Source organism: Lepidochelys kempii, chromosome 12 (assembly GCF_965140265.1).
Source record: "Lepidochelys kempii isolate rLepKem1 chromosome 12, rLepKem1.hap2, whole genome shotgun sequence".
NCBI lineage: Eukaryota > Metazoa > Chordata > Testudines > Cheloniidae > Lepidochelys > Lepidochelys kempii.
Genome location: NC_133267.1, coordinates 41,885,951 through 42,373,537, shown reverse-complemented (window position 1 = coordinate 42,373,537; position 487,587 = coordinate 41,885,951). Strand labels below are relative to the sequence as shown.

Here is a 487,587-nt window from a genome sequence, read left to right as displayed (position 1 = left end):
CAGTTTTTGATAAGAGAAATGTATATGTTAAACACTCATCAGTTTACCAAGTTTTGCTCCCATTTCAGCCTCTGCTCTAGAGAGCGCGAGTGGCTCGGTTATCAAAGGAAAGCGCAGTGAATCAACTACTTACTGTTCTTACCTTCCTTTGCTTCTGGTTTAATCAGCAGAAGAAAACATGCTAACTGGCTCATCTCTAGTTTACAGATGTGAAGTTGACCAAGGCATCAAGCTTTGTCTTTCTATCCATTAATTACAGTAATGTGCCCAGATTTCTTACACAATCATTTGGTAAAATTCAACTTGTACAATGCCCTTTTCATACACAACACATCCCAAAGCTGTAATACGAACGGTGCTACTTGGCTCATTAAACACTTGGACTCCATGCTGAGAACCATGCACTCTCACACTAATGCAAACAGTGCCCATGGGCACACAAACACCCACATGCTTGTGAGGGCAAATGACTATGCACGTACACACACACACACACACACACACTTGTGAGTGCACCAGGGGCATGTGCCTACAAGTAGCTCCATGAACATCTAATTTCATGCACACAGATGAATTCACAAACATGCACGCACACAGTCCTACCAGCGAGCGCACGGGCATGCAGACACACAAAACCTTCACACACCCGGGGACATCGGAGACAAGAGCTTTTGCTCATTTTTTTTTAATGTATCACAATGAGCAGGAAACATACTTGATGAAATATTTTCAAAGGAGTATATTCAATTACCATCTACAATCAACTTAACTATGACAACAAAGTTTTTGTGACAATTTTTTTTTTAAAGTTTTGAAAGTTCCATGTGGTTTCTGTTTCTGTTCGTCTCCATGTATTTTGGTACAGTTCGAGATCAGCATTGTTACAGTAACAAAAAAGCTAACAAGACTACATTATAGAAAAACACCAAGAACATCATTTTTGGTTTCACTTGCTCTATTATTTGTACATTGCAAAGGCTGTTCATATACCTCTTCACCTCATTTACGCTTTCTGTTCTACCCAAACTTGCCCCCCAAAAACAAACAAAAAAATAGTCAAAGCTTTGTGTTTCACAGTGGGCAGTATCTCAGCCAACAAACCAACCAAATTTCTGCTTCTATTTAAAATGTTTTAATTTAGTTAATTTATTTTAAAAAAAGCAAAATATATTTTCACAAACATCAACTGTGCTGGCTTGTGTTAATGCCTCTCTGTTGTCTGCATCTTCCTGCCTTGCCTGCTGCACGGGCGCAGGTTGGCCCTCTAAACACATGCCTTACAGTGTATTTCATACTGTTGTGTGAGAAATTTGGCCATCTTCGCCTCTTTAAAAAGCTTTTAATTTAAAAATAAACAGTAATCGGCTCTGTGCTGTGTTTAAAATCTTTTCCTTGTGGGGGTTTTCCACCTCCCCCTTTTCTAGGAAAAGCAGAAGGGAGGAGACCTCAGCTCTAGGGTTCTATCTGGTGCTGTTCTAAGCAGACTGAGTAGTACCAGCTACTCGGGTCTCAGAGCTCCCTTTGGGATTGGTGTCCAGCACCAGGCCACTTTGTGGGTTTTTCTATTTGAAATAGAAAAATTTATATTATGGGGAAATTTTTAAAAAGGCTTTGAAAATGACCCCCTTCCCATAGCCTCTCAAGGAGAAGAGAGGTGCAAATTCTCAAGTGAAGGCCAGTCTGAAGGGCAGAAGTGTAGACAGATATTGAATTACTGGCATGAATTTTAGTGCTCATGAGAGTGAGAGACTAACAGCGCCGGCTACAGATTGGCTTGGTATGAGCAGACAGGCACCATGCAAGTTTCCCAACACAGCCTGTATGCATCTCAACCCTGACTGGCACCACACCTGGTATTCTAGTTCTGGGCCTCTCCTGAGCAGCGACCGCTAACTGTACCACAGTGTGTTAAAAGACATGGAGGTGGGGGGAGAATAGTGATCTGATGGGGAAAATTATCCTCCAAGGACTTGGTTGAAACCATCACTCATTTCATCTGCGATTAAAGCAGTATTACAACCAAGGAGTCCACATAACACCTTCAACCCCTGTGGGAATTCTGCAGCAGGAATCAGACTTTGGCAACCCTAACCCTTCTGATGTTCATCAATTTCACTTCGAGTGAGAGCACAGTAGCTCAGCCTGGGCTGGAGAAAGCGAGCAGGCCCTGCAGCCACTGCTGCATGGCACTTCAAAAGGATGAGACAATCTCAGACTGAAAGAGTATCTAGAAATATTTAGGAAAAAAATATAAGAAAATAAGTTTAAAACACTTTTTAGTGGGTGGGAAGGAAGAGGGAGAAGGAGGAGAGAGAAATTGCACTATGACCAAACGACATAATAAAAACCAAAAGAAAAGATTTCAAAAGATACCTAGCAGAATTTGACAGATAAAGGTAGTGTTAAATTGTTAACTTGTATCACACAGAGAACCAAAAACAAAACAAACAAAATATTTCTATATGATACAGACAGAGTAACATACAACAGTTAAATGGCAAAAAAATATATATATATATTTGAATATATATATATATATATATCATAGAATTACAAACAAGATAAAATAATGGAAAACAAAAAACTGTACAACTTTGAAATTTAAAAAATGTTCATCTCAAACACAGGGAGAAATACAAGAACTTTTGTTAAAAGAAAACAGTTTGTTAAAAGAGCAAACGCTTTGTGTACTTGTTTTAATTTTTGACACCTTATGCTACAACTGGATACTCATATGAATATTAGATGGTACTCTCTTTAGTATTGTCTACTTAAAAAACAATTAAAAAAGGAATTTGCACTGTGCATCAGCCTAGTTAGAAATATGTACAACATTTCAAGATCTAGTCTTTCATTAAACTAAAAACAAAAATTCATAAAAATAAGAGTCCCGGCTAAAAAAATGAAATCCGCGTTTCATATCTCGGAATGCTCCAGTCTCTTGAAAAGTTGATGAGTGGCTTCAACATTGGGAAAAGAAGCCAGAGGGTGAACAATGGAACCTGCATTCACAGTCTTCGAAGTTCCCTTTTGAAATATAAGGAGGATGACAGGGTGAATGATTTCACACTTTCAAGGGTGGGGAGGAAGGGAGATTGTTTCTGTTGACATTTGGCTAGGGAAGTGAAATAGCAAGCATCTGTCTCCAAAATCTACATTTTAGCAGCACAAAGTTTTTCTTTTAAAGTCCAGACCGTAAGAGGGGTGTGTGTGTGTGGGTGTGTGTGTGTTTTCCACTAACAGGAACACAGAGATTAACAAACACAAGTGCCTCACATATGGGATTTTTTTGTTTTGTTTTTTGTTTTGCTTTCTGTACATTGCTATCTGATTCTTTGCGGGCTGCACCTCTGGGTCTCTCACCACTCAGACTGCCTAACACAAGGACAAAACTTTGAAGTAAAAACTTGTGTTTTGGTATGTTGAATTTTCATAAAGAGTTGCCTCTCTGCTTGCAGAAGAAGCACAGATAACAACCTGGGTACTTTTTTATTCTTTTCTTTATTTAAACTTAGTTTTGTTTGTTTAAATCAGAAACAAATTCTCATGTAAAAAGAAACCTTTTTGCTCATTCTGCACCAGTGGTGAAAGGGTATGTCTTTGGATTTTATTTAAAGCATGAATTTTTTTTTGAGAAAAAATGTAACAAAAAGTTATTTTAAAAGAAGGAACAGAGTGCAGCCTAATTACACAAACAAACGCTTATAGTTTAGGAACAGAATCTTTGAAGCATTTACAAAATGAGGAAAGGAAGAGAAAAAAGGAAAACGAAAAATAAGAGATAAGTGCACAAGGGTAACAGACATAGGTAAATCGTATGTATATGTCTTAAAAAGTTTCAAACCCCCAACAAAAAATATTCTGCAAGGGATCCTACTGACCCCCAAAACCCTTTGAACTTCTTTCTTTAGTTTTTATAAAATAATTATGCAACCACCCTCTAAGAAATGAAGGCAGTAACCATAAGTGGAAGATTACAGGATGGGTGAAAGGGGAATAAAGGTACAAAGGGGAGAAAAGCTTAGGCGAGTCAATGGATTGCAATCTATCTGGCTAGGAATGAACAAGACAACATCAAATGAGAAGCCGTCAGCTGGACCATACAAAAGCTAAATGTACACAAAAGGGTTTTTTCTTTTAAATCTACCATACTGCTTCAGTTCATTTCCAATGCAACAATCTACTCAACACCAAAAATGGTCATATCTATCATAAATACAGAAAGTCAGTTGTTTTAAAACTTATTTTTAAGCTCCAAGTCCTCAACACTCTTTGTGTTTTTTTTCTGAAAAGTGGGAGTGCTTAACTTTTCCCCTTGAAATTGGCTTCATCAGAAAAGCTACCCTTAAAATCCCCAGAAAGCGAAAGCAGTTCACATTGTTTTTCTCTTGAATACTTTCTGCCCATTTTAAATTAAAAAACAACCTCCCCCCCAGCCCAAAACAACCCTCCCCAAACCCAACAAAACAAAATTCTTTTCTGGAACAAAAAACAAAACAAAACACCCAAAACAAACAAAAAAAAATTATATATATATATATATATATACATACACACACACACACACACATATATATATATATATATAAAAACAATGATTCTGAAAACAGAACAAAGTGTGAGCGATTGACCTGAGAATAAAAAGACATTACATTTCTTTTTTCTTTTAGCAAGCCATTGGTATCTGAATGCTAAGATAGCAAGAAATTTAAACTGTAGCCCGGTGGGCTGCTTTCCCATACAGTGCATGCCGGCCTTTGCTGTGCTATCAATGTGGGGGCATTATTGGAAAAGGGCAATATACAAGGGGTTTAAGCTCCAAAGACATTAAGGAGGCAGTTTGGACTTTTGTCTCCCAGACCAACAGGACCTTCAAAAGGACAAATGTAAGAGAGGTTTTTTTGTTTTGTTTTTTTATTAAAAGAAAAAAAAATGTAAAACCCACCAGCATTGTTATATGGGAAAACAACCCACGCTTTTTCTTTTTTCTTTTTCTTTTTTTGGTTAGAAGCTTTGGAATTGCAGTTAGTCTATTTTTGAAATTGGTTTGTTATTAATTTTATTTAAATTCATTTTTGTATTGTTCATCTTCAAAGCTTACAATCTGAAGGTGTCCATTCCTACACTAGTTAGACCACTGTCCTTCGGGCAGCTGGGGTCTTTAGGCCCCTCCCCCGGGCTAGCCGGTCCATCTGACTTTTGGCTAAGATCCGTGTCAGACTCCTCCGAATAGTCGTCTGTTGGCATCGAGGGCTGAACCCCTGAGGTGCTGCATGAACTTGAGGTAACCGTTGGAGATGAGGAGAGAGGAGGGAAAGAAGGAGGCGGCGGCTTCCCAAGTGGAGCCCGGGAGAGCGCTTGAGGCCAAGACTTTCTGGAGGCGTGGGGGGAAGCTGAAGAGGAGGAGGAGGACAGAGGGGCTAGGGGGCTGTCGTTTGAGTGAGCGGCAGACTGCGAGGTAGATGCGGTGCTAGGATCGGGGAGGCAGGCAGAGTGAGGTAATCGACTGGGGTGCTCTTTGGCGTTTCTTGCTGCTCTGGTGATTGTTCGGTGTTTGTGAGGGGCTGACTCGAGATGCTGACTCAGGGCTTCGTCCCCGCACACTGTGCTCTCGCACGCCACGCACTGGTACGAGCTGCTGCCCTGGCCCCCGCCCGTGGGCACGTGGAGCACCATCTCCTGCAGGCTCGCCGCAGGCTGGCCGAAGCAGCAGAGGGACGTCAGGTGGTGGCTGGCCGCCTCCCGGTCGCTGAAGCCCGCCTGGCACTTGCGGCAGACCAGCTTGTACTGCACCTTTGGAACGATGAAGGGGTCACACAGGGAGTCCGCACTGTTGCTTTCTGCTTCGGGCTCTTCTTGGGGTTTGGGCAGGAGGGGGGACACCTCACGGGGGGCGTTTTTCTGCTCTTCCTGTTTGGGGGATTCTTTGGCAGGGTCTTTGTCGGGGGGGGCAGCCCCCGGGGGGGCTGGGGTTTGGCTTCCTTTGGGCTGCGGCTGCACTTTCGGCGGCTGCTGCGGCTGCACTGGTCTCTGCTGCTGCTGCAGCGCCTCCTGCAGGCTCTGCTGGTACTGCTGGTACTGCTGCAGCAAGGAGCCGGGGGACAGGCCGAGCAGAGCCTGCGACAGAGCGGGGCTGTAAGGGAACAGGCCCTCCATGCCGTACATGGGCTGCAGGTACCCGCTCTGCAGGGCCCCAGGAATCTGAGGGGCGTAATAGGGTGAAAAGCCTGGGACAAAGTAGGGAAGGAACTGGCTTGTAAGCAAGGCTGTGGGGTCTGAATTCAAGGCAGCCTGCAGAGCCTGAAGCTGGGCAGGCTCCACCGCATACTCCATGGTGGGCAGGGGGGCAGAAAGGGTCGCTGCAGGGGCCTCTCCTTTCTCCTTCTTGGGCCCCGGCAGGGAATCCCCTTTCCCTTTAGGCGCCTTCTCCTTCTCTTTCATCTTCTCACTTTCCTTATCCTTGCGCGGCTGCTGCTGCGGGGCCAGGGCCACGGGTGCTTGTGCTGGAGTTGGGGAGCTCAGCGCGGCGGGGGGCTGTTTATTTGGTAATCCAGACGTGGGAAGGCCAGGTGAAGGGACGCTTGTGCTGGGCAGACCCATCAGGCTGGGTTTTGGAGAAGTTAAAGCTAAAGGGGGGAAGCAACAATAAAATCACTCAGCACCGTGCAGGTCTAAGAGCCCTACTGGGGGCTATGGCTGAGCAGGGAGGTCAGTCCACGGGCCAGGCTGGATCCCGGCAGCGTCACCGCAAGCAGGACAGGCCTGACGCCGGCTGCTCAGCCATGGGCCTGGCTTCAGGGGAGCAGCTCTGTAAGTGACACTTTTAACCTACAACGTACTTTAGAAACGTGAGGTCAGGGTGCTAGCCTGGGACTCCAGAGACCTGTATTCAATTCCCTGCTCAGCCAGACTTCCTTTGGGACCTTGGGCAAAGTCACTTGGCCTCTCTGTGCCTCAGTTCCCCCTCTGCACAATGTGGACAATAGCATTGCACTGCCTCCTAGAGGGGGTGTTCACACATACAGTAAAGACTGTCAGGAGCCCAAACTGTACAGGCCAGTTAAACACCGAAGAGTAATGAGTTCACCTGTCTGCTTTCCCTACCTAGTTTTGGCGACAGGGCTGTTAGACTCACCGTATTTAGCTGCCTAATACCTGGCACCAGAGATCAGCTTCCCATACCACTCCCACAGCAATAGGCCCAACTGTCCTGACCTGTTCTGGCTACAGGCAGAGCCCTGCCAGCCACGGAGGGAGAGGGCAGTGCTGACTTGGCAGAATGCCATGGCTGGACAGCAGCAGTGATGCGGGGGGGTTGGGTGCGAAGGTGCTGCAATTATTTTTCTGCTAATGAAAATAAGTTTTAGCCTCAAGATATTTCAAAATGACAAACAGCAGGAAAGAAGAGAATGGAGGAGGGGCAGACAGGGAAGGAAAGGAGTGGTGCAGAGCAAGAGAGGGGAGGGGAAAAGCAAAAGAACCGGCTAGAACAGGTACAAACGAGGAGCCCTCCTTTTCTTGTTTTTTTTGCGAGTTCACTGACTCCCACTGTTCTCCTTGAGGAAAGCAGATCTTCCCCTAACGCCAGTGTCCAACCACTGGAAGACCTCTCCCTGCCCCCACGCTCTTTTCTTAGTTTGTTAAAATCCCTCTCAATGGTTGCAGAATGCAGACAAGTGTCTGCTTTCCTGGGAAATGTTACATGGATATGAAGTACAGAATCCCCTTGATACTAGAGATGCTTGGAATGTCCCTTATTTGGCCAGGACAGATGAATGTCTGCCACAATCCATTATTTAGGAACTGCTGGAGGGTGTCCAAGGGGTCGGAGAGAGAGCAGCCAGAGGAATATTGGCGAGGCCAGGGAAACCAGCAGAAAGGAATAAGCACTTGCATTGTAACTTCTTTCATGTATAAAGTGATATGATGTTTGTTGTGTCCAGCCACAGGACTGGAAAAGCAAGTGAAAAAGCTGGTGATGGGGGGAGAACAGCTGGGAAACCATCGTAGATAACAAGAGGGGCAGGTAAAGAGACAACAATCCACAACTCTTTCACTAGCCAACATCTTCCTTAGGCAGTCAGACCATCCAATCCCAGATCAGCTAGCTAAGCGAGGAATATTGTGCACTGCAAATTGTAAGGGCTGGGAAAACTCTAAACTTCAGAGAGGCAAAAGCAGCAAATGTGTACCCCTGTTCTCCTCTCCTGTCCTGAGAAGGAACCAGTGTTCAGTGGCAAACTGGGAGAGTTTGTTTCTAAAAGCCACGCTTTATCACATGTTGAATGCCAGGCTGCAGCCAGTCACCACAATGACCTTTCCCTTCCCTGTCAGCTCTTTTTAGAGTGTAAGGCAGATATCTTCAAAGGCACCTGGCATTTTGATGGCCAATTACCAGTAAGCAGCTTGCAAAATCTCAGCCTAACCTCTTTGAGGCGGGACTATGCCCTCTTCATAGAATCATAGAATATCAGGGTTGGAAGGGACCCCAGAAGGTCATCTAGTCCAACCCCCTGCTCAAAGCAGGACCAATTCCCAGTTAAATCATCGAAGTGTGTCCGTACATCGCCTAGTGCACCGTGGGCTCCACTGCAAACAAACACTAGGGGGTCTGTCTGCACAGCAAAGAAAATCCTGCGGCTGGCCCATGCCAGCTCACTTAAGCCTCTGGGGCTTGGGCTATGGGGCTGTTCCATTGCTATGTAGATGTTCCAGGCTTGGCGGGAGCCCAAGCTCTGTGACCTTCCCACCTCGCAGGGTCCTAGAGTCCCAGACTTGGGTGGGAGCCTTAACATCTTAACAGCAATGGAATAGCCCTGCAGCTCAAGCCCCACGAGACAGTCAGCTGGTCCGGGCCAGCCATGGATGTCTAGCTGCTGAGTATGCGAATATTAGACATATGCTAATAATAGGATTGGAGCCGCAACTCAGATCCTTGGTCCTCTCGTTGCTGGCCTTTCTGAGATACAACAATCAGTCACACAGCCTGATCTGACTAGGCACAGGCCTCAATTTAGAAATGCTAGTTTGTAAGAATAGAAGTAATTAACCCCACAGAAGGGATTTTTAAATATAAATAGCTATGCGTGTGCTGCTATGGACTAAGCACAAGTGACTCCTTTATGGTAGTGTTGCCAACCCTCCACGATTGTCCTTGAGTCTCCAGGAATTAAAGATTAATCTTCCATTAAAGATTATGTCATGTGATGAAACCTCCAGGAATAAGTCAAACCAAAACTGGCAACCCTACCTCTGGTGATGGTACTACATATGGTCCCAGTGTCACAACAGCCAGAAGAGCTTGTGGTTAGTCAGACATCACCAATGGAATACGAGAACTGTAAGGTAACTCCTTCGGCAGGGATATAACTGGAGCATTCTCATGGATGGATCTGCTCTGGTCAGTACTGGCGACTCTTACCCTCTGCCTCTGTCCCAACCAAAAGCTGTGCCCAGTCACATCAAAGCATGAAGTCATTTTCCATTTCCTGTTTTGGTGCCGGCCAACCAGATCATCCCACGTCACCCGATCTGAAAGTTATCCCCTCTCATACCAGAGCTAACTAACTTCCTTCCAATTCATGTCCCATATCAATTATGGAATACCAGTCTTCCAAACACAAGGAGGGCTCCCCACTGAGAGACAGTTGCATAAACTGATCTCTGACTAATGAGGGTTAGGAGATCCTCCTCTAAGAGCATGTTCTCCTGTCACTGCCAATTGCAGGGTTTCTTGTACCTTCCTTTGAAGCAGGTGATATTGGCCACTGTTGGAGACAGGGTGCTGGACAAGAAGGACCTCTGGTTTGACCCAGACTGGCAATTCCTACATTCTTACACTTGGTTTCCTGCAGTAAATACTAGAGCTGGATAAATATTAATTTGAAATCTAAATAAATTTGCTTGTGTCACAGCTCTCTTTTGCCACATTTGGTCAGCTTTCGCAAGGGTCATTTTTACCAGCATGGATACCTGCCGGAAGTATATTTAAGATTTACTGCCTGTGAATGTTTATCTGATTATAAAGGTTACCCTCCTGCATTGAGGGAAGAGAAACAATACCACGTGCCTTTTGTGATGTATCACAACTAAATAACACAGCTTTAACAGCAAGCCACAGAGCACATGACATTAACAAAAAGCCACAGAGCACACGGCATTTGCCAGAGATTTTCACCCAATAGTTTTTGAGAAAAAAACCCAGCATCTGTTTGTGGACAAACTGCAAACAAATGAAAGGCAAAACTGCACAGAATAAATTATTCCCTACACATGATTCACTTATCTCTGCTGCATACTCTTATCAAAGTCTTTCTCAAACTGGAGTTATTCCTGCAGAAGGGACCCCAGCTCCCTTCCCAGGTGCGCGGTACTTATGGGTGGTTCCTGGGGTGTGGAATAGCAGAGTCTGCTACAATCGCTTCCCCAGGCCGACACAAAGTTGTGGTACCTTGGCATTCTAGGCCTGTTTTTTTTTCCCTGACTGGAAAAGAAACCAAGGAAAGTCCCAGCTTGGGGAAGCAGAAAGAAGAAAAGCCTGAGAGAGCTGCACCATGGAACTTGTCTACACTAGTCTTCCCCCCTGAAATTTCCCATGGGTGCAGCTCTACTGGTGGTAGAAAAAGTGTAGACGTGCTGGCTTTTTAACCCTTGTTACTAAAACTGGTGGGAAATGTTAGGGGAAAAAGGCCGAGTGCAAAGAAGGCCTCAAAGGAAACCAGTAACCCCACATTCCCTTTCTCTTAGAAGCTTCCCTTGATTGGGCAGGCTGGTGAGTCAAAAAACAACATATGAAGTGGGGTAACTAGAAACAGGTAATTTACTAGGCAGCAGAGGAAGCTGTTTCAATTTCTTCCAAATAACTGAAAATTCATAGTAGCAATTTGACTCTTTCTGAATGTCTGTCGTAATGCACACGAGACTCATCGTTGATGTCTCTGACAGAGACTTCTTCTACAGCTGCACAAGTCGCAGTTGTTCCTTCGTCCAAAGGGCTCAAGAGTAGAAGGGAAAGTACCTGTGCCAAGCAAAGTCATTTTGAATATCAGAAAGGATCAACCTTCTTAAACTCTCTCCAGACTAGGGAGAGCGAGGCATGGCTATCGCAAAGAACCGAACAGACTGAGTTTCTAAATTCTTCTGTCCTTATTGGGTAAAAATTCATGGATCCATAAACCTCTAATGCTGCCTCTGCCTTACCAGGGTGGGAGGCTTTGGGCATACAGCCTTGATGTAGTTCCAAAGTTTATGTGGTATTTAGATATTCCCTTAAGGCAAGAACCTAGTATTGTGTGTGGAAGTAAATGCACCCTAATATATCCTCACAAAGGAGATGGATTAATAGTGGAACATGAAGCTGGCTAGTTTTCCCAGCAGAAGGGATAGCCAGTAACAATATAGTCTCCAGGGCTGTGAATCTTCACTCTACGGTTGTTAATAGCTCGGGCAAAGGGAGTTCTGCTGAAAGGGCTTATAGCATCAGTCCTGTCCACTGCCGTTGGCACACAAGCACCTGAAAAGGAAAAGTCTCCTGATGCCTTTAAGGGGAAATAAAACAAACGCTTTCATTTTCTCATAGGTAGGGCCCATGTTTTCAGGGATCCCACAGCTGTGAGATTTGCTGCAGCATCCAGCCCTTCCCGCAGATGTGTGCTGCAGAATCTAACCCTTCGTTTAGGGAAATTCCAGCCTTACAGTTACAAACTGTTCAAAGGTGAACTGAGCGCAAACTGATGCAGAATCAGGAAATACTGCAGACAGCCAGAAATAGGCCTGACTTTAAGCTGTGCCTCTTAGGAGAGACAGCTCAGGAGGTGAAAGGTCACCTTTGTACCTTCCAAAGCCTGAGCTGGGTCAGGGCAAGAGGGGCAGCATAAGGCCATTCCTGGCAGGAGAGAGCCAGCTGCTTCTAGCTCCTTTACACCACAGCAGCAGCATAAGGGCCAGAATACAGTCAAGAACTGGGGCAAGTAGCTCTCAGTGAGGTGCAAAATGCCCCATTTATCTTTGTGTGCTGTGGATTCTGAAAACTAATTATAATAATTTAAATGCTAGTATCGTTAACCATCTAGGGGCACGCCTACACTGCAGTAACACACTCACAGATGGCCTGGGTCAGCTGACTTGGGCTTGCGGGACTGGAGCTATGGGGCTGTAAGACTGCGGGTAGCTGTTTAGACTGGGGCTGGAGCCTGAGTTCTGGGAGCTGCAAGATGGAAGCGTGCTGGAGCCTGGGCTCCAGCACAAGCCCGAACCTCTACACCGCATCTTACAGGCCCACAGCCTGAGCCCCACAAGCCAACGCGGGCATTGAACTGCCGTGTAGGTACATCCTAACTCCTGATTTTAGCAGGCACATCCAGTCACATACTTACCCACTGCTGGATGCAGAGATCGATACTGGGGCTGGTGCAGCTGGGTGGACTGCTGCTGTCAAGAGTGGCTGGAGTGGGACGCAATGGATTCAAGAACTGCAAATATTTTCAGGTCAATTTTGCTCTTGCCCACAGCAAGGAAGGAAAGAGGAACTGCATCCCCTCTCAGTGCCAGTCCCAAACTGCCCCCAACTCCAAAGGTTGAAAGGCCTTCCACCTGTCTAAAGAAGGGATTATTTAGCAGTGGGGACTCTGGGTTCTCCAGACCTACCAAAGGAGGTGCTTGCCTGCAATGGAACCGTTTGAGTGGCAGCTGGCAGTCTGTAGGTGTGTGCAATTCCCTTGATGCTGCAATCCATATACCAAAGGTGTAAACACCCCACCCCAATTCCACTATACCTCCACAAGACTCACTCACAGTTGACTTCCAAAGAGAAGGAGATGAGAGGGGGTCACTGTGGCTCTCTGGAGGCAATTCACTCAGAGGACCAGTTACCTTGGGTAAGTGATCCTTTCCTTGCCTTCACAAAGGTGTACTGCCGGAGAGTAGCAGTGGGCTGCTTGAGGATGTGGGCTAAGGAGCCCTGGAGAGTTCAACAGTGATTGAAGCAATGCCCTTCTGAAGCCAGCATCTGCTCTGGATGCTGTCTTGAGACAACAATGATTTGTGAAGGTGTGAATTGAGCTTTGTGTAGCAGCCTATGTATTTCAGATGAGGGCATAATATGGATAGTGCCACTGAAGATGCTGTTCTCTAGTTCAGTGAGCCCTGAGATGTTCAAACACAGGAGCAGCAGCTAATTCATAGCATTCCTGGATGTACAGTTTTATATGCTTAGACAGCCTTTGAGTTGAGACGACTCGACCTCTGGAGTTTTCTCTAAAGACCACCAATAATCTGCTTGACTTCTAAACAGGGTAGTCCTTTCTAAGCAGCAGCTGATTGCTTTAAATGGCCAGAGTATGTAGCCTCATCTCCCCAGGATACTGATGGGGCTTTGGGACAAATAAAGATAGTGACATAGTCCAAAGTGAAAATCTGATACAATACTGGTTAGAAATTTGAGCTGAGGCTTAAGACAGACCAATGCAGTATAAGGTGGGTTGGCCAACAAGGTCTGCCGTTCTGAGAACACTGAGACCTTCAGCAGGAAGTGAAAGAGGAAGAAATACATGGTACAAGAACCAGTAAAACCCCTGAATGGGACAGCATATGCTTTTAAGAGCCTGTAAAATGGTTCCATCAGGGGTCCCTTTCACAGGGACACGATAAGCACAAACAGTGATGGAGCAGACCTTCGCCATGGCTGAGAATTGCTTTGCCCCTGTTAGCAAAGCCATGGTCTCTAGCATAACTTCTAGTGAGGGTTTTCTGGACTCCAGCAGCACTGCCCTAATCTCTTCAGCTGAAGACAGCATGCCCTAGAAATTCAGAAGTCATGCTGTCAGGTGAACACCCTGCTGTTTGGATGGGATAAAGGATCTTGATTTGAGGGAGGTGGAGTGGATGATCTTTGGTTACGTAGTCTGGCACAACTAAGGTCATACTAGCTTTGTCCTGTCAAATCTTCCTGCCTCTTGTGCATTGGGGATCCCTGTCAGCTCTCAAGCAGAATTTTAGACATGGTTATTCTGACTTGGAGCAAACTAGTTCATGATGAGCTCATCCTGCAAATATCAGAAGAGCCAGTGAGATCCAGAAAAACTACTCATGCTGATTTGCAGCCTTCAGAGTTGGGGTTGTTGGCTAAAATAGTGTTTAAGGGTCCTTCATTGTGAATGCATCATTCTCATGGTTTGCTTCCTGACACAAACTCCCTGTCTGTTCAGGTAATATACCACAACCATAGTATCTGAGAGAATCTGCACAGAATTTTCTTTGATCCTTGGGAAATGGGACCTGAGAGCCAATCTGACGACTTAAATCTTTAGCAAATTTGTACGGGCCTGGACTCTTCAGGTCTCCGTGACTATGAAGACTCAAAGCTCCTGGTGTACCCGTCAACTCAGATTGTAATTATTATCTAACGAATGAGAGCAGAGAAAGGTATCCAGGTTAAGACATTCTCTGGTAGCACCCATCACAGAAGACAGCCTATGCTCTACTGAGACGAAATAAAGAAGGAGCAAGTCTCCTCCAGGACATGAATTACCGTCTGTAAAACTGGGAGCTTGTACGCCAGTATTCCAGGTATCGATGTACCTGCGAGATCAGACACCAGACGTACCTGTAAAACCAAGCATTTGAGGAATGCCCTCAGGACTGCTGCCAGCCTGAAAGGGTACGCCCTGCACTGGTAGTGTTTTCTGCCCATCATAAACCTGAAGCACATCCTGTGCCTTTACCTTCTTGAGATGTGGAAGTAGCACCTTGAAGGTTGAGGGTGCAGAGCAGGGGTTATGCTTCCTAAAGAAACTATGTATTATTTGATTTTCCTTAAATATTGGTTTAATTCATGGAGGTCCAGGATAGGATATAGGCCAGCACTTCGTTTCAGTATAATAAACTTTTCCTGCACTGTCCTGTAGCACCACACTTGTATGGTTCCCCTCATCATGAGGATCAAGACCTCTTCTCACAATAGTTTCTTCTGAGAAAGTACCCTGAAAAGGGAAGGTGGTTATATTTTGGCATGGCTTTGAACCTAAGGGAGAACACCCCATTCAATGACCTCTAGGGTCCAAGAGTTAAAGAAATGGCTTTCTGTGTTTGGGATAAACAGTTCCCAAAGAGAGGAGTAGAACAGGAAGGTGTGCAACGGTCTAAATCTCTTAGAACTGGTGTGGAGTCCTCCAGCACACCTTTATGCTTGCTTAGCTATAGCAGGACCTGCCATTGGGTCCCCAGAAGTAGATGCCATTCATTAGGTGAGGCTGAAACGACAACTAAGGATGTTTGCAGAATAATTCAAATATTTCCCTGGGGAACTATAGAATATAGCACATAGGTATATACAATCTAACTTCCTAGAAACTGAGTCAACAGAGGCAGGGTGTTTCAGACTTCTTTAGCTGGTTTCAACAGATCTTCATTAATAGGCTAGAAAGTTCTCTCTCTCTTCCTTGGAATTCTGTGAATTCTTGAACTTGGCAACTGCAGGAATCTCCAGAGCTACCGCCATTCTGCCCATCTTGCCCCTGAAAGGCCTAGGCATCACGCAGAGGAGAGGAAGTAGTAGTTAAGACAGTCTCATCCCAGGATGAGGGAAAAAGGGTGCCTCTAAAGGGTCTCCCACCAGTTCTCCTTCCTCCTCTGAGGTAGAGTGACTGAGGCATAAATACTGCAAGGGATGCAGAAACAGCAGGCTACAGGATCCAGACAGCAGCCTGGAGGAAGAGACTTCCTGGGGAAAGGAGACTCTGATCTCTTATCATCGCTTTCCAATACAGGAGATGGAGGATCATAGGTCCCAAAAGCTCTAACTGTGCCCATATTGAGGAAATCCTAGGTAAAACACTGTAGCTATCCAAGATGCCTTCTGGTGCTCCTCTGAGGTGTACCTGCAGCAGAATGTTAAAGAACTTGCTTTTCTTGAGTTCAAGACTTCTATGGGACTGAGTTGAGATCTGGCAGGAATTGTGAACTCTGCAGTCTGATGGCATTGGCTTAGTCTAGAATTGGGGCTCCTGTGGAGGATTTGTCCATATGGTGCCAGGGAGAAGACAGCTCTAGAAAGAGCTTGACAAATCAGAAACCATTTGACACATCCTAAGAAGAACAGTCAGGTGCAGCACTTAGGGCAGGTCCAAGTCCTCAGACATGTTCTCCTATAGAGTCTTCAAAGAATGGTCTCTCTTATTCCTTTGGCCATGCCAATCTGATGAGTGTTCTCAGGCAGATGATATGGCCATTCTGAAGAGGTCCTTTTCTGAAACTCCAATAGTCCAGGGAAAACACGCTGTGCTCCAGCTAGACTCGATAGTAGGGTCTTTGCTAGAACACTTTTTCTTACTACGTGGCTTCCTCAAACCACTGGCACTGTAGAAGGTGCTTTCCCTAGCTCCATTCAAAGAACTGCTGTAATAACTGGGGCCTAGTAGGCCTATCTCAGTTGTGAGCCTAACTGTGGGAAAGCGGATGGAAATGTATGAAATGGTTCTAGTCACCCGTAACAAGAAACGTGGATGGGAAAAGGTAACAAAAGTGCAACTCAGCCTGTTACAGAAGATTGTTTATAAAAATCAGTAAGAGTGGGGGAGGAGGGGAGGAGGAGACAGTCTAAACAAATAGGCTTAACGATACCACTCAAGGACTTGTTGAGATCATGCCTGGTAAACAAGAGGAGGAAGGGATTGGAAATCCGTGATCCAAAATTGGTGTGTTGGAAATTAGGCCTAATTGGTGAACGTAATGAGAGCATGGGCTATTATGCCCATCACTCCCTTTTGAAGTCCTTAAAAGAAAAAACTTTTCAGAGAAAACCGGGAAATGCGAGTGCAACAATTGCTGAATGAAAAGACGGAGTGAGCTTCATCATCACGGCTGCTACCTCCACAATCTCCTGGGGCTCTGGAATTTACCACCACATCCTTGCACCTTGGTGATCCTAATCCCAAAAGATGTGTTGACCACACTGGGCCACGAGAGGAACCCAGATGATATCACCACCTCCAGTGGCTCTGGCTAAATCCCAACCACCACCTGAGATGTAAGTCTTTGTGCCTCCCGCTCCATTTGTCTGTTTCCTTCCCCATCTAATTTCTTCTCTTTCCTACCTCTCTCCTCTTGCCTTCTGTCTAAGGACAGTGTGATTTAGCTGGCCAAGACTGTATGTTTTGCAACACTGCTGTAAGTCTGTGACCAGAGAGGCAGCAAAAGCAATGCCCTAGTTAGCCTGACACTGATACAAGTTTGCCAGGTCTCGGGAGTGGCCAAGACTGCGTGCTATGGCTGTGTTGCTCAGTGAGACTGCAAAATGTGAATCAACACCAAAGACAAGTTGCATTTTCAAATCTTTGGTGTTCTTGTCTCTCCTATCTTGTGGGAGTTTGTTTTGTTTTGTCTTCTAGGAAATGGGATTGGACTGTAACAGCAACAAATAACCACAGCTTAAGACCATATCAACTAAGTTCTCTTTTCCCCTCCAAAAAGCACTGTTATTACCATCTCTAAAACCATCTAAAAGACTGTCAAACAGGAGGAGCTTCCTTTTAAAAAACTCTCTTCAGCTAGAGGGAATGGGAACAAGAGATGTTGTTAAAATGAAAGCCTTACTTATTTTACATTTCATATGCTTTCAACTCCCCCCTTCTTTTCTATATCTTTAATAAAAGGTTAAAGATTTTTAATGGTGTGTTTGCCACGCCAATAAGCGCCCCGAGCTCTCTGTATTCCAAACCCTGGAGCTTGTTTAAAACTGTTTAATGCTGGACAGTTTCAGGGTCTCCTTGTTAGGAGAAGGTATCCCTGATTCATGCACTATACCAGAGAGCAGCTTCTGGAGCTGAATCTCATAGTCCTTTTGGATCCTGTAACAGCTATGGCAATTTCCTTCAATATCTTTGGGAGATCTTACAGTATTAAGTCAATGTCTCATTGTGGGCCAGGGACTGTATGTAGTTCCATGGAGGAGGGGGACCACAGCCCTCCAGGAACAAAGAAAAGTGGGGTGGGCCAGGGGGTTATTTGGCAAATTCCCTGCTGTAACACCTCCAGAGAGCTACCATCTTCTGGGGAGGCTCACATACACTAGTTCAAATTGCATTCACCAGATGCCAACAGACAAAGAAAAAACTTTTGGAAAAATGGCCTAAGTTTAAACTGATTAAGGACCTTCTTTCCATGACTGCTCCAGCTGGTGAAGGAAGAGGAACGGAGGGACCACTGGGGAAGATGGAGTATTCATACTCTCTGTTTATGGAAAGTAGGCCATAAGGGAATTGTATTTCCCTTTTACTGCCAATTATTGCTCAAAAAGAATCCGTGGCTGCCTGGATAGGCATGTAGGTACTATTGTAAGGCACTCTGAAGGCTAAAAACCACCAGATTTTCTATCACCATTTCTACAATGCAGTTTGTGTTGTCAATACAAACATCTGCAATATACTGAAAATTTGGGAGCAGCACTAAATTGAACTTAATGTAAAAAGAAACAACACAACGGATATTGTTTTGACTGTATTATTCCTTTTCATATTTAATTCAATAAAAGCTTCAATTTTCATGTTACTTGAAGGTGCTGGAGAATTTACAGGATGTGTCAAAGCAAGCAGGGGTCCTTGCCCCAGAGTACACAGGGACTTGCCTACCGGATATGGAGAGACACAGCGAGTTAGTAAGTCTCTTGCCTTGCTAGAGAACATGGATTAAGGAACTAGAGGCAAAATAACTACTCTTTATAGCCTGCCAATTAACATAAGAGAACAGAGGGCTCATGAACCTGATTTCAGGCATTGCCAAGGAAACAGCCATTTGTGCTGAAGACACAATACCAGGGAAAATGTCACATTTGAGCAGAGAGATGATAGTTCCAGAACCCACCTGTGTTGGATGGAGTGAAGCCTGGCAAGGATGGGCTGTTGAGGCCTGGGAGCAAGACTGGAGGGATGCCCTGTAGTGCTGGGTACGCAGTAGGAAGGTTAAGAGCTTGTAGAGGGGTATTATCAAACATGCCCTGCTGTTGAGCTGCCAGACCAAGAACCTCATTGGCTTTTTTGATCCGGTCCAACTCCTGCTGAGCCATCAACTGACGTACAGTAGCGGGGTCAAAGTACTCCTTCTCCTTATCCAACTGGCTTCCAATGGTGTCTTTAACTTTGGAGATATGCTGTTGAGAGAAGATATGGTCACGTACAGACAGCCGAGCGCTGTACTTGATGCCACACAAAGTGCACTCTGTTTTGGGTCCCTCATAACTTGTTTGGTTTATACCAAAATGCTTGGCCATGCTTAGCTTGGACTTCTTCTCCTTTGCCCTAGCATTCTGGAACCAGACCTGAACAACTCTCTTTGGCAGTCCAATGTCATTACCTAGGACCTCACACTCCAGCATGGTAGGCGTCCTGTAGTCGTTAAAGCATGACTTTAGGACTTTTAGCTGGAGATTAGTCATCTGAGTGCGAAAGCGTTTCTGCCCTGGCCGATCCCCACTGTCTCCAGACTTGCCTGCTGAACCACTGGCACCAGGGCTGGGTGAGCAGGGGTCTGCAAGGCTGGAGGTTTCGCTATAGTCCACAGTACCTTCATTGTCATACTCTTTACTATAAAAGCTGGGAGCTGGGCTGACAAGGCCAGAAGACAATCGATCTTCATACTCAGACATTGCTATCATGGCAGCCTTTGTCAGGCCCTCACTAGGTCCTGATGTTGATTTGATTTCAGTTGCAATCCCCGTTGCACTGTCATTGTCTGCATTGCCTTCATCTCCTGTTGTAGTGTCTGTGATTGCAGTGTTGACTGAAGAGCAGTCATCATTGTCCAACTTTGCTTGGTCAAAACTCAGATTAACTGAGGATATGGAGGGGCTTTCAAAGTCTTCTATTCCTTCCACTTTAATGGAGGACGGACTAAGCAGAGTTCGAGGTGAGAGCTCCATAGTTTTGCTTGCTGGTGAAAGAGGAATACCCTGACCATCACTACTGGTTGGTGGCAAGTGGGAAAAGCTTGCTCCATCAAAAATGTCCCCCTTCATTTGGAGTCCTCCATCACAATCCAAGAGCATAGCAGACAAAGTCAAGTTGTACCCAGCTCTCTTAGCCTCGTGCCAATGACGGGATCGGATATGAGCTTCCAGAGCCGTCTTTGCTTTAAAGAGAGCTCTGCAGAAAGGACACCGTCTATGGGCTTGGGCAGGACCCACAGCTCTAAACTGCCCTTTCCTTTCCCGTGCTCGAGTGTTCTGAAACCAAACCTGCACAACACGTTTCTTCAAGCCCACCTCATGCGCAATGTGATCCAACATCTTCCGTGTTGGGTTAGAGTCGAGCAGGTACTTTTGGTACAGAATTTCCAGCTGTTCTGGGGTAATAGTTGTCCTTAGACGCTTATCTCTCTGAGGTTCTTCTCCGCCAGTCCCACTGTCATTTTCCCCAGGGCTTGCACTGGCCTTTTCCTCCAGCTTTCTCTTCAGAGTGTTCATTGTAGATGTTGGGGTTGAGGGTGAAGTGGCTGAGCTTGCTGGAATCTGAGGTAGAGTTCCAGATAGCAGCTGGCTTGCAAGTAGTGGATTACTGGGGTCAAAAAGCATGAAAGGCATATCTAGCGTCCTGTCCAGAAACTGCGGATGGATAAACTGATTTTGTGCACTCAAAAAATGAAGCTGCTGATGCTCCTGCCAATGCTCAAAGGAGGGAAATGCCAGTTTACATTGGTCACACTGGTACGGGATTAATTGAGGAGGTAGGTTTGCTAGTTGTTGCGGGGTGGACGTATGAAGGGGCTTGAGGGAAAGATGTGAGAGTTGAGATGGACTTGGGCTTGATTGTGGCAAAGGACACTGGGGTGGTTGTGCCTGTGGCGGAGGCTGTTGTTGTAATGAGGATGGGGGGGATAATGGTGAGATCTTTTGGTGTGTTGAACTTGTCTTCTGTTCTCCTTGGTCTTGCTGCTGCTGAGGCTCTTGCTTTGGTTGCACTTGCTTGTCTTGAGTTTGGTTTTGCTGTGTACTTGGAGGTTCAGATTGCTTTGGTTTCTCATCTGTAGCTTCTATTTTAGAACTATACATGGAGGAGTCATCTGCCTCAGCTGTGAGCTGCAAGAAGGCTGAAGAGGTTGCATTAGCTGAGGATGTGGGGGTGCTGTAAGCTTGAGAGGGCATTGGTGTGCTGCAGGAGGAACTGGTTGGCGTCAATAGCTCCATTGCATCCATAGAGTCTTCATTCTGGCTATCATCCTGTCCATCCTCATCCTCATCCTTATAACAAAGCTTTTTCTGGTGTTTGATAAGATCAAAAATGCGCTGAAAGACAAGACTACATTTTTTGCACTGGTAGTTTAAGTTGCTCGTTCGAATGTACCTGTCATTTGTAAGCTCCCGCCGTTCTCCATCTTTGCCTTCTCCTTGGTTCTCATAGTTTTTCCTAGCTTTCTGACGGGCGTTCTGGAACCACACCACTATAACCCGTGTAGGGAGGTTCAGCAAATTAGAAAGTTGTTCAAATTCATCATCCTTTGGATAAGCATTAGCATCAAAAAAGTCCTGCAGGACTCTGAGCTGGTAATCGGTAAACCGTGTCCTGGAGGACCTCTTGCTTCCCCAGTATTCGTGCTTTTGAGGTTCTGGAGAGGGAGGCCGTGAGTCTATCTTCAGTTCTTCCAGGCTGGTAATTGGAGGATTGCTGAAGTTGTATGGGGAATCCTTGTTGCGCTGGCGTTCTTTGAACAGAGTGTTTCTAAACCAGTGTTTTATCACTTTCTGTGGCAGTCCAGACTTGTCTGCCATCTCTTTGATCTGTTCCTCACTGGGAGAGTTGTTGATATCAAAATACTGCCGAAGAACTCTGAGCTGGTCATCTGTGATCCGAGTACGTGGCCTCTTGTTCTGCTGTTGCTGTAGAAGGCTAGGGTTGAGCTGATGTTGATACAGCTGAGCCAGGTCCGCAGGTAGAGAGTCTACAGGACCAAGCTGAGGTGGTAACTGGGCAGGTAATGTTTGTAGTGGCATAGTTTGCATCATAAGTGGTGAAAAGATGGGCAGCTCCATTGGCATAGAGAGCTGGGTGAGTGGCACAGATGGCTGGGCTGGTGCAATTGTAGGAGAAGTAATAGGTGGAGCAGAAGTAGGAATGGCAGGAGTGGAAGCTGGCTGAGGAGGTGCTGTAGGGGGTGGAGGTGGAGGAGGAGGTGGAGGTGGCTCTGGAGTCTGAGGTCTCAGTGGATACAGTTTATCATAGTGCTCTCTGTACTGCTTGGCAAACCTCTCCAGCTGCTTAAAAGGGAAGTAGTGTTGGTGAACGTGCTCTTGGTGACTCTTTAGAATGAGGATGTTTGAGAAAAACTTGCCACATGTGTCACATTCAAGCTTTTCCAAGTTCTCACCCTGCTCTGTCTTCCCATTTTTCTTTTGCACCTTCTGCTTGTTCTCGTTGTACTGAATAACCAGCTCAAAGCCAAAGTTTTCTAGCAAGGCTTTTGTGGCATTGCCTCTTGCATCAGATGCGATACGTGGAGGAAGTAGGGAGGGTTCTGAACTATTGCCTGGGGCAAAGTCTTTCTTGTCTTTGGGCTTTAGGTTGTCAGGCAGAGACTCTTTAGACAATGAACTGCTGTCTCCCCTCTCTGCATTTTCCCTTTCCCTCTGGGTTTCTTTTTCCTTCTCCTTAATAACGGATTTGTTTTTTTTCTCGTGATGCTGGCTCTGTTGTATATGGACAGAGTGAGACTGTGACAAAGATAGTTGGCCTTGCTGCTGTTGTAATATCTGTGTATGGCTCTGCTGTGGGAGCTGAACTTGAGCCTTTAAATCTTCCAGCAAATTTGGACCAGTACCAGGTAGTGTCAGAGCACCGCTGGTCACAGGTAAGCTAACTTCTGGATTGAGCTGGAACTCAGCACTGGGGATGTAAAATGGAAACAGAAGATGCTGCTGTTGCTGAAGCTGGAGTAGGGTTTCTGTGGTCATGGGGAAATGTGGTAAGAGAGCAGGGTTGAACAGCTGAGACTGCAGGAGGGCAGCTTGCTGCTGCAGCTCTTGCTGGAGGTGGGCCTGGACTTGGGCTTGCGCCTGTGCTAAAGTCTGAGCTTGCTGCTGCTGCTGCTGCTGCCTGGATGCAATCATGTCAGCCAGTTTCTTCCGGTTGACGTCCTTAGGCTCGGAAGGGGAGGCGATGTTCGTGCTAACGGGGTTACTCGACGGTGCGATTCCCACACTCTCACCGGATCCCTGCTTGAGTGAACCAGGGACGGGAGCTGGGCCAGCGCTGCTGGTGTTGGCGGCTGTGAAGGTATTAGAGCTGCTAGCACCCACTGGACTTGGTGTGGACGAACCCAGAGAGATGCTGTTGCTGCTGCCAGTTCCGTTACTACTGCCACCGCCACTAGCTGCCTCCAGCTTGGCAGCTCGAGCCTTTGTCTGGTGCAAGACAGACCTCATGTGGATCTCCAGCGTAGAACTCTGGCTGTAGGCCACATTGCAAGTGTTGCACTTAAAAGGTTTGTTGTCTGGACTGCTGGTAGGTTCAGGTTGCCCAGTAGCAGACTCCTGAAGGGCTCTTTTCAGTTTATGCAGATGAGAGACTGAATTGTAATGGACCAAAAGAATGTTCTTTTGTGTGAAAGATTCTTTGCAGACTGTGCACTTGTATGGGCGAGATGGGTCGAGAAATTTCTCCATGGTGAAATTAGGACCTTTTCTGAAAGGTAGGGCCCTCTTAGGTTCCAAGCCAGAGTCTTCTTGTACTGACCCAGAATCACTGCCAGTAGGACTCTGTTTATCTTCTAGGTCACTCTCTTCCTCTTTATCATCTTCAACAATGATAGTATGGTCATCAGCCAGCGAAGGATCACCCATAGCTAGGAGGTCTCCATTGACCAAAAGCCCACTGTAAAGCTGCTGAATGTCTGCTTCACTCAACTCCAGATGACTTGTCTCCAGGTGCTTCTTCAGAGCTTGGAAGGTTCGGAAACTGCGTTGGCAAAGACAACACATAGTAGCTGCTCTGATTACATGGTACTGAGAATGAAGCTGCAGCTTCTCGATGGTTTTGAAGGCCAGGCTGCACTGGTTGCAACGGTACTTGTAGACGTGGCGATCGGATACTGGCAGTTGGGGCCGTTTAGCATGAACTTCATTGAAATGCGTCTGAAGGGCCGCTGAGCTTTTGAACACCTGGCTGCACCCCTTCTTCCAGCAAAGAAAGCCAGAGTCCTCTCTGGTGGAGCTCTGATCGGCAGGAACAGGTTTGGACTCTCCACTGTGCTCTATGCTCTCAGATGACAGGAGGCCTTTTCCTGAGTCCTCAGAGGTCTCTGAAAACAGAACCGGAATAAAAAGGGTGAAGTGATGCAAGGAAGATACAGTTTAGACAGGACTTGTCTCTGTCACTCATTTACAATTTAAATAAAAATATAAATCATTATTCATTTCTTAATTTACATCTGATCCAGTACTTCCTCCCCCGGCCACAAACAGCGTCATTTTCCTTCACCACTACTTCTGCTGAGGCTGTTACTTCTCACCAAGTATTTAGTTAGCCCCCCCGCTGCCCAAGATTACCACAGCCCATGATGTAGCTCAACGGCCCTCTCATAAAACATACCTTCCCCTTCTGTAAGCAGGCTACTGCCCCATAAGAGTGTGTGGCCATTCCTTCCCATCAGTCTCAGAGGGAGGCCATGCCTCCTCGCTACATGCCGGCACATTATCTTTAGTGCAGAAGGACAGACGTTCCCCCTAATATTCAGCCTAAATTTTCACTTTCTTAACTTCACCTCATTATACATGTTATGCCCCACTGCACAACCCTAAATAAATTTTTCTTCCTCCTTGACTTTTACACCTTTTGACTATCTGTGGACTGCACACATCTCCCACATGATGGTTGTTCAAACAAACCGGGCATATTTACCACCCTTTAATTCCTCCCCAAATTAAACCCTGTGGTCCCATAACTATCTTTGTTACTCTTCCTTGCTGTCCCGTCAGCTTGTCAAAGTCTTGCTGATAATGATGTGCCAAGAACTAAACATACATTGAGCCTCAGGTCCACTAACGCTGCAAAGAAAGAGTGAAATTCAGCCCCTGCTGTTCCCGACTCCACTGAAGGCTGCTATGCCTCAGGAGAACTCAGCCTTTTGGGGAAGGGCAAGCAACCGTTCCACTGCCATCTTTCCTCCAGGTTCTACCCAAGAGAGAAGAAGAGTTCTAGCAGGGGAGAGATACTCCTATTGGTGGAAGCTGAGGAGGGGATTTGAGGAATCAGCACATCTCCAGCAGCCCAAGCCATGCCATTGGTGTCCTCTCTGGAACGGTGCCGTTCACATGCAAGCCCTGTGCAGAAAGGAGGTGGTGGTTGTCTTAATCCCAAACTTCCTTATGGGGCTCTCCCACTGTGGTCCCTGCACCAGGCTCGACACTGACAGAATCCGACCTAGAGACTATCACCTCCCCATTTGGAGACTAGGGGCCTCACCTATGTACCCAAAACTGTAGTGTCCTTTTTTTGCTGCCATATCACACTATAGTCAGGATTAAATAACTGACCACTGTTACTGGTAGGCATGACTTTACAACAATAACGTAATAAAAAAGGCCAATGTAATTTTGAGCTGCCTTGCTAACATGCCTCAACTGTGGTGTTACTTCAGTGAAATTAGCTGCTTCCTGTTAGATCTCCTGCTGTCTGCACTGGTCTTTGCAATGAATGATCTGTAGCAGAAACTGCATGGGCAAGGGATTGCAATGAGGCCTTTTTCTCTCAGTGCATGGGAAACAAGAAGCTGCTACAATTCAAAGCAGGATGATTTTTCCAGATAAGCGTTAAGTAACTGACCGGCCCGCTTCCCCGGCTCGTCGGCATTGGAGTTTCCATCTCTGTCTGGAGCGGCTGCTGGGAGAAACATACTGCTGGGCATCATCCCTTCCGGTGTTGTCACCTGAGGGCGGCAGGACGGTGGGGAAAATGGGAGAGAGGAGAAATAAAAACAGAAAAATATTTTTTAAATCTTTCAATAAGCAAAATCAGACATCAGCAGAGGTGTCACTTTTCTTAGCTCACTGAAGATTCGTGTTTATTAGACAAAGCTCACATCAGTCAAAAGTGTTTCTACAGTTACATTCTGGACATAATTAACACTGCACACTCGAAGAATCATCGTATTAATATTTTTCCTTTATGTAGAATTCAGACTTTGATCACTGACAATGTTTTGTCATGGGCTGTGAAACTTCTTGTGCAACCAATTAGGTAGAGAAGTTGAAAGGCCCACCTTAAGCTACTGAAAACATAATAAGGCCCTAATTAAATCACACCTATAAAGTACACTGTAATCTTGAACTAGGGAGCACTACAGCACTATTTTCAAAGTGTATTGATGCAAAAAAAAAGGAGGGGCACAAGAAAGAAGAGTACAATTAAAGAGAGGTGACGAGAAGGGATGAATAAAGAAAGAGGGAAAAGAGATGGCAAACTGTCTGAAACACAAAGCTGTTCTGACTGTTGGAAAGAAAACAAGTGTTCACTCTGGCTCGCTTCAAAATTCCGTTTGCAATCAGTTGTGCTATCACCAGCCCAAGACTCGAAAGCCAGGATTTTTACAAGCAACTAGTGATTCTGGATAGCTCAATTTTTGGGAGCCCGATTTGAGACACTTCAAAAGAAGCTTGGGTTTTGGGCTCTGCACTTTCATAGGATCAGGCCCCCATAAAGTAACTGAAAGTTGGGCATCCAAAATCACTAGTTACTTTTGACAGTTTTGACCAAAATGACTAGGGCTTTGACCAGTGTTTAACATCAGGCGTGCAGCAACAAAACCCTATGTAACTCTGAGCACCACACGCATAGCATCTTAACGGCTGCTCTTCAACAGATGCTCCCCAACACAGTAGCTCAGGAAACCACTCAAGACCATTGTTCCCACTAGTGTTATCTCATAACACAGCCACATGCAGGAGCTCACCCCATAAACAAGTGCTTGATGTCCGTTCTGCTGCTTTGATTGTCTGTGAGCACCTCTCACCTAGATGCTAAAAGGAACATCCTTACCATGCCCTGAGTTCTTAGTGATTGAGGGAGCAGCAAACCCAAACTGACTCACAGTGTGGTGCTCCGACAGTGCCCTTTTCCAGTCACTGACTGCTGGGAGAGCATGGCATGCTGGACACTGCGCTAACCTGTCACGTTCTCTAGTGAAGTTACAAAAGGCTCCCCTTCAGGCCAGGCAGAGGAATGGATTGATCCTTGCATTTCATGGCAGAACAAATGACATGATTACATTCATACAGTTCTGCTACCTACCTTCTTCTAAGTGAACTTAAGTCAAAGGCCACAAGGTGCATGCGGGATGACTAATGAAATGCTAGCAACATCTGTGACCAAGGTCTAGCTGAAATACTGTGAACCCTAAATAGGACATGATGTCTTCCTCACTGGCACTAATGTAAAGCCTACACAGCATGAGTAGGGAAACAGGGTCTGGTCCAGCCATGCTCAGGTTCATGGGGAGCAGGAGCACGTACACGGACAGCCTCAAATGAAGATTTGATTGTGAGAGATCTCGGATGTCTGACAGCAGAGGGAAGGGATGCTGTGACTGCTCTGGTCACTCACAGAGCTGTGCAAGATGGGCAGTGCTTCATTTGTAATGAAAGAGGTGCTAGAGCTCAAGCGATTTTTTACTTTGGTAACTGACACAGCAAGCCCAGAGGTGCCGGGGCTCTGAACTGCCAAGCCTAGCAGTTACAGGACTCAGCCCTGGCACAAATTAAGCACTGAAGGTGAGTGTGAGACAGACACAGCATTTGTGTTTTACAGACATCTATACCCTGTAAAGGCAGCTGCAACTGACAAAGCACTAGGAAAGGGGCGGAGAATGCCAAACTCATTCCACCTTTTATTCCAAAGCAGAATGTTTCTGAAGGATATGGTTGGTGAGTCCAGAGGGAATGCAAGAAGTGAAAGGTCACCGATTAATTCATAGTAACCAGACTCAGAGGAGGGGGAATGAGGTAGGAAGCAGAGGAGGAAAGAAAGCAATGTCCCTCTTCATTTTATCAGCAGGGAAAGTGCTTTCCCAGGATCTTTAGGAATTATGAAAAATAAATAACGAGAAATTAAAAAAACCCCACAGAGTAGAAAAAGAATAAAATTATCTAACACCTCAGTAGCACATCATTATAGAAAACTGTGGGCTTTTTATACATGTTACAGTAAGGCAGTCATCCCCACTAACAGACTCAGTACGATGGATCAGTAATTGTTTTCATACACTTTAATTAGAAAAACTCAGATGGCTATGAATAATAATGGAAAAGAGAGACTTTTGCACTTGAAAGGTTGAAGTCAATCAAGTGTGAATGACGGCAAAAAGGAAAAAAATAAAGATACCAATTCATCAGGGCTCTGTTGTCTCGCCGCGTCTTTAATCATAATTCCTGATTGGGATTCAAGAAGGCAGTAAGCAGAGTTTCTTTGTCTGCCTTCACCTTCTGTCAATTAACTCACCCCGAAATATAATCATCAACCTCACATGCGCCTCTGCATCTTAATCGGGGCCTCCAAACCAAGAAGTCCTGCCCCTATATGTGCTTAAGTAATTACCTTTACCTACCTGCATCTCCACAGCCTCAGTTCTCCCCCCTTCTCCCTCTTTCCTCCCCCCACACCCAGAAAGGGCTTTGGTACAGGAAATTGTTATAAGGCAGAAAATTCCCAGAGGGAACTGGGACAAAGCCAGAAGGGCAGGAAGTGAGAAATTGTGTGCATCTGTGTATTCAGGACAACTGCAGGCTCTCCCAAAAAGCTATGCATGGGAGCCACTGGCAAGTGAAACCCTGAATGCAAAGCTCTATGCTTGGCTCATTGCCTGATCTCTCCACCTCTCAGTCATTTGCCAGCTCAGTCTTCTTGATATGCAGTCCTCTTTGCTGTAGCCATCTTCCTGGTGGGGGCCTTCCCCCTCCCACACCCAGTGTCTCTCCCAGGGGGAGTTGCCTGACCACTCATCAACCTGATCACTTGGCATATATGCTGTGTCCCAAGCCCCCATCTTCATCTGTTTTATCTTTTCACACAGTAAACTCTTTGGGGCAGGGACTATGGCTTCCTGTGCATGCACAGAGGGCCTGGCCCACTCTGGTGATTTTGCAATACAAATAAATAATCAGAGTATAAGGTGAAAAGGAAGGCACTGAATGCTGGTGGCCAATCACAGATCACCAGGTAAATGATATTATTTGCTACTGTTTATGCTTATGTCTGTATTTAAATGGTGTAACTGTCATGGGTGGACGGGCGGTGGAGGGTTGAGTCTTGTAGGGGAAGTTAACTTATGTGCAAGTTTCATGTGATCATATGTGGTCACTTCTCATTCAGCTTGTCCAGCAATAGCTGGGAACGAATGCAAGCCCCAAACTCCTAAATGCTTGTATTTCCTCATTCAAGTTTCTCTAGTGCGTCCACAACACCAACATCATATGCACCAGTATGAAGGTATGAAAACAACCCTAAGGTATGTATACAATTGCAATGCGTCACTGTGTCAGCTTGCTCCTGTAACCCTAGACCTTAGTTATTCTGTGTACTGGGGCAGCGCCGAGGAGCCCTAGCCGTGACCCCCATGGAGCTAGGGCCTGTACGAACACAGAACAAAGAGATGGTCCATGCCCCAAAGAGCTCACAATCTCCCTCTATCACTTCCCTTTTGTTTCTTAGCCATACTCACTGCACCATGTTCAAATCAGATTGTCATCCCCTAGGGGCTAGAGTCACATTGTTCTATCTGGGCTGAAAGTCACCTAGCATGTTTCAGCTCTAGAAAATAATTATTTATTTCACTCTCAGAGTTTCTAACCGGCCCATCCCCGTAGTATGTAGGCATGTGTCCAAAGGGACCATACGCTAGCACTTCCTGGCTCTCTTGTAAGTCATCCTTCTACACAATGTTATCGTGTAGGCTATGAATGGTATCACCTACATAGGAAATGTATACCCAGTACTATCAGACCTTAGTATGTTTCCTTCCTGTCCGAGCAATGTCTCTTATGCAGTATCCTGCTGCCCCAAGATGAAATTAGCTAGTGAGTATTTATGCTAGGGGTGAAGTGGTCCCTGGTCTTCGTAGATGCTGAGCGCCCACAACTCCAGTTGAAGCCAATGGAAGCTACGGGTGCTCAGCCTCTCTAGAAAGCAGGCTCCAGTACGTGTACCTGGTACCCCAAATCAGTGGCCATTTTTGGAAAATTTGGCCCAACTGCTCAGTGTTACAAAGTGAGCAGAAATTGAACACAGCTCTCCTCTCTCCTTGTCCTGTTTGTCTCCCTTAAGACTGCCCTCTCTCACAGAGACTAAGCTCAAGCGCTCATCCTCAAGCGAAAATGACTTTGCTGCTATTTTTGAAAAGGACTCCGTAAGCTGCTTCCTCAGAGGAGACAGTCCAAAATGGCTGAGAGAAACATGATCCTTCGGTGTGGGAATCCTGCTGAAACTGGGCCACACCCACACTCTTCAAGTGACAGCACCGGAGAGCCTGTTAGAAGAGCTGAATGTAACAGTTCAGGGGCTGGAAAAGGGGCTCGGTACAATCTCCACTCTGCCAGCAATGCTGGGCTCTGTAAATGGCTGTTCATCCCTGTTCTCTCATTTCCCTTGCCCCATTTCCACACACCACACCCTTTTCTAAGCCTTAGCAAAGCTTATAGTTGGGGTAACCATCTGTATGGAGGTTCCCATCTTGGCCAGTCTCCTCTATTCTGACCCTAGGAGCATAACATGGGTTTTGGACACATCAAAGCCACGTACTGACCTTTGGACAATGACAAGAGATCAATATTCTATACATTAGCTCAGCCTTCTCCCACTGGCTGCCTCTGCCTGTCTGGGATGCGGGGCCAATCCCATGTAAGTTCTAGGTAGCTCTTCATGAGCTCCCCCAAAATGGCCAAAATAATTTAGATTTAAAAATAACCTCTCTAGCAATGGTCTGAGGAGCTACATTAATACCCCCTCTGTCCATGCAGGGGGGAATGCACATACAATGCAAGGTCCCCGAACCAGACAAAGAAGGGAATTTCCATTACAAAGACAGAGAGGGGGCTGGAGTGAAAAGCTTCATTAGACTCAGACAGGCAAAGCGATGGCAGTATACCAAGGTCACTTCTAATTTAGACCATCTAATTGGCAAACATGGCTCCAAATGGCTATCATCTCACAGGGCTCAGAATTAATGAAGCCCGATTATTTTCATTACCTTCATCCGAGATGGAGAACGAGACACAGAGTGAGAAAGAGAAGGGGGAGGGAAAGGGGGTGAGAGGGAGGGAGAGAGAAAAACTGACTGACAGCAGAAGGCAGAGAGCAGTAAGAAGAGACAATAGAAAAGTAGAAAAGAATGTAAAGATAGTGAGAGAGGAGAGAGGATGGCAGAGACAGGAAAGAATTACTCTGGGAGCAAGAGAGAAACGAAAAAGATGAAAAGACAGCTGGCGACAGGAAACCCTGGAAGGACACCTTGAACACGGGACAAGAAAACTGACAACAGAATTAAATGGAGGGGCAGAGGAATTTATGGAAAGATAAAGGATGCTGAGAGGGAGGCAGGAGAATTCCCCATTACTGGAGGCTGCCTGGGAAGCAGTCCCTTCTCCTATTTCGAGCCCATCAATCTTGTCAATTGACTATGGAAGTGAACTGCACTTCACCCTCATTAAGGAGCTCTCGGCCAAAGTGGTGCAGGTCCAGGACTAGTGAAGTGGCTGTTGTGTGGAAAGACAACTAGACTAGTTTAGAGCAGATGAAATACCATATAAAACAAATTTTAACACATTTATTTACCAGCGTAATCAAGTGGCAGCAGCAGAAGACTGGTGCGAACGAACTGGGGCTTCATGGAATGTTGCCTTCAGCTGTCAGGGTATCTTGGGAGCTTCACTTACTGTATATAAACCCTCTATGTCATGTCTTCCCAGTCCATTAGATGCTGGAGTTGCTGCACATGTGCCTTTGGGCTCTGGGACCTCGACATACCAATCACACACGTTTCTCTCTCACCCCACCATTGATGGACTAGCAGAGTCTTGAGAGGGTCAGGTCTCAGAAAGGAGGGCTAGTGCTCTGGCTATTCCCAACAGGACAGCCACCCAGACTGCTTGTTGATATGAACGGAAGAGGGGCAAGAAACACACAGATATGAGATGGAGCATAAGCAAGCAGCTGTTACTATGGCAACAGACATATTAGACACTGCAGGTTCCTGAAAGGCGTCTGATAAGGTATTATTAACTTGAGCCTCCTTCAAATACTGAACGCAAAGACATCGTGTCAAAAGCAACCTGGCTCCCATTTATTGGGCTGCAATTCACTTATAGTGCATGAACTGGGTCTCGGTGCCTTCAGACTGAGACAGGAATCTTGGCTGGAATGAGCAAAATTAGGAACTTAGGGTGTTTCTGTGTCCACCACAAATGGTTGTTTCTTTTATTTTTCTAAAAAACATGTTTGCCATTTAAAGCAAAAGGAAAATATCTGCTTGGCCCCCTTCTGCTTTATTCAAAGCACTGAGACCATCCCTCTTCCCCAGGTGTTATTTCCCCAACACCAAAGAGAAAAGCAGCCCAGGCTTCATGGATGTGACCAAAGAAACAAGTAATGGGACAGGGCTCATAGGAGACTCCCATCCTTTCTGATGGGATTTCTGATCTCAGCAGAAGGCTGGAGCACTCCAGGTGCCCTGGGCAGGGGTTGTTAAACTACTGGGTGAGTGAGCTCTTGATCACACACAGAAGGTGCACCAATCTAACTAAATTGCTTGCACTTAAATGGCCTGAAGAATTCCGTATATCGATTTAAATAAGGCATTCTTAACCATGACAGAGTGCCCACACAAGAGGCTATACCAATTTAACCACATCAGTTTCTAAACCAGTTTAGGTAAACTGGTACAACTTGTATGTTTAGACAAGGCCTCATACACTGACCCCATTTCTCTAGGCTATAACAATGGAGAGCACTCTGTGCAGACCGGGGACTCCCACTTGTATGGCAGAAGCTCTATTGCTACTCACTGCTCTCACATTTCTCTTCATCATAGGGACCAAATATTTTCATCTTGTGTTTGACTCTAAGCTGCCTTAGAATCTCAGTTCTTTGGGACAGTCCTTGACTATAAATGTGTACAATGACCCAGTACGACAGATCTTTGTCCCTGTTTGGGGCCTCTGAGGGTGTGTCTACGCTGCAATTAGACACCCGTAGGCTTGCGGGGCTCAGGCTACAGGGCTGTTTAATTGTGGTGCAGGAGTTTGGGCTCAGGCTGAAGCCTGAGCATTGGGACTGCATGAAGGGGGAGGGTCCTAGAGATTGAACCTGAACGTCTACACTGCAATTAAACAGCTCCTTAGCCCGAGCCCCATGAGTCTGAGTCAGCTGGCACGAGCCAGCTACAGCTTTTAATTGCAGTGTAGACATATCTTGAGTGCTATAAATGTTAGCTAACTAACATGTTCTCTTCCCAAAGCCCCCTGGTATTTTTGTATTGTTTATTGTTTTCACTGAGGACAGAAGTATCCGAATTTGGCATTTACTGGGGAGCAGTAATGGGACCTGTCAACACTGTTAGATGTTGATGTGTTCCAGGATCATGGCTCCCACACTGTGGTGCACGGATCTCTCCCAGATGTTCCTGGACAGCGCTGATTGCTAGGTACAGCATCCCTTCTGGCATTTAATCAACCATCCTCCAGCGCGGAGCAGAATATTTCTTCAGCCCATCTGGAGCCAGGCATGGCAGAGGAAGGGGGATATGGCAGCAGACTTGGAAGGACAAGAAACTGGGGGGGAAAGCTGCAGAGGGAAAGAGAAATCTGACAAGCAAAGAGGAAGGAGAGAAAAAGACAGAAAAAAAGGGGGAAGAAGACGACTGGTGCTGGAGCAAGATTATGTACTTTCACAAACAATGCCACCTAAGGAGAAACATGGACCACTGGACATTTTTTCTTGTGCCCTGATACACATGGATTGAGACGCTGGAAAGACAGGTGAGCCCACAAGATTATTTGTATTTATTTGTATTGTCGCAGTGCTTAGAAGTTAAATTGTGCTAGGTGCTCCGCACAGACATCATAAAAGCAAGTCCCCGACCAGCCAGTCCATGACCAAGAGATTGTCGCTCATACAAAAAGCCTCTTCAGAATGATAGCTTGAGCACCGCAATGTTAGAAACATAATAAAAAGGACATTTCCCCATCATGCACTGTAACGATAATTTCCTTCTCAAATGAACTGGAGACAAAGAGCATGCTGGATAAAGGCTTCCATTAGAGACAGTGTTAGAACAGGACTCCCATGTTTGACACCTAGAGCAATGCTGTAGAAGGGGAAAAAAAGTTTGACACAAACATCTTGGTAATGAACCAGATTTAACTGATCTCAAGTTTTGCTACACTTACGGAGAAACTGCACTGGTGAAGATTGCGCAGCTGTGACTAAGGTGCAACCCACCTTGGAGAAACAATTACAAAAATGGATCGGTTTCTAACTACATGTTTCCATGGAAATATTTGGTATTATTTAGCAAATCTCCTCCATTTCAATGGCCTAAAGACCTTCCCACTTCAGAAAAGTTTAACTGACCATCCTTAAAGTTCAATTTAAAATGAGGCATTTCAAAACATTGTGACAGTGGCATTTTAAACAAGGGATTTACAGGATTCTACAGCCACACATTATCCATCTCACTCAGGCCAACTACACAATATCCACATGGTTGTTATAGTTGCCTTGAATAAAGTGATCTGTTACTTATAAAAAGTTACATTATCTCCGACTGGCTGATTTCTCACTGAAGGAACAGATCCTACTTCTACTCCCATTATGATGAGTGTCGACTTGATCTTTTGTAGTGACTTTAAAGGGTTAAGGGAGAACATGTTTACTGAATATTCTTCTCAGTATCTCCACAGGATAACTCCTTCTCCTGATTGTGCCGACCACCATGATACCCAAACCTTGGTATTCTGCAGCTAGGATAACATGGGGATGAGAAGAATCAAAGCAAGAGAAGTTCTTGTATGATCAGGGAGTGGGATCTTGGATCAGCAGGTTACATCAAAACTAGCCAGTGCCCATGGGCACAGGCAAGGTCCTTTCATTTATGCGAAGACAACTTCACTCTTGCTGGGAAGGCAAAAGGTGCACTTCCGCTCCCAGAGACTTACCGTCATGAGGAGTTTTTCCACACAGTCAGGCGACACACTGTGTAGGTGTGTGAGGTGCAGCTGCAGATGGATCTTGTTGTTGAGCATGTCCTGGCAGAGTGGGCAGCGGAGCATGGGCTGCACGGAGTGCTGGGTCATGGCATGCACCCGCAGCCGGTTCACATCGGTGTTACTGTATTTGCAGTATGGACACTGATACATCTGTAGAGAGAGATGAAACAAAACATGCTGACTGAATCATGTGACTGATACAATCACTGCTTGTATCCCCTCCTTCTTTACAGCTTGACTGTAATAATCTTGTGCCTTTGTCCTACCACTCAATCACCATCTTTTCATCAACTCTGCTTTTTCTCTCAACACCTGGGAAGTGAATTAACAGCCTCTAGATTTTTATGGCTGTCCAGGAAGTAATGCTGGGCTCCTGTGCCTCACCTGCTCTGATTTGGTCTCCTCTGAAGTTTTTGACCATTTAGAGGAGAGAGGTGACTCAGAGCTGCTGGGAAATGACATGCATTTGGAGGATGCTGGAGACTCTGTCAGCTCCTTGTCTGCCTGGCTGGCTGGTGCTGCAAAGACAAATGAGATTTGCATTAGGACATCCCCATCAGGCCAGCTCTAAAGGGGTTCATGCTGGATGAAAAGATCAGTAATTCCATTTGTGCTATTGTATTTTCTTGAAACAAACACAGACTAAGGATTTGAAGAGGAGAAACATCTGGGCCTAAACATGCTAGGGAGAAAGTAAGAGTTTCTCTCTCAATATCTGGCATTACTGGCAATAAGGAACCGTTACAAATCCATACAGTTACAAGCAAAAAAGCACACCCACTCACTCGGACTCCCCAGGTCAGCTTAAAAATCTAGTAGATGCAAGAGAGTCTTCTCCTGTGTTTACATGTGAGACCTGACCACTTGGCCATATGTCAGCGTTTGAGTGTCAGGATTCCCCCTCCTTCCAGGAAGAGTTGGCCATACAGAGGACAGTGCAGGATAACATTCCTACCCTGAGTGCAGAAAGGTTCATACACAGTGTGCTAAGCATTGTGAGGCATTCGTTCATTAAAGCCAGCCAAGGGCAGTGGTAGGTGCAACGCAGAAGATTCACATCTGGGTCCTTGGCTCAGTCTCACTTTCCTAGACTGGCAGCAGCTGGGAGTTCAGAGTGTGGAATGCACTCAGCATTTGTGCAGAGGGCATGGCTGGTCTTATTTCCAGCAAGCAGTCCCACTGAAATCCCCAGGAAGTCTGGGGAACAGAGCCTGGCTTATGACCAGCGGTGGGACTGGCTCCGATATGGACACCAAGAATGGCTGTTTAGGCATAAACCTTAAACACGTTAATACCAAGCAATGGTATTCAAATTCAAATGTATACATAAAAGCAACAAAATCAGAGCTCAATGCAGAAAATATTCCAGGAAATTGATACTGTTCCCAGAATGCACATCCTATGACCTATAAACCCTGTATCTTGGTAACCTGGAGTACATAAGTTTGTAGGACATCTATTATTTAAAAACTAGAAAGCCAGGCATATTACACACAGCCCCCCCGAACACACATTCATAACAGTACTGTAATCTGTCTTGAATCGACTTCAAACCCATGTCACCCTTAATGGGAGTTATTCATTTTCACTTGAAAGACAACACATGACAGCTGGCTATTTAACAGGATAGACTGGCTGCTGATTAACCAGGTGCTGTAACGTTCTGAGACTGGCTCCCCCACAGCTTGTCTCCATCTCTTAGTCACACTGTGAACTGGATGCTGTGGAACCAGCCACACTTTACTTCAGAAGCTGCAGCCAGTGCATGGCTCAGATAGGTCACTCACATGCCAGAGACCCTTTCAAAGCTACCGAGATGGGATTTATTCAACAATGTGCCTTAAAATCGGAAATCCAATTCCCACATTTAACAATCCCCCAACACTAAGCATTCATAAAATAAACAGAGTGCAAAACCACGTCCAAGAAAAGGGAGTCAGAGACACTATGAATGGACATAAAAGGACCTGGGCCATTCCTGTGGAAAGACGATTTGATTAATGTTGATGCTCCTGAATGTGTCCAAGGGATATAGTGGCGAGAGCCAGAATAGATGATTGGCAAGTTCTTCGTCACATGGCTCTGCTAATGCTCTTAATTCCTGTCCTGCAGAACCCCTGATATTTCAGTCCTGTGCTCCTACAGCGGTCTAATGCCCCAGTGTCAAATTTAAGCACATACCCCAAAAACATGTGTAGGATCCCACTGTACCACTAAGACCTTTGTGCTACTCAGTCTACTAGAAAAAGGCCAATCCTACAGCTTATTAGTGTAAAAGAAGTCAATTCTTTCATGGTAAATCTATAGACATCAGAATGCATCCACCATTGTCTTGTCCATGTGGCGAGATGAACTTTTATGTTTGAATCTAAAACCTCCCTGTGGATCCAAGATGGAGCTTCTTTAAAAAGATTTCTACAGAATTGAAGTTTACTCCCCCCCTGCAAAAATCATCTCACAGTACAAATAGAGCATCAGGGCTGTGGGTGAGGATTACTACCTACCCACCCCCCCATGGGAAACAGCCCTCTAGAGCGGATTCATGGTGCGATAAGAGAATAGCAGTGACCCCGGCTGTGCTTCACGAGCCCCCACTCTACCAGTAAGAGTAAGAAGAATTCCTAGCAAGAACTCCTTCGCTGTGGCTGGTGGAGGATGATCCGGTGCTAAACTGCCTCGGTGGGTCCCTGTGTGACATGAGGAGAGTGGCCCCAATAAGGAGGTTACCTACTGCTGCTGTTGTCCACCCCTCAGTGTGACCGCAGACACTGAAATGCCAGCCACGACCGGGCAGTCAGGCCCAGGCCCCGAGCTCTGTCTGCGTGTGGCCAGCAGTACAAGCAGCACTGCTGTCCCTACTCACGGGGACCTGAATCACAGAGCCCTACAGGATTTAGGGTCCCCTGCCAGGGCCAGATTTCCAGTTAGGCACATGCCTAGGGGTGCCAGCGTTCTAGGGGTGCCTAAAAATGCAAAGTTTGCTGCTCCTAGGTCCCGGCAGGGGGTGGGGCCAGCTGAAGGGGAGATGGCCCCACGCAACCCTGCTGGGGCGCTTCTACCAGCAGGGAAGGGGAAGCAGACCCCTGTTGCAGGGGAAGAGCTCAGCAGCCCAACAGAGGGGCCCTGCCGGGCAAGTGCGACCTGAGGGAGCCTGGCCTGGGCAGGTCTTGCTCCTGCTCCAGCCTGGCTGATCGGGCCACGCCTGAGGGGCCAGAGCGATCAGCCCGGCAGACACAGTCACCTCCAAGCGGGGCTGGTGAGTGCGGACGGAGGCCAGGGAGCAGGGGAGTGGGGCTTGGGGAGGTGCGCTGGGCAGTGGAGGGTGCTTGTGTGTGTTGGGGCAGTGGGGTATCTGTGTGGGGCCCTGGGTAGTTGTGGTGGTGGGGCTGTGCAGGGGACGCTGGGCATGGGGGGGGGGAGGTCAGTGGGCAGGGGGCGCTGAGTAGTGGTGTGCAAAGTGCTGTGCCGTTGTGGCGGAAGAAGTCTGTGGAGGGGTCTCTGGGTGGGGGTATGTGCTGAAGATGCTGCGCCTAGGGGCATGTAAGGTGTAAATCTGGCCCTGTCCCCTTGCACTGACTGTAATTAGGTCTCCAGTGTGGTTTGGGGAGGGACTCTCTGGGCTCTATCAACTTTCACTTCAACCCTTGAACTACTATTAGTTGAGTGCAACAGGCATCCAGTGATTCTTCTCCTGCGGTGTTTGTGGCAGAAAGAGTCCCTACAGGATAGAAACTCCCCTTCCAAGATTTATTATCTATCAGTTTAACCACCTGTTTCATATATATCAAATGTAAAAATATACATGCAGGAGATGGATGTTCTCATGGACACAATGTGGACACGTAACCTTAATTAAACACGAAAGCCTGTTTTAAAGTCTATCTTTAACCCATAAAAACCCAAACCAAAACCAATGCTTTATTTACCCAAGTCTCCAAAGCTTTCCATGGCACCCCCTATTGTGCCCTGCTATTGCCACACAGCTGGTACCTTCGGTATGTCACATTAGACTAGCCTGAGGCTCCCAAGGTGAGGTCAGGATGAACATTCCCAGAATTTGTTGGTCGAAATCAGACTTATCACCATGATCTTCATGACACCTCTTGTAGGTAAAGAGGAGCATAAAAACCAGAATAAGTCCTTTACCGAAAACATAAGTTTCTAGTTTTCACTCAATGGAATGAACTGTGATCAACACATTGCAGAAGACATTCAGTGAGCAGGGACTGGCTTTGAGAGGGTGACTAATATGACATCTTATCTCATGTCACAAAACTCCCACTGAATTATCAGAATTATTTTTTGAAATAATCTTCTGTGCTTAGAATCTACTGGGGTCTCTTCTTTGAGAAACAAGCAGGAGAACGTATCCTGGGTTCTTATACCTTGGCTATGCCACCGACACTCACACCTTGGGAAGCTCACCTGCATTTTCAGAGGTGGACTCTAATTTTGGGAGCCTAGCTTCAGACAATGGGGGCTTGTTTTCAGAGGTGCTGAGTGCTGGCATGTCTCAGATGTCAGTCGGCACTGTGGATGCTCGGCTGCTCTGAACATCAGACCATGGGTGTTTGAAGCACCCTAAATTAGTGCACACTTTTGAAAACAGAACCTGGGTTGTTAAGGCAGCTCTGCACTGTCTGCAGCTACAAAACTGCCCTAACAAGCGTAGCCAGCTTCTGAAGAACCCTTCGTACATAGGGGGATCCTCAGGTGACATAGGAGCTGCCCCCACTAACCTTCCCACTACTGCTGATGCTGAGTGCATGGCCAGGTGTGGCTGGGGCATCCCTAGGTTTTGGTGACCTCTGTCTTCCATAATGGGTCCCTGGAGCCACAGGCAGTCAGCACAAGATATAGCAACATTTCAGACCACTATCTTCAGCTGGGGAACCATCCTGGTAAAAGATAGTTTAAATTCAGCTTTGCTCCCTACCCCTGAAACTCTAAGCACTCCTCAGTGCTGCTGATCTGGCTCACCAGCCTTAATCTCTCTAATATAGGGACACTGGTCTACTCCATAGGAGGGGTGTGAAGATGAACTGGCTGTTTTCGCAAAAAGAAAAGGAGGACTTGTGGCACCTTAGAGATCAACATATTTATTTGAGCATAAGCTTTCGTGAACTACAGCTCACTTCATCGGATGCGTTCAGTGGAAAATACAGTGGGGAGATTTATATACACAGAGAACATGAAAACAATGGGTGTTACCATACATACTGTAAGGAGAGTGATCAGGTAAGGTGAGCTATTACCAGCAGGAGAGAAAAAAAACCTTTTGTAGTGATAATCAAGGTGGGCCATTTCCAGCAGTTGACAAGAACGTGTGAGGAACAGTGGGAGGGGGGATAGTTTTACTTTGTGTAATGACCCATCCACTCCCAGTCTTTATTCAATGCCTAATTTAATGGTGTCCAGTTTGCAAATTAATTCCAATTCATCAGTCTCTCCTTGGAGTCTGTTTTTGAAGTTTTTTTGTTGAAGAATTGCCACTTTTAGGTCTGTAATCGAGTGACCAGAGAGACTGAAGTGTTCTCCGACTGGTTTTTGAATGTTATAATTCTTGACGTCTGATTTGTGTCCATTTATTCTTTTACGTGGAGACTGTCTGGTTTGGCCAATGTTTTCAGTATTCTCAAAATGGATGTCTCAAGATACATGCTAAGGAGTATTTTTAAAGAGAAAATTCCCATTTGGGCTATCAACACTGAGACCAAGTTATTGCTAGTAGACATCCACCCGAACCTACTGTATGTTAGATCTAAGTACATGAATGATCTTAGGATCAGCCATCATGGAACAGTGTCACAGAGCAGGGGAATTAAGAATTCCTTTACATTCTGGAGAAAGGGGACATGCAGACGGCATCACTCTTGAGCACACCCAGTGATTGACTATAAAGCTTCAAAACAGACTTGGAAAAGAATGTGTATTAATTACCATGTCACACACAGTCAGTCTGACCTATTCATCTGTTATAGAGTAGACGAGGAAAAATGTCCATAAAAAAAGAAGTGTCGAAAACCTTCTCTCTCACTTTCTCCAAACCACTGCTCATCCAGCACAAATACCCCTGTGCCACAATTAGGGGCCAAGGAGAGATTCTGCTCAAAGACCAGAGCTCCCCTCAAGAAAACAAATGAAAATGTGATAAATGTCCTGAGCAGGAGGTAATTTGTGCATTGATTTGCTAATCTCAAGGTTTAAAGAAATAAAGAGGTTAGAAGAATACACCTTTCCACAGACAGAGAAAACACGTACCTCACACCCACACCCGAAAGCAGTATGGCCGCAAGGCACTCTGCCCTCCGGAAGCATTTCTGAGAGGCTATTCCGCCAGTGCATATGCCGGGCTGTCCCTGCTTTTCAGCACAGGGGAGACTCTCTCTCTGTTTTAAAGGGGAAGAGGTCACCCAGAGGGGACACTCATCCTTTTCTTTGCTAACCCCAGGCTAACCTTGTGAGGGTCCCAAAGAGCTGACTATGCTTGAGCCCTGTGGAAAGGCCAAAGGCAGCCGCCACCCCCCACCTTTCAACCATCAGACTCTCTTAGCTAAAGTACCACTGACAGCCCCTTCATCTAAACCTCCATCTCCTGACCAGCAACATAATGGAGGAGCCAATTAAATGATTATTAATTCATGCTGCTTTCCGTAAGCCAGAGGTTCTCAACTCCCTGCATTCCGTAAACCAGCTTGCCACCTGCCCTACAAATTTACAGCAGGGTTTTTGCTACCTTGATTGATTATGAAAATACTCTTCATACTAGCTCAGCAACCAGTCTCTGCTACACTTTCAACCCCACTAGAACACTATTTTCGCTGCCTGATAGAAACTACAATTACCCAGTGGGATTGCTGGTCCCCACAGGCCTTTCTCCACAGAGACAGGTTCTTCAGACCTTTTCCTCAAATTTTTCCTGGACCCTGCACTCTGAAATTTTGTACCAAACTCTAACCCTCAGAGTTAAATCTGACTGCCTCTTGTGGAGGATTTTGTAGCGAGAGCTCCTCACGACCGTTTTACTCATTCAGTAGAAAGGTATCCTTACAGCCCCTATTGGTTCTGTCTGGGAGAGCCCATGCTTGGAGAGGTGACGGGATTATTTCATCCCTTTTCATTTCCCTACACCATAAGGCCTTCACCCTCCTATCTTTAGCAGAGTGGATGAATGGTGAGGCAGCATACTTACACTGGGGAGTGTTCCTCATTGGAGCACACAGAGAAACAGCTTTGGAATCCTGCATACTTTGGTATCAAGTTTCAGGCAGATCTCTCTATCAAAGATTTGCTATTCCAGCAGGAACACACCATTTATATTAATATAATAGGAATAAATACAAGTCAATAATTCCATTGAGGGATTCTAGTGACATAATAAACCATGAGACTAGACCTTAAGCCGCTCTGAAATGGAATTTCCTTGTCTAATATTGTTGCAGTGCTGCACGTTTGTTCCTTTTTGTGTTAATAGCATATGGTTAGAATGTTTCTTTCTGAAATGCTGTCTGTTTACATTCCCTATTCCCCAAAGGTCCCATTCATCCTAATGGGACGTTGTAGCCATACTAATAGGACTGAATATCGCCTGTTGCTCTACTGGATTTTTTCAAACCCACATTTGATAAATAATAGGATCATACAGTAGATAGAATTAAATACACAGATATTTGCAAATGCACTTTCACACACAGACCTTTGTCTATCTTTTAAAAGTGTGACCCTGAAAATGGTCAAATGGATTTGTTTTTCTATCTTTGAGTTATACATTTCAGTCTGCAGTGAGTCTGAATAGCTGAATTCTTATTAAATATTTATCTTACCGCAGCACGCAAAAGCCCTGAACAGGATAAGGGCCTTTTCTCCTGTACAAACACACAGATGTGGTCCCTGCACCAATGAGCTTACAATATAAGACGACAAGCAAGACACAAATGGTGGGGGACAAGAAGACAATCAATTATATATACATTTTGTAGTGACATCAATAAATACTATCGACTTTCCCCAGCTCCCCGTCAGACTAGCAGTTAAAGGTTGGCTAATTTCCTGTGGGCTTCATAGCAGGAAAAGCCCTGCAGACTATGCTCTATGAAGGTGACACAGTAGGGAGGAATGTGTGAAGAACATAGCTGGCAGACCAGACTGGGTCAGGGTGCAATGTCACAAGAGACCAGAGCAGAGAAATCAGGACTAGCAGAGATATGAAGGGCCTTGATGGTCAAGATAAGAAGCTTGAAATTGATACAGGGGGATCCAGCAGAAGGATTCAACTACAGGAGTTGCATTGTCAGAGCAATGGGCCAGGACAACATGAAGTTAAAAAGACATTTAAGTTGGTGCAGCAGGGTGGCTTGCTTCTTTAAGGGCTAGAGGCCAGGGCTCAGCCATGCCTGGTTATTGAGGAGAGTTAGAAGGGCTCTTGTAGGGAGTACCCTGAGATTAGCAGAGTGGCACCTGCCAGGAAGGGCTGGGAGTAGCCTGCTAATGCAGGGAAGCCCCTGAGATACCCTGAGTTTAGGGGCCTGAAGAGAGAGTCACTGAACTGAAAGCCAGCTCTGAGAAGGAAAGCTGGGGACTCCTCCCCCAGGAGGAGAGAAAGACTGAACTTGGAGTGTGGCCTGAAAGGCCAATGTGTGTCAGAACTAAATAAACTGGACCTCAGAAGAAGAGCATTCAATTACCTTTGGACTGTACCGTGGAGTAAGCCCAATATTTGCTACCTTCCTAATTTGGGCAGGGCTGTCCCATATCTTTAGAGCATATTATTACTGGCATGTACATGAAATCATAGAATCATAGAATATCAGGGTTGGAAGGGACCTCAGGAGGTCATCTAGTCCAACCCCCTGCTCAAAGCAGGACCAATCCCCAACTAAATCATCAGGTCATTGTTTTGCAATGCACAAGTCATGCATATGGGGACATCCCCTAATGTTGTACCTTTTCTTCCTAGCATAATCATTAGTATTAAAGACCATGGGCTCTGCTAGGGGACAATCTTGGTTGCTTTTTTGGGAGAGGTTTACCAAATGAATGGTTGAAAGGAACACAGCACTTGGATTTCAATAATTAGCTGATACAGAGACTCATGCTATCTTAGTTGAAAAATGAATTCAAATGGCTTGGATACAAAAACTCATTTGGACTGAAAACTGGACCAAAGACCATAGAAAAAGTTTAGGGCTAAAAGACAGAGTTTTGAGAAGTGTCCAATGAGGAGTACAGGATCTTTTTTGGGTTCAGTCATTTCTAGTCTGGATGAGGCAGCAAACAGCATGGCTATGCAGCACGTCACAGAAGTGGCTAGAGCGGTCAATAGCGGTGGGGACATAGCATGAATACAAAGAGATCTATAGGGGGTAGAGACATGGACAGAACAGGCAGAGTCTATCTGTAAATTGCTGCTAACGCATCCAGGAGGAAATAAACAAGGAGACTGAGTGGGAAGAAGAATTAGGAGTGTCAAAGACTAGGTCACACCAACATTATAATTGTTCCCCTGTTGAGGGATCCAGTTATAATAAAGATGTCCTCTGAAACAGATAAAACAGTTCAATCTTGCAGTGTAGACAGGCTTAAACTGTTTTAATCATGTTCTCGTTGTATGCTATAAGCCTACAAAATACAACCTGCAACATAGGTCAGTTTTAGCCAAACTACAAGACTAATCTGCGTTTAAAGGACATTGGGGGATGGACTTTCAGTTTTACCTGTGTGTGCTATCATGACAGCAATTGCAGAATAGGACTTTGAGGTTATAATGGATGGCAAAGTAGATAGGTGTTTACAATGTAATATGACACCAGAAGGCCACGGCATTGTGGGCTGCATGCAGAAATGCTCCCTAACTCAGGGAGAGGAGGGGACAGCTCCTCTCTACAGAGCCCTCTTGTGATGGCACTGGGAATGCTGCAGTCAGTTCTGAGTACTGTATCGGCTGAAAGATACTGATAAACTGAGGAAATTCAGAGAACAGCAACAAAACTGATCAGGGGGCTGGAGGGGTTGATTGGAGGGAAAGACTAACAATGCTAAATACATGTGGCTTGGCTAAAGAACTCCCCAGGAAATGAGAGAAAGCTTTGAGCAGGTGGTTGGACTAGATGACCCTTCCAACCCTGATATTCTATGATTCTATGAACTATTTCCAAGAAGGAGGAGGGTTCTACACAGTGGGGGGAGAGGAGTTACTGAAGCTGGGACAGGAGGTGTAACGAGATGTAATGAGAAGGGCAAATTCATGTAAAAAATTCCCTGGCACTGAGCCATTAGAGGCTGAGTCTCTCCCAAGGGCCGGGGAAGGAGTCTCAGCAGAAGAGACACTTCTAAGTACGGCAGACAACGCACTAGACAACGCCATCCTGTAGCAACAATGGAGCCCAGTGCTGGGGCCCTACTGCTCCTCCCAGTCTCTGACTTCTATGACTTTAGGATTCATCAGCAAGACCTTCTAGAGCATTGCCCTGGGCCAGAGAACAGCATCCCCAACAGCAGGTGGACCATATTTCCTTTATGTGAATAATAGAAAGACAAGTAAAATCAGACCTTGGAGATGGCGTCTGGATCCAGAACTACTCTAATGTGTCCTCCTGCCTTTGCCTCTCCTTTCCTCTCCCCAGCTGATTTCTCCCCTTCCTTTACTCTCATGTCACCGAATATCCCGGACAGTAAGTGCTCACCAAAACTACAGATATTAAAAAAGGCAGGGGGGAAGGATGGTAATAGATTTCCGCCAGGATGTGCCTGACCTGGTTTTTCAGTTTCAGTAATTAGAAAGGCAGTGGACCTGTAGGAATTATTCATAAACTGCAGGAGTTGTGCAGTGTACATTTATGTTAAACATGTCAAATCTGATTGAAATCATGCCTGCCAGCACCATCCTCCATAAACACACTTTTCTGCAACAATTTCCCAGCTCTCAGCAGCCCATTAATACCTCCTTTAATAGCAATCTACCAGAAATTCGAATAAGGGATGCTCCATTGCACTAATTGCTCAGGGTTAGGTGAGCATCATGAATTAAAAAAAATGTTTGTTTTTTTTAAACCCTTCAGGCTAGTCCTCCAGAAATATTTCATTTCAATCTATGTTTTAAGTAGAAATTAAAAAACAAACAAACCAAAAAAACACGGGTGTACTGAAGTCCATACAACTGATAATACTAATAAAGTCCTTCATATAGCAGGGCCACTCGAGATTGAGACGTTCTCTGACATTTTATCAACGTCCATATATTTCATGTTTAAAAATAATAAAACAAAACAAAATTCTTTAAGTCCAGAATTGGTTTCCCTGGATATGACTCAGGGCTCTAGGTGGAAACCAATGTGTCTGATATTAAACATTTACATCTAGAATTCATTCATATCTTCATGATTTGAAAATGCAGTCAGGCAACAATTGCGGCTTTTTGCTCATTTGTGATGAATCTGAAGTTAATCATGAAAACATGATTTATTCTTTGCTCAGAGGCTGAGATTTGGGAATTGTCATTCTTGTTTGGCACTAAAATTGGAAGAACTCGAACATAAGACTGACAGGTAGGAAGAACCTCCAGCACCACTCATGTTGCATCTCTTGAATGTGCAGAAGCTATTTAATCCTACTACTGTAATGAAAATGAAAAGCAAACAAGCCCAGTCCAGGAACAGGAAACATTAGTAATGTGCTTCTAAACCAATAAATAATTGATTTTAAAAAAGCACAAACATTCTGAACTCCTATGAAAAGCTAGTGATTGTTCAGAGCCATTGGCCATGCTCTGGGGTCTGCCATACACACAAAACATTTGGACTAGTGAGTGCAAAAATGACAGAGCTTTTTTTGTGCAATGTAATGAAAACTCATTTGTAATTTCATTGTGGCCCATTTTATGACCCCAGAATTTTGCTTTTTGCCAAAACTTCTAGAACTGACTGGATTCATATTATAGAATATCAGGGTTGGAAGGGACCTCAGGAGGTCATCTAGTCCAACCCCCTGCTCAAAGCAGGACCAATCCCCAACTAAACCATCCCAGCCAGGGCTTTGTCAAACCTGACCTTAAAAATATTTAAGAAAGGAGATTCTACCACCTCCCTAGGTAACGCATTCCAGTGTTTCACCACCCTCCTAGTGAAAACGTTTTTCCTAATATCCAACCTAAATCTCCCCCACTGCAACTTGAGACCATTACTCCTCGTTCTGTCATCAGCTACCACTGAGAACAGTCTAGAGCCATCCTCTTTGGAACCCCCTTTCAGGGAGTTGAAAGCAGCTATCAAATCATAGAATATCAGGGTTGGAAGGGACCCCAGAAGGTCATCTAGTCCAACCCCCTGCTCGAAGCAGGACCAATTCCCAGTTAAATCATCCCAGCCAGGGCTTTGTCAAGCCTGACCTTATAAACCTCTAAGAAAGGAGATTCTATCACCTCCCTAGGTAACACATTCCAGTGTTTCGCCACCCTCATAGTGAAAAAGTTTTTCCTAATATCCAATCTAAACCTCCCCCACTGCAACTTGAGACCATTACTCCTCGTTCTGTCATCTGCTACCATTGAGAACAGTCTAGAGCCATCCTGTTTGGAACCCCCTTTCAGGTAGTTGAAAGCAGCTATCAAATCCCCCCTCATTCTTCTCTTCCGTAGACTAAACATCCCCAGTTCCCTCAGCCTCTCCTCATAAGTCATGTGTTCCAGCCTGCTAATAATTTTTGTTGCCCTCTGCTGGACTCTCTCCAATTTTTCCACATCCTTCTTGTAGTGTGGGGCCCAAAACTGGACACAGTACTCCAGATGAGGCCTCACCAGTGTCGAATAGAGGGGAATGATCACGTCCCTCGATCTGCTGGCAATGCCACTACATATACATCCCAAAATGCCATTGGCCTTCTTGGCAACAAGGACACACTGTTGACTCATATCCAGCTTCTCATCCACTGTAACCCCTAGGTCCTTTTCTGCAGAACTGCTGCCGAGCCACTCGGTCCCTAGTCTGTAGCGGTGCATGGGATTCTTCCGTCCTAAGTGCAGAATTCTGCACTTGTCCTTGTTGAACCTCATCAGATTTCTTTTGGCCCAATCCTCTAATTTGTCTAGGGCCCTCTGTATCCTAACCCTACCCTCCAGCGTATCTACCTCTCCTCCCAGTTTAGCGTCATCTGCAAACTTGCTGAGGGTGCCATGCACACCATCCTCCAGATCATTTATGAAGATACTGAACAAAACCGGCCCCAGGACCGACCCTTGGGGCACTCCACTTGATACCGGCTGCCAACTAGACATGGAGCCATTGATCACTACCTGCTGAGCCCGACAATCTAGCCAACTTTCTATCCACCTTCTATCCACCATTCATCCAGCCCATACTACTTTAACTTGCTTGCAAGAATACTGTGGGAGACTGACTCAAAAGCTTTGCTAAAGTCAAGGAACAACACGTCCACGGCTTTCCCCTCATCCACATCAAAATATGCAAAAATTCTAAATTTTGTATTTTGATTTGAAAACTCATCATTATGCACAAAAGATTTTGATTTTTTTTTTTTGGGTGGGGGAGAATGTTACTTGAACATGGGACAAGAATAATTTGTTCTATTTACAAATTTTAAAAAAAGACAATTTTCCAGACTTGTTTTGAAACTGGAAATTTTTTTCTAAATTTGCCATGAAACAGAGAAACCTAAAGTGCTGAGTCTTTTCCATTTCATCGCAAATATCTTACAAAGGTTTCATGCTGGCACAACATGCTGAGTGGTCAAAGGCAGCCAGCTGCAGTGTTCACGGACACTTTTCACTCTGCTCCAGCAATAAAACGAATAATGGTTATAAGTTACACAGCAGCTGTTCATCAGAGGATCTCACAGTGCTTTACTAAGGTGGGTAATTATTCAGTCTAGAGGTGGGAAACTGAGGCACAAAAAGGTTAAGTAAATTCTGAAGAGTCACATAATGAGTCGATGGAGTTCCTACTCTCCCCCTCAAAAGCTCTTCCTATTCCCTCCTTTCTCAATCACCGTGGATAACACCACCATACTGTCTGTCACTCAGGCCTGTAAGAAAGGCATCATCTCCTCTAGGTCTTCACATTTAGGCTGTATCTAAATCTTGCCGATTCTAAGATACCGCCCCTTCCTATCTATTCATATGGCTACAGAATCTCACCCAAGCTGTCATCATCTCACATCTCAATGCAACATCCTTCTTTCTGGCCTTGAGAATGCAGTCTTGCTCTGCTCAGATCCAGAACACAGCTACAGAGGTCATTTTCCTAGTCTGTTGCTTTGACCATGTCACTCCTCTACTTGCATCCCTCCTCCTCCTTCTTCTCTATGGCATCAAACATTAGCTACTTATCTTCAGTTTCAAGTCCCTTCATTACCTGTCCTCACCCAACCTATCATCTCTCATTATCAAAAGGTGGATGCCTGCCTTGGATTAGATCATGCTGTCAGCCTGCCTTGTCCACTTGTTAAATTTTTAAACAAGCACCGTCACTCTTTTGCTGCCCTTCATTCTTAGAAGAAGTTCTCTGTAAACGTCCGGAAAGCGATGTCTTAATCAGCCTTCAAATCCCTCCTCTAAACCCTCCTTTGCCATGATGCCTTGAAAAGAGCTTGACAGTGGTTACGCTGCCAGTGTGCTGAAATCACAGCTGAACAATCTTGTCTCATTGTTTCCTTGTATTCCCACATCCATCTGCATCTATCTGTTGTCTCCTGTCTTACACTTAGACCGTAAGCTCACTGGAGCAGGGACTGTGTTTGTACAGTGCCTAGCTCAGTGGGGTCCTGTGCACGACTACAGCTTCGGGGTGCTACCATAATACAAATAAGTAAATAAATAAATAATCAATCAGGAACAGAAGCAGAGTCTCTTGATTTTCAGGCCAAACCCATGTTCACTGGCTTGCAAGTGCTTGAACCTGCATTTCCTCCTTGCCCTGATCTTCCATTGCCTTCAAGGGGATTCTGGAAGCAGAATGGACTAAGATGTAAAATTACAATTGCTCTGTTCACCTACAGAGACAAGGTGGGTGAGGCGATATCTTTTACTGGACCAACTTCTGTTGGTGCAAGGGACAAGCTTTGGAGCCACACAGAGCTCACCCACCTTGTCCGGCTAATATCCTGGGACAACATGGCTACAACCACACTGCTACGCTGCTCCAGTAAGTAAGAAAAGGTTTCAGTGTTTCTCTGGTTTGAATAATGTGGGGTATTTTTATTACATGTACAAAATTAGGGCCCCAGTTCAACAAAGCATTTAAGCATGTTCTTAAATCTCACTAAACTCAGTGTCCCTGACCTTGCTACAGTCTCTGGCCAGAGCCAGAGCCCCACTGAGTTCCTGGGGCTCTGTGGAAGCACAGGGACTGGCCTATGTAGAGCCAGTTATAGCGGTGAGGCCTAACACAGTAGAGCTTATTTCCTTTTAGAGAACTTTTACACTAAGCAAAGCTTAGAGGTGCTATACATTGGTTTTAGTATTTATTGTTTACATGGCACTTACACTGAACATGGGCTACAAATTTCACAGGAAAATGATAATACAAGGAGCCTTAAAAGTTTAAGTCCAACATTTAGATTTTGTGCGTGGAAAAAAAAGTTTTACATGACTTCAATTTTTTCACATGATTTCTTAAACATATAACTGAAAACAATCTAAAAATTTAAACTTTCTCCGGCAGTGCTACGAATACCAGTGCGCCAGCACCGTGAGATAATTTCGAATATATTAACATTTACAAATAGTTCAAGTAGTCTTTTCAATGTGCTTCCCTTGCATTTGTTGATACTGAATTTCATTCACCTTCAATCTTGCTGCCCAGGTTGATGATGATTAATTATTTGTATTGTGGTTGTGTTTTGGGGGCTCTAACCAGCGGGCAGGGTCCCATTGTACTACTCACTGTACAAATACTTAGCAACAGGATTGTCCCTGCCCCTCAGAGCTTACAGTTTAAGTAGGTCCCTTCTGAAGTTCCTCACAGTCTTCTCTAGCCTACCTAACTTTCTGTCACCTGCACATTTGCCACCTGACCCTTGACCCCATTTTCCTGTTCTCAATAAATCAGACAACACTGTCTTAGTATGGAACTCCACTGTTAACCTTTTGCCATGGTGAAAACTAATCGTTTATTTCTTCTTTTTGTTGTATTTTAGTCAGTTTCTAATCCATGCCAGACTTATCTCTCTCCCTGGAGATACGCAGCCTCGCAGGAGGGGCTTTGGAAAAGGACTGTCATCAGTTGGGTCTCCTTCATGCACCATTTTGTTCAAGCTGAGGGAGACGAAGGAGGAGGACTGCGTACAACAGATTCACAAACATTTCTGCATGCTCGTTGAGGCTTGTCTAGACTTGGAAAATGAGTCGTAATCTGTTAAAACAAAACCTATTTTCCCAGTCTTGACGTGTCCTTCGAAAGTGAAAGAATCAAAACTGTTCCTGGAGGTGAAAGCAGAGATCGTAATACCCCACCACAGTAAGACTGTATGCACTGCAGAGACCTGTGGCCTTCAGTTGTGGTTCATTGAGAAGCAGCTGTAAACAGGATGGGAACTATACTGGAGATGGCAGCCTGCAGAAGAGCTATGTGCTCTCTCTCTGTGCTGGCCATGAAAGACAGAGTAAATGGGGCCAAACATCTGTATTTCTCTTTGGCTACCTTGAGGAAGGGGAACATTTTAGATCAGCAGCATAAATAACCCTAAGGGGGAATCGCTGGGTTCCTCTCTGTTTGCCAGGAAAGAGAGCCAGAACTGCTCAGATTTGGATGCTGGGAAATGAGAATCCCTCTCAATTCCCCTACCTGCAAGTAAACAGAATGGTCAGCACAACCATGCTGCCAAGGGGAACTGCTACCTGCCTGCTAAGAGGACAAACCTGAAATTGTTTTCTGCCCAAAGGCAAAAAGGATTTTAAAAAAATGTTTCTTTAGTGGGTCAGTGACCCTATTCCCGGGAGTGGCAGTGACCCTCAAACTGCTTATTTCTCCATTTCTAATGAGCACAGATTTTCCAAAGAGAGACATTTTTGACTTCTCACAAGCAAAAATACATCTATTTTCAATTGTGGTGTCAAAATTTTGTACAACTCTAGCAAAAAGTAAACAAGCAGGAAGTCTACATAATGCCTTGTCCTGCCATGAGTGCTGGGGACTGGACCGGACCACCTCCTGAGGTCCCTTCCAGTCCTATGATTCTATGAAATGGCCAGATTGCAGGCTCTTCGGGGCAGGGGGAGTCTCACTGTTATGTCTGCACAGTGCATGTCTACATTGCGATAAAGATCCACAACACAGCTGCGGCTGGCCCGAGTCAGCTGACGGGCTCACAGGGCTCAGGCTGGGGGCTATAAAACTGCCGTGTAGATGTTGGGCTCAGGCTGCAGTCCAAGCTCTGGGACCCCATGCGGGGGGGGAGAGTCTCAGAGCCCGGACTCCAGCCTGAGCCTGAACAATTTTACAGCCCCGCAGCCTGAGCCTTGTGTGCCCAAGTCAGCTGACTTGGCCAGTCGCGGATCTTTTACTGCAGTACAGACGTACCCGGGGGACACTGCAATACAAATAGTAAATGGTGAGAAAACAAACGAATGTACTGTTGGTCTCACGAACAAAGTGTTAGTGACAGGAGTGCTGTGAGCATGACTTCTTATGCCATGTTGATGGTGTCACCTGAATAGACCTTTCAAGCAAAGCAACAGTTTGCTTTACCTGTAACTTTCTGTTTTCCCCTGTCTTTCCTGCTAATTTGCAGAATGACCGCGTAACTCACCATTTTCGTGACCTCCTTTCCCATCATGCTATGTCTCTAGAAAACACTTCGGGATAGGGACTCTCTCATAACTGTTTGTAAAGCCTAGCACGCTTTTGGGCACTGAATTAGTAACTTCAGGCAGGAGGAGGCGGCTGGAAGGGGACATATTTTCAACAAAAAAATGAACGAGGAAGGTTAATGGATGGAAGTTGAAATATCTGTTTGAAAATTTTATGGAGTTTGTAAGTCCTTCTTCAAATAAAATCAAATGGAAGAAATATGAAGGCCCAGATTTACAGAGCTGAACAAGGCATCAGCTGAGGTGCCCTTATAAGCCATGCTAACCATCTATCTATCCTCAAGGCTAGCTGGACTTGGGATAGGAATGAAAGCAAAACCCACCTGTCCATTTGTTTTGGTCCTTGTCACCTCCACTCTCTTGCTCTTTAGTAGGCTCTTCTGGATCAGCTGGTGTCTCATTCAGCCCTTCCACATCTTCAACTGACTCTTCTGAAATGTAAGAAGCAAAGGGGAAAAAAATAAAAGCAGAAGTAGAGAAACAGGAGTGAGTCTCTCACTCAAAGAGCTCGGCAGCAGCTAATTTTGTGATGTATATATAGAACTGGGCTTCCAGTGGTTCCAATTCCCCTCTCCCAGGACTGCTTTGTGACAAGAACTTACCGAAGGACCTGGCTAAACTGACAGATGCTGGGTTGAGTTCCCTCACATTCATCAACTAGGATTGCTTGGTTATTTTCTATGGTGTCTGGGGGTCCTCAGAACCTACAGTGCTAGTAGTTTCTTGCCTGGTCAGTTCAAGCTACTCTGCTGAGGACCAATCTCAAATAGATTTCCACCTACCCATATTTCAGACTGCAAGCACAGAACTGTTTGGGACATTCCAAGAAACAAACACACGCAGTCTCAAGGCTGGATGTAATGTCAGTAGAGCTCAAAGACCAGTGAAATTCTAGCAACAGGAAAAGGAGTGCTGTCGTCACTAATTCGCTTTCCAGGGATGTCCTGTTCTCTGTAACTGGGAAGATTCTGTGTCTGACAGACAGGGCTGTCTACCTATGACACACCTGGCAGAATGCACTTTGCAGTTTCAACATTCCCAGTCCTGGATGTGGCTGGAACTTTTCTGCCAACAACCTGACCTTTGTATATCCCACAAGATCCCGTCAGGTGGGAACTACTCACAGTTACCCAACACTAATCACCTCAGAGAAAACATACAAGGACTATTTCCAGGAACAGTCACTTCTCTAGGCAACAGGCTGCAGCACTTCACATGGTGAAAAGAAACCTGCTGCCTGAGTGAAGGAGAAACTTAAGAAAAGCAAGAGTCCCTAGGGAAACATACCATGTGGGGAAGTGAAATGAGGACCCTGCCCCTCCTATGCTGTTCATACCCACTGACAAAATTCCAGCAAGGTCATTTACGAACCAAAAATGATCCCCAAGTCCAAAGAGAATTCCTTTTAAGGAAATAGTACAATCCTTGCTTCTCCATGCACATATAATCTGAGAAGAGGCAATTGCTGAAACAAACTGGAGGATATGGAGACACGTGCACCATCTTTTCTAGGTCCAGCCGTGCTTGGCTATCTTGCTTTTATTTATACAGACTTTCAACAAGATTGTCCAACAACTGGATCATATAGTTTTGAGATATTTCTTAAAGCAACAGTTCAATTAGTTTCTAGTCAAGCTCCCCTGTTCTCTACACACATCCTTACCTGCCCTTTAAATACACACACACAGTCCATCAGACACTAGGGGAATGGGAGCCATAAAAGCAGGTATTAATCCACAACAGAGCAAGACCTCATCAAGAGAACGCTAAGCACTGACAGGCCCACGTCGAATACGAAAAAACTGGGACTTCAGACATGCACAACTTTGTCAGAAACTGTCCCCATCCTACAGAACCCAAACAAGCTAGTGAGAAATGGCAACCTTTCCAATGGCTTTAGCGAAGAGGAACAGACTCACTAAGGCTTTGTCTACACTACACAGCTTTTAGCGACCGTGTCAACACAGCCATGTCGCTAAAAGTCAGGCAGTGTAGTTGCTGTTTGTCAGCACTTTTGCCAACAAAATCCTTCCACCCTTAACGAGCAGCATTCATCGTTGACAGGAGAGCGCTCCTGCTGACAACGCACTGTTTATACTGACTCTTGCCATGGCAAAACTTTTGTATTTGGCGGGGTGGGAGGGGAGCACCTTTTGTCGCTCAACTGCCAGTGTAGACATAGCGTAAGAGAGAACAGTCTGAGGGCTTGTCTACACAAACAATTAGTTTGCAGCAAGTTGGAGTGTGAAGCTTGCCGCAGACTAGCTGTCTGTCTGGACCCTACTGATGCACACTAGCAGTTCATTAACGTGCTTTGATCTAGTCCTATTTGACACAGCAGGGTTCACAAGAATACTTGGCCGGTGGCAGGCTACACAAGGCAGATTCACATCCTTGTTTGCAGTGAACTAAATGCTCATGTAGACAAGCTTTACCACCAACAGAAAAGGGAATAAACTGTGACATTAGATTGAGGGGATGACAAGCGAACATGCTCTTTTTGCATGTCTAACAATTTTTTCCAGTCAATCAAAAAAGAAAGTGAATGTTGGCAGGACAATTAGGCTCATTAAGGAGGAATTCTACCACCGCTTTGGTAAGGAGTCTCATGGATGAGTTCACAGTACCTCCTCCAGTAAAAGCTGGGTCAATCACTAGAGCCTGAGGATCACTCACCCTGTAAACGGAAGGTTACCATTAGGGAAACGAGCCACCATACAAGCAACATAAGCTTACAGGAATGGAATGGTTCACATGCAGCTTTCACCAGCTCTGTCAGAAGTACATTAGTAGCCACTGGCAAAGGGGGCTTTTTAACAAGGGCTTTCAAAATTGACTCTGACAAGGGGTTGACTTGGGCGTGACTGCTCCACACTGGGAACTTTCTCTACTTGGCACTCTAGGCGCTGCTGGCCAAACACAAGCCATTTGCTTGAAGGTACAGGATGCAATTTTCACAGACTTCTATATGACTTAGCCCAAGTTCCATCGACTTCCAATGGGGACCCAGGCTTGTAAGTGGCTATGGTTCTTCTGAAAATGGGACTGAGGTGCTTTGGAAAATGCTCCCCTGAGGCCGATGGATAGAAGGGGTAGCCCATGATGTCTAACAGGGAGCGTGGCTCATAATCTACCTCACTACCACCGCTCTGCAGGTCAAAATTCTTTAGAGCTGTGAGAGTTGCAGGGGTCTTGTGCTGGGAAGCTCAGATTCCCAGTGTCAAATGCCTGGTGGATGGTATCCTTCGACAAAGACATTTTTCAGTGATATGCAGAAAATTACAATACTACAAATTACTGATGCAGAAACTGTCCCCTTGTGGGCTGAGCAGCAGTGAGTTTGCTGGAGGGAACAACTGTGGAATCAGCATTTGGATTCATAGTTGGGAACTGAAATTCCATAATTCCCCTCACTTCAGGGAAAAATTGAGAAAAATTCATCTCTTTGTTACTGCCTAAGAGAAGCTGTAAGCCAAGGTGTGGAGAAGGTTTCTGTTTAACTGGGGAAGCAGGGCTAAAAAGCAGGAGTTAAAAAGTTAACTGATTTTATGGTCTTCATTAAAAAAATATTTGAATATCAAGTCTTTGCTTTTTTCTATCCCAAATTAACATTCTCCATAGTGACTGGTTCCAAGACACTCCAGTGATACATAAACTAGAATTGCTTAACTAGACAGACAAGGAAATAGCCTAGAATCCTCCTGGTAAAATACAATGTGCACTTCCTCTCAGCTCCTCAAAGCACTTTAAGAAGGTGGGCAAAGCATCCCCAGCCCCATTTCACAGAACAGAAAACTTGAGGCACAGATAAGGTTGGTGACTTGCTCAAGGTTAAACAGGGGGACCAGTGACAAACCTTTGTCATGACCTTTGTGACTTTGTCCTCACCCACACTTGTGTCATATTTGGGGACAATATATACCTTCAAGTCAGCAGCACTGTTATGGGTACCCGCATGGCCCCACAGTATGCCAACATTTTTATGGCTGACTTAGAACAACGCTTTCTCAGCTCTCATCCCCTAATGCCCCTACTCTACTTGTGCTACATTGATGACGTCTTCATCATCTGGACTCATGGCAAAGAAGCCCTTGAGGAATTCCACCATGATTTCAACAATTTCCATCCCACCATCAACCGCAGCCTGGACCAGTCCACACAAGAGATCCATTTCCTGGACACTACAGTGCTAATAAGTGATGGCCACATACACACCACCCTATACGGAAACCTACTGACAGCTATGCCTACCTACATGCCTCCAGCTTCCATCCAGACCATACCACACGATCCTTTGTCTACAGCCAAGCTCTAAGATACAACCACATTTGCTCCAATCCCTCAGACAGAGACAAACACCTACAAGATCTCTATCAAGCATTCTTAAAACTACAATACCCACCTCTGAAGTGAAAAAAAAAAAAAAAAAAGATTGACAGAGCCAGAAGAGTACCCAGAAGTCATCTACTACAGGACAGGCCCAACAAAGAAAATAACAGAACGCCACTAGCCATCACCTTCAACCCCCAACTAAAACCTCTCCAGCGCATCATCAAAGATTTACAACCTATCCTGAAAAATGATCCCTCACTCTCACAGATCTTGGGAGACAGACCAGATCTCGCTGACAGACAGCTCCCAACCTGCAACCACACACCACCCAGGAACCTATCCTTGCAACAAAGCCCGATGCCAACTCTGTGCACATATTTATTCAAGTGACACCATCATAGGACCTAATCACATTAGCCATGCCATCAGGTTCTCGTTCACCTGCACATCTACCAAGGTGATCTATGCCATCATGTGCCAGCAATGCCCCTCTGCCATGCACACTGGCCAAACCAGACAGTCTCTATGCAAAAGAATAAATGGACACAGATCTGACATCAGAAGTCATAACATTCAAAAACCAGTAGGAGAACACTTCAACCTCTCTGGCTACTCAGTAAAAGATTTAAGGGTAGCAATTTTGCAACAGAAAAGCTTCAAAAACAGACTCCAAGGAGAAACTGCTGAGCTTGAATTAATATGCAAACTAGATCCCATTAACTTGGGTTTGAATAGAGACTGGGAGTGGCTGGGTCATTCCACATATTGAATCTATTTCCCCATGTTAAGTATCCTCACACCTTCTTGTCAGCTGTCTACATGGGCCATCTTGATTATTACTGCAAAAGTTTTTTTCTCCTGCTGATAATAGCTCATCTTAACTAATTAGCCTCTCACAGTTTGTATGGTAACTTCCAACTTATCTGTATGTGTATATATTTATCTATCTATCTATCTATCTAACTATATGTTCCATTCTATGCATCCGATGAAATGGGCTGTAGCCCACGAAAGCTTAAAGTGCCACAAGTACTCCTGTTCTTTTTGCGGATACAGACTAACACGGCTGCTACTCTAAAAACCTAAAGCTTTCCTCAGCTACAATGAAGCTGCAACATCCTCCGTAGCTAACAAAGATAAGCCTGATGTGCAGAGCCTTCATGCAGTTCCACCTGTGACCTAAAGGTGTCACCATCTGCATGGAGAGGAGGAAGGGGTAGCCAGCCGCTGGGTTCAGACACTGTCTGGGCTGCCTAACCTGAGCATGTGGAAATAATATATGTCTTCAAGTGAACCGTCTGGTTCTGGGGAAATAAAATAGGACATTCATAAGCAGTTACACCATCTGTCTTTATACCACCACCACCACCATCAAGGGGGAAAAAAAGAGCTCAGAGCTCTTTAAATGGATGAAAGCCCAGGCTGACAGTAACTGGGAAAATGTGAGCTATGAATAACTATAAAGGTAGAAAAATGATTAAAAAGCAAGGATACAAACAGCAAATTCCTCTCCCCTTCTCAGTGCCCAGCCCCACTGACATGAAGGCAGTTCATTTTATTGCTCAGCTACTTAAAAAGAAAGCCACCAGACAGTAATGTGTAGTAGGAATTCACCAAGCCCCTGTCACTGGAAAGCTTGCTCTTCTGAGACCCAAATCATGTCTGCTTCCTGGATCAGACAGCTCTGGATGAGGCAGAGGGAACGGGATGAGGTTGCAGAACTGATTTTCCTTCTCACAGAACAGAATTTTTGTGAAGGTTGGTTGCTTTTAAATAGGAGAGGTGGTGGATAAAACACTGAAGGATATATTCTTCCATTTGCTGGCACAAGCCTCTCCAGGACCCCTGGTGGCTCATTTGGTTCCCTGCACAGACTGAGGCAGCTCTGACCACTGTCTTAACGTGGCTCCCCTGTTGGAATGACCCCTATGGACAAAGCAGGGGTGCAGAATCACTGAAGCATAAGAATGCTCCTGTCTTGTCTCTTCCCATCCATGACACAGCCCCTCCCCTCCTTCAGCCCACCCTGGAATGCTCCTTGCACAGGGACATTCCAGCAACGGTGGAGCTGAGATCTACTACTCTAGTAGGACTTGGGGCACCTTAGAGACTAACCAATTTATTTGAGGATCCGATGAAGTGAGCTGTAGCTCACGAAAGCTTATGCTCCAATAAATTGGTTAGTCTCTAAGGTGCCACAAGTCCTCCTTTTCTTTTTGCGGATACAGACTAACACGGCTGCTACTCTGAAACCTACTCTAGTAGTATAGCCCAGGGGTAAAAGAACAGGTTCACAGCTCCCCACAGCCCCTTTCCATCTAGTATTTTCAGAAGTGTAGATACCAGATCTATATGTTGGGTAGTTACCACAGGCTTCAGGGGATGAGCTGATCATTTGGACAGTCAGGATGGAGATTCCCTCAGTTTCCCGTGCAGCACTTCGTAACTAGCTACTAGATGCACTACTGTTGGGTTTTTCGCCTTCCTCTGGAGCAGGCGGACTGTAGGCCAAATCCAGACCACCAGACAGTTTTGAATAGACCCCAAAATCCTTTTATTTACTTATTATTGTTATATTTTATTATTTTCTCGAGTCTGGATCTTGACTATACCTTGACTGAGAAATTTGGACCTTGACAAAAAAATAATTGACAACCTCTGTCTGAAATATCAGGAATTGGCCACTAGCAGAGTTAAGATATTAGACCAGAGTTAAGACCAATGATTTGATCCAGTTTTTAGTGTCAAGGTGTCTCCTTTCAACAGAGAAAAGAGCAAACCCCCAAATGTCAACGTAAAAAAGAAACAGGGTCTTTCCTCCTTGCCAAGCACCTATTTCAAAATTCTCTCTCTGATGAGGTCTCTGGATCTGGAGTGCCCAAGTGACTGTTCCAACAGCTATTCTCGGAGACGGAAGAGAACCTCCTGTAAACTTTTGAGTCAGGGCTTTTGCATCCTTCTTTCCTCTTGCATTTCATGGGGCATATTACTGAACGAACAAGGCCAGTTACATGACTAATGGGGAGGGGGCTGCTCTTAAGAACGGCCACACTGGGTCAGACCAAGGGTCCATCTAGCCCAGTGTCCTGTCTTCCGACAGTGGCCAATGCCAGGTGCCCCAGGGGAAATGAACAGAACAGGCAGTCATCAAGTGATCCATCCCTAGTTGTCCACTCCCAGCTTCTTCCCTCACCCCCTTTCTCTTGAACTCTCACGTGCAGTAACACTGAAGGGTTTCTGATGTGTAATTTCCTTTCATTAGAATTGGCTAGAATATCCTCATGTCAGATTGTACTTATGCTATAGTCACACTTCAATGGCAAGACAGAGCTGACCCTTCTGCTGAGCTCAGCTGGCCAATGGGAGAGCCCTGCAGCTGAGGGGAATGCTCACCCTCCTCTAGGGCAAGAGTGTCCAGTGCCAAACCACTAAAGACAGCCGATCCTCTGATTAGTTAGGGGCAAAAGTCCCTGTAAAAACAATGAAGGCACTTGTGTCACCTTATACTATAGCAAGTACTCGCCACACTTGGTGTCCATTCCCATCCGCTACTTTCACATGTTCACAACTTTCTGATGCACCTAAAGCTTGAGCAAAATCTCACTGGTCACTGTGTGCTTAAAGCACTCTCCTACATTCTTTCACTTGGAAAAAAAAAACAAAAAAACCCAAACCCTTGTCCCATTTCCCCTCACGCTTATAACTCAAAGACAGCTCGACTTTGAGCCTTCAGTCATGGCCATGCAGATCTCTGAGATAAAATTGTGTCTTTGCTGAGTATCTGAAGAGTCAGTAACATTTTAAGCGGGAGACATCTGCTCAGTTTGTTAGTCTAATTGAGTCCCACCCACTTTGTGACTAGAAAGAACAGGAGTACTTGTGGCACCTTAGAGACTAACCAATTTATTTGAGCATGAGCTTTCGTGAGCTACAGCTCACTTCATCGGATGCATACTGTGGAAACTGCAGAAGACATTATATACACAGAGACCATGAAACAATACCTCCTCCCACCCCACTCTCCTGCTGGTAATACCTTATCTAAAGTGATCACTCTCCTTACAATGTGTATGATAATCAAGGTAGGCCATTTCCAGCTGGATTATCATACACGTTGTAAAGAGAGTGGTCACTTTGGATGGGCTATTACCAGCAGGAGAGTGAGTTTGTGTGTGGGGGGCGGAGGGCGAGAAAACCTGGATTTGTGCTGGAAATGGCCCAACTTGATTATCATACACATTGTAAGGAGAGTGATCACTTTAGATAAGCTATTACCAGCAGGAGAGTGGGGTGGGAGGGGGTATTGTTTCATGGTCTGTGTATATAATGTCTTCTGCAGTTTCCAGTTTGCATCCGATGAAGCGAGCTGTAGCTCACGAAAGCTCATGCTCAAATAAATTGGTTAGTCTCTAAGGTGCCCCAAGTCCTCCTTTTCTTCTTGCGGATACAGACTAACACGGCTGCTACTCTGAAACCTGTCTTTGTGACTAGAGAGCATGCACCCTGTGCAGGAGACACAGGGGACGCTGTGCCGCGTGAGGTAGTTCACCTGCAGCACTGCATTCGGGAACCTCTGTGTGTCTGAGAGAAACTCTATGCTGATCCTCTCATTTACAGGAGCAGAGCAGGGTGTGCTGAATCCAGGACGACAGAGCCATCCCAGGGAGTGCTCTTTAATCTGCAGTGTGGGGCCTTAACGAATAGCATTGAGGGGCTATAGCTGCTATTCCTGTGCATTAGCTGGAGTAGAGGGCATGGGGAGGGTATAGCTGTGCTGTGGCCCCAGCCTGCAAAGCAGATTTCCCCAAGCTCTGTACATGTCAGGGTTTATGAAAGTTAAGTGAATTTCACCCTTCCTAGGCAGAGGAACTGGGCAGACTCAGGGGCTGCTGCTAAGCAATTTGCATGAGAGAGATTGAGTCTCACTGAAACACAAACAATAAAATCCTGCCATGAGCCCCACTGCCTTAACACTATCCAAGAGGTACCCAGTGCACACTGGGTGCTATATAAATAAATATACTTGGAACAATTTTATAAATCCCTGAGAATGGGCTTATACCAAGAGCAGTAATTACCGGGTGGCAGGAACGCTAGGAAATCTGCTATTCAGAATTTTGAAATCCACCCCAGTGCTAATTCCCAGGATGGGTCTTTTCTTCCTTAGCAAATAAATCGTTTTAGACAACGGCATTTCCTTTTAATTTGAAATTAAACTATTCACTAAAGAGAAGGAGCTGAGGAAAAGCAGTCTGGAAAATTTAAGTATCTTCTGACCTCAGCAGAATTCAGAAAATCCCTGAGTTTAGTAAGTAGCGAGAATGTGCCTCTGTCCCCAAACATCACAGGAACAAAATGTATCACTTTTGCCCCTTCCAAAACCCAGACAACAAAGCTTAAAATCAGTGCAGAGAGAAGTCACTAAATCCTTACTGGAAGTGTGCCAGGCTGAACAATCTGAGTCTCCTCAGTTCTCTCTTCCTCTCAGCCTTATTTCCCTAACAAACTGTCATCTCTGATGCAAAAGGATGAGCGGTATTTCTTTGGGGGGGCAGAGGGGAAGGAACTGAAATAGCGTGTTTGCCTCCCCTCCCTCCGGCAGGCTCAAGAGCTGAGAAACACTAGCTGTCATGAACCACAATCAAATCAGGTTTGAAATATTTAGCAGTGGCTTGGAAAATGCAATGGTGCAGCTCTGACAGGCGAGATGTGCACAGACACCCATTTTCCATTATAATGGAAATATCAAGCCTGTTCTGAATATGTATAACCCAGAAAAATGTATTGATTTTTCATTCGGCATTAAAAAAGTGAAATACCCTGCAGCTGTCAAAAGCCCTTTGTTAAAAGCTCATCTTTCCTGGAATGAAGTTTACCAGAAACAAGTTTTAATTGTACACAAAGCATCTTCTGTGAAACAAAAAGGGTGCCCTCCCACGGACCTGAAAGCCAGCCTACCTCGGGCACCAGTGACAGCAGTAGGCTAGAGCTATCCACTCCACGTGATGATGCGTGTGCATGTGCTTACCATCACTAGACTTGAAGGGAGAAGCTTTCCCACAGCCATGAACATGCAATGGTGGTAGCAAGGGCAGGGAAATTTCAGACTAGAAGGTCAGGGTAGCCCTGCCCTACTCAAGTACACATTCACCGATGGATGTTGCAATCCAGTTAGCTCTCACAGATGAAGCAGAGTCAGGGCAGATCAGCACTCGAGGACCCCATGTAAAGTATTGTCATTTTCTCTCCTTTTGGAACATCTGGGGCGTTTGGCCCTCACATGCCATGGATTTCGGATGGCCCACAGGAGGCCAGAGCCCTCTGTGCCCATCTTTTCACCTCCGCCATAGACATGTGGTGTACTAGGGGCTCTGACTAGGACTCCCCAACTCAGGGTTTTTATTGAGCTGGGGTGGCCCTGCCCTAGTGAGCATCGGCTTTCATGCAATTGCCCCACTAACTGTGTGTGTGTGTGTGGGTGGAATGGTAACAATACCATGGAGAGGACTGTCCCTCTGGCCAGCTGAATGAATCCCTGTGAAGAAGCTCTAGGGGGCGACTGTTGTGGGGTAGGAGCAAAGCACCATGAAAGCCTCGGTCTGCATTCTATGCCATCTCCCACATGCCAGCTGTGCCTTGTCCTCTCAGGTCACAGGTCCAGAATGGAACATTTGGACTTTGGATAGGAGCACTGCAGGGACACCTAAATGCAGCAGGAAGCATTGCTGACAATTCAGAAGGGTGCCCTCTTCCCTCTGAGTGCATAAGAGGGCTAATGGGGCAATGTCTTTCATATAAGCCTTAGAACCAAGCCTCTGGCTGCTTGTAGTTATTAAACAGCCAACAGCATATGAGGTAAGAGGTGGGCTGTTATCCTGGGAACCTAGCCAAATCTTAACTTGGATAATAACCAAACAACTACCTAGATTCCACCTGCAGCTTAACATGATGAAGGGATTTCTAAACCACTGGTGCTATCGTTTTGTGCTGTTCAAAAGCTGCTGGGCCTCACCCCAATGGCGGGCAATGGGATTGCTAGCTGTAGTATGGAAATCATCTTAGAATCTTTCAGGATGCAAGAAAATGTATGAATCCAAATTGTTATACATACTGACCAAGCATTTCTAAATGGTAAGAGTTTCAAGGGACTCACTTCCACACCCTACTTTAGATCAGCAAAAGAGGAGGAAATAGGGACAGGTCTGTTACTGGAGCTCTCCATGGCTGGAGGACTGCGGAGCACAGATATAGGGGCAAGTCTGTCGCTGGAGTCCTCTGGCCTTTTTAATCTGCAAATTAGAGTATCAATCCTACAGCTTTCTAACCTTTGATTTGACAGTGAACAGGCATAAGCGACCAAGATTCAGCATTCGGAGAGCAGCATCCTGAGAATAATTTGACTAAGTGCTGGTGACAGGGCCTACCAGAAGACCGTTCTCCACATGTCCTGAGCTGCAGATTAGCTGCACGTGAAGCAGAGACAATGCAGCTACTTGGAAATGTGCATAAATCCAATTTCCAGCCCTTTGGCAGCAATCTCACCTCCATGCCCCAAGCGTGCGGAGCGGAGCATCAGGGAGGCATGGTCGGGGGGTGGGGTGCCGTGCGGCAGCACAGAGGTGCGTGCTGCCAGGGTAGAGTCGGAAGCTGCTGGCAGAGGACTGCGGTCTGTGGGGGGCGCCCAGATTTCTCCCGGCTTCTTCCGGATGACGACTATGGAGGGGGGAGGCAAGCGGTGACACACAGATACTGCACTCCCCAACGTTCCTCTGTGCCCCCTTAGGAGGCTCGGGGGAGCAAGGAGCAATACCATGCGCTCCATACATCCAGGTCAGTTTTCCTATGTGGGTGCGGGGGGGGTGCAAGGGTTGGGGCGACAGGGTCACAGTGCAGGGGTGAGGGTGTGGGCGGTGCAATGGGAAGGGGCACCCACAGGGGTGAGGAGAAATAGGGGGGCACCACGCCCATGGGGGCCAGGTGCGCCAAAATACACGTTTGCCCAGGGTGCTGTTTCCCCTAAGGCTGGCCCTGCAGAGTGTCACCTGCTGTTGGAGGCATTGGTCAGGTTGGAGCCGTTTCCCTCCTCGGGCACAGACAGACGCAAGGATGCATACGATGGACGGCCCAAAGACACTGTGTGGTGCTTTCTTGAGTGGGTCACTCTGCACCTGTGCTACACAAAGGAGAAGCAGGGCCCAAAGTGACGGGAGGGAAATACCAGGGTCCAGAATGTGAGGACTGATTCATGGGGCTCAAATCTTAGAGTAATGGGCCTAGTTGGAGGGATTCCTAACCATTTAGCACTGGGCCTCAGGATGTAATCAATAACCCTTTTGTTGCTCTTGGGTTAATAACTTTATTTCTGGGGCAGCCATGTGCAAAGGGTACGTCTGTGCAGAAAGGGTACGTCTGTGAGGAGGAGTAAGGAGAATGCCAGCTACAAGTTAAAAGCACGCAATGCCCAACTGAAAAACAGCCCCCAAAGGCCTGTCCTCCAAGCTGAAGCCATGTACCAGGCTTTCCTGCAGCAACCTGGCAAGTGTGGAGGCAGAGAACACTGAAGAGGGGGGCAAGCGCAGACAAACAGGTATGTTTGTTGTTGAACACTTTGGTTTTTATTTGCCTTTTCGCAGGGAGAAACTTGACAGATGCAGACGCTTCTGACAGGGCTGCTGGGGTCATTTTATTTTAACATCCTACAAAATAGACATGGCCTTTGACTCTCCCCTGACATGTGCTTCTCACTCAAGGAAAGCAGGCTGGCCTTCTTCTGTCACACATTTGCATCTCTCCCTTTTTCATTAAAACATCATTTTAATTAGTATGATCATTATTTTTACCAATCAAATGTATCACCTCATTTACCAAATCCACTGGGGGATCCCATGCCTGGAGAGTGACAAGAAATGCATGTGGTCAAAAAATGCCTGCAGCAAGAGGAGTGTTGCACAAAAAGCCATTGTGCTAAAATCCTGATCCTAAAATGATTTAGTCCTCTGCCCATGGATTCTGGCAACGGCTGAAGCAACAGAGAGGTGGAGACTCTGGCATGGTTTGGGGGGATAATTGGAGAAGAGATCATTTGTGTCTCTGCATACAGTAGTGAAGATCTTACCACTGTTTACAGAAACAAGAAAAAACAGGAGTTTAGACAAGAGTGAGAAGCTTGCCTGTTCCATAACGCTGCAGTTACTGCTGGCAAAGGAGGAGGAGGCAGTCTAACCCTCAGGAGAAATACAGCGTGAGGAGGAAATTTCAGCACCTTCGCCTTTTAATTTCAGTTTGTTGTTAGAGAGTTCGGACCAATCCTGTCAAAACTTACACACATGTTTAGCTTTAAGCATGTGAGGCATCCCATTGACTTCAATGGATCTGGGCCACAGACAGCTAGCTACGTTCTGAGAATGAACAGTGAAAGAGTCTGCATTGCTTTGGAAACCTACAAGTTGGACAGGAATTTAGCTCTGCAGAAAATATCACACTAGAAAACAGTTCTGCAAAAAGAAGGACCGTTTCCAAACTACACAAAGCCAGAAATGCTCCCATTTCAGTGTCACTCACTGACCACCATGTTTACCCAACAGGAAAAGTGCTAGTTAGTTATTTGAACTCATCATATCCTACAAAAAAGTACTTAAAACATAGGTTTCAGAGTAGCAGGCGTGTTAGTCTGTATTCGCAAAAAGAAAAGGAGGACTTGTGGCACCTTAGATGAAGTGAGCTGTAGCTCATGAAAGCTTATGCTCAAATAAATTGGTTAGTCTCGAAGGTGCCACAAGTCCTCCTTTTCTTTTTATTTAAAACATAGGAGACGAGACATTACATACAAAACTGTCTAAAAGTAGTTCAAACAAAATGAGCTGGGCTACTTATCTTCTTGGCCAGTGATCCAGAGACAGATCTATCGATACTGTAAAGGAAACTAACAAAACGTGAGACATTTTTTTCTTCAGTTTACTTTTGAGGATTCATTATCATAAATACAACCAATTGTTTCTAAAGATACTTCTGAATAATTTAATTCCACTTTAAAAAAGAAAGTTCAACACTCAGGTCCCTGAGATGGCCCTTTCTTGCACGCGGCACAAAGTCTGAAGTCAGTACAATCCAACAGGGATTTGTTCCCTTGAATTTCAACAGAACTAGATCATTGCTATTATTTTCAGACATGAAATGCAAAAAAAGGCAAAATCCCTGAACATATTTGTAGTGGAGCGTGATGGAATTGTGTTGTCATTTATGGGAAATAATCGCAAGCCCATCTCTCCCTTCTCCCCTCATTACCTCCCCCCACCATTTTCCAGTCCAAATAACCATGAAAAATTACACTTCAGTGTCAGGAGGACAACAAAGGAGGGGCTTTCTCCTGCGGCTTGACAGCTTTTCAGGGTTTTTTCCTTTCTTTGGACAAAATCTACCTTCAATTCTATTTCATTTTAAATGTGATCTAACAAATGCATCTTGACACGTTCCTTTCTTTTAAATAGTATTCTGCACAGTTTAACCGAGCTCTAAATAGGAATCAGCTGGAAAGGAGAATCATGCAAATCCTGCAAAACCAGCACCAAAAGAAACAAAACAGAGGAAGCCCAAATCCAGCTCTTTGGGTCTGGAGAGAAAGGAAAGTTCAGCCCCAGAGTGGAGACAAATGGGGGGGTTTAGGAAACAAAGAGGAAAGCATTGGAAGGGAAGAAAAAGGTGAGAAGACGCAGGGAGGGGTTATCAGAAGGAGATGGTGAAGGAGTGAAAAGAGGCAATGGAGAACCTGTCAGTGGCCATGCTCCTTTTAGAAAACGGGAGTCAAACTCCTGCAGTGGAGGGGGGGAAATTCCATTTTAAATTCTGCTGTGCGTCAGTATACTGTTTAGGGCTCCATACTCCCCTCGATCACACTGGGAGGTTTGCACAGAGCTGAAGGGAAGAATCTGGTCCTTATGCAGTAGCTAAATGTTGAGTTATTCTCATTTAATCAGTCCATTATTATCCCATTCAGTGTCATTCCTCACTCCCCAGTAGAGACCATACAATCTCTCCCGTTTCTCTTCCTTCCCCATCCTCCTTACTCTGGTTCCCTCCTCCTTCCCTGTCTGTGTGTCTCATCCCCTCTCCATTTCCTTCCCTACAGCAAATCTACCTGCCCCCATGGGCTTCGCTGCCATCCCTTCCCCTTTCCGTACACTAAAGTGATCAGCAACTAAATGGTCCATGCTGACATTAGTGTCCTCACTAGTGAGGCTAATGGGGCAATTGCACACCTTGGTAATTGTTCAAGGCTGCGTGCAGGTTCAGGCAGACAGCACCACGCCAGTTACTGTTATAAAAATGAAAACTCAGGATTCTGCAAAAGCTTAACACTGCACATGGTCCATAAATAAGTCAGGCAGGTTGAGTGCCCATAGGCTGGGTGTGACATCCCAGACTATTGGTAAAGGCTGTGGATTTCATTATTTAAAATTATTCAGCTGACTGAGGCAAAGGCCAGGTGCTGAATTCTGAACTATCACAATTCAGACTTCAACCTAGGGCTCCACTGCAAGCCCTTCTCAATTTCCAGACAAACTGGGGTAAGACGGAGCTAAAGATGACAATGTGTGTCAGTAATTTAGGGTAAAATACATTATAGAGATGATGTAATTATGACAAAACCAAGCATTATAAACCCAGAAAATGTAGCGTTAAGGCTAACCATAACATGTCTGGATTTCTTTTCAGGTCTGGAAATGCACCCCACCCCCCCACGTATACACAAACATCCTCGTTTCCCCTCCCTGTTGGGTAGAGATGGTACAATAGAAGCTTTTGAGAAGAACTTAGAATTAATTATTATTTTGCCATTATTTTTCATAACCAGAAGTTTCTGGCAGATGATCTTTTTCACAGAAACTGATGAAGACTTGCCATCTTTCAAAATGGCCCTCATCTCCCATTTTTCTAAATGAGAGTAAACCAAGAGAAGATGGTGGCCCTCAGGAAGCAGAGAGAAACTCTCAGAGTATGTCTACGCTGCAACTGGGAGGACGCTTCCGCACATGGGCAGACACAGGTGCTAGCTCTGTGGTGGCAAGGGCAGCGGCTCAGCCTAGCTCTCCGAGTACAATCTCACTGACCCGCAGGGTACGTCCCGAGGCAGCTAGCCCGAGCTGCTGCCTGTGCCACCGCAGCCACACGGCGATCTTTAGCTCACCAGCATGACGAGAGCTAGTGCACATCCGTCCACCTGTGCTGGAAGCACACTCCCCCGGCTGCTGGGTAGACATCCCTGGAGTCCCGCTGGAAACCACAGGAGACAGGTGGCCATTACGAGGATGGCATGCACTGGCAGTCTGTGATTTCAGTACCACTGAGAACAATAGGATCTGCCAGTTTGAAAGTGGACAGACAGTTCTTCATGGATTTCTCTATAGTAGAACATTATTCTTTAGACCCTATTGCAGAAGACATTTTTTCAATTATGAAGAATAGGGGGAAAAGAGCACTAATCCTAAAATAAAAATTCTTCAAATGTAGCCTACTCACAAGATTTCAGTGAGTTTAAACTACATGGGAAGTTTGACGTGCCTGTGTTATGCTATTATTAAGATCATCTGGAACAAAAATGGTCTGGCAGTGGGTGCTAAATTTCTCAAAGGACCAATTTTAAATTAATTTTAGCTCCTACATTGATTAACCAGATTTACTTCTAAATGGTCAGAAAATTCATCTGATACTCAAAGATTCAGTGCTTCAATTTTGAGGAGGATATTCTGTAGTTATCATACATCATCATAGAAGATTAGGGTTGGAAGAGACCTCAGGAGGACATCTAGTCCAATCCCCTGCTCAAAGCAGGACCAACCCCAACTAAATCATCCCAGCCAGGGCTTTGTCAAGCTGGGCTTTAAAAACCTCCAAGGAAGAAGATTCCACCACCTCCCTAGGTAACCCATTCCAGTGCTTCACCACCCTCCTAGTGAAACAGTGTTTCCTAATATCCAACCTAAACCTCCCCCACTGCAACTTGAAACCACTGCTCTTTGTTCTGTTATCTGCCACCACTGAAAACAGCCTACCTCCATCCTCTTTGGAACCCCCCCTTCAGGTAGTTGAAGGCTGCTATCAAATCCCACCTCATTCTTCTCTTCTGCTGAGGTTCATCTTAAAACAAGATTAACCTCTGTATTATTAAGTGCAAAACTTATCTCAGCCTTAACTGGAGTTGCACCAGTTATTTCTACATGTAGGTATGTTTGTACTTAAAGATATTTCCAAGGAGAGCCAATGGATGTGAATGTGCAAAATCATCAATGACTGTATATTGAGTGGGAACAGGTGTCCTACTGAGGTAGCAGGGATCAGTTGTAGGAGTGTCTTATTTAACATTTTCATGAACAAACTGCACATATGGAAGGATGATCTTGTGGTTTAAGAGCCTGGACTGGGTTCAATTTCTCTCATGCTTAGAGGGCTCTTTTACCTGCAGACAAAGACATGTCAAGATCCAGTAGCTAAAAGATGAAGTTTGGAAGTTGGACAAGTCCTTTACTCCCTCAACCCGCCTGCTGTAAAGCAGTGATAATATTCCTGCCCTACCTCACAGGGGTGTTGAGAAGATAAAGTCATTAGTGTCTGAGAAGCTCCGACACCACAGTATTTAGGGCCTAGACAGGTTCAACTGGAGAACAGCAGCTGAAACATGGAGGGAAAAATAATCCCAGAGCAATATTCAATGGGCTGGAAATAGCTAGGAAACAATAAAACTGAAAGAGAACTATGGATAACATGAACAGCAAATTCTGGGCCATCTGGGGATGTGAGCATTAGTGGAATACAAGGGGTAAGGAGAAACTTCGCAATCCAAGCAGTGTGAAAGGAGGCACGGCATTTGAAGAAGGACTACAGAGCGTATACACCCCAGGACAGTCCTGATTGGCTCAGGGTCTGTGGTCAAAGCCCTAAGACGCATGCCTAACAGTGGCTGCTCCCCTTTCTCATTTTGCATTAAAAGTGCACCTATTCCATGCCCCAGTAACTCCACACCCACCAGATGTTTCATACTGGACGAATATCACTAATATCACCTCCAATAGAAGACTTTAGGGAGCAAATGTCCAGTAGCACCCTCTGGGCTGTACTGAAAAGGAGAGAACAGAGCCACTCAAAAGTGACAAGTTTCAGAGTAGCAGCCGTGTTAGTCTGTATCCGCAAAAAGAAAAGGAGGACTTGTGGCACCTTAGAGACAAACAAATTTATTTGAGCATAAGCTTTCGTGAGCTACAGCATCCGATGAAGTGAGCTGTAGCTCACGAAAGCTTATGCTCAAATAAATTTGTCTCTAAGGTGCCACAAGTCCTCCTTTTCTTTTTACTCAAAAGTGACTATCCCGACAAGGCCCACAGACAAGTCAACCCTGCCTCAGGGTCAATGGTATAGAAGACTGCCGTTAGAGCCTCCTCCATTGCTAGATCTTTGACCAAGAGGAACAGGGCAGTCCCCAAACCATAACCAGCTCTAAAATCAAACTGACTCAGGTCAAGAAAATTGGAGTACTCCAAATATTGCCAAAAGTTGCCTGGGTACAACCATGCCTCCCTGCACTCTGCTCCCCCTCTGCACTCTCACAAAGGGCAGCCACCACAGAGGCTCAGATCGATTGTGCACTGTGATGCAACGCAAATGAGGCCATTTTGATTTTGGGCAAAGGCATCAAGTAACAAAGAAAGAAGATGACAGTCTTGCTCTACATGGCAGCAACGAGACTGTTCCAGCAATACTGTGCTCAGCTCTGGGTAGTGCAGTACCAGAAGGCTGTAAACAAAACTATAGGGAGTTCAGAGAAGCAACATAAATGATTGAGGGTGTAGGAATTCATTATAAAGAAAGATTGAAAGAGACACACATTCAAAGCTTGGCTAAGTGATGGCAAAAGACAACAAAACAGGCTTCTACAAAATGACAAAGAGGGAGAGGAGTTATTTAGGGCATGGTAAGAGGTAGAACTCAGAGTAATGGGATGAAATTTAAAAAATTAAACTCAATTAATATAGCCCTAATCTACACTAGGAGTTGAGGTCAAATTTAGCAGCATTAAATCAATTTAACCCTGCACACGTCCACACGACAAAGCCCTTTTTTTCGACTTAAAGGGCTCTTAAAATCGATTTCCTTACTTCACCCCCGACAAGGGGATTAGCACTGAAATTGGCCTTGCCAGGTCGAATTTGGGGTAGTGTGGATGCAATGCGACGGTATTTGCCTCTGGGAGCTATACCAGAGTGCTCCACTGTGACTCTCAACTCAGATGCACTGGCCAGGTAGACAGGACAAGGCCCGCGAACTTTTGAATCTCATTTCCTGTTTGGCCAGCATGGCAAGCTGCAGGTGAATGCAGAGTTCATCAGCAGAGGTGACCATGATGGAGTCCCAGAATCACAAAAGAGCTCCAGCATGGACCGAACGGGAGGTACGGGATCTGATAGCTGTATGGCGAGAGGAATCCGTGCTATCAGAACTCCGTTTCAGTTTTTGAAATGCCAAAAATTTGTCAAAATCTCCCAGGGCAAGAAGGACAGAGGCCATAACAGGGACCCGAAGCAGTGCCGCGTGAAACTTAGGGAGCGGAGGCAAGCCTACCAGAAAACCAGAGAGGCAAACGGCCGCTTCGGGTCAGAGCCCCAAACATGCTCCTTCTATGATGAGCTGCATGCCATTTTAGGGGGTTCAGCCACCACTACGCCAGCCATGTTGTTTGACTCCTTCAATGGAGATGGAGGCAACACGGAAGCAGGTTTTGGGGACGAGGAAGATGAGGAGGAGGAGAAACCGGTTTTCCTGACAACCAGGAACTGTTTCTCACCCTGGACCTGAAGCCAGTACACCCCGAACCCACCCAAGGCTGCCTCCTGGACCCGCCAGACAGAGAAGGGACCTCTGGTGAGTGTACCTTTTTAAATAGTACACATAGTTTAAAAGCAAGCGTGTTTAATGATTAATTTGCCCTGGCATTCACGGCCAGTACAGCTACTGGAAAAGTCTGTTAACGTGTCTGGGGATGGAGTGGAAATCCTCCAGGGACATCTCTATAAACCTCTTCTGGATGTACTCCCAAAGCCTTTGCAAAAGGTTTTTGGGGAGGGCAGCCTTATTCCGTCCTCCATGGTAGGACACTTTCCCGACTACATGCTACTGGCCTGGCGTGGTAATCATTGCAGAACAAAGCATTGCAGTGTATGTTTGCTGGCATTCAAACAACATCTGTTCTTTATCTCCGTGTTATCCTCAGGAGAGTGATATCATTCATGGTCACCTGGTTGAAATAGGGTGCTTTTCTTAAGGGGACATTCAGAGATGCCCATTCCTGCTGGGCTGTTTGCCTGTGGCTGAACAGAAATGTTCCCCGCTGTTAGCCACGGGGAGGGGTGTGGGGTTAGCCACGCGATGGGGGGAGGCAAAATGCGACCTTGTAACGAAAGCACATGTGCTATGTATGTAATGTTAACAGCAAGGTTTACCATGAAAGAGCGTACCCATTGTTCTATAAAATGTGTCTTTTTAAATACCACTGTCTCTTTTTTTTTCTCTACCCGCTGCATGTGTTCAAGGATCACAGGATCTTCTCCTTCCCAGAGGCTAGCAAAGATTAGAACCAAAAAAAACAAACAAAAAAAAAACCCCGCACTCACGATGAAATGTTTTCTGAGCTCATGCTGTCCTCCCACACTGACAGAGCACAGACGAATGCGTGGAGGCAGACAATGTCAGAGTGCAGGAAAGCACAAAATGACCAGGAGGAGAGGTGGCGGCCTGAAGAGAGGGCTGAAGATGATAGGTGGCGGCAGCATGATGACAAGAGGCAGGATTCACAAGAGGCAGGATGCTGAGGCTGCTGGAGGATCAAACTAATATGCTCCAGGGTATGGTTGAGCTGTAGGAAAGGCAGCTGGAGCACAGACCACCGCTACAGCCCCTGTATAACCAACCGCCTTCCTCGCCAAGTTCCATACCTGCCTTACCCAGATGCCCAAGAACACGGTGGGGGGGCCTCTGGCCACTCAGCCACTCCACCCCAGAGGATTGCCCAAGCAACAGAAAGCTGGCATTCAATAAGTTTTAAAGTGCTATGTGGCCTTGTCCTTCCCTCCTCCACCACCCCTCCCAGGCTACCTTGGCAGTTATCCCCCTATTTGTGTGATGAATTAATAAAGAATGCATGAATGTGAAGCAACAATGACTTTATTGCCTCTGCAAGTGGTGATCAAAGGGGGGAGGAGAGGGTGGTTAGCTTACAGGGAAGTGGAGTGAACCAAGGTTTTATCAAGGCGAAACAAACAGAACTTTCACACCGTAGCCTGGCCACTCATGAATTTGGTTTTCAAAGCTTCTCTGATGCACACCGCGCCCTCCTGTGCTCTTCTAACCGCCCTGGTGTCTGGCTGCACGTAACCAGCCTCCAAGCGACTTGCCTCAACGTCCCACCCCGCCATAAACGTCTCCCCCTTACTATCACAGATATTGTGGAGCGCACAGCAAGCAGCAATAACAATGGGAAATTTGGTTTCGCTGAGGTCTAACCAAGTCAATAAACTGCGCCAGCGTGCTTTTAAACGTCCAAATGCACATTCTACCACCATTCTGCAATTGCTCAGCCTGCAGCTGAACAGCTCCTGACTACTGTCCAGGTTCATAGAATCATAGAATATCAGGGTTGGAAGGGACCCCAGAAGGTCATCTAGTCCAACCCCCTGCTCAAAGCAGGACCAATTCCCAGTTAAATCATCCCAGCCAGGGCTTTGTCAAGCCTGACCTTAAAAACCTCTAAGGAAGGAGATTCTACCACCTCCCTAGGTAACGCATTCCAGTGTTTCACCACCCTCTTAGTGAAAAAGTTTTTCCTAATATCCAATCTAAACCTCCCCCACTGCAACTTGAGACCATTACTCCTCGTTCTGTCATCTGCTACCATTGAGAACAGTCTAGAGCCATCCTCTTTGGAACCCCCTTTCAGGTAGTTGAAAGCAGCTATCAAATCCCCCCTCATTCTTCTCTTCTGCAGGCTAAACAATCCCAGCTCCCTCAGCCTCTCCTCATAACTCATGTGTTCCAGTCCCCTAATCATTTTTGTTGCCCTTCGCTGGACTCTCTCCAATTTATCCACATCCTTCTTGAAGTGTGGGGCCCAAAACTGGACACAGTACTCCAGATGAGGCCTCACCAATGTCGAATAGAGGGGAACGATCACGTCCCTCCATCTGCTCGCTATGCCCCTACTTATACATCCCAAAATGCCATTGGCCTTCTTGGCAACAAGGGCACACTGCTGACTCATATCCAGCTTCTCGTCCACTGTCACCCCTAGGTCCTTTTCCGCAGAACTGCTGCCTAGCCATTCGGTCCCTAGTCTGTAGCTGTGCATTGGGTTCTTCCGTCCTAAGTGCAGGACCCTGCACTTATCCTTATTGAACCTCATCAGATTCCTTTTGGCCCAATCTTCCAATTGGTCTAGGTCCTTCTGTATCCTATCCCTCCCCTCCAGCGTATCTACCACTCCTCCCAGTTTAGTATCATCCGCAAATTTGCTGAGAGTGCAATCCACACCATCCTCCAGATCATTTATGAAGATATTGAATAAAACCGGCCCCAGGACCGACCCTTGGGGCACTCCACTTGATACCGGCTGCCAACTAGACATGGAGCCATTGATCACTACCCGTTGAGCCCGACAATCTAGCCAGCTTTCTACCCACCTTATAGTGCATTCATCCAGCCCATACTTCCTTAACTTGCTGACAAGAATACTATGGGAGACCGTGTCAAAAGCTTTGCTAAAGTCAAGAAACAATACATCCACTGCTTTCCCTTCATCCACAGAACCAGTAATCTCATCATAAAAGGTTGCCTATGTATGGCTTCATGAGCCATGGCATTAAGGGGTAGGCTGGCTCCCCAAGGATAACTAAAGGCATTTCAACATCCCCAACAGTTATTTTCTGGTCTGGGAATGAAGTTCCTGCAGCTTTTGAAACAGACCAGAGTTCCTGAAGATGCGAGCGTCATGTACCTTTCCCGGCCATCCCACGTTGATGTTGGTGAAATGACCCTTCTGATCCACCAGTGCTTGCAGCACTACTGAAAAGTACCCCTTGAGGTTTATGTACTCGCCGGCTTGGTGCTCCGGTGCCAAGATAGGGATATGGGTTCCATCTATGGCCCCACCACAGTTAGGGAATCCCATTGCAGCAAAACCATCCACTATGACCTGCACATTTCCCAGGGTCACTACCCTTGATGTCAGCAGATCTTTGATTGCGTTGGCTACTTGCATCACAGCAGCTCCCATAGTAGATTTGCCCACTCCAAATTGATTCCTGACTGACCGGTAGCTATCTGGCATTGCAAGCTTCCACAGGGCTATTGCCACTCGCTTCTCAACTGTGAGGGCTGCTCTCATCTTGGTATTCTTGTGCCTCAGGGCAGGGGAAAGTAAGTCACAAAGTTCCATGAAAGTGCCCTTATGCGTGCAAAAGTTTCGCAGCCACTGGGAATCGTCCCAGACCTGCAACACTTTGCGGTCCCACCAGTCTGTGCTTGTTTCCCGAGCCCAGAATCAGCATTCCACGGCATGAACCTGCCCCATTAGCACCATGATGCCCACATTGCCAGGGCCCGTGCTTTGAGAGAAGTCTGTGTCCATGTCCTCAACACTCTCGTCACCGCGCTTACGTTGGCTACTCGCCTGATTTCACTTTGCCAGGTTCTGGTGCTGCATATATCGCTGGATAATGCGCGTGGTGTTTAATGTGCTCCTAATTGCCAAAGTGATCTGAGCGGGCTCCATGCATGGTGTCTGCACGGAAAAAAGGTGCGGAACGATTGTCTGCCATTGCTCTGACGGACGGAGGGGCGACTGATGACATGGCTTACAGGGTTGGCTTACAGGTAATTAAAATCAACAAAGGGGGTGGCTCTACATCAAGAAGAAACAAAAACAACTGTCACACAGAATGGCCCCCTCAAGGATTGATCTCAAAACCCTGGGTTTAGCAGGCCAATGCTCACTGAGCTATCCCTCCCCCTGGTATTCCAGGAAGGCCTGAATCTCCATTAAACTTTTCAAGGTGCCCTGGAGAGACCTCACTGAAATGATTGTTGGCCGTTGATTTCACGGAGGGAAGGAGGGAGGGTGGGTGGAGCAAATGAATACAAAACAAATCTGGTCTATTTCTTGTTTTGATCCACTCCATCTATCTTTTACATCTTTGGCTGGCAGCAGACGGTGCAGTAGGACTGCTAGCCATCCTCATCTCCTGGCTGCTCGGCAGAAGACGGTGCCATACGACTGCCAGCAGGACTAAAGAGAATGACCTGGTCAAGTCACTCCTATTTTAGTCCCTGCGTCCATGTCTGCCCAGGCGCTCCTAACCGACCTTACTGAGCTGGCAAGGAGCACCTAGGACATGACGACGATGGTTATCAGGCCTATTACACCATCTCCTGCCACAAGGCAATGAGCTGCTGCTGTGTAGCAATGCAGTACCGCGTCTGCCAGCACCCAGGACACGTATGGTGACAGTGAGCGGAGCGGGCTCCATGCTTGCCATGGTATGGCGTCTGCACAGGTAACTCAGGAAAAAAGGCACGAAACTATTGTCTGCCGTTGCTTTCATGGAGGGAGGGAGGGCCTGACGACATGTACCCAGAGCCACCTGTGACAATGTTTTTGCCCCATTAGGCACTGGGATCTCAACCCAGAATTCCAATGGGCAGCGGAGACTGCAGGAACTGTGGGATAGCTACCCACAGTGCAACGCTCCGGAAGTCGACGCTTGTCTCGGTACGGTGGAAGCACTCCGCCGAGTTAATGCACTTAAAAAGAAAAGGAGTACTTGTGACACCTTAGAGACTAACCAATTTATTTGAGCATAAACTTTCGTGAGCTACAGCTCACTTCATCGGATGCAAGATGAAGTGCAAAATGCACTTAGAGCATTTTGTGTGGGGACACACACAATCGACTATATAAAAACGATTTCTAAAAAAACAACTTCTATAAATTCAACCTAATTTCGTAGTGTAGACTTACCTTAGACTTACAGACTTTAAGGTCAGAAGGGACCATTATGATAATCTAGTATGACCTCCTGCACAACGCAGGCTACAGAATCTCACCCACCCACTCCTGTAACAAAACCCTGACCTATATTTGAGCTACTGAAGTCCTCAAATCATGGTTTAAAGACTTCAAGGTGCAGACAATCCTCCAGCAAGTGACCCGTGCCCCACGCTGCAGAGGAAGGCGAAACCCCCCCAGGGCCTCTGCCAATCTGCCCTGGAGGAAAATTCCTTCCCGAGTAGAAATACGGCAATCAGCTTAAACCCTGAGCATGTGGGCAAGACTCCCCAGCCAGACACCCAGGAAAGAATTATTTGTAGTAACTCAGATCCCACCCTATCTAGTGTCCCATCACAGGCCACTGGGCATATTTACTGCTAATAGTCAAAGATCAATTAATTGCCAAAATTAGGCTATCCCATCATACCATCCCCTCCGTACACTTACCAAGCTTAGTCTTGAAGCCAGAGGAACTTTTCAAGGAACTTTTCTGGACAGTGAGATGTGTTAGGCGGGAAACAGTCTGCCGAGGGACGGGGTGAAAGTTGCACTGATTGGGACACTGTCTACCCCAGTTTTCAAAGTACTAGAAAAACAAAATGCTGTAGGGAACAATCCAGAACGGGCCCCAGGTGACGGATTAGATGGCACCTAATAGTGCTTTCTCAGCTCTAATTCCTATGGTTCTGATTTCTATTAATTAACCCTAGAACATTAAGGCCCCCAAATCAATACTATTGCATTTCCACTACATTCTGATTCCTGCTGGTTACTAGAAGCCTATAGCTAGAAAAATTAACTATGGCTCTCAGAGGGCACAGCCTTTATGGAGAGAGACACTCTGCCCTCCCCCCAGGCTCTCAGCCTTCCACAAGCGTATAACTCCTCCCTTTCCCATGAGCTCGCACCTTCCGTCAGCCACCTGACGCCCCCACACCCAAAGCTTGCAGCCTTCCACAGCCCACATGACATCACCTCCTACAAGCTACCAGCCTTCCACAGGTCACCCGACCTCCCCCCAAGCTTGCAGCCTTCTGCAGGTCACCTGACCTCCCCCCAAGCTTGCACCCTTCCGCGAGCCCCCAACCTCTGCAGACTGAGCTCAGACTTGTGCTACTTTGAGCCAACTTGTTGACATGTTGGATCTGAACAGAAGATCCTGCTTTTTCTGGAGGCTCACAATTTCCCACCCTGTTCCCTTCTCTGCTCATCCTGGCAACCAGCTCCTTACAAATCCGTGGCTGCTGCCAAGCTCAAGGCACAGAGTGCACTGCTGCAAGGTGCCTGGAACAGCTGGGCAGAGCAGCCACAGCAAGAGAACACAAATACCAAACGCCCCTAGGAAGCCGCTGTCCCAGAAAACCATAGTCTGGCTCGCTCATCACCAGAGGAGTGCTCACAGAGAGCTCAGAACATTCCTTCCACTGCTCCTGTGTGTCCTCCTGCCAGCTTTGCTTCAACACCTTGCCCCATCATCTATTTGCTCCTGCCCCACCATCTGCTCCCCCCACTCCTTGCCCCCGCCCCTTAGATCATCTAGGATAGCCTGCTCCCAGCCATTGCAGAATGGGCTCCCTGCAGCCGATTCTCAAGGCTTCTGTCCAGGCTGGTGTGATGTGAATCTAACGATGTGGGCCATTTGCTCAGTCCAGCCTGTTGCAGGAAGGCGAGTTACGTGGCTAACATACTGGACCGGGAGTTGGGAGATGCGAGTTCTACTCATGGCTTGGCATCCAACCTCCCATTAGAGGTTTTCCCTTTCCTGCGCCTGTTTTACAATTGGCACAATGAGGATAATGGGAAGGTTGTGAGGCTTAACCAGTGTTTGTGTTCTTTGAACTTGTTGGCTGGAGGGTGCTAGAGAAGGGCTAAGACTCTTTATCCTGCTGCGTCATGTCCCTCTTGCGGACTAGCACCTTACCATTACATCTTGGAGGAAGAGTTACTAACGTGAGGCTACTATGGTATAACTAATCTACTCCTCTCTAACAAACGAAGCCATCTGCAGTCCCATAAAGCAATTTCTAATGACTCCTGGCATTGCTATTGTACTGACAGCTTCAGAAGAAACAGGACAGAACAACAGGCCAAAGGAAAAACAAGGTTAAAATTAGCAAGATTCAACTCATGCAAGCCCAAGTGCGTCCACAGGTTCCTCTCTTTGGGGAGGGCCTCTCTTTGGAAAGATGCCCTAGGAGCTGCCTACTAACCACAGTTTGGGTTAGTAGCACTAGCAGAAAATCAGTAATTGCTTTTCCCCTTCTACTAACAAGCTTTTCAGCAGAGGAACATTCCAACCTCCTGCAGTCAACGGGCCCTTTCCTTTCTCTCTGCCTCTACCAGTTCCAAATAATCAGAAGTGACTGCAATTTCAGCCCTGCCTCTCCGGTATTCAGCTGCACCAAGTGAGTCCACAGAATGTCAAGTGAGTCCTCTCCATTTGCCTTCACACCAGGAGTCCCAACCTGCAGTATCACTCCACAGCAGATGACAGCACAAAAATCCTAGGAACTGCTAAAAAGCAGCCAAACCCCAAAACAACTGATTTATGGAAGGCAGGGTGGGCAGCGGGGCTTGGCCCAGACATGGGGAAAGTGGTCCTGTGAAGATGTTTAAATAAGTGGGAATTGGGGCTACTTTAAAGTGAACCGTATGCTGGTTCTGTTACCACACAAATTTATGGTGTGCCACAGTGGTGCGGCCTCTGCTTCCCTCCTGGTCTTCCACCAATCCACCCAGACTCCAACACCTTCAGGCTGAGGTGACTTAGCCCTCCTACTTGGCCATGAACATGTCTGACCCCTTCCCTTCCCTCTTATCCCATTACTTTGCTTAAGAGCCTTTAGTGTGGGACCTTGTCAAAGGCTTTCTGAAAGTCCAAGCACACTATATCAATTGGATCACCCTTGTCCAAATGCTTGTTGACACCCTTAAAGAATTCTAATAGATTAGTGGGGCATGCTTTCCCTTTACAAGAGCTGTGGTGACTCTTCCCCAAGCATATTGTGGTCATCTGTGCGTCTGATCATTCTGTTCTTTGCTATAGTTTCAATCAATTTGCCCGGAACTGAAGTCAGGCTTAGCTGCCTGTAATTGCCAATGTCGCTTCTGGAGCTTTGAATAAAAATAGGCATCGCATGAGCTACCCACCAATCATCTGGTACCGAGGTGGTTTTAAACGACAGGTTACACACCACAGTTGTGAGTTCTGCAATTTCATATTTGAGTTCCTTCAGAACTCCTGGGGGAATCCCATCTGGTCCTGGTGACGTATTACTGTTTCATTTATCAATTTGTTCCAAGAGCTCCTCTAATGACACCTCAATCTGGCATAGTTCCTCAGATCTGTCACCTCAAAAGAATGGCTCATGTTTGGGAATCTCCCTCACATCCTCTGTTGTGAAGGCCGATGCAAATAATTCATTTAGCTTCTCCGCAACGGTCTTGTCTTCCTTGATGCTCCTTTGGCACTTTGCTTATCCAGTGGCTTCCTTCTTCTCATGGTACTTTATTTTTTGTTGCTCTCAGTTTTTGTCTCTTTTGCAGTTGCTCTTCAAATTCTTTTTTTGCCTCCCTAATTATACTTTTACACTGTACTTGCCAGAGTCTATGTTCCTTTTTATTTGCTAAGTAGGATTTAACTTTCAATTTTTAAAGGATGCCTTTTTGCCCTTAACTGCCTCTTTTACTCTACTGTTCAGCCATGGTAGTATATTTCTGGTCCTCCTACTTTTTTATTTTTTTTTTAAATTTGGAGTATACATTTAGTTCAAATCTCTATCATGGTGTTTTTAAATAGTTTCCATGCAGCTTACAGGCATTTCACTCGTGACTGTTAATTTTAATTTCCATTTAACTCGCTTCCTCATTTTTGTGTAGTTCCCTATTTTGAAGTTAAGTGCTACTGTGGTGGGTTTCTTTGCTATTTTCCTCCTACAAGGACATTAAATGTAATTACATTATGGGGATCCCACAGCAGTTAAGCTATATTCACCTCTTGGACCAGACCCTGTTCTCCACTTAGGACTAAATCAAGAATTGCCTCTCCCTGTGTGGCTTCCAGGGCTAGCTGCTCCAAGAAGCAGCCATTAATGGGGTCTAGCAATTTTATATCTGCATCCCATCCTGCAGTGACATGTTCCCAGTCAATATGGGATTAATTGAAATCCTCCATTATTATTGGGTTTTCTGTTTTTGTAGTCTCTCCGATTTTCCTGACCATTTCACAATCACTGCTACCATGCCTGTCAGGAGGTCGGTAGTATATTCCTACTGTAATACTCTTATTATTCAAGCTTGGAATTTCTATCCAGACAAATTCTATGGTACTGGTTGATTCATTTAAGATTTTTAGTATATTTGCCTCTCGGCTTTTCTTTCACGTACAGTCCCACTCCCCCACTAATGTGACCTACTCTGACATTCCTATATATTTTGTACCTTGGTATTATCAGGTCCCATTGATTAGCATTGTTCTATTAAGTTTCTGTGATGCCTATTATATCAATATCCTCATTTAATGCCAGGCACTCAAGTTCACCATCTTAGTTTTTAGACTTCTAGCATTTGTATTAAGCACTTATAAAATTTGGCAATATTTAGTTGTCTGCCTTTATGTGACATAACTGAATGGAACTCTTTCGTTTGACTGTTTTCCTCAGTTCCTACAGAGAATTTATCAGCTTCTATCCTCTGCTCTGTACTAGGCTATAGAGAATCCTCACTAATAAATCGTGCCCTAAGGGATGTCTCTGCCCAAACCACATGCTCTTCCGCACCTGTCAGCTTAACCCCAGCCTTTTGTTTGAAAACTCCTACCTTTTTAGTTTTACATGCCAGTAGCCTGTTCTGTTTTGGTTTAGGTGGAGCCCATCGTCCCTGTGTAGGTTCCTGCTTTCCCAAAAAATTCCCCAGTTCCTAATAAACCTAAATCCCCCTTCCCAACACCGTCATCTCATCCATGCATTGAGCCCCTGCAATTCTGCCTGGCCTGTGCGTGGATCTGGAAGCATTTCAGAGAATGCTACCACAGAGGTCCTGGACATTAATCTCCTACTTTAGTAGCCTATGTTTGGCCTCCAAGACTCTCTCCTACCTTTCCCTATGTCACTGGGGCCTACATATACCATGACCACCAGCTTCCCAGAGGCTAGCGAAGATTAGAAGGCGAAAAAAACCACACTCGCAATTAAATGTTCTCTGAGCTCATGCTGTCCTCCCACACTGACAGAGCACAGATGAATGTGTGGAGGCAGACAATGTCAGAGTGCAGGAAAGCACAAAATGACCAGGAGGAGCGGTGGCAGGCTGAAGAGAGTAAGTGGTGGGCTGAAGCTGAAAGGTGGCAGCAGCGTGATGAGAGGAGACAGGATTCAATGCTGAGGCTGCTGGAGGATCAAACTAATATGCTCCAGTGTATGGTTGAGCTGCAGGAAAGGCAGCAGGAGCACAGACCGCCTCTACAGCCCCTGTGTAACCAACCGCCCTCCTCCCCAAGTTCCATAGCCTCCTCACCCAGACACCCAAGAATGCGGTGGGGGGGCCTCCGGCCACCCAGCCACTCCACCCCAGAGGATTGCCCAAGCAACAGAAGGCTGGCATTCAATAAGTTTTAAAGCTTTAAACTTTTAAAGTGCTGTGTGGCCATGTCCTTCCCTCCTCCACCACCCCTGCTGGTGCTTTTCTCCTCCACCACCCCTCCCGGGCTACCTTGGCAGTTATCCCCCTATTTGTGTTATGAATTAATAAAGAATGCATGAATGTGAAGCAACTATTACTTTATTGCCTCTGTTTTTCCACTGAATGCATCTGATGAAGTGAGCTGTAGCTCACGAAAGCTTATGCTCAAATAAATTTGTTAGTCTCTAAGGTGCCACAAGTACTCCTTTTCTTTTATTGCCTCTGCAAGCGGTGATCGAAGGGAGGAGGGGAGGGTGGTTCGCTTTCAGGGAAGTAGAGTGAACCAAGGGACGCGAGGTTTCATCAAGGAGAAACAAACAGAACTTTCACACCTTAGCCTGGCCACTCATGAATTTGGTTTTCAAAGCTTCTCCGATGCGCACCGCGCCCTCCTGTGCTCTAACCGCCCTGGTGTCTGGCTGCGCGTAACCAGCCTCCAAGCGACTTGCCTCAACGTCCCATCCCGCCATAAATGTCTCCCCCTTACTCTCACAGATATTGTGGAGCGCACAGCAAACAGTAATAACAGTGGGAATATTGGTTTCGCTGAGGTCTAACCGAGTCAGTAAACTGCGCCAGCGCGCTTTTAAACATCCAAATGCACATTCTACCACCATTCTGCAATTGCTCAGCCTGCAGCTGAACAGCTCCTGACTACTGTCCAGGTTGCCTGTGTATGGCTTCATGAGCCAGGGTATTAAGGGGTAGGCTGGGTCCCCAAGGATAATTAAAGGCATTTCAACATCCCCAACAGTTATTTTCTGGTCTGGGAATGAAGTCCCTTCCTGCAGCTTTTGAAACAGACCAGAGTTCCTGAAGATGCGAGCGTCATGTACCTTTCCTGGCCATCCCACATTGATGTTGGTGAAATGACCCTTGTGATCCACCAGTGCTTGCAGCACTATTGAAAAGTACCCCTTGCGGTTTATGTACTCGACGGCTTGGTGTTCCGGTGCCAAGATAGGGATATGGGTTCCGTCTATGGCCCCACCACAGTTAGGGAATCCCATTGCAGCAAAGCCATCCACTATGACCTGCACATTTCCCAGGGTCACTACCCTTGATGTCAGCAGATCTTTGATTGCGTTGGCTACTTGCATCACAGCAGCTCCCACAGTAGATTTGCCCACTCCAAATTGATTCCCAACTGACCGGTAGCTATCTGGCGTTGCAAGCTTCCACAGGGCTATTGCCACTCGCTTCTCAACTGTGAGGGCTGCTCTCATCTTGGTATTCTTGTGCCTCAGGGCAGGGGAAAGCAAGTCACAAAGTTCCATGAAAGTGCCCTTACGCGTGCAAAAGTTTCGCAGCCACTGGGAATTGTCCCAGACCTGCAACACTTTGCGGTCCCATCAGTCTGTGCTCGTTTCCCGAGCCCAGAATCGGTGTTCCACTGCACGAACCTGCCCCATTAGCACCATGATGCCCACATTGCCAGGGCCCGTGCTTTGAGAGAAGTCTTTGTCCATGTCCTCATCACTCTCGTCACCACGCTGACATCGCCTACTCACCTGGTTTCACTTTGCCAGGTTCTGGTGCTGCATATATTGCTGGATAATATGTATGGTGTTTAATGTGCTCCGAATTGCCAAAGTGATCTAAGCAGGCTCCATGCTTGCCGTGGTATGGCGTCTGCATGGAAAAAAGGTGCAGAACGATTGTCTGCCATTGCTCTGACGGAGGGAGGGGCGATCGACAACATGGCTTACAGGGTTGGCTTACAGGGAATTAAAATCAACAAAGGGGGTGGCTTTGCGAGAAAGAGAATGGCCCCCTGAAGCATAGAACTCAAAACCTCAAGGATAGAACTAAAAACTGGGTTTAGCAGGCCGTTGATTTCACGGAGGGAGGGAGGAAACAATGAATACAAAACAAATCTGGTCTATTTCTTGTTTTGATCCACTTCATCTATCTTTATACATCTTGCTGGCAGCAGACTGTGCAGTACGACTGCTAGCCCTCGTCATCTCCTGGGTGCTGGACAGAAGACGGTGCAGTATGGCCATCATCTTCTGCTGGCTGCTGATTAAAAGACAGTGCACTAGGACTGCTGGTAGGACTGAATTGCCATGAGACGAAACTTAAAAGGGAAATGACCTGGCTGAGTCACTCCCATGTTTGTCCAGGCGCCCCTGACCTCAGCGAGGTCGGTTAAAACACCACCCAGGACTACATCAATGACGGCTACCAATCATACTGCACTGTCTGCTGCCAAAAGGCAATGAACTGCTGCTGTGTAGCAATGCAGTACCGCGTCTGCCAGCACCCAGGAGACATACGGTGACAGTGAGCTGAGTGGGCTCCATGCTTGCCATGGTATGGCGTCTGCACAGGTAACTCAAGAAAAAAAGCACAAAACGATTGTCTGCCCTTGCTTTCACGGAAGGAGGGAGGGAAGGGGGGCCTGACGATCTGTACCCAGAACCACTCGCGACAATGTTTTAGACCCATCAAGCACTAGGATTTCTAGCCAGAATTCAAATGGATGGCAGAGACTGTGGGAACTGTGGGATAGCTACCCACAGTGCAACGCTCCAGAAGCTGACAGTTGCCTCGGTACTGTGGACACACTCTGCTGACTAGATGCACTTAGAGCATTTGTGTGGGGGGGACACACAATTGACTGTATAAAAACGTTTTCTACAAAACCGACTTCTACAAATTCGACCTAATTTCATAGTGTAGACATACCCTTGTGTACACTGTCTTATCGGAAAGAGAAGCTGGGAAGCAATGAATGAAAAAAAAAGAGCTCCCAGATGTAAGCAGAGTCAGGATGAGCTCCACCCTGACATCTGGTGGTGAGTTGTGGCAAGTTGTGGAAAAGAACTTTGGGGGCTGATCTCATTTGCATAGGCACACCCACCCCGCCTAGCAAAAGCCCACAGCTGCCCAAATGGTTATTTTGGCTGCTGTGGGATCCCCAGTTTCTCTGTCATTGGGGCAGGAAGAATAAATTGTTATTATCCTGATTATGTGAGTCAAGGACAGTGGAACTGTACTTGGCCTTTTATTATGATGGAGGGACTTGCCATCAAGTAAGTAACACTCGCTAGGCAAGGGACATGGGTTCCAAAACTCAGTGGATTTAGAGAGGCTGGGGACAGGTATTAATACCTGGTGGTATGGGCCCCCTGGTGAGGGTCTTACATGCTAATTGCACGTCCTCCTCTCTCCACTGTGGAATATCAGAGCTAATTTTGATTCCATTAGGCGTCTAGTTACAGGCTGCTGAGCTGAATTCACTTTGGGCCAATGGTGCACCAGCACTGAGGCTCCCCTACTACAAGCTGAAATCACAAAAGAGCTGAACTGACTAAGAGCTGAGTGTTGTGTTAAGTAGTGGGGGGGCCTGAAGAGATATGGTGGAGCAGTTCGCGGGATGGCTGGAGTGGCTCATGGGGGCAGCTGGCAGAGCGGAGTGATTTGCGGGATGGCTGGTGGAGCGGAGCAGAGCAGAGCCCCATGTAGAGGTGGGGCAATTGACTTTGGACCATGTCAGGTGCCCCTTAACCCCCCATCTCCACCCAGGTTGGGAGGTAAAACTCTGCAGATAAACTTTCAAACTCTGGTGCTGCACTTACCAGGGACAGAGTCTTTTGGGGGTGTTGGACTTTTGGGACTTTGGGTGACTTTTGGGTTGCTAGACTCAAGAACCAAAGGGAAAGGACACAGCCCAATTTGCTTGGGGTGGGTTTTCCGCTCATGGGTTGTGTTATGAATTCTGTTGGTGGTGTTTCCCTAGCATAATGCCACATTGTTTCTCTCTGTTATTAAAAGGCTTTTGCTACACTCAGACTCTGTGCTTGCAAGAGGCGAAGTATTGCCTTTTAGAGGCACCCAGCGGGGGTGGTATATATTTGTCCCAGGTCACTGGGTGGGGGCTCAAGCCAGTTTTGCATTGTGTTATTGGAATGGAACCCCTAGATACTGAACCCGGCCCTTGTTGCTGCCAACTCTAACGGGCAGAAGGGTTACACATAACTAACAAATAAAACATGGGTGAGGAATATGGCAAGGTTTCCAATATGACACTGACAGAAAGGTGGTGACCTACCACCTCAGGGTCATAGCTGGCTCCAGGCAAGCAACTGAGCAGAATGGCACAACAGCCAGGTCACTCTGGGGAGACGTTTGGGGGTTTTTGCAGGCACCCCTTAAGAAATGTACCATCCCTGGGATTTAACTGGGCAGCTTTCCTGGAACACTCTGAAGGGAGCACCAGCCGCTCTAAAAGCTTGAAATGTTCCTGAGAACTGGACAAAAAGACACACACACTCTCTCTCTCTCTCTCTCCAGCAAGGCCTGTGATAAGAATTTATTTCTCTCAATTATGTGCTCTTGTCCCCAGTCTCAGTTCATCAGTATAGTACAGCCAAGTCAATGAAAGGCCCTATAATGAAGTAATTAGATGCGCAGTGACTTCCTGGAACCTGCTGGCTACACAGACAAGCAGCTGCCACTGCTCTGAAACCAAGAAAGAACTTTCAGGAGCAGAATCCTAACTTCACTCCAATCCTCTGCTCACAAATGGCGCATGCTACTTGTGTTTTACTATCGATTCAGATCTCCTGTTGCTCAAATCCTGGATGGGAGTGACATCCAATGGGACTGAAAGGCCCACAGTGTGGGAGTGGCAGATGGGATTTGACAGACTAGGGGGAAATTCACTTCCACACCTTACTCCTATTTCCCCAAACGTCTCCTCTCTATGCAGGTGAAGCACGTCTGCTTGTTCTGTAGTTAGGAATCTCCTAACCTAGGAGCACTGTGCATAGCCCAAAATGGCGTTGGTTTGCTTTTCTTTAAATGGGGTGGGGCTGGAGGAGGAAAGTATTTCAGGAGAGATACTATGGTGAGGGGCATGCCATAAAGGCCATAGTCAGACAGTTTCTAACTATGTCTTTAGGGGGCAAATGAAGTTGAACAGAACGGGAATGAATAGAAACTGGGGGTCGCTTCCATACCTCCCAATACCACTGCTGGGAAACAACAGCTCCAGGAAAGGAGACATGGCAGCCCCCACCTCTCAGTGTGTGAATAAAGGGGGGCAGGGGCTGTGCACTGGGAGGCAGCAGGGACACCCCCACTGGTGCTGTGTGATTTCACTGGCCTTTGGGTTTGCTTTCCCTCAATAACATCCCCAGAATTAAATGCAGAAAAAGCCTGTTAATTCAGAAGTCCCTCTGACCCTGTCCCAGCCAAGCCAGCTTCTCCTCTCGCCTGCAGGCTGCCGCCATGCCTGCCCTGACCAGTGACGGAACTTCCCAAATCATTAACCTCTTTCACAGCACAGCGTAAGGGGATGTACTCCCACTGCAACCTGCTCAAAAGCCCTATTGATCCAGCACACACTTGGTGCCTTCAAAGTTGTTTATGATCAATATGCAAATTGCCCAAGACATCGATCTAGTATTAATTTTCAATTAGGGAATCCACAAGGGGTCTCCCAGGGTCAATACCTAACAATGCAAAGGAAACTCCACAGTGGAATATTGGGCTTGACACTGTGAAGTATTTCTCCAGGCCTGTCCCTGTGCCTCTGCCTTGTGTCTTATCCCCCAGCCTGTTTTTTACTAATTCAGCTTCATTCCGATTCCCACAAGATCCCTAACAAGACCCCTCAGCCAGCTTCCAACCCCCACAGCCTCTTAGAGCCTTAAACTCCCTCTGTTCTGATTGACCCACACAAGCCCCCCAGTCTCTCCGTCACCACAGACCAGCACCTAGCAATGCTCCTGGAAAGCCGCCCCGATGACATAGGCAGGGAGGAGGCTCCCCTCAGAAATCCCAGGTCTGGAGAAGGGTTGCAGGGTTCAGTTTGTCAAACAACTTGCTTGAATCATTTTGGCAGGGAAAGGCCCAGCCTACAACCGTCCGTCGCTCTTTCCACGAGCACGCTGTTCTTCATCGCAGGCAGCGGCAGGGGAGTTAGTTCACCACTCTCCAAGCTTCTCAGAGCCCTGCTACACTAGGTCGTTCTCTAAAAATTTCCCACCCTTGCTAACACCATCCTCTCTCCACCCAGGGTATGGATCATGCGCTGCGATTGCAGGCGGAGGGTTGGTGGCTGCAGGCTTTCAGTGGCCATGGTCTGTAGATTTGCCTGATCAGGTTTAAGCAATACACCCCTTAGCACACGCGTGGCACCTGGAGCTTCGCCTGCACGGGTGCTGCCACCTTTGCTCCCACGAGTGGCGCTGAACCAGCCTTCTCACCAGTGGGAAATTATCAGAAGGAAGCCAGTGCAGGCGGCAGGCCTGCAAACAAGAGGAGAGGGTATGCTTAACAGAGAATGTAACCAGGTGAGAGGCCAGCAGGTCTCCAGTGGCGCAGAGCTGGGGCACACAACCACTCCATTCTGCCCTCTGTACACAGGGCCAAAGAGATTGGCACACACAGAGAAACATTTGTTGCAAAAAGAAAAAATTCTCAACTTTCATATTTGAAGCAGATTTTAAAAAATGTAGCTCAAATTGCTCCATAAATCTGGCCACAAATTCCTCCTCTGCCAGCAAAAAAGCTCCTGTCACCCAAGTCAGTCAACTTTCTTCCCTGTGAAAAGGCTTGGAGAGGGTGGCTGGTTCCTTCAAATCACAAAATTCTACCCAACAGCCTAACCTGCTCTTCATACCGGATGGCCAGTCTATGCACACCCACTGCTCTGCTACTCACTGTGCTAACCAGCACATTAGCTACCTAGGCTAATTGGTTTATAGATAACATTAATTACCATGTTGCTCATTAATGGATGAAATCTTTATTGGTTCCATTGATCAGAAGGACTTGTTAGCCGGCCTCCTAACCAATGGCGGATGTAACAAGCTCTCTTATTGGCATATCAATTAATGCAATCAATTTCTGGCCAGCGGCTGCCATTCGCTTCCCTGCTTGTTAGAAGGTGGAAGACAGAGCCTTGTCAAGCATTTATTTAAAGGTTTCTAATTCTTCATGAGCTGACTTCCAAGCAGGATTGCTGACACATGGGGATTTTCTGCCTCAAAATACCTTCTCCTTTCCAGTTGCAAAAAATCAGATCCTTATCAATCATTGCAAACTAAGCCTAAACTAAATTATGTCTATAAAAATATTTATCAGATTACACAGGGGAGGATACCAGGCCTCAGAGTGAGAAATCAAAACAGCAACAGTGCACAGGGTACCACAGTTCTCACACACACACACACTAGAGGGCCTGGTGGGAGTGTTATCTAGGACAGGCGGGGAAAACAGTAGCTGGTCCAAGGAGTTTCCTTACCCCATGCACCTGAGCTAGACTTAACCGCAGGTGTCAGCATCCCTTCCTTATGGCTCTGTTACCTCAGAGAGCCACTCAGCCATTTAATACCCCAGAGCTGGTCTTCCTATCAAAGTGAATCAGCAGGATAGCTCTGTGTCTTCACGCAAAGTCCTGTTATATACTTCTACGAAGGTCAATTGTTGAGCTGGCTTTAGTGTCTACTTTGCTACACTCATCCTCAACCCCAAAGAAAAGAAGAGAGAGCAAGTTACATTACAAGGCCCAGTCACACCTGGGTTTTATGAAGGATAAGGATATATCCATAATTTCTGACAAAGATGAACTGCTACCATTGCCAAACACTTGTGCAATGGAGGCTGGGACTAACCCAAAGTCTGCATCTTCTCCTGCAAGTAATTGTCAGCCAGCTCGTACACATTGCACTTCTGGTGTGCTGAATGCTACTCTGGGTTAAAATGCTAAATCGTCTGAAGTATCTGACAGCCATCAGGAAGGTCACTTGGAGCAGTGGCTGGATAAATTCTCAGAGAACCTCTTGAGAGCAGAGAGGGCCTTTAGGCCACGCTCCATATGAACTACTATGTTAGAGAGTTTATGGAGTTATGAAAACACACACAGCCTGCCAGCTCCCAATGACCTAGGATTCTCAGGAGGAGATGTGGAAGACAGACACATGGAGTCATCTAGAGCAGGGGTTCTCAAACTCCATTGCACCACGACCCACTTTTGACAACAAAAATTACTACACAACCTCAGGACGGGGGACTGGAGATTGAGCCCGCCCATGCTCCACCACCCTGAGAGGGCGGGGGGGAGCAAAGCCTGAACCCCACGACCATGGGCGGGGGAACAAAGCAGAAGCCCAAGGGCTTCAGCCCCAGGCAGGGGGCCTGTAACCTGAGCCCCGCCACCCCAGGCCGAAACCTGAGGGGGGCTTCAGCTTCGTCTCCAGGTGGTGGGGCTTGGGCTTCAGCCCCAGACCCCAGAAAATCTAAGCCAGCCCTGGTGACCCCATAAAAATGGGGTCCCAACTCACCTTGGGGTCCCGATCCACAGTTTGAGAACCGCTGGTCTAGAGAAGTGGACAAAGAGTAATTCCTGCCTGCCTCTCCACAGCCAGCCATTAATAAGAGGTATTCTGAAGCACTGTCATATGCTCCTTTATAACCCTAGATCTTTTGACAGATGAGGGACAGGAAACAAATTCCAAACTCTTTGTCATCACCTTTCAGTGGATAAGAAACCCAAGATCCAAGAAGGCCAGTTATTCCAAGGTCCACATAGATTGTAGGGAGATTAAATTATCCCTACAGAAGAGTAAAAAAACAACCAAGGCTGTCATTCAGATTAAAGGGGTTTCAGAACCAGGAGGAGTGATTATACAGGCAGAAGGATTTGCTGGGACCACCACAAAGTCAATATTTAGCAAAGACATTCATCTTTACTTTCCTGGACCCAATATATCAATTCTGAGTGTGATATCAGGGAACCTTGGAACAAAGAAGAGGACAGTTTCAGAGACAAGGAAAGTAATTTAAGCAGTCAAACCCAGAAAAACCGTGGGAACTTTGTAAGGACCTAACTAAGGTCAGAGAAGAGGCAATGTGATGGTTGATGAAGTTCACTGTTGATAAATGCAAAGCAATGGACATTAGAAAGCAAAATTTTAACAACTCATACAGCTCACAAGCTTCTAAATTAACAGAATCAATTTACGAAAGAGACCCTGGCTCAATGTGCAGCTGTGTTCAGAAAAAGCAAACAAGATGTTAGGATCCACAAGGACTGGGATGAAGAATAATGAAGATAATATTCTAATGTCTTTACACAAATCAGTGATATGGACTCATCTGCATACTGTGTGAAGGACAGATCACCTCAATCCAAAAAGGACACTCCAGAATTACAGGGATTCAGAGAAGCAGGAAGAGAATCATCAGAGGCCCAACAAAACTCTCATGAAGAGAGATTGAAAAGCTTGGGATTGTTTCCCTTAGAAAAGAGGCAAACAACAGGGGACATGATAAAGGTACATAAGTGATTCAGAGAGGTAAACCAGGAACTTCTGCTCTCCATCACATAAAAAAGAGAGCAAGGAGAGAGTCAAATTGGAAAGCGGCAAATTCAAAACTGATGAAAGGAATTGGAACATCTGATGTGGGAAAAGTTTCAGTAGAGTCACAAGGTCCACAAGTCTGTTAACCAGTGGGATTTTTACAGTAGTGAGCTGTCAAGGAGGGTTCAGTCAAACAGAACTAGATAAGGAATTTTAAATTCCTTTTCTACCACTAGGAGATCATAGTGTGGAGCAACTCTGCTGCTGCCTGAGTAGCAGCAGCAGCTTGTAACATTTTGAGAAATGATCAATGGACAAGCAGGTAGATCAGAAAGACTCCTTCACCCAGGAAGCTGCTACTCTCTCAATGGATGGGCTTTGATGCTGGTTTCTGGACAGATTTTTCTACTTGAGGGCTTCATGGATGCACCCTGTCAACCATTTTTTAACAAGACGTGTTTGCTCTGTAACAATGTCTGGTAAACTTTTCTGTGGCCAGGGAGGCAGAGTGAAAAAACCAGCAGTGTTTTCAGTGTAACTGGCCACAACCTCCCGTAGCAGTGACTGACAAGTCTGGTTCTACCTGTGCAGGCTGAGAGCTCGCCAGTTAATGGAGCTGTAGAGCTTGTAGAGAAAGGAGAAATATTTTTGCACATAAAACTAGATTTAGTAATTACAATTAGTAATTAGATTGTGGAACTCATTGCCACAGGATGTTGCTGTGGCCAAGAATTCAGCAAGGGATTGGACATTTATAGGGATAACAAGAATATCCAATTATTATTGTTAATTTTAAAGCCAACAAAAATTTTGGAAGGAATACAAATCTGCAAGCTTCGGGGCATAAACCAAACTCTAATTATTAAGGCTTAGAAGAAACCAACCCTGGAAGCAAGTTATTCCATAATTGCCTACTGTGGGGTTCTGGCACTTTTCTCTTACATATTTAGTAGTGACCACTGCTAGAGATAGGGCACTGGACTACATGGACCACAGGTCTGATGTAATATGAAAATTCCCATGGTCTTGCATATCCAGGAGGAGAGTTATTCCAAATCTGGGATATGAGCAGGCCTCAGTTCCGAAGATAGATTTGAGTACTTACATCTCAGTTTGCAAAGCCCACAAGCCTCAAAGAATTCAACTGCCTTGGATCTGAGGAAGATCTGTCCTGTTCAGGCTTCCTAGAATCCAAAGAAATAGACACGCCATGGCACAGTCCGATTCAACCCTTGACTCCTTGACCTCTTCTTGGATGACCTCTGTACTTCTTGGGGGCCTACAAGTGCCACCTAGACGTCTTTGGAGGGAGCAACAAAGATGATGCAGCTACTGCCAGATGTGAAAATATTAAGGTCACTTTCTCTTCCTTGATTTGCCCCAGTTACATGAAGCTCTTGGATCTATGCTCTGAGGGGGAATAAAGCTTTTTCCAGTCAGGAAATCGTTAAGATGAATGTCCATGGGTTGAATGCCCCTTACCAAAGCACACATAACAATGGGCATGGGTAAATCACAGTCTGAGATTTACTTTCTGGAACTATAACTCTTCTAACTTCACCATGTGGAGACTTCCACAACTGGCTTAAAAAAGACCTCTAAACTTGGAGAAAATCAACAGAACTACAACACTAAAATCACTATGGGCCAGCTTATGAACTCCTTACTCCCAATGGTGAGCAATTACTCCCATGAGCAGTCCCATTGACATCAACGGGACTACTTGTGCAAAGAACGAGCAAGAGAGGCTCACACTCTGGCACCAAACCAGTAAAATGCCACAGCTTTAAAACACAGACTTAATTTGATAAGATAAGAAGAGGTGGAAATTCTGTGAAAGGCTCAGCTGGTGGGCGGAGAAGAGCCCAGAGTTAGGGGAGCTTTTCTTAAAAATGTGCACAGTTCCAGACTGTCTCTCTCTCGTGCCCTTCTAATGTGCTTATATTATTTTGGTACTGTAGGCACCCTGAGGGTGGGGGTGCGTTTGTGGGTAGAGTTCAACATGGCTAAAACACGGCATTTCCCTCTCCTCACCCCTCATGCAATCCCCAATTCCCAGCACCATCCATTCATCTTGCTACTGCATGTCCATCCTGTCTCCTGTGCTTCTGTTTCCTTCCTCTCCAGACCCCTTTATCCCAAAGCCAGGTAGCACAGCTCCATGCCACTTGCCACTCCACGCCACCCTCCCTCAGACCCAAGTCCTCCTTCTACCCAATCCATGTCAGGAGTTAGACGCAGTCAATTTATATGAATAAATATTTTTAAATAATCTTAATGCTCTGTTTACATACAAAAACAGCTCAGCATGAGCAGCACTCAGTACACTGTACCACAAGTTAAAAATAAATAAATAAATGAATAAAAAGGAGGGGATGGGGATGGAGGGGAACTGCAAGCTGGCCCTGTAAAAAGCATGCTGCTCTTCCCAGAGCATTCCTCTGCATTGGCCCTCACGCACACGAGTCAGGATTGGATCTCTTCTATCTGGTCCAAACTAACTCAGAATTAAAAACCAGGAAGTAGAAGAACAAACTAGGATAGCAAAATAGCAAACAGCCCGTTAACTTGCCAAGTCTCTGAAGCAGTACAGTAAGACAGTGTCGGCAGTTCCTCTTTGCTTCCTGGCTGAACACTTCCTCTTCCCATCAGAGGCCCTCCCCCCACCATCCAGGGCCTTCTATTTATAGCCCTGCTCTGATGAGCCAGACCCTGGCTAACTCCTTTCCTGCCTTTGCATCTGCCCTACTAACTCCCTTTGGCCCCACAAACAGCAATGGCAACAACAAAAAACTCACTTAGGACACACCACAGGTCAAAATCAACCCATGAGTTGAAAGCCAGAAGTAAACAATAAGGACATTTTCAAGATTCCGTAACTTCAGAACCACTTTTTCTGATTTCCATTGAGCTTCCCAGAAAACTCTACCCTTGGGCAATATATGGTGGCCAAATTTCCAGGAGAACTGTTTCTTTTTGGGGGAAGTAAGCAGGGTGTTTTTCTATTATAAACCAGATTTGGGAAAATAAAACTCCTTAACTATGGAACTGCTACTGCAGCTCCATAATACACATTAACATAGCAACACAAACGGATTTCCAAGAGACCTTTGGACAGGCCTTAACAGAAACACGTGTCATTCCTGGAAATTCACTAAGTAATAACTGTAAGCAGAAAAATAGAAGCTAAAATCCCTCACAAAGCTAGAAGAGTTCATCTCTTTCAGGCAGACTAGCTGCTAGAGGCACCATCTCCAGTGCTGGCATCTTGTCTTCCTCAGGGATGAAAGAGCCCCTAGGTCATCAGACAGAAAGTGTTATATATAGAATGGTATATTAGTGCTAAACTTATTTGTTAAGATGAAATAAAACCTAAACATGTAAGCTATTAGAGAGATATCTAGGGCACTTCAAAACACAAGTGGTGCCAATCACCCTCCAGCAGGACAGGTTTTTTGCTACACAAATCACTGTCTACTCCCCGAGATGCCATGGCCCACTTATACCATTCCAAACAGCACTGCCTTGAGGGGACAGTGTATGTGGAGTTACATTGCATTGTTTCAGGTAAGCCACTACACAGAGAAATTGGGGTTACCAATGAACAATGTTTAAATGCAAACAGTTCTCAAAGTGTATGAGAGGCTTTGCTGCCTGATCCACACTGCTTGGGATCTTCACCCAGGTGATGATATAGTAAGGATCTCCCACACCAAACACAATAATAAATCAAACCTTATCTGGGTTGAACTATAAGTCTGTGAAGATTCCAATAATTTCTAGCCAAGGGAATAACACCACAAAAGTACTTCTTAAACTAATTACTCAGATTCCGAAGTGCTGCCCTAATGAGCCTTCTTTCTGCCCAGAACTTACTAAGAGAAAAAACTACCTTTGGCGCAGTAATTACTGCTCTCCCCTTCAAACTTCTAACTGGAGATCAATGCTGCATTTTAAGACTCATTGATTTACAATTAGCCTGGCTTTCCTACTAAAGTGTTTCTAAGCAGAGTTTACTTTTATTTTATTTTTAAATCTCAGATCTGGTTCTTGGATCATACAGCCTCATGAGAGTGATGTGCTGGGAACCAGAAGAGGAAGATACGCATCTGAAGGAAGAAAGGAACAAGGGATTTGAGTCATGTTGAGACTAGAAATTAAAAATAGCTGTTAAAATAGTTACGGGATAAATGTGAAGAAAAACAAAAAGAAAGCCAAAGCTAAAGCTAAAGAAGATGAACAGAAAGAGGATGAAACATGAATTGCACTCTACTAAAGCACAGTCACTGTCAGGTTGGCTAGAACGGCTCTTTATTGCCTCTGCTGTTTATTAGCATCCATGAAAAAAGAAAAACCTTTGTGCATCTTTGCAAAACAAAGCACTAGTTAAACATAGTGTGTACAGCAGGGACAGTGCGCTAATACGAGGGTCCTGGCAGCTCTTGCATTTGCACAATTTGTCCCTCGAGGGGAGCAGAAGTAAGCGAAGCAATTAAGAATTTCATGCTGATTGCTTCAAGCATGTTTTTCTATGCCATAAAGATAATAGCATAAGGGATACAACCTCTCTCCCCCACCCCCACCAGCCTGACTTCTGCTTTCCATTTTTTGGGCTGGATTTCTGCATTTCATACATTTTGGGCCTTGAGGAGATGCTGTTGAGCTTCACAAATGCACTTGTTTTGGAACCATGTTGATGTCCTTCGTCACTTCTATAGGAAATGAGCGCCTCCTCATACTATACAAATCAGCACGCCCCTCCCCTCTCTTCCCGCTTCCCGTCCAAACCAAACATTTTGGAAGTTCTATTAAGATCAACATAAGCAACAGTGTGACACAGGAGCCAAAACGAGGCAGCGTGAGAGGCAAAGAATATCTCCTACAAGGGTCTGATTCTGGGAGCTGCCATAAAGGTCTAGCCTGCCATTTCATTTGCAGCCTTCATATATTTTATTCTTTACGACCGTTGGGTCCCAAGAGCCAGTGGCAGAAGATGATCATGGAGTGATGAAAGCTAAAAAGAAGAAGAAAACAGAAAAAGAAAAGCCAATAACTTCTCTCCCTCTTTAGATTATATTTTACAGCAATCTGGTTAGCCCCACTTCAAAGACTAATATGAAAGAAGTGCAATTAAAGCCTCGAAAAACTGACAGATCAGCAAAACAAAACCACCCAGAGGAGAGCACGACTGAGCCTCATTAAGGAAGAGTTCAGTCTGTTTTTAAAACCTTTCTTAACACTTAGCTGGGTACCTCTCAGCAGCAAGCGCTCCCAATGCGCCTAGCATAATCAGTGTCAGAACGGAAAGGGAAAAAAATCAACCTAGGAAATAGAAATTAAACACACCAGACTGAAGAGGGGGAAAGGTTCAGATATAGTGAAACGATTCTAAATTCTAACAGTAACCTCTTCCTCCTGTCTGGGACAGAAGAATTACATTCCAATGAACACAGAGATAAATATGTGCCAGTTAAAGAGAAAAGTGGCTGGGGAAAATTTGTGCTACAAGATTTCCTATCACTAACACCCCCACATCTGAAACAAAAATTCTATATTGCAGTCACATCCACTCCAAGAGGTCGGGCTAATGGCAGACAGACAGTAAATTACACTGACCTGCACATCAATTATAACCATCACGTCTGACAATAAGGAAAATGAGACAGAGTGACAAATTTCCTGCACCTTCGGTCCCCAGAATCCCCTAGTGCAAGCTATGCATACACGTGTGCACACACAGTCTCTCTCTCTCCATGTTAAATGGCTAGCTTATAACAAGGAGATATGGAGCTGAGATCTATTATTGTGCAGTGGGGGTGGGGAGAGAACATTTGGGAGACAGGAAAGATGGCAGAGAGATTAAGCCATTTGATTAAATCAGGCAAATTCTAATTGATTCTGCGGAGATGGAAGGGAGAAAACGGATTCGTTCTCAGCGTGCTCACTTTGTATTTTCTCACCCTATCCCCATCACCTCACCTTGGGGGGAGGGGAAGTCAGGGTTCTGAGGCTCACTCAGAAACTGAGAAAAAAAGATTTAAAAGACAATGATTTTTTCTTTCAATTTCTGCAGCAGCCATGGAGAAAATAAAGTCCCTTCCAGGTAGCACGTAGAGATTTGAGGGGCTTGCTTTATTGGAACGTTAAATCAGTGGCACAACCCTCAGATGCATCACAGGTGTGGTATGACACACAGAAAAGGACATAGAGAAAGTGGTACAAGTAGCCTGAGCAAAGTTATATGTGGGGAGAAAACCCAGCTGTTCCTCCACTATTTATACTGTATTTGGTGTCCAAAGAGATTTTTACAGTAACGTCGTTGTCATTTTCTGAGTGGAAGAGTTGGCAAGACAGCGTTGTGCATGACAATGCTGAAGAGCCTGCTGCTCGTCTCGGTTAAAAAAGGGCTCACGTGCTGAACGTAGAATTGAAAAACTAACATCTTAACAAAACAACTGAATCATAGAATCATAGAATATCAGGGTTGGAAGGGACCCCAGAAGGTCATCTAGTCCAACCCCCTGCTCAAAGCAGGACCAATTCCCAGTTAAATCATCCCAGCCAGGGCTTTGTCAAGCCTGACCTTAAAAACCTCTAAGGAAGGAGATTCTACCACCTCCCTAGGTAACGCATTCCAGTGTTTCACCACCCTCTTAGTGAAAAAGTTTTTCCTAATATCCAATCTAAACCTCCCCCACTGCAACTTGAGACCATTACTCCTCGTTCTGTCATCTGCTACCATTGAGAACAGTCTAGAGCCATCCTCTTTGGAACCCCCTTTCAGGTAGTTGAAAGCAGCTATCAAATCCCCCCTCATTCTTCTCTTCTGCAGGCTAAACAATCCCAGCTCCCTCAGCCTCTCCTCATAAGTCATGTGTTCCAGTCCCCTAATCATTTTTGTTGCCCTTCGCTGGACTCTCTCCAATTTATCCACATCCTTCTTGAAGTGTGGGGCCCAAAACTGGACACAGTACTCCAGATGAGGCCTCACCAATGTCGAATAGAGGGGAACGATCACGTCCCTCCATCTGCTCGCTATGCCCCTACTTATACATCCCAAAATGCCATTGGCCTTCTTGGCAACAAGGGCACACTGCTGACTCATATCCAGCTTCTCGTCCACTGTCACCCCTAGGTCCTTTTCCGCAGAACTGCTGCCTAGCCATTCGGTCCCTAGTCTGTAGCTGTGCATTGGGTTCTTCCGTCCTAAGTGCAGGACCCTGCACTTATCCTTATTGAACCTCATCAGATTCCTTTTGGCCCAATCTTCCAATTGGTCTAGGTCCTTCTGTATCCTATCCCTCCCCTCCAGCATATCTATCACTCCTCCCAGTTTAGTATCATCAGCAAATCCAGTTAGCTCACGTCCTGCAGCCGCCTCTCCATGTCCGGGGGTTAGGGCAGCACTGTGCATTAGCAGCTCTAGTCAGCAAGAAGGGAAAGAAATCTGATTAGATACAAAGGGCTGAGAAACTGGAAGTTACATCTGTCTTTGGGTCAGTCACCATGTTCTTGCACTGAGGAAAGCACCGACGCTATTGTGCAGTGCCCACTGCGGTCCAGCTGCAAACAATTATAATACTGAACTACTCATGGCTGAGCAGCAGAGATTATTTGAAATGACACACAAAACCTGAGGCCTTCGAGATGCTCACACATTGAAGCGATTCTCTATCGAATTGCTGACCAGGTGCAGACAGCTCACTACAGAGCCTTTTCCAAATGTCTCAGCGTAGCCTTTTGCATTAGAGGGGAAGGGAGAAGGAGGCAAGGAGGACAATGACATCCACCGCTTCCCCAGCCTCCCAGACAACAGCCAAAACAGACTACTACCCTGAGTGTAGGGAATGAACTGACCCAAGGACAACATGAATTGTCCTTCCTGGGTTTTGGTTAAGGACCAGTGAGAGCATAAGACTTTGGCTCAAATGAAACACGTGACTGACAAACAGTAAGGCTCCTGCTGACTCACAGATTCACAGACTTTAAGGTCAGAAGGGACCATCGTCTGACCTGTACACTGCAGGCCACAGAACCTCACCCACCCGTTCCTGAAATAGAACCCTAACCTCTGGCTGACTTACTGAAGTCCTCAAAACATGGGTTAAAGATTTCAAGTTACAGAGAATCCACCATTTACACTAGTTTAAACCTGCAAGTGACCCGTGCCCCATGCTGTAGAGAAAGGCAAACACCTTCTTTTTCGTCTCTCTTCCCCTCCCCCACCCCATCCCCAGTCTCTGCCAATCTGACCCAGGGGAAAATTCCTTCCCAACCCCGAATATGGTGATCATTTAGACCCAGAGCATGTGGGCCAAACCAATCAGGCAGATACCCTGGAAAGAATTCTCTCTAGTAACTCAGAGTGCTTCCCCTACAGGGTCCCATCTCCGGCCATTGGGGATTTTTGCTACTGGCAGTCACCGATGGGCCACATATACAATTAACTGCTCCTCCAACTGACAGCAAATTGGGTTACAACTTAACCTGTCCGTTTCACTTGTTGCGGAAGGGAATGCTGCAGCCTGCATGCTGGGGGCATGGGTCATAGCGCCAGCTCCATGGACTCAAGGACCTCTTGTTTCAGGGTGCTCATTGGCATCAAACAGAGAGGTACCTGCCATAACGAGGAACCAAAGACAGAATGTAACCACCAACATCTAGAGATGGGACTCTCGGATGAACTATGTGGATGCTAAATGAGGTGGATCAAATGGCAAGTCCAGAATGTATTGGCTGGTCCCAAGACCTCATTTCTGTTCGGAAGTGAGGATGTTCGGAGATCATCCTAATTAAGGCTGTGGTCATAGAATGAACATTTCACACATGAAACTCATGCAGCAAACAAAACTACAAGGCTTCTCGACAGCACTTCTCAGGGTCAAAGTGTTGTGCGGATTTAGTAGTTAATGTCAGTACAACTCCCAGGCAAGGTATGTATCCAAGAATAAAATCATACATTGGTTAGGTGGGTTAGTAAATGGCTCATCGAATATCTGAATAAATATCCAAAATAGCCACCATAAACAAAATATTCCCTCCAAGAGAGGAAACACATATGTACATAGAGGCACCCCCTAGCAGTCCCCAAGGTTTGCTCACTTACAAAAATTAACACATTTGAATTTATATTGGATAATTTTGAGCTACTGCAAGAAATTAATTCTGTTAGTACAGAAAGAATATTCCACCTGGTATCTGATGTGCCCAGCCTCCATCCCGAATCACAGGAAGTGAGGAGAGGGCCCTTGTTTTCCTTTTTTCTCTTCTGCTTCCTCCCCCCTTTCTGAATCCCTGGGGAATCTGAATATTCTAGGGTGAGTTTCTGAGTTGTGCAGTTAAATCCATGGACCCAGGGCTGGAAGTGTTCCTTTTAGAGCCCCAGGAACTCAATTCTTCTTGACAAAGGCAGGTTTTCTCTCCAGCTCTCCCACCCCACATGAACTGTCTCCAAGTACAAGGAATCCGGGAAGCAGCTAGTCAGTGTGAAAGGGAAGGCAGCCAATCAGAACTAATCTCTGTGCTGGAAGTAAATTCTCCATTCTGTTCTGTGAAACAGCACTGGGAGAGGCTTTAGAAGGCGAGTGCAGGGAACTAGCCCCAGAGGAGGGATGTAAGGTTCAGGGAAGAAGGGGGCAGTCCTATAAAGGGGGAAAGCCAGTCATACAGAGGGGATGAGGTCCCCCAGGGAACTAGGGGAAATGCAGTGTCATAGAGGGAGCAAGGCTGGAAGGAGGGGTAAGACCCCAGGGTGGAGGAAGAGACAAGGCTACAGCACCTTTTGCAACAATCATCAACTGAAGAAATTCCTGTTTTGCATCCAATTCCAAATCAAATGCAGTGGAGCTGATTTTATGACTTATTTATTTCATCTTTGATGAACAGAAGGTTAATATAAGAACAACTCCTTGGCAAACCTTTAGGGGTAATTCAAGCGACACTGATGTGAATCAATGTTCCCTTTGTGAACGCATTACTTGGCAGAAACTGGCTTTCTGTAACCCCCTTAAACCTAGCCGGCAAAACAAAAAGAGAAAAAAACGTCCTTCAAACAAAAGGATGAGGTGAAAATAAAGAGAGTCGACTGCACTTTATTCTCTTTCATACAGGCAAATGGATTTGGTGCTTTTTATACATTAATCAATCAATATCACTGACTGTGCATCAGCGGCGCAGCCAAGTTATGAATGACCTTTCTGGCAAAGAGGACACTTTTAATGCTCATAAGACTGCCCATAGCTTAGCAACTTTCCGAATTTATGCCTGCATGATTACCCCTTGGAGGCAGGCGCCCGTTAGCGCTGCACTAAATATGACAAGGTTAGTTCTTGCCAATTTGCGCAGAAGGAAGGAAACAGTTGACGGGGGGGCATCTCGTGTATGCATTTATCGGCTGCCTTCTGGAAGGCAAAGGACACGCCTGTTACCAGGTAGCCCATGATTTATTATGTTCTTTCCAGACAGAGAAGACCTCAGCTGGGCTCCATATCTAGCTTTAGAAAAGCAGGTAAGAACCTTCCTTATTTGCGGACAAAATGAACTGAGGAAATAAACTGAGGCCAACCAACTGCCCCAGAGCGTTGAATTGGAGGCAAAGGAAGCTGCAGCCCATTCCTGCAGGTTGGCTGATGTGAGTCCGATAGCAGCGGGAAAGCACATGTGCACACTGGAGTCAGAGTAGTGTTCTCTCAGCTCAAACTTCCTGCTTGTTGCCAACAGCACAGGCCACCTCACTGTGGGCTCATTAGCCTGTCCCTGGCCAGGGAAGAGCAACCTTCACAGTGGCTAAGTGATAACAGGCTATGGGCGAGTGCTCAAAATGCATCTATTGCTTTCAGCTTGAAAAACACTAGCAAACCCCGATGGGAGGCCCAGCGGAGTGCTGGCTCGGCATTCAGGTCACCATGTGCTTATACCTTGAAGACCCAACTCAGCAGGAGCAGAGCAAGAGCTGCAGCACTCTCATGGAGAGTATGGACTTTCCATTGGATACTAGTACTTTCAACCACATACAAAGAAGAGCACACAGTATCCCATCTTCAGCCAAGTCCACAGGCTCCCCAGTCATTTCAATATCCCTCCCCCTGTCCCTCGGGTACTCATATAGCCCCCCTTACAACAGTGGCTGAGTCGTCACAATCTTTAATGTATTTATCCTCACAACATCCATGTGAAGTAGGGAAGTGCTGTTATCCCCATTGTACAGATGAGAACTGAGGCACAGAGGAACTAAGTGACTTGCCCAAAGTCACTGTGACCCAGGAAGCCCTTCAATTCTAACTGGCAGAGCATGTTGCCATACCACAATTCCCATCAGGCCTGGCACACACACGGCCCCAACTCACTCTGGTCATAATCTGTATCTAAAAGGAGTCATGTAAAGTATCCTATACAAACTGGTAACACACTGATCATTAATATTATTTTGTGATGTATGTATAGGCGATATACAACGAATTATAGATGTGCACTGGAAATATGTACTTAAAAGGTATTCGGCAAGCCTAAGTCCAGCCAGTCCTAAACTAAGTAATGTTGTTTTACCTGCTTGACTGTGTTTCCAGTCTAAATTGAGAAAGGTGAAGCCAGAAATAACGGAAGTACATGTAGATAGAAGGTAAACAAAGCCATCAAACTAGTAAGTGGGGAGATGTAACAATCATGATGGGGGATGGAGGAAGCCTTCCTGGCTCTTGAAACAGAGACAATGGACTTGGAAAATATGAGCAGAAAAAAAAAAGCCATTTTAGCATTCATCAGCTGAAAAACACAAAAGGCCAGAGCTCTTGAAACCTGAGAAAGGTGGATCCCTCAACCAGGGGGCTGAAGTGACTGTAGGTGACAAAGATTGTAACTTGCTGAAATTAAGTTTTAGTCACTAGAAAGCGTGTTTTGCGTGTAACTTTTCATATCTTTCACTTGTACCTGAAATCACTTAAACCTATGTTCTTTGTTAATAAACTTATTACAAAGATATCTCAGTGCTGTTATATTGAAGCGAAGTATGGGTCTTCAGCTAACTTAACAGGCTGATGGGTGCTCTGCCTCTCTGGAGACAGCAAATTTAACTTCTGTGAGTGTGCAGTGAGAGAGACTGGGCACTGCAGCAAGATGTCTCTGGGGAACTTGGGAACTGGGGTTTGCTGATTGTTACTTGCAAGATAGGTCTGGACTGGCAGAATCCCGCAGAGTTTGCTGGCTAGGCAGATAGGTTGGCACATTGGGGAGCTGACACGTAGCTTGGCAGCAGCAAAGAGAACACAGTGGCTCACACTTCTGGGTGACCTGAACCAAGCATCAGAGTCACACAGTTCAAAACTGACCTCCTTGTTTTTAAAACATCAGTGTGCCTACTTACTCCTTCTACTTATCAAGCTTTAGCCTTCTCTTGTCCCACCACATAATCTTGCCGTTCTTTGTGCAAGACTCTTTTCCTCTGCAGCTCCTGCCATCTGGAACAGACTTCCACCTTGTAGGTGCCTGATGTACCCAATCATTTCATCTCTCAGCTAGAAGCATCTTTTCTCCCTTGCCCTGTGCATCTGAATCTTTTTCCCTCTGTGCTATATTTTAATTCTGACACGCCGGGGGTACTTGTTCTGTGGACACCAGTACCCAAAATGAAGCTGTGCCGCATCTTTCAAAGGAAGTGTCAGTTTCTGACAGACATTTTAAGTATTCTCTGTTTCTGCCGGTTTAGAAATGCCGGTGGGATCAGAGGCAAAGCCCAACTTTTTTCTGCTCCCTTCCCCACCACTAGTGCTGCCCCCTGTGCGAGGCACTGAAATCCAACTGCCAGCATACTAGCAGTGTGTCTTTCTCCCCCCTCCCCCACAGGGGCAGCATCCAACTTCCATTATACAGACAACTCTGCATTTCCCACTGCTCTACAACATGGCCGTGGTGGGAGAACAACTGGCACAAAGCAGTTCCAGAACTTCCAGTACCATATTAGCCGGGGTCCTAAAGGAATGTTTGTCAACACTGGCCAAAAAGAATTGAAGCCAGCATCACAAATTATTAACCCCAGCTGATTCAGGCTATTGCTTGGCAATGTTCAAACTGCTATTTGCTGGTCTTTACTCAATAGAGGGAGTCAGTGATGGAAATAATGGCTGTGTCCATTTCCCTGGAACTCCAGCATACACACCCAAGGAAGAAAAAGTACTATCTGGGGAGAAAACAAACATTGCGTGTCCCAACAGGTGCTGCAAATGTGAGAGTGAGTGCAGTGCCCTGGCCTTGCATACCGTTCTTCTCTTGTGCAACTGGGAGAAGTCAGTCCCCAGGACAGAGGCAGCTCTGGCAGGGAACTGCAGAGTCCTTCCCTGATAGGCAGAGGTTCGGATAATGGGCACCATACTGCCTGGGAATGAATTTGATTTGTTTGCCTTATTTAACCAACACTGTGAATTCAGCCTGAAGCCATCTACATGAGACATCCAGAGAGCCCTGCTGGGGCAAAGAGGAAGAGGCGCTAGCCCAGTTCTGAACCACCTCCAGGTTACACAGCAATGAGCTGGAACACTTTGTGAAAGAGAGGTTTTGCCCACATCCCCCTCTCAGACACTGTCATGTGGTGCAGGGGTGGGGTGGGGTGGGGTTGGGTTTGGGTTCTTTTATTCCCTCCTCTACCTCTTCCAGATCAGTGGTTTGAGTATTGCTATCCTTCCCTTCTGTGGCTTGTACAGCGTAAGGCTCACGTTGGTTAGGCTTGAGCCTAGAGCCCAGGCTGCAGCCTGAGCCCAAAATGTCTACACTGCAATCCAACAGCGCCTCAGCCCAAGCCTTGCGAGCCCTGGTCAGCTGGCATGGGCCAGCCACGGGGGTCTCATTGCAGTGTAGACACACCCAGAGTGGGCAAAGGAAGCCTGAGCCTGGGCTCCGGGAAAAAGCATGCTCAGCAGGGGGAAAACGCTGCTTACTTTCATTTGGCTACATGTCTGCTTCCCTGTGTGCTGGATCCAAGCAGTGACCTCTGACCTCCTCCAGACTGGAACAAATAAACTCCACACAATCCCGCGCACCACACGCACCAAAAGAGCAGAAAAGAAAGGAGGAGGAGGAGAGAAGTGAGCAGGTGATGTGGAAAGGAGGCGGCTGCACTACTGAAGTGGAACGGACAGGCGCTGTGCTCTGCCAGACTGCCTGCCTGCAAAGGCTGAAATTAATGCCATTGTCCTGCCACAAAGGAGGCAGCAAAGTAGCAGTACAGGGCAGAGAACAATTCCAAACCCCCAGCCATGGCTCACCCTTCACAACAACAAAGAGGAGGAAGGGAGACACCAGAATGCTTCAGTTTAAAAGGCTAAAAACGAGAGTAAGACACCAGCTCCCAGAAAAGGAGCAAAAGTTTCTGTTCTGCTTCAATACTAGCCGATCAGAGGAAAAGGAAAACTGCGCGTAGGTCACCCCCAGCCTATCCCCACCACCTGTCCAGGCCAGTCAGTATGTCTGAAGGGGGGAAAGGGGCAAGGAGGGCTCAGGAGCCTGGCGCAGGACAGGTGGGGGATGTGGGTGGGGGGTGCAGGTGGGGAGGGCTCAGGGGCCTGGTGCAGGATTGTTGGGGGGTGCGGGTGGGGGGAGGAGTGGGGAGGGCTCGGGGCCTGACGCAGCATGGTTGGGGGAGAGAAGAGCCAGCAAGTGGGGAGCACTGAAGTTTAAGTAACTTGCCCCAGTGAGTTAGTGTCAGAGCCACAAGGAGAACTCACATCTCTGGAGTCCATCCTGTGTTTTGGCCATAAGACCAACTTTTCCCTCCAATCACTGAGAGCTGCTGAAGTGAATTAGTAACACTGTGGTCACTTCCAATCCTAAAATGTGTTAAAAACTGAGGACAAACATGCTACTGGAGTGCCCTTAGCTTCTCTGCTAATGAAAGGCCCAATGGCAGCCTTTGAAGTGCACTGTGGGATTACACTTCCTTACGGTCTTGCACAGGCTTATGCAGGAACTGTTCCTTATTGCTTTAAGCATTGAACCCTGGACAGGGGTTTTTACCGTGCAGAGAAAGGCGAGGGAACACCAGATTGTTTATTTTGGAAAGTACTCAGGCAGCAGCAGAGAGGCAACCAGTGGCAGAGAACGACCCCAGCTGGACACACAAAGCGAACCTGCCCTGCAATTTTTCCCCATGAGGAACGCTGCAGAGCAGAAAGCTAATATAATGTTCACAGTCCTGTATGATGGCAAAGAGGAAACAACGCAACATAAAAGCACCTGAGGAGTTCAAGGCGGCAGTGTCTGACCCAAATGATTCTACCATCCCAAGGAAGCAGGAGTTTACTTTCTCTTCTCCACTGACACACATTTCTGCTGTCAAGTAAGGGCTCAGGCACCTAGGAATGAAGCTAGTTTGGTTGAAATATTCCTGCTGATGCAATATGCTTTAAAGAACTTGACATGCTCTCTATATAGAAAGGCATAACTTCAAGGAGCCTGCTGTGGGCAGCCAGGCACACACACACCAAAGCAAGTGGGGCTGGAGTCCACTGTGTCCATAAAACCTAATTAAGAAAGCCACAGTCAACTCCTCCCTCCGGGCCACCCTCTCCCCATCTCCTATAAAGTAGTCAAAATAATGGTGGGAAATAGAGCATTTTCCAGCCAGAAGCACTCCATTAAAAGGACACGAGTCTGACCAGGAGCACAAGCACTGTCTGAAAACTCAGCCCTGGCTCTGCACCATAGGCGCTCTCTCTCTCTCTGATTTGGCACTTACCCTCAACAAGTATTTGTCTAATAGTTCAATAATTCTTAACATTATTTATGCATCACAGACATCTCACCCTCATTTTATAGGGATTCAGGAAACAAAGTACTGAGAGAATCATTATTCTGGATTCCTTTCGCCATAGCCTTGGTACAAGAAAGGAACTCCAAACTTGCCCTATCTAGGTCCTTATGTGGGGCCCATCGCCACTGTCTCAGACAGACATTCTCTGCTGTTCCCCACATCAGCAGAAGATGTTTCCTCCCCATGCCACCGAATGGTGCCAACACCACTGCGTACTGTGCCCTTGAAGGGCTATTTCCTTCTGTTCCTTTGCCACCCAGCTCAAACATTTCCCTCCACCGGAAACTGAGAACTGCTGGGTAAAAGTGAGTCCTGGAGAAACCACTGGACTCCTTTTTCACCACTGGTCCTGGGCTATGTGAATGATGCACCACGCCAAGGAACACCCCACAGCACACAAGGAATATCTCGGTTTTGTCCATAGAAAGACATGGACATGTCCACTTCCTCTCACTTCCTCTCATATTGCTACATGGTCCAGCAAATAAAGTGAGCCCTCGTGCATACAGGCAAATGTGTGATAAAACAAATAGTGTGTGCATACCGATGGGCTTCCTTGGCAAACACAGAAAATATCATACTGCCTCTATAGAAATCCATGGTATGCCCACATCTTGAATACTGCGGGCAGATGTTTTTGCCCCAGCTCAAAAAAGATATATTGGAATTGGAAAAGGGTAACAAAAATGTTTACGGGTATGGAACGGCTTCTGTATGAGGAGAGATTAATAAGACTGGGACATTTCAGCTTGGAAAAGAGACGACTAAGGGGGCATATGATTGAGATCTATAAAATCATGACTGGTGTGGAGAAAGTAAATAAGGAAGTGATATTTACTTCTTCTCATAACACAAGAGCTAGGGGTCACCACATGAAATTAATAGGCAGCAGGTTTAAAACAAACAAAAGGAAGTAGTTCTTCACACAATGCACAGTCAACCCGTGGAACTCCTTGTCAGAGAGGATGTTGTGAAAGCCAAGACTATAACAGGGTTCAAAAAAGAACTAAATAAGTTCATGGAGGATAGGTCCATCAATGGCTATTAGTCAGGATGGGCAGGAATGGTATCCCTAGCCTCTGTTTGTCAGAAGCTGAGAATGGGTGACAGAGGATGGATCACTTGCTGATTACCTGTTCTGTTCATTCCCTCTTGCATTGGCCACTGTCGGAAGACAGGATACTAGGCTAGATGGACCTTTGGTCTGACCCAGTATGGCCGTTCCTATGTCCATGTGCTCACCAAGAGCTAGGAGTCTGGGAGCGTTCTGTGCTTTGAGGATTTACAGCTCTTTTCAGGTCAAAAGGCAGAGACATGTTTGACAGAGATGCTGACGGTCAATACAATGGGGCAAGATTTGCCACAGCTAATATGATGTTGGGCTGCCTCCTGCACTTGGGTGTCCCAGAGAGCTAGAATGGAGCCACAACACAGCTCAGCAGACAATCAGCCATTTTAAAGAACAGCTGTCTCTTAAAAGACAACAAAAGGTATTTTCAGCTGTGACTGCTCTTTGAGCGAGTTTGCATGACGGAGTGAGGTGGGACTGTAGAGTACCATGCACTCGAAGAACCTATTAGATCTCTATGGACATTTACTAGGAGAGAACTCCAGGTTTCTCAGAACAAAGACATCACCGTTAAATCTAGATGTAGCACCCAGTGGCCAATTTGTCTTGGCTACAATGATCCCTAAGAAACCAGCTGGCAGATCAGTGGCACTCTGACCACACTCCCCTTCTCTCCCCACGCACCTCTGGCCTCCTCCTGGCACACATTTAGCACGCCGCTGCACTGGCGCGTGCCAAGGGAGCACAGCACAAGACCATCCCATTGGCCCTGTACCACAGTGGAAGCTCCCTTACTTCAGGGGAGTTTCCCAGTTGGGAAAGCTGTCTGGTTTCTGGACCCTTTATGACACCAGAATGCAGTAAAGAGGCTGGGCTGTAGCTCCAGATAGGGCCACAGAGCAGGTTAGGAAGGGTGTGCAGAGGGGACTGATACAGTACAGAGATTGACTCTGCTCAAGAGAACAAAACACTCGCTTTGAACTAGAGTTCTTGTCCTCTGCTAAGCACATAGGCCCAGCAGTCTGGTCACTTCCACGCAACAATCACTCCGTAAGGGGCTGGAACACACAACTTTACGAAGGGGACTGCCCTCTTCTCTTGTGTCCTTTAGTCCATTAATTACTTATCAGCATGAGATGACAAGGGATCCAATGTTAACGTAAAAACAAAAGCATCAGAGCAAAGCAAAACCCAAACTCATTAGCTTTCTAGAACTAGAGTGAGACAAATTCATGCCGGGTGCAATTTAACTGAAAGCCTTACAGAAAATACTGCAGTGATGGACCCAAACACTGCAGCCTAGAATAGGATACTGCAGGGTTTGGGTTGTCACTCAGTCTCCCAGTATTGTACAGTGACACATGAATTCGGCTCAAGCAACTTGGAATTGATTTGCTGGGACAGGAGGAGAAGCTGAGCTTCCAGGAGCTTCCCTTTTCTACCTGTCAGGAACCTCATCAGATCCCCCCGGAAGGAGAGACGTGCAACAGGTTAAGTGCAAAAATTGGGGAACAAGACTTTACCTCACAACTGGATTTGCTACCAGAATGCCCCACAGCCTGAATAATTCCTTCAGAGATAACTCAATCTGGCCTTAAACCCTGCTCCACACATGGCTCCTGAGGAGACAGGGAAATTTAGGGTCCACAGTTATTCAATCTGGGGCTTCCTCACTGCTTTGCTAATCCCTGCACAGGGGTGAGCATAGTTAGTTGTTGGCTTTACCTCACACCACTCCAACGATGACGACCTTTAAACCTCCCCCCCCCCCCCCAAAGCAAGGGAATGAGTAGAGTCCCATATTCCAAACCCAGGAAAGACAAGGGTGAACTTGCGCTGAAGCTCATTGCCAGGGATCTGAGGCAGTTGTTGGCCTATGGCTCGCCTGCCCCAGATGATATTACAGCTAGGGAGAATTTCAGAAAAGCCCCTCCCAAACAGGCTGGATTCATCCCAGCACCAGGGTTTGTTCTGCTGACGAGAAAAGCCTAGTAGGGGCACTTCATATCTTCTCAACACACTTCACTGTAGCATCTGCTGGGTAGTCTGGTGGGTTTTGGTTTTTATTTTTATATTTTTTTATACATTTTTAAGTGGAAAAGGCTTTAAGATGCAGCCAAACAAGAAAAACATTCTGGAACAAGTCAGCAGTCAGAACTTCCTCTCTTTCTCTTTAATGAAAGCCATGAGCTCCCAGTGACAAGTGTCTGCTGGAGCTACATGGGGAGTTTATGAGATTCCTGCCATGTTTCAGTGATATTACAGCATGTCTTTGGTCTGCCTTCCCTAGCCCAGCTATCTAACCACTTCCTTCCCGCCAGGCGCCTCCCATTAGAGCCTTTCATTAAGTGAACGCTTGGGGGCGTTGTGCATATTTATATTACTCCCTCCATCCTCTTCTCATGTTTACCAGGGGCACATGGAAAAAAGTTATGATAAACTAATAAAAACAAAATTAAAATGATTAAACCTTTCATATCCTTTAGAGATTATCTCCCTGCTGCTGCTGGTCAAATGGATTCTGGGACACAACGGCTCTTTTCTTTAAATTTAAAAACCAAAAGAGAAATAAAAGGAAATGTGCCTCTGCCAGATATTAAAGAGGAACAAATGTTGTCCCTCTATTCTCAGCAGCCAGCCTCTCATCTCTGTGTTCACATCAGAGCCTCTCACAAGAGGAGAAAAAGTACAGAGACAAGCAAGTCCCCCTATGTTTCTAAACAAACTGAGCCTGGTGTGTTTTCCTATGGGACCTGGAATGGTTGTCTCCCCATGTCCCCAAACTCTGTTTCTCACAGACGTTCTGGTCAGCAGCCACCCTGTCCTTTAGCCACAAACAAAAGACATTCTCCAGTTTGATGACTGTGGAACAACAGTACAAAGATTAAAGCAAAACCAACGTAACAGTTGTAAATATCCCTCTCCTCTTCTCTATCAAGAAGAGGCCTTTGAATCAGCCTGGTGTCTGAACACATCCCTCGGAGGATATGATTACACAGAGCAGAGCAAGATCACATCTGTTTATGTGGGCCTGCCAAACAGCTGACAGTCACACCTGGGACATGATACCCTTCAGAAATGGAAGAACAGCTTGGAGAAATGGGGCTTTGAGATCCCAACAGAATGACTGAGGTTAAAGCAACAAGTTTTCTTATGGCTTAAGGAACAGAAGTGAAACGAAATCTTGTTTGGAAGACATGATAATCCTGTATGTGGGGGTGTCCTGGGGCTTTGGCACAAGGATGAGAAATGCTGCAGTTAAAGGCCAAATGTAGGTTTAATCAGCATTCACACGTACTGCCAAGAGTCGTGTGCTTTGTTGCTATTTCACGTATGTTACTGTGCTGAAGAGTGAATGTTTCCTCAAATCAGGACAATAGCTTTTCTCACTCCTCACCTTCTGCTGAGGAGACAACAGAAAAGGATTCCCTCTTCAGAGACCAAAGCTATACCATTGCCCCAGCAAGCTCTTTGATTCCATTCCAACTGAGGCATGGCAGGACACACACAGCAGCCCTTCCTAGCCCAGTTCTGGTACGCTGCACAGACTGGGCATTCACAACGCGTTTAGAGCAAATCTTTAGAGTCTATGTACCAATAATCTGATTGCATTTACATGGCATCAGGTGCACAGCACTTCACAGATACAAACACAAGTTCCTGCCACAAGGAACCTAGCAACGACATGTTGGGGAGAGACAACGCTGGGACAGGGCGATAAGTGCATGACAAAATAAGGGAAGAAGCTAGTGGTGCTGGGACAGCATTTGACATTTGTGCACAGAGGGTTGGGCTCTCGTTTGAACTGTCCTATTAGACGGATTTAATCGATCCTGGGCAGGTCTGGCAGGGGGAAGGAGCGAGCGCCTGAGGGGTCACTAGTGACAGGGATGCTAGCTGAAAGAAGCTGGTTTGGAGGAGCGCTTTGAAGGGGGACAATAAGGCTGGCAAGTGCACAGGACAGGGGAGACTGTTCCAGATCCACAGGTCAAAGACAAGGCTGAGAATGGAAGAAGGCAGCAGTCTGAACACGATCATGAAAAGCTGCATACAGGGAAGACAAGGAGGCTTCTGCCCTGCTTCACCAGCAGACTTCAGCTCTGCCCTGAAAGGCCCGTCTCCTGCACAGAGGTGTTCCTATTGCACTTCATATGTGGACGCAGGAGATTTGACTTAATTTTGTTTACTGGTAATGTTTAGACAGAGCAATCAGTTTGGAAGAGCTGCTCACTCTGCCTCCACATTGCTGACAGACAGAATTTAGTCAAATAGCCTGTGTCCCTGTGCGAGGCGCAAAAGAAATTCCTCGCCCAGGGTGCACTGTACTACTGTGGCCACCGCAATTTCTCTGCCCACTGGGAAGTTTCTAAGCGCCCTGTGTGCACAGAACTAAGTTCCACCTAGACAGCAGACAAAGGCATATACGAGGGGAGTGACAATGACAATCCCACTCTTCTGAATCCGTCTGAAACCCTCAATTGCCTCTGTTCAGTACGGCCAACAACTTGCATTTGGTTATGGGGCAGTTTACCTTTAATTACAATCAGAGAGAGATTTTAGGCATTACTAAAATCAGGGATGGGCCCATACTTTAAGCAGGGATAAGCTCCACTGGTGAACATTGCAGCTTTCTTTGTCTAAACTTGATACCAGCGCACCTACAGTGACAGTAGGAATCAGGGCAAACTCCAACACAGACAAGGCCGTAGAAGGTTACAGTGCAAGTGGGGACACTGGACTCACGTAAAACTTCCACTCAAAGCAGGCACTTGTTGCACCCCTACTTTAATAATGCTTTCTGGCTCTTACACATCACTGACACCTACAAATCAGAAATGCCTTATATGGTGGTCAGATTCCCCCAGGCTCTGAGGGCCAGGGATGCTCAGCGTTTTTCTAAACCTTCTGGGGAGAGCCTGCTTCCTCTTCCTATACCAGCTGGGTACCAGATTTTCCACAGCCTTTGTGAGCTACCAGCATTTCACCCTGTCCATTCAATGTGTAATCCAGGAAATGGCTACCAAACAAGAGGGACAGACTGGATCGTGGGGGCAGCTAACTTGGTTAAAACAGCAGTGAATACACAGCAAGTCTGCTTTTACTTCAGCTTGGCAGCTCAAGTTCAACCCCACAGCCTTTAAAGTCAAGCTGTAACCTGTTACATTTTTAGAAGCATTGCCATGTCCTCACTGCTATTTTAACCCAAGTGAAGAACACTTCCCTCCCCCCCCCCCCCCCCGGGAAGACATACCCAGAATCCCCCTTCCCAATTGCTCTGAGAACAGAAGAGCTCCCCAGCGGTTAAGACTTTTACATCTAGAGATACTGACCCAAATTGCTGGCAGCCATTCTACCCTGAGTCTGAGGAGAAAGCCAGGTCCCCGGGTGTTTGCTGTGGCTGATGCTGGGATCAGAATGGATGCTCCAACAAGACCAGGGCAGAGAAGGAGTGACACGTGACTAAGAATTCTCTGTCTGACACCATTTTCAGATTCTTTTCTTGAACAAAGAAAGGCTCTTTTGAGCATACTTGGATTTGTTCAGAGACTCCTTCCAGAGACCCTGCTCTCATTCTTCACATGCAAAGGCCTACAACAATGACTTTATGTCTTACAAGAATAAGGTTCTGGCAGAGATTAGCAGAATGGCTGAAACAATATGTCCACGTACGGGATTGGGTCCCTTCAGTGGAATGCAGAGACTACAGGAACCCTTTTCCTGTTGAGCCAGCAAACAGTGCAGCAGCACATAACTGAGTGTGTCCTTGGCTGCTGGGCCCCCATGGGTAAATTCCATACAATTTAATAGCAACACCACCAACAGGTTCTAAATTATACGTTCCACAACAATGATCTAAAACTCATTGACTAGAATAAGAAAGGGCTTCCTTTCCATAGGTGTTTTTAAAACATCCTACAGATTTCTAGAGCGTGGATCTAATTTTTAATATAGTCTATTCTATGGGATGATTCACAAAGTCTAGAAAACTGTTATTATTTCCTATTAAATGCTACAGGACTTTTCTAAGGGGTGGCTCCACAAAGCCTGGAACACAGCCGGCAGCGTAAGATCAGCATTTTAATTTAATTTTAAATCATAGAATCATAGAATATCAGGGCTGGAAGGGACCCCTGAAGGTCATCTAGTCCAACCTCCTGCTCGAAGCAGGACCAATTCCCAGTTAAATCATCCCAGCCAGGGCTTTGTCAAGCCTGACCTTAAAAACCTCTAAGGAAGGAGATTCTACCACCTCCCTAGGTAACGCATTCCAGTGTTTCACCACCCTCTTAGTGAAAAAGTTTTTCCTAATATCCAATCTAAACCTCCCCCACTGCAACTTGAAGCTTCTTAAACATGAAGCTTCTTAAACATTTTCAAAACCTTGTTTACATACGACAATAGTTTAGTTATACAATATAGAGACTTATAGAGAGAGAGAGTCTAAAAATGTTAAAATGTATGACTGGCAGGAGAAACCTTAAATTAAAGTGAATAAATGAAGACTCGGCCCACCACTTCTGAAAGGTTGCCGACCCCTGCTGTAGATGTTCCCCACTGCCACGTCCCTCACACACAGATTTAGGTATTTAAAACCAAACCAATTGCATTGCTTTGAGAAGGGAAGATGAAAGAGAAAGGGTGTGCTCCTTCATCCATGCCATTTCACCCAGGACTTATCCTGCTCCTTCCTCAGCTAGAGCACATGCTCTGTCCATTTTGATTGCGAGTCCCTGGGGCAGGGACTGTGCTCTCTCTCCTGATGGTGAAGCATTCGGCCACACCATCAACTTATGGGGGCCCATGTGGGGGTGTTAGGTAAACATCATTCTAAACCCTTCAAAATAAAGCCCTACTTTTAAATCCATTAGGAGCTTTATTTCTCTCCTAGAAAATTCCTTGTTTTTTTGAGTTAGTTTGTCAAATACAGAAACCTGGCAACAAAATTCCATCATCCGCAGGCAGTGCTTTTCTAGGACAATCTCTCAGTTGGGGACAGGCATTTTAAATTATTCTCGGTGATGTTTCAGTCCAGGATTCTCTAAGCGATACACGCTCATATTATTGTGTCCAAAACGAACTTCAAGCAACAACATTCCTGTTTACTACCAGCCCTATTCAATTCTATGGAGGGTCTCAGACCGCCCTTATCACCATAGTAGCTGTGCGCCCTCCAAGACGGCGGTAAGAGAGGAAAGACTGTCCAGTGGTTAAGGTCCTAGCCTAGGATTCGGGAGACTTGGGTTCACATCCCCTTCTGCCACAGACTTTTTGGGTGACCTTGGGCAAGTCATTTGGCCTCTCCGTGCATCAGTTCCCCATCCGTAACATGAGAATAACAGCACTGCCCTATCTCATCATAGGGGGTTTGTGAGGAAAAAGATTGTGGGGTAATCAGACGCTACAGTGATGGAAGCCAAATACATAGGGTGACCAGATGTCCTGCTTTTATAGGGACGGTCCCCGATATTCGGGGCTTTTGCTTATATAGGTGCCTATTACCTCCCACCCCCGTCCTGATTTTTCACACTTGCTATCTGGTCAGCCTACAAATACGTATTTAAGATAAAGTGATGCAACGAACGTCTGTCTCCTGTGGTTTTTTTCTCCCTCATCCTCATCCCAAGGGAGACTTGTGAGTGGGGTGACAGGTTTTAAACGTGCACGCTCCGTGTTCATGCTAGAGAAGGCAGGTTGAAGACGATAGCCTGTGGCTAGTGCAGAAGGTAGTGAGGTTAGGGATGATCCTTAGTTCCTGTGGGAGTTTGTTCCGTAGCCTTACACCAGCCCCCAAGAAAGCATGTTACCAGATCAACAGCTGCCAACAGGCCAGACACACACAGAACAGAAATTATATGCCCACTTTTATCTTTAAGAAAATCTTCCACACTTAAAAAGAAAAGGAGTACTTGTGGCACCTTAGAGACTAACCAATTTATTTGAGCATCATGCATTGATGCTCAAATAAATTGGTTAGTCTCTAAAGGTGCCACAAGTACTCCTTTTCTTTTTGCGAATACAGACTAACACGGCTGCTACTCTGAAACCTTCCACACTTAGTGCTTTTAGGGGAAGAGGTGACCCTTTGGGCTGAAATCAGGAAAGAAAAGAGAGAGGAGGACAGAAGGAAATAGAGGTTAACACAGAAGGGAAAGAAGAAAATATAGAAGGAATGGATTATGTACAAATAACACCAGATAAAGAGAGTATGCGGAAGGGAAAACAGAGAGGGGAAAAGGAAGCTAAAAGGTGAGGCAGAAAAACACATCTTACAGAAGGAAGAATGATCTGAGAAAAAGAAGGCTAGAAAGTTAAACCCTAGAGAATAAACCCTAATCTGAGCAGCAACAATACACCAAGACATACAACAGAGAGGGAGGACAAGTGGACAGAAGGACAAGGAAAGGAAAAGGGGAGGAGAACAAAATCAAAGCAGGCAGAATGGGACATTTTTAGCTAGCATGCAAAAATGACTGACCTCAGGGACCTCCCGCACTAAAAGCCGGAGTCTCTAGAGCCAGGCTATATATGGGGCTGTAACAGACTCACATCCTGCGTGTATCAGGCACTGAGGGAACACAACACACTGACCAGTGAGCTACATTTACATCGACAAAACGCCAATCCGGCAGTTCCACACCAAGTGGTTGGCAGCTCCAAGCACAATTGTCTGAGCTGAGCACTAAACAGGCTTGTTTTGTATCTGCAGTTTTCAGGGAGAAGATGCTTTCACAGGTTGGACAAAAATAGTTTGTTTTCATGTTTATCTCTGTCATGCCCTGTCTACTTACATGGTGCTACCACCACAATATCTAAGAGCCTTTCACGTATTTGCACATAGAAATAACAGTCCTTCTTCACTCTTCCTTCCCAGCTGTAAAACCGGTAGCTTGGTTAATTTCTAGGGATTTTTTTGCCTGTGAGATCTGTGGGGGGAGGTATGCAGGAGTTACTGGGGAGAGCTAGGCTGAAGAAATGAGTTTAAATTTACCGCTGAACATGGTGAGGTCTGTTGTCACTATCTCCTGCAGAAATTGAGGTCACAGGAGCTGGGGCTAGCCTAGGGAAGTTCTGTCTCCCACACTCATCAGCCTCCCTCTATTCATTGATCATTGTTTAGGGAATTTTTTTGCTAAGTGGTCAGGATTAAAAGCAAATTGGCCCATGGGTGATAGCGAATGGATGTATCTGCAGTGAGCGACAAATACCAGCCATAGCAGAAGCCCAGAGATGTGCTAAAATACTACAGTGAGGGAGGCCCTAAAAATATCCAAGAGAGAAAAGCATCTCCTAGCACCTAAGATGCACTGTCCTTGGTCAGCAACACTGAGTATTCCACCTGAGCCCATCTTCCTGTCTGCTACATTAGCAAACTCTGCACAGAGCAAGCAGAAAAGCATAATGGTCTTTAATCATCCAGCTCAAGAAGGCTCCCAGATAATGGGGCTTGGGTTTCTTGCCCAGTGTCTGTGTAATTTCTCTGCCAGTGGCTTCATTTTCCCTCCACAGGAAGTGGACTGTAGCTCCCAAAGCTCTTTTCCATGGCAGGCACAGAAGTTCCTGGGAGGTCTGTATCATCAGCACAAGTGAGGAGACAAAGGTCCCTGTGTCTACAAGGCTGCTGCTTCGACTGGTGTGTGTGTGTGTTCCTGTGTGTGTTCATTCTGTAAAGGGTTGGTGGGAGGGAGGAAGTGTATGTGTGTGTCTGTGTGTTCTGTAAGGGATGGGAGGGAATGTGCAATCAGGAACCATCACAATTACAAATGTAAACGAACAAGCAATTGGCCCTGACCTTTGTAGATTGTTAGAGGACTAATTAAGCCAGATCAGGCACTCTCTTCCATCAGGAGATTGAGGCACAAACACATGGAAATATCTACATGCAAACCCAACCTGTTATACACCCCTTTTTTGATACACACAAATAACCAACTGCACACATGCAAACTGGAGGTAATAATCCCACCACTCATACTGTGCCCCAGCAAAGCATTAAGGTTTGTTGTGCAGTATTCAAAGTTATTCAGGGTAACAAAAGTCCAGGTTGGCCTGGTCTATAAAGCTATTTGTAAAAGTAATAAAAAGTTGGAGACAAGTAGACTGGTACACATTGGATTGTTTAAGTTAGAAGACCTGTAATCAGGGGTCTTTCCAAACTCCTGGTAAAGTGATGGGCTGGCATGACAATGAGCTGAAAGACTCTAGAGAAGGAAGAAGCGTTTATAGTTGAAATGACTGAACTGTGTCAGAACGGATTATTATTAATGGGATGTAGTTGCCACCCTGCCTTGGACATGGCTTATCTGGAGTCACTAAAGGGGAGCAGTGGTATGGGCGGACTGGTTAGGAGCAAGCTTTACCATCATGGCTGCGACTGCCACCTGAGATCCTGGGATCCACCATGGCACCATTCACTGGGCCTTCACTGTCCTGATTCTGAAAGACAACCTGACCAGGTCGGGCCACAGGGAGAAAATCAGATTATATCACCACTTCCACCAGCTTCTACTCAATCCTGAATGATTCCTGGGGGTGAGAGACTTGGGTCCTGATGTCAGCCCCTCCCTCATGTGTCATTTTCCTTCCCTATTTTATTTCTCCTCTTCCCCATCTCTCCTTTTGTCTTCTGTCTAACAAGAGTCTGGATTGGCCAGCCAAGACAAATAATTTCATTTCTGGCAAGACAGGCTGTGAGCCAGTGCTAGATTTCTGACACTGGTAAAAGTTTGCCATCACTGGGAGTAAGTCTACATGGCAATTAGATGCCTGTGGCTGGCCCATGCCAGCTGGCTCGGATTAAGGGGCTGTTTAATTGCAGTGTAACATTCGGGCTCAGACTGGAGCCCGGGCTCTAAGACCCTCTGAGGTGTGAGAGTCCCAGAGCTGGGGCTGCAGCTCAAGAAGGAACCTCTGAAACAGAAATTAAACTGCCCCTTAGCCAGAGCCCTGCAAGCCCAAGTCAGCTGGCATGGGCCAGCTGTGGACGTCTAATTACAGTGTAGACACACCATGAGTGGCTGATAAACCCTGTGTTTCTCCAGGAGCAAGGCTGCAAGTGGAAGTCAGCATCTGAACACCACACAGGTTCTCGTCTTTGCTTTTGTTGTTTCTCCCTTTTTGTGTGCATTTGTCTTGTTTTATGGAAATTAAACAGGATCAACTTCAACTACAACAGTGCCAGATCATCAAAGCTAAACGTTTCCTCTTTTCCCCACAAGAGTGAACACCATGGTCAACACCGTCTAAAACCTAGCAAAGGGGGAAACCCAGCCTAGGAAATAAACTCTGCCGCTGAAGGGAAAGGGAGGAAGGAATATTACTGAAAAAAAAGCCTTCCTGGACACTACATTCCAAATGCTTTATAACTGGTTTCTCTTCTTTTCCTGGGTCTTTAATAAAAGGATTAAAAGATTTTTTTGAAGGTGGTTGTTACAGGAGTAACTTGACACGAAGCCAAAGGCCACACTTAGCTGCTAATGCTGTTACTGTGAACAAAGGTTTTATTAATAATCTTACCCCTTTGTTGGGCCTGCGACACGCCCTTGCCGCCCAACAGGCCTCAAGCTCTAGCCTGTACTTGAGTCAGGTGACTAAGGGTTATGGACAGAAACATGGAGGTGGCACTTGCTATGAGATGAGTTAGGCTCACCTAGGAGAGGGGTCCGCAGAGAGCAAGCCCTGGATGAATGCAGAGAACCCTGCATCCAGACGGTGAAGTGCTGAGGAGAACTCTGCAGACTAGGGAGAAATACTTTTGGCCTGAGAGGTCCAACTGAACCAATTATGGAACCGGAATGGCTTACTAAAGTAGACCCCATAAGGGAGAATCGTCATTCAAACTCTTAGGCATGTGGGACTTAATTGGATAGTTGGGAGAACTGAGGCTATGGTAACAAAATTGCCACTCCAGGGAGGTGGCCTGCTCTGAACCACTTCCTGCAACACACACATAATTCGGTGCCTCACCCACACTACCCCCTATATGCAGAAATAACCGTGTGCAAACCAGCCCATAGAACAGAGCCCACAAATATCGTGGTGTGCACACAAACACAGAAATGCATCCAGGCAGAGACAGGAAAATATGTTATTTACATGAGGGGAGGTTTTCAGACATACTGAGCATTGGACAGACACAGAAAGGGGGTGCCTGTTTCAGAGCAGTGGTTCTGAACCAGGGGTACATGTACCCCTAGAGGTACGCAGAGGCCTTCCAGGGGGTATATGAACTCACCCAGATATTTTCTTAGTTTTAAAACAGGCGACATAAAATGCACTAGCAAAGTCAGTACAAACTAAAATTTCATAGACAATGGCTTGTTTATACTGCTCTATACACTGAAATGTAAGTACAATATTTATATTCCAACCCATTGATTGTATCATTGTATGGTAAAAATGAGAAAGTCAGCAGTTTTTCAGTAACAGTGTGCTGTGTCACTTTTGTATTTTTATGTCTGATTTTGTAAGCAAGCAGTTTTTAAAGTGAGATGAAATTTGGGGGTCCACAAGACAAATTAGACTCCTGAAAGGGGTACAGTCGTCTGGAATGGTTGAGAGCCACTGCCCTAGAGAGTTAGGGAGATAACTGATGCCTAGGGACAACTCATCCATTCCTTCCCTTGCCTACTAAGGCACTGCAGAAAATACAAAATGGCCACTCGCACAATTCCTCCTCTGGGTTGAAATTCACAAACTTTGTTCTGAATTGAAAACAATAAGACTTTTTGTTTTGCAGGAAATTTTAAAATTTTGTTCCATTTCAGAACAAAAAAGGATTTAGAAATTTCCTGTGAAAGTGATGCAAGTATTTCAATTAGCTCCAGATACACAGCACTCTTGCTATCCCTCCTCCCTCCATCCAAGGGCCCTGCTAACCTCTTCCACCATGGCCACTCCTTTCACCCTGACTACTCCACAGCACAGATTCAGGTTCAGTATAAGACCTGAACATAGACTATCCATGTGCAAACACAAAGCATGGCTGCAACACCTGAATGCTATTAACAGGGATATCTGGAGGAACAACAGGGACAGAGCTTTAGCCTGCACTGAAATGCACTGTAGTAGACTCTTCATTATTATTTATTTGGTTAGTGCGGATATGTTCAGCGCTGCACAATACACAAAGATAACAGCCCCTCCCCTAAGCACTTACAGTTGGACAGGCAGGCAGAGACCACAGGCTACCCTGGGAAATCCTAGGGGGAAGATTTTGTGTCGAGGGCTTTTGTTCAATTTATTTAAATCAAGTTATACACTCATTCTATGGACCTTACAAAAAAAGGTGCTTTAAAAAGGGGCTTGAATGAAGAAAGGGTGGTGGCTTGGAGAAATGATTTCAAAATGATACTGCTCATGTAGGGGCAGAGAGGGTGAGAAAGTATGGAGAGGGGGTGGAGAAGGACACAGGGTACTGGGAGTGGCATTGCTCGGAGCAGAGGGTGACAGGAGACTGATGTCATTGGGACTGAAGCTTTGATGATGAGGACAAGAAGTTTTAAGTTCTTAAAGGGGAGCCAGCAGAGGGACTGAAAGTGAATTGTGACCAGGTCTGAATAATGGTCAAGACAGATAACTGCGGCAGGGTATTGGGATCCTATTGAAAGGGATCCAGGTGTGCGTTCGTGAGGCCAAATAGGAGGAAGATGAGTAGCTAAGGGCATGGCTACACTGGAAACTTCAAAGCGCTCCTGAGAGAACGCTTCCACGGCAGTGCTTTGAAGTGCGAGTGTGGTCGCTCACGAGCGCTGGGAGACAGCTCTCCCAGCGTTCCTGGAAATCCATCTCCACGAGGGGATTAGCTCCCAGTGCTGGGAACATGGCTCCCAGTGCTCGGAGCCTGTCTACACTAGTGCTTTAAAGCGCTCAGACTTGCTGTGCTCAGGGGGGTGATTTTTCACACCCCTGAGCCAGCAAGTTAGAGCACTATAAAATGTAAGTGTAGCCAAGCCCTAAGACTGGAAATAATTACGAACGTGGCTCAGTGCTTTAGTTGTCAGGCTGGCAAGGGAAGGCTGGATCTTTTGATATGCTGTAAAGAAGTGGAAAAATGTATATAGTCCTTAGATGTGCATAATATAAGGTGAAAGAATGAAAGATAATCTCCAAGTTGTGAGCCTGGGTGAGGGAGGATGGGGTGTTTTAACAGTAAAGGAGAATGGGGAAGAAGAGAGTATGGAGGGAGAGTTTAGCTGCAGATATAGAGTATCTAAGAGAAAGCATTTGAGACACAGGCTTAGATGTGGGCCTGGACAAAGTAGATTTGAGAGTCATCTACATCAGAATGACAGTGAAATCATTCCTGTGAGTGGATGAACACACCCAGCGATAAAAAGTGTAGAGGGAGGAGAGGTTTAATGGGAAAGAAAGATAGCTTTCCCAGGCAGCCCTTCTTAAAATAGGGTCTTCTACTGACATATGCCCCACACTGAAATAGTTCAACGCATGTGAAGAGTGTGATTCAGTCAACCCGGACACATCTGGGTGGTGATGGTGAGCTGTGATATACAGATCAAGCTAGATGATCTGGTGGTCCCTTCTGGCCTTCAGTTCTATGACTCCGACTTCCAGGCTACTCGTGCTAAGCACAGAGAGTCAATGGAACCAGGCCCTCAGTCCACCCTGGTTAACCTGGATGGAACTGGAGAGCTCAATGCTACTCATGTGGACACATTTGGTAAGTGGTTCTCAAGAGTAGATGGGGCCAGATCCTCAGCTCTGGACTTGTCGACATGGATGGATCCAGGGACCTTTCTGACAAGTGGCTCCTCAGTGTCAAGGGGTGCCAGATTTCAAGAGAGTTGGTTGACCAGGTCAGATCCAGGGACCATGGAACCCTTTATGCCAGGCACAGAAACATGGTGAACACATCTCCAGATCTGATACTGGATTTAGACTGCCAGCCTTAGTTGACTTGACTGGGGCTTGGAGGCTTGAAGCTGCAGGCTGCCACTGGCTGTGTAGATGTATCCTTACAGTTTGAGAGACCTGAGAAGGAAACGTTTTCTTTTGTTCAATTTCATCCCTTTATTTATAAATATCTCCTCTCCTTCCTCCTGAAATACCCCCCTCAGTCACTGCTTAGCTCTGCTATTATTATTTGTTATCTTCAGCAGTCAGCAATGGGCTTGAGGAGCTACATACATCTCCTTTCCTTTGAACCCTGCCAGCTCGGGTGGGCAGCCTGTCGGCCCCGAATCAACTCTGAAGACAGTGCTTTCCCATTGTGGCTTGAGCAGGAGCAGGGAGGGTAGGTGGGCTACAGAGCCCAAGCGGCAACGCTATGGAGCTATTGTTCGTGCATGAGCGTGAGCTCGAGTCTGCGGACCCAGGCTTGGAGACTCACTACCACAGGCTGTGTAGGCATGCTTTCAGGGACCACCTGTGCAATCACCTCCAGGTGGTGTGTCACTGGAAATTCAACTGGACAAGACCCTGAAACACACCCTGCAGGGAACCATCTGCCCTAACCCCGGAGCCACAGGCTAAGGGAGACCTAGTCGGGGTTGTTGGTCTCTAGCTCCTAGGATCCTGAAAGGAGAACATTTATTAGGGAGAACTAAACAACCAACATCCAGCCCAGATACTAGCCAGGGCCTCTCTTCACTGTCACACAGAGAAATGGGGCCATGTTCTATCATCCATTTGGACACCTTCATCTACAATTCTCTATGGGCATAAAAGCAAGAGAAAGAAGATAAAATTATCCATTCTCTGCTTTGGTTTTGTACTGTCTCAGCCAAATGCAAACTCTGTTGCTTTATTACTTTGGGAGCACACCCAATGAGCAGGGTCTTCTACTGGGGGGTGACTTGACATTCTGGCAAACAAGAATCCTCAGGCTGTCAGTATTTATTCACTTCTCTCAAAGGTTGGCTGAGAGGCTTCTTAAAACCTAAAGGAAGTGAAAATATTCCAAATCATTAAGGTGACCTGCAAAAGGGGCTGGCTCCTCCTTTGCATCTTTATTAGGTAAAAAGATATTTTTTCAACTAGAAACCTAGAAACATTAGGAATGTCAAGTTTTGCCCTCTTGTTTGTTGGTGATTTCCAGGGAGACCCCCAGTGATATGGAGTGAGATCTCTCAGCCCAGATTTAAAATGGTGGAACCTGGAAGACTGGAGAAGCGCTAATGTAGTGCCCATCTTCAAAAAAGGGGAAAGGGAGGGGCTGGAGAACTATAGATCAGTCAGCCTGAGCTTGATACCTGAGAAGCTACTAGAGCAATGTATAAATTATTCAATTTGTGAATACCTGGAGGATGAAGGGGTAATCACTAGCAGACAGCATGGATTTACTAAGAACAAATCATGCCAAACCAGCTTGATTTCCTTCTTTGACAGGGTAACTGGTTTGATGGATAGGGGGAATGCAGTGGACATAATATACCCGGACTTCAGCACGGCTTTTGACACAGTCCCACATGACATTCTGATAGGTAAGTTGGAGCAATGCAGGTTTGGTGGAACTAACATTAAATGGATACATAACTGGTTAAACAAACAAAGAGTAACTACAGATGGAATGATGTCAGATGGGAGGGAGGTCTCGAGTGGATGTAGGAATAAAGAACAGACTGATCAAATGTGCAGATGACACAAAGCTGGGGGTCTGTGGTTTGCAAACACTTTGGAAGATGGAGCTAAAATTCAGAGGGATCTTCATAAATTGAAAACTGGGCTACAGACAACAAAATGAAATTCAACAAAGAAATGTGACGTGCTACACTTAGGGAAGAAAAATCAAATGTACAAATACAGAATGGGGGATAACTGGATTGGCAGCAGCACTGCTGAAAAGGATCTGGGAGCGGTAGCGTATCACAACCTCAACATGAGTCAACAGTGTGATGCTGCTGCAAAAAAACCCAACAACACACAAATGAAATTTTACCCGAGCCTACAGACTGGGTACTCAGGTTGTAAAACCAGATTTAACCCTTAGTGATTTGAAATCTTTTGTTTTGGTTATTCAGGTATTTTCAAGCATTTCCGTTCCTCTTTGATCAACATGTATATCAGCAACCACCAAACCCTTCATCCAACACATTTCTAAGATCTGCATTTTTTTTTTCTATCCACACAATATAAGCGTTCATCCAGATGTTCACCCTGTCTGGATGACTGCACCCTGAGATCAGTCCCTATGATATGGCTGGTCAGGGATCTTTCCACAAATACGATTTTTTTTTAAAAAAACCCAGAAAATGCTAATTAATCAAAAACAAAACTTTCATCGGGAAGGTTTTTGAGGCCCAGGATGGAATTTATGGTCAAAAGGAGAGAGGGAGAGAAACAGTCAGTCCTCCAGTGGCCCAGGCACTCACTTGGGATGTAGGAAACCCCCCGAGACCCTGCTCTGAATCAGGCAGAGCACAGACATGAATCTGTCTCCCCCATAATACAGGCAAGTGTCCTGACTATTGGCTATTCTGGGATGTTAAGGGCCACACACACACACACAAAGTTTTGCAAGGTCTTGGTTTCATTCCAATTCAGAACACAAAATGTCCAAACCTCAACAAACTTTTGTGAAACCGAATTCCTGTTCTCTTGCCATCCCTAATTACGCACCCTGTTAAATCCCTCTTCCAGCTCCCTGCCATGTCTCACATAAACATCACTGTGCCTTCTTCCACACTGCTCCTTACACATGGAATGTTCCTTCCGAACCAGTCTGTAGGACACTATCCTCTCCTCCTCCAAACTCCTCAAGAGCCACCTCTGCTGCAATACCCAGAGGAAATCAATCAGTGAATGAAGATGTGAGGGGCACATGGCATAGCTGACCCCTATTTATAATCGGCCAGGAAAAACGCATCATGGACCGTGAAATCTGATCTTTTGCGTGCTTTTACCCTGTACTATACAGATTTCATGAGGGAGACTAGCATTTCTCAAATTGGGAGTCCTGACCCAAAAGGGAGTTGCAAGGCGGGGGGTCGCAAGGTTATTTTAAGGGGATCGTGATATTGCCACCCTTACTTCTGTGTTGCCTTCAGAGCTGGGCAACCAGAGAGTGGTGGCTATTGGCCAGGCACCCAGCTCTGAAGGCAGCGCCCTGCCAGCAGCAGCCCAGAAGTAAGGGTGGCAATTCCAGACCAGGCCATCCTTTCCTCTGCACTGCTGCTGGGGGCAGCTCCGCCTTCAGAGCTGAGCTCCTGACCAGCAGCCACCGCTCCCCAGCTGCCCAGCTCTGAAGGCAGCGCTGCCGCCAGCAGCAACTCAGAAGAAAGAGTAGCAGAACCGCAACCCCCCCTACGATAACCCCCCCTACGATAACCCTGTGACCACCCCACAGCTCCTTTGTGGGTCAGAATCCTGACAAATAGAACACCGTGAAATTTCAGATTTAAAATCCTATAACTGTGAAATTGACCAAAATAGACTGTGAATTTGGAAAGGCCCTATTTATAATTATCTGGAAAAAATGCAAATATCCACCTATTAAAGGTGACCGAATTTGATTTTATCCCTCATCCTCTTATGTCCCTAGTTATTTTAGGTCCCAGACTTATGCATGTACTTAACGTCACACATGCAGTTAGTCCTACTGAAGCCCATGGGACAACTCACATACACGAAATTAAACGTGTTTAAGTCTTCACAGGGTTGGAGCCCTACACTGTAAGCTCTCTGAGGCAGGGATTACGTTTTCTGGTGTGTTGGTACAGCACCCAGCACGATGGGCCCCTGACCCTGACTTAGGCTTGTAAGGCTACTGTAATACATACTGTCACCTCGAAAGAGGAAGAGAGACCACGACAAGGAAATTCTGAAGCTGGCTGAGAAATTCTGCAGACTAACTCTCCAAGTCGAATGTCAGAACATACACCAGTCAATAGCAATAGCTAAGAAATGCCACTCACCGGCATCAGCAGCTGGACACTTGCGGATGGTGAAGATCTGACCTAAGTCCTCCTCTTCCTCAGGGAGGCCCTTCTGAAGGCGCTGCAGTTTACGCAGGCTCTCACTACGCTGATGTTTCATGGAGCGCACATGTTGGATAAGGTTCAGCTTGGCCTTGGTGGAATAGTTACAGAGGACACAGTGATAATAGCAGCTTTCGCCCTCAACCCCGCTCTCATGATGCTGAAGGTGCTGTGAAGAACAAAGCAGAGACACATGAGTGACAGAGTTAGAAAATGTCCCATCCCCAACCTATATGGGCTACAGCACTTGAAGCTCCCAAAAGGTTTCTTGGAAACTCACTAGCAGGAATGCACCTTGAACAAGAACAAGAGCAAGAGCAAGAATTTCCTCTGTTGAGGGTACTATGAAGGAACCATGAATGGGGATTTCCTGGCACTGTTGTACTGACTGACAGCAACAGCACTTAGAGAGAGGCTGGGCTGACTTTGGGCAAAGGAGCGATACAAGTGGGCATAGGACTGTTTGTTTTGTTTTTTTTATTAAAGGGCTGCCAGTATGCTCAGCACTGTACAAAACACACAGTCACTGCCCCCAAGAGATTGTAATCTAGCCGTACAGACAAAACAGTTCAGCTATAAATTGCACTGGAGGGCAAAAAGGGCCATCAAGAACTCCAGAGTTGTTGGTTTGTTTTTTTTAAGTGAATGGGTCTGTTAACCCACTTCTCTCCAAGTTTATCTTTCATAGGCCTGGTGGAAAGGGGCATTTGAAGGGTGGATCTGAACCAAGAGAAAGGCTGCTTTTTGCACAGCAGTGAGATGATGTTTCAGTGGTCAGGGCAGCACAGGACAACCTCTTGATTCCTCAGCCACTGAATCTCACCGAAAACCATCTCTGCAGCGCCTGCAATTATAACTAATAAGGGTCAACCTTCATTTTTGATCCAAAGTCCCACACAAACCATCAATAACTCACTGCTCGTGGCTGTCCACTAGTGCAAGTGGAAGTACTAAGTCAAAGAGCTTAGTATCATACAGGTGAAAAGTGAGCCCACTATCACACACATCCCTGCAGACACGGAGTGCCTCCATCCCTCCTCTGCCATGTCCTTCACTTGGAGGCCCGGCTACACAGGGGAATCTGGGAGGGCTGAAAGCTGTACTTAAAGGGGGCCTCATGCCCTATAGGACTATAAGTTGAATGGCAGGAAAAGTGGATTTGACAGTGACCACACAAACTTTCACGCTGATGGGGACCCATTGTGCTCAGTGCTCCTCTCCCACAACTGATCACTGAAAGGCACTGAAGTCTTCCGGGAGGCTACAGATATTAGGGATTGGGGCTGTCCCAAGAGAGGGAGAGGAGAAGATGAGGGGGAAAATGTAGTAAATGATGGAGAAAGCTGAAATCCATGTCTTCCTACACTTGGGGATGTTAAAACAGAACTTCCCACTCTTTGCTTCCATGGAAAGTCATCAGGGAGATAAGCATGTGCTGAAACTAATATAGCAGCAACAACCGAGATCAAGCCTTTTCACTGGAAGAAAATGACCAATCCAACATTAAAAAACTGTTCAAAACCTACGTATGGAATTTGGCAAGAGTCTCTCTTAATCAAGCGGTTCCAGGGAGGAAATCAGAGAGGGAGCTCTGGTCTTATGTCCAACAGACAGAATTACATCTGATAAATGCTCAACTAAAACAGAGGAATAAAAGAGGAGCAGCCCTTGGTTGCAATGAACCAATTCCAAGAGACCCTGGAAAGAGCTCACGAGAGCAGAGTTGCTGAGTATGTGCATCCCCTGGTTTTCTGTTTGTAAAGAGAAGGTTTAAACGCCTACCACCCCAGGGTCCATTCCCTCGGAAATGGACAAAAGAAGCAGGATGACCTGAGAGAGACGGCCAGAGACTAAGCGCACTAGCAACAACCTCCTTTTCAAGTAATTCAGAGCAAGCTACAGAAAAGCTTCCCCCTCCCACATGGAGACCTCATAGCCAAGCCAGCCAGTGCCAGTGGAGGACAGTTTACCCCCCTGATCAGCAAACGAAACCTGTCAGTTCTCAGACCCAGAATCCCCAGCACACTGGGGAAAGGGGTAAATGTTATTTACCACATTGCTGTGAATCCCAAAGGCTGGAACAAAATTCTTAGAGAAAGACACGGGCAAGAATTCGCCCTCTTAGCTGTGCAGAGGGCTGCCCCACTTTGCTCTCTCATTTTTGGGTTGAGTTTGTACTGTTCCCATATATTCTGCACTAGCATTCCCCATTCCCATGGCATTTTGTTCCTGCCTGCCTGCCAAGGTGAAGCAGGGACACAAGGTCAAAGGTCAAGGAAGAATTCCCAGGCCAAGCCATTTCGGATTACCGCCTGTACCTGCAATAACCTGCAATTCAGCAATAACCCGAATCCTCTCCAATATTGTCCTGCACCGCAAGCCTGGAAGTATCCATTCTTAGCACACAGCCCCACAACCAGCTGCTCCTCACCTTCCATAGCAGCCCAGGAAATCCTCCTTTCCCATTTGTTCTACTTGGGGAAAATTTACGTCAACCAATCTTGGGCTGCATTCATTTGCACTCTGTCACCAAAAAGCGTTACCTATATGAGGGTAGGTTATCCTAGACTTCAGACAGCTGCCTCGTTGTACCTGCCAGCGATGGCTAAGGTATAGATGTCCTGCTAAAGACACACATTACCCAACTCTTTATGTCTGGATGATAGGGATCTGCAGTAGGGTGCCGAAGAGATAAACAATCCTTCCAAGCTAAGGACATGCTTAAAACTAGATAGGAGCTAGAGCTGCTGCTTTTGACCAGAAGGGGTGCATGAAGAGAATAAATGCATTCCTGATCCAGCTAATTAGAATAGTCTCATTTGGGATCATAATGTATTTAATTAAATTCACTGTAGTATCTGAAGAATCCACCAAGGCACCAATCCCTCTGCTGCCCTCAAAGAAACTTTCCAGAGCGCTCTCTCTTGTGGGCGTTTTACTCCTCTTTCCTCTGCTTAATCTCTACTGTCTGTGTGCATTAACTTAGCCTATGCTATAGCCAGAAAAAGAGCAATTGCTTCAGATATAAAAAACAAAAGACGCACGGGAGTAGTGATTTGACAGTGTCCTGCCCAGCTCAACCAGCCCAGTGCCTTGTCCTGTCCAGCTCAGGTTTCTGCATCACACTCCTACCACCAGCCCCGGATTTCCTGCTCATTGGGGCTACAAGAAAACTATTTGCTCCCCTGAGCGAAGAAGCCTTCTAAGTCCTGGTGGTACAAATTTCAAATTCTAAGACCCTGAATGAACAGAGACAGATGTAGCAATTGCTAACCTGGTCCATCTAACCCAGTTTCCTCTCTCCGACTGCAACAAGTACCAGCTGCTTCGAAACAGTGCAAGGAACCCGAAAAGGGCAATTCTGGAATAACCTGACATTGGGGGATTTTCTTCCTAGCCTTTCATAAGGTATTTCCTGACCAGGAGTGTTGCAAGATCATTGCTACCACTATACAAGGTTCCAGAAAAGTATTATGGATGTGGTCTCCATGGGAGACAGAGGCACAATTTTCAGTCTTTGATTGACAGGGGTGGGGGGGCCTTACATCCTGGGGAAATATATTTTAAAACAACTTAATAAATGTGGCTCATTTGCGATGCTCCCTGTGTGTCTGTTCCAAGGATGTGGGTTGTAGTCAGAGACCCTGCCCCTCTCAGGCCCCCTTCACTTGCTACTGCATCCTGTAGTGAAGTCAAAATCCTGTGTGACCTACAGCATCAGTCTGCCATGGAAGCAACAGCGGTCACACATACAGTGCTGTGATTTTACTGCAGGGTTACACGAGAGGAGTGAACTGGGTGAAAGTCACACACCTGCAATTTTTAGCTGGGGTGTTACTGAAAATGCTGAAACACACAGATAGATAAGTACTGTTAATGGTCCATCGTGTAGTAAAGCTTTCCCCAGATGAGAATTTTCCCTTACACAAAGCACAAATTCAAAAGACTAAACAAGAACTTTCATTAGACGATAATTCATCTTGAAAAAAAATCAAAAGGATATATTGTTCCAAAAGAAAACTAACCAAACTTCGCTAAGAGAACATCGATTTCAGTAAATCTGAAGGAGCTGTTCACCCCCACCCTCCTACCCTGCCTTCCAACAATAGGAAACTTCTAACATCTGGTTCTTCACGCATGGAATGCAAAATATTGATTAGATTTAGTCAAAGCTCCACTTTAAAGTAGAAACAGACAGAAGTACATTCTGACAGAAACCATAAGGGTCACAAGTGATGCTTCCTAGGGGAATAAGGCCTGTTACTGTACACACACGAACCACAACAACACATGCAGCTCACAACACCTACTCTTACACACAAAAATCAAAAACAACTCTGCCCAGTCCTTCAATGAGGAAACATCTAGTACCTCAATGCAAAGCCATCTGCTGTCCCTGTGGAAGAGGGCAGTTGGGGAAGGATTACAACGCCAAAAGTGTTCTCAGTGTGTAGCTGGTTGTATATCAACACTAGAACTTTTCTGAAGCCTGGAGGAAATACCCCTGTACATTACCATCTCTAGTACCTGGCCACAGAAGCAGCCCTACACATTATTAGCTCTTTAGCAGATGAAGAAGAAAAGCTAATCAGAAAACAAGAAATTTGCGTTTGAGAAACTGGGTTCTCTATTTCATTTTATTCCCACATCAAACATACACCCTGATTCCATCCTCTGTAACAACAACAACAAAATCCTGCTCAAGCAAGACAGCAAAGAGTAGCAGCAAATAGATGCAAACAAGATAGTTTTCCTTATACACAGTTTGTATCAGAAAGTTAGACTGTGGAGGAACCTACCCTGTTTCATTTGGAGGCTGGAAGTCAGAATGACAAAGGAAGTGATATGTCAAATGTTTTTTGTTAGATCAAAATATTACATTATAGTAAAGATATTAGCATCAACCATTTTGTCTGCCTGTGAGCTTTCAATATGGTTAGAGTTTAAAAGAAACAACCACCAGACATTTAGAAACCCAGGACAGAGTTAAGACTACTTCCACAGTAAACCGCAGACTCACACTCAAATAACTAGACAGCCTACATTGTAACTCTGTAGTTTCTCACACTGATTAAGAAAGTGTTGCTTAATGTTATTTTTACAGTTCATCTTAAAGAAATCAATCTGCTCAGTTGCTCTAAGTGAAAGAAATCAGTTAAGAGAGTGATTGTGAAACTGACCCTTGGATTGATCGACTAACTTTCCAATTCTTGTTCATGAACATCTGTCCTGGAAGGTTGTGTCGGCTTGTATTCTGATAAGCAACAGCACAATAAACGTTCACAGCCTATCACTGTGGACAATGTAATTTTTAAACAAATGAGAGAAGGAATGACACTATGCTCCATTTCTCCTTCCTTCCCTTCCCCTTTTCTTCCATCCCTTCAATGCCCCCATCCCCTCCTAACAAACCCCACCCACCATTCTTTTTTAAAACTGTGGAGCTAACAGGACATTTGCAACCGTCAGATTGTTCACTCTGCTTGCATGTTACCTTCCTTCCCCTCCCCACCTTCCTTCCCCTCTTTATTTTGTATTTAGACTGCAAGCTCTTCAGGGCAGAGACTCTCTCTCTCTCTCTTACTGTGTACAGTGCCTAGGAGAATGTGGCCCTGATCTCAGCTGGGGCCTCCAGACACTACTGCAATACAAATAAATGCATTAAGCAGAAACTAGCTAAACCTATCCAGACCCATATGTATAAAACACCTTTTAAAAAATAGGGTTAATAACGGAGGACACCTTAACCACATAATTATCTTTAATTTGTTAATTAACACACAACTCTTCCACATTTGAACTGCTAACTTGAGCATAGCAGGTCTGCTTTTAATTTGGAAGTGTTCTTTTGAATATGTACAGTAAGTTTACTAATACTGTGCAGGAAGCCAATTCCTACTGTAGCATTAAGACGCTAGACTCGCACTTCCCAGTGACAGTGCAGTGGAACGAAATGCTCTCTTCTGCCTAAAATCCACGAGCCATCTTCAGTGTGTCCGAGTTAAAGGTTTGGTGGCGATGTAAAGCGTAACTCTAGCCTGTTGTAAAAGTGCAACATTCACTCTGAATTGCCTGCTTTGTAATGTTTATTATTTTTTAGAAACACACAACAGACTATGTCTGCAACCTTCACTTCACCTTGTGGGAACTTCTCCCTGTTTTTATTTTAGAAGATCCTAAAGTCTGCTGGAGAGGAGTGCTGCTACGGCAGACCCCAGGGACCTCACAAGATTGGAGCCCCAACCCTAACAAACCTTAGAGGGTCAATGGTGCCCCGTAAGTCTGCTGGCCATGGGATCTGCTAACCAGTTCCCACCCACCACCCTACAGAAGAGTCCTGGTGCTGCCGGTCTCCTAAGCTCCACAAAAAAGCAGCCTCACTTCTCTAACCCATTACAAGTACCAAGGATCAGGGCTCCTCACCTGCAGAGCCCAGGCAGTACATAGTAGTGTGGCTCCTCTCTTGTTGCCCATCCAGGGGCCACAGACCTGGGACTCTCCCTTCTGAGTCCCACAAAAAGAGAAAAGGAAGATGGAGGCAACCTAGTGACAGAGGATGTGGAAAAAGCTAATGTACTCAATGCTTTTTTTGCCTCTGTTTTCACTAACAAGGTCAGCTCCCAGACTGCTGCGCTGGGCATCACAAAATGGGGAAGAGATGGCCAGCCCTCTGTGGAGATAGAGGTGGTTAGGGACTATTTAGAAAAGCTGGACGAGCACAAGTCCATGGGGCCGGACGAGTTGCATCCGAGAGTGATGAAGGAATTGGCGGCTGTGATTGCAGAGCCATTGGCCATTATCTTTGAAAACTCGTGGCGAACCGGGGAAGTCCCGGATGACTGGAAAAAGGCTAATGTAGTGCCAATCTTTAAAAAAGGGAAGAAGGAGGATCCTGGGAACTACAGGCCAGTCAGCCTCACCTCAGTCCCTGGAAAAATCATGGAGCAGGTCCTCAAAGAATCAATCCTGAAGCACTTGCATGAGAGGAAAGTGATCAGGAACAGCCAGCATGGATTCACCAAGGGAAGGTCATGCCTGATTAATCTAATCGCCTTTTATGATGAGATTACTGGTTCTGTGGATGAAGGGAAAGCAGTGGATGTATTGTTTCTTGACTTTAGCAAAGCTTTTGACACGGTCTCCCACAGTATTCTTGTCAGCAAGTTAAGGAAGTATGGGCTGGATGAATGCACTATAAGGTGGGTAGAAAGCTGGCTAGATTGTCGGGCTCAACAGGTAGTGATCAATGGCTCCATATCTAGTTGGCAGCCGGTATCAAGTGGAGTGCCCCAAGGGTCGGTCCTGGGGCCGGTTTTGTTCAATATCTTCATAAATGATCTGGAGGATGGTGTGGATTGCACTCTCAGCAAATTTGCGCATGATACTAAACTGGGAGGAGTGGTAGATATGCTGGAGGGGAGGGATAGGATACAGAAGGACCTAGACAAATTGGAGGATTGGGCCAAAAGAAATCTGATGAGGTTCAATAAGGATAAGTGCAGGGTCCTGCACTTAGGACGGAAGAACCCAATGCACAGCTACAGACTAGGGACCGAATGGCTAGGCAGCAGTTCTGCAGAAAAGGACCTAGGGGTGACAGTGGACGAGAAGCTGGATATGAGTCAGCAGTGTGCCCTTGTTGCCAAGAAGGCCAATGGCATTTTGGGATGTATAAGTAGGGGCATAGCGAGCAGATGGAGGGACGTGATCGTTCCCCTCTATTCGACATTGGTGAGGCCTCATCTGGAGTACTGTGTCCAGTTTTGGGCCCCACACTTCAAGAAGGATGTGGATAAATTGGAGAGAGTCCAGCGAAGGGCAACAAAAATGATTAGGGGACTGGAACACATGACTTATGAGGAGAGGCTGAGGGAGCTGGGATTGTTTAGCCTGCAGAAGAGAAGAATGAGGGGGGATTTGATAGCTGCTTTCAACTACCTGAAAGGGGGTTCCAAACAGGATGGCTCTAGACTGTTCTCAATAGTAGCAGATGACAGAACGAGGAGTAATGGTCTCAAGTTGCAGTGGGGGAGGTTTAGATTGGATATTAGGAAAAACTTTTTCACTAAGAGGGTGGTGAAACACTGGAATGCGTTACCTAGGGAGGTGGTAGAATCTCCTTCCTTAGAGGTTTTTAAGATCAGGCTTGACAAAGCCCTGGCTGGGATGATTTAACTGGGAATTGGTCCTGCTTCGAGCAGGGGGTTGGACTAGATGACCTTCTGGGGTCCCTTCCAACCCTGATATTCTATGATTCTATGGATAGCTGGAGGCTTGGGCAGCAGCAAAATTGGAAAAACCTCCCTCTCTCCCCTAATGTTGCTCAGATCCCATGGAGGGAACCCTGCGGAGAGAGAACTCCCACCCGTTGCCTCCTCAGTCCAAGAGAGCTGGTTTGCTTGCTTTCAGTTCTTGTTTCTTGCCTCCAGTCTCTTAGAGGTGACGGTGTAGGCATTCTGCCTGAGCCCGGAGGGATCAGGTGGACAGGGGGAACCTGCTGCTGCAAAGGGATCATTTTAAACATGCCTGCTCTACCCTGTCAGGGTGATATGTTGTGATACTCCTCCAAAGGCTCAACATAAATAACTAGAGTGCTCCCTCTCCCCTGCATCCCCCCAGGGTTGATTTTTCTTCAGTCACTCTATACTACATAAACTGGCTGAGGGTTCATGGCAGTACATTAGTATTACAAATCGATGGGACTCATTTCATATCAAGAATGATAGCTGACTGAACAACATTATCCAGTACTTTCCCTGGTGTGCTGAAGATCAGTGCCCAAAGAGGGGTCTTTATTCTCTTCTTTTAGAACTATTAAAGACAAGTTTTCCTCTAAGAGGTCTTGTGAAAGAAAGGAGTAATGTTAAAGAGCAAAGGCTTGCACCTCTCCTCTCACGCAGCCTTCTTTCCAGCACTGGAGTTGCTGTAATTGATGCACTGGTAAATGTCAGTTAAAGAGAGATGTTAAAAGAATTACCAAACACGGCTGCAAGAGGAAGGCGAGCAGGAGCCAAATACAGGCACAAAACACTTCAGTCTGCCATGCCTCAGGGACGCTTGCATCTAGACAGATACGTCCCATTTAGCACTTGCCTCTCCCCAAGAGGGGACAAAAAGAGAAAACCAAGAATATAAACTACTTCAAAAGCCCTTGTGTACACACGTACTGGCACACTGGCAGCTGTTGCCATTAGCCTGTGTGAGCGAGGTCTTGGTGGACAGCACATGCCAGCCTCATTGCCTCCAACTCCTGACTAGTGGGGGTTCAGGAGCAAACCTTGGAAACAGGACAGCACTGTTGCTGTAATGACAAAGAGACAGTCTCTCCCCGGATTTGAATGTAATAATACAGGGTCACACGGAGAGTGGAGGGTAGAATGTGGCCCTCTGAATTCAGTCTGCCCATTGCAGTGGTGCACAATCTTTTCCAGTCACATCCCCCTTACCAGTAAGAGACTCTGTCCGTGTCCGTGCCCCCCCTCCATTACTGCACAGCCAAGGCTTCCTCAGCAGTCGAGCATGGGCTGAAGGTGGAACTGGGGATGGAGGAGGAGCTGGACTGGGGGCAGAGAGGGAATGAGGGCAGAGCTGGTCTGCCGGCAGGGCTGGAAGCGTGGCGTACCCTCCTCGCCCCCGGTGGGAGCTCGCCCTGGCCCCGCCACATGCTCCCCCGAATATTCCTCCATGGCTCCCTAGGGGAGTATGCCCCACAGTTTGGGGCCCACTGGATACAATAGATACAAATTCCTGACCCTGGGGTTATGTGGAAAGCACTTCACATGCCCATAAGGATTCCATTTTTACCACCAGGCTGTAACTCTGTATGCGATGAGGAACTCCAGCAAAGCTAGAGGATGTTAATAAGTTAGAGAGGGTTCAGAGAATAGCAAAAGGAACAATTAAGGATTGGAAAACCTGCCTTCCAATGACTGACTCAAGGACCTCAACCGTTTCACCTTAAAAAGGAGAAGGTTAAGTGGTGACTTGATCACAGTTTATATATACCCTACACTGGGAACAAAAATTGATAATAGAGGGCTCTTCAGTCTCACAGAAAGAGGTAGAACACAACCCAATGGCTGGAAGTCAAAGCTAGACAAATTCAAACTAGAAATAAACTGCACGTTTTTAACAGCAAGATTAATTAACCAGTGCAACAATTTATCAAGGATCATGGTGGATTCTCCATCACTGGCAATTTTAAAATCAAGACTGGATATTCTTCTAAGAGATCTGCGTGAGTTCAAAGAGGAATTAATTCAGGGGAGTTCTCTGGTCTGTGTTATACAGGTGGTCAGCCTAGATGACCACAGTGATTCCTTCTGGCTTTATAATCTATTAATCTAGATAAGACGCCAAAATATTGATCCCTAGAACCTGAGGCTAGGACCCATGTATGCAGAATATTGTGACTCGGGGAAGGGATCAGGGCCCTCAGAAGATCTTAGATGCCTCAAAATTTCCCCCCTCCCCACAGCTCAGAGCCATAAGCTGCACTAGATAAATCATACAATACTTGTACACAAGAATTTGGATCCTTAATGAAAGTCATGTGGAAGCAGCTGTCTGATGCTGGCCTGTTCCAAGTACTCCATAAAAATCAGAGCTGGCTCAATTCATCTTACTCTCCTTTCACACCTGCACTCCTGCTGGAATTTCCTGGAGCCATCTGAGAAGCTGGGGAAACTAACTACAGTGAGAACACATGCTGCCTGACTGCTGAAAGGGGGTGGCCTGCTCACCACCAACCTCTTGCTGGGCTTGCCTGTCCAGATGTCTGCAGGAACAAGAAATAATTTATTTTCACTGCAGCAGGTTCAACAGAAGAACTTTCACTGTCTCTAAATTTCTCCCATGTCCTTCAACTGTGTATTGCTCACAAAGAAGTGATCTCCACACCCTCACCTTGAAAGACCTCTATTTCCTTGCCTTTATACATGCTTCCAAGCAGGAATTCCCACCTTGCTCTAAACAGTTTGCACACACTGTATAAAGTCCAGATTTTCTGTCCCACACCTGTCTGCAAATTGGGTTCTTTGGTCATTTTTGTAACCAAACATCATAGTCTTCACCCTAAAATTTTCTCCCCAAAGTCAAGATTTCCCAGTACTGCCAATCCCAATCACTGAACAAACCATGAGGTTTTTAAAAACAAATTTAGGTCTTTGTTTGCCTTTTGAGCCTTTAAGGTTCATGTTGTCTACATTTTTCTACACAACTCTAATGGATAGAAACATTCTCTCCCTCCCCACTCTCCAAAAAATAAAGCTGAGATTTTGATGTGATCACAGCCCCCATAGCTGGGACCTTAAGAAAAACATCAAGTATCACAAGAGGTGCAAACATGCTCTTGCCAAGGTTCTCTCTGCAGGTCTTCACTTTCTTTTCCCCCTAAAGAGGATCCTCTCATTCTTAAATCCTGCTTGGCAATAACTGAACCTGGCAGGAATTATAGTACACCTTCATGCACGTGTCAAACACCTGACAACAGCATCACTGAGAAGAGCCCTGTGTCTCTGGACGGGGTCTTCGAAGCTGCCATCGTCTAACCTGTCTCCTTGAAGATAATACTGCATAGATTCCAAGGCCAGAAAGGACCACTAAGGTCACCTAGTCTGATGTCCTGTAAAACACAGGCCAGAGAACTCCCCCAAAATGACGCCAACAGCAAATCTTTTAGAAAACCATCTGATCATGATTTTAAAATTGCCAGTGATAGAGAATCCACCAGGACATGCCGTAAATTATTCCAATGGTTAATTACTCTCACGGTTAGAAATTTACTTCTTGTTTCCGGTCTGAATTTGTCTAGCTTCCAATTCCAGCCCTTGGATCATGTTATCTGTTGCTCTGCTAGACTAAAACGCCCATTATTAAATATTTGTTCCCCACATAGATACTTTTAGACTCTAATCAAGTCATCTTTGTTAAGATAAATAGACAGAGCTCTGAGTCGATCGCTATAAGGCAGGTTTTCTAATCCTCTGATCATTTTCATGGCTCTTCTCAGAGTCCTCTCCAATTTAATCAACAGCCTTCTTGAACTGTGGGGGCCAGAACTGGACACAGGATTCCAGCCGAGGTCATACCAGTACCTCTCCTACTTGAGATTCCTGTTTCCGCACCCAGGATCCCATTAGCTCTTTGGGCCACAGAGTCACGCGGGGAGCTCACGTTCATCTGATTACCCACCACGACCCCCAAATCTTTTTCAGTCACTGTTTCACAGAATAGAGTCCCTCTGCTCGTTAGTATGGCCTACATTCTTTGTTTCTAGATGTATATATTTACATTTAGCCACTGTTTGTTTGTGCCTGGTTTACCAAGCAATCGAAATTGCTCTGAATCAGTGATCTGTCCTCTTCATTATTTACCACTCCCCCAATTTGTGCCATCTGCAAACTTTATCAGTGATGATTTTATGTTTTCTGCCAGGTCATTGATAAAAATATTAAATAGCGTAGGGCCAAGAACAGATCCCTGTGGGAATCCAAGTCCAACACCTTAAGAAGCCTAAGCACATTATGTCAATGCTATTACTTTTATCAACCAAATGTGCTATCTCAAAGAGAGATCAAGTTAGTCTGACAGGATCTATTTTCCATAAACCCATGTTTATTTGCATTAATTACTTTATCCTCCTTTAGTTATTTATTGAGTCCTGGATCAGCCTGTTGGAAAAAGCAAGCCATCTTACCCAGAAAGGATAAGACCCATCACAGTCTCTTCATACTTTGGAGAAAAGCTTTTCATTCTACCTCATTACTGGCCTATCAATAACCCCCTTGAACCTTCAATCTCCCCTGTGTGCCCCACATATGCCAGTAGAGGGAAGCAAGGGAGGGGAGATGTCCCCATTGGGGTTTAGAGTAAGATGAAAGGTGGTTGGCCCAGACATGCTCTCTCTGGTGGCCATGAGGCTGTTCCTCATGGTGAAGAGGGAAGAACAAACAATACTTTGGCTGCTCTGAAGTGCTTTTGAGTTTCCCCCATAAACAACCCAGACGAACACCCAGCAGACTGGGTTTTGCTCCCCCACCCCTTTAAGTCTCATTAAAAGCCAATATTGTTCAGCCTAAAGATGGAGAGCTCAACATGGATTTTACTGAACGTTAAATCAACCAGCAAGCGTAGCCAGCAAACTCTGTGGCACTTTAACTTTAAATAATGCAATAATTATTGAATTTCCTTTTTATAACCGAAGTGCTGGAATGTAAACAATGGGGCTGTAATTGCAGGAAGGGGGGATCAATAGAGGCAATCGTTTTCAGCCATGTTAATTGTAAATACAATTGCTCCAAGATGTCAGCCTTGTTCTTCTCACTCCCAGAATCATCCTAACAGATGACAGAGTCCAACTTTCCCATTACAGCTGTTCGTTTCTTTAAGAGGTTCTCAATCAGGTCTGATCAATCTGTCAAGATAATGCATGGAGTAAGTAAGACTCTTCCAAACACAAGCTCCCAATCAATAGCCCGGAACAGCTTAATGAGGAGGGGCTAAAGCCCAGAGGGAGGCAACAGCACCAGTTTTCACTGCCTTTGGCAGGCTGGCTTCTTCACATGGCCTTCCTAAACCGATCAGCTCTTAACAAGGATATTGTTTATGCAGGCTTCAGTAAGCAGCAAGCCCCCCCACACTCTCCAGGGACAGACGGACACACAACAGCATAGATTAACAGAAAACAAGATGGGGCCAAATTAGATTTAACTTGGACTTTTCCCTCTTTTTGGCTTAATTGCACAGTTGGCCTGAGAACATGAATTAATCATTCATCACAGAGTCAGGTAGGTGAAAGACTCTGCATGCTCATTACATGCGTAAAAGTATCACCAGGATCCCTCCCACTTTCTTTAGCAAGTCCCTGGAAAGCCTCTTTGCTCAACTTTACTCACCAGCCACTTCCTCCTCTGAAAGTCATGGATCAAGAGGAAAAAAACACTGCTGTCCTGGGGCCAAGAGTCAAACAAACAACAGGAGGAGACATGAATGGAGTAAAACCAGGTGGCTGAAGGTGCCAGTTTCCATCTGGCAAATTATTATTTGTCTTGTGGTAGCACCTTGGGTCCCTACTCACAGACCAGGACCCCTTGGGCTAGGGACCTTATAAACACATGACAAAAAGACAGTTGTAGTGAAGGGGCTCAGCTCACTTGGCATCCTGCTTGCAGTCATGGTATTCCGCTTTCCCATTACTATTCCATTACGAGACTGGCAGCCATATCGGAGCAATTCCCTCCTAAGAACACAATTTCTAAGAGCTTTCCAATCGCCTTGCGTCTGAACATCCTCCATAGAATGTTTCTCACAAGCACATGCTCCAATACCGGGGCAGATGAACACAGTGGCATGCTACTGTCATTAGCAAGCTCAATAATGAGCAAACAGTCACAGTCAATGGTACGTCTCCTAGCGTCCCACATATGTGGATCAAAACTGTTTTGGCAAGTGTTGCTCTCAAACCTCAAGACTTACTTCTTTTGGTCAACATCTTTCACTTTTAAAAATCTAAAGACAAACTAACACAATGTGCACAGGATATTAAGCACGTTTCAGGACATTCCACCATGGCAGTCGTCCTCCTCTCAGGCCTCTCCCTCGTTAACTGTCATCCCTTATCCGCATGTGTGTGTGAACTACCACTGCAGGAATAACCAGGAATTGAAGTGGAATGACTTGAGCACTCAGTGCCCCGTTTCGCACCCAGGTCTTTCAATATTGATACTATAAAGTGCCCTCCGTGCTCAGCAGCTGCTCCACTTCGTTCACTATCACCAACCCCAAACCTTCAAAAATATCCAAGTCAAACCCCAACAATCATTATTAGCTTAAAATTCATTTAACTTTCGGAAAAGTGATACAGGTGGTTTGTCGTCTTTTCATTTGCCTTCTGGTTTCTGAGCCTTTACGGGGCACTCTGATTGGATTTTCAAGCTTCTCTCTGCAACCAGGAGGGCTAGGAATTTGCTTATTTTTTAAATGAAAGCTGAGATTCTAGCGTAATTACCTGATTCCAGGAGTTGGAGCTTCAAAAAGAACACCAAATATCACAAGACTCATGACAGAGTCACAAGAGTTGGCATTACACTTCCCTGCTCTCACTGGAGCCAACAGACCTCTCCGGCTACCTCACGATCCACCTTCCCCGACCCTGCTGCTACTGCAGCAGTCTCTGATGACCTATTTACCTTTGTCCATCAAGACTTCTTTGCTGTTTAGCAGGACAGGTGAGACTGCCATGCTTTTTGCAGGCAACCTTAATCCCGACCAATTTACATTACGAGGACAAATGTTGATCATAAGTGTAAACTGCAGAAAGAACCAACAAGAGGCTGTGTACAAATCAAAGCTTAAGAGGGAAGCTTGGATCACCAGAGCCCAGAGATTAAAATACTGTTGGAAAATTGGCACAGGTGATGCATGTTTTACATAAACGACATCAGCAGGTAAATTTTCAAAGCAGTCGACAGAGTTTCACTATGCAAATAATAGACATGACTAAAAGCCTCACAAGAAAGCTTTCCTGCACTGACATCTCCAGTACTTACAGGAGCTTTCACTATCAAATACTGTGATGTTTGCAATTGTTTAGTCTCAGCCAAAAGGTGGATTTTTTTGAAAGTTTGAGACGAAGCTAAATTAGGGAGGTTTTGCTCGTCACTAACAGATACAGCTTTACAAACGTCATGCTTTCCAGGGGCTAGCCCTCCGTGAGGAACCGTCACTGTCGACGGACGAAAATGTTGAACATTATTTTTAAAAGCTGCTCCTTGGCAAGTGCAACAGCAAAGCCTATGTTTTAGGATGTACAGCACCAAGATGAAGCTCTGCAAACTCCGTATTTGTGCAACTCCACAGTACCAACCCTAGCGGTTAATACTTGTCCTTCCTCCATGTATTTCTTCTCTCAACCATCTTAGGAGGAACCAGAGACCAGCATCCAAAAAGCTTCATCTCGCTGGGGCTGGAGAGGAGCAGGAAGAAGCCAGCCTGTGGTTGGGAAGGAGGTGATGGCCAGAGACAGGCCCTGGCCAAAGATCCTACTTCCTTATACTGTTCTATACAGTATGAACAGGCACATTTTGGTTCTTTAGCTACAACTATCAGGTGAACTGGAGGAGTGTTGGTGGCTGATATGAGGGAGGAAGAGGTATATGAAGTCTGGGGTTGGAAAAACAGGGGGTTTCAGACAGAGGAAAGCAGGGTTGTTAGCTTTTCATACAGGAAGAGCAAAACCTACTTTCTGTTTAGAGGATGTATTATTCCCTCTGACAGCCAGCTAGGGTAGCCAGGTGTCCAGCTGTTGACTGGAAAGTCCAGTCAAAAAGAGCACCTGACTGTCCGGTCAGATCTACTGACCGGACACCCAAAGTCTGGTCGCTGCGGGCAGGGCAGGTGGGGAGGCATCAAATCATCACCCGTGCCGGCACCTACTCAGCCAGGCCACCTCTTACCTGAATTGGGTGGCTGCAGTTCCCAGCCCCGGCTCTGCAGGTGAGTCCCACCAGACCCTGCATGGAGGGGGGAAGAGGGGAAAAGCAGTGAACGATGGAGGTGGGGGGAGAAGAAGAGGTAATGTGGGGGGAAGTGCCTCAGGGGGAAGGGGCAGGGCGGGAGTGAGACCTCAAGGGGCAGGGGAGGTTCCAGCACTCCTGCTGGACTGTCTGGTTTTTAAATATTACAAAGTTGGCAACCCTGCCGCCATCTTGAATTGATTCCCAGTCCTGCCCTCCAGACACACATGCCAGGAGATTTCACATTCAAAGGTGCAGTTCACAAAATTAGCCAGACAGGCCACATTAGGTGGATACAGGCTCAGCAATCTGAAATCTTCACTCTGAATTTCCAGGCTTTCAACTATTTTTTAAAAAACAATTAACATTGTAATAACGTTTGTTTAAATAATATAACCACTAATATCTTAACATTTTGGGTCAGGAAACTTCCTTTGTTTTTAGAAAGAATGTGAAAACTAAGACTGTTATACTTCAAGTTCACAGATGCCTTGAACTTGCAGGTGAGCCCATCTTATAAACTCCAGAGAAGGGAAATGGAGGTATGCATTCTGGCTCTGAAAGGTTAATTGGTGCAATGGTGTGAATAGCGGGCAGATAAAAGACGTGCTCTGGCATGGTTACATCTGCTGGAAAAATTAATGGAAGAAGCAGGAGGTGAGATGCTGACTTATATCCTGTCCACATCCAGGGCCAGGTTTGGCTACCCAATACAAAGCCTCTGGACATGAAGCCCATTATTTCAGGGGTTCTCAAACTGTGGGTTGGGACCCCGAAGTGGGTCATGATCCCATTATAATGTGGTCACCAGAGCTGCTGTTAGATTTGATGGGGCCCAGGCTGAAGCCTGAGGGCTTCAGCCCTGGGCAGGTGGGCCAAGGTTACATGCCCCTGCCCAGGGCAGAAGCCCTCAAGCTTCAGCTTTTGCCCCCCAGGATGGCAGGGCTCTGGGTGGGTTCAGGCTCCAGTCCCCCTTCCTGGGGTCATGCAGTAATTTTTCTTGTCAGAAGGGGGATGACAGTGCAATGAAATTTGAGAACAACTGCACTATTGCAATGGCTTTGTTATTGCCATATCACATTGCAAACTCATCTCTGATTCACAGCCCACTGTCACCCTTAGTTCTCTTTCTGCAACACTGCTTCCCAATCTCTCCCTTGCTCAGAGTACCCTCATTACAGAGTCTCTTCCCCAAGATGTATTAGCCGCATTTTTCTATGTTGAATCTCATTTGATAATTTCCTGCTTACGTTCCCAGTATCTCTACGTTCCTCAGAATTATTTCTCTGTCCTTAACAAGTTGGTATCATCAGTGAACTACATCTGGATGCTGTTTACTTCTTTCGGATCATTAAGAAAGATGTTAATGAACACTGGCCTTACCACCCAGCTTTGTACCCGAGAGGTCATTCAAACTCATGTCACTGCTGTTCCTCACTACTGTTTGGTTTATTTTTAGCCCCCATAACACTGTTCCTACCCAAGCCAATTTGAATGTTTCAGGTCATGATTTTGAGATATCAAATGTTTTAATAAAATCCAAAGATCAGATTTGTGTTTTCCTTGTCTGCTAATTTTGATTTTTTAATCAGAGTTACTATATGGTTACTACTATGGTAAAATCCCAGAGTAACTGAATAGAAGTGTATATTATTCCTGCTCCCTGGCCAAATCCCACCTCAGATGGTTACATTCTATTCGTCTTCCGCTCCTCAATGGTCAAAGTCTATTAAAAAGTTGCTTAGTCCTACCCTAGACACTACTGCATTTCAGTGGCAGGAAAAGCAAACACTAAAGATCCCTTACCTTTGCCACCTTACAGCGTCATGAGGCTTAGTTAACGCTTCTGAAGTGCTTTGTGATCCTCAGCTGAAAGGTACTACAGATCTTCAAATACAGATTAATAAAATGGAGTTTGATGCTACTGAGTAAATCCAGCAGGCCAGCTCTAAGTGGTTGCAACAGTAGTGAGGGGAGGGAGGAGGAAGAGGAGAGCTGGTTTATTTATTTATTTTCCATGTTACCACTGAAATGTGTCTGTGTCTTTCCCCTGGCAATGCAAACCCTCAGTAGCTTCCTTTGACCTCTGAGAAGCATGTATCTTTTGTTCAGAGGATCTTTAAGAGACTGCTATCGAGTTTTTGTAATAGTACTGTCCTACCTGCTTTTGGGTTGGATTAACCCATGCAGGCAGAAAGGTATAAATAAAGCTTGTTCTGGAAGAGCACAAGAGGAGCAAGGGGTGGACAAGGCAGTTCCAGTGGAGGGGACAAGTGAACACACTTCCCTCGCTAGTCTGCAGAGTGTGACACTTAATGCAGTCATTAGAAACACACCTAGAATGCTTCAAGAGATTAATTTTTGTGCTGGAGGATGTGAGCTATGTCCATGAGACCTAACTCTCTGAGGGCCTCTCAGTTTACAATATCACCCCCCACCAAAAACCTGAAGCAAACATTTGGAAATGACACGCAATGGAGATAATGGGCATAGCAGTGGCATTCTTCCAAAGCAGAATGTTTGAACTGTCAGAATGTAACAGACCACAGGGCCATCTAATCCAGTACCCTGCATCCGAAAGTGGCCATCATCAGTTGCTTCAGAAGAAGGTGCAAGAAACCATGCTGTTGACACTTACAGAATAATCTGCTCCCAAGGAAAGTTTCTGCCTAACTTCTAATAGTTCGAAGTTGGCTTATGCCCTGAAGATCAAGGGTTTATCTCTTCCACAATTTTCCTAAAATATTCATTAGGACAAGTCTGGCTCTAGCTATTCATAAAAATGTCTGATCCTTTTTTGAATCTTGTTATCACCGAGAGCAAGAGTTTATTTTGTGGCAGTGAGTTGCACAGTCTTAGTGTGTGTTGTAAAGAAGTATCTCTGCATCAATTTTAAATTTGCAACCTCTCAATTGAATTGAGCGTCACCTTTGTCCCTGTATTTTGAGAGCGGGAAGGGAAATGCCCCATTTCAATACCATTTATATTTTGTATGTTTTTATCATACCTCTTCTTAGTCATCTTCTCTACACAGTCAATGGAGAAAATGGTCAGGTGGAGAAAAAAAAAAGAGACCGAATCAGAGGAAAAGAAACAGAGGGGCTCCTGAAATTGTATGCTGGATTCAGAGTTTACATCTTTTCAATCTCTTCATATGAGACTTTTTCCAGGTCATTAGTTATTCTTGTTTCCCAGTCTCTGAACGCCCTCAGGTGACATGGAATTAGAACTGGAAATCAACCAAACACCCACCAGTGAGCAGACAGGCCCTCTTGACTTAGCGTCCCCATGTGAGAAGGAATGCTCAGCTGGAGATGCTCTTAACAGTTGTGCTGTACATGTAAAGGTGACAAGACTGGCACACAAATCTACACTCCCCCAACTATGAGAAGGAGCTGCTCTCCCAGCTCCAAGCCAAGAGGGGTAGGTAAAAGGAAAGCAGCACATGGACAAGTCCAGCTGCAGCACCAAAGCAAGCAGGCCAGACAAGAGAAGTGTAACAGGCTGGGCTCCGATCCAGGGTAACTCAGGTGAAAAAAAGACAGAATCAGAGGAAAAGAAACAGATAGCATGGGGCTCTTGAAACCATATGCCACATTCAGAAATAATAGGGATCCCAGCATCATGAGAACAATCTAGGCAGTGACTGAAAGGAAGCACAGCTGGAACCTGAAGTGGATTCACTGACCACAAAGTGTCTCTACAAGAAGAAAAGAAGTACTTGTGGCACCTTAGAGACTAAAAAATTTATTTGAGCATAAGCTTTCGTGAGCTACAGCTCACTTCATCGGATGCATCCAACGACATACTCACAAGTACTCCTTTTCTTTTTGCGAATATAGACTAACATGGCTGCTACTCTGAAACCTGTCTCTACAAGGTAATTTTTGTTTGTTGCTTGATTGGGGGAAGAGGATAAAGCAGAGCAGAAAGAAAAACCCAACTTGTCTCTCATACTGAGGAGCTGGTGCCCAATGCATTCACTAGCAGAAAGCTTCCTGAAGGCTCTGGTTGAAAGCACTGCAGTAGGTTTTATGCACTCATATGAAAGAAATGAGCTAGAAACTCAACTATTCGGTGTGATGAGACACTGCTTTGTGATCATGTTACTAGCTGAGCAGTTGCAGGAGATTTTTGCAGGCTACGACATGCGGACAACAAGGGGCCAGTGTAATAATGCTTCAAAAATTACACAGGAAACTGGAGCCAGCCAGACCCAACTAGGTTGTGCTCATTTTATTCAAGGAAATACTTTGGACATAGATTAAACTTTCTTTGCTCACTATTTGTTTCAACTACCTCAAATCAAATGAGAGCTATAAGTGTTGTGATTGTTACAAATACGGCAATCTCCTGCAATAGCTTTGGGAGATTTCCTGTACTAAGTTTATGTATCATTTGGGCTAGGGATTGTATGAAACGAAGAACACTGGGGGGTGATTAGGCAAATTCACTCAGGTGGTAACACCTCCAGAGAACTACCACCCCTGGGGATGCCTGCATGAGCTAGTTCAAACTGCATTTGCCAGAGGCCGACAGACAAAGGACTTTTGGATAAAAGGCCTGAATTTAAACAGACTCAGGGCCTTTTTTCTGATCCAGCAAACAGACAGGACTTCTGTCCAAGGCGTGGGCCCAATCCTTAGGGAATGGCTGGAAGGACTGACACTGACCACAGCCCTTGTGGAGATGGGGGAAGGTGATATTTGGTAAGCTTTTTAGCATGATATGAGTGATCTGACTTGCTGGGGAATTCACAGCATAGACAGGGAACTGTGCAACCTGGAGGGAGAGATGTGTGTCGCTGCCCAAGAGAGATGATGGCTGGAGAGAGAGAAGCCTAGGAGAGGTGCTCTTGCTGGACTTCAGAGGGAGAATACAGGTGCAGCTGCCCTGAACTGTGACAATGACAAAGACTGATGAATATCCTGTTTTCACATAGTTTATAACTAACTTCCTACACTAGTGGTTCTCAGCATGTGAGCTGAGGACCCCAGGAGGGCCACAGACTGTCTAAGATTTCCAAAGGTATCTGCACCTCCAGTCAAAAATTTGGGGGGATGGGGGGGGTGGTTCACCAATGAAAAAAGGTTGAAAAACAGCAATGTACCTTAGTGAATCCCAAGAGATAATCCTATAGTAGCAACAGTGCCCCCAGAGGATTATGGTCTTACTCTCGCCGTAAGTGAGAGTACCAGTACCAGAATACCAGTACCACAGAGATGAACAATATCAGGTTCTGAGCTGTCCTACACAAACGTTAACAAGGGCGGCAATGAAAATATACAGACCTAAGTTGGCCCTCAGTCATCCGTCCTCACCGATGTCAAGCATCTGAGAGTAACTTTCTGCCATATCCAGCTGGTTAGGAGACTCTGCTCCATCCTGGAGATGGATTACCCAGCCTCAGTTACACACACCTATGTCACCTCGTGGCTGGGCTACAGCAATGAAATATGCCTCGCAATGAAGCCTTCATGCCTTAGGAAACTCCAGCTGGCACAAAGCACTACTTCTCAGCAACACAGGCTACCACAAACATCAGACCAGTCCTTCACTCCCTGTGCTAGCTTTCCACAGAATATCAAATAAAGTTAAAGATCTAGGTCAGAGGTAGTCAATAGGTGGACTGTGGGCCAAATCCAGACCACCAAATGCTTTTGAACGAACCCCAAAAATCACTTACTTGTTATCATTAATTATTATTATTATTCTCTCTGGAGTCTGGACCTTGACTAAGAAATTTGGACCATGACAAAAAAAAATAATGGACTACCCCGGTCTTGGTCCTAATCTTCAAGGCACTCAATGGCCTGGGCCCAGGGTATCTAAAAGAGCCTAAAGCTCCAGGATGAAGATCATAGTTGACATCTTGACTCCTCTGACACAATGGAACTTTCTACCATAAGGGCAAAGTTCATCTTTGCAAGAGACCAAGCTGTCTTGGGGGCTGGCCCAAGACTGTAGAAAGAACTCTCCCAGGAACCAAGGACCATCACAAACCTCCCCACCTAGTTAATTTGATCTGAGTAGCCCATAAGGAAACTCTGTTAGTGGACAGAGTTAGGAAGCTATTTGATAATAGCTATGAGCTAAACACAATGTCAAACTGTGTTAATATCATGCATAGATATGAAAGTTTGTTAATATTTAATAAAATCACTTGAATGGAATGTGAACAGTTTGGATAATAAAGGATACGTCATAGAGTGAGGTGCCAACAAAGACACAAGACTAGGCAGTCCCTGCTCCAAATAGCTTCCAGTCTCACACAGAGAATAGGATTATTTTACCTATTGGTTGAGGGCATCCTGCTATGGAACAAAATCTTCCAAGAAAGATTAGGTGAGTCCAGGGGATGACTGCCTTTAAGAAATACTGTACAACCTTCCTCTTCAAAATGGCCCTCCTATACAAAATGAGAATTTTTAGAAGCTCTAGCACCTCAATACTTTGGAGGAGATACTTGAAATCTGACAGAGGATGCACTGGTGTCAGGGATGTGCCTCGTGCAGCTCCTATGAAAACACATCAATTTGGCCAAGTTATGAGCCTTTAAAAAAAAAAAAAAAGAACCTGTTTTCACATGCTCAGTAAAGACACGTTAGCATTTGGCAGCTAACTTCTCTGCTCAGGCAGACTCCAGAGGGTGCTCTATCTGCTTACAGCATCGACCTGGGACTGAGCCACCCTGCTCTGACTGGGAGAAGCGCTAAGTTCTCACAGCTGCCTGTGCTTTGAAATAGGCTGTACGTCCCAGGCTCGACTGTCGGGGGTTTTGCCAGGACAGCTACGTTTACACTAGGAATTTTGACAGCCCCTGGGATTATGATTTTTCACACTAACTGACATAGTTATGCTGCCAAACTTTTCCTGACTAGACCTGAGAAATTTGAGGAGAGTTCAGGGCTAGCACTGTCCTTGTGTCCCAGGAGCAGACTTTTCCAAATCTATCAGTGGGAAAGGTCAATCAGGGTTTACTGAGATCATACGTTACCTGCTATTTATCCCCTCACCATGAGTCCTGATACTCAAAGATGACACACCCTACCCCAGGGCAGAGAATCAAAACCTTGCACTCTGCAGTCACAGAAATAAGAGGGAGTGACAGGTGAAGCCTTCAGAATTTAAAAGCGAAAGGAAGTCTTGCTGTGTGGGATCTACAGACTCTACCTTCCCAGTCCTATGCAAACAGGAAATTGCTCCTGAAGTGAAACGGGCAGGCACAGGTCCCTCTGCCTGCCCCTTTCCTAACTGTTTGAGATTCATTTCTAAGAATCACAAGCCCATGGAAAGAATTTGAGCTGGGTGACTGGGGGGAGGGTTTGGGGTCACAGCATTCCACTTGTTCTTTTGTATTTTCCGTTTGATCCATGCTGGTTTCAGGCCCTGAAGTGTTGGCTGGGGTCTTGTCCTAAGGAAACTGAGACCAAAGCATGTTGGTTTCCTAGCAACCCACCCTGACAGCCAGCTGGCCCAGTCCCTGAGGAGAACACAGATGAGTAGGAGGGTGACACACACACAATTCCCAGCAGAACTGGCTCACTTTGGAGCAGGGGTGACTTTACTACTCTGCACCAATTAGTACCTGCACAAGCTTTTCTATGTAGACAACTGCAGGGAAAGCAGATCAATTTCCAAAGCCCATCACTGCTTCTGTTTAATTGTACTCTGCGCTCCTCAGGGAGGGTGCTGTGCACTGCTAGCAGCCTCCAAACAGAGAAGAGCACCCAGCTTCTAGATGTGGCTCCGCCTCGAAGGACTGGTTAATCATGGTGTTGAGAAAGTTGTTGCTTGAACATCAGAGCTACACCCAGGAACTCCAGAGCTCTGATCTCAGTTCTGAAACCTGCTTCTTATGTGCCCTTAGACAAGACCATTAACCTCTTTTGTCTCAGCTTTGTCCTCTATGAAATGGGGATACCTACTGAGGGGCTGTGAGGATTCAACAGAGATCGTGAAATACGGTTTAAAGATAAATATCATTACCTTCATCTCACAATACCATAGTGCTGCAATACCCAGTTGCACCTGTGTAGAACCAACAATGGACTTTTAGCTTCAGAAGGACAAAAAAATGTTAAATGGGTTTAAGATTACATGCCGAGGGATTACTTTACCCTCCACTGAAATGTTTACTGTTTCTACGGTAAACTGAGGTGATTGTTTAACAGCATCACAGCAACACAATAGCTATGGAAAAAAGGGAAGAAAGCGCATAGGGGAGATTTAAGTAGGCAGAATGTAATTAACACTGGTTTTCGGTATAAATGGAATTCAGAAATCTTCCATGCATATGAAGGGTGTCATGAGATCTTCAGTGGCCAGGATGTTAATTTTAACTCTCAGCTGGACCCTGACACACAACAACACAGCCCCACCTAACCCTCTGCTGGGACAGGAGCAATAGCATGGAGCTTCAATCATGGCAGCCTTCACACTTCTACCCAACATCACACTGAGCCAGTAGCACCACATAGGGAATTTCAGTGAGTTTCCCAACTTTGGGGAAAGAACTAGAGGGGAAATGCCAGCACACCCTGCTAGGGTTGTGGATGTGTGAGGAAGCTGTTGTCCTCAAGCCCAAGTCACAGATTAAAGACTCGGGGTCTGACTACGCTGCAAAAATTGCTAACTTGGGTTAAAGTAGCTGTGAAGACCCAGCGACTCTTCTTTTAGCTCTGGTTAGCAGCTTGACTTCAACCCCAGGCTCCCCCGTCTAGGTTTTGCCTTGAGCGGCTAACCCAAAAACTGAGCTGCCATGTCTTTGCTGCTGGTCTAACTCAAGTGACCAACACACATTTTATTTTCACAGTGCAGACATAGCCTCAGACTCACCCTTCCAGCAGATGGGTTCTCCAACTCCAAGGGCAGACCACACATGTCCGGGGAGGGTGAACAGCTATTTAAGATGAAGTACAATATCAAACTATCCATGAACAAATTCAGGCTGGAAATTAGAAGGGTTCTAACCATCAGAGGGGTGAGGCTCTGGAACAGCCTCGCAATAGGAGCTATGGTGACCATTTAATTAGTTTTAAGAGAAAGCGGGACAAGTTTGAGTGGAATTGTATGAAGGGGTTGCTTGTAATGGCAAGGAACAGGGCTTGGTAGCCCTGGGCTCACTTTTAGTTTATGTCTTATGTACCTGAAAGCGCATGGATTCAGGGTTTCAGCCAGTCACCTGCAGGGGTCAGGAGGAGATTTTTCCATCCCAATGCTTTCTGTTTGTTTTTTTAATCTCCTTCCTCTGAAGTATCGGGGTGGCCATAGCTGGAGGTGGGACATTGGCCAGGAAAGGCCAGGGTGTTGAGGTGTTGCCTTGGTTAGTACCTTCACTTCAAGAAGTTCATGTGAGAACTAGACAGCTGCAGCGAGAACTACAAATGGATGCTTTGTCATTTTCCATTGAAGTGCTAGATCCAGAGCTTCCTAGGATCTAGAAAAGGGACAAATGCAAAGGAATCTCCTAAAAATCAAAGGCTCAAAACTAGAAGATCTGGATTCCATTTGAACCAGTTTCTATCTTATCTCATTCATTCTGACATATAGACCTACAGAGATCAGAGACAACACTGAAAAATCCATACTGTGCATCACAAAGGAGGACTGAGGCCGCTACCAGTCATTGCTTCTCTGTAGGTCCAAATATATCCTGCAGGGCTACGTTCATTCTCCTTGCTTATGGCGTTATTTACCCAAAGACACACTTCAGCTGTGGGCTTGTAATATACATACCCAGAAAGTTTTGAAACTCTTTACTCCATTTCCATCTCAAGAAAGCCATGGAACAATTTCAAATATTCATAGACTATAAAGCCAGAAGAGCAGAAGAGACCATTGTGATAATCTACTTTGCTATCTTGTATAACACAGGCTATAGGACTTCCCTGAAATAGTTTGTTTGAACTAGACCATGTCCTTAGAAAAACAGCCAATATCTTTATTTAAAAATTTGCAGTGATGCAGAACCCTTTTAAAGTTGTTCCAGTGCTTAATTACCCTCATTGTTAAAAATTTGCACTTTATTTCTAGTTTGAAGTTTGTCTAGCTTCAACTTCCAGCCATTGGATTTTGTAAGACTTTTGTTTGCTAGCTGGAAGAGCCATTTATTATCAAATTTTCTTCCCTATGTAGGCACTTAAGGACTATAATCAAGTCACCTCTTAATGTTCTATTTGCTAAGCTAAATGGATTGAGTTCCTCAGTCTCTCACTATAAGGCACGTTTTCTAATCCCTTAATGATTCCCATGGCTCTTCGCTGAACCCACTCCAATTTATCAACATCCTTCTTGAATTGTGAACACCAGAACTGGATACAATACTCCAGTTAACTGTTGCACCAATGCTAAATACAGAGGTAATATAACAATAAGAACATAAGAATGGCCATATTGGGTCAGACCAATGGTCCATCTAGCTCAGTATCCCATTTTCTGACAGTGGCCAGATGCTTCAGAGGGAATGAACGTAACATGACAATTGTGAGTGATGCATTTCCTGTCATCCAGTCCCTGCTTCTGGCAGTCAGAGATTTAGGGACACCCGAAGCATGGAATTGTATCCCTGACCATGTTGGCTAGTAGCCATTGATAGACCTATCCTCCAGGAACTTCTCTAATTCTTTTTTTAACCCATTATACTTTTGACCTTCACAACATTCCCTGGTAATGAGCTCCACAGGTTGACCGTGCATTGTGTGAAGAAATACTTTGTTTTGTTTGTTTTAAACCTACTGCCTCTTAATTTCATTGGGTGCCCCTGGTTCTTGTGTTATGTGAGATGGTAAACAACACTTCCCTATTCACTTTCTCCACACCGTTCGTGATTTTATATGGACCTCTATATCATCCCTGTTTAGCCGTCTCTTTTCTAGGCCGAACAGTTTCAGTTTGTTTAATCTCTCCTCACATGGAATCTGTTCCATTCCCCTTGTCAAGCTGCACGGAGTGGCTCATGAACGTGACAGCCAGGCTCAGGGCAGACTGTTACAAACCCCAAACTGGTTGTGAGTTCTGTACTTAGATTTCACCGAGTGTGAACTCCACAGGCACTGTAAGAACCTTACCATGGAGTCATAGACAGTCCCCTTGGGTACTCCAGTCTATCCCGCTACCTAGGCAAACTTGCCTTTGTAATAGAGGTCCCTTGTAAAGATCTTTGGTACAACAATGTTCAGGTTACTCCCAGTCCCAAAGTACCAGTCACTTACCCCAGGTCAACTGCACCTCAGATCACACACCAACTACAAATGCTTGTAGCCAATCCTGTAATAAACTAAGGACTTATTAACTAAGAAAAGGAAACAAGAGTTATTTACAAGGTTAAAGCAGGTAAACATACACACACCAATGAGTTACAGTCTTAGGTTCCAAAAAGTAATAGAAGCTGCTATAATGTGCAAACTCTATAGGACCTCAGGTCTAACCCAAGCTAAGCAGCTTGGGATCCCATGCTAATATTTAGAAATACTGGCCTCTCCAAATTCCAAGCAGCATCGTGATGACAATTTCTTCTTCACAGGAATTTTTATTCCCTTCCACCAGCGTTCAAGCTGTGATGGGACGAGTGTTTGTGCACGTCCCTGCTTTGTGGGGATACGGAAAACAACCAACAAAGTCTTTTGTCCACTTATGTTCCACAATGGTTTGTAGGTATGTACAGGCCTTCTTTTGCAGGGCAGAAGATGACATCTTGTGTAAATTGATATTTAATGTTTGTCTCCTGACTATGGGGGTTTCATTTTCATAGCTAAACACTTTTATAGTTACAGAGCCAACACTTAAATATTACTTTATAACATGGGATACAGATATTATAAGTGAGATTAATACATGCAACAACTCACAAGCAAGTCCAAACACTAAACATCTTTAAAAATCTAAAGCCTGTTTTAACACTACTAACACACACTCCTCCTGGAGGAATTCTGCGCACACTATTTTAAAATTCTGTGCACAGTATGTTGAAATTCTGCAAAATTCTGCAAATTTTATTTGTCAAAATAACACTATATAATAAACACCAGTTTCAATTATTTTGGTAATTTATTTCAAAATACCTGTCAGCAAGTATGTCTGTAACAATACAGACACACTAAAATTCCCCCAGGAGTAGAGCATTAAAGAAACCCCTATGACAACCCAGTTGCTGCTTCTCTGCACCCTTCCACCCCCATCCCCTCGAGCCCAGCCGGGGGCCAGACACCCACACCCTCTCCCCCACAGAGGCCAGCTGCAGGCCTTCCCCCCGGCCCAGACACTCAGAGCCTACTCTCCTAGAGCCCAGGGATCCAGCGGGAGAAAGAGCCTGATGCTGGGTCCCAGGCTTGCACGGTTTCCTGCACACCGCCGCCTCCTTCCTTCAGGGCATGCTGGGAACTGTAGTTGCTGGGAACCCTCCAGTTCCGTCCCCCTCAAGCCTTGTCTTGTATTTGCAAACTGGACTCTGCCAGGTCCAGAGGTCCCTAGGGGCGACCAACATCTCTACAGACCATTTCTGTGGGGAAGAAAGGAAATTCTGCGCAACATTAATTTCTACAAAATTCTGCATTGCGCAGTGGCGCAGAATTCCCCCAGGAGTAACACACAAGCCAGACTGGTTTCCAGCTATGCAACTATCAATGTTCAGTGAGACATAGGAGCCTTGGCATGAACTGGCACCTGGTCTGCCAATATCACACCCCTAATAAAGTCTGCTGCAGTTTCCACGGTAAACATCTGATGAAGTGAGCTGTAGCTCACGAAAGCTCATGCTCAAATAAATTGGTTAGTCTCTAAGGTGCCAAAAGTACTCCTTTTCTTTTTGCTAATAATTTTTGTCGCCCTTCTCTGTACTTTCTCCAATTCTAATACATCTTTTTACAGATGGGGCGACCAGAACTGCATGCAGTATTCAAGATGTGGGGGCACCATGGATTTACACAGTGGTATTATGATATTTTCTGCTTTATTAGCGATCCCTTTCCCAATGGTTCCTAGCATTAGCTTTTTTTTTTTTTTTTTTTGACTGCCACTGCACATTGAGCACAGGTTTTCAGAGAGCTATCCACGATAACTCCAAAATCTTCTCCTTGAGTGGCAGCAGTGAGTTTAGAACTTATCATTTTGTAGGTATAGTTGAGATTCTACTCCTACTCAAGATACCCTGTTTATACACCCAAGGATCGCATTAGGCCTTTTGGCCACAGCCTCATACTGAGCGCTCACATTCAGCTGATTATCCAGCTGGCCCCCACCTCCAGATCCTTTCAGAGTCACTGCCTTCCAGGGTAGAGTCTCCCATCCTGCAAGTATGATCTGAATTCTTTTGTTCCTACAAGTTGACCTTACATCAGGCCATATTAAAATGCATATTTTTGCTGGCACCCACTTTATGAAGCAATCCAGATCGTGCTCGGTCATTATTTACCACTGTTCTCTCCATTATTTACTACTCCCCCAATCTTTGTGTCATCTGCAAAAACTTTATCCCCACCTATCATACTGATCAATACGATCTTGCTGTTTCCATGTATGCCCGTCTGCATGTATCCATCTGTTCTCTGGTTTTACATTTGCATTGTAAAATCCTCAGGGAACTTTTTTGTTCTGTGTTTGTACAGAACGTAGCACAAGGGAGTCCCAGTCCATGAAGGAGTCTTAGGGTATGCCTACACTGCAATTAAACACCAGCGGCTGGCCTGGCTTGGGCTACAGGGCTGTTTAGATGGTGCTGCAGACATTCAGTTTTTACGTCTTCTTCCAGGTCACTGATAAAAATATTAAATAGCACAGGCCCAAGAACTGCTCTTTGTGGGACCCCACTAGAACCAAAACTGCCTGAAGAGGATTCTTGTTTGCCATTACATTTTGAGATCTGTCATTTAGCCAGTTTTTAATGCATATAATGTGGACCATGTTGATTTCGTATCATTCTAGTTTCTTAATCCAATTGTCATGTGGTACCAAGTCAAATGCCTTACAGAACTGTAAGCATACTGCATCAACACACTCACCTCTCTCAACTAAACTTGTAATCTCTGCAAAAAAGAGATTGTTAGTTTGACAGGATCTATTGTCCATAAACCCGTGTTGCTTGGCATTAATTATACTCCTCTCCTTTAATTTTGTATTAATCAAGTCAGGTATCAGCTGCTTCATTATCTTGCCCAGGATCAGTATCAGGCTGACAGGCCTATAATTACCCAGGTTGTCTCATTTACCCTTCTGAAATACTAGCACAGTATTAGCTTTCTTCCAGACTTCTGGAACTTACCCAGTGTTCCAAGATGTCATAAATATAAAGGGAAGGCTAACCACCTTTAAATCCCTCTTGGCCAGAGGAAAAACCCTTTCACCTGTACAGCGTTAAGAAGCTAAAGATAACCTCGCTGGCACCTGACCAAAATGACCAATGAGGAGACAAGATACTTTCAAAGCTGTGGGGGGAACAAAGGGTTCTCTCTGACTGTGTGTTGCTTTTGCCGGGACCAGAGCAGGAATGCAGGTCAGAACTCCTGTATAAGGCTAATAAGCAATCTAGTTAAATATGTGTTAGATTCTGTTTTGTTTAAATGGCTGATAAAATAAGTTGTGCTGAATGGAATGTCTATTCCTGTTTTTGTGCCTTTTTGTAACTTAAGGTTTTGCTGAGAGGGATTCTCTATGTTTTGAATCTGATTACCCTGGAAGGTATTTACCATCCTGATTTTACAGAGGTGATTCTTTTACTTTTTCTTCAATTCAAATTCTTCTTTTAAGAACCTGATTGCTTTTTCATTGTTCTTAAAGATCCAAGGGTTTGGGTCTGTGTTCACCTATGCAAATTGGTGAGGATTTTTATCAAGACTTCCCCCGGAAAGGGGGTGTAGGGTTTGGGGAGGATTGGGGGTGGGTGGGGAGGGGAAGACGTTTCCAAGCGGGCTCTTTCCCGGTTATATATTTGTTAGACGCTTGGTGGTGGCAGCAATAAAGTCCAGGGGCAAAAGGTAAAATAGTTTGTACCTTGGGGAAGTTTTAACCTAAGCTGGTAAAAATAAGCTTAGGGGGTTTTTCATGCAGGTCCCCACATCTGTACCCTAGAGTTCAGAGTGGGGAAGGAACCTTGACACAAGAATTATTGAAAAAAACAACATTAACCATCCACAGCTCCAAGGACAGCTCTTTAAAACGCTCAGATGCCAGGTATCCAGATGTGCTGACTAAAAATATCTCACTTAAGGTGCTGCTATTCAACATCCTCCTGAGTTAGTGCTGGAGTGGAAAGTGCTTCACTCTCATTTGATTTGGCATTGCATGCACACACACACATAACCAGATGGCTTTGGTTGAGTGAGGGTAGTCAGAAGTTGGAATTTTCTGTAATATTTTTATAAACAGTGAGTGTGCCTCAGTTTCCCTCTGTACTTTGTTTGCCTACCCAGTGGGTGCAAAAGAGTCCCTGGCACAGCAAAGGAAAGGAGGTGTGGGTGTCACCTTGTAGTCTGGGATGCAATGAATAGGGTCATTAAGGATCTGGTTCAGATCAACAGAGGCTCCAGAAACACAACAAAAGCTCCATTGACTGAACAATCTACACTCAACAGTGGAAAGCTCCAGCAGGTGGGGTTGTGAACTCAGCATGGGCCTGCCTGGAGGAGGTCGGCAGGAGAGAAAAGGGCTGGCTTCTGGAAGAGGCTGGCTGCTCTCACCTTGGACTGATTAAGGGGTCATGGAGGATATGCCCACACTGCAGTGGTGGAGGGTCCCAGAGCCAAGGCTCCAGCCCAAGCATCTACACTGTCATTTTACAGCCCCATACCCAAAGCCCCATGAACCTGAGTCAGCTGACACGGGCTACCTATCGGTGTTTGGTTACAGTGCAGACATACCCAGAGGGAAAAGGCCTAAAATGGAATCCATTACAGCTTGGCTGCTGGATTGCTCTGGTTTGGCTAGATGGACTATGTTTTGACCTTTATTTCTCTATACTAACCTAAAGATATCCCAATGCTGTGCTCCAATTGACTAATAAATCCCACTCTGTTTTGAAAAGGCTGTCTGGTGTCACTGCAACTACTTGCAGAGGTGCATTAGTCTTTGAAGAGGCTACAAGTCTCTGACCAGGAGCCTCTCTCAGTGCGGACGTGCAGGTGTGAAGCAAGAGGGTTGGAATCCAGAGGCTCAGTCTCTGAGGCAGGGAGGCCACGTGACTGAAGCTGAAGGAAGAGTGAGACCTCTTAGGGGACTGGCACACTGACGGGGCCCCTCCAAGAGACAGTTTAAAAGCTGGGGCATAGGTCCGATCCTGTGAATCTGTGGCAGATGGCATGCCAGTAGTGAAGACTAGCACCTAGATATTACATCGATGGATGCAACGAAAACAGTTTCTGACAGAGGGGAAGTAGAAGTAACAGACAAAGTAAAAATAGTTTTCTTTTTGAACTGGAAGTCACGAAGATGCAGGGTTGAAGCAGGCTTCAACACAATGGGATGGTGGTGCTAGCATGTCTACATGTTTGGTACAGTCAGACTGGCCCCTCCTTCTTGAGTATTCCAATTCATTCATATCCGTATTCCAGTCACTGTGCAAGTGGAGCAGCCACGGACGTGGATAAGGCAGCAGTTGAGAAACTTCCTTTCAAGTTGGCCAGCTGTGCACCCTAGACAGTGATTTTGTCTACTGCCATGGTCACTTGGCAGGAGAATGCAATTCACCTTTCTCACTAGGCCCAGTACCTCCTGGGCTGCAAAAACAGAATTACTGTGTGTTGCACAGATGAATAGTACAGCACCTAGCACAATGGGGATCAGACCTGTTCAGGGTCTTACATGCTACCATAATAATTGATAATAAAGACACCATTACCCTGGAGTTTGCCAAAATGCAACAGAAGAATTCAAAACAATGCCAGACCACAGTGCAACTCAAAGAATCAAGATGCCCTCCTCTCTTCATGCAAATGTGAGTACGATAACAAAAGCTAAGGGAGGATGGAAGCAGAGGTTTTTTTTACAATACACAAGGTCGAGCACCACCTCACAAGCCTTGACACCTGAGTTTAGGGCAAACCCTCAGCGGGAGTTGCTGCGTCCCATCTTTTGTGTATTACTCCCAGAACCACCAAACAACAGGAGCTACAAACATCAAAATAAATAATTAAACAGCAACGCCTCCCCGTAGAATGTTTCCCGGTGGGAAGAGTTTAATCCAGGAGATTCCAGCAGCTCAGGGTCCTTTTCTTTTTCAGACTATATAGTTTGGCTATTGTGATGATTATTGTTACTATAGAAATGGCAGTCGTGGCTCCAGACTCAAGGTTGAGTTTTAAAGTGGGAGATCACTATTTGAGATGTTATCCTGCCCAAAATTATAGCACTTATGCTGAGTACTGAATGAAGTTTGAGAATTTAACAAGTAAATCTGTTAATTCATTTAAGTTGAAATAAATTTAAAAGAGGTTATTTAAGAAAATTAACTCTGCCAGACCTTTTTATGTCCTGCATGATGTCAGCTCAGGTATAGTCCATCTACACAAAAATTGGCAGAGAAATAAAACTTGACTAGGTTCAATGCAATCGGTACCTTTGGAAAAGAAATGTAGGATTCATGGTGCTTTTTACAGCAGTGGCTGAAGAACACTTTTCTCTTCAGAGAAATTCAAAGAATTGTCCTCTTTCAAAAACAGCTACCATTCCCCCAAAGCCCGTATCTCTCCCACAGCCAAGAAGCCACAGGCTCCTCTGCCCCCTGACAGCGCAGGGGACAATCATCTTCTCTGAGGTAAGCTTTGCTTCACTCCCAGTGGGAGCCATGTGAAACAGTGGCCATCAGGGCTAAGAAAAGGCAGCTTGTGGCCTCCAAGCCATTGAGCTCAAGAGTTGACAGGCCATTTTGAAAGAGGGGCATTCCCTCTGAAGATGTTAAGCACCTGACTCTGCTGAAGAATAAATGTCAGCAAAAAAAAAAGTGACCATTAATTCTAAATATTTCTATTCAAAAACTTCTTGCTACACCAGATCTATTCAACACGAAAGGAAGGAAGAAGGAGAAGGAGACCAGGAAGCGTGCATGTGCATGGAGGCAATAAGGTGTGCACGAGCAAAGGGGACATGGGGGAGGGGAGGGGGCGCGCCCACAGGTAGGAGAACGTGGACAGGAAGGGAAAACTGCCTCGTACCTGCCAGCTGCCTTGTAGTGCTCTGGCAATACAAAGCAGCTGTAAATCCAGTTTAACCAGCCCCTGTGTTCCAGCTGCCTTGTGCTGCTCCAGTGCATACGAGATAGCCTGGCCCTAATAGTTAAAAATAGAATAAAGAAAAGTTCGGGCTGATGCTTAGAGCTGGGAGAAGTTTTTTGCACAAATCGTTTAGTTACCTAAAATAGAGTTTTGACTGACATAAGAGCTGCCATTCTGGGACACACCATGGCCCATCTTGCCCAAAATCCTGTCACCGACAGTGTCCTGTTCTGGAGCTTCAGGGGGAATGTACAGAACAGGGCAATCACCAAGTGATCCTCTTCTGTCTTCTACTCATGTCTTCTTATAGTCAGAGGTTTAGGTCACCCCAAACATGGGGTTGTGTCCCTGACCATCTTGGCTAATAGCCATTGATGGATTTATCCTCTATGAACTTATCCAGGTTTTTGTTTTTAGCCCAGTTGCACTTATGGCCATCACAACATCCCAGGGCAATGAGTTCCACAGGTTAGTTGTGTGAAAAAGTACTTCCCTTCTTGTATGCACTAACCCTGCTACCGCTACAAAAACCAGAGATCAGCTGGTGAAATGAATTGTGTGAAAGGGTAAACACCACTTCTCTCTCACCTTTTCCATACCAGTCAGGATTTGATAGCGCTCTATCATACCCTCCCTTAGTTATCGCTTTTCTAAACTGAACAGCCCTAATCCTTTTAGTCTCTCCTTGCATGGAAGCTGTTCCATACCCTTGATATTGAAACGAGTTGTGAATTTGACATGAATTCATTGAATAATTTCATGCAAAAAGAAAAAAAAAAGTTCCAGCTGAATTCACATGGGGACTTAAGTGTTATTCACAAAACAGGGGGGAGAGTGACAGTGGAGGTGGCGGTCTCCTTTATAACTTTTAGCCCAGTAGCTAAGGCCCTCAACTGGGATTTTGGGAGACCCAGGTTCAATCCCTCCCTTTGCTAGATGTGGAACAGGAATCTGAACTTGGGTCTGGTCCATTGCAAGAGCGTCCTAAACACCAGGCTGTAGAATCAGTCTCTCTCTCTCGCCTAGCACCATGACAGTTCAAGTATTTATACAAAAGCAGAACAGTTTCCACAGGACAGATTGCGCACGACCCACCCCACAGTACCTTGGTGATTAGGTGAGTCCCCTAACAACCGGGCTAAAAGTTAAAAAGGAGGCAAGTGGCACCACCATCAACCCCTCGCCCTTGACCTGCTGTTTGGGACGCCAGTCCTCACTTTCCTTTGTTTTTCTATTTATAATGTCCAACAATGAAATGAAACATTTTGTTCAATCACAAAACAAAATGTGTCGACTTTTTCAAGTGGATGAAATGTTTCAGAATTTTTGGTTTGACCCAAACTGAGTTTTTCAATCTGCCAGCAAACTGAAAAAATCAGCTCTTTGCCCAGCTCTGCCGATACTAGAGATCTTCAACTCATTACAAATGGCACACGTAGCACTCTTTCAATTTCTTGCTTCCTGTTTATGTAAGAACATTTTAATATTTTTAAAAAACAAGGAAATTCTCAGAAAAAGCTGTGGCAACATGGAGTGAAGATTGAAAGTATACATCAATAATTTAGCATAACAACCTTATAGGAATGCTGTACTTATCCCCAAAACAAGCATTATAAAACCCAGGAAACTCAGCATTAAGTTTAAACTTAAAAGAAATCCAAATGTGTAAGATATGGAAATGCCTTGGTGAAGCCACTAGACAACCTTAGCTCTGCCGTATGACACCATGAGGAAAAAAAATGTAGCGTGTCTTTAAAAAAAAAGGCAGGCTCATGTAATGTGGCCTAACAAATTCAAATATATTTCAGTCACAGCTACACAGTTATCATTTGCCAACAAAATAGGGCAAAATTAAGCTAGCCCTCTCTAATGAGGACCATCAGAAAAGAAGAGTGACCAACGCATGAGCGCAGCACTCCAGAGAGCGCCACAGCCAATCTTACGGATGCCGCTAATGCAGAAATCTTCGACAACTGTGCAGGTGGGCGCGCGGCACACTTAAAATGGAATTGACATGAGCAAGCACTCAAAGAAGAACTCACTTTATTTACTTTATCCAAGAGAAATTAAGAGGTGACTTGTTCCTAATCAACAAACACCTATACGGGGAGAAGTTTTCTAACAGTAGAGAAGTCTCAAATGTATCAGAAAAAGATATAATATCCAATGGTTTCAGACCAGAAATAAGGTGTAAGGTTTTTGTATTTTTTATTTTAACAACGGAGGTAATCATTCCAACAATTTACAAAGATACGTGGTGAATTCTCCATCATTTGAAGTCTTTAAAATCAAGACTATGCCTTTCAAAAATGATTCTATAGCTCAAAACAGAAGTGATGGGCTTGAAGCAGAAAACAGCGTGAGAGACTATACAGCCTGTGAGAACCAGCAAGTCAGATGAGATGGCAGTGACAGTCCTGTCTGACTGACTGGTTTAAGATTTACCTACATTATAAACTCTTTGGGGAGGGACCATCTTTTTATCATCTGGTCCATGACTGGGGCACTTGGCACAAGAGCAATAAAAATAATAGTGATACAAAGTGGTTTGGGTGTCTTCACCATACATTCACTTAGTCTCTTAAATTTAACCTTAACTTTAGTTTCCTGGGTTTAAAGTGCTTATTTTCAGAGCGATTCCATCATCAATGTAAAGTTTTTTACCTTAAATTTCTGATATGTACTCTCAACTTTAATTCCAATGTAACAATTTTTGACTGGGAATTTACACATGGGACAGTATTGCTGTATAGGTTATGTACATATTCTATGCCCCATTCCCCAAAGCAACAGATCCTCCAGACAAATACTTTGCAGGCAAGCATGGAAAGGGGATTTTGAAACACAAAAGAGAGAGACGGGTGTGTGTGTAAGTGTGTGTGTGTGTGTGTAAGTGTGTGTGTGTGTGTGTAAGTGTGTGTTACCCCTTTTAATATTAAGGGTTCAGCTACAGCTAACAGTCACTGCCCAACAGTACTGTGTGTAGAACACACACCGGGGTGGGGCACAGGGGACGAGTGCTCCATAAAACCGGAGATGGGTAAATGGCTTCAGCTGTTTATTGCTTCCTCACTTCAAGTGCATGTGGACACATCTGTTTTGGATATTTGTCCTACATGGGTGTAGGAGCTACTGGGAACAGCCCAACACCAGATTTATTTGCCTTTTAACAGTTCAGAGCCTGTGCAATCCCCAGTATGGGGGTGTGTGGAGATAAAAGAGCAACCATTACACAGAACAGCACTAAATCAGCATTCCATGTGAGCAGCACCATGGAAGCCCTGGAATCTCCTTTGGAGCACCATCCCCTCTGTGCAAGAGAAGGGCTGAGAGCATTTCTACAGCAGCCCTGCCAGAGGCTGGTGCTTGAAAAATGCCCCTCTTTGCCTGTTTCTTGAGATTATGTGGTAAGTGAGTGAGTCTTTCCATGCCAGGCGCACTCATTGCTGAAAGAGACAGGCATTGTGCTCACTCCTCACCAAAACCCCTGAGGCCTCCTATGTGTATGCTAACCACAAGCCTTTGAGAGGCTCATGTATTTACAAACTGAGGCATGTTGAAATCAAAGGGGATACCATATGACATAATTCACATTAAAATGTCAACAGGCTGACAATTTATAGAGTCAATCCACTGAAGGTGGGGAGAACTAAGACACAGTAATTGTTTAATTCCTGCTTAAAACAGCAGCAGCTTTGCCTTCAGGAACACACCAATGCACAGGGCCTTTTGAGGTGGGTTGTCAGCCAGCTGATGCCAGAGCCTGGCTCCATGCCACAAGTTAGATAACAGGTTTAACTATTTATAGACACTTTTCACTGCAACTTAAACTGGGTGTAGGGGAGATGATGTGCTCTTTCCACCCACCATATTACAGTTCACAATACAGCAAATACACATTTCACCACCAGAGTACATTTTTTCATGAATGCAGAGACCCCCTTTACATAAATCCATTCAAACTGTATCGCTGACCTTTCCCATCCCCCTACAACCGTCTCTTGACTAGGCTTCTCAAGTTTGTGGTCAATGGCAGAGCCCATATCAAACAGCAACAGACCAGCTCCTAGTCTTGACCCTCTTCTACACAGTGCTGGATTAAGCCTCTCCGGTGCTCGGAGAAGGCAATGTTAACTTAAGGCATATCCACACTAGGAGAAAGGGTATGTTCTTACCTGGACTAACACCTGGTAACTAACATGAGGTAAAAGTCTAGTGAACACAAGGCAATTTATACTATTCACCCATGAGCAGGTCAAGTTAAACTCTAGCAGAGAGCCCAGCATTACCTTGTGTGAAAACTACCAACTTTGTCCTCACTAGTATTTTACTACATGCTAGTTACTACATGCTAGCCCCGACAAGGACACAGCCTCTCTCCTAATAAGATGAGACTTGCAATGGTAAGCAATTTGGGACAGGGGCATTTATTTCTACATGTACACACAGAGCCTGACACGATGTGGCCCTGATCCTGACTGGGACCTTTGGGCTGTAATGCAGCAACACAGAGGTGTGAGGTGACACAGCTCTCAGAACTGGAGTCAGGGCATACCGCAGTCTGTTACTCCTGGGAGGCAACACTGAATCTTTGCTGTAGCACTTGAGCCTTGCTAAGCTTCAGACTTCCCTGCTCGAGTTCCCAAATGCTGACGGCTGGTCACAGAGTCAGCCTCTTCCAACTGGGAACCATGCTGAAGGGAAGCTAATATGCAGAGGAGGAATATGCACCAGCAAGCAGGAGTGGCCAGGGCAGCACCTGCACAAGCCCAGCCAATAACTTCTCTCTGAAGTGCTGGCTAACGTCTTCAAGAAGCTGGCCCTTTGAGAGGGATCGTGTAGGCTCCAGCAGAGCCCTCTCTGCACAGACTATCCATGTATAAACAGTAACACCTCACCCTCTCTTCTACCTCATTAACTGAAACACATTAAAACAAGTGTGCACTGGGAGTAGCAAATGAGACCGTTAAACCAAGCTGATATAATCCTCATCAGCTGTGGGAAATGAGAACACATCAATTATGCTGAATCAGCTGCAGTAACAGTGATTTACTCGAGGATCTAAGCACCAGGAAAACCTCCCTCTGCCTTTGACTACTCTTCCCCTTATTCCATGTAGTTATTATCCAACTGTCTGCCTCCTTCAGACTGCCACACACATTATAACCAATCCATAATCTGTTGGATCTCTCTTGCTTTCTTCCCACCTAGCATCTGTGCTTTAAAAGCAACATGCGGCTGCCTCATACCAGAAGGGACCATCACAATCAGCTGGTCTGAGCTACTGCACACTGCAAGTCACAGAACCTCACCCACCCACTCCTGCAATAGGCCCATAACTTCAATCCAACACTGAAACCAACGCCATACATGTACCTATTGTCACTGGAATGTAACTTCTCAGTGAGGAAAAGACAAAGAATTGGTTTCCATCTCTGCTGGTTTAAAGGGGAATAAAATCCCAAACGAGCAGGAAATGCACCCAAAACGTCATTGCTATTACTTATCAGGGGGTAGCTGTGTTAGTCTGTATCCACAAAAACAACAAGGAGGCCGGTGGCACCTTAAAGACTAACAGATTTACTTGAGCATAAGCTTTTGTGGGTAAAAACCTCACTTCTTCAGATGCATGGAGTGAAAGTTACAGATGCAGACATAAATATACTGACACATGAAGAGAAGGGATCAGAGTAGCAGCTGTGTTAGTCTGCATCCGATGAAGTGAGCTGTAGCTCACAAAAGCTTATGCTCAAATAAATTTATTAGTCTCTAAGGTGCCACAAGTCCTCCTTTTCTTTTTGAAGAGAAGGGAGTTACCTCACAAGTGGAGAACCAGTGTTGACAGGGCCAATTTTCGATCAGGGTGGATGTAGTCCACTCCCAACAACAGATGAGGTGTCAATTCCAGGAGAGGCAAAGCTGCTTCTGTAATGAGCCAGCCACTCCCAGTCCCTCTTCAAGCCCAAATTAATGGTGTTAAATTTGCAAATGAATTTTAGTTCTGCTGTTTCTCTTTGAAGTCTGTTTCTGAAGTTTTTTTGTTCAAGTATAGCTACTTTCAAATCTAACCTAGGAACCAATCCCTGTAGCAAACCTCATTGCCTACTCTGTCCCCATATCTACTCAAGTGACACCATCAGAGGACCCAACCACATCAGCCACACCATCAGAGGCTCATTCACCTGCACATCTACCAATGTGATATATGCCATCATGTGCCAGCAATGCCCCTCTGCCATGTACATTGGCCAAACCAGACAGTCTCTACGTAAAACACACAAATCGGACATCAAGAATGGTAACACACAAAAGCCAGTGGGAGAGCACTTCAATCTCCCTGGACATTCTATAACAGTGACAGTCTCCAACAGCCTGTACAGGCATTTTGAACAGGGCCCACAAAGTCTGTTTAACCAGCATGTGTGTGCAACAGACTCACAAAGAATCAGGCATTTAAAAAGGACATCTGTTGGATTAATTAGCTGTGTAATTAGTCTCCCCTCTGTGGAGACAAGCTTTGTTACTGCTGCCTAAAACTTCCCCAGGTGTTTTTTTTTTAAACCTACCATTCTCAGAGCATGAGAAAGAAACGGGGGAGGAGTGAGTGAGACACGGTTTTCCAAAGTATGCACAGGAGATGGAAAGTGCCTGAGTGAAAGATACATGCCACTGGACAGCAGAAGCAAATGGTAGCAGGCCAGAGAACATTAACTCCTTTCAAAAGTATCCAGAGTAAAATGAAAGTAGCAGGCCTTGCGAACTCCCTACTTGTGAACCTCACTGCAAGAGAGCTAATGGGAGAAGAGATCATGCTAGGCCTGCAGTCCCTGAAAGAACGTCAGAGCAACATGACCTCCACTACATCAATTCTCCATTCTTCCTACTGCCCTATGCTGGCAGACTTGGAGCCCATGGAAAGGACCACATGACAGAGTGGGGAGCAGAGAGACAAGAACTGATAAAACAGATTCAGAGAGAAAAGTCATAAAATGAGACAGCACCTACATTTCTAGCCAAACCATTACACACAACACCAATTAAACCACAGCTGGCTGCAAAGCAGCAGAAGTCTGACTCGTGTGGGAGAGTGGGAAAGCCGGGTCCTAAGCCCAACTCCACTTGGCTGACCAATTCAGAGGTCTGAAACAGATATCTCCATGATAGCCCCTCCCTGTTTCTTTGCTTTAAAAGCAGCAGAAGAGAAGAGGACAGGAACAAATCAAGGCATTTTTTTTGGCTGTCAGGAGGGGAACAATCCAAGGTATTATGCAAGTCAGGCCAGCCAACTTAACTAGTTAATGCTTCTTACTCCTGTTAGCTCTAAAAAGCCACGAGTGCTCAGACTGAATGAGCTGGAGTCTATTCCTCCTTGTGCAACAGCAACAGACTTGTTTACTAAGTTCCAAGCAGACACACGTGTGTCAACCACTGATGGCTGCACTGGTGTAACTAAAGCACAATTTTAAGACACTTGGTTTGCACAAGTGCAACTCCTGGCATAATTAGATTTGCAGAACTTTTATTGCAAGTAATGATGTGGAAGAGGGAAAGAACCCACATGACTCTTGAAGGTCAGGCTGAATTTGCAGGGCTGGCAGTGAGAAAAAACACCTTTCTGGTTGTAAACTAAGCACTATTTACATAGGATCAGAGAGAACCACAAATACCATTTTCGTAGGCACTTTTCAGACTATAGCCGTAATTAGTTGCATAGCACTGCCCAAAAAAAGCACACTTGTCTTAGGAGACATCATGGGATGAACCTGACTTGCAAAGTGGTATTTCTAACAGACTATGACAAATCAAGAGCCAGTCCCACATCACACTGATCCCTCTCTGGGTAGGGAGCACACCAAGAACCCTCTCTACACTAGAAAGAAAAGGAGGACTTGGGGCACCTTAGAGACTAACAAACTTATTTGAGAACAATCATAGAATCATAGAATATCAGCGTTGGAAGGGACCTCAGGAGGTCATCTAGTCCAACCCCCTGCTCAAAAGCAGGACCCATCCCCAATTAAATCATCCCAGCCAGGGCTTTGTCAAGCCTGACCTTAAAAACTTCTAAGGAAGGAGATTCCACCACCTCCCTAGGCAACGCATTCCAGTGTTTCACCACCCTCCTAGTGAAAAAGTTTTTCTTAATATCCAATCTAAACCTCTCCCACTGCAACTTGGGACCATTACTCCTTGTCCTGTCCTCTTCCACCACTGAGAATAGTCTAGAACCATCCTCTCTGGAACCACCTCTCAGGTAGTTGAAAGCAATTATCAAATCCCCCCTCATTCTTCTCTTCCGCAGACTAAACAATCCCAGTTCCCTCAGCCTCTCCTCATAAGTCATGTGTTCCAGACCCCTAATCATTTTTGTTGCCCTTCGCTGGACTCTTTCCAATTTATCCACATCCTTCTTGTAGCGTGGGGCCCAAAACTGGACAGTACTCCAGATGAGGCCTCACCAATGTCGAATAGAGGGGGACGATCACGTCCCTCGATCTGCTCGCTATGCCCCTACTTATACATCCCAAAATGCCATTGGCCTTCTTGGCAACAAGGGCACACTGCTGACTCATATCCAGCTTCTCGTCCACTGTCACCCCTAGCTCTTTTTCTGCAGAACTGCTGCCCAGCCATTCGGTCCCTAGTCTGTAGCTGTGCGTTGGGTTCTTCCGTCCTAAGTGCAGGACCCTGCACTTATCCTTATTGAACCTCATCAGATTTCTTTTGGCCCAATCCTCCAATTTGTCTAGGTCCCTCTGTATCCTATCCCTGCCCTCCAGTGTGTCTACCACTCCTCCCAGTTTAGTATCATGCGCAAATTTACTGAGAGTGCAATCCACACCATCCTCCAGATCATTTATGAAGATATTGAACAAGCTTTTGTGAAGTGAGCTGTAGCTCACGAAAGCTTATGCTCAAATAAATGTGTTAGTCTCTAAGGTGCCACAAGTCCTCCCTTTTTTTTTTTTTTTTGCGGATACAGACTAACACGGCTGCTACTCTGAAACCTGTCCCTACACTAGGAAACTGACCCACTGCTGAAAATACCTGTTCAATGGTCACCGTGAACAAGAGTTGAACAGTTTAACTATTGTACAGGGGACAAACCCATTTTCATCGGTTACAAAAGTCCAACTGCGACTTCATGGGGTGACATTATTATTTGCTGCTAGGAAAAGCACAGCACACAGGGCTCAGCTGCCAGAGAGACTTCAGGGCTTGCGATATTATTGAATAAACATAAGCAGGGGAGGAGGCACCAGAAGACCCTGTAGCCCAGCGGTCCCCAACCTTTCTGTTGCTGTAGCATATTTACGTTCCCAGAAGAGCGTGGCGGGCACTGGACAACCAGCCGCCGAAATGCCGCCGAGAAGCAGTGTCATCGAGCAGTACTGCCATCGAAATGCTGCACAGAAGCGGTGGCATTTCAGCGGTGACACTTCTTGGCGTTGCTGCTTCCGGGCGGCATTTCGGCAGCTGGTTGTCTCGCGGCTGCGCTCCTTGGTGGCAGGCTGTCCAGCGGAAGCGCTCCCTTGTCAGTAGGCGGGCGCACAAATGCCCCGGCGGGCGCCATAGGACCCGTGGGCACTGCGCTGGAGACCGCTGCTGTAGCCACGCTGGCTGCAGCCGCAAATTCTGGCTAGGACACTGGTACCCATTTCACCTGGAAATGAGAGCCAGAGAGGAAAAAAGGCAAAGCAGCTTAACATTCCAAACAGCATCTCTCAAGCCTCTGTCCCAGCATATTCTGCAAGGGAGGGTTGTGAGAGTAGGGCCTCAGGCTACCCATTTGGGACTACAGACTCATTAGGCAGATGACAATAAGGGATTCTATGAATGGATGAGCTTCTCCTGGAAGGACAAGCTGCCTAGGAGATGGCTTGCAGCGCAAACATGCCACAGGGTGTCTGGATTTGCCTATTCTGATCTCTTACGGATGTGGTACTCCCATCTCCGAGACCCACCCACTACAGAGAATCTCTCAGACCCAGACTTAAGCAATGGCCTGATTGTCGTCTTAGCACTTTATACAGGGTATGCCTCCAGAGAGCCTTGGGATCACAGACTTCCTGATACCAAGCTCTAGTAAACTTCATTTTAACTCTCCTAATTAGAGCTTCTCACAATGCCAAATCTGCAGTTGTAATCAGAGAGAGTAAATATATGCAAGTGAGTACATCTATATCTGCTTCATTCCTTTCTGACTGATCAGACACAGAACTAAGGGCTCTTCTCATGCGGTTCCGGAACCCAGAGCGGTCATTAGCAGGTGTTCCAAACAACCACCATGGGTGATGGACTCCAATCAGCAATCAGAATCTTCAGAGTGTAATTCCACGCTGTTTTATTCGGACTCAAGACAATCAGCAGTTTATCAAACTGTCAAGAAGTTGCCCCCCCTGAACTGCCTTGCTTCCACCCCGGGTCTGCAGTCTGACGGCTGGTGTTGAGAGTACTATCCCATTCTGCTCAAGCCAGGGTTTGGGACAGATGTGGCACGGTAGGATGAGCAGGCAATACTTTGTAGAATTTCAACAAAACACTCAGATCTGTTCTCAGCTTACTCTCAGAAATAATGACGAGTGAATTCGGATGAGCATGGGCATTGTGCAGTGCTGTACAGGGCTCGGGTTGTACTCTGGTCACAATTTACAATCCCTAATTGTGGAGATAACAACCAAAGCCTGGGGCAGCTAGGAAAGAATCCCTTAAACCCTCCTGCTCTTTCTCCCCTCCCCCCTTCAGTGACAGAGAAACCAAGCCAACAGGATTGCTCACACTTGGTGACTGAGGCAATGACAACTTCTTCCACCTTTCCTATGATTAGGGTCAAAGACAGAAGGCATTTTGACATTTTGGACTGAATTCTAAATCTTTTTTTGACAATTTGGAGTTTGAATTTTACTTTAACAAGTAGACAGAAGGGTTGGGAGGCTGCTCTTCCCCAACATTCCCAACCCTTTGACTTTGGGTTGCTCACTCCGGTTGCCTTGGGAGTCTGTTTGGTCTTCAGTGCTTTTTCAGTTTCATCACTATGCAAACCAAATTTACCTCCCGAAGACGTTGGTTGAATATGGGTCAGGACATATCACAATATTGTAAAAGTAGGGACAAGATGTGTCCAAAAAAAGGGTTTGACTTGAATTTTTGAATAAATGAAGTATTTTACAAGTGGTTTTGCACTCTAAATTCATTCAGTCCCAACGCCTCCTAAGGGGCAAACATACAGAACATGGTTGCTGGTCCTATGTTAAGGTATTTTTGTATTACAACATTAAATGCAAAAATCTACTTTACTGCAAGGGTAATGTGGTGGAGCAGGCTGGCACAGGAAGTGTGAAGGCCCCAGGGTTAGATTTCTGAAACAGTTAAATGGATAATATATGTTACCTGTATTAAAATTCCTTAATGAGTCCCAGGGGGAGAAAGCAAAGTAGAATCCAACTGCAGCATGTTCATTGCAGGGTTGGTTTATCCCTTCTTCCTTGAATGCATAGAGATGCAGGGATGTTTTACTTGGGGGAAAATGCGTTGGAGTAGTTTTATTTAGACTTGGGGGAGAGGCTACAGTATTTGTTACCCACAGAGACACACCATTCTGAGTCAGGTGGAGGAGAATGTGTGACCCAAGAACCTCTTGATGCCACCTGGCAGAGGATGCAAAGATGCATAAGGATTGCAGGGCCCCCCGGCTCTGATATTTACATTCTGGTTCATCAAAGAGCATCACGTAAGGTTTCCACTGAAACCCTGGTCATCACAATCTATGCGAAACCTACATGGGGATAATATGTAAGGAGGAGTATGTGTGTGCATGCCCATGTGCTCTGAAGTCCTTGCAGTTAAAGGCAGGTCACCCAGAGGTGACATGCCTTAAGACAAGTTCTACAAGACAGGAGATGGGAGTCACTTATCTTCCTGGCTGACCATTGTATACTGTTATGCAGTAATTACAGCCGTGGCAGTCCCAGGAAATTTGAGAGACAAGGTGGGTGAAATAAAATCTGTTATTGGACCAACTTCTGTTGGTGGGAGAGACAGGCTGCCTAGACACACGGAGCTCTTCTTCACATCTGGGAATGGTTCTCAGAGCGTCACAGCTACATACAAGGTTGAACAGATAGTTTAGCATAAGTAGTTAGCACACGTTCGAAGTGACCATCACGATGAAGGGGCCCATTAACACCCGTGTAGTCATCGAATTTAAAAAAAAGGGGGGGGGGCGGCTTAGTGGGTTGCAGATGGTTGTAATAAGCCATGAATCCAGTGTCTCTGTTCACACCATGATTTTTAGTGTCCAGCAAATTTCTGAATTTAAGCTCCCAGGCTCATCTTCTGAAAGTGTTGTGCAGGTTCCCTCTGAGGATGAGGACTGGCAGGTCAGATACAGAAAGGCCACTTTGTGAAACGTTCACCCACCGGAGATAGGGTGCTTTTGTCTTTTATCATTTTCCTGTGTAAGTTCATCTGAAAGCATAGTGATTGTCTGGTTTCACCCACATAGTTATTGGGGCATTTAATGCACTGGATGAGGTACCCCCCCGTTGTGCTAGGCATGTGTAGGACCATGGATCTTGAAAGGTGCGTCATGGGGAGTGCTGATCATTGTAGCAGTGGAGATATGTCTGCAGGTTTTGCATCTGTTGTTCTGGCAGGATCTGGTGGCGCTTTGGTTATGGACTGTGACAGAGTACTCGATCTGATGCACTTAGTGCTCTCCCAGATGACAAAGAAACATCTGGGACAGCCAGAATCAGAGTTATCCGAGAAGCTACAGACACTATTCCAAAACCAAAATACTGTAACGATGCCCTTGCCTAGCAGATGAGACATTTCAAATTCTGCAAAAGATGTCTGAGGTCATATAGTGCCATGATGATATTAAACAAACATTTACAAGGTATTTCTGGGGCAAGAGCAAAAGTGGACTGTGAAGCTTATTTTGAGAACTGGGCAGAAGAGGGAATAAGATCTAATAAATAACGGTCTGTATTCAAAGCTATTCAATCACTTTGATCCAAAACTGGACTTTGCATGGGGTTTATGCCCAATAAATAAGGCTAATGGGTAAAAACATCCTCATCCCAAGAAAAAGGTCTGAAAAGAGGGAAAATATTATGAGACTGCACTTAAGCATCCTGAAGCAACTTTATGCCCAGATCTGGAAGCATTAGTAGGAGATGCAATCCCATACCCTGAAACCTGTATAGATGTACCCATGTTGGAAGAGATTTGGTCCCTGATATAGACACTGCGTAGCGGGAGTGCTGCAAGACCCGATTGCATAACACCCAAACTTCTCAGGTGGGCCATAGGGCCCATCAGCTCAACTCTTCCTCTGGGCTTGGACTACTGGGAGCTCAGAGCAGGTAGGACCATGCCCTTGGCAAGAAGCCCATTCTAACATGGGAGCTTGTGATAGTTCATGAGCAGGTTGGTCCAGCTCTGAGTTTAGTGTAGCTCAGAAGGTTGTTCTAGATTTTGAAGCTTAGTCCAGTCCCAGACCCATTTTGGTTCAGAAGCTTAGTCTGGGCTAAGGAAACGTGCACGACATTTCCCTAAGTAGACAAATTCCCACTTTTCTGGTCTGCACCCTGGGATAAAAACACTGATCTTAAAACCACCAAGTATTTGTCTAGACATCAGCACTTGACTGAGAGACCTCAAAAAAATACCTGGGGGCACCAAGGTGTGGTGCCAGTGATTCAGCTGGCAGGCCTCTTCCCTCTGAGCCAGCACCAACCTAACAAGCAGAGCCGTGGTATCCGCAGAGCCGGCGGTGGGGCCCGTGCTGGAATCTCAGTGTAAGGAGTTGGATGGGTCCCCACCTACCTGCTTGAGGTAACAGATTTTTCATGGAAAAAACATTGACCGAAAAACAAGCTGTAACAAGCCAGTGGCTGTCACATGGTGCAGTGCACTGGTATTAAGCCATCTCCATGCTTCCCTTCTAGGGGCTGCACTTCAGGGACAGTACATTAGCTTGGCTGTCTTAGGCAAGAGCTTGAACATCTGTAGGGATCACAGAGAAACAAGGTGATGCATAAACAACATTGCTTTGTTTCAGGAGGGAAGAAGCAGGCAAGGAGTGAGGGGAAACCAGAGAGTTCCTTTTAAATGGTAGAGTTTTACAGCCTTCTATCCCATACCCTTCCCACTATTATCCCAGCTACTTGTCCAGTGATACCGTAGAGCAGATATGCTAATTAACAGAGTTGAAGGAATTTAGTTTTCATCAGATTAAAAACTCCTCAAACAAGCATAAGGGGGAGGCCACAAAACCTCCACAGAAACTCTACGAAGGAGAAAATCCAAAAAAAGCAAATGAGGTTTCTCCAAATAATTACCTTTGGAGAGTACCTCAAACCTGCCCTGCCCTTCCTCCACATGACTCCTGCAAAGAAGCATAACAAATGGAAAACCAAGTAGGAGCTGAGATGGACAACTGGTGCCTAGGCTTTGGGCTCTGTCCTTGTGACACAAAATACTGTCAGATGGCAGTTTAGAACACCCCTCTCTCTGTAAACCTAGTTCATCTACACCAAGGCCTCCCCAAGATCTCCAGTACCCTTTCTAGCTGTCCCCAAATGCCCCACTTGCCCTGGATAAAATGGCTTTATCTCATCCCTACATTTCACAGGAAAGCCAAATCTGAATAACTGTTGCTAACCTAGTCTGAATTGGAACTTAGTTTGTGATTTACAGGTTAAAAAGTTTCTCTGTCTGCATACTGTCTCAAGATCAGAAATACTCTGCCCTTTTCATCTGTAAATCTCAAAGCACTGAAAAAAAAGGAGTATTATCGTTCCCATGTTACAGAGATAGGAAGGGATTTGCCCAAGCTAACGGAGCAAGTCAGTGGCTGACCCTAGAATGGAACCCTAGTCTCCTGGCTGCTAGCCCCATGCTTTTCCTCTAGACCACACTGCCTCAACTAGAATTGAAATATTTCATATCCTATTCATCTCCTGAACCAGCATGTCCACCTCATTCCACTTAGCGTCGAAACAAGTATTTATGATACTAATGGCACTTTCTGGGTAATACTGACCGAGGACATGAGAGCACAAGCAGTGAGGAGAGACGGAAGCTGTGTGTCAGATCTCTCCGTGTTCATCAGTGTGAGAAACTCCAACACAAACCGCCCCCCCAAAGAACCCTCCCCCTTATAAACCAATGCTGCATAAGAGGGGACTGGACTTAAGACATCCTGAAATACTGGAAACAGTATTAAAATTCCAAGCAGTCCTCTCACTCCACCCTCACCAGAAAGCACCGGATACATGGCAGGGGAGGTCTCACAGGCTCGTTATGCTGCTGACTAACGAGGTCTCAGGATCACATTTTCCAGCTCCGCCACTTGCTGCTGAAGTGGCTCTTGGGCAACCCAAGTGGCCAATAACATGATTTAAAAGGAAAACGGCAAAGAGGCAGCATAAGGAGGATTGTGCGCGAGAAGCTTCGTGCACTCTCTCACCCAGGCAGCATCTGGAGAGGATTTTCTCCAGCAGACAGGGAAGAACTCGATTACATCCAGTTAACTGTGCTCTAAACTGATTATGCATGTGCCAGGCTAATGGATTACATTAGCAAGAGGAAAAATAACATCCAATCAATCTCAATTTACTGCAGACCACACCAAGGGCTGAGAGAAGAGAAGAGAAACTGGTCCATGAACTGCCCCCACTCCCACTTCACCCGTCAGCTGTCAAAGCTCCATGGCACTAAAACCACACGAAAGAATGGAAACTCTGAGCTGAGGACCTCAGTGAGCAACTCTATCTACAGCCAAGTTCTTCAATGACAACGAACACTGAATCCATCGATGTGCTGGGCTAAGACTCTCTGGGAATCTCTCCTTTCATTGGATAGCACAATGGTAACTAAGTAAGAAGAGCAACATGACTTATATGGATTTACAATGAAAGTGGTTGGGGTACCAATGCAATGAATTCCATACAAGCATTTCATGGAATGTGTGACTACACTAGCAGACATTTATACCCATGCTAAACTGGTAGGTGCTCGTGTTCAGTATTTTGATACCAAGGTAGTTCCTGCTCTCTCTTGCTTGGATGTTTCACTGGAACTCTCACCTCAAAGACAAACGAGATTTTAAAATCATGACTAAGTGCTCAGGGCTGAAACTACCTATTGTCCCTGAGAATGAATGAATTCCTTCACCTGTCTGGGGAAGGCATTTCACAAGCCTCCAATATATTGCTTTAGAAAACCAGTCCCTGCACCATGTATCCTTTTCCTGTTTTGGCAGGAAACAAGGAGGGAAGGAGAAAGCCAGTGCCCTCAATCTGCTTTCTCACCAGGGAGCACAACAGAGACAGAGGGTTTGAACCAAGAATTTTTGCAGCCTGTCACCACTGTCTTGTCCCCAGATAACAAAAAAGTCAAATCTAAAGACTATTATAAGTTGAAATCATGATGCTTGCTTGGTACATGAGTTTTAATTCTGAAGACAGACTGCACTATTCAGATGTCCTCTCCTAGCCCCTGTGAGATTTCTCCTGCTCCCACTTTCACCCCAAATTCCCTCTTGTACATATCCCAGTTTCTTTGACTTTACTAAAATAGGATACTTTGAAAGCAGAGAAATAAGAGTGAACTTCGTCATCTTCAGAGCGAAGCTGTGCCATGCCTCACTAGTTCCACTGACACCGATAACAGTGATGTTCAGAGAAGCCCGGTCACATCCACTGGGCCTCCCGCACTAGGAGCTTCCTCAGGTTTAACAGTATTTCCCTCTTAATACTAGCTGAGTCTCCAGCTGCTCTAGACTAGGCTAAACTGTTCTGCCCTCCTACCACTTTCCCCTCTCCTCCTGAAATTGCTGGAGTAATTCATTTCCTGGAACAACTCCCTATGTTAAAAACCACACATTTCCTCCTTAGTGTGGGGGACTGACACAGGGAGAGATGCAAAGTTTTGAACTCACCTGATACGGGAGAGTTACACAGACAGCAAAGAGGCACAGCAGGGTTAGGAAATGAGAGAAATGGGGTACAAAACAAGACTGCCTAGTCTAATCCAAAATTGTAGATCCCTTTAGAATTACAGGGAGAGGGAAGGAAAGGAGAAAAGACAGACAGAATACAAAATTGAGCAAAATGAGAAGACAGTGAGAGACAGAGCATGTGTAAGTGAGTAGAAGGTATGCGAAGTGAGGCTGCTTAGATTTATGGCGATTTGTACCTGATTGTTCATACTAAAGCCATTATGGGATGATTAGAGAAAAAGGTGAAGCTTTAAGTCCAGTGAAAATCAATAAAAATGTCTGGAGCAATTCTGCTGCGCGAGTGAAAGGACTATTTACTGTATCTGGAGCTCCCATTGGGTTATAGCCTACAGGGTTCGGGGGGTGGGGAGGCAGAGAAATGAGGCAGGAGAGGAAAAGATGGTTACAGAAGGGACAGAAAATTGGAGGCAAGAGGAAAAAAAGACAAAAACCAAGAGAGAGTCATGGAGCAACGTGTAACGTGGAAGGTGAGTGGTAAGGAAAGGCTGTGACATATCGTCCGAGGGAAGCTGTCAGTTTGACCATGCCTTCAGTCAACTACATATATACAGCAATAGAATTTGTTCTCGCTCCTTTCCAGCAGGCTCAAGCAGCAGTTCAACAACACATCCCCGGCACTCCCACACACAGCACAAAAGAAACAGGGCACTGCCCGCTTCTTTGACACTGCCCACATGCATTCTCCATGCTAGCATGAGCAACCTACCCGGAGTTCCTGCTTGGATGGGAGTAGCTTTCAGAAAGTTTCTGGCAAGGATGAGCAACCTGACATAAGGCAAACCCTAGCTAGCAGAATCCCTTCTGAGATTAGCAGTGAGAAACAGCTTGTTGGAATGCAATTTTCAGACAGGACTGATGATTTTGGATGTGCAATGTGACACATCTTAAAGGGATCTAATTTTCACAGGACAGGTGCTCAGCCCCTCTAAGGCACCTCAAGTTGGGCCCCAACAGCCACTATCACTTTTGAAAAGCTTGGCCTAAGGCTTTCGGAGCCCAAAAGAGTTGCTAGCAAAGTGCAAGCTGAGGAGGCGTGTGATCCCAGTGAGTCTGGGGCCAAGCCCTGCGGAGGTGCTAGACTGAATGGGTTTAAAATCCCACTCTCACGGTAGCTCAGAACTGACAGCTGGGTCCCCCACAAGGAAGACAAAAGAGCAATCAAGCCTCACCTTGTACAGCTTCAGGCTGGCCTCATGCCTGGAGTTAACTGTGTGCAGACGCAGCTTCTCCAGACTGTTGGTGTAGTAGTCACAGGCATTGCACTTCAGATGCACGGGGTTCCCGATGGCCACACACTTCAGCCTCCACTCGTTGGCTTTGCCACCCTCCTTGATGTGCGCTACTAGCTGGTACTTCTGCACGTGCTTATCCGTTTTGCAGTGGAGCTGGAAGTTTGCCTTGAGCTGTGTGTTGTAGCGGCACAGCTTGCACTGGTACGAGTCCCCCATCACGGCCTTCCACTCATCCTCCGGGAGGCTGCGCTCCACATTCATGTGCAGCCCCAGCATGTCCAGGTTGTCTGTAGTGAACTTGTTGCACACAGCACACTGGAAGAGCTTCAGTGATGGGTCGTTCGTTTGTGTGAAGCTCTCACCCAGGTTCATTAACTCCTCGGACACCAGCTGCCCGCCCCCCAGCCGCATGTCCAGGGGGATCTCTCCACCCACTGCAGAAAGGAGAGAGAAAAATACAAGTCAGAAAAGCTGCATCCTGTACCTCCCATGACAGAAGCAGAGCAGAACATTCACTCCCCTGGCATGCCCCCATAATATGCCACCAGGTCCTGGGTCAGAAGCAAAACACAGCAGAATTTCTCACCCCTTGCCCATGCCTGTGCACTGCTGGTATGCCAGGCACAAAAGAGTCAGCTGTCTGGTTCTACAGCCATTGGGCCTGGAGGACAACAGTCCCTTGTTGCCCAGCCCAGGACCTGCTGACCACAGGGCCAGGAGCACAACAGGTCCTCGCCAGCCAGAGAGAAAATAAATGTGAATCCCAACAGATTTTAGGAGGGGTAAAGTCTTCACTTTGCTGCTCTGTGAAAAACTATATGACACTCTCCCACTTGCTGGCTCTATCACCTATGTGGTTACCTCTGAGGAATTAAACCTCTCTCTCCAGGCAGGCAAGGACACAAGGAAGAGACAAGAAAGGTCACGCATAGGACATCCAAACCCAACCCCTGCTGAATAAGAGACTCTTTGGCCATGACGCACAGCAGTGTGATTAGGAAGTTATGTTGCAGCAGCACCAACTAGACAGCTGCAGCTCCCTAAAAGTGTCATGCTCTCAGCGGTAAGCCTCAGGACTTGTCTGAAACAAAAATTCAGAATGGTAGATACGCTCAAGGAAAGTCCTGGCCAGGGGGAGATCTTATGGCCGAGGAAAGGACAACAGCTAATAACTGGGGAAGTACAAGTATGCGTGTGTGTGTCAGGGAAACAGTCAGCAGGAAGCATGCTTTCTCTCTCGCTCTGTCATATCCCCGCTCTTCAAATTATCACTGACCCAGCTAAACCAAGAGCTGACCTCCATTCACTTATAGTAAATTAATACAGCAACCTCTTATTTATATGGTTAGAAAGGCTTGAGGATGTGGAAGGAGGGAAGACTCCTCTCCATTACCCGGGATCTCATGCCGAAGCAAATAGCCCAACCACCAGCCTCCATGGGGGAGCTCTGCTTATCTTTCCCCCCACCACACTTCAGCTAGTTTTGGTTTGATTTTTTTTCCCCTTCAACAATTAAGCCTGACTGCATCCCAACTCGGTTTAAGGGGTTATTTAAGCCTTCAAGTCTATAGCTAATCAAAAAAGGGAGATTTTATTCCTTAATGGTTTTCCTTTCTATGCTTTCAGTCATTTGCTAAGGAACAGCCAGGATCAGGAGCTGTCTGAATTTGCTGAGCAGCTGTGCAACCTGTGCAGAATCCAGAAATCTGCACAAACAAGTGCTTCTGGATGGTTGAGGTTAGCCTCCAGTGCAGCGTGTGTGTTGCCTCTCTTCCCTGCAGAGATGCACGGCCATGATGATGGTTATGTCTCTAGTCAGGGAAGAGCAATGAAGCCTTCACTTCCGTCTGGTTGCAAGGCACAGGTGTCCCACGCCCATGAGCACACACAGAGATAGGAGAAAAGGCTAAACAGGGAAAAGTCCAGCTTGCTTGCACACGCACTCCTTTCCATGTGCCAGGGCTCACAGGGATTAGGGGCCTTTCCTCTGTCTAGGTGCCTTTTTCATCCCCACCACTGTACTGTCTGATCATCTACTCCCTCTCCTGCCAGGGCAGTATTGTGCACCCAAGGACACTTGCTAGTGCACAATCCACTCATTTTTAGTGCCCCAAACAACAAGGCTTTCTCTACTTCCCTTGGGAGACTTTTCCACAGCCTACCTCCACCATCCCCAGTCAGGCCATTTTTCCTGACATGCAATCTAGCCCCTCTCTTCTGAGCTAGTCCATCCCAACCACCTCCACAATGAGGAATGCTGAATGGAAATGGAGTCCACAGAATAGCTCATGTTCTACTCAAACCTACAAGCCACAGGCAGGTCTGGGATTCAATGGCAAAAAAGGGCAAAGCACCTCCTACCAGCCAAAACAATGAATATGTTTATATGCAGCAAATAAAAAAGGGACAGATGACTAAGGAAGTGAGGGGGAAAAGCTTAAAAGGCATCCATGCAGAACAAAGCCACTCTAATAGACCCAAAGCAAAAGATTTATCCTAACAGCTAGAATTGTGTCCAGTGCTTATTGGCAAGGGCAGGGACTCTGCCCCACAACTCCTAGCTCAAGATTTGTAGCCATGATTCCTAATGCCATAAAGCACACAAGTCACAAATCGCTTCCCGAACGAGCTTAGACACATTCAAGATGCTTGTATTCAGCTGGAGTCACTCAAGAGTAAGACACCAGTAGGTTACTCCACTTCCTCTCAGGAGCACTTCCCGACAGCTTAAGGTAGACAGGGCTAGGGACTTTAACAGGGGTATGTCTCAGGAAACCCTAAACATGTTGACTCCCCATAAAGTTGACAATGTCAACAAGCTACATTATAAAAGAGTAGAAATTCTTTCTACTGGCAACCCGGAATGGTTAAAAAAAAGTCACAGCAAAGACAAAACCATTGCCACCTTCCTCAAAGAGGCAAGTTGGGACAACAGATATGTGGAAGAAAATTGTAGTTACTTTTGTTTGTAGAGCCTTCCATTCCTCAGTTTTCCTTTTCAATGTTCTGTGTTCTTTCCCCCTCTCAAACAAACAGATCTTTCGAAAATTTAAGATCATCAAGCCCCCCCTGTGCGGCAATGAGTTATGTTGCTACAGGAGTATAGGAAAAAGATGCTGGAGTCTTGGGCACCCAAACATAGTGCCTTAGGAGTCACGGTCTTAGACCAAGCTAGCCTGTTCAGTCTCAATGGATGAATAAGATTACAAATGACAGAGTTCAGGAAAAAGAGGTCAGGTCAGAGGAATGTGGGTGCTCTCCTTGTATATGTAATTTCTGAAAGCAGTGTCAAATAATTGTGGTTATAGTGAACTGGGGTACAGAGAAAGGGTTATTTCAGCTGGTAGATGCTACAGACCCTTGCCAGAGCTGATCTGGTAGAGTTCTATTATGCTTCACTGCTTCATATTGGATTGGCAATAGGAAGCTCAAATACACACAGATGTATGCACACCGTGTGGACTATAGCAAGGATTCGGGTAGGTGAAGATACAGTTGTGTCCTTTAATTGACTATAGCAGCATATCAGACTTCCAAGAATAGATTTAGCCCATCATTCCAAATTCTAACTGCACTCTGAGGCAGTAAATTCCTTGGGGCAGGGACTGTGTCTTTACTGACGTCTTCTACAGCACCAATTGTCATGTCAACATGCACGCATGCATAATAAAGTCTTGTTTCCAGGTAATAAAGTACCGTTAATATGCCTGTTCGGAGAACATGCTGTGCGGACGACAAACCCCCTTCAAAATAAAGAGATCACCTCCCTTCCCTACACCAGCCAACCTTGGTCCAACCCTTCCTAGCCTAACAACTCTCGGTGGTCAAGCTTTGAGTTTGAGATCTCAAACCAGCACCCACTGCAACCGTCCCTACTCCCCTTCACCAAGCAAATATCACTCACTCTAGAAGCCTCTATCACGACTGTCAATCACATTTATCCTGACCTACCAATTATCAATACATTTCACTTCTCCAGATCCATATCCCCATAACTAACATCTATCCTCACTAATACAATGTAACTGCCAAGCACCTGACCTCCTGCTTTCTCATTAAGCACCCCCCTTCAATAGTATGCTTCACGCTCTCCAAACTAAGGAGGGAGTATAAGGTACCCTTGGTGCAGGCACTGGAGAACCCTTAACAATCCAATCAGCGATGTTTACCCATTGCATCCTCTCTCAGTGGCTTCACTATTCAATTCATCCACAGAGTTTCCTGAAGTTCACAAGAAATACATAGGAACACAGGAGAGTGCCAAGAATTTCTGAAGATGAGAAAAAATTAGGGTGAGAAGGGAGAAGGGTCTCTATCCCTTTTGTGATTCACCGAACTATGTATGTATTCCATGGAGCGCTACAGGTATTTCAGAATAGGATTGGGGAAAACAGACTGGGATGGACAGCACCTCATCCACCCACAGGGCCTTACGGCAAAAAGAAAATCCCTCTCCCCCCCGCACAGAAATGACAGCAGCAAAAACAGGGAAACACTTCAACCTCACCTAGAGACGGAGCCACGGTTGCCATAGGGCTGGTGGGATCGAGCTGGTATCCACCCATCCTGAACGGGGCATCGGAGGAAGTGCTGTCCATCTTCAGGCTGGGCAGACTCACGTTGTGTGCCAGATAGTACTGGTACAGCTCGGCCTCGGCCGGGGAGGGCAGGCTGCCAAGGCCCAAATGCCGGCTGTGCTGGATTTGGGTCATATTCTGCTGAAGCAGCATCATATTGTGCATGTGCTTCTCACTGGTCATGTGAATGCGAAGGTTCCTAGCTACGTTGGTTTCGTAGTCACACACCTCACACCGCCAGGTGGGTTTGGTTTTTGGTTTGGTGGGCGAGGGGGCCCCACAGGTGCTACCAATGTTTGCTGCTGCAGCTGCTGCCGCGGCCGCAGCCGCCGCCGCTGCCCCAGCCGTGTGACTGAAGACCTGCTCTCCCCCTCCATTCTGCAGGGTTTGCATGTTGTTGAGATGCTTGTCGGACTGCATATGAATACTGAGGTTGCCTTTGGTAGTAGTGGAGTAGTTACAGACCTCGCAACGAAAAGGCTTGTAACCACAAGTGTAGCTCTCGCCCCGTGCCAACCGGGGGTGTGGCTGCCCACTCTTGCAGTACACGCACGAGCCACCTGGCTCGGGGTGCTTCTCCTTCATGTGTGCCTCAAGTGTCTGCTGGTATTTGTAGTGCCAATTGCACTTGGGACACTTGAGTGTCTTACACGAGTTGCGAGAATGCATCATGGTCATGTGGCCACCTAGTGACCGTGAGGAGCCCAGGACTGTGTCACACTTTGGGCACTCCACACCACTCCCCGAGGGGCACTCCCCACCCCCAAGCTCACAGAGGGGACCAGTGTGCTGGTGATGGGAGATGTAGCTCCCATCCTCGCCCTCTGCACTCTCATTTGGTTCTGGTGCTGTGGCATTGTCTTTATTGGCACTTTCATCGACGAAGTCCAACCTCCTGCTGCCCTCTGCCACGCTGGCTCCACCGCCCTCATTGTTAAAGCTTAAACGACTCCTCCTGTTTGCACCATCAAAGACAAAGGAAGAAGCAGAATTAGAAATAGAAGAAGCTGTGCCCCTTGACAGGGTCTGGAGCACGTTAGGCATTAAGGGAGAGTTAGAAATGCTTTGGTTTGAGAGAGCAGGGTCCTTTTTGCTGCTGCTACCTGCCACAGCCCCAGACTCTTCATGGGGCCCATCTTCCAATTCATCCTCCAACTCGCTTGGAAACAGTCCTTTGCAACCCTCGTCGTCGTCGTCGTCATCGTCTTCTTCCTCCTCCTCCTCCACGTCCTCCTCTTCTTCGTCCTCCTCCACATCCTCAGCTGGTTCTGCTTTTTCCGAGAGGCTATCCTGGTCACCCAGTTCTTGCTTCTCGCTGTCTGTTGCCCCGGGGTCTTTTCCCTCTGAGGATTTGGTAGGACTGGAAGCTAGCGGGCCCAGGGGAACTGAGGTAATTGGGGTTTTCAGAGCTGAGCTGGTCAGCCCACCAAGGTTCAAGAGGGCACCAGGCGCCAAGATGCCTGATGGTGGCTGCTCTGCTCCACTGGCAGTGCCAGCCTGGACAGCCTCTTCCCCTTCCATTCGAATGCCACTGAATTTACCATAAAAGCTGTGTCCAGGGCCTATGAGGTTAGCTGCGGAAACTAAAGGGTGTTGAAAGTTTTTGTTTTTTGGTTCCAGAAAACTTACAAGGGGTTCCTTGTCTTTGCCTATCCCTTGGATGATAGCGGAGATGTTCTTATTGCTAAGAATTTTCCGCTCCTCCTCACTCAGAGTCATTCGATGGTCATGCACTGCATGGGTCACAAATGAGCGGACATACCCAAAGGAGAGCTTGCACAAGAAACACATCAGTATGGGCTTCCTCTTCCCATAGAGCACAAAGCCATCAAATTTGGACAGGTCCACATTGTTGGGAACATCTTTGGATACACAGGAGCTTTTGGCAGAACCATCGCTGTTCAGGTAATCCTTGTTGCTTTTGTGTCGCACATCAAAAACGCGGAAGCTGTGCAAGACGGGGCTGATGCCCGTCAGGGCTGAGGTATTCGGGAAGGACTGGTCTGAGCCCTCAAACCATTTCCCGAAGGATGAGGCTATGTGGAAAGTATTAATGATCTGTGGATACACGGGTGCAGCAGAGGAGGGTTCTCCTGGTTTGCCCCCAGCATTGGGTAGAGAGTTCATAACGAATGAAGGGAGAGCCCCACTGCCACTGGCTCCCCCACTTTGGATCAACTGGTTGACGCTTTCAACAATATACGCGGAGCCATCTGGCTGGTAGACTATTTCTCCAGCAAGGTTCTCCACATCACTCTCCTCGTCCCCCTCCTCACTGGTATCACTCCCACTTTCCTCCCTCAGTGGAAGAGGTGGGCGGGCACTGGGGCAATGGTGCTCCATATAGGTCTGTAAACTGGCAAAGGAGGCCAAGCATTCGTTGCAGCTGACCTCTTTGCTAGTGGACTCAGTGTTGGGGCCAGCTGAGTTGATGCTGTCTGGAATGCGCTCATTAAAGGGGACCCTCAGGCTGTCTAGGGCCCCGTGGTTTTCGGTTGTGGACTGCTCCATGCTACTGGGTTTGTCAGGGAGGTGGGTGCTGTTGAGTTCAGTCCATTGCTGGTGCTGAGGGATGCCACACCCATTGTCCTTCCCAGAGATGACAGGCGAGTCACAGCCTTCCATGGTAAGGCCTGCATGGAGCTTTCATTGCACCCACTACGGCTTGGACCTAAAGGCAAAAAGAGAGGGGGGAGACAGAAAGAAAGAGAAAGGCGAATAAGTTAGAGAAGGCACACACCGCATTTCCACACAGCACAGTCACTATAATGCACACAGTCCATTTCGTCCTAGAGCATCCAAAGCCCTAGAGGGGAGATGGCGCCCCACTAATAAGCTCCTGAAATGCAAGACCTAACCCAAGGTAATGAGGATAATGCAAAGGGACTGAAGCCAGGGAGAACAACCGTGTGGGGGGCTGAAAGAGCACTAAAACGAGTTCCTCACTGGAGGAGGAAAAGGTGGACTTGCCCCTCTTTTGCTATTCAGTGATGGAGTTAGAAAAAGTAAGAGTCAGACTGAGGCACTAGGCGTGGCCACGGTGCAGTGACCCCACCGAAGACTAGTAACTGCACTGTATCTCTAAGAAGCTTAGGATATTTTTAAAAATGATGCAATTTAAACTAGAAAAGCCTTTGGGGTGGAAACAGAATTAAGAAGCTACCATGAAGTAATGTAAGTAACAGCTGCAATATTAAACCTCTATGGAGAATGTGCCACAGAGGCCCTCCCATTCCCTTCACTATCAGGGGAAATAACACACTTTCCCAGTACACACGTACAGAGCAAGTGACTCCTGAACTTGAATTCTGCCACTTCAAGACACATTCTTCTATTAAAAGTCCTGGTAATAGAGAGAACATTGCTGTACCCTTCACACATCCATCTTTGCCATGGACCACCAAGACCTGGACCAACTCCCAAGGTTCTCAAACTCACGGGACACCGCACTCACAGGGATTTAACTACTTGGATATCTAGGCAGTTAAATTCAGCCAAACACATAGCAGAGAGGATATGAAATTATTTAAGAACGTAGAAACTGCCAAACAAGATCAAATCAAGGGTCCATTTTAACCAGTATCCTGTGTCAGGAGCCAGTATCAGATGCTTCAAAGGAGGCAAGAAACCCCATAGTACACAACCTGCTAATGGGTAAAGTTTCTTTCCAACCCTCATGTGTAAATGGTTGGTTTATGCCCTGAAGCATGAGAGTTTACACCGCTCCCATTTTTTTCTACTGTCTAATATAACTAGATGTCCTCATCAGCTGTAGGTGTCTAATCCTTTTTGAATCCTATTAGGATCTTGATCTCAGTGATATTCTGTGGCAGTGAGTTCTACAGGTTAATCATACATTATTTAAAACCATTATTTCCCTTTATTGTTTTAAACATATTACCTTATAATTTCATTGGACAGCCTTGTTCTTGCATTATAAGAAAAGGAATAATGGAAAGACTAAATGACCTCTAGACCATGCAGACAGTAAATGATGGGACAAAGAGCAATAGACGGGACTGGAAGATGGTACAGAACATCTTTTCCCCAGACAAATGGATTGATTTAAAACACGCACACACGCTTGATGAAGGACAGGGCAGATGCAATACCTTTGGATGTCTGATTTCTACTTCTTTACAAAATGTATTCCTATCAGCTTTGACTGAGAACTGTGACATGAACTGAAAATCGGTCAAAAGAGCCAGCAGAAGCGAAAGTGATGGCTGGTCCCAACTTCTCCCTCAAGTTCATGTCAACTGTCCTTCCCGAAACTGGCAGAAGTCTAATCTCAACATGGCAAAACCAGCTATGGGCAACTCGGCTGTAAGGCTGTAAACAAAGGAAAGGACACACATTGTGTCTCAGGAGAAGAGCCAAACACTGCGCCTCGCACAAAGCATTGCAGCATTTCACAAGAGTTAGCTGTGCTAGCTCTGAGCAAGTCTTACAATCCCTTCACCCCACCATGGCTCCGTTTGAAGCCATTCAACGTTACAGAGCAGTGGGTGTGCTGGAAGGGTATCTGCACATGCATAATGAGTCCTAGGGTCAGCCTACAATGCCCCTGCCCAGAATTTTGTCACACCTACTCCAGGGTTCACTAGAGGTCCCCAGGGCTCTGTTATTAGCCCCTTCTATCTATACCCAACTCTCGTTCAAAAACATGGCTTTAACGATCATCCTTACGTTGATGACTCATCTTTACCTTGCTACTTCGGACAAGTCTCCTGTCTGAGCTAAAATCTCTTCCTGTCAGACATCCCTTGTGGATGTCCAGCTAGCAACTCAATTCTACATGGCCAAAACTACATGACCTGCCCGTCCCAACTCCTATCAGACACCACCGCCACCATCCTCCTCAACACTCAGGCTCATAATCTCTCTCTCTAGGCCCACATATTCAAGCTGTGTAAATCCTACCACTTCTTCCTGCTCAACAGCTCTAACGGTCAGCTTTTTCCTCTATCTGTAAAACTCATCCAAGCCCGCAGTATCTCATGTCTTTACTGTTACAGCCATCTCTTTGCTGTTCTTAACAAATGCCATCAAATCTATTCAAAATGCTGCTAGAGAAGTCACCTTCCTGGCTTGTCATTTCAGCCATGTTACCCTACTATACCCCTTTGCATCCTGGCACCGGCCCCATTCCCCATTATACCAAACAAAGTACTTGGCTGGATACTTTTCATTTTATATGCTACTGAGCCATCAACCCTGATCCCTGGGCCAAAGCTGCCAGCCACAATTACCAATTTGACAAATTTTCCAACAAGCATCTTGGTGGTCTCTCCCATGGTGCCGCTTATTCATGGGAGACGCTCCCTGTAAAAACCCACAGTAGCAGATGTTATCCTCTGACTTTCCTTGAAACCCACCTATGACACAATATCTGCAAACACCTGAAGATAGCAATGCAGCTGGTGTCCAGTGGCTGCTGCGTACAACATTAATCCTGTTTCATTATTACCTCATGTTCCCACAAACTGCTGCATCCACCGGTGGTCTCTTGTCTTATAAGCCCTTTGGGACACAGTGCATATTTTTGGTACATATATATATATATATATATATATATATATATACACACACACAGTGCCTAGCACAAGGCCCTGGTCCTGGATCAGAGCCTCTAGGCACGACCACAATGCAAACAGCCACCAACAATTAACAACGGACTGCCAAACAGCGGGAGCTTGTAACAAATCATGACACGCTGGTTTTGGTTATGTACACAGAGGCATCGCCACATAGATGGAGGAGGCAGTAATTCTTCTCTGTACAGCTCTGCTGCAACTGCAACGGACATACAGAAGTCATTGCTAAGCACCTCATTACCACAATGAGCACAGAAACCAGAGCTCAAAAACCTCGGCAGTCATCTAGAACATGTTTAAACCAATGCAGTGATTATTCCTGCAGTGCTACTTAACTGTCCAGGCTAGTTGTGAACGTCCCAAGTATTGAGTTTCCCTGACTTTCCCTGAGAGATTATTTCAAACCCTAATACATCTTCATCAGGAATTCCTGCGATATTCAGCCTAAGCTTTCCATTTCTTAATTTTATACTTTGGTCTTAATTATGCCTCCTTGAGTCAATCTAAGTATTGCATTTATGCCTACATAATTTTTAAAATGACCTTTCCCCACTAATCATTTCTTACAGCTCCCTAGTCATTTTGGTTGCTATTCTCTGAACTCCCTCCATTTAATCTGTAACTTTCTTCTTCTGAGGTGCCAAAAACCGAACAATACGTCCGGTTTGGTCACACCACTCCAGACCAGTAGAGAGGAATCGGCACCTCACGGATCCATAGAGATGATGCTTTTGTACATACAAGCCAACATTGCACTTGCCTTTTTTGCAGCCCTGTTACTTTACAAACTCCAACAGAATTAGCTGTCCACCACCAACTTTGGGGCTCTTTCAATACAACTAATCTGTAATTTTTTAATTATATGCTTTGAAAATGTAAAATGCTTTATTAACTGCTAACTATCATGATCAGAGTTTATAAATGTATCTGACCCAAGGACTGAACCTAGTAGCTATGGTGAAAGACAGCTGCGTTGCTACATTCTTCCAAAGCTGTATGCCCTGAAATTTAAAGGAATACCGTAAAAAAGAAAAAGCTACCCCCTTCACGAATTCGGCCCCATTGACCATGCACTGTATTTAACTGTAACACCATGAAATACATAACAAATGAACTTTTCATTTAATAAAAATTTTTAAATGTTACTTATGGGGGTTGGTGACATAGAAAAAAAAATATTAGCTACACGTGCAATTTGACAAATTTCACCGACTTGAATGTTTGCCAAGAAACGTCTCACCAGCTACAGAGCTGGCTGAATCCCACAAAAAGTGGTTGTTGAATAAATTACTTGACTATAGCAAAGTTACTTGAGGAACGTGTCACTTGGCAAATTTGCTATACCTGCTCTTTTTTCCTGACTTCGTTCTTCACCCACATTTATTTTTTTTCCTATAATGGATCATGGTGGATATTTTCCTAATTTGCCATCTATGCTATTTCTTCTTTCCCTTCTCTCTCAATGTGTATTTCCCTCTCCCTAGATAAGTTCTCTTCCTCCTTCAATATATTATCACTTCCACCTCTCTCATTACATATTGTGACAAAGTTCCTCCTCTGCCTTGGTGGGTCCTGCGCTTATTGGTGGCTTTGCTTGTCTCGGAGAATCACAGCAGCCCTCAGTTTGGCCACTTTTGCTAGTGGCTGAAACCTGCCATTCACTCAGCTAACCTCATCACTGGCCAGCACGGGAAAAAGGAAGGAGAACAATTCCCGCAGTCTCTGCTGATCCACCATGTGGGTCGGGGAACAGCCCAGAGACATTCCCCTCTGATGGAATCCACAGTCCAGGTCAACTCCTCCCGTGTCTGATTAGGAGTTGGGAGGTTTGGGGGGAACCTGGGCCTGCCCTTTACTCCGGGTTCCAGCCCAGGGCCCTGTGGAATGCAGCTGTCTAGAGTGCCTCCTGGAACAGCTGTGTGACAGCTACAACTCCCTGGGCTACTTCCCCATGGCCTCCTCCCAACACCCTCTTTATCCTCACCACAGGATCTTCCTCCTGGTGTCTGATAATGCTTGTACCCCTCAGTCCTCCAACAGTCCGCGTTCTCACTCTCAACTCCTAGTGCCTCTTGCTCCCAGCTCCTCGCACACATGCCACAAACAGAAGTGAGGTCCTTTTTAAAACTCAGGTCCCCTATTAGCCAGCCTGCCCTAATTGATTCTAGCAGCTTCTTAATTGGTTCCTGGTGTCCTAATTAGCCTGCCTGCCTGAATTTGTTCCAGCAAGTTCCTTCTTGTTCTGGAACTGCCCCTGTTACTTTACCCAGGGAAAACGGACCTGCTTAATCTGGGTCTAAGATATCTGCCTTCTAACACTCTCCTGTAGCCATCTGGCCTGCCCCTGTCACAATATACATATGCACACACATGCCTGCACTACACTTTCTTCTGAGTTATCCCCGCAGTCTGCCCCATTCACACCAATCCCATGGATAAAATGTGTAATTTCTGTGATGCTCTGTCCAGGACTAAATTTGCAAGCAGTAAGCTAGGAAGAAAGCTGATAAGACTCTCCAAGTGAGAAGCCAATTCTCTCACATCCCACCTGCTGGGACTCTTTTCAGGGTGCTGTCCCTGGACCCTGTTTGGGAGTTCCATCTTTTTGTCTGCCTCTGGCTAGCAGTTTGATCACTTACGCTCCCCAAGGCTCTCTGGCAGGTGAAAAAAAGCAAGACTCTAAACCATCCCAAAGTCTCCCAACAAAGGTACCTGGAAAGCCATCGTCAATATTCTCTTGGGAATTAGCTTCTTGGAAAAAGTAAGTCTGTAAAAGATTCATTCTGTTTGTAACCCTCAACACACACACAAGCAAGTGTTCATTCCCATTAACACAGTGTTACTTTGTTAAACAAGAGTCAAAGTAATAGGGACAGAACTAAAATAAGAAAATGCAATTGGCTTCTCAAGAAATATTTAAAGCCAAGAAATAGGGCCACTCAAAATTCTAGACTATTTCTGGGAATACATCTGATTGGCTGGAAGATGCCTGATTGACAGTTTGGGCCAAAAAGGTTAGCAGGGCCAATGGGGTGGGAGGGTTAACAGCCTGATTGTAAAATCAATGTCGTAAATGCTTGGTAAGTTACAGAAACATGCGGGAAGAGGAGGCCACGATTGATAAAGGACTGCGGCTTTGATGCGGCACTGGGGACTTGTTTATTGACAGGCAAGCCAATCTCCTCTCCAGGCCAGGCCAGGCCAGAGAAACCTGCAAGCATTTACCAATTAATTGGTGGGCTTTTCTGCCTCTGTGTTGCTCTAACAACCCTCCCCCACTCAGCCAGTTAACTGGCTCAGGAGATGCTGCTTTAAGAATCTCCTTTCTTTTGTCTTTGATTTTCTGAATCTCAGAAGGCTGCTAGTGAGAAACTCCTGAGCCAGAATGCCCTGAATGCACTACTTCCATTGGCTCCTGGACAGGTTTCTGACCTCTCTGCTCTGTGACTGGGAGCTTTCTTGCCCATTCCTTTCAGCCCCAAGAACAGACCTACTTTCCTGGGATGGGGCCAAGAAAGAAGACATACAGACAGCTGATCGTTCCCATTCATATACGAATGGCAGATTTCAGCGCTTTCCATGATTTGCATGTTTAAAGCAAACTAGATTCTAAATGGGGTGACTGACACACTAGTTCAGTATTAGTGCCTTGGGTTAGGCCTAGACCTAACATTTCCCATCCCGACTGACCAAGAACAGGGGCAACAAGATGTAAGAGAATTGGCTACGCCCTCCTGCACAAGCATCTTTTGTACATTTCCTCATCCTCTTACAATTCTCTCTCTCTTCTTCTTTACTGTTTATCAGCCAGTCAATAATGAAAGGTTGTTCTTACTTAAGGAGGCAGAAGTCAACTCGTCAAGTCGATCAGTACTCTGTCTGTAAACATGGGTTCCCATACAGTCAGTGATCTTTAGTTAGAGAAAGAGAACAGTGTGAGAACCCAAAGACCACCTGTGCTTCCACACACTGCATAGTGAGCAGAAGGAAACACTTCCTGTTCAATCCCTCCTCTAGCCTCTTCTCTCACCTGTGTCATACAAACCTCACAACTATCCCTCAGGCTTTTGTCACTCAGCTCGGTCAGCCATAACCCTTTACTTTCATCCTTCCCCGGTCCCTACGTTTTCCCTTTTAAATCTCTGCATCTCAAGGCCTCCCAGAACACTGCCTGGATGCATTTGCTGATTAGATGATGAAGAATTATGGGCCAGTATCTTCAGCCGCAAGAACAGCAATGTCTTCTTACCAGGATTAAACCACATTCAGGTGGGTGAAGCAATAAATTACACTACAAATATTCCAAAAACTTTCACCAAGGGCCTCCACTAACCACAAAAGTTCCTTTTGCAGCCATTTGCCTGTCCAGAACATGAGTGAAGTCAATCCCAGCTTCTCACTGGGTGATCTCATACAGCATTCACTCCCCCACCACCCTTACCCCACCCTCAGTGATCCCTGTTCCAATATTTCCAGTGCTAGCAGCTGGTATAAAGCCAGCTTCCTTCACTGTGCTTCAGCAAACAGCTGACCTCTGGGTGCAGGCTCTGGTCTAAACAGCCTACTTCCTTACCCCCTTAAAGGGCTGAGGCTGTCGCAGTCATGAAAGGCAGAGAATGGAAAGCGGGAGGGAGGAGAGGGTTCCTGCTGTTGCTCAAGCTTCCCGAGAATTAAATATGAACAGCCATGCTGTGTAATTTTAAATTGTTAATTAGCACAGGGTTAATTAGGCGGCCCTTTCACAAGAGGCTGTTTGGCAGTAAACCAAGACTGGAAGCGATGAGAAAGTAGGAAAACAAAAGGAGAGACAGTGAAAAACTGTTCCCTCTGCAAAAAGGGGGAGCAACATCGGGTGAGAGACAGGCAGACACTTGCCACTGCTGGCCATGACCCTGGCAGACACCTTGAGGTGCAGCCCGGCCCAGCTGCAGACTGCCCAGGTCAGTGTTCTGGAGAGGAAAGAGCTCAACTAACAGAAGGCCTGCTCCTTCACAGCTTGCCCAGCCACAGGCCAGCCGGCAGCAGGGCCTCACGTGACATTTACTGGGTTAGGTGTGAGCCTTGGTTTCAGTGAGGACATGATTCCTGGTAAACATTTCTGTAGGCAGCAGCAGCTCGAGAGTTCCCTATTGTGGGAAGTTATATAAGAAAGGCTTTAACTTTGTAAATATGCACCTAGGCCTTCTGGCAACAGACACCGTAGGAATCAATCGTGTGAGTGCATACCACACCACCTCCTACATTAGTATCCTGCCTTAAACACCCAGTGGGCAGCTGGACCTCAGTGCTGTGATCCCAAAGTAGGGGAACTTTGGAACTGCAAAGAAGCTTATTCTGTCTCGTCTTTCCAAGGTGGCTTGCTGAAATGCATGGTAAGGAGGATGGAGCAAGATAAGTGGTCCAGTATATAGGTTAGTGGAGTAGCTCCTGCTGACACTGGAATTAGTTTTTATGACATCTATTCAGCTGACTGAGCTTATTCCTAGATTCACAGATTCCAAGGCCAGAAGGGACCATTGTGATCATCTAGTCTGACCACATGTGTAACACAGGCCAGAGACCTGCCCTGCAATAATTCCTGGAACAGCTCTTTCACAAAAAAAATCCAATCTTGATTTTAAAATGGTCAGTGATGGAGAATCCACCATGCCCCTTGCGGAATTGTTCCAATGGCTCTCACCATTAAAATTGACACTATTTCCAGTCTGAATTTGTCTAGCTTCAACTTCAGTTACTAGAAGCTGGGGTTGGTAGGGAAGGGCAAGATCTCAGACGAGGCCCCCTGGTTATCGGGACTACTTAGGGATGACAGTCTACTCAGCCCCTTCCAGACCCATCCTTCTTCCCGCATAGCTGGCTCTTTTCCAGCCTCTTTTGCAGAGAGGCCAAAAGGGAACACCCTCTGTTTTCTCATTTGTGTAAATACGCCAATCCCAAAGCACAAGAGGGGCCTCCTGAGGATGACCCAGAAGCAGCTCCTCCACAGAGCAGTCTAACATTTATTTAGCCCCCTAGTATTGGCTGTATTCATAGCTTGATTCTCCTACTAATTGGAAATCTAGTGGGGGGGAGGGAGGGAAGAGAGAGACACACACACACACACAGAAACCAAGTATCATGGCCCCAGCAAATCTTGGGAGTGCAGGTGTGGAGACTCTGGAGCACTGACCCTTTCCACATACCTGTGACAGATAGGGCAACTTCCGGCAATCCCTCTGGGCAACCATTTTGTATTAAGTGTATCAATGGCTTTTGTATCAATGTGGGCTACAGACTATGTGCATTCAACGGGGGGAAGGTTACCACAGCTCCTCCAGGAAGTGAAAACAGCAGGGGATGATCAAGGCAAATCACTCAGGTTATAACACCTCCAGAGAGGTGCTACCTCCTATGGAGCATCAGGTATTCTGGTTCAAACTGGAGTCTCCCGAGACCAACAGACAAAGAAAAGCCATTTGGATAAACAGCTCAAGCTTAAATTGTCTCGGGGCCTTCGTTCTCATTCCGGATCGAACATGGATGAACTTGTAACCACGGGGAAAAGCCAGTTGTGGGTTTTGACAGACTAACATCTATCAGAGCCCTAGGCTCGAACCAGGGGATGACCTCAAGTAAGCTTTTTTAGCATGCGTATAGGTTATTTTATTGTTTTAATATGTTTGCTTTGTATTGCTATTACCTTTAGAATAAATGTGCTTGCTTAGAAAGAGCTGTGTGCTAACACTGATCATAGCCCTCAGAGAGAAAGCAAAGTGTGGGCAGCAGTCTGGCTTGCTGAGGATAGCGGTGCAGGCAGACAGCTGCGTAGCCTTAAAATCCCTGCCCAGAAGTAACAGCTAGGAGCCTGCAAGTGGGTGCCCTCAAGGGAGGGGAAATACAGGTTCACACTCACACACCGCTCGGCACCATGTATGCTTTGTTACAGGGATACCAAAACCCTGCACTGCCCATCAAGAACACGGACCTCATGTATCAGACAGTCACAGATTTCCATGTAGGTTAACTGGATAAAGCTGGATGCTGTTGCATACCAGGTAAAGTAGATGATGGGAAATATCGGTTTGCAAAATTATCAGCTTTTCACAGTACCTAGAATACACAGCACAGCCATCTATAATAAAGAGTGTGAAATCTATTAATTATAGGGAAAGCTGGAAGCAAACCCTATATTTAGGTTGCTTAATATTTACATTACCAAAAATTATTGCAACTTTTTTTGAGGAGCTCTAAACACCTCTACTGTTTGCAGCACCTTTGAAGTTAGCATGTGGAAAGTCCGTGGGCCAGAGAAGTGCCTTTTTTTTGGCCCCAGGAAATGCCGTTCATGTTTTGCTGACGTGAATGGTTAAAAATTCCCAATTCCCCTTTGTCACCAGCAAACCTTTGGAAAGATGTGGCACCCTGCCAAAATAACAACCAAATATTCTTAGATTGGGCCCCTGCCGCCACTTGCTGCGGACACCGCATTGTAAGCAGAGAGATGCCAGGTAAGCTGCAACAGGGAAGGAAGGGGAAGAGAGCCAGGCCAGACTCCTGGCAACTATCCCCTGAACCCAACACCCAGCCCCAGCAACCCATGCCCTGCTGGGACACCACCTTTCCCCTGCTGCCAATTCTGTAACCATTCTGCCTTCTAGCTCAAGCAGCAGAGGCGAGTAACACAGTATTGAAAGGTCACAGTTCCTATGCTACTGTGGATGCATTATGCATGCCCATATTTTTTAAACCTTTTCCTTTTTAAAAGCATAGGGAATTATATGCAGAAAAGGCTATGTTCAAAACAGTTAGATTGCAAAGCCAAGCACTTAAAAATTAAGAAACTCCAGAATGTAGGTTTCAGAGTAGCAGCCGTGTTAGTCTGTATTCGCAAAAAGAAAAGGAGGACTTGTGGCACTTTAGAGACTAACACATTTATTTGAGCATAAGCTTTCGTGAGCTACAGCTCACTTCATCGGAAGCCCGATCGGATGCATCGGGCATCCGATGAAGTGAGCTGTAGCTCACGAAAGCTTATGCTCAAATAAATTGGTTAGTCTCTAAGGTGCCACAAGTCCTCCTTTTCTTTTTTCCAGAATGTAGGTTGCCCATGCAGGCTTAACTCAGACCCTTAGAGCACAAATCTGTAGTAATCTGAACGCATACTGTTGCTTCCCATAGGACTCCTGCCTTATCCAATGCACAGGATGGATGCACAAGGGGGTAAAATTAAGGTTGCATGGACATGTCACTTTAGAACATTTATACAGCAGATCTTATTAAACAAATACATGGAAAATTACTTTCTAGAATAGAGAGCTCTTGCCTAATTCCCAAAGCATCAGCTCAAAGGAATGGTGCAGCACAGAGCCAAAGTTTGAGCTAGGCAACAGCATTTAGAGATGACCTCCATGGTTCTTTGCTCTTTCAACTCCCAGCTTCACCAGATGGGTTTTTTCTTATATCATAAACGTGAGAGACAGAGCTCAGCTCTTCCCTCCTCACTGAGGTGCCAGAGAGGCTGGCAGATATTCTCATTAAGAGGAATCTGAGGAGTTTGCAACCGTGCCTTGGAATAATAGAATAAAAATGGTGTTTATGTGTAAAAATCTAGGCATAGCAATGAAGCGTGTGTGTAGCTTGCAGAGTGGTTCTTGATAGGGGTTTCCAGCAACATTTCAGAGGGTTAATTCTCTGGGATTCTTATTATGTGCTTCCTAATGAGAAAACAAAACCAGCATTTTTTAATCACTGCAGCCCAACATTTCAATAAGGAGAAACTAATTTCACAGGGCAAATTATTTTCCCCACACTCTTCGTGAGAGAAGGCAATAGATAAGTACCACAGGAAGTAACTGATCAAACAGTTAAATGACCATAATGCCGATGCTGCATCCTATGTGTTTGTTAGCACGAGGTATTCCTGCCCAATTCTGGACACCATCTACTACTAGCCTTTATTTACTCCTTTTCCAAGGTTTGCATTAATTTACAAAGCAACAACAAAAACAAATCTCAGCCTATGCATTCTTCTTACATTTGGCTGCTCCTAGAGTTTCCCTGCAGAGACCTCTGTCCAAGACTGTGGTTCCAGCTGGCCAGAGACAGTCACAGCTCTGTTATGGCAGGGTGAATAGCAAGCCACAGGAGCCCTGCTGAGTGAGTAGGAATCAAGCCAGCTACCCTGCAGGGTTCCAACACCCGCTGACAGGATGGGGAACAGAAGAGCCCTGCTATCCTGCTGCAGTGTTCCCTTTTCATGACCCAGCCTGCTGTACTCCCTGACTGGGGAAGCTCCCATGTGATTTACCGTTTAAGTGCTGGATACTTTCTGTTCTGCGGGGGTCCTGCCAACCAGTGCAGAACGACACACAGCACTGGGAGAGGACTAGGTAAAAGATGGCCTGAAGAAAGGGAAGACTCGCACAGCAGGTATCTCCAAAGCGACTCTGAAAAAGGTGTGTGTTTTCCTCACAGCAGGAAAAGGCATAAGCGAGGGCCCTTGCCATTGGCAGCTGGCTCTGGCACAGGGCTCCGGAACTGGCGCACTGGCCGTACAAAGAAGCATTGCTCTGCACACGTTCATTAACAGGGTAGAAAACACACATGCACAGACTCACATGTATAGGCACAGCAACTTCCTCAGATCTTCATGGGATCATTAGCATAAACAGCTGTTCAAGCAGCAGGAAGCAAAGAAAATGCTGAACAGGAGAGGCCTGGAAGCTGTAGGGCTCAACCACTTGGCATGGAAACAGGAGAGAGGGTCCCCACCTGAAAGGCAAACCCTGCACAGTATCTGGTCCCCCGTATCGGGGAGTACACAGGGCCCTGCTTATACACAATATGTATTGGGCCTTCCAGCCAAATGCATTTTACAAACCATATGCTCCTCTGGGGAGGAGCATAGCAGCTATTCTTCACAAGCAACACCACACAACTAGTTAGGAGAGAATAAATAATTTTAACAGCAATACTTGGTGTTTATCTCGCGGGTTTCATCTGTAGATCTCAAAGGTAAGTGCCATCATCTCTTTTGTACAGATAAAGAAAACACATACAGAGAAATTAAGTGACTCGTCCGCAGTCACACAGCAAGATGGTGGGAGCAGCAGGACAAAAATCCAGATCTCCTCACTCAGCCTTTGACCCCTGCCTCCCAAGCGAAGAGCAGCTTGCCTGTACAACCTGCCGGGGGATTTGCAGTCATTCCAGAACTACGTTTTCTCCACTCTAGGCTTTTCTGTGGAGTTTCTTATCTTCGCTACCGCTAGCTCGGCTTCACTGGTGCTGGCTAACACAGACAAGGCTATGAGCAGTTAGCAGCAGTTGTAACCCTTGCAGCCGTACGTGAGATGGCACAGAAACTGAAGTCTGCCTAGTATCTCGTCTACATCAGGACCACTGCTACTTCTGCTGAAGCCACCAGTCGTGGCAATGAAGGTAGACATCCCTACATTCCACCCGCAACGAGGCCAGACAGTGGGGCTGACACACCTCCTCTTACGACAAATGCCAGATCTTTAAAAACAGCAAAGACAGCTCCTCCAGCAGGGCCCCCCCTTCTGATACAGTCACTACTGTCCCAGAGGCAAGAGGGCCCCTCAATGAATCACTGTCACCACTTCCTGCATCACCTGTTCCTTGAGTCTCCAGTCCATTACTGCCTCCACATTAGCCCGCTTATCTGACAAGATCAGAGATCACAGCCCGAGGTTACAGAGCTACAGAGGTTCTTATTGGCTGTGCCTGAACTGAGGAGGAATGTAGAACTATAATCCACAGACCCTGTGCTCCAAGTAACAGTAATGACTCCTGGAAGAAGCTTTTCACTCTTGATGTTTCAAGCTTCACTGAGTCTTTGTCCGTCCTATATCTTCCTAGTACTCCAACAGCCTGTGCTCTGCACGGCTGCCGCCTTCTCTCTCCAGCAGAAGTACTCCAGGCATTGCTTTGCTACACAAAACTCAAAATGGAAATCTTTATAAAGACAGACAGTGAAGTCTCTACATGCCCCACAGCAGCTCATAAAAACAAGGTATTCTCTAAACACCCAAAACTTTCTTATGAAAAGAAAAGGAGTACTTGTGGCACCTTAGAGACTAACCAATTTATTTGAGCATGAGCTTTCGTGAGCTACAGCTCACTTCATCCACGGCATGCATCCGATGAAGTGAGCTGTAGCTCACGAAAGCTCATGCTCAAATAAATTGGTTAGTCTCTAAGGTGCCACAAGTACTCCTTTTCTTTTTGCGAATACAGACTAACACGGCTGTTACTCTGAAACCTTTCTTATCATGTCCACTCACCCACCGCAGCTCACACGCCTGGTGAGGGTCCCTGTGAATGCTGTGTTCCCTCCACTGGTTCACCCAAACAGTGAACTTGTTTCTGTCTAGCGTCAAGGACAAAAACAGAGACCAGAGCAGTAGCCAGAGTTATCAATCACACCTTTCTCCTTGGCCAGGGCTCAGACCCTGGCCCACACCCTTTGGGAAAGCCTATAAGTAGGACTTTGGGTTTTCAGCAATGATCCTAGCAGAGAAGTGTGCTGTAGGGATTGAACTGATCAACTGATGGTTCAAGTGAAGGACTGATGCAAGCTAGAGCACCGATGGGATGCAATAGCTCAGCAGCAGAACTCGACTTTGAATAAGAGAACTTTAGGGAACAGGGTGCTGGAAGACCAGTAAAACAAGCTCTTCCCCCAGAAACAGCTGCTACTGTCTGGTCGGTTTCCGCAGACAGGGCAGGAAGGCTTGCCTATACAAGTATGAGCTAAGACATTAATTTAAACCCAATAGCTCTACTGGTGCAATTCCCCAGGCAGACACTCTTACCCCGGGATAAGCCTGCCTTTTCTGGTTTCGCTTATTTCACTTTGGAAGCAGTTTAGGCCAGGTCTATACTGCCACGTACTTCGGTAGAACTTACACCATTCAGGGGTGTGAATAAGCCACCCCCAATCGATGCAACTTACACCCACCTGAGCACCGGTGAGGAGAGCGCTATGTCAGCGGTAGAGCTTCTCCCACCAACACAGCTACCATCTATGGTGAAGGTGGATTTATTATGCCAACTGGAGAGCTCTCTCCTGTCGGCACAGACTCTCTTCACGAGATAAGACACTTCTAGTGTAGACTAGCCTTTGAATGAGGCCAAAAAGCCACTGGAAATAAAAAAGTGTCCACACAGGGAGTTATACCAATATATCTACACCAGTTTAAATATACCTTTGTAACTGGAAAAGTTTCCCATATAGACAAGCCCTTATTCTTCTGTGTAACCTTGCAACAGACATGAGAATTTCTAAAAACAGGTTGTTCCCATGGGCATGGCACCTACCCATCCATCTACCCGTCCCCACTGGTGTCTAAGACATGGTGTCACTTCAGAAGCAGTCGTCTGATTAAAACAAAGCCCACTGTGTACAGGAACCAGTGGGCGTCAATAGGCTGAATCCCATTCAATAAGCTGGTTTCAGAGTAGCAGCCGTGTTAGTCTGTATCCGCAAAAAGAAGAGGAGGACTTGTGGCACCTTAAAGACTAACCAATTTATTTGAGCATAAGCTTTCATGAGCTACACGAAAGCTTATGCTCAAATAAATTTTAGTCTCTAAGGTGCCACAAGTCCTTCTTTTCTTTTTATTCAATACGCTGTGAGTCTGGAGTTCAGGTTCTCCTGGCCCACGCCACACACTGCTGCTGTTTAGCAAGTGCCAGGTTTTTGTAACGCTTTCAGGCAAACTGAATCCTAATGCAATTTACAGTTGTTACCTATAGAATGGCTAAACTGTGACCCAAATAAGTAGAAGTTCCAGGATCTGCCTGGAGTGGATGCACGCAGATTTCAGAGCTCACCCAAAAGCGGGCCTCCACAGGATTCAGGGGGCCTCAAGTTTGAACTGCCAGGAGATTTTGCGGGGGTAGCGAGGAGTCACGGAATGTAGCTCTCCTGGTCTCCAGAACTCAGTGTTACTCTGCTGTTCAGCCTCTTCCTAATTGTGGGGTTTTATTTTTATTTCTTATTACCCTCTCACATGCCTGATGAGATTATTTTACCGGAACTGACACGGCTGGATGCTGCAGCCATACATGGAGCCTCTGAGGAGGTGATGCAATTTCATTTTCATTGATCAGAAATCAGCAGGGCAGTAACTGATGGGAAATTCCATTAGGAGAAATACTTGGGCCATGAGACCAAACTTCCTAGTTACACCCAAGGTCCAGGAAGTATTGCTTCCCTCACACTCCTGTCAGGAGCCCTAAGAGAAGCAAGCTTACTTCTGCCTCCCAAAACGCAACAAGCTCTGAACTGCTGCTCTTGAGCTGAGACTGTAGCACAGCAAGGCTGTTAAAATGCTGCAACAGATTCACTTAGTCAAAGCCTCTTCTACACAGCCCAGCCCCTTGTGTGCCGCTGCAGGACCAAGCAGCTCTTAGGCCTGGTCTACACTGGGGGGGAGGGGGGAGGTGTCAATCTAAGTCACACAACTTCAGCTACGTGAATAACGTCGCTGAAGTCGACGTACTTAGATCGACTTACCATGGTGTCGTCACTACGGTGAGTCGACGGCTGCCGCTCCCCCATCGACTCCGCTCGCGGCGCTGGAGTACACGAGTCGATGGGAGAGCGCTCGGGGGTCGATTTATCGCGTCTAGTCTAGACACGGTAAGTCGACCCCAGCTGGATCTATCACTGCCCACCGATCCGGCAGGGAGTATAGACATACCCTTAGCAATTGGTTCCCAATTCTGTATCCAAGGGAAACCATATCCCGCCATAGACCAAGGAGCACGAGGGGACCTTGGGTGCCAGCTGCGAGAGAACTCCATACCCATGAGCTGACCAGTTCTCATGCAGTCCCTGAAGACCACGGGATTCCAGCAGCACTGAGAAATCAGGGACCTGGTAGAAGCTGGAATGTCCGGGACAAATTCTTACTCCAATAAGAATTCTGAGCTCCTGTCAATTTCTAAGGACAGTGGGGCCCAGGACCCTGGATAGAGGGGTGTGGTTTAGCCTCAAGGCCCACAGGCATCCTTTCTCCCAGAAGTGAGGTACAGAGATCTCAATCTATGCTCAGAAAAACAAACAAAACCAAGAAAATCCACCCACTTACATAAAAACTGTTCTACAAAGCTACAATGGAGTAAGTAATGATCACAATCAGAATCCACCAAGTAGGGAAAGCACAGGGAAATATTTAGGCTTTTGATAGTCACATTTTGAATCACATTTTAATCCAATTGCTCTAAATGTTTAAGATACCATTTCCCCAAAATGTATCAGGCTCCACATTTCTCATTTAAAACCTATTGTCAGACATTGCAGGATTAAAGCTAGTTTTGGCCTGGCCTGCTGTCAAATTCGTGAACTTGTCTAGACTGAAAACAGAGCTTTTTTGCCTAGTCCAGTGAAAGTGGCAGGCCCTACCAGCAGAGCAGGGGTTAACATAGGCTAACCGCAGCACAGTTGTTAAGGTAATCAATACCACTGAGATACTAAAGCAGAGTAAGCCACATTATTGATTGCCAAGCAGATGATAAAACTGTTTATTATGATAATTGCTGGGTGCCTGCAAGATGCTCCCAGTGCTTCCTTGAGCCTTCTACAAAAATAATACAGAATTGCCAGGCCATAGTCTTTTGTCTGAAACCCCCCCCCCCAAAGTGGGGCCAAAGTCCCTCACATTGCCATAGCAAAGCAGTTACCCTCATTTAATTTCATTTCTGAGTTACTGCCTGGACACACAGTTATATTACTGGAGAATCTATTACACATGGAGGCAACCCACACTTTAAATGTGGGTCAGCATAGCATTTACTGAACACTTTCTCTTTCCCAATGCTACCTTAGAGGAAAAGTGTGTGAAAGCAGGAAAATTATTAAAAACTGAGGCCAGGTCTGCACTAGAAAGATTTGTTGGCATCAATGTTTCTGTTAGGAGAGTCAGTCCCCCCGCGGGAAATCACACCCCTAATTGACATAGCTATGCATGTAGATGCAGCTTAGAGTCCTTTGGGGAGGTATTTTAACTATATTGGGGAAAGTACTCCTTTTGCCAGTATAAACTGTGTCTCCATTAGGGGACTCTGCCAGCATAAATTACGTTTGTTCTCTCCTCTGGGCCTCCCAGTGGCTCCTATCTTATGTGTCTATTAGGTTGTAAACTCCTCGAGTCAGGGACAATCTTCATATTTGTGCCCTGTACAGCTCCAAGGAAGCTGTCTGTAGGTAAATTAACAGATCAGCTAAACCTCTCCAGAAGTCTGCCACTTAACACCTATCCCCTCTAAATTAGTCAGTTCTCACAGACTAAGAGCAGGGCACATCAGTACTTAGACAGATGCTCTCCCAAGACCACTAAGGTGCTGCTGGAAAGAGTGGCTGTGATCCAGCAGATGATGCTCAGTCCAGTAACCCAGCACGATGTACCGGAATCACAGCACTGCTGGAAATGAAGTATTTTGGGTAAAACACAACACAGAGGATCCAAGAATTTGTCACTAGAGCTCATGCACCCTTTGCAAAACGTGGTGCATTAACTGACATTCTAGTCAGATTTCAACTTGAGTACTTGCATTTTGCCTCCCTAAATTCCTCCCTGCATTCATCAGCCATATGACATTAGCTTACTTTCTGCCATCAACTGGTGTAGAGTGTCATTTTCCACCAGTACATGGCTGCCAAGTTCCACCCACATGGGGCTGCACTTCATTCCTAGAATGACCCAAGACTAAGTGCACTGGATTAACTCTTCTCTAAAATCTGCTCCAAGCCACCTAGCAATCATTTGGATGTTTCTACAACAATTTTCTGCAAAGTCCCTTCCAGCCCACTGAAGGCAGAGTGCTGAACAGAGAATTCTCAGGGACCAGAACACAGTGGCTAGCACACATCTCTTGGCATTTGCTAAATTCTTTCAAAGGTATCCCATTCTCTAATCCCTAATGTCATTTTCCCATGTCAATTTCTCTTGCATGAGGTGTCACTGATTGGCTCAAGATAGGCAGAAGCTAGCACTTCATGACTGGTGTACTGCCAAATGTGTTGCCTAGTTTTTCTATTTTGTAGTTAGCATATTTTAAAAACCGATTGGAGGGGCAGGAAGAGTTATTTGACCAGCAATGAACACTTGAGACTTGCCTTCTGAAGCCCTGGGACAACGACAGCTCACAAGTGAAACAAACTGACTGGAAGAGTTCCGAATCTCATAATAGTCCTTCACAGATGCACTTCGGGATTGGCACTCTCATTCCAGATTGATATTTTTCACTGTAGTTTTGAACCTATTCAAGAAGGGAGTATCTTTTCCTATTGAACACTGAAAACAGTGATTAAAGGTTTCTCTCTATCACCCCTAAAAGCATCCACACCCATTCTGCCAACAGCCACTTACCTACCTTTTCTCTGAAAGAGCTCAAGAATTCAAGTCAAGGCCAGCGTTGTGCCCCAGCATGCACCATTACTCCAAAACAAAGACCTTTTTGATCTTCTAAGCAGACAAATATAATTCACAGCCAACTCCCATCTCCACATCTGCCTACAACAGGCCTGCTGAAAGATTACATCTGGAACTATGATACTGTTTAAATACAGGTTTCAGAGTAGCACCCGTGTTAGTCTGTATTCGCAAAAAGAATAGGAGGACTTGTGGCACCTTAGAGACTAACCAATTCATTGAGCATAAGCTTTCGTGAGCTACAGCTCACTTCCTCGGATGCATACTGTGGAAACTGCAGAAGATGTTCTTATACATACAAAGCATGAAAAAATGGGTGTTTACCACTACAAGTACTCCTTTTCTTTTTGCAAATACCTTTTGTAGTGGTAAACACCCATTTTTTCATGGTTTGTATGTATAAGAACATTTTCTGCAGTTTCCACAGTATGCACGCGATGAAGTGAGCTGTAGCTCAGGAAAGCTTATGCTCAAATAAATTGGTTAGTCTCTAAGGTGCCACAAGTCCTCCTTTTCTTTTTGTTTAAATACACAGGTCTCAGCTTCAAGAAGAGAGTATCTTGCTTTACCAACATCCTTTAGTAGCTGATCAAATTTGTGCAAAAAAATGGATTTGTGGGTTTTATGATAAAAACATGAAATTTATTACTGTGTTAGAGCATCACCTAATAAAGATTTTTAGATATGGGGCCATCGCCAACTCATGCCATGTCATTTCATCAACATTGCCATAACGGGCAAATAATGTTGGTTTACAATTGGACATACAAGGGATGCTTTCTTGGTTTTCTTCAGCTTGACCTTAAAATTGCTGTAAGGACATTTTGTATTGTCAATGTGGTCTTGGCAACATTTGATCACATTTCTTTTTTTTTTTTTTTCCCCTTCAGATGCTCCTTTGATTATGTGAAAGTTACTTGGTGATTGGGTAATATTAATTGTACACAGTAATGAAAGATTAGATTACTATTTCTTCATACATGTCAAAAAGATACAAGCTTGTTCTACAGTCTGGTCCATCAACAGAAACATCCTCATTCCTATATCGACTGGAGCAAGTGTGTACGTTGGCAGGAAAACACAGGTGTAGAGTTGATTAATCCTACATAATCACAAAGAGCATGTTGGATCTGACTATCAAACTCTAGCAGAAAATATTGGACTTTTCCATAAGCTGAATGCACTTCCCATATCCCAAGTCATATACAGATGAGATGATGGTACTGAAAGACTTTGAACAAGAACAGTGGCCGTTGGCACAAATCCTACTACATTAACTTTAACCGGACCAAACTCAGAAGGGCTGAAAAAAAAAATCCGAGGAAGTTGCGGATCACCCTGATAGACTGCAAAGAAAACACATGTTTAAGTGATCAGCACAAAGGACATCCAGAAAACTTTATTTGCGAGATGAACATACCATCAGAGAACTTCCATGAAGCATCTACCCTCAACAATGATAGTTGAGTCCACAAACATGCATTTCAGCTTCCAGACCAGTGCTTGCTTGCAAAAAACTAAGAGCCGGGGACTTAATGGCCCAAGAGGTAAAGTATCATGCAACTTGTTTGGTGTCTCTGCAACAAAAGTCAGAGAGGAGAAAACTGAGCAAATCAATGCAGAGAAGATTTGGGATTGTCTTTGCTCAACTGACAGCATACACTGAGGAAACACTGAGAAGACATGGCTCCAGTCTTTAAATTAGCAGAGCTCACAAGGCTCTGACCAGCTGGGGGCGATAATGGCTGGGCACATTCACAGCACTGAACTAAAATCCCACGTTACGGATCTTTAACTGCGCAAAGACGAACGAGATGCACTCCTTGCCTTCAACCAGGATGTTGGACATGTCCTCCCAGAAGCATGTGAGGAAGACTGACCAAGAAGCACTTCATCTGCCCCGAACAGAAAAAATTATTCTAAGAGATGTTTCAAATGACAACACCGTTTACTGAATCATTTAACTCAGAATGCCAAGAAAATCTGTGCCCAAGTCACTGTTGGCATTGATGTTCATGATACTGGACAGACCAAACATTAAAACTTAGTCAGAACAAGTTTCCATTCATCCACCTACACTTACTTTGGCACAGCTACTGACCTACAAAAGCAACATCCACTGTCAAGAAGGAACAGAAAGTTTGTACTATAATTAAGCTCTAGAAATGCCTTTACCAATCTACGGTGGTTTGACACTTCATGCACAGACATGAAAAAGTGAGTTAGCAGATACCTCCTTTAAACTTGGATTGTCTTTTTCCTATGTCAAAGCGTTGGCCATCTCTACCAGCATGGCAAACAGTGCATGCCAACGCTCAGAGGAGGAGAATGTAATCTGTCCTCTAAAGCTTCACAGTAGTCAGTTCACTACCACACCCAGACAACACAAACCACAATCCCAGCAACAGACTCCTTCCATGGAACTGTGCTATCAATTTTTGAGCATCCCCCAGTACTCAAGTAATGGGAGTTGTCCCACCTCAGACTGTGAGACTACAGACTATATCGTCACTTCTTAAGTCTTACGCAATTGTACCTCTATTCATCTTGAAGAAAACCAGTGCTCCCATCACTGCTGCAAATGTTGAATTCAAGACTGCCAACTGATTACCCAAGCCTGCAAGAAGAATGCAGATGCTTAAGAATGCTTAAGCAAGCAAGGAAAACAGCAAGTCTGAATACCTTCAATGGAGATCAAGAGATTTCCTGGACAGCTTACCATGCCCAGCAAACAGCCAGAGCCAGACTTTGCCCCAGCCATCACTGTGTTTCTTTCCCTCTTTGCAGAGGACTCCAAGTCTGTGGCAATGATTCGTCACACCATGGATGTGATAAGGAACGTTGTACACCACCTAAACCCACACAAAGTTGGATCAGCCCTTTTCACCATAATCAAACAGATACAGTAGCCCTGGCCCGCTGGCTATGGGGAGGACAAATTTGTCATTATGCTAAGGGGAGGAGCTTCATCTGGAAATGGCAAGTGTGAAGCTGACTAGAGATTGGCTAGAAGATAGCGGATGGACAGAGGCCCTTGTTCAGGCCCAAGTGGCCTGCCCAGAAATGTCTGACTCCTTGAAAGTGCCTCATGCCACACACACAAGGCATGCCCAGCAAGTAACTGCCAGTCATCTGTATGCACATAGTATACCCAAAGCCTCAGGGAAGATGAGCCCCCCCCCCAAGAGGTATGACAAGTGGTATGACATGCAAAAACTAGAAACTCCAATATTCCACTTCTGGCATACCATACTTCATCTGGAGCTGTGCGTACTGACCTACCTGCTGTCAATCTGGCGGGCAAACTTTGCTCTCTACACTGAATGCCTTGGGAAGCTGTCACCCTGATTCTTTGTGTTAGATCACACAGATTACGCTTGTTGGGTACATGATCACCTCCGAGACACAGTACCCTTCACACAGGGCATCAAGACACAGCTCGAGTTCCTAAAAGGGAACTTCACAGTTCAGAAGCCAGCATGTTTTCTCTGCATTTGCTCTTGACCAAGCTTGTGAGCAAAAACAACACCATTATCAAAGGGGAGGTCGGAGCACAAGAACCCAAGAACCCCTTTGGCCTGGATGACAGCGGGACTGGAGATGGCCAGGTCGACGGGAGAATTTGAAGCCACAGCAGACGAAGGAACCACTCAAAAAGGATCAAAACACCATGAGCAGGCGAAAGGTGTCCAGGCATCTTTTCCACAACATGTGAAGGCACTTGTTGAGGTCACAGATGACATGGGCAACCCCTTCTCAGAAGAGAGTGCAGACTTATTTAAACTGGACCCCAAACACTGCGAATCCCGTGGTGACTGTCTCTGGCAGGGAAGCAGAGAAGATCAGGAAGCAGCAGAACTCCATGTTTGCAATGGAGAGATTGCAAGACAAAACCAAGCTTCCCAAGAGCCTATCAAGCTAAATAAACTCCCCTTGTTCAGCAGACCTCCTGCAAGGGAGCTCTCAGAGTCCAAATTGCAGCTCTCCTCCTTGAAAAATGGTGTGGAATGCAATGTTTCACTATACTTCAGACTGGGACCGACTGTTTCAGACTGCATGTTTTACTCCTGGGGGAGTTCCACGCCACTGCGCATGCGCAGAATTCATGTCTCCCACAGAATGTTGTTTCCACATAAAATACAGTTCAATCCTTGAGGGGGCCATTTAGGGATCTGGGGCAAAAATTGGGGATTGGTCCTGCTTCAAGCAGGGGGTTGGACTAGATGACCTCCTGAGGTCCCTTCCAACACTAACCTTCTATGATTCTGCCCCAGAAGTGCTGCAGTTTCGCCTTTTGCATGAATGCAGCAGGCTGTTCTGGTGCCACAGCAGCCTCTGGTGGGCAAAAGGCAGAACTGCAGCACTTCTGGGGCAGAATGTATTTTATGTGGGGAAAAAAATTCTGTGCACGCAGTGGCACAGAATTCCCCAGGAGTAGAAGTTAATCTGTCCGCAGAGCCAAGTCAAGACAGAGTGGGGCACATGGGGCTGCGGGGGAGGGGGTCACAGTCTGGGGTTCAGAATGGCTAGTGCACGGGACAGAGTGGGGCATGGGCTCAGAAGCTAGTGGGGTGACAGCATTGAGCCAGGGGCTGAATGGGAGTGGGGGTGAATGGCCACATGGGGAGAAGGCTACTGGGACCAATCAGGATGGGGGGGGGGAGATGCAGGGATAGGGACAGATGCACCTTACTGAATGGGAGAGGCTTGGGATCAGCCAGGGTCTGCATGGGGGAGGCTCCCCAACAATCCTGCCCCTCCTCACAAAAAAATCTGTTCCATACTTCTCCCACTCAGATCCAACAACCCTCCAGGTTCACTCCAGGCTCCTTCCCTCTCCCTCAGCTCCTCCCTTACCCCTGACTCTCCCAAGCCTTTGCATTGCTCTTGACGGGTACAGGAAATACAGTTCTGTGAGTAATTCATTTAGATTACAATAAAGTTCTGTATTAATATGCCTAGTAAGGAATCTGTCCCCAAAGGAAAAAAAATTACCAGAATTTTTTTTTTGGTCTGTATTGTTACAGACATACCTGCTGAAAGATATTTTGAAATAAATTACCAAAATTGAAATTGGCATGATTATACGGTGTTATTTTGACAAATAAAATATGCAGAATTTTTAAATATTGTGTGCAGAATTTTTAAATTTTTGGTGCAGAATTCCCCCAGGAGTAATGTTTATGCAAGTTCCCTTTTCAATCTTTTTGAGACATGGAGCTATCCTAATGTGCATAGATTAATCTCACATAGCATTATTAGCAAAGAGAAATGTAACTTTCTGTTTATTATCAAAAAATTGTAAACTGTCATTTTTCTATACAATTAATATTTTAGTAAATACTCCCCGGTGACACGCTACAGAACATGTTAATTCTCAATATTTTTGTATAATCTCTAGACATCATAATTCATTGCTTTACTTTTTAGGACACCTCAGACCATAGGAATATAAATGTAGAAAAATAAAAACCCACTGGAATGGTTTCATTCCATAAACCATCAGTATGAGAAAAACATCAGTAGAAAAAATGCATTCAGAATTTAAAATGGCTGCTACAGCCAACATGGCATGAGTTGGCCATGGCCACATATCTGAAAATCATGTTTAGGTCATGCCCTAAGACTGTGGCAGATTACATACTTTTATCAAAACCCCACAATTCTGCCATACATCTGATCAGCTACAGTACAAGGCATTGAACCAGGGAATGGCTTTACATGGCACATGGTCTATAACCAGACAAGTCCCACAGAATCAGGTTGCTGTAGGGGTTAGTTATTAGAAAGTGGCTGAAATCTGAGACCAGAATTTAATGCCATTGCCCAAGCTGTCTGGCATGAGGAGGTTGTTCCCCGCAAGTCCAATGAACTGGATGCCATCTTTCTGCTCCAGCCACGGAACACTGCGTTCACAGAAAATGATTTCACAATCCTTGCTCTATTGCTCCAACCCAGCCATTCGTAAGCAACAGTGATTGTGAAGAGTACCCTCAGATGATGGAAAGAAATAGGTGGCACCGCAACAGTAGAGAGCATCTGGACAGACACACAGGCTAATCAGAGAGTAGTGACTAGAGCTTGTCAGAAAAGGGTAGCATTTCCTCCCTCCCCCCAGTGAAAATTTTCACCAAAAAAGCTTCCGTTTTTCAACCACTTCTCTTAGTGAGAGAGGTGCTGTTCTCAGGAGCTGACTTCAGAGCACAAAGACAAGAAAAATTCAGGTCCTAGAGCTGGTTACTGAAGAGCCTTACTTCAAATGCAGGCATTTCTCCCTCCCAGCTTCCTGAAAAGAGCTCTCCAGCAATCCAATCAGACAAAAGGGGCACGTTATGCATCCCTAAAATGAACACCCTAAAATACAAAGAGAGCATAGCACAGAAAGGGCTATAGCAGTTCCAACAAATCTTCCAAGCTTGCCATGTTGTTAATGTGTTTTTTGCTAGGAGAGCTATCACAGGAGGGCTGTTTAGTAAAAGGCCCTCAGGTTGACCTTTGCTGACAGTCTCCAAGCTCCCCATGTAACTCAGCTAATGCTAGGCAAGGTAATTAGTACCGGAGCAGTAATTGCAACCTCTGAATATGCTGGACCATGATTGCAATAGGTCCCCAGGGGGTCCTGTTGGGGACCCTAACCCACATACAGTGGCATCTGCTCACATCCAAAGGAGGGACTCAGCAACATTTCTGAGAGACACCAGCACTTTCCCAGCTCTTAATTAAAGTGGGACTGGGGAGGAGGATAAGCCAGTACAAAAAGAAGTGAATAAATAAATGGAAACTCAGACTGTCAGCAGTTTAGCACTACGAAGCCCATTTGAGCAGGTACTCTTCGGATGGCTACCCAGCAGGCAGCAGCTACTGTAAAACAAGCAGGACAATGAAGCACCCAAGGAGCACGGTCACATATCAATCCTCATTGCACCTCTGCGCTTCTGACATTATTCAACATTTATATTGTGATAGTGCCTAAAGGTCACAGCCAGGTTGGGTTGTCTTAGGGTCAGAAGCAGCCTACTCTGTATATCACATTCCAGGTTCATGGAGCTCCCTCTCCCTCTGGGACACTGAGATTGGAAGGAGAGCCAGCTCTTTCCAGATGTACCTAGACTTGCAGACCCCAATGTCAAAAAGCTATACTCAGACCCACAGACAGCAGCCCACTCTGGAATTCCTGCCACATGAGCTTCTGCTGAAGTCACAAATGTGAAATAAACTGATGTTTAGCATCCTGCCACTATCAGCAAAGAGACCTTCCACCTCCTTGCCCTGCACCACAGGCTGGGTATGGCCTGCTGTTTCTCACTTAGCCACACACTTTGCTCAGCTTTCTGAATAATACAAGGCGCTTAATGTCCACTTTCACTCAGGGAGAAGTCACCCTTCTTACACAATTTCACTGGCGCAAGAGCTCAAAAAGCCAAGCGCAAGTTCTGAGAGAAAGATCCAACACTGCATGCAATTACTATGATGACTCAAATTCCCTTAAAGACTTGCCTTGAGACACCAAAGCAGTAAGTAACTGGTTAAAAGATAGCAAACAAAGGGTAGGAATAAATGGTCAGTTTTCAGAATGGAGAGAGGTAAATAGTGGTGTCCCCAAGGGGTCTGTTCTGGGACCAGTCCTATTCAGTATATTCATAAATGATCTAGAAAACGGGGTAAATAGTGACGTGGCAAAATTTGCAGAGGATACAAAACTACTTAAGATAGTTAAGTCCCAGGCAGAGTGCGAAGAGCTACAAAAGGATCTCACAGAACTGGGTGACTGGGCAACAAAATGGCAGATGAAATTCAATGTTGATAAATGCAAAGTAATGCCCACTGGAAAACATAATCCCAACTATACATATGAAATGTTGGGGGTCTAAATTAGCTGTTACCACTCAAGAAAGAGACCTTGGAGTCATTGTGGATAGTTCTCTGAAAACATCCAATCAATGTGCAGCGGCAGTCAAAAAAGCAAACAATGTTGGGAATCATTAAGAAAGGGATCGATAATATCATCGATAATTTTATTATAATTAATTTTTTATAATTATAAATTATAATAATTTTATTAATATATTATAATTATTATATAATAATTATCGATAATATCATATTGCCTCTATATAAATCCATGGTACTCCCACATCTTGAATACTGCGTGCAGATGGGGTAAACCATCTCAAAAAAAGATATACTGGACTTGGAAAAAATTCAGAAAAGGGCAACAAAAATTATTAGGGGTATGGAACAGCTGTCCTATAAGGAGAGAATAAGACGGGGACTTTTCAGCTTGGAAAAGGGATGACTAAGGGGGGATATGATAGAGATCTATGAAATCATGACTGGTGTTGAGAAAGTAAATAAGGAAGTGTTATTTATGCCTCCTGATAACACAAGAACTAGGGGCCACCAAATGAAATTAATAGGCAGTAGGTTTAAAACAAACAAAAGGAAGTATTTTTTCACACAATGCAGTCAACCTGTGAAACTCCCTTCCAGAGGATGTTGTGAAGGCCACGACTATAAAGAACTTTATAGGCTCATGGAGGATAGGTCCACAAATGGCTATTAGCCAGGATGTGCACGGATGGTGTCCCTAGCCTCTGTTTGCCAGAAGATGGGAATAGGCGACAGGGGATGGATCACTTGATGATTACCTGTTCTGTTCATTCCCTCTGGGGCACCTGGCACTGGCCACTGTTGGAAGACAGGATACTGCGGTAAAAGGACCTTTGGTCTGACCCAGTCTGGCCGTTCTTATGTAAGTATTGGCAGTAAGCTCCATTAAGTTGACCTGGCCTCCTTCAAAAAGCCAAGCCATGCACCATCCCAGCTTGGAGAAGGAAGGACGCCAAAAGGGATGCCAAGAAACGAAAGGGTTTATTTGACTGGCCAACAGTGCTCCCATCGCCGACACACGGCACGACACGCTCTCCAGGCCTGAGCCGCGGATGTGGACTTCGAGCTTGAAATGAGCAATGGCAGCACCAACCTTTTTCAGCTGATAAAAAATGAGAATTGGGGTCTGGCCGAACCGGGCACCACTCGCCACTCAGCCAGTGTTCAGGTATATTCTAAGTGCTATTCTTCCGAAACGTGTTGTTTACAAACCCCTCCAACCTCAAGACGACAATCTGCGGTATCCCTTCCTCATGCCAGGAGCTACTCCAAAAGTGCTCCCTGTCCTACACCACAAGGCGACCAAGAGGCCACCTTTCCAGATTCTTTCCCAAGTCTAGCCCCTTTTACACATTCTCAAGGATGGCCAGAATTTCATTCATGGGCTTCTGAACTGTAAATAATTTGCTCGTTAACTCAAGTCTGGAAAGTCAAAATCTGTCTTTTTTGTGATTTAATTAATTCTGCAATCACTTTCAACTAATTGTGATCATTTACACTGCTGCTGAATCTGAAATTAAAGTGTTAAATTTTGTTCCCTTCACATGAACTCTTCCTTTCCTTTTTTGGTGATAATTCAGTGCTACTGGGCAGCCTGTGTTAACCCCCTTTTCAGATTTGGTATTGGAATACAGAACTTGTGTCATACTCGAGAGAGAGAGAGACAGAGCACACACACACTCAAGAGGAAGAAACATGGAATCTTTAACAATCTTGAATATTTCTGCAAGGCAAACTTCCATAAACATCCCCAGAACAACATTTCTTTAAGAATTCCAAATCCCTGTAAGTCAGCAAGTTCTCACCTCCTCTATTTCCTTCTCCCAGGTATCTTTTACCAGTTACATACTTCCTCAGTCTCCTACCTGTCCACTGCCTTCTGGCCAATAGAGATCCTAACACTTAAGGGTTAATTTCCACACCAACAAAAGAGATTCTAAAATAAAGAACAAGTATTTTGATTTCTCATTTGTTTGCAGGTACGTCCTGTGAAGTTTACTTTAAAGTTAAAAAAAAAAAAAAAAAAAGGCAGATGCACTCGGATTCACAGCCCAGGATAATTGACAAGAAACCTGCACAATCCAACATGCTCATTCAGCGCCAGAAGAGAATGGGTGAATGGGAATGTCTCTCTCCCTAAAGACACCCATGTTCGTGACTCATACACCAACAACAGGTCCTATGGTGTGTAGCTCACACTATGGCAATACCACATTTCTCGAGTCCAGGATTAGCACAGGACTTTACAATACAAACAGCTCAGCCCCCTCAGTAGTTACAGAAGCCTGCTAGCTAGATCTTAGACACCATTACGTATGGGACACACTGAATGACAGCTCTAGTAGGTAAAACAGCACAGGCTATGGTAAATATTAAGATCACTGGATGACGCCACTGCATCTCATTCTAATGCTGGCAGCTTTAGGGAGCCCAGAAGGTGCATGAATCCAAGGATGCGCTTCAGCAGCAGTCCATCTCACTTGCACAGTGTTCAGATATTTACTGGGCTCTCCCCAATACTGGGAACGCAATCGATCTTCACAAGGGAAAGGGGAAGGAAGTGAAAAGTTTCTGTGTCTAATCAACCCAGCTATTGATCAAACCATGATGCAACCAGGGGAAAAGGGAAACACACAAAATAGTTAATTCTTGGCTTCTTGCTTTGGCTCCAGGCAAGGAAAGTGCATGGGAGAGAGAGAGACCAGAAAAAGCTAAAGCTGGGATTTGCTCCAAAAGCCCCAAGGGGCACAGTGCTGGCTCCCAAATCTGGAAACACACAAGACTCCTCTCCAGCAGGTAGAAGGTTTACACAGACAACTCTTTTGGGAAGAAGGAAAAAGCCCTTCAACCAGCCTATTTCTTGATGCCTGTGCACCCATGCCCAGATAAACCAGCCAGGGAAGAGAAATAAGTGAGCTAAGCAAGAAAGCAAGTTTAACTACAATGCTTGTGCATGATTAGATCACTGCAGTTCAGAGACAGCAACCTCCCTGTGGTTCCCAAGGCAAATGTCTCCTTTACGTGACAGCTAACACGGGCTCAACTGCACAGTCTAATCCCCCTTTTGTGGTGTTTTGCCAGATGCCCATTAGCACCACAAGGTGGAAAAACAGACTTGGGGCTATATGCACCAAAAGCCATCTAGACAAACTGCCACGACAGAACTACCCATTGTGATGGCATGACCTTGGGGGTATGGGAGGTCCTTGACCACGATGATACTGAACCCCTTGTTCTCCTTTTAAATTAGTTATTATTAAACGTTATTTTACAACTCTGTTTCGAGAAAGTGGGGTTACTTCACAAACATTGCAACTCCAAACTGCCTGTCCATTACACGGAGGGAATGTTTAACAGCTCTATAGCACTTACAGTTGATCAGGTAGCTTGCACGGCCAGAAATGACCACTGCAATCATCCAGTCTGACCTCCTATACAACACAGGCCACAGAACTTCCCCCAAATAACCCCTACACTAGATCTTAGAAAGGAAGCATCCAGTCTTGATTTAAAAACTGTCAGTGATGGAGAATCCACCGCAACCCTTGGTAAATTGCTCTAGTGGTTAATTACCTTCACTGGCACACATTTATGCCTTATTTCCAGCCTGCCATTTTCTAGCTTCCAGGTACTAGATCTTATTATCCCTTTCATAGAATCATAGAATATCAGGGTTGGAAGGGACCCCAGAAGGTCATCTAGTCCAACCCCCTGCTCAAAGCAGGACCAATTCCCAGTTAAATCATCCCAGCCAGGGCTTTGTCAAGCCTGACCTTAAAAACCTCTAAGGAAGGAGATTCTACCACCTCCCTAGGTAACGCATTCCAGTGTTTCACCACCCTCTTAGTGAAAAAGTTTTTCCTAATATCCAATCTAAACCTCCCCCACTGCAACTTGAGACCATTACTCCTCGTTCTGTCATCTGCTACCATTGAGAACAGTCTAGAGCCATCCTCTTTGGAACCCCCTTTCAGGTAGTTGAAAGCAGCTATCAAATCCCCCCTCATTCTTCTCTTCTGCAGGCTAAACAATCCCAGCTCCCTCAGCCTCTCCTCATAACTCATGTGTTCCAGTCCCCTAATCATTTTTGTTGCCCTTCCCTGGACTCTCTCCAATTTATCCACATCCTTCTTGAAGTGTGGGGCCCAAAACTGGACACAGTACTCCAGATGAGGCCTCACCAATGTCGAATAGAGGGGAACGATCACGTCCCTCCATCTGCTCGCTATGCCCCTACTTATACATCCCAAAATGCCATTGGCCTTCTTGGCAACAAGGGCACACTGCTGACTCATATCCAGCTTCTCGTCCACTGTCACCCCTAGGTCCTTTTCCGCAGAACTGCTGCCTAGCCATTCGGTCCCTAGTCTGTAGCTGTGCATTGGGTTCTTCCATCCTAAGTGCAGGACCCTGCACTTATCCTTATTGAACCTCATCAGATTCCTTTTGGCCCAATCCTCCAATTGGTCTAGGTCCTTCTGTATCCTATCCCTCCCCTCCAGCGTATCTACCACTCCTCCCAGTTTAGTATCATCCGCAAATTTGCTGAGAGTGCAATCCACACCATCCTCCAGATCATTTATGAAGATATTGAATAAAACCGGCCCCAGGACCGACCCTTGGGGCACTCCACTTGATACCGGCTGCCAACTAGACATGGAGCCATTGATCACTACCCGTTGAGCCCGACAATCTAGCCAGCTTTCTACCCACCTTTCTCTGATAGATTGAAAAGTCCGTTATTAAATATTTGTTCCCCATTTAGATATTTACAGTCAATTCACCCCTTTGCCTATTGTCTTTGTTAAACTAAACAGATTGGGCTCTATTAGTCTATCACTAAAAGGCAGGTTTTCTAATCCTTTACTCATTCTCGTGGCTCTCCTCTGAACTCTCTCCAACGGATCAACATCTCTCTTGAGTTATGGGCATGGGAATTGGACATCATGTTCCAGCAACAGTCACACCAGTGCCAAATATGGAGGTAAAACAACCTCTCTGCTCACGACTCCCCTGTTTCTGCATCCCAGGGTCGTATTAGCTCTTTTGGCCACACTGCACCTCTAGGAGCTCCTGTTTAGCTGATTCTCCACCAGGACTCTCAAATGTCTTTCATGGTCCTGGCTTCCCAGGATAGTGTCCCCCAGCCTGTAAGTATGGCCTGCGTTCTTTGTTCCTAGATGTATACATTTAGCCATATTAAAACACATTGTTTGGCTGTATCTAGTTTACCAAGAGATCCAGACAGTTCAAAATCAGCGATCTGTCCTCTTCATTATTTACCACTCCTCCAATTTTTCTGTCATCTGCAAACTTGATCAGTGATGACTGTATGTTTTCTTCCAGCTCATGGATAAAAATGTTAAATAGCGTAGGGTTGAGAACTGATCTCTGAGGGACCTCGCTGAAAACGGACCCACTCGATGATTCCCCATTTACAGTTACGTTGGACCTATCAGTTAGAGAGTTTTTAATCCATTTTACATATACCATGTTAATTTTTTAATGCTCTACTTTTCTAATCAAAATATTGAGTGGTACCAAATCAAGTGTCTTACAGGAATCTATATATACTACATCAATACTATTACCTTATCTACCAAACTTGTAACCTCATCAAAAAGGTATCAAGTTTTTTTGATAGGATCTATTTTCCATAAACCCAGGTTGATTAGCATTAATTACATTATGGTTCTTTAATTCTTTATTAACCAAGTCTGTATCAGATATTTCATTATCTTGCCAGGCCTATAATTACGTGGGTCATCCTATTTATCCTTTTTAAAAAATTGGCAAAGCATTAGCTTTCTTCCACTCTTCTGGAGCTGCCCTAGTGCTTTAAGACATTGAAAAAACAACACTGATGGTCTACCAAACTCTTCATCCAGCTCTTTTAAAACTCTTGGATGCAAATTATCTGGACTTACTGATTAAAATTATCTGACTTTAGTAACTTCTGTTTAACATCAGCCAGAGATATTAGTGGAATGCAAGAGTGTTATTACCACATGATGAGACTACACAATCTGTTCCCCTCCCCCCGCCACACATGTACAGAACAGAGATGTATTGACTACTTCTGCCTTTTCTACAGTATTATTGATAATTGTACCATTTCCATATAGTAATGAACCAATACCATAGCCAAAATTCTTTTTTTGTTCTTAATATTGTCCTTAACTTTGTTGGTCATAGATTTCTCCTACCAGTTTTCCACAGCTAACTTCTGATTTATATTCATTACTATCAACTTCCCCTTTCTTCCATTTGTTATATATTATTTTTCTATTGTTTTATAGCTGCCTTCACTTCCCTCTAAGCCAGGACAGTTTTTTGACCAATACGGCCTTCTTCCTCAAACATGGCTTTCGGGGCATCTAAGTAAGTGTTCTTATATGGTCCCCAATTACCATTTACATATTTCTGATTAAATTCTTCCTCCCAGGTGATTTGGCAAAATTGTTTTCAGCTTTGAGAAACTGGCTCTATTAAAGCACTACGTATATCTATATTATTGGTCTGGACTTTATTTTGCTTACACATTATAAATGTGATTGCAAGAACAAACAAATGGCCATAATGGGTAAAATCAATGATCCAGCTAGCCCAGTATCCTCTCTCTGTCAAGTGGTCAGTGCCAGATGTTTCTGGCAGTTGGAGGTTTAGGGATACCCGGAGCATGGGGTTGCACCCCTGACCATCTTGACTAATAGCCATTCCTGGACCTATCCTCCATGAACTTATCTAGTTCTTTTTTGAACCCAGCTATACTTTTGGCTTTCACTACATCCCCTGGCAATGAGTTCCACAGGTTCACTGTGCATTGTGTGAAGAAGTACTTCCTTATATTTGTTTTCAACCTGCTGCCTATTAATTTCATTGGTGACCCCTGGTTCTTGTGTTATGAGAAAGAGTAAATAACACTTCCCTGTTCACATTCTCCACACCTGTCATGGTTTTACAGATCTTGGTAATCTCCCCCCTTAATCGTCTCTTTTCCAAGCTGAACAGCCCCAGGCTTTTTAATCGCTCCTCATACAGAAGCTGTTCCACGCCCCTCATCATTTTTGTTGCCCTTTTCCGATTATATTACTGTATATCTTTTTCGAGATGTGATCACCATAATTGCAAACAGTATTCAGGATGTGGGCCTACCATGGATTTATATAGTGGCATTATATCTTCTGTCTTATCTATCCCTTTCCTAATGGTTCTAACAGTCTGTTACCGTTTTTGGCTGCTGCTGCACACTGTGGATGTTTTCAGAGAACTATCCACAGTGACTCCAAGATCTCTTTCTTGAGTGATAAACAGCTAACTTCCACCCCAGCATTTGTATATATAGTTGGGATTATGTTTTCCAAGATGTATTACTTTGCACTTATCAACATTGAATCTCATCTGCCAGTTACCCAGTTTTGTGAGATCCCTTTGTAAGTCTTCGCAATCTGCTTTGGACTTAACTATCTTGAGTCATTTTGTAGCCTCTTTTCAGAGTAACAGCCGTGTTTGTCTGTATTCGCAAAAAGAAAAGGAGTACTTGTGGCACCTTAGAGACTAACCAATTTATTTGAGCATGAGCTTTCGTGAGCATGCTCAAATAAATTGGTTAGTCTCTAAGGTGCCACAAGTACTCCTTTTCTTTTTTTGTAGCCTCTGTAAACTTTGTCACCTCACTCTTTACCCCTTTGTCCAGATCATTTATGAATATGTTGAACAGTACTGGTCCCATTACAGATCCTTGGGGGACCCTGCTATTTACCTTTCTCCACCATGAACATTTACCATTTACCCTTTGCTTTCTATCTTTTAACCAAAAAGAAAAGGAGTACTTGTGGCACCTTAGAAAGTAACAAATTTATCTGAGCATAAGCTTTCTTGAGCTACAGTGAATGAATGCATCCGATGAAGTGAGCTGTAGCTCACGAAAGCTTATGCTCTAATAAATTGGTTAGTCTCTAAGGTGCCACAAGCACTCCTTTTCTTTTTGCGAATACAGACTAACATGGCTGCTACTCTGAAACTTATCTTTTAACCAGTTACTGAGCCATCAGAGGACCTTCCCTCTTATCTCATGACTGCCTACTTTGTTTAAGAGCCGTTGGCGAGAGACCTTGTCATAGGGTTTCTGAAAGTCCAAGTATACTATATCCACTGGATCACCCTTGTCCACACGTGTTGACCCCTCAAAAGATTTCTAATAGATTGATTGGTCATGATATCCTTTTACAAAAGCCATTTTGACTCTTCCCCAGCACACAGCGTTCATCTAGGTGTCTGATCATTCTATTCTCTACCATAGTTTCAACCAATTTGCCTGTACTGAAGTTAGGCTTATCAGACTGTAATTGCCAAGATTGCTTGTGGAGCCTTTTTATTTAAAAAAAGGCACCATATTAGCTATCCACCAGGCATCTTGTATAGATGCTGATTTAAGTGATAGCTTACATACCTCAGTTAGCACCTCTGCAATTTCATATTTGAGTTTCTTCAGAACTCTTGGGTGAATACCACCTGGTCATGGTGATTTATTACGGTTTAATTTATTAATTTGTTCCAAAAGCTCCTCTAACAACACTTCAATCTGGGACAGTTCCTCAGAGCTATCACCCAAAAAGAATGGCTCAGGTGTGGGATCTCCCCCCTCGGCCCCAGCCTCTGCAGTGAAGACCGATGCAAAGAATTCATTTAGCTTTTCTGCAATGACCTTGTCTTCCTTGAGTGCTCCTTTAGCATCTCGAACGGCCAGTGGCCCCACTGACTGTTTGGCAAGCTTCCCGTTTCCAATGTACGTTAAAAATGTTGGCAGTTTGTGTCCCCTTAGGTAGTAATTCTTCAAATTCTTTCTTGTCTGCTTATTAAACTTCTACTTATTATGCTTTTACACGTGATCATTTGTACCTAAGCTACCATTAGTTTTTAGTTCTGTGATCAGTTCCTCCTTATCGGTTAGGACAAGGTGTAATAAAGACTTCCCTCATATTGGCTGCAACACTTTCTGAGTTGGGAAACTGTCATCTATAACATTTAGAAATACCAAGCATGTTTTAGCAACGGCAGCATGATACCTCCAGCATGTGTCACTCAAATTGATTTCCCGCATAATCATGCAGCAATTTTTCCTACATATTGCAGAGTGGTGCGTAAAGAGTTGGTCATTCTGCTCTCTAGTTTGATTTTGTGGTCTGTAGCAGGCACCAACGTTAAATAACCAACCCCAGCCCAGAGGAAGCGATAGCTGTGGAAGGTCAGGAGAAAGCACAGAAGAAAAACGGACTGTGCAGCTGGAGATTCAAACCAAGGGTGCCCAGTGTGTTTGGAGGGAACGGGAGACACCATCAGCTCTCAGAGTATACATCAAACATATACATGATAGAAGGGATGTGGAGTACCAGCGTTCCCTGTGTGAAAATACAGAACTCACTGCATCCAAAGTCACATCCTTAAATGAAGTAAGTTGAGAGAAGGCTTTGGTTTCTTTGACCATGGGATGGTGTTCCATGAAGGAGGAGTGCTGGGTAGAGACGGGCTCCATCTTACGAAGAGAGGGAAGAGCATCTTTGCCAGCAGGCTGGCTAACCTAGTGAGGAGGGCTTTAAACTAGGTTCACCGGGGGAAGGAGACCAAAGCCCTGAGGTAAGTGGGAAAGCGGGATACCGGGAGGAAGCACAGGCAGGAATGTCTGTGAGGGGAGGGCTCCTGCCTCATACTGGCAATGAGGGGCGATCAACAGGTTATCTCAAGTGCTTATATACAAATGCACAAAGCCTTGGAAACAAGCAGGGAGAACTGGAGGTCCTGGTGATGTCAAGGAACTATGACGTGATCGGAATAACAGAGACTTGGTGGGATAACTCATATGACTGGAGTACTGTCATGGATGGTTATAAACTGTTCAGGAAGGACAGGCAGGGCAGAAAAGGTGGGGGAGTAGCACTGTATGTAAGGGAGCAGTATGACTGCTCAGAGCTCCGGTACGAAACTGCAGAAAAACCTGAGTGTCTCTGGATTAAGTTTAGAAGTGTGTGCAACAAGAGTGATGTAGTGGTGGGAGTCTGCTATAGACCACCGGACCAGGGGGATGAGGTGGATGAGGCTTTCTTCCGGCAGCTCACGGAAGCTACTAGATCGCATGCCCTGATTCTCATGGGTGACTTTAATTTTCCTGATATCTGCTGGGAGAGCAATACAGCGGTGCATAGACAATCCAGGAAGTTTTTGGAAAGCGTAGGGGACAATTTCCTGGCGCAAGTGCTAGAGGAGCCAACTAGGGGGGGTGCTTTTCTTGACCTGCTGCTCACAAACCGGGTAGAATTAGTGGGGGAAGCAAAAGTGGATGGGAATCTGGGAGGCAGTGACCATGAGTTGGTTGAGTTCAGGATCCTGACGCAGGGAACAAAGGTAAGCAGCAGGATACGGACCCTGGACTTCAGGAAAGCAGACTTCGACTCCCTCAGGGAATGGATGGCCAGGATCCCCTGGGGGACTAACTTGAAGGGGAAGGAGTCCAGGAGAGCTGGCTGTATTTCAAGGAATCCCTGTTGAGGTTACAGGGACAAACCATCCCGATGAGTCGAAAGAATAGTAAATATGGCAGGCGACCAACTTGGCTTAATGGTGAAATCCTAGCGGATCTTAAACATAAAAAAGAAGCTTACAAGAAGTGGAAGGTTGGACATATGACCAGGGAAGAGTATAAAAATATTGCTCGGGCATGTAGGAATGTTATCAGGAGGGCCAAATCGCACCTGGAGCTGCAGCTAGCCAGAGATGTCAAGAGTAACAAGAAGGGTTTCTTCAGGTATGTTGGCAACAAGAAGAAAGCCAAGGAATGTGTGGGCCCCTTACTGAATGAGGGAGGCAACCTAGTGACAGAGGATGTGGAAAAAGCTAATGTACTCAATGCTTTTTTTGCCTCTGTTTTCACTAACAAGGTCAGCTCCCAGACTGCTGCGCTGGGGATCACAAAATGCGGAAGAGATGGCCAGCCCTCTGTGGAGATAGAGGCGGTTAGGGACTATTTAGAAAAGCTGGACGTGCACAAGTCCATGGGGCCGGACGAGTTGCATCCGAGAGTGCTGAAGGAATTGGCGGCTGTGATTGCAGAGCCACTGGCCATTATCTTTGAAAACTCGTGGCGAACCGGGGAAGTCCCGGATGACTGGAAAAAGGCTAATGTAGTGCCAATCTTTAAAAAAGGGAAGAAGGAAGATCCTGGGAACTACAGGCCAGTCAGCCTCACCTCAGTCCCTGGAAAAATCATGGAGCAGGTCCTCAAAGAATCAATCCTGAAGCACTTGCATGAGAGGAAAGTGATCAGGAACAGCCAGCATGGATTCACCAAGGGAAGGTCATGCCTGACTAATCTAATCGCCTTTTATGATGAGATTACTGGTTCTGTGGATGAAGGGAAAGCAGTGGATGTATTGTTTCTTGACTTTAGCAAAGCTTTTGACACGGTCTCCCATAGTATTCTTGTCAGCAAGTTAAGGAAGTATGGGCTGGATGAATGCACTATAAGGTGGGTAGAAAGCTGGCTAAATTGTCGGGCTCAACGGGTAGTGATCAATGGCTCCATGTCTAGTTGGCAGCCGGTATCAAGTGGAGTGCCCCAAGGGTCGGTCCTGGGGCCGGTTTTATTCAATATCTTCATAAATGATCTGGAAGATGGTGTGGATTGCACTCTCAGCAAATTTGCGGATGATACTAAACTGGGAGGAGTGGTAGATACGCTGGAGGGGAGGGATAGGATACAGAAGGACCTAGACCAATTGGAAGATTGGGCCAAAAGGAATCTGATGAGGTTCAATAAGGATAAGTGCAGGGTCCTGCACTTAGGACGGAAGAACCCAATGCACAGCTACAGACTAGGGACCGAATGGCTAGGCAGCAGTTCTGCAGAAAAGGACCTAGGGGTGACAGTGGACGAGAAGCTGGATATGAGTCAGCAGTGTGCCCTTGTTGCCAAGAAGGCCAATGGCATTTTGGGATGTATAAGTAGGGGCATAGCGAGCAGATCGAGGGACGTGATCGTTCCCCTCTATTCGACATTGGTGAGGCCTCATCTGGAGTACTGTGTCCAGTTTTGGGCCCCACACTTCAAGAAGGATGTGGATAAATTGGAGAGAGTCCAGCGAAGGGCAACAAAAATGATTAGGGGACTGGAACACATGAGTTATGAGGAGAGGCTGAGGGAGCTGGGATTGTTTAGCCTGCAGAAGAGAAGAATGAGGGGGGATTTGATAGCTGCTTTCAACTACCTGAAAGGGGGTTCCAAAGAGGATGGCTCTAGACTGTTCTCAATGGTAGCAGATGACAGAACGAGGAGTAATGGTCTCAAGTTGCAGTGGGGGAGGTTTAGATTGGATATTAGGAAAAACTTTTTCACTAAGAGGGTGGTGAAACACTGGAATGCGTTACCTAGGGAGGTGGTAGAATCTCCTTCCTTAGAGGTTTTTAAGGTCAGGCTTGACAAAGCCCTGGCTGGGATGATTTAACTGGGAATTGGTCCTGCTTTGAGCAGGGGGTTGGACTAGATGACCTTCTGGGGTCCCTTCCAACCCTGATATTCTATGATTCTATGATTCTATGATACTCCAGGCTCCAGAAGGTGCATGGGCCTGTGAATTCTGTACCATGCAGTTTGGTACCAAGCCTGGACTCTACTAATATGTAGACCAAATTCAGGATAGCCAGCTGAACAAACTTTTGTAACGTAGTATGCATAAAACTTGCTTGCTGGCAGAGAAAGTCATTTGACAAATTCAATTAAACACAAAGTACCAGTGTAGAACAAATATGAAGTCCTTTATCTTGAAAGAGTTCCCAGAGAAGACAAATAAGCAAGATCTCAGATAAAAAGAGATTGTTCCACCTGGTTATGAGAAACAGCAGTTGCTGACTGAGAGCAACTATTCACAGTCTGGAAGGAAGATCTTATGAGCCCTCGTCAACAACTGAACTAAAATGCACATTCATGTAAGAGAGATGGATACACATGAACAAAGATAAAGGCCTGCAGAATTGTGAGACAAAAAGTCCTCAATCCATCAACTGAAGACAAACCAAAACAGACACCTAATTCAAATCCACTTCCATAGATTGTCTCTTCGATCTCTCTTGGCATTTTAGACCTCCAGAGGCCAAGGAACAAGGGCAATGATCATCCCAAACGCAGACACACAAAATGCAAGATGAAAAGGAGAGCAGCAAAGAGCGATATACAACCTCAGCTATCAAAACCTCTTCAAGAGCGAACAACTGAAACTAGTTTTTATCTTCCTCAGTGGCATGTGTGCCATACCCCACTAGATGAAGCCTTCCAATGTTACCAGAGAAAGTTAGAGACCAACGCACCGTCCAGCGACAAAGTCAGTTTAGTTCTCACTAGGTGGTTAATAGTGGCTACTGAGATTTTACTACCACAAAAAGCTTTCTCAAAGCAACTCTATTAAAAATAAAATTAAAAAGGAAACTAGTTCTGGAACCCACTGAGGTCTTCTTTAAGACCTTTGAGCCACTAAGGGTCAGTTCTTTGTTTTTTTGGTTGGTACATAAGTGAAGTAGCCATTGTTCAGGGATGTCCTGCGGTGAGAGAGAGCCCTTTCAGAGTATGGTCAAGGACAAGCCATCCAACTCTTCAGTTAGAGAGCTCTGCTGTACTCTACAGACATTCTGAGCTCTTTCTCAAGTGATGACCCAGCAGATCTTCACTCCCAATTGCCAAACATATGAGCATGTTCTGGAAGGGCCCTGGGAGACTAGGGAATGACAATATGAGGACACTGATCATGATGAACATCACTGGAGGTGACAAAAAGGGTCTGACAGGTTACCATTAGTAACGGGAACAAGGCCCTCTTAGGTTCATATAATTGTCTGAAGCAATGGCTTTTGCAGACCTGAAACTTCATTTAGCACAAGTGGGAGAATCAGGGAAGACTCACATCCTTTTTCAGTGGTTTCCTACCAGCCTGTTGGGCCACTCGTCTGTGCACTGCACTCAGTCTGCACAGAGGCTTGAACTAACCCAGCTAGGTTGTCAGAAATTGTGCTCAGAAGGCAGAGGAAGTTTGTGTGTACAGAGGCATCACAACTTGCAGGCTAGACATGTCACCACACGAATCACACAAATCAAACTACCCCTCTAAGTCACCAGGCATGAGATTTGAATGGCACTGCTCAGGAATGAAGGAGCTGGCATGTGGTGGTGAAGGCCATTCCCTTCTCTAGAACAGACTGTTTGGGCACCTTTCAGTGAGAGTGTAAGGAGAAGTGGTGGGTGGAAATATTTTGCCAACAACGTGGAGGCAAGGAGCCACTCACTCAAATTTAGCTCTGGGCATCATGACAGAGGGTGGCTGGGCCAAATTTGAGCAGTGCTGGGACCCTATGCACAGGTCACAGCACCCAGAGCGGAAAGCCGAGCCCAGCCAGCCCATGACCCTTTGGTGCATTCCAGTGAACCAATTCTGGGACATGACCCACAGGCTGCTGCATTAGGGAGACACCACGACAGCTACAGTACTCCCTCTGCCTGGACGTTAGCAGGATAATTTGTATTTACAATGCATTCAATTCAAAAGACAGCATGATCAGAGTTTTGCACACAGTGACTGGTGACCACTAACCCTCTGAACCACGACACTTCTTTCCACCTGCCTTGCTGTCAAAAGCCATCTAGGATGAGATTTCTTATCTCTTGGAAGCCCCATGCCTTACCTCTTTGAGAGAGTGGCCCTGCAGTTAGGCTCAGTTTTCATATGCCACATTAAAAAATAAATAAATAAAAACACAGAAATGCAGGGGTGGAAGGGACCTCAAGAGGGCATCAAATACAACCCCCTGTACCAAGGCAGGACCAAGTAAACCCAGCCCTTGATGGATGTTTGTCCAGCCTGTTCTTTAAAACCTCCAGTGATGGGGATTCCACAGCCTCCCTTGGAAGCCTGTTTCAGAGCCTAACTATCCTTATAGTAAGAAAGTTTTTCCTAATATCTAATCTCAATTTCCCTTATTGCAAATTAAGACACTTACTTTTTGTCCTACCTTCTGTGAACATGGAGAATAATTCATCACCATCCTGTTTGTGACAGCCCTTAACATATTTGAAGGCTTATCAAGTTCTCCCCACCCGTCTTTTCTCAAGACTAAACATGCCCAGTTTTGGTTTTTTCACCTTTTCTCCTAGTTCAGGTTTTCTAAACTGTTTATCATTTCTGATGCTCTCCTGTCAACTCTCTCTCCAGTTTATCCACATCTGTCCTAAAATGTGGTGCCCAGAACTGAACACAGTACTTCAGCCTCACCACTACCATGTAGAGCACAATAACTACCTCCACTGTCGTGCAGACCATTCTCCTGTTAATAACCCCAGAATGATAGCAGCCTTTTTCACAAATGCATCAGTGTTGATTCAGAGTCAATTTGTAATCTGCTATCACCCACCATCCTCTTCAGCAGTATTACTGTCTAGCCAGTTATAGCCAGCCTTGAACATGGTAGGAGCTCTATTCTGGTCCAGAATTACAAACGGGGCCTCTAGTAGCGAGCACTCAACTTAACAGGAGAAAGGAGTTACACATGTGATCTTTGCCCTCTGATTACTAGGTTCAAACTTTTTCAAAATGTGGAACATATTTTAAAGAGAGGTCACATGGGCCACCTCCTGCTGTGGCAAATACAGCAATTGCTTATGTGGAAAGTAAGATCTGTAAGGTTATGTATGTAGATGTCCTCAATTCAGGGTAACAGAAACAAGGAGGAAAGCCAGCACCACGTGGTCAACTATCTGAACTACCACTAACTGCTCTGTGGATCACTGGTAGGAACTGCTGCGTCTGGGGCCTGGGAGCCTTTTGGACTGTAATTCGTAAATAAGACTAACAGAAAATCTCATTGCTAGGAATCCATTCCCAAAATATCTGAACTCTTCCTGTAGGGACACTTGTATTCTCCTATTTAGTCACATTAGAAATCCCATTCTGCATGCTTTTCCTATTCTGCCTCATATATTGACTAAGTGGCACAGGACTGTGGGGTCTCTCACCGCCCAATGAAGTGGATCTGAGATGAAGAATGACTCACTGGGTTAGCCTAGTTACTTAGGTACTTACATCAGCACCGTCCTCATGAAGAAGGGAAGTTTTCTACTCATTGTACAGACAGGGGACTGAGGCAGAGAAAGATTAAGTGACTTGCCCAAGCTCACATAGGAAGCCTATGGCAAGGCTGGGAATTGAACCAAGCCTTCCACATACCAGTTCAGTGACTTAACAAAACCGTAATTCCCTCTCTCTCAGCTAAGCCTCCTTCATCCCCTGCTCATATGCTCTGGGGCAACTAATGCAGTGGCTGCTTGGGATAATGCCTGTGCGAAGCTCAGGCTCCATGACCTCCAGTTAACTTTCTTTGATTTCTAGTTAGAAGCACTACTCCTGGAAGAAGCCGATGCTGACTGCATCTGTGTTCTGTTCTCAGGTCAGGACATCAGTTTACACTTCTAGGGTTTCCTCTCGAAATATAAATCTGTGGCCTTTTCAGACCATTCTGATCATCCTTAGAGAGGGAATTTCCTTTCCCTTTTCTCCAGCTTCCTTCAGGCTCTGCCTTTTCCATGAAACCACCAGCCAAACTGCAGCTGGACCCCAGGTAGCCTATATTTGACCTCTCAGCTCCTAGGGGGACATAAAACCAGCATTCAGATCTCTGAATAAGAGACAGCAGGTTCAGTAAAACAGAAGATTTGTTTCTTAGCCCCTGATGATGCAAGAGCTTTCTCTGAAACTCTTGTCATCTGGACTAGCCATCCTGGATCTTGCCAAATATCAATACTTTCTCTCTTCAGATCTCAATTCAATCTCTCACGCCTCTAGCTCTTAAAAGGAACACTGTCAGGTAAAAGATAACTGGCTTTCCTCACCTTTATTACCTTAGAGCAGGGGATCAAAGGTATTTCATAATGTGGGCCGTATTTTAATACAGATTGTCCCATAAATGACTGCCCTCCCAGTTCTAATTACAGCTCTCACCTTCCTTTCCATTTGTGATCCTGAAAATACCCTGCAGCAACAGCAGCAATTGTGGGCATGAAAAAGTATAGTGCATTTTTAGCTGCATTTTAATGCAATATGGTAGGTGGGAATGAAGAGGACGATGAAAGCCAGTACCATATGACCAGCCTGCTCTCCAGAGAACTCCTGCCTTAGGTAATCACAACTGGAAAATTTGAAAATCTCATCTAATTTTACTTGTCTTGATTTTTGTTTGTTTACTTTTGCATTTCATTCAGCTAAAACACTGAAAACAGACTAGCTAGTTTCACTTTTGGGTCTCATTCTAGCACAATGCAGAATGTCTGAGCTGCAGACGCTGCAGGGAATATTCACATTTCAACCGCTCTCTGTTAGAATTTAAAAACAGCTGTGACAAAGAGAATTAATTAATTTTGGGATCTGAAAACTCCCCGACCAGTGCACAAAAGCTGGGTGCTAAATTACCTGCTAGTCCCTCGAGCCCCTTAAAATTTAAAAAAAAAAACAAAAACCCTGAAAAAAATATTTTCTTCTGTAAAATCTCTATAATGAAAGCATTTTAGGATACTGTTTGTAAGAAATATTCTGTACACAGAGTAACTAGTCTTTACAGTTCAGCTAATACTCCTTTCAGATCGTGAATCCCTCCAGTTCCTATCCCACAGCCTCAGCCTCGGGAGCATGGGAAAAGTTGCAAGCCTGCAGATCAGGTTTGTACTCGGCATGTCAGCCTTGCCCCTGCTGCCACAGTTACACTGCTTCTTATGCTACTACGAGTCTGCATACTTAAGCAGGGGAAATCACTCCCTCAGGTTCACAGTGTAGACGTAACCTAAGATCAGCAGAGGGCTGGTCAAGTTTCTTTTGTTAGACCTATTCAGAGAGAGCAGAAGCTCTGAACATTTCAGCCTCTGATCGCTAAGCTGCACATCCTCTTCCAAACTCAATTGATCAGTTGTAATTGCACTCCTCAGAAATTGGCAGATGAAGACAAACCTGAATAGCAATAGAGAGAGGAAAGGGGGCAAAGAGTTGCTTTGCTTTACCAACAATCCTGATCTGCACCTGCCTTGGAGGCTGCAGTCTCAGGTTTAATGCACCTGCACTCTTGCCACTAGCAGAATGGAAACAGAGCCTGCGGTTTGAGGCGGCGGCTCCCACGCAACCTGCCTTTGGAGATCCTCTGGTGCAGAGCTGGCAGCCTGTGGAACTGGAAAGCCGGGGCTGTTGCGCTCAGACAGAGAGAGACAAGAACAGGAAAGTACTTAAAGGCAGTGGCACCCTGCCCACTCCTGTGGTAGCCTCAGGCCATCAGCTCTCTTCCAATCTTTGCAGCACCTGAGTACGTGTAATGTGGGCTGCCAACCACATTAGGAGCTGGCTGTCCGCCTGCTCAAATTTCTCAAAATATCTGCCATCTCAGCTTTCCAGGACTGAATCTCTCGAACAAGTGTGAATTCTGGCGGCATCATAACTAACGGAAAAAGAACGGTCAGACTAACATTATCCGTGTCAATATGGCACCAAGAAGAGAGGCTTGCCCCGGCAGATGCCTGTTGTGTGGCTCCTGCCAGGGCTCTGGTACCCATGCAGCCACACACAGGAGAAGACTGACCACAACTGTTTACGAAGGACATGGTCAGAAGACAGATGAAATTGCCCTGATGGCGCACCAGTCAATGGTACCAGCATCCCGCTGTCGTCACACCATGGCTACTCCTAGAGCATTTTCCAGCATGCAGAGTGGTGACCTCGGTTTTGTTCCAGTTCTATTATGATACTATTGTTACCTTTCGGATATCTTATGAACAGCTGCAATAAGGTTTGTATTTGTTGCCAATTACACTGGGGCATTCTGTTTACATTCTGGCATTAAGCATTGATCCCTTTGTAATGCCAGGGAAACAGTGTACTAACACTGCTCCAAAAACCTGCCAGTAAGTCCCCACAGTTCCACTGGAACAGTGGCTCTCAAATTTTTTTTTTTTTTACTAGTGACCCTTTTCACACAGCAAGTCTCTGAGTGTGACCTCCCCTTATAAATTAAAAACACTTGTTTATATATTTAATACCATTATAAATGCTGGAGGCAAAGCGGGGTTTGGGGTGGAGGTTGACAGCTCGTGACCCCCTGAGGGGTCCCAACCCCCAGCTTGAGAACCCCTGCACTGGAAGGAGCTAATTTCTACTCCCTTGCCAGCGCTTTGGCACTTGGTAGAAGATATGCTTCAGGGCTGAATCTACACTGGGAAAATCTGTGAACGTGTTCTGCACCACCGTAGCTCTGCCCATGCTACCAATGGTGCATGCGACACCAGTGCTTCGTCTACACTGGTTTTACGACCGTGTTGCCTGACCTACTCCACGCAGGTTTAGCATCCGCAGTCTACACTAGCCAGCGCTGCTGCCTGTGAAGCTATATGAGATTTTAATGAAACTGCTGTAGTAGAAAAGGCCTATTAGGCTAGAACACTTTTGCAGCAACTGCCAATCACATCTCAGATCTGCATATGAAAAGCAGCTTGGAAGTCACAGAACTCAGGCTACTTAACCTGCCAATGATCTGGGTGCTGAACACAACCCAAGAATGAGATAATTCTTGATCCAGCCGAGTTAGAGCCCTGGTCCTCTGAATGAGGACTACAAATCCACTGGATCAGAGCACTAAGACTTTGCTCTAAACAGTGTACATTACCTACCCCACATACACCTTTAGAAGTGAAAGCTCATACTCATCTAGAAAAAAATCATTCCATTTACTCAATAGAGCAGAGTAGCCTGGGATGCAGTGGGCTGAGAGAGTGAGACAAGGGGTGATGAAGGACAGCAAGTTGGACACGTTCATAATGCAGAAGTCAGAAAAAAGGCCAATGAAATTTTGTGGCACATCACAGAGCAGGCAGGTAATATCTCCTTTGATACAGTGCTCATCTGGCCACACCTGGAATGCCGCACACAGTTCTAGGTGCTGGAATGCCAAAAGAGACATTTTAAAAAAACAACAGATGATGAGGAGCCTGAATCATAAGAAAAGATAAAAAGGAGTTAAATAGTGTAATTTGGTGGAGCATTTCAGCCATCTAGTGGCCACAACCATTGACACCTTGGTCCAAAGACAACCCCTTCCCAAACCATCTGCATAGTCAACTTGGTTTCATTTGGTTCGCTTCCTCTGAGCAAACAAAGGCTGAAATGTTGGTGACACAAACCCCACTCCAGCTTCCTCCCATAACACCATCACAAGGATTTCTTATAGGAATATTCCACAGCTAAGAAGAAAACAAAGTCTCTTTCTTCTCCACAGCTAACTCTGCCAAGTCACGGTCAGCTGGACTTTTTCCAAGTAGTCAACTGAATGATAAACCCTGACTACACCAAAGCCTCTGACTGCTCTATTAAAAATATCAACTGAATAAGAGACAGTCTCTCAGGAATGAAAGATATTGTGCTAGAACACATCAAATATCATCTCACTTTTCTTCAGAGGTTCGACCAAACAAGCAAAACGCTAAAAGTTCCAAGGGACATCTGGACCTGTCCCTGCACCTCAAACCCATCATGGTTGTTCACAGGTCCTCAGCTAAGCAAAACCATTCATATCTCCTTCAAATAGAACAACCTACCTAACCCTTGAAACAAGTTTAGCAAAGAGGATTAGAAAATTATTATTCATTATTCGTATTAACATAGTGCTCAAGAACCCTAGTTCTGGACCCCGTTGTGCTAAGCACGATACAAAGAGAACAAAAAGACTAAGCTCTTTGGGGCAGGGACTATCTAAGTGTAAGACTAGAGACAAAAGCTGAATACAGGCAAACAAAGGAGTAAAACAAAACAGTGCTGGTCAGCATGACAGGCTGTGGTCTCAGCACACCAGCAGCCAACCCATTGTCAAGTGTGTTTTTACAGGCATCCCAGGGAATGAGAGAATTTTAAGGAGGGCTTTGAAGAAGAATAATGAAAATGGCTTTGCAGGTGTTTACCAGACGCTCCTCTCAGGTATGAGGGGTAAAACAGGACAAAGCACAAAGGGGCTTGTTGGAAAATGTAACATGAGTGATGGAGGCCGGCATCATGGGCTGACTGGAGGTGGGAGTGGACCTGCGGACAGTGCGTGAGAGATAACAGGAAGGGTCAGAATAGGCCACGAAGGGCCTTGAAGGTGAAGACAAGCAGCTTATGTATGATGTGATAGAGAAGAGGGAGCCAGCGGAGGGATGCAAAGAAAGGAGCGACATGATCAAAACAGAACAGGAGTACTTGTGGCACCTTAGAGACTAACAAATTTATTTGAGCATAAGCTTTCGTGGGCTAAAGCCCACTTCGTCGGATGCATGCAGTGGAAAATACAATGGGGAGATTTTAATATAAACAGAGAACACGAAACAATGGGTGTTATCATACACACTGTAACGAGAGTGATCAGGTAAGGTGAGCTATTACCAGCAGGAGAGCAGGGAGGGGATTCCACCATGATTTCAACAATTTCCATCCCACCATCAACCTCAGCGTGGACCAGTCCACACAAGAGATCCACTTCCTGGAAACTACGGTGCCAATAAGCAATGGTCACAAACACCACCCTATACCGGAAACCTATGGACTGCTATGCTTACCTACATGCCTCCAGATCACACCACACGATCCATTGTCTACAGCCAAGCTCTACGATACAACCACATTTGCTCCAACCCCTCAGACAGAGACAAACACCTACAAGATCTCTATCAAGCGTTCTTACAACTACAATACCCAGCTGCTGAAGTGAAGAAACAGACTGACAGAGCCAGAAGAGTACCCAGAAGTTACCTACTACAGGACAGGCCCAACAAAGAAAATAACAGAACGCCACTAGCCATCACCTTCAGCCCCCAACTAAAACCTCTCCAACGCATCATCAAGGATTTACAACCTATCCTGAAGGACAACCCATCACCCTCACAGATCTTGGGAGACAGGCCAGTCCTTGCTTACAGACAGCCCCCCAACCTGAAGCAAATACTCACCAGCAACCACACACCACACAACAAAAACACTAACCCAGGAACCTATCTTGCAACAAAGCCCGTTGCCAACTGTGTCCACATATCTATTCAAGGGACACCATCATATGGCCTAATCACATCAGCCACACTATCAGAGGCTCATTCACCTGCACATCTACCAATACAATATATGCCATCATGTGTCAGCAATGCCCCTCTGCCATGTACATTGGCCAAACTGGACAGTCTCCACGTAAAAGAATAAATGGACACAAATCAAACGTCAAGAATTATAACATTCAAAAACCAGTCGGAGAACACTTCAATCTCTTTGGTCACTGGATTACAGGCCTAAAAGTGGCAATTCTTCAATAAAAAATACTTCAAAAACAGACTCCAATGAGAGACTGCTGAATTGGAATTAATTTGCTAACTAGACACAATTAACTTAGACTTGAATAAAGACTGGGAGTGGATGTGTCATTACAAAAAGTAAAACTATTTCCCCATGTTTATTCCTCCCCCCTCCCGCAAACATTCTTCTCAACTGCTGGAAATGGCCCAGCTGGATTATCACTACAAAAGGTTTCCTCCCACCCCCCCACTCTCCTGCTGGTAATAGCTCACCTTACCTGATCACTCTTGTTACAGTGTGTATGGTAACACCCATCGTTTCATGTTCTCTGTGTATATAAAATCTCCCCACTGTATTTTCCACTTCATGCATCTGATGAAGTGGGCTTTAGCCCAAGAAATCCTTATGCTCAAATAAATTGGTTAGTCTCTAAGGTGCCACAAGTACTCCTTTTCTTTTTGCGGATACAGACGAACACGGCAGCTACTCTGAAACCTCCCATGATCAAAACAGAAAACACACAGTGAATGCTAATGAGTTTGCAACTACCAACCAGTTTCTGATCCTAGTTTCCCAGGCAAATACACCAAATGTGTTGACAACCAGGTCCAAGAATCCACAGGTGATTCTTTTACCTTTTCTTTAATTAAAATTCTTCTTTTAAGAACCTGATTGCTTTTTCATTATTCTTAAGATTCAAGGGTTTGGGTCTGTATTCACCGATGCAAATTGGTGAGGATTTTTATCAAGCCTTCCCCAGGAAAGGGGGTGTAGGGTTTGGGAGGATTTTGGGGGGAAAAGACGTTTCCAAGCAGGCTCTTTCCCGGTTATATATTTGTTAGACGCTTGGTGGTGGCAGCAATAAAGTCCGAGGGCAAAAGGTAAAATAGTTTGTACCTTGGGAAAGTTTTAACCTGAGCTGGTAAAAATAAGCTTTTTGACAGCAGCCCTGCAGATTTCTAGGACAGAAACATTACAAGGCGGGAGGGAAATGCTGTGTTAGCCTATCAGAGTGAGCCCTCAGACACAGGAAGTAACACGTTTCATTGTCTAAGCCAGTGGTCACCAACCGGTCGATTGTGATCAACTGGTTGATACAGGAGACTCTCCCAGTCGATCGTAATCTCCAGCGGCGCAGCAGGGCTGCTGCTAAGGCAGGCTCCCTTCTTGCCCCAGATCCACGCCACCCCTAGAAGCAGCCAGCATGCCCCTGTGGCCCCGGGGGAGGCAGGAGTCTCCATGCTCAGCTCCTGCCAGCAAGCACCGCCCCTGCAGCTCCCATTGGCCAGGAACAGGGAACTGTGGCCAATGGGAGCTGCGGGGGTGGTGCTTGCAGGCGGGAGCAGCACACAGGGGTGCATTGGCTCCTTCCGGGAGCAGCATGGGGCTGGGGCAAGCAGGGAGCCTGCCTTAGTGGCAGCCCTGCTCCATCACCAACCAGGAACCGTTGAAGGTAAGTGCCGCCCACCAGGAGCCCGCACCCCAACCCCAGCCCTGAGCCCCCTCCTGGAGCCAGCACCCCAAACTCCCACCCCAGACTTAAGCCCCCTCCCAGAGCCAGCAACCCAGAGCCCCTTCCTGCACCCAAACTCCCTCCCAGAGCCTGCATCCCCTCCTCCACCCAAACTCCATTCCAGAGCTTTCACCCCTCGCCCTTTCTTGTACCCCAACCCCCTGCCCCAGGCTCAACCCAGAGCCCCCTCCCACACTCTGAACTCTTGGCCCCAGCAGAGAGCCTGCACCCCTCCGGAACCCCAGCCCGGTGAAAGTGAGTGAGGGTGGGGGGTTGACTGAGCAGATCCTGGGTTGCACTTAAATTCAAAGTGATCTTGTGCATAAAACGGTTGGAGACCACTGGTCTAAGCTACCTATTTTGATAGCGTTACATGGAAGCAGCATTCCTTTTAAACTGGTCTCTAAAAGCTACACAAAGTTTAGATAAATTCTTAATGCCTGACTCCAAGGCCTGTTGAGGTTGAGCATTGCAGACACACTGTCCATCAGCACTCACAGGGGCTAAGAGTGCCAGTAAACCTGAGGCTTGAAAAGAAAGGTAAAGCACACTGAAATGTGTCCACAGCACATCATTCCTTAAGGTGCACACATATAGCACTAATTCCAGAAAGACAGAAGCATGAAACAGTCTTTTTGAGGTCCAGATCAGACAATGCCCCAGAACCAAGCTGAAACTTGTCCAGCTTGACAAACATATTGCATAAAGGCTCCAGTCACAATCCACAATTAAGAGTGGTTTCTGTCATAAAGCAGCTAGAAGTCTAGTAAAAAACTAAACCAAGATTCTAGACAGGGTGAAGGTCCTTACACCTACAAGTAGTCATGGGAAGGAATGAGCTGGGAATGGCATGGTCATGTCTAACCTTGGCTTTAAGCATTCAGTGCCATCATGAGGCTCCCAAAGGCACTGCTTTTTAAAAGGTTGCTATAGCATGGGTGCATCCAAAAAAACCTCAGAGTATGCAGGGGTTACTTCCAGATATCTGCTGTTGAGCAACACCATTGCACTGAAAAATACCTACTTTTGATTGCAGTGCAGCAGTTGCCCCACTCTGGCGTGGAAGGAGTTGGAGCAAGCCAGAGAAGCTGCACAGAGCCCCAGCCAATCATGGAAGGGCTTACTGGGAGCCAATCAAGTGGAGGCTTGAAAGCAGCCTATCAGGACCAGGCTGGGCCCTATAAGAAGGCTGCAGGGCAGAGAGGAGCAGAGTCTCTCCCTGGAGGGCAAAGGGAGAGGAACTGGCTCTTAAAGCAGAGGTGGGCAAACTACGGCCTGGGGGCCACATTCGGCCTGCGGGACCGTCCTGCCAGGCCCCTGAGTTCCTGGCCCAGGAGGCTAGTCCTCGGCCCCTCCCCCACTGCCCCCCTCCCCCGCAGCCTCAGCGCGCCACGCCGCCAGCACAGGAGGGGGCTGCACTGCGGGGGCAGGGGAGAGCAGGGAGGGAGGCTCACCGGCAGCCTCGGGGAGCAGGCGGGGGGTGCAGGTAGTGGGAGCGCGATGAACGCGGCGGAGTAGGGGAGGCCACACAGCTGGCCAGAGAAGCAGCGCTTTGAAGGGGAAACCGCTGCTTCTCTCCGGCTGCGCCTGCTCCTCCTGAGTCCTCCGCCCATGTTCGCAGGGCCGCATTCTGAAGGGGGCTTTAGAGGGGAGGTTGGATGGGGATGGGGTTCTGGGGGGCCTGTCGGGGGCAGAGGTGTGCGTAGGGGTCAGGGTAGTCAGTAGCAGGGGGGTTAGATAGAGGGTGGGGTCCTGGGGGGAGGCAATTAGGGGAGGGGGTCCCAGGAGGGGGCGGTCAGGGGACAAGGAGCGGGGGGGTTGGATGGGTCGGGAGTTCTGAGGGGGGCAGTCAGGGGGCGGGAAGTGGGAGAGGGCAGATAGGGTTAGAGTTTGGGGAGGCACAGTCTTCCCTACCTGGCCCTCCATACAGTTTTGAAAGCCCAATGTGGCCCTCAGGCCAAAAAGTTTGCCACCCCTGCCTTAGAGAGTGAAGTACCTAAGAGAGAGCAGGGCTGGGCAGGGTCAGCAGAGGCTGGGGGAGCTCTGCAGTGATGACTGCCAGCCTGGGGCCCTGAGACACAGGGGCAGAGAAGTGGCCCAGGGAAGTAGGCAATAGAGGAGAGTTGGAGGAGGGCAGTAAGTGGCTGTGGCTAGAGGGTCCCTGAGTCGGGGCCCGGAGTAGCGGCAGGCCTGGGCTCCCCCCCTCCCTGTTTTGTCCCCCCACTTGCCAGTGATGAGAGTGGCTAAGCCAGACTGCAATTTGCCTTTGGAGGAAGTGCCTAGACTGAGAACTGCGGCGAGTGGTAGAACCAGAAGCTGGAAAGCGGGGGGGCTGGGGGAGCCAACAGAGCAGGCACAGAGGATGCCCCGGTCCACGAGTGACATGGGTCTGACTGCAAGGACAGCGGAGACAGAGAGAGTAACAGTGGGAGAGACACCCCTGAAAGAGCTAATTCCCAAACCAATCAGCAGGAGGCGCTGCTGCAGAAAGTCTATGCCCCATTACAGTTCTACAGTAGCAGAAGCCAGCTAATTTCAACAGCACCTTAATACGAGTCCTCAGCTGAAAACATACAGAGGGATACTCTCAAGTGACCATTTAGAAACTGCACTTGCATGTGTATTTGAAGTGCCATGGCCCCTTATCAAAGGATTCCCCCACCACCCACAGCACCCATGCGAAACTCGCATCAAAACCCCACTGGGCTTGCCTGGCATGCACCGCACCAGCCATGCCAACAGTCCCCCAGCACCCCAACCCCCATGGTTGGGGAGACCAGCACAAACTCCAGCAGCCAGCCTATGATTGCAAAGGAGAGGGGCGCACACCTGCCCACAAGCACAGAGAACAAGAGTGATTTACCAGTCTGTACTTGATCTCTGGTCACCCACTGTTCCACATGTTTGCATCCACAACAGGAGGGGAGCCCGTTTCCTGCACAGATCTTCCTTTGCCAGAGCACAGGAACCCTGCTGGCATGAGTCACCATTGCCCCGAGGAACAGTACTATTCTGAAGAGTGACTGAGCCAGGCCCTAAGCAGATCAACACTTCTTTGTGGTGTTCCTTTTGCTAGGAAGGGCCCATAACATCTCTGTCAGAGCCCCGAAACCCTCTTCATTTGGCCTTGCTTTCTACCTCTAGCCCTTGGCCTGCCAAAACAGGACCGGCATCTTTAGGGACGCTCACCAAAAGCACTCACCAACAGTCAATGTTGATTGACAAGGCACTTCCCTGCTCACCCCATGTGTCCCACATGGCACTTGGGAACTCACCTCCTGCATGGTTTTGCTTTAAACATTCTCACAGATAGTCCTTTGCCCAGACAACAGCAGAGCCTGCTGCTTGGAATGGCATCCATCACCCACAGGCCTCAAGTCCTGAGCCCTGCTAAAATAGGGCTACTAGGACCATAGAGATTCCCGCAGCCCCACCGATGTGGCACAGGGGGCAGAAACTGCAGGGAGGAGTCCGCCAGGGACAGCAGCTGGCACAGCAACTCCAGAAGCACTTTAAGCAGGGATACACTGATGACAGCCTGCTTCTGCATTTCACTCTGCACATTCTCTCTGGTGCTGATTGGTGGTTAGCTCAACCTCCTCCCCCCACCTTCTTTTCTTTCTGTTTAGCGAAACTCTTCCCAATCAAATCCCACATGAGACACAAACACACACATCACGGTTACATGCCATGCGCACACCTCACTTTGTCTGGAAAGTGCAACCCTTTCCCCTACTCTATCTGGCTTGTTTATTTAGATTGCGGTCTTTGAAACAGGGATTCTCTTCTTCTTCTTCTTCTTCATTTGTTAAGACTTTAGCATTGGGCAAAATCCTAATAATCCTTCAAAATTACAGTGACTTGGTTTTTACTGAACCAAGTAAATATGATAGGTGGTCAGGTGAACTTGCCTGACCTCTTCTAGGGACAGCTAAAAACCAAGAGTTGGCCTAAGGTCTTTTCAGCAACATGACAAGAACATTCAAAGCAGAGAAAACCTAATTTTTCCCTTCCTGCCCCCTCCTCTGTCACAATTTCCAGGCCTTGTCTGCACCAAAAAAGTTTGCTGACATAACTATAGCGGTAAAGGTTTACCTGCAACCCCTGACAGTGCAGACTCAGTTTATACTGGTGCAAAAGTGCTTATGCTGGCATAGTTTATAACATTTCCCGAAAGATATAAGCTATACTGGCAACAGCATACCCGATATAAGTGCATCTACGCAAAGGCTCGTATTGTTACAGTTACAGTGGTGTAATTTTTTTTTTTTTTTTACCATAAGTGACAGAACTTTGATGGGATAAGTTTGTCATGTGCAGTCAAGGCCTCTGCAGTGTTTAACAGGTAGAGCCAGGAATTTCAACTCTCACTGACTTGCTGTATGACCTCGGGCAAGTCCATTAGGAAAAGGGTTTTCAAAGGGGGAAGCTGATAATGCATAGAGAGAGCAGGGGCCCCCTTAGGAACCAACTTTAGAGCTGCATAAGGTCAACATTAGCAAGGAGCTAGTTTTGATTCTTGCAGACATAGATGGCGGCAGCCACCAAGTAGCCCTCTACTGGCTGCTGACTCAGCCACTTTTGCTCAAGAGAGGATGGCTGGGGTGCTGTGGATGGAGTCAGAGCAGGTTGGGAAGGGATGCTCCAGAAACAAGCAGCAGGTTTATTCTCAGGAGGAATATGGGAGAGGGACAGCATACCAAATGGGGTGACCACTGGAATCAGCTGCACCCATGAGCCTTCCAGCCCACACTTTACCCTAGGCATTGTCAGGTGTTCAGCAGCCCCTAGCATATCAATAGCCTATTCACATACTGCCATATCGTGACTAGAAAATTTACAGGACAACACAAATTCAATTAAATATTCCCCACCCCCGCTTCCTTAGTGCAGTGGCTCTCAACCTTTCCAGACAACTCTATCCCTTTCAGGGATCTGATTTGTCTTGTGTAGCCCCAAGTTTCACTCACTTAAAAACTAAAAATCAGATATAAAATTACAAAAGTGACAGCGCACTATTACTGAAATTGCTTACTTTTCATTTTTAACTGTATAGTTATAAAATAAATGGATTGGAATATATAGCTTTTAACCTCTCCTCACTCCAGATACCCCTTTCCCTCTGCCCTGCAGTCCCTCACCCTCAGAAAACTCATGCCACTGCTCCTATGTTGTCATATCATCCAATATTGTTATGTTTGGCAGAATTCATTTTTATATAATTTTACAGATGATGTATTTTTAAAGCATTTTTTCAGTCATTAAAATTTTCACCATTATGCAAAATTGTGGAGTTTAAGCTTTTTTATTTATATTGATTTAAATTCACAGTTGCAGGAAATCGTGAGGGTCAGAATTATTTAATGACAGTAGACTATGAGATTCACAAAGTTAATGCTTTATAATCATTACACCACCAACTGTATATTTTGACATATGATGTTCACAAAGTAAATATCCTTAAACTAATTAGTTCTCAAGCAGGATTCTTCTTACTTTGCCTATTCATAAATTCCAATCATCATCTATGGAATTTTTCTTTTCTGGTTTGTGTATGTGTACAGTGAAATCAATGTTTACCAGTAAAAATCTAATCCTACAGCCTACTGTATTTTGCACTAGAGACCCTGTCTTTCCAACTGCACTCTGACAACTTACAGTGCCAAAATGCCAACTGTGAACTGGCATTTCCCCAGCCAACATACCAGGGACTCTAGCTGTCACATCACCATCAACTTCTGGTTAAACCCACCAGGCAGAGAACAACAAGTTTTCAGAGCCAGCACTTTCTGTTTATTCTGGCTCAGGAGCACAGAGAATCCCCTCCTAGGCAGGGCCATGTCAATCTCGATGTGAGGTCTGAGCTTGAATCAGAACCAAGGGAGACAGCATGCATCCTACTGGCAGGAAAGCTACATTTAAAGCAGAGAGGTCCATGCTGGACACAGCCAATAAGATACATTATATGCCATGCAATGGGACCACAGGCAATTACCCCAATTGGAAGAGACAGAGAAGGTCCAATACAAATGCAAGGCAACCCAGGGAGGTGCTGCCTGCCTGCCTTTCACTTCTAGTCTCATTCCCCTTTTTAAGGCAGTTTTAAAACAAATTCACTTTAAAAACAGAGGGAAAACATCCAGGCAGGTATGCCCCAAAGACCAGAGCAGGCTGCTTGAAGTGAATTAAGGAGCTAGCAGGAGCTCTGAACTCCAACTTCCTTGTATTTGTTACTTCTTAACCCGCTAAACAGCTTTATTCAATTTGTGATTCTCCTTCTCAACAAGAACAGGAGGACTTGTGGCACCTTAGAGATTAACAAATTTATTGGAGCATAAGCTTTCGTGAGCTACAGCTCACTTCATCGGATGCACGAAAGCTTATGCTCCAATAAATCTGTTAGTCTCCAAGGTGCCACAAGTCCTCCTGTTCTTTTTGCGAATACAGACTAACACGGCTGCTACTCTGAATCCTTCTCAACAGGAATTTCACCTGTTCTACCAACTGGACACATTGCGTTCCCTGCCTCCAAAGTAGACAGACGCCTTTCTGCCAGGTGCTACTAATGTGCAACCGCAAGCTGCTTTAAGGTAAGAGCAAAGCTGACTCCTCTCCGCCACACCCTACAGGTTAAAAAAAAAAAGTTAAATGTAAAACCACACAAGTGGAAAGCATGGAGCCAGGCAGAGTGCACAAGTGTGAGCTGAAATCAGAAAGACCGCACGCGCATCATTTTTGCTTCTGTAGGATTTTAAAAAAAAAAACAACACACAGTCCAAAATGTCTTCATCCAACAAAAATATGTTTTTGTTCTGCTTCCTTATTACATTCATAATTCAGGGTTCCTCTGTCCTACCTGTCCTGGAAGGCCTATAAACAACTGAGCAACTAAGGGGATAATACCAACTCTGGCACTAAGCAACACCTGAGCAAAGTAGAGTGGAAGAGATTTTTATTCAGACAGTTTAAAGCTCTTTGTCAGTCAACTGAGTTAAATAAGTCAAAATAGAAAAGCTGGAAGAAGCACCCTTAGTTTCAAACACTTCTATCTTCAATTAGGGACCAAGAAAGCTTACATTATCTGAATCCTCCGAATGACCTCTTGCAGAAAGAGGAAAGATTGGACTAGTATTCCTAACTAGATTTTAAGCATTTCAGGAGTAGCTTTAAAGAAGCATGTAGCTTTAAAGAAGCATGACAAGGGAATAGGCCCCATTTCCCCCTTTTTCAGATCACCTAATATCACTGCTTGATCAGTGATTCCATCACCTCTCCATTCCTTTGTTTATTGTACATTTAGAGAGTTAGCTCTCCAGGCAAAGGACCTGGACTTGGTATGTGTCTGTAAAGTGCCTACGGCACTGTGGGTGCTGTGTTGCAATGAGCACTCCCCAAAAGAGGGGAATGAGCACGTCAGGGCATGTCTCCCTGTCCCACAAGAGGAGGGAAGCGTGGCAGGAAGAAATGCAGCCACTCCATAGATCCCAGGCACTCCTTTTCTCCCTCCCCTACAACGGACTAGCCGTTCTAGCCTCCCCATAGCCCCTGTGCCTCTGCATCACGCACATGTGGAAGAGATACATTTTTACAGATGTTGAATCCCACATGAAAGGTAAAGATTTCCCTTACATCACAGGGCTTAGAGAAGTACATCCTAGCTCCTGACAGTGTGAGCAGAGCATGGCAAAGGAGTAAGGGTGAGAGACGAGATCCTCACTTTCTTGTGGACAGGCATACATGGGAAAAATGACGTGCCCTCATTTATTTCCTCCCAGCTGCACATTTAAAGGTAAGATAAGGAGGCAGGTGTAAAGGAGAGCTTGGCAATGGTTTAGTAGGAGCTGCACCTCTGGGAATGGATTTGATGTCAAGTGTCAGCAAGTAAATTGCTATTGGCTTCTCAATAAGCAGCACTAGTGAGCTAAGTGTTTCCCTGTGCTGTGCAGGCTCTCTCGGACTCAATACAGCAGCATTGACAGCACAATCACACAGTAATCCAAGCTCCACTAATGTCTCAGCACTTCCTCATTGAAAATACACTTTCTGCTTGGACATCAGCCCATTAGCCTGGACTAGAATCATAATCATCCCCCAACCCACTCGGATACGTAACTGGCATTGCCCTCAATGTATTGTCAGGCACAGCCAAAAGAAACAATCACAGACAAGGGCCTTCTCTCCCAGCAATAAATCACAGAACAAACAAAAAGCAAGCAAAAGTCTTTATGGATAAAATCTCAACCTCTCTAAAGAAAATGGGTATTTCCTGTCTAGAAATACAGGCTCACTGCAGGAATTAGCCATCCTCCCACCTTCACTCCACTTTGCTGTGTTATGTCGAACTTAGGTTGTAGCCTCCTCGGGGCAGGGGCCTGCCCTTCCATTCATCTGGAAAGCACCGCTGATGTCCATTGTGATCAGAGCGCTTAAAAAGTAGCCACTTATGGACACTGGCTCTAAGCAGCGCGCACCACCGGGGCAGCAGAACTGTTCAGGGAAATGCTGCGCACAATTCCGCCACAGCTCTGCGTTAGAAACTTGAACTAGCATGGGAAACCGCTTCATATTCCCCACAGCCAGACACTCCATTGGGGAGAATTGAGGAAGCTGGGGCTCAGTTTCACAGCCCAATGTTAGACTGTTACCCAGTGCAGGGTCTGCTACCACCTACGCAGGGTGTTTGTCCAGCAGCTCCAGCTCTCTAGCTTCCTTCCTCACACAAAATAATGGTGAATTGGTAACAAGAGAATGGAAGGTTAATATTTGACACTAAATAGTGCCAGGATGCCCAGCTGCACAGGGTTTCACATTCCCCCACTCCAGCATGGCGTTAGGGTAGTGCTGGCTGGCTGCAGTAAGTTCCAGCGCAGGGTCAAACAACAGAGGATTGTTCAAAGTTGAACCCTTCCAGGTTCCAGGCGTAAGCCAGAACCATCCTCACATCAGACTATCTCCAGGCTTAGGAAGGCAAAGTCAGAGACTCCTCTGGCATGGAGAGGGAGGCTATCCCATTTGGAATCAGACGAAGAACGGATATCGGGTTAGGAAAAGGTTAACTCTGTCCCAGCCTGCAATCTGATAAATAGCTCTGCAGAAAGCAGGTTCTCTCACTTGGAGATATGATGTCACTAACCTTTATTGATCCACAATCAGAGAACTTTGCTTATCTCTCTCCTGTGATATGCTGCCCTCCTGTACTCAACTAGCGTTTAATACACTGCTGGGCATCTGGCACTCTTCATAGCTCACCACCAGACCACCACTAGGCCACCGGGGCAATATTTTACAGACTGTGCCAGCACAGGTCACTTGGGGATGGACGCACACACCCCACACAATTCCTCTCTCCTTTTCTGCATATCATTGTTCTAGATCCACTGTACATGTTCCTATTTCAGTACTTAATGCAAGTGGAAGTTTAAGGTAAGAGCGAGGAGTGTGACACTGATCACATTAAGTCTAATACATTTTAGCCTAGTACTTGGAGCCTATTTTTAAACCAGATATCTGATAACTATTTTTTCCAAAATTCCTGAATTTAAATTTAATCCTAATTTCCATTTTATTTGGAAGGTAAAACACAAATGAATAACTACATGAAGAAAGAGAGCAGGAATAAATGATTAATTTTCAATGCAGCAATAAGTTAACAGTGGGAGCCACAAGGTTACATACGAAGACTAGTGGGTTTTTTAATATATTAGTGATCTTGGAAGAGGGGTGAACAGTGAATCAATGTTGACAGTAGCAAGGTGAGGCACACTGGAAGAATTTACATGAACTACTCATACACATTGCTGGGTTTTTAATTAACTGTGGACTCTCAGGAAAGATCTGGATATCATTGTGGACAACTCAATGAAAACCTCTGCTCTACATGCAGCTGTGGCCAGAAAGGCAAAGAAAATGTTCGGATGATTAGGAACAGGATAGAACACACTGATGCTATAACGGCGTTATACAACGCTCTCACTTGGAATACTGTGTTCAGCTCTGGTCACCCTATCTCAAAAAGAGCATAGCAGAAAGAGAGGGTGCACAGACAGAGAATAACATTGTTGGAGGTCCGGGTGGGCATCTAGTTGAGGAAAGGCGTAAAAGATGGAGACTGTTTAGAGAGGGATGAGTAAGAGGAAACAAGATAGATGTATGAAAAAATAATGATTGGTAGAGAGGATATAAGAGGCACTCCTATCTCATACTACAAAATCAAGTGGATATTCAATGAAATCGAAAAGCAAAATATAATTAGTTTATGAAACTCACCACCATCTCTGAATCCAAGAAATTAGGAGGATTCAAAACATGTACTAGAGGTTGCATTAGGCAGGATAAAATATTTTTAAAGGATATAAACCCTTTTGCTTCAGAGTATAAGCCAATATCTAAATGCTGAGGGTTAGGAAGACACTTCCTCCTTGGGTAGGTTATTCCACAGCTGTCTACAATGATGTCCTTGCATCTTCCTCTGAAGCACCAGGTACGGGCCAGTCAGAAACAGCATATCGGACTAGATGAAGTTCCAGTCTGGCAATTCAGACATTCCAAGACTTTTGCTGAACTTAACTTAAAAAAAAAAAAAAATTAAAGCCATTTTGAGCCACATGCCTACAAAAGCATCTTGAAGTAGCATATAACACGTGCCCCCCGGCCTGTGGGGATTAGATAGGAATATTGACCAAATGATCAAGTAAAGGGGGGGCGGGGGGGAAGAGACACACAAAAAAACTCCAAACCTAGACTCCTCCCACAGCCTGAAGGAGTTTTACATCCGAGGTTTTGAATCAGGCCTACCTCTTATTAGGAAGAAGCTATCGCAAGGGCCAGACCACAAGACAAAGGAAGTCCTACAGAATCCAGAAACAGTGCCAGATGCCGGGTTTGGTTCTGACAAATGACACTGTTCCCCTGGCCTTAGTACTGAATAAGCCCCGGGGAAGATAGGTAGGAGAAGCCACGCAGATTTGTTCTCCTACCCAAGTGAGCCATCTATCACGCAACCACTCGGGCCCTATTTCTCCAGTCATATCGCACCCCAGGATGTGGAGGGGGAAAAAGAAAAAGGAGCTGAAAGTTTTGATCATGCTAATTGCTGTGCACCAGTTTAGGTTAGGAAAAATACTTTCTAGCCCCTTCTAGGTTTCTGCTGTATTTATCAGGACAACAGAAGGCAAAAAAGCAATGCATAACATTGAGGATGCCCTTTCATTGCTTCAGAGCACCCACTATTTGGGTAATTGAACATTAACAAGTTGCTACAATTAAGTTTGTGTTTTTAGTAAGCAACGTCCAGTCTGAATCTATGCCGGGCATCCCCACCAACAGATGTGAGCAGGAGTCAAACACCTCACACAATACAATCCACAAAGGAGAGATTCAGTCAGTCCCCACCTCTCAGAACTCTCAACAACAGACTCTGGCCAAACATTTCCCTCTCCCTGGGCTCCTCCACACTATAGGATTTTTCTTCCATTTCCCAGCCTTGCACTGCCACTGATTCCACTTTAAACAGAGAGGAAACCTGGGAAACCTAGAGTAAAAAGGGTACTACTGGCCTCTTCCAAGCACGGGCAGGCAACTTGGTGGTTAAAATACTAGTGCCCTACCTATGTTTGCATGCCCACTGTTGCTGCTACTACTGGAAGTACAGCTGTTGGAAATCTGAAGACAAATCTTAGTGCAGAGCCAGTTTCGATGCCCTGTTTTCCCTAAAGACGCGCAGTCTGTGTGACTGTGCCTGTCCTGCAGCTCCGCACCTCCGACAGGATTCGTAGCACCTCCGGGACAAATCAGGAACAGCTGGAGCGGTTCAAGTCTCCACTGCAAAGTTCTCAGTGGCAGCAAAGGCACCACGTCCCACAACAAACGTGATCCGCACAGAGAGAGCAAGGCAAGGAACCTCACTTCAGAGACACACATCTTTGTAAACACATTCGCATCCCAGGCTGGCACGGACGTTACCTTTTCTTCCAACAGATAAAATTTCAGACAGGCATTTCCACCGGGAGGTTTCTGGGAGTTCATGCTGTGCTCCCGGACAGGGATTCCAGCCTCCACAATAAGCTCTACAGGTCTCCGGCACTGCCATCTCTCATGATTCTGCCATAAATCTCACGATAATTGTTTTCCTTAGATCTCCAACTCCTGGAGTCAAGTGGAGAGGTGGTGATTTCAGCCTTCATTCTCGTAGAAAAAGGAAGTTTCTAGCCCTCGCGGCTGTGGAAAAAGCGTCAAAATGGCACCCCAGGCACCCTAGAGACACCACAAGCAGAAGGCAAATAAAAAACACCAAATCTACTATTTTTACTTAATCTCCTAATTTTAAAGCCAATCTCATGTTTTTTGAACATTTGGGGTTGGCCGTGTTTGTCTCCTTCTCACTCCCTGGAGGACCCTAAACAGACTGTACAACAATGAGGATATGATGCAGGTGCTACTCTACAAGAATGGGTGAGTGGCCTCATTTTACTACAGATGTGGAAATAGGAAGAGGTTAAAGTCACTTGGCTTAGCCACTGGGTGACCTTGGTCAAGACTAGAGCCTACATGGCCCAGTCCACTCTACTTCTTTACGTAAGCAGCCCTGTAGCACTTGACCCTAGGTCTGCACCTATGTCGCACTTGCAGCCAACCATCAACAAAATAATAAAAGCAGACATTGTTTGAGGAAGCCTCCCCCACGACCACACTGCTCTGCACATCAGGGGCACCCTCCGCAGAGGCCAGTCTGTCCCCCAAACAGCACCAAAGGGAGGGCTTTTCCCTTTTCTTTACTTACTGAATAGGTGCTGCTGCAGGCACCAAACCACGAAAGTCTGTGTAGGACAAGGGAAGGAATTATCCCTCCCATTGATTTTCGCTCTGGGGTATTAGAAAGAACACAGCGTTTATCTGGAGATTTCTTCCCAAAGCCAACTGCGGACTTTCAAACAGAAACGAGACTTGAAAGGAGCTTATCGGACAAATGATCAGCTGAAACCATCATCACTGAGAATGGGAGCCCCAGCAGGGAGCTCTATGATCCCATTGTTCCTCCTCGGACATCTGAAAGCAACTGTTATTGTTGCCCAACTTCAAATAAGCAGGCAAGAGGGCACAGAGGGGAGAGACAGACCGACTAGGGCACAAAAGGTTTTCCACATTTCTGGAAAGAAGGAAATGTATCACTTCTCTGCCTCTTCCGGCAAGACCTGCAAGGTCCCATTCCCCAAAGCTGGGACCCTCCTTCCCACCACCACAGCAAAGCCATGTTTTCATAGCTCAATCCATCAAATTTCTATCTCATGAAAGAGAATTACTGGATGGGGCGAGAGCGAGAGAAATAGCTATTCTTCTAACTCTACGCAGATAGAGAGAGGATCCTAAATACGGAACTGAAGACTGGAGATGTGGTCACACTTGTTCCTACACTATTCTCAGAGCAGTGTTCCCCCAAGTGTTTGGGTGAAGAGAAATAAATAGCATAAGAAAGCCTTACCTAGGGGAGCCTTACATAGGACTCCTGGATAGATGAGTGACAGATTCACTATTAAACTGAAGTCTAGGGTTCTTTCCACTAATAAAACTTATGCACAGAAGTGAACTCAACAACTGATGTCTGAGGTACTGCTAGGTAGTCCCCAACTCACCCACCCCCTGCACCTCACTCCCTTTCCTCCTGCCCCATCAACAGGCTAGCTCAACAACAAAAATTCAAAAGTCCCGTTTCCCTTTCACTCTCTTTTCCAGGTAGCAGGAAGGTTGTAATTGGTGAAGCAGAAGATTAGAAATATCGGCAGCCTCTAAGTAAGACTTTAATTTACTGGCCGATCAATAGCGCTAGGGTTATATTGGCAAAGTGTCTACAACTCTATTGACTCACGCGACTCCTCTTATCAATTTGTCAGAAATCTGGAAGCCAGAAGATATTGTTTGAAGAAAAAAGGCAGGGAGGAGCTTGGACATTTAGTGTGCGCCGCCCAACCAGGCTCTCAACACTAAGCATTTTACAGCAGACATATCTGCTGCAAAGGAGGCTAATCTATACATATACATGAGATATGATTAAGAATTAACTTGCTTCCTCACATGCCACTCTCAGCCTTTTCAAGTGGCTCCCTGTACCTTAGACCTTTAACACAGTGATAGTTTCTAGGACAGAAAACCAACCCTCATCTTGCAACCAGTAGGATTTGAACCAGAGAATCTGTATTTCATAAACTGCAGCCCCCGATTCAGGGTCCCCCGCTGGGTTTCCACACAGATTCGGCTTCTTCATCAGCTCCCGAGAAGCCTTTAAAGAGAAGCCTGCTGCTAATGGGGATTGTGTCAAATTAACGTTTCCACCCTCATTCCTACAGAAAGTAGGAAAGGAGAGGAGATTAAACCCCTCACTACCAGAGGCCTGGCACCGGATGAAGGAATGTGAAGCACACTAGGGAACAGCACTTTATTCAACAACTAACCGCAGATTAAATCCAGACGAGAGGGTGCGCAGCATCCCTACATCAAGCAGCAGCAACATGAGGGGAGCATTTATTTTGTTCAGGGGGAAATCACATCCTGTTTTTTGACTGGCCCCTGATTCTCACACACACACACACTTCTGCTTAATTGCTGTTTTGCATTTTGTTGAGACAAGGCGTAAACAGTATTTTAGTGTTTCCAGACAAAAATAACTCACTAGTGACAAAGGCTCCGCTAATTAAATTGCCTTAGCTTGGCACGAATGACCTCAGACAAGGAATTTAGCTGCCCAGCCCCACCCCGTCCCCAGGAGGTGCTGCTGCCCCCACATGGTAATGTGAAGTAGTGCCACACTGAGAATGAGACTTCTCCCTTTCAAGTATTCCAGAAACACTTCTGCAAGCAGCAGGCCAAGACTTAAACATCTATCTGCAAACAGAAACATCAAATATCACACAAACCCCCAGCAGGTCTGATGAGGCAGCCAGAGAGTTTCATTTATAAATTGATCTGGTAGCCAGAAAATTACCACTGACTTCCTCTGCCTGGACAAGGAACATTCTTAGGAGAGGACTGTTCCAGAGATGCTCCCTTCCACTCCTGGAACCAAAATGCAAGGAGTGTGCTCATACTGGGATTGGAAAGGAAATCCAGCTATTTTCCTAATGCAGCCAGGTTTGTACTTCTTGTCCAAAAACCAAGAGGTGGAACACTAGAATTCAACAGGCAAACTGGGTTTCAGCTTTGAAGAGTATCACCAACACTCCCACTCTATGAGGCACAATTTAGGAACGCCAAGTTGCAGAGATCTTGTCCACAGTACCAGTGCAGCATCAGGTTTACCGAACATAGTGACAAAATGTTGCAAACGACTAAAGCTCACAACTGCTACCTCTTGGGGAGGTGCACAGGTGCAGACATGCAAAAATGCTAGTGTATGCTAGGCCCTGCGTGGACTTTTGTAGTTTCCAAAGTGCATCACTCTTTCTTACAAAAAAAAGCAGACAAGCCAAATATCTGGCTGCAGACTTCGATACTATCCAGACTATGAGGACAATGCAGAACACATCCAAAGATGAGCACTCTTATAGTGGGCTTCCTTTTCCAGAAGGTACACAATAGATACACAATAGCCTAAACATCTAACAAGAAGTCTGTTAATACCTCTCATTTTCCAGTCCTTTCTCCCTCTCCAAACTACTTGTGATAAACCAGGAACCCCCACACCATTCAACAGAACGTATTCAGTGTTGACACCTAGCTGGAAACTCAGCATGTGAAAAAGCAAAGAACTGCTGATTCTGATACAGTAAAGTTTTTCCTTTGAAAATTAACTGAAATTCAACTTGCAGGTACTCTAGGTGAAACGCTCTTCCGCCCTCCCTCAGGGGACTTTCCCCAAACTTAAAATCCTGAAGCTGCTGGAGCGAACACACACAGACACCTCCTCTGACTCCTGTTCCCCAGACTCTGCACTAGGTCTCACCATATGAATAAGGCTCATGAAACTCATTTCTCCGTAGTCCAGAAGGCAAGGTCCTAACGTTCAAGGGCTGTATCTTGCTCCTCCCAGGTTACAGACCAACTTGTTAGCATCAGAATGGAGCATGAAGGAATGAAACCCTAGGCGCCTCCTTAATCTCCATTCATAGTCAAGAGAGAAGCTAAACTATTTACATTTGTCTAATGCTTGTAAACAAACTAAATCTACTAGGTGCTCCTCAAATCCTCTGCAGAGTGCAATGCACTTTTAAGCGTAGGAAGGGAAAGAAACTAATGCAGCATATAGCTCAGTGAGGGAGCATCAAGACTAAGAACAAGACTCTTTCCCATTCACCCAGGCAGGGAGGGCATTGCCACACAGCTCAGGACACCAAGCCAAGATCCTCCAGCTGTTTCCCAGACACCAGAGCTGTTTAGATGTGAGAAAGCTCTGACCCAGGTCTTTAAGCAGGAGTAAGAGGGATAGTCTGGCCTGAAGGGAAATACAGAGCTTCCCAACTCCTTCCTAACACCCAGGAGATCATTTTAAACTGCTAGCACATAACAGAAACAGGACTTCCCCCCAGCCCCTCTTGTGGGGCAGGCTGGATCACCATGGAGACACAAGTCCTGCTCATACGAATGTCTGGCTGCCCCAGTGTGGATCTGTGAACATTAAGCCAGGGAGGGGAAAGCTGCAATCCCACACAAGGTTACCATGGAGCTCCAGCAGTTTAATATACTCTCGGGGGGGTGGGGGGGATGCTTCAGGCCTGCTGGCCAATGTATGGGGTTAAACATAAAAGTGAAGCCATGGAGCCTGGTCTAGTAGTTCGAGCACAGGCCAGGGAGCTGGGGGGGCCTGGGTTCTGTACTTGACATCTGCTGGCTCCGTGGCCTGGGACAAGACACTGCACAGCGATTTGTAAGAGAGAAAGATGAGAGAAGTACAGAATACAAGATTTGGAGGCTAAAGATGGGTTCAGAGTCGAGCACCACCAGCAAAGCCCAGACTCCATGAGGCCATGAGTTCCGTTTCTTTCCCTACATGAACCCAAGCTCCCCAGGAGGCCACTGAGAACAGGAACAGTGGCAAACTGGCGGAGCATGCAGGGCTGCATGGAGTCTGAACAAGAGGCCAGCTCAGTGTCTTTTAGAAACAAAAACCCTTTCGACTTGACTGGAGACTGTCCCAGCCACTTAATGGCTCTCTTCCTTTTAAATGCAGATTTGAACTTTTCACCCGGGTCAGGCAGCTGCAGCTCACCCCATCCTCAGCAGGGGCCGGGCGCCAGCACCATTCTTCAGTCTCCCTCCAAAGCCAGGCAGAAAGGCAGAGACCAGCTCGTCCCTTGCTTGGAAGGCACAGGGCTCAAACCATGCACTGACAGTAAGAGCACAAACCAGAGGCCTGAACAGGCCTAAACTAAATTCTGAACAGGCCTGAACTAAATTCTCTTCCCACAGCTTCATGGGCCAGGGGGAGTGGTGGGCAGAATTTGGAGTTTCCAATCAGGAGTGAAATGGCCCTACCCGATTCTCCCAACTATAACTGCCTGTAAAGAGCTTTGGAGCAGTTGAGCAGTCAATGAAAACCTCAGAGGGTCCCACCAGGAAAAAGAATGGCACCCTCTATTGCACAGGTTTCACGCTAAGCCTTCTGGTGGCTCTCTATTTACCTGAGCTGTGTCTGGGGCAAAGACAGCCCATTTGGAAGGGCCCAATAATCCACTTACCATAAGCAGTTACATGGAGGCCATCCCCAGGACACCTAGTGCTGAAGGCTACTGACGGGTGTACTTTGCCTAGCTTGGCTCTCTCTGGGGAGAAGCGTGAGATATAGCTGCTGACCAAGTTACTGAGCAAGTCATGAACAGGTGTTTTAGGATTCTCCTCCTACAGGACAGTATTCTGGGAAGAAAGGAAGGATGGCGTTGTGGTTAAAGCAACGGACAGGCTCAGGAGATGTGTGTTCTGTCCCAACTCTGCCACAGACTCTTTGTGATCTCAGACAAGTCACTTAACCTCTCTGGTCTTACACTGACAATGTTAGGGAAAAAGAAAAGGAGTACTTGTGGCACCTTAGAGACTCACCAATTTATTTGAGCATAAGCTTTCGTGAGCTACAGCTCACTGCATCCGATGAAGTGAGCTGTAGCTCACGAAAGCTCATGCTCAAATAAATTGGTGAGTCTCTAAGGTGCCACAAGTACTCCTTTTCTTTTTGCGAATACAGATTAACACGGCTGTTACTCTGAAACCTGTCATAATGTTAGGGAAGTCTCCCACTGTAGCACCAATGTTAGCAGAGATGGGAGCACTAGCATAAGCCTATTGCCAGCTATTTTACAAGTACATCATCGATCTCTGCTCAGAGCAGCTGTAGAGAACATGGTGGTAAAAATGCTGGCAGCCATTCTATACCAGCATTCCCACTTTTGCTAGTGCCAGTGAAGCTGCGCTGGTGTTACACTGAGGGCTAGAAAATTTATGAAAATCCTCTGTTTAGATGCACTTGTTTCTCCATTCTCCAGCTGTAAAATGAGGAGAATGTTCCCATGGAGCACCCTTGTGAGGCAGGAAGGTCCATGAGGTGCTCAGATACTGCAGCAGTGAGCACCAGATGCAAGCCTGTTAATAAATCACGACTGAGACCCTGCTGCTGCCTAAGCCAACCTCAATGGGCTCCACACATATGCCCAAACCCAGGCTGCCAAATAGCTTCCTCAATCTCACCACCCCCGCACCTACTCTGCTGAAGTCCTCTCTGCCACTCCAAACTCACCCTAGGAGCCTACCCAAGCCTTCGCTGCTATCACCCTCATTGTCTGAGCAAGACCAAACTCTCATTACTTCTTATGGAAAGCTTGGCCACACTCTTCACTGCTCGTTTGTCCAAACCCGTGCTGTCATTTCCTCAAGGTCTTGTTAGGGTGCCAATGCCACCTCCACCAGTGTCCCACAACTCTTAACTGAAAAGCTGGCTCAGTTTTAGCCTCAGCACCATTACCTTCATTACTGGATCCCCCCTTCCTTCCCACGGGCAGTGAGAGAGAAAGCAAGCTTGGCACAATTCAATACCAATGTCACTACATCTCTGAACAAAGGATGATGGGGGAGAGGGCAATTACAGGCGGGGGGGGAGAGGGGGGAAGACAGATCTGGCCCAAACATATCTCCTCCGAAACACAGCTTAATTCACCAGCCTGAAGAGTCCTACTGCCGGGGCCATTTGCCTCAGGTACCTCACGTATCACCTCAGCAAGAACTGACTCAACTATGCTTGCTGAGCTTTTACTGTGTGAAAGTGCCTCCTGGGCTGGTTTATTTCTAGAAAATAATTTACATAAACTTTTGTCCTAGTGGATCACTGACACCCATCAAGAGTCTAAGCCAGCCACTGTTTCAACAAGACCATGGTTCTGTAACTTCCCAACACTGCATCATGGGACTAGGATGACATTTTCGTCCTAGTGAGACTACACTGGGCATACAGACATTCAACCCCAAACCGATGCTGCTGTAGAACCTGGTCAATCCCTGCAGGTTAAAGTTTATACTGTAAACCCACAAGGGACCTGTCATGATCTAGTCTAACCCCCTGTATAAAGCATGCCATAGAATTTCACACAATAATTCCTGTACCAAGCTCAATAACCTGAACAGAGTTTATCTTTGTGAAAGATCTAATCTTGATTTAAACGGAAAGGAGAAGACACAAAGAAAGGAGGCTGAGGAAGACAAACAAGCAAAGCGCATAAATTGTAATAGTGCCAAAGGAGAAATATTTTCCCATTGATTGCCCATAAATGCACAATACAGTGGAACTCCCTTCTGGAGGAGGGAAGAGTGACTGAAGGACATCCGATGCAGTGAGCTGTAGCTCACGAAAGCTTATGCTCAAATAAATTGGTTAGTCTCTAAGGAGCCACAAGTATTCCTTTTCTTTTTGCGAATACAGACTAACACGGCTGCTACTCTGAAACCTTCTTGGACCCTGATTTTCTTTTATTCTTTTTTGGGAGGTGCTCAGATACTATGACAATAGGAGTCGGATAAGATCCTAGACAAAAATAATAAGATACTTTAATAATGATGATTAAAAGTTTAAATTACTAACTGCTAAGTTCTCCACATGATCCTTGTGCAAGCCTCTCTTTCAGAACAGTAGGAGATACATTGTGGATCATGGGTCATATGTAGTCCTAACTATATACCAAGACCCACTGCTCATAATTAAAAATACATCTGTCCCTTTCCACAGAAGGATTTGGACACCCTGCTGTATAGTTTTGTAACCAGCTCCCACAACATGGTAGCTTTCTGTCCTAAATAAGGTCTCCTTGACCATAACGCCAGCTTGATTTCTCACCGCCATGAGTTGAAATTATCTCATTGCACCTAGTGTGCGTCTGACACTCATCCAACTGGATTCATCAGGAGCAGTGGATGTATACCCTTTCTCACTCAACCCAGAAGCACAAAAGAGATAGAGAAATTACCTATGCTTCCAGGAAGGAACCCACTTGCTGTCACCTCTTTGCATCTGACCTGAACCTGGTAATCTTGACAACTGTCCCAACAGAGAAGGAAAAGTGCCCAGTGCTTTGTGAAAGTGAAATGCTTAGCCATCTCCTACAAGAATAAAAGATGCACAGATATGGAAGACCCATCCTGGATCTTACAATTAGAAGTATTTGCATTCCTCCTGTAGCAGGATTAACGCAAGAATGTGTTTTGCAGGGAAAAGGAGTCTTGGAAGAAAATGCAAGGAGGGGCAGGGGAGGAGTTTTTCTGTCTATCAAAAGCTCTCTGAACACTAGCATGAAAAATCAGAAAAGTGGAAATAACTTGCCAAAGTAGCCTGGGTTGAAAAGGCCACCCCTGACAGTGGAACGGGGGGAGTCTGATGCATGAGAGGAAACTGCTTCTCCTGGCACTTTGATCCAATGGTCGCTATGAGAAACCAACTTCTCTCCCTTGGGTTAATCAAAACCAAATTACTCAGGAATGCAGCAGGACAGGTCTGTGCTTCCAGGCCCTCTTGTCTTTGAGGATGTGAAATAAGAAAATAAAAGGAGGTGGAGGAAAAAGCATCCAAGGGATTTAGAGAGAGGAAAATCTGCCTACCAGGCCAAAAATCAAACCAGAGTGCTGACGCATCACAAGTACCAGGAGAGAGGAGTGGAATTGACTCTGCACAAGAGGATGGGCTAGAAGAGGAAAACTACAGAAAAACACCCCCTTTGCATGCGGAGACTTCAGGTGCAATTGGCAATGCATGCCCCTCCTTCCCTGCCCCCCCTTCAAGGCTTTAAAGCCACCAGGATAAAAGGCTGCGAATAGATAACCAAATAGCACCAAGGTAAATTCTCTCCCCACCCCCAGCCTGAATGCCACAAGATACAGAGTGGTCCTCTCCTTCTTACCAGGGCCCAGTGCAATAGAAGAAGTCACATCACTTTTCCTCCATTATCTCACACACACAACATTATAACTCCACATATCAGGAAGCAAAGAGCTGAAAAAATGTCAATCAAGGTTAGAACAAGGGCTCACTGACTTCCATTTCTGCCTGCCTTTTCTGCAGCCCCCTGCCTCAGGCTTCTAATCCACTTCTCTTTCCATTATTTAAATTGTATCCCAAAACATGCTAGCTGCTTTAAGTCACTTCACTGCCCAAGGAGCTTGCAATTTATGTAGACAACATACAGAAAAGAGGTGGGACAAAGGGAATAAAAGAATGCAACTTGAGACTCTAGCCTCCAGTCAAAAGAAAAGAAAATGGAGAGATTCAGAGGCCGCTCTGCTTCACAACTCCTGCCTCCAGGACACAACCCATGTAGGAAAGAGAATCACACAGTGCCTTCTCTTCAGGAGACCCCACCCTCCCTAAATCTCGTCACTGCTGGAGATCAGCACCTCTTTCACCCAATAAATTAATCCTGTACGTGCAATTAGCTCGAGTTACTGTATTGCAAACTCCAAGGGGAGAACACAGGGCCCTGTGAAGATTTACCCTCTTTTCCAGATCGGCCAAATGTGCTGAGAAGCTCCCTCCCTCCCACACAGAGGCAAGAAGGTGGGAGCTTTAGCAGAGATTAGAGGCTGCAGGGAGCTCCGTCTCCTCCGCTCCACGCCTGCAGCTGTGCAGCCAGGGCCCTACCTTTCAAGAGTGAAAACAAAGGCTTTAAAAAAAAAAAAAAACCAACACACCACTGTTCTCACTGACTCAGTAACTGTGAAAAAGACTTTGCTTCAGGGCAGAAAGGAGGGAGGGACAGGCAAGGAGGAGAGTGAAGCACTCAGTACAGGATACACACCAGCAAAAAGGCATTTAAAGGCTCACAGGACTGGTCAGGAATTGCAGTCTCTCTCCATTGCATTTATTTGGATCAAGCAAGTAAAATGGCACATGGCGACATATGACCCCAGGGTTTCTTTGTACAGACCCCGACCTTTCCTTGGGTGTCAAGAGAGCGAACTAATGCCATTTAACTCATGTCACTGGTAACCCTTACCAGCACTCCAAGTAAAAGGAAGTACCCCAGAATGGGGCAGACTAACCAAACCTTATATTTTGGCAATAATGAGAATGATGACAAAATTCAAATGAGTAAAATCCTCCAGGCAGCCAAGTGAACCACTGCTCCGCACACCAGGCGATATAGTTGGGGTCCAAAAATTAGTTTCAAAGCATCAGCTAGAGGCCAACCCCCCCCCCCACCCGGCCCCAAGCAGAACACTCTAAATTCTGCAATAACTGGGCCACAAGAAAACCACCATGATGCCTCTGCCTTTTGGCAGTCATTCATCTGATTGTATTTGGCGTTTTTAGTCATGACATGAAAAGCAGAAATTGTGTGTTTTCGGGATAGGTTGGGGTTTTGTGTTTGTTTTTGTTTTACTTGGTTGCAGAGAGTAACTAGCAAGCACCAGACACTCATGTAGCATCATGTAGCAGAATGCAATCAAGAAGGCCAAGAGAACCAGAACTTCCTATACCAACACTTGGAAAAGGTACAAAACAACTCTTCCTTGAGGTGTGAGGTGGTGGCCCCCACTCACTTTGCACAACCATGTTCAGAACCCAGGAAAAGTGATGTTTCTACAATGACAGAGGTGCTGGCAACATTGACTGCATGGCAGCCGACCTCCAGAGCTGCAGCCATATTTCTTTTATCTAGTGATGAGATTGAATCTACTAGTGCAGTGCTTCTCAAGCTATCTGATGTGGGGGACCGGCAATTTTTTTTGCCAATGTGTGCACAGACTGGCAGCCGATGGACCACAACTTTGAGTAGCACTGTACTAGAGCACCACTCTTGTGTCCCTCTATTCCTCTTACAGAGGGAAGGCAGGGGCATGGTCTGGTACTCCCACAATTACCTGTGGGTGGGGGGTTAGGTCAGACGACTGGAATAAAAAGAATAAAGCCCCTTTCCTAAAGCTGCAGGAAGCAAATAGAAAAAATGCTAATTAACTCAGCAGCAAGTTGTTAGTATTTGCATATAAATGCAGCCACAAATCACTACAAACAAGCTAGGACAAGTCAGGCTTATTAGCATATACAAATCCTGGACAGCCGCTCTAGGTGGGTCATTGAGATGAGGTGTTCACTTTGGAGGCAGCCTGCCAACTTCCTCCTGCAGGAGGGGAGATGGAGAAAGGGTCTGAATTCAGACAGACATTTGCACTACTGAATCCAGTGGCACAAGTGTGGCAAGAAACACTATCCCAGTCTAGTAAGAAGAGTGGGCTACATGAAAATGTAGAATTTAAACGCAAAACAACAAAGAGGGTCAACAAGAGAAAACTGAAAAATGTGTTAGTGAGTGAGTGGCTCCTAGGAAACGGCAATTTAATTTAATTTAACACACAGCAATTTCCTACCTACAAAATACCAAACAGTATAGGGTCAGGAGGAGAAAGCCCTGTCCCTACAGAAGAGGTACAGCAGTCGGAGGGAACTAGAAAGCAGTCAAAGATCTGTTGCAAGGCACCAAGAACTACACAGCAGTGCAGTCTCTCTCCAGTGGCTAGAGGTTCCGTGCTTCAGAATGCCAGAGGGTCTCCGCGGTAGGGGTTTTTCTTTTAAGTGTGAACTCCTGCTGCAGGCTGCTAGAACCATGTCAGGAAACTATACACTGCACATGTGAAGCAACTGGTTCAGACTCATACAACCTTACCACAGCAGCCACAAGCATGTGAATGCAAAGCAGTACAGCCAAACGCTGTGGGGAAGCAGAAGATGTGGAAGTTTGTTCGATGCTGTGTCATATTTAAGAACACCCAAGGGATAGACGCATTACAATTTTCCCCCAGGAAGAGGAATGGAGAAGATGTTGCGCCAGTCAGGGTGCCTAATGCATTGCCGGAAGGTGCTCAGAAGCCATGATGTTAGGCAGAGTAGAAGAATCTAAATAGAACACAATCCTGGGCTACTTCTATTGCTCACCTGGTTCTTTATCCTCTTCTTCCCACCCAAATCAGGTGGGCTTGATTCCCCCTTTGGCTACATTCCTTGCTGATGAGCGTAACCTACATGGACTGCAGGTGGGTTCACCTCTGGGACACCTCTCATCCTCCTCCTCCTGGGCATGCAGTACAAGGGGTTGAATCAGAACTCTCTACTTATTCATGCTGTCCAGCAAGTCACCCATTTCTGTAGAGGAGGACAGTTCATCCAGTGCTTTCCCTGCTTTTCCCCTTCCCAAAGCCCACCCTGTGTGGTCCCGCTGTTTTCCCTGACTGGAAACTAAGTTAAAGGAAAACTAGGGATTAGTAGTTTACAGATCCACTCACTGTCACCTAGAAAATCCTCCCTGGCAAGAGACCTACAAAATTTAAGCTTTCACATAAAAAAGTGAAGTCTCCAGCCATTCTAACTAGAGATTGCCTTCTAACACTAACAGAGTGTAGATCTATGCAGTGGTGTTCCGAGTCTGCAGACAGCTCCTCTGCTTTTGCTCAGAGCTTCCTCGGCAGCGGCAGAATGAACACTTCGCTCCACCTATGGCTTGGAGGTTTATTCTTCTTGCTAGTGAGTGTCTGAAATTTATATAGCTTTCTTCACATAGGAAACATTTCCTATGATACACAAAAGCAGGAATTTTCAAAGTAGTTTTTAGAAATCCATGGTAGTTTTTAGAAAGATCCATCACATCTGTTTTGGGCAGGTCTCTGGCCTGTGTTACACAGAAGGTCAGACGAGATGACACAAGGGTGCCTTCTGGCCTTGGAATCAATGACTCCTCAGTCAGCATGTGCTGGCTTTCTCAGCACTTTGACACATCCCAGAAGGATCAAATTAAATGATAGAGCAGGACCAAAAGGAGCAGCTTCTCCATTAGACAGCTGGAGAAACGTTCCAAGTCCTGAAGTTCTATAATGTAAACATTTTCAGTAAGTATGCCCAATCAACAATTTCTAAATCAGTGGTCACCAACCAGTAGATCACAATGGAGTTGCCAACCCTCCTGCAGCTAACAGTCTGCTGGCTCCCAGCCTGCCTGGCCCCACACCGCTCTGGGAAGCGGCCGGCATGTCCGGATGTGGCTCCGGGGGTGGGGAAGGGGCAGGAGGTCTCCTCGCGCTGCCCTCGCCTGCAGGCACTGCTCCCGCAGCTCCCATTGGCCAGAAACAGGGAACCACAGCCCATGAGAGCTGCAGGGGTGGTGCCTGCAGGTGAGGGCAGCGCACGGAGCCACCTGCCAGACATGCCGACCACTTCTGGGAACAGCACAGAGCCAGGTCAGTCAGGGAACCTGCCTTAGTCCCCCTGCGCTGCCACCCGTGGGGTGCCTTAGATAAGTGGTGCCTGGCCGGAGCCCACACCCCAAACCTCAACTGCATCCCAACCCCCTGCCCCCGCCCTGAACCCCCTCCTTCACCCCAACCCCTGGTCCCAGCCCTGAGCCCCCTCCTTCACCCCGCACCCCCTCCTGCACCAGCCCCCTCCCAGAGCCCACACCCCAACCCACTGCCTGAGCCCCCTCCCAGAGCCAGCACCCCACACTCCCTCCTGCACCCCAACCTCCTGCCCCAGCCCTGAGCCCCTTCCTTCACCCAAACTCCCTCCCAGAACCTGCACCCCAACTCCCTGCCCCAGGCTCAGCCCGGAGCCCCTCCCACACTCCGAACCATAGGCGCCAACTTCTCCTGGCACTGGTGGGTGCTCTCTCCCTCCCGCCCCTGCCCCGCCCCCATTCCAACCCCTTCCCCAAGTCCCCGCCCCCTCCCTGCCCCATTGGACTCCTTCCCCAAATCCCTGCCCTGGCCCTGCCTCCCCCCCCGAGCGTATCACGTTCCCGCCGCTCCCCACTCTCTCCCACAGCTTGTTACGCCACGAAACAGCTGTTTTGCAGCGGCAAGCACCGGGAGGAGAAGTGGGGACATGGCACACTCAGGGGAGGAGGTGGAGGGGAGCTGGGGGTGGGTGCAGAGCACCCACCAGTTTTTCCCCGTGGGTGCTCCAGCCCCCGAGCACCCACGGAGTCGGTGCCTATGATCTGAACCCCCTCGGCCCCAGCCTAGAGCCCGCACCCCCTCCCACACCACAACCATTTGTCCCAGCCCAGTGAAAGTGATTGAGGGTGGAGGAGAGCAAGTGACCAAGGGAGGAGGAATTGAGTGGGTGTGGCCTCAGAGAAGGGGCAGGGCCTCAGGGAAGGGTGTTTAGGTTTGTGAGATTACTTTTATTCCTTCATTTTCTTTGAGGTAGATCCCTTTAAATTCAAAAGATGTGATCTTGTGCTTAAAAAGGTTGGAGACCACTGTTCTATATAAATCCATGTTTTAAAAGCAGAACTCACTTTTACAAGAACTTCTGAAATTGGATTTGCATTTCTCCTGCATCCATCCCCATCGTATCTGGAAACTGGACTTTCTAGTCCTCTGTCCTACTGTGCACAACCCATTGTAAATCACTGCTTCCAGCCTGCATGTTAATTCTTCTTTATTACACATAAGGCAAACATTTCTTAGTGATTTACTCTTTGTAATTAGCTGGAGCAGTTACAATCTGATGGTTTTATGCTGGCATTTTTTTCTTGAACAGTTAGGAAGATGGGGGCCACCAGAAAGATGCCCTACTGAGACTCCAGAGGAATGGCAGACTCACACATCACTTAAGAAGGATGTGGAAAAATAGGAAAACATCCAGGAGAGGGCAACAAAAATGATTAGGGGTTTGGAACACATGACTTATGAGGAGAGGCTGAGGGAACTGGGATTGTTTAGTCTGCGGAAGAGAAGAACGAGGGGGGATTTGATAGCTGCTTTCAACTACCTAAAAGGGGGTTCTAAAGAGGATGGCTTTAGACTGTTCTCAGTGGTAGCAGATGACAGAACAAGGAGTAATGGTCTCAAGTTGCAGTGGAGGAGGTTTAGGTTGGATGTTAGGAAAAACTTTTTCACTAGGAGGGTGGTGAAACACTGGAATGGGTTACCTAGGGAGGTGGTGGAATCTCCTTCCTTAGAGGTTTTTAAGGTCAGGCTTGACAAAGCCCTGGCTGGGATGATTTAGTTGGGGATTGGTCCTGCTTTGAGCAGGGGGTTGGACGAGATGACCTCCTGAGGTCCCTTCCAACCCTGATATTCTATGATTCTAAGCCTTGTCTACACACTAAAGCTGGACCAATTTAGCAAATCACTATAGAAACTGATGTAGTTAAATTTGTGCAACTATCTTGTGTGGATACTCATTTTGATTTAGGAATGCCTTCTATCAATTGGCTTAAGTCAGTATTTGTATCAACAAGCTAAAACTGAGATGAGGCATTATTACAAGGGAGGTGCACTAATTTATCTACATCAGTTTCTAAAGCAATTTAGCTAACCTAGTACAGTTTCTCCTGCATACTAGGCCTTAGCACAGAACTTTAACTTTGTGTCAAGAAAAAGTCGATGCTCTACTAGAATAAATATAAACACAGATGGTCACGTCAGTGTTTGTGATGGGAGCACCAAGTTCGGCCAATTCTAACGTGACATGGATGTAAATGAGGAGTAACCCCATTTTAGTATATGGTACTACACGGGTACAGAAACAGAGAGAGATTAGAGTCAGGCCCGTTCCGTAAGTCAGCACTCTAACAGTACCTAATATTTAGCTTTAAATACACTAAAAATCCAGCATGTACCATATACTCTAGGCACTGCTGACAACTTAAAAATATAACAAAATTCTACCCTAACATAACTGACATCCAACAGCATATTTCAACCCTAATATAGCCCACTATCAGAAAAGGCAGTCAAATTCTTCCCCCTCCCCCAGATACACACATTTTTGTTTGAATCCATGTTTTTCTCTCTCTTTGGATCATGCCTGAGTGTACTGCAGAGTCTTTACAATGTTAATACAGATGTGAAGGAGCCAGTTTCCAAATGTTAATACTGGGCTGTTTAAATTGGAACTAAACTACCAGAAAGCCTGCAGCAAAAATTCGTTTTAGAACAGCAAAGAGCCTGAAACACATTAGAAGACTGGATACACTTTCTGCAACTGCAAAATTTAGAAGTAGAGTTGTTTTTAAGGAAAAGCGAAAAAGGTTATTGCTCTTGGGCAGTTCAGGCTGCAGGAAGAGGAATGCATGCAGCTGACGTACCTAGCAAGGGTGTTAGGAGAATGGGATAGCATTCATACCGAATTCAATAGACCAGTGCTACTGCAAAAGAGCATGTTGAAGGTAAATATTTTTTAATGAAGTGGACCAACAGCGCTGTTAAGAACTGCTCTGAACACCCTAGATTTGGCAGGGGTGAGATACTAGTGCAAGTCACTGATGACACTATAGCACTGCATCTACAGTAAAGGTTTGCACCAGTGCAGTTCCAGGTGCAAAAGAGTGCACAAACAAGACCTCAGGCTGCAGATTTGTCTCACCTTTGGCCTATGTTGTTTGCTATTTCAGCACAGCCCTGGCAATAACCAAGCTCAAAATGGAGTGTTAAAGGGGAACTGCAAGGCTTAGATACATTACCTTACACAGCTGAATATAAAAATTTCCACTGCCGTTTTTAGCCATCCTTGTTCCATGAACAGGACTACCAGTTCTCTCAGTGGATGGGGTGCCCTATCAATTATACTTCCTCAGAGGGGTCCACAGGACTGAATCAATCAGCTTTTCCATACCAAAAGAACTGGAAGCCAAACTTGTCAAGTTTTTGAAAGGCAAGTCCTACGAAGCTTTACAAAAATTCTTATGTTAAATTAAAATATCTTATTTATTTTGAAAGGAGTCTGAAAAACAGCACCTTCTTGTTCAACAAATGTATCCCCTCGTGCATATTTAGAATCGTACCTGCCCACTCTAGTGAGAGCTTCTCATGCTTTTAGCTCCTATTAGCCGGACAGAGTCAACACAGTTACAGCTGAGTGACCTGGATTCTATTCCTGCCTGTCCATCATCAACAGAATTATTTACTAAGGAACTTGTCTACATAGGAAAATTACACCAATTTAATCTAAGGTGTGAATTCAATCTGAGTTACTAGTGAAAATCCCTGTATGGACACTCAGATCGGTTTAAGAAAGGCCTTTATGGTTTAGCTTAATTTGATTGGGAACAAATATAAACCAAACCAAAATAAGCCACCCATAAACCAAAATTAAAGAGAGTGTCCAGCCCACACAGGGGTTTGTACTGGGTTATGTAAAGAGTTGTCACTTTGGATGGGCTAGCACCAGCAGGAGAGTGAATTTGTGGGGGGGGGTGGAGGGTGAGAAAACCTGGATTTGTGCTGGAAATGGCCCACCTGTTGATCACTTTAGATAAGCTATTACCAGCAGGACAGTGGGGTGGGAGGAGGTATTGTTTCATGATTTCTGTGTGTATATAAAGTCTGCTGCAGTTTCCACGGTAAACATCTGATGAAGTGAGCTCTAGCTCACGAAAGCTCATGCTCAAATAAATTGGTTAGTCTCTAAGGTGCCACAAGTACTCCTTTTCTTTGTACTGGGTTAAGTAAACAAGTTTTTAAACCCATTTAAATTAAACCAGCACAAATTCTGGGTAGAACAGGCCTAACTTCCAATAAATCCACTGAAGGCAATGGAGCTACACAGGTGGGAATGAGGGCCTAATTTAGCCAGCAGAACCATTATAGCTACAGATAAGGGACATTTAAAAAACCAGCTTGCGTCTGACTGCACAGGCTGAGTTTGCAGAGTTACCAATGAGAAAAGGGAGCGTCTCTAATACAGAAGTCTTAGAAACAATAAGCTGTAGCTCACGAAAGCTTATGCTCCAATAAATTTGTTAGTCTCTAAGCTGCCACAAGTCCTCCTTTTCTTTTTGCGAATACAGACTAACACGGCTGCTACTCTGAAATAGATCCAGAGACGCATCAGAGCATTTTTACGGGCAGTTTTTCAGAGTCGAACTGTACTTTATTGTTTAAGTCACTTAAAACAGGGATGTTGCCAATATGAAATATGGTCAATTCAAAAGAAAATCAGTAGTTGTTTCAGGTCCTACACATACAGCAGGGAATTCTCATTTTAGGAAATGTATTTTCAATTTTTGTTCAAGTACATCCCTTTCCTCCACTGTGTGAAAGACCCACACCAACAATGAGGAAACTGACTAAACAGAGAAAGTGAAATACACAAAGCACTTTCCAACACCCACTGCAAACAAAGAGAAAACCTCTAGGCTTTCTATTAAAATATCGTTAGATGTTGCTTCTATCAATTTTCAGACAGAAGCATGATTTTGAGTTTGACTTACCCCTTTAAAAATAACCCACATTAAGGTGATTCTTACAATACTATCATGTATTAAACTATGAAGAGGGAATAAAAATAATTCAAAGCATTTGTCGATGCTTTACTCTTTGTAGTTAACGTTGGGAATGGAATCATACATCACACAGTCACTCCTTTTAAAGGTGATCTGCAAAGAAAAGGGGAAGTTGCCCTGTTTTTGCTTTTTTATGATATATGAAGGGAGGTGAATCACTCCCCTAACACTTAGCATTAGAAATTAGCACCCACTGGGGTTCGGGGCTTCAGCAGAGTGGGGCGGAAGCCCTGAGCCCCATCAGACACCTCCCACAGGGCTGAAGCCCTGAGCCCTGGCAGGTGTGCCCCGGTTCTCTAACTTCTGAAGTTAGTCACATGCGGCTCAGAGGGTCAGTAAGTTTGGCCACCCCTGGTCTATTCTGTTTTTCCTGAAAGGCTCTATAGATGACTGGGAAACTTGTAGGATCTCACAGTACAGTATCTAGGGATTGAAACCTAAACTGAAAAGGAAAGAGGTACGAAGGCTGTTTAGAAATCTGTGTTCATATATATTTAACTCAAATGCTTGATAAACAGTTGGCGAAAGTATCATTATTATTAAACACCTCACCCCTTCAACAGTAGACTAAGAAAGCTCCCATTCCAGTTCTCTGATTCCCACAAGGAGACCTCCAGCAAAAAACAGGAAAGACAAGATTTGATACTCCTAATATTTCTAAAGAAAAAAGAAAAAAATAATTTGAGAGAAATAAGACATGATGCAAAACTATTTCTTCCTTTGCAGGTCACCTTCAAAGGGAATGTTAAAGGCTTGAGCTTTATGACTCACTCTTGGTTTCATTCCACTTTTTGGATTTTAATACTAAGAACCTGACCATTTCAATGGTAGAAGAGAGGCCCTCTCAGACACTCTGTTGCCCCCACTGAATCTTCCTTCTTCTTGATTCAACTCTCCTACACTTGTTAACTCCGATGGGGGACTGGATCTCCAAGCCCCCTCCAAGGACTACATATCAGCTCTATTCCCAGCTCCATCCATTCCCTTACCCCCACCCCCAGAAATTCAGGAACGAGGTCTGAGCAGTCACTAACCTCTGCTAATAGAAATCGGGGGGGGGGGGGGGGGTAGAGCATGAAGTCAGCAGCAGATGAAAATTCCACTGTCATTTCAAATATTGTAACATGCAGCTACTCTGTTAAGCTGACATCCCCTTGCCTCCAGCACTCAGAGGGGAATCTCTCTCCACCCCATGCCTGCCAAATTCCCACAAGACACTTTCACATTAAGTCAAAAAGGTCCAAATCCTAGCTCTTTGCACAAGGTCCGGAGGGAGGCAGGGAGGACATCCTGCTTGGGCTCTTAGCATTCCTCAAGGGTCTAAGCACAGAGATTTCTTCTGCCTTGAGAACGGCTTGGGAGGAGGAGAAGAGGTGTCACGACTCTGGAGCACTGCTAGCAGAGCCCTAGAAGTCCCTGTAATAGAGGACTAAATACGGGAGAGGCGCATAATGATGAACCCCAATGACTGAGCAGCTACGAGTTTCAAGATTCCCAGGGGGCCATCCAATGCCTCTCTGGAGGTGCTCACTTCACAGGCCTCATTAATTTTTGTGTTCCCTGACTGTATCATGACCTTCAGATGCAAAAGGAAGAAAAACCAGTTTCATCCAGAATCCTGACAGGATGCCTATTGCATGGAGGAACCAGCTGATGCTTCATGTTCTAGTGGCCTCTCAGGCTAATGGAGGAAAAAGGAGCAGAAGAGGAAACTTCAACTCCCCCAGACTAGTCTCCCCCTTCCCACCTTCTACAAAGCTCACCTCCAAAAATTACAAGTCACAAAGGGACTCACAGTAAGAGGAAGAATCTTCAGAGAACATCATATGGTCCAGATGCAGAGCTGCTGCCAGCCGGGCCCTTGGTCCTAAGCCTAGGGACAGCTCACTTCAAAGCAGCTGAGAGATGGGAAAAATGAGAAGGGTTACCCTTCAAGGTAAAAGTGATTTCCCTGCCTCTGGCATCTTGTTAAACCCAGAAGGAGAGAACTAGCCGACACTCCTCAGGCGGAGTTAAAGCTTTTGGGGCCGTTTGTTTTGAGAAATTCTCAGGACTCTCCCAAAGTTCTGCTCAGATGCTTAAACATTTGCAGTTTCAGAGGAAACTGTTGCGAGCCTGCAAGGGAGGGAGCTTTTTAGGCATGACTGCCTTGCCACTTCAAGTAATTCCAGGACCTCATGCCGGAGGGAGCCAGGCATTGCTCTACAGTACTCAGCACGTCCCTTCTAGGACACTACACTAAGCAAGAAGAATGAAACTCACCAGCACTCTACCTCATCACCCCTCCTCATCTAGTAAGAGATTGCAAATATGCTGTGCGAACGGCACTTGTAGTCAGCTAGCGCATCCTTCTCCAGCACCAGTCTTATGATGTAGCAGACATTTTTCCTCCTTTTCCCCTACTCCTTCACTTTGCAAATGGACTAATAGAGTAGTTGGCATGCGCCTCCCACACTCCCCTTGCTCTCTGACCCCAGTATATACCAAATCAGGTCTACTGCAGAGATCCCAGCAATACCTGTAAGGCTAGGGAGAGAGTATGTCAGCCTGCCCTTTTAGGTCTCTCACAGTTGTACCTGACTGAAGTCTTCTCTTTAAAACTACTTTACTGGCTCTCCTAACCCAGACACCTCTGCATGTAGAATTTACACACCAGGAACCACTGGGAGCAGAATAGATTACAGATGACATTTCTGCAGTGGTAAAGCATGGATTCCAAAGCAATCCCCTTCCCCACAGCAGGGAAATAGGCCCTTCAGACAGCCCCTCTGGATTAGACATGAACCTTTCACCTTTGCCAGATGTGCACATCCACTCCTCTCCACACCATAACTGCTATCATGGTACAAGTATTTTACTGCCACTGTCATTGCCCTCTTTCCACTAGATGAGGCAACACATACTAACAAGTATGATCCAATAAAAATCTAGCACAGCTGCTCAGACCAGAAGGAGATTCATATCCCACCCCATTCCAAAATAAAGGTCAATTAAACCAGAGCCCCAGGCATGTCTATAATGGTCCTGCGGAATGAGGCCCCAGGAATGGAGGTAGTGGCAGCCGTGACTGCAGCAAGGTAAGAGACGCGGAGGAAAGCTAACAAGACTAGACTAGGAGATCTTAGTCTACAGTCATTTTCTATCTGAAAGGCAAAACAGACCCTGAGCAACTTCTTCAGCTCTGTGAGCAGATGTTTTCCCTGGGACTCACTCTTACCAACACAGACCCCAAACCTGCTACACTAGCTGGCCTGCTCTCTTTTCCAAGCTGAAAGAATACAAATCCATAAAGCCCCCAATACGTGGAATTATTTAGACGATAAGAGAAGATTATGAAGCTGAGAAATAGCTTCAGACTCAAATGCATGTTATGGCTCCCTTCTCTAAATAACTCTAGTCTGAGCACACCTAGAATACTGCTAATTCCAAGCACCTGACCACTAGAACAGCACTGACAAACTGGAGGCTATTCAGAGCAAAGCAACAGAAATGGCAAGGGGATGGGACATAAAGTGCTTTCCCTGTTCAATGCAGATTACAGATCTTCTATCATTAACCCTTACTACAGTTCTGTGACAGAACTAAGTTTTATCTCATTTTATAGACGGAAACTGAGGCACAATGGTTAAGTGACTGGCCCAAAGTCAGCATCATGACTAGGCTTGGGCATTCCTGACTTCAAATCCATGCTCATCAGTAATCTGCATCTCTAACAGCCTACAGGTATTTGAAAGATGCAAATGGAAGGGAGGGGAAAGAACTCAGGATAGGAATGCATATAACTAAGAGTAAAGGGGTGAAATTCAGAAAGGGAAGACTTAGGCTCAACATCTGAAAGAACTTTCTAGGAGTGGATGTTTTAAGGCTGTGGAATCGTCTCCCAAATGAAAGGGTGGAATCCCCATTACTTAAAACTGAATTGGACAACATAGTATAAAAAATATCCTGTAGGAAGCAATCCTGCATGGGATACGATAATCTAGCAGGTCTTTTCCATAGTCAGCTGCTACGATCGTGTTGAAAGAAAGATGGTCAAATCCCCCATGCCACAAACCGTCTCTGGAAGGGAAACTCCCCTCCCCCGACTGCCTGCCTGCGAGCGCTGCTGGACTTGCCATTCAGCACAAGGCATTCCGATTGCCGTCCCCCAGAGGGCCACCGCCTGAACGCAGTCTTCCTGCTGCCCAGCCTCTTGTAATAGCTTTATGTAAATTAAGACAGACTCTCACAATTTGCCAACGTGCACTGCACTGGGAGGGGGCTGAGGGGAAGGGGGGCTTCACGTTAGACATCAACAAAGCAGAAGGTTAATTTGAAACTCACAGCCCTGCTGCTTGTAGGCTTGTCTCTCCCTCGCCCTCCCTGCCTTGCTCTCCTTTCTGTGCAAAGCCTGACATCTACAGTTCTGTCTGGCACAGTAAGGGGCGGCTAATCGGAAACGCACGCAAGGACGTTGGATACACAGCAGCCAGGAGCTCTCGCGCTTCTTCAGCGAGCACGCAGCCTCTCAAAAACACAAGCCATGCCGGCACAAATCCACTTCAGCCTGGGGATGGACCCCTCGCTGGAACCAGGAGGGGCTCGTGGATGCCTAGTGTCAACCATTAGCAGGCTTCTCCTGGCCTGACCAACAGCACAGTACACACTGCTTCAACTCAGCTGGAACTGGCTTTTACCGGCATGCACTGATGTTTCATGCTTTCAAATAAAAGTCTTCACTCTTCTAAAAGGGACTAGGGCCTCATCCTACAATCTCGGTAACCAGACAGCAGGAGCTTCAATTGTGAACAGTCTGGGGGAAGGGACCATCTCTGTTATGCATTTGTAACAATGCCTAGCACATTGGGTCCTGACGTATGAGCGGGACTCCGAGGGGCACTCCTGCAATGCAAATGAAATAAATAAAACATGAGGATAACATAACCAATCTAGTTGGCAGCACACACACAAACCTACGTCAACAAAATCAGTGCAGTTCTGTTTCCTGTATTGCCTAGAACAGTAGTGGTCTTCTGCCTCCAACCTCCCACCTCAGACTCTAGACTTACAGCCACATCTTTCAGGTACACGTCACTTCAGCACGGAAGATACCTTTGGCAGGCCAAATCCCGCACTGTCCCCTTCAGTATTTCATCTGACTGCAACCCTTTCAGGCTTCCCAAGTGCCTGCCCGTGTATTCTGCTTTTATGACTGTATGTAATGCATCATACAGAGAGAAAACAAAAAGCTATGGGCACCTCACTGGATAGCAACAACGCAGGTGCTCAGATACTCCAGCAATCTGTGCAGGGATTTATCCCACGCTCCTCACCAGAACATCTGGTATACATGCTGAGATGGCTCTGAGTTCATATACGTGTATTAGTACTTTTGCACACGCTAAAGAATGGTTACAATATGGGGGGGGGGCGCGAAGGGAGGTGTTAAAACTCTGTTACCTAACAAGCTGTTTTGTAATTTGTTTATCATTAGCTAGAAGAAGCAAACAGTCTCTGGTACAGACACCAGGCAAGCCCCTAGAAGGAAGCCCCTGCATTTTATTCCAGAGTGGTGGTGATTCTACCCATGTCCTAGCCAGCCAACACCTCCAGAAGCAGGGACAACTACCCTAGGTTATCAGTGCACTGGGAGGGACAGAATAGGTCAGGAGTATTCTAAGGTGCCACAAGTACTCCTTTTCTTTTTAGAGGAAAAACAGTACTCCAGTGAGCTGAGACTTCCCAGGACACGCCTGTTTCTATTCAGTCCTAGGAGATTACTTTTCAACAGGTGTATTCATACCAAAGTTACGGTTCTGAAAAGACTAAACATACCGCAAAGCGGAAACGTCTTTATGAAAACACTTGGGGGGGGGGGATTTTCTATGGATAGACTGCAACACACAGTATTACTATCACCAACACCCCAAACCTCACCCCTTCCCAAAGAAACAGAGAAAGACCAGAGCCTCCTCCCTCAAATCTCACCTCTCTTCTGAAACATGAAACTTTAAAGCCTGAGTACTCTGGGCTTGCACTTTCCACCTTCCTGGGAACACAAACTGTACAGTTAATTAAGGACCATAAGAAAATGTTTGTGTGCTGAAAAATCTAATTTTGCTGCTTTGCTTTAACAAGGAGCATGTTTGTAATTTGATAACACCAAAAAAACCAGACAATTAACAGTTAAACATCTTAAATATAATAATGAATTCAAGAGCAACACAGAGACACCTGGAGAGCCACGTAAACATCAAGATTTAGCAGCAAAAGAGAACGTCTTTAACAATGGCTACCAGAACCTGCTTCTTCCACCTCAGACCTAACTAACAGGAACCCAAATAACCTGAGATCCCCCTGGACACAGAACACTTTGCTACGAGCAACACTCTGGGCTACACGCAGAAGCAGGCAGGTAATCTGAACGCTGTGCTGCTCCCATTACAGAATCAGTCAGCAGGTCTCCCCCCTTCCGACACCCCTGAATCAAAACATCATTTCAAACAAGACTGAACTTTACCCGTACGTTTCACCCTTTCTCTGAAAATATATACACAGTGTACACCTGGTCTGGAACACACCGCTGCTCCTTAAACTGTGGTTGCTCTGGCGATACACACTTCACCTCCCCTGCACCAACAGACAGACATTTTCTGTCCTGCAGAACCAACAAAAAAACAATAGTATTGGAAATGGTCACTCCTCTCCAGTTCCAGTTCTTTAGAAACTGACCCAGCTGCGTGTGGATGCACACATGAACTGACACCAGCTAAATACAATCGTTTTAACAAGAGATGCTGGCTCCGCATGCCCCCGAAATGGGAGACTTACCGCTTCAGAGGCTCAGCTAACTGGTAAGTTACCCAGATAAAACTGTGCCAGCCAGGTTTCTTCACACATATGCAATGAGTACACATAACCTGTCTGCATTCTCTCACCGAGGGCAGACAGAATTCCTGAAAAAAGGGACAATGAGTAGGAGCGCCCCCATTTTCATCTAAAAGGGAAACCTTAGCTATGTGCTTTTTTCTTATATAACTGAGTAGAATATATTTATTCTTGTGAACCCTTTGCTACACTTAAAAAAAACCACACACACGAATTGTAAATCAGGGACAAAACAAGAGGCAGACATTCAGTTGAGCTTCTTGTTCTGCCCTTATCTCACCCCATTGTGCCTAGGCAGTTATATTTAGGTACACATTACGGTCTGTGGTACCGAGGCCCCCCTCGGGCACTACGTAGAATGCAGATTTTCCAGACAACAGACCACAACAGCTCCGTCAAAACCATTAGAGAGTCTGCTGTGCGGAGGCCTACGCACAGATGTTTGGATTCCCATTCTCCTGACACGACAGCCCTCAACAACTCTATCGTGGCAATGTTAGTTCCACAGATTAAAAATCCTATCCAAGTTTAAAATGGCAGAAAAGGAAGAGAAGGAAGCAGAGGAAGCTCTGTGCAGGTGCTGAAAACAGTCTGTTACTAGAAGAATTTCTTTCACCTGGTTCTCTTTTCCTCACCTCAAAATACAGAAGTATAAATCTCCTATAAGGGACTAATGGACTACAGTACAATTCCAAATGGGGGGTGGAGGAGGGAAGGGGAAGGGGGAGAAGAGGTTGAATTATAGGAAAACAAAAGAAAAAAAAACAGAATAGCCTTTCATACAATGTGAACACCTCATCTTAGCCGTGGGGAGGCTTTTCTATGGTACAACCTGCAAAATTTAAGAGTTCATAACAGAAAAGCTGACAGACCTCTAAATACAGCATCCCAACTGATGCAGATATATTAAGGTGGGGGGGGGGAGGAGAAGGAGGGGAAAATCGGACTCCTGCTTTGTTCATGGACTATCTCTCCCATCTGATGCATCAGTTTATATTCAGCGTCATACAAACCACACAAAGGCAGGTGGTATTACATTAAAAAACAAAGTTAAGAGCCTTAAGAGGTTTGGGGGGGTTGTAATTACTCTTTTCTAAAAAGAGCCGCTCTCTCCTATGTGCAGTATGTGTTAAGACACCTTTATAATTAATTAAATGACTATATCAGAAACACTATTCATACAAGCCAGAGTACAACCTAGAATAAGATGGTTGCCTAATAATTCTTCCAGTACAGACAAGCAAGCTTAGAACTGACGGGGGTGTGGTGTATGTGCAGTAAAATATAGTAAAAAATGGTGCCTATAAAATACTAAATCAAGTTCAAATAACAGTCTTACGTCATTTTTTGCTTTTTCAGAACAACATTTTTATTTTAAAAAGTTGAAGAAAGTGTTAACAGAGACACGAATGCAGTCAGCCATATGTGCATCAGTTTAGGATTTAGGAATTTCTACTGAATCTGTTCAACTGCTGGCCTGGCCTACGGTAAATCTGCTTCATGTTGTTCCACTCGTCTCTCTCAAGACACAAACTGAAATGGTGAAATTTAAAGAACGAGATTAAAAAAATCCTAAAACAAAGAGATTAAAAGATGGACAAATGTTTTTGCGTTTATGTCTCGCCAAAGCGATTGTTTCCTAGACTCTGCTCTGACAATAACCATGAGGAGGCCATCCAAAGGCGCTAGGCACACAGGGAGACTTCTCGTGCTGCCTTTGGTCCGAGTGAAAAGCACCTTAGCTCAGTTCTCCAGGAACAAAAGGCCAGAGCCATAGAAGGGGAAAGAGGTTACCCAGGGTTTCACATTAGGCCAAGTGTCAATGCTGGCTCATTTTTCACCCCAGCTTGGATACAGAAAACCTGAAGCAAACAGACGAATGGCCACTCCTTTCCGAATATAACTAGACATTTAAAAAAAAAAAAAAAAAAAAAAAAAACCTTTGCCGTTAGAAATTTGGTTTCTTTTTCTTCCTCCTCTTTCCTATGTTTGTTTGTTTTTGTTACAGACTGAAGAATGCTTGCAGAGGAGAGAACTGAGCTATATCGCAACGTTAGTAACATCAGGAGAACAGGGCCCATACCTCTGAAGTCAGTCAACTGACCAAGGAAAGGAAAAAGCCACTTAAAAATGTTTAACTGGAGATGAAGAACAGAAATAAAGCGACAGGGGGAAAAAAAACTTGAAACACTTTCGTTCTTTTCACAGCAGGAGCCCCACTAATGCTGGCCTCAGATTTGCAAGTGAATTGCAGTTGTCAGAACTTTTTTTTTTTTTGGGGGGGGGGGGGAGGAAAGGTGGGGGGGAGGGGCAGAGGGGAGTATTAAAGGCATTAAAAAGGGGATCGAGCACGAAAAGGAAATTGAGATGAATCATCGCCTGCCACTGCAGCCCATGGACAGGCCACAGAAAGCTGATGTCTGAGCATTTAACCAGATATTGGGATTGGAGCCTCTTTCCAAGCAGGCAAAACAGAGAATGACGAAAAGGCACCATACGACCCTCAGCCTTTGAACCCAGAACTTACTTCGTCCGCTGCTGCACTTCCCCACATTGCCCTAGGCTCCAGCTGAGAAGGGGGGCGGGGAGGCACAACAAACAACTCAAATATGAAAGGAAATGACATCAGCAAACTGAAGGACCTGTTTAATACAGATCAAAACAAAACAAACTTCCAAACCTTTTGTGTATACAAGAGACCTCTCTCAAGAAAGACAGAAAAAGTCACCAATGGAAAGCAGATATCTAGCTCACAATAAAAGACAGACAGACAAATATGGTGGGGTAGGGAGGGGGAGAGAACTACGAAGGGGCCAAAAGCCCAGCTAACTTTATTTTTTCCTCTGCTGATACTTAATATTTATTGATGTTTAGAATCTAAAAGCCATGCTCCGTGTTTCACTTAATACAGGGCCAGACAGTTCTCCCTAATGAGGGAGCATTACAATCAGCTTGTAATACTGAATTTTTAATGCTACCAAGGATTCTGTTACATAATAATATGAAAACAGAAGCAGAAAGTGGGCTACCAATGACATGACACACTAGGTCACGGACATCTACAAAACATGGGTCCTTCTTCCCCACATTACCATTTCCAATAAGTGCCAAATCCCAATGCAGGTGGCTAATATTAAAACAAGAGAACAGCTTGACTGCCTTTCGCTAACCCCAACCACGATGTTAGTTTAACGCCAACATTTCACATAACATCTCGTATACTAATATTAGAATTCCTGCTCTGTTGGGATCAGAAGATTTTACAAACTTTTTTGAAGCACGTGGGGAGACTTGGCACAAAAATATAAACTTTCTTCTCTTTCAGAAAACAAAAGAAAAACAATACAATTTAAAAGTTCACAAAACACACAGACACACTCATACATATAAATACATATAGCCTCTGTTTCTCCTCTGTAATACCCTAAGACTGTAAATCTATAACCACTGCAATGATTTAGTGATTAAAAACATGATAACATATTGTGTAACTGCAAACCACAGAATGCCTGCCAACTCTCCTCCAAGATACAGGAACAAAACTACAGAAAACGTGTTGCTTGCAGCAATCTTCCTAAACTCGGCTGAAAGATTGTAATGAAAGAACAAGACATCCAAAAAAAAAAAAAAAAAAAAGCATTGATACTATGCGATTACGGGAAAAAATTAAAGAGAGCTTTAAATATGTAATTTGTTAGTGCGAGAGAGTCCATCTAAACCTGCCTTTCCTTTTTCTCTTTTTTTAAGTTTGTTGTAACTGGAATAACTGGTCTTGTGTGATGTCTTGCATATTCAAAGTGCTTTGTAATAGGATATGGAGACTGAACATTATTTGCCTAAACTCAACTTATTTTTTTCCCCTTCTCCCCACTCCATTTTTGGGGGGGTTCGGGGGGGGTGTTGGCTGAGGGCAGAAGGGGGAGAAGCTTTAAGCTGTAAAGCAAATACCTGAAAGGGGAGACTGCAATTTGTAACATGGCGGGGGAGGGGGGGGAAGCTAATTTTATTTAATTTATTTATTTATAATATAAAGGCAGCTATGGGAGTTTTGGCCTCTAAGGAACCAACTTGACCCCATTCTTTCTATTCTCTTACTTCACCCATTGCAGGATTCCTGCACCTTCAGTGAGATTCGAACTCAATGTGACCCCAAGGAGGGAGTCACTGAGCCTCCAGAAAATTGCTCCATATTAAACAAGAGAGAGAGAAGAAGCGAGCAGGCAGAGATGTACATGTACACACCAAGTCCTGGATCTACCAAAGGCCAGCTTCAAGCACAGTTCAAAAGAGAAACAAATCTTTCCCAGAGCCCAAAAAGAGTTTAACACAGTTTCAAAAAACACACCCCCAATTTATAAATTAAAACTAAAATGTGTGTGTTTTTATACACTAAAATATACACATACCGCTCTAGAGATTTCATTTTAAAAAAGCATGAATCACCTCCGCTCTGAAGCGAAGGAGGACAGTTTATTCAGAGGAATCAATAGGAAAGAGCATTTGCAAATATTTAGATAAGCACTGTGCAATTCAGCATTAAGTAATTAAAAACTGAAACTGAGAAAGGAGGGATTGGCCTACAGTGGCATTTTCTGCCTTCACCTCTCCCATCCCCCTAACCACAATCTTCAAAACTAGCTCCATGTACACTTTTATTTTATTAAAGTGGTAACTAGACTAAACTGAACTTCTCTTTCAAAATATATCCCAAACACAAATTCACCTAAGGCAGCAGGATTAAAGGGACTGGCAACAAGGATGGAATGGTGTCTACATTGGAACAATTTTTAAAAAAAATTAAAATATTTTTAAATTGCTCTTTGGTGTATTAATTGTACAGAATTATAGGACATTTAACACAGCAGAAATCTAACCCTAGATTAACAGAGACGGGATCCTAGGAAGTGTTATTGTTCATTTGAAAGACTAGCAAACTACATTAATCCACATTCAGGAACTGGCCGAGTTTAAAGACATCTCCTATTAAACCTCTCAACACCTACCCGGAAAAAATACACACAAAAAAGCCACTGAAGAGAAAAGTAAAGGGACGGAATTTGAAAGTGAGGCAGACAAAGTGTGTCTCCTTCCCAGTGACAGTTGCAGAGAGCCGAGCAGTAAAGTCGGGGGTGCTGGATTGCAATTAAATGCACACTAGGAAGAGGGAAGCTGCACTCGGGCAGTCTCGCGGCAGAGATTAGAGAAATTTACAGTAAATGGAGGGACACGATTTCAGCACATTGCCCTATCGATTATGCAGATTATTCTGATCAATGCTCTCCTTGTCCCCCACAAACCTGGATTTTAAACCACTCCGACCAAGTTCCTGTCCCTCCCCAAGCACTCTTCAAAAAGAGCAAACCCGAGCACGAGACAAAAATCTCGGGGGCACCGAGCCGAGCCCGGGAGCCCGCTCCTGTCCCGAAGTGAATTTCTGCGGGGTGCAATTCGTAGCCTAACCCTGCGCCCCGGGCGCGCTCCTGCTCCGCCGCGGAGCTGAGCGGCCCCGCCGGTGTCACCCCAGCCCCGGGCAGGCGATCCCCGCTCCTCGCTCGCTGCCATTGTCCCTGGGCCCCGCCGCCGGGGCGCCGCCGGGCACGCAGCAGTCCATGGGCGCCGGGCATCTCCTCGGGAGCAGGCGAGTCCCCCGCCTCCTGGGGCTCGCTGAGCCGGAGCCGGAGCCATCCCCGAGCCCGAGACACCTGCGAGCGGCAGCCGGAGAAGAGCGCGGCGGGCCGGCCGCGGACGGAGCTAGCGGCGGCGATCGCGGGGGCCGGCGCGGAGCGTGTCCCGGGGCAGCGCCCCGGCCGGCCGGCCGGCTCGGTCCCCGGCGGGGCTCCCGGACAGCGGGCGGCACAAAGTTTGCTGCGGGCTCCGAGCTGGGTGGGTGGGAGCGGGAGGGCGGGGGGCAGGACCAGCCCCATGCAAAGCAGCCCGAGCGCCCCGAGCAGGAGGAGCCCGAGCGGGGGACCGGGCAGGAAAGTTGCCACTTACACGGTCGCTTCTCCGGCGGCGGCGGCGGCGGCGCTTTAATCCCGGGCGGCGGCGGCGGCGCGGGGGCCACGGATCCCATGCAGGCTGCCGCGGCGGCAGCGGCAGGAGCGGCGCGCTCCGAGGAGGAGCCCGGGGCAGCAGCAGCGGGAGCAGGAGGCAGCAGCCGGAGCCGAGCAGGAGCCGCCGCCGCCGCCGCCGCTGCCCAGCAGCAGCATCGTTGTCGGGGAGTTTGCAGCCCCCCGGAGAGAGGGGGCCACGGGCGGCAGCAGCAGCAGCGGCGCTCGGGGCGGAGCGGGCGGCGGGGCTGGCGGTCGCCGGAGCAGGAAGCGCCCGGACTCAGATCTGATGATTGGGAAGAAAAAAAACTCTTTGGATCTTTATTCTGCTAATTAGTTTCCTGCAAAAAATGGCTGATTAGTGCAGTGCGCATGTGCCTCATTACCCAGGCACGACGGGAAGGGCTAATTAGCCACCTTCTGGATCAATAAGATTCAGCCCAGGCGGCGGGGGAGGGAGCGAGCGAGCGAGCGAGCGGGCGGGGGGAGCAGCGCGGCGGCGGCGGCGGCGCAGCGAAACTTGGGGCATGGGGCCGGCCCGGCGCCGCTCGGGGGGGCCCGCAGGACCCGGGGGGGCCCGCAGGACCCGGGGGGGCCGCCGCGCCGGAGGGGGCTGGGCCGCGGCTCCCGCGCCCGCGGCGGCGCTGACCGGCTCCCGCTCTGCCCGGCGGGCCGCGCTCGGGGGCCACCTGCCCGGCCAGGCCCGCCCCGCCCCGCGCTTGCCGCGCCGCGCCGCCAGGGCCGGGGCACCCAGCGCCGGGAAGTTCCCGCGAGGAGCTGGGAAAGTTGCAGCGGGAAAGAAGCGCAACTTTCTCCGTCTCTAGGGGTAGGAGCAGAGGCAGGGCGAGCTCCGGGGAGCGCCGCGGGCCCGGCGCGGAGCCGGCCCTTCCCCGGCCCCAGGAGAGCGCCGCGCAGGGCGGCGGCAGCCGCGGACCCTACCTGCCCCCAGCCCGAGCGCCCAGCCAGGCAGAGCCCGCCGTGTCCCTCCGGCCCGAGCCTCCGCGCCCAGCTGCGGCCGGAGCTTTCACGCCAAGGATGCACTTGTGTAACTTCGCCCGCGGAATTAGCAGCCTCGCAGCCCCTTGCACGCGTGTCCCGCGAGCAGCCGCCCGACTCCCTGCGCCCTGGGAGGCGAGTTCGGGGGCGCAGGCTGCGGGGAGCCTTTAATTCCTCTGCCCCGCCACGCGTGCCTGGCCCGGCTCGGGAATCCCCCGGGCTCACCGCGACCCTCGCTGGGGAATAAAACTCTCTTTATGCAGAAAGCTCAGTTTAACAAATCGGGGCTTTCCTCTCCAGGAACCAACATCGAGTTCCCATTCAAACTTTCCTGGCTGCTTTTCCAGGCGGGACAGCTGATCAATAAAGCCAAGTCCAGCCTCGCTGGAAATCGGGCTACAGGTTTCACCAGCCATTGCTGCAAAAGCTTTGTCATTTTCTAAAAATAAAAAGCTAAAAGTTATTGTAGAAGAAGGGGCTGTTTTTGTCCCCAGCACAATGTGCCTTTTGTGAGGTTAATGCCATTCTGGGGCTCTCTATAGCCCTGGACAATGGGGAGCTACAGGAGGCGGCTCTGCCTCTGCCTTTTTTCTTGCTTGCTTTCTCTCTCTTTTCTCTCTTCTCTCCCCCCCCCTTTTTTTTTTTTAAGGCAAGGATGTAGCATTCCTTCAGTCCCCACAGAACCTGGGCTTTGATTAAATATTTCTTTATTGTTACGGTAACATTTTTGCTTTCAATTTGTTCCATTTGTGATTATCTAAACTTTCCATTTGCAACAGTTAATCGCTCTTTTTCCCCAGCCCCATGTCACTGTAAAATGTAGCTGACTAGAGGGAACCTAGCATTTGAATTTTTAGGAGATGGGCCAGGCAAAAAACAGTCTAAAATTTAATGTTTCTTTTTTTTTCCCCTTTTTCTCCGTCTCCAAGAACCTGTGTAAATGTTAGTTTTGTTGAAAAAAATGCAGCCAAATTATGTCTTCCTCCTTGAACACCTAGAGAGGCTTTAAAAATGTCAGTAATTTTATATTTTAAAAAATAGTAACCAAAATAAATAAAAACCTCCTGATTTTTAGTGTACGGAACAAGGAATCCAGTTGCAGTTGTTGTTTCCATTTGGGAGATTCTGAATATAGATGGATTTCAAATTGTAATATAATGAACTGCATGCTAAAACTAGTCAATATTTGTATTTTTAATTCTCTAAACCTGCCTACCATGCATTATTTAATATTGAGGTGGTAATTTTGGAGTCTTCACAATTTTAGTAGAAAAGGGGAAGGAATGCTAGAAATCCAAAGAACCGCTATTATCTGGTAAATTAATAAAGGTATTTTGCTATTTTTGGATGTTTGTGAGATATAAGAAAATGGGCATTTAAATTGGTATATAATTTAATTTGTAAATTATGAAAACTCAGAGGTATGCATAGAGGGTATGTAACTATTTGCCTGTATGTTGTTTGTGAATTTACACACATCAATAAGTATATGAATGCAAGCATGTACTTTTGTCAGCCTTGTGGAACAGTCATGGAAATTTACCTGTCCCTGCACAAAGATCTTTTTGCCCCCTCTTACTCTGAGGATAACTGAAAAAAATAACTTGCCTCTCAAAAACAAAATATATATATATTCCTACTTGCCTTGGGCAAGCAGAATTTTGCAAGGCTGCTCCATGTGCTGTCTGTAGAGGTATACAGAATTTGTAGCTGTCATTCTTTGTGAATATAAAACAAATTGTTTCAATGCTGGTGAAGCTAGGAGAACAGAATAAAGGCAACAATTGCCTGCTCATTTCCAGTACAGTTTTTTAAGAAGAGTCTATTTTCTCCAAAGGTTGTAGATGTAGTGGGACAGTCAGGCAGGACCCATTCTCTGTGTGCACATTTTTCTCCAGGGTACAGGAGAAAGTAAACCTGGTGATAAGGGGCAAGGAAGTCTAATACCACATACTATGGTGATAGGTGCCTTAGAAATAACATACATGCACACACCCTCTTAGACATGTACATTTCTCTGTGCAGTCTAGCCCTGTGTTGCTGTCCATTCACTTCCTATGAAAACGTATAGTTCCATAAATGCAAACATGCCGAAGTGCATATGTCTGGGTACTTAACACTAACCAAACATCCTTCTTTTTGGCTACTCTGTGGTATTCCTCAGGCTCTGCTGCTCTCTCTCTTCCCGCCTGTGACAGTCTCTCAGTGCTCCTGCATTCTTGTTCTTCTGTGCTTTCTAAGTGATCCGAAGTGCCCAGAAAAGGAAGAGGGCAGCAGCACAGCTGGGGTTAGAGGCAGTAATGCTACTTATCCGTTTCTGAGTAACTAAAGGGTTAAGCAGCAAAGCAAGGGGAGAGGGTTGCACTCTTCCTCTTTTTCCTCCCAGAGTCAGGTCCAGTCACAAGCAGCTCTGCTCTGGGGTCAAGTCCTAAGATGCCTTCCTTCTGCCTCTGGAAAGGGCAGAAGATGAGGCAAAGGGAATTAAGGGAGCTGGGGAGAGAAACAAGGCTAGACCAAGATGAGGAGATATATTCCTCCCCTGGCCTTACCAATAGGATAGACAAGGAGAAATAGAAGAAAAAACGGAAGAGTTCCCCTTTTCAGTATACAGAGGTTGTGCAGAGCCTACTGCGTCATCTGAACTGTCCTGCAGTTATTAAACCCTTATGCAAACACAGAAATCTGACTAAAGGATATTGAAATAGCTGTAGATAATGGTTACAAATGGCATATAGTAAATTTTATATGTACAGATTGGTAATAGTAATTAGAAAATTCAGTTCTCTAAAGCGTTTGGAGACTAAATTCTATCATTAAAGTATAAAATATCAGTTTTAGTCTTGGGTTTTTAAGTGGAAATCAACATAACCCCAACTGCAGAGTCAGTAGGGCTGCCTCCATTTTATTTATATACACACCTTTACATGAATATAAAAGTATTTAATCTTTTGTTTGGATATCTAATGTACTTAACGGAAAGCTCTCAAACTCGCCTTGTAAGACTTCCAAAATGTAACTGTTTTCATGCAGAAAAACAACATGTGAATAATTGCATCAAGAAATACAAACTGTTTGTCCATCTAATTTTTTGACCTGCATATCTGAGGGATATGTATGTAGCAGTATACCATTGCATTTATCTATTTTGCACTGATGGAACTAAAAACAGTGTTTTGTACAACTTAAGACTAATATATTTACAAAATTTGCTTTCGTTTAAAAAGTTGCATGAAAACTAAAGAGTTTTAGGAACACACTGGCTGGAAACTGCTTAATGCCTGACACATTGGTTATGGTTTTCTGCTGACTGAGCTCCCAGATGAATGGTAGTTATCCATGGTGAACAGACTTGGGGCATGATTCTAGGTCCCTCTGTCTTCTACGGCGGCAGGGTCCTTCTGTGGAAATGCAGCTTGGCTACCCAACAGTCTGGGATGAACAAGGTTCTTCCTGAAGCATGAGTGGGACAAATCCGGGTATGGCCCCCGTGAAATCAAATGAATGCAAGGAGTTAGCGGGGAGCCACAACCATGCCACAATTTAAAACAGAACCCCAAACTGGTTGAATACTACTTATTCTAATGTTTTGGGTGAGAGGGAAGTCATTGATGCTGAAGACAGAAAAGACCTATTATATCTTCCAATCCATCAGCCCTAAGGAGCAGTTCATGATAATGATGCCTGCATGTGAAGGGAAAAGTTCCAAGCTGTTTTTTTTTTAAATTCCTGTTTAAATAAGACAATAACCCATTGTAAAATGTAACCCAGTTTAGAAAAAGTCCATAATATGAATTGTTGATTTTCTGCTTCTTGGAAATATGTTTAAAGAATCAGAATACAACAGAAGCCCAGAGTCCTTGAAGTAGCTCCAAGTGATAAAGTCTGCCACTCATTTTAAACACAGTGTGCATTGTGAAAATACAGGTCAATTTGAAGGCATTTGTCAGATTTCCAGTTTGCAATGGAAATCTGCAATCAAACCTTAGCACTAAGAGTTGGGAAGGGTCTGTTATTCTCAGCGTTTATTTTAGTTTACCTACACAATGCTTTGGTTGTTTGTTTGTTTTGTTTTTTATTTAAGAGTTTGTTTATATCAAGTTGAATGCAGAGAGGGATGGGGGGAAAGGTTAACTAACATGAAATAGATCAAGCTGGTGCATTAATTTAGGGGTTCCAAAGGATACGAAACAGCACAAATAATCAAAAGCATTTGCTTGCAAAAGAGTTATGCAAGCCACTGAAGTGATCTGATGCATTGTGTCCATATACATACATTTAGCAAGCAGCATGGAAAGGGATATGCCAACAGCAGCACATTCATTGTTGGGATGCAGAAATACAGCAGGGCTAAAGAGATAAACAGAGGGCTAGAGAGAGACGCACTGCTGAGCAATTCTAGCAGATGTATGAATTTCTTCTGGAGGCATGTATGCGTGTATTGTTTAATGGACAGGAGGCCGAGTTCCTTTATTGCTGAGAGATGGATACGCTCGAGGGATGTATGTATTTCTTCTGGAGGAATACATGTTGTAGGATTTCGAGAGAGAGATTTCTGGAGTGAGGAAAATCAGGGGGATGTTTGTTCTCTCCCTGTTTTTTCGTGTCTCTTCCCAGATACTCTTTATTCAACGACTATTTTTTTTTAAAGATTCGGACATCGATTTTTTTCCATCACCGGAAGTGTGTTAGTCACTTAGAATGAAAGGCATCAGTGGACTAGTAGAGCTATTTCACAGCCTTGCCTTTGTCACTGTTTAGAGCACATAAGTAGTCCTTCAGGGGTGTAACAGCATCATCATAGGGCTGTTATTTCAAACAGTGTTTCTCAACCTTTTTGATACCAGGGACCGGCTTGCTGCCTTCCTAAACTGTGTCAGGGAGATCTCAGGGACCAGTGTTGGTCCATGGACGAGTCATTGAGAAACACTGATTTAAAACCCATATATTTGCCTATTTTTGCAGGTTTTAATGCAAGGTATGGTAGATTTTATTGTGACGGAAAAAATGAACTCATTATGTAGCTATACATTTTTTAAAAAGAATCACTGAGGAAAAAAATCTTGGCATTTAATCAGGACTCACTAACCTGATACAAATATTGAGCATCATTTCCCTCTGAGCTGTAGCTTATGCCTGAACTACTTTATGGATATTTGCTGCAGTTGCACTAGTTTTATGCTTGTACACCTCCTGCCTGTTGTACTGATGTCATCTTCAATATTAGAATTTATTAAAATATTTACAGAAATCACTGAGTTAGGGTCACTTCCCCGAAATTTGCTTAAAAATCAAAATAAACTCATAGTAAAACTGAATGGGAACAATTTTAAATGAAAAAGGTGGGATTAAGTTACAGAATAATATAATTAAAAAGATAAAATAGACATTTTGCTTTCAAAGCAAAGGGATAAATTAAAGGTTCTATATTTTCCAAAATAGTTCACACACAATTTGGTATAAATGTATTGAATACACAAAAGAATCTGCATCTCTTCAACAGTCAGGGCCCTTCAACAGGAAATCTTGCAAAGGAGGGACTCTCATCCACAGTTCACATAAACCTCCTCAAATCGAAGACAACACCAGATCTTCAAGGGGATCATTTTAAAAGGCTTCCAGTGGGACTTAGACACCTAACTGGCCTTTGTGCTTTTGAAAATCTTCCCCCTAAAATTCTTTTGGAGGGAGATGGAGGCCTAAGAGAGAGAACTTGAGTCAACATATTCTTCAGTAATTTAGATGCCGGTGCCAAACCTGCTAACCTTATACTGTACCAGCCTCACTCCCCTTGCTCCCAAAATTCGAAGTTGGAAAATAGTGAGATACTCATTGTGAGAGATGGGGACAAGGTCCCACCTACATCCATTTTAGTCAGATATGTTCATCACCTTACCTTTTATTAAAAATACTGTTTTTTCTCTCTAAGAGCCTAATTAAAACTGCACAAAAATCTGCTGCTGTGAAGATTTGTGCTTATTTTATAAAATCATACATACATGTAAATACCTCACAAGTTCATTTAAAAGAATTACATTTTTTGTATGTTTGTTTCAGAATATTTCCTATATATAACATAAACAAGTTAACATTCGCAAGAGAGAGTGTCCTGTTTGAGACCTGCCTATTTGAAGATGGGACCCGGTATGTGACTTCAGTCAGTGATGTACCCTGCCCCTAAACCCAGGCCCTCCCCTAATAGCCAGTATAGCTGCTCTGATTAGTGCCCTTTGACGGCTGGGATGTTGGGACTGACCATCAGGGAGCTACAGAAACACTAAAAGAGGCTTCCTGCTCCCCCCTCAGCAATTGTTCTGATCAGCAAAAAGCTCTGCACCGGAACAGCGAAGAGGATGGATGAGATGTGAGTAGACTGTGGGGCTGAAAGGAAATGCCTCACTGCAAGGATTCTCCTCTCAGCACCAAAATCAAACCAAGAATCTCCTCCTTTTCTTCCCATTTAACACTTCCTTTACTTCCCCCCTCCATTTTTTCTTGGAATGCAGCTTCCCAGATTTGGTCAGTGCTTGGGATGTGTGTGTTTTCTATCAGTCTTGAAGTGTTTTACAGATGGAGATGATTTGGGGGCATTTCTAGCCTGTCCATTTGCAGCAGGGTCTGATGTTTGTCTGTTGCTGTCTCTCTAACATTTCATGTGTTGTGTTCACCAAAAGGTGAAATCAAGTGTTCTGTGCTAGAGAGGCAGAGAAACTGGCCAAATATTTCCCATTTTGTATTGTTTCCTGCACAGGCCAGTCACTAGTAGCCCCTTTCCCATCCTTCCTTTCTCCCCACCCCACTCCCCCCAAAAAGGTACCTGCTGCCACCTGTTTCAGAATTCCATAGTGCTAGGCCAAGACTGCAAAGAACTCAGTTGTGAGCAGCTGCATCAAATCCCAACCCTTTGATTCAAACCATAAGCATTAGTTTGGCTAAAGGTTGTGTTCTCCAATCACAGATTACTGATCTGCAAAGAGTCTGTTCTGTCAGACCATCGCAGCACTTTCCACTGGCAAAGGGACTGAGCCAGACCAAAGAGCATCCCATCTGCAAACGCTACGGCACCTGGGTTTTGTTAGAAATAAATAGCATGTCAGCAGCTTCCATTGAAAGTACATTTGTATTTGGCATTAAAAGGGATAGAGGTGGCTGAAATATTTTTTTTAATCTTCTAGAAAAAGAAAGGGTAAAGATGGTGGGTTTCTACAAAACCCTCTTCCCACAGTCAGGGGAGGCTGTGCTAGAGGAAAGTATTGCTCATAATGACTCTTAAGCCCAGACACTTGAATGCTAAAGGTTAAACGTACATTCTTCAGGAAAGGGCTTTTTGCCAACTTGAACTGTGTTGTGTTCACTGTAGCCTCTCCTCCTCATCAACCCGCTATCTGTATATACAGCTTCTAGCTTTTGGCATTTGTTAAAATAGTGGAGAAACTTCTTTTTTGGCATTTTGAGGGTATGTTTTCTATGCTTGTCCTCCAAGCTGTCTGTCAATCTTATCTGCCGGTCATTGTTACTCATGGTAAAAACAGTGTGAGGCTCTGGTATAAAAGTTAAGATTTTGTCCTCATCTGAAAACAATCTTACAGATTTTAAGTCTAAAATGGACCACTGTGGTGATCTATTCTGCCCTCCTGTGTAACACAGGTCATAGAATTTTACCCAGTAATTCCTTCATCAGGCCCAACAACTTGTGGTTTTTTTTTCAGCCTATGCATTTCAGTTAATATAAGGCAAAAATTAGAAGCTCTATATAAGTGCCTCAGTGACTAGAAAAAAGAGAAGCAGCATCACAATAATCTAACCAAGAGCTGAATCCACAGTCAAGGTTTCCAACTGCTCAAGTGAGGAAGGAGCCATGGAAAAATGTTTCTCACCAACCAGTCCATGTGCAGGGACATTTTAGGACCATGAAAGGACAAACTGGCATAATATGAAAAGACCAAGCATGTGTACACAATTCCTCATGAATGCTGTATCTAGGTCTGTATTGTCAGGAACTTACTACGTACATTTCAACTTTTTGTCCCCATCAACTTTTTCCACCAAAAAAAGGAAATAACTAGGGCTGTCGATTAATCACAGTTAACTCACGCGATTAACTCAAAAAAAGTAATCACGATTAAAAAATCGATTGATTGCAGTTTTAATCTCACTGTTAAACAATAGAATATCAATTGAAATGTATTAAATAGTTGTGGATGTTTTTCTACATTTTCAATTATATTGATTTTAATTACAACACAGAATACAAAGTGTGCAGTGCTCACTTTATATTATTTTTCATTACAAATATTTGCACTGTAAAAATGATAAAAGAAATAGTATTTTTCAATTCAGCTCATACAAATACTGTAATGCAATCTCTATCATGAAAGTGCACCTTACACATGTAGATTTTTTTTGCTACATAACTGTACTCAAAAACAATGTAAAACTTTAGACCCTACAAGTCCATTCAGTCCTACTTCTTGTTCAGCCCATTGCTAAGACAAACAAGTTTGTTTACATTTACGGGAGATAATGTGGCCTGCTTCTTATTTACATCACCTGACAGTGAGAACAGGCGTTCGCATGGCACTTTTGTAGCCGGTATTGCAAGATATTTACGTGCCAGATGTGCTAAAGATTCATATGTCCCTTCATACTTCAGCCACTATTCCAGAGAACATGCTTCTATGCTGACAATGCTCATTAAAAAAATAATGCATTAATTAAATTTGTGACTGATCTCGGGGTGGGAAACTACAGAACCTGAACCACCAAAAAAGACAATCAACCTTCTGCTGGTGGCATCTGACACAGATGATGAAAATGAACATCCATCAGTTTGCACTGCTTTGGATTGTTAGTGAGCAGAACCCGTCACATGGATGCATGTCCTCTGGAATGGTGGTTGAAGCATGAAGGGACATACAAATCTTTACTGCATCTGGCACGTAAATATCTTGAGAACCGGCTAGAACTGTGCCATGCGAACTCCCCTGTTCTCACTTTCAGGTGACATTGTAAACAAGAAGCAATCAACATTATTTCCTGAAAATGTAAACAAACGTGTTTGAGCGATCGGCTGGACAAGAAGTAAGACTGAGTGGAGTTGTAGGCTCTAAAGTTTTACATGGTTTTATATTTGAATGCAGTTATTTTTTCTACATAATTCTAAATTGGTAAATTCAACTTTCATGATAAAGAGATTGCTCTATAGTAATTGAATTAGGTGAATTGAAAAATACTATTTCTTTTGGTTTTTACAGTGCAAATATTTGTAATAAAAATAAATATAAAGTGAGTGCTGTATACGTTGTATTCTTTTTTGTAATTGAAATCAATATATTTGAAAATGTAGAAAACATCCACAAATATTTGAATAAATGGTATTCTCTTACTGTTAAAAGAAAAGGAGTACTTGTGGCACCTTAGAGACTAACCAATTTATTTGAGCATGAGCTTTCATGAGCTACAGCTCACTTCATCGGATGCATACCGTGGAAACTGCAGCAGACTTTATATACACACAGAGAATATGAAACAATACCTCCTCCCACCCCACTGTCCTGCTGGTAATAGCTTATCTAAAGTGATCATCAGGTTGGGCCATTTCCAGCACAAATCCAGGTTTTCTCACCCTCCACCCCCCCACACAAATTCACTCTCCTGCCAGTGTGTGGGGGGGTGGAGGGTGAGAAAACCTGGATTTGTGCTGGAAATGCATCCGATGAAGTGAGCTGTAGCTCACGAAAGCTCATGCTCAAATAAATTGGTTAGTCTCTAAGGTGCCACAAGTACTCCTTTTCTTTTTGCGAATACAGACTAACACGGCTGTTACTCTGAAACTTCTCTTACTGTTAACAGCGCAATTAATTTTTTTAATTGCTGGACAGCCCTAGAAATAACATTAGTTTGATAGCTTTTCTAAAGCATTCTACTTACATAATGTCAAAAATATTTCTAGGGAGATTTCAGAGCAGCAGCCGTGTTAGTCTGTATTCACAAAAAGAAAAGGAGGACTTCTGGCACCTTAGAGACTAACAAATTTATCTGAGCATAAGCTTTCGTGAGCTACAGCTCACTTCATTGGGAGAGTCAATCATCGATTAAGTGCAAACAAAAGTTTTAACTCCTCACCAACAGTTGAGAGCCACAGGGAGAAAAGGCCAAGACTGTAACCAGGGTGCATTTTGGAAATTAGGAAACAATTTTGATTTGGATTCAGATAGGGATAGAAGTATTCATGGAGAATTGGGGGTGATATTTTTCTCTTTTCTGCAATAGGTGACTAGTAGGTTTGTAGTATTCTGCATCTAGTTGAACTACTGCCCACCAGAGTGTATCTCTTGGCACAGTCCCAGTTGAATCCTCTGGTCCCAGAAAAAGCTCACACTTAAAAAAAAAGAAATTTTATATATATAATTGCTTCTGTAACTGCTGCCACTAGTCAGTTGTCCCTCACAAACAGGATGGAATGACTCAGCAGAGCCATAACCAATATATTGACAGTAGTGGTAAAAGACTTATAAAACTGTATAGAACAGGAATAAGAGACAGAGATCAGTAAGGATTTTCCCCTCCTGCCCCACCCACTTTGTACTGTATTGCATAATTGACTAAATATCCTATGGGGATTTTACACCTTTCTCTGAGGCATCAGGCATGGGCCAGGGGCAGGATACCTGACTTGATGAACCAATGGTCTGATATGATATGGCAAAATCTATGCTCCTATGAGTGGTGATGAGATGACAGGAAAATAGAAATCAAAACCCCGTTTGCCCTGTTTGAATGCAACAGATACGACCAATGGCAATCTTTCTTTTAAAGACATTCACCTCAGGGAGGGTAAAGGGTTAGGATTAGTGGTCTCTTTCAGTTCAGAAAGCTACTGCTAGCTGTCTGTCCTCGGCGCCCCCCTTCCCCACCCCTCCATTTTTTGTTTTTGTTTTTGCAGAGTAAGACACTGGACTGCTTGGGGGGGGGGAAGGAATATCTGGATTTGTGCTGGAAATGGCCCACCTTGATTATCATACACATTGTAAGGAGAGTGATCACTTTCGATAAGCTATTACCAGCAGGAGAGTGGGGTGGGGGGAGAGAAAACCTTTTGTAGTGGTTTTTTCATTTCATTTCACAAAACCATTTTTTCATGCTTTGTGTGTATAAAAAGATCTTCTATACTTTCCACAGTATGCATCCGATAAAGTGAGCTGTAGCTCACGAAAGCTTATGTTCAAATAAATTGGTTAGTCTCTAAGGTGCCGCAAGTCCTCCTTTTCTTTTTGGTTTCATCTGTTTCCTAACTGTATTTTGCAGCAAGTTTACTCTAAACTGAGTGTGTGAGTAAGTGTGTAAGAGTTGAGGATTGGCTGAGGCAGACGCAAAGGGCTTGCTGAAAGGCTTGTTAAGGAAGCACTCCTGACCATGCAATCCAATTATATAATGCTTCAAAAAATAACTATACTAGGATCTGGGAGTCTTGTCTGGGTGATGTGTTTCAGCAACAGAGAGAGGTATCAAGTATCCATCTTTCAACCCAGAGGCAGACAGTGTATTTCTGCCACAATCTGACACTGCTTCAGCTATAAACTGCTGTAAAGGGGAAACTTGCTTCCAAGGGAAGTGTCTGCTGTTCCCTTTCAAGGGAGTGCTGCACCCTGCAGTCCAACTTTGAGGCCTTGTAAAATTACCACTAATCTCCACATTCAGAATACAAGGCATTTAAGGGGCATGCTCTCTATATAAGCTTTGTTTTGTGAGAGGGTTTGTAGGGTAAGAGAAATTGCTGGGCAGGAAAAGAACACCTAGTCATCAAACTGTCTCCGGTTTAACCTTCCCCCAGCTCTCGAGTCTTTCAGTTTCCCTCTGCCACTCTAAAATGGTTTACATATAATTACTGGGCCCCAGCGCTGTGTAGGATACTCTGTAACGTTTGGAGAAGATATGGTCCCTGGCCCCCACCAATTGATAATCTAATGGCAAGGTGCTGAGCATCTTTTTCTTCCACTAAAATCAATTGGAACCGAGGACACACAGGACCTTTAGAGCCCAGGCTCTCAAGTGGCCAGTCCACCCCGTCCGGACAGTGTAAAGTGCATACCCAGGGGTTCAACAGTGCAGTCTCCAACCAGCATGGGCAGCTCCTTGCTGTGGTTAATACTGTAAGTGGCGGGTGACACTGAAAGGCACCACAGAAGGAGCCAGTTTCAAGGAGGGATTTGAATGAAGAGAAAGAGGTAAATGTTACACTGAAGAGGAGACTGTTCTTGGGGTTTCACTGAGCTTCATATGCATAATCTGCTGTGACCTCACTTGCTAGATACATGTCATGAAGTAACTCATTAAATAAAATTCACGTTTGCTATAAATTCTCTCATCTTAAGTTGTTCCCTGAGGTTCACCCTCTCAGCTCTGAGAACAATTTATTTCCTTCCACTTTAACAGGTCCCTTCAGCAGCTGGAATCTTTTCCACTGAGTCCTCTTACAGTTTTCTCTTCCCTAGCTGAAAAGAATCATCATCATCATGTTTTCCTAAATCAGAACCTTCCCAGCTCCCCTGACTGTCTCCTCTTCAGGGTACTATAACCCTTCCAGTGCAAGAGGGGCTGAAATGGATGTGCTGTAACCAAGGTCTTGTAAAGTAACAAAATCTACCTCCTTTGATTTGTCAGTGTTTTCAAATCAAAATGATCATTAAATATTTAAGATCTTAAATCAATCTTAAGTCTTTTATTTCTCAGTTTGTTTTTTTGGTAATTCTACTCTGGAGAATCTTGCTAGAGCCATGGAAAGCTGTTTGTGTAAGATGCAGTGGAAAGGAAAGGAAAGGAAAGGAAAGGGTGAAGGAGCCTGAGCTCCTCTGGCCCTGCTCTACACGCCCGTATGCTGCCTTCCTCTCATCTATTTCTAGACTGTTTACCTGGCAAGCACCACATGACCAATCCACAAGGAAATGCTGACATCATTGTGTCTCTCATACGTGTTCCCTCCCTCTCTGCTTGGCTGGCTGGAGACTCTCTCTCTCTCTCTCTCACACACACACTCTCTTCCTCCTCCTATGCATTTCTGCATTCATTCTCTCCTTCCTCCACCCCATTCCTGACGATTCTCTCCCCCTTTTCTTCCTACACATTCCTGCACATTCTCTCTCCCTTCACGCTTTTCCTGGATCCATACCTAGTCTGTAACACTGGTCCCTAGCACAGCTAAAGAACCAGGTTGTCCCAACTACACTAGTAAGGAAAAGTCATGTTAGACCATGACCAACAGCTCTACTAGCACACAGTTATACTTGAAGTGTGAACAGACCCTAAGTTAAATGGGACTTTGAGACCCAATCAAATTGCTTGTCAATTGTGGATGGGGGTGCATGGGCACCATAAGTATTAGCATAAATGCCCTTGCTGCTGTGGATTTAAGAAATTTTTTGGGCTCTTTATCTACAGTTACTTTGGGATTAATCCCCTTTCATATCTATCATGCCCACCCTTTCCCCCCGACATCAGTTTATAAATATAGCTATATTAGGTAAATTGCCCCCCTCCCCCACCAGATTGGATCCCTATCTCCAGCTGTTACCATTTGGAACTAGGTGGGTGCAGTCATCTCTCCCCAGTGCATAATGCAGTCATCTCTCCCCAGTGCCGCGGTCCCTCCTCTCTATTCTTTTCTCCAAACCTATGTTGAGGATCACTGACACAAGAAATCAAGAGGACTTCCTAGGAGTTTCTTTGCCTGGCCCTTGAGAGCTGAGAAACCCCCTGTAGGTATCAACTAAGGGAGGAGCCTCCAACAGGTGCTTGATTTTTTAAAGGGTATTTATCCTGGGAACCATGTGGCAGGGCTCTGGGCTTGTGCTGCTCTGTGGAAGCTTTCTCCCTGTAGTTGGGCACAGAGCCAAAGTATGCAGTTAAAGGGAAATCTTTAATAAAGACACAGGAGCCTCAAACTGTTTACTTTTCCTCCAGGAAGGTAGAGAGAGTGTGGCCCTGGAAACTGCCTTAAGAGCCAGAGCAAGTCAAGGAGGCCAGAGACCCAAAGAGAGCTGGCTGCATAGGCTGCAGGACAGAGCTCATCCTTCAACCTTTTCCTCCCTTAACAACTGCCATCCTAAGGGGTCATAAACTGTTGGAGAAAAGGTGGCCCATTAGTGAGTCTATTAAGTCTCCATTAGTTAGGTGTGAACTCATTATCCTAATACACTTGGAGGTGGGATTCCACTTGCAGGACATTAGCACTTTAACAGGCACATTTACCACTTAGAGCTGGTGTGTGAGGGAAAAAAGAGAAACACTCAAAGTTTTAAAGCAGCAACAGATGCTTTCTGCATGGAGCCTGACTGAATGGGGTCCTTGGGAAGTGCTCACTCCCATCCTAACTTCCTTGGTTCCCCCATACATGCACCACTCTTCCTAAGCTGCCCACACAGATGTTTAAATTCTTCCTCAAGTCCTTTTGTTTCTGCAATATCTACAAGAAATTAGCAAACTAATCTTCTACTTATATTGTTGTATGCAGTGATGTTTTAGCCCTATTGGTCCCAGGATATTAGTGGGACAAGGAGGGTAAGGTTGGGGTAATAACTTTTATTGGACCAACTGGTATTCTCCACATCTTGTTTTTGTGTTGGATGGGTGACATCAGGTGGGGTGGTGTTGTTGTTGTTTTGTTTGGGTTTCTTGCATAATTTCCAGGTATGTTTCCTGATTTTTTTTTTCTTCCTGTGTGTAGAAGCATATGATGATTTCTTGTCTGAGGTAGTCCCGTCTGGAGTACGTGAAGTGTAGTAAGTGGTTCCTTGGTTTTCGGAAGTCCGTCTGCAGAGCTGTTCAGCACATTTGGAGTTGTATGTAGCAGTCTGAGGGCTACAGATGGTGAGACCTCTGGGGAAGATGTTTTGTTTCTGGCATTTGCTCAAGAAGTAGATGTCACTGTTAAGTTTTGCTTCCTCTTTCTTCATGTTGTGGTGTTTCCATTTCAGATGGCAAAATTTGTTATCTTCCACTGTTGTATGCAGTGTTGCTGTAGCTGTGTTGGTCAACAGATGTTGGTTGAATAAAAGATATTACCTCACCCACCTTGTGTCTCTAATCTTCTACTTGGCTATTTTGTTTATTTGTCTCATAAGTGAGCTGCTCACTGATATGGAGGGAGGGAGTTGAACTGGAAAGAGGGAGAATTAAAGACTGGAATTAAAGGTGGCAATTGGAAGGGAGATAAGTGGGCTGATTTGTGAGAGGGAGTATTGCTTGTATAACTTAAAACAAAACAACTCCCCAAAACAATAGGCCATGATTTATTAATTCCATGGTTTTCATCCTCTGATACCCTTTCTTGTTTGTTGTATCACTTTCTGCCTTAGGGCTTGTCTAGATAGAGAGTTAGTCAATCTACAGCATACTAGCCTGCTGCACATTAGCTGTCTGTGGGAACCCTGTTACTGCACACTAAAAGTTCCTTCAGGTATGTCTACACTGCAGTTAGACACCTGCAGCTGGCCCATGCCAGCTGACTCAGGCTGGTGGGGATTGGGCTAGGGTACTGTTTAACTGTGGTGTAGACGTTCTGGCTTGGGCTGCAGCCTGAATTGTGGGGCCTTCCCACCTTGCAGGATCCCAGAACCTGGGCTCAAATGTCTACACCCTTATCCCAAGCCCCACAAGCCTGAATCAGGAGGCACGGGGCAGCTGCAGATGTCTAATTGCAGTGAAGACATACCCCTAGTGTGCTTTTACCTACTGAGATTTCAAACAGCAGTAGGTAAAAGTGCAGTAGGAAACTTTTAGTGCATGGTAGCACAGTCCACATGGACAGTTAATGTGCAGAAGGCTTGCGTGCTGTGGATTTACACTCTAGCTTGTTGTTTACTAACTCTCCATGTTGACAAGGCTTTTGTGTTTTTAGATTGTTCACTGTTTGTAGCAGGGCCCATATCTTTCTCTGTCTGGAAAACACTGAGCACATTTTGGGTATTACTACAATCTAAATGATAAATCAGCTTAAATGAAATTAGACAATTAATGATGTGGGGGAGGAGAGGGAATCAACTCTTCATCAATTTACAACAACAAAGTCAAATATCTGTTTTTAGAAACATTGTATGAATTGTAGTGTATCCTCCTCCTTCTGGCAGTGAAATATCACTGTCTTATCCTGGAAGCAATTTGGGGTAGGGGTCATGTCTTTGTGTGTAACTGTATAGGTCTTAGCACAGTGGGGGCCAATTCCTGTTGGTGCTTCTGGTAAAACGTCTATATTAATAAAGTAATAATGAAATTGGCCAACAACAAAGGTCTCAGGGGATTGTAAATGTGAGACCACTCAGTCCTTGACAGAAGAAAGTTGCAGCCAAATGTGAAGAAAATATAAAAGGTGTCTGAGATATGGCAGAGAATTCTGTAATTCATGGCGAATCCTAATGTTTATGCTCCTAGATAAGACGTTCCTTTATCCACTGCATTTCTTAGCAGGGTTCTCCTGCTAATGTCATGCTAGTGTTTCCTAATGAGCCTTCTCCATAGTTTTCTGCTAACTGTTGTTTCCTCAGATGGGGGGGAGGGGATCATGCCCTGCAGCCAGAAAGAAAAAGAAAAGCCCTGTCCCATCATCACTCCACTAAAGTACAGTCCAAACATCTCTCTTTCCAAAGCTGGTTTTGAACACATCTGGTCAGTGGAAGGAGCCAACTGTGTGCAAAATCATTTAAGAAGATATTAATGAGCACGGTTTCAGAAGGAAAAATGATTTTGTACCTTAGCCACAAGACTTGGAGTCAGGACTTGTAGGTCCTATTCCCAGCTCTGCCTCAGATTCACTGTCTGGCCTGCAGCACCAAGATACAATGTCGACAGGTAAGTTACAAATGCCTAAAACAGAGACATAGCCAGACAGACTTTGTACAAGTCCAGGTCTACATTACAGACCTATTTTGGTATAACTACGTTGCTCAGGGGTGAGAAAAATCCACCCCCCATAGTAAGGTAGCTAAACTGACCTAAACCACCATGCAGATAGCGCTATTAGATAGGAGAGCTTCTCCCGTTGACGTAGCTTTTGCCTCTCGGGGAGGTGGAATAACTACACCAACAAGGGAAGCTCTCCCATTGATGTAGTAGTGTCTTTGCTTAAGTGCAGCTGTATCAATGCAGTGTTTTAAGTGTGACCCGCCCTATGTTTCTGTACAATACAGACAATAATTCTAGTTGACCTTGGAGGAGGACCAGGAGAAGCAGAGGGGAATTGTGAGGCTTAATTCAATAACATCTTTGTAGGGCTGTCAAGCAATTAAAAAATTAATTGCAATTAATCATGCTGTTAATAATAGAATACCATTTATTTAAAATATTTTTGGATGTCTTCTACATTTTCAAATTTTTTGATTACAAATACCTCCACTGTAATAAACAGAAGAAATAGTATTTCTCAATTCACCTCAGACAAGTACCGTAGTGCAATCACTTTATCATGAAAGTAGAATTATGAACAAAAAATAACTTCATTCAAAAATAAAACAATGTGAAACTTTAGACCCTACAAGTTCACTCAGTCCTATTTCTTGTTCAGACAATTGCTCAGGCAAACAAGTTTGTTTACATTTGCAGGAGGTAATGCTGCCCACTTCTTGTTCACAATGTCACCTAAAAGTGACAACAGGCATTCGCATGGCATTGTTGTAGCTGGCATTGCAAGATATTTACGTGCCAGATGCACTAAAGATTCATATGTCCCTTCATGCTTCAGCCACCATTGCATAGGACATGCGTCCATGCTGATGATGGATTCTGCTCAATAGAGATCCAGAGCAGCACAGACTGATGCATGTTCATTTTCATCATTTGAGTCAGATGCCACCAGCAGAAGGTTGATTTTCTTTTTTGGTGGTTTGGGTCTGTAGTTTCCGCATCAGAGTGTTGCTCTTTTAAGACTTCTAAAAGCATGCTGCACACCTTGTCCCTCTCAGATTTTAGAAGGCACTTTAGATTTTTAAATGTTGGGTCGAGTGCTGTAGCTATCTTTAGAGATCTCACATTGGTACCTTCTTTGAGTTTTGTCAAATCTGCTGTGAAAGTGTTCTTAAAACAAACATGTGCTGGGTCATGATCCGAGACTGCTATAACATGAAATATAGGGCAGAATGAGAATAAAACAGAGCAGAAGACATACAATTCTGTCCCAAGGAGTTGAGTCACAAATTTAATTAACGCATTTTTTAATGAGTGTCATCAGCATGGACACATCCTCTGAAATGGTGGCTGAAGCACAAAGGGGCGTACGAATGTTTAACATATCTGGCATGTAAATACCTTGCAATGCTGGCTACAAAAGTGCCATGCAAATGCGTTTTTTAACTTTCTTGTGACATTGTAAATAAGAGGAGGGCAGCATTATCTCCTGTAAATATAAACAAACTTGTTTGTCTTAGTGATTGGCTGAACAAGAAGTAGGACTGTGTGGACTTGTAGGCTCTAAAGTTTTCAATTGTTTTATTTTTGAGTGCAGTTATGTAACGAAAAAAACCTACATTTGTAAGTTACACTTTCATGATAAAGAGATTGCACTACAGTACTTGTATGAGGTGAATTGAAAAATACTATTTCTTTTGTTTTTAAAGTGCAAATATTTGTAATAAAAATAATATAAAGTGAGCACTGTACATTTTGTATTCTGTGTTGTAATTAAAATCAATATATTTAAAAATGTAGAAAAACATCCAAAAACATTTAATAAATTTCAGTTGGTATTCTATTGTTTAACAGTGTGAATAAAACTGCCATTAATCGTGATTAATTTTTAATTGTGATTGTTTTGAGTTGAGTTAACTGCAATTAATCGACAGCCCTACATTTTTGTAAATTCCATTCATGTTTTCTAAATGCTTATATACAGATATGCAAACAATATGGATGGAGATGATAGCTATATGACAAAATTGCAGAACCATGTGATTGATTTTATATATATATAGTTATCTTGCACCTTTAACCACTCTCACTTACTTATTCAAGACTTATTTTAACAATTGAAACCTCTCAACAGATTCAAATGGCTGAGAATAAAAAATAAATCAACCTGGCAGAGAAGTGTTTTCCTCCTCCACGAAAGAGGAATTTCCTCCCAAATTATCCCAGGCCAGGCTAGGGGCAGCTTTTCTATACATAAAAATATAATGGATGTTAAAACCCAATATCCTGCAAGACTGTAGAATTAGAAAAAGGAGCTTTATCCCACTAAAAAGAGAAGACTTGCAGCTTTCCATGGAGACCCAGAAGCTGCTTCTAGCCTGGAAGAGGCTGAGATTTCTTGACTTTAAATGTGATGTTTTAGTTATGAAAGCTATTTTATGTCATTTTAAGACATTTTTATGGGTCCCTCAAACTGGAAGCCTCAAACTGTTTTATGGATCCCTCTTGTCTTGTGCAATTGGATTCATGGTAACAAAGGCACCTGGGTTTACAAGAAGAGGAATACAAAAAAAAAAAAAATAGTTCCAATAAAATCTATAAAACTCTAAACCTTCCTAAAATTGCTTTTCTATAACATATGTTTTATACAGGACACAATTATAGGATATTAAGGTTTTATCAGCAAACACTTGGGGTAACCTGCATAATTCACTTGTAGTGTCACCACTTGTAAATAATGGGGCCATCCCAAAGTGATAGTGATAGAACCTTTATACCACATCGCCCATTCTACATATATCTATGTCTTAGCAAGGAATAATTAGCTGTGTTGCCATTTAAACTGTCAACACAAAGCTTCCAGCTTAGCACCCCAATGGCACAGTTCACCCCTCTCTGAGCTACTGTTTCTGGCTATCTATGTGCAGTCTCAAATTGTGTGGCACAGATTCATAACAAGAAAGGTTTTTTTCACAATGAAGAACCATTTTTTTGGTAAATGAAAGTTACAATTCTTCCCTGAAACAAAGTGTCCCACTGCAGCTCTCCTATGACACAGTGGGGAAAAAGGTGGCAGAATGTGACTAGGGAGGAGTCAATGAGTGACTAGGACTAGAGTCAATGGGGGAGAACTCTTGTTGGTTTACACATACTTTGAGACTATAAATTACTAACAAGAACAGCGCTCTGTAGTTTTCCTGCTCAGACACAGAATTTCCACTTGAACCTCTCTCTGCTGGCTTTACAGTAGAACAAATTTATTTTTCCACATTTAATCAGCTTTCAGAATTATTGGTTCTCTTTCTTAAAGAATGTAAGTGAGAAGGACTGAAGGTATCTGGTGACAGAGGAGCTGAAAAATAGATTCCTTTAGGAAAAGCTTATGGATTTTCCAGAGGAGAGAGTGTGTGCCCACATGTGTGTGAGTGGATGAGAATGAATGGGTGTTACAATGAGTGCATGTATACAAAAAGAAATTTTAATTTTGATTATAATTTGAAAGGGTCATCTACCATAGTCCAAATGATGGCTGTAATTGAAAACTGCAGCTGGATTGGCTAGCTGCCTGCAGACTAGAGTGCTATATAGACATAGGCCCTGGAAGTTTTTCTGCTGGTAATGATACCTCAAGAGATCTTATGAAAGAAAGACAAGAAGTGCAGAGAAGGCAAAGATCCTGTTCAATGTGAAAAGGATTGGAAGAAAAAACTAAAGTTTCCATATGATGCTCTGTCAGATGAAATCAACTGTTACAATGATCTCCATGTTTATAGTGTTTTGAGCAATAAAGCTGAGCTGGAGTATTAGCAGCTGGGACGCACAATTCCACCCCTTGAGAGATCACTTATATGGCCTTCATGAGACCAAGTAATAAACACTTTGTCTTCACCCTGCTATTTATGGGTTGCTTGAGGGCATCAGGCTCTTTTTCTGCCCTTACCTGGGCATAAAATTATTGTGGAACTGGGCTTTAATAAGATCAACAATAAATTAGAATGACCACACATGAACAGCTAGCTACTGCTTCCCTGGTCTACAGTGCTCATTACAGAGTTGACCTGGTTTGCACTAGTTCATATCCTCTGTCGTCCCCTCTTCTGTGGATATGTCTAAGGCTTAAGATTACGAACTGGAACTGTTGTAACTGAGTTAGTGTACAACCATGTTCTACCTGAATCAGGGGACCTGGTTAGCATAGTAGGTTTATTTCTCCTGTCTCTCTCTATTCAGTCTCTCACTGCAGCTTGCATCTGACAGTTCCTCTTAGATGGCTTATTGTCAACATGCCTAAAATTGAACTCTATTTTTCCACCTAAATCCTCTACACTTCCTCCCTTCTCCACTTCTGTCTAGTCTACTACAATGCTCTTTGGCACCAAGACATGGAACCCCAAGGTCATCCTCTTCGCCTCCCATTCAGGCTGTTACTAAATCTTCCCATTTCCTCTTACAATGTAATAAAATACATCCCTTTCTGTTTGTGCCTCGGCATAAATGACTTGTCTGTGCCCTGATCAACTCTCACCTTGATTACTCCCAACACCCTTTTCATAGAATATCAGGGTTGGAAGGGACCTCAGGAGGTCATCTAGTCCAACCCCCTGCTCAAAGCAGGACCAATCCCCAACTAAATCATCCCAGCCAGGGCTTTGTCAAGCCTGACCTTAAAAACCTCTAAGGAAGGAGATTCCACCACCTCCCTAGGTAACCCATTCCAGTGTTTCACCACCCTCCTAGTGAAAAAGTTTTTCCTAACATCCAACCTAAACCTCCCCACTGCAACTTCAGACCATTACTCCTTGTTCTGTCATCTGCTACCACTGAGAACAGTCTAGATCCATCCTCTTTGGAAGCCCCTTTCAGGTAGTTGAAAGCAGCTATCAAATCCCCCCTCATTCTTCTCTTCTGCAGACTAAACAATCCCAGTTCCCTCAGCCTCCCCTCATAAGTCATGTGTTCTAGCCTGCTAATAATTTTTGTTGCCCTCCGCTGGACTCTTTCCAACTTTTCCACATCCTTCTTGTAGTGTGGGGCCCAAAACTGGACACAGTACTCCAGATGAGGCCTCATCAATGCCGAATAGAGGGGAACAATCACATCCCTCAATCTGCTGGCAATGCTCCTACTTATAGAGCCCAAAATGCCGTTAGCCTTCTTGGCAACAAGGGCACACTGTTGACTCATATCCAGCTTCTTGTCCACTGTAACCCCTAGGTCCTTTTCTGCAGAACTGCTGCCTAGCCATTCGGTCCCTAGTCTGTAACGGTGCATGGGATTCTTCCATCCTAAGTGCAGGACTCTGCACTTGTCCTTGTTGAACCTCATCAGATTCCTTTTGGCCCAATCCTCTAATTTGTCTGGGTCCATCTGTATCCTATCCCTACCCTCCAGCATATCTATCTCTCCTCCCAGTTTAGTGTCATCGGCAAACTTGCTGAGGGTGCAATCCACACCATCTTCCAGATCATTAATGAAGATATTGAACAAAACCGGCCCCAGGACCAGCCCTTTCTTTCAGATCCTTCCTGAAAAGCTCCTACTTCTGTGTTATTTACAAGAAATGAGTTAATGTAAAAGCAAGAAAATGCCACCTCGTGGCACCATCAGGATATACGCATACCAAAATGGAGTAACTCAGTGACCTGTTGCTGCTCAAACCTTTATCTTTCCTTCTCCAATCCTCCTTCTTGGTTGTCATTTTCACGGAGTCACAACTAGAACTAGTTTGTACTCTTTTGGGGTTGGGAACTTATCTTTTTAAGTACATCAGAAGCAGAAAGCCTGCTAAACAACCTGTGGGGCCACCAAATGATCGAGATGCTAGAGGAGCACTCAAGGACGATAAGGCCATTGTGGAGAAACTAAATCAATTCTTTACATCAGTCTTCACGTCTGAGGATGTGTAGGAGATTCCCAACCTCAGCCATTCTTTATAGGTGACAAATCTGAGGAACTGTCCCAGATTGAGGTGTCATTAGAAGAGGTTTTGGAACCAATTGATAAATGAAAATTGGCCATTATCTTTGAAAACTCGTGGCGAACGGGGGAAGTCCCAGATGACTGGAAAAAGGCTAACGTAGTGCCAATCTTTAAAAAAGGGAAGGAGGATCCTGGGAACTACAGGCCAGTCAGCCGCACTTCAGTCCCCAGAAAAATCATGGAGCAGGTCCTCAAAGAATCAATCCTGAAGCACTTACATGAGAGGAAAGTGATCAGGAACAGTCAGCATGGATTCATCAAGGGAAGGTCATGCCTGACTAATCTAATCGCCTTCTATGATGAGATTACTGGTTCTGTGGATGAAGGGAAAGCAGTGGATGTATTGTTTCTTGACTTTAGCAAAGCTTTTGACACGGTCTCCCACAGTATTCTTGTCAGCAAGTTAAAGAAGTATGGGCTGGATGAATGCACTACAAGGTGGGTAGAAAGTTGGCTAGATTGTCGGGCTCAACTGGTAGTGATCAATGGCTCCATGTCTAGTTGGCAGCCGGTATCAAGTGGAGTGCCCCAGGGGTCGGTCCTGGGGCTGGTTTTGTTCAATATCTTCATAAATGATCTGGAGGATGGTGTGGATTGCACTCTCAGCAAATTTGCGCATGATACTAAACTGGGAGGAGTGGTTGATACGCTAGAGGGCAGGGATAGGATACAGAGGGACCTAGACAAATTGGAGGATTGGGCCAAAAGAAATCTGATGAGGTTCAATAAGGATAAGTGCAGGGTCCTGCACTTAGGACGGAAGAACCCAATGCACAGCTACAGACTAGGGACCGAATGGCTAGGCAGCAGTTCTGCAGAAAAGGACCTAGGGGTGACAGTGGACGAGAAACTGGATATGAGTCAGCAGTGTGCCCTTGTTGCCAAGAAGGCCAATGGCATTTTGGGATGTATAAGTAGGGGCATAGCGAGCAGATCGAGGGACGTATCGTCCCCCTCTATTCGACATTGGTGAGGCCTCATCTGGAGTACTGTGTCCAGTTTTGGGCCCCACACTACAAGAAGGATGTGGATAAATTGGAAAGAGTCCAGCGAAGGGCAACAAAAATGATTAGGGGTCTGGAACACATGACTTATGAGGAGAGGCTGAGGGAACTGGGATTGTTTAGTCTGCAAAAGAGAAGAATGAGGGGGGATTTGATAGCTGCTTTTAACTACCTGAGAGGTAGTTCCAGAGACGATGGTTCTAGACTATTCTCAGTGGTGGAAGAGGACAGGACAAGGAGTAATGGTCTCAAGTTGCAGTGGGGGAGGTTTAGGTTGGATATTAGGAAAAACTTTTTCACTAGGGGGGTGGTGAAACACTGGAATGCGTTGCCTAGGGAGGTGGTGGAATCTCCTTCCTTAGAAGTTTTTAAGGTCAGGCTTGACAAAGCCCTGGCTGGGATGATTTAATTGGGGATTGCTCCTGCTTTTGAGCAGGGGGTTGGACTAGATGACCTCCTGAGGTCCCTTCCAACCCTGATATTCTATGATTCTATGAAACAGTAATACGTCACCAGGACCAGATGGTATTCACCCAAGAGTTGTGAAGGAACTCAAATGTGAAATTGCAGAACTACTAACTGTGGTGTGTAACCTATTATTTAAATTAGCTTCTGTACCAAATGACTGGAGGATAGTTAATGTGATGCCAATATTAAAAAAGGGCTCCAGAGGTGATCCCAGCAATTACAGGCAGGTAAGCCTGACTTAAGTACCAGGCAAATGGGCTGAAACCATAGTAAAGAACAAAATTGTCAGATACATGGATGAACATAATTTGTTGGGGAAGAATCAACATGGTTTTTGTAAAGGGAAATTATGCCTCACCAATCTACTAGAATTCTTTGAGGGGGTCAACAAGCATGTGGACAAGGGGGATCCACTGGACATTGTGTACTTAGATTTTCAGAAAGCCTTTGACAAGGTCCCTCACCAAAGGCTCTTAAGCAAAGTAAGCTGTCACAGGATAAGAGGGAAGGTGCTCTCATGGATTGGTAACTGGTTAAAAAATAGGAAACAAAAGGTAGGAATAAATGGTCAGTTTTCAGAATCGAGAGAGGTAAATAGTGGTGTCCCCGAGGGGTCTGCACTGGGCCCAGTCCTATTCAACATATTCATAAATGACCTGGAAAAAGGGGTAAACAGTGAGGTGGCAAAATTTGCAGATGATACAAAACTACTCAAGATAGTTAAGTCCCAGGCAGACTGCAAAGAGCTACAAAAGGATCTCTGAAAATTGGGTGACTGGGCAACAAAATGGCAGATGAAATTCAGTGTTGATCAATACAAAGTAATGCACACTGGAAAACATAATCCCAACTATACATATAAAATGATGGGGTCTAAATTAGCTGTTACCACTCAAGAAAGAGATCTTGGAGTCATTATGGATAGTTCTCTGAAAACATCCACTCAATGTGTAGCGGCAGTCGAAAAAGCGAATGGAATGTTAGGAATCATTAAGAAAGGGATAGATAATAAGATGGAAATATCATATTGCCTCTATATAAATCCATGGTATGCCCACATCTTGAATACTATGTGCAGATGTGGTTGCCCCATCTCAAAAAAGAAATATTGGAATTGGAAAAGGTTTAGAAAAGGGCAACAAAAATGATTAGGGGTATGGACCAGCTTTCATATGAGGAGAGATTAATAAGATTGGGACTTTTCAGCTTGGAAAAGAAATGACTAAAGGGGGATATGATTAAGGTCTATAAAATCATGACTGGTGTGGAGAAAGTAAATAAGGAAGTGTTATTTACGCCTTCTCATAACACAAGAACTAGGGGTCACCACATGAAATTAATAAGCAGTAGGTTTAAAATAAACAAAAGGAAGTATTTCTTCACACAATGCACAGTCAACCTGTGGAACTCTTTTCCAGAGGATGCTGTGAAGGCCAAGATGATAACAGAGTTCAAAACAGAACTAGATAAGTTCATGGAGGATAGGTCAATCAATGGCTATTAGCCAGGATGGGCAGGAATGGTATCCCTAGCCTCTGTTTGCCAGAAGCTGGGAATGAGCGACAGGGAATGGATCACTTGATGATTACCTGTTCTATTCATTCCCTCGGGGGCACCTGGCATTGGCCACTGTCAGAAGACAGGATACTGGGCTAGATGGACATTTGGTCTGACCCAGTATGGTCGTTCTTATTTTCTTATCTTTTTATTTGTTCAGTAAAGAACCTAATACGTGTTGGACTCCATATAAATAATAGTTAACTGTAATAAATAGACAAGATTTCATTCTCTTTGTCTTTCTCTTCCTTCTACTCCACCCCCTCTGTCTTTATTTCTTACATCTCCCATCACATCATCCATTTTTCTCACTTTTCTCCACCCTATCCTTTTCTCTCTGTCTATAATACAGGTTCTCCTCTATTAAAAACACCACTCTATGATTCCAGTGAAGTCATTCTAATGACAGCATCCCTATTTCAGTAAGCACAAATAGAAGTGAGGGTCAGCTGGTGTGAAGGAGAGGTTATTAGGGAAATCTCAAGGAGGGAGAGGGAAGAACTACTGTAAGATAAATGAAGAAGAGAGATTTAGTCCCTACCTGTTGCCGTCTCTTATGTTGACTTGAATGTCTTGTACTTTTCCTTCAGACTTTTTCTTTTCATACAAATCCTGGATAGGTGCACGTGATCGTCAGTGGAGTCAAATGGGCCCAGAGTCGCAGGACACTTGAGAGCCAGTGGAATCAAATGGGCCTGTTTCTGCAGACCAGATCTTTTGGTGAATTTCTATTACAATATTTGATACAGTCCCATTTGTGATTTAAAATATCTTTGAAGTCTGATAAGCGGTGATGGAATGGAGATGAATTAATTACTTCTGCATGTTATTGTCCAGCTGATGGAAAGAGCACAGACTCAAAGTTCTTACACTTCTCTGGCTTCCTCTTTTCAATGGCAAAATTGTCCCATCCTAGGAGAATGAGAAGACAAGACACAAAAGACTGAGTCTGGCCTCTTATAACTTCAGGAAGCTTCCCATGGCTGCATATCTCACAGACAGGGCATCACCATTGTATAGTGCCCTTCTGGCTCCAGCATTAGGATAATGTAACCAAGAATTTAATAAATAATAATAATAATAATGTAATACTTAGCATTTTATATTGTGAAAACACTGTATAATCTGAATAATACAAGACTAACAGACTATATGTTGTTCCTTTTATATATGAGTGAGAAAAGGAGGTGAATTTTAGTACATGTGGAAGTAAAGGACTACATACTGCAGGCTAGAACCAGTCTTGAGGCTGGCAGATGTTATGCAAATAAATTGACCAACACCCACTAACTCCCCCCTGCTATCCTGACTTGCATCACCCTACTATTCCAGACCTGGGACACTTCCCCGCTCCAGCTCTGCCTCAGTTTTGATTTATGGACCCCTGCTATTTCAGTTCTGGACGTCTTGTGGAGAGGCCTTCACTCTGGTATACACTTGGCTTCAGATATGTGCTGGGCTGTCTCTTTCTCATGACAAACTGGAGATGTAGCCAGACATCCAATATTTGGGACAAGGCTGAAAACAAACTAATTTAACATGTGAGTGACTGAAACCATATTTGAATCCACAAGTCCTGGGATCATTAAATTATACATGTAGCTCTCAAAGTTTATCAGAGTTATTCACATCCTTTGGCAGGAGAATTGGCCACCAGGACGAGGAGATCCTTCCCTTTTGGCGTCATTATCCTACTATTACTCCTTTGTGTCTTTTAGTATCCATGAACACTATAAAATTGGAAACTCTGTTCAGTGTGGGCATTAGCTGGGCTGTAACTTCAGAGGTGCTGATTAACCACTTGGAGTTACCCAGGGTCTCACAAGAACAAAGTCCCAGAAGATGCCATGATGAAGGGTCAGGTTATATGAACTCCCTTGTTTTGGCAGCTGATTTTCTAACCCTATTATCACACTGTAGAGATGGGTACTGCTAGTTGATGGCAAAGTTCTAGCAGGTCTAATTAAGCAGACTGAACTAATAACCTTCCATTTTGGGACTGGTATTATTCATAATTTAATGTATTGCTGCTGAAACATTAACCTTTTGACAACTGGCAATGAGCTCTGAGCACAACTTAGTGCTGACCATCTTTCAGTAAAATGAGTATTATTGCTAAAACAGGCATAAATCATTCATGGCTTCAGCTTTTGTGTCAAACTGCACATGAGAATAAGTAGTAAACTAGGTAATTTATTTACCTTTTGGTGATTATTTTTTATGATTTTATGATCATAGTCAATGATTCATAAACATTGGCCAAATGCCATTTCACACTCATTTTTACCCTTTCCATGCTTTGGTGTGCTGTTTTTCATCTTTAAAAATGTCAGCACTAATACAGGAGAGCTTAATCCAGGTACAAATACAATCGCATTTCAAGGGGAAAACACCCCCTATGCTCCCCCGCCACCACCACCATCACAAAACTCAAATAAATCCCACAATCAGTTTTCAGCATGTCCACTGGAAGTGACTGTTTGGTACAATTTTGCACTTACTCGAACAAATGTTTATTTGAAGATTCACACACAATGTGCTTCAAATTCAAAAGAAAAGAATATTTTAAAACAAGTTTGAAAAGTTTCTGTTTGGAAAGACAACACAAACTGCTGGGAAGGGGAGATTGTAAAAAGCTGGAATGGTTCCAAAGGTGTTGGAAAGCAACATGCCCAGCTCCCACCACCTGGTTCTTGGAATGTGATTGCAGACTCAAGGGACACTTACACTAACTTCTGGGACTTTCTGCTGATTCGCTGCATCATGTTTTGCTTCCAAAGCACCACCAACATGATTTTTCTTGGACCATGGAAAGATAAGAGAATCAGAGCTATCTGGGGACTAGATGACTGCATCACAGAGCTCTACAATAAGGGTTAGGGCTCTTCTGTTGACCAACCCTTGTGGCAGCCGTTAAATCCCTGCATAAAATTTTGCAAATTCTAATACCTGTTAATAAGGTGGGTAAGCAGAAGAGTTCGCTGTTACAGACTCCTTATCGTGTAGCCCATAGCACATTCCAACACATGGGACAATGCAAAAGAAAAATAATTCTAAGTTACTGTTACATTTGAAGGGATGTCCAAATTTAAGGTCCAATTCAGGAAAAATATGGTGCATTACCACTAGAATTCTGCCAAGTCCACTCCAATCACTTTTATAATGCAACCATTGCAGTAGTATGTATGTTATGCAGAAAAGAAGGATCATGCTCGGAAGAGTACAACTTCTTGTTGTGTGAACTGGTTTCACCAATATTCCAGCCAACTGTGCCTCTTTGGGAAACCCCCATTTATGCCCTACAGGTGACAGCAGCAGAGAAAACACAGATCAATACAATCTCAGACTCACAGCACCAAGTACCTGCCTCCAAGTACCTGCCTGGCTGGATTTTCAGGGATGCTAAGCACCTCCACTTCCCATTGACATTAACTAGAGCTGTGAGTGCTCAGACTTTCTGAAAATCAGGCCCCAAACCTGACTGCTATGATTTGCCTCCAAGTAGTGCCATCTCCAAAGGTCTGTTCTTACCATTCCCAGTCTCAATCGCCTTTTTCAGCACGACTGACTCATTTATCTCATGTAGCAAAAAATCTAAAAATAATAGTAAAGAAATGGAGCTAAACATTCTGTGAACTGTGTCAGACAGCAGCACTCACAAAGGGGATCTATTCCCATCTGCAGCTATGGAAGTCCTCTGAGCATCCACACAAGAACTTTACCTGTGACAGTGTGTGACAGACCTAATCTAGAGAGACAAGGTGGGTGAGGTAATAATATCTTTTTTGGACCAATTTCTCTGTCTCAATGTCTCTGTTTAGGAAAGGCCCGGTGTGGGAATACTGCGGAGGTTCTGAGGCATTGGTTGAGCTGAAAGAGAAAGCACAGGGCAACAATAGCCAGGACTGACATGCATTAGTGGAGCTGTAGGGTGGGAGCACAAGACAAGAATAGCAGTTTGGGCTGCAAGTACAATGGCCAAGCTGGGGGCCTGAAGCTTTAGAATCATAGAATCATAGAATATCAGGGTTGGAAGGGACCCCTGAAGGTCATCTAGTCCAACCCCCTGCTCGAGCAGGACCAATTCCCAGTTAAATCATCCCAGCCAGGGCTTTGTCAAGCTTGACCTTAAAAACCTCTAAGGAAGGAGATTCTACCACCTCCCTAGGTAACGCATTCCAGTGTTTCACCACCCTCTTAGTGAAAAAGTTTTTCCTAATATCCAATCTAAATCTCCCCCACTGCAACTTGAGACCATTACTCCTCGTTCTGTCATCTGCAGGACCCTGCACTTATCCTTATTGAACCTCATCAGATTTCTTTTGGCCCAATCCTCCAATTTGTCTAGGTCCTTCTGTATCCTATCCTTACCCTCCAGCGTATCTACCACTCCTCCCAGTTTAGTATCATCCGCAAATTTGCTGAGAGTGCAATCCACACCATCCTCCAGATCATTTATGAAGATATTGAACAAAACCGGCCCCAGGACCGACCCTTGGGGCACTCCACTTGATACCGGCTGCCAACTAGACATGGAGCCATTGATCACTACCCGTTGAGCCCGACAATCTAGCCAGCTTTCTACCCACCTTATAGTGCATTCATCCAGCCCATACTTCCTTAACTTGCTGACAAGAATACTGTGGGAGACCGTGTCAAAAGCTTTGCTAAAGTCAAGAAACAATACATCCACTGCTTTCCCTTCATCCACAGAACCAGTAATCTCATCATAAAAGGCGATTAGATTAGTCAGGCATGACCTTCCCTTGGTGAATCCATGCCGGCTGTTACTGATCACTTTCCTCTCATGCAAGTGCATCAGGATTGATTCTTTGAGGACCTGCTCCATGATTTTTCCAGGGACTGAGGTGAGGCTGACTGGCCTGTAGTTCCCAGGATCCTCCTTCTTCCCTTTTTTAAAGATTGGCACTACATTAGCCTTTTTCCAGTCATCCGGGACTTCCCCGGTTCGCCACGAGTTTTCAAAGATAATGGCTTTCTTCCCACTGTACCTGGTTTAGACAGTGCTGCTAATCCCTCACTTTCATAAGCAGCAAGTCAACTACAATGAGGAGAAAGAATGCTTGGAATGCAAGGGTCTTTAAACATTTCCCAGTTCCACTGCTAATTTTCCACAGCAGCAGGGAGAGAGGTGTGTGTGCAATTAGTTTTACAAATGGATTATAGTACTTTGTATCTTTTTTAACCAAAGTTTTGATACTTCCCACATTTAACTGTAATTGTCTCCCATCTCTTGTTAAAGATTCACTTTGAATCAGAGAAAGGCAGTTTGCTCTGTGAAGTCCATCCACTTTGGATATATATTAATCTATGTAGTGCAGCCAGCAGACAATACCTAGATCACATGCTCACCTGAGGCACTGGGATTAGAACCCTGGATTTTCTGTTTAAAATCCAAAGGCATTTACCACTAGAGCTAAAAGGGCTGACCTGTAACGATGGCCTCATGTATTTTGTGATTTTGCAGCTGTGAAATTTACATCTTGCTTAAAGATTTCATCTTTAAGATTTCATCTTACATTTTTAAAAAATTACCTTTTTAGCCCTTATGGTTACAGACATAAACGTGGTAATACGAATAGAGTGTTAACTGATGTAGTGATATCTACCTGAATCTGTTGGGGTACTGAAACAGTAACTCTAAGATACGTGAACTGCCCCTTTTACTCAGGGCCTGAAGAACTCTTAGGTGGCTGCAGAATCTGGTATTTCTACAAGATGCTACAGAATTCAGGATTTTTGCTGCAGCCAGGCACTCAGCATTTTGTTTCCTGTCTCCCTGCCTGCCAGGACTTGTCTGCAGCTGCCTCTTGCTCTCCAGTTTTTCCTGCAAGGGGACATAATTGGATTAGAGTCCATGTCCTGTGCTGTTCTATTCAACCTGGCTGGAAGGTGACAGAGAATCAGAGCTGGTTTCAGCTTGCAGCCAGGGAGTGAGAGCAGCAGAATTATAGGCTGGGCAGCTGGGCTGTCTGGAGAACAACACAGCAGCCAAGGCCTGGGGAGACAGCCACTAAAATGGCTACAAGCTCCCTCCTTCCCTGGTAGGGATGAGGAGAAGGAGATTCTGAGTTGAGCCACCTAGAAAACATTGCAACAGTGGAGACAGGCCACTTGGAGAACATAGCTAAAAACCCCCAAACTCTCAAAAATAATCTCTACGGAAAGCATTGACTAATTTTATGTTGATCAGCATTTTCGATTGTACTCCATTCTGGTGTGGGGAGGGAATGAAAAGTATTTGATGGCCAGAGAATAAATTAGCATAATTTTCTGATTAAAATATTAGCACTATACAAAATCAATGCAGCACATATTAGATTAAAAACTGGATAACTGATAGACCTCAGAAAGTAACAGTAGTTATGGAACCACTGTGCAATGGGGGAATTTCTAGTGAGGTCTTGGTCCAATACTATTTAATTTCTTTTTCAGTGATCTGGAAGCTGGTAAAATTTATAGAAGATAACAAAAATTGGTGGAGTGGTAAATGGTAAGGACCAGTCATTTCTACAGAGTGATCTGGATTACATAGTAAAATACTCTCACTTGAACAACATTCATTTTAATATAGCTAAATGCAAGATTAATACCTCTGCTTCATCACCTCCTGAAGCAAAGGCTCCTTTTCTCTTGCAAACGTGTATCTGATTGCCTAGCACTTGGCTATACAGGCTTCAGTCTGGTAGGTAGACTGCATCAATAGGCCTGAGATGACCGACCTTGCTTCCTTAGGATATTTAGAACACAGGAAGTCTTGACGAGATAAGAGAAGAGGCAGAATAGCATTAATATAGTTCTCCATTCTGGAATTCTAGAAAGGAACCAGGAAATACAAAATCATCTGAATTCACAGATTCATAGATACTAAGGTCATTATGATCATCTAGTCCGACCTCCTGCACAACACAGGCCACAGAATCTCACCCACCCCCTCCTGCGAAAAACCTCTCACCTATGTCTGAGCTATTGAAGTCCTCAAATCGTGGTTTAAAGACTTCAACATGTATAACCAAACAGAAATTACTGGTAATCTGGATTTTTTTCTCATCTTCAGATGTCTGAAGAACAAAGGATTAATAAGGGAATTGAAGGAGGCATTGTTGGAGATAGCAGTGAATTGCCAGTGAGGAAACAATGAAACAACATTGGTCAGCATGATAGGTAGGGTTGACAGAATTTGGTTTTTACTTTTTTCTACTTTTGATTATTCATATCAATTTTTATTTTTAAAATAATCTTTCTATTATCTATTTTTAGTTTTCTTTTTTTAAATTTTGATCTGTTTTTATTTTTACAGTTGCTGGAAACTAATGGAGGGAGTTAGGGTTGGGGTTTGGGTTAGGGCAGCGCTGATAGCAGGGGCTGCAGGTGATTCCCTACACAGCCAAGAGGCCCAGAGTACTGGGGTGCAAGGTGCAGGGGAAGCTGCAGTCCTGGCCCAGCAACTGCAAGAAGGAAGATGAGCCCCCTGCTGTGGGGTGTAGCTGAACAGTTCCTGGCTGGGGACAGCTCCCACACTCCTGCCTGGTGAGTGAGGGAAGGAGGCCATAACAGTGGAGCTGCAGCCTGGTTTAGGAGGGAAGTAAGAGTAACTATGAAGAAACAGGTTTCAGAGTAACAGCCATGTTAGTCTGTATTCGCGAAAAGAAAAGGAGTACTTGTGGCACCTTAGAGACTAACCAATTTATTTGAGCATAAGCTTTCGTGAGCTACAGCTCACTTCATCGGATGCATACTGTGGAAAATACATAAGATGTTTTTATACACATAAACCATGAAAAAATGGGTGTTTATCACTACAAAAGGTTCTCTCCCCCGCCCATGCTGATATTGAAGAAACAATGTATAACAAATGGAAAAAAGGTGTAGTTGATAGCAATATAGTTATAATTAATATATAATACATAGAAGTTATAAATTGTAGAAAATCGATAAGGAAAGGAAAAAGACACAAGGAGAAATCTATGGCCAGCAGAATGAAGGACAATCAGGAGTTTTTAAAGTATATTTGCACTGAAAGGGATCCTAACAATGTTATTGGTCCATTGCTACATGGAAATGAAAAAATTTCTCAATAATAATGCAGAAAATGCAGAACTTTTCAATAAATATTTCTGTTCCATATTTGGGAAAAAGCCAGTTGATATACTTAGTCCTGCCTCGAGTGCAGAGGACTGGACTAGATGACCTTTCGAGGTCCCTTCTAGTTCTATGATTCTATATAGTCATACTATGTAATGATAATAAAATACTTTCCATTCCAACAGTAACTGAGGATAATATGAAACAGCAGCTACTAAAGTAAGACATTTTTAAATCAGCAGATCTAGATACTTTGCATTCAAGAGTTTCAAAAGAGCAGGCTGAGGAACTCTCTGGACCATTAATATTGATTTTCAGTAACTCTTGCATCACTGAGGACATTTCAGGGGACTGGAAGAAAGCTAATGTGCCAGTATTTCAAAAGGGCAAGTGTGGAGACTGGGAAAATGTAGTCCAGTCAGCCTAACATCAATCCTGAGCAAAATAATGGAATGACTGATACAGGAAAAGAATTAAAGGAGGGCAGTATAATTAATGCCAATCAATATGGGCATATAGAAAATAGAGCCTATCCTACTAACTTGATTTCTTTTTGATGAGATTACAAGTTTGATTGATAAAGGTAATAGTGTTGATGTAATATTCTTAGACTTCTGTAAGGCATTTGACTTAATATTTCATGACATTTAGATTAAGAAACTTGAATGATATGAAATCAACACAGCACACATATTGATTAAAAACTGGCTAACTGACAAGTCTCACAATGTAATGGAAAATGGGAATCCTCATCCAGGGGGTTTGCATTTCTAATGGGGTCCCACAATGATCAGTTTTTGGCCCTACACTATTTAAAGTCTTAACCAATTACCTGAGAGAATACATAAAATCTGTAAATTTAATTAGCAGTTTTAATATTTACTTCCAGATCACAGATGAAAGTTTAAATCACGTTGGGCTTCATACCAACCCTTGCAGAACCCCACTAGAAATCTCCCATTCAGGGTTCCCCATTGATGATTACTTTTTGAGATATGTCAGTTGGCCAGTTCTTAATCCATCTAACTTGATTTATTGCTATGGTACAGTGCTAATGTTTTACTCAGAATGGCATGTGGTACTAAGTCAAATGCCTTACTAAAGTCTATGTATATTATACTTACACAATTACCTTTATCAACCAAATTTGTAATCTCTTCAAAGAATTAATCTAGTTTGCAAAAATCCATTTTTCATGTTGATTGGCATTAATTATATTCTTGTCCTTTAATTCTTTATTAATTGAATCTGGTATCAGTTTTTCCATTTTTCCTGGAATTGATGTCAGGTTAACCAGCTTATTGTTACCTGGGTCATCCCACTTGCCCTTTTTAAATATTGGCACCTTAGCCCTCTTCCAGTCTTCTGGAATTTTCCCAGTATTCTAAGATGTATTAACCTGAACTTCAGATGGGCCAGAGATCTCCTCAGCCAGGTCTTTTAGAACTCTTGGGTGCAAGTTATCTGGGCCTGTTGATTTTAAAATGTTTATTCCTTGTAGATGCCATTTAACATCTTCCTAGGTTATTAATAGACTGGAAAATATTTTGTCATCCTCATGTGATACAAGTACATCATCCTGCTTCTTTCCATATATGGAACAGAAATATTTATTTAACATGTCTGCCTTTTTTGCATCATTATTAGCAGTTTTACCATTTCCAACTAGTAATGGGCCTATAGCATTGTTAGAATTTCTTTTGTTCCTAATATAGTTAAAAACTCCTTATTTTCCTTAGCCCTGCTAGCCACAGATTTTTTCATGATATGTTTAGATTCCCATATCAGTGTTCTATACTTCATAACATTGCATTTATATTGGTTGCTATCTTTTCCCCCTTTTCCCATTTTTATATGTTACTTTTTTACTTCTAATTTCTGCCTTAATTTTGACTGGTTTCAGAGTAGCAGCCGTGTTAGTCTGTATCCGCAAAAAGAAAAGGAGGACTTGTGGCACCTTAGAGACTAACCAATTTATTTGAGCATAAGCTTTCGTGAGCTACAGCTCACTTCATTGGATGCATACAGTGGAAAATACAGTGGGGAGATTTTATATACACAGAGAATATGGAACAATGGGTGTTACCATACACACTGTAATGAGAGTGATCAGGTAAGATGAGCTATTACCAGCAGGAGAGCGGGGGTGGGGGGTGGGACCTTTTGTAGTGATAATCAAGGTGGGCCATTTCCAGCAGTTGACAAGAACGTCTGAGGAACAGCCGGGGGCGGGGGGGGGGGCGGAAATGGGGAAATAGTTTTACTTTGTGTAATGACCCATCCACTCCCAGTCTTTATTCAAGCCTAAGTTAATTGTATCCAGTTTGCAAATTAATTCCAATTCAGCAGTCTCTCATTGGAGTCTGTTTTTGAAGTTTTTTTGTTGAAGAATTGCCACTTTTAGGTCTGTAATCGAGTGACCAAAGAGATTGAAGTGTTCTCTGACTGGTTTTTGAATGTTATAATTCTTGACATCTGATTTGTGTCCATTTATTCTTTTACGTAGAGACTGTCCATTTTGGCCAATGTACATGGCAGAGGGGCATTACTGGCACATGATGGCATATATCACATTGGTAGATGTGCAGGTGAACGAGCCTCTGATAGTGTGGCTGATGTGATTAGGCCCTATGATGGTGTCCCCCTTCTTTTCCATGGGTCCAGATGATGAAGATGTCATCAATGTAGCGCAAGTAGAGTAGGGGCATTAGGGGATGAGAGCTGAGGAAGCGTTGTTCTAAGTCAGCCATAAAAATGTTGGCATACTGTGGGGCCATGCGGGTACCCATGGCAGTGCCGCTGATTTGAAGGTATACATTGTCCCCAAATGTGAAATAGTTATGGGTGAGGACAAACTTCTGTATTTGGCACTGATGAAACTGCTTCTGGAATACAGTGTCTGGTTCTGGTATCCACACTTCAGGAAGGATCTTGAAAAAATGGAAAAGGTTCAGTGAACAGTCACAAATTTAATCAGAAAAATGTGAATGATATTTGGGAATCATTTAAGAACACCTTATTAGATGCCCAAAAAGCCACAATCCCTCAACAGAGGAAGGCCATGCTGGTTAAAAAACTGACGTGGTTTAGAGGGGAAGGGAATTATAAAAATAGAAAAATAATATATAACAAATAGAAGAAAGGGGAAGTTGATAGTAATGAATATAAATCAGAAGTTAGGAATGGTAGAAAGTTGATAAGGGAAGCAAAATGACAAATAGAGAAATCTATGGCCAGCTGAATGAAGGACAATAAAAAGGAGTTTTCTTAAATACATTAGGAACAAAAAGAATCCTGACAATAGTATTGGGTCCATTACTAGATGGAAATGGTACAATTAGCAATAGTAAAGCAGAAAAGGCTGTTCAATATATCTTTCTGTTCTGTACTTGGGGAAAAGCAGATTATATAGTCTCATCATATGATGAAGATAACACTCTTTCCATTCTATTAGTATCTGTGGCAGATGTTAAACAGAAGCTACTAAAGTTAGACATTTTAAAATCAGTAGGTCTAGATAACTTGCATCCAAAATTTGTAAAATAGCTGGCTGAGGTGTGTGCTGGACCATTAACACTGATTTTCAGTAAGTCTTGGGGCACTGGGGAAGTTCCAGAAGACTGGAAGAAAGTTGGTGCTGTGCCAATTTTAAAAAATGGTAAATGAGATGACCTGAATATTTATGGGCCTGTCAGCCTGACATTGATCCCTGGCAAAATAATGGAGTGGCTCATAGGGGATTCTATTAATAAAGAATTAAAAGATGGTAATGTAATTAATGACAATTATCATGGGTTTATGGACTATAGATCCTATCAAACCAACTTGATATTTTTTTTATGAGATTATATGTTTGCTTGCCAAAGATAACAGTGTTGATGTAATGTACTTTGACTTCTGTAAGGACTTTGACTTTGTACTGCACAACATCTTGATTAAAATTCTGGAAAAATATAAAATTAACTTAGCACACATTCAATGGATTAAAAACTGGCCAATTGATAGGTCTCAAAATATGACTTTAAATGGAGAGTTATCATTTATTGGGTCTGTTTTCAGTGGTGTCCTGCAGGAATCAGTTCTTAGCCCTATGCTATTTAACATTTTTATCAATGAGCTGGAAGCAAATATAAAATCATCACTGATAAAGTTTCCAGATGACAGAAAAATTGGGGGAGTGGCAAATAATGAAGAGGACAGGTCACTGATCCAGAGCGAGCTGGATTGCTTGATAAACTGAGTGCAAGTAAACACAATGCGTTTTAATATGGCTAAAGGTAAATGTATACATCTAGGAACAAATAATGTAGACCATACTTATAGGATGGTGTACTCTATCCTGGGAGGCAGTGACTCTGAAAAAGATTTGGGGGTCAGGATGGATAAACAGCTGAACGAGAGTTCCCAATGTGATACTGTGGCCAAAAGAGCTAATGTGATCTTGGGATGCATAAAAAGGGGAATCTTGAGTATCAGTAGACAGGCTATTTTTCCTCTACATTTGGCACTGGTGCAACAGCTGCTGGAGTTCTGTATCCAGTTCTGATGCCCACAGTTCAAGAAGGATGACAATTTCCTGATGCAAGTGCTGGAGGAACCAACTAGGGGCACAGATCTTCTTGACCTGCTGCTCACAAACCGAGAAGAATTAGTAGGGGAAGCAAAAGTGGATGCGAACCTGGGAGGCAGTGACCATGAGATGGTCGAGTTCAGGATCCTGACACAAGGAAGAAAGGAGAGCAGCAGAATACGGACCCTGAACTTCAGAAAAGCCGACTTTGACCCCCTCAGGGAACTGATGGGCAGGATCCCCTGGGAGAACAACATGATGGGGAAAGGAGTCCAGGAGAGCTGGTTGTATTTTAAAGAATCCTTACTGAGGTTGCAGGAACAAACCATCCTGAAGTGTAGAAAGAATAGTAAATACGGCAGGCAACCAGCTTGGCTTAACTGTGAAATCCTTGCTGATCTTAAAGACAAAAAAGAAGCTTACAAGAAGTGGAAGATTGGACAAATGACCAGAGAGGAGTATAAAAATATTGCTCAGGCATGCAGGAGTGAAATCAGGAAGGCCAAATCACACTTGTTGCAGCTAGCAAGAGATGTTAAGAGTAACAAGAAGGGTTTCTTCAGGTATGTTAGCAACAAGAAGAAAGCCAAGGAAAGTGTGGGCCCCTTATTGAATGAGGGAGGCAACCGAGTGACAGAGGATGTGGAAAAAACTAATATACTTAATGCTTTTTTTGCCTCTGTCTTCATGAACAAGGTCAGCTCCCAGACTGCTGCACTGGGCAGCACAGCATGGGGGGAGGTGACCAGCCCTCTGTGGAGAAAGAAGTGGTTTGGGACTATTTAGAAAAGCTGGACAAGCACAAGTCCATGGGACTGGATGCACTGCATCCAAGATTGCCAAAGGAGTTGACGGATGTGACTGCAGAGCCATTGGCCATTATCTTTGAAAACTCATTGTGATCGGAGGAGGTCCCAGAAGACTGGAAAAGGGCTAATATAGTGCCCATCTTTAAAAAAGGAAAGAAGGAGGATCCTGGGAACTACCGGCCAGTCAGCCTCACCTCAGTCCCTGGAAAAATCATGGAGCAGGTCCTCTAGGAATCAATTCTGAAGCACTTAGAAGAGAGGAAAGTGATCACAAACAGTCAGCATGGATTCACCAAGGGCCTGACCAAGTCATGCCTGACTTACCTAATTGCCTTCTATGATAAGATCACTGGCTCTGTGGATGAGGGGAAAGCAGTGGATGTGTTATTCCTTGACGTTAGCAAAGCTTTTGACACGGTCTCCCACAGTATTCTTGCCAGCAAGTTAAAGAAGTATGGGCTGGATGAACGGACTATAAGGTGGATAGAAAGCTGGCTAGATTGTTGGGCTCAACAGGTAGTGATCAATGGCTCCATGTCTAGTTGGCAGCTGGTATCAAGCGGAGTGCCCCAAGGGTCAGACCTGGCGCTGGTTTTGTTCAATATCTTCATTAATGATATGCAGGATGGCGTTGACCAGTATTTTCCCTAGGAAACGAAATTAGGTGGGGTGTTCGAATTTGCGGGGGGGAGAGGGGGGTCAGGGCCGATGGGGGTTAGACCGTGAGGGTGAAGGTGGCTCCATGGCACCATAGTAAAAACTGAAAAATATTTCATGACCATTTAATTAGATTTAACTCATGTTTTAAAATCATCACAAAAATTAAAGTTGGCTACTCAAGCCTTCTATGATGTACTACAACTTCATCCTTCTTGGTTTCTTGTTATAATTTTGCACAACTCTGTTAATGAACTTCTTGAATGCAATGCATTCATCTTTGGTGGCTTCTCATGTGTCCGGTACTTCCATTCCTTCAATTTATATGCTCATTTGTTCATTCACATGATCAGGCAGAAGGCAACTTCTTTCAGAACACAAAATTCTATTCAATGAGGCAAAAGAATGCTCAACTATAGCTGTTGTGACTGGGAGTAACAAGAGATGAATTTCTACTTCTTTCATCCCAGGAAACATAGCACAAAGATTGGGTCAAGCCACTAGTGATGATAAAAAAGAAGTTTAAGTCAAATCTTCATTCATTCGTCGTATGATATTCCACTGTGTGTTCAAATTCTCTATTCTGTCCTGAGCACATGGCAGCCCCATGGCTGGTAGTGCCTCACTCCACTCAACTATCAGTGTTTTATAGGACAGGGATCTGTAAAAGCTATGTAGAGGTTGAGTAGAATCTATAAGTCGCTGTTGTAGATTTTTAAGAATCAAGTCTGTGTATTTTTTCAGTTGTCTTAACAAACACTTCTTGTCCTCTTCAGTTAAGGATTCAATATAAATGCCTTCATTACTCAACTTCTGGACTGAAGTCTTTGCTTCTTCCAGTACTTTTTCAATGGATAGTTCTCTGATTGATCCAAATGTAGCTTCTATTGCTGGACAAAGATCTACTACTGTTGTAGCAGAAGCCTGGATGGCATTATTTAATGACCCAAGTGGTTTCAACAGTAGACTTACAAGGGAGAGAATGCCAATAGTCTTCTCTGAACGTAGTAGCTAAAGTAATCCACCAGACTCACTACTTAGATCCATCCCATCTTGGTAGATACTTTCCAAAGCCAGTAATAATGGCTGGCGTAATTTTAATACAACAGCCAAGGATCACTCATGAGAAAGCCAGAGGGTTTTCCTAGGTTGGACTAATTTGAACTTCAGTCCCAGTGTATCTTCTATATTTTCCAAGATATTCAGTCTTTTTGGACTCTTGCTGAAAAAAGAATATAATGAAGACATTACATTTATAGCTTTTTAAATGTCTTTTGAGGAGTCTGCAGCTTGTACAAGCGCTAGTTGGAGTAGATGGCCTCTGCACTGTGTATAGGAGAGATTAGGGTTACACTTTTCTCTGAGCAAAGCTTGTACTCTACCATGTCTTCTAGAGAAGTTTGCACCTCCATCAAATGCACAAGCAGCCATCTGTTTGGGATCCAATTGACAAGGATTTAACTCTTCTAAGATGTGGGTTGTCACAGATGCAGCCGATGTGTCTTCTATGACTTGAACATCTAGAAATACATCTACTGGCCTACCCCTGACATACAGATAACATACACAGTGACTTAATACTTGATGCCCATTTGCACTGGTGCGTTCATCAGCCATGTATGAACATTTTTTTTGTGGGGAGAGAGTTCTTCACTTTTTCAACTGTTGAGTCTTTCACTGTTGCACCACATGCATCTAGCGGGTCAGTGGAGTTTCTTGCAGCAAGACAGCGAGCATTTGCTGGTTTTGTTCAGAACCAGTGTTCAACTTCAGGATGAACAAGTGACAAAGCACTTAACATTGGCCTCCAGTTCGTAGTGTGTGGTATCTCTTGCTTAAATAGAAAGTATGATGCCACAGCCATGTTTATTCGCATGAACTGTGTTGTATATCCAGCATTCTTAACAGCCTCATGAACACTCACCAGTGTTGTCCTTGATCAGTGGAGACACAGAATTCAGAGGTGCTTTTACATGAGTTCACCTCTCAGGTGGGGGGCAAGAAGGCACCTTGCTCGTTCCTCCAGCTGCTCACTGTTCGCTCTGGCCACTGTTGTTTGTTGTGCCACCGTTCACTCCATCGCTCTGTTGCCCATGGCCCTGCGCCGTCACCTTCTGCTGCCACCTGCCCCTGTGACCTCTCCTAGTTGGTCTCTTGAAGTTCCTCCCAGCTCTCAGTGATTTCAGCTGAGCTCTCATTTGGGGAACCTCACTGCTAGTGCAGACTGGGCTGTCTCTTCCACAGAAACACTGTCCCACAGCAGGTCGAAGCACTTAGACCTGATTTCAGCTGTAGTGGTCACTAAACAAAACGAAAGACTCTCTATGGAGCCTAATCAGCTCTGTCTTTAAACAGTGGAGAGGGGCTGGTCAAATAGTACTTGTGACTCAGGCAGACCATCAAGCAAAACACCTGTCCCCACCCTCTCTCTTGATGCCCTCAATCGGCACAGGCTAAGTGCACTTCTACTGCCCTTTACTCAGACAATAACAACATTTCATTCCCCCCCCCGCCCGCATTCAAGTGATTTGTAATCCAACCCCAGCCAAAATCTATCACTTGGGCAACGCAGCTCAGCTTGCTGGATACCTAGGTAGATTAGGTGTGAATGTAAATACAATCTGGTCTTGAAGCCTTTCCCCCCAGCCCCAGCTCATCACTAGCTGTCAGGGAGGGCTCATTTAGACTTTGCTTACAAATAATAATTTGAAATTATTAGGTTGGCCAACATCACCGAAATGAATGCACTCACATTGTCATAAAAAACAACAGCTGTATAAGGAAGCTAGTCTATGTTTATACTTTTCAAATCTATTATACTTTTTCAGATACACATATTTTATCAGACACTGTATATGCTTTTAAAGTGTGTATTAATGTTTCAATTTAAATTCACATTTCCAAACAATCACTAAACAGGCAACACTGCATATAACTAGTTCACAAAACTTGGCGGGGAGGGGGCGGGGGTTGGGGAAATCCTTGGTGTGGATTGCACCCTCGGCAAGTTTGCAGATGACATTAAACTGGGATAGCCTGGAGGGTAGGGATAGGATACAGGGGGACCTAGAAAAATTAGAGGTTTGGGCCAAAAGAAATCTGATGAGGTTCAACAAGGACAAGTGCAGAGTCCTGCACTTAGGACGGAAGAATCCCATGCACTGCTACAGACTAGGGACCGAATGGCTCGGCAGCAGTTCTGCAGAAAAGGACCTAGGGGTTACAGTGGACAAGAAGCTGGATACGAGTCAACAGTGTGCCCTTGTTGCCAAGAAAGCCAATGGCATTTTGGGCTCTATAAGTAGGGCCATTGCCAGCAGATTGAGGGACGTAATCGTTCCCCTCTATTCGACATTAGTGAGGCCTCATCAGGAGTACTGGTCCAGTTTTGGGCCCCACACTACAAGAAGGATGTGGAAAAATTGGAAAGAGTCCAGCAGAGGGCAACAAAAATTATTAGCAGGCTGGAACACATGACTTATGAGGAGAGGCTGAAGGAACTGGGATTATTTAGTCTGCAGAAGAGAAGAATGAGGGGGGATTTGATAGCTGCTTTCAACTACCTGAAAGGGGGTTCCAAAGAGGATGGATCTAGACTGTTCTCAGTGGTAGCAGATGACAGAACAAGGAGTAATGGTCTCAAGTTGCAGTGGGGAGGTTGAGGTTGGATGTTAGGAAAAACTTTTTCACTAGGAGGGTGGTGAATGGGTTACCTAGGGAGGTGGTGGAATCTCCTTCCTCAGAGGTTTTTAAGGTCAGACTTGACAAAGCCCTGGCTGGGATGATTTAGTTGGGGATTGGTCCTGCTTTGAACAGGGGGTTGGACTAGATGACCTCCTGAGGTCCTTCCAACCCTGCTATTCTATGATTCTATGATTCTAAATTGGAGATGGCTCAGAGAAGAGTGATGACAATGATTAAAGTATTTGAAAACATACCTTATAATGATAGACTCAAAGACCTCAATCTATGTAGCTTAAAAAGCTATTTAGCTTAACAAAATCAGTTTTTTAAAGTACATCAGAAGCAGGAAGCCTGCTAAACAACCAGTAGGGCCACTGGATGATAAAGATACTAAAGGAGCTCTTAAGGACGATAAGGCTATTGCGGAGAAACTAAATGGATTCTTTGCATCGCTTTTCACACCTGAGGATGTGAGGGAGATTCCCAAACCTGAGTCATTCTTTTTAAGTGACAAATCTAAGGAACTGTCCCAGACTGAGGTGTCATTAGAGGAGGGTTTGGAACAAATTGATAAACTAAAGAGAAATAAGTCACCAGGACCAGATGGTATTCACCCAAGAGTTGTGAAGGAACTCAAATGTGAAATTGCAGAACTAACTGTGGTATGTAACCTATCATTTAAATCAGCTTCTGTACCAGATGATTGGAAGATAACTAATGTAACACCAATTTTTAAAAAATGCTCCAGAAGTGATCCCAGCAATTAGGCCAGTAAGCCTAACTTCAGTACTAGGCAAACTGGTTAAAACTATAGTAAAGAACAGAGTTGTCAGACATGTAGACGAACGTAATTGGAGAAGAGTCAACATGGTTTCTGTAAAAGGAAATCATGCCTCACCAATCTACTAGAATTCTTTGGGGGGGTCAACAAGCATGTAGACAAGGGGGATCCAGTGGATATAGTGTACTTAGACTTTCAGAAAGCCTTTGACAAGGTTCCTCAACAAAGACTCTTAAGCCAAGTAAGCATAAGAGGGAAGAGGGAAGGTCCTCTCATGGACTGGTAACTGGTTAAAAGACAGGAAACAAAGGGTAGGAATAAATGGTCAGTTTTCAGAATCGAGAGAGGTAAATAGTGGTGTCCCCCAGGGGTCTGTACTGGGGCCAGTCCTATTAAACATGTTCATAAATGATCTGGAAAAAGGGGTAAACTGTGAGGTGGCAAAATTTGCAGATGATACAAAACTACTCAAGATAGTTAAGTCCAAAGCAGACTGTGAAGAGTTACAAAGGGATCTCACAAAACTGGGTGACTGGGCAAAAAAATAGCAGATGTAATTCAATGTTGATAAATGCAAAGTAATGCACACCTGAAAACATAATCCCAACTATACATATGAAATGATGGGGTCTAAATTACTGTTACCACTCAAGAAAGAGATCTTGGAGTCATTGTGGATAGTTCTCCGAAAACATCCACTCAATGTGCAGCTGCACTCAAAAAAGCTAACAGAATGTTGGAATAGATAATAAGACAGAAAATATCATATTGCCGCTATATAAATCCATGGTACGCTCACACCTTGAATACTGTGTGCCGATGTGGTCATCCCATCTCAAAAAATGATATTTTGGAATTGGAAAAGGTTCAGACAAGGGCAACAAAAATGATTAGGGGTATGAACCAGCTTCCATATGAGGAGAGATTAATAAGATTGGGACTTTTCAGCTTGGAAAAGAGATGACTAAGACAGGGATATGATAGAGGTCTATAAAATCATGACTGGTGTGGAGAAAGTAAATAAGGAAGTGTTGTTTACTCCTTCTCATAACACAAGAACTAGGGGGTCACCACATGAAATTAATAGGCAGCAGGTTTAAAACAAACAAAAGGAAGTATTTCTTCACACAATACACAATCAACCTGTGGAACTCCTTTCCAGAGGATGTTGTAAAGGCCAAGATGATAATAGAGTTCAAAACAGAACTAGATAAATTCATGGAGGATAAGTCCATCAATGGCTATTAGCCAGGATGGGCAGGAATGGTATCCCTAGCCTCTGTTTGCCAGAAGCTGGGAATGGGCAACAGGGGATGGATCACTTGATAATTACCTGTTCTGTTCATTCCCTCTGGGGCACCTGGCATTGGCCACTGTCGGTAGACAGGATACTGGGCTAGACAGACCTTTGGTTTGACCCAGTATGGTGATTCTTATGTTCTTATGTTAAGAGAAGGATAAGGAGTGACCTGACTGCAGTCTATAAATATCTACATAAGTAACAAATACTTAATAAGAGCTCTTTAATCTATCAGAGAAAGGTATAACACAATCGAATAGCTGAAAGTTGAAGCTAGACAAATTTAGACTGGAGATAAGATGTGAATTTTTGACAGTGAGGGTTATTAACCATTGGAACAATTTACCAAGGGACATGGTGGATTTTCTATCGCGAACAATTTTAATATCAAGATTGGTTGTTTTTTAAAAAGATCTCCTGTGGGAATTGTTTTGAGAAAATTCTGTGGCCTAAGCTATACAGGAGATGAGACTAAATGATCACAATTATCCCTTCCGGTCTTGGGATCTGTGAATGATAAAAAATTTGAAAACAGGCCTTTAAGTGTTTGAGTTCTGTAAGTCTATCTATGTAGTTTATCAAAGAGAAGTTTAAGGGTGAGTGGATCATAGTCTATAATTACCAATATGGGGAACGGAAATTTGATAATGTAGAGACATTTCAGTTTAGCAGACAAAGGTATAATAAGTACCAATGGCTGGAAGCTGAAGCTGGACAAATTCAGGGCTGGTTTATACTACAGAGTTAGGTTGATGCAAGGCAGTTTATGTCGACCTAATTATATCAATGTCTACACTAGAATGATGTGCCCGCCGGCGTAAGTGCCGTCCTACACCGACGTAATAACTGCACCTCCATGAGAGGCATAGGGCTTATATCAGTGTAGTTAGGGTGAGGACAGGGTGTTACTTACATTGACTGTTGGCTGTCTTGTGAATTTCAGGGCAGGAGCCGTGAAATTGACAAGAAAGTGGGACAGCTAGAGGCCAGCTGCCCCCAGCTCCCATGGAGAGCTGGGCAGCTGGACCCCAATCCTGACTGGAAGCTGGCACGAGAATGGATCCCACCCTCAGCAAGGAGCTGGGGCAAGAAGCCTGTGTGGCTGAACCCTGCTCCCCGCTGGGAGCCAGGCTGAGAAGGGTGGGCAGCTTCCTCCCAGCTCCTAGCTGGGAGCCAGGTTGTCCTGTCTCTTTCATGGCTTGGAGGTGGGGGTGTGTGCAAAGAAATTCTGGATGCCTTCCCCCTACCCTCAGCAGGGAATGGGGAGGTTAGAAGCCCCGGGAGGCTTCCCACCACTCCCAGCAGAGAGGCAGGGGACAGCCCACCAGGGTGAGGCAGCCAGGGTCCTGGCAGGGAGCAGCCAGTGCAGCTGAGAGACCAGGCTCTCAGCTCCCCACACTGTCCCTCTCAGATCAATAGAAGCGCTCTTGGTGAGGACGTGTACCACCGACGCAAGAAGGGTAGTATGGACCTATACCACCGCAGTAATTACTGTGGTGTTTGTAAGTCGACCTAAGATAGCTTGACTTATGTTTCTAGTGTAGACATACTCTCAGTCTAGAAAGAAGGTGCAAAATTTTAACAATGAAGGTGATAAATTACTGGAACAGCTTACGAAGTGTTGTGGTGGATTCTCCATCAGTGGAAATTTTAAAATCAAGATAGATTCACATGATATGGTCTAGTTCAACCACAACTGCTGGACTTGAAGCAGTAATTAATTCAATAAAGTCCCATGGTGTATGTTATATAGGAGGTCTGACTAGATGATCACAATGGTCCCTTCTGGCTTTAAAATCTATGAATCATTGCCTGATCAGAGATGGGAGACAACATCTCGATAGGTTTCAGAGTAACAGCCGTGTTAGTCTGTATTCGCAAAAAGAAAAGGAGTACTTGAAGTGAGCTGTAGCTCACGAAAGCTCATGCTCAAATAAATTGGTTAGTCTCTAAGGTGCCACAAGTACTCCTTTTCTTTTTGCGAACATCTCGATAGTGAAAGAGAGATGATAGGTATGTTCCGGATATGCCATGAAGAGCTTTGAAGGTGATGACAAGTAGCTTATATTTGATGAAATGGAAAAAGGGGATCCAGTGAATGGATGCAAAGAGTGGGGTGACATGGTCAAGGCAACAAGCTAAGAAAATAATCTTTGCAGCAGCATTTTGAGTAGATCTAAGACAGGCAAGATGTGATAAATCCAGAAAAGAGGATGTTGGAGTAATCATGAAATTATGAGGGCTTGGACGAGAATTTTCGCTCTGTGGATGGATAGGCAAGGCTTAGAGATGTTGTGTGGAAAGAATAAGGAGGAGTTAGATGCAGCCTGGATGTGACGATCCAGAGAGAAGGCCAGTCAAAGGTAATGCCCAGAGTACAGACCTGAGTGACGGGGAGGACAGGGAGGTTTTCCACAGACTGAGAGAGGAGGGAGAGGACTTGAAAGAAAAGCTTTAGGAGTTCTGTTTTTGCTATGTTGAGCTTAAGATGACAGCTAAACATCTACAAGATGATGTCAGAGATGGGCCTTGGACACAAGAAACAGAAAGTTCATTTCCACTCTGTCTCTGTGTTAGGAGTCTCACAGGTAATTCCTGATCCAGACCACATAGCAGATACACCTTGAATGTGATCTTTGGACTAGATGTGGACACAGAGAATATTAGTAACCAGTCACTCTCTCGGACATACCACCTCATGCAAAAAAAGTGGTCAGAGTTCTCTGCTTCCAGACAACAAGATGGCTACTACACCTTGGCCCACCTCCAAAAGCTCATGAATCCTACCAATCTCCAAAACATATCCAGTCACCATGCACATGCCCATTACATGACACTTTCCCCCCTAAATTTGATCTGTTTACCCGATAGGACATCTTGGACATATCAAAGGAGACTAAAGCCATGACCTCATGCTTCTCCCAACAAAGACTTTCAACACCTCATTCAAAGAAGGAACTCTACCTCCTGATTTTAAGTCACGTTATACATCTGGCCACCTTTATAGAAATCTTCAGGAGATGCAACAGACCTTGTCAACTAGCACCCGGTGGCAAAAGTTTCTGAAAAAGTTAATTGAGAGCTATCTCCAAGTATGTATGTCCAAAGCCAACATCCAAGATCATTCCCATTCCTGTTCCAGGACAGGATATTGTGGACAGTCTCTAACTATCCATTAATAAAGGACAAATACCAGTGCTCTTACTCTTAGATCTTTCCTCTTTATGCTAGATGGTCAGTCAGAGAACACTGTTGTCCAGTTTTAAAGATGCAGCAGGAGTAAAGAGAAATATTTTTAAATGGTTTGAAACCTTCCTTCAGGGCCACATCCAGATGATGCTGATAGGCAACTGCTCCTCTGTCATCAAAAAGCTTCACCTGTAGGGTATCACAAGGTTTCACTCTCTCTCATGTCCTCTTTAATATCTATATAGAGCTGTTGGTGTAACTGTAGAAACATAGAAACTGCTGTAGTGACCAGATCAGTGGTCCATCTAATCCAGATTCTATGTCTCAAATGTCAACAATATGCAGATGATCCTCAACTCTATTTGTTGTTCATATCATACACAAACATAACCCTGCACTCAGCTGAGATCAGCACCTGGATGGGGAAGAGGTGACTGAAGTTAAATCCAAGCAAAATGCAGGTTATGCTTGAAGGCAGAATGAAAGAGTTTGAAGAGACACCATGATGTTGCTAAGAACTGAGGATGGATGTCCCCAAATCAGAAAGGTATTCGACCATCTATGGTTCTTTTCTGGATTCCGCTTTCAAATTGAACACTCACATTAGCCACAAAAAGGGTATTCTGTCATCTGTGACTATTATTTTCAAGGCCATCAAATGTCTAAGACCAAGATATCTAAAGGATTAGTTCACCCTTTGGGTCCTCAATTGTGCTTAACAGCGCCCCCCTCTGTAGAAACAATGGAATTGCACAGGAGGCGCAGCTGCCTCAGGCTTTTGGAATTTGCTTCCACAGGAACTTAGAATGGCCACCATTTTTAAGTCTAAATGTAATTCTCACCTCTTCAATCTAGTTTTGTAATCCAGCAACTGTAAGCCTAATAGCACCTCTGATTTCCAATAAAAATAATATTCTTGCCTTAATAATTGCATAATTGTTTGTTGCACAATTGTCTGTGTTCATATCTGTCAAGCCAGTGCAAGCCATTTGATTTCATGACAAGCTATACAAGTGTTACCAAAGTGTATCTGCCTTGGATATCTGCCAGAAATAGGTAAAATAAATCAAATATCTGTCCTGGTCAGGGTTTTATAATGCACTTCAGGTTTTATGCCATTGCCTTTTGTTATTGACTATCCTTGATTTTCTGGCAGTGAAATGCAATTCCTGCCATATCTCTTCTTACTTACAGTTTTTCTTTATCATTTCTGATCATTTGAGGAAGTACCTTTCTCACATTCCCTTATATTTTGGACACTAGAGTAGAATCTCTGTGTTAAATATGTTGTACAGTCATTCCTCACTGGATTTGAACAGCGTTTTGTGTCTGCTAGTTGGTCATGGATTTGATATTTAGTAAGAGTCTGTCTTAGTTTTTCATATTTCATCATGGTGATGTACTTGATTATGTGATTGTTCTGCATAGGGATATATAGCCAACTATCTTGTTGTTTGTGATCTATTCTTCCCAGTGATCCGTGTACTGGTGTTTTAGATTTTGATCTGGTATCCTGAATCTCATTCTAGTCTGAATAAACTAGTTTGCTCTATCAGTTTGGAGTTTAGTGCTGTCGAGGCTTGGAAGGGATGCTAGCGGTGGAGTATGTTTTCATTTGGCATGAGTTTTTGCACTTTGATATGGAGGATGTTTTTGCTGCTTTGGAAGAGATGGCATGAGAAGTTGTGTTCTTTTTTATGGTGGAGCAAGAGAATTATTTTAGTTATGTTCTAATGCAACGGAGTAAAGGCGCACATGTAGTATTTGCAGATCTGCAGGTGCAGAGTTTCGATTTTTTCCCCTTAATTGGTTAGCTGGACCTCAGACTTTACTCCCACATATTTGAACAGGTTGACTTATACTTTTGTATGCTTTTAGCATGGCATAGAAAGCCCACAGAGTTGTTTCTTGTAATGCTTTTATAGTCAGTCTTATGGTTCCTGATTATTTATTATGAGGTACAAGTCTGTGTAATTTACAATGTGTTCACTCAATGGTGGATTAACTATGGGATATGTAGGCCATGGCCTGGAACAATGGTAAACGAGGGGCAATGCTCAGCTGTCAACAGAGAGAGAGAGAGAGACACACACACACACTACTTATCACTAGATCCCTGTGAAATTCTTTATATGTTTTGTTTTGGTTTTTGGGGGTAATTTTACTTTATCTTTTATTGTGGGAAGAGGTCAGGGGCCATCTCCTGGGGTGGGAGTTCTAGGGAGGGTGTCAGATCCTGCCCCCGAGGAGGGAGGCCTTTGGGCAGGTGTATGGAGAGACAGCCTACCCTGCACTCACCCTGCAGCAGTGGCTCCTGTCCTGTGGGATTGGGACTGGCTTCCTGCTCTAGGCATTGTTTTATAGGTTTATTTCATTTTATAGGTTATTTTTCATTTTATTGCATGTTAGTTTGCACTGGCAGAAACCATTGGTCTCTACCATATCACATTTTTCCATTTATGTTCTGATTTGACCTGTGTTTCACGTTGGTCCACTGGTGGCTCACTGATCACTGCAACACCACAACTGTTGGACTCTCAAGTATACTTAAAAACCCTCTGTCTTTCTTTCTAAAAGTATTCTTCTATATCTCAGTACTGACACCCCACATCGGACACTTTTTAGTGGGTACGCAAAAAAGAAAAATTACGACCATACTTCTCTTTTAGTAATCCGCACAGTGATGCCTTCTGTCAATAATTTTAAAGGTCTGTCTTCTCAATATTATTTTCAGTTCTAATGGTGGCTGAACAGCAAGACTAATGTTACGTGGCCAGTTGGTCAGAAGGTACAATGTTGGAGGATATGTGCTGTTTGTCTTTGTCTACTGAGGAGCAGACAACCTCTGCCAACTTCTCGGATTGTTTCCCCACCCTACCAGCAACACTGTGAGAGCTGAGAGGCAGCACCATCCAGATCTGATGAAAATGTTAAAGAGTGGAGTGTCATCTGATGATTGAGGACATGGCATTCCAAACTGTTTCACTATCTCCCCCACTGGCTTCACATACACATTGAACAAGAAGGGGGAATTCATAACACCCCACATGATGGAATCTTTGGGTATGAGAGCAACTATTCAATGAACACTTATCTCAGAAAGACAAAAACAGAGCTACATAAGTGCAATTCTGTCTACTCTGCCATTGTCTGCAAATACACTAACACCACCTCATAGTCTAGACTGCTGAAGGCTGCTGACAGATCTAAAAGAATCAAAATGGACAACTAATATTTTAGCTGCTGGGATAAGTTTTATTTTTTTTAGTTTCTTATATTCTAATAGTATTTGGGTTTTGTCAGTATGTTTCGTGTTAAGTGTGATATTTGTTTTTAGGACAGACAAAGACCTGTCTTTCTATACCACAGCAGGAAAAATACTAATGTAGTGCCCATCTTTTAAAAAGGGAAGAAAGAGGATCCAGGGAACTACAGGCCAGTCAGCCTCACCTCAGTCCCTGGGAAAAACATGGAACAGGTTCTCAAGGAATCAATTCTGAAGCACTTAGAGGAGAGGAAAGTGATCAGGAACAGTCAGCATGGATTCACCAAGGACAAGTCATGCCTGACTAATCTAATTGCCTTCTATGATGAGATAACTGGCTCTGTGGATGAGGGGAAAGCAGTGGACGTGTTATTCCTTGACTTTAGCAAAGCTTTTGACATGGTCTCCACAGTATTCTTGCCAGCAAGCTAAAGAAGTATGGGCTGGATGAATGGACTATAAGGTGGATAGAAAGCTGACTAGATTGTCAGGCTCAACGGGTAGTGATCAATGGCTCCATGTCTGGTTGGCAGCCGGTATCAAGTGGAGTGCCCCAAGGGTTGGTCCCTGGGCCAGTTTTGTTCAATATCTTCATTAATGATCTGGAGGATGGCGTGGATTGCACCCTCAGCAAGTTTGCAGATGACACTAAACTGGGAGGAGAGGTAGATACTCTGGAGGGTAGGGATAGGATACAGGGGGACCTAGAGAAATTGGAGGATTGGGCCAAAAGAAATCTGATGAGGTTCAGCAAGGACAAGTGCAGAGTCCTGCACTTAGGACGGAAGAATCCCATGCACCGCTACAGACTAGGGACCGAATGGCTAGGTAGCAGTTCTGCAGAAAAGGACCTAGGGGTTACAGTGGACAAGAAGCTGGATATGAGTCAACAGTGTGCCCTTGTTGCCAAGAAGGCCAATGGCATTTTGGGATGTATAAGTAGGGGCACTGCCAGCAGATCGAGGGACATGATCGTTCCCCTCTATTCGACATTGGTGAGACCTCATCTGGAGTATTGTGTCCAGTTTTGGGCCCCACACTATAAGAAGGATGTGGAAAAATTGGAAAACGTTCAGCGGAGGGCAACAAAAATGATTAGGGGACAGGAACACATGACTTATGAGGAGAGGCTGAGGGAACTGGGATTATTTAGTCTGCAGAAGAGAAGAATGAGGGGGGATTTGATAGCTGCTTTCAACTACCTGAAAGGGGGTTCCAAAGAGGATGGATCTAGACTGTTCTCAGTGGTAGCAGATGACAGAACAAGGAGTAATGGTCTCAAGTTGCAGTGGGGGAGGTTTAGTTTGGATATTAGGAAAAACTTTTTCACTAGGAGGGTGGTGAAACACTGGAATGGGTTACCTAGGGAGGTGGTAGAATCTCCTTCCTTAGAAGTTTTTAAGGTCAGGCTTGACAAAGCCCTGCCTGGGATGATTTAGTTGGGGATTGGTCCTGCTTTGAGCAGGGGGTTGGACTAGATGACCTCCTGAGGTCCCTTCTAACCCTGATATTCTATGATTCTAGGGTCCTGGCACAGGAGGAGTCCCTCAAAAAAGAGATTTGAAAGACTTACTTGGGGACAATTTCAAATTCTTTACCTTGATCCTATAATATTTTTAAAAACGAAAACCCCTCAGGTATGGAAGGCAGCCCTCCATCCCCTCCCCTACAAAACTAATACTCTGTGTAGATATCTCTCCTTACATGTCAAAGAGTTTAATGCCAGAAGGGACTAAACCATCTATATATCATAGGCAACACCACCCAGCACATGCGCACTAAACCCAACAGCTGAAATTAGACCAATTCTATTGCCTAGAAGAGAATAGACTATTATATGCCATGGGCAGAGAATGTCTTTATATGTCCCAGTGCAGGTGCATGTGAATTAGTCAAGGCTTTTCTAAATTCCCGGCTGGACAGTTTGGAAAGGAACACTTGCCCCAGAGCAGCCTGTCCTCACTGCAGTTGCTACCCTGATCAACTGTCTTCTAAAGCAATTTCTTGCTTTCTGGTGACTGGATAATTTGCTAAATTGAATAACAGTGAGAAGTATTTAATACTTAGTTCTTCTCTGGCACATTCCAATCAAGTTTTTCAAATTACTTACAAGCATTAACTAATTAAGCCTCATAACCCTCTGTGGGAAGGCAATTATTTTTATCTCTGTTTTACATATGGAGAAACTGAGGCTCAGAGCAATTAAGTGACTTGTCCAAGGCCACAGAGAAAAAGCCAGAAAAAAAGACGGGGATTGAACACTGGTCTCTTTGTCTCCCTGGGTTCCAACTATGAGGCTGTGCACATGCAGTCAGCAGAGAAAGTCATCTTGTGAATTCCCCTTCTCAACTTCAAACATTGGTACTAAGAATGGTACAAGAATGGCTTTCAGATTCCCAGTACTTATTCCTCTGCAAGGAATTGTGCTGCATAGCCCCAGAGCAGAAGCAAGTTACTCTATCCACTGCGGTTATAACAGAGTTAAAGCTGAGGTTTCTAATTGCTCTCTTGAGGCCTTATTACATGTTGATTAGATCCTTTTGGGAACACATCAAACCTACAACAATAATAAACACTCACTTTGCTGGAAAGTTTGTTACAACCCAAGATGCCCTGCAGGCCTTATGCCGCTATGCACTGGGTTGGCTACATGAAAACTGGAAATGGCAGTGTGTTTATTTTAGGCTTGTTGCCCCCTTTTTGTAGGGAGATTTCAGATTTGCATGTGCAGGATCTGTGGAATATTTAACAAGCTGATTAAGGACGGCTAAAGATTCATTTTTGCCAAAGACGTTTACTCTTCGTTTGTTTTTTTTCCACTTCCCAAAAGTAAAAGTAAAGGCTGTACAGTGGGCTCTGAGGAAGTGTTTTTATTGTTGAGGGTGTGTGAAAGCATGAGAGTGAACTGCACACACGTCTGTTGTGTGCTGTGCTTTCTGTGGAGCCCTCAGAAGACTCTCCAAGAGTTTGATGCACAAACAGCTCTTTCATGTCTGCAATAGCCTGGTTTTCTCTCAAATGCATCACCGGGGCCAAAAAATACTTGTGTAGCACAAAGAACAGCTTCATTTTGGGTGGGCCAGTTGCTAGGGTCAATACCTGTGTCGATCTCATCATGCAGCTCAGGAAAGTTGAAGTATGAATGTTTGCAATTGCTTGACACCCAGCAATGTGGAAGCATTACAGCCTAGCAATGCTTTCATACAAGGACAAGTGAAAGGTTGTCACTGGAACTTTGCTCAGGATTCCCTGAAGAGAGGAAAGAAGCAGATGAAGCTGGTTTTGAATTCCCAATCAACCTTCCATATTCAGAAATGTGTACGCACACACTAGTTAATATCAGGTTTCAGAGTAGCAGCCGTGTTAGTCTGTATTCGCAAAAAGAAAAGGAGTACTTGTGGCACCTTAGAGACTAACATCAAATAAATTTGTTAGTCTCTAAGGTGCCACAAGTACTCCTTTTCTTTTTACTAGTTAATATGTTGCTTATTTCAGCTGTAATACGTCTAACCTAGCTAGCTATTAGGTATTTATAATGTGCCAGTCACTATGGTATCTAGACTGTCATCTAAACACTATAATAAAACAAGCGCAGTTACAGTGAGATCTATCAGTGTGTTGTTAAAAGGTCTGGTGGAGGGGGAAAAATACACACTTGTCAGTCACCATAAGAATGTTGCTCCCTGGAAATGATAAATCGGGCGTACATGGTATATATCTACCCATAACACATCCACATATCATTAAGGTTTACAAAGAGATGGTATGCTATAAACTCTGCACTAGGCATGATTCCTGAAAAACTGAAGATCTGCATCAGCTCCTGAAAACTTTAGAAAGTCCACATGTCAGGAAAGTGAGGAGGAGGAGGAGCAGGAATCAAGATGTGGAGAATATACCCTGAAAGCTCAGAGAAGAGCAGAGTCTCATATTCCCTCCCTGTCTCCTATATGCCTCTTAGTCAGCAGATGGTGAGGGAATTTCTTAGCAGTTCTCCAAAGTTTTCCACTTAGCTATCGCTTTTTGGGCCTGATCTGTTTTTTCCAGCCAATCACTTTTGCTCCCAGGCAGATCTCAAAGCTCTAGGTATGAAGGATGGTCCAGTAGTTAGAGATATAACTTGGGAGACTGGTGTTCAAGTTCCTGTGGGACATTAGACAAGTCAGTTAGTCTTGCTGTACCTCAGTTCCCCATCGGTACAATGGGATATTAGCACTGTCTTGCCTCATAGAGATATTGCAGGGATAAAAATATTAAAAATTTTGAGGTGCTTAGATACTACAGTGATGAGGGCCATATAAGTACCTTGGAGAGATGGTCCTTTCAGCTGGCTACTCACCAGTTTCTGCTAGTTCAGTGCACCAGATTGTCAGCCCTTAGTACCTCTTCCTCCACTAGACTCCATCTTTCTGTCTGCTAGGATTCCTCTACCAAAAGCTTTCACTTACCTCAATACAGATACTTTATAGTTTAATAGCAGGTATGTGAAAAAGACCATTACCACTATATTGCTGTTTAAGCCTTAAAGTGATGCCTCCTATCCATGCTCTCTGATGTCTATCTGCTCAATATCACTTTCCATCCCATGCTGTCTGAGAAACAAAACAGATGTTACTTGTCCATCTGGTCAGAAGGTGCAGTTTTGAAGGATGTGTGCTGTATGCCTTTGTAAATTAAACTGGCTAACTTACATACAATGAGTTGGCAGTCTCAGCATAGTTTCCAAGGTATATTTGTTCACATCACTACAATCTCCATAAAAATTCGAATTTTGCACTTGACAGGAATAGCAGGCCAGAGTTAAGGTGTTTTGACAGAGCAGTGTCAGGGATGTTGTAGTGCAAGAGTTTGGAGCATTTGTAGAGGTGTTTGTATGGGACGGTGGACTGGTATAACAGGAACTGCTACAAGTCACGAGAAGATTTGGCAGAGATGCTTTGTGGCAGCTAAGAGGATGCCTGGCCATACTATCCCTACTGCTTCAGTTTCATAAGTTCCAAATTAATTTAATTCAAAGTAAAATGTTTTGAAGTGTAATTTTCAGTCTGTGGCTTTTGTAATGATTTGGATTGTATCTTTTCTATAGGCATTTCAGACAGGAGAGGGAAGGAAACAAAGGTGTCTTAAAAAGTAAAGGAGGACTTGTGGCACCTTAGAGACTAACAAATTTATTTGAGCATGAGCTTTCGTGAGCTACAGCTCACTTCATCGGATGCATTCAGTGAAAAATACAGTGGGGAGATTTATATACATAGAGAACATGAAACAATGGCTGTTACCATACACACTGTAACAAGAGTGATCAGGTAAGGTGAGCTATTACCAGCAGGAGAGCGGGGGGGGGGAACCTTTTGTAGTGATAATCAAGGTGGGCCATTTCCAGCAGTTGACAAGAACGTCTGAGGAACAGTGGGGGGGTGAGGGAGGGGATAAACATGGGGAAATAGTTTTACTTTGTGTAATGACCCATTCACTCCCAGTCTCCATTCAAGCCTAAGTTAATTGTATCCAGTTTGCAAATTAATTCCAATTCAGCAGTCTCTCGTTGGAGTCCATTTTTGAAGTTTTTTTGTTGAAGAATTGCAACTTTTAGGTCTGTAATCGAGTGACCAGAGAGATTGAAGTGTTCTCCAACTGGTTTTTGAATGTTATAATTCTTGACATCTGATTTGCGTCCATTTATTCTTTTACGTAGAGACTGTCCAGTTTGACCAATGTACATGGCAGAGGGGCATTGCTGACACATGATGGCATATATCACATTGGTAGATGTGCAGGTGAACGAGCCTCTGATAGTGTGGCTGATGTGATTAGGCCCTATGATGGTGTCCCCTGAATAGATATGTGGACACAGTTGGCAATGGGCTTTGTTCTAAGTCAGGCATAAAAATATTGGTATAGTGTGGGGCCATGCGAGTACCCATAGCAGTGCCGCTGATTTGAAGGTATACATTGTCCCCAAATGTGAAATAGTTATGGTTGAGGACAAAGTCACAAAGTTCAGCCACCAGGTTTGCCGTGACATTATCGGGGATACTGTTCCTGATGGCTTGTAGTCCATCTTTGTGTGGAATGTTGGTGTAGAGGGCTTCTACATCCATAGTGGCCAGGATGGTGTTTTCAGGAAGATCACTGATGGATTGTAGTTTCCTCAAGAAGTCAGTGGTGTCTCGAAGGTAGCTGGGAGAGCTGGTAGCGTAGGGCCTGAGGAGGGAGTCTACATAGCCAGACAATCCTGCTGTCAGGGTGCCAATGCCTGAGATGATGGGGCATCCAGGATTTCCAGGTTTATGGATCTTGGGTAGCAGATAGACTACCCCAGGTCGGAGTTCCAGGGGTATGTCTGTGCGGATTTGTTCTTGTGCTTTTTCAGGGAGTTTCTTGAGCAAATGGTGTAGTTTCTTTTGGTAACCCTCAGTGGGATCAGAGGGTAATGGCTTGCAGAAAGTGGTGCCTTTGGAGAGCTGCCTAGCAGCCTCTTGTTCATATTCCGACCTATTCAAAGAATTTCAAAGAACCCCTATTGAGGTTACAGGGACAAACCATCCCGATGTGTTGAAAGAATAGTAAATATGGTAGGCGACCATCTTGGCTTAACAGTGAAATCCTTGTGGATCTTAAACATAAAAAAGAAGCTTACAAGAAGTGGAAGATTGGACATCCGAGAGTGCTAAAGGAGTTGGCGGCTGTGATTGCAGAGCCATTGGCCATTATTTTTGAAAACTCATGGTGATTGGGAGAGGTCCCGGACGACTGGAAAAAGGCTAATGTAGTGCCCATCTTTAAAAAAGGGAAGAAGGAGGATCCTGGGAACTACAGGCCAGTCAGCCTCACCTCAGTCCCCGGAAAAATCATGGAGCAGGTCCTCAAGGAATCAATCCTGAAGCACTTAGAGGAGAGGAAAGTGATCAGGAACAGTCAGCATGGATTCACCAAGGGAAGGTCATGCCTGACTAATCTAATCACCTTCTATGATGAGATTACTGGTTCTGTGGATGAAGGGAAAGCAGTGGATGTATTGTTTCTTGGATGTATTGTTTCTTGACTTTAGCAAAGCTTTTGACACGGTCTCCCACAGTATTCTTGTCAGCAAGTTAAAGAAGTATGGGCTGGATGAATGCACTATAAGGTGGGTAGAAAGTTGGCTAGATTGTTGAGCTCAACGGGTAGTGATCAATGGTTCCATGTCTAGTTGGCAGCCGGTATCAAGTGGAGTGCCCCAAGGGTCGATCCTGGGGCCGGTTTTGTTCAATATCTTCATAAATGATCTGGATGATGGTGTGGATTGCACTCTCCGCAAATTTGCGGATGATACTAAACTAGGAGGAGTGGTAGATACGGTGGCAGGTAGGGATAGGATACAGAAGGACCTAGAGAAATTGGAGGATTGGGCCAAAAGAAATCTGATGAGGTTCAACAAGGATAAGTGCAGGGTCCTGCACTTAGGGCGGAAGAATCCAATGCACCGCTACAGACTAGGGACCAAATGGCTAGGCAGCAGTTCTGCAGAAAAGGACCTAGGGGTGACAGTGGACGAGAAGCTGGATATGAGTCAACAGTGTGCCCTTGTTGCCAAGAAGGCCAATGGCATTTTGGGATGTATAAGTAGGAGCATAGCCAGCAGATCGAGGGACATGATCGTTCCCCTCTATTCGACATTGGTGAGGCCTCATCTGGAGTACTGTGTCCAGTTTTGGGCCCCACACTACAAGAAGGATGTGGAAAAATTGGAGAGAGTCCAGCGAAGGGCAAAAAAAATGATTAGGGGTCTGGAACACATGACTTATGAGGAGAGGCTGAGGGAACTGGGATTGTTTAGTCTGCAGAAGAGAAGAATGAGGGGGGATTTGATAGCTGCTTTCAACTATCTGAGAGGTAGTTCCAAAGAGGATGGTTCTAGACTATTCTCAGTGGTAGAAGATGACAGGACAAGGAGTAATGGTCTCAAGTTGCAGTGGGGGAGGTTTAGGTTGGATATTAGGAAAAACTTTTTCACTAGAAGGGTGGTGAAACACTGGAATGCGTCACCTAGGGAGGTGGTAGAATCTCCTTCCTTAGAAGTTTTTAAGGTCAGGCTTGACAAAGCCCTGCCTGGGATGATTTAATTGGGGATTGGTCCTGCTTTGAGCAGGGGGTTGGATTAGATGACCTCCTGAGATCCCTTCCAACCCTGATATTCTATGATTCTATGATTCTATTCATGATGACGACAGCACCTCCTTTGTTAGCCTTTTTGATTATGATGTCAGAGATGTTTCTGAGGCTGTGGATGGCCTTGTGTTCTGCACGGCTGAGGTTATGGGGCAAGTGATGCTGCTTTTCCACAATTTCAGCCCATGCATGTCGGTGGAAGCACTCTATGTAGAAGTCCAGTCTGTTGTTTCGACCTTCAGGAGGAGTCCAGCCAGAATCCTTCTTTTTGTAGTCTTGGTAGGAAGGTTAGTATGTTGTTCAGAGGTGTGTTGGAAATATATTCCTTGAGTCGGAAATGTCGAAAACAGGATTCTAGGTCACCAGAGAACTGTACCATGTTCGTGGGGGTGGAGGGGCAGAAGGAGAGGCCCCGAGATAGGACAGATTCTTCTGCTGGGTTAAGAGTATAATTGGACAGATTAACAATATTGATGGGTGGGAGACAGGCCAGTCCTTGCTTACAGACAGCCCCCCAACCTGAAGCAAATACTCACCAGCAACCACACACCACACAACAGAACCACTAACCCAGGAAGCTATCCTTGCAACAAAGCCTGTTGCCAACTGTGTCCACATATCTATTCAGGGGACACCATCATAGGGCCTAATCACATCAGCCAGTCTATCAGAGGCTCATTCACCAGCACATCTACCAATGTGATATATGCCATCATGTGCCCTTCTGCCATGTACATTGGTCAAACTGGACAGTCTCTACGTAAAAGAATAAATGGACGCAAATCAGATGTCAAGAATTATAACATTCAAAAACCAGTTGGAGAACACTTCAATCTCTCTGGTCACTCGATTACAGACCTAAAAGTTGCAATTCTTCAACAAAAAAACTTCAAAAACGGATTCCAACGAGAGACTGCTGAATTGGAATTAATTTGCAAACTGGATACAATTAACTTAGGCTTGAATGGAGACTGGGCGTGGATGGGTCATTACACAAAGTAAAACTATTTCCCCATGTTTATCGCCCCCCATCCCTCACTGTTCCTCAGACATTCTTGTCAACTGCTGGAAATGGCCCACCTTGATTATCACTACAAAAGGTTCCCCCCCACACCCGCTCTCCTGCTGGTAATAGCTCACCTTACCTGATCACTCTCATTACAGTGTGTATGGTAACACCCATTGTTTAATGTTTTCTGTGTATATAAATCTCCCCACTGTAGTTTCCACTGAATGCATCCGATGAAGTGAGCTGTAGCTCACGAAAGCTTATGCTCAAATAAATTGGTTAGTCTCTAAGGTGCCACAGGTACTCCTTTTCTTTTTGCGGATACAGACAAACACGGCTGCTACTCTGAAAGGTGTCTTAGAATCTCAAGCAGAAGAGGAGTTGTTCTTGAATCTCTGATATCTACGAGTCTCTCAGAAATAGGGCACAGGGCCTCCTTGAAATCTCTCCATAATGAATTAGCCTGAAGTAAAAGTAGGTGTTTATCTCAAGTCATTGCCTCAAATAGCTGGCTACCTGTTGGAAGAAGGGTCTGATCGATGCAAACTAAAGCAGCCGTGCGTGAGCTGTTACACAGCGGTTAGTATTGATCAGAGCTAAAGGCTGCCGATAGGAATGTGGAGTGAACTGACAGGCGGAGAAGAGGGAAGGAGGAAACAGCCTTTGCTGGTGGCAGCCGTACAGAGGAAAGCCGATAAAAAGTCAATTCCACTTAACTGAATGGCTGCTAACTAAATATTTTTGGGGCCAGAGCCTTCCCAGATAGCAGCTGGAGTGTCTCTGTTCCGGAACTGAGACATCAAGTGAGCGCCAAGCATCGACAGGTGAGATAACAAAGACACTTGTGATGGCTGGTGGAGCAGGAAAGCCCTTCAGAGTCTGTGCACAGTCCCTGTTCATCCTGCTGAGCTATGTGGAGCACCTCCCATGATTAGGGACAGCTGCTGGCTGCAGGAAAAGGGAAGGAGTAAGCAGGAGTCTGAAAACAAGAAGGTATGTAGGATACACATCTTTAGTACTGTGATAGCTACTTCATACAGAGAAAGAAATTATCCCAGTCTCTGCTACTGCCATCTCAGGTCACAAACCACATAGAAACATTTGCTGGCTATGAGGAAGCTGCATGGATTCTCTAGTTCCAGCCTCTGCCAACAGGGAGGCACTTTAGTTAATAGTATAAGAATACTGACCATCAGAAAGTGATCGCTGGCTAGAAATAATTGCAACAAGCTGAATAGGTGCAGCATGAGCTAGTTTCAGTGGAAACACCATTTCAGATGCACACATTATTTTCCATTTGTTGTCTGAAACTTGGGTAATAACACTGTGTGCTATTAAACTGCTCCCAGGTTCCAGGCCACAGGTGACTGCATTTCTGCAAAGGGTAAAGGGATTCATACTGTACATATAATCAGTTTATAAAGAATGTAAGACACTTGGGAAGCCTTCTGGAGGAAAGGTGTTTAAAATGTAAGTTAAATTATTATAATCTAACTGCAGCATTGGCTGGTGTGAGGAGAAAACTGATACATTCTCCTTGTTCTGTTTACTTCATTCCTGAGCAAATCAGGTCAGGTCAGTTTCTGGTTGTCTTCCTCTCTGAATTGCTAGGATTAGTTCTGCTTTATGGTCTGTTATGTTGTGTGGCCACATATTGTAGAACACAAAGAAATCAAAAGCAGTAGAGACATTTTCCTGGATCCAATATTCAGTATCTATACTCATAGGTGCTGGCTTTCTCTGTTCTTTCAACATATTCATAAGTGATCTGGAAAAAGGGGTGAACAGTAAGGTGGCAAAGTCTGAAGATGATACAAAACTACTCAAGATAATTAAGTACAAAGCTGACTGCGAAGAGTTACAAAGGAATCGCACTAAGCTGTGTGACTGGGGAAGAAAATGGCAGATGAAATTCAATGTTGATAAGTGCAAAATAATGCACATTGGAAAAAGTTATTCCAACTATACATACATAAAAGTGGGGGGGTCTAACTTAACCATTACCACTCAGGTAAGAGCTCTTGGAGTTCTCTGTGGATAGTTCTCTGAAAACATCTGCTCAATTTGCAGCAGCAGTCAAAAAAGCTTAGAGAATGTTAGGAATCATTAGGAAAGGGATAGATAAAAAGAAAGAAAATATCATATTGCCACTATATAAATCCATGGCACAACCACATTTTAAATACGGTGTGCAGTTCTGGTCACCCCATCTCAAAAAAACATATATTAGAATTGGAAAAGGTACAGAGAAGGGCAACAAGAATGATTAGCTGTATGGAACTCCTTCCATATGAGGAGATACTAAAAAGATTAGGATTGTTTAGCTTTGGAAAGAGACAACTCAGGGGAGATGTAATAGTGGTCTATAAAATCATGAAAGTGAATGGGGAAATGTTATTTACCCCTTCATATAACACAAGAACCAGGGGTCACCCAATGAAATTAATAGGCATCAGGTTTAAAATAAATAAAAGGAAATACTTCTTCACACAACACAGAGTCAACCTGTGAAACTCATTGCCAGGAGATGTGATGGCCAAAAGTCTAACTGGATTCAAAAAAGAATTAGATAAGTTCCTGAAGGATAGGTCAATCCATGGTTAACAGCGGAGATGTTCACGGACACAACTCCATGCTATGGGTGTCCCTAAAACTCCAACTGCCAGAAGCTGCTACTGGATGACAGGAGATGGATCCCTTGATAATTGCCATGTTCTGTTCATTCTCGCTGAAGCATCTTGCACTGGCCATTACCAGAAGACAGGACCATGGGTCTAACCCACTATCCCCATTTTTATGTTCTTATGATCCTATGTTCTTATAAAAATTATCTTCTGTGCCTTACATATGACACACCTGTTAATATGCCCCAGAATGATATTGGCCTTTTTTGCAAATGCATCACACTGTTTATTCATTCAATTTGTGATCCATTATAACCCTCGATCCTTTTCAGCAGTACTATCACCTAGGTACTTATTCTTCATTTTGTAATTGTGTATTTGATTTTTCCTCCCTAAGTGGAATACTTTGTACTTGTCTTCATTGAATTCCATCTTGTTGATTTCAGGGTAATTCTTTAATTTGTCAAGGTCATTTTGAATTCTAATCCTGTCCTCCAAAGTGCTTGCAACCCCTTCCAGATTGGTGTCACCTGCAAATTTTATAGGCATACTCTCTACTTCCTTATCCAAATAATTAATAAACATATTGACTAGTACTGGACCCAGGACCGACCCCTGTGCAAACCCACTAGATCAGTCACCCAGTTTGACAGCGAAACATTGATAACTATTCTTGGAGTACAGTCTTTTAACCAGTTGTGCATCTACCTTATCGTAATTTCATTTAGACCACATTTCCCTAGTTTGCTTATGAGAATGTCATGTGGGATCATGTAAAAAATCTTACTACAGCAAAGATATATCGTATCTACTGCTTCCCCCCAACCAGCTTCCAGGTTTTGAAATTTTGGCCCTGTATGCTATTTTAGCTTCTTGACTGATCAAATTGCAAAGTGGAATAAGTTTTATAAAGCTGCCTCATAAAGAGACTTAGAACAGAAGTGACTCTTTATTTTTGACAGATTTTCTTTTGCTTATTAAAATTTAGTTTTAGTTTTTTCTGTTATGGTGCCCAGCAGTCTCAGTGCATGGGCATTTCTAAATTACTTTTTATTATCATTACCTGTTATTAAAACTAAGAGGCTCTTAAAGGGACAAAACTCACAAACCATAGAACTAATCCTTCAAACACTTATCGATGGGACCATTCACACTCATATATGTTTGCATGTTCAGGCCCCATGTATTGATAGTATAACTGTCCTCATTTCCATTACTAATTACAATTTATGTTATTAAGACTGGCAGAATAATTTATTTATACCACTTAATACTGTTTGTTTACTTAGTGCATTTCATTCATCTTGTACAATGAAAATAGATTAGCCATTTTCCCTTTTTTTCCTAGTCAATTTCACTTTCTGAGTCTCATGCATCAGCAAAATGCTGTTATGCATGGGTTGCAAACATGTCTTCCTTGACAAAAAAAGTCATGAAAATATTCCTATTAATAGAAGCTTTTATAATTGATTTAAACAAAACTTGGCCAACTTGCTCAACAGCAGTGAGCAGATCTAATTAACAAAGCAGTTCTCCTTTCCCCCTACCTCTCTCTAGAGAATATTCTGCAGTCCAAAACTGGGCTGAGACCCACTTATTAAGGCTCAGCCTTTTCCTGTCCTGTGTTCCTACTAGTCCGCTTCCGACAACATATTCTTCTGTTTCAATGCTCTGTCTTTTCAGACAGTACAGAAGAAAACAATTACATTTATTAGACCCACAGTACAGAAAAAGGGAGTGATTGCTAAGAAATATTGAATGAAAAATGCATGGGAATGGGAACAGAAAAGAACAGCAACTGTGTTCTATGAAAAGATAAATACAAAAAGTGCTAGCTCTCCCCTATAAGAGACCATGTTCCTCCATCTGTCATCTGGGCCCATCCACTCCCAACTGTTCTTAAATTAAACGAATGCATCTACTGGGAGATTTTCTCATGAAAGCTAATGAGAATTCATCCAAAGACGAATTAAAACATCGCAATGTAATCTCACAAGTCATCTCACTAACAGGTTGCTTGGCTCCCCAGCACTCCCATTCACCCAGAGAAGAAAAGAACCATACGATCCCAGATGGAGAAAAACAACTAAAGAGCAAATCTACCCTCCCTTCACCGTTCAGTGGCTGAAGCTGATACAGAAGCAGGTTACTCTGCATTGTTCAGTTTGCTACAATTTTAGGTAGCAGAGTACCAGAGGCTGAAGGGCTAAATAAGAAAGGAAACAGTTGCACAGGTCTTGTTTCATTATTCTAATCTTTATAGGACTTGCAAATTTAAAGTTTTGAAAGGGACTGTCAAGGTCAAAATCATATATTAAAAAACAAATTTCCTTCCTTGTGTAATTAAATATCTTCTCAGGTTATTAAGTCTATAATAGTTTTCAAAATCTAATTTCCTTTTCATCATTAATGATTTTTATTTACTTTTTGCATGTTAACTAGGTTGGATAATAGATTTCTCATTTTTAATTTTTGTTTCTAGTTCATTTCATTTTTGTCTTCTTATGCAGTAGTGTAATTCTGCAGTGTTTGGGCTGCAAATGTTTAGATTTTAATGTTTGTATTTCAGGGACAAATGTCACAAAAATTGTAATGACAACATTTCTATTAAGATTAGGATTTATAGAAAATATGTTTTTAAAGCAAACCTTAAGTTATGGTCATAATCACCTCACAGGGTCTCTTTAACAACAGATCTTAATTTCCTCTATGTTTCACAGTCCTGCTGTTTGACTACTCAGCAGATTGTTTAGAACAAAATGAAAAGTTTTCTTAGAAAACTGACATCATAGATCACAGTTCAGGGGTAGAAGGGAGCATGCCAGAGGATGGAAGAGGCATTGTTCTGGTATTCCTGATCCCCACTTATTCCCTGGCTGTCACAAGACCCAGAGGGGCCATAGCAGCTGTGTTTCAATTTATGGCAGCACTCAGGGATGCCCTAATTTGTATCTAAAGAAAAGGAGGCACAAGCTGCCTTTCTTCAGGCCTTGTACCAGACTCTGGACCAGCATGTGGATGAATCAGCACCTAGATGCTCATTGAACTCAGATCCACATTGTGTATGCTGACTATACTGCTCATTTCCTTCCTGTTTCCCTAGTCTCAACGTCTAACCACAATGCTCACTTTAAGTTACGGGTTTGCCTGAATTTCCTTATCTTTTTGCTGCTGAGTAGAAATAACATATCATACTGCAACCACCTCTCAATACCTCCTGTTCCTTTCTTGATCTCCCCTTTTCATTACATGTTTCTCCACACCAGAACCTCACTAGAGTTTTCTGAGCGTCCTTTTTGCCTGTGTCCTTCTGTCCCACAGTCACTCAGAAACCAACTTGCAAGTCCATGCACCAGTATAAGAACCTAGAGAAATACACACATAGGCCTTAAGGTCAGAAGGGATCATTATGATCCTCTAGTCTGACCTCCTGCACATCGCAGACCTCAGAATGTCATCCACCCTCTCCTGTAATAGGCCCATAACCTCTGGCCGAGTTACTGAAGTCCTCAAACTTTGATTTAAAGACTTAAAGTTATAGAGAAATCACCATTTAGTCTAGTTCAAAGCAGCAAGTGATAAGGTCCTTCCTGGGTCTTCTGATCTCACCTCCATGCTTTGTGTGCTTCTACCAATTTCTTTTACTAAACACTCTCAGTCTTATGCTTAAACTAATGTGAGTGACAGACATCCAATGCTGACCACTTCATTATCTGATGACCTTGTGTCTCTGGCCTTGTGCCTCTCTATCTCTCCTGGGCAGCGTGCCCTATGTCATAAATCCTTGTTAAAGGTCAGGACCTCCAAGCCATCAGGTCTGGCCACATTGTTTTTACTGTAGCACCAGAGAAATCGCGCCTGTCGGAGCTCATTAAACCCCTATTTATGGGCCACTCCCTGTAGTGAAGATAAGCTGCTACCTTTGAAACACAATCTTCATCAGTTCAGATCAGTACATCTTGAGGATTATATTCCATCAATCAATCTCCCATAATCTGCCCCCACCCTGATTGGCATGGTTGCTGCCATCCCTGCATGAAGAGGGAAATCCTCTTAAACAACTACTTTCTACAGGAGTTAGACTGTGAAATAGATACATTAGTTCTCTAACATAAGTTAGATGATCAAACCTATCACAGGGTAGGTGATCACACTGATAACAGGAAGATGAGTGATCAATTAATATATTGCACTACGAAATTGTCAATATAACAGCTATCCATAACAATGCTTCAGTACTTTATATATTCAAAGTGATGTACAAATATTCATTAACCCTCTCAACACCCCTTTGCGGTGATATTAGCATCTCTGAAGTAGGGAAATGATGTATTTCCTGAGGGTTAGACAGCAAATCAATGGCAGAGGTGGGATTAGAACTCAGGAAGGATGGCCTGATTCCCAGCCTTGTAATCATTCCTTCAATCTGTGCTGCCTCTCATTAGCTGCCTATCTCAAGCATACATTACAAAGGGGGAGAGATTTTTTTGGCTGTGGTTTTAAGAAATGGCAAATGTAATGCTGAAACTGTGCTGAAGGATTTCCAAAAGTATTTTTGACACAGGAAAAGAAATGGAGGCAGCATATGAACCTCTAGGGGTGTTGCCATTTCACTCACACAGAGTATTTCTATTGGTTGGCTGTTTTGCCATACATGCCCCAAGGTTGTAGTTTATAGGGTCACATCTCATCTTATCATACTGGGCTTGTAACAACCTAGCAGTGTTTGCCTGAAACATCCTACCTTGTTGGCAGGTTTTGATTCTGTTAACTCAGAGAGGGAGATGTTGCTGTCACCCCCAACAAGATAAGTGGGATTGGTTTTCTGGGGAAAGAGGATGTAGGATGTAGACTCAGCAGTCCTGAGGAAGGAATCTTAGGAGCAGCCAATTCAGGGAGGAGAGTCTGAGTGGATTTTTACATTGTCTTATTGTTGTTTTCTTTATGAATAGTTGCTAAATCCTAGGAAAGGGGTGAGTTTAACTTTGTATAGTGTGTGGACTATTTTTGTAATGCAGGTTGGGAAAGGCAGGTTCTTACATGCAGAATCAGTAATGGTATTTATTATTTTTTAAAAGGTTTCAGAGTAACAGCCGTGTTAGTCTGTATTCGCAAAAAGAAAAGGAGTACTTGTGGCACCTTAGAGACTAACCAATTTATTTGAGGATAAGCTTTCGTGAGTTACAGCTCACTTCATCGGATGCATACTGTGGAAAATACAGAAGATGTTTTTATACACACAAACCATGAAAAAATGGGTGTTTATCACTACAAAAGGTTTTCTCTCCCCCCACCCCACTCTCCTGCTGGTAATAGCTTATGTAAAGTGATCACTCTCCTTACAATGTGTATGATAATCAAGGTGGGCCATTTCCAGCACAAATCCAGGTTTTCTCCCACCACCCCACCCCAAAACACACAAACCCACTCTCCTGTTGGTAATAGCTTATCTAAAGTGATCACTCTCCTTACAATGTGTATGATAATCAAGGTGGGCCATTTCCAGCACAAATCCAGGGTTTAACAAGAACGTCTGAGGAACGGGGGGCGCAGGGGGGGGGGTAGGAAAAAACAAGGGGAAATAGGTTGCATTGCATAATGACTTAACACATCTACCTGCACATCTACCAATGTGATATATGCCATCATGTGCCAGCAATGCCCCTCTGCCATGTACATTGGTCAAACTGGACAGTTTCTACGTAAAAGAATAAATGGACACAAATCAGATGTCAAGAATTATAACATTCATAAACCAGTCGGAGAACACTTCAATCTCTCTGGTCACGCGATTACAGACATGAAAGTTGCGATATTACAACAGAAAAACTTCAAAACCAGATTCCAGCGAGAGACTGATGAATTGGAATTCATTTGCAAATTGGATAGAATTAACTTAGGCTTGAATAGAGACTGGGAGTGGCTAAGTCATTATGCAAGGCAACCTATTTCCCCTTGTTTTTTCCTACCCCCTGGCCTCCCTGTTCCTCAGACGTTCTTGTTAAACCCTGGATTTGTGCTGGAAATGGCCCACCTTGATTATCATACGCATTGTAAGGAGGGTGATCACTTTACATAAGCTATTACCAGCAGGAGAGTGGGGTGGGGGGAGAGAAAATCTTTTGTAGTGATAAACACCCATTTTTTCATGGTTTGTGTGTATAGAAAACATCTTCTGTATTTTCCACAGTATGCATCCGATGAAGTGAGCTGTAGCTCACGAAAGCTTATGCCCAAATAAATTGGTTAGTCTCTAAGGTGCCACAAGTACTCCTATTATTTTTTAAGTCCTTCTGCAAAAGAGGCATAAGAGAAGGAAAACTAAAGAAATCCTGAAATAGACGACATAACAGCAGACAAAAGAGCTGTAGGCCTAAGATACAGCCCACCTAAAAGAGCAGATAGATTCACTGCAATTTATGAAGAAACTTGCAAGTCCATGCAACATCCACAAAGGACCAGCATAGACAGTTCCTGGAGCAGATGTTCCAGGGGCTCAATAACTCAGGGACACTGCCCAGATTTCAAGAGAATACCAGCTCTTCTCAGTCCAAGAGAGGGTCTCTTTTTTCATTCTCATACATGTATACAAGGGACTGGGAGGATCACAATATATGAGAGGTATAATAGTAAAACGGTCCTAACTAAAGGGAATATGTAAGTCTCTATTCCAGGGTCTCAGTCAGACTCTGTATACTGGGAGAACAACTTTAGTACATGCATTCAAAAGGCAGAAGATCTGTTTTCTGGTTAGGTTACTAGTTCTTATATTCTACCATAGCCAATTGGGCCAGCTAAGCCCGCTTGGGTTGTAAAATGTGACCCTTACATTTTGCAAGGCTTCTCGTGCACCATTATCCTAAAAGCTTCTCTAACTTTTTCTTGACTAGTAGTGGTGCAGGTATCTCAGCTACCTCCCTCTCTCATAGGTTTATCTAGTTATTTTATTCATGCTTTATAGACGTTTTCTGAAAAATGGTTTATCACTAGGAAAGAGACCTTTGAATCAGGATGAAGCAGCCTTTTAAAATACATTTTAGTACAGTTTTTGCCAACTTGATGATAAAGCCTTGTTAATCAGACATTATATAATCTTTCAACTTTTGCTAAAATGGTTATGGCTTTGAGAATTACCTGAGAAAATAATCAATAAATTAATCCTGATGCTGATGGTCAGCATGTTCCGTTTCAAAGTTATAACTCTTCTATCTGTCTATCTAACCAACTAGTGAAAACATTTTAAACAGTTTACTACAGACTTTTGCTGAATAGCTGCAGTGAATTTGCTGCCTATCTGCAGCACTGAAACTATCCATCAAGTCTAAAGGAGAGAGAGTGTTTGAAAGGCAAACATGATCTGTGATCAATATCTTTACAAATCCAAAGGAAACCCCAGCTCCCGAAGGGTTAATCCAGAGAAGCAAAGCCATCAGAATGGTTAGTAAGCTAATGTTTTTATTGATGGGGGAAAGCCTTTAAATCCTCAGTAGAAAAACTGTAGCGAGATTACAATGGGTAAAGACCAGAAAAAACAAAAGTCGAGAGGATCTGGTTTGGAAGAAACGTTCTGTTAAAAGTTTTCTCTGCTATTTTAATTCCAGAAAATTTCAAGTCCCATTATACCCAAAGCACCCTGTATCCTGAGATAAATTGCAACTCAGTCTAACAAGCCCAGTACTGTATAACACATAGCTCAATCTAGCAGTCCTGGTATAAAACTCATTCAAATTTAACAACACTGGACTCGCACATATAAGTTACTGCTTCTAGTATAAAAGTATATCTCATACTAACACTCTTATCAAATGCACATTTCACTTTGTTTACTCTTTGTTTTTTATCTTATAAACTGGATTTTGCAATTTCCTTTCTAAATATCTGGTAACAGCTATCCTCAATTCTGTGCTAAGTGCCCAGAATCCAGCACTGGCTCCTGTTCAGACATTTTGCTATGTATAATTGATTCACTGCTGAATGTTAAGTTCAGCTCCAGTCTGCTTCTGAACTTCATGATTTAAAACTTACTATTAGGAGTGTATCAGTGTATCACAGATTATCAGCACAGTTCAGCACAATTGGTCTTGGCAGACCTCTGTTTTGGTAGCTGTGAGGGCTGTTCTAAGCAACTTCACCAGTCCACCTTAAACCATCAGCGTCCACCCTGCTAGTGGGCTGTCTGCGGTCAATGTCAAGGTCAGGGGTCAGGGTGTAGCTGCCTGATAATAGAGTGTAACCTAACATTGTTGTCAAATTGCTGGAGTAAAATGACAATGCCCAGCTCCTGCTGATGATCTTACCCTGGGGGAGGGGGATATTGGCTTTATTGGAAAACTGCCAGTCTCAGAGGTGATGGAAGTGGCTGATAGCAGCTAAAGACTGTTTCATTGTTGCTGGAGAACCAGTTCAGTGGTCGGTAACCATTTGAAAGGCAGTTCATTGACTGACCCTGTGGAGCTGCTTATTGATGGCCGGGTTTTCCTCATTTGATGAATCTCTCACAAGCTTTATATGCAGCTGGGATATTGTTCGGTGGTAAAAGCTGTTAGCTACCACAACAACCCACTGTTTCCTGGACAGCTCTGGAATATCCTTCCCTGGTTCATCCAACAATTACCAGTGACTGATTCACCAGCTTCCAGAGTGGAATTCAGCTCCTTATTATTGATGGATGGCTCTGATGAGCTATTGAGAAGACTACAGAGCAGACTGAAGTGAGACCAACTGCAAGAGAATTTCATATTGTGGACTGTACACAAGAATTATTTATACTTTCCTCAATGACATGATCTGAAATTTCTTTTAAAACATGACAAAGTGTGAGAACAGGAGGTGAGAGGTATTAATAGACTTTGGAGAACAATCAGTAATCCTAGCTGTTTGCTAGGGTTTTCGTTACATCCTATGCCATATTGTGCATCCCATTTGGATATTTTTGTGCCTTGCAGCATAAGAAGGAAGACTTTGTGGTTTCCTGGCCTGCTCATGGCAAATACCCATGCTAACAGAGCCCAACGGTTCTCTCATAAATGTATATGGATGGTATATGCACCCTGACATTCTGAAAGCTACGGTATATGGAGAGTACTGTAGGTTAATGGGTTATGTCAAATTTGGAGAGTACCTGGGAGTCCATAAATATATTGTGGGCCAAGCAGTCTTGTCATTCTTCAAAGAAAGATTTGAGAGTTCACAGCTACTGTGGAATAACACTTTAGATTAATTTTGTACCAGGCTTCAGGAATAGCCTGATAAGTTTATGGAGGAGATGGTATGATGGGATAACATGATTTTGGTAATTAAATATTCTTGGTAAATAGCCTGCGATGGGATGTTAGATGGGGTGGGATCTGAGTTACCCAGGAAAGAATTTTCTGTAGTATCTGGCTGGTGAATCTGGCTCATGCGCTCAGGGTTCAGCTGATCGCGATATTTGGGGTCGGGAAGGAATTTTCCTCCAGGGCAGATTGGAAGAGGCCCTGGAGGTTTTTCGCCTTCCTCTGTAGCATGGGGCATGGGTCACTTGCTGGAGGATTCTCTGCTCCTTGAAGTCTTTAAACCACAATTTGAGGACTTCAATAGCACAGATATAGGTGTGAGGTTTTTCGCAGAAGTGGGTGGGTGAAATTCTGTGGCCTGCATTGTGCAGGAGGTCAGACTAGATGATCATAATGGTCCCTTCTGACCTTAGTATCTATGAATCGAGAATTGTGGTGTTACTTCATTATATTATGCACTGAGAAGTCTTTTTACTGAAAATTCCAGACTCAGGTAATCTGGGCCTGTGTATGGCACAACATGGCACAGTTTGAAGAGCAAGATTTCTAAGACCATAATGTCAGAGTTTGTACCATTTGGGTGAAGAATGATGATGAATTGATTTATGACACACAGTAGCTCAAGACCCTGATTCCTCAAACTGTTAAATCAGTCAAAACATTTGATTGACCGGAATACAAAATATAACATGCCATTTTAGGTCTTTCCTGTTGAATTTTTTCTTTTCTTAATTTGCATATCCAAGGTCTCATTTGATGCCTGGCTGTCAGAGATGGTGACAGTTGTGGTTTTTTTTCTAGCTTTATTAAAGGGGATTATTTTTAACCCAAATTATTTTGCATTGTAAATGTTTAAATCCACATTAAATCCAGATTAATGCATGAAATAGCCCGACAGGGTATTTACTGAAAAAAATATAAATCAAATTATTATGGCCAATTCCCATCCAAAGTGTTTTAAATAATGCAAAAGTCTGAGATTTTGGCTAAAAGATAAGATTTAAAAAGGTCACTCTTCTTCTAAACCTCTCTCCCAAACAACCAAACTTTATATACAAACTAGAACCATTAGCACTTTTTTCACAACATGACTGGAATTAATAATACAGATAAATCCTAAATAAATCAGGATTAGTGTTAACTACGTATTGAGACTTATACGCTACAGGAAAATGAAAAGAGGGTGGAAAAAAGCTTTGACTTTAAATATTGCCTATGAATGAATAGGGCATGGAGGGGGGAGAGGCGAGCACAAAGTGTGGGGGAGAAAGAGCATTATAGAGAACTGAGGACCAGCTGAGTTAGGTAATCAAAGACCTGCACTGCAAATCACTGCAGCTCTGAGGATGTGTTCAAAAGATCTTGTCTGACCACAGGCTGTGCAAGGTCACAAGTGAAATGCAAGTTTCAGAGTAACAGCCGTGTTAGTCCGTATTTGCAAAAAGAAAAGGAGTACTTGTGGCACCTTAGAGACTAACCAATTTATTTGAGCATAAGCTTTCGTGAGCTACAGCTCACTTCAAGTGAAACGCAGTTGCAGAGGAGTGGGAGGAGTGTCTTGGATTTTTGGACAGCTTTACTATTTGGATTTGTTTTGAGGAGGTCAGCTGGATTGCAAGATTTTAGCATCTTAGCAAGATGATTCAACTTCTCCTTATGGTTAAAGGGCCATGCCCCACTCTGAAAAGAAAATATAAATAAAACTACAGACCCAATCTCCATAAATAAGAAATCTACTATGATACACTAACACTATAATTACAAAACATGCAAAGACACTTTTTGGTACCCTTGTGCGTTGCAGTTTCATCTGGTTTACAGCGCAGAATAAATTTCAGTGAGGAATTTGGACTGTTTGTTGGTGTAGCATAATGCCACTGACATTTCCCCTCCTTCACTCCAGAATTTGTAACATATTCCCCCATTGTGCTCCATACAACAAAATTAAAGATGTCAAGTGAAAGCAGGACAGGGTTTAGTTGGTATCTTTGTTTATAAAGACATAGTATATTTTTGCCAGCTTCTTACTGTTTGGGTCTCCTAACGTTTTTCTTTTCTTCCTCTGCTCTCAGATATGTACTCAGAGCCCATTTCAGTGTGAATGGAGATCCCACATTAGTTCTCTTATTCTTCCTTGTGCTAAATGAATTCAAAGACTGATGTGATGTCCTATCTATTTGATGCTAATAAAGACTTACTTAATCAACATTTTCCACATAGCACACACGCAGGGAAATATTGGAGTGCATTTTTGTGCTCATTTGTAATTAACCTGGAGTATACTCCTCTTTTCCACATTTCTGCTTTCTTATTTTGTACTGTGCAAAGAGTAATGTTTGTTCTTTTCTACCCTTAAATCCTCAGGTGTGAGACTGGCCTGAAATTTCTGAGAATTGTGGAGTTTTGAGAGATCTCATCTCCCATCTGTTTCCTGTTCCCTTTTCGACACTTCCTCTGCTCTCACACCACTACTCTGAGTCTTATAAAGACAGTGGGCTAGATTCTCCACTGTTTTACACCATATGAAGTTATTTACACCTCTACAAAGTGGGTGTAAATCACTAATATCAGAAGTGTAACATATTACAAATTATTTGCACGGACTTTGTAAATGACTACTCGAGGGGCAAAGGAGAAAAGAATAAGGCTCCATGTGTAGTCTGGCTTAACACCTTTCATTTATTATTAAGTATGCCATTTTACAGCAACTTAGAAGTATAAGGTTAGGGTGAAATTTCTTGACTTTATACTCACAGAATAATTTCTGTGCATATTTTAATACAAACACATTGTTTACAATTCTGCCTCAATGCAGACATCAAATGTCTGTGCAGCTACTGTTGAGTGTGAGAGATTGTGGTTGTACCAGTTTCTGAGTAAGTATAAATGTACCAGTATCTAAGTCGCAAAACTGTGCTAGAGTAGAAAAGATTAAAAAGAAACAACAACAACAAAAACCAACCACCATGCTATAGATAACCACACTAACAAGTTTGTAAAAACTCCCTCCAAAATGAAACCAATTCACTAACCTTAAGCACCAGGTCATTTTTTTAGACTTTGCATGATGAAGAGGGAAAAAAAGGAAACTCTTATGTTTGATGAAATATTCGTAAATAAGAAATGAGGTTGGGTATTATGTCATTCTTTAGTGTTTAAAAGCCTGAAAACATCATATGTTATGCAGTGGAAAATGATCCAAATAGTTAGCAGTCCTGTTGCTGGTGTTATTTAGTCAGATTTTAAAAAAATAATAGAGGTTAAGAAAATGAATAATTATCGGTCTCCTCAAGAAAAAATGGAGCAATGGAGCTGAAGGGATTCTGGGCTAGGCTACTGATCGCTACTGACCGCTATACTTACCTACATGCCTCCAGCTTCCATCCAGGACACATCACACAACCCACTCTCTACGGCCAAGCTCTAAGATACAACCACATTTGCTCCAATCCTACAGACAGAGACAAACACCTACAAGATCTTTATCAAACATTCTTAAAACTACAATACCCACCTTGGGAAGTGAGGAAACACATTGATAGAGCGAGACAGGTACCCAGAAGTCACCTAAAGGACAGGCCCAACAAGGAAAATAACAGAACACCACTGGCCATCATGTACAGCCCCCAGCTAAAACCTCTCCATCACATCATCAATGATCTACAACCTATCCTGGAAAACGATCCCTCACTCTCACAGACCTTGGGAGACAGGCCAGTCCTCGCTTACAGACAGCCCCCTAAGCAAATACTCACCAGCAACTACACACCACACCACAGAAACACTAACCCAGGAACCAATCCCTGTAACAAACCCTGTTGCCTATTCTGTCCCCATATCTACTCTAGCAACACCATCAGAGGACCCAAACACATCAGCCACACCATCAGGGGCTCATTCAGCTGCACATCTGCTAATGTAATAGATGCCATCATGTTCCAGCAATGCCCCTCTGCCGAGTACATTGGCCAAACCAGACAGTCTCTACATAAAAGAATAAATGGACACAAATCAGACATCAGGAATGGTAACATACAAAAGCCAGTAGGAGAGCACTTCAATCTCCCTGGACAGTCAACAACAGATTTAAAAGTAGCCATCCTTCAACAAAAAAACTTCAAAAACAGACTTCAAAGAGAAACTGAAGAGCTACAATTCATTTGCAAACTTAACACCATTAATTTGGGCTTGAAGAGGGACTGGGAGTGGCTGGCTCACTACAAAAGCAATTTTCCCTCTCTTGGTATTGACACCTGCTCATCAGTTATTGGGAGTGGACCACATCCACCCAGACTGAATTGGCCTTGTCAACACTGGTTCTCCACTTGTGAGGTAACTCCCTTCTCTTCATGTGCCAGTATATTTATGCCTGTATCTGTAATTTTCACTCCATGCATCTGAAGAAGTGGGGTTTTTTACTCACGAAAGCTTATGCCCAAATAAATCTGTTAGTCTTTAAGGTGCCACCGGACTCCTCGTTGTTTTTGTGGATACAGACTAACACGGCTACCCCCTGATACTGGGCTAGGCTACTGATGCAACCCAATGAATCCCTTAGTAATGGTCAGCATAGCTGTCTAATTGGTGTTGAAAAAGTTTAAAACAAGGTAAGGCAAATGAATTTAAAAAAACATATTTTTGAAAGGAAAATAAAAAATGAGTCTAGCTATAGAAAGATAAAAATATGTCAGTTAAGAAAGGGCCAAAGATTTGTAAGAAATCCTGTGGTATTTTTTGTTAAGCTAATTTATACAAAAAGTTAGCACACTTTTTATGAAAAGTAAACAGAAAGCTGCATTTATTTATCCACAAAACCTACGTCCCCAAGTCAAGACACTAAAAGTGATTAAAAGTTCACCACCAATACAAATGGTAACTTCAGATTTGTTCACCTGGAACAACTCTAGAACTCAAAATTCTGTGCTCTTTAGCAACGGAAGAAATCTGACTTACATAAGATTTCAGGCAATGGGAAGAATTTTTACAAGACAAGTAATGACAACTAAACAATTTAGGACATGTAGAAGACTTGTATAAAATGCAAAAATAGATATGTCAAGAAAATAGCTTTTTTATATTATCTTGGATGTTTTCATGTATGAACTATTGGGACAAACCAAATCATTAATACATCTACAATCCCTCACCCAGGCAAACACCCTCTATAGATTAATATCCCTGTATTTTGACATCTTCATCCAGGAACGTAAATCTTTCAGACCAAGGCAGAATGGCCAGCTAATTTATCAGTTCCTAAAAAGTTTTCTAATAAATTTCAGGATAAGTCCTCTAAAGGAACTTTGGATGTATTTCAGAAACATGTTTGTCAGCTATCTAGAAATATTTCTGGTAGTTGCAATTCCAGATGTTCAAAATTCATGAGTCAGTCCCTCCCCAAACCATGAGATTGGCTTAAAAACAATGAGGAATCAATTCTGAAGCACTTAGAGGAGAGGAAAGTGATCAGGAACAGTCAGCATGGATTCACCAAGGACAAGTCATGCCTGACTAACCTAATTGCCTTCTATGATGAGATAACTGGCTCTGTGGATGAGGGCAAAGCAGTGGACATGTTATTCCTTGACTTTAGCAAAGCTTTTGATATGGTCTCCCACAGTATTCTTGCCAGCAAGTTAAAGAAGTATGGGCTGGATGAATGGACTATAAGGTGGATAGAAAGCTGACTAGATCATCGGGCTTAACAGGTAGTGATCAATGGATCCATGTCTAGTTGGCACCGGTATCAAGCGGTGTGCCCCAAGGGTTGGCCCTGGGGCTGGTTTTGTTCAATATCTTCATTAATGATCTGGAGGATGGCATGGATTCACCCTCAGCAAGTTTGCAGATGACACTAAACTGGGAGGAGTGGTAGATATGCTGGAGGGTAGGGATAGGATACAGAGGGACCAAGACAAATTAGAGGATTGGGCCAAAAGAAATCTGATGAGGTTCAACAAGGACAAGTGCAGTGTCCTGCACTTAGGACGGAAGAATCCCATGCACTGCTACAGACTAGGGACCGAATGGCTAGGCAGCAGTTCTGCAGAAAAGCTGGATATGAGTCAACAGTGTGCCCTTGTTGCCAGAAAGGCTAATGGAATTTTGGGCTGTATAAGAAAGTAGGAGCATTGCCAAGAGATTGAGGGATGTGATCATTCTCCTCTATTCGGCACTGGTGAGGCCTCATCTGGAGTACTGTGTCCAGTTTTGGGCCCCACACTACAAGAAGGATATGGAAAAATTGGAAAAAGTCCAGCGGAGGGCAACAAAAATGATTAGGGGGCTGGAGCACATGACTTATGAGGAGAGGCTGAAGGAACTGGGATTATTTAGTCTGCAGAAGAGAAGAATGAGGGGGGATTTGATAGCTGCTTTCAACTACCTGACGGGCTTCCAAAGAGGATGGATCTAGACTGTTCTCAGTGGAAGCTGGTGACAGAACAAGGAGTAATGGTCTCAAGTTGCAGTGGGGGAGGTTTAGGTTGGATATTAGGAAAAACTTTTTCACTAGGAGGGTGGTGAAGCACTGGAATGGGTTACATAGGGAGGTGGTGGAATCTCCTTCCTTAGATATTTTTAAGGTCAGGCTTGACAAAGCCCTGGCTGGGATGATTTAGTTGGGGATTGGTCCTGCTTTGAGCAGGGGGTTGTACTAGATGACCTCCTGAGGTCCCTTCCAACCCTGATATTCTATAAGACTCTATGAGGTGTTACAAATATTTTTTCTGTTGTTTTTTTAATTTGCCTTCTGGTGTTTGAACCTTTAGGGTTTTGCTGTCAAGCTTTTCTCTGCAATTATGAGGGCTAAAAACGTGCTTTTTAAAAATAAAAGCTGAAATTCTCATGGTTTCAAGTAAAGCATCTGATATCATGAGAGAAGAAATAACATTGTGAGAATTTACAATACCATGTTCCAGAATATTCTTTTGCTCTATTAATTTAAGAGATAACTCCATATTATCTATATTCAGTGTCATTAACTATGCATACTTAGGACCTAAAGTGTATACTAGGGATCTTGGATTTATGCAACAGGATGTTCCCATCCCAGCCCTCTACTATACACTGTCACCTTCCCCTGTCCATTGCCTCTTTAAGTACACAAAGGACTAGTGGGTAGAGAGGGACCAAAGAAAGCCTCGCTCCTGTGCATGTTAGGAGCACTGCACCTGACCAGAACCCCCTGCCAGCCATAGTTTCCATAGCTCTCCTTTATATCATAGAACCAGGGTCTCATATACTGCACGGCAAGATGCACTGACAAACTGCAGGAAGGCTCCTGTTTTCTGCAGGTGAAGCAAAATGGAAACTGTATGGCAGCTTAATGTAAATTCAGAGATAGAGTTGTAATTCCATTAAATATAATAAGTAATATGCAGGACAGTATCGTGTCATTTCTTTTGATATAAAATTACATTTATTTTATGCTGCTCCAAAATTTTTATTCCACTGTAGATTATGAAAACATCTAACTACATGGGGGGAAATTTTAACTGGTGGGTAGGGGACACTGGGACTTTTGGCACCCAGGAAGCCATGGGAAGTGGTTTTAGCATCTGGAAAGCTAAGAATTTTGGTAATGAGAGTTTGCTTAATTATTTGCTTCACTATCTTTCTGGGTACTGAAGTTAAGATGACTGGTCTGTAATTCCCAGGTTGTCCTTATTCTGCTTCTTATAGGTTGAGACTGTATCTACCCTTTTCCTGTCCTCTGGAATCTCACCTGTCTTCCATGACTTTTCGAAGATAATCGCTAATGGCTCAGATATTTCCTTACTCAGCTCCTGTAGTATTCTAGGATGTATTTCTTCAGGCCCTGGGGACTTGAAAACATTTAATTTGTCTAAGTAATTTTTAACTTGTTCTTTCCCTATTTTAGCCTCTGATCCCACCTCATTTTCACTGGCATTCATTTAGTTAGATGTCCAATTGCTACTAAACTTTTAGGTGAAAACTGAAACAATACTGTCATACTATTTCCCTACATAATATGTGTGTTCAGCTACTTCCCGTAGCTGTTTACTTTTGTCAAAATACAGTAAATCTTTCATATTCCAAAGTACCACAACTTTCAAACCCAGTAAAATATTTTGAACTGATACATTTGTCCAGATATTAATTATTATTATTAATTTCTTAAGCATCCACAAATTTGAGTGCAGACTCAAAGGCTACATGCCTCGCTAGGTTTGGTGGACATCAGCCTGGCAAACCAAGATACGCTAGTCACATACCCAAGTCATTTACTGTGCACAGAGACTCAATAATTTCTAAAAATATTCACCTCTAACTTTTAATCTTTAAAATTAAATACTCACCTTTTCCTGGTTGTGGAGCATGGAGCATCTCTTAATGAGACTGGCCATGAACCTTCAAGCCACTATTCAATTTACTATAAATTTTAACACAGTTTTTAAAGCCTTCAAAATAAATTGCAATTCAGGACTTGTTTTCTTTGGCAGAGACAATGAAGACTGTAGTGACCCAGCTCACAAATAGATTATTCGCTATGCAAACTAAAAAGGATTATATTTTTCAAGGTATGTATGCTATTACAAGTAGTTGGAACTGTTATTTTCCCATTATCATATCACAAACAGCTGATCAATCACTGTCATAAATTTAAATGGTAGAAATGACAAAGGGCGATAACAATGTGCTGTCTTTCAAACTGTGTCCTACTACCTAAAATCTTTTGGTTCTTTTGTCAAAGGATTTAGAGGGAAATCCCAGTTGCAAGGCTTTGCATGCATCCGACGAAGTGAGCTGTAGCTCACAAAAGCTTATGCTCAAATAAATTTGTTAGTCTCTAAGGTGCCACAAGTACTCCTGTTCTTTTTGCGGACACAAACTAACACGGCTGCTACTCTGAAACCTGACATTATTACAGTATTTTAAAAGCACTACGCTAAACAGTAAAAACTGAAGCATTATAGCTTGTAGAAAAAAAGCCTATTTTTTAGTTAAGTGCATTATGATCTGGGCTCGAATATGGAAGAAAGGGTAACAATTATAAACAAGTGCAATACTATGGACAGAAGAGGGGAAGGTCACTGGGAAGTGAGTGGAAGCTGCATAGTGAAATGGTGATACAATATTACACCCCATTCTGATAGGAAAAGATCAATTGATCACTTAATTAAACATTAGTGGCTGCCTAGTTACAAGTAATCATGAACTGATTACCTTCATTTTGTGCAAACAAATTCAAGTCCCAACTAGTAGCTAGTATATTTATATCCTAGTATATCTAGTTCTTTAAAGGGGCAAATTACCCAAAGGTACAAACAACTGAGAGCAAAATGGATTAGAATAAAAAATTTAAACAGAAAAATGTGACTGACAATTGGGAATTTTTTAAGAATACTTTACTTGCCGACCAACAAGTTACAATTCCTCATTCACAAAAAAAGTTTAAAAAAATCTTGGTTATCGGAATAAAATATCAAATAGAGATTTCAATATTTCTATATTGAACTTGAACTTCCTCAGTTGTTTGTTGAGAAAGTTGATGTCCAGAACTGCTCTGTTGACACACAATCTCTTGGGAGCCAGAAGCAAGATAGAACAAAGGCCTGTTCATCTCAAATAGGTAACATTTTCAGTACACTAATCTGCAGAAGGCAATTTTTTTGTCTGTATCTCCCATCTTCCTATTTTGGTTGTTGAGAAACAGTAAATCTGTGTCTGGGATGGGTCTGAAACATACTGGTTGGAAGTAATCAGTGGGTCACTCATCTGCCAAAAGGAGTCTGTTCCAAGATAACCAGCTGTGCATTTCCGACAGAGTGGACTGACAGTCATATGCTTTGCTTGCTGCTAAAAGCAATTCTGGTGGAGAATTATTCTGTGAACCTCATCCTCTAGGTTTGTTCCATTTTTCTTCTATGTAGGAGATGTCTCTCCTTGAGCATCCAGATGATAAATAGCTACAAAAAGGGTGCTTGTTTTTATAATATGTCCTCTAGTCATTCTTGGTTTATTGGAAGACAGCAGGATTTCTTTGGCTTTTCTGAAATCTTTGCTATCTGTTTACTTGTTCACTACATAGCCGTCAGAAAGTTTGATCCACAAACATATATCAGATCATGGCTTCTGAATGGGAAAAGTATCAACTTTTTTACAGCATGCGGAATTTGCAAGAAAGAAGGGGGATGATAGTATTATGAAGCTCAGCACAATCCTTCCGTGTCTTCTTTTCCCTTTACATCTGGTTCATCTGAGAAATAGTCTAAAGAAGCAATCACATGTATGAACACACCGTTAAAAACACTGATAGAAAGGGTCTTTCCTGTGCTTCTTCCAATGGGACTACGGGTCCTGAACTAATAACAATCTCTCTTTTCATTAAGATGACAAAGATTCCTCATGGTTCTTTCTTTCTTTCTTTTCTTCTGGAAAGAAGAAGAATTGCACTAATAGATTTTAAGGCCAGAAGGGACCATTATGATCATCTAGTTTGACCTCCTGCGTAACTCAGATATAAAATTTCATCCAGTAATTCCTGCATCAAGCTCATAACTTGTGGGTGAGCTACAGAATACTTTCTAGAAAGACACCTAATTTTGATTTAAAGACTTCAAGTGATAGAGAATCCATGCGTCCCCAGATAAATTATGGCAATGGTGTATTACCCTTACTGTTAAATATTTGCATCTTTTCTCCACTCTGAATTTATTGACTTTCAATGTCCAGCCATTGAACCTTGCTATGCCTTTGTTTGCTAGAATAAAGAGCCCTCTATCATCAGCCCTCTATCATCTACCTTCTTCCCATGTAGGCACTTGTAAACCATGATAAAGTCATCTCTTAACCTTCTCTTGGATAGACTAAATAGATTGAGCTTCTTAGTCTTTCCCTTTAAAGTAGCTTTTTCAGTTCTTTAATAATTCTTGTAGCTTTTTTCAACATTCCTTCTGAGATGTGGACACCAGAACCAGACTCACCAATGGGATTCACCATTCTAGTAACAGTCTCACTAGTGGTGTATGCAGACATAATACCACCTCCTTACTCCTACTCAATATACATGCAAGTACAGTGTTAGCTCTCTTGGCCTCAACATTGCACAAGGAGACTCATGTGAGATTGATTATCCATCATAATCTCTAAGTCTTTGTGTGAGTCACTGCTTTCCAGGATACAATCCCCTATCGTCTATGTTCTAAACGGTACTGAGCCCTCTGAAAATCAGGTCCTTTTAAGGTGTCTCAAGCTGTGCATGTAAAATTACTAGTCAGTTTTGCAATTCTTGGCCATTTAATTCAAATGGTGTGGATGGGTGTAACTGAGGGCAGAATTTAGTCCAAGGAACTAACAATGATAGGTAGAGGAGCTACTGAAAATATATAGAATTGGGAAAACAAACAAAATAATACAAAAAACCCTGACTCTCTGGACAATTTTTCTAGAGAAGATAGAGATGTTAAGGGAGCACAGAGGGAATTTTAAAGATAATAATTCAAAAATAACTTTAAATTATTTTGAACTATCTTGTTCAAATTCTTTGTCTATATAATTGCATGATCTTATTACTGTTATTCTCATCTTCTCCACCTCTTTTCCTCCCTCTTATTTGTTATTCTTCTTTGTATTTAGTCTGAAATCGAATAGTAATCTCTTCAGGGCCGGCAGCTTGTCTTGTGTGTTTGCACAGCTCCAAGCACAAGGAAACCCTTATCCCAATTTCGGTGTTACTATAATAAAAATAATAAATAATAATAATATAGTGATTAGGTCCGGCTTTCAAAATCACCTTCAGCCTTGAAAAATAGATAGTTTGCTCACAACAAAGCGCAGTGAATGATACAATGCATAACAATGTAATTAATAATACTGTGAAATGAAGAGTGTCCTCACTATGGTTTAGAAATTTAAGACTCCCATTAATCTGGCCACACTGACAAACAAACTCCATTCCTGATCCGTTATCCATCAATGGATGCTATCTCAAATAATTCTAGCCTTTGAAGCATAAACTACATATATGGTAGCTTTCATATATAGAGTGTAATATGGACATTTTCATAATTTTTATTATTAAGTTTTTAAAAAAAAATCAGAGACAAGAAACTGGCCTTGGAAACATAGCAGCCCGCAGATTAACCCATGTGGTTTTAATAAAATGGACAATGAGTAAAAACATAGGGAATTTTAAAAAAAAGTATATTATTTTGTTACATTCTCCATATAGAAAAAAGGAAAAAATCCATCTCCCATTTGCCCCACAAACCACATATTTAAATTTATGTCAAACTTAATTACAGCACAGTTGGCATAAAATAACAGTACACATCCTTGGAGAGGGGAACTTAAGTAGTTAATATGTGTGATTGAGTGAAATTGCTTTGCTGAATGTTTATGGGAAACCTAAGAGGAATGAAATGTGGTGATATTTTAACCATTTAGATGCTAAATCTCCTCTCAAATAATGTCTTCAGGGTCAAAAGTCGCTGGTCTGACACCGGCCACAGCATCTGCAAAGCCTTTGTCTAAGTGAAATATAACACCACTAGAACTATTTCTTTGCATAGTCTTATCAAAGGTTTTGAAAACCAGATATTTATAGGGAGAGATTCTGGTACCCACTGCCCCAGTGGCATATATGGCCCAGAATTTTCCCCCAAGGATTGTGAAATAATTCCTCCAGTACAGACACAGCGTAGGGCTGCTTTAAGCATCTGTATTTTAGCTTCTTTGCAGGCTCCAGCATGGGGGCTGTAATGGAAGTGGCAGGGGAAATGTATGTTGTGCACCCTGCTATAGAGATTCTGGGCTGCCATGGTCTGGCACTACACATAAACCTCATTTATACCAATGGAACCTTCATCACCCAGAGCACCCCAAAATCCTGAGGGTGGCTTATAGTCATATTCAACCTCCTTCTTCCCCCGTTCCCGTTCCCTTTCTGAGCCTTGCCTTAAGTGTTGCTCCTCCAGGAGGCACAGCACAGAATCTCAACTTTAGATTTTTCAGGCCAGAAGTGAACATTATGATCATCTAGTCTCACCTCCTTCATTACACAGGCCAGAGAACTTTACCCGCTAACTCCTGTATCAAGCCCAACAACCTGAGGTTGAGTTAGAGCTCATCTTTTAGAAAGAGGCCAATCTTAAATTAAAGACTAGAACGTAAGAACATAAGAACGGCCATACTGGGTCAGACAAAAGGTCCATCCAGCCCAGTATCCTGACTACTGACAGTGGCCAATGCCAGGTGCCCCAGAGGGAGTGAACCTAACAGGTAATGATCTAGTGATCTCTCTCCTGCCATCGATCTCCACCCTCTGACAAACAGAGGTTAGGGACTCCAAGTGATGAAGAATTTATCACATTCCTTTGATTCTCTGTTCCAATAGTTAATTATCCTCATTCTTAAAAATCTGCATCCTATTTTCAGTTCAAATTTTGCAGACATCAACTTCCAGTCAGTGGATCTTGTTATGAAAATCAGCCTGGAACTGCTAGAGTATTAACTCTGGTCATTAAAGTTTGATATCCTTGGGACTGAGAAGGGAACACTACACTATCTGAGGTAGGATTCAATGGCTTTTACCTGCATTAACTGTCAGAATACAAGTTTATTGCAGCGCTTACCTGATTGTTCTCTAAAATCTATTCACAAAGGCTGCTCCGAGAGATAGACTCATAGACTCAAAGGTCAGAAGGGACCATCGTCTGTGCCTTGTATAAAGGTACTAATACTTCCCTGTCTTTACTGGAAATACCTTGCTTGATGCATCCTAGGACTGCATTAGCCTTTTCATGGCCGCATTACACTGATGGCTCATAGGCATCCTATAATCCAACAATACACCCAGTTCTTTCTCCTCCTGTCACTTCCAACTGATAACTCCTCAGCTTATATAAAAATTCTTGTTGTTAGTCCCTTAATGCATGACCTTGCAGGTCACATTTCTATTACTCCAGTTTATAAATTCATCCAGATATTGTATGATATTCCAGTCCTCCTCCGTATTGGCTATACCTCCCAACCTTTTGTCATCTGCGAATTTTATTGGCACACACTCACTTTTTTTTCGTGCCAAGATCAGTAATAAAAATATTAAATAAGATTGGTCCCAAAACGGAACCCTGAGGAACTCCACTAGTAACCTCCCTCCAACCTTACAGTTCACCTTTCACTGTGACTCATTGTAGTCTACCCTTTAACCACTTCCTTATCCACCTTTCAGTTCTCATGTTAATCCCCACCTTCTCTAATGTAACTAATAATTTTCCAAGTGAAACTGTATCAAGTGCCTTACTGAGATCCAGGTAGATTAGATCTACTTCATTTCCTTTGTCTAAAAAATCAGTTATCTTCTCCAAAAAGGATATCAGACTGGTCTGGCATGATCTACCTTTCCTAAACCATGTTGTGTTTTATCCCGCTTACCATTCACCTCTATGCTCTTAACTACTTTCTCTTTCAAAATTTGTTCCAAGACCTTGCATACAATTGTGGTCAAACTAACAGGCCTGTAGTTTCCTAGATCACCTTTTTCCCTTTCTTAAAAAAATAGGAACTATATTAGCAGTTCTTCAGTCACAGAGAATGACCTGCGAGTTTACAGATTCATTAAAAATCCTTGTTATTGGGCTTGCAATTTCATGTGCCAGTTCCTTTAATATTCTTGAATGGAGATTATCTGGGCTCCCCAATTTAGTCCCATTATGCTGTTTAAGTTTGACTTCCACCTCAGATGTGGTAATTTCTACCTCCATATCCTCGTTGCCTTTAGCTATCCTGCCACTATCCCTAATATCTTCATTAGCCTCATTAAAAACTGAGGAAAAGCATTTGTATATGTGTTGGGCCATGGCTAGATAATCTTAAACCTCCACCCCATCCTCAGGGTTTAGAGGTACCTCTTCTTTTCTTTTTTTCTTCTTATTTATATGGCTATAGAACTTTTTACTACTGGTTTTAATTCCTTTTGCAAGGTCCAGCTGTGTTTGGCTTTTGGCAGTTCTTACTTTATCCCTACGCTTTCTGACCTACAAGAGGTAGCTTTCCTTGCTGATCCCTTCCATCTTCTCTTCCTTGTAGGCTTTCTGCTTTCTTTTAATTACCTGTTTGAGAGGCTTGCTCATCCAGCTTGGTCTGCAACCTTTCCCAATGATTTTTTCCCCTTGCTTGGGATGCAGGCTTCAAATAGCTCCTACAGCTTTGATGTAAAGTAATTCCAAGCCTCCTCCACATTCATATCCTTGAGTTCTTCAGTCCAGTCCACTTCCTTAATTCCCTTAATTTTTTAAAGTTAGCGCTTTTGAACTCAAGGACCTTTGTTGCAGATCTGTTTTTGTTGGCAACCTCAGGGAAGGCCTTATTCCACATGAGAAGTCTAATGTCTCTGACACATGATTCCTCTCTCTGAGTCTTTTTTGGTTCTTGCCTATCATCAAAGCCTCAGGATGCCTCTGTCTTCCACTAACACTTCCCTGTCTGTAGAAACCATATTCAGTATCCTCCCATCCCAACACCTTGAACACAGATCTCCATGGAAAGTTTGCAACTCTGTAGTACCCACAATCTGAATAGGCATATCAAAAAATGAAATGGGGACTGGGAATTAAATCAAAATAATGTACCAATTTATACTGCTCTCTGGGCATGCGTGTTGCTTTATAGGCAGATAAAAATGGCAGGCTCTTGCCCAGAGGAGCTCACAGTCTAAAGCAGACATAAGGATAGCAATGGATAATGGCAAAGAAGATTTGGGAAGGGGGATGGAAGCATGAGGGTGAAAGTGGAAGATCATGAGATGTGTTTATTGTCAGGAATATTACATTTGAGGGCAACATCTGGAATGAAGGCTGGGATCTTCAGTGATTGTTGAACAGAAAGAATTGAGTTCAGAGCAGGGTTCTGATGGGGAAGAGCATCCAACGCAGAGATTTGGAGGTGAGGAAGACATGGTTGGAATACCAGGTGAGGAAGGTGATTTTGGTGGTAGCATGTTGGGTAGACCTGAGGAATGCAGTCTGAGAACAGGGGCAGCTAGAGATGTAGAGGTTGTAGCAATCAATATGCGAGATAGTCAGAGCATGGAGCAAAATTTCAGCAAAAGGGATGGAGAAGAAAGGATGGCTTCTGGGACTATTATAGGGGAAAAACTGGCAGCATTTAGCAATGACCTGAATACAGGGAGAGGGGTAAGAGGAAAGAGAATGTAGCTGAGTACAACACAAAGTTTCTGAGCCTAGGAAGGACTTGATTCTGTTCTCATACAATTTAATGACAAAACTCCTATTGGCTTCAATGATGCAGGATCAAGCCCTAGAGCAGCCAGTGGCATGGATAACAGTGATTGATTAAGAAGGAAAGAAGGAAAAGTTAAAACATTTCATTTTCACCTTGCTGAGTATGAGCTGGTGATGAAATACTAATGTCCAGTATTTCAGAAGGCAAAATACATAGTTTGCAACTGATACTAGAGGGATGGGGTTGCAGATTATGATCTACAAGTTAGGGCAGGTCTATGTTAGAAAGTTTTGCTGGTATAGCCATATTGGTTAGAGGCTTGATATTTTGCCAACATAACTATGGCAGCAAAAGCCCTAGCACAGGCACAATTACATTGATATAAACATTCTTATATTAGGATAACCTATGCTAGTCAAGGATTTTTTATGCTGCTATAATTTTGGCTTCGCTAAGAGGGTTTTGCTGGTTTAACTCTACTGGTAGTTAAAATGACAAAACCTTCCTTGAGTAGACTAGTCCTTAGATCCATGTTGCTCTTGGGTGGTTAAGAACTGGGACTATGACCATCTCTGCCTCTGTAAACAGGTGAGAGATAAGGTGGGTGAGGTAATATCTTTTCACCCACCTTGTGTCTCTAACATCTGGGAACTGACACAGCTACAAATACACTCATACACAACATCGGTAAAAATGTGGCAGGACTCTGCTGTTGCCATAGATTAATTCCTGGTGATTTTGGGGAGGCTGAAAATAGTCTCAGAACTATGGGATGGAGCTGAAAAATTCTATGCAAAACTCTCTAGTATATAACTAAACCTGGGGAGCTTGTGCTAGCGTTTACATGATCTTTGTTAGGGTTATCCCATTAGTAAAGCAAAAAATCAGAAAGAAGGGTTAGTCTGCATAGTAACCTAGAGTTTGTCCTTCTCTTGACATTTATGATCTCACTAGTTATTGAGCAGAGCTGAATCTTCCTTTTTGGAGAAGATTATTGAGAAGGTTGTGGAAGAACAGCTCTGTCAATATTTGGAGTTCTGGGGACTTCTTGACTGTAGCAATTTTAGTTTTAGATCTTGGAATAGTACAGACACTGTTATATTGGTTTATTTCCTCCTGGGGATGAATGGTGTCCATGCTGATTCTTCTGTATTTGTCCTCTGTCTTTGGTACCTTTGTTCATGAAGTATTGTTGACTCCCTTTACAGACCAAAGAAAAGGCAGATGGAGTAGCTATTGTATGACTCTGTCCCTTTCTTCTGAGAGAAAGCAGAATAGTACTGGGCAATTCCTTATTTGCCCCTCAGGGTTCTCTCATGCGTGGCTCCACAGGGTCTACTCTGTCATCCCCTCTTTAACATATACAAGAGGCCGTTAGCAGGATTAGTGGGGATACAGTGGTTGTAGAATCTCCAGTATATGGATGAGCCCAAGTTAAGTATCTCCATCTCTTCTGACCCAGCCAGTGCAATTGAGTACTTTGCCCAGTTTCTCAACAAAACTAGAGTGTGGATGAGGGATAACTGGCTAAAGAACAACTCAGATAAAATAGAATTGATGCTGATACAGTGGGGAAAGTAACGAGAAGAAATTACGAAGATTTATCAGCACCCTTTTTGAGGAGGTATGCATGCCATTTTTTATGCAGTCTTGCAGCCTGGATTTCTTGTTAAAATTCTTGGCACCTGCTGCTTGTTCTGGTAGGAGTGGTACCAAGAGTGTTTTCCATATTTTGTGTTTGGCAACAAAGCTGTTGTCTTTTCTTTCATGTCTGTTACTCACTACAGGCAACCGTGGCTTGGTCACCTCAATCTTAGATTACTTTAGTGTTGGCCAAAAATTACAGGTAGTCCTGAATTCAACCGGTCACCTAGTAAACAGGGATTACACTAGTGCTGCATAAAGAACAGGAGGACTTGTGGCACCTTAGAGACTAACCAATTTATTTGAGCATAAGCTTTCATGAGCTACAGCTGCATGATCTGAACTGGCTACTAGTTGATTTGTGGGTGATGATTAAGGTGTTGATTTTAAACTATAAAGCTCTAAATGGTTTGGCCCTTGCCTACTTTTGAGACTGACTCTCTCCCTGTGTATTTCGGAGGCAATGGCAATCAGCTGAGGCATTTGAGATCTAGGAGGACCTTGATTTACAAGAGAACTGCTGCTAGCATAGCATTATCAGTGAGGGCTCCTCCAGATCCCACATTTGATGATTTTTAGGGCAAGTTGCAGCGCCATCCTCTCTTCTGAAGCTTTCCCTGGGAGATGTGTGTGCGGAGAAAGGTTTAGAGTATGGAAGGCTCTAAATATTGCTGAAAAATTGTTTGGTTAGTACTGAACCAATTTGTAAATGCTTTTGATTGTTTTAAATTTGTATATGTGCTATGAGACTAGTGTTCAGCATATTAAACAATCTAAATAAAAAATACGAAGAGAGTGTAATACTTTCCACATACTGGAAAAGAAAGAGACTTGAGGCCAGATTGTCTGGCCCTCTGTAATGCACAGCAGGCCAGGAGGGCGTAAGAGTCTCCCTTCTCCCTTTCACATCTGCATATGGTCCAGCTGGTATAGATGGGGAGTACAGGCACTGTGTCAGGCATATGTGCCCTGTGATGCTACCCTCCGAATAGCCAGTAGAGCCATCGCACCAATCTTGCTCTGCCTAGTCAGCAGAGGTAGCTGGATATGGAGGGGAAAACATCCTGCACGCTCCAAAGGTCTGCCAGCTTTCTTCCTAGGGCTTCTGTTACAGCCTCCTCTATCCAAAGGGCTGTGCCATTTGGGCACAATCTGTCTGTCTGCTGCAGGGTTTGTTATCACACATTTTTAAATTTTAGTGTATGATTATTTGCATAAGATTTTGTGAGGCTGCAGCTAAAGTTTCCCCTAACACAGGTATGTGTGTTGGTCTATTCAGGCAGGTCTGGCAGCCCTAATGTATGACAAATAACAGAAATCTTATGAAAAAATGCCATGATTTAATGGAGAGCCCAGGTCTCTCCAACAAGAGGGCAGTATAACGGATCATTCTGCTCCCTCACCAACAAGAAGCTGAAAGCCAAACATCTATGTATCTAGGTATTTCTATGATCCTCATCACCATAGTATTTGAGTACCTCACAATGCTTAATAGATTTAAGCCTCACAACACACCTGTGAGGTAGGTAAGTATTATCCAACTGAGGCAGAGGATAGATTAAATGACTTGATCAAGGTCATACGGTAAGTCTGTGGTTGAGCTGGGGATTGAGCGGAGGTCTTCGGGCCAGATCAATATCTTATCCATTAGACCATCCTTCCTACCCTCATGTGCCATTTGATCATTTGACAGCCCATTATTGATTACTCAGGCAAAAAACCAAATATGTTGGCATCTCTCATTCCTATTTTAATCAGTCTTGGCAGCTGCCAAGTTGTTCCCCTCTTCTGTCCTTTTCTGAATGTTGAGTCCCTCTTCCCATGTTTGCTGGAAAGATCTGTCTTCTCTGACATATCCAAGATTCCAGGCAGAACTTTCCCATGCCATCGTCCCTCAAAATAGCTGTGTTCTTCATATTTATAGCAATGCACGATTCCAGTGGGCCAGTTTGTTGAATTTCCAATGTTTTTGTGTTAACTTACCTCTCCTACATGGGCAGTCTCTTCATGCCTCTATTGATAGGATGTGTTTGGGGGAGGGGGGAAGAGAGGGGGAAATGGAGTACTCAAGATGGTAGCTGTATAGCATGAAAGCTGTTTTGCATATTTACTGTTCTTTAAAGCTGGTTTTCTAAAAGAGAGAAAAAGACAGAGAAAGGGATTTCTGTAAGTAGCTGGGACAATGAGAACAAGGCAGGCAGTATGCCAAGCACGGGATGGCTGCCAAAACACATATCATTAGCTTGGACCAGCTATAAGCAAGGAAATGAGAAACATATGTTGGAGAGCAAGGTTAGGAGTGAGGGACTATGGGTCAGTGACAGTCGTCCGAAAACTTTCCCCTTGTTCTTCAGCTGTGGCCTGATGGTGTCAAATGTCATTCTGATGGGCTTAATTTCTCATGGTGGTCAGGCTTATTTTGGCTTGGTTTTTTTTGGAAGGGGGGGTTGTTTTCCCCCCCCGATGTGAGTTATTGGGAGGAGGAAGAGAACAGACAAGGAAGCCCTTTCTATTTTTTTTCACAGTTATGGGAAAATAACAACCTTGTTTTTTGTGATGCTCTCTAAATTCCTCACCCTTCTATGAAATAACGGTGTCTCTGGGACTGGAATTCTGACTGGCCTATGAGAGCAGAAAGGGGTGGGTTGTGTGTGTTCCTAAGTAGTTCTTGCTGTTCTTTCTTAAATATAATTAGATGCGCCTCATTACCTCGTACTGAAGGTCTTTTGTACTTTTTCAGAACTGTATTTCCTGAGAGTCATGACATGCCACAGCTTGTAGCATCCACTCCTATTTTATCATATTAACAGTTTATTTTTAACATTTTTATCCTTTATGCACACTTTATCCAAGCTGTTTGCAAATTATTTCATTTTTCTCCAAAAGCTGATCTGTTAGTCACTGACACTTAATAAAGTGTTTGAAGTTCCTGCTCCCTTTCCCAACACCCTCATTCCCTCCTCTCTCTTCCCCTTTGATGGAGGCTTCACTGGATAGTTCCTAAATAATTTTGCTCTTTCCCTCCTCAGGGCTGAGATCTGCTGTTCTCTCTAATTCCCACATGTAGAACAGCACAGTCAGAAGCACAGATGATATTCCAGGAGGCTATTGTTTGGCTACTGTTCAGAATCACACTGTAGCCTTAGTTGACAGGACCCTCAAACTCATGAGATGCTGGTTTCAGGTGCTCTAATTGGCTTCAGGTGTTCTAATTAATCTATAGCAACCTCTCTTCCCTCTACAGGGAATAAGGCTCTCATCATCCTGGGGCTTACATATCTCCCCTCTGTCACCCTCCTGCCCTCTGGCCATGCTGTATCACAAACAACATCACAAAAGACACAAGGGTTATAAGAACAGAAAGAGACAATGCTGAATGTCTGAAAACTTTGGACAGTTGAACATGTCTTGAACTGACCCACATGGCATGGAACATGGAGAGAGGTAAATAGTGGTGTCCCCCAGGGGTCTGTACTAGGACCAGTACTGTTCAACATATTCATAAGTGATCTGGAAAAAAGGGTAAACAGTGAGGTGGCAAAATTTGCAGATGATACTAAACTACTCAAGATAGTTAAGTCCAAAGCAGATTGCGAAGAGTTATAAAGGGATCTCACAAAACTGGTGATTCAGTGTCGATAAATGTGAAGTAATGCACAGTGGAAAACATAATCCCAACTATACATACAAAATGATGGGGGTCTAAATTAGCTGTTACCACTCAAGACAGAGATCTTGGAGTCATTGTGGATAGATCTCTGAAAACATCTGCTCAACATGCAGCGGCAATCAAAAAAGCAAACAGAATGTTGGGAATCATTAAGAAAGGGATAGATAATAAGACAGAAAATATCATAATGCTTCTATATAAATCCATGGTATGCCTACATCTTGAATATTATGTGCAGATGTGGTCATCCCATCTCAAAAAAGATATATTGGCATTGGAAACGGTCCAGAAAAGGGCAACAAAAATGTTTAGGGGTATGGAACTGCTTCCATATGAGGAGAGATTAAAAAGAATGGGACTTTTTAGCTTGAAAAAGAGATGACCAAGGAGGGATACAATAGAGGTCTATAAAATCTTGACTGGTGTGAAGAAAGTAAAATAAGGAAATGTTATTTACTCCTTCATATAACACAAGAAGTAGGGATCACCCAATGAAATTAATAGGCAGTAGGTTCAAAACAAACAAAAGGAAGTACTTCACACAATGCACGGTCAACCTGTGGAACTCCTTGGCAGAGGATATTGTGAAGGCCAAAACTATAACAGGGTTCAAAAAAGAAATAGATAAGTTCCTGGAGAATAGGTCCATCAATGGCTATTAGCAAGGATGGGCAGGGATGGAATGCCATGCTCTGAGTGTCCCTAGCCTCTGTTTGCCAGAAGCTGGGAGTGGATGACAGGGGATGGATCACTTGATGATTACCTGTTCTGTTAATTCCCTATGAAGTACCTAGCATTGGCCACTATTGGAAGACAGGATATTGGGCTAGATCAGGGATTTCTCAAACTGGGGGGTCACAAGGTTATTACGAGGGGGGTCACGAGCTGTCCGCCTCCACCCCAAACCCCACTTTGCCAGCATTTATAATGGTGTTAAATATATTAAAAAGTGTTTTTCCATTTATAAGGGGGGTTGCACTCAGAGGCTTGGTATGTGAAAGGGGTCACCAGTACAAAAGTTTGAGAACCACTGGGCTAGATGGACCATTGGTCTGACCCAGTATGGCCATTCTTATGTAACTAACAGCTACTTAAACCTTCTAGGGCTAGGTTACTGGCTAAGACAACGGGCCTTACTGGTGAGCTCCTGGAACTCTTCCAACCACAGTCAATGTCAGTTTTTCATCTCTCATTCTTCCTTGCAATCTGTCTGCCTGTTTTCATTCCCTTTTGTGGAAGTAGAGGGGAGGGGACTATAGTGGATCCAATCAGATCCGCTTCCAGTCCTTTAATTTCTTCTGCAATTACCTTTCAAAATGGACGTAGGTCAGGACACTGGACCACTACTCTGGTGAAGAAGTACCATGGACTCTCAAATGACCCAAAGAGATTAGAATCTCATATTAAGCCTGATGATAACATTGACAATAATATTTTGTACTTTTCAGCTCAAGATTTCCAGGTTTTAAAAAATCAGCTAATTAAGCCTCACCACACTTCTGTGATACAGGTATTATCTTTATTCTGCAATGCATAAATGGGTAAAGAGAAGTGCCTGAGGTCACACAATAAATACACAATAAAACCAGGAGTCCTGACTCCTAGTTGCTTACTCTAGCCACTAAATAACAATCTTTCCTTGCACACATCTGTGGAATTATTTCTTTGAGCAAGACTATCTTATCTCCAATTTCTCCTACTTCAAGTCCCTCCTTAAAACACACTTCTTTCATAGGTACTTAAATACTACAATGATAAATGTTATAGAAAACTCTAAAATAGATAGATGGAAGATTACCTAACACTGAAGCATTAATAACCTTATCATTAGAAACAAATCTACAAAAAATTCATGGTCACAGGCGTGACTAGGAGTAAGGAGTCATCCTTCCAGAGTGCAACAGTCTCCATCCCATCATATCATCTATATCATATAATTTTCATGCCTTTTTTAGAAAGCCCACAAACCAGAGTGGCCCTTCTTGCTGTCCTCCATCTCGGACTGAAATACAAAGGCTGCACAGCTCTGCACTATTGCCCTAAGCATTGCAAGCAAAGAACACATGACAGTCCTGCATTTGCAGAGCTGTAAGAAGAACCAAATTAGCAGGGAACATGATGATTTCTTGGAGGACAGATTGTGTGGGACATAGCAAGAACAAATTCAGGGTTGTTGGTGGCATTCATGGAGCTGCTACAGATGGTGGTGCGCTGCTTCTGGGCCCGAGAAATGAGTACTGACTGGTGGAATTGCACTGTTATACGAGCTTGACATGACAAGCAGTGGCTGCAGAACTTTCAGATGCACAAGGCCATATTCCTGGATCTGTGTGCTGAATTTCCTCCAGCCATCCAGCACAGGGACACCAAAAGGAGAGTTGCACTGACAGTGGAGAAGTGAATGGCAGTCGCACTGTGGAAATTTATAATGCCTGATTGCTACTGGTCAGTGGGAAATCATTTTGGAGTTGGAAGATCCACTGCGGGGGGCTGTTGTCATGCAGCATGCTGTTGTCATGCATGTCATGTCAAGCAGGGCCATTGTTTCCTGTTACACAAGACTGTAACTGTTGGCAATGCGCAGGACATAGTGGATGGATTTGCAGCAATGGAGTTCCTGAACTGCAACGGAACAATATCCCTATTTTGGCACCAGACCATGTTGCCACAGTGTACTGTATATCAACAGAAAGGGATGCTTTTCTATGGTTTTGGAAGAGTTGCTGGATCCTCAGAGATGCTTCACCAACATTAATGTGGGCTGGTCAGGGAAGGTGCATGACACATGCATCTTTAAGAACACAGGACTGTTCAGAAAGCTACAAGCAGGGACTTCCTTTTTTCACTAGCAAATTACCATTGGTGATGTTGAAATGCCAATAATTATCCTGGGTGATCCAGTCTACTACTTGCTCCCCTGGCTCATGAAGCCACACATTGGCCACCTTGACAGCACTAAGGAAAGATTCAACTACTGATTCAGCAGGTGCAGAATGACAATTGAATGTACTTTTAATAGCTTGAAGGGATGCGGACATTTTTCACTCACAAGATTGGATCTCGGTGAAAAAGATATCCCAATGGTTATGGCTGCCTGGTGTGTCCTGCACAATCTCTATGAAGCAAAGTAGGGAAAGTTGCTGCTGGGATGGAGGGTGGAGGTGAAGTGGCTGTCTGCTGAGTTTGAACAGCTGGACACCCGGGCTATTAGAAGAGCTCAATGCAGAGCTGTATGACTTTGAAAGAGCACTATAACAGGGATCCACAGTACTGCACTGTGTTGTACTGTGCTCTATCTGGCCCTGCTGTTTTGGGGCCTGTTAGGAATTGTGTGATACTTGGTGTACATCTATGACTATAACACTGTCCATGCACGTATGAATTCCGTGGTGCTTGCTATACATTTATGATTATTACATTTTGTTTGTCACTGATCCTATGAGTTGTGTTACACTCTACAGTAACAAGTAAGTGGGTGCTTTCAGAACTGCTAGGCACTCTGCAACATATGTTGTGAACTAATAAAGATGAATTATGTTCCAAATAATGGAATTTTATTCAGTAACAAAAGCAGTGCAAAGAAAAATCTGTGGAATTTAAAAGCAAATATATTAAACACTTAAATTAATGGAACAGAACTTAACAAGGGGACAGAATATTCACATCCATTTTAGCTACACATATAGCTACCATTACTTTCACTGGTCAGTGGATGTGACATTGAGGTTGTCCTTAATGTGCCACAGGGTGGAGTAGTGTGCGGTAAGGATGCAGCCCCTGATGCCATGTAGAATGTTGAGGGGCAGTATAGGGAGGTGCTGTAATGGAGTTACATGATTGTTGAATCTGTAGGTCCACAAGAGTCTGCAGCATCTGTGTGTGCAGATAGAGAAGCCCTGTTATGTCCTGGTGCATATCCCTCTCCTTTTTCTGCTGGGAATCCTGGGCCTTTCTCTTGTCTGCTCTTTCCTTCTCCAGGCTGTCTTCAATGTTCATGGTCTGTTGCAGCACTTCCTTGCCAAATCTCATTGAACATGTAATCCCAAGTCCTCCTCTTTCTCCCCCTTATGTGGCTCAAGCATTCTACAAGTGTGGAGGGGGTACCTCTCAAGGCCACAATGGCAGCAACTGCAGATAAAACACACAGAGGTATCATTGTCAATATAGTCACAACAGAAAGTAAAAGATAAGATTCAGAAATCCCTTCCCTTGCAACCCTAAAGTTTTATTGACACTTCTGCTTCAGAGTGTTTGTGCACAGTGCCACTCACAGCACCACCCATGGTGAATATGGCCCACCAGGGTGAGTGAAATGAGGAGGGAATTCCTTGGTTGCATGAAACTATGAGTATAGGGCTATGGCATTGAATATCAGCACCATTTTCACAGACAGTGGTGATTTTAGCTGATATTTCACTCTTCAGGTTAATAAAGGCACAGACAACACAGGTGATGCTGGCATCCTGAAGCCACCCAGGCCCATATGCTGCTAGCCTGTGTATTGCTATGGTGCCTGCCAAAGTTATCGCTGACTGGTGTGGGAAAGTGTCCTACCACAGAGGAAGAAATAAGGCTGCCATCCCTAGAAACCTTTGGAAGAGGATTTCAAAGTACCTCCATGAATGCTTCATCAAGATCTCTCAGGAGAATTCAAGGGACATCCCTGTGTGCATAAACAAACTGCTCTTCATGCCCCCGCCCACCTTTGCCTAACTCTACAGGGGAATGAAAACCAGATAACAACTCTAGCTCTTTTTATTGTACTATCTCTTCTAATATGAGAAAACTAATGAAAAGTTGATAGCTGTGTCCTGCTAAGTTGGGGGCACCATTGGTACATCACTGTAATGCAAAATACAATTACACACTTACCCGAAGTTCCTTCCCCAGCATTGGGCTCACTTGTGCTTGACTGCCAAGACTGACTGGACTGCGGTGGAGTCTCAGAAAGGTCCTGGCTTCCAGCATAGCTGGAACCCCCGGTCACATGTCCCCCATCCTTTTCTTCCACCTCTACTTCCTGCTTTTCCTCACTCTTCACACCTGGGGCCTGTGGCTCAGGCTCTTCGGAGGAATCCACAGGGGTGTGTAGGGTGATGGTGGATTTTCTGCCAAATGTGGGATGCAGTTCTTTGTAAAAGTGGCAAGTCTGTGGCTTGGCACTGGCATGATGTGGCCCCCCTGGCCTTCTGGTATGCCTGATGCAGTTCCTTCACTTTCCTGCGGCATTGCTGCTGGTCCCTGTTGTATCCCTTCTCCTGCATCCCCCATGCAATCTGCTCGTGGATGTCCACAATTCTAAGGCTCACACAGCCTCTTCCCTCCACAGGCCCAGGAGATCCAATATCTCCTGTCTATCCAAGCTGGAGCATGTCTGGAGGGTGTAGTTGGCATAGTCAGCTGGGCAATTGCACACAAAAATCAAGAACTGCTAGGTGTTCACCAAGTGGACAATAAGGAAAAGGCATTCAAAAATTCATGGGGCTTTAAAGCGGAGGGAGGCCTTTCAGTCTCTGTGACCCCCAAGCAATGGAGTTCACAGTTGTGACCAGAAGTGACAGTGTAAGGCATTGTGAGACAACTGTGGGAGGACTGTTTGGGTCGACATAAGTAACACAGTGTCTACACTTGTGCTGCGTCAACCTCAATGCGTTGACTATTGGAGGTGGTGTTACTGAGTGTCTGTAATGGGCACTTACATCAATGGAAGACAAATATAGACACATGCACTACTAGGTGGACAAAAGTCAGCTTATGTCGACCCAATTTTGTAATGTAGACCAGGACTAACAGTAGAATCTGGCCTATAATTATTAGATACAGAGGAACACAGTAATTTCCATACTAGATCAATCCAGTGGCCAATGGCATTGGAACAATTTTTATAACAGGGGTGCTGAAAGCTATTGAACAAAACTGTAAAGCCTGTATATGATGGAAACCACTTCAAGCTAGGAGGTGCTGACACATCCCCAGCACCCGTAGTTCCAGCACCCCTTCCAGTGGCATGTCTACTCCGGTATCGAACTCTCTGACAGTGGCTAATACTAAATGCTTCAAAGAAAGGTGTTAAAATCCCCATAATGGATAATTATGGGATGACCTGCTAAGTGTACTTCCCCCCACAATTTTATTCCTTGATTTTTTTGCCTGTTCCTGAGGCTGAGGGGAAAAACCATTTACTTCATTTATATGGGATTTTCAGAATGTTTAATGAGGTTACAGCTGAAATGACACCTTAACCACGGCCTTTGGGACCAAAATATAACTTTTCATCTGTTATCCTATGCGTTTTTGAGAACATACAGAAATTAAGATAAGCAAAACAGTTTTCCCCATCTCACTTGGGCATTGACAACATTTGCCATCTAAAGGATTTTTTGTTAGATAGACAGGTGATGTAGCTGAGATGTAGCTCAGGTGACCAAAGAATTTAATGAGCAATACATTTACTTAAAAAAAAACCCCGTGGGCACCTTTACATTACAGGTGCTACAGCGTCAGTTACAGCTATGTTATTGTACCACTGCAGAGTAGATGCTTCTTAGACTGATGGAAGGGGTTTTTCTGTTGATATAGGTAATCTATGTCTGTGAGCGAAGGTAGCTAGGTGGACAGAAGAACTCAACACAGCTGTGTCTATACTGGGAGTAAGTTGGCTTAACTGTGGCGCTCAAGGGCTATGCTGACCTAATTTTTATCTATACATCAGGCATAAATCTCTCTTCACGGTACCTTATCCCAACCTGATTGATATAGCCCTGAATAAGCCAGAGTGTTTCTTAGAACTCTTGCTGCCATGGAATGTTTCCAAATACTCTATCAACACAGGCTATGGCTTACAAACCACAACGTAGGTCATATGTGGCATGATGTATTATGACTGCCCTCAAAATAATGAGACGTCCGATTTAATGAGGAAATAGCAATCAAGCTGGTGTTTCAGTCTAAGTTATGGTGAAGATCAAGTACAGTATATGTCTGTCCAGTTCCATCTTCCCCATGAAAGTGAGTTAGGCAACCATTTCCCATTACAACTCCCATGCAGAAGAATAAGAAGCTAATCTAATTGCTCACCAATATTTCTGGACCTAATGAATGTATCTCAGAAAGCAACATCTGGCTTGAATGATGGTATTTTCCCACTTGAGTTTTGAGCCAGTTTTCCATTTTTCTTTAAACAGGTGTTTCAAAAGGTGACTGAAGAGACTTTGTACAATTTCCCTTTGCCATGGGCATTAAAGAAATATTTTAAAAAAAGGAAAAATAAATATCTCCATGTGGATGAGACAAGTCAGAAAGGCAGAATCAGTAAAGGTAGGAGAAAATTGTATATTAAATCCAAGGCATTTAGCTATACCAAAAGTGTGCTAATAATAATATTTATTATTATAATAATAAATTATTATTATTGTAAAATAACATCTTTAGTGACCAACATCTTGACTGGTCAACAGCCACAGAAATATCCTACGCCACTCAGATCTAAGAGAAGCTGTTCTTGATTGCCTTTTGTGAGGAACATTGCTGTGCCATTCTGCTTCCACCATTATCGAGGAAAGGCTTGTGAAAAGAGTAAGGTCTTGTTTAGGACCTCAAATGTTGCAAGAATTGGGTTCATTGTGATCTCTCTGTCAGAAGCGGAAGACAAAATGGTTACCTACCTCTTGTAACTATTGTTCTTCGAGCTGTGTTGCTCATGTCCATTCCAATAGGTGTGTGTACGCCACGTGCACGATTGTCGGAAGGTTTTTCCCCTAGTGGTACCCGTCAGGTCAGCTGTGGAGCCCACTGGAGTGGGGCCTTCATGGTGGTGTATATAGGTCCCTGCCGACCTGCTACCTGCTCAGTTCCTTCTTGCCAGAATACTCCAACAGAAGGAAGGCAGGTGGGATTTGGAATTGACATGAGCAACACATCTCAAAGAACAACAGTTACTAGAGGTAGGTAACCATTTTTTCTTCTTTGAGTGATTGCTCACGTGCATTACAATAGGTGACTCCCAAGCAGTTTCCCCAGAGGAGGGGTCAGAGTTCACCTGGTTGCTGAGTGCAGGACTGCCCTGCCGAAAACTGCATCGTCCCTCGCCTGTTGGGTGATGGCATAGTGTGATGTGAAGGTGTGGATGGAAGACCACATTGCTGCCTTGCATATATCCTGGATAGGGACCTGTGCAAGGAGTGCTGTGGACAAAGCCTGTGTTCTTGTGGAGTGCTGGAGGGTCTGGAATTTTACCTAGGTCATAGCATGTTCTGATGCAGGATGTGATCCACAACGAAATGTGCTGGGACAAGATGGGAAGCCCCTTCATTCTCTGCAATTGCAATAAAGATCTGTGGTAACTTATGAAAAGGCTTTGTGTGCTCAATGTAGAATGCTAGGGCATGCCTGATGTCCAGGGAATGGAGCATTTGCTCTCTGTTACCGGCATATGGCTTAGGGAAGTACACAGGTAACATATGTCTGGGTTCACATGAAACAGGAAGACTACCTTTGGTAGAAACGTGAGGTGAGGGCGTTGCTGCACCTTGTCTTTATAAAAGACTGTATAGGGAGGCCCAGAGGTCAGTGCTCTGAACTCGGAGATCCGTCTGGCCGAGGTTATGGCCACCAGAAAAGCCACCTTCCAGGAAAGGTAGGACAGAGGGCAGGTAGCCATGGGCTCGAAAGCAGGGCTCATGAGCATGGACAGGACCAGGTTGAGGTCCCACTGGGCGACGGGCTCCCACACCTGAGGATAAAGCCTGTCCAAGCCCTTGAGAAACCGGCCCACCGTGGGATTGCCGAAGACTGACCTATCCGCTGCCCCTGGGTGGAAGGCCAAAATGGCAGCCAGGTGCACTTTGATAGATGATATTGCCGACCTCTGCTGTGTCAGGTACAGTAGGTAGTCCAAAACAAGGGGAATTGATGCTTGCTTCGGAAGCCCCCACTTCTGCAGAGACCAGATGGAAAACTGCTTCCACTTCGCCAGGTACGTGGCATGAGTGGAAGGCTTCCTACTTCCCAGCAGAACTTCTCTAACTGACTTCGAACACTGGAGCTCTAGCAAGTTCAACCATGGAGTTTCCAAGCCGTGAGGTGAAAGGACTCCAGGTTGGGGTGTTGTAGATGGCTGTGGTCCTGTGTGATGATGGCCGGACACATGGGAAGGCTAGTGGTCTGTCCACTGAGAGGTTCAACAGTGTGGTGAACCAGTGCTGGTGGGGCCACGCTGGCGCTATGAGGATCAAGAAAGCCCCGTCCTGGCGAGTCTTGAGGAGCACTCTCTGTATGAGGGGGAATGGCGGGAACACGTATAGCAGGTGACTCATCCATGAAAGGTGAAAGGTGTCCGTGATGGAGCTTGGGGTGTGGTTCAGAAAGGAGCAGAACCACTGGCACTTCCTGTTGCTCCACGTCGTGAACAGGTTATGTGGGGAGAGCCCCACATCTGGAAAATCAAGTGTGTGATGTCCACCCCGAGGGACCATTCGTGACCATGAAACGAGCAGCTGAGGTGATCGGCTAGCTCGTTTTGCGCTCCTGGAAGGTGCGACGCCTCTAGGTGTATCAAGTGGGCGATGCAAAAGTCCCACACCTTGGCACAGGGGAGAGGAGTGAGCACCACCCGTGTGTTTATATAGAACATCGCTGTGGTGTTGTCCATCAGCACCGACACACATGTGCCCTGAAGGTGGGCCTGGAACGTTTGGTATGCCAGACGAACCACCCTCTCCTGCCTTACATTGATGTGCAGAGATAGTTCTGCCTGGGACCATAGGCCTTGGGTTCTGATATTGCCTAGGTGCACTCCCCAACCCAGTGCCAAGGTGTCTGTGACCAGCGATAGCGCGGGTTGCGGTTTGGCAAAGGGTACTCCTGCACAGACCACTTGTGGCTGTAGCCACCAGCTGAGAGACTCGAGAATGTGAGGAGAAAAGGAGGACTTGTGGCACCTTAGAGACTAACCAATTTATTAGAGCATAAGCTTTCGTGAGCTACAGCTCACTTCCTCAGATGCATATCGTGGAAACTGCAGCAGGCTTGTTGTGAGGGGGGAGGGTAACTATTTTGTCCAGTGGGTCCCTGTGGGGCCTGTACACCTGTGTCAACCATGCCTGGATGGGCCGAAGATGCAATCTGGTGTGCTGGACCACGTATCTGTAGGCTGCCCTATGCCCCAGCAGTTTCATGCAATCTCTGGCCATCGTGGTGGGGAACTGGTGGAGATTCTTGATGATGTCCCTGAGGGCTTAGAAGCACGGCTCGGGCAGGAATGCCCTGGTTTGCATGGAGCCCAAGAGAGCCCCCATGAATTCTATTCGCTGTGTCAGGGTTAGTGTGGATTTGGGCACATTCAGTATGAGGCCTAGCCTGAGGAAGGTGGCACGAGCCAGAGACACATGTTTCGCAACCTGTTCTTGCCACTTGGCCTTTATGAGGCAGTCGTCCAGATACAGGAAAACTTGCATCTGATGTTTGCGGAAGAAGGCTGCCATGACAACCATACACTTTGTGAATACCCGGAGGGCCACCAAAAGCCCAAATGGGAGCACCCTGAACTGGTAGTGCTGGCCACTGATCACAAAGTCAAGAAACCGTCTGTGTGCCAGGATAATGGAGATATGAAAATACGCATCTTGCAAGTCGAGGGCAGCATACCAGTCCCCCAAATCCAGGGAAGGAATTGGATAGAATATCCCATGTCCACCGTGCTCAGAACCAAGCAATCTGATGTAATCTGGGACCAAGCATGGTAAAAGTGGGATAGTCAATTCACAAAGCGGGATAAGGATCCGAACTTGGTACTGGTACTCCATCCTTGGGCACACCTTCAAATGTTTGGCTTCAGGCCAGGGGGCTTTTTGGAAGAACCCTGGCGTTAGCCTGAGGAGGACTGCGATGGACACCTCCTATTATTCCTGCCCCGTCTTCTGGATGAGTCCCGCCTTGGGGGCGTGGAGTAGAAGTGGGAAGGGGGCTGAGGCTTGAATGGCTTTCTCTGGGGTCCACGAGTGTGGATCCCCAAAGACTTTAGGGTCGCCCACGAGTCCTTAAGACTGTGCAAGTGAGAGTCTGTATTTTCAGCAAACAAGCCCGCACAGTCAAAGGATAATGTTCTGGACCTCCGGTGGTATACCCGACACCTGAAGCCACATGCTGTGTCTCATTGTAATGGCGGTGGCCATAGTCCGAGCCCCCGAGTCTGCTGAGTCTAATGCAGCCTGGAGGGAGGTTCTTGAGACCACCCTGCCCTCCTCTAGAAGTGCATTAAATTCCTTGTGAGTGGAAGGAATGACTGTGTTGCCTGGGGACAGAAGACTCAGCTTCCGACTTGGAAGAATACTCTGAGCCTGACCATGGGGGGGCGGAGCCCGACAGTGCTGGGGAGCGGTACCAGGGTGATGGGGAGCGGCACCGTAACATTGTGAGCTTGCCCTGATTGCCAACAGGGGGCAGTGAAGGGTACTGGAGACTATGCCACATGCAGCACCTCCATAGATGCCACACTTGGGTGCCGTTTTCAGTACTGCTGACGGTGCCTGAACTTGCGCCGATGTCTGGAACAGTGCCGGTGTTTGTGTCTGCAGGGCTGGGGACTGTGCCGTCATGGCAATAAGGTCCCGTGCTGCCTCAAAGGTATCTGGTGTGGAAGGGAGATCGAGTTCTTCCTCCAATTCCTCCCGAGTCGGGGAGTCCACCGGCACCGGACTCGACGGAACTCCAGTTGGGGCCAGAGTTAATGGTGCCAGGTCTTGAGGGCCAGGCCATGGGTGTCCTGACATGGGACACACTCTGCTAGAATCCCCTCGTGGCTTCTTGACTGGGGAACAACCTGTCTGCCGCCTTCTTCTTATGCGGCACTGGGGACTGTGAGCGATGCTGCCTGCTAGAACTGGCTTTAAAAGCCGGGGAGCTGTGCCTATGCTCCTTGGAGGAGTCTCTTCTCGGTGCCGGAGCATCCCACACCGAGGCTGGGGCACTGCGCACCAATGATGCCGACTTCATCAGGAGGAGCTTCAAATGATAGTCCTGCTCCCTCTTAGTCCTGGGTCTAAAGCTCCTGCAAATTGAGCACTTGTCTGTCTGATGACCTTCTCCTCGGCACTTAAGACAAGCAGCGTGTGGCTCGCCTCTGGGCATAGGTTTCGCACACCTCTTGTACACCTTAAACCCCTGCGACCGAGGTATGCCCCCCTCTGGGCAAAACTGGGGGGGACCCCCCAAAGTAAGCTTAACTATAAAACTACAGCCTACTGTAACTACAACTCTATGAAACTATTTACAACTAAGAAAAGGGGAACCACTAGGTAGGAGAATGCAAGAGACTGAGCTGCTCCAAGGACTGTCACTGGCTGTAAGAAGAAACTGAGCAGGCGGTGGGTCGGCAGGGATCTATATACACTGCCATGAAGGCGCCACTCCAGGGGGCTCCACAGCCAACCTGATGGATACTGCTATGGGAAAAACCTTCCACCGATCATGCACACGGCACGTGCACACACCGATTGAAATGCACATGAGCAATCACTTGAAGAAGAATAAATGTACTTGCTTAGAATGAGTTGTGTGGTAGCTTGTAACTTGTCTCACTGCCTCCTGACCCGGGGTTTTAAAGCTGCACTGTTCCCTGATCTACATTGTGATATCCCCAGCAAGCCAGTGGCAGTTAACCACGGTCAGAGGACCCACATATGTTGCCACCGTATATGTCACAGTTTAAGGGTTAACTGCACCTTTGACTCTCCCCATTCCATCCCTAGTCTCCCGGCACCCTCTGAAGGTTTCTGGTTCCCACCCATCAGCTCTCCTGGGCAGAGACCATGTCTCACTGCCTCCTGACCCGGGGTTTTAAAGCTGCACTGTTCCCTGATCTACATTGTGATATCCCCAGCAGGCCAGTCTTCCTAAAAGGGCCAGCACCTGTGCTTTGCTTTCTCTCTGAGGGCTATGAACAGTGTAACTGGCAGCAGTTACACACCAAACAGCTCTTTCTAAGCAAGCCCATTTATTCTTCAGGTAAAAGCATACAGAGAAAACACAGTAAAAACAACAAACATTCCCATATGCATACTAACAGTTTAACAGAGGTCATACATCAGTCATGTGGGGCCCTGCTAGGCCAAAGTCTTTTCAACCCTTCTACATGGGTTGTGGCCCCCCCTCCCGGACAGCAGGTTCCATTTGCTTGCTGGATCAGAACGGAGACCCCGTGTCAGTTAAAATTCAGGCTATTTATCCAGAAGTCCTTTCTTTGTCTGTTGGTCTCTGGAGAGTCCAGTTAGAACTGGTATATGTGAGCCTCCCCAGGAAGTGGTGCATCTTTGGGGGAGGTAGAGGGGGTACAACCTGGCTGATTTGCCTTAATCACTACCCACTGTTTTTAGTTCCTGGAGGAGCTGTGGTAGCCCTCCTGCTTGGAGTAGACCACAATCATACATAAACCATTCATTTAAAACAATGGACCCCCAAAGATACTGCATGGGATTGCAATATCTGTCACAGGAATTCAAGGCCAGGTTTGAAAGGAATGGGAGACTGGAGGCAAAGGCTAGATATGGAGTGACAGAAGCCAAGGTCATTTATGAAATGAAGAGTCCAAGACTGGCTTTGAAAATAGAGACGACAAGAGAAGGAAGAGTAGAATAGGAAGGATAGTTTTATGGTTAAGGCATTAGACTAGGCCTCAGGACACCTGAGGTCAATTCCCAGCTCTGCAATAGACTTAGTCTGATTTTGGACAAGTCACTTTATCTCCTTGTCCCTCAGTTCTGTGACTAAAATGAAGATAATAATACTGTACTGCCACAAAGAGAAGCTATGAAGATAAATTCATTAATGTGTATAACACACTCAGACATTACAGTGTTGTTGTACATAAATACTGTAGATAGACAGGAAGCTGCAAAGGGATGGAGAACATTAGAAGAGCGTGAGAACCAGTTGATTAAAATGATTCTAGTTAGATTTAAATTTTACTATTTTTTTAAAATTGAGTTTACATCACTTTTCAATGGGATTATTTTTCTTCCTGTAAAAGTGTTGTATTACATTCAAAGTATTCAATACATAGTTCTATTTTCTATTCAACTTATAATATTGTTAAAAATTGTTTAATAATCCCAGTAAGACACATCAGAGTGCATGTTCTACTGGAATATCATCACTCCCCTCGTAACTGCAATGCTTGACCTCATGCCATCTGAGATAGAGCAGTATCCCAACACTACTCATGCCTTCTTGTGTTGATTTAATTATAGTTCAATGCAATGTTCCTCATTTCTTCCCTTTTGAACCAGGACACACAGAAGAAAATGCGGCTGGTATGAGGGCCCAGCCACAATGTAGAACCCTCAAATTGGTGATAAAACATTATCTGGGGACACTGTTAATCTAGTTGAGAAGTTGTTTGTCCTTGTGTGGTTCTGGAATTTGAGGGCTGAACTTTCCAGGCACAGATTTTAGGCGGGCACTCTGAAGCACTTGTTTTGCCTAGCCAGTTGGAACTGAACAGAGACTAAAGCAGCTCTCTTGCAAGCACTGTAAGTGCTGAATGATCACTGAACACCACATGGCAGCAGGAGTAAAAGGGAACTAAGAGATACCCTGTAGGGAGCAGTTAAAAGCCCCACCAGAGCCGAAGCTTTTGGAAATATGGTAAACAACTGGAGAAGGTTTAAAAAGCACTTCATTCTGTATCCGCAAACAATGGGTGCCAGCAAAAAGGAAGATAGCTAGAAGGTGGCCTTATTTCTGACAATAACTGGTTCTGAAGTACTTGATGTGTTTAATAGTTTTTGATTACTCAGACAGAAGATGCTAACTATGAAACTGTATTGCAGAAATTTCAGAAGTACTGCACTACACGTAAAAATGACACAAGAGACATGTTTTTAACTAGTGTACAAAAAGACGGTGAAACCATACAAGAATTTGTGATTGATGTAAGGCTGAAGAGCCAATCTTGCAATTTTGGGTGGAGGTGGGGGGATAACTGAGTCCCTGATAAGAGGCCAGAATATGATTGGGACCTGGAAGAAAACATTCAGAGAGAGATTATTGGATGACCCAGGATTAACTCTTGACAAAGCAATTAGAATTTTCCAAAAAATGGAACTCATACAGTCCAGAATAAATCTTATGGAGTGATTTGACACTGTGGACATGATAGAAAATCCAAACTACGATGAGAAAAGAGATCTGTGGCAGAAAGGTATGCAGAGCTCAAACTCGAAGTCCCTCCAAAACAGCACATGGGGCTGCACACAGCGAACAGCACAAGCCAAGGTGATGCCTGGCATATGGGAGAAGATAGAAGAAATGCAATGGATTATTTCGCTTTTCAAGCATTTGCACATACCAGCAGTGTGTGTCAACTTGGTCAAACAGGATGGCAACAGCACTACTAGTTTAGACAAAGTCTTCATAGGAACAATGGACAAGGTTGCAAATGATGATTGGACTATCAACCTGAAGGCAAATGGGACGTTTATTAATTTTAAGTTGGACACTGATGGGAACTAAATCTATCAGTAAATAAGAAATTGGAAAGGATAAAATTTATAATAGTACCAGGGAGAAGAACACCTATTATTGGGTTAAAAGCATTTCAAGTCCTTGGTCTCATCAAGAGGGTGCACTTTTTCAAGGGGCAGGGGACCAAAACAATTGAAGAAGAATTGAAGATGTCTTAACAGGGGATAGGGAAGTTCTTGGAGTACAAAACAGATCTGAAGGAGGCCAACCATCCTACAGTCCATGTGCCTGTGTGACAGTGTATAACAACCCCACATTGGCAAAGCAAGGGTTAAAGAACAGTTCTTGGCTCAAGAGGTCACAACCTCTCACTCCTGCTGGGCATGATCCCAGTGGAAGCAGCATTCAAAATGGAGCAGTTCAACTCAGTCTGGGCTGACTGAAGAGGAGGGTGGTTGTGTGCAGCAGCCTCCTGCCAGGAAGCTGCCAGGTCCCCAAGCCACCAGGATCCAGCCTTCCAGCTGCACCATGAGAAGCCAGCCAACCAAGGGAGCCAAGAGGGACAGCTTACTGTTGGCCAGTAGAGGACTTTCTGGAGATGACACAGAAAGGACATGAGACACCCCAATGTCTAACCTCGGAGACGACACCAGAGTGACTGGGACAAGGGTAGGAAGCACCTCATGGAACCCATTTGGGGGTATTGGGACCTGAAGCCTGAGTCAGGGTACCTTGTTTAGAAGGGTCTGGGTTGGAACCTGATACAGTAGGGCAGGCACAGGTTCCCCTATCTTCCGCCCTCTTGCTGCTAGGTAAATTGGTCCTTTGAACTCTTGCCAGCAGGCATTACACCCCAGAGCATGGCTATTAGGCAATACTGGCAGCCTGAGACACCCAGAAAGCCCCTGATAGCCTAGTAGGGTTGCCAACTTTCTAATTGCAGGAAACTGAAAACCCTTGCCCCACCCCTTCCTAAGGCCCCACCCCTACCCCACCCCTTCTCTGAGACCCTGCCCCCACTCACTCCAGCCCCCGCCTCTCGCCATTGCTTGCTCTCCCCCACCCTCACTCACTTTCACTGGGCTGGGGCAGGGGATAGGGGTATGGGAGGGGGTGAGGGGTGCAGGTTCTGGGAGGGAAATAGGGTGCGGGAGGGGGTTCCAACCTGGGGCAGAGGGTTCGGGGTGTGGGCTCCAGCCAGGTGGTGCTTACCTAAGGCGGCTCCTGGTTGGCAGCTTCCAGGCAATGGAAGCTGCGGAGCTGGTGCTGGGGTAGCACATGAGCTTCCCTGATTGCCCCTGCTGTGCCTAGGGTCGGACATCCCAGCCACTTCAGGGTGCCTGCCTTAGCCCCACTGCACCGCCACCTGGACTTTTAATGGCCCGGTCAGCAGTGCTGACCGGAGCCACCAGGGTCCCTTTTTGACCGGGTGTTCTGGTTGAAAACCAGACGCCTGGCAACTCTAGAGCCTAGGCAAGTTCCCTTTGCCCTAAGGCAGAGGCTAAAAGAGGAGCTAGACTCATTGGTCTGGGAGGCATAGATCAAGTAGAAGAATCAATTGCGTGGGTACCCTTGTTGGTCATTGTAGAAAAAATTTCTACTATACATAAGAGAGAAATTTCTGGGGAAATGGCTGATGTCAAATATCTTTCTACACTTGTTACATCAGTTTGGTTCTGTCAGGTGCCTTTAGAAAAACAGAGTACATGTTTGTGTACATTCAACACTCCTTTGGGAGAGACACTGTTTCTACAGCTTGCCATTTGGGTTGTGTTCAGTATCCAAGGTGTTTCACCAGAAAATAAAACATTTTGATGGTATATAGGGTACTAAGGTTTATATAGATGACAGTTTGATCTTGGGAAAAAATGTAGAAGAACATGACCAGAGGCTCTGAGCAGATTGGAAAAGAATCACAGCTGCTGGGCTAAAGCTAGACAAACAGAAATATAAATTCCATGTAATGGAAATAACATACCTGGGGGAGAAGTTAATATTGCAAAGTGTACAGGTAGATCACAATAAGGATGAGGCAATCACCAACATGCCTGCTCCAACAGACAAGGAAGGGGTCCAAAGATTTCTTGGAATGGGGAACTATATAGGGAAATTCATGCCTAATTTAGCTGTCCAAACCAGCAATCTGAGAGTGCCACTGTGCAAAGATGTCCAATGGACATGGGAAGTGAATCTTAATAAAGAGTTTAAGATACTAAAGGATTTAATTAAAGAGCCCCCAGTCCTGAGGTACTATGATAGTAAGCACAAAACTATGATGTCCACAGGTGCTTCCCCAGGAGGGTATTGGTATGGTCCTCTGATAAAGACTTATAGTCAAAACTGGAGACCAGTGGCTTATGTGTCATGGATGCTAACAAAAACTGAGTGTCAATATGCTAAAATAGAGAAGGAGCCTTTAGCCTTAGTCCATGGATGTAAAAAGTTATGTCTATTTATCGGTGGCCTGTGTTATGTGAAACTGAACACAAACCACTTACTGGGATTGCTAAAAGGGCTTGGAAAACACCCTCCTAAGAATAAAGAGATTCTTTTTCAGCTACAAATATATGATTAGAAAAAATGCATACAAATCTAGAACAGATTTGGTGGTGTAGACACACTTTCTAGACCATTTGCCAAAAGAGTAGTGGAGCAAAATTCAGAGCTAAATGTCAATGTCAATCTGATAACAAAAAACCTGTCTGGTCTCAGACAACACATGGACTGTTATTGCTACAGCTACTGCTCAGGATGAGACCCTGCAGGGGGTAATTAAGGCTGTTAGCACAAGATGGCCAGGACAGCAAATTCCCAGCCCCTATTATAAATTTAAGGAGGAGTTCTCACGACTAAGTGGGATTTTGTTTAAAGACACTGTTAGAAGAGTGTTTTGAGTCTGAGGCCAGCACTACCGCCTAGTGGCAATATTCCAGACTGTACCACCCAGAGGTGAGCATCAGCGGCCATGTCACCCAATAGTGAAAGTCAGTGGCCGCTCTGCCTAGCAACGAGATTCAGCAGCTGTGGTGCCCAATGGTGAAAATCAATGGCTGCCTTGCCTAACTGTGGGATTCAGTGGCTGTGTTGTCCAGTGCTGAGAGTTGGTGGCTGGGGAGCATGGGTTCTCCCTGCTCCACTGGGTTCCAACCCAGGATCCAAAGAAACAGTAATTAAAATTGAACAGCCTAGGAGATGCTCCTACACCTACTCTCTGGGCCATTTCCTATCCCATTTTTAGATCCTCTGCTGGGTGCCACTGGTCTTTCTTGAGGTCCTCCTTGGAGTTTTTTCGGGCCACTCTCTGGAGGGTCTCCTCCTGTCTGTGGCAGTTCAGCATCCTTGGTCCCTGCGGCTGAAGAGTCTGCTGCGGCTTGACCGTAAAGCCTTGTCTTGGCCTTTCGGAGCCTGGGCGGAACTAGGACCCAACTGCTCTCCAGCTCGGTCAGCCCAGACTGAGCAGAGTTTCTCCCTTTGAACCCAACCTCCACTGACAGCATGGCCAGCAGGGGCAAGGGGTTGTGGCTTCCTGTGTCCAGAGCAACTTCTTAACTCTCGCCTCACCAGTGTTGGGTTTGTACACCCCGTCATAAACACCAGGATGGTGATTCTTAACTGTTACAGAAAAATATGTTAAAAGGGATCATGGAAGGTCATTTAGGATTGAAACACATAAGGAAAGGGCCAGAGATTTTTTTCTGGCCTCAAAAAACACAACAAACACATACTCTGGAAGGGGGGGACCAATCCGTCACAGTCCTTACCTCTGTTTTTCTCAGGAATCCTTGGGAAAGGTGGTAAGGATCTGTAGCTTCCAATCTGTTCTCCATATGGATTTTTAAATTGTTGATCCATTTTAGTTCAAATATACTGTTGGGTTCTGGACAATGATCCAACAGGAAGCATATTTCAGCTACAATATTCTTTCACATTCAGGAATGCACTTTGCTTCTGGCATTGAGAGTTTTCAAGAAGCTTCATTTTGTGCCCAGAACTTCAATGTCAAATTTAATACATTCATCTCATATTTACTAAAGGTGAAGGGCATGGTAAGATAAGATGATGCAGATAAAACTGGGCAAATAGCTAGGGGTTCTAGATTTCCAGCACAGACAGTTTAAATAACTGGCTTCAATTCAAAATGTTCTCAAATTCAGATAGAACAACCTCAGTTACAAGAACCCTAGTCTTTGCTCTCCCCCCCTGCCCCGGTTACATCCACCAGGTTCCAACAGTCTGTAGTTTATCTACTTTGATTTTAGTAAAATCTAGATGATGCGGTTGGTTTCTATTAGTTTAAACATTCTGTCCTTTTAAAAGTGGAGTCTTGTGACCACAGCTGTGTTATACAGACAGTGTCAGAAGAGCCCAATTACTGAAGTGGGTTGAGAAAAATCAAACAGAAGCCAAACAAGAAAAAAAATCCATGCCACCACACAAAACACTGTCCAGCTTTCAGTTCTACTGCTTGAATTACCACTGTGTTAATAGAAGACAATAAATCAAGATAGATATTTACTGATTAAAATTACAAACACCTGCAGGAAAAGCTTTATAAACTGCACTAGGAACAAGGCCTCAGAGGGCTAAGTGGAGTTGTACACTATTTTTTCCAGCCTTAGCTAGCCACTTCTACATTCAGTCAACTCTGATTCAGAGGGCTGCAAAATATGCAAGTAACTTTAACCAACTTAGATGGACTGCACAAGGATCAACCAATTTATTGGAATTCATTACAAGAACTAGAAGAAAGCTATCTTTCTTCCGCTGAGGAGGGATTGAATTTTCTCAGCGTATGCTGTACAGTTCCCTGTGCAGCGCAAGGTGGTATAATTTTGGGTTTATTCTCCAGAGAGGGTGCATGTCTGGGGAGTTGGGTATTGCCTTAACTGTAGCTTTCCTATGCAGAGGCTGGTCAGAGAGCCTGCATGTAAGTGCAGCTGGGTGTGTCCCTCCTTACATGTAGGCTGGTAAAAGTGCAGGCTGGAGGACTTTGGAGCTTGTCACAACAGTATTGTGTGAGAAGGAGCCCAGGCCTGTGGGTCAGGGGGCTCAGTGGTATCCCAGTTCCAGGTGGCACCCCAGGGGAACCCGTCACAGTGATAATATTGGTATTTTACTTGGTGTTTTCCAGGGTAGATAAAGATTCTTACTATTACTCTACTCTGAACAATTTACATACAGAAGGATGTTAGTTTGCATTTCCCTCCAACAGACCTAGTATGCTCTAATATATAAGGTACGTTTTTCAAACAGATATTAAATAATCATTGTAAAATGCCTGTGTGATAAGGTGAAGGGTTCTTCCATTACAGAGCACAGACATTGGGTTCCATCGCCATAAAATTGGCATTCGCACGGCATATGCCAGTATCTACTAACAGAACAAATCAAATAAAGAAGTGTCATTACTGTACTCATTAGGTGTATTTTTCAGGAAATAAACTAGTACAAAACAAGAATTATAAAATGTTAGAGTTATAGTGATTTTCAAAACTGTGTAAACTAAATATAAGTTTCAAGGTTAGGCTCTGTGACCATCTTCTAGAGCTTTGAAGCAGAAGAAGCTAAAGAAAACCCAAAATACACATATTAAAATTTTGCATTTAACTTGAATATGAAGGCAATTAATTCCCCATGTAATTTTTCCTTCCATGTTCCTTCCATGTTCTCTCTCTGGTAAATACAGATTGATGTGAGCATTTCTTTGCCTTTTGTCTCCTTCCATTGAATTCCTTGCAGTGAATTACTGGTTATACTGTGCTTGTGAGCTCATCTCTTTTCATCTTCCTCTGGAGGCTGTACAGGTCAAATGTCATGAACTGTTGCTGTGTTTAGATGTTGCTTGTAGTTATTAGAATTGGGAGCACTGGCTATTGGGAGTCTGAAAGGACAGGAAACAGGAAGGAGGGGGGAGGAGTTGAGAGGCTGTGAGAAAGCTACAGAGGGTGCAGCAGCAGCTTGGTAAACAGGTTTCCACTTTGAAAATAAAGTCCTGTTGAAGTTTGTTAGTACCTTGCCTGGTTGATACAACAACTGTCTTTAATTCTGAAAAACACTGAGACTTTTAAAAAGGCAGCTATCTTTAATGGAGCTTAGCGACAGCCCCTAAAGTTTTTGGTGTTAGGATACAGTCTGGTATATCTGGCAGCGATGAGGTTAAATCTTGTCCATTTTTGAGAGTACATGTAGTGAGTAGATTGTTTTCTGCTGTGTAATAGTACTCTTTTTATCTCCTCTGAGGAGGGTGTCTCTAATCCCATGAACTATCGACCAACCACTCTTTGAGACAAATCACTCTGAGGCTAGGGTGAAGGATCTTCCTGTGTTCCTGGGAGAGGAGATGAGGAGTGGCCTGGAGAGTGATCAGAGAGCAAATGATGAGCTGTACCAGGTAAGGAAACCATGTTTGTCTGGGCCAGGTTGTAAGTATTAGGATGAGGTTTTGCCCTCATTTATTTTGAGTAGAACTTTGGCTATTAGAGGAGTTGGTGGGAAAGTGTACAGTAGATCTGATGAACAATGAAAATGAAAGGCATCCCACAGGGATTGGTGACCCATCCTGCCTCTGGAGCAAAATTGGGCATATCTCTTGTTTATTGCTGTGGCAATATGCAGAATATGCGGTGTAATATGCTGGAATCCTTTTCCCACTTGTGATCTTGGAGGAAGTGCCTGCTGAGTGTATCTGCAGTCATATTCTGAACCCCTGGAAGATAGGCTGCTCACGATCAGATTGTGAGGCATCCTTCATTATGACTGTTGGGGAAGAATGTGCAAATGGGACTCCTGTGCAAACATTGTGATGGTCTTTCCACAAACTGATGCACGTGGGTATGAATAGTAGCATATTTAAAATGTGTTTGTTTGGTGAATAAACAGTCCTGAGCCACCCTTGAAGGCAGTGCATTTGGAGTCTTGCTTGGTCTTTGATGAAGGCACCAGCTGCCATGAGCCCCAACAATTGAAGACAGTTCTTGACGGGAGTTTGGGGGCTGTGCTCGATTGTATTGGCTATGTTGGAAAGGGCCACAAACCTGTGCAGTAGAAGGTAGGCTCTTGCCGTTATTTATGATGAGCTCCTATGAATTCTCAGTTTTGCACAGGAGTCAAAGTGACTTTCTAAATGTTCAGTTGTAGGCCCAATTTGAGGAAGATATCAATAGCTTCAGAAATTGCCCAGGAAGTTAGCTCCAGGGAGCGATTCTTCGGCAGCCAACCATTCAGGTAAGAGAACACTAACGTACCTTTCCTGAGGAGTTGCGCTGCTACTACTGTCATGACCTTCGAAAAGATCCCTGTGGTGGATGACAGGCTGAAAGGGTGGACCTCGTACTGAATCTGGTCTTGGCTGACAGTAAAACATAGGAATTGTTTGTGAGATTGTGGATTGCAGTATGGAATATGCATCCTGAAGGCTGAGGGCTGAGAACCAATTCCCTTGATTTAGTGATGGAATTATTGCTGCAAGTGTCACCATTTTGAATGTTTGTGCCTTCACACAAGTGTTGAGTAGCCTCAAATCTAGGATGGGTCTCCAATTGCCATTCTTTTTTGGTACCAGGAAGTACCTTGAATAAAATCCCTTTCCTTTGTGCTGCACGGGAACTGGTTCCATAGCACCCTAACAAAGGAGAGAGTCTATTTCTTGACGAAGCAAGCTCTTGTGAGAAGGGTCCCTGAAGAGGGGTGGGAAAGAGGAGTTGGTCGGTGGAAGAGTAGTAAAGTGGATGGCGTACCCTGTGGAGATGATCTCTAAAACCCACTTGTCTGCAGTGATAGACTCCCAAGCTGCTTGAAGTGATAAAGGTGGTAACCAAAGGGAGGAAGGCAGGTGAATTGGTGCTGATGGTAGGATGACGATAGTAATTCAGTCCCTCAACCAGCCTGTTAAAATTGCTGCTTGGAGGTGTGAAGTTCAAAGCTCAGATATGGATGGTTGCCTCTTTTGATGCAATTCATAGGACTTCTAGGAGGTCGGGAATGGGGCAAGATGGGATCTCTAAGCCATCTGGGACTTGCTGAACCTTCTCTTGTAGGCTGGTGTATAGATTCCAAGAGAATGCAAAGTAGCTCTGGAGCACTTTACTGTGTGCAGAGATTCGTCCATGCTATCCACAGACAATTTAGGCCCATCAAAAGGGAGGTCTTCCACCATATTCTGGACCTTTTTAGGAAATCCGAAGAGCTGGAGCAGGAAGCCCTTCTCATAACTACCATTATAGAGATTGAACGGGTGGCGGTACCAGCAGCATTGAGGAAGGCTTGTAGTGAAGTTCTGGCAAGCAGCTGGCCTTCCTCAATAATTTCCTGAAATTGATCTCTATGCTCCTCTAATAAGTGGTCAACAAAAGAGTTCAGTTTGGTGTAATTTATATGATTGTATTTTGCCGTTAATGCTTGGTAATTGGCAATTCTAAATTGTAAGGAGGCCTATGAATAAGATTTTCTACCAAATTGGTCTAGACACTTATGAACTTTTTCCTGGGTTATGGATTTAACATGATGCTGTCTTCCACATTTGTTAAATGCGTCAACCACCAAAGAATCAGGAGAGGAATGAGAAAATAAAAACTCTGAGTTGTTTTCTGGAACAAAATATTTCTTATCTGCTCTCTTGCATGTAGGTGGAATAGTAGCTGGCATGTGCCAGACAATCTTTGCAGGGTCCAGAAGGGCCTGGTTGACAGGCAAGGCTATGTGGGCAAATGAGGCTGTATGAAGGATGTCAAGCAGTTTATAATGAAGTTCTTTAACCTTCTTGGGAGGGATCTGCAAGAAGTAAGCAATTCTCTTGACCAGATCCTGAAACCACTTAAAATCATCTGCCAAGTATGGAGGAGGAAGCATAACTGTTTCATCCAGAGACAAACACAAGATGTTGGCTGGAGGAGAGACCTCGTCATTGGCTCTAGCTTCCTGCTCCTCAAAGGTTTCATCCTGAGGATCAGGTCTCCTAGAGAGGGCAGACAATGAAGGCTGCCTATTTCTGCAATGGGTTTTGTGTGAAGCCCTGGAAAATTCCTGGCAATGGGTCACCCTAAGTCTCAGTACGGCCAAAGAGGTGGTACATAAGGCATAGTAGGGGGCACCCGTGGGTGTCACACCAGCAAGATGGTGGCTGTGAACTTGTGCCATGAGTGGTCATAGGCTTATCAGAGACTTCTGGAAAGCAGCCTCTATAGAAATGAGGAGGAGAGCCCTGAACTGATATTTGGGAAACTGAGAGAAGGTCTTCATCAGAAAACGCTCTTCCTCCAACTCACTATATAATGGTGGAGCACCTGGAGAAATTTGAGGTGAAACTGTCAGTACTGGGTGAATTTCTGGTGATCTCTATAACCTCAGTCGTAAAAATATGTTGGAGCCAAGCAGCAGAGAATTGGGCGTCTCAGACACAACCAGGTCCTGGGGAAAACGAAACTCCTGCGGTACCAAGTGTGCTATCAGTATGAGTTTGTGATCCGCACTGAGGCAATAATGGCCAAGAGTGTCTTGCCTGTTCTGAGGGAAGTGTAGTCATAGCCTGAGCAGGCTTCTTTGGTACCGAAGAAGCAGAGGAAGAGCTCTTCTTTCCACCTCAGTCTGCTGACAGTACTGATGATCTCTCTGGGCCAAAGCTTTGCTGTCTTTCGGTCTTGCAGAGGCCTTGGTACCTGAGGAACCAGCAGCCTCCTGGGTATTGGTTTGGAGAGCAGATGGTACTGAAGTAGTTGAAGTCACTGATGACCTTGGCTTTTTTGAGGTAGATTCCCTACCTCGTGAACTTGGGGTCTTTGGAAGATTTATGAGAGGAGTTTTGGGTCTTCCTCTTAGATGCCTTTGAGGAGTGTGGCTCAAAGATAGAGGAGGCAGCAGACTTGTTCGGAGACCAGCGTATGGTGTGGGTGGGGAGCCTTGGCTTGGGTCAGAAGCAGAATGCAGCAGGCTCTCCATCGTGAGGAGACCAAGTTTGATTTCCCTGTTTTTCTGGTATCAAGATTTCAACACCAGACAGAAGTTACACTTCTGGGCAATGTGTGATTCCCCAGGGCAATGGATGCACTGGAAGTGCCCATTGCTTACAAGGACTGCCTCCCAGCAAAACAGACAACATTTGAAACCAGGAGGACTGGACATACCCTCCCAGTGAACAAGAACTACCTTATCTATATAAGATATATGATTAAAAAAAAAACCACAGGAAGCTAAAGCTACTACTACTTAGACCAATACTAAGAACTACTATAAACTAAATACTAGAATAAAAACTTGAACACACTTGAGGTAATCTCAGTGGGGACAACTGTCAGACCTCTGTCTCAGGCCAAGGTGGTTTGCTTGCACAATGCTATATAACAATGGTACAGGGCATGAGGCTGACTGTGTGGACACTGCTATGAGAAAACTTCCATCTAAGTTGTAGAGGGCACAAGCATACCTAGAGTGAAGCACTCGAAGAAAAAATGCTTACTAACCTTTTGTAACTGTTCTTCAAGATGTGTTGCACATGTTCATTCCACTCTTGGTGTGCATGTGCCCCATGCACAGTCACCAGAAATTTTTCCCTCAGTGGTACCCGTTGGGGCAGCTTGAGCACCCTCTACTGCCCTGTGCCACTAGCGCCGGTATAAAGCACCCAGCCGACCACCCCTCAGTTCCTTCTTTCTGGAAACTCTGATGTAGAGGGGAAGCAGGATGGGCTGTGGAATGGACATGTGCAATACATCTCAAAGAACAGTTACAAAAGGTCAGTAACTGTTTTTTCTTCTTTGAGTGATTGCACATGTGCATTCCACTCTTGGTGACTCCCAAGCAGTAATATAGATGGAGGGGTGGGAGTTCATGTACACCCAGATTGTAACATAGCCCGACCAAATTTGACATCGTTCCTAGATTAGTTGGTGATGGCGTAATGGGTGGAGAATGTGTGCACTGATGACCAGGTTGCTGCTTTGCAAATGTCCTCAATAGTGATCTGCACCAAGACCACCACTGAGGATGCTTGTGATCTTGTGGAATGAGCAGTCAGGTTACTTGGTGGCGAAACACCTGCCTGATCATAACAAGTGTGAATACACAAAGTTTTCCAGGACAAAATTTTTTGTGAGGAGATTGGAAGACCTTTCATTCTGTCTGCTACAGCCACAAACAATTGGCTGGACTGCCAAAACAGTTTAGTTCTTTCTATATAGAATGCTAGAGCCCATCTTACATCCAATGAGTGAAGTCATTGCTCCTCCTTATTTGCATGAGGTTTTGGGTAAAAGACAGGTAAGTAAATCATGAAACTACTTTGGGAAGGAAACCAGGGTAAGGACTTAAATACACCTTATCTTAAAAGAAGACTGTGTACAGTAGCTCCAATGTGAGGGCTCATAGTACAGAGACTCTTCTGGCAGAAATGATGGCAATTAGAAAAGCCACCATCAGGGAGAGGTATAGTAAGCAGCACATTGCTAGGGCTCAAATAGTGGTCCCATAAGTTTTGACAGGACCAGGTTCAGGTCCCTGGGGGAACAGGCTCCCTCACTTGAGGGTTCCACCTTTCTATACCTTAGAGGAATCTGACTGTTATGTCATTTGAAAAAACAGATTGATTACCCACCCGAGGGTGGAAAGCTAATATTGCTGCCAGGTGGACCTTGATAGAGGAAATTGATAAGCCTTGACATTTCAGGTGTAACAAAGAGTCAAGTAAATTTTGAATCGATGAATGCATTGGTGAGACTCCGATTTGCGAAGCTTAGATGGAGAATCGCTTCCATTTTGACAGTTAGGTGGCCATGGTGGAAGGCTTTCTAGTGCTTAGTAAGACCTGATGAACTTGTTCTGAGCAAGTCTGTTCTCTGTGATTTAGCCATGGAGCTTCTAGGCCATTAAGTGAAGGAAGCTTAAGATCAGATGGAGCAGCTGACCATGGTCCTGGGAGATCAGATCCAAACGTAACGGGAAGAGATTAGAGTCACCACTGAGTGGTCTAGCAGAATGGACAACCAATATTGGTGGGGCTATTAATATAATGCAGGTGCAGTCCCACTTGATTTTTAGTAACACTCTGTGAAGAATGGGATTGGGGAAAAGCATAATAAAGCTCTACTGTCCAGGTTAGCAGGAAGGCATCTGTGATGGAACCCAAACAGCGGCCCTTAAGGAAGCAGAATTGGTGACACTTTCTGTTGTACTTGTTCGCAAACTGGTCTATTTGGGGAGTCCCCCAGTGCTGGAAAATATCTCTGGCTACATCTGGGCAAAGAGACCACTCATGGTGACTGGAGAAAGACCTGCTTTGGTGATCTGCCAGCTTGTTCTGCATCCCCAGAAGGTAAGAACCTTGAGGTTGCTTGAGTGGGCTATACAAAATTCCCATTGGCTGCTTCCTGACAAAGGAGGGAAGAGGGCACTCCTCCTTGCCTGTTTAGGTAAAACATGGCTGCAGTGTTGTTTATAAGAACAAACAAACTTTTGCCCTTGATGTGAGGCAGGAATGTCTGACAGGCAAGACGAACCACTCTGAGTCCTCTGACATTGATTTGAAGGGAAAGTTCCACCTGAGACCAAAGGCCCTGAGTTCTGAGGGGCCCCAGGTGGGCTCCCCATCCTAGTGCTGACACATCTGAGACCAGAATCATTGAAAGTTGAGGATAAATGCAGGGAATGCCTGCACAAACATTGAGAGGATCCAACCACCAATCCAGCAAGGTGAGGACTTGTGACAGTAGCATGAATACAGTTTCTAAATGAAGATGGCTTGGTAAGTACACTGTGGCCAGCCAGGTCTGGAGTGGTCTGAGGAGCAGTCTCATGTGTTTTACCACATAAGTGCATTAGGCCGTTTGGCCTAGGAGCCTCATACAGTTCCAGGCTGTTGTGATTGGATGACCTTTGACGTGTGTCACCAAGGAATAGATTGATTGGAATCACACCTCTGGGAGGAATGATAACAGATAACAACCCTGCGTTGCATACGGGAAACTGAGGATTTCCTGGACGAAACTCAGGATAGGCTTCTAGGGGCACAAAGCTCTACAGATATAGAGCAGGTTGCACAGAGGAGCCAAGAGGCCAGTGAAGAAGCTTGGCAACATGTGACCTCCAGAAGAGGTAAGCGGAATGTCCGGGTTCCAGTAACACAGACACAGGTAACTAACCGCTTTCATGTTCTCTCCACAGGTATCGTTGCGGAGAGTGGACCAGATGATATGTCTGGGGCGAGAAAGCAGAAGGAGACTCCGCTGGTTGGAAGGCATGAGATGCGCTGTCCTGAGGTTGGGGGTTCCACGACCACCACCCCCAAGAGGAGAAGGCGGGTGGTGGTGGTCGGGGACTCTCTCCTCCGGGGGACTGAGTCATCTATCTGCCGCTCTGACCGGGAAAACCGAGAAGTCTGCTGCTTGCCAGGGGCTAAGATTCGCGATGTGACGGAGAGACTGCCGAGACTCATCAAGCCCTCGGATCGCTACCCCTTCCTGCTTCTCCACGTGGGCACCAATGATACTGCCAAGAATGACCTTGAGCGGATCACTGCGGACTATGTGGCTCTAGGAAGAAGAATAAAGGAGTTGGAGGCGCAAGTGGTGTTCTCGTCCATCCTCCCCGTGGAAGGAAAAGGCCTAGGTAGGGAGCGTCGAATCGTGGAAGTCAACGAATGGCTACGCAGGTGGTGTCGGAGAGAAGGCTTTGGTTTCTTTGACCATGGGATGGTGTTCCATGAAGGAGGAGTGCTGGGCAGAGACGGGCTCCATCTTACAAAGAGAGGGAAGAGCATCTTTGCCAGCAGGCTGGCTAACCTAGTGAGGAGGGCTTTAAACTAGGTTCACCGGGGGAAGGAGACCAAAGCCCTGAGGTAAGTGGGAAAGCGGGATACCGGGAGGAAGCACAGGCAGGAATGTCTGTGAGGGGAGGGCTCCTGCCTCATACTGGCAATGAGGGGCGATCAACAGGTTATCTCAAGTGCTTATATACAAATGCACAAAGCCTTGGAAACAAGCAGGGAGAACTGGAGGTCCTGGTGATGTCAAGGAACTATGACGTGATCGGAATAACAGAGACTTGGTGGGATAACTCACATGACTGGAGTACTGTCATGGATGGTTATAAACTGTTCAGGAAGGACAGGCAGGGCAGAAAAGGTGGGGGAGTAGCACTGTATGTAAGGGAGCAGTATGACTGCTCAGAGCTCCGGTACGAAACTGCAGAAAAACCTGAGTGTCTCTGGATTAAGTTTAGAAGTGTGTGCAACAAGAGTGATGTAGTGGTGGGAGTCTGCTATAGACCACCGGACCAGGGGGATGAGGTGGATGAGGCTTTCTTCCGGCAGCTCACGGAAGCTACTAGATCGCATGCCCTGATTCTCATGGGTGACTTTAATTTTCCTGATATCTGCTGGGAGAGCAATACAGCGGTGCATAGACAATCCAGGAAGTTTTTGGAAAGCGTAGGGGACAATTTCCTGGCGCAAGTGCTAGAGGAGCCAACTAGGGGGGGCGCTTTTCTTGACCTGCTGCTCACAAACCGGGTAGAATTAGTGGGGGAAGCAAAAGTGGATGGGAATCTGGGAGGCAGTGACCATGAGTTGGTTGAGTTCAGGATCCTGACGCAGGGAAGAAAGGTAAGCAGCAGGATACAGACCCTGGACTTCAGGAAAGCAGACTTCGACTCCCTCAGGGAACGGATGGCCAGGATCCCCTGGGGGACTAACTTGAAGGGGAAGGAGTCCAGGAGAGCTGGCTGTATTTCAAGGAATCCCTGTTGAGGTTACAGGGACAAACCATCCCGATGAGTCGAAAGAATAGTAAATATGGCAGGCGACCAGCTTGGCTTAATGGTGAAATCCTAGCGGATCTTAAACATAAAAAAGAAGCTTACAAGAAGTGGAAGGTTGGACATATGACCAGGGAAGAGTATAAAAATATTGCTCGGGCATGTAGGAATGTTATCAGGAGGGCCAAATCGCACCTGGAGCTGCAGCTAGCCAGAGATGTCAAGAGTAACAAGAAGGGTTTCTTCAGGTATGTTGGCAACAAGAAGAAAGCCAAGGAATGTGTGGGCCCCTTACTGAATGAGGGAGGCAACCTAGTGACAGAGGATGTGGAAAAAGCTAATGTACTCAATGCTTTTTTTGCCTCTGTTTTCACTAACAAGGTCAGCTCCCAGACTGCTGCGCTGGGGATCACAAAATGCGGAAGAGATGGCCAGCCCTCTGTGGAGATAGAGGCGGTTAGGGACTATTTAGAAAAGCTGGACGTGCACAAGTCCATGGGGCCGGACGAGTTGCATCCGAGAGTGCTGAAGGAATTGGCGGCTGTGATTGCAGAGCCACTGGCCATTATCTTTGAAAACTCGTGGCGAACCGGGGAAGTCCCGGATGACTGGAAAAAGGCTAATGTAGTGCCAATCTTTAAAAAAGGGAAGAAGGAAGATCCTGGGAACTACAGGCCAGTCAGCCTCACCTCAGTCCCTGGAAAAATCATGGAGCAGGTCCTCAAAGAATCAATCCTGAAGCACTTGCATGAGAGGAAAGTGATCAGGAACAGCCACCATGGATTCACCAAGGGAAGGTCATGCCTGACTAATCTAATCGCCTTTTATGATGAGATTACTGGTTCTGTGGATGAAGGGAAAGCAGTGGATGTATTGTTTCTTGACTTTAGCAAAGCTTTTGACACGGTCTCCCATAGTATTCTTGTCAGCAAGTTAAGGAAGTATGGGCTGGATGAATGCACTATAAGGTGGGTAGAAAGCTGGCTAAATTGTCGGGCTCAACTGGTAGTGATCAATGGCTCCATGTCTAGTTGGCAGCCGGTATCAAGTGGAGTGCCCCGAGGGTCGGTCCTGGGGCCGGTTTTATTCAATATCTTCATAAATGATCTGGAGGATGGTGTGGATTGCACTCTCAGCAAATTTGCGGATGATACTAAACTGGGAGGAGTGGTAGATACGCTGGAGGGGAGGGATAGGATACAGAAGGACCTAGACCAATTGGAAGATTGGGCCAAAAGGAATCTGATGAGGTTCAATAAGGGTAAGTGCAGGGTCCTGCACTTAGGACGGAAGAACCCAATGCACAGCTACAGACTAGGGACCGAATGGCTAGGCAGCAGTTCTGCGGAAAAGGACCTAGGGGTGACAGTGGATATGAGAAGCTGGATATGAGTCAGCAGTGTGCCCTTGTTGCCAAGAAGGCCAATGGCATTTTGGGATGTATAAGTAGGGGCATAGCGAGCAGATCGAGGGACGTGATCGTTCCCCTCTATTCGACATTGGTGAGGCCTCATCTGGAGTACTGTGTCCAGTTTTGGGCCCCACACTTCAAGAAGGATGTGGATAAATTGGAGAGAGTCCAGCGAAGTGCAACAAAAATGATTAGGGGACTGGAACACATGAGTTATGAGGAGAGGCTGAGGGAGCTGGGATTGTTTAGCCTGCAGAAGAGAAGAATGAGGGGGGATTTGATAGCTGCTTTCAACTACCTGAAAGGGGGTTCCAAAGAGGATGACTCTAGACTGTTCTCAATGGTAGCAGATGACAGAACGAGGAGTAATGGTCTCAAGTTGCAGTGGGGGAGGTTTAGATTGGATATTAGGAAAAACTTTTTCACTAAGAGGGTGGTGAAACACTGGAATGCGTTACCTAGGGAGGCGGTAGAATCTCCTTCCTTAGAGGTTTTTAAGGTCAGGCTTGACAAAGCCCTGGCTGGGATGATTTAACTGGGAATTGGTCCTGCTTTGAGCAGGGGGTTGGACTAGATGACCTTCTGGGGTCCCTTCCAACCCTGATATTCTATGATTCTATGATTCTATAATGCTCTGGCCTGGATAGAATCCAACACTGCTCCAATAAACTCTATCCTCTGTACTGGACAAAAGGTAGACCTGTCTACATTGATTACAAGGCCTAGGGTCCTGAATGTCAGTTGGATGACTTGAGTGCTGGACACCACTTGAGCCCTGGACCGACCCTTGACTAGCCAGTCACCCACATAAGGGTAGACCTGCACCCCAATCTTCTCAGGAATGCTGCCACTATAGCTGCCCTGAGCCCCAGCAGGAGCCATGGGGGCAGAAGCCCCAAGCCCAGGCACCCTGAGCCCCAGCAGAAGCTACAGGGGCGGAAGCCCCTAGCCTGGGTGCCACAAGCCCCGGCAGAAGCTGCAAGGGCAGAAGCCCTAAGCCCTGGCAGGAGCCACAGGGGCAGAAGCCATGAGCCCGGGTGCCCCAAATGCCAGCAGGAGCCACAGGGGGTGCAGGGGGGAGGAGGAGAGGGGAGAAGCTCTGAGCTCTGGCAAAAGCAGCGGGGCTCAAGCCTCAAGCCTAAGCACACCAAGTCCTGGCATGAGCTGTGGGAGCAGAAGCCCTGAGCTGTGACAGAGGCCCCAATCCTGGCGCCTCGATCCCTGGCAGAAGCTCTAGAGCTTCCTGCAACAGGGGGAGGTACCCAGAGTTGGGTCTGATCTCCCCCTGAGAGTGCTGTGCAGGGGAAGAACAAGTCCTGTCCCTCCCCAAACCAGCCTGGACTAGCAGCTAGGAGCCCCTGGCTGGGGCCTCCCAGCAGCATGAGGATTTCATGGGGAATGGCTTATTTCACAGTCCATGACATGTTTTTCATGGCCATGATATCGGTAGGGCTCTACCTATAACCCCTATTTCTCTTGCTCTGCAGGTCCTGACAGGCAGTAAGGGCAGAGTACCAAAGGGGCTGTTGAAGCCTGTAGTGCTTCATTGAAGCAGCTGGGGTGTACTACCCAAGGGACTTAAGGGCCGCTCTCGAATCCTTTAGTCCATGAAGCTTCACATCCATCTGCTCTGAAAAGAGAAAAGCACCTTTAAAAGGCAGGTCCTGAACAGTCTGTTGGACCTTCTGCAGGAGCCTAGAGGACTGCAACCATGAACTCATACGCAAGGCCAATGCAGAAGACATGGACCTTGCAGCTGAGTCAGCCACACCCAAAATGGCCCTCGCCACCGATTTTTCCCTTGTCCAGAAGCGAGGAGAACTCCTGTCTAGTATCTTGTGATAGCAAGTCTTTGAACTTTTGCAGGGATTTCCACAAGTTGAAATTGTACTTGCCCAATAGTGCCTGCTTCTTTGCAATTCTGTGTTGCAGCCTCCCAGTAGAATAAACTTTCCTATCAAACAGGTCTAACTTTTTAAAGTCCTTTGATTTCAGGGTTGCACTCTGATGCCCCTGACTTTTTTAAGCTCAGTACCGATGTCTTGAAGCTCAGTACCAATGTGGACACAAGAACAAATGGATCTGAGTTACTACAGAGAATTCTTTCCTGGGTGTCTGGCTGGTGAGTCTTGCCCACATGCTCAGGGTTTAGCTGACTGACATACTTGGGGTCGGGAAGGAATTTTCCTCCAGGGCAGATTGGCAGAGGCCCTGGGGGTTTTTCGCCTTCCTCTGCTGTGTGGGGCACAGGTCACTTGCTGGAGGATTTTCTGCACCTTTAAACCATGATTTGAGGACTTCAATAGCTCAGACATAAGTTAGGGGTTTGTTACAGGAGTTGGTGGATGAGATTCCTTGGCCTGTGTTGTGCTTGAGGTCAGACTAGACGATGATAATGGTCCCTTCTGACCTTAAAGTCTATGATTCTGTGATTCTCTCTCATTGGCAATGGACACTACAAGGGACTTGGGGGGAGGGTGTGGTATGTATGGAGGAACTCTCAACCTTGGGCAGGCATATAATACTTTCGTTCAGCCCCTTTTGAAGTGTGGGAAAGGAATGCAGGTGGTCTGCCACAAAATCTTAACTGGGTCGATAACGGTTTCATTGAGAGACAGGGCTACTCTGGAAGGGCTTGCAACAGTCAATATGTCAACCAGGCTGTGGGAAAACTCTTAATACCTCTATCTGTATACCCAGGTTCAAGGCCACCCTCTTTAACAACTCTTGGTGAGCTTTATAGTCATCTGGGGGAGACGACATGCTCCCTCCTGAGGCTGCCTTGTCAGGGGAGGAGGAAGAGGAGGCCAACATAGACTGCGGATACTCTTCCTCCCTTTCTGCATCAGCAGGATCCCGTTGAGCTGGCTCTTGGAGGCCAGCACCAGGCTTGGTACTGGAGTTGGGACCGGATGCCATCTGGGGGAGCGATGCCATGTGTCCTTCTGAGGCCACCAAATAGAAGAACCTGGAATATTCCCTGGAAACTGGGGGAAATCCTCATGGGTTCCAAAAGGGCCACTGGAGCAGTTCAGGTCCCCAGAGACCTCCTGGCCAACCACTTGTTGGTACCCTTGTGCCCAGATCCATAGAAGAGTGAAAACATCTGGAAGTGTGGCAAGAATGGCTTTGAGGATGGGACAAGTAAGTCCTGATCTCTGATTCAGAAGAGATTGATTCTCCCTCTGGTGATCACAGGGGTGCCATTTCCAATGGCACTGGCAAACAGTGACGGGGTGGATAGGTCTGCACCAAGGCAAGCATTGTGGGTTTCCCCTTTGATGATACTGAAGGGGGAGCCAATCTGGGTACTTGGGGTTGGCATGGTAACGAGTGTTGTAATGATCCAGCCAATACACCCCTGTCTGCTGGCACTAATATTGTTGACTCTTGTACTGACGGTGATACCAGTACCAACAGCAAGAGATGATTCCTGGCAACTACAAATACCTCAGGCATGGTCAGTACCAAGACAGTATCAGTACAGCATGGTGCTACCGATATAGAAGCCTCTTCTGGCTCTGGACTCAATGGCACCTGTGTAGGTGCCAGAGTCAACGTTGCTGGGTTCTGCGGTACCATGGTAGAGGAGTGCTTTGGTTTAGACTGCACTCTACTCTGATCCCCATGTCTGGCAGCCTTTGGTGCCAGGGATTGCCCCCTTTCGGCAGCCTGTTTCCTATGCCTTTTTCTAGGCATGGGATGGTGATCAGTACCGGGACTCTGGTATGTTAGGAGGAACACTCTTTATCTGCTCCAAGGCACTTGGTGCCGAGTCCGACTGGTCTGGCCCAGAGGGAGTTCTCAATGCATCCTCCATGAACAGGAACTTTAGCTTGGCCTCACGCAAGCTTGGCTTCTTCATGCAAGGCTGAAAGTCCTTATAGATCTGGCAACAGTCCCCAATATCAGCTTCTCCCAGGCATGTCAAGCGGCTTGAGTGTGGGTCACTCAGGGGCATAGCCTTTTTGCAGAAGACACAGGGCTTGAAGCCCAGTGACCAAGGCATCCCTCAGCACCAGGGATTGGATGAAAAAGCAATAAACACTGATAACGAACTAATTAACAACTTCACTAAAACTAACTATTTATTATATATAGGAAATGTCCACTGAGAGAACTTGTGAGAGTAGAGGAGCAGTTTCAGCATCTGTCACAGGCAGTAAGAAGAAACTGAGGGGACAGGGGGTCAGCTGAGCACTTTATACTGGTGCTAGCAGCGTGCAGTAGCAGAGGGCACTCAAGTTGCGCCAATGGGTACCAGTGAGGGAAAAATTTCTGGCGACTATGCATGGGGTGTGCGCGGAATTCACATGTGCGATCACTTGAAGTAGTAGTGTTGGTTTGTTCAAGTCCAGAGAATAATGTTAATTAGTCTGATACATTCAAATTGACTGTATTTTATTTGTGACTGATGGGGTTGTTGGTTTTTCCATTACCCATAATCCTGGGTATTGCAGCTGAGAGGCTCAGAAATAACATTGTAGATTAGGAATTGTAAACTCCCCTTGTATTTTGGGTTGCAAGAGGGTCTGGTGGAATTTTGAGTGATTTTTAAACCTTCCATATATTTTAAAAAGTGTTTGGTGTTTTTCAAAAAAGAAAAGGAGTACTTGTGGCACCTTAGAGACTAACCAATTTATTTGAGCATGAGCTTTCGTGAGCTACAGCTCACTTCATCGGATGCATGCCGTGGAAACTGCAGCAGGCTTTATTTATACACAGAGAATATGAAAAAATACCTCCTCCCACCCCACTGTCCTGCTGGTAATAGCTTATCTAAAGTGATCATCAGGTGGGCCATTTCCAGCACAAATCCAGGTTTTCTCACCCTCCACCCCCCCACACAAATTCACTCTCCTGCTGGTGATGGCCCATCCAAAGTGACAACTCTTTACACAATGTGCATGATAATAAAGTTGGGCCATTTCCTGCACAAATCCAGGTTCTCTCACCCCTTCACCCCCCTCCCAAAAACCACACACACAAACTCACTCTCCTGCTGGTAATACCTCATCCAAACTGACCACTCTCCAAGTTTAAATCCAAGTTAAACCAGAACATCTGGGGGGGGGGGGGTAGGAAAAAACAAGAGGAAATAGGCTACCTTGCATAATGACTTAGCCACTCCCAGTCTCTATTTAAGCCTAAATTAATAGTATCCAATTTGCAAATGAATTCCAATTCAGCAGTTTCTCGCTGGAGTCTGGATTTGAAGTTTTTTTGTTTTAAGATAGCGACCTTCATGTCTGTGATTGCGTGACCAGAGAGATTGAAGTGTTCTCCGACTGGTTTATGAATGTTATAATTCTTGACATCTGATTTGTGTCCATTTATTCTTTTACGTAGAGACTGCCAACATTTTTATGGCTGATTTAGAACAACGCTTCCTCAGCTCTCGTCCCCTAAAGCCCCTACTCTACTTGCGCTATATTGATGACAGCTTCATCATCTGGACCCGTGGAAAAGAAGCCCTTGAGGAATTCCACCATGATTTCAACAATTTCCATCCCACCACCAACCTCAGCCTGGTCCAGTCCACACAAGAGATCCACTTCCTGGACACTACAGTGCTAATAAACAATGGTCACATAAACACCACCCTATACCGGAAACCTACTGACCGCTATTCCTACCTGCATGCCTCCAGCTTTCACCTTGACCACACCACACGATCCATCGTCTACAGCCAAGCTCTGCGATACAACCGCATTTGCTCCAACCCATCAGACAGAGACAAACACCTACAAGATCTCTGTCAAGCTTTCTTACAACTACAATACCCACCTGCTGAAGTAAAGAAACAGATTGATAGAGCCAGAAGAGTTCCCAGAAGTTACCTACTACAGGACAGGCCTAACAAAGAAAATAACAGAACGCCACTAGCCGTCACCTTCAGCCCCCAACTAAAACCCCTCCAACGCATTATTAAGGATCTACAACCTATCCTAAAGGATGACCCAACACTCTCACAAATCTTGGAAGACAGGCCAGTCCTTGCCTACAGACAGCCCCGCAACCTGAAGCAAATACTCACCAACAACCACATACCACACAACAGAACCACTAACCCAGGAACTTATCCTTGCAACAAAGCCCGTTGCCAATTGTGCCCACATATCTATTCAGGGGACACCATCACAGGGCCTAATAACATCAGCCACACTATCAGAGGCTCGTATACCTGCACATCCACCAATGTGATATATGCCATCATGTGCCAGCAATGCCCCTCTGCCATGTACATTGGTCAAACTGGACAGTCTCTACGTAAAAGAATAAATGGACACAAATCAGATGTCAAGAATTATAACATTCATAAACCAGTCGGAGAACACTTCAATCTCTCTGGTCACGCAATCACAGACATGAAGGTCGCTATCTTAAAACAAAAAAACTTCAAATCCAGACTCCAGCGAGAAACTGCTGAATTGGAATTCATTTGCAAATTGGATACTATTAATTTAGGCTTAAATAGAGACTGGGAGTGGCTAAGTCATTATGCAAGGTAGCCTATTTCCTCTTGTTTTTTCCTACCCCCCCCCCCCAGATGTTCTGGTTTAACTTGGATTTAAACTTGGAGAGTGGTCAGTTTGGATGAGGTATTACCAGCAGGAGAGTGAGTTTGTGTGTGTGGTTTTTGGGAGGGGGGTGAAGGGGTGAGAGAACCTGGATTTGTGCAGGAAATGGCCCAACTTTATTATCATGCACATTGTGTAAAGAGTTGTCACTTTGGATGGGCCATCACCAGCAGGAGAGTGAATTTGTGTGGGGGGGTGGAGGGTGAGAAAACCTGGATTTGTGCTGGAAATGGCCCACCTGATGATCACTTTAGATAAGCTATTACCAGCAGGACAGTGGGGTGGGAGGAGGTATTTTTTCATATTCTCTGTGTATAAATAAAGCCTGCTGCAGTTTCCACGGCATGCATCCGATGAAGTGAGCTGTAGCTCACGAAAGCTCATGCTCAAATAAATTGGTTAGTCTCTAAGGTGCCACAAGTACTCCTTTTCTTTTTGCGAATACAGACTAACACGGCTGTTACTCTGAAACCTGTCATTATGTTTGGTGTTTTTGTTTTCTTAATGGTAATATGCTCATTTTTGGGAAAGAAATCCTTCTGAAAGTTTTTGTCATTTGTTGAGATCCACTTTAATGGTCTGAACTAGGCCAAAATACTTCTAATTTATTACCATTCAACTTGTTTCCTGAAAGATTACTGAAATGTTGATAACTTCTCGTAAAGGTGAAATTAAATTCAATGTCAGAGTGACTAGGTTGTCTGCATATATAGGGGTTACTTTGTGCTTGATGTTGCTGCCCGAGAGGCAAGTGGGGCATCTGGCTCTATACAGTCTTACTGAAAAATTAGTTTGCCTTGGAAAAATTACCCTCCATGGATGTGGATCTGAAACCCTGCTAACTAAATAAAGATTGCAGGTCTGTTCTCCTGATTAGGCTGTGTCAAGGGACTGATGCTTTGTAAATAGTTAAAATGAGCTGCAGGACATCTCTATATTATAGACACTCCTCTGGCAAGCTGTAGAAGTTGCTTTTAATCTGGGAGGCTGTGCCATGAGGACTGCAGGCACTGAGGCACTTGCAAGATTGTAACAGGTTTGAATGAATAGTCTAATCCAATTAGACAAATCTATGAGGTGAGATTTCCTCTCCTTCAGACTTGTTTCTATAAACTATAATCTAGGGAAACTCTGAAACAGTGGTGACCTAGACCTCTTCTTGAGTAGAATAAGGGATGCTTTTTGTTGCTGAATGTGGCGAATAGGTCCACCTCTGGAAGTTCCCATCTTTGGAATATCCTGCAAAGAATTTGAGAGTCCATCTCCCATTCGGAGTCCTGGAAGAAGTGCCTGCTGAGCATGTCGGCTGTGAAATTCTGGACTCCAGAAAGGTAAGAAGCTGAGATTTGCATCTGATAGGCTATATACCAGTTCCACAATTTTATATCTTTGGTGCACAGGAAGGAGGATCTTGCTCCTCCCTGTTCATTGATATAGAACATGCAAGTCACATTGTCCATCATGATCCTGAATGATGTTCCCCAATGAGAGCTGGAACTGAAAGCAGGCTTTTCTGACTACCCTGAGTTCCAACAGGTTGATATGGAGACTGATATTCTGAGGTGACTATCTGCCTCGAGTTGTGGGGGCACTGAGGTGTGCTCTCCAACCCAACAGTGATGCATCCATTATTACAGTTATTGTTGGAGCTGGGCAAATGAAAGGGATGCCTGGGCTGACACTGTGTTGATTTTTCCAACAGTCTAGGGAGCTTGTCAGCTGTAGGGAACCATGACCAGTTTGTCTAAGTTGTCTCTGGCCAGTGAATAGTCCTCCTGAGCCAGCTCTGGAAGCAGCGGAGGTGTAGTCTTGCATGCTCAGTCACAAAGATGCAAGCTGCCATATGACTCAGGAGATGTAAACAGTTCCTTATTGTAGTTTGGGGACTTCCTTGAACTGCCCCCAACCAGAGTTGACAAAGTTATGAACCTTGCTGTGGGCGATCTATGAATCCAAGTATGCCCCTATGAATTGTATTATCTGTACAAGGGCTAATGTGGATTTTTTTATGGTTAGCTGGAGATTCAGTTCCTGGAAGAGAGAAAGGGCCATCTGGGTGGAAGTCAGTGCTGTTTTGTAAGATCGGCCCTTGAGTAACCCGTCATCAAAATATGGGAAGACTAAAATTGCTTCTCAATGAAGGTAAGCAGCGACTACTGCTAGGATCTTTGAGAACACCCTTGGGACTGAAGGGAGGCCAAAAGGAAGTACTCAGTATTGAAAATGATCCTGGCCTATAGTAAAAGGTAGGTATTTCCTATGCACTGTGCATATCACTATATAGATATAAGCGTCCTGTAGCTTGAGGGCTGAAAACTAATCCCTGCCTCTGCAGAAGGAATTATAGCTGCCAGAACCACCATCCTCAACTTTTGAGACTTCACAGATTTGTTCAGTAGTCTTAGATCTAAGATCAGTCTCCACCAGTTGTCCTTGTGAGGAGAGGGGACTGGCTCTATAATGCCAAAATAAAGGCGAATGCCCTTCTTCTCTCAGTATTGTCTCATGAGAGGGGTCCCTGAAGAGGCAGGGGGATGGGCGGTGAGAGTGAGAGATGTAAAGTGTATGCTGTAGTCTGATGTTATTACCTCTATGACTTATTTGTCTGTTGTAATATGCCATCAAGCATGTTGAAAATGGGAAAGGTGGTCACCAGAAGTGGGACGGTGGGCCAATGGTTGAAGCTTGTGAATGAGAGTTGAGGAAAGATTCGAACTCTTGATCTACCTATCAAAATTGTTGTTTGGATGATGACTGAGTACTTGCTGAAGAAGAGTAACTAGCTAGTTCTCTTTGTCTGGAAATTTTGTCTCTTCCTAGAAGGTTCAGTGGGTCTATGAAACCCAGAGAACTGGCAGGATGCAATCTCTGAACATTTTGAGACCTACTATATCTCCTTTTGTTCATAGCAGAGGTCTTGGCCCTGAAGACCTTTAGTGTGTGCAGAGACTCATCTGCGGTCTTGGATAAGAGCGTTCAACCATCAAATGGGAGGTCCTCAACAGTGTTCTGAACCTCTCTCAGGAACCCTGAGAGCTGGAACCATGATGCCCTGCACATAACAACCGTTGTGGAGATGGATCTGGTAGCAGTGTCCAAGACATCCAAGGATGCTTGAAGAGAGTTTCTGGCTAATAATTGACCCTCCACAATGATGGCCTGAAATTATTCCCTATGCTCCTGTGGAACATGCTTAATAAAGGATAAACATTTATTCTAGTTTGTGAAGTTATGCTTGGCCATAATTGCCTGATAGTTTGCAATCTGAACCTGGAGGGTCACGGATGACTAAGACTTGTGACCAAAAAAGGACTAGCTTCTTTTGGTCTTTATCCTAAGAGGTAGACCTAGAGTAAAGTTGTATACCCTGCTCATTTAGAGTATCCACTGTCAGGGAATTAGGTACGGGGTGGGAAAACAAAAATGCTGAGTTCTTGGGCAGAGCATAATATTTCTTATCTGCTCATTTACAAATTGGTGGGATGGTGGCTGGAGTTTCTGACACAGACTAAGCTGGATCCAAGAGAACCTCATTAATGGGTAGTGCAACATGAGTGGGAATTGCTGATTGTAAAATGTCCAGCAGCTTGTGTTGCAAGTTCTTGACCTCCTCATGAGGTATCTGAAGGGCATCAGCCACCCTTTTCACAAGGCTTTGGAACTGCCAAAAATCATCAGCCATAGATGGTGGTGGAGGAATGGCTGCTTCTTCTGGAGATGAGGATGAAATAAGAGTTTGAGGGGTGGCCTTCTTATTCACCCTGGTTTTCTGTTCTTCACAGGTCTACACATGCTGGAGGTTTGATTGTAGGGACTGTGCAACCTAGCCTCTCAATGTGATGAACCCCGAGATATGCAGCCCAGGGATCCCAGTATGCCCATAGTGGGGAAACTATATGGGAGAGGGGTGATAGTCACGGTAGATCCGACCTCCATTTCATGGGTAAGGGGGTTGGACTAGATGACCTTCAGGGGTCCCTTCCAACCCTGATATTCTATGATATTCTATGATCTTTGTCAGATTCCTGTATGGCTGGCTGGATGGGAAGGGGAACCCTGAACTGATATGGAAGAGACTGATTGAAAGTCTCCTTCATCCTCCTTAATATCCTCCAGTGGAGGGACACCAGTGGAAAAGGATGGAGAGTCCTGTGGTACTAGAAAGCAATGGTAATCCAGAGACTGGGGTCTTGGTATTGGGCGTCCTTTGGTACCCATAAGTAAAGGGGACTCATCTAACACTGATGAGTCCTTGGAATACCAAATTTGCTGTGGTACCGGGTGGGTAGGTACCAATGTGGTAGCTGAAGTAGATGGAACTGTCAATTTAGAGTGTGTCGATGCAGGGGCCAAATGTGTCTAGCACTTTGATTTGCCTGATACCAAGTGTGAAGGCACCAATAGTAAGTCTGAACTAGATAGTACTGGTATGGAGGAGTGCTTGTCCTTGGCTTCCCTGTGTCTTGCAGATGTTCCCGGGGGGCTGTTGGAACCATGCTTCTCTGTAGAGCCATAGACTTCCCAGCCCTGCCAGAGGAGGGAGTCTTTTGCTTCTGTGGTATTGAGCTGAGTGATCGAGGGTTCCAATACTGTGGACTTAGTGGGAGACAAGGGTCTTTTGGGAACTGGCTTCTTGTGGTGAGATACCAACCTCCTCTTCTGTTGAGCTTTCCCTGAGTCCTCCAAAGCCTTCCCCTTCTCAGGGGAGATCTGCGCTGAGGTCAAAGAGGCACTGGATCTGTCCAGATAAAGATGTCTGGAGGAGTAACTGACCTGACTCGGAAGCGTGTTGAAGGGAGTGCTCCATCATCATAAGCCTCAATTTAATCTCCTGGTGCTTTTGTGCTCTGGATTTGAGATGTGGAACTCTCTCAAGAAGTGGACACACTTAAAATGGTTAAGGGGTAGCTTCCTGACAAGAAAGGCAGCATAGGAAGCCTGGAGAGCCAGGCATATCCAGCCAGGAAAGTATGGGCAGGTCTACACTACGGAGCTCAGTCGACCTAAGTTACGCAACTCCAGCTATGTGAATAAAGTATCTGGAGTTGACATAGCTTAGGTAAACCTTTTGCAGTGTCTACACCTCGCTGGGTCGATGGGAGAAACTCTCCTGTCGACTTACCTTATGCTTCTCATTCTCGTGGAGTACCGGAGTTGACAATAAAGCGACCAGCAGTCGATTTAGCGGGTCTTCACTAGACCCGCTAAATCGACCCCTGGTGGATCAATCGCCATGCATTGATCCCCTGGTAAGTGGAGACAAGCCCTAAGGCTTCCCAGAAAAGGCGAGGGAGAGGAAAACAAAGTCAGTCCTCTCAGTACTTATCTGTCTAACTGTATACTAACAACGAAGTAGCACTAACTACTAACACTAAAATAATCCTAAGTAAACTTTACAATAATACGATAATAGTACAAGGCAGACACACTAGGGCTCAATCTCAGGCCAAGGCATTTGAAAATAAACTAAGGGCAGTTCGCCTGTGTAGCCTATATACCCTCAGCATGCACCATGAGGTTATAAGAGTGCATGTATAGGCCAAACGGACCTGTGAAGCAAATGCCTCAGAACTGAGGTATAAGGAGGGGGAGGGAAGGAAAAAAACTAAACAGAACCCTTTTCAAATTATCAAAGAACTAAATGAGGTAAGCTAAACTAAAACTATAATTATATCTAAAACTTGAGGCTAAGGTAAGCAAAGCTGAAGCAGGCACACTATATGCTCCATTACAGGCTGGCAGCTGACTGAAAAGGAATTGAGTCTGATTAGCCCATGCAACTCTATGTATCCTTGGTATAAAGCAGTGGCTCTCAACCGTTCCAGAATACTGTACTCCTTTCAGGAATCTGATTTGTCTTACGTACCCCCATGTTACACCTCACTTAAAAACTACTTGCTTACAAAATCAGACATAAAAATACAAAGCATCACATCACATATTAATAAAAATTGCTTATTTTCTCATTTTTACCATATAATTATAAAATAAATCAACTGGACTATAAATATTACACTTATATTTCAGCGCCTAGTATATAGAGCAGTATAAACATGTCATTGTCTGTATGAAATTTTAGTTTGTACGGACTTTGCTAGTACTTTTAATGTAGCCTGTTGTAAAACTAGGTAAATATCTAGATGAGTTGATGTACTCCCTGGAAGACCTCTCTGTACCCCCAGGGGTATATGTGCCTTTGGTTGAGAATCACTATAAAGCATGGGGATGCCTGGAGCACATGCGTGGGACAAATAGGCACCGCTCCCAAAACATCTCTGATCAAAGGTGCATGGGGCACATGTATGCCTGAAGTGGACCACGCATAAGGACACTACTTGAAGAAGGAAGATCTGGTTTATGATGCGTATAAATCTCTGCTGACATCTAGGCAGTTGGTTGGGCAGTGGGCAGAAGCAGCAAATGGATGGCTGGTTGAATTCAATCTTAGTAACCAGGTACCAATTTGAAAAATAACTACATTTCATGCACAGCAGAGGCAAAAAGGAAAACAGGAAACACACAAATGTAAAAGTACAGTGTTGTGGATCCAACACTGCATAGAACTATTGTGAATCAGTTATTCTCACAATTTTCATAGTGTGGACCACCTCCTCTGTCATCTGCAATCATATTAACCACTTGTCCTTACATTTGTGATTCTATAACATCCTCGGGTCAGCAACAGCAATTGCTTATGTGGAAAAGTAATATTAGGAACTATTTAATGTGTTGTTAGCTTCTTTTAATATAAATTTAGCAGTTGCAGACAAGGAGTCAAGCCAACACCATGTGACAAACAAACTCTCCAAACTACCAGTAAGTGTACTGTAGGCCACCAGTGGGCCACAGACCACAATTTTAGAATATCTGATTCATATTTATAAGATGTTATTTGAAAAAAATAAATTAAATTAAGAGAATTTAGCAATGAACTGAATTCACTTATGAGAAAACATGAGTTTTTGAAGAATGCCACACAAGTAATAACAATATTCTGGAAAGAGCTGCCCCAAACTATGTTTGCAATCAGGACTTTGGGACAACCGAGTGAAGATTGCCCTCACAGAATTCATTCCAGGTTTTACAGAGGACTCAGAGTTTTATTTGTTATATGTACTTAATCTGAATCTCAGTGTACTCTCATCAGGCTCTGAAATTCAACAGTAACTTCAGCAGTAATCCTGGAAAACTGTCTCGCTTGTAAACACCTGTACCACAAGATTGTGTTTCAGAGCATCTGACAATGTTCACAATTAATTTTGTGTTTCCATCCTGAAACATAAGTGTCACCCTGTCTTTGAAAGAAAGGATATCCTTTGTGGATAAGACATCTTATGTGGGTCAGAAATCTTCACGGACTATCTTCAGATATAGAATATATTCATAAGAGACATATCTACATAGAAGGGATATCTTTGTGATATTTTACATTGGTGAAATACTGTATTCTGTGTGAATGATAAACATTATATATTTCCTCTACTATCAAAGTTGCAATATAAATAAAAATAAGGAAACAAAAACAAATCTCATTATTATCTTTAAAGCTTTTTATAAAAGAAGTATTAAATTTATACTGAAAGTTAATCACACTTTGAAAGTATTTCCATTTGAATGGTATGTTTCCGTCCTGGGTTTGTTAGATTAAGCCTGAGAATTCAGATAATCTTTGTAACCCCAGATATATGTATAGATACTACTGAAAGTGGAAACTATTTCTGTGCTTATAAGTAATTCTGTGGGAGTGAATTTGTTCACAGTTTCCAGGCCAGGAAAATTGACCCTTCCAGATCTTTAAAAGGCTGTGGAAAAACTGTAAAAATCAAATCAAATAAAAATAGACACATGCTTTCTTACAATAAAGCTGCTTAAAAAAAAAGCCCAGAGACTGAAAAATTGTGTGTAAAAAGCACACATGCACTAGTAAACATATTTTTAAAAAATTAAATTAAAAACTTAAAATGACAGTATTTATTTCTTACTCTCTGTCTCTCATTTCCAGTTTATTCTTATCAGAATTCTGTCAGCCCCCGAACTGACATTTTCCTGTTCTGATCATTCCTGAGATAGTGAAGAAGGAATTTTTTTTATTAGCTTGATGCAAACAGCAGATCTTCTTACAGAGAAACGTCAAGGACAGTTTGGAGTCCTAATCCCTGACCTGCTTGCCCTCTCCTAACTAGCTATTGACATTGAACTTAAAAAGCTGCAATGCCAAGATGAGATAATGAATTCTGTTTGCTTTTAGTGAGAAAAGGGAAGAGGTCTCCAGTGGGGAATAGTGGGGGAGGGCCTTCAGAAGTAAAAGTGCTGTTAAGGGGCAATATAACTTAAAACTTCTAATATGTGAACTTGTTTAGCAAAAAAATAATTCAGGAAAATTAGTCATGGGCTCTTCTGAAATGCATCTTGGTGGAACTAGCAATGCAACATAAAAAAAAGTATCTCTAAATTTTTGGGCACCTTAGCTTAGCAGCATTTCATCCTGAATATCTAATGAAAAACACATGGCATTTACAGATGCCACTTCTAGTCTGAAAAATTCACTAGTCACTGGTATATTTCTGTACTTTGTTTCATTTTCTTTTTGTCATCCTTCCTTTGCCTTTTACTTTCATCTTTCCTCAATAAAAATGTTTTCATGAAATGGACCTCTTATATTTGACAAATGCTAGAAGAACTGATTTTTGTTGATGCAGTAGCTTCAGTTTAGCACTAAAAATGAAGAATAAAACAGTCATAGCATTCAATGGCACAACAGTCTCACAACAGAAGAACAAAGTGACATTCAATAAAACTGAAAGATAGCAAATTAAAAATGGATTAAAGACGATTGTTTTTCAATCAACGCGTAAACCATGGAACTCACTGCCACAGGATGTTATTGGTGAATACTTGCTCTTAACAGCTATGTTGGGGATGCTCCTTCCTTCATGTTTCCTACTGATCGAAGGGACACAATTATAAATACTGAACTGACCTTGTCATTTCCATAGACATGGTACTTTTGCTAAGTTACTTGTGCTAATTGTATCCTGTAGTTCTCAGAATGAACTTTCAAGAGCAACATACTATTGCCATAACCTTCTTCTCATTTAAATGCCTTCTAAAACTCAATTCTGCCATATCTCCTTCAAAAAGTATTAAATTAAAAAACAAAAACAACTCCACCCAAACCACCAAGATATGGCTAAACCAAGATATGGCTAAACTGAGCAATCCTTGTTATTATAAACCTTGTCCTACCTTATGCCTGCTCTACATTTATGTGCCGTCTCTAAAATCTAAATTGTGAAGTCCTCAGGGCAGGGAACTCTCTTTCACTTATTCTGTGAAGTGCCCAGCACACTCTTGGTCACTGTAAAAATAAACAATCTATGCTGTTATGACCACGAGGATCAATTATTACAATAATGCCCTCATAGAAAGGCTTTGGATTGGACAGCATTGGTTATATTATATCTGTCCTGCTTGACACTTCTCTTTTGGGGTCTTTGCATAAGAACATAAGAATGACCACACTGGGTCAGACCAAAGGTTCATCTAGCCCAGTATTCTGTCTTCCAACAGTGGCCAATGCCAAGTGCCCCGGAGGGAATGAACAGAACAGGTCATAATCAAGTGATCCATTCCCTGTCTTTAAAACTAAACTAGATGAAGTGCAAGCAAATATCTGTTTGGAACAATTCCACACTGTCCTAGATGATGGATTAGATTATCTAGATTTTAGGGACTAATTACTATGATTTTATAATACATTGACTGCTACTGAAGGGACAATTGTGATAATTTTGTCTGACCTGCTGCACAACACAAGCCATAGATCTTTTTTCAAACCCTTTCTAATTTGTCACATTTTAATTGTGGGCACCAGAACTGGACAAAATAATCCATTAATGATTCCACCAACAGTGTATACACTCTTACTCCAGTAGGTGTTAGCCTACTTACTCACAATATCACTCCTCTTCAGCTGGTTATTCACCATGACCCCATAGCACTTTCAGTGTCTCTGCTTTAGAAGATATAGTACATTTCTAAATCTCACCTACATTCTTTGTTCCCCTGTGCCTATAAAGCAATGGATTGAATTTTAAATAGTCCTGTTTGTTTTTGAAACATTAGGAGACAGAATTCAACACATTTCAAACTTCTCACAGTGCCTGATCATTACAGACACCTCTGCCCTGAAATCACCCACTTTTTAGGGTGATCATATTTTAAATATCATCATATTTTAAATTGGAAAATGAATGAGTTTTTGTTATCAAGGCTCCTGAAAGATCCATCTTAACCTATCTTTCCATTAAAAATGTTAAAAATCCAACTCTGTGCAGTAATTATTTGCCCTGATAAAATGCTTTCAATATCTGTGTTTCAAATGATATGTGCCTATCCACTTTTATATTGTATATTTGGTATTTTACATATTGCTTTATTTTTAAAACAGATATTAATTGATGGTGTAGCACCCTGAAACCTTGAGAGGGGAGAAATGAGGCAGTTTATAAATTCACAGCTAATCTGTATTATAGAGAGCCAACCACTAAGTAACTGAACGCAAATAATAAAATTATTGTTACCAATATCATACACCTTAAGAGAGAACAGTGGTTTAGGTCAGTGTTAAAATTCACACTATGTAGTGGGTGTTCCTTCTATGCTCTGGAGATATTAGCCATAGAGAGAACTAGAACTAAGAATGCATACATCCTGTGGAAGTAAAACAACTCGAGGATGATTTCAGTGCTCATCCACAGAATGGACTATGAACAGCTGCATCAGATGATATGCTTTTGTGCAGTTAGGTATGACAGTATTCGCCTTTCTTCTGAGGCTGCTAGACTATGTAATAACCATCATTCCTCCTTGGATTTGAAAGTAATTTTGATAAGTAACAGTACAGAGGCCAAAAGGGAAACCAGAGGAGAGCAGAGAATTGGAGATATTTACTGATTTCTGGTTGTACATCTAGGGTTATAGTTTATAAAAATGGTTTATCATGTTTTTAAAGTATTTGCTGCTTTGGGAAGATTTACTTTTTTCTGACAATTGCTATCACAGACCATTTGAACTTTGCCTCGCATTACAGTACTTTGATGCAGGCACTCGCTGCATCACAAAATAAGCATGAAATGCCAGCCCCATTGAAGTAAATGAAAGTTAAAATTAGTTTTAATTGTGTTAAAGATATCTAAATACATGTGTTAATGAGTTGGGAATCTTGCACTAGATATCAGTTACAGGGGTTATCTAAATATGAAGGCATATGCAGTAGTCTGATGAAAATTCAGGATACAAATCACAAGCTTGAATTCATCTGTCCAGTTCTGCAAAGTTTCATAGGCTGCCCGCCCCTACACAAGAATGAGGCTTCCAAGTCAGCATGACCAGCAACCAATTTCCACAGGTACATTCCCAGTTTGACTTGTTCTAATAGCTACAGAGACTGTGCAGTTGGGATTAAAATATTTTTTGGGGAGGGGAGGGGAGAGAGAAATGACTGAGCTTTTTTTCATATATGATCTTTTGGCTTGAAATGGTTATTTGTCAGCTTTCTTCATGCACTGACATGTTAATCCACCCTCTACAAAAGAAAACCTGCCACTGAAATGGAGCTTGCTCTGTCATCTCCCCTAAGAACCCCCTATTAGCATAATTCATGGTGAAGAGGGAGGAAAAAGTGCCTCCTTCTATGGATATTTCATCAGGATTTTGTGAGCTTCATAAGCAGCCCCTCAGAAACCAAAAAATGAAACAAGACATATTTTTAGGGTTGTCAGCAGGTAGATCCACTGGTTTTGTGGTAAGTAATCTCTCTGGGAGGAAGTCTTTGCTGTGATGTCTGTGTTCAATGTTCTGTGGCTCCCCCCAGCCGCACCAGTGCAGGTCTGTTCACTGGGAGACAAGGCAGTGATGATATTACTTCTAACAACCAGAATGAAGTGTAGCCTGAGGCTATTTCCAAAGCCCTCTCCAAAGAGCCTCTAATTAATTTTTATCCTGCCACTCCAATGAGTCCCAAGAGTGCAGCAACCAAAACAACAAAAAACCCTCATCAAGTCATTCAGAAAAGCTTTAGACGGTAACACTTCAAGATTTTAGAGCTCCAACCAGAAAATGGTGCAGAAGCTTTTTAACCTGATTTTCCTCCACTTTCTCTTATTTATTTTATTTCCTGGTGGCTGTAAAGCAACATCTTACCACTGGTGAACAAGACACTACACTTTTCTCTACAGGTGCCCAGGAGTTCATGCCAAAGGACACTTTGATAATTATGCTATAAACCATTGCGACCAAAGATGAAAAACAGTCCCCTCCAGAGGCTGGGTTCAGTACCTCTGCAATGTTCCCCTTTGCATTCATCTACAGGCCTCAATCTCTAAGTAGAAAGACTATCTGGAAGAGTTGGAAACAGAAGCAAGGAAACACACAGAGGAATTCTGACATCAAACACCCAACATTATGACCTCAGTCTTTAGAGCCGTTGCTGGCAATAACACAGGTAAACTGGATGTCAGCAGCAGGAACTCTCTTCAGAGTCCATTAAAAAGGTCTGCTTAGGTTGTCCTAATCTTTATTATGAAGGGAGATCATATTTATTCTCTCTTAGTCTGGTAACAGAGCTGGGTGAATACTGCAAAAAAAAAAAAATCTGGGAATACTTGCTTGAACGTATCAGTGAATGTACTTTGCCATGTTATCACCCTTTCTGTGTTTGCTTTCTGCAAACATTTATGCAGTTGGATTTTACAGGAACACATGTTAATGAGAAACAAATTTTCAAACTGCCAGCATAAAAATTCACAAAAATTTAATTTTCAATGTACGTATAAGTATTTGTGATGGAAAATATTTGCATCTAGAATTAACATGTGACATAAGGAAGAGTGAAGATGGTCACTGGGGTGAGGATGGGTAAGACAATGCTATTAATTAAGATTATATAGTCACTAGTAGTTTTGTGCATACTCTTAATGAATCAGCCCCACAATTAAGCATTTTTTACAATTTTTTTTTCATAATGTCCATGATATTTTATGGAAGAATTAAAGTTTTAAGAGATATTTAAATAAGGTAAGTGCGGTAGCTTGGTAAACAGATTTTGGATGAGTGATCCAGGCATACGGGTGGCTGGAATAAGGCTGGGAGATGTTTGTGTGAGAAGGAGACAAAAGAGCCATCAAGACTGACATTGATGGCAGAGCATAAAGGGAAATGTGAAAGGAGATCAGGAGGGGGTTGAGTGATGTAGGGTTTTTAAGGCAAGGACATGAAGTTTGAATTTTTTTGCAAAGAACAAGGGTGGGTATATGGAGAGCTTGAAATAGGGAAATAATATAATAGTAGGAAAGAGAAGTTTGGCAGAGGCAATTTGGACAAACCAGTGGGTAAGGAGGGTGTTAAGAAGACTAGAGAAGAGCTGGCTGGGAGGCTTGATCCTGCAGGTTGGGTAGACATACCTTCAGTGTCCTTTTTCGCCTTTCTTCTCCCTTATGTCTATCAACTCACCCACTCCCACCATTCTTACTCTGCCGTCTACATAATAACAATGAGTACACACACAAACCGAAAATAAAATAAAAATCCATGTATGGAGCTTAATGTCTCTATGTCTTCTTCCACACTGACCCCCCATGTATGGAGCATCCTTTTTGAGCTGATTTGCAAGGCCTAGAACCCAGTACATATTTAAATCTCTCCTGAAAATTATCTATTATATTACTTCTATTATATTACTCCAGCTGACCGTTTAACCCAAGACGTGGCCACACAGCATCTTGATTGCTCTGTTTACATATTACACTCAAAACCCCCTACTTTAAAAGAATACTATTAAAACTGAAAAGTCAAGCACTCAAAAGTTACAAAATGCGAGACCTAAGGTTGCAAGTGCATACATATTATGAGATAGTTTTAATTACATGATCACATAATATTTTTTTCCAGTCACCCCACCAACACCAGTTTCCCTCTCTGCTCCAATGGCCAGTGTTCTCACCCACACAAACTCCCAAACCAGTTTCCCTCTCCTACCCCCACCATCCTCCAGTCCCAGTTTCTTCCACCCCTGCCCCAGGTTCCTTGTTCCAATCTACTACCCTCACTTCTCCTGCAAGTCCGGCTCTTGTCCCCTCCACGTTTGAATCAGGTAACTTCCACATCTAAGCTGCCAGGCCTAGTGGGGGTGGGGTGGGGTGGGAAAGGATCATTAAGAGCACAGGAAAGACAGGCTCCTTACTCTCTGTTGAGGTGCCTGGCCCCAGACCTAATACTATCAACATCAGCACAAAGCTGCAATTGCAGGAAAAGCCCTGCTCATCCCCAGACAGAAGCACACCCAGTGTGGATGGACTCTTCAGGAAATTTAGATGTTAAAATCTAAGAAGTCACTACAGAGCATGTGGGATCTGTGAGTTTTCTAAGGCTTATAACTTGGTGAAATTTGGGCAGAGTTTTACAGGGACAGCAACAGACACATCTGTGATACAAAGGGTGCCTCCTGCCGAATTTCAAGTCTCTGTTCTGAAGCATTGGTGTGTTAGCGCTTAAAGAAAAGGTCACTAGAATTTCTTAACAAGGGCAAAATAACATTATTGGCTCACTTCTAGTCTGTTCAACTGCCAACTCATTCAGGACATTTCCCAACTGTGGTGGTAGCAGTTGTTCATTTTCTGCACACCAATTAGTTCCCTGTGGTTGCCTCTTAATTACAAGGAAGAGCCTGATGACCTATAGCAGCAGGTAGAACCAGGGATGAGAAGCCAGGTCTCCAAAGACTACAACTTGAGAGCCACTGATTTAAGCCAAAATTTATCAGTATATGGGATTCTTTGGCAGGATTTTACTGACCTATACCTGTTTAAACAGAAAACATTAAACCATATAAAATAATCCACCGACATTACAGACAATGTTTTCGCATTTCCTCGAGTTTCAGTGTCTATGGCTGGCAAAGGACTGAAGGACACAAGACCTAACCCTGAAGACAGTAGAGAAGCATTCTATTTTCAATCCAGAGAAGTGAATGCGGAATCATTAAAAAACAAAACAACAAAAACAGAACAAAAGACTGTTGTTTTGTCACTTTTTCCCTGATGTCTTAATAGTTTCTTTCTCTATGACCTGGTCCTACAGAAATAGATAGCAGCTTACCACTTCACACTCACTTCCTTTTATAGGCAGATATCCAAAGAGGGAAACAGATTGAGCATGATAACAAAGGGCAGGGCAGAGCAGGGGATCCTCCCCTAGTACCAGAAAGTAGTCAGGTTTTCTTTGACAAGGATGACTTGGCTTGTTAGGGTTTTAATCATTCATTCTGTTCAAATAAAACATACTTTAATCAACCCTGCAAGTTCAAGAAGAAACTCCTCCTCAGTGTGAAGAACTAATTCTGGAGAAACTTCACAATTTATAGATTTAAATGAAAGAATATCCAAAAGTACTACTCAGCTTTTGGGAGCTTATTTCAGCTCAACCGTTTTCATCTTCACATGTTTTCTTTTGGAACAAAACTTTCTTTTTTATATACAATACAATATTTGAGGACTGCATATTCTCTGCTTAATGAGAGCCCTTTCATATCAAAATCTGAAACAAAAGTCACACTCCTCAAAGCTTTTGATGATTTTTCTAACGGAGGAATTGTTCTGAGGTACTGAGCTCCATGGCAGAAGAAGAAATGTCCTCCTGTTGCTGCTTCTACTCCTCCAAAGCTGATATGTCTAAGTATGTTAGGAAGAATGGATTTGGTGAGTCTTGGCCATTCACAGCAGACATGAAACGATACAAGAAGCCAGGAGATGTCTGAGTCCAGAGCACATGAAGACTGACAACCATTTCCATTGCTTCATTAAAGAAAAGCAAAATGACTGGATAATCTGCCTCAGTAGGATTACATGGAGCCCACTGCATTCTTATGGAAGATGAGAGTTAGACAGAGGCACATGCTAAACCCTTGCTACCCCTCTGGTGGGCAGAATTTTATAACATCTTTTTTTATACTTTGACAAAATTAAACTGAATCCTTGGGACTTTTCTATCCATTGCTTTCTTCGCTACTTCACTACAGTACTATTTCATTACTTACTGATTTTTCAACATATCTGCACCACTGTAATTTACACAAGTTCTGATAGTCATTAGCAATTCTTAACACCTCAAGGTGAGATCATAGAGCTCACTTGGGATAGTAAATGTAGGCAACTAGCTCTTCAAAAAAGATGACAAACTGGCAAACTTGATAGTCAAAGAGGAAATGTTAGTAGCTGGAGATGTGTCATGCAGTGAATTATCAAGATGCTTACTGTACTTGGCCATGTTACATTAGAGCAGCTTTGCACCCCAGTATTACTGTGGCATGAAAGTAACAGCAAAGGAATATGGCAAGCAGCCAAAGAATTCATTACATATGTTCCTTTTATAGCAGTTGTCCCCACACTATTTTTATCCTGGTACCTTTGAAGTCAACTGGGATGAGCACTAGTGTATGGATACTATGCACTATTCTCCATTCAACAAAGAATCCATCAGTTTGGGACTCAGTGAAGCATTTTCCTCCAACTGGTGTATATGTTAATGGCAATGGGCAAATGCTCATGTGAGGCTCTTGCTGCAGAAGATGTACAACAAGAGGAATAATCTTAAGAAAAATACAGATTCACCATGAAGAGGAACAATTACTTGCTGTACACTAATTGTGGTTCTTTGAGATGTATTCTCCATAACTTTTCCACTCTTAGTGTGCATACACTCTATGGCCAGCAGTGTCCAAATCTGTGCCTAGGTGACATCATGACACACACAAGGGCATAAAGGGCAGCACACTACAAGCATCACTTAGTTTTTTCAGCAACACAGAATCCATATAGTAAAGTGAGAAAGAGGACAGTTCATGGAATACACATTGACAGCACATCTCAAAGAACCACAGTTACTGTAAGGGGAGTAACCATTTATTCTTTGACTTCCTCTCCATATTTATTCCACTCTTGGTGACTCACAAGCAAGGAGGTGGGTGCTCAGAGTCTATTTGAACTGTCACTGAAGGGAAGCTCTGCTAAAATGGACATCAGATTGTGTAAATGTATGTCTCAAGTCCCATGTTGCTGCTCTACAGATTTCTGAAATTGGTACGCTTCTTAAAGAAACTGCGGTAGATATCTGTGCTCTGGTAGAATGGGCCTTATTGTTACTGGAGTGTCGAATACCACTAATTCATAGCCCACTCTGATGCAACTGGAAATTCCGTTAGATAATCTCTGGATAGATACTGCCTGACCCTTCATCCTATCTGCAGAAGCCACAAAAAACCAAGGCGAATTTCTGAAAGGCCTACTCCTATCTAGATAAAATGACAGTGCTCTAAGCACAACCAGAGTGTGCAGTTCAGCCTCTCCTTGGTTGGAGTGCGATCTAGGGGAAAAAACAGGCAGGTGGATTACTTGATTTATATGGAAGTCTGAGACTACTTTCAGTAAAAGTTTAGGGTGAGGCCCAAGAGCCACTTTTCCCTATGGGATATATTGTACAGTGGTCCACCTATAATTGCCTGTACCCCACCTACCTTACATACAGATGTTATTGTCACTAGGAAGACTGTCTTGATGGATAAATGGTAAAGTGAGTAGAGGATCAAAAGGTTGGTTCCATGAATCTCACTAGCACTACCTTATGATCCCAACAAGGGGTGGGTGTCTCCCTAGTTGGGGGAAAACACACAAAGAAGACCCTTAAGAAATCTAGTTACCATAGGGTGAAAGAATACTGCTTAACCCTGAATGGGGGAGATGTTCAGTGGATATTGCTGCCAGGTAGACTCTTAATGAACTGATTGTTCTTCAGTGATAACAAATAGTCAAAAATAGCAGGGCAACTGAACTGCAATGAAGATAGTGGGTGTTGGGCCCAAATAGCAAATCTCTTCTATTTGGGGGAAGATGCAAGTCTGGTAGAGTCCTTTCTACTATGAACTAGTATGTTCTAAACCTCCTCTCCAAAGTGGTTAGGCAGTTCAGCATCCATGCTACTAGGTGTAACATAGCTGGCTCTAGATGAAGGATCTGCCTCTCTTTTGGGAAGAATATGCCTGAAAGAAGGGGTGAGTGTATTAGAGGAAGAATGGAAAGATTCATCAGGTCCAAGAACTAGAATGGTCTTGACTAAGCCAGTGCCAGCATGAACATCATGGTTTTGTCCTATCTGAATGACCTTAGGACCCTTGGTATCAATGGGTAGACATACATTAATCCTGGGTCCAGGGGATTAATGGGTGATACTTCTTATTCTTATTTGTTGTGACAGCTCCATCACTGGGTGACCACACTTGTTGAATATGTTCTGTATGATGTCTTTGGCTGATCAATTGTGATCACTTGCGAATTGCCTGTTGAGGTGGTCTGCAAGCCTGGTAAGTGAAGACTTACTGGGATAATTTTGTGACAAATGCACTTGCTCCAAAGATGTGCAGCTTCTTGTCACTGTGTGAGAGACAAGAGAGAGAGTGCATGTGTGAGAGAGAATTTGCTCCTCTCTGCCTATTCATATAAACCATCACTGTGGTGGTGTTGGTGATGATTTGAACAGTCAATCCTATCAGTATGGAAAGGAATGCTGTTCATGTGTGACAAACAGCTCTCAATTTTAGCACATTTATGGGCAGATGAGTTTCCTGAGAAGTTCAGAGGTCTTGGATCTGGAGATGGTCTAAGAGCTCTCTACCTGAGTGCAGAAGCACTAGCAACATGGATGGCAATGGTGGAGAAAAGGATACCTCTTTGCATACCTTTAGAGGATCCTTTCCCCAGTTTAATGACTGTAGGACTATGGCACCTTCATATCTATATGATGCCTATTGAACAGATACACAGACTTTAAGCACCGTTGCAAGCAATGAAGGTGAAATCTGGCATGCTGTGTTATGTATGCACAGGAGGCCATGTGCCCTAGAAGTTTGTGTTTATGACTGCCCTTACAGTTGGTTGATGAGATCTGCTATATAGTGTTGAATCTGTTCTGAGGCAGATAAACTTTTGCTGATGCGGAATTTGATTTGCCCCTATCAATTCTATCCTCTCTGTATGTACTAACACCAGCTTCTCTTTGTTGACTCTGAGACCTACGGAAGTGAAGACCTGGAATATCTGATAAATGGAATCTGGCACATATTCTGGTCATGTTGTACAAATGAGCTAGACATTGACATACAGATATATATGGATTTCTTGCTTTCTTATGTGAGTCTCCCCTCCCCCCCCGAGATATTTGGTAAAGACTGTTGGTGCTGCTTCTAGATTGTAAGGTTGAATTTTGTACTGATAATGGGAATCCTCCAGCTCACAGCTTGTGACCATAGCTCCTCCCTTGGCTATATGAGGTGATGCCGCCCCAACCACCCTCAGTTCCTTTGCACCAAATACCCAGAGATTAGACTCCAATGCAGAGGGGACGGAGGGTGGGTCGTGGAATCATAGGTCTGGAAGGGACCTCAAGAGGTTATCTAGTCCAGTCCCCTGCACTCACGGCAGGACTAAGTATTATCTAGACCATCCCTGACAGGTGTTTGACTAACCTGCTCTTAAAAATCTCCAATGATGGAGATTTCACAACCTCCCTAGGCAATTTATTCCAGTGCTTAACCACCCTGATAGTTAGGAAGTTTTTCCTAATGTCCAACCTAAACCTCCCTTGCTGCAATTCAAACCCAGTGCTTCTTGTCCTAGCCTCAGAGGTTAGCCTCAAACCTTAGCCTTCTCAGAGGTTAAGAAGAACAATTTTCCTCCCTCCTCCTTTTAACAACCTTTTATGTACTTGAAAACTGTTATCATGTTCCCTCTCAGTCTCCTCTTTTCCAGACTAAACAAACCCAATTTTTATAATATACCCTCATAAGTCATGATATCTAGACATTTAATCATTTTTGTTGCTCAAGTGTCTGCATCACATCTTGAAGAACTAGAGTTACAATAAGTAACAGTTTCTTCAAGTAGAAGCAGCCATGTATTCCACTTAAATGACTCACAAGCAGTACCCAGAGATGGGGCTCGGTGTCTATTTAAACAAGGACGGCAGGACTGCCTTCCCAGAATTTGCAACTGCTCTGGACACAGTGGTAATGGCATAATGGTTTGTAAACGTATGTATCGATGACCATGTGACAATCCTGCAAATGTCCAATATTGAAACATCACCTAAAAATGGCACTGATGTAGCCTGCGCTCTCGTAGAATGGGCTCACAACCATTCAGGGGGAATAACTGAAGCTGTTTCATATGCAGTCTTGATGCAGGAAGTTATCCACCTGGAGATCATTTGTGAAGAGACCTGCCTGTCCGTTCATATGGTCTGCATAAGACACAAAGAGATGAAGTGAAGCCTGAAAGTGTTTAGTCCTGTCCATGTAGATCAGAGGTCTGCCAGAGATCGTCTGAGGTCTAATATGTGAAGATGCTCATGTTCCTTCAGGGATGAATGGAGCTTAGGAAAAACAGACAAATACACTGCCTAGTTAAAATGAAATTGATAGACCACTTTAGACATAAGTTTTGGTTGTGGCCACAACATCACTTTGTCTTTGGAGAATTATGTATAAGGAGGCTCTGCCATCAAGGCCTGCAATTCACACACACTCTCCTTGCAGATGTTATAATTATGAGGAATGCAGTTTTTTGACACAAGAGAGGAAAGGGACAGAATGCCAGAGGCTCAAATGGAGATCCCATCAGAGCTGCCAAGACAGTAGGTCCCATGAGGGAACTGGTTTCCACACCAGCTGTTGGAAACGAAGAATTCCTTTAAAGAATCTTGCTATCGTGGCATTGGAAAATACTGATCTTCCATGAATGGGTGGATGAAAGTCTGAGATCATTGCTAGATGCACCCACAACGACCTAAGCCTAAGGTCCAACAATGGAAGATGCCTCAAATACTCCAAGATGTCCTGGATACAAGCCAGTGTAGGCCAATGACCACATCAAAAACTGTTTCCATTTTGCCGAATAGGCCATTCTGGTAAAGGATTTTCTACTACTGAATATGATCTCTTGAACAGCAGCTGATCATTGCTCGTCCTCCTCATTCAACCATGGAGTAACCATACTGTGAGATGCAGGAGCTGAGCGCAGGATGAAAAGTGTAACCAGGATTCTGTGGGAGCAGGTCAAGATGGAGAGGAAGGGATATGGGAAGCTAAATGGACAATGTGAGAAGGTCAGAAACCCAACACTGCCTTGGCCATGCTCAGGCAGTGAGGATGAACTTGGCCTGATCCACTTTCAGCTTGAGGATGACCTGTGAAATGATCTTGATTGGAGGAAAAGCATATAGAAGAGTCAACTGACAGCTGAGGTGAAAGGTGTCGGTCAGGAAGCCAGGACTGAGGCCCCCCCAAAAACAGAACAGACATTTCCTGTTGTCCCTTGTAGTGAACAGCTCAATTGTTGGGATGCCACAAAGATGACTCACAGAACACTGGGCTTCAGGGACCACTTGTGACTCAGGGAAAAATTCCTGCTGAGATGGTCTGTGAGATGATTCTGGACTTCAAGCAAGTGATCAGCTATAGGAGTGATACTCTTTGTGGCAGAACTGCCACAGCCTGATTGACTTGTGGCAGAGCACCCTGGAGTGTGGCCCCCCTTGCCTGTTCACATAATACATCATTGTAGTATTATTGGTAAGTATGTGAATAACTGAACCCTCGATGCGGTCTAGAAAAGAATGACAGACATTTGAGATGGTCCAAAGCTCCAGCATGTTGATATGCAGTAAAGCTTCCTGCTCTGATCACAAACTCTGAACCTTCATTGATATTTCATACAGAGCATGCCATGTAAGGTATCATATGAAAGGTCATGATCTTCTGATCAGGGCAGGATGGTCAAGCTCAGGGGTGCTAGGCTGAGGAGCTGGGGGGAATTGTCTGGAGCCTCCCTATCATTAATTAATGAGTGGCTGGGAGAAGCATTCATGTAACTCACCTGGGTGTACTCCTGCCTGTGGATGTCTGTGTAAGTGCAGTACCTACCAGAGGTTTGCAGCTTGTCACAGCATCACAGTGTGAGTGGGAGCCCAAGTTAGAGGGACAGAGGGCTCAGTAGTACCCCAGTTCTAGGTTGCACCCTGGGGACCCCATCACAATGATAAACTGTTCTGAACCACATTTAAAGAAGGCAGAGGCACAAACCTGGCAAACTGAACCACCTGTGTGCAGGCAGACATTTGGCCCCAGAGCCTCAGGCAGATTCGAACTGTCATGGAAGTTTGAGATTGCAAACCAAGACAAAGATGGCAAATTGTCTGAAAATGATTGGTGAGCAAAAACACTCTTGAACTTGTAGAGTCTATTAGCATCCCAATTAACTTGATTTTCTGAGTGAGGACCAGTGTTGACTTCCCAGTGTTTAGGATGAGACCCTGATTTTTGAGTAAGTGCAGCATAATGAATATGTGAGAAAGAATTTCTGGGGACCTTCCCCTTGGTAGCCAGTCATCCAGATACCAAAAGACAGGGATTCCCTTCTTCCTGAGGTATGCTTTCACCACAATCATACATTTGGTAAAAATCTGGGCGGCAGAAAACAGACCAAAAGGAAGGATCATGTACTGAAAATGATGGTTTGCCATGACTAACTGGAGAAATTTTCTGTGGCTAGAGAGACTTGCCAAGTGGAAATTAGCTCCTTGAAGGTCTAGAGCAGCAAACCAGTCATTCTGAGTCAACACAGGAAGGATAGTCAATAGAATAACTATTTGGAACTTCATGTATCTGACATATTTGTTCAGTTTGCAGAGATCGAGAATAGATCTTATTCCTTTGGATTTGGGAACCAAAAAAGTAATAGGAATATAAATCTTGATCCTGGTGGTCTGGAGGAACCTCCTCCACCATTCCCAAAGCCAGTAAAGAGTGGACCTGCTTGAGGAGCAGCATCTCATGAGAAGGGTCTCTGAAGAGGGACAGGGAGGAAGGGTGGAGAGGAACTGGATAGCATAGCCCAATCTGATGGTGCTTAGGACCCAGCTGTTGGTGTAATCGAGCCCCAAACACTGTGATATCCCCCACCCCCCCAACAGGTTAATGTAAGTCATGACTGGATCACTGCTCTGGACAAATAAGTCAAAATGGGTGCTTGGGATGTCCTGGGAGAGGGCATGTTGACTGGCCAAACCCAGAACCTGAAGCCTCCACCTCTGGAACCTATCCCCATTTCTGGAGTAGTCCTGTTGTCTCAGGGGAGTGAAAGATTGCCCAAAGGGGCATTGCAGGCAGTACTGTTACTGTTATTGCTGACCACCATACTAGTGTCTTTGCACTGCCAGTGTGTACACTTCCCAAGAATGTAGGGTGGCCCTAGAATCCTTGAAGAAGTGCAGAGTTTTGTTAGATTTGTTCAAAAAGAGAACCCAACCATAAAGGGCAAGTCCTCTATAGCCTGCTGCATGTCTGGAGCAATGTCCTAACTTTGTAGCCAGGATGCCCTTCTCATGGTCACCGCAGAGGTCATCACTCTGGTTGAAGTGTCTGTCATTTCTAGCATGGACTGAAGCTATCTTCTGGCCACCAAGCCGCCTTCAGCAATAAATCCCCCAAATTCCTCCTTGACGGTTTCAGGCATCTGGGCTGTAAATTTAGACATACTTGTCCAATTTACAAAATCATATTTGGACAACAGTGCCTGCTGGTTTGCAGTCTGCATGTGCAGGGAAGATGAGGTGTAGATCATTCTACCCATTAAGTCCATCCTTTTAGCATCCTTGTCCTTAGGCGTGGATTTAAATCTGCCTCTTTGAGCTCTGTCATTCACTGCAGTTCTGAATCAGTGAATCAGGAACCAAGTGGGAGTAAATCTACTCAAATTCCTGCATTTGGACAAAGTAACATTTTCCCAAATACTTCGCTGTAGGCAGCAACAAACCCGGCATGCTCCAAAGAACCTTTGTAGGCTCCAGGAGTGCATTGCTGATGGGGAGGGTCACTCTCCTGGCGGCAGATCACTGCAGGATATCTAACAATGTATGGGTATTCTTATGCAGAAACTCGGCTTGGACGCCTAGGGAAGCAGCTATGGCCACAAAAGGACCTATTAGTCCTCAAGCACTTGAAGTCCTCAAGCACTGAAGGGAAGGAAAAGCCAGGGAACAGATGAATCATCCAGGGATGATGAAGCAGCAGTTAACTATGTCAGTGATTGGTCCTGCTCCTGGAGAGGTGAACCGAATGGGACAGTTCCAGAGGCTCCACAAAGGGGAGGACAACTGGTGCCTGAAGTTGTGGAAGGTTGACAGTCCCAGTCACCAGTGTGTTTTGGTGATCTCACCTTAGAGTGAGATGTGGAGTACAGCCTTTGCAATCGAGGAGTGTGCCATAAGCTCTAGGGGAGCCACTGGGCATAAGGGTAAGGCATTGGTGGCCAGCAGGCAGCAGGCCAGCAGTTCTGACTCCGGAAGAGTGACAATTTCAGTATCCATGATGCTCCGCGAACAGTCCCTGGTGTGGGCCAGGTGATGGAGCATGGGAGGGCGATCTCAACCTGGGGATAAATGTGGAGCCAGGCCTGAGGGTGTGAGCAACTGGTCCAACTCACTCTCATCCAAAGCAAGGGAGGAAACCGGTGCCAGCTGGCACTGAGAACCCATCAATTGTCTCCAGTTCCAGAAGCAGTGTTGGTACTGAAGTCAGCGGTAGTACTGAAGCCACCAACATTGTTGAGGAGGAGGGTGGGGAGTGACACCATGGTAACAACAGCATTGCGCTCATCGGTACCTGACTCAACAGACGCCCCATGGCCAAAATAAAAAATTGATGGTACGGAACCTTTGGCATCTCCATGTGATACTGGGCAGAGGTTGGAAGGACCTGCTCCATCCTGGATGCCAGCAGCATGTACTCTTTCTGGAGGAGGAAGAAGAGTCTTCATGAGGCCTGGAGTGATCATGACTGGTCTTATGAGAGCTTTTCTTTGGTACACTCAAAGACGAGTGGCTTCTGCACCTCCTCGGAGAGGCAACAGCTGCACAGCATGAAATGGCACCAAACTCTGAGGTTGAGGACGACCTCTGATTCGGTGCAGGCATTGGTTCTGAAGCAGGCCTCAGCTGCTGCTTCAGGCAAAGGTCTCTAGCCACCTGAATCCATTTTGTGAATGATTTACAAATCAAACACCACTCTTTGATGTGAGCCTCACCTAAACAGCAAGCACCCTGTGTGAGGGTCATTGTTGGGCATAGCCCCCCACATAATGGACAATGTTTGAACTAGGGAAAATATTTAACTAAGCAAACTAACACTAATACTAAGGGTACAACAAAATCAAAGGACTTTTGAAGAATTGTGTGGGTAAAAAACACACAGAGCTCTGACCCCAGTCATGGGCAGTAAGAAGGGGAGGTGCTATAGCCACCAGATGCGAATGCTGCCCCCTTAGGTACTGCTAGGCAAAGTTCTCCAGCTCCAGAGTGCTAGGCGAGCACACATCTAAGTGGAATACAGAACCACATCTACTCAAAGAAGAATTCAGACATTTTTGCCAAGTAAAATTTTCGCATAGAAATTTTAATGTTGGTAAAATTGCATTTTCCACAAAATAAAATCATTTGAACAGAAAATCCCCAACCAGCTCTATCCTTCCATATTGAGGGAAGAGGAGAACTCAAATCCATCCTTGACTTTTGAGATCCAGTCTTGGGCTCCGAATTTGGGGCAGCAGCCTGGATTTTCTGCCTAAACTCTCCTTCCTTCCTGATAAATATTTTGTTGCTTTTATTTACATTGAATTGATAGTTCAGTGTTAAACTATAGTGGCCCCAGGGAGTGAATCCAGCTCCTGTGGTGCTACAGTTTTCAGATCAATAGGTTGAAAGACGTCCTTCATGATTCTCTTAGATTGGGAGACTCTTAGGAGCACACAAAGAATGAATACAGTGACCACACACAGTTCCAAGTAAAAAAAACCTTGTTTGTATTACATTACTCTCACATACACATATACATACCCTGAGAGAACCCAAGCCAATGTCATATTCATACTCTTTAACTCAAAGATATTACAGAGTCTGGTGGATCTCTCAACTGGTGCTGGGGTCTTCCCTCACAGTCTTGCCACCCTATCCATACCAGAAACCGTTTTTATCCTATTATAACCATGCCCAGAACCGTATGCATATGCATGAGGGCTCCAACCTCTTTTTCCTTATCTGCACTTCCACACCACATAAATTTTGTGGTGCCCTGCTTTCCTCTTATTCTCATTAGCATCTACGGACATGTGTTTGCATGGTAACCTGTTGTAAGAGCAGAACTTTTCATGATGTTACAATCAGGTATCTTGTGGCCTAGACAGGTACATTACAACATATTTCCCTAACATCACTTATTGGCACATTCTTTACAGTAACCTTGTAACTTTACAGGCAGAGTGTTATTCCTGGGTCACCTATTTATGTCAAGCCTCCTTAAGCCGGAGGGCTAGTATGGCTAAACCTATAGGCCTTGCATAACAGCTTTGCTTTACTTGGATATCTAATATACACTCATCACTCCTAAATACTTGTCAGTCTTATACTCCTATGATCCTATTCTACTTATATCTATACCTACAACTTAAATCTATTTATCACACATTGATTACATATGAAATAACATATGAGTTAACCATGACAATAGATAACACAATTACATGATGAAATGAACAAATTGGCTACAATTTCCAGTGAGTTGATGAAACAAAGTTTCTGCCCCTGTCTCTTTCTCAGGGAGAAAGAGAAAATAAAATCTTAAATTGAGCTGAAAACACATTCAATCTTTGGATCCCTTTCCTGCTCACAAATCTTTAAGTAGGTTGCAAACGGAACAGGCTAAAAATAAACATAGACTTTAAACCAAAACAGGATTATGATGAAGTTAAAATGTTGCTTCTGTGAGGAGTAAAGCTTCTCCATTGCAGCTGTTAGGCTGCTCAGCTCCTCCCAATACCTTATTGTTAGCTTGCACTTCCTCTATGCACATCAGGCTGATATGCTGGGCGACTAGGGTTCTTTCTTATCGCACAAAACCAAACATCCTTGCCCCAACCCCTGTCCCTGCCTTAGGACTCGCCCGCTCCCTCCATCCCCCTCCTTCTGTTGCTCGCTCTTCCCCACCCTCACTCACTTTCACTGGGCTGGGGTATGTGGTTAGGGTGCAGGAGGGGGTGAGGGCTCGGGGCTCCAGGGTGGGGCCAGAAATTAGGGGTTTGGAGTGCAGCAGGAAGCTCCGGGTTGGGGCAGGGGGTTGGGGTGCAGGCTCTGGCTGGGGCCAGGGATAAGGAGTTTGGGGTGCAGGAGGGGGCTCCATGCTGGGGCTGAGGGCTTTGGAGTGTGGGAGGGGGCTCAGGGCTGTGGCAGAGGATTGGGGTGTGGGAGGAGGTTCAGGCAGCTCCTGCAAGTGGCCGGCATGTCCAGGTCCTAGACGGAAGGGCCAGAGGGCTCTGCACACTGCCCGTATCTGCAGGCGCCACCCCCGCAGCTCCCATTGACCATGGTTCCTGGCCAATGGGAGCTGTGGAGCTGGCACTTGGGGGCAGCGCATGCAGTCCCCATGGCCGCCCCTGTGCCTAGGAGCCGGACTTGTCAGCCACTTCTGGGAGCTGCATGGAGCCAGGGAGTCTCCCTTAGCCTCGCTGTGCTGCCGACCGGACTTTTAGTGGCCTGGTCAGCAGTGTTGACTGGAGCTGCCAGGGTCCCTTTTAGACCAGGAGTTCCCATCAAAAACTGATGCCTGGCAACCCTATGGATGACTGAAAGGGTCTAGCTGTTTCATGGTCTTGCTGATTAACCCTTGCTGCCCCACAGTGAATTCTGTCCACTGAGTTTTCTCAACTGGTCACTCTTCTGCGCCTCTTGCATCCCAGATGATACTATTTGCGCTCACCGAGGTACTTGCCTATGACCATCCTAAATCCAGGAGTCACATGAAGTGGAATACTGATAGTGACTATCCTAAATCTAGAACTGATAAAGTGGAATACAGAGTTTGTTCAAGACCAGAAAGAAGCAGAGCATTCCAACAATAATTATTCAATACCAAGCTGAATCCCAAGTAGACAAAATCAGAATGACCCTGGAATTTGTGGCAATTTGCCAGGAACCCAACATTCCATTTGAAAAGGCTGACCATCCCTCTGCTGAGGTTTCCCTAGTACATTACGTGAGGTATAGTGGCACCATACTTCAGACATGGAGGATATGCCTGCCAGATATGTATGAGAATGTGAAACTACTCCTGAACACACAATTGCTGGCAAAAAGGTGCCTGTAAAAGTGGATGAGACAAATGATATAGAGTACAGGGCAAATTCTTTGCTCCCTTAATGAACAATGACACTGGACAGTCAACATTCTTTTTAGCATGTCTCATAGTAATTGCAACAAGGTTCCTCATATCTTTGCACCAAAGAATGCAGCATGCATGAAAACAACTTTTACTGAGCTGTTGAATGACCTTTTTTTCAAAATTGCATGTACAAGCTCACAGAATAGACCTAATTCTGGATGCACTTGAAAAGCTATTCACTTACAATGGCTTCCATGAAACTGTTCAGGAAGCTGTGTGTCTTGCCAAGTAGAAGGAAGACAAAATACTTGCAACATATGAGAGAAAATGACCCCATAAGGAGGACAATAATGCTACTTGACCCCTGTAGAAAGGGGTGGCTATTTGAAGGCAGCTGTGTATCATCTAAACCACTTTAAATATCAGCAGTCCCTCCTGCTACTAGAACTATGCATAATCAGGACACTAGGTCCATTTTTTCAGACTTTTAAGCTGGGTGTGGCTAAGGGAGTTTACATTAAGCTACCCCTTCACAAGTATTGCTCATTTTAGAAATTGTATAACTGAGACATACACATACACTAACACAAATACAATGTATACAAATTATTTTTCTAAAGGACTTTAAAGACTTAGAATGAATGTATCGATAATGTACATTTTATTACAGAAAGGGAAGGAATACATGTTTATCAAAGAAATTATAGCATTATAAAGGTAGAAAGGCAATATTTTTAGAAAAATACCAATATTAACATTTTTTTACGGAAATTCTTTTTGATAATGGATAATATGTCAGACTATGGGTACTGCTGGATTTTCAGATTGATACCAAGCTGTGCACCCTTCTGAACAGATTTCAGTCACCACGATTCTCTACTGCAACTGAAGCTGTAGCTATCCTGAAGGAGCTCCAAATCCATCTTGAGACACACATGAACTTCACTGCTGAACACTGTCGCATTTCCTGAATGTAGAAGAGAAGGAAACCCTTCCACCCTCAGCATTGCTATAAATTCTGATGAAGTTCAAAGGAGCAGCAGATAAACTGAAGAAATATATGTCTCTAGATTATCAGCCAGCATACCAATTTTTGAAAGAAGTTTGATTGTTTAATCCAACAAAGATAATCTTTCAGCAACTTAGCAGTAGAACTACTGGTTGGGATTCTATGCCAGTGGAAGCATGTGATCTCTATAAAAGATTCCAGGATCAATTTGTGTACCAGCTATTTATTTATCTTATTTATTTACTTTTTTGGATTGATACCATTGCTAAAAATGGGCATCTATCCATATGCACTAGTTACCACTGTCATAACTTAAAAAAACAACAACCACAAACATATTTAAAGTGCAGCAATACCATTCAATGTAACCTCTCAAAATAAAGCATCCAGTAAAGATCTCAATATGTTCTGGAAAAATGCCCGTGTCTGAGTCCCAAAGCTGGCTGAAGCAGCAGAAATTTGTATTAAGTCACTCTCAACTTCTGTTGATGTAGAACAGCTTCACTACACAACCTTGTATTCTCTGATCAACACAGAGGTCTTTCAAAAAACTGCATGTGTCAAACATTAATCTTCTGCTTCAGTGCAAATAATAACATGTATTGCTTTATAACTTAATTTTTCATTTTGGGTATTCCTAATATCAGGTTCATAAAAAGTGAAGAGTATAGCATGACAGTGTAGTACATTAATATTACTGCAGAATTCAGGGCGTCCTGCCTCAGTAGTTAGCAGACTTTGCCCTAGAATTTGGGTCTAATGAGCTGCAGAGTAAATGAGGCCTTGATACCAAGGGATAACCCTGCACTGACAAAATTTTCTAATAGGTCTTTTCTGAGTGTATATTCTAGGATGATTAATATTAAATACGTGAAAAAGAGAACAAACCAAGGCAAAGATGTCTTACAGATGTTCCATTATTTAGAACAAAATAACAACCTGGTCCTGCATACTCTAACTGGTGTGGCTAGGGCTTACTCAGACAAAAACAAACAAACAAAAAACCAATTGATTTAAATGGACTTATCTTTGTGAGTAAAGATTTGCAGGGTCAGTCTGTTAAATAAAATAGCCCATGAGTATCCCAAAAGTGAGTCCTGGGTGTCAGTGATGATGGAGAGACAAACTGGGATTATTCTGCAAGATCTACATGGTCATATTTTGTCAAGAGTAAAAGTTATGATAAGGTCTTCATTCTACAAGGAATCAGTCTATATTCGGATTTCATAAAGCACCCAATACAGTTGTGTCTAATTGTTTCCCAGGTTCATTAGATCTATTGGTAAGATCCTTAGTGGATTTCATGGCATTCTCTGCCCTGGTATCTGCAGAACCAGGTGCATGAAGCATTCCCTCTCCCCACATCTGGGAGACCTGGAAATGAAATGGAGAATCTCAGGTTTGATTAAAAAAAGAAAGCAAGTTTTTATACTTTTTCCTTGCAAAGGTATCTTTGAAAATATAAAACAATATGAACTGATTTAAATCAAAGTTTACAGGTAACTTATGTTTCTCCCTATAACAATCCAGGATTCACCTTTGGGATCCAAAAACACCATAGCTATAAATCCCTAGATTTTTCAAAGAAATCCAGATTAATTTGTGGCCACGAAGAAAGTGGGGCAGTGCCATTCACTCTTCCACCGATGATGCTAGGATTGTTGAAAGCTCTTTCTTAGCCAGCTGCCAGCAGTTGAGCTGACTCCTGTGCTGAGGAACCAGTAGAAGGGCTGCTCAATAACATGAAAAGTAGCATGGTCTAGTACATTAGCTATAGGACTAAATCTAATCCTACTCTGACACTGATTTCTTCCTCCTCCCCAGCCTTTGTCAAGCTTTCGCAGCTGTAAAATAGAGAGAATACTCATGTACTTAATGAGAGGGAGTGGTGATTAAGCATTTAAGCCTGGATCCTCAGTTGGTGTAAATGTGTGTGGCTCCACTAAACCAAATGGTGCTACACCAGCTGGGAATCTGTCCCTTAATGTATGTAAAGTGCTATATATGTTCAAAAGTTCATCAGAATGCATGCAGTATCCACCAGTGTCTGGGGACTTACCAGATTCCATGTCTCCAGCTTATCTGGACAATTCTGCCTTACAAAACTTTTAAATTTTTGGCAAACATGGGCAGACCACAGCATATGGAGGTGATTTACACGTCTACATCAGGAGGGATTTAGGATGAGGGAGCCTAATCAGCCCAAAACACATATGCTATTTTATGTACAATCTGACAGTTACCATTGGGGAATATCCCAAAGAAATCATGTAAGCCCTGACTAAAATCTGTGGGTGGTGAGCCTTTTCCTTCTTGGAAGAGGACAAAGTTCTGAGGCCAGTGTCTGGCTCTCTTGCACTTGTTAAATGCAAGTCTGAAGTCTGGTCCTTAGTGGATTTCATGGCAGTACTGGCATAGTACTCGCAAATTCTGCACAAGTACCTTTTAAGTACAGACCCCTTAAAAGATTAATGCATTAGTGCACTAAAAAGAGGTAACAGTATGATACTTAAAAATGTATTTATAGAAATATGAACCAAGGAGGTTTATTCATGGGTTTTTTTTCATTTTGGAAGAAAACCCCTTGAAATTAATTGTAAAAAATATTTTTGTCATGGTAAAGTTGCAGAGTTAAGCTAAGAATTTTTAAAAGTCAGAAAAAACAAATATTAAGGTTGGCTGACCTTGGCATTGTTGTACATTTGTAGTATTTTCAGTTTCTGTTTCTCCCGCCCCACCAAATGAATGCCTTAATCTATCACTGTTTAAAATTATTAAATAAATACCATAAAATGTATATGTGCAATGAGGCCAAATATATGATATTAGTATTTATTGAGCCGCAATACTGTGCTCAGTGCTGTATAGTATAGAAAGGAAGACATGAATAGTCCTATGAGAACCGTAACTATTGCATTTCCTGACTTTATTTTAGCTGTGTAACTTACACTTTGTATTATGGGTATTTTGCATTATATAATTCTTTACAACTTATGATTGCATCGAATTGCTTATTGAGGTTTTGTGAATAATGCCAGGAAAAGACACTCCTCTAAAAATCAATACGTTAAAAGTGCCGTTTTAGGGTTGCTGTAGTTGTTCGTTGTGTTTCTGTGTTATTCCTATTGACCTGAGTTCAAAAACAAGGTATTGATTTATAAAGTACCTTCAGTAAATAAATGCACATTCTTTCTGCTAACCCTAATAACCTGTAGCATACAGAACAGGGTTTCAACTCAGCTCAGTACAACACAGCTCATAGTGTCAACAGTTTTCTAAAAGCTGCCAGCCTTTTCTGATATAAAGGATAATGGAGATAATATTTAAGAAAGCAGTGCAGTTGGTGGGGCAGTAAGGAGAAATTAAAAGGGGCATGAAGGAGAGCAGGCAGGAGTAAAGAAATTTTCAAGGAAGCCCTGTAAAAGATTAGATTTAGATTTGCTGAGTATTTGAAGGCTATAATGTTATTGGGTGTAGTTCATAAAGCTTTATGTAAATTTATGACCAATAAGGATTTGCTTTTAAACCTTAATGATAAATGTAGAATGTCTCTGATTGTTGGATGAGGCACCTATTAAAAAAAAGGATAAAGTCAGACACTGGTCTTTTGACCATAGTGTAATATCTTTAAACTATAACAAGTTTGCATTCTTCAGAATATTACTGCCATGTGTAAATCTGCAGTTGTTTGTGGGCTTGATCAGCTCCTGCTGAAGTCAATGATAAAGCTCCCACTGACTTCATGGTTGCCACATCAGGCATTATGTGTTTTAGGTGATATTACTGCCATTGTGAAATCCACAAGGTTAAAGATTGAGATCAATAGTACAACTTAAGTGGGAAAGAACATTCAGAGACTAGGGCTATAAATATAAATACAGACTGGCAGTAGATGTATTCAATCTACTGTAGCTATTGCCTTGGGCCTCTGATTTTGTACTATCACCACAAACACATTGGTCCTCAGCACTGGGTCATTTTTTCATGTACCAGGCCTTTAAGAGGAACATGCTCAACATTTTCTCATTACTTCACAGTGTCACATGGAAAAGCCAACATGGTGAACAATAAAAATAATGACTGTAGAAGGGAATAGAAAGCAAAGGGAATGTAAAAGGGGCAGTCTTTATGAGTACTTGTGGCACCTTAGAGACTAACCAATTTATCTGAGCATGAGCTTTCGTGAGCTACAGCTCACTTCATCGGATGCATACTGTGGAAAGTGTAGAAGATCTTTTTATACACACAAAGCATGAAAAAATACCTCCCCGCACCCCACTCTCCTGCTGGTAATAGCTTATCTAAATCAAGTTGGGCCATTGATTATCATACACATTGTAAGGAGAGTGATCACTTTAGATAAGCTATTACCAGCAGGAGAGTGGGGTGGGGGGAGGTATTTTTTTATGCTTTGTGTGTATAAAAAGATCTTCTACACTTTCCACAGTATGCATCCGATGAAGTGAGCTGTAGCTCACGAAAGCTCATGCTCAAATAAATTGGTTAGTCTCTAAGGTGCCACAAGTACTCCTTTTCTTTTTGTGAATACAGACTAATACGGCTGTTACTCTGAAACCAGTCTTTATGAGGCTATTGTGTGACCTACTGTGCCATAAGCATATCATGTCACCTAATGCCCACAGTCTCCTTATAAAAATTAGAACACTTTCCTCAGTATAAGACTCTTGCATTTTTTCTATTAGTAAACATTATTCTGTTTTGCAAATCTTGATTTTTGCTGCATTTGTATTTTTTCTGTTCACTTGCATTTATCTAATGAAGTGTTCTGGTTGGTTGCAACTCTCCCTGTAGCATTCTGGGGAACTGGAAAAGGCTGGGAAATCCGAGACTTGAAGATTTCTTCTTCTACCTGAAGAGATTCTGTTTAACACTTTTTCTGTCATTGTTTTCCTATTTCATTATTCATCATTAGAGCCCCTTTTCCTCCTAGGGGTAAGATAGCAAATGGGCAAGGATGGTGGGCTGCCTCCACAAGACTGTCAATATGGCAATGGTAAAGAATCACAGAAAGAGTTGTATTTTTCTATCAAAGAACTTTATTAGAATAAGAAAAAGAATAATATCCCGAAAGCTCCTCCACCCCCTTGACTGTAGACCTTCTGCCTAAGCCTTCCCCGACCTCTCCTGTCAGGTTTCCAGCTACAGATTTAAAGGAAGAGTGCACATATGCTCAGAGTGACCAGCAAGGCATGCTATAAGAACAAAGCAGAAGACTCTCAGCCCTGGAGGCCAAAGTGTTACCTCTATAATGTCAATGTCCTATCCAGACTGCTGCTAAGTGGGATGGGACTCCATTTCAGAATTCTGACCTTTTGTAGGTCACTGAAATGTCCTATTCCAACAAGTAAGTTTTACCATTAAGTTTTACCATTAGCAATTAGTCAGAGCAGTGCTGCTTAATTGGAGTCTGTATCTGACCTTTATTCAACAGGAAGGGATCATGGTAGACCAGCATTTTACTGAAGTAGATTGTGCTGTATACTGAAATACATTATTACAATCATCATTATTTAAAGAGAAAGTCAAGCCTAATAATACTTCAGTTACATAGCATCATGTGGCTTAGATAACTGCCTATTATCCATAGTTATTTACAAATCAAGATGTTTAGGAGCTATAATGATGCATTTGGAATTTCATAGGCCCAAAGAGAAGATGATGACCATTTACTGGACTCCTCTTTATTATTATGAAACTGTTTTGTCAATGTCAGTTGTCTTTTTATTATTATTATCCTTTGTTCTAAGCCTCTTAGTTATTAGCAGAGTTCTCAAGTGTACATAGTTTTGTGGATCACTCTACTTTAGAATGAAATCCAGCTGTAGAATAGTTTGGAAATTTTCCAGTCTAATGCTTTTTCATCAGAAACTGCCAATTCATCAAAAGAGAAGTGTTCCACAGGAATGTGTCAATTTCAACAAACATTTTGAAGGACACTAGGGAGGCTTCATGTGGAAACCTGAATAGTTTCCTGTCAACTCACCCACCTCTCTCCCTAGTTCCTGGTGGTGGGCTGCTGAGGAGCTGGGGCTTCCTGGTCTCCCAGGCTCCAGGTTCTTCAGCAGCTCAAGCTCCCTGGCTCTTAGTAGCCAAGTAGTCAAGGAGCATATTTCATTTTGGAAACACTAAAACATTCCCATTGTAGGGAAGTTTTGGTGTTTCTGAAATGAAATATTGAGAATTTAACTTCTGCAAAAAATTTGAGGCTGTGGCTTTTCATCCTGATTTGGGACAATTTTCCCCCTCCCCCAATCTCAACATTTTTTATGGTAATTAAATTCACTTTCCCAGCTCATCTTTTCCAGCTGCCTGTTCTACTGCACCAACACATTAAGCAACATTCTGCAAGCACATGTTTGCTCCTCATGAAAATACTCTGTAGTCTAGGGGAAGGAGTATTGAGCTGGAAGTAAGGAGATCATATATTCTGCTCTTATCTCTACTGACCAACATTTATATTTCTGTGCATTATGACAAATCCAAGTCTCATCCGTTCAGTCACACTGCCTTTCAGAACAATTGGACCAAATTTACATATGTTGATTATCCTATCACCAACTGTGGCTGTGATCACCTGACAATACTCCTCTCCCAAAGCCAGGAGTAGAACCCAGGATTCCTGTTCTCCAGTATTCTACTGTTATGTAGCAAATAGTGTGTAACATCCTTGCAGCGTGTATCTCAAGTCTCCTTTTAGTGACATCCCCATAGAGGATAGCAATTATTCTTGCAGCTCAAGTGGTAGATGTCTGTGCTACAAATTTGAGACTCCAGGATTCACCTATGCTAATAATCCATGGAGGGAGTGCTTTGTGGTTGCACATTACTGAATATATTTTCTAGTTTTCTTTTTAAAACAACTTGTTTAATTCACACACTGAGAAAACATCCTTTAAAATTCATTTAACTATAATAATTGTTTTAATCTGTCAGCTATTTTGATTGCCGGTGTCACACAATGGTGGCAACTTCAAAGGTTGAGTTCAGAGCAATACACATAAAGGAGAAGAAAGACGTTGGATCCAAAAATCAACCAAAATCTTTTCAACAAAATACTAAAATAACTATATGTGGATTTAAATGCTTTATGAGCTTGAAATACACTGACAACCCCACCCCCACCATCTAGCAGTTAAAGAGAAGAAATTACATTGGTATCTCCATGCTACTGCTATAGACCTTTGGTTCATTTCATGCTTTTCTGTTGTTATATTTTACAATCCTTTCTGTTCATTTGAGGTAGCATTGTCTAGTGGTCTAGCATGTAGATGGGAGTCAGGAACTTCTGTGTTCCACTCCTGGTTTTGCTACTGATTCTGTGTATGACCAGGGACAAGTCAGTTATGGTTTGATTTTCAGAGGTGCAAAACCCCCACAACTCCCATTGATTCTATGGGAGTTGTGAGTGCTCAGCACTCTGAAATCCAGGTCATTAACCTTTCTAGGTGAAATCTGCCACAAGCAAAAGGTGGGTGGAATTCACTGACGTGGAGGAATTGTACTTTCTTACGTCAGTGATGACTTTCTCCGCTGTAACTTCATTTCCACATTTATAAATTGGGGATAACAATATGTCCCTATTTTAAGGGACTATAGCAGTAGGGATATACTACCGACCACTTGACCAGAACAGTGATGGTGACTGTGAAATGCTAAAGGAGATTAGATAGGCTATAAAAATAGAAAAATTCAATAATAATGGGTGATTTCAACTATCCCCATATTGACTGGATATGTGTCACCTCATGATGGGATGGGGAGATAAAGTTTCTTGACACCATAAATAACTGCTTCTTGGAGCAGTTAGTCCTGGAACCCACAAGAGGAGAGGTAGTTCTTGATTTAGTTCTAAGTGGAGCACAAAATCTGGTCCAAGAGGTGAATATAACTGAACCGCTTGATAATAGCAACCATAATAATTAATTTAACATCCCTGTGGGGAGGGGATACCAAAGAAGCCCACTACAGTAGCATTTAAATTCAGTTAGGGGAACTACACAAAAATGAAGAAGCTAGTTAAATGGAAATTAAAAGGCATAGACCCAAAGGTGAAATTTATGCAAGCTGTATGGACATTTTTAAAAACCACCATAATACAGGCTCAAATTAAATGTATACCCCAAATTAAAAAACATAGTAAGAGGACCAAAAAAGTGCCACCATGGCTAAACAACAAAGTAAAAGAAGAGGTTAGTGGCAAAAAGCCATCCTTTAAAAATTTGAAGTTAAATACTACTGAGGAAAATAGAAAGGAGCATAAACTCTGGCAAGTTAAGTGTAAAAGTATAATTAGGCAGGCTAAAAAAGAATTTGAAGAGCAACTAGACAAAGACTAAAAAACTAACAGCAATTTTTTTTAAAAGTACATCAGAAGCAGGAAGCCTATTAAACAATAATTAGGGCCACTAGACGATCATGGTGCTAAAGGAACACTCAAGGAAGATACGGCCATTGTGGAGAAACTAAATGAATTCTTTGTGTTGGTCTTCACTGCAGAGGATGTGAGAGAGATTCCCTCACCTGAGCCATTTTTTTTAGGTGACAAATCTCTGAAACTATCCCAGATTGAGGTGTCATTAGTGGAGGCTGTTGATCAAATTGATAAATTAAACAGTAATAAGTCACGAGGACCAGACGGTATTCACCCAAGAGTTCTGAAGGAACTTAAATATGAAATTGCAGAGCTACTAACTGTGGCATGTAACCTATCATTTAAATCAGCTTCTGCATCAGATGACTGGAGGAGAGCTAATGTGATGGCCAATTTTTTAGAAAGGCTCTTGAGATGATCCTGGCAATTACAGACCGGTAAGCCTACATTCAGTCCAAGACAAATTGGTTGACACTATAGTAAAGAACAGAATGATCAGACACACAGATGAACACAATTTGTTGGGGAAGAGTCAACTTGACTTTTGTAAAGGGAAAAATCATGCCTCCCCAATCTATTCAAATTCTTTAGGGAGGGGTGTCAACAAATATGTGGACAAGGGTGATCCAGTGGATATAGTGTACTTAGACTTTCATAAAGCCCTTGACAAGGTCCCTCACCAAAGGCTCTTAAGCAAAGTAAGCAGTCCTGGGAAAAGAAAGGGAGGTCCTCTCATGGATCAGTAACTGGTTAAAAAATAGGAAACAAAGGGTAGGAATAATGGTCAGCTTTCAGAATGGAGAGCGGTAAATAGTAGTGTCCTAAGGGTATGTACTGGTCTCAGTGCTGTTCAACATATTCATAAATGATCTGGAAAAAGGGGTAAACAGTGAGGAGCAAAATTTGCAGACAATACAAAATTACTCAAGATAGTTAAGTCCAAAGCAGATTGCAAAGAATTACAAAGGGATCTCATTAAACTGGGTGACTGGGCAATAAAATGGCAGATGAAATTCAATGTTGATAAATGCAAAGTAATGCACATTGGAAAACATAATCCCAACTATACATTCAAAATGATGGGATCTAAATTAGCTGTTGCCACTCAAGAAAGGGATCTTGGAGCCATTGTGGATAGTTCTCTGAAAACGTCCGCTCAACATACAGCAGCAGTCAAAAAGGCTAACAGAAAGTTACGAACCATTAGGAAAGGCATAGTTAATAAGACTGAAAATATCACAGTGCCTCTATACAAATTCATGGTACACCCACATCTTGAATACTGCATGCAGAGTTGGTTGCCCCATCTGAAAAAAAGATATATTAATATTGGAAAAGGTTCAGAGAAGGGCAACACAAATGATTAGGGATATGGAACAGCTTCTGTAAGAGGAGAGATTAAAAAGCCTGGGACTTTTCAGCTTGGAAAAGAGATGCCTAAGAGAGGATATGATATAAAATGTCGACTGGTGTTGAGAAAGTGAATAAGAAAATGTTAATTTCTCATTCACATAACACAAGAACTAGGGGGTCACCCCATGAAACTAATAGGCAGTAGGTTTAAAACAAACAGAAACAACTTAGAATAGCCCCAGGGTAGCTTTAAATTGCATCCATCTGCCAATGACCCCACATTCCAGCAATTAGGGTTTACTCGAGCGCTCCAGCTATGCTCTCTTGTCTCTGGCCATGCTCGTTCATCCAGGGGCTAGGAGAGGGTCACGCAAAGCTAGCTATATTGACTAGACACCACTCGGGATTTTCCATTCCAAGGAATGCTCACCTGGCTTGTTGGGTCACAGTTATTGCCCATTTGTATCCACAGGGTGGTGCAAAGGGAATAATTTTTGACCCAAGAATCGGACCCTTTATATTTAGGGCATTTGACCATGATATGTGGGATGAGAAGGTTACTCACCTTGTTCTGTAACTGAGGTTCTTCAAGATGTGTCCCCCTCTGGGTGCTCCACTTCAGGTGTCGGTGAATAGGATATTTTCGGTAGCACTATTGATCAAGGTGTGCCTGCACAGTAGCTGTCTTGCAGCACCACTGGTGAATCATCTGGCACGTGCACGACCTGACCCCTTCAGTTCCTTCTCTACCGTGTAATGTTTATCTTGTACTCTGAAGTAGAGGAGAGAAGGGTGGGTAGTGGAGCACTCACAGGGAGACATCTCGAAGAACCTCAGTTACTGTTCAAGGTAAGTAACCTTCTCTTCTTCTTTGACTGCTGCCCCTGTGGGTGTTCCACTTCAAGTGAATGTAGAGCAGTGCCCTCATGAGGATGGAAGGGTCTTCGGAGTTGAGTTTGTTGCTGAGGCTAGTACAGTGAGCCCAAGTCTTATGTCTGAGCTTGAACAGAGAGTAATTGCAGAGTGGTTTGTGAATGTGTGTTCAGAGGCCCAGTTGGCTGCCCTGCAGATGTCTAGAATGGGCACATTGTGTAGGAATGCTATGGAGGTAGATAAAGCTCTCAGTGGGTTATGATGCCCAGAGGGGTTTCAGTGTTATGTAGTGAATAGCACTTATGGATACAGCTGGATATCCATTTAGATACTCTTTGTGTAGATATGGCAGAGCCCTTTGATTGTTCTGTTGTTGACACAAAAAGTCTAGGTGATTTTAGGAAGGGCTTCATTCTGTCCACATAAAAGGCTAAAGGATGGTGAACATCCAATGTGTGGTTTCAGAGTAGCAGCCGTGTTAGTCTGTATTCGCAAAAAGAAAAGGAGTACTTGTGGCACCTTAGAGACTAATGTGTGTAGGACTGCCTCTTGAGCGGTAGTGTGTGGTTTTGGATGAAATGTAGGTAAGTGAATCAGTTGGTTGAGGTGGAATGAAGACAATATTCTGGGCATAAATTTAGGATGTGTTCTAAGTGTCACTTTATCCTTGAAGAAAACTGTGTATGGGAGTGAACCATGAGAGCCCCTATCTCACTGACTCTACGTGGATGTAAAGGCGACCAGGAATGCCACTTTCATAGATAAGTGAAGTAAAGAGCATGTGGCTAAAGGTCTGACTGGAGTTCTGGTTAGACTTCTAAGCACCAGAAGTCCCATGCTTGTGTGGGTTCTCAGATGTCCAGGTACATGTTCTGTATTCCTGTGAGAAATCACTTAGTAATCCGGTGAGCGAATATCGAAGTCCTGTCCACCTGTTGATGGAAGGCTGTGATGGCAGCAAGGTGAACTCTAAGTGAACTCGTAACAAGCCCTGAGTTCTTTAGGGATAATAAATATTCCAGGATTAGTGATAGTGGTGCTTGGCTTGCAGATACATGTTTGTTCAGGTGCCACAGAAAGTATCTTTTCCATTTTTGGAGGTAAGTATTATGCGTGTTGTGTTTCCTGCTGTTTATTAACACCTGTTTTACTTATTCTGAGCAGGTTAGTTTGTCATGGTGGAGCCAAGAAGGAACCACGCTTTCAGGTGAAGTTTCTCCGGGTCCAAATGTAGGACTTGACCATCATCCTGAGAAAGAAGTAAGGCTGTCAAGCGATTAAAAAATTTAATCATGATTAATCACACGATTAAAAATATTAATCTGATTAATCACACAGTTAAACAATAACAGAATCCATTTATTTAAATATTTTTGGATGTTTTCTATATTTTCAAATATATTGATTTCAATTACAACACAGAATAGAAAGTGTATAGTGCTCACTTTATTTTTGATTACAAACATTTGCACTGTAAAAAAAAGAAACAGTATTTTTCAATTCACATAATACAAGTACTGTAGTGCAATCTCTTTATCATGAAAGTTGAACTTACAAATGTAGAATTATGTACAAAAAAAACTGCATTCAAAAATGAAACCATGTACTAAAAAGTCTAATCAGTCCTATTTCTTGTTCAGCCAATTGCTCAAACAAATTTGTTTACATTTGCAGGAACAAGACAGAACAAGGAGTAATAGTCTCAAGTTACAGTGGGGGAGGTTTAGGTTGGATATTAGGAAAAACTTTCTCACTTGGAGGGTGGTGAAGCACTGGAATGTGTTACCTAGGGAGGTGGTGGAATCTCCTTCCTTTGAGGTTTTTAAGGTCAGGCTTGAAAAAGCCCTGGCTGGGATGATTTAGTTGGGGATTGGTCCTGCTTTGAGCAGGGGGTTGGACTAGATGACCTCGTGAGGTCCCTTCCAACCCTGCTATTCTATGATTCTATAAAATAATGCTGCCCGCTTCTTGTTCACGTCACCTGAAAGTGAGAACAGGTGTTCTCATGACACTGTTGTAGCCGGTGTCGCAAGATATTTACATGCCAGATGTGCTGAACATTCATATGTCCCTTCATGCTTCAACCACCATTCCAGAGGACATGCGTCCATGCTGATGACGGGTTCTGCTCAATAACCATCCAAAGCAATGCGGACCGACACATGTTCATTTTTATCATCTGAGTCAGATGCCACCAGCAGAAGATTGATTTTCTTCTTTGGTGGTTCGGGTTCTGTAGTTTCCACATCGGAGTGTTGCTTTTTTAAGAGTTCTGAAAGCATGCTCCACACTTCATCCCTCTCAGATTTTGGAAGGCACTTCAGATTCTTAAACCTTGGGTCAAGTGCTGTAGCTATCTTTAGAAATCTCACGTTGGTACTTTCTTTGTGTTTTGTCAAACATACAGCAAAAGTGTTCTTAAAATGAACAACGTACTGAGTCATCATCTGAGATTACTATAACATGAAATATATGTCAGTATGCAGGTAAAATAGAGCTGGAGACATACAAGGAGTTCAGTCACAAATTTAATTAATGCATTATTTTTTTAATGAGCGTCATCAGCATGGAAGCATGTCCTCTGGAATGGTGGCCGAAGCATGAAGGGGCATACGAACGTTTAGCATATCTGGCACGTAAATACCTTGCAATGCCAGCTACAAAAGTCCCATGCGAACACCTGTTCTTTCTGGTGACATGGTAAATAAGAAGTGGGGCAGCATCATCTCCCATAAATGTAAACAAGCTTGTTTGTCTGAGCGATTCGCTGAACGAGAAGTAGGACTGAGTGGACTTGTAGGCTCTAAAGTTTTGCATTGTTTTGTTTTTGAGTGCAGTTATGTAACAAAAAAGTCTACATTTGTAAGTTGCACTTTCATGATAAAGAGATTGTACTACAGTACTTGTATGAAGTGAATTGAAAAATACTGTTTCTTTTGTTTATCATTTTTACAGTGCAAATATTTGTAATAAAAAATTATAATATAGACTGAGTACTGTACATTTTGTATTCTGTGTTGTAATTGAAATCAATATATTTGAAAACATAGAAAAAACATCAAAAATATTTAATACATCTCAATTGATATTCTATTGTTTAACAATGCAATTAAAACTGCGATTAATCATGATTAATTTTTTTAATCACGATTAATTTTTGAGTTAATCATGTGAGTTAACTGTGATTAATTGACAGCCCTAGAAAGAAGATTCTATTGGTCAGGGAGAGTGTGCAGATCGCCATGCATGTTAGGTAAAGGAACCATGTCTATCTGGGCCATATCGGGACTATGAGTATTATATTGGTCCTGTCAGTTCATATTTTGTGTATTACTTTGGAGATTAAAGGTATTGGTGGGAATGCGTATAGGAGAGAAGAGTTCCATCTGATGAGAAAAGTGTCCTCAAGGCATCATGCTCTTAGTCCTGCTCATGAGCAAAACTTTGGCCATTTCTTGTTTACTGATGTCGGGAACAGATCTATGTGTGGGGATCCCCACATGTGGAATAAGTGTTGTGTTATTTCGATGTTCAGTTCCCATTTGTACTCTTGGGAAAACGGTCTGCTTAATGTATCCACCACCGTGTTCTGTCGACCTGAGAGATATGCTGCTGTAAGAGTAATGTTGTGTTTTATGCACCAGTTCCATACTATTAAGGCCTTTGTGTATAGGGACTGGGAACATGCTCCACCCTGTCGGTTTATATAGAACATACACACAATGTTGTTCGTCATGATTTGTTTTGCCTCATATAATAGGGAGGAAATGTAGGCCCACGTTGTGGACCTTGTGTAATTCGAGCAGGTTGATGTGCAAATGTGTTTCCGTGGGGGACCACTTGCCTTGGATTGTATGTTGATTCAAGTGAGCTCCCCATCCGATCAGTGAGGCATCTGTTGTGATTTATATGGATGGTGGAGTCTGTTGAAATGGGATACCTGACCAAACGTTTATTGGATTTGTCCACCATTGTACTGATGGTAGAACTTCTGGGGTCCGTATGAGTCTTTTGTTTAAGTTGTGCTTTCATGATATATTTACTGAGCTCAGCCATCCTTGTAGGCAGTGCATGTGCAGTCTTGCATGTTTTACAACGAAAGAGGTGGCTGCCATATCTTCTAAGAGTTGTAGGCAGGTGCATGCAGACACCCATGGGCTGCCTAAAATTACCAGTATAAGGGAGGTTGTGATGGGGTCAAGACTCACCAGCTCTGTCGCCTCCCGCTAGTTGCTCCGGGAAATAGCTCTGTCCAGACATGGAGAACCCTCTGCGCATGGTGTCTTGCCCATCGTCTGCTCTGCTGCCTTGGGACCCGCATTGCTCCCCGCTCGGGGGCATCCGCTTCAGGACTGCACTGCCCACTACTCCAGACTCACCCCCTTCCAGGGGGTGGAGGGGTTAATAGCAGTCTTTGGGACTTTCACTTGCCTCAGTGGCCAACCACAACCCTTATCTGTCTGTATTGGCCACCGTCTTCCATGCCCAGGTGCAGTGTAAGGGAGGAAGGGGGGGACCCAGGCCCGCCCGCTACTCTGGGTCAAGACCCAGGGACCATCTAGTGGCAGCCTCTTTCTGCCCTCCTTCGTTCCCCTCTTGTCCACCTATTCTTCCCTGGGCCAGTTCCCCTTTGGCCCTGTGCACCTTCTCGGCCCTTTGTAGCAGGGTCTGCAGCCTGGCAGGTAATGGGGCTGGAGCTCTCTCCTGCTCCCCCGAGCCTGCTCAGCACTGCTCTGTCCAAGGTGCTGGCTCCTTGCTTCAGGAGCCTGTCCTTCTCCCTCTCTAGTCAGGGAGAGACTGCCTTCTTCTCTGCTAGGCTGCCTTTATATAGAGCCTTGCCCGGCCCTGAATGGCTGCCTCTTCCTTCCCTGATTGGCCTCCACAGGCCTTTATTGATTGGCTGCTGGATGATCGAGTTCAGTGTGACCATTTTGAATCTGTGGGATGGACAAATTTGTTGAGTTTTCTGAGATCTAGAATGGGTCTCCAACCTCCATTTTTCTTTTGAGTAGGAAATAAAGGGAATAAAATCCCTTCCCTCTGTGTTGTGTTGGAACTTCTTCCACCGCCCCTACTTGTAGAAGGTGATATACGTCTTTTCTCAAAAGTTGCTCATGAGAATGGTCCCTAAAGAGGGACAGGGAGGGGTGGGTGGGTCAGTGGGTTGGAGGTAAAGGAGATGGGATAACTCATTTGAATAATTTCTAAAACCCATGGGTCTGTGGTGATAGAAGTACACATATGATAAAATGGTCAAAGCCGATGACTAAAGGTTTGTGATACTCGTCTTATTGGTGCTGGTGGTGGGGGAAGTCAGTCAAACCCTCGATCAACATTTCAAAATTGTGTCTTGTTTGGTGGTGCGTGGGATGTCGCAGCCTGAGATTGGCTCTGTGGTCTGTGCCTTTGGTTGTCGTATGGTCTCTGATGGCGCTGTGCCGTGTTGTCTCTGCTATGATTGTAAGGTTGGTATATACGTCTCCTATTAGGGTGTGTGTAAATCCCAAGGGTCCTCAGTGTCGATCTAGAGTCCTTCATGGAATGGAGAACTTAATCTGGTCCTTTACTTTGTTCTGAAGTTTCCTTGGGATACCCGATGAGTGTAACCAAGATGCTCTGCACATGACGATGGCGGTCGCCATCGTGTATAATGCTGTGTCTGCCACATTGAGGGATGTCTGGAGCACTGTTCTAGCAATGACTTGGTCTTCATTGATGATGCCTCAGAATTGGTCTTTTTTTTTCCTCTGGAATTTCCTGGAAAAAATTGTTCATTTTGGTATAATTGTCATGATCATAGTTAGTGAGTAATGCCATGTAATTGACCGTGGGGAATTGAAGACTCACTGATGAGTAAACTTTTCGCCCCAAGAGATCTAATGTCTTCCAATCCTTGTCTTTGTGCGTGGATCTGAATTGAGGTTGTTTGCCCTGTTGGTTGACCACAACACCATTAAGGAGTTGGGTTGTGGGTGTGAGAAGAGGAAGTCCATGCCTTTATTTGGCATATAGTATTTCCTGTCTGTATGCTTATTGGTTGAAGGGATGGTAGCAGGTGTTTGCCACACTGTTTCTGCAGGTTCCATCAAAGGGTCATTTATGGGGAATGCTATTTTTGTTGTGGAAGAAGTATGTAAAATCTTGAGGAGTTGGTTTTGCATCTCTGATACCTTCTCAAGAGGAATATTTTGGCTCTGTGCCACCTGCCTGAATAACTCCTGAAAGTGTTTGAAGTCATGTGTAGTAGTGGAGGGTAGGGGAGGAAGAGGAGTTGTGATCAGTGGATGTTTCATGTTCCGTGGTCTCATCCCTGTCTTCCCACACCTCCTCTATCACCTCAGAGGGCTCGGGTACTGCTCTGATTGCGGCGTGTATAGGTTTCCTATGAGAAGTGGGAGGTCTGTGGAATTGAGACCTGTAGGCTGCTCATGGGTCCCATTGTGGCCATTGAATGCCAGCAGAGGTCCTGAAGTGGACAGTGCCAGAGGTGCCCAGTACATCAAAGGTCCTCGCTCTGGAGGAGGTTGGTACCACAGGCAGCAATCTTGCCGGAGACCACTTCTTTTCCAATGGCTCTCAGCTTGGTGGAGACATGGCCCTTTTCCTTGATTTTGTAGAGTTGGCACTTCATCCTCGGTTGTCCAGGGTCCGATGTTGGAGTGAGGGATTTCTCCATTAAAATGAGTTTAAGGAGATGATCCCTGTCTCTTCTTGCTCTTGTTTTAAGATTGTTGCAGTGAGTGAGCTTCTGCGGTATGTGCGACTCATCTAAGCATCAGATACATAAGGAATGGCCATCAGAGAGTGGCATTGCGTCCTTGCACAAAGTGCATCTTTTAAAGCTGGGCAGCCAGGCATATTTCAGGCACTCTCAGCAAATTTGCGGATGATACTAAACTGGGAGGAGTGGTAGATATGCTGGAGGGGAGGGATAGGATACAGAAGGACCTAGACAAATTGGAGGATTGGGCCAAAAGAAATCTGATGAGGTTCAATAAGGATAAGTGCAGGGTCCTGCACTTAGGACAGAAGAACCCAATGCACAGCTACAGACTAGGGACCGAATGGCTAGGCAGCAGTTCTGCGGAAAAGGACCTAGGGGTGACAGTGGACGAGAAGCTGGATATGAGTCAGCAGTGTGCCCTTGTTGCCAAGAAGGCCAATGGCATTTTGGGATGTATAATTAGGGGCATAGCGAGCAGATCGAGGGACGTGATCGTTCCCCTCTATTCGACATTGGTGAGGCCTCATCTGGAGTACTGTGTCCAGTTTTGGGCCCCACACTTCAAGAAGGATGTGGATAAATTGGAGAGAGTCCAGCAAAGGGCAACAAAAATGATTAGGGGTCTGGAACACATGAGCTATGAGGAGAGGCTGAGGGAGCTGGGATTGTTTAGCCTGCAGAAGAGAAGAATGAGGGGGGATTTGATAGCTGCTTTCAACTACCTGAAAGGGAGTTCCAAAGAGGATGGCTCTAGACTGTTCTCAATGGTAGCAGATGACAGAATGAGGAGTAATGGTCTCAAGTTGCAGTGGGGGAGGTTTAGATTGGATATTAGGAAAAACTTTTTCACTAAGAGGGTGGTGAAACACTGGAATGCGTTACCTAGGGAGGTGGTAGAATCTCCTTCCTTAGAGGTTTTTAAGGTCAGGCTTGACAAAGCCCTGGCTGGGATGATTTAACTGGGAATTGGTCCTGCTTCGAGCAGGGGGTTGGACTAGATGACCTTCTGGGGTCCCTTCCAACCCTGATATTCTATGATTCTATGATTCTATGATTTGAGGCATCCCTTTTGTGAAAAATGGAGGATGGGGTAAACGAAAGGGTTTTTTTTTTAAACGGTTATCTAACTAGGTTTAACTAACGCTAATTATACAAAGTAACAAACTGTTCATAAAAAAGGGTAAAAACTAAACTATCTAACTTAACCTAATCTTATTTTAAGGTTTTCAGTGACACTGCTAATGGACTCCATCTCAGCCCGAGGATGGTTGAGAAGGAACTGAAAGGGTTGGGCCGTGCGTATGCTATATAAGGCACCAGTGGCGCCGTGAGACTGCTATTGCACATGCGCACCCTGACCAGACACTGCGACTGAAAATCTCTGATCGATGGCGCCGGGAGACACTGACACCTGAAATGGAGGACCCGCAGGGACAGCATTTGAAGAACATTCCCTCTCTCATTTCCTCCTTAGAGTAAGACTTGGAGAAATGCTGCTCTCATTAAATGTCAGCAGGATTCTCAGAGAGCTTAGAGAAGTTGTAACAGCTCAAATTTGAGAATTGTTTTCCTTCAAGACAGCCACAAGGTTTAGCTAAACAACTGATTACTAACTGGGAACCTGAAATGCTTTCTATAAGGGACAGAAGGCAATTTTGATCCTCACTATAAACAATGGATTAAGAAGCTTAGTTATAAATTAAAAATGTGAAACAAATTACACTAGCCTCATAAAACAATTAAATCATTACCAAAGTATGTGATATGACAGTATCGATGGGCTGTTATAGCACACACCAGGCAGAGCGAGATCAGGAGTCTGTCAGGAATCCTTCCTAGGCCCAGAACTATCTCCCCATTTCCAGTGCTCTTTTTCCCTTTGTTACTTTTCATGATAGTTTCTCCTCTCTGCCGTTCCTCCCCCCGCCCCCAAAGCAAATGCAAAAACAAACATCACACCTGCACTGCCCACAGATCAGTACATTCAAATCATATGGGCAGCTGGCTTGCAGCTGCTGCTAACACTACTTCTCAACCAGAAGTCCATGATTGTTCCAACCACTCATCTGATGTTTTAAGATTCTTATCCATTCAGCAATTCTTGAGTGATATTGACTTTTTTAGACAATGGACTGGGACTGTTATGTAAACTTCTGTAGCTGCTATGAGCTGTTATCTGCTTGAGTTTTAGAAGGGCCATTGGGTTCCTTCACTTTAAAAGATCTCTCTGTTCCACAGGGACACATGAACATCGTATACCGGGATTCAGATTCTCTCTGACATGCTGCAAGTTGTGTGACTGCAGCAGGAGCAGGAGGTATCCATGTACAATAATAACCCCAGGATCCAGATATGAGACTCTGAAAGATCATATGTACCTCTCTGATCATCAGTGCCAGACTTCACACTCCCAGTGCAATCTCCATTGGGGCAGACAGCACACTTCTCTTTACAGTGGCCTCTCTCAGTCTATAATCTAGGCTGTAAGGCTAACCCAAGGGCTGCCTTCTTCAGTGGGGAAGGAAGAAAAGAACTGAATGTGATTTTTCTGAGTAGATTTTGTACAGTTTTGCAGGTAATAACATTGTTTTCCGTGTGCTGTGAGAGATGCTGCCAGTTGGATGAGTGGGCCCTGCAGCCCTTGGATAGATCGATCCTATCGATCCCAGAGGTTCCATGTCATTTCCAGGGGATTTGCTAAAGAAGCTACTTATGTCCCTTTTTCATTTTCACCAACTCATTACCAGCTGCTGCTGCTGCTTCATGCAATTCAGCAACACCTGCAGGAATGAAACCCTCCCCCGCCCCCTTCTAGCCAATTCTGGTTCAGATAACTTTCTTTATAATTAAAAACAAGACAACATTAAAACAACTGATCAGACCCCAAGACTGAAACCAGGTCACATCAGCACACAAGGTTGGTTTTCTTTTTTCCATTTTTTTAAAAAGGGCAGCCCAGCTCCAGACTAAGCAACTGATCCCTGGCTTAACTTTTAAATTAAGACCATTGTAAATTGGGGAACTCGAGAAGAGATAGAGAGGATACCCATAATCCTTTGCAAATGTCAAGTGGCTCTCAATATTGGTTACTTTTCAAAGGTAGCTAGGTTACAATGTACTGCACTAATGAAAAAGCCCTGTCAGGACCACTCCATAGGGTTTCAGTCAATATGCATAATATTATTGGGCTTTGAAAGGATTAAAGATTGTTTCTCCTGCTTCCTCATAATATGGTGATCTCTTGAGCTCCAGGCACAGAAGGTGCCTCCTTGTTTAAAGAGGTACACAGGGAACTTTAGCATTACACAGGAGGTCAGGATGCCCCTATCAATTGCTCCCCCTGGTGGCGAGCTTGTTTATACAGACAATATTTTTCCATTCAAATATTTGTCTCATTGTTTTAAATAGTTTACATAAACTGCTCTGATTGCTGTTATTGATAGTTTATTTATTCCATTTATTAAGTGATCTTGATATAAAGAAATTCCACCTGAAACCCTTTATCAAGTGCTTTCCAAAGGCTTAAAGGAGAAATGAAATGTTCTTAGAGTAAATTTGAAAAGATGCTTAAGATTCTAAATTATTAACAGAATATGGGGATGGATTTAGAAATTAAAAATACATTCCTGAACAAAATATCTGAAAAATCATTTCCATTTTACATACCTGTCTGAAGTTGAATTCAGGACCGAGTTTCCTCTCCAAGTGTTTATTTCTTAAAAAACACCTGATGCAGAATAAGGAATTATAATACTCAGCACTTACATAGAGATTTATATTTTCAGAGACTGATCTCTTCACCTCCACGGAAGTTTTGTCTGAGGAAGGAGTGTAGGATCAAGCACTCAAAACAATGTAAATATGTATTGTTATGAGCTCTTTGTTTTCTGTGTTAAGTGATTTTGAAGGCATCATCTCTTGCAGAAGACACATGAACTGCTGAATTCAGACCGGAATTCTGTCAGATATAATAACCTTTTGGGAAAAATTTCACTTCCCCCTCAAGTTTGTATTACCTCGTTCCGGTATTAAATACAATTTCAACTAACCCTGTAACAGTTAGCTCCTCAACCTCCTTCTGAATTTTACAGACTTTGGTGATGTTCCCTCTGAATCTACTTTTTACGAATACATATATAGAAATTGTGGGTAAAATTCTGCTCTTACTTACACTGACATAACTCCACTCAAGTCAATGAAATTATTTCAGATTTTCCCCAGTATAATGAAGAGCAGAAACTGGCCTATTTTGATAACAATTCTTCTTGAATCTCTGAAGCATGCTGGCTGTCACTGCTGTACTTTCTCCAGTTCTAAAATATGCTTTTTATATTGTAATGACAGTGGTTCATGGTATCTAAATGTGGCCTTCCTAGTACATTGTATCAGAGTTGGAATCATCCCTCATATTGACTTGATAGCTTGAGATTTGCAAAGCACAACTATTTTCTCTGAAGATGATAGTTCTAAAATATCAATGTTTCTCTATTATTAACTTTATTATCTTTACTGTATACAAAGAAAATGAGATAAGAAACCAAAACCTATACATTTATGTAGGTAAAGAAGCAATATCTTTAGCTCAGCCCAGTGAAATATTACAGCCAAAAATGATTATGTGTGTTGCAAAAAGTAATGTAACATCAGTCCTTCACAAAACAAATTGAGCAAAGGCCTTGATACAATCAAATATGTAGCAAAATCTCCCAATAGGATGTTTCTGGTGATATTCACACCAGCAAAACTTGTGTCATGGGCCATGACCTGGAGGTACAGAGTAAAAATAACCTGGGAAAGTATAAATTTTCAGTTAATCACAAGATAGTGACAATGGGAAGAGAAAGACTCAGGAAGTATCAAAAGCCTGAATGCTGTTTTAGAATGCAGCCCATCAGGGTAATCTGATTGCGGGCTACTAGACATTTTGCTGATGTTTACCATCTGCAGCTCCTAGTGGCTGCGGTTCACTGTTCCTGGCCAATGGGAGCTGTGGGAAGCGGTGGCCAGCACGTCCCTGTGGTGAAGGTCCCCCAGTAATTGCGGGGGACATGCCTGTGGACGGTCATTGTGGATAATTGTCTGAAAACATCTACTAAATGTGCAGCGGCAGTCAAAAAAGCAAACAGAATGTTGGGAATCATTAAGAAAGGGATAGATAATAAGACAGAAAATATCATATTTCCTCTATATAAATCCATGGTATGCCCCACATCTTGAATACTGTGTGCCGATGTGGTCTTCCCATCTCAAAAAAGATATACTGAAATTGGAAAAGGTTCAGAAAATGGTGACAGAAATTATTAGGGATATGGAACAGCTGCCATATGAGGAGAGATTAATAAAACTGGGACTTTTCAGCTTGGAAAAGAGATGACGGGGGGGGGAGGGATATGATAAAGTTCTATAAAATCATGACTGATGTTGAGAAAGTAAATAAGGAAGTGTAATTTACTCTCTCATAACACATGAACTAGGGGTCACTAAATGAAATTAGTAGGCAGTAGATTTAAAACAAACAAAAGGAAGTATTTTTTCACACAACGTACAGTCAACCTGTGGAACTCCTTTCCAGAGGATGTTGTGAAGGCCAAGACTATAACAGGGTTCAAAAAAGAACTAGATAAGTTCATGGAGGATAGGTCCATCAATGGCTATTAGCCAGGAAGGGTAGGGATGGTGTCTCTAGCCTCTGTTTGCCAGAAGCTGGGAATGGGTAACAGGGGATGGATCATTTGATTACCTGTTCTGTTCATTCCCTTTGGGGCACCTGGCATTGGCCATTGTAGGAAGACAGGATACTGGGCTAGACAGACCTTTGGTCTGACCCAATATGACCATTCTTATGTTCCCCCACAATACTGCCTCTCAAGAACTCTGCCCATGTGTCACCTTGTAACTGAAGATGAATTTTTATATTTTGAAAAGATAGGGAACCATGTATACCTTGTGCTGGGAATGGGGACAGCAAGGAGGGGTGGGGGCTGTCTATTAGCCCTTGTGTGACTAAGGCATAGCTTTGCCAATAAAATGTTTCATGTTGCAGACGTCCATGGGACAGTGCAGGATGGTTAAGTCATTCATCACATATATTTAAAGTTGAATTTGCCGATATTTTATGGTATTGGATATTATTTCTATTAACATTTTATGCTGAAATTACAGAATGATTCGTGAGTACTGAATTTTTGATTGCTTTTACACTTGCTGGGACACTATTAAAGTTGATTTACGTTAATAGCACTGTAAGAAGATATTAACAATGAAATTTCCAAAAGCACTTAGCATCCAATAATTGGAGTTAAATGACAAAAAAAAAAAAAGAAAAAAAAAAGAGTGGATAATAAAGTAAAGAGAGAGAGAAATTTTTGACAATTTCCCTCTAACCTGTGTTTTCAGAAAGAATTCATGCAGGACTGTTTTATAAAAGAATAAAATCACTAATCAGGAAAGGGAACACTAGTTTACTGATTGAGCAATATGATAGCAAATTGAGATATGGGTCAAGATGAAGGGTTCAAGATTTGGCTCTCTTGGCTACTGGAGACATAATGGAAAATTAAGAGGGAGATGCTGATTTAAGTTCCTCCTCCATCTGGCAGCTGCCAATCTATTTTAAAATGGGGTGCTTATTGGGTAGAAATTTAGGGTGTAGCCATGACAGACTGATGAAAACCCCTAGAGATACAGAAATTAAAACTAAACAAATATATGAAGAAAAAGCACCAAAAAAGATTTTCTCTTCCATTTTCCTGGGCAAATCGCAGTATAATTGATCTTTGCAGCCCACAATTCAGATGGAGACCAGTACTTCGCTTCATCTAGGGAAGCCAAATTCAAACACCAAAGACAGAAGCACAGAAATTAGAAAGAGAAAAAAAATATTAGGTTCCATCTAATCCATCCCCCTAAAGAACAATGCAAGATTGTTCTCTACAGTATATGTACAAGTGCAGGACATATAACTTTTATTCTTAGCTTCATTCCTGAGTCTCTGTGAATGATGTTAGGCCTGTGCCTCTTGTCATTGCAACAAAACCACAAACTTAGCTGCACTCTTACTGGAGCAACAGGCTAGCCTTATCTGTGTCAGCTCTGGAGGCTGCTGATTCTAGTCAACAAATGGAAGCAAAAAAAATAAAATAATCATGGTTCCATGTTTTACTAAAACAACAACGGTATGAAGCCCCTCTAAGTATATAGCCATGAGAGAAATTTATCTGCTTGAGCTAGCACACTGAAAATATGGCACAGGCAATGGCATGGGCTAACTGCCCAAGTATAAACCTTGATTCCCTGCTTGCATGGTTAGCTCATGTCACCACCTATGCTGCAACATCCACACTGCTGTTTTTAATGTGCTAACTCAAACGGAGCTAGTGCATGTCTGTCTACCCAGGCTGGGAAGCACACTTCCAGCTGCAGTGTAGACATACCCCGAAAGTCTTCTCCATAGGCCACTTTCTGTACAAAGCTAAAGAGATGAAGCCCCATAGTATATTGGAAAATATTTGCTGTTATTCATTCATCTCCAAGGTCTTTCTTGCCCCTTTCTACTTTATCAATTTATGTTAGAATTTGGATATCATCAGATCTCACCAGGGGTAAATTTTCAACAAGCTTGAAGAATTAGCTCTTGGTGGCTAAAAACACCCTAAGGAAAAGAAACAGGAGAGAGCATGATGGATATTTTCAATTTCCCTGTATAAAATCTCTGTAAAAATTGAGTAGTTTTCACATTCCTCTTTCAAATATGTTTGCATCTCAGTATATTCTCTCAATTAAATAATTAAAAAAATAGAATTGGCTCAATGGCATCCAGTAGGTTTCAATCTCAGTTGAGGGTGGGTTGCCTGCATGTCAGCCAAGCCTTTTTTAAGGGAGCATCTTCTCAGTAAGGAAGACATGAAGAGAAACAACTGTGAATCAGAATGATGAGAGGAGGATGAGAGTTTTTTTAAAACATCTTTTTGGTTTCTTCCTTCAATTACCAGCAAGGAAGAAAAAAACCCAACGTTTTGCCAAAAAACCTGCACTGGCATCATCCCATGTTCTACTAAAAAGGGGATAGAAAAGTCATATTGGCAGCTAAACTTCACAGCAATTTAATGAATTGCTCCTGTTAAACCTAGATAAACCTAGCTTACATTAAGTTGGGAGTGTGAAGTAAAAAGAACAAAGCCAAAGGAGTCTGACATTGGGCCAGATACAACCCAGGTGTAAATCCATTAATTAATTTTAACTCTAATCTAAAAGTTTCATGGAGCAAGTTCTGCCTCAGGTCCATGTCTTGTGGTTGAGTTGGAACATATTAGATTAGAAGAACATAAATCTTAATGTGAAGACTTCAAATAATGAAGAATCCACCACATCACTTGGTAAGTTGTTCCAATGGTTATTTACCCTAACTATTAAAATGTGTACTTTATCTTTAGCCTGAATTTATCTAGCTTCAGCTTCCAGACACTGGATCTTTGGAGTTGACAGTAGGAGTGAAGAGTGGCTTCAGCTGATACTAAACAACAAATAATGTTACTTGGAAAATATAAATTTTGTTGTTATATAAAAAGGAAAATATCTGGTTTGAAAGTTTATAAAAAGTGTCATTTTCTTTTGAAAGAGGGAGCTATCTTTCATAAGTAGGGAAGACTTGTGGCTGAACATGTTTCTATAGTTAAAAAATATTTTTATCCAGTTGAGACTGTTTTCTTACACTGGGTATTTGATAGGACACCACAGTGAATCAAATGGAGCTGATGTACCATGTATATCAAGAAAACAGAAATTTTGATACATATCCTCATTTTGAAATTATTTACCTAATGACCATTTTAATTTTAACAATAGACCTCCATATAAATCAATAGAAACCTAATGACAAATACATTTTCGATTGATGAATGAATGGAGGGATACATGAATGGATAGGCTGATGAACTGATTAAAAACTGAGAGATGGATAATAGAGATGAATAGTGAAATTAATACATGATTGATAAAAAGATACATCAGACAAATAAAGAAACAAATTAATAGATGATGGATACATACATGGATAAACGGCTAGACAGAGAGATATGAATGGACAAATACATAGATAAATGGATAGTTGAATAAATAGTTGATATACAAACAAATGGATAGATGATAACGCCAATGAGATGAATGGATATATACTGCAGCTTGATGGAGAAATAGAGAGATTTAGAAATAGATAATGGTAGACAGGATATGGCGATACAAAATATTCTCTGTATCCATCTGGATGTTCTATTTCCAACTTGCTGTAGCATCATTTCAGGAAATACCATCTCTAGAGGGACTCACAATACATCTCCAGGAAATCAACATCAGAAATACCATCTCAAGAAAGCAGCATTTCCAGGAATGATACTACGACAAGGTGGGGGAGTTGCACTGTATGTAAGGGAGCAGTATGACTGCTCAGAGCTCAAGTATGAAACTGCAGAAAAACCTGAGTGTCTCTGGATTAAGTTTAGAAGTGTGAGCAACAAGGGTGATGTCGTGGTGGGAGTCTGTTATAGACCACCGGACCAGGGGGATGAGGTGGACGAGGCTTTCTTCCGGCAACTCACGGAAGTGACTAGATCGCAGGTCCTGGTTCTCATGGGAGACTTCAATCACCCTGATATCTGCTGGGAGAGCAATACAGCGGTGCACAGATAATCCAGGAAGTTTTTGGAAAGTGTAGGGGACAATTTCCTGGTGCAAGTGCTGGAGGAACCAACTAGGGGCAGCGCTCTTCTTGACCTGCTGCTCACAAACTGGGAAGAATTAGTATGGGAAGCAAAAGTGGATGGGAACCTGGGAGGCAGTGACCATGAGATGGTTGAGTTCAGAATCCTGACACAGGGAAGAAAGGAGAGCGGCAGAATATGGACCCTGGACTTCAGAAAATAAGACTTTGACTCCCTCTGGGAACTGATGAACAGGATCCCCTGGGAGAATAACATGAGGGGGAAAGGAGTCCAGGTGAGCTGGCTGTATATTAAAGAATCCTTATTGAGGTTACAGAGACAAACCATCCCGATGTGTCGAAAGAATAGTAAATATGGCAGGCAACCAGCTTGGCTTAACAGTGAAATCCTTGCTGATCTTAAACACAAAAAAGAAGCTTATAAGAAGTGGAAGATTGGACAAATGACCAGGGATGAGTATAAAAATATTGCTCGGGCATGCAGCAGTGAAATCAGGAAGGCCAAATCACATCTGGAGTTGCAGCTAGCAAGAGATGTTAAGAGTAACAAAAAGGGTTTCTTCAGGTATGTTAGCAACAAGAAGAAAGTCAAGGAAAGTGTGGGCCCCTTACTGAATGCGGGAGGCAACCTAGTGACAGAGGATGTAGAAAAAGTTAATGTACTCAATGCTTTTTTTGCCTCTGTCTTCACGAACAAGGTCAGCTCCCAGACTCCTGCACTGGGCAGCACAGCATGGGGAGGAGGTGACCAGTCCTCTGTGGAGAAAGAAGTGGTTCGGGACTATTTAGAAAAGCTGGACGTGCACAAGTCCATGGGGCCGGATGCGTTGCATCCGAGAGTGCTAAAGGAGCTGGCGGATGTGATTGAGGAGCCATTGGCCATTATCTTTGAAAACTCGTGGCGATTGGGGGAAGTCCCGGATGACTGGAAAAAGGCTAATGTAGTGCCCATCTTTAAAAAAGGGAAGAAGGAGGATCCGGGGAACTACAGGCCAGTCAGCCTCACCTCAGACCCTGGAAAAATCATGGAGCAGGTCCTCAAGGAATCAATTCTAAAGCACTTAGAGGAGAGGAAAGTGATCAGGAACAGTCAGCAAGGATTCACCAAGGGCAAGTCATGCCTGACTAATCTAATTGCCTTCTATGACGAGATAACTGGCTCTGTGGATGAGGGAAAAGCGGTGGACGTGTTGTTCCTTGACTTTAGCAAAGCTTTTGACACGGTCTCCCACAGTATTCTTGCCAGCAAGTTAAAGAAGTATGGGCTGGATGAATGGACTATAAGGTGGATAGAAAGCTGGCTAGATTGTCGGGCTCAACAGGTAGTGATCAATGGCTCCATGTCTAGTTGGGAGCCGGCATCAAGTGGAGTGCCCCAAGTGTTGGTCCTCGGGCCGGTTTTGTTCAATGTCTTCATAAATGATCTGGAGGATGGTGTGGATTGCACCCTCAGCAAGTTTGCAGATGACGCTAAACTGGGAGGAGTGGTAGATACGCTGGAGGGTAGGGATAGGATACAGAGGACCCTAGACAAATTGGAGGATTGGGCCAAAAGAAATCTGATGAGGTTCAACAAGGACAAGTGCAGAGTCCTGCACTTAGGATGGAAGAATCCCATGCACCGCTACAGACTAGGGACCGAATGGCTTGGCAGCAGTTTTGCAGAAAAAGACCTAGGGGTTACAGTGGATGAGAAGCTGGATATGAGTCAACAGTGTGCCCTTGTTGCCAAGAAGGCCAATGGCATTTTGGGATGTATACGTAGGGGCATTGCCAGCAGATCGAGGGACATGATCATTCCCCTCTATTCGACATTGGTGAGGCCTCATCTGGAGTACTGTGTCCAGTTTTGGGCCCCACACTACAAGAAAGATGTGGAAAAGTTGGAAAGAGTCCAGCGGAGGGCAACAAAAATGATTAGGGGACTGGAATGCATGACTTATCACAAGAGGCTGAGGGAACTGGGATTGTTTAGTCTGCAGAAGAGAAGAATGAGAGGGGATTTGATAGCTGCTTTCAACTACCTGAAAGGGGGTTCCAAAGAGGATGGCTCTAGACTGTTCTCAGTGGTAGCTGAAAACAGAACAAGAAGTAATGGTCTCAAGTTGCAGTGGGGGAGGTTTAGGTTGGATATTAGGAAAAACTTTTTCACTAGGAGGGTGGTGAAACACTGGAATGGGTTACCTAAGGAGGTGGTGGAATCTCCTTCCTTAGATATTTTTAAGGTCAGGCTTGACAAAGTCCTGGCTGGGATGATTTAGTTGGGGATTGGTCCTGCTTTGAGCAGGGGGTTGGACTAGATGACCTCCTGAGGTCCCTTCCAACCCTGATATTCTATGATTCTATGACACCTGTAAATTGCCATTTCTGGAGCAGAAGTGTCAGTTGCGGGAAAATTATCATCTAGATGGCAGAGCTTCCACGAAAGACACGAACAAAGAATAAGGAGGGCTCCACTGTAGTCAAACAGTGATTTCAGTAACACTGAATACATTCTGCCCAAGATCAGTGCCCATTTTAGTGTTGTGAAGTACATCACTGGGTGGGGTATGCAGTATCTCAAGCAGAAAAAAAATTAAGGTTTAATCTAGCATCACTTTCAGCACCCAAGCATAAGAATAAATTTAAAATTAATATTTTCTTAATAAAGTCACAAGTACAGAATTCATAATATACTCCTAATCCCCCAGCCAGCTTCTATGTATTTCTATTTGTCAAAATAATGTGTACATCTAGTTCACCTGACACCCTGATCCTCTTCTGAACAATCCACAGGTGCCCTAGCACATCAACAGTGAATCCTTCATGCACACAAAACTCATTCGGTTTTTCTCCTCTTTAATTCTGATATTCATGTGCACCTTCGTTTGCAAACCTTCTCTTGAAGGCCCAGAGCTGTAATTAATCCATGTCACTAGGAAGATGTAGTGCCGGTAGAATTTATGACTGGGTCTGAGCTGCTGTGATGAGCAGGGGCACCTCAGCCCCTTCTGATATAAATGCCTCTGCTAATTGGATTGCTGGAACTAATCAGAAGCCAGGGAGAAAATAAAAAATCAGCCTCCCTCCTGCTGGTGCTGGCTGATAAAGCGGACAGCTCCTCTCAGGAAAGGAGACCTTGGAACTGAATCCTCACATGGAGGTCTCACTCAAGATTGCTATCTCAAAGATTACTCATACTTCTGTCATGAAACCAGCACCAGTGTGCATGCATAGGAAAGGAAGCAATGGGAGGGGGTACTGTAATCATACAAAGACGACTCCCAATGAGAGAGAGAGAGTGTGTGTATGTGTGTGAAAGAAAAATGCCATACCAACAAGCTATCTGAAACCAGAGGTTTTTAGATAAATCATGGTGCACCCCACTGGATCACTTTTACAAATGACACCAAACACAACAAGCAAAACTGAGGAAGTGCACACCAGGTCCAATGAAATGGCAGCTTCATTTATCAGACATAGCCACAACAACACAAGGAATTAAGGAGACATTCTTCACTCCCACCCTCAATATTTTTTTCATGAGTTATGTTGCCCACATCAACCCTTTAAAAGACTTTGAATAATCAGTGGCCCTGATAGTCTATCAGTCAGTATTTTAAACTTGGTTGTTCCATTTCCCAGAAAGACAGAAAATGGGAGAGATAAAGGTGGGAAAAAAAAGAGAAGGAGAAAATTCCATACAAATAGTGACACTTTCTCACAAAAAAAGGGGTGGGGTTGTCAGCTTCACTCAGAGAAAGTCAAATGTGTGTCACCAACAGCTTGCCCTCAGATACTCTGGGACCATAGAAATATTTTAATTTAGTGGTATGTCTATGAGGGAATGCTGCCCCAAGAGGGCTTTAGGGTGTTCTCTCAAATCTCACTGACTACAATCTTTGCAGCAAGTTTCTTTCCCTTAATAGTATCATCTCCCAGTTAGAATGGATCAACTCAGCTGAGCTGAAATAGATAGGGGAACAGATATGATTCAAGTAGTTGGGTCTTTTTCATTTTGTATCTCTATCTATCCCCTGAAAAAAGTTCATAGATTTCCCATTGCAGAATTTGTTTGCAACCTCAGATTCTTCCAGACATTTAATACCCTTCACTTCTCCCTAACTCTTTCTTATTGCCACTTTTCTGTATCCCCTTCACTCAAGTGCACGGATTCAGAAGTAAATCCTCAGCATTGATGATTAGATAGCAAACCCTCTTTCATATAATAATTTTCTGTGTTTTAAAAATCTTTTTGGCAATATGATAAAATATAACCCGGTATTTATGTAAATTTAAGAGTAGCATGTGATGATAGAAACAAAGCAGTGTTGGCCTGCAGCCAAGGCCTGGCACTGATGGGGCCTATGAGCCATTTGCTTCCTGATTCTTCAGAGAAAGCAGCTGTAGAGAAATGAAAATACAGAAGCTCACCCCCACCAGCATACGTGCGCGCGCACACATACATTCCAGTACCCGTCACCTCGGAGCTAGCAAGACTCGGGATCCAAATAAGGTTCTGCCTCCAGCTGCTGCTAGAATCACCCTGTCGTCCCCCACGAGCCTCCCTGTCCCCCATTCCTGATTCCTTTTTAGGAATTTATAAACATTTTCCACAGATCAATATCTGTATTGATTATTCATTGTGAGCGAGTTGTGTGTCTTTGGTGATCCAACCTGGCAGAGAGAGCAGCCAAAGGCTGCTGCAGAAAACATAACAGAAGGCGAGAGGGACCCAGCTCTTGCTGGGTTTGCTGCTGTCGGCAACACAGAGACAGAGAGGAAGAAAGAAAGAAAAGGAAAAAGCATAAAAAAGAATGAAGAGAGGAGGGAGCCAGAGAGAGAGAGAGAGCGATAGCAAGAAAGACAAAGTCACGGCTGGAAAACTGGTTCCGGGGTATGTTGGTAGCTTGGGGAAATTTCCAGCCTTGTGTCTGCCATTACTAACACAGATGCAGTGGACTTATTGCTCTGGGAGTGCAAAGTGACTCACAGATTTGGTATCTGCTACGTAAGAGCTTTGGGGGGATTCCTTGGCTCGCTGACAGGAAAGGAAGACAGCAGCAGCAGTGAGGTAAAACACGATTCCTTTCTACTGCCTTCCTGGGAATATGCAGTCGACTGGTCTGACTTGAGCAGCTTGCTGCTCTCTTATGGTACGTGAAAGGAGAATAATTAAAAGGGCCAGCATCACTTACAAAGTGAGTAAACACAAAGCCTTTCAAAACGTACTCTCCAGGTAATGAGAAGCTGCAATTCCTTAAACTTAAGGCAAAACAAGACAGTGATGGGACTCACTGGAGAGAGAGAGAGAGAGTGTGTGTGTGTGTGTGTGTGTGCGTGCATGGAGATGGGGGAGGGGAGATCGACTAATTGTTGGTGATGTTTAAAAAAGGGATTACGAGAAAAGACAGACAGTGAAATGATGACAGGAAAACATCTTGGACCAGAGCCAAAATAAAATAAAAAAACCCCACCAAGAATAAGCAAATCTGCAGCTTCAGAGAAAAGGCTGGTTGCTGCCGTTGGGGACTTGGGACAGGAATATCCCGGTGCTTCTGAGATGCAAATGGAATACACCCTTGGCACTAGGGGACAGAACCGAAAGAAGCAATGTGCCAGGAGACTGGAACAACTGAAGGAAAAACTACAGTTGTGCTGTAATTCAGAGCAGAAAAAGACGTTTCTTTCCTTTTAATTGGAGCCTCATGCCTGCTCACAACTGATTTGGTCTATAAAATAAACAACTTTCAAAATCTGCTAAATGAAAGTAGAAGCTGATGATTCTCCACTTGTCTCTTGGGAACTGCTGCGACACTACAGATACATACGGAAAGGGAGTTTTGGGAAATTAAGTTCTCCTTTGGTTAGAGATCCAGAAAACATACCAGGTTACAATCTGTACCAGCTGGACCTGATCACATGAGCTGGTTCTGGATTCAAACACTTTTCTAATTCTGTGAACCCCAACCTCCCAAGAATGGGAACTGCAATTCAGGTGCTCCAAAGCTACTTGAAAAAATGGCAACCCTCTGGAATAATAGGAGCTGGCTTTTCTTCTGGGTGTATGTTTGATTTTCATACAAAACAAATGGTACACAGGGCTCTTTTTGACCTGGAGTTGAGGGGCGGGAGGAGAAATCTTCCAAGGATTCTTAGGGTGGGAGGTGTTTACAAAAGGTGTCATTCATCTGTTTGGGATTTTAACCTCCATGTTACTTCGCTATTGCTGAATTTTGGCCCATTACACTGTGAGCTTCTTCAGCAGAAGGAATACATTGTCTGCACAAGTGACTGCCTTTGGAGACACAGAGGAGGAGGAACTAGCCAATCACAGATGGCTTTTTCACATTTAATGTTTTCAGCATTTGTAGAAAGCTGCTTGGATGGTATATTGTGTGTGTGTGGGGGGGGGTGACTAAGAGGGGGAGAGAGAGCACAGCAGGAGCAGACAGAATGTTTGGGTATTTATGTAATTCATGCACAGAATGTTCAATGCTGCTAGACAAACACCCATTCCTGAGCTCCAGAGCTCTGGAGAGTCTGCCCAGACCTGATCTGAATGTTAAACGCAGAAGACTAAATTAGCATACTAACCAAGTCATGTCAACCACAGGCAATCAGCAAAAGGCCATCTCCTCTCTAAGGCTGGTGAAGCAGAGTCTGCCAGCTACTTAACAATGTCCTTTGTCAGATCTCTTTTTGTGTTTGTATTTTATTTTTCAATCAGAGCCTGGAAATTAATTAATAAGAAGGGAAGGTAGATCTTCAAAGAGCTATAATGAAAAAAAAAAAGATCCCTTTAAACACTGTGATGGTCAAAAGGAGGGAACTTGTAGCACCGGGACCAGAAGAAAAGAAAACCCTGCAGACTGGAAAATGTCTGGACATCCAGAGTGTCCATTCCAGCATGAGGGTTCAAAACAGACAGTCAGTAGACTGCCAGGGCTGAGCATACAGCATTGCCTTCCTGAAAATAACACAGAAGGGAATGGCATCACTCTGCCAAGAGGGAAACTCTCAGTTGTTCCTATTCTGGCTATTATTATTATTATTCAACCTTTAATCTGAAAAAGGTTTAAACTCCCCAAAATGTAGGAAGATCCTCTTAGATCATCTGACCACACTCACATTTTCCCTTTGATTTTGAAATAACAAACATTTGTTTTGTGGTCTAAACGGTAAGGACATCTGCTTTTATTTTGATCTGTACCACACAAGAAAGCACCAGGTAAAATTGCTCCCATACTGATGTGCTTCAGTGAGTATAGATTTCTCACCAGCCATGATGCTAGCCCTGGCTCAGTGAAATCTTTATCTTGTGTGTGTGGTGTATTTTTTTAAACAAATTAATTCACAAAAATTAAATTGTCCTCTTAACTACCACATTGTGGTGGAGAATAAATAAGTTAAATTCCAGTTGACCTTTAGATAAGAAACATTCAAGAAGGGGACAAACCCAAAGAAAAGCTATATGTGTGATTTTCTTAAAATAGTGGGGGTGGAAACATCAAGGAGGCAGGATCTATATTTTTGCAAGGAGAGTGGCTAATACAAAACATTAATGTGAGGAAGGGAGTGATCAGCCTCAAAGCTCCTCTTGTAGTTTATGTCTCTATATAAGCTTCGGGCTTCTGTCCCTCTAGCTCACTGAGGGACAGAGACACCCTTTGCACAGCCCAGGGATACTCTCCCTGCTGGTCACCTCTGAGTAAAGCAATCTGAATACTGCATCAGAAAAAATAAACCACTGTCTTGAGAATCTTGTGAGTTCAAAATACCTGAATAATTTATACTTAGTGGTAGCAGGGAAGAGAAAGAAAATGTGTGTTCCACCTAAATCACAGCACTCCTATTATTTTCAGATCCCCCCATTAGATACTTTTCCTTTGTCCTTATTGATAAAGCTGGCTAAAATGGGTGAAAGTGAACATAAATGAGCATGTAGCCCACAAAAGCTTATGCTCTAATAAATTTGTTAGTTTCTAAGGTGCCACAAATACTCCTGTTCTTTTTATAAATGAGCAAGGTCCTCATGTGGTGCAACACCCACTTACACCAGCTAAAGATCTGTGTTTTAAATATTTTAAATACTCAGTGACTGATATGTTTTATCTGTTGCATAAATCAATGCATCCTGATTTCCCAGGCCAAAGAAAAAAGCTCAGGTTGAGTAAAACTCCCTGTTGCTCAACTTGGTATCTTCCACATGCCCATGCCTTCATGCAGGGCAAAATAACAAGAGCGTAAAAGGGACTGCACTGCTATTTAAAAAAAACAAGAAGTTTATTTAATATGTGGTCTGGACACAGATGACCGTACTCAGTATTTAGTATTGTTTTACCTGTCTTGGCACTTTCATTAATAGATTGAAAGGTTATCTACTTTCACTGTGGCTTCTGTCCTTGTATCATTTTCCAAAATGATATTTTATAAAATTCCTACAGCACTACGCTTCAGTGAGTCCCAACACATACCACTATGCATCTCACAGCAGCGTACACCACAAAGACTATATGTTCTCCCTTTTCAGTAGTGGAAAAGTCACTAACAGCAGACACCTATCCTTTATACTGATGCCAGTGGACTCTGAAGTATTTAAATTGCATACCCAAAATGAAAGGACCCAATTTTAGATGGGCTGTGGGTGTAGAGAGAAATGTTTCATTTGAGATGTTCAAATTTATTTAGGTCATCTCTTACTCCTGAATGGCCAAACCAGGTCTTAGGGAAAATTCACCACCCTTTGAAATAAATGATGATCTTCCAGGCCTCTACTTTGCTCTCAGTGAGATATGGGAAAAGAGAATATTTCCTTTAATGGAATAAACTATTTCATTACATTTATTGTACTAGTTTAATATAACCCAGGGTTTAGTTTCTTTGGCATAACCCATGGATCAGAAAGTCCAACCAGAGGACGGTGATGGTACAACCTTCCATCTGCCAGGAATTCTTCAGATGACTAGTGCAGCCCCAACACTGGGTGATGATGGCAAAGCAAGGAGACTGGTCAGGACAGCCAAAGGGCAAGTTACTTCAGAACACACCCTGGGTCACAGTCTCCACCGTTAGGGCTCCTCTAGAAAGCACTGACTGCAAATTAAAACTGTATTATCTTGTTGGGACTCCTGAGGGAAGGTAGCAGTGCAAACAACATCTGCAAATGGGGGAAGCAAAGGGGCGGGTGAAATCTCCTCTCCACCCTGCCCCCAGTGCAGCAGTCACTGGTTCAGGAAGGTATAAACTGTGCTACTGGAAGTGAACCAAATCTACCTCTGTAAAACCAAATCTACCTCCTGTAAAACCACAGGAATTATGTCATAGTAAGTTCAGAGTATCCAAGTCATGTGTTGAGAATAGAACACAAGGTCTTATTGAAATGTAGCGAGACGATGTAGTGTCAAATGTTTCTTCTGGGCAGCATAAGCAGTCTCTAAGATGATTCAATTTATTTCTATCATATTGTTTTCATTCTCATTCAAAACGAATTTCCCAAGATAGATATTTACACAGGCACTTCTGTTTTTTAAAATTTATTTATATTTTATTGATTCTCCCCCTGCCCCACATAGGGAAGAACAGAAAAAAAAGAAGAAAAAAAAGGGAAGGAAGAGGAAGAAAAAGAAGGGTGGGTGCCGGGGAAAGGAAAGGAGAATGACATCTCCATGTCCCTCTGCTAGGAATTAATCAAAGGTTCTGAAAAGTTAGACCAAACCTTTTCAAATTTGTCTGAGGTCCCTCTTCTCTGAAATGTTATCCACTCTTTGTGCTTCTCTGAAGCATTTCAGCGAAATAGTATCCAACCCACCAACATTTATGAAACCTTACAGTTACAAGCATTACTAACAAAAGCTACCTTGTACATTTTCTGATTTATATTTGCCTTCTCCACTCTCTTAATGCTTGTTCAGCTCCAATAATTGAGTAATTATTTCTGTACAATACAATATATGACAATTCTAGCAGGGAATAAAACCAGGAATTTTCCTCCCTTTTTGGTAACTTCAGGTTCTGTCTGGAAAGTGAATGCATGTTAAGCCTTCACTCAATAATCAAGTCTGTTCAGATCCCAGGAGAAAAAAAATGCAGAATAAAATTCCAGAAACCAACAGTATATATTTACAACTGGAACAAACCCAGTCTTATTGTGTCCTCAGCTACTGTTGGATGTTCAGAAAGCTAAAACACGTTTTTCTATTTGCACTCAGCTATGAGATTATGTCCATTCCTGTCAGAGGAGGCCCACACCATACCCAGTTACCTGTGACCTTGTCATTTCTAGACTGGGTTACTGGTATGTGCTCTACGCAAGACAAGACTTGAAGACCATTCAAACTTCACTTAGTGCAGAATGCAAATTACTTTGCCACTTTTTTTCACAATTTCTCAAACCATCGGCCTCTAATGAACTCTCTTTAAGCAATACTTTTAAAAGTAATTAAATTAAGCTCTCCCATTCACCCCAACTCCCTTATCCACTCCAGAAATTAACATGATGCATACTGTACTACTTAAGCAATCACATAACTTTATTCTGTTTAACTCTTTCACCCCATCCTCACTCTCTTGCCCTTTTTTTCTTTTTATCTCACCTCGCGTCTTATTAATCACTCCTCATATAGAAGCCATTCCATACCCCTAATAATTTTTGTTGCTCTTCTCTGAACCTTTTCCAATTCTAATATGTCTTTTTTGAGATGGGAAGACCACATCGGCACACAGTATTCAAGATGTGGGCGTACCATGGATTTATATAGAGGAAATATGAATCATAGAATCATAGAATATCAGGGTTGGAAGGGACCTCAGGAGGTCATCTAGTCCAACCCCCTGCTCAAAGCAGGACGGATCCCCAATTAAATCATCCCAGCCAGGGCTTTGTCAAGTCTGACCTTAAAAACTTCTAAGGAAGGAGATTCCACCACTCCCTAGGTAACGCATTCCAGTGTTTCACCACCCTCCTAGTGAAAAAGTTTTTCCTAATATCCAACCTAAATCTCCCCCACTGTAACTTGAGACCATTACTCCTTGTTCTGTCATCTGCTACCACTGAGAACAGTCTAGAGCCATCCTCTTTGGAACCCCCTTTCAGGTAGTTGAAAGCAGTTATCAAATCCCCCTCATTCTTCTCTTCTGTAGACTAAACATCCCCAGTTCCCTCAGCCTCTCCTCATAAGTCATGTGTTCCAGTCCCCTAATCATTTTTGTTGCCCTTCGCTGGACTCTTTCCAATTTTTCCACATCCTTCTTGTAGTGTGGGGCCCAAAACTGGACACAGTACTGCAGATGAGGCCTCACCAGTGTCGAATAGAGGGGAACGATCACGTCCCTCGATCTGCTCGCAATGCCCCTACTTATACATCCCAAAATGCCATTGGCCTTCTTGGCAACAAGGGCACACTGTTGACTCATATCCAGCTTCTCGTCCACTGTAACCCCTAGGTCCTTTTCTGCAGAACTGCTGCTGAGCCATTCGGTCCCTAGTCTGTAGCGGTGCATTGGATTCTTCCGTCCTAAGTGCAGGACTCTGCACTTGTCCTTGTTGAACCTCATCAGATTTCTTTTGGCCCAATCCTCCAATTTGTCTAGGGCCCTCTGTATCCTATCCCTACCCTCCAGCGTATCTACCTCTCCTCCCAGTTTAGTGTCATCTGCAAATTTGCTGAAGGTGCAATCCACACCATCCTCCAGATCATTTATGAAGATATTGAACAAAACCGGCCCCAGGATCGACCCTTGGGGCACTCCACTTGGTACCGGCTCCCAACTAGACATGGAGCCATTCATCACTACCCATTGAACCCGACAATCTAGCCAACTTTCTATCCAACTTATAGTCCACTCATCCAGCCCATACTACTTTAACTTGCTGGCAAGAATACTGTGGGAGACTGTGTCAAAAGCTTTGCTAAAGTCAAGGAACAACACATCCACTGCTTTCCCTTCATCCACAGAACCAGTTATCTCGTCATAGAAGGCAATTAGATTAGTCAGGCATGACTTGCCCTTGGTGAATCCATGCTGACTGTTCCTGATCATTTTCCTCTCATGTAAGTGCTTCAGAATTGATTCCTTGAGGACCTGCTCCATGATTTTTCCAGGGACTGAGGTGAGGCTGACTGGCCTGTAGTTCCCCGGATCCTCCTTCTTCCCTTTTTTAAAGATGGGCACTACATTAGCCTTTTTCCAGTCATCCGGGACTTCCCCCAATCGCCATGAGTTTTCAAAGATAATGGCCAATGGCTCTGCAACCACATCCGCCAACTCCTTTAGCACTCTCGGATGCAACACATCCGGGCCCATGGACTTGTGCACGTCCAGCTTTTCTAAATAGTCCCAAACCACTTCTTTCTCCACAGAGGACTGGTCACCTCCTCCCCATGCTGTGCTGCCCAGTGCAGGAGTCTGGGAGCTGACCTTGTTCGTGAAGACAGAGGCAAAAAAAAGCATTGAGTACATTAACTTTTTCCACATCCTCTGTCACTAGGTTGCCTCCCGCATTCAGTAAGGGGCCCACACTTTCCTTGACTTTCTTCTTGTTGCTAACATACCTGAAGAAACCCTTCTTGTTACTCTTAACATCTCTTGGCCTTCCTGATTTCACTGCTGCATGCCCGAGCAATATTTTTATACTCATCCCTGGTCATTTGTCCAATCTTCCACTTCTTATAAGCTTCTTTTTTGTGTTTAAGATCAGCAAGGATTTCACTGTTAAGCCAAGCTGGTTGCCTGCCATATTTACTATTCTTTCGACACATCGGGATGGTTTGTCCCTGTAAGCTCAATAAGGATTCTTTAAAAAGGATGTTTTTTTCTGTCTTATTATCTACCCTTTTCTTAATTATTCTCAACATTCTGTTCGCTTTTTTGACTGCCGTTGCACATTGAGTGGATGTTTTCAGAGAACTATCAACAATGACTCCA

General features: G+C 44.4%; 1 protein-coding gene and 1 long non-coding RNA gene across 4 annotated transcripts; both read right to left on the bottom strand.

Annotated features, from left to right (window-relative positions):
- Positions 1-671: 671 nt before the first annotated feature.
- ZFHX3 (zinc finger homeobox 3) lies at positions 672-284,310 on the bottom strand. Of its 2 annotated transcripts, XM_073308351.1 has the most exons (11): positions 283,527-283,962; positions 186,744-189,484; positions 182,174-182,670; positions 145,713-145,769; positions 129,196-129,427; positions 53,372-53,479; positions 35,615-35,748; positions 35,180-35,380; positions 25,803-25,905; positions 18,856-24,279; positions 672-6,626 (listed from the first exon to the last, which is right to left on the bottom strand). In XM_073308351.1, exons 2-11 carry the CDS (start codon positions 189,436-189,438, stop codon positions 5,098-5,100), a joined length of 10,980 nt encoding a protein of 3,659 aa, XP_073164452.1. In that variant the 5' UTR covers positions 189,439-189,484; positions 283,527-283,962; the 3' UTR covers positions 672-5,097. The 2 variants fall into 2 exon arrangements, with proteins under 2 accessions (XP_073164452.1, XP_073164453.1); XM_073308352.1 differs by lacking the exons at positions 145,713-145,769; positions 283,527-283,962 and adding an exon at positions 284,224-284,310 and having other exon boundaries at positions 673-6,626.
- Positions 284,311-299,619: 15,309 nt separating this feature from the next.
- LOC140896566 (uncharacterized) lies at positions 299,620-315,040 on the bottom strand. Of its 2 annotated transcripts, none has more exons than XR_012154577.1 (4): positions 314,896-315,040; positions 311,715-312,085; positions 302,016-302,086; positions 299,620-300,291 (listed from the first exon to the last, which is right to left on the bottom strand). It is a non-coding gene; the product is annotated as an uncharacterized lncRNA (long non-coding RNA). The 2 variants fall into 2 exon arrangements; XR_012154578.1 differs by lacking the exon at positions 314,896-315,040 and adding an exon at positions 314,705-314,754.
- Between the last annotated feature and the right edge of the window lie 172,547 nt (positions 315,041-487,587).

Excerpts from the sequence above, each read along its gene's own strand:
- ZFHX3 (XM_073308351.1), bottom strand. The coding sequence starts at position 189,438 with ATGGAAGGCTGTGACTCGCCTGTCATCTCTGGGAAGGACAATGGGTGT. Across the intron at positions 145,770-182,173 it reads CCAGCCTGAAGCTGTACAAG|GGTCTGGTGGGACTCACCTG; the intron begins GTGAGGCTTGAT and ends CCCTCCATGCAG. Across the intron at positions 35,749-53,371 it reads GGACCAAAACAAATGGACAG|CACCAGCCAGCCAGGCAGAC; the intron begins GTGGGTTTTGCT and ends TTGTCTTTGCAG.